We start from the raw sequence: 543,468 nt of genomic DNA, 5'->3' as shown, positions 1-543,468 counted from the left end.
GGCAGGCCCAGGCCTGGTTTTGGGTCTGGTTCCTAGGCGCCGGGCTACCTGACTTTAGTTTCGCTTCTCTTTCCTTTTCTGAGTATAAAACAATATAAAACAATATTAGAGATGTCAGGCCTCTGAGCCCAAGACAAGCCATCGCATCCCCTGTGACTTGTACGTATATGCCCAGATGGCCTGAAATAACTGAAGAATCACAAAAGAAGTTCAAATGCCCTGCCTCACCTTAACTGATGACATTCCACCACAAAAGAAGTGAAAATGGTCGGTCCTTGCCTTAAGCGATGATATTATCTTGTGAAATTCCTTTTCCTGGCTCATCCTGGCTCAAAAATCTCCCCCACTGAGCACCTTGTAACCCCTACTCCTGCCCGCCAGAGAACAACCAACCCCCTTTGACTGTAATTTTCCTTTACCTACCCAAATCCTATAAAACGGCCCCACCCTTATCTCCCTTCGCTGACTCTCTTTTCGGACTCAGCCCGTCTGCACCTAGGTGAAATAAACAGCCACGTTACTCACACAAAGCCTGTTTGGTGGTCTCTTCACACGGATGCGCATGACAAGAGGGTCTCTCTCTTCCCTCAATAATAACAATAATAATAATACCAATGGGTTGGTATATAGCTCAATAGAAGAAAAATTTTACATAATAGGCAAATAAAATGGTCTGGAATCAGCATGTTGGCACTCAGAGAATATCAGCAATACCTCTAGGCTATGAGGAAGAGAGTCAGGCTAAAGTAAACTGGGGATCTCAAGGAGACCTGTTTCAAATAGGTGAGTTCATGTCATACTGGCTCTCTGTACAAAATGGAAGTGTTAAGCCAATTAATATTCATTCATTTGTTTCAAAAACACATCAAGAAAATAACATATACCAGGCACTGTGCTAAGTGCCAGAAATACAGCAATGAACAAGACAAGCGCTGCCCCTGCCTTAATGGAGGTTAGAGTCTGTATGCAAGACTCTCAACAAGCAAGCAGAAAAATATTTTGAGCCTGAACATGTTATGAGACTGTTTAGATCTGGTTGTTGAAGGCATGTTAAAGGCTAAATCCACCAAAGCTTTCCCAAGAGTAAAGATATACATACAATCTGGCAGGCATTGATATTGATAATGTTGATAAGCCTTCTCAGGTCTTTAAAAAGTCACTGATAGAGTTGTTTACTAAAAAGCAAACACTAGTTTATTGTATCTTTAGGGATTATTTACATTACAACAAGGCACAGAATCTATTGATATGGAAATCAGTTAAGAATGCTTTAATAGCAAAACAACCACAGAACTGTATAATGTTCTTCCAAAACATAATACCTAAGAACCACATGAAAGTTAAATTTAAATGTTATATGCATGCAAGATGGAAAATTTCCTAGACGCTTTTAGAAACACTATTATAGATTGCTATTCCGAGTACCAAATGATAAGAGCAGTGAAAAGAACTACAGATGAATTATAGGTAGATAATATGTGACAACTGCACGTAAATTATGTGTAAGATCGTCTTTCCTTTGACACACCAAAAGCTTTACCCAATAAGAGTATTTTCAATTACAATTAGTAAATTTCAGACAGAAACATTCAACCATTTAGATCCACTTTGAAAAAAGTTGTCTTAGATCGCCATGTCTACAAAGACAATCAGTGTGTTAATAAATTTCTATTTTAAAAAAATAATATATCAGGAAGATAAAATGTAAGCAACGTCAAGTAATCAGAGATAACACTTTCCATGAATGAATGTAACAAAATAAGGTATAAAACTGAAAACAAAAAAAAATCAAATCTTTAAAAAATGGATTATAATGTGCTGTAGAAGATGGGAGAGAATACGAAGGAAGAAGAAAACATGAAGCAACAAAAACTTATCACAAGATACCATATTCCTGGAGTACAAGAATGTTCAAGCCTCAAATCCTGAAGCCAACAGTCCCTTTTAGCCTTGTTAGCACATCCTCACAACTGGAGGCTTGAACATAAGCTTTCAGGGCCCAGTAAAGCCTTTGGGAGGCTTGCCACCTTGAATTTCACTGTGGATAAGGCTCAGTGAACAAATACCAGGCTGAAAAACAAGCTGACCTTCCCTCAGGAGGAAGGCTTTGGCTTAGGATAGATTTAAAGATTTCAGTCCCGTGTTTGCTTCCCCAAACTCCACTTGATTGTGCCAGAGGCCCCCTACCTTCCCGGTGCTTTGCAAATTTTGTATTGGAACCATTTGTCTTAGAGAATATATACATCCCGGAAAATACTAATATGTCATAAAATAAATTTTCTTCTGTCTTACATGAAATAAGATTAAGGATCTAGTCCCACAGAAAACATACTTCAGCAAGGTGTAAATAATGATAGCCACATAGTCATTCAACAACTGCTTACTCAGTAACTAGTAAGTGCAAAGCACTTTGAGCAAAGCAGCATAAAGATAAAATTCTCGGTCACAAGCAATGGAAACTAACTGGCTAATTTTAGCAGAAAAGGAATTTATTGGCAGAATAACAAGTAGCTCCTAGAATCAACAGGAAGACTGAAGAACAAGGCTAAAAAAAAAAAAAAAAAAAAGGGCAGGAGCCAAGGCTAGTCAGACAGCGGGAACCACAAGGTCACATCCAAGTTTGGTTAGGATGCTGCTTCTGTTGGCCCTGCCACAGGTAAACATACTGCAGTCAATGTGCTGGAACCACTGCCACTGGGACTATATTTTAACCATTCTTTCCCATTTGCATGATTCATTTTAGAATTAAAGTCCCCAGTCTGATTGGCCAAGTCTAGATTTCTTGCTCATGAAATCTAGCTGCTGGGGTTGGGAAGAAGGACTATTTGGCAAATTTGACTTCTGAAGAGAGAGTTAGGGTCCTGCTACCGATCAAGACTCACACAATGCGGAATTGCTCTCAAAGTAGGAAACAAGTTTTAATGCTCAATGGTCAGAGAATTTTTTTTTTTTTTTTGAGATGGAGTTTCATTCTTGTCACCTAGGCTAGAGTGCTATGCCAGGATCTTGGCTCACTGCAACCTCCCCCTCCTAATTTCAAACGATTCTCCTACCTCAGCCTCCCAAGTAGCCGGGACTACAGGCATGCGCCACCATGCCCAGCTAATTTTTGTATTTTTAGTAGAGATGGGGTTTCACCATGTCGGCAAGGCTGGCCTCGAACTCCTGACCTCAGGTGATCCACCCACCTTGGCCTCCCAAAGTGCTGGGATTACAGGCATAAGCCACCACACCCGGCCTGGTCAGAGAAATTTTAAATGTTCACTTCAGTCTGTAGTTTGATCACAAAACACAAACTCTTTTCCCTGTACTTCCCCAAAGAGATGCTATGGCAATTGCTGCTGCAAGTTGTCAGCACACCATATTTTGAAAAAAATTTTTTTTTTTTTTTTTGAGACGGAGTCTCACTTGTTGCCCAGGCTGGAGTGCAGTGGCAGGATCCCGGTTCACTGCAAGCTCCACCTCCCGGGTTCATGCCACTCTCCTGCCTCAGCCTCCCGAGTAGCTGGGACTACAGGCACCCGCCACCACGCCTGGCTAGTTTTTTTTTTTATTTTTAGTAGAGATGGGGTTTCACCATGTTAGCCAGGATGGTCTCGATATCCGACTTCATGATCCACCTGTCTTGGCCTCCCAAAGTGCTGGGATTACAGGCGTGAGCCACCGCGCCCAGCCCATATTTTGAATTTTATGAAGTCTCTCCTAACCTACCCATTCCAGGTTTCCTTACCTTCAACTGACAAAAGTTATTTACACAATGGGCAACCCTCCTGCCTGTATGAGATTAGAGGCATCCTCAGCCACTGGGCCTGGTTAAATAAGTAGGTATGCCAAGGAATCTCCTAGTTCATACCCTCCCCTGCCTCCATTATATACAGCATTCTTATTTTCCCTTGATAATAAATATCAGTCACCCCAGGCAAGTCTGGAATCTCTTTCTGGGCCCATTTGCCCCAGATGAAAAGAGCCCAGAATGGCTTGGTGGAAACCTAAACTTCTTATGCCAGTAGAACCATTTTTGTGTCCTCTGGAAGCTTCACTCATCTTCTAAACCACAGATAGCCAGAGTTGAGAGAGCAGAAGCCAATATTATATGAATGGGCATTTGGAGTAATTGTGAGAATCTTCATGCCCATTTTGAATCCTTGTTTACTTGACTCACTTACAGGAAAAACATCATCATATATGGTTGCTGGTTCAGACCATACTGCAGAATCATAATTCAGCCTTACAAGGTCTTTTTCTCCCAGCTGGAGTTGTAACTAAAAATAGGCTGTTCATATTCTATAAGTAAACTTATTGCTTCTGTTGATGAGATGTGTCATAAGACAAAGAAATCCTGTGGGCATTAGCACGTTGCCTTACTTTTTTCCCTCTGTAATGTGAGTTCCTTCGTCAGTAGCAAATGAGAATCTATGACAATTTATAAGACATTCAATAAGCCCACAGTGATGGTGTGAGAGGGGGCATGGTGGGCAAGAAAGACATTCAGGATAGGTATTTATTCCAATGAGGAAATCAATGCTTATTCCACCATAAAGGTCCAATATAGTCATCTTGCTACCAGGTGGCCACCATCACAGTTATGGTGCCACATCGGGGGTTTAGGATTGAAAGCTATGGCTGACAGATGAGACAATCATTATGGCCACATATGTCAGCCTTAGAGAGAGGAATTCTCACCAAGAGAATTGAGCCAAAGGATCACTTCCATCTCTGCCACAAATAGATTATTTACCTAGCCCTGAGGTAATTGGGGAAGATAATCTGTTATCCACAGAATAAGTCACCTTGCCTACCTTCTACAGTAGGGATCTTTTGATGACCATTCATGTGGGGCATAAATAATAACATTATCTGAGTCCATTCTAAGAATCCATCCATAACCTCTTTCTCAAGGCTTGTTTCCAATCAAGCAAGTTCTCTCTCTCTCTCTCTTTCTAGTGATGGGGTCTTACTAACTATATTGCCCAGGCTGGTCTCGAACTCCTGGCCTCAAGTGATCCTCCCGCCTCAGCCTCCCACATAGCTGGGATTATAGGCCACTGTACCCAGCCAAACAAGTTCTTGACCAAAGAACATAATTTGAATCAATGTAGATCTTTACCTTAACTCCTGAGTTCATATAGGTAGGCCAAGGGTGGGTCAGAAGTGTTGTGGAAATTTCACCACGGGAATTTAAGCGACCTATTCAATATACTTGCTCATACCTTCATCACTTAATTCTGGAGTGCTGCTGGGGACTCTGTGGCTTGGCATATCAGATAAACTGTTTTGCAATAGGCAGCTAAAGTCATGTGATCATCTAGTTTCCTAATGATCAGGCTTTCTGCTCCTATCAGGGTGATTAGCAAGCTAAGAGCCATTTCTCAAAAGGATAATAGTAAATTGGCAAAGAGTATATGGCTTTCCTCCAAATCGTAGGGGCCTCTGTTGTGATTCTTCTTAGGATTTTCCCACAAGTTCTCTATAGTTGCCCAATCTGCCACAACCACTCGTTTATCTAGAGAGCTTTCCCTTGTTCTGAGCTTCAACAAATCTGGCAGCCTTTCAGTGCACGTGGTAAATGGTTTACAAACCATTTGGGGTGGCATAATCTCTAAAATCTAAAGAGATTAACCAAATATTATGCCTTTTTTCTTGGTGATAGAAGGCAAGGCATGGTGGCTCATGCCTGTAATCCCAGCACTTTGGGAGGCTGAGGTGGGATGATTACTTGAGCCCATGAATTCAAGACCAGCCTGGGCAACATAGTGAGACCCCATCTCTATAAAAATAAATAAATAGAAATAAAAAATACAAGGCATAAGATAAAGCAACTTTTTTTAAACTGTAGAATGATGTGGCAGATTATATTTTCCAAGATGGCCACAAAAAGATATGCCATTTCACATACTCTTTTTATTTTATTTTTTACTTTATTTTATGTGATACAGGGTCTCACTCTGTCACCCAGGCTGGTGTGCAGTGGCATGATCATGGCTCACTGCAGCCTCAACCTCTCAAGCTCAAGCAGTCCTCCCACCTCGCCATCCCAAGTAGCTGGGACTACAGGTGTGCATTACCATGCCTGGCTAATTTTTTATTTTTTGTGGAGATAGGGTAACACTATGTTGCCCAGGCTGGACTCAAACTCCTGGGCTCAAGTGATCCTCCCACCTCAGCCTCCCAAAGTGCTGGGATTACTGATGTGAACCACTGTGCCCAGCCAGTCACATGTGCTTTTTAATATGTGATGTTGATTCCCCTACTATTAAGAGGTGGGGTTGATGTTCCACCTCCCCTTGAATCTGGAATATGGGGGATATGAAGCTGTATGACTTCCAAGGCTAGGTCATAATGAAACCACCTTTGCAAATGTTAAAACAGTGAGAAAATTATAACAGTGAAAGAGATATAACCTAACCAACTCCATCTTGCCTTCAACCTCTAAGCTGCCATTGTTCATTCCTGGGCACAGGCCAAACTAACTTTGGAAGAAATTTAGTTTATAGTTTAACTTTGAAACAAAGATGACAATAGCACCTCCCCAAAACAAAGTCCCTCCTTGCCTGGGAACCAGACCACATTTGTAAACTAATAAATTTTAGCCATAAGATTAGAAATTATGGCTCAGGAGTCATGCAGTCAGAAGCCACAAGATCACTAACCTTCCCAATTACTACTATAGATAACATTACTATTATAAAACCTATGTGTCAGTCTATTCTCACATTGCTATAAAGAACTACCTAATGTCCAGGCGCGGTGGCTCACGTCTGTAATCCCAGCACTTTGGGAGGCCGAGGTGGGCGGATCATGAGGTCAGGAGTTCGAGACCAGCCTGGCCAACATGGTAAAACTCCATCTCTACTAAAAATACAAAAATTAGCCAGGCATGGTGGCAGGCGCCTGTAATCCCAGCTCCTTGGGAGGCTGAGGCAGGAAAACAGCTTGAACCTGGGAGGCAGAAATTGCAGTGAGCCGAGATTGTGCCACTGTACTCCAGCCTGGGACTGAGCAAGACTCTGTCTCAAAAAAAAAAAAGAACTACCTGGGACTGGGTAATTTATAAAGAAAAGAGGTTTAATTGGCTCACGATTCTGCAGGCTATAGAGGAAGCATGACTGGGGAGGCCTCAAGAAACTTACAATCATAGTGGAAGACAAAGAGGAAGGAGGCATGTCCTAGCTGGCTGGAGCAGGAGGAAGAGAGTGAAGGGGGTGGTGCCACACACTTTTAAACAACCAGATTTCGTGAAAACTCACTCACTATCATGAGAACAGCAAGGGGAAATTTCCCCACTCCCCGTGATCCAATCACCTCCCACCAGGCTCCTTCTCCAACACTGGGGATTACAATTTGACATGAGATTTGGGCAGGGACACAAATTTAAACCATATCAACCTAAGATTGGTGTTTGAGGTATTTTTTCCACCCTGCATTTCGATGGATCAGCTGACACCAACCAAAGTGGTAAACTAGCTCTTCTGGTCTTGTGGCCCCTACTGAGGGACCACTTAGCGTAAGAGGATAGCTCCAACTCCCTGTGACTTCTTCCCCAGCCCAGCCAATCAGCATTCCCCTTTCTTTAGCCCCGTGCCTGTCAAACTCTTTAAAAAACCCTAGTCTTTGAATTTGTGGAGAGGCTAAGTAATAATAAAACTGTGATCTCCTCTTTCTTTATTGCAATTCCCCTGCCTTGATAAATTGGCTCTATCTGAACAGTGAACAAGAAGAACCTGTTGGGAGGTTTCAATAAGAGGCAATATCGTTTCCACCTAGTCCTTTGGGGATGCTTATCTTCAGAATCTAGCCACCATGCTTGATAAAACCCAGGCTGTGTGGAGAGGTCAGATATAGGTATTCTGATCAAAAAGTAAAGTCTAAAACTCTAAAATTACTGGAAGAAAACATAGGAGAAAATCTTTGTGACTTTGATTTAGGTAATGATTTCTTAAATTACAACATCAGTTGTATGAGCCTTCCTTTAAAAAAAAAAAAAATATTTTTTCGCCATGCACAGTGGTTCACACCTGTAATCCCAGTACTTTGGGAGGCCAAAGCAGGCAGATCACTTGAGGTCAGGAGTTTGAGACCAGCCTGGCCAACATGGCAAAATCACGTCTCTACTAAAAATACAAAAATTATCCAGGGGTGGTGGTGGGCACCTGTAATCCCAGTTACTCAGGAGGCTGAGGCAGGAGAATCATTTGAACCCAGGAGGCAGAGGTTGTAGTGAGCCGAGACCATGCCACTGCTCTCCAGCCTGGACAATACAGTGAGATTCTATCTCAAAAAAAAAAATTTCAATTGTACTCCATTAAAATGAAAAGTTTCCACTGGGCACAGTGGCTCATGTCTATAATTCCATCACTTTGAGAGGCCAAGGAAGGTGGATCACCTGGGATCAGGAGTTCGAAACCAGCCTGGTCAACATGGCAAAACCCCATCTCTACTAAAAATACAAAAATTAGGCTGGGTGCAGTGGCAGGTGCCTGTAATCCCAGCTACTCGGGAGGTTGAGGCAGGAGAATCGCTTGAACCCGGGAGGCAGAGGTTGCAGTGAGCCAAGATCACACCATTGCACTCCATCCTGGGCAACAAGAGTGAAACTCAAAGAAAGATAGAAAGAAAGAAAGAAAGAAAGAGAGAGAGAGAGAGAGAGAGAGAGAAAGAAAGGAAGGAAGGTTTCTGCTCTGCAAATATTTGTATATACGGAATAGATAAATAACACAACTTAAAAATAAGACATACAAGCCAATATTTTAAATAGGCAAAAGATTTGAACAGGGACTTCATCAAAGAAGATAAACAAATGGCCAATAAATGTACAGATGTATGCAAAGGAGATTCTCATTCAGAGCATCATTTGGCCTCATACATCATATGTATGTATGTATGTGATATATGTGTATGTATCTACATATGGATATCTAATTGTTTCAGCACCATTCATTGAAAAGATTATCCTTTCCTCCATCGAATTATCTTGGTAAAATAATCATATACACATGTTCCTTGACTTATGATAGACAAACCCATCATAAGTTGAAAATATCATAAATTGAAAATGCATTTAAGGCCAGGCATAGTGGCTCACACCTGTAATCCCAGCACTTTGTGAGGCTGAGGCGAGAAGATCACCTGAGTCCAAGAGTTCTAGACCAGCCTGGGCAATGTAGTAAGACCTCGTCTGTACAAGAAAAAAAGAAAATGCATTTAGTACACCTAACGTACCAAACATCATAGCTTAGCCTAGCCTACCTTAAATATGCTCAGAACACTTACATTAGCCTACTGTTGGACAAAATCATCTAACACAAACCTGTTCTATAATAAAGTATTGAATATTATATATGTAATTTATTAAATACTGTACTAAAAGTGAAAAACAGAATGGTCACATGGGTACTTGAAGCACGGTTTCTACTGAATGCAAATCAATGTAAGATTTAGAGTTTTGGAGGGTTTTCCTTAGTACCTGTGCTCCACTCTTAGTGTTCACGCTATCATAAAGCCAAAAAATTGTGTCTAACCATTGTAAATTGGGGGCTGTCTGAACACATAGGCCTGTTTTTGGATTTTCTATTCTGTTCCACTGATCTGTATGTCTCTCCTTATACAAATACCACACTGTATTGATTGTTGTTGCTTTATAGTAAATCTTGAAATTGGGTAGGCTAAGTACTCCAATTTTCTTCTCCTTATTCTAAATTGTTTTGGCTATTCTAAATCCTTTGAATTTCTATCCATATGTTAGAAACAGTCTGTCAATTTCTACCAAAAAAGCTTGCCAAAAATTTTATTGGAAGAGCACTAAATATATAGATAAATTTAGAGAATTTTGACATCTTAAAAATATTGTCTTCCAATCAATGAACATTGTTTATTTCTACATTTTTAAAGTTATTCTTTAATTTCATCTATATTTTCTACTTTGCCATGCAGAAGTCATACACAACTCTTGTTACATTTATATCTAACTATTCATGGTTTTTGATGCTATTTTAAAAACACAATTAATTATCCCACAACTCTTCGAGGCACTGTTCTTTCTCCCACTTCCTCCATCTTTTTTTAAAATCTTTGTGCTTCCGTTTGGATAATTTCTATTGACATATCTTCAATATCACTGATTCTTTCCTCTATTCTATCCAGTCTGCAGATAAGCCTATCTAAGGAATTCCTTATCTCTGATAACATGTTTTTCATTACTGGCATTCTTATTTGATTTAAAAAAAAATAATTTTCACCTCTATGCTGAAATTCCCCACCGTTCATTAATTTATTGTACCACTAGATCCTTTAACATATCAATCATAATTATCTTAAATATTTCTAATGTCTCAGTCACCGTTAGGTCTTGTTCTATTGACTCTTTGATATTCTGAAGACATATTCTTTTTTTCTTGCTTTTTTGTGTGCATCTCATATTTTTGGTTTGAATACGAAAAAATAAAAGTAGAAATTAAGGTCAATGATATTTATGTCCAAAATTGGACAAGTCTCTTTTTCTGTTGAGTTACTGGTGTGCAGAGTTGGTCAACCTAGTCGGGAGTTGAGCTGGGGTGGGGTTTTCTTTACACTATATTTGGTTTCATTGCACCTTGTGCTCAATGTAAGATTTAGAGTTTTGGAGGGTTTTCCTTAGTACCTGTGCTCCACTCTTAGTGTTCACAGGCCCTGATCTCCTGCACCCTAGAAGAGCTTTCTTACTTTCATCCCAGTTGTAGTGCTCTTACTTACTACTCAGTGCTCTTCGTACAGGTAGATAGTTTTTTGGTTCTCCTTGATATGGTTAGGTTTTGTGTCCCTACCCAAATCTCATCTTGAGTTGTAATTCCCATAGTCTCCATGTGTTAAGGGAGAGACCAGGTGGAGGTAACTGAATCATGCGAGTGTTTTCCCATATGTTGTTCTTGTGATAGTAAGTGAACTCTCATAAGATCTGATGGTTTTTGTAAGGGGCTCTTCCCCCTTCACTCGGTACTTCTCCTTCCTGTCACCTTGTGAAGAAGGTGCCTTGCTTCCCCTTTGCCTTCTGCCATGATTCTAAGTTTTTTGAGGCTTCTCCAGCCATGTTGAACTGTGAGTCAATTAAACCTCTTTCCTTTATAAATCACACAGGCTTAGTTCTTTATAGCAGTGTGAAAACGGACTAACACACTCCTTTTCCAGCCTCAGTCTTAGATGGTCTTTGAGAACCCAAGCTTCAGGAGTGTGTCTTCCTTTTCTTTTCTTTCATTTTTGAGACGGAGTCTCACTCTGTCACCCAGGCTGGAGTACAGTGGCGTGATCTCGGCTCACTGGAAGCTCTGCCTCCCGGGTTCACGCCATTCTCCTGCCTCAGCCTCCCAAGTAGCTGGGACTACAGGCACCCGCCACAAAGCCCGGCTAATTTTTTTGTATTTTTTAAGTAAAGACAGGGTTTCACCATGTTAGCCAGGATGGTCTCGATCTCCTGGCCTTGTGATCCACCTACCTCGGCCTCCCAAAATGCTGGGATTACAGGCGTGAGCCACCGCGCCCGGCCCAGGAGTGGGACTTTCTCAGCTTTTCTTCCCTTCCTCCAGCAGTAAACTAGCTCTTCCTTTTCCTCAGAGCAGAGTCAAGAGCAAGAATCTTTTAATTAAAGGGGCAGGTAGTAAATATCTTAGGCTTAAGGGTCAGTGTGGCTCTGTTTCAAAAAAATTTTTAAATTGTATTTACAAAAGCAAGAAAACTAACCTGAGCTGGCTAAATGAACTATAGTTTGCCAACTCGTAGTCAAGAGCACAGAGGAGTTTCCTGCCTCTCGCCCCACATAGCAGGCAAACTCCGCCTTGTATCAGATGGGGGTCTTAGACATGAGCAAGTGTCCTGCTCCCCAGGGGCAGATTAGTATCAGTGAAAGATGCTGGGCATGAGCAGTCTTCCTGTCAGTAGTGGATGGCTTTTGCTTCATATCACAGAAGACTCTAGTGTAATCACCCAACCGGTTCTTCCTGCCCACTGCCCAGAAAAAAAAACAGTTCACTGACACAATGGTATTGCAACAAGGAAACTTAATTAACATGGGGCCAGGCCCCATAGGAGAGGCTATTATCACTCAAATCAGTCTCCCTAAAGGCTTGGGGGTTAGAGTTTTTCAAGGATAGTTTGGTGGGCAGTGGACTAGGGAATGGGTGCTGCTGATTGGTTCTGGATGCAATCACAGGGGTGTGGAAAACAGTCTTCCCCTGGGTGGGGTGAGTCACAAGTTTGGAGGTGGGTGGTCAGTCTGAAAAACATCTCAAAAGACCAATCTTAGGCAAGACGTGGAGGCTTATGCCTGTAATCCCAGCATTTTGGGAGACCAAGGCAGGTGGATCACCTGATCACCTGAGGTCAGGAATTTGAGATCCATCTGGCCAACATGGTGAAACCCCGTCTGTACTAAAAAATACAAAAATTAGCTGAGTATGGTGACACACACCTGTAATCCCAGCTACTCAGGAGGCTGAGGCATGAGAATCACTTGAACACAGGAGGTGGAGGTTGCAGTGAGCCGAAATTGCACCACTGCACTCCAGCCTGGGTGACAGAACAAGACTCCCTTTTAAAAAAACAACCACCAGTCTTAGGTTTTACAATTGTGATGTTATCAATAGGAGCAATTGGAGAAGTCACAAATCTTGTAACCTCTGGCCACATGATTTCTAAGCAGTAAGGGATTTTAGAAACTATTCCCACATTTTAGCAGAATTCAGGCCCCTCCCATAATCCTAATCCTGTGGCCTTTCATTAGGTTTACAAAGTCAGTTTCAGACTCCAAACAAGGACGGGGTTGGGAGGCAGTTTTAGGGAGGGACTATTATAATCCTTGCTTCAAAGTTAAACTATAAACTAAATTCCTCCCATGGTTAGCTGGTCTACACCCAGGAATGAGCAAAGACAGCCAGCCTGTGAGGCTAGAAGCAAGATGGGAGTCAGCCATGTTAGATGTGTTAGATTTCTCTCACTGTCATAATGTTTGCAAAGGCAGTTTCACTCAAGCACAAGTAGGGTCCATTCCTGTAACCTATCAGCAGCTGATCACCACTTTATAATCATGCTGGGGCCAGAGCGTGGATGCACTTCTCCTGGTACCCTTACTGTACCCTCAAACATTGGCAGTGCTTACATACCTGTGCTTCTCAAGGGGACTCTTTCACATCTGTTTGCTTGTGCTTTCCTCATCCAGTCTTTATTGTGGGCATCCAGAGTAGACTCACAGAAAGTGGCTGACCTTATAGGCCAGCCGTGGTGGCTCACACCGGTAATCCTAGCACTTTGGGAGGTGGAGGCAGGTGGAGCCGAGATTGCACCACTGCATTTTAGCCTGGGTGACAGAGTGAGGTTCCACCTCAAAAAAAACCAAAACTGGCTGGCCAGGAGTTGCAGATTCCTCTCATGTCTGGAGCATACAGATATTCTTAACTTAGCCTTTAAGAATTTGTTAAAATTTAACTTGTTTTCTTATTACCCACTTTTATGATTCACCCCTCTTTCTTTAGTTTGGATAAAAACATGATAAAACAGTTTGTGTTTCTCATCTCCCATCAGAGAGGCTTGTCACACTTTGTAATTCAGTTCAACTGATTGTCTTCAAAGCTTGGTTCTCTGATATATCAGCTAAAAAAAAAAATACGATTTTGTAGATTATGTAGCTTTTTCTTTTCCTTTTCTTTTTTTTTTTTTTTTGAGATGGAGTCTCACTCTGTCGCCCAGGCTGGAGTGCAATGGCGCAATCTCGACTCACTGCAACCTTCCCCTCCTGGGTTCAAGATTCTCCTGCCTCAGCCTCCCGAGTAGCTGGGATTACAGGCCCACACCACCACTCCTGGCTAATTTTTGTATTTTCAGTAGACACAGAGTTTCACCATGCTGGCCAGGCTGGTCTCAAACTCCTGACCTCGTGACCCACCTGCCTCAGCCTCCCAAAGTGTTGGGATTACAGGCGTGAGCCACCGTGCCCAGCCGGCTTTTTCCTACTGTTAGATTAGCAGTAACATTTTCTTGTGGCTTTCTCCTTGTAAACCCAACAAACATTTTTAAAAAATTGACATAGGGTTGGGCGCAGTGGCTCACACCTGTAATCCCAGCACCTTGCGAGGCCTAGGCCGGTGGATCACAAGGTCAGGAGATCGAGACCATCCTGGCTAACACGGTGAAACCCCATCTCTACTAAAAATACAAAAAATTAGCCACAGGGCGTGGTGGCGGGTGCCTGTAGTCCCAGCTACTCAGGAGGCTGAGGCAGGAGAATGTCATGAACCCGGGAGGTGGAGCTTGCAGTGAGTGGAGATCACGCAACTGCATTCCAGCCTGGGCGACACAGCAAGACTGTCTAAAAAAATAAATGGACATAGAAAAAGATAGAAAATCAAAAAGGTGTATCAGTTTTAGTAAAGGTCTGAGGAATAATTATTTTGGAAATACAAGATTGTGTGTGTGTGTGTGTGTGTGTGTGTAAAATGAGCCATGAACTAAAATTAAATTTTTACTGTGGGTGTCAGGTAAAAGCTACCAGAATAGCATAAAGTTCCTCTGCCTTTCTCCTCTTCATCTACTGGCCAACTCTCCCTTACCCCTCACATTTTACACTGGATGTTGCTTCCTCTAAGAAGTCAGTCTGGATTAGGTGCCATGAGAGGTACTCCAATAGCATCTTATACTTTCCTTATTTTAGACTTTACCACATATGCAGCTTAGGTTAGTTTTCCTGCTTTCAAAGGACAGACTTGGGTGGAATGGGAGAAATGTGGAGAGACCATCAACCAGGTCAAAAAAATCACCAAGTGAGGTTATGATGTTGTACCAGGTAACATTCTCATAATTCCCTCCCCAACCCTTAAAATTTGTTTTTGTTCTCTGTAGATACAAGTGCTACTGACTCTGATTTCAAGGTAATATTAAAACACAAGTTCTATATAAGTATTCATATTAAGGGAAGGGAGTTATAATGAGCTCATGTTCCTAGCAGCAAAGAGATCAATAAAAAAGCACATTTTTGGCTAGGCATAGTGGCTCACACCTGTAATCCCAGCATTTTGGGGGGCCAAGACGGGCAAATCACTTGAGGTCGGTAGTTCGAGAATAGCCTGGCCAACATGGTGAAAACCCATCTGTACTAAAACCACAAAAATTAGCCGGGTGTGGTGGCGCACGCTTGTAATCCCAGCTCCTTGGGAGGCTGATGTGAGAGGTTCACTTGAACCCAGGAGGCAGAGGTTGCAGTGAGCCAAGATTGTACCACTGCACTCCTGCACTCCAGCCTTGGCGATAGAGTGAGACTCAGTCTCAAAAAAATAAAAAACAACAAAAAAAGAGCATTATTATACATATATATATATATATTTTTTTTTTTTTTTTTTTTTTTTTTTTTTTTTGAGATGGAGTTTTGTTCTTGTTGCCCAGGCTGGAGTGCAATGGCATGATCTCTGCTCACTGCAACCTCTGCCTCCCAGGTTCAAGTGATTCTCCTGCCTCAGCCTCTCAAGTAACTGGGATTACAGGCATGCACCACCACAGCCGGCCAATTTTTTTGTATTTGTAGTAGAGACAGGGTTTCTCCATGTTGGTCAGGCTGGTCTTGAACTCCCGACCTGAGGTGATTCACCCACCTCAGCCTCCCAAAGTGCTGGGATTACAGGCGTGAGCTACTGCGCCCAGCCAAAAGTACATTATTTAAAATGATAAAGAATACATAGTGATCCATAGTGAAGAGACAAACCCAAAATATGATAAAAGAATGTAAATAGGTTTTCGTGCTAGCACCAAGTTAGAATTGCAAAAACAAATAAGATGGAGTCCTTGCCCTCCAAAAGTTTAGAATATAGTATAGTGACAGACATTTGAATAGATCATTGGAAGGCATGTGAGAAGTACTGAAATACAAATAGATATAATTTGATGGATGCACATGAAAAGGATCCTAATCTCAAGTGTAAGGGGCAGGGTAGAAAGGAAGATTCACTGGAGGATGTGGGTACATGACAACTTGAGCTGCCTTCTGAAGGATGAGTAGGAGTTAGCTTCTATCTTGCAAGCATATTTAATAATCAAGAGCAATAAATCACTCGGACAGCAGTTATGTTGCATTTTTATTGAGAACCGTTCCAATAGTGCCCTTTATTTGACCTATCATAACACTTATCATGCTGTATTGTAATTACCTGTGCTTTTGTCTATTTCTCTACTAACCTATCAACTCTGTAGTAACAGGAACCATGTCAGTCTTGGTCATAGTTGCATTCTTGGCATCTAGCACAGTGCCTGGCACAGGGTGATAATAAATATTTGCTAAAGGAGAGAATAACAAAAAAAATTTTACACATAGATATTAGAAATAACTGCTGGAGAAACCATCTTGACAATTAGTTAAAATACCGTTAAACTTTACAGGCAGCCTGCATACAATCTATTTTTAGTCTGTACTTATGATAGTAAAGTCATAAAACTTGTATCTTTGATCTGCTATAAAAAATCCAGAGATTCAACTATTGCTTACTAAATAGACATGCAAAAGACATTAAGAGTAATGGTGTTCTTATCTCTTTCATAAAAAAAGAAGGGTTAATTTCCAAACTTTTCACTTTCGCATTAAGTTAACTGGCAAGGACGCCTTTTTAAAAAATCCAGATGTTTAAAGGGAAGTATTACATGCTACAACATAACAGGAAGGAGAGATTGAAAGGGAGTCTAATATCCCTGTTTTCGCCCAAGAAGCAATAAACTTCACCTTGAGGGTTAAGGCTTTATGATGCATGGAGACTTACTGTGGTCACACGTAAAACAACATCCCACTCTATAAAGGACATTGGTGTTTGCAATAAATTAAGTACTAAATAGATGATAGCAGTGGTTCTCAAACATTACAGGGCATCAGAATTACCTCAAGAAATGGTTAAACACAAATTTCTGGGCACGTCGCCTATCCCTCATCCTCCTTTCCCAGCCCCCGTGTTTCTGAATTGTTAAGTAGATCTGGGGTGAGGCCAATTATGTGTATCTCTAACAAGTTTTCATGTATGCTAAGGCTGCCTTTTGAGGGCTATCCACTGACAGCAACTGGACTACAGCAACCCCCTTTTTTTTTTTTTTTTTTTTACCAAAGCTGTAGTGACTTCACTTATTAGTATATCCTACTCTTCCTTTGTAAGTTTAAATAACAATTCTCACTTTAGAAAACTCAGGATTTTCTTTAATAAATTTTTCTATTTAGGAATCCCTTAGTATTACTCAGATATAAATAGTCATTTGTCATTGTAATGAACATATATTTTTACTGCATTCCCTTGATAATAGGATGGGAAGATGAAAGGTCAGAATGATAAAATGATAAGATCAAGATTTAGGATTTCCTTTTCCGGCAATATGGCAGTTTAAATAACCTGAAAAGTACTATGAAAATATAAGAATTGCTGAAAAAAATTAACCTTCTAATTGAGAGGTAGTGTTTTTTAATGACTAAAACACAGACTTTGGAATCACATGCCTGGATTTGATTACCTAGTCTGCCACTTAATAGCTGTGGGACTTTGGGCAAGTTAATTAACTTATCTGTGGCAGTTTCCCATCTGTAAAGTTGGGAAAATATTATTACATACCTTATAGAGGGTTATATGATAATTAAGTTTAAAATGCTTAGAATAATATCTGGCCCATTCTGTATACTCTACATGAGTGTTAGCTACTCTTATTATTGTTGTTGCTGTTATCATCATATTGTTATCTGCCAAAAAAAATATGGGAATATGCAGGTATTTAAACTAAAATAGAACATGAAACCAGACAAGGCACTGTGGTTTGCTGGTCAGCAATCTAAGGACTTGAGTTTTTTTTGCCTATGCAGAGAGCTGCCTAAAGCTATATTGCCAATAAAAGAGTCAACAAACTTTCCGCTTACCAGATAAGAAAGCTAGTTTACTTTGGGCTGAGTTCTGAATAGAAAAAGTCTCCCTCAGAAATCTATAACCATAGGCCTTTGATTCCCAGACTATGGAGTTCAAATTTATACTACTATCTACTCCTGGAGCCCTTCAAACTGAGAAGTCAACATAAAAAATAATCCTGGTCTACTGATATCCCTTGGGCACCTCAAAGAAGAAAATTCAAAACCTCTCTAAAGAGATACCCCTGAACTAGACTATCGGGATTTTTGTAGATCAAACTTCTCTGAAAATGAGCCTCAAAATCTAAATTTACAAAACATATGTGAAAATAATGCACGATGAGTTAGAGTCTGCAGACACAATAAATAGTAAGATTTAGCCTTAAGAATTGCATTATATAACAGAACAACCTAATAGAGGCTATGACATAAAATGTGATAATATAGTAAGGATATTTAAAAATACAAATTCTATTTTTAAAATTGAGAAATTATTAAAAAAAAGAAAAGGTTGACTAAAAAATATAATTTTAAGAAGCAAAAAAAAAAAAAATACACTTACTACAATGTCTAATAATCATGGCTAAAGAGGCAGTTGGTGAACCAGAAGGTAGATCTGAAACAATTACAGAAAATACAGCAACTATGGAGATGGAAGATATGAGAAGCGTACGATACCAACCACCTTGGTTTGCCTGGTTTTAGTATTCAAAGTTCCACATCCCAGGAAACCCCTTTTTCCTGGGCAAATTTGAATGGTCGGTCACCCTATTAACAGATATGAATGAAATGACAGAATAGAATGAGAAAGTTCAACTTAAGAATTCTAACATGAAAAAATATTTAAAATGGGTAAGAGGAAATACTTGAAGAGATAATGATGGGATTTTCCAGAATTTATGAATATGAGATGTAAGAAAAACAGAATAAGAACTTCAAGATTCAGGGATCACAGATACCAAGAAACAGAAATAAAAAGAAATATACACCTCACAGTGAAATTGTAGACATCAAAGACAAACAGAAAAATAAATATACACATCACGGTGAAATTGTAGACCTCAAAGATAAAGGGTAACTATTCAGAGTTGTCATAGTGAGAAAACAGATTACCTACAAAGGAACAAAGTGTAGACTGGCAGAAGATAATACAAATATCATGTAGAAGTCAATATAATAATAATTTTAAAAGCCTGAGATGAAATAACTTGCCAGATAGATCCTACATCCAGTTAGTATTTGGAAGTTAAGGCAATAGCCACACTCCCACCTCATGATAGGCTATCCTCACACTCACTGCTATAGAGGGAGGTAGCATCCCTAGCCATAGCCTAGACCAAACTCGTGTCCTCACCAGATGCTGAGAGTCAGCGGGACCTGTGTACCTGCTGAACATCTTTGCCAAGTGTCACTGCTGGTGTCCACCCTGAGCCCCTTTTGTACAACAAAGGGAAATCCATAGTAGCCATGGCTGAAAAGAGAGTTTAAACCGCAGTAGTAAGGAAACACCACAGGCCACTCTCAGGGATTTGCCAGTAAAAGGATGTTGGAGCCTTGTGATTAATGACAACGCAGGAGATAAGAAACCTTAAATTTCATGAATGGAGAGTCAAAATTGAGGCCTTACCAAACATTAGCCATAATCCTAGAAGGGCTATAGTAAGAGGATGAGAGAGAAAAAAAATCTCTGCTGGAAAAAAGAACCGTTAAAGGAAAACTCACACTCACAGATCTTGTATGGGGTGAGGGAGAAAAAATTTACCTGGTAAAGTCATAAGTACAAACCTGCCCACACAGTTTGATATTCACATTAATTTGCGTGGTCTGGGACAGTTCACACCAGGTACTTTTGGCTCAGTGATGCCCCAGAGCATCTGACAAAAGCAAAGGCAAATCCTCATTAGAAAAATGAGGCCGGGTGCAGTGACTCAAGCCTGTACTCCCAGCACTTTGGGAGGCCAAGGCGGGTGGATCACCTGAGGTCAGGAGTTCAAGACCAGACTGGCTAACATGATGAAACTCTGTCTCTACTAAAAGTACAAAAATTAGCTGGGCGTGGTGGTACACATCTGTAGTCCCAGCTACTCAGGAGGCTGAGGCAGAAGAATCGCTCGAACCCAGGAGGTGGAGGTTGCAGTGAGTCAAGATCATACCACTGCACTCCAGCCTGGCCAATAGAGCGAGACTCCGTCTCAAAAGGAAAAGAAAAGAAAAAAAAATGAACCCTCAGGCTAGGCACAAATGGCTCATGCCTATAATCCCAACAGTTTGGGAGGCTGAAGTAGGAGGATTGTTTGAGGTTAGGAGTTTGAGACCAGCCCGGCCAACATGGTGAAAGCCTATCTCTACTAAAAATACAAAAATTAGCTGGGCCTGGTGGCGCACACCTGTAATCCCAGCAACTTGGGAGGCGGAGGCAGGAGAATTTCTTGAACCCGGGGGTGGAGGTTGCAGTGAGCTGAGATTGCATCTCTGCACTGCAGCCTGGGCAACACAGCTAGACTCCATCTCAAAAAAAAGAACCTTCAGTTCAGGTTTCACCATATTCAATTCTACCTTAAAAAATGTAAATGTGTTTGTTTGTGTGTGTGTGTGTGTCTATGTGTGTAGGTGTGTGTGAGTTTTGTTGATATAAGTTAATCACTCTTCTAATGAGAATTATGGAACTTTGTTATACAAGCAGCTCAATATGTTATTTGAGCTAAAATTGAATTCCTTTTAGAATTCAAGAGTTGCAGCCTACTTGTTCAGGTATACATTCCTGAAGTTTCTTGCTACACATTTTATAAAGGCATTATATGGCATTCAATGAATACCCTCATTTGCAACAACCAAAGTTTGACATTATAAAAGTTTAAGCCATTTGATTTACAGTTACATTTTAATAAAATTATGTACTCCCTGGATCTTTAATTACATACTTACCAAGCCACACACAGCCAATCCTTCAAAAAAAAAGCTTCTTTTATTCAAAATAATAACTTTCTTTTTAGTGTTTCCTCAACAACTACTGGCCTTTAATAAAAGTTGTCATGATTGTTGGTTTTATTTTAAAACTGTATTCTGATACCCCCTTTAATACTTAACACAGTATGAATTATGTGATGAATTATTTAATGTCTATGTTATTAGAGAAAGAGAAGGGAGTAGGAATTCAGGGTATGGAGAGAAGTAGAAATCTGGGGGTTAAGCGTTAGCTCTGATCTTGAGATGTTTTGGAGCTGTAAATCAAACCACCCAAGGCCTTATCTATGTGATTTAAGACTGCCGTCAACTTTCTTGACCACAGGACCATAGTGCCTTGCCCATGTCTCCCTCTACTACAAGTTGTTCTGGGACCCCCGGGGGTATTTCAGATATATTCAAGAGCCCATGCTCTGCTACTTTTACACCCAATCTCCTCTCTACATCCACTCAGTCTGCAAACTTGCTGTGGTTCCTACAGCCTCCAATAGGCACTCCTGCTGCTCCTCAAGAAGGAAGCTGCCCTGCCCAGGATTCTGTCTCTTGTGGCAAAATATTTGAGATGTCATAGTGACACTGTCAATCCTCCCTCCTTTGGAGCCAAGATGCCCTTTAGATGTAAAAATGGGGACAATGACCTTTCCTTCATGCAGATCAGTCCTGGCCCCTGAGCAGGCCTGGATGACCTGATGTCATCTTGTCCCCTCCATCTCATTGTGGCTTCTGTCCGCAGCCCCAGATACAAAAAGACTTCTCTTTTCCCCATTCATATCACTTGATACATTGATGTCTGCATTCCAGTTTTGGCTCAACTGGGATATCCAACTACAAAATATTTTCTTATTCATTCAAAACCACCTTTGGAGTACCTATTATGTGCAGGCTACTGTGCTGGGGGCTGCAGCAGACCAAGGAAGGAATTAGAGGCAGCTATTCAGGCATGAGATTTGACATGTTTTCACCTGAAACAGATGGCCAAGGAGTCCAGTTGCAGTATCTTCCTCCAAAGAACCTCAACCCTGCTACATTTTGCAACTTGACATTTAAAAATCTAACTTACGACAGTGAGAGGCTGAGCCAAATAAAAAGAAAAGACTAAATTGCTCCCAAAGGTTAACAAATGATGGTGAGGTTCATTTTTAGGGAAAATGAATAAAAACTCAAAGCAGTTTATATTGAGTATATGCTCGCCCATGAAGAGTCACCATCTCCTGGGGCCACAACTATCAGCAAGTTGTTAAATTCTTTTGGAAGCTGCATTAACCTTTTCAATAAGTTCCTTCCTTGAATTGGTCAATGGCCAGGACTGGAAGAACATGGCTTCCCTAAAGAGCACGTGTAATCATTTTGTCCTATGATGGAAGGTGACAAGTAGACAAACTGTAGACAGGTTCTTATCAGAACTGACGCCTGACCAAATGATTGTCAGGAGGACTTAAGTCATAATCCTGACACCTACAAGGGAGAACCTTTCTACCACAGGGAGAAAAAACAACAGGAGTAATTCCCTACTGTATAGAAATATATACCAGATGGATGTATTTAATGTGACCAAAAAATGAAATCTTCTACATCTTAGATTTCTCTTCCAGCTCTGAAACTGTGACCTCTGTATCTATATATGGATATTTTAGACGTATGTCGTTCAATGCAGTGGCCTCTAGCAATTTAAAATGTGGCTAGTAAAAATTGAGATGTGCTCTGAGTATAAAATAAACACCATAATTCAAAGACATTAAAAATAAAAAGTGTAAAGGATCTCATGAATTTTTAAAATACTGCTCACATTTTGAAATCATAATATTTTGAGTTAAATACAATGGTTTAAAAAGCATTTCACTTGTTTCTTTATAATTTTTTAAAATGGCTACTCAAAAATTTTTAAATTACATTTACAACTTGCATTATAATTCTATTGGTCAGCTCTGTTTTAAATATAACTGTATTTACTGTATTTACAGATAATAACATGGAGCTAGTCCTTTAGTGTTTAGATAAAATGTTCACTAATACTACCTCCAACAGGGTTAATATTCTAATAAGTGATCATCACTGTATTCAGTGTTCTATGAGACAGATAAACAATGGGCCAGGCACAGTGGCTCACACCTGTAATCCCAGCACTTTGGGAGGCTGAGGCCAGAAGTTGGAGACTGCAGTGAGCTGTGATAGCATCACTGCACTCCAGCCTGGGCAACATAGTGGGACCCCATCTCTAAAAAAAAAAAAAAAAAAAAAGATAGTAACACCCAACATAGATAAAACCAAATTTCTATCATTGCACTGAAATTCAAAATAAGGCTCACTATAATGAAGCCTACAAAATGAGGCCACTTACAAACAGTTATACAGTCCTCTAACAACAGACCGTTTCATGGCTTCGCCTCCATGAGCTAGCATGCTAAATCAGATTAAAGAGATGCTCCCAGGAAGATCTTATGGCCACTAAGAACTGGTATTGTTTGGCCCAATTTGAAAGAGAAAAATCCCTGGAAATGAAAAGAATAAGTCTGTGAGCCCCTAGAGTTGGAAGACTGAAAGACAAGGTCAATGGCATTGTAAACACCCTTGTTATGAACTCAGTTATGTGCCTCCCCCATCCCCAACTCCAGATTTCTGTGTTGAATCCCTAACTCTCCATGTGGCTGTATTTGGAGATAGAGCCTTTAAGGAGGTAATTAAGGTTAAATGAGGTCACAAGGATGGGGTCTTAATCTGATAAGATTGGTGTCCTTATAAGAAGCAGCAGCAACACAAAACATCTCCCTCGCTCCACGCAAGCACAGAGGAAAGGCCATGTGAGGATGAAGCAAGAATGCAGCCATCTGCAAACCAGAAAGAGAGCCCTCACCAGAAACTTATTTTGCCAACATCTTGATCGTGGACCTCTAGCCCCCAGAACTGTGAGAAAGTAAATCTCTGTTGTTTAAGTCATCCAGCTTGTGGTATTTTGGTATGGCAGCCCAGGGGAGATGGAGATGAATATAACCGCCTTTTTTTTTTTTTTTTCAGATGGAGTCTTACTCTGTCACCCAGGCTGGAGCCCAGTGGCACAATCTTGGTTCACTGCAATCTCTGCCTCCCAGGTTCAAGCGATTCTTGTGACTCAGCCTCCTGAGTAGCTGGTACTACAAGCCCATGCCACCACACCCAGCTAATTTTTATATTTTTAGTAGAGATGGGGTTTCACTATGTCGGCCAGGCTGGTCTTGAACCCCTGACCTCAAGTGATCTGTCCACCTTGGCCTCCCAAAGTGCTGGGGTTACAGGCATGAGCCACCGCAGCTGGCCAAGAGAAGACTAATATAACTCTTAAAGGGGATTCCGTAGAGAGTTTACAAAACCACTTTTGTGGGTTTTTAACCACCTTCGTTTGTTACTGGTGTGACAACACATAATGGAGAATATGTCCTCAGGCCTTAACGGTGACACAAACCTACTAAATAAGTCAGCGACACAGTCAAAGTCTCAAGAATGGTAAATTTTCCAACCCTGAGTAGATATATTTTAAAAATCTTAAACTGCTGTGAAAAGACTGCTGAGATGTGTTTCATGGGACCTTTCCAAAATTTTTCTAAGAAAGTACCTCAGATATTTCAAGGGAAGCATAGAAAACTTAGCTGTAGATGTCATTCTAATGAAAACCAAAAAGATTTTTTATCTTGTTATTTTATCTTATACTCAAGCTAGCCCTTAATTTAATACAACTTCACATAAGTATTTCTCATTAATAAAAGAATACTCTAAAATCAGACTATTATCTATACTAAATTAATGTAGCGAAGCATTTATTTTAATTCTAGACAGGTGAGTATCAAATTTTCCTGGCACTAAGACTCATGTGTGGAACTTGTTAAAAATACAAATTCTGGGTTCCCACCTTTGGGGTTTTGACTGGGGAGGCATCTGGGGTGGGGCCAGAATTTTTTGTATTTAAAATACACTCCAGGGGCTCCTGACGTAGATCACAATTTGAGAAACACTATTCTAGGTTTCAAGCAAATTTGAAGAACAATTTATTCTGAATTCAAATGGAAACATACCTAATGTTGTCAGGATGCTTACCATGGGTATAATTATACTATGAAATGTATATAGGCTCCAATTTTTTCACTCTCAGTTATGTCTTCAACAATGGCAATTTTAATGAAAAATGTATATGTGTTTACTTCATTTACTGTTTCACACACAAAGTATGTGCTAAAAAGCGTGTCAACCCTCCATCGGAAGGGGTGGGTTTTTTTTAAAGGTGCAAAGAACGTTTGCATTCTACAATAAGGTTTGATCTAAAATGAAAATGAACAGTAAGAGGAAAGGGAAATGTGTTCAGTCATCCAACAAGTATATATTAGTGACAACATTAGTGAAATGTATCCATTTAGGCAACAAATATATATATGTGTGTGCGTGTGTGTGGTGTGTGTGTGCGTGTGTGTGGTGTGTGTGTGCGTGTGTGTGGTGTGTGTGTGCGTGTGTGTGTGATATTGTGCTAGCACCATGGGAGAGACAGATGCATCAAAGAGAGGTCTGTCCTCACGAGGCTTACAGCCTAGCAAGAGATAAAAGGCCTGGGCACAGATGACTGACGCAAAAGAGAGGTGATATGCCGCAAGAAGTACAAATTGGGTGCTGTGGGAATTCAGGGGAGTGAACCTCCAGAATGAATGCAGCAAAGGCTGAATGTGGGGAAGAGGCATAAGACAGAGCAAGAAAGATAGGCGAGGGCCAGATCATGACAGGTGTTTTGTGCTAAGCCAAGGGGTTCGATATATGTCCTAGGAACTATGGGGAGCCACTGGCAGATATTCAGGGAGGGAGTGACATTCATTCATTTCCTGTGAAATTACCAGACACTTGCTGCAAGGGCAGCACTGGCTGAAACTGCTCAGCAAAATCACCTGGGGAGTTTATAAATAGTTCCTAAGACTTGGCCCCACCCGGATCTACCCCATTAGAATCCTCAGGGCTGGTGAACCGTAGTGTGTTTTTAAAAATCTCTCCCAGCAATTCTGATGCAGAGCCAAGTTAGGCAGCCACCATTGAATGGTGTGTATATATATATATATGTACATCTTTGCCCTGAGCTGTCTTCAGAAGGAAAGCCACTTGAGCAAAGAAATTGAGCTAGCAATAAAATCACTTAGTTGGTGAATGTTGCTAAAATCAACAGAACAGGAAGCAGTAAAAGAAAAGCTGGACAGGTAAGGCAGGGCTAATAGGTTGGGTCAATTAACTTTTGAACAAGAAAGAACACTCTGAAAAAATCATTTTAGGACACAATTTTTTCTGTGATGTCCAGAATAGCCCAGAAGAAACAACTAGAGGCAGAGACACCAAGAAGAGCCGAACACAGTAATCCAAGCATAGGATTATGGCAGATGGCTGAGGTGACAACCGAAAGGATGGAGAAAAGTGGATGAAACTGAGTGACAGTTTTTGAAACTGCCACATGGCTGATTACGTGTGTCACTATTGAGAAAGGAGAAAAGCACAGAGAGGGAGAAGGAAATAAGGCAGGACAGAAGGAAAGTAGATGAGAGAATCATAATGGAACTTGCATGGTAAGAAAAGAGAGCCGCATCCAGAAATGTAAACTGCCACTGTGTGTATAGAACTTACAATATAAAGTATTTTAAATTGCCCTGAAAGTTGCCGTTTTGTAGATGGAAAACAAGAAAATGACAATATCCCAAAATGTCAAGTCAAAACGGCAACTTATTTTTCAAGTCACACTAGGGGTTTATTATTGGTATTATTTAAAAAGTACACTATGCTTACAGTCTTGGTACTATTTTATTTTTAAATTATTAGCATAAGTTATTATTAATGGACATATTACTTTTTAAATTAAAAAAACTACAGCTTCCTCTCAGTTCCCCTATCCCTTTCTTTGTCTAGGTGTCTCTGCTTCATGTCCATGCTTTGGCCAGAAGTCAATTATGATAACAAGGGTGAAAAGGGAATAAGAAGCCTCTTGCCAGGGCCTCCTGCCAGGGACAGATGCACTTGCTCTCTGGTGCTTCTTGTGCACAAAGGACGCTTCAGCTTTCAACAGAAAGCTTGAAAGAAAACAAGGGTGCATACATGTGTGCAGGCTGTGCACTGCCCAGCTCCGGAGTGCTGTTCACCTCCATGGATTTGTGTAGTTAATTTCTGGCAGATGGAAATCAAGTTTCTTGAGGAATGGGTGCCTTTTTCTGATTTGCACTGAGGCACTGTATGAGCTAGCAACAATGCTGAAGGAAATCCTCTGTTTTCAATGATTCTTAAACCATGGTCTTGGGATTAACTGTGTTAGCATCCTTTGAGAACTGTCTCAAAAATATAGATTTCTGGATCTCAGGATACGGAAGCAGACCTTGGAATCTGCATATTTAATAAACTTTCACCAAGCAATTCTTATATTCTATTTAAACACACTTTTTCCATTACTTGGGAGATGGCTTCGTCTTCCCTCAACCAAGCATAAAGGCATAAAGAAGGATATATATATATATATATATATATATATATATATATATATATATATATTTTGAGACAGTCTCGCTCTGTCGCCCAGGCTGGAGTGCAGTGGTGCAATCTCGGCTCACTGCACGCTCCGCCTCCCGGGTTCACGTCATTCTCCTGCCTCAGTCTCCCAAGTAGCTGGGATTACAGGCACACGCCTGGCTAATTTTTTGTATTTTTAGTAGAGACGGGGTTTCACCATGTTAGCCAGGATGGTCTCGATCTCCTGACTTCGTGATCCGCCCGCCTTGGCCTCCCAAAGTGCTGGGATTACAGGCATGAGCCACCGCGCTCGGCCAGAAGTATATATATTTTAAACCATTTTACTATTAAAAAAAAGTAGCACCCCAATTCCCAATGACTTTCCATTTTAGAATAAAAGTGTGGGAATAAAAATGCAGATGTAGAAGGTAAGAAGTGAGGTTACAAATTCCATGCCAGAGATACAAGGAGATGCCTCAACATTATGTAGGAAATGCCACACTAGGTCACCTGTTTGATCTGCCCAACCCAGAATGTCAGATTAACCCATACCCATGATCTCAAGAGTCTACACCAGGAGTATTTTCCAAACACCCCTAATGTGCCCATTATGGACCATTGATCAATGTTTGCAAACTCTTTTCACACATATTTATATTTTCAGTCTGCACAATCCATGTAATAAAACAGTTCTTGTTACCTAATGGGTAAATTGTCATCTACCTTTCTGTGTTGTGAAAGGAGCTCTGTTGAGCATCAAATGGCAATTTCAGTGGCCTCACCAAGGGGTCTGATGGACAAAGGGTGCTTACCCTAGCCTTCCCATTGCTTCTTGGTTTATAGGCTGCAGTCTGAGTCCCTTTCAGGATGAAGAGCTCTAACCGTTTCAGTTTGTTCTCATAATGAAAACTGCCATGCCTTTTAGTCACTTTAGATGTCCTTGCAAGAATCAGTTTTTTTGTTTTGTTGTCTTTTGCTTGTTTTTCGTTTTTGTTTTTTTATCCAGGTTGTCTTTTTTAAGGCTTGGTGGCCTGAAATTCACACAGTTGTCCATATATGTACCTATACATCATGACATTGCTTTCTTAGCTTGTTGAACAATCACTTGAGACTTCAAAAGCAATCCCAGATATTAGAAACTCAGATATTGAAGTTTTATAAAAGTGGAAAATTATGTATTTTTATGCAGGTAGGGGAGCCAAGATAAATTAAATAACATTAGCCAGCTGTTTTCCCTTGAGTACCATCACCTTCCATCTTACCTAGATGCACCCTCAGCTGCCTGGCATCCATCCAAGTCCCCAGTTTGGCCAGGAACTGTCCGAGGCAGGAAACTGCACTGTAGGGACCTAATGAAAAAACTGCATGGCAAAGCATCATCTGTACAGTCATGACACTGCTTCTTCCATATGCCTCGTGATTACTTATGAGATTCACACCTGACCTCCATGAGCATTCATCCTGTGGCATGCGGGTATTGATATTGATACATTCTGCTTTTGAAAAAAAGTGACTTAGAGCCCAGTGTGAAAAGCTCCAAATCCAGGTGTTTCTAAGCCTTGGTTTACAGTGCAGTATCGATTTAGATGCTGTATTAGTCAGGGTTTTGTAGAAGAACAAAACAAATAGTATGATTCAAATGCTAATCTCTTCTGGAAACACCCTCTAGACACATCCAGAAATAATGTTTTACTGGCTCTCTGGGCATCCCTCAGCCAGTTAAATTTATACACAAAATTCCCCATCATAGGTGGCATTCATGCTGAAGGTCATGCGTGCCTGACAGTGTCCACACAAGCCAGCTGAGACAGAGGAATGCTCCTGGAATCCCTCATCACCCCAGTGTCTGAATCTCCTCTCTCCCTCTGCCTTCCACTTTTGCTTACACACTGTTCCAATTTGAGATATTGGGTCTTCTGACTGGCTTCTCCTTGAATAAAGCCTCCGGTTCCTTACTTAGTTTCCTCTTTAAGAGCCCCATCTGGGAGGCCTTGGGAGTCCTTTTTATACAAACACCCACTGAGGGCCCCACTGCCTGCCCGAGCTGTTGCCACCCAAACAAACAAACCCTAAAGTGGAAAAACACACTACTCCAGTCCATATCACAGACCGCATTTCTTTTGGGTTTCTTTGCTCCAGGATGTAACAACTGGATGCTCAAAGAAGGGAATTCAGAAAATTAATCTAATGGAGGTGGGGAGGGATGTAATTAGAGACAAGGAGACATGAAAGGAAGCAAATGCACCAGGCAATGAATTAAGGTAATGGCAGTGGGAATGGGTAGAGACAAATGTAAGGCACATTTTAAAGGAAGACCCAAGGTGTCCCCATGCCACATAAGCAGTATCTTTCATGATTAGACCCCACCTCTGTCATAGCTTGAGATTTCAATAAGTTTTACCATTTTCTCACCTGTTCCTGTACCAATTCCTTGCCTCACTATCTTCATACACCTCTTCTTCATGCCTTAGATTTGACCCTGACACTGCGGCTCTGGTTCTGACCTCTGACTCTCTCTGTCACTACAGCTCACCTTGTACCCTTGATTATGATGCTTGTCTCATCCAGCCAAGCATCTGTTCCCAGACCCCAGCCTCAGCTCAGGCAACTTTAACCAGCATTCTCTCTAGGTTTGTACTGGCTTCAAAAACAGAAAGAAACTGGAAAAAGAGGAAGTCAAACTATTGCTGTTTGCTGGTGATATGATAGTATACGTAGAAAACCCTAAAGACTCATCCAAAAAGCTCCTAGATCTGATAAACTAATTCAGTGAAGTCTCAGTTTGCAAAAATCAACGTACACAAATCAGTAACACTGCTATATAGCAACAATGACCAAGCTTAGAATCAAATAAAGAACTCAATCCCTTGTACAACAGCTGCAGAAAAAAAATTAAATACCTAGGAATATACGTAACCATGGAAGTGAAAGATATCCAGAAGGAAAAATACATAACACTGCTGAAAGAAATAATAGATGACACAAACAAATGGAAACACACCCCATACTCATGGATGGGAAGAATCAATATTGTGAAAATGATCATACTGTTAAAAGCAATCTACACAAAAGCAATCTACAGATTCAATACAATTCCCATCAAAATACCACCATCATTTCTCACGGAACTAGAGAAGACAATCCTAAAATTCATATGGAACCAAAAAAGAGCCCGCACAGCCAAAGCAATATTAAGCAAAAAGAACAAAGGGGCTAGGCATGGTGGCTTATCCCTGTAATCCCAGCACTTTGGGAGGCCGAGGTGGGTGGATCACCTGGGCTCAGGAGTTCAAGAGCAGCCTGGCCAATACCGCAAAACCCAGTCTCAACTAAAAGTACAAAAATTAGCCAGGCATGGTGGTGGGCACCTGTAATCACAGCTCCTCAGGAGGCTGAGGCAGGAGAATCACTTGAACCTGGGAGGCGGAGGTTTCAGTGAGCCGTTATCATGTCACTACTGCACTCCAGCCTGGGCAACAAGAGCAAGACTCCATCTCAAAAAAGAAAAAAGAACAAATGTGGAGGCATCACAATACTGGGTTTCAAATTATACTATAGGGCTATAGTTACCAAAACAGCATGGTACTGGTATAAAAATAGGCACTTAGAGCAATGGAACAGAATAGAGAGCCCAGCACTAAAGCCAAATACTTATAGCCAATTGATCTTTGACAAAGCATACAAAACATAAATTGGGGAAAGGACACCCTATTTAATAAATGGTGCTGGGAAAACTGGCAAGCCACATATAGAAGAATGAAACTGGATCCCCATTTCTCACCTTATTAAAAAAATCAAATTAAGATGGATTAAACACTTAAATCTAAGAACTGAAATCATAAAAATTCTAGAAGATAACATTGGAAAACTCTTTTGGACTTTGTTTGGCCTAGGCAAATAATTCGTGGCTAAGACCCCAAAGCAAATGCAACAAAAACAAAAATAAGTAAATGGGATTTAATTTTAAAAGTTGTATGGCAAAAGAAGTAATCAGCAGAGTAAACAGACAAGCACAGAGTGGGAGAAAATATTCACAATCTATGCACTGATAAAGAACTACTATCCATAATCTACAAGGAACTCAAACAAACCAGCAAAAACAAAACAAAACAAATAATCCCATCAAAAAGTGACCAAAGGATATGTATAGACATTTCTCAAAAGAAGATATACAAACAGCCAACAAACATATGAAAAAATGTTCAACATCACTAATCACCAGGAAAATGCAAATCAAAACCACAATGAGATACCACTTTACTCTTGCAAGAATGGCTATAATAAAAAAGTAAAAAAACAATAGATGTTGGCATGGATGTGGTGAAAAGGGAAACTGTTACACTGCTGGTAGGAATATAAATGAGTACAACCTCTATGGAAAAAAGTATGCAGCATGGGGATTCCTTAAAAGAACTAAAAGTAGGCCTACTATTCAATCCAGCAATCGCACTACTGGGTATCTACCCCAAACAAAAGAAGTCATTATATGAAAAGACACATGTACACATGTTTATAGCAGAACAATTTGCAATTGCAAATATAAAAACCAATCTAAGTACCCATTGGCTGAGTAGATAAAGAAAATGTGATAGATAGATAGATAGATAGATAGATAGATAGATAGATAGACAGACAGACAAACCATGGAATACTACTCAGTCACAAAAAGGAACAAAATAATGTCTTTTGCAGCAATTTGAATGGTGAATGATGCTGGAGGCCACTATTCTAAGTGAAGTAAATCCAGAATGAAAAATGAAATACTGTATGTTCTCACTTATAAGCGGAAGCTAAGCTACAAGGACACAAAGACATACAGAGTGATGTAATGAACTTTAGGAGGTGGAGGCTGGGAGGGGAGTGAGGGATGAAAGACTACATACTGGGTAGAGCATCCACCGCTCAGGTGATGGGTGCACTAAAATCTCAGAATTCGTAACTATAGAATTCATCCATGTAACCAAAAACCACTTGTACTCCAAAAGCTATTGAAATAAAATAACAATAATGAATTTGAACATTTTTAAAAGATAGACCTCTACTGCCTGACATTGTTCAAGCGTGAGTGATAAGATATTAGGAGGGAGGATATCATCCTGGGGTTCAGGATTAGGGGAATGGAGTTTTCTATATGGAAGTAAAAGGGTAAGAAAAAGTCACTAGTCTGAGAGGTAAGGTGAGGCAATCACTTTTCACACACAAATTAGAGGGTATAACAGGACATCCAAATGTCTAATTGTCTAATTAGACATTTATTAGACATGATTAGACATAATTAGACGTGAAGTCTGACACATTGGATAGAAAGTCAGGAGGGAGGTCAGGACCAGAGTCAGAGTGGACAGACACACAGGCTGTGTACTGCGTAACTCTAGCAGGTGGCAGTCACATAGACTAGAACGTAAAAGGCACCCCCTGGAGTTGTACAAAGCTGTAACCCTGGTCAGGGCAGGGAAATATCACGGGGAGGAAATAAATGAAGCCAAGATGTAATAAATCTGAGAGCAAACCAGAAGAGCGCACGGTTAGGACCACACTTTGGGAAAATGTAAGGAGGCAGAAGAGAAACTCTATTATCAAAAGACATATGAAGTAGTATCATAAGTAGGATTTCAGGAGGAAAAAATCAATAACCTCAAATGCTACAAAAGGGTCAAGGAAGAGAGAACCTAGAAAATAATTCAAAGGAATGTGGTGCAAAGAAGACTGACCTAGAAGAGAGGAATCAGGTCCTGAGTCTTGGTGTGATTACTCCTTGGGCAAGGCACCTTACTTCGGGGAAGCTTTTTCTCATCTGCGGCAGTAATAAAAATTGTTATGGAGACAGTAATCATCTTTTATTGAATGTTTCTATGTGCCAGGCACTGCTATAAGCACTGTACATATTAACTCATTTATTCCCCCAGTACCTTCATTGTAGAATTCCAATATTATCCCCATTTTACAGGTAAGGAAACTGAAGCACAAAGACCTGTGAAGGACAGCCTAAAGTGATAGAGTCAGTAAATGGCAGCGCCAGAATCTGTCCCAAGAAGTGGCTTGCCTGGCATAGAAGGACCTGCTATCTTCGTCATTTTAATATCTACAAACTAGAAGGTTGCTAGTGACCTTCCAAGGATATGTTTTGAGTAGAGGGTGAGAAAGAAACAAAAAAAGATGATAATGAAAGAAAGGAAGTTGGTCGGTAAAAAGGTGAGAAAAAGGATCACGAGCATTAAAAGCAACAGGGGCAAATAATCATTGTTTCAAGACAGATGAGAACTGCGTATATTGTTGCTTAAGGGGAAGGAGGCAGTGAAGAGGAAGAAATTAAAGATGCCGGAGACTGGGGGAAATTGACAGAGCAGAACTCCAGAGAAGGCAGGCTAGCCTTGAAAAGCGAAATAACACCAAAAAGGGCACAGAGAGACTGGGTTTAGGGGCAGAGGGTAGGGAAATGGGAAAATTCATGTCTGAGGTCCTTGCTTTTAGGAAATAATAATTTAAAATGCAATCAGTTCAAAGTGGACACAGGCACCACTGGAAATTTTTTCATATTTTTATTGTATTATAGAAATACCATGTAGTACCACCATGTTGGCCAGGCTGGTCTTGAACTTCTGACCTCAAGTGATCCACACCTCGGCCTCCCAAAGTCCTGGGATTACAGGCACGAGTCACCACGCCCGGCCCCCAATTTTTTTTTTTTATATTTTATAAATAAAATAGCACTGAACGTATTTGCACATAATGCACATAATTCTATATTTGGGATCACCTTCAAAAACTAGAGCCCTTAAATATGTAACTACCAAGTCAATTACTGAGTGTAATTGCTGAATACCTCTAAGGCTTTTGACACTTCATATATTATTTTACATTTTTACCCGCAATGAATAAGAATAACATTTTCCTATGCCTTTGACAGAATGGATCATTTACAAACAAACAAAGAAACAAAGGAAAAACTTTGTTAGTTTGACAGATGAAAAACCAGTATCTCATTATGTGACATTTCTTTTCTTACTTGTGATTCTGAATAAGTTTGCATATATTTGTTAATTCTTTTTTCAACTTTGTAAAATGTTTATCTTTGTCCCTGTCTTTTGGGATCATAGTGTTTTTCAATTTTACCAATTGTAGGAGTTATTTATATAATAAGGATATTAATATGTTCCCATTTTAAATTTCCTAACTAATGTACTTTAATTTCATTTATTAGATTTCTAAAGTTTATTAACAAAAATAGCTTTTCCTATTATTATAAAAGTAGTACATATTCTGAGTCTGATTCTTCAATTCCTTTTAATTGAACAAATGCCCCCATTTGTTTCCATTCAGTTTCCTTTTAGCTTATGTTAGTCAGAGTTGGTATCTGTGGGTTACAACAAAGAACTCTGATAAATCCAGCAGTAATCAATTAAAGAGGGCAATAAAAAGAAGCTGATATACGTTAGCCATCAGAACCATAAAGTATCTGGGAATAAACTTACAAGCAAACATGGGAGACCTTCAGGAAGAAAACTATAAATCTTTGCTGAGGCTATAGGAAAAAAAACCTGAATGGAAGAGGAACATACTATTGTCCTCTTTTCAGTGAGAAGAACTGAGTGTTATGAAGATGTTAATATTTCCCCAAATAATTGTATAAATTCAATGCCAGTACAGTGGGATTATTTCTGATATGACAAGTTGGTTCAGATCTAGAAAAAAATAATATGTAAGAACAGCCAGAAACTGAAAAGTACAACATAATGTAAAGCAATGATTGGCACAGAACGTTGTTTTGTTGAGAATAGACAAGTAGAGTGGGAGCGTCTAAAGACAAACCTGAATAAATATGGGGAAAATATGATAAGGGTGGTATTTCAGATTGGTGGGGAAAGGAATCGGTTGTTCAATAATTTGTGTTTTGGAATCATTGCCTCATGATTCACAAGCTGCACACTCTGCTAGCTTCAACCTGACCTTGCTGACTGCTCTTTTTCTGCCACGTTTATTTGCTTCTCTTTCTCCAACTAAGTGCACCAGAACTTGAACATGGGCCTTATTCTTTTCTAGATCGACTTCATCTAAGACTCTGGCTTTAATACCAACTGTACTAGTGGGTCTTAAATTTCTCTCTCCAGTCCTTACCTAACTCCTAAACCCTAGTTTCATACATTCAACTGCCTACTTGACATTCCATTTGGGATATCTAAAATTTAACATTTCTAGAATATAGCAAGTAAATCTTCTTCCACTACCACACCTCACCACCAAACACATACCCTCATCCCTAGATTTAATAGCCTCTTTAAAATTTTCTATCTTAGTAAATAACTGTCTACCAAGGTGCTCAGTCCAAAAACCTAAGTCATCTCTTAGTAATTTCTCTATTTCCTTCAACCTCCAACATTCACTCTACCAGTACATCCATGGAAGAGAGAATAAGTGGGTGGTTAAGAACATGAGCCCTCGAATCAAACTATCCGGGTTCAGATCCTGGCTCTATCATTTACTAACTCTGTAATATCAGGCAAGTTACTTACATTTGATCAAGTTGTCTCATCTGTAAAACAAAGACAACACTATTATCTAATTCATAGGGTAATGGGGGGAATTAGTGTGTTGTTAAGAGATGGGAACAATAGTCGATACATATTATGTGTTCAATAAGTGTCAGATATTATTTTTGTTTCCAAAATATATTTCAAATCTGTCCAATTCTCTCCATATTCATATGTACCTCCATAGTTCAACTCACCGTCATCCTTTCTAACTGATCTCTCCACTTTCTCTATTGCTGCACTACTATTCATTCTTCACACAGTAGTCAAAGGGATTCTTTAAAAGTGTAACTTGGTTCACACAGTAGTCAAAGGGATTCTTTAAAAGTATAACTTGGATTGGATACTACTATAGTTTGGATGTTTAGCCTTTCAAACCTCATGTTGAAATTTGATCTCTAATGTTAAAGGGGGGGCCTAATGGCAGGTGTTTGGGCCATGGGGGTGGATCCTTCATGAATAGATTAGTGCCCTCCCCAGGGAGTGGGGCTAAGTGACTTGTTGCTGTATTCATTCCCATGGAAGTCCTTCTGAAAGCTGGTTGTTAAAAAGAGCCTGGCACCTTCCCTGTCTCTCCTGCCTCCTCTCTTGTCTTATGATGGCTACTCAAGCCAGCTCCCCTTTGCCTTCCACCATGAGTGGAAGGAGTTTGAGGCCTATGCCAGATGCAGATGCCTGTGCCATGCTTCTTGTGTAGCCTGTAGAACTGTGAGCCAAATAAACCTCTTTTCTTTTTTTTTCTTTTTTTTTTTTTTTTGAGACTGAGTCTGGCTCTGTCGCCCAGGCTGGAGTGCAGTGGCCGGATCTCAGCTCACTGCAAGCTCCACCTCCCGGGTTTACGCCATTCTCCTGCCTCAGCCTCCCGAGTAGCTGGGACCACAGGCGCCCGCCACTTCGCCCGGCTAGTTTTTTGTATTTTTTTAGTAGAGATGGGGTTTCACCGTGTTAGCCAAGATGGTCTCGATCTCCTGACCTCGTGATCCGCCCGTCTCGGCCTCCCAAAGTGCTGGGATTACAGGCTTGAGCCACTGCGCCCGGCCAAACCTCTTTTCTTTATAAATTACCCAGTCTCAAGTATCCCATCATAGCAACACAAACAGACTAAGACAGATACTCTCCTGCTTAATAACTTCCTCTGTCCTCTTTAGCATGGACTGGAAGTCCCTGCATGAACTGGCCCTACCCAACTCTCTGACCTCATCTGGTAATATTCTCCTGCTCACTCACTTCACTCCACCCATAGTGGCTTTATTCTGTTGCTTGAATATACCAACCTTGCTCCAGCTCAGAGCCTTTGCTTATGCTCACCCCTCTGCCTAGAACACTCTTTTCTTGGCTCTTCATATGGCTGAATCCTCATTATCAGGAACTCAACCTCAATGTGCCACTTTAGAGGCACTTTCACTGACTATTATATCTAACAAACTTCTGTTATTTGCCATCATATCATCCTATTTTATTTTCTTCATAACACTTCCAGCTCTCTAAAATTACATTATTTGTTTAATTTTTTGTTTAATGTCTCCTCTGTGTAAGCTATATGAAAACGGGGACCTTGTCAATTTTTTTTACAGTTGTATTTACAATACTTAAAAAGAAGCTGAGCACTTAGCAGGTGTTTCATAATTTTACTGAATGAATTTTAATAAATTGGTGAGTTATGGAATGAATTCAGAAATGCAGGTCATTGGATCTTCACCATATAGCTTAGATAAAGGTAAATTGTCAACTAACTTTCTAAACATAAAAGAAAACCAATGATCATATTAAATAAAAATATGGGCAAATAGTTTCATGGTTTGGTGGAAGGAAAGTTCTTTCTCTGCAAGAAAAAAACATTATGAAGCTATAGGGAAAAATGCTAACCACTTCGTTTACCTAAAAACTAGAAAAATTTGCACAGCTAAAGATACAGTGAACAAAGTTAAATGGACAAACAGACCAAAATAAAGTATCTAAAAACTAAAAGGTCTTATAAATGTAGGTGCAAAAATCCTCAACAACATATCAGTAAAGCAAATCCAGCAACATATAAAAATTATTATACATCACGACCAAGTGAAATTTACCTGAGAATAAAAGGTGAGTTTAACATATGAAAATAATTCAACAAAATACACCATATGAATAGAGAATAAATGACAAAAACTACATCAACTCAATAGACACAGAAAAAGCATTTGACAAAACTCCAAATCCATTCATGACTTTAAAAAAACTTTTAACAGACTTGGAATAGAAGAAAATTTCCTCAGTCCAACAAAGGCCATCTACAAAAAACCCACAGCAAAGAACATACTGTATGGTGAAATACTAAACACCTTTCCCCTAACTGGGACTAAAGCAAGGATGTCTGCTCTCATCTCTTCTATTCAACATGGGATTGGAAGTCTTAGCCAGTAAAGGAAGGTGAAAAAATAAAAATAAAAGGCATTCAAACTGAAAAGGAAGAAGTGAAACTATCTGTATTTGCAGATGAAATGTGATACAGAAAATCCCAAGGAATACACTAAAACACCAATAAATAAGTTCAGCAAGGTTGCAGAATACAAGATCAATTATACAAAAATCAATTTCATGTCTATACATTAGCAATGAACAATCCAAAAATAAAATTGCCAGCTGGGTGCGGTGCCTCCCTCTTGTAATGCCAGCGTTGTGGGAGGTTGAGGCAAGTGGATCATTTGAGGTCAGGAATTCGAGACCACCCTGGCCAACATGGTGAAACCCTGTCTCTACTAAAAATACAAAACAATTAGCTGGGGGTGGTGGCCTGAGCCTGTAGTCCCAGCTACTCAGAAGGCTGAGGCAGAAGAATCGCTTGAACTCAGGAGGCAGAAGCCATGAGCCAAGATCATGCCACTGCACTCCAGCCTGGGTGCCGGAGTGAGGCTCTGTCTCAAAATAAATATTTCATTTTTAAATATTTAAGTAAATATTTAATTTTTAAAAAATATTTAAATTTTGATGTAAAATTAAGTATTTATTTATTTATTTATTTGAAAACTAAATAAAATAAAATTGCTCTAGGCAACCAATATCTACTTTCTACCTTTACGGATTTGCCTATTCCAGACATTTCATATAAATGAAGCTATTATATATGTGGTCTTTTGTGACTTTGACTTGGTATGTTTTCAAGATTTTTCCAAGTTGTAGCATGAATCAGTTCTTCATTCCATTTTTTGCTGAATAACACTACATTGTATGAATGTAATATTTATTCATTGTATGAATTTTATCTACCTATTCATCAGGTGGTAGACATTTGGGTTGTTTCTTCTTTTTCACTATTATGAATATTGCTGCTACAAACATTCACATATAAATTTTTGTGTGGACACATATTTTCAATTCTTTTGTGTTTATACCTACGAATGAAATTTCTGGGTCATATGGTAACTTTTTGTCTAACTTTGTGAAGAACTACTGAACTGTCTTCCAAAGTGGACACACCATTTTACATTTCTACCAGCAGAGTATGAAGATTCCAATTTCTCCACACCCTTATCAACACTTAATATCTATATATTTTTAAAATTACAACCATCCTAGTTAGTGTGTGAAATGGTGTCTTACTGTGGTTTTGATTGCATTTCCTGATAGACAATGATGTTGAATATCTTTTTATGTGTTTGTTGGTTATTTGCATACCTTCTTTGGGGAAATATCTATTCAGATTATTTGCCAGTTGTCTTTTTGTTAGGTTATATTTTTGTTGTTTTAAGAGTTCTTGGCCAGGCGCGGTGGCTCACGCCTGTAATCCCAGCACTTTGGGAGGCCGAGGCGGGCAGATCACAAGGTCAGGAGATCGAGACCACGGTGAAACTCCGTCTCTACTAAAAAATACAAAAAACTAGCCACGCAAGGTGGCGGGCGCCTGTAGTCCCAGCTACTCAGGAGGCTGAGGCAGGAGAATGGCAGGAACCCGGGAGGCGGAGCTTGCAGTGAGCCGAGATCCCACCACTGCACTCCAGCCTGGGCGACAGAGCCAGACTCTGTCTCAAAAAAATAAAAAATAAAAAAATAAAAAATAAAAATAAAAAAAGAGTTCTTTATATATATATATATATATATATATATATATATATTTTGATGCTAAAACCTGGGATTGAATATATATTTTTATCAGATAGTTGATTTGTTAATGTTTTCTCCCATTCTGTGGGTCATCTTTTCACTTTCTTGATGATGTCTTTTGAAGGACAAGAATTTTTATTTTTATTAAGTCTAATTTATCTACCTTTATCTAATTTTGGTCACTTATGCTTTTTGACATATCTAAAAAGCCACTGCCTAATCCAAGGCCATAAAAATTTGCTCCTAGTTTTTCTTCCAAGACTTTCATAGTTTTAGCTCTTACATTTAGGTCTATAATCCATTTTGAGTTAATTTTTGTACACGGTATAAGATAGGGGCCATTCTTTTGCATGTGAATATGCAGTTCTACAAACACCTTTTGTTGAAAAGACTATTCGCTACCCACTGAAGTATCTTCACACCTTTGTTGAAAAGACACCTCTCCTTTGAAAAATCTGATGCTTTGCTCTAATAAGAAGAGGTAGGATGACAAGAGGCATGCTTTGGCCTCTTGGCAATTTTCTGACGTGATGTTGAACAGTTGTCACAGGTGTCATTGATATTTGTAGATGGCTTTCATATAGAGAAACTACCAATCTTACAACTCATCTAACTGAAATGAGATTTTAAATGAGACTTTGTCTCAGTTTCAATGGGGGCTCCAGGGCAATAGGTGCCTTTGTAAAAATTAGCAAGCAAGTACCTCTGCTGGGCAGATGAATTACAATAAAGTGCCTCTTCTGGCCCCATGTGTTGCTAGGGGAATAAGGGCTGGAATTCAGCATTCCTTCATCCCCTTACCCTGGCATCTTTACATAGGGTACAAACTGCCTTATCATTTGCAGTGGTCCTGGTTTCCATCTTCAGCAACATTCCAAAGTGAGTTGTGAGGCCATCTAAGCAGGACTTACAAAAGAGTTGGTAAAAACTATACAACTCTACTCTAAGAAAAAGTTGGAGAGGCAAGATAGAGGATATCCTTCGAGAGAGTTGTGCTGAGAGTCTAACTGCCTTAAAGGAAGTAGGGTTGGGGACACTTCTTCTTTATCTTGAATGTGAGAAGGTCTCTTTGGGCACCATTTCTAGAAAGTATCTTACATGTTCTCTATAATATGATAAGGGGGCTGGAGTCTTACACAGAGCTGAAAAAATATATAATGGCTCAAACGACTTATAGTCACAGAGTAGAGGGTAGACATCAGGTCAGTGTTTTGTGGACCAGATTGAGCCATGAAAGAGCAAGTCAGGCTGGAGCTGTCCAAGATCCTGCCTCATCTGAAAGGGTGAGGAGACCTCAGCATAGAGAGGTAAAAGTTTTCTGCTAGATACTCAGGTGCTACCAAAGGAATCAGAAAAGACTAGCTGGAGAAGATACATTTCTATTTTTCAAAGGACATTTTGTGTGAGAGATCTCCAATGATGTGGGAATCTCAAAAAAAAAAAAAAAAAAAAAAGAGAGAGAGAAGAAGAGAAAGGAAAAAAGAAAGAAATCTATAAACATACCCATGTAGACATGCTCATGAGAGAAAACAATCAGGCTTAAACTCCACCTCATCTGAAGAGTGCCAGCACTGGTCAGGACTGTACCAGTCACTTGGTTGGTCTGTTTCCTTATCTCTTGTTTTCTCCCTCACCCACCTCCTGACTCTACATGGGTTAGAAGTCACTTCCCTACAGAGGGTGGCAGGGAAGAGAAGGCAGGGTGAAGAGAGAAGCAGCCAACTTCTCTCCACTTCCCACTGCATGCCCAAGTAGGAAGAGACACTTTAACTTTAAATCTATGTTTCAAGTTTTAACTATTACATAGACCGCCACCTCGCCCGGCTAGTTTTTTTGTATATATATATTTTTTTAGTAGAGACGGGGTTTCACCGTGTTAGCCAGGATGGTCTCAATCTCCTGACCTCGTGATCCGCCCGTCTCGGCCTCCCAAAGTGCTGGGATTACAGGCTTGAGCCACCGCGCCCGGCCCTAAGTCTCTTTTTTATAATTAAGTGTCCACAATATATTTTGTTAGCTAAGAATCTATATCTAGATCTAAATCTACCTGTGTGTGTATGTGTATATACAGTTGGCCCTTGAACAACGCAGTCAAAAGTCCATATAACTTTTGACTCCCTGAAAACTTAACTACTAATAGGCTACTGTTGACCAAAAGCCTTACAGATAACATAAACAGTCCATTAATATATATTTTGTATAGGTAATATATTGTGTATTCTTACAACAAAGTAAGCTAGAAAAAAGAAAATGATATTCAGAAAACCACAAGGTAGAGAAAATATGCTTATTATTCTTTAAGTGAAAGTGGATCATCATGAAGGTCTTCATTCTTCTTTTTTTTTTTTTTTTTTTTGAGATGGAGTCTCGCTTTGTCACCCAGGCTGGAGTGCAGTGGCCGGATCTCAGCTCACTGCAAGCTCCACCTCCCGGGTTTACGCCGTTCTCCTGCCTCAGCCTCCGGAGTAGCTGGGACTACAGGCGCCCGCCACCACGCCCGGCTAGTTTTTTGTATTTTTTAGTAGAGACGGGGTTTCACCGTGTTAGCCAGGATAGTCTCGATCTCCTGACCTCGTGATCCACTGTCTCGGCCTCCCGAAGTGCTGGGATTACAGGCTTGAGCCACCGCGCCCGGCCCGAAGGTCTTCATTCTTATTGTCTTCAGGTTGAGTAGGCTGAGGGTCAAGAAAGAGGAGGGGTTGGACTTGCTGTGTCAGGGGTGCCAGAGGGAAAAGAAAATCCACATATGTGTGGACCCACACAGTTTAAACCTGTGTTGTTCAAAGGTCAGCTCTGTGTGTGTGTGTGTGTGTATGTGTGTGTACATACATATATATATGTTAGCCTATGCCCAAAGGCAGTGGAAAAACTAATTTCACAGAATGCGTTTGAACAGGCTGTGTGTGTGGTATGTGGTATGGAGGGGGAGTATGGTAAGTAGTGGTGATGGGGAAGTGAAATTGTATTTGTTTGCACTCTCACAGTGCCACTTATTCAATGTTTCCATTCCTGAGCTATCAAAATCAATAAAATACAGTATGAAAGGGAGCCAGGTCTCTTTAAATTAAATAATGCCACTTCAAGAATCTTTGTAAAAATAACTTTGATTCAATTCTAGTAATACTTTAAGTAGTCGCCTAAAGAAACGACTGTACTGTAATTTGAGCATTGATAGCTCTAATGCAATTTAAGCATGGCTTCACTTCTGTCTTAATACCATCCCAATCCGTAGCATCCTTCTCTATATTGTTTTAAAGATCTTGTTGTTTAGGGTTCTTTGAGTTCAGTTTTAAGAAGTCAACACTTAATGAAATTAACACAGCACTGGAATATATTTTCAAAGAATTCTCCACATAGTTGAAAGCCATCCTATATAATTCCATCATACTTGATTATAACATGAAGAGAAACAAAAAAGTTAATCGTGACATAGAGACAACTTCATGTCAAATAACGCCCATGAATGAGCCAATTCAGCAAACTGAATTTACTCAGCTTATTTGAACATCCATAAAGGAGACTTAGCAACAACAGTATTTCCATATGCCAGGTGAAACCCTCAGAGGGAATAGGCCTCAGTTTAATAATGAAAGAGAAAGGAAAGGGCTGATAATTATTCTGTCTAAACAGTGTTTTGCGGCCTAACATTGATTGTGTCTTGAAATCCCCTTTGGGAATGGAGTAGGCAGCCTTTCCTTCGCTTTCACAAACCTCACGCAAATTATTTAAACATTTTTGCAATTATTTTCCTGAAACTGAGTTTTGGCCCAATGTCTAGAAACATTGAAAAGTGACATCACACTGCACCCAGAGAGGTGGGCTCCAAAAAATTCTCTGGGGATGGGTACAACTGTCTTGGAGGTCGATTTCCAGATCATTGTGTAAACATGTGAGCCTATTTGTGCTTCTGCTTTTAGAGAGGCTCAGATAAGGACACCTCAAGTAAGCAAATGTTTAGGCAATTTACTTCTAGTTATCGTGCTGTAAGTCGACTGTATGTGCAATTTTTAAAAGGTCCTTTCTATCTGTGTAGAAAATGTTTCTGTTGGCACTTTCTTAAATCCTTGATGTGTCTATGACCCCCCTTCTTAACGTTAATCACAGAAAGGAACCTGCTCCCCTTTTTCTATATCCTAGACCTTATATCTGGTTATTCAGGAGGATAATTTTATAATTGATGCAGATGACTGGCCTAAAAATGATGACCCTCTTTTGTACTATTACTTCATGCTGAGGACAAAGAGGATACAGGAAAATTACTCCTTGGCCCAGGAAGTTTATTAAAATGCTAAATGAAGGTCTGGCGGCAGCTCAAAGAACTTTAAATAACCTTGTGGTGGAAAACCTCCAAAACCTCTTTTTACCATCAGCTTAAACTAGGCTGGCTGTGACAAAGAGTAAGAAAATAAGTAGTTTCAAGAGTGCAAAAACACATCTATTTTTAAAAGGTAGGTCCGTCCAATGGTTGTGGGCAAATGTGGTGCAGCCTCCTGAGGGATGATGACGATCATTTATGGTAACGTGGGTCTGCTGGGTTCACAGCCGGTCCTCTGCAGATGCCACACGTCAGGCACGGACGCAGTTATGCAGAAGGAAGTGTAATGATACTGTGGCCGACGTAGTATTCTCTTTTTCGTCAATGCAAAACATGCTACTGACACGTTCTGTAGCTAAAATTCCATGGTATTAAAACATACAGTTACATGAAGTAGAATGACAATTTCTATTCCGGTTAATTCCATTGTACCTGAGAGCTGTAACTCAACGTGTGGTTTTGGCTCCATGTGGGTTCGCTGGATCCTTCTGCATTCAACGAGTTGCAGATGATCTAAAAGATGAGTCTCCAGGGCAAAGGAGTTGAGCCGTGGTTTTTATAAATGGTTGCTGGGATATTGGAAACTCTTATGTTCAGGAAATCCACAGGGGTCAGAACACTAGATATAAACTGAACAAGAGAAGCTGACCTTTTCATGGCATCCCAGAGAGAACAAAAGAGGTAGCTTTCCACCGCCTCAGAGGAGCCAAGACAGGGAGGAGGACAGCTTTCCACAGCGCCGTCAGGTAGAGCTCCTCCAGCCCACTCTGCACCTCATACCTTGTTTCCAGCCTGCCTTCCTGACACGCCGATGCATTACCTTGGTGAACATAGCTTTTCTCCCATGGCCTTGTTTCCTCCAGCCCCAGAAGCTGTCTTCACTGAGGCATCCTTTAGAAGGATCCTTCCTTCTGAAGCTGTTCTGTCAAACCCTTCCCACAACTGAATTTCCCAGGCCAAACCTTAGTCAGGAACAATTTTTAAAAAACTGACCCTGAAATCCAGTATCACACTGCTGGGCAGCTAGCAGAGTGTGGCCCTTAATTCCAATACCTGGACTTGCAAAACCTGCTTTCATCCTATTCACCAATCTTTTAACTGCAGCCCTGCTACATTTCTTGTCCTTGTCTTGGTAATTCATTTATTATATGAGTTCATCTAAAACTAAAGCCCAACTTGTTCTTATATTTGAGTCCCTAGGCTGTTCTTAAACCTCAGGCCAAAAGCTGGAACTCTCAATCCTGAATGTCCACAGTACTGGGTTCTTCCTAAGTCATCATACGCCAAGGCTGACAGCCTCCACTGCACTGCAACCTGGTCAGATATTGAGTTCCTTTGCTGTGGGACTGAACTCCCTTTCAGCTCCTGCGGCTGGGTTTGCGCCCCCACTGCCTGCCCCAGCCTAGCAGGCAGAGATAGAACTTGAGCCTCCCCTTCTAGGCTGTCCTGCCTCGCTCAGATTAACTAGGCCATCTTAGGCAGTGCCCCAAGACATGAAGGCTTGAGCTCAAGAGGTGGCCTCCTCTCTGTTGAGCACTAACTGAAGCTGGAAGAAGAATTCACAAATGTCTATGCTGAGATTGATGCTTCTACCATTGTAACTCTATGCTTTTCAAGCCTTATTTAGGACAATTGATGTGACATAGGCTATTTACTGATCAAGTTGAGACTCTTATTACACAGCTATCGAAAATCTTAATTTTGAAAAATACTTTATGTTTTAGGAAAATAGTCATGATTTAACGTTTGAGGGGAAAGCAGGATGCAGAGCTATATAAAGCTGGATGAGCTCACTGTGGCAAACATCATGTGGGATTTGGCTGCTCAGCATCTCAACTCCCTTCCCAGGTTTGAAGAATTTCCACCACGTGATTTCTTCATACGCAGCGAAGGCCCCTCACCTTAAGAGAGGCAAGAAATTAAGAGCCTTTCTCTCACCGCTCCTTTACAGCTGGGGCAGGCATGGAGCCTGGACTTGATCAGATGCCCAGACTCACCTGGACTTGGAATTAAGAATCAGTGACCCACAGAAGAAAGGATAGTGGAAACTACATCCCATCAGGGAGAGCAACGATGTCTCCAAGGCAGGAGGAACAGCAGAGCCAGTATCAGTGTCTAGGCTGGCAGTGGCAAAGGTGCAGGCTTCAGTGAGAGGTCTTTATCACAGCAGCATGGGAGCCATGCCAGAATCATTCCACGGCACACGCTCCAGCCTCTAGCCATGGCTTATCAACCTCCATTTGTCACTCCTACAGTCCCTCTTTTTCAGCACCGGTTCCCCAGACTTACCTGTGAATTTCTGAGCTACCAAATACCTTCAATAAATTCCTTTCTACTTAAAGGAGTGACAGCTCATTATGCTGCTTGCAATTAAGATTCCTGACTTAATATACCAGTGTTATTTAAAATGCTAAGAGAAAAAGAACTTTCTTTTTTTTTTTTTTTTAAGAGACAGGTTCTTGCTCTGTCACTCAGGCTGGAGTGTAGTGGCACCAATCATAGCTCACGGCAGCTTCAAGCTCCTGGGCTCAAGCTACCTTTCCACCTCAGCCTTCCAAATAGCTGGGACTACATGCACGCACCACCATGCCCAGCTAATTTTAAAATAATTTTGTAGAGACAGAGTCTATCTATGCTGCCCATGCTGGTCTCGAACTCCTGGTCTCAAGCAATCCTCCTGCCTTGACCTCCCAAAGACTGACATTATGGGTGTGAGCCACTGCACCTAGTCTACACAAATGTTAATAATGATTATCTGGGCCATGTGCAGTGACTCACACCTGTAATCCCAGCACTTTGGGAGGCTGAGGCGGGCAGACTGCCTGAGGTCAGGAGCTTTGAGACCAGCCTGGCCAACGTGGTGAAACTCCATCTCTACTAAAAATACATAAGTTAGCTAGGCGTGCCTGTGATCCCAGCTACTTGGGAGGCTGAGGCGGGAGGAAACGCTTGAGCCTGGAAGGTGGAGGTTGCAGTGAGCCGAGATCGTGCCACTATACTCCAGCCTGGGTGGTAGAGTTAGATTGTGTCTCAAAAAAATAAATAAATAAATAAAAATAATTATTATCTTTAGGTGTGGAATGATTATAGATCATTTTAATTTTCTTCTTTTTTCTTATGTGTATCTTCTAAAAATTTTAGTAAAATGATATTACCTTAGTAGTCAGAAAAAAAAGTAAGTTTTAAAATTTGAGATTTCTTTAGATCCCTATGTCCTTAATTGTTGGAAAATAATTAACTTGATTACTCAAGTAGAATCCATTTTTGCTTCTATCAGAATAAGGTATCCGACAACTTTAACTTTGACCTGGGCGAATCACAGGAATTGGAGTAAGAGAAATGCCATTATATTTTAATTGCTTTCCTTTCTTTCTTTGTTTTCTTTTTTCCTTTTTTTTTTTTTTTTTTTTTTTTTTTTGAGATGGATTCTTGCTGTGTCACCCAGGCTGGAATGCAGTGGTGCATCTCCACTCACTGCAACTTTGCTTCCTGGGCTCAAGCAATTCTCCTGCCTTAGCCTCCTGAGTAGCTGGAATTACAGGCATGTGCCACAAAAACTGGCTAAGTTTTGTATTTTTAGTAGAGATGGGGTTTCACCATGTTGGCCAGGCTAGTTCAAACTCCTGACCTCAGGTGATCCGCCCGCCTTGGCCTCCCAAAGTGCTGGCATTACAGACATGAGCCACTTTGCCTGGCCCTGAGACTAATTGTTACCTCTCAATCCTAATATACACATATTTCAAATTGGTTTTAGAACTCTATAGTCCTTTGAAAGTTGGTCTGAGAAAAAATGGACTATGTTTACGAAACTTTAACATAATCCAGAGAAATGAGAAATGTCATTTAGCATTGATGTTTATAAAAGTGTATAAAAGCAGAGGAATGCCACCCCTAGTGTTCTTTCTTGGCTTCTGATAACCAGACATCCCAACAGCCTTGTAAAAACTGAGAATAATAGTCTAGAATACTAGGGTATTGAACCTATCAGTGATTCATGCAGTTGGCCTACGTGTCTACCAATAATAGCATGAATAGCACAGAGGAAAATGTATAATGTCCTTCCTTAGAACAAAGCCCAGCTACTAAGAAAAAACAAAGCCCGCCATTGTTAGGAAGCAGTGATAGTCTTGCTTGTCCTTGTGAGAACACCCAGAGTTTTTTGGTGTTCCAGCTTCACACTAGGAGACTGCCTACTTTTGACCATGAGTGAGAGATTCAAGTTACATCAGAAGACAGTCTCCTGCCGTTCCATCAACAGTACTGAGAAAGAAGTCAAGGGAACTCCACAGATCCAAACCAGTTGTGGTCACTGAGTTGCTGCGATCCTCAGAGTGTTGAGACTGCATTGATCATGCCAACAGAAGCAGCAACGCATAGTGGAGAGGAAGGAGAAGGAATTTAGTCAACAGACTCGGTGTTAGAGCCCAGGCCAAACATCCATCAGCTAATTGCATGAGCTTCTTGCCTCTCTGAGCTTCAGTTCACTACCTACAGAATGCAGATAAAAGACCCATCTCATGGTGTTAAAGGGGATAATGTATATAGAACTTCCAGCATAGTGTCTGGCTTATAATGAGTACCCAATAAACGTAAGTTCTTTTCCATCTATGACCCCTTCCCTCTTATTTTTCTGGGAAAATCTTTATCTTTTACAAATACTGAGTTCAGATAAAGTTTCTGCAATAAGATAATTTATTTAAATCTCTCAAATCTGGTAAAAGGCTGTAGTTACCTTCTAATTATTCCTTGGAAATAGATGCCTTGCCCAAACCAGGAAAAATTGTTGAAAAAGGGAAACACTCTCAAACAGCTTAGCAAACGTGTTATGTCAACATTGCACGTGACAAATGGATTGTCATTTAACATGTAGGAATCAGTATTAAAATTCAGGAAAATGGTATTAGAGCTCGTGAGGTTAAAATCGGTTAATTTTTGAGGTGTGGGTATGGATAATTAGCTTGGACATTAAGGTATATAGCTTTCCATACCCTCCCAAACATCATTTTTCTTGCCCATGTGTAAATGGGACCCTGGTCTCTGTTTGAGAAGATGACACAAGAATAGAAATGTGGAAAAGGAAAATCAAACTGGAAAAGAAGCTGTGTCAAAAAAAATCAATAATTTTGCTACTGAGAAATTGCTACCATCCTTATCCAAGAAGGGGTGGAAAGGTCAGACCCAGCTAACTTGTGTGATAAATGAGTTTATAAAGTAGGCTGTATCAGGAGACTAATTTAATTGGCTTCTTTAAGTGTGATAATATTCCACATTTCCTACAGATTTTTTCCTTTATTAAAATCTTAAAGCTGAGTGTAAGGCACATCTTGTCTACCTTAATGACACAAACAGCGCCAACGGCTGCCAGGGCATAAAAGAATTCATTATTATTATTACCAACATGTGACCAAAATATTGAAGACAAAACAAGTTTTGTTTTTGTTTTTTTTTCTTCCCCTTGACAGTTTAGACAATTCCAAGTCATACAAGGACAAAGAAAATATGTATTTGTCCTACTACCCCTCCGGGATATTTGGGCCCTCACTAAATAACCACTTTTGTTGCTCCCAAATTAAATAACCAAGCTCAGATTTAAATTAAGGAGTTTGTTTATACACTTAGGTGTGCATTCTTGGCTTTCAAACTCAGTTTCCCTTATCTGTACTAGTGGAATGTTACCAGCTTAGGTCAGAATCCTCTGCTGTCACTTTCTACATGAAGAGAAAGACATTGGTGAGACAATAGAAATTTTAAACTTAATTTTACACAAGTTCCCTGCCTCTTTTTTTCTGAATAGCTGGTAGATAGAACAGCTCTAGATTAGGAACACAGTAAAAACAAACAAACAAAACCTATAAAACAAAGAACCAGACAACATTTGCCTCTTAGAATGTTAAGAAAAGGGATAAAAGCCAACACAAGGTTAAATCCTCACACAGTTTCATGGAGAACTGCGGTGGTGCACCAAATAAATGAGTTTGAGCTTGGAACCTGCGGATCTAATTTGACCTGTAAGAAAAATATTGAGAAACAAGGGGGAAAGATCCGATGCGGCATTAGATCATGTTTTCTGGTGGTAATTGATAGGGATGGTAATAGATGTTATACAAAACAGCCATCCAAAAATAAATAAATAAATAAATAAATAAGATTTTAAGATCCAATGCGATTAGGAAATTCTGCATTAAATAGGGTGAAACCGGGTTTTCTCTCCAATTTTTGTTGTTTTAAATTTCAATAATCCTCCAAGCCTCTCATGAGGCACGTTGAAATCTTCAAAAGAGTAACAATAATGGTAGAATTCTTCTTGTTCAAGGAAAAAAACAAAGCTAAGTTTACACATTAAAATAGGTATTCTGGTGACACTGTCCTAAGATTTCCAAATTTTCTGTAAGGAGTATGAATTACATTTTTCATTAGGGAATAACAAAAAAACCTCTCCTTTTCTCACCCTTACACGTAATCCAATAGTATGTCCTGTGAGCTCTCCCTCCGGAGTCCATTCTGAATCTAACTCCTGCTTACTAGCTCCCAAGACCGTATCTCTAGATGCAACGTCCCCCCCATAAATGGTCACTTGGCCAGCCTTCCTGCCTCCTTCCTGTCCATCTGATTGATTCTTCCCAGAGCAGCCAGCTGGAGGAATCTTCCTGACGTGTAAATCACATATATCTGCCCTGTCTGCAGCCCTCTGCAGGCCTCTCCTGCACCAGGACGTGCCGGTGCTCCTGGGAGCCCTCCAGGACCCCGCGGCGTACTCGCAGCCGCCCCACCCCTTGCTGCAGATCTGAACCAGTTGTGATCACTGAGTTGCTGCGACCCTCAGAGTGTTGAGACTGCATTGATCATGCCAACAGAAGCAGCAACGCATAGTGGAGAGGAAGGAGAATGGAATTTAGTCCAACAGACTCGGTGTTAGAGCTGTGCTGGGCACCAGGGCCTCTCAGGTCTCCGCACAAACCGAGCTCATTCCACTCTGGGGGCCTTTGCTCTTGCTGTGCCTTCTGCTAAGAATACTTTTGGCCAGGATCCCCACGGACTGCCTCAGTTTCACTGTTCAGATCTCAACGTACTTGCCACCTACCTACCCAGACGGCTGCTCCTTGACCACCCATTTAACTAAAGCAGCCCCCGTCCGTGTAATCTTCATGAACGCATATTGCCGCCGCAAATGATCATAATTAGCTTTCAGCCTACCGATCACCTTTCTTTACTAGAATATGATCTCCTTGATAATGAGGATTCTTACTCAGCTGTGTCCATAGTGCTTCGAATGAATCATAAAACAAAGCCGGTGCTTAAAAGATATTTGAAAAGGGATTGGAGAAAGGGACAATTTATTTATTTAATTTTTAAAACTTCTTTATAAAATGTAATGTAAATTGACAATTCATAATGGTATATATTTGTGGGGTACAAAGTGATGTTATGATTTGTGAACTAATGTGAAATAATTAAATCAAACATATTCATCACTTTAAATACCATGTTTTGGGGTGGGAACATTTGAAATTATTTACTATATTTGCCATGCTGTGAAATAGATCTCAAAAAAATAAAACTATTGTTCAGTTTATTTCTCCTACCTGAGACTTTGTCTATATCTTTGACCATCATCTCCCCATTCTCCCAACACCCCCAGCTTCTGTAACCACCGTTCTACTCTGCTTCTATGAATTCAATTGCTGTTGATTCCACAAATAAGCAAGAACATGCATGCAGCATTTGTCTTTCTGTGTTTGGCTTATTTCATTTAGCATAATATTCTCTAATTCCACCCATGTTGTCACAAATGACCATATTTCCTTCTTTTTTAAGGCTGCATAGTATTCCACAGTGTATATATGCATTTTCTTTATCCATTCATCTGTTCATGGACACTTAGGTTAATTCTATAACGTGGCCACTGTGGATAGTGCTGCAATGAACATGAAAGTGCAGATTTCTCTTTGACAAACAAATTTCAAATATTTTGGGTAAATACCCAGAAGTTGGATTGCTGGATCATATGGTAATTCTATTTTTAGTTTTTTTGAAGAACCGCCATACAGTTTTCCAATGGTTATACTAACCTACATTTTCACCAAGAAAGGGACATTTATTGAGTACCTCATATGACACAGTGCTAAAAGTCTGATCTTTCACATAGATTGTCAGCTACATGTCATCCTCATTTTACAGAAAGGAGAACTAAGATTAGGAGAGATTAAGTAACTTATTGAGGGCGTCACAACTAGTTCCTTCCTGTATGTTATACCAATAATTAGCTGAGAAAAAATCTACTTCAAAAGTTTTACTTCATAATTCCCAAAACCTTAGCAATACAAATCTCCAACCCCTAATAACAAAGCCTGCAGTTTCTCTTTTTCTAGTTATTGCAAAATATATTGACATTTTATTTATCAGACACTTGACTGTTCTAAATAAGCGATTTTTTTCAGATAACTAAAGCTTACCTGTTAAATGTCAAAACTTTTTTATTTACATCATGTTCAGTAAGATGTTTCTAAAATGTACTCTGTATTTCTCAGTCTTCTTAAACAGTTTATTTAACAGAATTTACTGTTTTCTGAATAATACATGGTAATTTTTAGAAACATCAGTTATTATTCGGAACAAAAAGAATTTCCTATTCATCATAACAGAATTGGCCACATAATGTGCAGGGCCTAACGCAAAATGAAAATGTGCAGCAGCCTCTTGTTGAAAACTTATTAAGAATTTCAACATGACAACAGCAGAGAATTAAAACAGGCACAGGGTCCTTTGTGATTGCACAGGCCACATACTATGCAGTTGACCTGTATCATGTCCACATAGTGTCTTGCACGTAATAGGAATTCATAAGCATTTACTAAATAATATCTTTAAGACCTAGTGAGTGCTGTAGGGCTCATTTCTTTAAATGAATTCAAATATGGTAAAAATAAAAAACATTCATTGAATTATGTGTCAGGCTTTACATGTGTTTTCCCATCAGATCCTCAGAAAAGCTTGTGAGTTTCATTTAGGATGTGATGGCTGCGTATAACAAACTCACTTGGAGTGGCTTAATCAAACACAGGTTTTATTTTTATATACTTGATAAGGGTCTAGTATCCAGAACATCATTTAACCAAGGGGAAAAGCTCTGAGAAATGCTTTGTTAGAAGATTTCATCATTGTACAAAGATCATACAGTGTATAACACAAAGCTAGATGGTACAGGTTACTACACACCAAGGCTCTATGGTATAATACTGTACAATGGTAACACAATATTGATAATCTAAATGACCTAAACATAGATAATTAGATAATCTAAATTATATAAACATAGAAAAGGTATAGTGAAAGTATACTATTATTTTAACATAATCCTAGAGGACCTCCACAGTATACGCAGGTATCACCATTAACTGAAACATTACGTGGTTATGCGGCATGGGACATCACTGTATATACTAGAGTGGAAAACAGATGTTTAAATAGAAACTTATTTACAATGTTCATAGCAGTTCTGTTTACAATAGCTGAAAGGTAAAAACAACCCAAATGTCCATCAACAGATGAACAGATAAAAAAAAGTTATATATCCAAACAATGAAATATTATTCAGCTATAAAAAGAAATGACGTACTGATACGTGCTACATGAGTGAGTCTTGAAAACATACTGAGTGAAATAAGCCAGAGACACAAGGCCACATATTATATGATTTCAGTTACATGAAATGTCCAGAAAAGGCAAATCTAAAGAGACAGAAAGTAGATTAGTGGTTTCCGGGGGTCTGGGAAGATTGGGAAATGGGGAGTGACAGCTTAATAGGTTTCTGTTTGAGATGATGAAAAAGTTCCAGAGCTAGATAATGGTACTGATTGTGCAATGTTGTAAATGTTGTGCAATGTTGTAAATGTACTTAATGACACTGTATGGTATACTTACGATAAATTTGTTATATATATTTTACCACAATTTCAAAAAAGGAATGAAGTACTGACATATCATACAGTACTTCACGGATGTAAACATACAACATTGATGAAACTTGAAAATATTATGCTAACTGAAAGAAAGCTGGTCACAAAAGGCCACATATTGCACAGTTCTATTTATATGGAATGTCCAGAATAGGAAAATCCATGGAGACAGAAAGTAGATGCGTGGTTGCCTAGGGTTGAGGGAAGAGGAGACTGGGGAGTGACTGCTAAGGAGTTCGAGTTTTTTGGGGGCTGATAAAAATGTTCTGGAATTACATGGTCGAGATCTTTGCACTATCATATATGTATATGTGTGTGTGTGTGTGTGTAAAACCACTGAATTGTACACCTTAAACAATTGAATTTTAACCTGGGTATGGATTACGCTTCTGTAATCCAGCACTTTGGGAGGCTGAGGCAGGTGGATCACCTGAGGTCAGGAGTTGGAGACCAGCCTGGCCAATATGGTGAAACCTCGTCTCTACTAAAAATACCAAAAAAAAAAAAAAAAACAATTAGCCAGCATGGTGGCATGTGCCTGTAGTCCCAGCTGCTCGGAAGGCTGAAACAGGAGAATTGCTTGAACCCAGGAGGCAGTGGTTGCAGTGAGCCAAGATCATGCCTCTGCACTCCAGCCTGGGTTACAGAGCAAGACCCCATCTCAAAAAAAAAAAAGGATTGAATTTTGGGTATGTGAACTATAATTCCGGAAAAGCTGTTATACAAAAGAGTAAAAGGTCCAAGTATCGTGCATGACATTTTGAAAAGTTTCGGAGGCCTTTTTTGCTCAATTTCTGGGTGCTACAAATATACCAGTTGATTGATATAACTGCATAAGGGACCTTCAGATAAATGAGCTATTTCTGAATAAAAGCAAGAAATTCAGACAGAAGGGGCCAGGGGAGAGGCGAACAGTTCCTTTTGTCACAGTCTTTGTCTCTGCTTCTCTAATTTCTATAATGCCCTTAGAACTCTCTGTTGGCCTTTCTAAGTCCTAGAATTCAATTTGAGAAACATTGGCCAAAGACATTTGGTAGAGCCAAGATAACTTTATCAGTGCCTCATATTTAATCTAAAGGACTATAACAGGTCATCTGAAAGTATTGGAAAGGGTCTAGAGTTGTTTGACACTCACGTTAGAAACCTAGTGATGAAGAGAGACATGTTGGAGAAATCTAATTGCCTAAAGGTGTTAAATGCTTTTGTAGATAAATATCTTGGTTCTGTACTTTAAAAATAAGGTAACCTGCAAAGTCATTCACGAGATTCATATTGAGGAACTTGAACAAACTGAAGCCTCATGATATTACTAGAGACCTATAGCATATGAGGGATGAGAAAAGCTCAAAGTAGTGACTCATTCTGGGGAAAAATCTCAGAAAGATCACCACTTACAATGAGCATAAGCTTCTATGCCAAAACCAAGCTCAGGGGAGAGGACCACGCCATCCATCAAGAAGATAGGCGTTGTCCAGAACAGAGTTTTCTTCAAGAGACTTACTTATGCTACCTCAGAAGGAGTGGGTTGCTTCCAATGCAGGGCAATCCTAATTTTTGCAAATTAGAATTAAGGCCATTTGAAATTATGTCATATAAAATAATTAACAAAGCGTTCGTGGACACAATGTAAAGAATGTAAGAAAAACAAAACAAAACAAAACAAAAGAATGCAAATTCTGAAACTATATCTAAATATATTTTAAAATCTTAATTTCAAAGCTTGTATGTAAGGGATTTGTAATTGGGTTTATGCTATTGCTCTAGTGGTGTCATTTTCAGCTGATAAATAGAAATACTTGTCCTTTTTATTTTGGTCATGATTAGGCTGAAATTAACAAAGCTTTGAATTACACAATCTCTTTTGAAGTTCCTCCTTCATGAAATGCTACTGCTTTGTACCTCCAAGAAGAGACTGAGGATGGGAATTCCTAATTCCGTGAATCTCAATAGAATAATGAGAGTGGAAGCTCCACAAAGAACTTCTTCTCCAATGCAATCAGGACTGGGAGTTGGTTCGTTAGTGAAAGATAATGGTTAAAGAGATGAATCATAAGAAAAAAACATAGATAGACATGTAAATATTTGTTTTAAATTAAAGTAACTGTGTTCAGCTTTTGATATAAGGCCCAAGTTTTTTATTATACTCGAATGTCAGTGAGTTGATTGGAGTTCTGCTTCATCTTTCTTGCATGAAGTGCACCCATTATACAGCCTCTACTGTTTCCAATCATGACTGATTTAAAGGGAAGCAAAAACTTAAAGATACTATTAGACAAACTGAATGCAGAATCCTTCTAGAATTTTATAATAGCTTTTTTATTTTAATCATTGCCCAGCAACTTACTTTTATTGAATCTTGTCAAAATTTTCAACCAGGTTTTCAAAAGGACAGCCTTGATTTTTGCATTCATATTTCATATATCTGTATAATACTTAATTTAATTTACTTATGAATAATGATAAGTTTAGCTGGCATGCAACAGTCTGGGGAACAAATATTCTTGAGTCTGGATAAGTATAGAACTCAACTATGGTAGCAGAAATACACGGGGGGTCTAGAGCGTTACCTTGTAGCTGTGGTGCTCAGAGTATCAATCACTATGTTTCCCTGCAATATATGGCATATTCACTCTCAGCAATGTGTCAGGGCCAGTTGGAAGTGCTCTGCAACACCAGATCTGCACTGCCTCCCTTCCTCTTCCTCACTGTTGAACATTCAGTTGCAAGCCCTCCTTCCTCAAACAACTGAGCTACTTACTGGTGGTGGCCAGTCCAGACCTGCCCTGCTCAGTGCCTCCTAGGCTTCATGGCCCACTGGCTGTGTGATAGCATGTGCCCACAGACTGGTCCTCATCACAGTGTTGTGGTGTGACTCTTCACTTTACCATGCCCAGGGATGATTCTGTAATCTGTGGCTGGTTTAGCAACGTAGTTCTGTAACATAAGAAACTGTTCCTGAACCCTGAATGCTAGATCCAGATGACAATGCTAGCCCAGAGCAGTTTTTGCCACCATATAAAGTAATTTTGTTGGAGTCTCAGGATGACATAGTAGGAGGTACAAAATATAGCAAAAGTCCCCTTTGGATGCTCCCTCAGCATAGCTAACTTCACATCCTAGAGAGCTGACCTTCATCATCTCCCTAATGCGTTACATGGGGAAATCTAGGGAAGCCCTCAGAGGCATATTCATTGAATCCTGACAAACTTGGTATCATCTCATACCTTCGTTGACACCTGTATCATTTAAATTGGAAGACTAAAGTCAAATTCCATGGTGTTATCTACCAGAGTATATGGCCTCACCCATCCTAAAACCTGGTGTTTGCTGTAGTCAGTTCCATAGAATACCAGCCTCCTTTCCCTTCCTTTTTAGCTATACTGAATTTTTTGGGGGTGGTGGGAGGTGTATAGTTTTTGAAAGATTCCATGTAAAAACTAAGGGAAATGGGAATCCAAAGTTCAAGTTGGGCTGGAAAATTCTTGAGAACCCCTAATATTAAGAATGGAATAAAAATTAAAAATGATGCATATATAGTAGAAAGGGGGCTAAAAATAAATAGAAGTTACACATTTCAGAATTTTAGAGGAGGAATAACAGACTTTCAGAAAATAAAGGCACTTGGAAAATCTGTGTGAAATAGTTAAACTGAAAGACCAGGGGCTGCTGGGCAGGAAGTAACTAAATCAATGGGTCCAGAAGGCCTCATGCTACAGCACCATAACAGAAAGAGAACTGCTTCCGGGACACATGTTAGGGTTGTACTCATTTTAGGGTGCCAGATCCTCTTTCCATGTTTTCCCTTTGCCTTCTTTATCAAACCCTCTTCAAATGAAAGTAAGATTTCTACATTGTCCCATGACAGGTATCACTTTACATTGATTGGTTTCATGCTTGTACACACCTCTCATGTTACCACAGAATGCACCTCCCAATTGCTTAGATATTTGTCCATCTTGGGGGAAATTTTCTTTCTTTGCATCACCTTGGTACTTATGAACTACAAACTCTGTAGCCTGATTGTTCCTGGCAGTAGCTCTGTGAAGTTTCTACTTTTGTTTCTGAGTGAAATTCCTCCAAAAATGTTTCCTTAAAAGATACTTCTCTCCCAGCCCACCTCCAGTTGGACTCGATTTCTTGGACCTCATTTGGTGTCTTTCAGGACTCTCATAAACCTGCATTGTCACACATACCCCAGCAATGTGTTCAAACAAAGCCATCTCCATTCTGTAGCTGGGTCTACACACCTTTAAATTCACCATTGATTGTATAAGCCACTTAGCAGCTGTCCCTTTGTCTGCATTGGTTAATTGATTAAGCACTGACTATAGCAAGGCAATTCTCAGTCTCCTGTATTAGTCTGTTTTCACACTGCTCTAAAGATACTACCTGAGACTGGGTGATTTATTAACAAAAGAGGTTTAATTGGCTCACAGTTCTACATGGCTGGAGAGGCCTCAGGAAAGTTACAGTCATGATGGAGGGTGAAGGGGAAGCAAGGCAAGTCTCACATGGTGGCAGGAGAGAGAGAGAGAGAGAGGGTGCAGGGGAACTCCCACTTTTAAGCCATCAGATCTCATGAGAACTCCCTCACTATCAAGAGAATAGCATGGGGAAACCACTCCCATGATCTAGTCACCTCTCAACATGTCCCTCCCTCCACACACAGGGATTACAATTTGAGATGAGATTTGGGTGGGGACACAGAACCAAAAACCATGTAATTCTGCCCCTGGCCCCTTCCAAATCTCATGTCCTTTTCACATTTCAAAACCAGTCATTCCTTCCCAATAGTCCCTCAAAGTCTTAACTCATTCCAGCATTAACTCAAAAGTCCAAATCCAAAGTCTCATCTGAGACAAGGCAAGTCCTTTCTGCCTGTGGACCTGTAAAATCAAAAGCAAGTTAGTTACTTCCTAGATACAACAGGAGTACAGGCATTTGGGAAATGTTCCTGTTCCAAATGGGAGAAATTGGCCAAAACAAAAGGGCCACAGGTTCCATGCAAGTCTGAAACCCAATGGGTCAATCATTAAATTTTAAAACTCCAAAATAATCTCCTTTCACTCCATGTCTCACAGTTAGGGCACACTGATGCAAGAGCTGGGCTTCCAAGGCCTGGGGCAGCTCCGCCCCTGTGGTTCTATAGGGTATAGCCCCCACGGCTGCTTTTACCAGCTGGCATTGAGTGCCTGTGACATTTCCAGGTGCACAGTGCAAGGTGTTAGTGGATCTACCACTCTAGGGTCTGGAGGACGCTGGCCCTCTTCTCACAGTTCCACTAGGCAGTGGTCCAGTAGGGCACTGTGTGGGGGCTCCAATCCCACATTTCCCTTATGCACTGCCCTAGCAGAAGTTCTCCATGAGGGCTTCACCCTGCAGCAGACTTCTTCCTGGACATCCAGGTGTTTCCATACATCCTCTGAAATCTAGGCAGAGGCTCCCAAAGCTCAACTCTTGTCTTCTGCACACCTGCAGGCCCAGCCATGTGGAAGCCACGAATGCTTGGGGCTTGCAGCCTCTGAAGCCACAGTCCAAGCTGTTCTTTGGCCCCTTTTAGCCATGGCTGGAGCTGGAGTGGCTGGGATGCAAGGCACCAAGTCCTAAGACTGCACATACCAGGGGGCCCTGGGACCAGCCCAGGAAACCATTTTTTTCCTCCTAGACCTCTAGGCCTGTGATGGGAGGGTCTGCTGCAAAGATCTCTGAAATGCCCTGGAGACATTTTTCCCATTGTCTTGGCTATTAACGTTCGGCTCCTTGTTACTTATGCACATTTCTGCAGCTGGCTTAGAATTCCTCCACAGAAAAATGGGTTTTTCTTTTCTACCACATGGTCAGGCTTCAAAGTTTTCAAACCTTGATGCTCTGCTTCCCGTTTAAACATAAGTTCCACTTTCAAACCATCTCTTTGTGAACACATATGACTGAACACTTCCAGAATCTGCCAGGTCACGTCTTGAATGCTTTGTGGCTTAGAAATTTCTTCCACCAGATACCCTAAATCATCTCTCTCAAGTTCAAAATTCCAGATTTCTAGGGCAGTGGCAAAATGCCACCAATCTCTTTGTTAAAGCATAGCAAGAGTGACCTTTGCTCCAGTTTCCAATAACTTCTTCATCTCCATCTGAGACCACCTCAGCCTGGACTTCATTGTCCATATCACTACCAGCATTTTGGTTAAAACTATTCAAATAGTCTCTAGGAAGTTCCCAACTTTCCAACATCTTCCTGTCTTCCTCTGAGCCCTCCAAACTGTTCCAACCTCTGCTCATTACCCAGTTCCAAAGTTGCTTACACATTTTCAGGTTATCTTTATAGCAGTACCCTACTCTGCCAGTACCAATTCTCTGTATCAGTCCGTTTTCATATTGTTATAAAGCAACTACCTGGGACCAGACAATTTATAAACCAAAAAGGTTTAATTGACTCCTAGTTCTGCATGGCTGGAGAGGCCTCAGGAAACTTACAATCATGGCAGAAGGTGAAGGGGAAGCAAGGCACGTCTTACATGGCAGAGGTGCAGGGGAAACTGCCACTTTTAAACCATCAGACCTCGTGAGAACTCCCTCACTATCATGAGAACAGCAAGGGGAAACTGCCCCCATGATCCAGTCACCTCCCATCAGGTCCTTCCTCGACATATGGGAATTACAATTTGAGATGAGATTTGGGTGGGGACACAGAGCCAAACCGTATCACCCCAGACCCCAGCTTCCAGGAATCTAGTCACCCATATATTGTTGCTATGTGTGACTTTACTGTTAATTTGTGCAAAAAGGTCAAATCACACAATGTCAGCATCTCACTGGACACATCCATATAGACACCTCTTCTCTATCCTCAGGAGATTGCAGAAACCCCTCCTCTGACAGCTACCCCTCCCCCAGGCTTTTTCCAACTCCGCCTGCTTAGTATGTGGAAGAGCTTTCTTCTCTACCTTGAAACTAAGCCCTAAGGCTTCCTTACATGCTGACTTAGCAAAACATCTTCTCAACAAAGGCTGGGCCTCTCCCTACATGGAAATTCTCTCCTAGCAGAGATACAAAATTGAAAGCGTTCTTCATGCAGCTCCAGTTGTACCTCTGATTTCCATGGGTCAGCCAACTTCTGCTTTGCCCACAGCTCCAATTCTTAACTGGCTCCCTCCATCAGGTTCTACTGGGCCCTGGGCTGCAGTCACGCCTCTTCTTTGTGGACTTCTGATTTTTGGCAGCCTTCCGTCTCTCCTTTTCTAGGCACCTTAACCTTGACCATCACATACTGCTACCTTAATACATTCTCTGATAAGATTTATCAGCAGTAAAAACTGTCACTCAAACAAGACCACAAAGCAACTCTCCTGGGGTATCATTCTTGGTACAAAAGAAATAGGGATTTCATTTATTTTGCAGCCATTAGCTTTTCTCCTCCACCATCATCCAGGTTATCTCTAATGGTCTCCACAGCTCTCTCCTAGGGTGGTCTGGTACGGTCCTGGATTTCATCCCCATTATCTTGCTTAAATTCTTTAATTATCTCAGATTCAATAGCGAACCCTTGACCATTATACGTCCTTTAGGGGGACCCATAATGGGATTGTTCTTAAACTTCAGGCTGCACAAGAATGTCCTGGAGAGCCTGTTTAAAAGGCAGCCCCTTACCTACAGTTCTGATTCAGTAGATCTATGATGTGACCGAGGAATCTGCCTTTCCCGCTACTACACCCAAGTGATTCTGAAGCCAGAAATAGGAGCCTCATACTCTTTCCCAAAGTGGGCCATTCATACTGCTGCAACCCAAGAGATTTTAATAGTTATGCGTTTGTTTTAATTTAAATTTTAAAAAACCCTATAGACTAGCAAAAGCATGATTTCATAGATATTGCTTAGAAGGCTAAGCAAACATGGTGAGTTAAGAGCATGTGGGCTACCTGTCTTCAAACCCTGGCCCTGCCATGGGTAGACTATTTAACTGCTCTATGCCTCTGTTTCTCCATGAGTAATATGGGACCTATAGCACCTAACACACAGAATTCAAGACTAAATGAGATAATGTACTTAGAACCGTGCCTGGGACAGAGTAAATACTCAAAAAGTTTAGACATTATTATCCCTTGTGTATTACCATATTTAAAGCATTCCTTTTTATTTTTTGATGTTTTCTATTCTTGAGAATGTTTGTGATTCCTGAAGGACATGATTCTAGAGGAAGAAAATCCACATGTAATAAAGTAGGAGTAGCAACAATCGTGCATATGTTTACAACTTCCCATGGCTTGTTTATGTCTACATTTCTCCTTAAGACTGACTTTTTTGTCATTGTTGTTCAAAATGTCTTCCCCTTCTAGACTACTAAAGTCTGGCTCAAACAAACATGACCATTCTCACACACCAAAAGCAAGAGGCTCTATAGCCTTCCTATACCGTTCTCATTGCTCTGATCCTGAGACTACAGGGCATAACCTCTGCAGGTGGGGAGCAGTCTCTTCACTATCATTTGTTGTCTTCAGCTTCTCTTTTTCTCCACCACCAAAAGAAAAGTATGCCCTTAGGTTGAAAAAGAAGAGAATCACTAAACACAAACTTGTCAAGCTCTAAGACAGTAGCTCTCAAGTATTCTTCTTAAGAACTGAGCTTGTCACAGTCAGCCCTCCAGGCAGAAAGTTAGCCTTCCACTATTCCCTCCTACTTCTTGCCTGTCTGAATTTTCTCATCTTGTGATCTGGAGTTTACCTTGGTAGTTTCCTGACTATTAGGACTCCCTTTCTTGTATTTGGATCCTGCCAACAAGACTGCTTGTGAGGTGAGGAAATGCCACGTTTCCATGGTGGCAATGCACCACTGTGCACACCTTGTTACTCTGTTGGTGGGTGGCAGGGCTGACCCTTTGCTCCTGGGCACTGGAATCTCCACCGAGAAGTCTCCAGCTGAGCAAGCTGCTTCTGGCCTGTGTAGTCAGGTACCTTCTCCTGAATGAGTCTTCATTGGTTCAGTGGTGACATGTCTCACAGGAATGCCATCAACCTTTCTTTTCTTATGTCGGCTTTTTGGTCAGTTTATTTTTCCTAATCTTCTCAACGATGTATAGATACGTCGCATAGGGAACTCCGGTGACTAGCTTGCTATTCCGTGCAGTTAGTGGGGATTCCGGCAAGCACCCCTGAGGCCCTGAGAGAAGTCCAGCGTTTTACTATATCTTCTGCTGCTAGCAAGTTTTCTTAAAATCTGCATATAATCTACTTAAAGATGTCAAGGCTGTTTCTGCTTTATTCTGCAAGAGGCAATTTTTGGTTTTGCAAGTTCTAGTATGGGTGGGTGGTGGCTATGGGAGAGACTGCACATCACAAAGCAAACCTATTTCTGGATAATAGCAGAGCAAAATTTTGCAGATTCCGTACTGGCTGGTCTAACATTGCACAGCTCCGTGTAACTGCAAATTAAGAAAAGCAGTACTAAAGCTACAGATATGCCTTTATTTCCCCCAGCTTTTATTCTGAAAGATTACAAAGCCACAGAAAAGTTCCAAGAATAGTAAGATGAACCTCCATATAACCCTTATCTAGATTTCCCAATTAGTAAACATTTTGTTACATTTGCTTTCTCTCTCTGTACATATATATAGGTGTGTGTATTTGTGTGTGTATGTGTGTGTGTGTATATATATATATAATATATGCTTTTATACGCATACACATTATTTTGCTGACACTTTTCTCCTAATAATAAAGACATTCCCTTACATAACCATAAGACTGGAAATTTAACATTGATATGATACCATTACATATTACAGGCCATATTCAAATTTCTTCAATATCTCTTCAACCTCCACCTCCTGGGTTCAAGCAATTCTCCTGCTCAGCCTCCTGAGTAGCTGTAATTACAGGCACCCACCACCATGCCTGGCTAATTTTTGTATTTTTGGTAGAGAGGGGGTTTCTCGATGTTGGCCAGGCTGGTCTCGACTCCTGACCTCAGGTGATCTGCCTACCTCGGCCTCCCAAAGTGCTGGGATTACAGGTGTGAGCCACCGTGTTTGGCCTCTTCAGTCTCTTTTAACATCAGTTCCCAGTCTTTCTCTCTAGTTTGCAACATTGATATACATATTTTGTTACTGATGTTTTCTTTTGCAAAGTGTTTCTCAATTTGATTGGTTTGACTGTTTTCTCATACTTAGATTTAGGTTAAACTTGGTTTTTTTCAGGAGGGGCAGATGACATTGTGTGCATCAAATTAGGGACCTCTCAACATGAGTTTGTACCTCATTGGTGGCGCTAAGTATGTCTCTTGGTTAAGGTAGTAGCCAACAGATTTCTCCATTGTTAAATCTACATTTTCCCTTAGTAATAAATAACAATCTATGGGGTAAAATTGTTTGAACATTTCATTTCCCAGTGTTCTTTCATCCAATGATTTTAGCATCCATTAATCATTTTTGATGAAATAAGTAATTATTATGGTGGTTGTGAAATAATAATTTCCTGTTTCTATTATTCCTTCTACATTTATTAGTTGTAGACTCTGTCCTAAAAGCCTGAACATTGGATAATTGTACGCAAAAGCAAAATGGACAGAGAGGGCTAAAGCTAAACACTCTGCATGCATTGTTTCACTAATTCTTATAAAAGCCTGTAAAATAAATACTATCTACATTTTATTGGGATATTTTAAACTTCTGTGATTAATACAAAAATGCTGATATATAGATATTACACCACAAATAGACATTCAGGATAGAACACTCTAGAATATTCACAGAGAAAAGGAAGCTCCCAACAGGGCCAGAATTAACCTTTCCTTTATGTACAGCTGATAAAAATATTTCTGCTTTTAGGTATGTGTATGTCCATGTGAATTTAACCAGTCCTTTAGTGATGTTAATCCAGAAGCACACAGCATATACTGGGTACTTAAATACACATTAACTGCTTAGCTAACTTTATACCAAAGTTCTCAACTGACTTCAGCTTAACCAACTTGCCAGATTCACAGATGCTCTCCGTTCCCTCTGTGAACCGAATTTTCTGATATGCACAGCATGCTGAGCACTTGAGGGCAGTAACTACTCTCCAATGTATCCAAGGACTTCTGCTCCCACTTCTGCTGTTATTTACTAACCAAGAGTCTGTTGTGTTTGTTCCCAGGCCTGTTTGGGTTAATTAGACTTGTGATTGTAGTATTTTAATTAATTAAACTAAGCATATTTTAATTAAATATTATGAAAATTATCAAACTAGACGAGCAGAAAAGAGTATAGTTGTTATTCTGCAACAGAGTTGAATGCTCTGGAAAGTCTCAATTGTAAAAAATGACTATTACGATAAGTGTTAGTAAGAAAAGTTTCAAAGACTGGAACAGGAATCATAAAAACCCCAACATGGTCTAGATTCAGAATGTCTCAGAAATGTCTGATTCACTTTAGATAAATTGAAACTGGAGAGAGATGCGTTATGGATGTGATTTATGCAAAAAAAGACTTCAAAATACAGATTTATACTAGACTGGAGGGGAGGTCTTGACTCTCCATTCAAATATTGTCAAATGAATTTGCATGTGCCATGTTATTATAGTTTTCAGAATTTGGGACTTTAACTGCATATTTTGATTAATTGGCTCATTACTGGTTTTGGTCTTATCAAATATGAGCTTCTACTGTAAAGATTTCATTCTACAATCATTCCTAATTAAGGTTTCCGTATCCTTAAAAAGTCTCAAGTTAAAGAATCGTTTTAGAGTCTGTAAAAATAAATAAATAAATAAATCTGTATTTGGACTAGGAAGATCCAACTGACCACTGTCCACTGCAGCCAAGCTTCTGGTGCTCTGAACAGACAAATGGATCGCAACAGTTGCCCACCAGTAAGATGACACCTAAACAAGGTTTATATGTGCTGAACATCCCCTAGGAACAGCAGAAAACATTTTAGGACTTTATATGCTACTTTTATATCGTATGTTATATAGTGCATATTGTTTATAGGTTAAAGTTTTTATTGAATTTCTGTATTTCAGGAATGGTTATCGTTTCTTTTGAATCTCCCTAAATACCTAATACTGTTCCCTGCTTTTCCTAAATTAGACCTTTAAAAAATTAGCTGAGAAGACAACATATAATAGTTCAGTACTGCAGAGAGAGAGAGTCCACGGCCTGTCTAGTGGGTGTACATCTGTAGCCCTTTCCTCTTCTGACAGGAGCTCCAGCTCTTATTTGGCTTCTGACTGGAATTGCTACTTTACCACCGATCTAGAGCAGGGCAAACTGCCGCTGTTCATCTCATAGGCACTAAATAAATATTTGTGGGTGACTTTTTTTTTCTTCACTTCGGAAAAATATTAAGGAGCTCAGATGACATCTCATATCCAGGACACAAAGCCCACACTCAGCAGCTAGACTGCCTGTGTGTGTGCAAGGCGGGCCCAAGGGGGAGGTAGACCCAAATGACCCTGACTGTGCTCTGTCCTCTAAGTAAATCTGTAGTACAGAACCAATCTCTCCCCCCTGGGGCTGGACAACCAGCCTCGCCCTTTCAGCTGGCAAATGCAACTGAGTACAAAAGCATGGGCATCAGAGCATGAATAGAGCAGTGTCATGTCACATCATGTCACATCGACTTTGGTGGAGTCCCACTGCCGACTGAATCTAGTCCTGACTCCTCAGGCTGACATCTGAGCCCAGAGACTCCATGCCTGCAGTCCACCTTCCTAGCTCTGTCTCACAACTCTCATACGGATACATCATGTTCCAGCAAAATGGGAGCTTCTCTTCTCAGATAAGCCCTTGTTTTTACTGGAATTGCCTCCCCAACCCCACTCAAAACAACCCCATTTTTACCTATTAAAATCTGACATCACTTTTCCTTGAAGCCTTCTTTGACTTCTTTAAGGCATGGTAATCTCTCCCTCCTCTGAACCCCACTGAGCACATTCTGACCCTTTGTGCCCACTTTTTGCCGACCTCCTTACCCTCTTTGGGGGCAAGTACTAAGTTTTGCTCAATTTGAATTTCCTCCAGTACCTTGCCTAGTCAGCACCTTGCACATAGAAGGTGTTTAACCTTTAAATAAATGTTTGATAGCTGTTAGTTTAATTATATAAGTTCTTGACTCGAGAACCAAGTAGTGTAATGCTGGAAGACTTTAGAAAATATTTTTAGGAACTAAAAGGTACATAGATTTGGAATGAAAATGTTCTACTCTAACCATGAAATTCTCTGAGCCAAAACATAATTCAAATAGACTATTTGACTTCCAGAGATGCTTCTTATGTATGCTATGAATAGGGTTAGTGTTATTCCAAGGCAATTTTTATTTATTGGACACAAGAAAAAATATTATTTCTTTCTCTTGACATTTTGCAACTTCTATCTTCAACATTTTTGACTCACATTGTTAATCTAATTTATTACTAAAATATCAATAGTCTTTAAAAATTATTTAAGATTGTGTCTACATTTTTGGCAGGTAGCAGTCAAATACACAATGCTAAAGATTGATACTTCAAATAAATATAGGGAACTAGTCCTTATATGTAAGGCTTTTCTATAATTTATTATTGATACATTCTGTAATGATGTATGTATTTCCTCCTTGCTTTTCTGCCACAGAGTTGGGTGGCAGGCAGCTGAACAAGCACTAAAGAACTTTCCCTATTAACTTTATTCTGCTGTTCAGGATGGATTGTGACACTGACAGCATTATGGATCACTCAGCATCCTCCCCTCCCCCTTATTTTTTCTAGTACTTTGTTCTCCTAAGGCTGAGGGCATTTCAAGGTGGGTTCGGTGCATTAAATATGTGTGTGGTCTGACTACAGTACCAGGATGGTATACACTAATGATCTCATTCCAGATTCTGGCTTCATTTTTATCTCTTGTGTGTGCAGTACACTTAGCTAGATCATGATCAGCAGACACATTCCCAATTGCACTCATCTTGCTAATTTCCACGTGTGCCATCCAAGCCAGTGTATCTCTTATGTTTGGAGGCAATTTCCCTTAAATGTGGTCATCAAGTAAGATTTTGAGCATCTAAAAATGAAACAAATGGCTTAAAACTACAATGACACAAATACATTTTGTTGGCTTCAGAATAATAACTGGACTTTACTGCTTAAATGAAAACCTGCTGGTCTATGGTGATAGGAGAAAACATAGTCACCTCTCTCCAAAATTCTGGCCCAACAATGACCTATGAAAGAAAATCTTGTTCTAGCCTGTCATACTCAAATACTTTTAAACAAATGACTGGAGGTTTTGAATGATATATAAAAGGTGATCAGTATTTCTTTGGCTCAGTGCCCGTTCATATAAACACAGGAATTCAAGTCTTTAATCCGTCTCTTTTGTCACCTTGGGGTTTGCAGAGCTCTCATAATACACTGAGGACTTTATGTTTGCAATTCCTTCTGTCTAAAATGTTCTTCCCAGAGATGCGTACGCGGCTTGCCCTTTCATCTCCTTCAGGTCTTTGCCCAAATGTTCCCTTCCTTCTCAGTGGGAAGTTACATAGGAGCAAAGCTCGTTTCTGTCTTCCCTCCCTGCTTCATTTTCTCCACAGCACTTACGACCACCTGAATGATTATATATTTTTGTTTATACACTGTCTCCCTCCACCACTCAAAGCTGTGTGAAGGCAAAAGTTTTTGCCAGTTTTATTCAATGCTGTATGCCTAGCCCCTAGAAGATGCCTGGCTCATAGTAGGTACTCAATAAATATTTGCTAGACGAAAACAATGAATTTAGTTTCTTCCCCCGTTTATTTTCTCCAGCCATCTTTCCAAAACATAAATCTGATCATGTTACTCTCATGCTTATAAACATTCAATAGCTCCCCATTACCTACAGAATACAATTAAAATGCCTCAGGTTGGCATACAGAATCCCAACCCAGAATCCCAAAGACCAGAATGCTAAGGTCTTTCTTCTTAGCATTCATCTCCCGTGACCTACAAACCAGACACACGGAACCTTTGACGTTGACCAAAACTGCCCTGCTCCTTCTGTCTCTATGCTTTTGTGTACACTACTCTTTTCACCCACAGTGTCTTCTCTACCATTCTATCTGAGCAACTCATGATCAGCCATCAGCACCCAGGTGAAACTTGAGCTCCTCTGAAAACCTTTCCTCCTCCATCCCAGGCAGAGTCAACTTGTCCCCTCTCTGGGCTCCTACTTTTATTATATTGTATTAAACCACAATACCAATCTAATAGCACGGATGACACAGGGACACAGTTATTTATGCATCTTTCTTCTACTATAAATCTGTGATATTTTGCATAGTAGTTAAGACACAGTCAGTGCATAATTCCTCTTCCTTCATTTATTCTCAGCCATGCCTCAAAACTGAGTCTACTCCAGTTATGACATAGAAACTCTTCAAGAACTGAAAACATCTGATAATAATCTTTGAACCCTGGTAGGTTCTCTAGAGATTGACTGCAAGATTTTTGAACTGAATTTTGAATGAATAATGGATGGATGGATGGATGCATGGATGCATCCACCAGAGGCCAAAGTCCTAGGTACTTTCTTATGTCACCTCCCTTTTTGGAAATACTACTTTTATGCATAACTGCTTCATTACCATTCTTTCTTCCATGTACAATTGTTCCCTCCTGTGCCCAATTAGATGATTCCACATGATTTGGGGGACGTAAATGATTAACTGAAGACACAAGTGATTAACTCTGGGGAGCTAAATGTTACATGTAAAAAATGAAAAAAAGAAAGGTTCATTTGAGGCCAGACTGAAAACCTGGACAAAAAAAGTTAAAGATACTGTGTACAAAGAAGCAGCTTGCAATTTTTTAACTTCTAAATTTATTATTCAGTCTTTAGGGAATAAACAATAAGCTAAGAAAGTTAGAGTTGAATGCATTGGAAATTGTTTCATACTTGATTCTGAAAATGGATTAAAAGGACTTGACATAGAATGAAGCGATTTTATCAAGGTAGAGGACACTGTGGAAGAAAGGTCATTGAATGTAGCTGAATACACAGGGACTGCCATAAATCATGTTAGCAATCAACACACCCAGTGTTCTATGCCTACCAGCAGTGGCCCGTGTTAGAAGGGAAGGTGTAAATCCCTCATCCAGCACCAAGTTTTGCAATCCTATGTGGTAAAAAAGTTCCCTTCTAAGCCCATGCAGGGATCAGAATATGACCATAGTGAATAGCTCCCATTTTATTCTGGTTATTGCATACATGGGATGGGAAAAGCAACAGCAGCCACAGTGCAGGATCAAGTGATAGCAGCCTTCTAGATGTTTCAGTGGTTTCCACATGTGAGACATGGAGCCCGTGGCCCTTGAATGTCCTCTCTAAGTATCTCATCTCCTACCACTCAACTCACTCAAGCAGACTCCTAATCCAACACTTGGAACACAGAAACTACTCCCTTCTCACCTACCATTCCCCAGCTCCCACTGAACCCATCCTCTTCATGACTTGCAGGATCTCACCTTGAAAAAACAATAAGATGTTTATGGCAAAGAATGCCAGTTTTCTTCACTACCTTGCCTTCTTCCTCATAATAATAGAAGGCCCAAGTTTTATCGGAGCATAAAACTTTCTCAGATCAAAGGCTACATTTTCTTGCCTCCCTTGCAGTAAGATGTGGCTTTGTGATGAAGTTCTGACCAGTAAGATGGGAGCAGAAATGGCATATACAATTTCTAGGTTGTTTCTATAAAAGGAAAGAGTATGCCATTTTGCTGACCAGAATGTGGGCATAGTGACATTGTCCTGAACCATGTGGATGAGAGCAAAGCAGCAAGATAAAAGGAGTTTGGGCTGCTGCTGACTTCTCAGAGCACAGATGCCCATGAGCTCAGCCTGAAATATAAGAGAGAAATGACTTTGATTGTGTTTAAGCCACTGTTATTTTGGATCTCTGACACAGCAGCTAAACCTATAGCCTAACTTAGACAGTCCTTCCCAAGGTGACCTACCCACCAAACATCTTTTTCCATCCCTGTTTTACAACTTCTTCCGCAGTCTCCAACCTTCATACTCAACTCTCTGTGCACATGGAACTTCTTACCTTTTCCCAAGCAACGCACTCTCTTTTATGTTCCTGCCTGTACATGCTATTCCTTCTGGATCAATATCTCAATGTGTCAAGCCCTCATTCAACTTCCAAGACCCATCTTAAATACAGGACTGTTGGTGTTTTTGCAATTACAGATAATTGTAATTATCTGTTTTACCAGTCAATGCAGTGTATTCTCTCCTTGACTCTCTAAATTCACTCTCCACCCTTCTCTCTCCATCCTGCTCTGTAACCTGTGGGGGCTGATGTCTAACAGACCTTAGAGCCCAAACCAGAGGCCTTTGCCCTCTGGCTTCCAGGTGGATTTGGCCAATGGAGATGGGGGAAGGTGGGGAGAAAAATATGTTAAGGTATTTATTTTCCCACGTTCTTCTCAGCCAGGCCACAAATTGGTAGGTTCTGGATTTCTGGAACCTGGATAAGGCCACAGTTCCTCTCCGGCAGCCCTGGCCCATGACTGTAGGTCTCACCAGGCTGGTGCAGTACCAGTTTCTTGTTATTGCTGGTCTCTGGGTGTTTCATCACATCTGTGGTTTTCTTAATCTTAACCATTCATTTATAAATGTTTCCACAATTAAATACTCTTCAAATTACCTTTTTGAGTGTCATCTATTTCCTCCTGGGAATCCGACCCATACTATGCTTCATTAGACTGTCACTAGACTATGACAACCTTGAGGGCAAAGACCAGGACTAAGATGTTCTCCATCCCACTGTCAAGTTCAGCACCTAGCTTATAGTTTTTGCGTAATGACTCTTTGTAGAGTAAAAACTATTTCTGTTCATTCAAGATTCTTACATAATGTCCCAAAGAAGAGGACTGTTGACTTTTGGCATAAAGTTTAATTTATATAAATCTACATTATGAATTGAAATTCTCACTTTAATTTCAAATGAATGTAAAATTCTTTTCTCTTCTTTTCCTCTTTTCCTTATTATTTTATTTTTTTGAGACAGGGTCTCATTCAGCCATTGCCCAGGCTGGGGTGCAGGGGCACAATCACAGCTCACTGAAGCCTCAACCTCCCAGGCTCAGGTAATCACCCACCTTAGCCTCCCGAGTAGCTGGAACTACAGGGATGTGGCACTACACATGGCTAATTTTTTGTAACTTTTGTAGAGACAGTGTTTTGCCATGTTGCCCAGGCTGGTCTCAAACTCCTGAGCTCAAGTGATCTGCCCACCTTGGCCTCCCAAAGCACTGGAATTACAGATGTGAGCCATCACACTCAGCCTTTCTCTTTTCTTACTTACATACTCATGTATAAGCTAAATTTCACTCCAAATATTCACTCCATTCATTTCTTCCAGCTTGCTTCGTTTGCTTATCTGATATCTTACATTAATATCTTCTAGGTAGCTATATCTTCATTTAAATTTTTGACCAAAAATATTTAGCCAAGAGCCAGGAACTGAGATCTGTGGAGTACCACTGAAGACTCTCTTCTGGCTGACACTAATGTATGAATCAACACTCTTTCGGTACTTCTGTTCCATTGCTTTGATATTATTGTGAATGGATTGTTTTCTTAATTTAATTTTTGAATTGTTCATTGCTAGTTCATAGAAATATGACTAATTTTTTATATCGATCTTATATCCTGCAACCTTGCTGAACACGTTAGTTTTCATCGGTGTGCGTGTGTCTGTCTGTCTGTGCATGTGTATTCTTTAGAATTTTTTATATTCAAGATCATGTCATCTGCTAATAGAGATAGTCTCTTCCTCTACAATCTGAATGGCTTGTATCATCTCTGGATCTACCAAGTAACTGGCGTTGCCTCCAAAATGGTCAGAATGAAAGAGTTGGAAAATGGTTTGTTAAAAAAAAAAATAGTTGTTTGCTTGATGTTTTGTTGGAGGGTAAAGTAGCTATATGCCTCATAAGGCTTTCACAAATATTACTTTCATTCACTTATAGTTTTACTAGAGAAAGCAGGGGACACCTAAGGATGTAACTCTCAGTAAATCTACAATGACTTTTTTTTTTTTTCAAATGGAGTCTTGCTCTGTCACCCAGGCTGGAGTGCAGTGGCGCCATCTCGGCTCACTGCAACCTCCACCCACTGGGTTCAAGCAATTCTCCTGCCTCAGTCTCCCTAATAACTGGGATTACAGGCGCGCGCTACCATGTCCAGCTAATTTTTGTATTTTTAGTAGAGATGGGGTTTCGCCATGTTGGCCAGGCTGGTCTCAGACTCCTGACTCAGGTGATGGGCCCACCTCTGCCTCCTAAAGTGTTGGGATTATAGGCGTCAGCCACCATGCCCAGCCAGACCAATGACTTCTTATATGGAATTTTAAAAAACCAGCCAGAGGGCCGGGCGTGGTGGCTCACGCCTGTAATCCCAGCACTTTGGGAAGCCGAGGCGGGTGTCATTTGAGGTCAGGAGATCGAAACCAGCCTGGCCAACATGGTGAAACCCCATCTCCACTAAAAATACAAAAATTAGCTGGTTGTTGTGGCGGGCACATGTAATCCCAGCTACTGGGGAGCCTGAGGCAGGGGAATCGCTTGAACTTGGGAGGCAGAGGTTGCAGTGAGCCGAGATGGCACCCCTGCACTCCAGCCTGGGCAACAGAGTGAGACTCCTTTCAGATAAATAAATAAATAAATACCTGGCCAGATAATAAAGATTCCATTATGCAGAGTATAGTAGAACAGCAAATTTTACAGTGTGGATCCAAATTCCACTACTTCATAGCTATGTAACCTTAAGCAAAATAAGAGAAACAATACCTGTCTTCCATGACTGCTATGAGAATAAAATAAAAATAATTGATATAAAGGGCCTAGAACCCCAGTGCACACCTAAGTTTAGCCTCCTACCTTCCACCTTTATTTACAAGAATAAATGATTCTTATTTAATTTGCATTCTCATATTCATACTATGTGAACCGCCAATGAGAAAAGATGCTTCATTTATCTTATGGTGATTCTTAACCACTATATTTAAATTAAAAATAAGCCCTAAGAATAGCCCATTCTCTAAGAAGGGAAATAAACTAAGATTGTGTAAGTCATTAAGAGATCACATAATTTAAAGGGAGAAAAGTGCTACAGAGCGGATTCTAGACTTAAAACACGAAACCTGAATAAATCCTAGAGCTGCATGTGGTTTACCTTTGAACCGAGCTGTATTTAAAGAAGCATAATCCTGATGCCAAAATGAATTTGTTTAAATCTGTTATTAATCTCAATCTTCCAAAGGAGAATTAATTCTCAGTTTATGGAACCATGTCTCCAGATCAGCTTCCCTTTCCTTTCCAATTCTCTCCCATCCCACAGCTACTCTAAAATCTTCCAGTCACCAAATCCTAAAACACCAGCCCATGAGAGCCCACAAAATGGCCCGTCCATTTTCCTTCTATTATGATCATCCTAACTTCCTTGGCTATAGCCTTCTCCTTTATTCCTTCCTATCTACTGAGTCTTCTCTCTTCATATGCACTCTCTCAATTCCGCAGCTCAAAAGATCCCAAAATCAAGGTAGCAGAGTATTCAACCTTACAGTGAGGAAGAAGAGAACACTTACACATTAACAAATTTTATCCTGACACGGCCACATGAAGATCTCTTATGCCTTCTTCCACCCTTCTTGCCTTGTCCTATATCTCCTTAAATTTAAAGTTATCTGAAAAAGTCACAGTTGAGACCCATTTTTAAATTTTATTTATTCATTCATTCCAAAATATTTATTGAGTACTTTTACACATTGATAATTCAAGTCCTTGGAAGGAAATTTCGTAAGACTTATAATTACAATCTAAGCTCTTCTATTTTCTCTATTCTTTCCTTCCAGCTTATTCTAAGGGGCAGCTGAAGGCACCAATAGTAGATAATTAGTTAACTGATTGGGAAGAGGAATTTGCTCTCTTCCTGTGCCTCAGTAGAATTCTTCAACAGAATGTGCACAACTAATTGGAACTAGAACAAGCTGAAAATTTTGCAATTATCTCTGTTATCTGCTGCAGATTATAAACACATAAGAGCTATCTCTGGCTTAACTTGCTTTTAATTTCCCATTAAAGTTGCCATCCACCCTCTTTATTTAAGTACTATGTTGGTGTGATGGCTAATTTTATATGTCAACTTGACTGAGCCATCAGGTGCCCAGATATTTCATCAAACATTATTCTAGGTGTGTCTGTGAGGGTATTTTTGGATGAGGTTGATATTTGACTCCGTAAACTCAGTAAAGCAGATTGTTTTTTCCTAATATGAGTAGCCTTCATTCAATCAGTCGAAGGCTTGAACCAAACAAAAAGGCTCACCCTCGTGTGAAAAAGAGGGAACCCTACCTGCCTGTCTGCTGAGGTGGGACATTAATCCTTTCCTGCTTTGCGGCTTGAACTGAAAAATGGGCTTTTCTTAGCTCTCAAGCCTGATGGCCTTCAGACTAAGACTTATGCCTTCAGCTTTCCTGGTTCTCAGGCATTCATACTTGAACTGGAAGCACACCATCAGCTCTCATGGGTCTCTAGCTTGTCGACTGCAGATCTTGGGACTTTTTTTTCTTTTTTTTTTTCCTGTTTTTTTTTTTTTTTTTGAGACGGAATCTCACTCTGTCACCAGGGCTGGAGTGCAGTGGTGCCATCTTGGCTCACTGCAACCTCCAGCTCCCTGGTTCAAGTGATTCTCCTGCCTTAGCCTCCCGAGTAGCTGGGATTACAGGATTACAGGCATGTGCCACCATGCCAGGCTAATTTTTGTATTTTTAGTAGAGACAGGGTTTCACCATGTTGGCCAGGATGGTCTCAATCTCCTGACCTTGTGATCCACCCGCCTCGGCCTCCCAAAGTGCTGGGATTACAGGCATGAGCCACTGCACCTGGCAATCTTGGGACTTCTTAGCCTCCATAATCAATGAACCCATTTCTTATAATAAATAAATGACACATATATAAATATTTAAGTATTATATTATATAAATATTAAATATATAATGTATCTCCTATTGGTTCTATTTCTGTGGAGAACCCTGACTAACACGGTTGGTTACTATAGGCCTTGTTTGTTCTGGGACAGCAGAAGCTTTAAAAGGAAGTGTTAAAGACAACAATTAGTTCTCTGTCCCTGGAATAAATGGCACCAATAAGTTACATATTTCATGGCTTCAGGCTAATAGAGACTGTAGAATGTTAAGACTAGATCAGTTCTCAATTTTTGTTGCATATTATAATAAGCTGGGATGTTTTTTAAAATCTAGATGCCCAGGGATTACTTCAGACCAATAATATCATAATTTCTGTGAAAGATTCAAACATCAGTTTTTTTTTTTTGAGGTTCCCCAGGTGATTCTAATGTCTAAACAAGGTTTAGATGGCGATGTCTGCTGGTGTCTTGAAAAAGTGATAGAGTTCATTCCAGCCTAAAGTTGAAAGAAGAAAAGCAGGTAGTAGAAAGTAGTAAAGTTGATAAAGAAGAATAACTCCCCGTGTCTCTTGCTTTAGAAGTTGATAGAGCTATCCATTATCCATCTTGAAGTTCTGAAAACTCCCAGTTTACCACAGTGGCCTGATTTAAATGTAAGTAGAAAATGCACTCTAAGGTAATGTTTTTGATGACCTTTTAACTTAGTCATCATGGTTTTTCCATGACTCTGACCTCTTTCATGGGTAATATGGAGTTGAAGCACACAATTAACATCTTCCAGAACGCTGCACAGGTAAAAAACGGAAGCCAGGCATGGTGGCTCATGCCTATAATCCCAACAGTTTGGGAGGCCAAGGTGGGTGGATCACTTGAGCCCAGGAGTTCAAGACGAGCCTGGACAACATAGTGAGACCCTGCCTCTACAAAAAATACAAAAAGTTAGCTGGGCGTGGTGGTGGCACCTGCAGTTCCAGCAACTCAAGGGATTGAGGTGGGAGGATCGCTTGAACCTGGAAGGTCAAGGCTGCAGTGAACTGAGGTCATGCCACTGAACTCCAGCCTGGGTGACAGAGTGAGAATCTGTCTCAAAAAACAAACAAACAAACACCCAAAAAACAAAAAAACACAGGGGCCACCAAGAAGTATCAGTCACCAAGTGCCCCATTGCATAAAAAAAAAAAGTCAAGTTGACCCTAAGGAGTGACTAAATACTTTGGAGAATTTTCATTCAATGTTTAAAATCCACTGACCAACCACTTCCTAGTATGGCAACAGGCTCCCAGGCTTGAGAGATTTGTAAGCTGAGACAACGAGCTAAAGAGAAAGAGAGAGAGAGGGAAAGAGAAGGAGGGTGGGAAGATATTGAGAAAGAAGAGACTGAGGGGAGAGAGAGAGACTAGTAGAGAGACAGACAGTTATAGCTCTTGAGGGGCCATGAAGACTCAATTCTTTTGCCATAGACCTCTCTCTCCATTCACTCAGCTCCTGTAAATGACTTTTGTGATTTACAGGACAGAGGAGGGGCTATTCGCTTCCTGTATATTATCTCATTACTTACTAATATCTGAAACCAGACTGAGAGATGGCATAAACTAAATAGGAGGAGGACAGGGGAAAAGTTGTAATTGTATGAACTTATTCTTTTGAATATATGTCTTGTCTGTTTGTTTTGTCAATGGGCTCATTTCATCCATTTTGTGTAACAAAAATATTACTGTAATTTGTTAAAATTGTGAGGGAGTAAAATGCAAAGTTTTTTATTTTAACAGCTGAGATAGGTCATCCTTAGGACTGATGACTCTAACATTTATTAGGAATCCGAAGTCTGAACTAACACACGTCATCATCTTCCTAGACTGTTCCTCAGCTAGTCTTCTGTCTGAAACTAACATTCCATCTCAGAAGCTATTCAGCGGAATCATGAGATACTGTGTCTCTAGCTAGATCCAGGAGGGGCTGAAGAGATGGCATTTATAAAAATGCAATTTACCACAACTTACATCTAATTTTAATGGAAGAGGGGGCAATATAATGTCAGTTATCAGTGAAATATAACATGAATGGGGGCAAATTACAACAGCCCTTACTGGAATTAGCAGGTATGAGTTGGTTCTTAACTGTTTCTGCTTGTATTATCAAAGCTCAGTCTAGGTTAGAAACCAAATTTTTAAATGGTTTCAGAGAAAATGCTGATGGGTTGACAAAAGCTGTATACTTTGTAATTAATCACAGAACTTATACTTGGATGGATAAGAACTTGTTGGCCAAAACCATGAAAATAACCATTTCAAACGATCAGTACTTCTCTGGAAAGAAAGCAACCACCATGTCATAGAGTAATTGTGCTTCAGAGGAGGTATGAGGCAACTGGCTTTTACTCAGATACATTTTGCTATCATATATAATACTGTATTTGCTGCCCTACTAGGCTTTCTTTATAAGAACCTTACAATTAAGCCTATAGCTTTTAGAATCTCTCTTCTAAAGAGTAAGGACAATATTTCTTTTTTATAGGGTCTAGCTTATTATCTATATTTTCACACATACAAAATATCTCAGAAGGACACCATTAGGCAGTTATCCAATAGTTTTCCTTCACTCTTCTTTATCTTAATTACTAAAACCCTGATTTTGTTTGGTTACAGTGTGCCTAGCCCCTGGAAATAAATCATGATGTTTAAGACCCTAATGGTATAGCCATAATCCCTCTTGCTAGATATTTGTTTTCTCAGCTTCCCATGCAGTTAGTGGTGGCCAAATGACTCAGTTTTGGCCAATCAGTTTAGAGCAACTCTCAAGGGTCTTTCTGGGTAATATTTCGGTTTCTGACAAAAGGAATAGTTACATATTTAAGGAGTTTTTTTGTAAGGTGCCCCTTTCATTCCTCTTCTGTCTGAGACATTGATGTCAGGGCCTGGAGCTGAAACACATATATTGTATTCTTACCCATGAGGCGACAAACATGACAGATGAAGATAACGACAAAGATGTTGACCTAGAGCCCTGATATTGTTAAGCTACTTAACAAGCCCTAGAATGGCCTACACTCTTGTTAAATAAATAATACATAAACCAATGTTGATTCGGTCTTTGGATATTTGCAACCCAATACATCTCAACCAATACAATTCCTTTCCTTTCAGGACAAAAGTTTTTATTACCGTGTCACGTCATCCTTGAGATGACTCTTCTTCAGCTTGCGTTTGTAGCATATTTATCCAGTTTTATGTAAATTTTAAATAGTTGGTAACCTCCCCATGAAAAGAAATAGAAACGTCTTTCTGTGAAATCTAATAATTATTACTTAAAAGTGTTAACTAGCCCCATGGCCATTACCAAGAATACTCATAGCACTGCAGTCTTTTGCAATTAGGGATTCTGACAAGTGCTCTATGGGAAGGTTCATACTATGAATACAATGATATTGTTTCCATGTTGATGAATGGACGTCGTTGTATGTTTGGTCTAAGAAAGTAATTTTTTATTGAACCTTAAATTCTGCAGAGTGCTTTCACACATATTAGTTCGATTGCTTCTCACAACAACCTCACGAGGCAGATATTATTTTTAGCTCTGCTTTACAGATAAGGACACCAACACTGGGGAAAACTAAGTGATTGCTCTTACTAATTCAATTAATGACTAGAAGAACTTGGATTTAGATCAAAGCCTGTTCTTTCCACAATACCATGCCATGAAGAACAGTAACTTAGAGAACTGTGAGGCTCTTGTTTTCCATCTTCAGGCCCAAAATCCCCAGATCTTATGATGCATTTTTAGTATATTACATTGAACTTTACAGAACTTAAAATATGTAATATATTTGCCATATCCATAATAAATTGTTAGCTTAAAAAGCAAAAACAATGTAAGTTATGGTAGAATTGGCTTAAAACAAATTTTGCAAAGCCCTAAAAAGGCACCTGAGTGATATATAAAGGTGCACCTTCTCCTGGGACTTTTATAGTCATTTTTCTTATTATCTATTATTACTTGAGTCATAGTAGAATTAATATGTAAACTCATCCAGGAAAGAGACTTTATCTTAGCTATTTTTGTAGAGCACAGTGCCTGCCACATAGTAGGCACAGTATAAATACTTATTAAATGAACAAATGAGTTACTGATCTAATCACTCATAAACACAGAAACACTCTAATCTTTCTTCTCTTAAGCACAGATAGTCTATTGTCTCAAAAAGTTGCTTTGGAAACCAAGGCTGTCTGCAATTTCAAGGAAGAAACATTATAAGTAGAAGCAAGGTGAGGTTTCTTCACACTTTCTCCTTCTTGAACTGGAGGAAATATCCCCAAACGAGAGGAAAGCAATTAGAAAGTAATAGTAGTTTCCAGAAATAGCTTATCCATCTTCCATTGGGAACTGTCTCCTTTCTAATCACTTTTCTTCCCTTGCTGGATTAGTTTAGAGACATTATTGCCAGTTTAGTGCACATCTTTGGCATTTAATAGTGCAACCACATCACCACAGGTAGTGAAGGGAAACAACTGGATTGAGGAAAGCTATATGCCTATTAAAGTGCTAAAAGAGTGAAATTATAGCTCAGATAATCTTAACTTTCTGTGAAAGTTTGAAAAAGGTGTTTTTTTTTTTTTTTTTTTAAGAGAAATCCATGTTTCTGGTATTTTTGAAATATGCTTGCATATTTCAAACTTAACTTAAGAGAAATAAGAGAACTTAACTTCTCTTACACAGGAAAGAGGTCCATAACTGAAATCCAAAATGTTTGTGAATTAGCATTGTGCAAACTAGGTTTATCCCAAAGGAGAAAGCAACGTCTTCAAAAAATGTGCATGCTTGGATTTTATTTTAGCAGTCTATTCAAATTTATTTGGTGATCAAAACCTTTTTAGAATTTAAGGAAGATACATCATCAATAAAAAATTTTAGTCACTAAATAGTCTGAATTAACTTCACAAACATCAGCTAACTAGAAAATCAGAATGCTCATGGGGGCTAAAGTATAGGCCATTCCATGACCCAAAGAAGACATGGATAGCTACTATCATCATAATGCTTGAAAGGGGAGTCTTGCTATTTACAGTGACGTGCAAGAAAACTTAGGGAAATGTATGCTGTTATTAACCTGATATTCATCAACATTTCTGTTCCTGGGGAAAAAAAATTCTTGAGAAGGAATAGAGCTGTGAAAATCAATGTTCCTGCTACATAGGAGTATGAATCTGATAGTCTTCTAGCCATTTATACACAATACATCATGCTCTCACCAAGTGAGTGCTGGGTGAGTTTATAGAAACCTAAACTTGCTTGGTTTTTATTTCATCTCATGGCCTCTACCGTATTTTATTTCTTTTTATTTTGAAATCACTAAGTAGCCTGCTGGCAAAGTCAAGAAGACTGCTGATTATGAAGATAGCAAAGAGAGAGTTTTATTCCATTTTCTTTGCTGCATCATAATCTGTGAAAACCATTTATGACGCATGTACTTAAAGAACCAATTTAAACAAAAATATATGAAGTGCAAATAATTTAGAACTTCATACTAATATTGAGTAATGACTATAGGGAAAAAATTCCAATCAACATTTGGATGAGTTAGACATGGTTACCAATTTTTTAAAATGCATATATTTTAACACTAGGAAGCTTTTCTGTAATTCAAATCTTTAAATGAAACCACAATACATAAAACACTCAAAAGTAGTGTGGTTCTAGTTGAAGAAAGTGAGAAACAATCAACTATCTTCCCCAAAGTGGCCTGAAGGCACCTCCAGAGACCTCTAAGACTCCCGGAAAGACAGTTCGAAAATCACTAGGAAAAGTACCTTGACCCTGAAACCAGGCTCTGGATGTGGCTCCACTAGAGCTGTGTCACTTTGGAAAAGTGATTTTTGCCCCTTTGCGTCTCAATTTCCTCACTTATAGAATGAATGAATGATCTCTGACACAGATCATTCACCTCTTAGAACTAATATTTTACTCTGATTTCCAGATATAACTACTCACATTAAGACCTTGCAAAGAAGTCTTCATTTTTTTGGGTTGTTTTTTTTGTTTTGAGAGAGTCTTGCTCTGTCACCAGGCTGGAGAGCAGTGGCACAATCTCAGCTCACTGCAACCTCTGCCTCCCAGGTTCAAGCAATTCTCCTGCCTCAGCCTCCCGAGTAGCTGGGACTACAGACACATAGCACCACACCCAGCTAATTTTTGCATTTTTAGCAGAGACAGCGTTTCACCATCTTGGCCGGGATGGTCTCCATCTCTTAATCTCGTGATCCGCCCACCTCAGCCTCCCAAAGTGTTGGGATTACAGGCATGAGCCACCATGCCCAGCTGGAAAGAAGTCTTTGTAAAACACGTAAACAGTAAAACATGAAGAAAGATGCCCATGATTTACATTAGCACTAAATGTATGTTGATTTGAAATATGATGTATTTATTTATTCTTGAAAAATTCCAATACCTCAGGGTCACATTTCATGATCTATTATCATTATATTCCATCTTCACCTTAAATCATAACACATCTCTACACATCAGAGGGAATATTTGTTACCTCGTATGTCTGCAGCCCTTGATATTTTAAGGCCTTTAAGATTATGTATGTAGCATCTTCGATCTCACATTAGCAAACTGGCAAATTATCTCATTTCACCTGGAAAAGTTGCTATTATTATTCTGTATGAGTAAGGTATATGATTTGGTCAGTGGTATGTACTTGGTCAGGTTACAATATAGTAAAATACACATTTTCATTCTCAAAAGTGTACATTTACCTTACAGAATTTTTCACAAGTTGATTTTTTTGTGTGTCCCTGCACAGCTGTTCTATATTATGCAACTATGTTATGCAGTATTTGGCATATAAATAAATGTTCAAGTATACCTGGTATAATTGGAAATGCTGTGGGCGTTGAGGAAATTGTAAGGGCAACGCTGAAGTGATTGCCCATGCTGGGCAAGAGATAAACACAGTCAGAAGAAACTCGTGGACTAGATAGGAGGTAAGAGAATTGTCCAGGGATGTTATCTCCCAGTTTTATTCAAGAACAACAAGAAGGATAGAAGGGGTGTCAAAGGGGAGACCAAAAGCCCAGATAACAGAGGCAAAGAAGAGCTGAGCTGTGAATTCCAGGGATAGATATGCAGGTGTATTGTTGAAGAAGAATGAAGGAAGGGATTTGAGGGGTCAAGAGAAGGCGAGACCAGGGACCTTACAGAGCATCAGGGAGGACCTAATATGTCTAAGGCAGAACTTCAGAATCCACACTTGCACACTTTGAGTCAGGCACATACACCATATCACCTAAAATGTTGAAGCACAGACTAAATGGCCACCAATCAGATGGGATTCCTACATCAAGTAGGAGGCTGGCATCATTTCTATACCTCCTAGTTATTTCCAAAATTCTATTATTTTCTCCAGGTAAAAATAATTAATTTGATCTTGCACAAGGCATAAGCGCTTATAATTAGGAGTCAATACAATTCTGAATATATAGCAGTTAACTATGGATATGAATGAACCTTTAAAATGATAAAAAAAAAAAAAAAAAAAAAAAGTTTTAAGATCCTAAAGCCCTGTCTCTCCATTACACAGAAGAGATAACTGAGGCCCAGGAAAAGCACATGATTTGCTTAAGGTCACCAGAAAAGTTTGATGATTCTGGACTCTGGATTAATCTCTTCTTACCATTACACTGTGTTGCCTTTAAGCCATTTAATTTTTGTGCTGATCTGTGAATTGGAGATAATAGATGCCATTAGCTGGCTAGATCTGTGTGAACAAAGAGAACTGCAGATTTGAGACAACTGTGAAGATAATTCTGTTTCATAAGATTCTAAAAATGTTTTAATGAAAATACCCAGACAATTGAAACCCGACCATTTTATTTTAAGGTTTTTAAAAATATAATTACCTTATTCTCCATTTTATTTTACTAAGTGATCAATAAACGAAGATGTTGGTCTCATCTCTACGAGGTCCCCATAATAAATAATTCAGTTGGTAAATGTACAAAAAAAGAAAAATGTTCAAACTCTATATCACCAATAATGAAACAACCTTCTCATGCTATGCACTAAGAAGAAAATAATACAACTTTTGCAGTATTGGCAAAAATGCCTAACCTGAATCCAACCATAAAGCAACACTCAGATATATATTATCTAACATTCTACAAAATGACAGATCTGGATTCTTTAAAAACATCAATGTCATGAAAGATTTTTTTCTTTAAAGGGGAGGGACTGTTTTAGATAAAAGGAGACTAAAGAAGCATAACAGCTAAATGCAATATTTGATAACATCTAGGAGGGAAAAACCAGCTAAAAGATCAGATTTGGGACAGTGGGGGACATCTGAATATAGACTGTATATTAGATCATTTTATTGTATTAATGCTAAATTTTTTGGAGTGTGACGATATTGCAGCTGTGTAGGAGACAGTCCTTATTCTTAGAAGACACATGCTTAAGGATGAAGGGGTGAAGTGATGATGTCTGCAACTTATTTTCAGCTTGTTCAGCCAAAAAAAGCAAGCAGGGGGTATGTGTCCATGTGGGGAAAGGGAGAGGGAGAAGAGAAAGAGACAGCATATATGGCAAAATGTTAATAATTGGTGACTCTAGGTGAAAGGTATGATGAGTGTTCATTATGCTTGAAAACTTGCAAAAGTAAAAGGAAAAAATAAATGGAAGGTCTGTGGGTTGTTGTCCTCCATACAAAATATGTAGCAGAAATAAATAAAATGGGAACCTTTACACTCTGTCCAGTAAATTATTAATTTACCTTTGGGCAAATATTAATTAACAAGGCTATTATGAAGCACTTATAACCGTTGAATAAAATGCTAAATAAATGACAGATCCAGTTGTATATGTTTCCTAGGAGAGTTTCTTTCCAGTTATTTAGGAGTTCAACTTTAGTAATCACATCATATACATCATTTAGTAATGATATATATGAGATAATCTAACTTCTAGAAAGACAGAATACCAGAGTTCCTAGTCACAACTAATCAGAAGCAACTAATATGGCCTTTTCTGTCCTTTTAAAAAAATCCCGCCATACCCAACTAGGTCTGCATTTAGTGGTAGCACATTTCTTGGCTTCCTTACATGTTAGCGCCTAAGACCCCAACTAGAAAAAGAGTAATCTAGTATCTAGCATGCAAACTCTGTGTGTGTGTGTCTGTGTGTGTGTGTGTGTGTGTGTGTTTCCTAAACAAAGAAAGGGTTTCTAATACATCTGGTATGTAGCAGGGGTTGGGAGTTTGCTAGGAAGTTTTCCTAAAGAACGTAATACCTGAGTTAGCGGAAGGTGGAGAGGGTAAAAGACTTTGCAAAATGTGGAAGCAGAATGAACAAAAGCAGCTGGTGGCTAATCAGTTTACCCAGAACATAAAGTAAGATTTACTGTTCCCAGAATGTGAATTTTTTTCCTTCTTCATCCCAACCTTATAATTCCTGTTCTTTTGCCTTTGTTAATTGACAAAAATCTGATGACTCTTTTCCTCATATCTGAGTCAAATATTTATTTATAGATAACTAAGTAACTAAAAATTTGACAAGAATGATCACAATTGACTTACAGTAGACAAATCAAGACTCGTTCTTTGGAGCTGGGACTGAGACTGATGCCAGCTTTCCCTCAAGCATATAACTTTACAAGTCATGAAGATATTTGAGCAGAGAAGGCAAGGAGAATGTTAGTTGGGTAGATGGCCATCAGCATCTGCTACAAGGAGAGAAATCAACTCACTGAATATTTTGGAAGATCAACAATGCTTGAGAGTGAAGATCAGAAGACAAAAATGACACACACGAACTTGGCGTGCATGGCTGAAATTGTGATACTGCAAACTGAAATAGAGAATATAGCAGAGAAAGCAGACTTGGGAGTTATGTTTCTATTAAGATAGTAAGTCATGTTTTTATTATGTTGAATTTGAGATACCTTTGGAACATCAAGGTGTAAACATACAGCAAATATTTGAAATTCCAAGTAGAGCATGGGATTGGATACATATAGATCTGAGCGTCATCAGTATATGGGAAAAAAATAAAACTGTGGAGTAGTTAGATTGCCCAAAGAGAATATGTAGCACGAGAAGAGCAGTGGACAGGAGGGAAACCTTTAAGGGAGACAGAGAAAGAGTGACTAGGAAGAGGCTGGGAGACAGCAGTGTCTTGGAACCTAGGAACAAGATAGAGAGCTCTAAGAAGTAAAGTGACTGACATTGTCCAGTGTAAAAGAGAGGTCCCATTAGCTTCAGTCTAAAAATGCCATCAGATCTGCCAGTATGAAATCACTGGTGACCTACATGTTGGGGTAGGTGAAAGCAGTAAACAGAGAAAAGAATGGAAGGTAAGGAAGTGAAGAGAATGATGTAAGCTAATGCTGAGTAGTTTGGGTAAAAAGGAAAATGAACACATTTCAGACTAAAAGTAAAGGACCAGTAGAAAGAGAACAGTTGAAGATAGAAGAGAGAGAGAGAGAGATGAATTATGAGATAAAATCTGGAAGGCACCGATGAATGTGAGATGGGTGCAAAGGAACAGGGGGGTGAGCCTTGAATAAGGGGGGTGGCACTCATTCTGTGAGCCAAGAAGAGAAACGTACTGATGAAGCAGGCATCAATGATAGCAATGGCAATACCCCATTTTATCAGTGACTATGAGGCAAGTATATTAGTCAAAAAAGGAAGTGTATTATTTCACGTAACTGAAAAGGGGTATATTGTCATGAGGTGTGATGGCATAAAAGTGATGGCATAAAAGAATCTGTCCTTTTCTTGGCTCTGTTTTCTTCTGTTGATTTTGTTTTATTTCCAGGCCAGTTACATCTCCATTCTTTTATACTACTTAGCAGCAATGATCTCAAGAGGAAAGAGTGTTTCTTTTATTTTTTTTCGAGATGGAGTTTCACTCTTGTCACCCAGGCTGGAGTGCAGTGGCACGATCTCTGCTTGCTGCAACCTCCGCCTCGCAGGTTCAAGTGATTCTCCTGCCTCAGCCTCCTGAGTAGCTGGGATTATAGGCGCCCGCCACCACGCCCAGCTAATTTTTGTATTTTTAGTAGAGACGAGGTTTTGCTGTATTAGCCAGGCTGCTCTCGAACTCCTGACCTCAGTGATCCGCCTGCCTAGGCCTCCCAAAGTGCTGGGATTACAGGCATGAGCCACCGCACCTGGCCAAGAGTGTCTCCTTTGCAGTCATACTTTCAAGGTCCTAGGAAAAATTTTCATTAGCTCACATTGGGTCAAATGCCTATCTCTGAAACAGTCACTATGGCCAAGAGGATATGATCGTTCACCCAAACCACAGGCATGAGAATGGTGCATGAGTGGTTTTATTACCAGAATAAAAGGGGAATGGATGCAGAACAATACACAAGAGATGTCTGATGCCAAGATTATCTGCTGACACCAAGGGTATTGGGAGCTGAGTAGAAAATATGTGAAGAGCAAAGATTTGGAATCATCCTCAAAAATATCTGGGAGCTTAACTTTGCCAAGTAACAATATTGACAGGCAGAACCATGTAGGATCCAGCTGAGGTCTACTAAGAGCACAGCCAAGATTCCGTCTAACTGCGATTAGCTACTCATGGGTAAATAACAATATTGCCACGTATAATATGTAACAATGCTAGGCCTTGTTCTTAGAGAGCGCATGCACTGACTCATTGAATCCTCCTAACAACTCCATGAGGGTGATGAGAAGATCAAATTGTGCAGGAGCAGAGAAAGTTGATCAAAGCATTGAGGTTTCACTGATGGATGCAGTGAAGTAGAGGGCTATGATGGGATCAAGACTTGGTGAAAGTAACGACAGAAGTGGGGCTGGAAGGAGGCCAGTGGACAGAAGGAAAATGTTGAGGCTCTAAGGATCTCTGCTGGGTTGATTGAGGTTGGGGTGAGAGAAAGTCAGACCTAGAAGGACAGGAGGCTATTGTCAGAGGGTAGAACATTAGAGTTTGAGAATCTAGGGGGATTTCAGATTCATTTCTGCCCAACTTTTATTCCCCTCTCTAATATTCGAAAATACAACTTCTAAGTCATCCAGACCAGAGTCTCTCTCATTAAGTTTCAGCTCTAGATGAGTAATATTAAGGAAGAAATCCTCTGAGGCTTCTATTTCTTCTACTATAATCTAGAGATTGTAAAATAGCTACTTCAGGTTGTTGTGTGAAAATCAAACGAATTGATAAATATAAGGCACCTACATGATGCTATTTATAGTATATAGTAGAAGCTCAATATACTATACACATTATCAGTCTTACATTATTACTACATCAACATCAATAGTGGAACACTAGGCATAAATGGGCTAATAAAAATAAAAAACCTACACCACTTGAAACTTTTCATTCATTTAACTAGCATTTATATAACACTGAAAATTGTGCCATAGACTGTGCAAGTTCGTGACACACAGAAAGATGAGTCAATCAAAGTTCTTGGCCGGAAAGAACTCAAAAGACGAATCATTTCAATTCAGTGCTTTGTAACAGCGCTGTAACCCAGTGTGACTGTGTTTTGTGGGAGCACAGAGGACAGTAATTTTCTCTGGGGAATTGGGATGAGGGGACCTCACACAGAATGTAACATTTGAGATGTGGCCTTGAAGAATGAATTGGAACATTCCAGGAAGAGAGAAAAGAAGGTCTATTCCGAGCACAGGGAACAACATATGAGAGGCATGTTGGAATGTCTGTCTGGAGAGATGAACCAGGAGGCACTGACAGACTTTACGACCTTCATAAAGCAATGATGTAACCAAGTCAATTTCTTAAAACTGACTTCAAAGCTCTGGAGATGCCATGCAGCATCATCGCTACTTACCCTTTTAAAGAAATTTTCCTTAGATGTTGTATATGTTAGTCAAGAAAAATTTAGCCAGTTGTCTTGGGTATTTAGACACAATTTTAAAATTCTATCCAGATTGGCACTAGATAAACCCAGTAACAGGTTTCTAGCCTTGTGGTTTACTCAGTACCTAATCACTGTGGTCCCAGATCAGAGCACCATATAGAGACCACAAAATGACATCTGAATGCAAGGTAAGGATGAATTAGGTGGGCAAGTCGAACAAAATGCAGCCACGGAGGCCAGATGTGGTGGTTCACGCCTATAATCTCAGCACTTTGGGAGGCCAAGGCGGGTGGATCACCTGAGGTCAGGAGTTCGAGACCGGCCTGGCCAACATGGCGAAACCCCATCCTTACTAAAAATGCAAAAATTAGCCGGGCATGGTGGCACATGCCTGTAGTCCCAGCTACTCGAGAAGCTAAGACAGGCGAATCACTTGAACCCAGGAGGTGGAGGTTGCAGTGAGCTGAGATTACACCACTGCACTCCAGCCTGAGCGACAGAGCAAGACTCCGTCTCAAAGAAAAAAGCCACCATGGAGCTGATTGGAAAGTCCAGTCAATTCCTGGTTATTTCTGTGTGGATGAGCCACCATCCGCTGTACTCCATTGCCTAGTAATAACAAGACCAATCATTCACTGAGCGACTATCATGTGTCAGGGGCTTTACCTACATAACAATCTCTAACCCCCACATGCCTTAGTTGGAAACCTGGCTCTACCACTCACCTTGACTTTGGAAAAGTTGCCTGACTTCTCTATGCCCAAATTTCCGCATCTGTACAATGGGGATACTCTATGTGAGCACTCAGAAAAAATTTTGGTTTTTTTTGCTGTTACAATTATTACAGCACAATTTATTTTTTGCTGTTATAAGTATTAATGGCCAGACTAAATTACTCAGTAACCCTTTGCTGCCAAGTACTACCAATATAAAATCTGCCCTACATGAAGGCAACTAGAAAGGTAAACGTCCTGTGAAATGATTACAGCTTCCAAAAATAATAGAGAAATGACTTCAGACAAAGTCTTTATTTCCCTTTATGATTTGGGACCATAGAAGGATGACATTATTCTTAAGCTGTGTGGTTGTAGCTCTCAAAATTCAGCATATATAAAAATCACTTAGGAAACCAGTTGAAACTGCAGATTCTTGAACACACTCCCTCCCCACCCAAGATGCTGGTTCAGGAGGTCTGAGATGACTACTGAGTTTTATTGTCATTTCTTACTTAAAGAGAAAGGGAAAAAAATCTGGAGGTTTTTTCCCCCTGTTAATTATGTGAGCCATCAGCTCAAATCCCCCACTATTAACCTGAAGCCCATTTGGATTTCTGCAAATCCAAAGCTTCATTCTCTTTCATGTTCTCTTGGCTCCAACCCAATGCCTAGGTTCCCCCAGGTCCAGAATTCTCTGAAACTAACTATTTTGCCTTCCTCTAGGAGTAAGGAAGTAGGACTGACTTTCCAACATTTAACCCTTGAGAAATGGCTGCAGTGGTTTGGCACATCAAAAGCACGAGTATGCTATAGCAACAGGAGGGGGGATTTCTCCTAGCCTTCAATTTTTCTTTTTCTTATAAAATTAGGGTAAGCACTAAAAAGTAGAAATGAAATAAAAGGCTGAGAAAATCCTGTTCTTCCTCTTACTCTCTTAAAGACACTTTTTGAGATAAATCCCTGGGCAAGGAAGTGCTAACATTTTACAGAAATTATAAAGCATCAAGACTCACAGGGAAAACCCTGTTCTTATCCCAACACTCTTTTTCAAAGGGCACTCCAGAGCCCAGGCAAAGCTAGCCTGGAAAATACCAAATTGATGACTTTGCCACGCCAATGCTTCTCCCCAGTGGGGTATGTGCCAGGCGTCTCCTCTGTGCCTCCCTGGGCTGGGTCCTCACGTGCTGCACACTCCCTGGACTCGGTCCCACCTCCACCAGCCTCCTAGGCAGGAGGAAATGCAGAATCTGCTCTACCCCAGGTTGCCGCTGACAACTGAAAACTGAGTCCAGGGAGACAGCGTCCTGGGCAGCCTGTTTTTGCTCTTTCCCAATCTGTTCAATGCAGTTTCCTGCCGACAGGAGTGTTCTCTTTTGCCAGCTTTAAATCACTGAGTGCCCTGGGCATAGGCCCGGCCTCTGGAGCTGTGCCCAGTGCTAGGCCCACTGCTTGGCTCACTGCCCAGGAGTTGTCAAGTGTCTGGAGAGGGTATCTGTCCCTTCAGCTGCCTGTCCTCCAATCTTCTCCTTGGAACAGTGAGATGGGACACATCCATCCTTGTCATTTTTCCAAGCCTACCCAAAAGCTTCTTCATGCCCTTGTCATGGGAATGGCGCAGTATGGTTTCAAGCACGGGCTAAATGGGAAGGGTTCTGAGACTTTTAAAGGCATTTAGGGATTCCTTCTGAAGCCCTCCAGTGGTCATAAAATATTTTAAAGGGCTTCTGGGCCCCGGGCTGTGGGTTCTCCAGGAACCACAATCTGAAAGCAGCCTCCGCTTACAGGCCTCTTCTAGAACTTCTTCATCCTTAAGATCCTTTGACTAAAAACAGTTTTTTGGGGGTGGGGGCGGAAATAAACCTGGCTAATTTTATCTTGAAAGAGCTTGTGAGGCTGAACCTGTTAATCTGTGCTCTGCCAGAGGAGGCCTGATAGGGGCACACTACAGGATACAGACTGGAGGAGAAGAATCAGGCATGTGGCATAAAGAAGGAACCACCAGCTAGGAGGAAGGCTGGTAAGGCTGGAGAATCCTGGCAGGTCAGATTTCCCTCGCCAGGCTCCAAAACACAGAGATTTCCACCATATGTAAATTTCCAAAGTAGGATGCATTCAGAAAATTGTAGGAAAGTAAACATATTATTTTGCCACTAGGTGGGTGGCCATCGCACATGTTACTGGAAATTTAAGTCAGAACATCTTGATCCCTTCCATATCTAATTCTTAGTAGTAGTTCCAAGCCAGGTTGGTATTGTTTATTAACAAAACCAAGGCTTCTTCCCGTACCCCCCACTGCCCACCATAAAAAGGCAGTTATCCCTATAACATAAATCCATATATTAAAAAATTTTGCTGTTTCCAAAATCATAAGTAACAGAACCAGGTTCTTTTCCTAATGTAGGATTTTTTATTTCCATATAAACAGAAAGAGACGTCTGATTAGGTTTTTAGAAAACAAGTTTAACTTGCAGAATAAGCCATTAGAAAAAAAATATCAATTTTACCTTTATATACAGCACATTCAGAAAGAAAAACAACTGTGGACCAAAGAAATCGTGGAACGCTAAACTGTAATTGCCATGATGACTCTGACTATAGCCACAGTCAAAACATATTCTCAACTTTTAAACCCACAGTTTAGTTAACTTTTTTCATGTCTACTCATTATAATAACAAGTCATAGAATAAATGGTCATTTAGAGCATTATTTATCTAATTCCCACATTTGCAATGAGCTGGAGATACTTTCCACATTCCACTTTTAAAAAGTCACTAAAAATTCTTTGGGTCGCAGGAGTAGAATTAAACATCCTGCCATGGATAATGGTAAATGAAATTGCAATCTGTGGTCCTGGGTGTAAAGATTAGCTTCACTCCAAAGCATTCCCAAATAGAATAACTTCAAATGATAAACTTTTCTTTAATATTCCTTATGGACAAAGAGATTCTATAACAACTTGAGGAAAAAAAGCCTATTCTATGTTGTATGAAAACGTTAAAGATATTTTTATCCATAAAACTACAATTATTATCAAGGGTTTACTAGCCCATTTAGGATTTTAGAATCTTTCCTGTCTCATCTTAGCATACGGTACTTTTTGGCTAAATACATAAACTCATTATAATTTCAACACAGAATTTTTTACAGCAGCAGCAGTAGCACTCCCAAACATGTAAAAACATGTTACAGGTTATAAAACAGCAACAGATTTCAAGTGCAGTCAAAGTAATCTCAGATTAAAACTGGCAGCAAGTCCTAATAAGCACATTCACCCAAAAAATAGCATTAGAGATTGGACTGGTTATTAAAAACAAAGAAGGAAAATAGAAATAGGGCATGAATATAGCATAATACAAATACACACACACACAGAGCGAGCGAGAGAGAATATAGTATGCATAGGTACTAAAATACATATATATTTTAGCAGACAGAAAACCCCTGACAGCCCTATAGGAAGCAGGTATCTCTGTCTCTCACAGAACTGCTTTCATTTTGACCCAAATTTGCTGGCTTACTTGAAATGATTTTACCTTTCTCATTACAAATTCATTTAAAGTAAAACTGTAGAATCTTGAAATTTAGAGCATCAAAAATTATCTTAAGGGAATGAATTCTGCCATGATTTAATTTCATATACTATTTCTTTTCTTTTGTCATTTATTTGGTGTTAAATTTTGCAAATTTAGTCTAATGCCAACCAGTGATTTGCCTGGGAAACTTGCCTTAGCAGGCAGATGTCCAGATCAAAAAATAGCCTAGCCTATCTTTATGGAAGAAATATACACAAACATTCACACATCACACAAAACAAGGTTGAAATGGGTGGGGCCACTTGATTGACATCCATTTGTCACTTTCATTGGAAAATTTCATGGGCAGCTTCCAATATGCTTAGACAAATTTAGATGAATGAAAGCGCTGACTAATGATGCTATTATCTATATACCAAATATAGAAGAAGGCCTGAAAACTCTGAGTCGCTCATGTGAACTACTAAAACAAGGGAGGAGGAAAACTTAGAAAAATGTTAAGATATATGTTAAGATAGCAAATTAATGAAAAGAAATAGCACTCAGATATGTAAAGTGATAAAACCCTTAGTTTGGGGGAAGATCTTAATGTATTCAACAGGGCCAAGTCTTATGAATTGCAAAAATTGTATTATCTACCATCTTTTTAGCAATAAAATTATTTAAACCATCAATAACTAAAGGTTGTTATTTTAGGAGAATGAAGTCAATACATTTGTTTTCCTGAGGCAGGCAGGGGCAGTATTGTGCTATTCCTGAACTTCATTAATATTCATTAATTTTTAAAGCAGTTTGGTTAGCTTTGGCTATTATCTATGCAGATATTTTGCCTTTAAATAAAAATGACAAGAACTTCATTATTTAAAAATGTAATTAGCATGAAATTCAAAACCTAAGTTTTCATTAGTGGACATTATTCACTGGAAAGTATATATTTTTCAGAAAGATCTGTTTTAATTGAATTTCTAGGATAAAATTCTAAAAATCATGCTGACTAAAATAACCTAAATGCAACCGAAATTAAACTGAAAATACTTTACAAATTTTTCAGATTAATCTCCACTTTAAAGAATACCATAGTTGACCCAATTAGTTCTGCAAATGAATTCAGTTGTTTGACACTCTTCAGCATTTCACAGTAGACTATTTTCACCCGTCCAGCACCTTAGATCTCTGAAGATCCCCATGCACATTTAGTGATATTTACCTTATGAAGTAACTAAATCCAGATGAGCACAGAGCTCACATCACTGTAAAAAGAAATTGTTTCCTCATGCTTCCCACTCCCATTCCGGAACTAGAAACTGAAAACTCTGAAAATTATCCTTGTGCAAGTAGGAAATTTCAGACAGAAATGCAAAATAGGTTTATTTGTAAATAAGCCCAACCATAGGAACCATGTAATACCTTGTTCTGCAAAGTCCTCCAGTCTTTGTAAATCAGGCTTTTTACATTATGACAGATTAACAACCAGGGCAACTAATTCATGGACATGGAGTTGGAAATGGAATTCTCCACATGTCCTTCATTCACCTGTCCGCACTGAGATCCAATATGTGGAGTAGTACTTTGTGGACTATAAGAAAATAAGTAAATAGAAATACCACCCAAAGAACAGGAGTCTGAATAAATAATTAAGGGAAATTTTTGAGGCATGGCCAAGGGGAAAATTTTACTGTAGTGAATAGCAAAACTTTCAAAAAACACATTTCTTTCCTCCCTGCCACCACCCCCACCACCCCCCACCACCGTGTGTGTGTGTGTGTGTGTGTGTGTGTGTGCACGCGCACGCTTTTAAGGACTGCCTGCTCTATAACTGTATTTGAATCCCTTTGATTTCTGTTTGTCCAAAGTACCTTCCAGTTTCAAGAAACGCCCGGGTTACATTTTCTTCAGATTTTGTTTTTTGTTTAAGGTAAGCTGACCCCTTGGGACTAGTACAGTTTTACAGTTTAGGGCAGTTTGAAAAAGAGGGGAAAGCATCTTGCTTCTTGTTATTGAAGATACATGACTGTAGACCTAATTTTTCTAAAAACATAGTCACTAACAGATTACCAACAAGAAGAGAAGATTCAGCTCCTGGCTTCCTAAATGGATGAAACCTGCCTCCCCACTCCCACAATATCATAGTGGGATAATGAGTAATATTAATCTCTTCAGAGATATTTACTCACTCCGACTTATTTTTGAAGAGTAGAGGAGTGTTGCTGCACCCACAAGTGGACAGATATTGAACTCAGCCGCCCCATCTGCCTTGACATCACGTGGGGTATTACCGTAACCCCCTTTCTGTTCTCCCCTGTTTCAGTGCAGTACAAGTGGCTTTCCAAAGCAGATACAAAGTTATTCTCAGTGTCTGAAGTTCCAGCTCCTCCACAAAAGCCTGTGGCCCCCAAGTAGCACCACTTCATGAATGCCTGTGTCTCAACTCTGCAAGGCCGACCTTGTCCTCTCCATCATCTGAGCGGGATTGACCCTGTCCGGGTAAAACTATGGAACGGAAAGGGTTAATCAGAGTCCCCAGGAGCTGGGGGAGCACCTGGAGCATCTCAGCAGGGGAGCAACTGGAAACCACAAACATCAAACTGTGCTGCTGCAACTTGAACTAAACGCCGAGGGAGTCAGTTAAGCTTAGACCAAATGGTCTTAATCAAGGTATCAGAACAGACCTCTCAAAGACAGAAATGATGGTATATCCCGGCCCTCCAATCCTATGGATTTTTTTTTCATGTTGCAATTTAAGTCTCAGAATACATTTTATGACCCCAATGCCCTTTATTCCGAAAGATGCCGTGAGATGTCTGCAGAAATGTCCTGCAGGACTGTGGAGAGCACAGTGGGCGTCCCGGCCCTCCCAGCTTTGCCTCGCCATCACTTCCAAATAACCTTTGTTGCGGGGTCGGGGGACCCAAAGCCACCTTCGCCCCTGTCCGTACATCCTCCAAACAAGCGGCAGCCAAGAGGCTGCAGGACCTACTCGCCGGCCCCCAGCCCCCTCCCCGCCCCCAGCTCTAGCTGCCCGCCTGCCGCCTTCGCAGCCCCTTCCTCACTCCCTACCCGGGGGGCCGTCCCCCTTATCGCCACCCGCCCACCCCCGCCCCCAACCAACCCCACAGGCACTCTCAGACCCCACCAGCACATTCCTAACAGCTCCAGCTTTCCAGGAAAGCAAAAAAAAAAAAAAAAAAAAAAAAAAAAAAAAAGACCATAACATCACGGGCAGGTTTATTTGGGTTTGTTTGTTTGCTTGTTGGCTCGATTAAATACTCGTGGAAGGTGAACGTACCCCACACAGGAGAAGTTTGATGTTGACAAACTTCTGGTGGCAGCGAGACTGTGTCAGCACAACTTCCGGGATAATGAGAGCTGCTTTGCAGGGAGCGCGGCAGCCGCGGCGGGAGGCGGTCGCAGGACGGAACAGCAAATGCTATTCAGCCCGAGCAGTTTCAAGCCGCCCGAGCTGGGGAATTACTGTAGTCGAGCTACGGCTCCTACCACCGGCGCTGGATCTGGGCGCGCGTTAGGGGGGGAAGCTGCAGGCACAGGGCGCCGAGAGGGGAGCTTTCAAGTTACTTTGCTCCATCCCTGCACCCGGCAGAGGCTTGCAGGCTGCGTGGTAACTGCAAACATCTTGTTCCCTGCTTCTTTGGGCGGCCGCCCTGGAACCAACCAACTTTTCTCTCCCCCAAAACTCCCTCTTTGTTTCAAATAGGACTCTCCAAAATTTATTCTTGGGAAGACTGACAGCCGGGGTCAAGAAACAGCTGTTGAAGTTAATGTTTCTTCCTCCCACTTCGTCTGATGGTTGTGCCCTGCCAAGACAAAGTGAGAGGCACTGCCTGGTGGCTTCTTTAAACAGACATGCATTTAGCCAAAAAGGATTGGGGTGGGGGTATATTTTCTTGCTTAACATACAATCTGATCAGAAATGCAACAGCATGTGCCTTTCAACTTGTGCTGATTACTTGCTGAAAAGATGCTGTAGCTTTTAGTTTTGAACACTTTGAGCATTGGGGGCGGGGATGGCGGGAGAGTTAGTGGTTGACACTTTCCATGTTTTGGTAAAGGGGCTAAAATTTTAAACCCTCCTCCCTCTGATCCACCTCTGGCCCTCTAAGAAAGATAGAATGGCCTGGGGGAGGGAGAAAAGAGTTGCATTCCTTTGCAAGGTTTAAGTCACATTTTAAAATTCAAATCATTATGCAGAACAAGGGCTTGCCTAGAGCTAGGTAAACTGTTTTTATTTGGAGATGACCTAGGCCAAACCTTGGAGAGTGCTGGAGCTCCTGGTGGCTTTCTCCACACCAGGCCTGTGTCATCTCTCCTTTCCCAGTCCAACTCCTTTTCCCTTACTCAGAGGGCATATTCTAGGGGGAAGCTGCCCTGTTCTTTTGTGCTGCCTTCTCCAGGGTGAAGGCTGATTTTAACACCGCCCTTCCTCCCCTTAGCATTTTAGAGCCCCTGTGAACTGCTGAGAGGCCCCTTGGGGCTGTCCTCCGGAGTTTCCCTTCTCCTAACTAGCATCTCCCAGGCATCTACCCTTCTGTCCTGGGGGTAGGTGGGTGGGAACTCTATTCCTTCCACATCAGAGAGCTTAACCACTCTTCTAACCCACCCATTCTCCTTTGGGAGTGCTGGGCTCATTTGGCCTCTCTCAGATGAAATTATATGAAGACATAAAAGGCCTTCCCTCTCCAACCAGGTTATCCTGTCACCACATCGCAATGCAGTGCCATCACAAAGTGATATTGCATCAGGCCCAAGGATATTTTAGGAAGCTCTCAAGCTGGGTCCAACAAGCCTTCCATGCAGGCATCGGGACCACACTGCCAAATTCAAGGCTGCAGAGCTGCTGGGCAGGTGTCAGTGATGCCCTCTCTAGACTCAGCTATTCTCTTCTCTATTCTCTACTCCACCTCCCCCACCTCCATGCCTTCACCAGGCAGGTCCACTTTGAGACTCCCCCAATACTCTGCCCAGTTGCCAGAGGCCACTGCTTTTGCTTTTCCTCCTGTTTTCTTTGCAAAGTGTTCCAGCACACCTTCTGATGTATTTCCTGTTTTTCTGCCTATCATGGTCACTCACTGAAACCTTAATTAATATTTGCACATATTAGCCGTAAATCAACTAAATTACACTTGGAGCTGCAATGGCTGCAGCACACACGGTCTCCAATTTGGGTGTCTGCACGTCGCAGGCCTCCCCAACTTGTTGGACTTGGGTGAACTTTTCTCATTCCCTCAGACTCTGGATCTCCCAGCTTAGTTGGCACAAGGGCAGCGGCCAAGAATCCAGGCACCACCCTCAGCAAGTGCCCCTTCTCTGAGTCCTGCTAATGCAATCCAGCAGCCAATTGACTTCAATTCCTTCCGCTTTATTGTTCTCCATCCTCAGAGAGACCAACCTCAGCATCTAGCGGGGCTGTGAGGCAGACCTCCTCTGATCCTGGCGTTGTAATTCCTCACTGCTGGCTCCTGCAGTTTTATTACAGCCTCCTTTTTTTCTAGGATTGACGGACATAAACCTCCAGTGTGGAGGCCTGCAACAGCACCCTTAAAGGCTTCTTTGTGTAGAAATGTAACCTTAGGGCAAAGTCAGCCCAGCTCCAGGAAGGGCACAGTATCCTGCTACAGGGAAGTACTGTGCTGGGACAGACCTGGAGATTTCTTCTACTGACCGGGGACCTGGGAACCTCCCAGGGACAATGCCTTCTTCCTCTAGGTAGAATATAGGCTTGTCGAATTTTACTGGGAGTGGGAATGGGGGTGGGGGACATCGAAGAGAAGGGGATGCTGGAAGAGACCTGCAATGACTGTTCAGGGAACTCTACATGCAATTGGAAGAAACAGATGTCCTTTTTTTCAGGGAGCAGGTCTCTAAATGCGACCACTTGTGAAGCCCCCATGAGTGGAAGCACTGTCCAAGTCAGAGGGAGTTAGCACCATTTGCTTCTCTTGGAGCTGATGCTACGGTTTTCATTTCCAAGCAGAATGCCTTTGGATCATTTAGAGGATCTGATCTCTGTAGGCAGGTGTTGGGTTAGACACATTATTCCAAAAGCAAGGGTGAAAAGGTGCAGAATCTTAATTTACCATGCAGGATTAGAGTCAGATTTAAATCAGGTAGAATCATTAAGGGATTTAGAGCCAGAGTCTTTTTCCAAAGAGAAAAAGGACTGAATAATTCTCTTTTGTTGAAGTATAGTGAGGTCAGGAGTGTAGCATCTTACATTTGGGTTTTTTTCTTCCAGCTTTAAAATGTTCGCTTATACTTTCAGTCAGTCAATTAGAACAGTAATAGAGTATCAAATGTATATGATTAGGCATTAACTTCCATATAGACTGGTGCAAAAACGAAGAGATGAAGGTGTGTACTCATCATTACAAAGGGCCCCCCTACGGGAACTGGGACTGCACCTTGGTTAAAGGACAAGTGAGATGCAGCTAGTTAGAAAAGATGAATTGGGAATCAGAGAGAGGTAAGAAACACATGAATACAATTTCTATGGAATCTAGTTGAGATGTGGGTGTTTAGTCCTACTGCCCCAGGACCTGGAGTTATTAGTATAGAGAGGTTAACACAATGCTTTTAGTCAAAGTTTTTGAAATATATATTCTCGCAGAGTCAAGAACATGGACAATGCAGGGAATGGAAAGGAGGAGATATCTTCAGATGGTATTTGAGATTACAGAATGTGGACAGAAATAAAAATACATACGCAATTATTTTTCCCCTTCCCTTTTCCTCCTAAATCTAGGCAGGAGTTTAACTTTGGATTGAAAGGCTCCCTGTTGTTCCTCCTCTAGCTTCTCCTCTAGTTACCCCATCCACACTCCAGTTCTGGTTTTGAGCAGAGCTGCAATTGTCCTTTGTACGGAATTGCATGAAATCCTGTGCTGGTTTTCTAATGTGGGAAAATGTCTACTAGGGAGGCTAAGACCACCAAACTAGTTTCATTATAACCCAAGGTACACTTAAATCCAGCCCTTCAGTGGTGGGCAACTGGCCCAGCAAACTCTTCCTCTGTAGTACTCATTAAAATGGTATTTACATTTTACAATATGGTCCCAAGCCATAAGTTGAGATTTTATCTTGGCAAATAGAAAAGAATACTCTTGTGACACCTGGGCCTGCAAAGTTTTAACTTATACGATGGACCCACTGGTGATTTGCAAAACAAGATCATAGCATTTGAGAATGAGACATTCATCCCATTTTGGTTCAGAGGGAGTGAGGAAAAGGGAGGAATAAATGAAAAACATATGATGACAAATTTAAACTTATCAGCCAAATACATATTAACTTTACCTACCTCTTAAAAGTGGGTTTAATGTGTACCAAAAGTACAAAATGAACAACTCTGAAGAAAGCACATTTTATACTTTAGTCCTGAACCTACGGCGAAGGTAGAAAGTCTTCATAACTACACCCATTCTCTTTGCCTTAGAACTCTCATTCACATGACCAGATTCATTCCAGATCAACAATGGTACCACTAATCCCAGTCACTTTTCAGTAAACTGAACTGTCTGGATTCTTACCTCAACAAGTCAAATTAAATTAACATTTTAATGATATGTTTCTGGCATTGTTCATGCTTCATAAAGTAACTTGCTTTATTTGACTCAAGGCAACAAGGCTAAACAAGCAGTTTTAAAAAATGGATGTTTGCCAGGTCTGGAAATTCAGTTTCCTTGAGTTCTTCTGAGACAGCAAAGATTCTTCAGGGTCTATAAGCCCAACTGTATAATGCTACCACATTTCCAAGACTACCATTAAGAATTACAGATAGCACCAGTTATAAGAACAAGTCTTGAAACATCCTCATGAAGTCTAAATGAAAATCAGAGGCCATTTCTTAAATGGCAATAGGCCAAACATCTAAGGCCTCTGGAGATGCTTGACATCTTGCCATGTGTCATTACAATCAAATCCTGGGTAGGGTATTCTCGTCTGAGTTTCACTGACTACCAGTAAGGGGCATGTGCAGAATAATAAATGATTCAATGATTAGTGCTCCAGTTAGAACCTAATGTGCCTAATAACATTCCAGGGAAGAGGGGATGGGAAATATATACCAAAGATGGCTTCAGCTCTTCACCTGTCAACAGCCTGGTGATAATCTGGTTGGGGAGCCACCTTAATTCAGTGGTTTGTATGATTCTGGCATTATTGTGATTGCTATATGGAACTCTCAGCTGAAAACAATTGAGTCCTTTCTCATCTGCAGAATGGTGAACAATGAGGTCAACTACAGAGGATTTTTTAAAAGAAAAATTTAGGGGAAAGCAACCGCTTCCCTGACCCGAGACAGCTTTTGCTGCCAAACAGCAATCTCAGACCCTAGCAGTGACAAAGTACGTTTGGTTTACCAAAGATGCCTGCCTCCCAAAAGATCATAGTAATATAAAATATTCTTTTTTCCCCCCTAACCAACAGGTAAAGCCAGAAGTTTTCTTGCCGTCCATTTTCCAAGAAGACATGTGCCAGGCTATAGAGAAATGTCTCTGTACACAGAGACCCTCCAAATTTCTAAGTATATCAAGAGGCCATCAACATCATGCACCTAATTGTACTCTAAATATTAATCTAATCATGTAATTATCTAAATATAATCAGGCAAATTAATAAATGCCATCCCTTTTCAACACAAGCACTAACAGTTGACTTTCTTTACAGGGCCATTTTTCACAAAGAAGCAAAGTTATTATCTCTTCACAGGATTTATTATAGACATGACAATTAGAGAAAGCTGTAAGACCTTGCATGAGATGTGGATACCAGGTGGAGGGCTGGGCCCACTCACTAATCAAGTGATTTGTTCTCAGACAATAATGTTTAGGATTCTGATGCTTGTCTCAGCAAAACCGCAAATTATTATTTTTCAGAGACCTTTGACATTGTCCATAAATCAGTGCAATGTTCAATGCTAAGTTCTCACATTCTCAGAGATAAAGAGAGCAAAGAAGGGGGAAAAGAATTTATAGCTCATTGTCTTAGTTCCTTTTGTGCTGCTATAACAGAATACCACAGATTGGGTAATTTTTATAAACAATAGAAGATTATTTGCCTCAAGGAACAGCATCTGGTAAAGGCCTTCTTGTTGCATCATTCTTGGTAGAAGGCATCACATTGGCAAGAGAGAGTAAGAGATCAAACTCACTGCCTGAAGCCCTTTTATAATCAGCATTAATCCATTTACGAGGGTTCCACCCTCATGACCTAAAGACCTCCCATTAGGCCCATCTCCCAACACTACTGCATTAGGGGTTAAGTTTCCAACACGTGCTTTTTGGGGGACACATTTAAACCGTAGTACTGATTATTCACAAGTTATTTTCCATTATTTTAGGATGTTGAGAATACTTTTTAAAACTTTTCAAGGCAATGTCTTCCAGAAATGGAGTAGTTTGCATTTTAGTACCATCCCAACAGTGGATATAAGGCCCAGTTTCTTTTCACTCCACAACAAGAACAAAGGCAGAAAGTGTTACTCTGTTAATGTGTTTCAATTCTGCCCTAAAGGGATTATTTCCAGGAGTGGAAAGGAAGACCACGTCTACAGAAATCTTGGCAACCTCTTATCCAGAAAGACTATAGAGATTTCACGGATAGTGATGTTTGGCAGGAGGTATTACCTTCCTCCAAATTCCATTTATGCAGCCGGTTTCCTCTTTTCTTCTGGGGTAAACTACACAGTAGATATACACATTGATTAGTCCATGCTGAACATCTCTTCCTTGCACAAGAACCATCTGGTCATCCTTTAATCTCAGACCCTTGCAGTTACACTGTACGTTTGGATAAAGGAGTGGGTCTGAAAAATTAAGAATGCAGGCTCTAGAGTCAGAGGTACTGGTTTAAATCCTGATTCTGCCCTTAGCAGCAGAATGTACCTGAGTCAATCTTAGGTTCTTTGTTTATAAAATGAGGCAGCGATAATAATAATACATAACCTAGTGTTCACCATCACATTTCGTGAGTATCCACGTCAAAAGCCCCCTGATACTCTCATCAAATCTGAATGGCGCTCTAATTGACCTTTGAACCAACCTGTGGGCTTCCCCTCCCATGATAGATAAAGAATTACATTTTTCTCTGAAGGTAAATGTCTTGCTCTCAGTCCTGACTCTCATCTAATGCTTAAACCCACAGAATACTAGGCAGCAGCAAAGACTGAGCGTCAGCCATTCAGTTTCTCCACCATTACACAGCTGCACCATCTTGGTCACTTAAGGCTAGATGCGGTTTCCTATCTCAAGTGAAGATTTTCCCGAATTCTTAACTAAATTGTTAGCTGTTTGAGAGAAGCTAGAAGTCTTATAGATTCTTGTATTCCTCTGAGCACTAAGTGCAGCATAGTACCTTGAAAATAACAGATTCTCAACAAATGTTTGTGATTTGGTTATTTTGAAAATGAGCTCTGGGGTATTTATAACACAATAGGTTGCAATTGAAAAAACCTTTTACATTCCTTCAAGATAGGCTAATAAAAACTCTAGGAGTACCCTGTTTGGACACTAATCAAATGACAGCACATTTTGCTTTTTCCTTCCTGTCTCCCTCCCTCTTGCCCTCCTTTTCTTCTTTCCTCTCCTGTCTTCCTCAACCTCCACTTCCTTCTTCTTCTTCAACTTTGGTTCTATCTCAGCTACACTAGCTTAAATATATGTATGTTATGGATATTGGTCTGATTCTGTCACCCAGACTGGAGTATAGTGGTGTGATCACAGCAGCTCACTGTAATCTTGAACTTGTGGGCTCAAGTAATTCTCTCACTTCAGCCTCCTGAGTAGCTCAGTCTACCAGCATGTGCCACCACACCCGGCTACTTCTTTAAAAAATTCTTTTGTAGAGACAATGTCTCGCTATGTTGCTTCAAGAGATCCTCGTGCCTCAGCTTCCCAAAGCATTGGGTTTACAGGCGTGAACCATCATACCTGGTCCACTAGTTAAGAATATTTTAAATTAGGTTTTATCATATTCAAAAATGTAGTAAATGTTCACTAAAATATAAGGTTGCTAAAATGGACTTCTCCCCACTCCCCAGACATCCATCAGAAGTGACTGCTAACAGTTTGAAGTATCTTCCAGGTTGTTTTATTTGTTTATATTTCTTATGCATATACTAACATTTGTTATTATTTCATAGAAACATGGTTATACTATTCATGTGGAACTGGCTTTTTATATTTAGCCATGCATTGTGAACGTTTTTCCATGTCCATACACACCTAATTCCTCTCTAGGACCGTGTAGTACGGAAGTTTCTTATTATCCAGCTATTCATTATTATCTGAATCCAAGTAGTTGCTAAGTTGTGTAGGAAAGCAGAAATTGGTCATAACAGGAAAATATCCACTAATGAACTGACCACTTACTAAATTAGCCCTCACTTAAATAGCCCTCCCAACTTAATATCAGCATCTATCCCCACTCAGCCCGTCAATTTTGCTGACTGCAGATGTTATAAACATCTCACAATATAATGTAAATAAAATGCATTTCAGTTGCAATGTAAAACTGCTACTCTTGCAAAAGATGCACGATTTTATAAAGCCATTGAAAATGATTTTGGAGAACTGTTCCATAAGCAAATGAGTATCTAGTAGTGTTAGACCAGTTAACAATTAAAGATGAGAAAAACGAGAATGATAACAGGATACGTTTTTCAAAAGGAGAATTACTTGCATATCGAAGAATTAAGAGAGGGTCTCAGAAAAATTGATTAAGCCCTCACACCTTTCCTGAAAGTGACCCTTGTCATTCTGCTATGTATAAAAGTCAGTGTGAAGTGAAGGGTGTCAAAATTTGCTTTCAAATAATTTTGTTAGAAAATTTATCCCCCCAAGCACCAAATCAACACTTGATTCATTCTTCGTTTACTTGAAAAATTAAATCATTGTTGCAACTACAGTATGTGCTAAATTTATATATATATATACACACACACATATATAGTCAAAGATAGCTCATGTTTAAATACAAATAAGATCTTTACTTTTATTTTTCAAAACAGACTCAGTCAAGCCTTTTTTTCCCCATCTTTATTTTACAACACTACTCCCTATTTATTACTTTTGCAGCTTTCAACAGTCACAGTATGGCAAACAGAAGCAACAGACGTTGAAAATAAGGCTCCTAATAGACTAATCAGATTCTCTAGTTTTCTCTCCAGGAGGCATTTAGAAGCGAGACTGGCTGCTTTGCAAGGAGTAAAAGCCCCAGGGTGTTTGGACAATTCAGGGAGAGAGAAGAGGCCTTAAGAGAGGAGACAGGCAGTGGACTTCCTCTGGCACTAATCTGGCACATAGATGTTTGGGCCTAATGTAATTTGAAAAAATAAAAAAGATGTAACCTCATTTGTGTCCAAGCTGGTAAAGCAAGTTATGCCAGTTAAATGTGTGTATATCAGGATTTATTTTTAGCGGCTACCTTCTGACTGATATTTGGGTCGTTTCCAATTTTTTGCTCCCACAAGCCACGTGGCAATGAGCAACCATGTACAAATATACCTTGGTGCACTCATATAAGTATTTCTGTAAGAAAAATTCCTGGAGATGAAACTCCTGGGTTAGGAATAATGTATATTAAAAATGTTAACAGATTATTAGCAAATTGCCCTACTATTTTATGTCACCTACAGCATCTGCCAACGCCTGTGTCTCCACACTTTTCCCAGTGAAACTGTCACTTTTTGTCAATCTGATAGCAAAAAACACGCTATATTAATTGTTGTTTTCACTTTCAATATTATAAACTATTGATCTGTATGATAAATTTGCTACTATCTGCTTAGAATTTTTAGACTCTGGAAAATCTGCATGATGGATGTAGGGAGAGAGTGTCTCTTTCTGGTGATGGGTGGGAGCTAGAAATTGAGCTCCACATGTATTCTTTTGTTTAAAACTCCTTTGAAACTATTGTGGTCATTGCTTACACAAGGTAAAATGTTTATAGTCAGTAGTAGAAGATGGAGGTGATGATTTTTGCAAATTTCTGATTTCAAGACAGTGAGATCCTTTTCTAGACTTCAAAATATGTGAAAAGATAAGGCCAGTAGGTTCTAAAACTGTATATCTTGATGTCATCTAAGCCCACACTCTTTCCAACAGGCTTTTGGCCACTGACTGTGTAGCATTTTAATGGAAAAATTCTTATATGTATATACTGATGGACCTAAAAAAGGAAAAGAAAAATAATCCACTAGAGTATACATTTGTCACAATCTATCAAAATCTATACACTTCAGATGTGTGCATTTCACTAGGTGTAAATGTTATATAAAAAAGAAACCATAGATTCCTCAAAAAAATTAAACATAGAATTCGCATATGCTCCAGCAATTCCACTTCTGGGTATACACTCCAAATAAGTGACAGTAGGTACACAAACAGATATTTGTACACCCATGTTCACAGCAGCATTATTCCCAATAGCCAAAAAGTGGAAGAAACCTAAATCTGCTCTCAAAAAAAAAAGTCTTGGAAAAAAAAGGTGGAGGCAGCCCAGGTGTCAGACAGATGAATGGTTAAACAAAATGTGAAATGTATATGCAATGGAATATTATTCAGTCTTAAAAAGGAAGGAAACTCTAACATGTGACAACATGGATGACCCTTGAAGACATTATGCTAAGTGAAATAAGAAAGTCACAAAAGGCAAATATTTTATGATTCCACTTATATGAAGTATCTAGAGTAGTCAAATTCATAGAGACAGGGAGTAGTATGGTAGTATTCAAGGGCAGAGAGGAGGCAAGAGTGGAAAATTAGTGTCTAATGGGTACAGAATTGCAGCTGGGGAAAAGGAAAAATTTTGAAGATAGATGGTGGTGATGGTTTTACTACAATGTGACTGTACTTAATGCCATAGAGGTGTACACTTAAAAATTATTAAAAAGGTAAATTTTCTGTTATGAATATTTTACCACAGTTAAAACTTTTAAAAACATAAATATTGAACTCTGGTACTATGAATGCTGAGGTGTTTAGGAGTAAAACGTACTGATGTCTGCAACTTACTCTGAGATGTATCAAAATTGATAGGTTAAAAGAAGAATAAATGAATATGTGATAAAGTTAATATAGCAAATGTTCATTGTTGAATATGTGGGTGTTCACTATGCCACTCTTTCAACTTTTCTGTATGTTTGAAAATTTTTTAAATAAAACATTAAAAAATAACCTAGGTCAGAAAAGACCTAGAGTAAAAAAATTACTAGCAAATGACTCTTTTAAAAGCAAATTCATATTTGCTTTTGTTAATTAAGGGGTATAATTTTGCTATTGAAAGATCTTCAAGCAGAGTTAAGGAAACAGAACCTATTTTTGTTTGTTTTTAATAACTGTCAGACAGGAACATTTATTAGACAAGTATTGGACAGGTATTGATTCACAAGTGACTCCATGATATTAAAAATGAACTCAATATCACCAAACTTGATAAGTATCTCTATATATATATCAAAGGCAAGGGTCATAGTTCAGCTTTTTCTTCCAGTTGTAGGATTTGAGCATGTGCAGAGGCAAAGAATCCCAGACTACTCAAATGGAAAAGATGATGCAGATAGGTTTGGCTGAAATGACACACAACTTTAGACCATTTGAGAAGCTGGAGGTCTTCCTGATAAATATTAGCTCACTGTAGAAGTATAGTAGATTATAAAGAACAGCTCTTCATTTTCTCACAGAAACTTTTTGGAGAGCTCCACATTCCTCTTCTTTGGTTCAACAAAAAAGTAAACAGAGAAAGATGGCCTCCATTTCTGGGATCTCTACGTTGCAGGTGTGGTTGGGCAGTTTTTATAACTATAGAAGCATGTGGTCATCCCATCCCAGTAACACTCTTACTAGATAGGAATAAACATCTAAAGTTTCAGTGGAGCAAACTGAATGCCTAAAAGACAAGTAGATAACCCTAATGAGGGATGCGGGCCGGTCCAAGTGCGGTTTATGGCCTCTAGAAGAACCCTCGCCCTAACTAAGGAGGAATCCATGACTCAGTTCTAGCCAGCTGACTCAGCCAGCCAGTTATGTCAGTTTTTTTAAGAGCAATATGAAACTTTTATTTTTATGTGAAATCTTCCAAATTTAAATGTAGGTAACTAATTCAAATGCTTTTCAGAAACATCGTATGGGTCACAAGAAACATGTTTATTGGCATGCTGGGGTCTGCGGGTTCCCTGTGTGTGACCTCTAACATATGTGAAAAGGATGGGACAGTCCCACTCTCCAGCACCAATATCCAGTAGAATCCAGATCCAGCATCCTTTAGGTTTTGGGGATTTTATCCTCATCTCCACTGTCCTCAGTTTCTCTCCTGTAGCTGAGGAATATGACTTTTTTGGGCTTTTATCACTTTAAATAGAAAACAAATATTTGACCTCTGGAATGTTTGCAAAATTCATGCGGTAAATGAGTCTTGAAAGTCTACTTTGTGTCATGAATTTGTTTGCATCCCCCAGAAAAGAGGAATTGACAAAAATATGTAATTCATGGAAGCCTTAACTTATTTACAGGTAATGATCCCAAAATGTAGGTGTTTGGAACTAGCAGCATATTCCCCATAGTATGACAGCTATCGCTTGGTGAATGCAACCTCCAGACCATTCACTGTATGAGGTGATGTATGTATTTAGCTTCTTTAATTCTCAAATTATTATCCCAACTTTACAGATGAGGAAACAGGCTCAGAACAGTTTCATAACTTGCCGAGCTGGTTAAGTGTTAGAGTCAAGAATTAAGCACATGTGGTGATCAGGATTCAAGGCCTGTTGTTCTCACAGTGTTCTATCTGGTATTAAGGCCCTCAGGAAAGGCTACAAAATTACTACTGTATCCATAATATACTTGCAGATCTTTCTAGTATTCTACTTCCAACAGAACCCAGCCTCGGGTATGATTATGCTGCTCTTATTTTTTTTAAACCTCCCTCACTTTTACGCAGGAAAAATATGTTTCATTACCTAAGAGATGCATGGATATATTCTTGGTAAGAAACATCCAAATGACACAGTATCCTGCAGAGCAGCAAGAAAAATTCCCTTTGGCTTTCTCCCCCACCCCTGCTCCCACTCCCCTTCCTATCTCAGAGGCTCGACAACTATTAACCGTGTGACTTGTTTCTTCCAGACTTCTTCTATGCATCTACATACATTTATGTACATATATAAATATTCATGCAGCTATGTTTCTATGGTAAATGCATTCAGAATTCCACCTTGGGATATCAGACACTTTTCTATTGCAGCACTGGCAACTTCCCAGCTCCAAGTCAATCTGGGAAGACTTGGGAGTTGGAGGTGGGGGTTGAAGATGGCTGTATTTGTTATCTATTGCTACATAACAAATGACCCCACAATTTTTCAGTGTAAAGTAATGGGCATTTATGATCTCGCACAGTGTCTGAGGGTCAGGAATCTGGGAGTAGCTTAGCAGGTTGGTTCCAGCTCAGGTCTTTCATGAGGTAGCATTCAAGATGTCCACCAGGGTTCTAGTCATTTTAGGGATTGCCTGGGGCTTGAAGATTCATTCCCAATTTGGCTCATTCAGTGGTTACTTGCTGGAAGACCTCCATTCTTCCTTGGCTGTGGGCAGGAGTCCACAGTTTCTCACCAGAAGGTCCTCTTCATTGGGCTGAGTGATCTTATGACATAGCAGCTGGCTTCCCCCAGAGGGAGCAGTCCACAACTTACCAGGAAGGAAGAGGCTGCAAAGGTCTTTAATGACCTGGTCTTGGAAGTCACAGACCCTCACTGCTGCTAAATTCCATTCTTTAGAAGTGACTCACTACTCAAGGGGAGGAGAGTTATCCCTACGTTTTGAAGAGATGAGTGTTCGAGAATTTGTGGACATATTTTAAAACCACTGCAAGGGAAGAAAAATGGAGAGTGGCAGAGTGTAAGATCAAGGTGTAATGTAATAGTCTGAGTAACAGGGAGGAAAGCAGAGGTACTGAGGTCCTGAGATAACCATGTAGAGAGAGACTGAATAGTGTGACTTACAGTCCTGGCTGCACATTTGAATCACCTGGGGACATTTAAAAAGTCCTCATGCCCTGGGCCCCGCTGCAGATCAATTAAATCTATAGTTCTGGGATTAAGGACAGGTATCAGTATTGATTAGCAGCTCTCCAAGTGATTCTAATGTGCAGCCTGAGTTGTAAACCATGTAACAGAGGTGCTAGAATCGGGCTATGTCTGGGCTCAAGTCTCAGTTATGCCAATTAAGTAGCTGTGTGTTCTTAGGCAAGTTCATTAGTTTTTCTGTGCCTCATCTGTACAATGGGCATATGAATAACACTTCCTCATAGGGTTATTGTGAGGATTATCTGGGTTAATACCCCATGTAATTTGCTGGGAACTATTCTGGGCATAGTAGGTGCTGTTTCAATGTGATTATTGTGATTATAAGCAGCACACAATGGACTTTTCCTCCCTCCTGCTCCTGCTTCCCTAGTGCCTCCACCTGGAGAGGAGTATGGCTTTCTGTGCCCCAGCTCTCTCCCTTTCCCTTGAGAAGGCACAGTGGATGCCCAGCATCCTGCTCAGTCTGCAAGCCCTACCCTGCCCTCAGGCAGGTGCCTGGAAAACTGAGAAGCTGAGCTGCTGGACTCAGCTAATGGTGGGCTTCACTGCAGAGGATCTCCTTCATCCTGGGAGATGGACAAGAACGTAGCACCCCAGGGGGCAATGAGAGGAAGGAAAATTCCCCCTCAGCTTCACAGGAGCAGAGGGTCTGCACTCACGCCTTGCAATTTCTTCAACAACCTTTCCCAATCTCAATTTCTCTGAACTCTTATAGTATCAATATGGTCCTTAAATTACCTGCTGTCTTTTGTATTTATCTATTTACCTTTTGTATTTTCTCTCCTTCAGACAGTTAAGCAAGGGCTATGTCTTCTGGGGGAAGTGTCTGTAAAAGGAGGGAGGGGAAGATGAAGACGGAAAAGGGGGTGTCCTGTTTGGATTATAGACACCTCTTAAGTCTTGAGAATTACATATATGTCAGGGGGAAATGTGCTCTGCTTCTTATGAATGCCTTCCCCTCTCCCCTCCCTGTATCACACTACCTCTCTAAAACACCCTTCCTCCTGACCACCATTTTCATGGAAAAATAACATGAGTGTTCTTTCTCTTGCCTTTTACAGCAGAGGTTAATAAATTGCCACTATTACAGGTTATTCCAGCTGATATTGATGAGGCAGGTATAGAAATAAGCTAATGGGTTAGTTCCTATAGAGAAATGTGTTTCCCAAGCATAAAAGCACTATTTTGTCAGAAAGTAGATGGAGTTTTTTCAAGCCCACTAAGACAGATGGAAGGGAAAAAAAGAAAAAAGATAAAATAATTAAACTATAAAACAATTGTTGACGAGACTCCTATATTATTTTTTTCTCTCCATTATTAAATTAATCTTGATTTGAATAGGTTATATCTCAATTCTCTGTTTTTTTTTTATCCCCTCTGTTCTATAGGTTTATGATTTGATCCTAAAAGTTAAAGATCTTTTTAATAAAATATATTAAACAAAACATATTTAAAGTCCCTGCTGTTTATTAAGTGTTCTTTTACAGTAAACATGAGTGACAAAAGAGAACATGATATTAATAGTTAAGCCTATGGCAATAAGGTGCCTAGTTTCAATAGCACTTGGGTTTAAAATATAGAAAGGAACCTCATGGTTAAAAATTCTAGGTAGGTAGTACCTGAACCCATGTGTATCAGTTGTGTAAGCATCTAAATGCTGAAAAGACAGCATCTAGATCCTGATTTCTCCTGGCTGAGTTCATTCATTACTGCCAAAGTAGGAAATCCTGGATTTTAAGCCTTATAAGCTAGGAATAAAATTAGCCCCCAAATAAAAATTATTCTAGAGAAATATAGTCTTGATGGTTGAGGTTATAATAACTGTTACTTACATAAATAGCTGATTTTATTGGCCTAGTTAAATGATTCCCATGTGTCCTTCTGAAACTTTCTGCAGTCACTCTCATTGACTGCCATCTCAGCTATTACAGAAGAAAAAATGATGAACTCAAGGCTTCCTCATCAATGAGCTCAGTCTGTAAGATAATAGAGGGTTCAGTGAGCACCACTGACCTGCCCAGGAAAGCTACCAGCGTGAAAACTGAGGGAACATGGCACAGAGAAACAGCAGTAAAATTCAAGAGACTAAAATAAACTCAGTGAGCCTGCCTGGTCGCTAAACACTGAATACATTTAAGTGCTATTTTGACAAGAGAGCATGGCGGCTATTTAAGAATTTCATTTTTAAAACTCTAGTACAATTTTGTTCTCCTAACAGCATCATCCTGTGTCTGTGTTTGTTCCCAGTGAGGTCATTATTAAGTGAATTGAATTATTGTTCTGTTCAAATGACCTGTGCATTCAACAATGTGTGCTGAGCTCCAGCAAGAAATGTTTTATGTATTATTGGGAGATGGCCATCTGTGGCACAAACCGGGCCTCCCAACATGCAGAAACGTTGGGAGATAGTTTATGTTCAGTTTTATCTATGATCTGAATTCCATTTATAAGCTTTTTTCATCCACTTGTCAACACTGTTCACTATAGCAACACTGAAAATGGCCAGAAATGAACAGATTTATCAGAGCAATGTGAGGTCAGACTGTATGTTTCAATTATTGTATATTGAATTTTTATCATACATTTTAAATTTTGCCCATAAAAATAGTAACAATGTAATAAAAATGGAATTGCTTTTCTTTGATCAACTTTCAGTTATTATAAGTTACAAAGTGAATAAGCTAGATTTCATGATTTTTATTAGATAATGGGTCTCACATTATATATGTATATTTTAAATATAACATTGGTTGTCCATGCCAAGAACTGTGGATTAATTTTTTTCAAGTCTGAAGAACACTGCCTTTCCCGTTCCTGCATATGTAATAGAACAGCATGGCAATATGTGAAATTAAATTTTAAAATTGTAGATTAAGCCACACCCTCCCAACCTTTTCATATCTTTTTAAAGTAAACTTTTGATAATTCTACTGGCATGTTAGACCAAATGAATGATTTTACATAAGGTAAATATACCCAGATATTTGTTGTACAGAATGAAAAGATTTTTAGGTATCTTTTTCTGTTGCTTTTATTGTTGTACTGATACCTTAATTAACAAAAAGAATCTCCTTTATAATAAAGTATAAAATCTTATGCGTGGAAGAGAACTTTTACAAGGGGATTTTCTTTCTCTCCTTCCTTCCCTTCTTCCTTCCCTCCCTTCCTTCCTTCCGTCCATTCGTGCTTCCTTCCTTCATCTCTTTATTTTTAAAATAAAAACCTTCTAAGTTGTATAACACAGTGTTCACTTTGGACATATAGCTTTACAGTTTAAATACATTTAGATTTCAATTTCATTTGTAAGTGGGGATGTTTATTAGAAAAATGACTAGTATCAGCAAACAGGTAGGGAGATAAGCTTTGTTCACAAATGTATCCCTGGAGGCACATTACACTCACTCACCTTGAAAGTATCCTAATGAAAATGATGAGCATGATGATGATGATGATGACAGAGCAATGATAACTAGCATTTAATGAGCACTTTATCTGTGCCTAGAGCTAGGCTAAGTGATCCACAGGTCTTTTCTTACTTGCTCTTCATAACAATTCTGTGAAAGCAGGTAATTTCATCTTGATTTGAGGAAACTGGGAATTCAAAAGCAAAGAAACTTGCTCAAAGTCATTTACTGGGATTCTACCCTAGGTCTGTGTGACCCATCTGTCCTTCTGGAATCATGGTGGAAAGTGTAGAACTTGTGAGGACTCTCCCAAATTTCCCCTAGTCAGGTCGTAGAGGTCAAGCCAAACAGAGGCCGGTAGGCTTGCTGTGGCTGAGGGGCCTTGTGCTTCTGAGCTGCAAAGCACCCATCTGTGTAACGCTGTTTTTCTCCAAGACCTGAAGTACTTGGCTCTAGCCCAGACCATTTCAGAAAGTCCTATAACTTCTCTGCACCCACCCCTTTCTCATGCATTTTAGACTTTCTGGTGAATGTTTTTATTTAGCATTTGTTTGACATGTCATACTCTGACTCTTCTTTCTGGTGTTCTGGGACACACATCTTCTGTGACACAATGGAGTGTCTGCCTCATCCTACATTCCCCAGCCTTTGCCATTGTTCTTTGGGGATGCCCTGATAGGCCCAGAGATGGTGCCTCATCCAAACAGGTTATCTAGCAACCGGCAATAGTCAAGAACAAAGAACTCTGCACAATGGGGACAGCAGTGTAATTAGCTGACCTCCTGGGATTTGGACTAGAAAATGGGGAGAGTATTGGCCACACAGGGGTAAAGGGAGAATGGAGCAGATACACTCTGAGAAGCAGAGATGACATGGAGGAGAGGTGGTGAGCATGACCCAGAGAGGAGCTGGCCCTAAGGCCCATCTGTTTTTTGGTGGTTTCCACTTTTAGTCCCACCATTTTCTTTCAGGAACCTGAAGGAGGCTCTGTTCCTTGCAGCTGTTAAGAGCCTGCTGTATGGGTACATATGAAATCCCATCACATACTTACTTTCATGGCTTCTCTTCACCCCACCCTCCCACCTGCCTTGTCCTTGATGGGTTTGATTACTAGAGGACTAGTCCATACTAGTCAGGATTCTTTCCTTTGCAAGTGACAGAAATCCAACTAAAATATTTTAAGAAAAAAAAAGCGGGGGGAGGGTGAGGAACAGGATGGGGAGATGGGAGAGGAATAGAAGTTGAAAGATAGTGACAAAAAAAACAAAAACCAGAGCTGAAGAAATCATCGCGGAACCCAAGTAGCTCCAAGCTCTCAGTGACTAGAAGAAAAGACTTATCGCTGAAAAAGTTTGATTCCACTTGTTGTTTTGCCTTTTGTCTTTTTCATTCTCTCACACATGCTACCTGGTGAAGGGCATGACTGACAGCCACTGTTGAACACATTCTTAAAGCTTTGTGATCAGAAATGAATGAGAACTTTCCCCACCAATAAAACTTAGAAATTTCCTGGGGAAAACCTTTGATTGGCTAGGCTTTGGTCAAATGCCAAAGGAATATTTGCCAAGAGACTAAGGTCACATACTTAACCACTGTGGCCCAGGAGCGTAATGCTGTGATTCTAAACTCACTAGAAGTGTATGATTGGAGTGGGGGAAGAGCAGTTCCCCAAGGGAACAGGAACAAGCAGACGACAACAGGCGCATGTGTGACCAGAGGTGTAGCTATATAACTTTGTTGTATTGTTTACAAAGAAGCAGAGGAACAAATCAATTCTCTGTGTCTCGTTGCCAAGGGCCCTGGTGAAGAGCTATTGCACAATCCCTGCTCCCACCTCAGATCATTGGCTCATCTTAGGATATTAGAATCATTTACCTGAGGACAGTCACCCACCTCCACCTGACAGTCATCCTTACAACTGAGCCCAGTAATTTGAATGAATTTGAAAACCTCAGAAGAAGACAGTAGAAGTTCTCTTTTCTTTATGCTACAGGATCTCAGTGCAGAATCCCTGGACCCGCTGCATCAGCATTACCTTGTTAGAAATACAAATTTGAGGGCCTTCCCCCAAAATGTGCTGAATCAGAAACTATGGGATGGGGCCCAAGGATCCATGTTTTAGTAAACCCTTCAGGGGATTCTGATGCAGGGTGAAGTTTGAGAATTTCTGCTTTAAGCCATTCTTTCAATAGTCCCTTGCTTACATGGTTTCTACAAAACATGTCTGAATAAAGACTCTTGGCCAAGGATGCTGGCCTATCATCACATGTGTCTCAACAGGCTTCCTGCGGTTGCCACTATCCATTCATCCACTGCCACCTGGATGCCACGTGGGTCCCCCAGGTAGACTCCAGAGAGAGTTTGAAGGATAAGGGGAGGGTGGATGAAACCATTCCATAGGGTCTTCACATATGGTTCATTCATGTCAATGTCCTCCTGCAATGAGTGTGATAGTGTCAACTTGATTGTACCACAGGGTACCCAGATTAAACATTATTTCTGAGTATGTCTATGAGGGGGTTTCAGATGAAGCTAGCATTTGAATCAGTGACTCAGTAAAGCAGTGTGCCTTCCCCAGTGTGCATGGACATCATGCAATCTGCTGAGGGCCTGAACAGAACAAAAAGATGGAGGAAGGAAGAATTCATACCATGCCTTTTGCTTCCTACCAGCCTCCTTGAGTTGAGACATCAGTCTTCTCTTGCCCTTGGACCAGGATTTATTCTACCAGCTTTCCTGGGTTTCCAGCTTGCAGATGGCAGATTGTGGGACTTAGCCTCCATAATTGTGTGCAGCAGTTCCTCATAATAGATCTCTTTCTCTCTATCTATACTTATACCTCTATACTTCTATCTATCTACCTACCTATCTATCTCTCCTACTCGTTCTGTTTTTCTGAAGGACCCTAATACAATCAGAATGTACACTTTCATGTGCAGGCAGAAACACATGCATCTAAAGTATACTGGGGGCACCTCTTTGTGTCAGCTTCACAGTCTTCTTGTGGCCCCAGAGGCTTTAGGAATGGTGCTTAGGGGAAACTCATCTTCGCCATGTATCCAATGGGACTTGCTTAAGAACCTTAAAGACTTAAAAAGAGGAAAAAAGACTTGAGTCCCAAGTGCCTTCCTGCCTTGTTTTCTTTTTTATATTGTTACAAATCTGAGATTTTGTTTTCTTCACACTGTGAACATCATTATGGTATCTCATAAGTGCTGTGTATATAGTAGATGTGGAGAAGATAAACTCTGGTGGACCCTACAGCTCTTGCTTCAGATCCTCAGTACTGGTTTCTGGCCCATTCATTCAGAAGTAGTGATTTTCTCTGCATATCCAAAATTTCCTAACATTGAAACATTCCTTTTACTACTCAACAAAAAAAAGGGCTGTTTTTAGATTTCAAAAAGCTTTATATTTAGAACGCAAAAATCATCCAATATACACTATATAGATTCATGTTTCAGATAAGTAAAATTATTCAAAAGCCCAAGATGAAAAATCTGCAAAACAAGTGAGTTTTAATTTTTGTCCTTAGAATCTTCTGGGTGCAAGAACCCTTGTACAATCCTCTAATCCACAACTTCACCTTTAAGCCCAAAGTGCTTCTGCCAGGAAGGAGTTCTTATCCCAAAGTAAAAGGATTTGCAAGCAAAGATTCATAACAGAAGTGCCGTCTCAGTCTTATTGGTGGGATAGCAAAGTGATAATTTAATTTAATTAGACTATAATTTAATATCTCCTGTGTTTCCCTGGGAGTGGTTTGAGAACAGTGTTTGAGAGTGGCAACTAGGTCTTTGACAGAATACCCACACTAGTGGAAGACGACGTTGCACCCACAAGTACTGGATAGGTTTTTTTTTTTAAATCTCAATCTCTGAAAACATTTAGCTCATGTCAAATTTTTTTATATATATAAAATAAGAAGACTTTTTTCAAGGTTATTCATTTGCATTCTTATAAACAGAGTAGGACTTTCCAGAGAGTAGTTGAGTATTTATTTGCCCGACCAATGATTCAAGCTTTCTTCTCTAAAATAGAAAGAAAAAACAGCAGAGACCAGCCACTTCCTCATTTCTTGGTTATATCACTAGTCCCCAACCCAGGCCCTAAAAACTGCCTAGAAATCTGTTGTCTTGGCTTCTTCAGTAATTCAGGGAGTAAAAGACAGATAGGACTTATGCCAGATTTCACTTTGTAGTGAATTATTTAAAAATTGTTTAAAAGGATAAATATGCTGGAAATTAAATGTGACAGACTGTTAAAAATCGCCCAAGGCAATTTTTAGAAATCTTTAGATTTCTCATCTACTACCTTGGGTAAGGGAAAATGGTGATGCTGATAACAAAGAAAGGAAAGTAAGAAGGAAAATTTAACTTGCTGAGAGGAGCCTGAGTTTTAGTTCCCGCATGGTGAATTTGTGGTGTGATCCAGTGTAGTGGGCTCTGTCATATGCCATCCAAATTCCGCATTCAGGACCAAGGCACTTATTCCCCCAACTATTAGGGTGTTACATGTTGAGGTTCATAACTGAGTCCCTGTCCAGGAATTGCCCTTAGACAAAAGGAAGTGTCTTGCCCAGTGTGATTTCTCTTTCCCTAGGGGTAGGTCACAACCATTGACCGGTTGATGAGGGATACCAAGTCCTAGCTCCCTTGCCTCAATCCAGGGATTCTCTGAGGGGCTATCTACCTTTCAGACTCCCAGTGGGATTGGCTGAGGTCTTGTTGCAACTGTATCACAGCTCAACATCTCCTTCTGCCCAATCCTGCTTTCCTCACCCACTAACAAGTGTGGTTTTCCCAAGCATACCCTAATCAAATCCCTGCATGCATATCTTTATCTCAATCTGTTTCCCAAGGAGTTAAACCTAGGATACCCCGAAACTAAACAAAGATGTTAAGATGATGAGGGAAGTGAAGAGGTAAAAGGAGTTACTTCTTTTTCTATTTTAGTTTTAATTTTATTGTGGTAAGAACACTTAGTATGAGATCTACCCTCCTAATAATTTTAAGTATATAATACGTTGTTGATCATAGATACAATGTTGAACAGCAGATTTCTAAAATGTATTCATTTTATTTAACTAAATTTATTTAACTAAAACTTCATGCCTATTGGTTACCAACTGTTAATTTCCCTCTCCCCCTAGTCCCAGGTAACCATCATTCTAGTCTTTAACTTCATGAATTTGACTATTTGAGATACCTCAAAGAAATGGAATCATGCAGTACTTGTCTTTCTCACACTGGCTTATTTCACTTAGCATTGTGTCTTCAAGGTCTGTATTAGTCAGGGTTCTTCAGAGGGACAGAGCTGTATGTGTATATAGAGGGACAGTATGTATGTGTATATGAAGGGGAGTTTATTAAGGAGAACTGACTCATACGACCACAAGATAAAGTCCCACAATAGACCATCTGCAAGCTGAGAAGACAGGAAGAAGCCAGTAGTGGCTCACTCCAAGCCCCGAAGCCTCAAAAGCAGAGAAGCCGACAGGACAGCTTGCAGTCTGTGGCTGAAGGCCTGAGAGCCCCTGCCAAACCACTGGTGTAAGTCCAAGAGTCCAAAGGCCAAAGGTCCTGGAATCTGCTGTTCAAGAAAGCATCCAGCATGGGAGAAAGATGAAGGCCAGAAGACTCAGAAAGCCAGCTTATTCCACCTTAATCCACCTGCTTTTTCTAGCTGCGTGGGCAGCCGATTGGATGGTGCCCACCTACACTGAGTGTGGGTCTTCCTTTCCCAGTCCACTTACTCTAATGTTAATCTCCTCTGGCAATACCTTCACAGGCAAACCCAGGAACAATACTTTGCATCCTTCAATCCAATCAAGCTGACACTTAATATTAACCATTGCAAGGTCCTTCCATGTTGTCATATATTGCAGAATTTCCTTCTTTTTAAAGGTTGAATAGGATTCAACTGTATATATACATATACCACATTTTCTTTATGCATTAATCTGTCAATGGACATCTAGGTTGTTTCTTAGCTATTGTGAATAGTGCTGCAATGAACATGGAACTGCTAATATCTCCTCAAGATTCTGATTCCAATTCTTTTGAGTATACACGCAGAAGTGGGACTATTGAATTATATGCTAGTCCTATTTTTAAGTTTTTGAGGAGCTTCCATACTATACTCCATAGTGGTCACACCATTTTGCATTCCCACCAATAGTGTGCAAGGGTTCCAATTTCACAGCATTACTTTTTTACTTTAAGTCCACCTTAATACAAAGTAAATTTATTGTAGGTTACAGGTCTTCAATCTGTAGCATCCCTTAAGGCTGATTTGATGTATTAATAGAGATAACACCAGCAAAAATCAGTTAGTCAAATATTTACTAAGCACCCACTAGGTAACTCGTTTCTGACTGAAAATCCTCATGAATAGTGAAATTTGTTTACAGACTTGATCTTAGTCAAAAGGCTGAGAAGCAATGCAATTTGTTTATAACATAACCTATTGGTACTGGTCTTAGTCCATTTGTATTGCTATAAAGGAATGGCTGAGACTGCATAATTTATAAAGAAAAGAGGTTTATTTGGTTATGGTTCTGCTTACTGGAAGACTGGGCATCTGGCAAGGGCCTCAGACGGCTTCCACTCATGGTAGAAAGCACAGCAGAGCTGGTATGTGCAGAGATCAAGCAGTGAGAGAGGAAGTGGGGGATGGGGAGGTGCCAGGCTCTTTTTAACAACCAGCTCTTGTGGGAATGAATTGAATGAGAACTCATTACTGTGAAGATGGCACCAAGCCATTCAAGCGGGATCCATCCCCATGACCCAAACACACCTCCCATTCAGCCCCACCTCCAACACTGGGGATCAAATTTTGACGTAAGGTTTAGGGAGACAAATATTCAAACTTTTGGAGTACTATTTAGAGGATTTTCAGTTTTGATGTTAACAAGCTCATTTTTGAAAACTTCATAGATAATAAGGCCATGTGATTTCAAGGGCTTAAAAGTGAAGTACTGACCCAATGTAGACTTCGTTTAATAGCTTCTCTTAAGCAGCCAGAGAGTCATATACAATCGGGTCTTTATGAAATCTATTAAAAATGTACATTTTGCTTTTTAATCACCTAATGAGACAGGTCAAAGTCCTCTGTGTAATGATTATATTCAGTGTGACCAAGACATTCAGCTGAGTTTAATAGATAATATTGTGAGAACCGTGCATGATTCATTGAGAGGTAAGAGCCTGAATGTGGTATCTCATATCCACGCCTCTTCCTCATTAACACTTATCCAGGGCAACAAGAACTGCCCTAATGTTCTACCATTACTTCCATCACTGAGATCCCAATGCAGTTGGCCCAGCAGGAATAGAGGAGACCACACCACTGATGCCCAAAACATACAACCTTCATTATGGCTTCTGCAAGTCATTTTATTTTTGCAAGCCCAGTTGCTCAGGTTTGCTTGCATCCCATTAATGTCCTGCAGGCTTGGGTCTGGGAACCCAGAAAAATAGCTGATTATCCTAATATTTTTTTTTTGGAGAGACCGAATCTTGCTCTGTTGCCCAGGCTGGAGTGCTGGAGTGCTGGAGTGCAGCTGCATGATCTTCGCTCACTGCAACCTCTGCCTCCCGAGTTCAAGCAATTCTCCTGCTTCAGCCTCCCGAGTAGCTGGGACTACAAGTGCATGCTTTTTCTTCTGTATTTTGGTAAAGACGGGGTTTCACCATGTTGCCCAGGCTGGCCTTGAACTCCTGAGCTCAGGCAATCCGCCTGCCTCGACTTCCCAAAGTGCTAGGATTACAGGCGTGAACCACCGCGCCCAGCCCCTAATTTTTTTTTTTTTTTTTACATGATGAAGAAATACACAATCCCTAGACTTCCCTGTTATTTCAAGTCTAAGACCTCCAAAATCTGTGGTGTTTCCTGTATAAGGCAGCACCTCTCAACCATGACAGACCACATGTACTAAGTTGTGGAAAAATCAACCACACAGAAGATGAATTTTAGTGGTTTTTCTCTCTCTCCTCCTGTAATTTGATATTAAAATAGTGATTTAACATTTTAATGTGGCATAGTTGACAATGCAGGTTTGTGTGGTGAAAAGATAATTGCTATAACATTTAAAAATATTTCATTATGGCATTTTTAATAAGAAAAACAGTAAAATGCTTTTGCATTTTAGAATCAGCCTAAACTTTAATAATCATTCTTATTCAAATGACAGGATGTAGAACAGTTGAATGTTGTATATATACCCATGAATGATTTAGGGGAACTATGAAATTATATTAAATTTGAAGAATACAGTTCAGTGTAGGAGGGGAAAAAACTCTAATGACTTCACAGGAGAAATATTTATTGGAATATCATGTTACCTTTGTTTGTAGCATGATGGTCTCAGTGGGATCAAATGAGATTGTTTTGATGGTAAATTTATTACATAGTTTTTAGGAGCCTGGGCCTAAGGGATCTTGTTGAAAAGGGTTTTGTGATCCCAGAAGCTGTAAGGAACTTTGGCCTCTCCCAAAGAGAGTCTCCACAGAGTGAATCAATTTCCTTGGAGAACCAAAACAGATGCTGCCTGGGGAGGGAGCAATTGCTTCAAGTTGGTGTCAGCTCACCAAGGAAGGGAGCAGACAGTACATATTTCATTTCTGTCAAAAATGCAGTATTTCCTTTAGAAACATTACTCCAAAGCATTTTCCTCCCCTCTTCTTCAAAGCTCAGGCTCCATAGTGAACTACCTGAGTTGGAGTCTGGCTCCACATTTACTTACTGGCCATTTGACCATGGTCAAGTTACTCAACCCTGCTGAGCCTGTGTCCTCATCTGCAAAATGGCAACAGTAACTAACCTCTTAAGGTTGTTGTGAAGACCAACTGAAGTAATTGAAATTAACTGAGCAATAAAAGCAATCGATATTTAGCACTTAGCTACGTACATAGTACACGGTACCTTGGCACATGATTAAACTGCCAATGATGGTAGCCATTATTATGATGGTAAATAATTTTTTTTTAAGTTTTATTTTAGGCTCAAGGGTACACATGAAGGTTTGTTACACAGATCAACTTGCGTCACAGGAATTTGTTGTACAGATTATTGCATTACCCAGGTATTCAGCCTAGTACCTAATAGCTATCTTTTCTGCTCCTCTCTCTCCTCCCAGCCTCCACCCACAGGTAGACCCGTGTCTGTTGTTTCTTTCTTTATGTTCATAAGTTCTTATCAGTAAATAACCTTTTTTTTTTTTTTTTTTTTTTTTGAGACGGAGTCTCACTCTGTCGCCACGCTGGCGTGCACTGGCCAGATCTCAGCTCACTGCAAGCTCCGCCTCCCGGGTTTACGCCATTCTCCTGCCTCAGGAGTAGCTGGGATTACAGGCGCCCGCCACCTCGCCCGGCTAGCTTTTTGTATTTTTTAGTAGAGACGGGGTTTCACCGTGTTAGCCAGGATGGTCTCCATCTCCTGACCTCGTGATCCGCCCGTCTTGGCCTCCCAAAGTGCTGGGATTACAGGCTTGAGTCGCCGCGCCTGGCTGTAAGTAACTATTTTTTAATGCCGTATTTTTGCCTTCAAGTGTATAAGAGGGATTGATGAGGGCATGACTTGTGAAATAGGGTATGTATTTTGATGCCTCAAACCCCAGCTGCACTTTGGTGATCTGCAGGTCCACGAAGAGGGCCGGCATGAGGCCAGAGGTGCGAGCTCTCTCTCGTGGCCACTGCGCACCCTGGAGATTTAGAGGAGCCAGCCTACAGCAGAGGCCCCGGGGTGGCAGAGTGCCTTCCAGACTCTTCTCTCTCATGACTCACATCTCTAGCACCAGCCCCAGGGAGCCCAGAGATTCTGGATAGGCCATAGGGCACAATGACTATGTGTCAGAGTTGCCAGAAAATAAAATGTGATTCTCCCAACTGCATTTGCAAGAATGTTCCTGGCTCCTTGCCTCTGCAGCTCTCTTCTACCACTTTAGCCCAGTCTGTAGTTTAGCCTTACCCCAGATGTGTGACCAATCTTGTCCTTATTTAGAGGGAATTGAAGAATAACTCAACCACTTTGGTGATTCCACATCAAGACCACCTTAAGGCTTCTTGTGCTTTGATTATCTCATCTGTGCTAATAATAATATTGACTAATAATAACAACATTTTTAACACCTACTCTTTTCTAAGCGCTTTACACATATTATTTAATTTGCTTCTCATAAAAATCCTGGCCAGGTGCGGTGGCTCACGCCTGTAATCCCAGCACTTTGGGAGGCCGAGATGGGCAGATCACGAGGTCAGCAGATCGAGACCATCCTGGCTAACACGGTGAAACCCCATCTCTACTAAAAAATGCAAAAAACTAGCTGGGCGAGGTGGCGGCCGTCTATAGTCCCAGCTACTCGGGAGGCTGAGGCAGGAGAATGGCGTGAACCCGGGAGGTGGAGCTTGCAGCGAGCTGGGATCCGGCCACTGCACTCCAGCGTGGGTAACAGAGCGAGACTCCATCTAAAAAAAAAAAAAAAAAAAAAAAAGCTGGGCGTGGTAACACATGCCAGTAATCCCTGCTAGTCAGGAGGCTGAGGCATAAGAATCGCTTGAACCCAGGAGGTGGAGGTTGCAGTGAGCTGAGATTGCGCCACTACACTCCAGCCTGGCGACAGAGCAAGACTCTATCAAAATAATAATAATAATAATAATCCTATGAGGTAGGCTTTGTTGTTATTCTCTCTCTCTCTCTCTTTTTTGAGACAGAGTCTTGCTCTGTCACCCAGGCTGGAGTGCAGTGGCATAATCACGGTTCACTGCAGCCTTGACCTCCCAGGCTCAAGCAATCCTCCCACCTCAGCCTCCCTAGTAGCTGGGATTACAGGCGTGTGCCACCATGCCTGGCTAGTTTTTGTATTTTTTGTAGAGACGGGATTTTGCCACATTGCCCAGGCTGGTCTCAAACTCCTGGACTCAAGCGATCTGCCTGCCTCAGCCTCCCAAAGTGCTAGGATTACAGGCGTTTATTCTCATTTTACAGATGAGGAAACTGCAGCATAGAAAGGCTGTTACTTGACCAAAGTTACATAGGCGATAAGTGATAGAACCGGGATTTGAACCCAGGCAATTCTCTGTCTCAGCCCCAGCTTGTTCTCCCATTCTAAAGATCAGGTATTTGACTCATTCTATCTGCCTGATTGCTTACGGTGATGCTTGGGGCCACAGGTCCTCACTGCAGACCTCCCAGGGACAGGAGCCCTGCCCCCGAGCCTTAGGCCAGGAGTCTTCCCCCTTCCTCCAATTTTGGGCCTCTCTGCTCTGGACTCCTCCTTGGGCTGCCACCAAATGTCTGTCTCTGAACATTCCAGATGCTATCTCTCTGGTAAGGTTCCCTCCACCACCCATAGGGACTTTGGTCTCCAAGCTTCTTGCTTGCCTACACTGGATGTCCCACATCTGAGCTCCAGCCCCTCCAGGACAGCTGTGAGTACCAGGGCCTAAGCTCCATTCCTGATGATGCCACACTGGGCCTTCTCTGCAAGGAGCATCCCGGCTGTAGAAGAGTGTGGCCCCATTGTTTTCACACCTGCTTCATTCCCCATTCCCCGTCCACAGCTGAGTCTGGAGGAGGGCCATGGATAGGGAATCAGCATTTGGGCTTTCTTGAAAGATACAGAACAGGCAGAGAACCCTCCAGAAACTCCTTTAACATGTGATCAGCATACCAGTCTGCTCAACATGTACAGACAGGTTTCTAACCATGGAGACAAAGAGAGCAAAGGTGACTGAGCCCCTCAAAGACCAGTAGAAAATGTTCAAGTGTCCCCAAGACTACGCTGCATTCTTTTGAGTAGGAAAGGGAAACTTAAACTTACTGTATGAAAATGATCAACTAGGTGTTTTTCAATTTAATGCCTAAGATGTTGAAATGTCAAGTATCCCATGATACGAGGCCAATTGAAATTAACTGAGTAATAAAATATACCTACAGCAGTTGGAGAGTTAGGGGACTCCTTAGTCATGAAAACACACTTTGATGAACAGGTCAGAAAAAGTCCCCTGTCTAAAAGGCTGAAAGTTAAACATTTTCAGAGGTACTAGATCTCCAACCTAGAAGGTGACAGGCCACCACCTGAGATAATTAGCCTCCAGAGCACATGTCTTAGGGTCAAGGACATCTCTGACATGAGAGGAAGGCCCAGGGCACCAGAGCTGCCTTAAAACTCAAAGAGTAGTTGGCAAAGCCCTTGATACAAGCTCAGACTATCCTTAAAAAGAAAAACTGTAGGCCTACTTGGTTCAGCTGGGAGAATTCAGGAAGGTGGGAGAGGGTATGCAGACAGCAGAGCTGTTAAGATCTGAGATCATAAAGGAAATATTTTCATATACTCACCCAGAAAATTTTATTCTGTGTGAAGCTAAAATCACTGTAAACAAAATTTAAATTTAAACAAGCTGAGTATAGGGCTTTCAGTCTCTGTCAGTTTCTGCCTTGCCTCTGCTTCCCCTTTTATATACGGGGCATTCTCCACTGTGTGACTCTGGATGAAGAGCAAGGTCCACTCTTCAACGCTGGAGATGAACAGTTCTGATAGTCACTCTGTCTGTTCCTGATCCTTGCAATGGGGATGGAGGCTGTGGTGGAGGCTCCACCAATCAGACACTCTGGCCCCGGACTTTGAATCAAGACAGAGGAGAGTCCACTTTTGTGGCATCAGCATCAAATCTCCAAGACCAGGTAGGCAGAGGTGCCAGGAGTGGCTTTCAGCATCCAGTGTCAGTATTGATGGGGTCCTCATCAGACAGTTCCTACAGTGTGGTTTGGGCTCGTGGTTGGCACTGCTTCCTTTGGTGCTGCTCTATTTTTGAAGTCTTGGATTCTAGCTTTTCCAGTGATTCTGTGATCTACCAAATATTCTTTCAGTACATTCATTTTCTGCTGGAAGGAGCCAGTTACTTTCTGTTACATACATTCAAGAACCCCTGTTATACTGGGAAGTCTACTTGCAGCATTTTACAGACAAAAGTGAAATATCCTGAAAATATAAATGGCTCTAGCAAATCCAATAAAGAAAGATGCATAGTCCAATAGAAAAAAGGCAAAGGATATGAACAAACTATTCACCAAAGAGGAAATACAAATGGCAAACAAGCATAGAAAAAGACCTTTGCCCTCATGTTGCCAAGATGCAGATTCATCATATATTGTCGAGAAATCATTTTTCCCATAATATACAAAGATAAAAAGAGAGTTAATGCTCAGTGGGGTGAGCTTGTGGGGAGCAAGTTGTTGCTGGGTATGTAATATGATATCACCTTTCTGGGAAATCTGATACTATGCATCAAAATGGAAAGTATTCCTTTTGGCTCAGCAATTTTGCTTGTCAGAATTTATCCTGAACAAATACCATGACTCATGAAGCTTAGTCCCCAAATGGTGTCTTGGAATATACAGTTCATGTAACTTGAAGCAAATTCATAGTTCAAAATAATTTCAGAATAACTCAAGCACTATCCCATGGAAAGCACGATGTATTAGTTTGTTCTCACACTGCTATAAAGAACTACCTGAGACTGGGTAATTTATGAAGGAAAGAGGTTTAACAGTTCTGCAGGTTTAACAGGGAGCATGACTGAAGGCCTCAGGAAACTTATAATCATGGCAGAAGGCGTGGGGGACGCAAGCACCTTCTTCACATGGTGGTGGAGAGAGAGAAAGAGACAAGGCGGAGGAGTATCACACACTTTTAAACTATCAGATCTTGTGAAAACTCACTATCACAAGAACAGCCAGGCGGAAGCCCGCCCCCATGATCCAATCACTCCCACTAGGCCCCTCATCCAATTCAACAGGAGATTTGGGCGGGGACGCAAGTCCAAACCATGTCAGATGGACTCACAGAATTACATACCATAGTAGGCCCCTTTTCACCCTCTCCCACAAGTCACTATCCCTGTACATGGTAGCTGTGATCCTCAAACATTCTCTGTCAAAGTATTTCTCCTTTTCTGACCCAGGCTCTCCCGCTTTGGACCAAGAATGCGTCTTCCCCAAAGGTACAGGAGAAGGAAGAGAGACCAAAACTATTGTGGAGGTACAGAAAGGAAACACAAATTAGTAATCCTTGTATTAATCCCATCTAAAAATAAGTAGAGAAGGGTTCTAAGAGATTTATCTCGGTCCTTACTACTCTTTGCCTCACTCTGTTCCAGGCACCCAGACTCTGTGCTGTTCTCCTGGCCTAGGTATTTGAAACCGCTTTGTCCACACTGCTCTGCCTCCAGATAAAGAGGGCTTGATCTCCCATCCCACTGAGGCCTTTGCTCATTCGTCACCCTTTCACTGTAGTCTTCCTGATCCCCCATTTAAAACTGCAGCACAGGCTGGGTGTGGTGGCTGACACCTGTAATCCCAACACTTTGGGAGGCCAAGGTGGGAGGATTTTTTGAGCCTAAGAGTTTGAGACCAGCCTGAGCAACACAGGGAGACCCTGTCTCTACAAAAACAAACTAACAAACAAAAAAATTAGCTGGGTGTGGTGGCATGAACCTGTGGTGCCAGCTACTTGGGAAGTTGATGTGGGAGGATCCCTTGAGCCCAGGAGTTAGAGGCTGCAGTGAGCCGTGGTCATACCACTGCACTTGAGCCTGGACAACAGAGTGCCACTCCGTTTCAAAAAATAAAAATAAAATTGCAACATGTAACTGCCTTGTATTTCGTATCCCCCTTCCTTGCTTCATTTTTCAGCATGACAATGATCACTAACTAATATTCTGTATATTGTACTCATTCATTTATTGTCTGTGTCTGCCTTCTCCCACTAGAAGATAATCTCCATAAGGGAGGTATTTTTGTCTGTTTTCTTCACTGCTTTATCCCTAGTGCCTAAAAGAGAAGCTGACACAGCATAGATATTCCAAAACTATTTGTTAATGCAAAAGTGTCCTTGTTCATGTTTATAGTAAAGAAAACAAAACACCCTAAGTGTAGATTTGTTAAATAAATTACACCACGTTTGCACAATGGACTGCTTAGCACGCTGTGGTAGGCAGAGTAATGACTGCCCAAAGATGTCAGGTTCTAATTTCTAGAACCTGTAAATTTTAACTTATTTGGAAATAGAGCTGTTACAGCTGTGATTAAATTAAGGAATTTGAGAAGGGAAGATTATTGTGGATTACCATGTGAGTCCTAAATGCTACCGTAAGTATCTTTATAAGAGAGGGGCAGAGGGAGAATTCGCATACATGCAGACGAGAAGGTAATACGCAGATGAAGCAGAAAGAGGCTTGACAATTGGAATGATGTTGCTGCAAGCCAAGGAATGTCACAGCCACCAGAAGCTGGGCACCGTGATTTCCACCTAGTGATACTGCTTTCAGACTTCTGGCCTCCAGAACTGTTCTAGAAAAACAATTTTGTTGTTTCAAGTTACCAAATTTGTGGTCATTTGTTAGAGCAGCCACAGGAAGTGAATATGCACTCCTAGCTTTTAGATTACTCTTGTGGATTACCCTAGGGTGAAATGCTCTCTCTCAGTAGAGGCACTTCAATGGTCACAGATGCCTTAATTCCTTTACTTTTTTTAATTAAACTTTTTATTTTAAGATATAGATTCATACACAATGGTAACAAATAATGCAGAGAGATCCCATGTACTTTTTTTTTGAGACGGAGTTTTACTCTTATTGCCCAGGCTGGAGTGCAGTGGCGTGATCTTGGCTCACTGCAGCCTTCGCCTGCCAGGTTCAAGGATTCTCCTGCCTCAACCTCCCGAGTAGCTGGGGTTACAGGCACCTGCCACCACGCCGAGCAAATTTTTGTATTTTTAGTAGAGATGGGGTTTCACCATGTTGGCCAGGCTGGTCTCAAACTCCTGACATCAAGTGCTTTACCCACCTCAGCATCCCAGAGTGCTGGGATTACAGGTGTGAGCCACTGTGCCGGGCCCCGTCTACTTTTTACCTAGGGTGCATGAGGTTGCATCTTACAAGACAGGGCTCTATCATGAGGTTTTGTTACCAGTTGGTGGGGATCAAAGTCCTGGCTCCCCGCATTGCCTTTTCAACAAAAGTATGGGGGTGTCTCATTGCAGCTTCATTAGACTGGAAATGTAGGGTCCCTATTGGCCTTTGCTGGTGGGTGTGGACAGAGTCACAGTGTTTTCTTTGGTGTTTGGCTGGAGTAGAGCAGTTATTGTCTACAGTTCTCTGTGCTTGATTGCCCTTTTCTTGGTCCTTTGGCTAGAGAGCAGGCTTTCATTGGAACAGTTTTTGTCTGTGCCCATTGGTGTTTCTGGGTTGCTGGTTTCTTTAGTTCCAAGTCTGGGAAAAATGAGCAAAAAGAAAACCAGAGCACTCACCACCGTATTGTTCCTTAGGTCTTGAGGTCCCTACTCAATCCAACGTCTTCTCGCCACCTTTCAGAGTCTTCTTAGGTTTGTTATATACATAATGTCTGGAGTTTTTGGTTGTACCTAGTGAGAGGAATAGGGAAAGTACACCTACTCTATCTTCCTGGAAGTGGGAAATTACATCTTTAAGTGTGAACAAATTCTGTTTTATTTGGGGTTTTCCACTAATAGGAAGAATGAGGGAACGGAATATTTGGAAAGCTCCAAAGAGCAAAGCACGAAACTTCTCTCTTAGGTTTCCAGTCTCAGAGTCATGCTGACTGTCTCTTAACATTTAGGTGCATACTTAGTTTCCTGGTATCATGTTATACACTGCCCATGCTTTCAGCTGTTTCCTATAAGTTCAGTTTTTCCAATTCTTTGGCAAAGACTGTATCTTATACTTTATTTTCCAGTCTGGTTACCCACACAGGAGGTGGCTAATAATTGTTGATTGAACACATAAAAGACTATCTTCCACAGACCAAGCAATATGAGACATTAGAGGGATGTGGAGGGAAACAAAATCACCATGTCCCCAAGGGCCTTAAAGTCTAGCACAGAATGAATTATCTCTGGCTTCCCCTTTACATCAAGTGTACCAACTGGATTTTGTATGACAAAAATGAAAAGTTCGCTCACTCTATGAGATGTGGAATCCAGTCCCTAAACATAGCATGTGGTGTTTTAGGCTGTTTCATAAGCTGACTAGGACTTGAATGTGATGAAGGCTGGCAGATTCTATAGGTTCATTTGCTCACACTTTTTTTAGATTATTCTCTGGAAAAGGCAGAGATACTCTATATATCTGGATTAGGCAACTTTTACAAACTAAGCTCTTTACTGTACAGAGGCATGAAGGCTAAACTGAATGTTAGCCCCACAGAGTACTTGTGTTCATCTTCCCTGGGGAAGACCAGGGCAGAGGAACCTATATGCTAACCCCACACTTTAATCTTCTGGATGGAATTCTTTCAGGCAGTGACTGATAGCTTCACCAGGCTGTCAGCAGTGGATGGAGATGATCACAGGGCTGTGCAACCACCATCACTCCTGGAGTAACACAGCAATGGCTAAGACCTTCAGGGTTTCTTTCTGAGTGCCAAAACCCCACAGACAATGACAACTTTCTCTGAGTCTTTAAGGTTGAAATGTCTCACCCTCCATAGGCTTTAACGTGAATGGGTAGAGGAATGAGATTGTCTTCGTGTCTAAAATACCGATCATGCTGGGATTGGGGCCATCTTGTTCTAACGTTGACTCCTCCTTGACTTTTCTATAAGTTGTTTAATCTCTTTGAGCCTTCTTTTTGGAATATCATAAAAATTACCTCCTCACTTGAATGTTGTGAATTAAATATACATATTAGTAGAGGTTTTTTTTTTTTAATGTGAAGTACACTCAGAAGAAAAAGTACTGCCCTTGGGTTTCTAAACCATAAAGTTTAATCTTCAGTCCTCAGTGTCTGAACTCTTGGCTGATTAATTCATGTCAAATCTTCATACTTTCAATAGTTTTCTCTTTTTCATTCCCAATCCAAATCTCAAGGACAATATACAGAAATTAATTTTTGAGTTAGAATGAAGGAAATTACATTAAATTCCTTCTGAGAATTAATGTGGAGTTAAATGTAATATTTGCTGACTCTACAATGCTTTTGCTTGCAGTTGTCCTTGCCATTTTTATTTTAATCCTTTATATCTGCTCTTATAGAAACGATTTCAATTTAGATTTTCAAGTATTTTACAACAATGTTTAGTAGAGGGGGAAATTTTTCAGTGTGTACAGAAAGTTTACCGAGATTGAATGACCATTTTTGAGTGGGTTGGATTTTTCACCATTGCTCTGTGGAAGGTGAAGGATCTACCTGAGCGATAATAAGACCCTTTGTGGGATGGTTAATTCAGAGTCCTAGAAAAGCAGGATCGTTAATTTGTTTAATAGCAAAATCTTTGATTTGCCAGACACTTAAGAACACATTTAAAGTTGTGATGAGTCTGAAATAATTTAGAAACATAGCATCTGACTCCCCAGTTGTGATATTGACAGCTTTTCAAATGAATTGAGTCAGTGAATTTTGACGATTTGTTTACCATCTTTTTTTCCCCCCAAGGTATCACAGGAAGAATTATGTGGAAGAATAAATGTGGAAGTAATGTATAAACTGTAAGGGTAGCTTAACGTTATAATCTTTATATCTTTGTAATCATTGTCCTCAGCATCACCACCACCACACTTACCAGTGTCAAGTCTTATCTCAACTATTGCAAACTCATTTTTCTTCCTCACATTGCCTCAGTCAGTTCAAAATCCTCTTCGAGTAACCTTTCTCTCCCTTCACTCCAGTCTTATTCTCCTCCTTCTTCAAACCCCTCCTCTGTCTTCCAGATGAAGCAACCTCATATCTTTCTAAAAGATTCATTTTCTCCTCTAAGGCTTTTTCCTTGACCATCACAACAATCTCAGAAATGCCCAGTGTCAGCGATGACTGATGACAGAAACTAATCTCCCTCCCTGCTTTCAGTTGGCTCTGCCTTTCACAAATTCCATTCTCAGTGCAAATGCCCTCTATTTAAATTGAGAGTTCCATCAGAGGACTGGCTTCCCTCATCTAATTCGTTATTTGTAGCATCATTGCTATTTATGGGTGAGGCACAATAGGCATTAACATGCCAGATTCTTGCTCTAGAAAGATGGCATGGGGGATTGACTCTCCTAACATGCCCACCGGGGTTGTCTGCTGAGTTTAAAGAGAATGGAGATGAGCCATTGCACATATTCTCCTCTGTCGTCTTGCCCACAGGAATGCATTTGAGAAGCAGGTATACATTTGAGAAGCAGGAATACATTTGAGAAGCTCCCCTCTGTCACTGTGGAATAATGTTTTCCTTTGGCTTCTTTCGACATCCCTTCCTGTACCCCTCAGCTCCTGATATGCCTATTAGTAAGCAACCCATTTCCAGAAAGTGGCTGGCTCAAACTTTTGGCACCTGAGAGATCATCCAAACCATAGGTGTTTAAAGGTTATTTATTTGTTGACACTTATTTAAATGGATTTCAATTCATAGAGTTTCTTTCAAATCTTCTTGGCTACCCTTTCTTGCTCTCCAAATTATAACCACAATCTATTGCACAGTCGCTATGTACTAGTCTCTATGCTAGGTGCTTTTACATATATGTCTTTACAACAGTCAGCAATTTATACAATCCTGATTTTATGGTTGAGAAAATTTGGCATCTGAAAGATTAAAAATTTTGTCCTAGGAAGCAAAATTTGGTAAATGACAAGCCCAGATTCAAAGGCTTGCCTTTTTCTCGCATGCTTCTCTAGAGATCCCTCCCCATATAAAATTTGGTGCCCCATATGACAAATTATTCCCCCTTCTCCCTAATTAGTTTTCTTACTCCCTACATCTTAGTTGTCAGGAAGAAGAAAAACAATTGTCTAACTAAATTAATTTATGCTAAGGTATTGATGCCTTTACCCTTAAAAGAATAATTTGTCAGCTCAAGTTAATCATTACTTTGTAGAAGATGTGAAAAAACAATTTTAGAGCAATATCTTTTTATTCTTCCTTACATGGCCCAACTCACCAAAAGCTCCCTTACTCCAACATATGCACAAGCTCATATATATACACATACATGCATACACACACAAATACATCCCTGAAGAATAAGAGGTTAACAATTTGAAATTTGCTTTATGCTGATCCCAGATTTCACCAATTGAGCTAAGTGGCTCAGTAACTATTGACAAACTAAGACCTGAGCCTTGGCTTATGTATGGGATTCAAGGTTAATTTTAATATAGTCTACCCAAAGAGCCACTGGTCTTTCCAATTAGCCATAGAATAAAGGACAATTTCTGTTCAATAACTCAAGTTTAGCCAGTGGAGAAAAATTATATGAAAAGAGAACTGCTAAGAGACCTGGCAGAGGAGACATTACATCAATATACAGTCTTTCCTTCTTTCAATCTCTTTCTTTTTCTGAGACTTTCTAACCCCTTCCAAAGGCTGCTATTGAAAACCTTGAATCATATATGTTAAGGCTATATAACTATATATCTAATCACATCCTGGAGTCTCTTTAAAAAGTGTTTTATTTAAAATTATACAAGGAATGCACAATTACAGGCTCACTGTAAAAAAAATTAAAATAGATATACAGTTAAAAATTAAAATCACTCATCCCCTTCATTCCCATTTTATTTCTTCCCTCCAGATAAACTACTGTTCATAGTTTGTACACGGTCATACAGCTGTCTGGACCTTTTTCTATTGTTTATATACAGTGAATTTATACATGGATTTTTTCTTGCTTTTTTTAATGTGACTGAGTTTATCCTAAAAATAATCAGATTTACTTTGATAGTTGCATGTCAGTATGTATAGACAAGTGCCTTGTTCTTTTAAATAGCTGCATAATATTCTATTTTATAGATGTACAAAATCTATATAACCCATTTTTTAATTGGTATACTTTTGGGTGTTTCCAAATTTTTGCTATCACTGGTATTACTGACTAAACAGAATATCTTATGGAATAGATTCCTAGAAGAAGAATTGCTAGTCAAAGGCCTCCTAAGTTTCCTTGAAGAATTACATTATTTTTTCGTGAGCCTCATTCAGAAAGCCTCACAGGAAGGATTAGATCAATTAAGACATAAATGCTAGCCGGGCACGGTGGCTCAAGCCTGTAATCCCAGCACTTTGGGAGGCTGAGACGGGCGGATCACGAGGTCAGGAGATCGAGACCATCCTGGCTAACACGATGAAACCCCGTCTCTACTAAAAAATACAAAAAACTAGCCGGGCGAGGTGGCGGCACCTATAGTCCCAGCTACTCGGGAGGCTGAGGCAGGAGAATGGCGTAAACCCGGGAGGCGGAGCTTGCAGTGAGCTGAGATCCGGCCACTGCACTCCAGCCTGGGCGACATAGCGAGACTCCGTCTCAAAAAAAAAAAAAAAAAAAAAAAAAAAAAAAAAAAAAAAAAAAAAAAAAAAAAAGGCCGGGCGTGGTGGCTCAAGCCTGTAATCCTAGCACTTTGGGAGGCCGAGACGGGCGGATCACGAGGTCAGGAGATCGAGACCATCCTGGCTAAAACGGTGAAACCCCGTCTCTACTAAAAAGTACAAAAAACTAGCCGGGTGAGGCGGCGGGCGCCTGTAGTCCCAGCTACTCGGGAGGCTGAGGCAGGAGAATGGCCTGAACCCGGGAGGCGGAGCTTGCAGTGAGCTGAGATCCAGCCACTGCGCTCCAGCCTGGGGGACAGAGCAAGACTCCGTCTCAAAAAAAAAAAAAAAAAAAAAAAAAAAAGACATAAATGCAGACGGGCATGATCTTTCCAACTCTGGGATAGTGATGTAAAATAATGGCTTTAGAAACAGATTATATATTCTTGTGGCACACTCTACACCAATGCACTTCTAAATAAGCCACTCCCTAGAAATTCACCTTGTATAAAGTTAGAGTTGAAAGGCATCCTAGGTATAGTAGCAAAAGGCAATAATAACAATGATAATAAAGCTAGCATTTATGGAGCATCTGGTTTGTGCCAGGCATTGCCCTTTTACCTGATGATTTCATTTAATCCTCCCAAACAATGTGACCTCCTATGCTTTAGAAAGCATGTATGTTCTCGGGCAAGTTTTTTCATCTCTTTATGCCTTAGTTTCTTCCTTCTGCTGTGTAAAGAAGAGGCTTACTTTGGCACTGGCTCTTGAAAGCCACTCGTGTGCATCTCTTCCCAGCTTGTTCAGATGTTGGTAACTTAAAGATAGCCATGGTGGAGGTATTTGTATCCCGGAAACTGGCAAAGGCTACAAATCAGGGTTTCCTTGGGCCCACAAGCTAACCCTAACCCAAAACCCTAACCTTCATGGGCATGACCAGCCCTAATCCTTCCCATTTCACGTCCATGTATCCAACATCACTTCCATCCACTGATATTCAAATTCAGACTGCATTCCTCATCTTCTGGTACATCACTTCCTCTCCCTTACCTACCCTTATCTCCCAGATATCAGCTCTTTCCCTCATCCCTCCCACGTGTCCTGGAGTGGAGGAATAAGAGAGGTGAAAATAGAAACCAGCGATTTAATGCCAATCACACTTTATTGTATATATTTCACAGCACACATCAGCAAAGAATTCTATTAATGCACTAGAGGGTCTTATGGGGAAAGTGGGTACTAGTTTTGTATCCCACACCAAACTGCTACCCTTCATCAGAAAGAAGTAATCAGGCTGGGGGCAGGGGCTCACGCCTGTAATCCCAGCACTTTGAGAGGCCAAGGCGGGCAGATTACCTGAGGGCAGGAGTTCAAGACCAGCCTGGCCAACATGGCAAAACCCCCGTCTCTACTAATAATACAAAAATTAGCCTGGCATGGTGGCACGTGCCAGTAATCCCAGCTACTCGGGAGGCTGAGGCAGGAGAATTGCTTGAACCTGGGAGGCAGAGGCTGCAGTGAGCTGAGATCACACCACTGCACTCCAACCTAGGCAACAGAGCGAGACTTCATCTCAAAAAAATAAAAAATAAATAAAAAAGAAAAGAAAACAAAACAAAAAGAAAGAAGTAATCAGGGTGTGAATTAAACTGGTGAGTGTCATTCTGGGGGCTCCATGTCCCATTCTGCAGTATCAGTTGCATCCATGTTAGCATCTTGAACCAGTTCCTCCCAGGTAAAATACTTACCCACTACACAACTGCTTGTTATGAAGATGCCATTAAATAATTTATGTACTTGTGCCTGACACTTAGTAGGTGTCTGCAGTCCAGAATAGTTTAGTGACTTGCCCAATGTGGCACAAAGGGTTACTGACAGCAGAGGCAAAAACCTAGGGCTGTGACTCGCAGAAAGAGGTATTTCTATGAAACCAGTGATTCTCAAAGTCTGGTCCAAAGAGTCCAGGGCAAATCTTCTCTTTTCCAACTGGATATATGTGTGACACTGGATTTCTTTTAAACAACAGGGCATAACCTATTACATGCAGAAGCAGATATGAGAATCTTGCCATATTCTATTAAGGTAGTATTAAAAAGATTTACAGAAAAGTGATACACATCACCAGTTATTTTTGTTTTGGAAAACATTTATTTTGCATATGTTATTTATGCTAACATTTGTTCTCATTGTTATTTTAAAATAAATTCTTAGGCTGGGCGTGGTGGCTTGCGCTTGTAATCCCAGCATTTTGGGAGACTGGGGCGGGAGGATCACTTGATGTCAGGAGTTCAAGACCAGCCTAGCCAACATGGCGAAACCCCTTCTCTACTAAAAATACAAAAATTAGCTGAGCTTGGTGGCGCAGGTCTGTAATCCCAGCTACCCAGGAGACTGAGGCACGAGGAGGCGGAGGTTGCAGTGAGCCAGAATCACGCCACTGCACTCCAGCCTGGTTGACAGAGCAAGACTGTGTTAAAATAAAATAAAATAAATTTCTAAGTAAATATTTTTAAAATGTCTCAATTTTCATTTTTAATATTATATATATTTCTCTAAAGCATAGTATCTAGAGATATAACCCATATAAACAAAAGCTATTTTGCATTTTTAATTTTTTTTTTTTTTTTTTGAGACAGAGTCTCGCTATGTCGCCCAGGCTGGAGTGCAGTGGCCGGATCTCAGCTCACTGCAAGCTCGGCCTGCCGGATTCCCGCCATTCTCCTGCCTCAGCCTCCCGAGTAGCTGGGACTACAGGCGCCCGCCACCTCGCCTGGCTAGTTTTTTGTATTTTTTAGTAGAGACGGGGTTTCACCGGGTTAGCCAGGATGGTCTCGATCTGCTGACCTCGTGATCCGCCCGTCTCGGCCTCCCAAAGTGCTGGGATTACAGGCTTGAGCCACCGCGCCCGGCCGCATTTTTAATTTTTAAGAACGCAAAAGAGTCCTGAAACCAAAAAATTTGAGAACTGTTTGAAACCTTCCTGTCCCCTAACCCCAGTATATTACAATGCTTCTGTGTGTCAGATAAGAGGGAATTACAACCATAAGCAATCTTTAAAATCTTTTAAGTTGTTTTTTTTTGTTTTGTTTTGTTTTGTTTTGTTTTTTTGAGATGGAGTGTTCCTCTGTCACGCCTAGGCTGGAGTGCAATGGCTCGATCTTGTCTCACTGCAACCTCTGCCTCCTGGGTTTAAGTGATTCTCCTGCCTCAGCCTCCCGAGGAGCTGGGATTACAGACGCATGCCACTATGCCCAGCTGATTTTTTGTATTTTTAGTAGAGACAGGGTTTCACCATGTTGGTCAGGCTGGTCTCGAACTCCTGACCTCAAGTGATCTGCCCGCCTCAGCTTCCCCAAGAGCTGGGATTAAAGGCGTGAGCCACCACGCCCAGCCCTAAAATTTTAAAATGTACTACAATTTACCGTTTTGACTCAGGGAATTTTGAAAGAGTGCTGGAGTTGAAAACAGTTGGGTTAATGTCAGTGTGTTGGGTCTGCTCTAGGCTGTAGCAATTGCAATGGTTAATTTTTTAAAACATAAAGTTGTTTTATATTTTTAATTTTTAAAGCTGATACCTCATAATTGTACATATTTATGGGGTACATAGTGTTATTGCAATACATATGATCTATAGTGATCAGATCAGGGTAATCAGCATATCCATCATCTCAAATATTAATCATTTATTTGAGATGGGAACATTAAAAAGTCTCCTCCTAGCCATTTGAAACTATGTATTATTGTTAACTACAGTCATCCTACAGTGAACTTATAAGTAAAGAATATTAGAACTTACTCCTCCTTTGTAGCTGTAATTTCATGTCCTGTGACAAATCTCTTCCTATCCCTTCCCTCCCCCAACCCTTTCCATCCTCTTGTATCCAGTGTTCTACTTTTTACTTCTATGAGATAAACCTTTTTTTAGCTTCCACATATGACTGAAAACATGTGGTGTTTATCTTTCTGTTCCTGGCTTATTTCACTTAACATAATGTTCTCTACTTCCATCCATGTTGCCACAAATGACAGGATTTCATTCTTTTTTATGGCTGAATAGTATTTCACTGTGTATATATGTCACATTTCCTTTATCCATTCATCTGTTGTTGGACACTTAGGTTGATTCCATATCTTGGCTATTGTGAATAGTGCTGTAATAAACGTGAATGTGCAGATGTCTCTTCAGTATACTGGTTTTCTTTCCTTTGGATAAATGCCCAGTAGAGGGATTGCTGGATCACACGGTAGTTCTATTTGTAGTTTTTGAGGAGCCTCCATACTGTCCTCCAGACTGGCTGTGCTATTTTACATTCCCATCAACAGTGTATAAGAGTTCCCTATTCTCCAGATCCTCACCAGCACTTTTTTTTTCCTTTGGCTTTTTGATAATAGCTATTCTAATTGGGGTGAGATGAAGTCATTGTGGTTTTGATTTGCATTTCCCTTATGATTAGTGATGTTGAGCATTTAAAAATATATTTGTTGGACATCTGTATGTCTTCTTTTGAGAAATGTCTGTTCAGATAATTTGCCCAGTTTTAAATCAGATTGCTCATTGTTTTGCCATCGAGATGTTTAAGTTCCTTGAATATTCTTGATATTAGTCCCTGGTAGGGGAATAGTTTGCAAATATTTTCTCCCACTCTGTAGGTTTTCTTCTCACTCTGTTGATTCTTTTCTTTGCTGCCCAGAAGCTTTTTAGTTTTATATAATCCCATTTGTTTATTTTGGCTTTTGTGGTCTGTGCTTTTGAGGTCTTATTCAGAATATCTTCTTTCAGGACAATGTCCTTTCCCCTGTGTTTTATTCTAGTAGTTATTATTTCTTATATTTAGGTATTTGGTTCATTTTGAATTGATTTTTGTATAGGGTGAGAGGTGGGGATATATTTTCATTCTTCTGCTTATAGATATCCAGTTTTCCCAGCACCCATTTATGGAAGAGATTGTCCTTTCCCCAGTGCATGTTCCTGGTATCTTTATTTTTAAAAATCAGTTGGCTGTAGATATATGGATTAGTTTCTGAGTTCTTCATTCTGTTCCACTGGTCTGTGTGGATTTTTATGCCAATGTCATGCTGTTTTGATTACTACAGCTTTGTAATATTTTTTGAAGTCTGGTAGTGTAATGCTTCAGCTTCATTCTTTTTGCTCAGGATTGTTTTGGCTATTCAGGATCTCTTGTGGTTCCATGTGAATTTTAGGATTTTTTTATATTTTTGTGAATAATGTCATTGGTATGGTACTTTGAAGAGGATTGCATTGAATATATAGATTATTTTGGATCATATGATCATTTTAACAACAATACATTTTTTGATCCATGAGCATGGGATTTTTTTCCATTTGTTTGTACCCTCTTGAATTTCTTTCGTCAGTGTTGTAGTTTTCCTTATAGAGGTCTTTCACCTCCTTGGTTACATTTATTCCTAGGGTTTTGTTTGTTTGTTTGTAGTTATTGTAAGTGAGATTGCCTTCTCAATTTCTTTTTCAGCTTGTTCTTTGTGTATAGAAACACTAATTTTGTATGTTGATTTTTATTCCTGCAACTTTGCTGAATTTGTTGATTAAGTGTTTTTTGGTAGAGTCTTTAGATTTATCTCTACGTATAAGATCATATCATCTACAAACAGGGACAATTTGACTTTCTCCTTTACCAATTTGAATGCCTTTTATTTATTTATTTTTTCTCTTGCTAGATTGCTCTGGTCAGGACTTCCAGTACTATGTTGAATAAGAGGGGTAAAAGTGGGTATCTTTGTCTCATTTCAGTTCTTAGAGGAAAAGCTTTTAGACTGCCCTCATTTAGTATGATGTTAGTTGTGGGTCTGTCACACATGGTTTTTACTGTGTTGAATTACTTTCCTTCTATACCTACTTTATTGAGAGTTTTTATCATGAAGGGATGTTGAATTTTATCAAATGCTTTTTCTGAATCTATTGATTATCATATGGTTTTTGTACTTCATACGGTTGATGTGATGTATGATATTTATTAATTTGCATATGTTGAACTGTCCTTGCATTCCTGAGATGAATCTCACTTGATCATTGCATATTATCTTTCTGATGTGTTGTTGCATTTGATTTGCTTGTATTTTGTTGAGGATTTTTACATCTATGTTTATCACAGATATTGACCTATAGTTTTTTGTTGTGTCCTTCCTTGTCTGGTTTTGGTATCAGGTCATGCAGACCTTATAAAATGAGTTAGGGAGAATTTCTCCACTTCAGGTTTTAAAATAAGTCAGAAGAATTGTTATTAATTCTTCTTCAAAGGTTTGGTAGAATTTAGCAGTGAATCTGGGTCCTGGACTTTTCATTGTTTAGAGATTTTTTTATTACCGATTCAGTCTCATTACTTGTCATTGATCTGTTCAGGCTGTCTATTTCTTCTTAGTTCAATCTTGGTAAATTGTATGTGTCCAGATGTGTAATTGTTCATAGTGATCAATAATAATCCTTTGTATTTCTGTTGTAGCTATTGTGATACCTCCCTTTTCACCTTTGATTTTATTTATTTGGGTATTCACTCTTTTTTTCTTAATTAGTCTAGCTATTGGGTTGTCAATTTTCTCTTTTCAAAGGACAATTTTTAATTTCATTGATCTTTTGTAATTTTTTAGTCTCAATTTTATTTATTTCTACTCTGACCTTTATTATTTCTTTTTTTCTACTAATTTTAGGTTTGGTTCATATTTTCTAGTCCTTGAGGTGCATCATTAGGTTTTTTGTTAGGTTGTGTCTTTCTAGTTTTTTGACACAGGCATTTTGGTTTGTTGCTGTGAACTTGCCTCTTACTATGGCTTTTGCTGTGTCCTACAGGTATATTGTGTTTCTATTTTCATTTGTTTCAAAAAAAATTTTTAATTTCATTCTTAATTTCTTCCTTTATTTATTGATCATTCAGGAGCATGTTAATTTCCATGTGTGTATATAGTTTCAAGGTTAATCTTATTAATGATTTCTAGTTTTATTTCATTGTAGTCAGCTAAGATACTCAGTATGATTTTGATTTTTAAAAATTTTTGAGACTTATTCTCTGTCCTAACATATGGTCAATACTGGAGAATGTTACATTTTGCTGACCAAAAGAATGTGTATTCTGCCACTGTTGAGTGAAGTGTTCTGTAAATGTCTGTTAGGTCCATTTGGTCTATGGTGCAGCTTAAATCCAATATTTCTTTGTTGATTTTTGGCCTAGATGATCTATCCAATGTTGAGAGTGAAGCATTGAAGTATCCAGCTATGATTGTATTGGGTCTATCTCTCCCTTTAGATCTAATATTATTTGCTTTATATATCTGGATGCTCCAGTCTTGGTACATATATATGAAGAGAATAGTTATATTCTCTTGCTGAATTAATCCCCTTATTATTGTATAATTTCCTTCTTTGTTTCTATTTACAGCTTTTGACCTGAATTCTGTTTTATCTGATATAAGTATAGCTATTCATGCTTACTTTTGGTTTCTATTTGCACGGAATATCTTTTTCCATCCCTTCAGTTTCAGCCACAGGTGAGGTGAGTTTCTTGCCAGCAGCATGTAGATGGCTCTTGCTTTTTTTTTTTTTTTTGTGAGTCCATTCAGCCAGCCTATATCTTTTAAAGGGGGAATTTGATCCATGCTCATTTGGGGTTACTGTTGACAGGAGGAGAACATACACCTGTCATTTTATTGATTATTTTATGGTTGTTTTGTATATCCTTTGTTCTTCTCTTTCCTTCTGATTATTTTTGTGGCTGAGTAGTTTTCTGTAGTGATAAGGTTTGATTATTTACTCTTTCTCCTTTGGTTCTATCAATGAGTTTTATAGTTTTGCATGCTTTCATGATGGTGGTTCTTGTTACCTAATCATAAGGAGTTATATGAAATGCCAGAAAAAGAATGCAAAATAATAATCTTAAGGAAACTCAGTGAGTATGTGAGGAGATTCAGTAAGGAGAGTATGTCCTCTCCTGTCAATAATAACCCTGAATAATACTGGAGAATTACTGTGTTCCTTTGGAGATGCCATGATTCCTTGCTTTTTCATGTTTGATGTTTCCCTATGTTGGTTTCTATGCATCTGGCGAAAGAGTCACCTCTTTCAGTTTTACGGAGTTGATTTTGTAGGGAAAGACTTAGGCATATAAATGGGCCTTAGGGTGTTGGTTTGGTTGGATGCATTGGCTTTAGTTCTAACTGGATGCACTAGCATAGTCTCCATGTAGTTTTCTTAGCTGTAATCCATACTAGTTATGTTTTCAAGTGTCCCAGTAGCCTAGAATGAGAAAGTTTGTGGTGAGGGTGGTGTGACTTTGCCGGGGGTGGGTATTTGTTGGGCTATTTCTTATGTCAGAGGTGTGTGCATGCGTACAGTGGGTCAGCCAACTTGGGGCTGAGGTTAGGGGTTATAGAGCTGTTACTTTAGCCAGGAGCAGCTGCACGCCATTGCTCAGCCAGCATAGAGGTGTGCCTGGCAGGAGCAGCCAATGGGGCAATTTCTCAGTCTTGGGACATGGGCACACAGCTGCTCAGCTGGCTTAAGGACATGTTTGCCAGGGACGGACCATGGGGCTGTTTCTTAGGTGCAGGATGTGTTTGCATGGCTTCTTGGCTAGCCTGGAGACATGTCGGCTGGTGGTGGCCCACACGGCTACTTCCCAAGCTCAAGATGCAGGTGCATGGCTGCTTTATTGGCCTGAGAGCATTTCTCCTGGGGGTGTCTTGTGGGGCTGCTTCTCAGGCCTGAGAAACAGGCACACAGCTGCTTGGTTGGCGGAGAGGTGTGCCCACCATAGGTGGCTCATGGGGCTGTTTCTAAGGCCTGGGATGTGGGTCCTGGGCTGCTTAGTTGGCCTGGGGATTGTGCCTTCCAGGGGCAGCCCATGGAGCTGTTTCTTGGACTACCATTGTGGGCATGGGGCAATGGGCAGGCCAGGGGCTTGTCTGCAGGGGATTGGGCACTGTGGGGATGTTTCCCAGGCCCTGGGCAGTGACATGTAGCCACTCCATCAGCCCAAGAGCATGTCAGTTGCTTGGAGGCTTGAGGGCCTTTCCTGCTCAGGGAGAACGTGTGCAACAGTTTGGCTAGCTCAAGGGCAGGTTTTCCCTGGGCAGGACTGCTAGATTGTTCCTCCAACTGGAAGACTGTTCCTCCAACTGGCGGTAGGAATTGGTTTCCCTGCTAAACAGGACCAGAGTGACAGCTGATCCTGGGCCTAGGCTCCATGCAGCTGGAGTTGTGGCATTCAGCCACCTGGGTAGGCTAGTGGAATGAATATGGAACCCTAGTGCGGGACAGAGGCAGTGGCTACTGGCTTCCAGGAGTGGCTCTGGTCTCAATATGGTGCCATGCTGCAAAGCCTGGCTTATAGCGGGTGGGTGAGGAGTGGGGAGTGCACACTTTATGCTTTTAATGCAGGGAAATGCAGCAGTGTGAATTCCCACCATCTCTTCAAACGGGGCTCAGGGCTTGTGAGGACAATAGGATTCTACTGCAGTAGGGACTTTAGGTATTTGTGGTGGCAGTGGGGGCTGGTGGAGTTTCTTGCTTACCTTTTCCTTCACAGTGGGACTCCAGGTAGATCTGATCCAGCCAGGGAAGACAGTGCTGCAGAGGCTGGGTGCCTCCACAATGACCTCCTAGATTTCCAATCACCACGGTCATATCTCCACGCCCCTGCTGCACTCCACTACTCTCCTTTTGACACTCCAGTCAAATCTTCTCTGTTTGTTCATTACCTTGGTCCTTTCTTGTGGGAGAAACAAGTGCCAGGCATCTCTAGTCAGCCATCTTGCTGACCTAGACTTACTCTGTGATGGTTAATTTTATGTGTCACCTTGTCTGGGCCAGGACACCCAAATATATGATTGAACATTATTCTGGATGTTTCTGTGACAGTGTTTTTGAATACAATTTACATATAAATTGTTGAACTTTGAGTAAAGCATACTGCCTTCCATAATGTGGGTGGTTGTCATCTAATCAGTTGAAGGTTTGAATAGAACAAAGACTGACCTCCCCGAGGCAAGAAGGAATTCTTCCAGCAGGTGGCCTTCACCTGCAACATCTGCTCTTCCCTGGATCTTCAGCTTTATGGCCTACCCAACAGATATTGGACTTGTCAAGTTCTATAATTGAAATAGCCAGTTCCTTAAACTAAACCTCTCCCCGTCTCTCTTTTTCTCCACTCACATACACACAGACACATACACACATGCACATACACACACATACACCTTATTGGTTCTAATTCTCTGGAAAACCCTAATAGTAGGGGACAGGTTAGGGCATAATGACCTGGGGGTTGAGGTCTTTCCATGCCTGTTGCATGGACAAGCTTTAGTTCTGGTGGAGGCATCTTTCTCTACCTCATTTGCTTTAGGAACTGGTCGGGGGTCTTCAGCTAGAGAGGGCATGCCCTGTGGGCAGGCAAGATCATGGGCCCTCTTCCCCTTCTAAGCCGTTCCTCACTCACCCACTATGCCACATTGGGGAGGCTAAGCTAAGGTTCTTCAGGGAGAAAAGGGAGAAAAATGTATTTTATATATGAATATATTTTTTATATTTATTTATTTTATATTATTGTTTACTTTATTATATATCACTACTTTTTATATAAAAAGCTCTATTTTTATATATATGTATAACTCTCCCCACAGATACCTTGAGTTGGACTGGGTTTTGGTTAAAGTGTCAATTATTCTACATGCCATTAGAATCTTCTCAGGATAGTTGGTGGAGGTGTGTTTTAAAAGGAGCATGAGGCCAGGTGCAGTAGCTCATGCCTGTAATCCCAGTACTTTGGGAAGCCGACGTGGGCGGATCACCTAAGGTCAGGAGTTCAAGACCAGCCTGGCCAACGTGGCGAAACCTTGTCTCTACTAAAAATACAATAAAATTAGCTGAGCATAGTGGTGCACACCTGCAGTCCCACTTACTCGAGAGGCTGAGGCACGAGTATGGCTTGAACCTGGGAGGTGGAGGTTTCAGTGAGCCGAGATCACACCACTGTACTCCAAGCTGGGCAACGGAGCAAGACTCCATCTCAATAAAAATAAATACATAAAAAAATAAAAGCAGCATGAGGACAACCAAGTTCTCAATCAGAGGACTGTCACCAGACCCTGAACTAGGGAGCAGGACAGGCAGGTAGCAGGCCTGAGGAATGGACATGTCACCATTCTCAAATTTGCTTAGGGTTGGTTGACTCTGCCTGTGCCCACACTGTTGCAATTGGGTACAGTCCTTTCCCCCCACCCCCCAATCTGAATATGTTGGAACTAGTTTCTTAGGGGATTCATCAGTTGAGGTATCTTAGACCCTTGGCTGTGGGCCATAAAACACACTTGACTGAGTATGATATGAATACCTTCCACCCCATTGATGTATTGATTTGTTTTCATTTTGCTGTCTCCATGTACCATACACATCCATCTCTCAGCTAAGTTCCCAGAGAGCAAAGGCTGGCTTGGAGAAATTCTTTTAGCACAGAACATGAACAATACAAGAGCCTAAAGAGGAAAAGAATTCATATTTATCCAGCACCTAAAGTGTTGTAAGCATTTAAATATTAAACAATTATTCTCATCTTCACCACATTTAACAGATAAGGAAACTGAGTCTCAGGTAAGTTATATATGTAATGTGGGATATTATTTTTAGAAGCATTTCCTGCTGTCTTCCCTCCTCTTGGTAAGTCTTAGGACGTTAGGGGATTATTGTTGGTTGGTTTGTCTTCCTGAAGCTTTAATAGCACTGAGACTGAGGCAGACTGCCCCAAGGAAGGAGGAGGAATGTGGCCCAACAGGAAGGAGAAGGAAGTAAAAAGGGAGGAGAGGAACGGACATACCAACTCCCAAAATAGACCATTGGAAACTAAAAGATGCTGAGCAGTGTTGAATGTACAATTTTAACTTTTTCTCCGACTTCTGAGTGGGAATGGAAGCTAGGAACTAAGTTATCAGTATTTTCCAAATTTCCTTGATGATTACCCATGATAAGCAATGCATGTGTATGTATATATACACATACACGTACATGCATTCTCATGAGCAGGACTACATATATATAACTTGCATATATATATATATGTGTGTGTGTGTGTGTGTGAGCCACTTTATCATTTTCTATTATGTTCTATTTCTTTTTTAAAAAAATGTTTGTTGATCCTATAAATTTAATTCATGGCCTATTAATGATCACCAACTTTGGAAAAACACAGAGTTACAGGAGATTTATTTTTTGACACATCTAAGTAACTCTCTCAGGGTCCTGTAGTAGAAGCGGTGGATCTGGGATTTACTCCATGTTTGTTATGCTGTGTGTTAATGAGCCCAGAGAGAAGTCCCACCCAGCAGTCAGAGGTACCCAAGATACAACCAGTCCTTCATCTCAGACTTTTCCAGTTCATGAAAGATACACATTTCCCCCTCCTAATACTGGGATCCCCTCTGCTTTCAGCTACAAAATATTTCTTCCTAGACAAGTTATGGAACTACTAAGTTGCAGGCAAAATCTGAAGAACCTTAATCCGGAATTATCAAAGAAAATTTTTAAAAAGGACATTCTCCCCACTAGAAGGGGAACTTCCTATATAGGTGTACCTCTGTGCGGGAGAAAAATCTAACATGCAGCAAGTTCAGGAAGTCAAGAGGTAAAAACTGTCTTCCCTCGGGGCCATCTAATCCCACACTCAGCCAGTCCCATCTCCTTTGGGATGAGGATGAAGGGGTAGCAGTGGGCCAGGAGGAAAAAAAAAAAAAAAGCAGAAAAGCAATTCTTCCTTTACTGACTTGCTTCCCCACCTCCCCACTCTCTGCACTGTCTTGGCAGCTTTTTCCACTCCCTACTCATTTCTTACACAGTTTTCCTCGTGTCAATTTTACTTTGGAATGGGCTATAATATTGAAAGAAAAAAACCCAACCAAAAAAACCCTTTCTTTCCATGACTCAGGTTTGTGATTCTTCTGGAGGGAAAGAGAAAGCATGGCTGTCCAGGAATCGGACTTTCTAAGCATCTTATTTGACTAAGTTGGAAAACTTTGTCTTCAACATATGTATTTCTTTCCCTTCCGAGTGCCTCTAGGCTGTGGTGGTCCCTTTAGAGAAGCTTTAGAATAAACATGGCCTGACATTTCCCTTGCACTTCCAGTTGTTCGTCTGTTCTGCTACCTTGCTTAGACTCCTTTCATCCTTCCTGCTGGAACAGGGAAGGGGGTTGCAGGATCACCGTCTACCAGCCCTGAGTGATCTGGCCCCTACCTCTGTTACTGAACTCCAGTCACCACTGTTGCCATTTTTTGAACAAAATGAGCTCTTTCCTGCCTCAGAGCCTTTACAGAAGCTGTTCCTCTCCCTGGAAAGCTCTTCCCTCGCTTCTTCAAATAGTCAGTTCCTTCTCAACATTTGGGGCTCAGCTTGAATATCACATTCTAAGGAGACAATTGTACTCTCCCAAATAGACCTTCGTTGTTATTCTCTAGAGTGGTCTTTGTTTTCTTTCATGATACCAACCACAATTCGTTAGTAGTTTGTCTTTTTCTCTGCCTCCACCATTATTATGAGTTTTTTTTTCCCTCTCTTCCTCCTACTCCAAAAAGGCATAATCATCTTATGAAGCAGATAGTGTAATCCTCCTTTTTACACATTAAGAAATCTCATTCATCTCATGATTAAGATACTGTTGGTAACCTTCAACACAGGGAACTCTGCCAGACTCTTCTTTCTCCCCTACTAAATTTATTCATTTAAATCATTCACTCATCTAGTTAATAGATATTTATTGAGCACCTACTTAGTAACTTTGTACCGGACACTGTGCTACAATGATAAGCAAAGCACCTACTTAGTAACTTTGTACCGGACACTGTGCTACAATGATAAGCAAAGCAATTCTTGCTCACTTTACTCCACACTGCAGCCAGCCAGAATAGAACCATGGCTCTAAAGTGCATTTCTCTGCTAAAAACCTTCGTCAGCCTCCAAATGCCTTCTGGATGAAATCTGAGCTCTATAGCATGGAGAGCACCGCAGGCCCTCTGTAACCAACCCCTCCTTCCTTTCCAAATGCTTCTTTTGCTGCTCTTCTCCCACCCTGGGCCCTGCTGGGTAACTACAGGAGCTCCTTCAGAAGACAGATAGCAACAACCAAAGTCCCCCGGGACTTGTTTTTGCTCTCTCTCTCTCCCTCTCTTTCACATACACGCACACACACACACACACACACACAAATATACACACACAGCCTGGGACAATGACAACAGTGACTTCTGAGTTGCTCATAGAGAATCTTAGCAGGTACATTTCTCTGCTGGTTGCTCAGATAGCTTTTAGCTACTACTTCCTGGGCTGTGGGCTTTTTATAATTTAGCTCCCAGTCCAGGAGCAGCAAGTTAGGAGTTGACCCAGCCCTATAACTTGAGAGCAGGCCTCCGTAAGGAAACCTCACATCACCAGGTCACAGTGTGGCTGATAGTGTCAACAATGGCATCAACTTTCTTGCTTCAAGGATGCTAAATGTCCTCAAAGTGCTAAAGAAGATGTCAAGAACTGCAAGCATAAGAGCTGTGTATCAAGAACCTCTTCCCCTGGGTGAGGCAGAACGCTTGTATTCATGCCTAATTAGAAGGGCCAGAGAGATGGAATTTAAGGCTTTGCATCTGTATTTATTTCCCACTTTCAATTCCACATCTCTTCAGGGTTGCTGCAATAGATCCTTACCAAGCTTTCACTTTTTATATTTTGTGCTACGTGGGGCTTGTTTTTAATTTTTTTTTTTTCTTACAGGAATATCATGAACAAAGGACTAAGAGAAGGATTTTCTTCAGCTTCTCTGGAAACTTGCAGCCTTCTAAATGCTTTATGCTTCAGTTTCTTCGTCTATAAAATAGGGAATTAGCAAAATTAATGAACCCTTGTCTTTCATAAAATGTCTTATAGGATAGGTGCTGTGCAAGTAATATGCTATGGAATGATAATGTTTTGTTAGTGTTTATAAACATAATTTGAATTTTCCATTAATTGGAATTAATCCTGTTTATAAGAAAAGACCTTTCCAATTAAATCACTGGTGTGCGACTTCGGGTGGTTGAAGCCTTTATTTTGCTTTACTTCTAATAAAATGGGTTCCTACTTTATTTTGGGTAAATTCTTAATTTGCATCTTGCTTTGGCCAGTTTCAGTGAAGAGTCTCACCTTTTATTTAGTCTCTCTACACATTATTTGTATTAGACAATTTTCTTGGATATTATGCCTCTTCTCATTATTGAAAATCACTTTACAGCTGAAGGTTAATAGCCATGTTTATTCAAGGTAATGTTACAATGTGCTTAAGATTTTAAAACAAAAACAAATAACCTTTCATTAAACTGCTATTTTGGCTGGGTGTAGTGGCTCACACCTGTAATCCCATCACTTTGGGAGGCCGAGGTGGGTGGATCACCTGAGGTCAGGAGTTCAAGACCAGCCTGGCCAACACGGCAACACCACGTCTCTACTAAAAATACAAAAAAATAGCTGGGCTTGGTGGCACACACCTGTAATCCCAGCTAATTGGGAGGCTGAGCAGGGAGAATCGCTTGAACCCAGGAGGCGGAGGTTGCAGTGAGCCGAGATCACAACACTGCACTCCAGCCTGGGCGCGACAGAGCGAAACTCTGTCTCAAAAATAAAACAAAACAAAAACCACTATTTTAGTGAGTCATATTTTAGTTTTATCCTGGATGCTTGATGTTCCATTTCCTTATGAATGAAAATTGTATTGAACACCACGAGCCCAAAATGGTAATGAATTACAAAGCTATTTACATTTCGGCTTTCTTATAAGTAAACTGTCACCTGTTTCTAACATTGAGCTATGTTTTAATGCTATTCCCCCAAGAATAAGTCTTTTAACCCTGGTATAATTCTTTCTTATCTTGAAAAGTAAAAGATCTTTAACGTTTCTAGATATGCTTTGAATCTAAACCTTAGTTTCTAATAGTGTTAGTCACTCAAGTCATATACTTGAAAACATTAAATTGGAGTATCAGTTTGTCTCTTCCTAAGAGGTACCAATAAAATTAGCAGCCATAGAGTGTCAGAGTGTGTCCTGACCTGCTGTTTACTCACTTGATGACTCTGAATTTGATGCTTTGAATTTGAACCCATTTGAATCCAGACAATTCATTGCAATCTAGAATCACCCAAGCTAATTTCTTTTGACTCAAGAAAGCCCTTGGACAGAAGAAAAAAAAATAAGTCTAGGTTACCCCTCTTTCATCCTAAAATTAAGAGTTCCAAATAATTTGAGAGAGAGGGATGCTAGCTCTCCTCTGTGAATCTCTTTCTGTTCCCCAGATAGCATGCTAACCTGACTAAAATCCTGAAGGCAGGTTTCAAGACGGTATTTAAGGTATATAGTCTATAACTGTCAATTAGGAAGTTTTTAATAAATATAACCCCCTCCCCTACCGAATCTTTGTGATTGATATAAACTTGAACTGAGAACCCCAGGATGTCTCTAAATCAAAATGGTAGTTTAGACCCACTCTAAACAAGACCATTCCCTGTGCCTCAAATAGTCTGCTTACAAATCATCTTTACGGCAGGGATGCTATAGAATCAGGCAGTGGTCTGGAGGGTCCATCATCAGGTAAAATTTCTTAGCCCATTATTTCTTGGTACATAGTTATGGAAAAATGTGGGCCTGAGGTTAACTCACGTTAAGTATTTAGCACAGTACCTGGCTCATAGACACTTAACATATATTAGTGTTTATTCCTTCTTGAGAGGATTTGGAATATGAGAAAGCTAGGAGAAATATGGCAGAAACATGGACTTTAATTCACACAAAAGATATTTAGCTTCATTCTCCCCCTTTAGAAGAGTTCCAGCATACACATCTCCTGTGCCTAAAAGGTCTCCAACATCAAAGGTCTGCCGACTGCCACCCGCTGTGCTGGACTGAATGTGGGAGGAAGAGCAACACTGCTTCTAAAACAGCCCCGCTACAAAGTGTGGGGTGATGATGATCAGAGCTCCTGTGAAAAATGTCTTAAGGGTAAGTTGACAAGTGGGTTTTTGAGCAGTTATTTTTCTGCAATCTGAGAAGCACAACAGAATTGTTGAATGAATACAGTTACATGCCCCTCACAGAGATTTCTGTGTAGCCTCTACAGTCACTTTCAAGTCACTTATAAACACCCATGGTGTCAGATATAATCTACTCACACCCAAAACATTAGTCCATAATGTAAAATTTCCTAAGGATTTTGGAAGGGAAATGAAGGATGATTTTATAGCGTCCATGGGATACACTCTCATAAACCCTCTATTCACCAGGGCTTCTCTTCCCAAGTCTCTCTGGCCTGCACTAGACATACACCACAGAATATCTCCTCTTCTTTTCTTCCTCCCTCCTCCAGTAGTGTAATGCTTAGCCTTCCAGACCCTGTCCCTCTTCCCCAGTCCCTTCCAAGTGCTTTATGCATAGCCATTTCACCAAACTTCTCCCACTTCCCCAAACTTGCCTGCCCACATGCAGGTGCTCAGCACAAAATAATTCCCCAAAGCAACCCTTAGAAGGGAGAGGTAGGTGGATTCATGAATAACAACCCCATCTCCAATTATTTCCCGCACACATTTTCCATTCATAAAGCCTAATTTTATAGCTATTAATTTGTTAATTGACTGCATGAAATGACAAAGCTAACAGAGACAAAGCCAGATTTAGAATGAAAGCTAGGTTTAGAATGAAAGATTCCAAAGATTTCACTTCCTCCTAGCTTGCTTGGATGACAGCCTGGGATGGGCTTATCTACTGAAGATGTAACCAAGTGAGCCAGCAGCTCCTTGCTGGATTCTGCCTCCTAAGGAAGGAGGATAGATCTATGTGATCCGAAGACTTTTGATCGCTGGTGTCTTCACATTATAGACCTTAGAAGCCTGACTTTTTTGGAAGCCTGTAGAGAGTCTCAGGAAGAAATGTACTTTAAAAAATGTGTAATAACCATATGTTGATTTCCCCCTTGTCCTCTTTGAGCTTCCAAAATCACAAAACTCTTTTTTGTATAAAAGCATTAATTATCAAAGTGAAAAAAAAAAATAAAGGAGGCTTATTGAAGATTTACTAGGCTGGATGAAGAAGAGGTTTCCATCACACACCACATAGGAAACAACTTAATAAAGCCTTCATTGTGCATTTTTCCCCAAAGTCTTTTTCTAGCTTGGCCGTAAGCTAGAATCTTCTTTCCTTTGATTTCCTCCCCTGGGGAAGCCCTTGGCCTTGCACCTGGTTGCTCTCTCTCCTTTATTAGGCAGAGTCTTCTTCTTCTGCACAAAGCCTGGACCCCAGCAGGAAGCTTGCTCCTACCTCATAGCAGGCTTATCAGAGGCTGTTTATAGCAGAGCAAGCCTCTTCCTACAAAGGAATTCTCACACCAGCTGCCAAGAAGATAGCGTTTTCTCCATATGTTATATATCCCTTGTTATTTGAAAAATAATATTATGTTTTTGTTGAATTTAAGTGTGTCGATTCAGATTAATCTCTTCAACAGATAATTACTAAGGGTCTTTTATGAGCCAGGCAATGGGCTAGAAGCTGGGGCTACACCAGTGAGCAAGACCTGATGTCTGCCCTCAGTGAGCTCCCTGTTGAGTGGGGAAGAAGGGAAAGAAAACAGGCATTTCATCGCCAAGTCTTCAGTGTGATATTAGGGTATATATTGGTTGATATGAAAGAGTCAGCCCACCCAGTTCTGAGGGAGGAACGTCTGGGAAGGCTTTCCAGAGAAAGTGATATTAGCAGCAGCCTGCCAGATGACTGGTGTTGGGGGCGCGGGAGGGCCGAGGCAGCATTCCAGCAAGGAAGCAGCAGGTCCAAAGCTCAGGGGGACAGGGAGCACAGCCTGACTCAGGCGACAGTTCACAGTTCCCTGGGGTGTGGGGTGAGGAGCGGAAGAGTGGAAAACGATGAGACTGGAGAAGGAAGCATGGCCGACCGTAAATGACTTGTAACAAACACCACGTGGAAGTGCTCATGATTTTTTTCTCATAAAATCAGCGAGAGAGATTTTGAGCAGGCCAGCAGCATATTTAGATTTCATTTTTAAAGAAAAAGCTCAATGGATGCAATATAAACCAAACCAAACCCAAACAAAACAAAATAAGGCGTATGTGTGATAACTGCTATGTGTGAACTGTGCGCAAAGTACTGCAAAAGCCCTGAGGGGCCAGGTGCCTCCCCAATGGCTGTCGAGGGCCCAGGAAGGCCTTCTAGAGCAGGTGGCCTGGGTGGTGAGGGGGGCACCTCAACAGTGCAAATACCCCACCTTCTAAATGTGTTGGTTTGATTCCAATGCACATCCTTTCATTCTTGAGAACTTTGAAGACAGTATTACTCAAGCACCTTCTAAAACTGAGTCCCATTTATTATTTATCCGACACTCCTGATGACTTTCTTTCTTGTCGGGTCTATGAATCTGAAGGAATTTTAGAGCCCAGATGATAACTTTCTTTAATAAATTATTACAAAATTTTCAATTTCAAGGAAAATCATCAAACTACAATAATAATGCTAAGCACCATAAATGAATTTTGGTGTTATTTCCTGTATGTTCTACAAAAATTTTACAAAAAAAAGTTGAAGAATGAAGTTTGCATGATCATTAGTGTAGCTCTTTTTCCAGACAAAATAGATTCTCTCTTCTAATGAGAGCATTACAATAAAAAAAAAAAAAAATGAATCTAGTTAAAGGGATTTGGGCATGTCATGTATAAAGATAATTTTGATGGAAGTGAATGTCAAATTTGTGTTTGTCAACAAAGAACTATTTAAAATAAACAATATTGAGCAATTAGTAGTATACACAAGTGTGATTTTTGCATTTTGTCATTTATTACTCAAAATAGTCCTGTAAACCACATGCCAGTAACCATCATCCCCATTTTATTAACAAAGATGCAGAGGCCCAGAAAGGTTACATAACTTCCCTAAAGTCATGCAGTTACTAAGCACCACAGCTGAGATTGATAACTGAATTTGTCTCCAAAGTTTATACTTCATTGCATGGCTGCTGCTCTTTTTCTTAGAGATCTTGGGGCTCTTAGCCCGTTCCTTTGGGCTAGATATAGGATTTCAGCTTTGGATACTTGACCAGACATACAAGTAGGAGACTAGTACAGAAAGGATAACTTGTTTAATAATCTCATAATCACCAGTGATTCAAGAATTTGACATTAACATTAACCTCTATAGCCTTCCTTTCCATCAGCACATTATCATCTTTATTGAAGGATATAGGATATGGCCCTAAATTACTTATTTTTCCTAGATTTGTACAACTCTGCCCTATTGCATTGCTTTCTATTCTTGTCAATCTGTGGGGCATTATTGGCTAAGTGGGACTGAGTATTTCTTCCAACGTTAATTGTTTTCAGTTGTCAAAAGGGCGTTCCTGGAGTGGAAGGAGGGTAGCACAATGGTAAAGGGCAACTCTGGCTTTGAATTCCAGCTCTGCCATTTGCTTGTTGTATATTTCTCTTGATAAGCACGTACAGCATATGCCCAGAAAAACCTCCTTTCAGAGGGTAACAATTAAGCCCCCTACTCCGTCATCTTCTAATATGATCTTTTCTCATCAGGTAGAGGTAGGAGTTTTAATACTCATATTGCTTCCTTGATTCAAAGATCCTGCTCACATTTAGTAAGAATAAATTAGTGTTTGCTTATCATATTTAAACTTTTGATTTAAAATATTTTACTTTCAGTGTAGCCACTATGACACTATCTTTTTAAAAATGTCGATTTCTGAAAGAGTGGACAAATATGTGCCATGGCTTGTATATATAGATAATACTATATAATACAATGGACCAATAATGTCCATGTAAAATTGTCTTCCACTAGGAATGAAGAATTTGTATCTGTAGGGAAATAAATATCACAGGCCAGAAGACTACCAGCCAGGTAATGCCAGTGTTGGCAGAGTCATGTAGGCACAAATAGGTCTTCTGTTACTAGCTGATATGAAACTGGTTGCTTTTTGAAGGAAGCATCAGGGATGAACAAAGGGTCTAGAAGATTTCACATCAGGGCTACAGTTTCACACTTAATTCATTCAAATAATGATAAAAATGGTAATGAAGAATGAAGGCCATGCTAATTGCAGTTCAATAATTTTAGTGATGCCTTTGCTATATACTGGGGGATCCAGTTTCCAATACACATCTATTGCAAATCATTCACTTGTACTAGTGTTTATTAAGCATCTACTGTGTATGAAACTGTCTTAGGGACTATTTTGTTAAGGATCTTATGACCCAATGGAAGGGCCCGTGCACTCCCACATGACAAAGAATATGGCTGCGAGGTCAAATTCCTTTACAAAATAATTGAAGGAACATCCAGATGATTGTATTTCAATACAATCTTATTGTATTGGATTTCTGAAATAAGTAGGTTATTGGCTAAGGCTGGGGAATCTTTTTATAATAGTGAAGTTTTCATTATGATGGTATTTATCGTAAGGAGATCTGAACTGTAATATAATACAATTACAATCATAAATATAATTATGAGGTGTAAGTGCTAAGGGAATACAGGAGAGATTAATTAGAGACAGGTGGTTCCAGGGCTTCTCCAAGGGCTCCTGATAAGTTCAGGGGGAGATCTTGATTCTCTTCAGATTCTGCCTTCGCCCAAGGGACTCTTCTACACTGAGAGCTTACGGTGGAGAAGAGAGGGTCTATTCCTCCACACTCAAGTCAGAAGGATTCTTTGGCTCCAGTTTTTAGGAGTCTCACCTTATTTCTTTAAAATAACTAATATTACTAGAAAATACTCTGTTATCCATTAAATAACTTATCTTTTGAGACCTTTGATGATGGCGCCAGATTTGAAAAATAGCCTTTTAAAACGAAGTGACATGCAGAGGACTGGGGTCAAACCCCCAAACGCTGTTGAGGAGAGGCATGCTTAATAATGGGCCCCGTGAGTTATGAAACATTAATGGATCCTGACACAGCTGTCACTGGGGCACTGTGGTCACTCTCTTCTGGTCAGTCGTGCATGAGGTCTCACTTTTATTCGAATAGGGATGTGACCACTCTGCATCTTCTTATCTTCCCATTCACCTACACATTTCACAGCCTTGCACATTTAATATTAATGAGACTCTCCTAATATTAAGCCTCGATTGGCCAACTGCTGGGTGTATTTGTTTTGTAATAAGCTGTTTGGATGGATGTAAACATTTTGACCATGCTGACACTAAAGACAATTTTTTTTTTTTGAGACGGAGTCTTACCCTGTCACCCAGGCTGCAATGTACTTCATACATCTTCAAACACTCCCACTCTTCACCAGCTTTTCACCCGAGTCTACTAGTCTCTGCCCCTTTTCTCAACCTTCTTTAATCCATCTTTTTTTTTTTTTTTTTTTTTTGAGACGGAGTCTAGCTCTATCGCCAGGCTGGAGTACAGTGGCCTGATCTCAGCTCACTGCAACCTCTGCCTCCCGGGTTCAAGTGATTCTCCTGCCTCAGTCTCCCTGGGATTACAGGCACGTGCGACCACACCCAGCTAATTTTTGTATTTTTAGTAGTGACGGGGTTTCACCATGTTGGCCAGGATTGTCTCAATCTCTTGACATCGTGATGTGCCCGCCTCGGCCCTCCAAAGTGCTGGGATTACAGGTGTGAGCCACTGCGCCCAGCCTTTTTTTTTTTCTTTCTTTCTTTTTGAAACGGGGTCTCGCCCTGTCACCCAGGCTGGAGCACGGGTGTAATCTCAGTTTACTGCAGCCTCCACCTCCTGTATTCAAACGATTCTCCTGCTTCAGCCTCCCGAGTAGCTGGGATTACAGGCGTGCGCCACCACGCCCAGCTAATTTTTGTATTTTCAGTAGAGATGGGGTTTCGCCATGTTGGCCAGGCTGGTCTCAAACTCCTGACCAGGTGATCCGCCGCCCGCCTCGGCCTCCCAAAGTGCTGGGATTACAGGCATCAGCCACTGCATCCGCCCAAGACAATTTTAAAACTAACTCAGGGAAATAAACGTAGCGCTAGGTTTTGCTGGATACTCTTAGCACGCTAAGCTTCAGTATACCTGTGCACGGCAAACAGCAATTGGAAGTTCCTGGATGGCCTTACGTAGAGCATCCCTGGCCTTGTGGTTATTTGAATGTATCGCCACATGTTTAATTGCCACTAATAAGAAGCAGAAACAAAACTAGTCAAAGCCCAGCTTAAACCAGAAATGAGAATTTTGTGGAGCTCTAACTCCCAAGGCCATATAATCGAGTGTATCGTGCTGACCATCAGCTGTCAGGAACACTTCAGCTTGGTGATGACTCACTCTGCTGTCCTAGGTGAGTCACTTAAATCCTCTGCTCCTCAGTTTCCCAACTCGTCTCTCTTCACATGTATGCAAAGGACTTGCAGAAAGAGTCTTTTTAAAAAATGACTTGTTTTCGGCCAGGCTTGGTGGCTCACGCCTGTAACCCCAGCACTTCGGGAGGCCGATGCGGGCGGAATACAAGATCAGAAGATTGAGACCATCCTGGCTAACGCGGTGAAACCCCGTCTCTACTAAAAATACAAAAAATTAGCCGGGTGTGGTGGTGGGCGTCTGTAATCCCAGCTACTCAGGAAGCTGAGGCAGGAGATTCGTTTGAACCCAGGAGGTGGAGGTTGCAGTGAGCCGAGATTGTGCCACTCCACCCCAGCCTGGGCGACAGAGCAAGACTCCGTCTCAAAAACAAACAAAAAACAAACAAACAAAAAAAACCTGTTTTCAAGCGTCTGAGTGGGTAATTGTTTGACAGGAACAAAGAAAAGAAACTTTTTAAAAAAGCAAATTTCTAGCTCCTGTTGATTTTATATCAGTAACAAATTACACTTTGTTGCTCTATAGGGTTGGAAATCAGCAGTCAAGCAAAAGCGAAGTTCCAGTAATCTACATTGTTGAAGTGCCAACAAGCAAAAGTCAGCTGGTCATGCTTCTAAACAACTGGAAAGATGGGAGCAGGCTGAAGCAGTGAGGAAAACCTTAGGCAGGATGGAGCTCTGGGTTAAGAGGAGGTGGTAAGGGTGAAGTGGGATCTATGGCTTAACAAAGTGGTTAATTGTCATCACATGATTCAAATATGTTTATTTCTTAAACCTTCACTCCAGACCGCGGCGGACAGGGGGCCTCTTTGTAATTACAGATGACTATTAGCAACCAACAGGGAGAAAGAAAGAAAAATGAAGACAAGAAAAAAATGAATGAAGAAGAAAAGCACTGTGATCCTTTGCATCATCAAAAGTGATCAACAGTCGGTTCTTTAAAGGCTGTGAGAACAACATTTCAACATTATTTTCCAGTCACTGCTACCAGCAGAAACTCCCTATAGAAAGAGGCTCATAGCAGCTACACACAGACAACAGAGAAGGAAGCTGCTTGGTACAACTGTCACCTTCAGGACAACAGGCAGCCAACAGAGCATTTCACCCCGAAGGTGTACGTGTGATTACACAAAACCCTCACTTGGTCATTTTTTTACGGGTTTTAATAATGCTGATGCAAAATAAGAGTAAAATTACAGGTGCCAGTTCCCATTGTAGAATGCTGATAAACAACTTACCATTTTGCAGTGGCTGGTCACATCTGGAGCCTTTTGGGATGCAAAAGTACTGGAAGGATTATTGCAAAACTTAAAGACACTTTTGCTGCCATTACTTTGTTTTTAACCTAAATTAGTGTGGGTTTTTTTGGGGGGGTGCTGGGGGGATGCTTTTTTAGAGAGTCTTAATGCTTATATTATAAACTTATTTAGTTAAACACTAACCAAATAACAAAATGAAAAAGGGGGTTAGGTTTAGAGTAGTTGCTTGAAAACTTTTCCAAATTGACCTCAAATAGACAGAGGCTGGTATAAAACTATGGATTGGTGGATTATGACTTATTAATTTTGGTGCTATAAAATCTTCAATTTAAATAACCTGATTAAACTTGATTTGTCATTGTTGATACCTCTCTTACAAATGTTGATACCTCTCTTACAAAAGTGTGTAATGTGTACAGTGTAAGAATAATAATACAAATGGAAGTGCATTGTTCCTATTCTTTATGGAGCTATGGTTTTTCATAACCACAAAAGAACATTAACATAAGAATATAATGTATTAGGGTATAGTTAGTATTTTGACTCCTTTTTAATAAAACTCTTCTTTTAGGATATAAATATTTCTCTGTATTTTGTATCTGCTGCAAGGTAATTTGGGCTGGTACCGGGACCAGACATGGATGGGTGGAGAGAGTCTGGGTCTTCCCCTTTAGGGTTTCATGATTCTTGTATGTTTTTCATTAGGTTGCTTAAGGACTAATTCTGCTTGTATGTAGCTAGTAGAGCATGATCCCCTTGTCTTCTTTTCTTTTTGTGCTCCTCAGTTGAAAATATGCAATCTAAATCCTTAAAGTGCAAACTAGTCATAGCTACCGAAGTCCCGCTTCCAGCAGATTCTTTGCTATATCTAACATGTACGAAATCAGACATTTTAATGAACGCATGTGTTTCCCTGTAGTGTTACGTGGACTGACAGGCTGTGGAGATGTCTGAAATGATTTGGCTGGACTCATTGCAGTCCTCCAGAATCATTTCCTGTGATATCATGCAGTGCATTTCTTCTAGGATTTCCTTGTCAAGAATATTCCTCTTTAAAGCAAAATAATAACTTATGGAGCTTAATAGATTTTGTAGCTGAACATTGAAGTAGTGTGCCCAGTACATGAAGCATTCTAGCTTTCTTCATGCAAATGAGCAGATACACTTAACAAGTCAATCTTGAATCTATTTGGGAAAAAAGCCACTCTGTTGGCTGTGTGCTATTAGCACATGTAGATACAAGCACATACGGGCTTGGACATGTATTAGCATCGGATGTTACTTTACTGAGAAAGTGATGTGTTGACCAAAATATGCATATCTGAATGGAGGGAGGCCTTTGTGGTGCTCTTTTCAATTCTAATCTGCTATGGTCTGAATGTTTGCATCTCCACAAAATTCATGTATTGAAATCCTAACCCCCAAGGTGATTGTATTAGGAGGTAGAGCCCTTGTCGGGTGATTAAGTGAAAAGATCAGAGCTCCTATGTGTGGGATTAGTGCCCTTATAAAAGAGGCCCCAAACAGTTTATTCTCCCCTTCCACCATGTGAGGACCCAGACAGAAGGCACCATCTAAGAGGAAACGGGCCAGCACCAGACAGCAAATTTGCCAGCACCTCGATCTTGGACTTCTCAGCCTCCAGAGCTGTGAGAAATAGATTTCTGTTGTTTATAAGCCACCCGCCCAGTCTATGATATTTTCTTATAGCAGCCCAAATGGACTAAGACAGCTATTTTAAGCCTACATAGTAGGAGACTTTCTGGCTGACTAGATCAAGAAGTCAAAAAGAGATTTCTGTTTTCTTCCAAATCATGCTTATTGATTTGGAGTAAAATTCTGTGATGGGCTGTAAAGTAATAGGACTCACATCATGAGTCAGAGGAAGGAGATTAACATTTATTGAGTACCTAATATGTGCCAAGCTTTTTTCATAAATTAACTCATTTATTCCTTACAACAGACTGGAAGGGAAATATTGTTACTCTTAATGTATAGAAGAGAAAACTGAAAGAGAGGTTAAATAACTTGTCCAAGTCCAGAGTTCATATTTAGAAGAGCCAGAACTTTAATCTGGGTCTAACTCTAAAGTGTATGGTGTTTCCAACTATAGTGTGCTGCTTTCTGTGGATTATGAAATTTCATATAGGGGGGCTCAGAGGGAGAGAATTACTGTGGAGGAAAATATCTCATATTGTTTGAAGTAGATTTTCAAACCTACTTAGTAAATCTATGTGCTGCAAAGTGGGCCTGTTCCTCTGTTGTCTATGGTCCCATCTGTATTTTACATCTGGAAAAACATATCTGGGAAGAGTTTCATCCTGGTAGCTACAAAGAACAGTTGGAAACTTCTGCTTTTTGTACAATAAAATCTGCAGTGGTCTTGGTAATGACCTTTTCATTTGTGGTATTATTGTTTAAGCTCTATTGGTTACGAGGAAGAGTCATTCCAAGGGAGTTTATTGTGAGGTTAAAATGGGCCATCTTCTGGCCATCTTAGGAAAAAAAAATGATTGTACGGCCCATGGGCTGGATTAAGGACCGGACCTAGAACTAAGGTACTTCCTTTGTCTCCCCTGCCACCCTATGGCACTTTTTCCTTTTTTCTGGGCATCTGCTTCTTCTCTTATTGCTCCTCTCTGTACTTCTGCTCCATTCTCCATTGCCTTCTGCCTGCCATCAGCATGCTTATGGTTGAACATGGCTACCATAGATCTCAATTTCTTATGATCAGCATATTGCTATCTAGGACACTCTTAAGTCTCTTTAATTTCAAGAGAAGATCTGAGTCCCCACTGCTATTGAGTGTCCTTGCTCAGGTGTCTATCCCTGGTTCACCAGTGTCACTAGGGAGGGTGGCACAAACATGACTGCTATGCCTACCACTTTAGCAAAGGTTATAGGTAAGGGCAGTTTCTGGAGAAAGGGGCTCTGAGTAATGCAGACACTTCAAATACATCTCCAACCACAAACCAAAAATACATAAATGTGGCTTTATAGTTTTGTGAATGTTTTCATATAATCTTCGATCTGGAATAATTTATCCCCATTTTATACTTAAGGAAACTATGACCAATGGTTGGATCATTTGCCCAAGCTCATTTGGCAAAGTAAACTAGAGACCAAAGCCTAGGTTTCTACCTGATTAGTTTCCACCATATTAGGCTACCTTTTTGTCTACGCAAATGTACACAATTTATGGAAGAAAGTTGTTTTGTTTTGTTCTTTTTAATCTACAGTTTAATTCATAATTAGCATTCATGAATGAATTTGTTAATTTGAACCACAGTGAACTTTGGCTTCTCTTCCTACTACCACGCTTCAGTGTTGTACTTAAATTTTTGTGTTGTACTCTACTGGAAGCTTGTGAATTCACTTTCTTATATTGGTATGGTACCAACTTGTAGGAATTATGGCTACTACAAAAAGGAAAAGTTGAACAGTTTGTTTTGGGCTGGAGAGTAATTGAGTTCAATTTTGTACAGTAATAGAATATGCCTTTAAATTATCACGTGCAGTGTTTTGGAGATGGAACATTTTGGTTAAGGGAAGCATCAGCTCCATAAAAGTGGGGATGTCCTAAAAGACATCATTAAAATGCATAGAGAAATTAACCCTTAGTCAGGTCTACACCTGAGCACATTTATGCCAGTTTTTTTAAATGACTCCTGAACATCAAACCAAAAATCAAGAAAAAAAATGAAACGAAAATGCTCAGAGTTATTCTTTTTTGCCCAGAGATAATGCAATTTCCCTGTGCTAAATTCTGTTAAATTTTCCAAAACTTAAAAAAGTGGTAACATTTTAAAGATGAAAGGAATTTGTTCCTTTCCTCAAGAAAGGAACAATCTGGTATAATGGACAAATTGAAATGCATCAAAATATAAAGTGTTTCTTTATTTCATTCCTAATGGACATATCTGTTGGCAGTGGCCACCATGGCAGAAAATAGATGTCAATTTTTCATGCAGGAACATTACAAATAAATTCTTCTATGCTTGAAATGTCTGGAAAAGTCTGTGGAAATGGACCTTAAATGGTTACACAGTTAACATTCAGATATCAAATAATTTTGCAAAATAGAAACTGTTTAAATATTAAACATCAAATTTTCCTTCTTTCAAAGGACTAATAACTTAGCAATAAAAATTGTCTTTGAATCTTGCCATCACAAGGTCTCAGTCAGGCAATGGATTTTAAATGAAAACTTGCAGGCAGTTCTTATTTAAGCAAAATTAACAGCTGAGCAAAGAGGAATGAATTAGTAGACTGCCCCAAACTCACCTTGACCAGACAACAGTCCACCTCCCTTGCAGCACAAGCCTCTCTGTGGAGCTGCCTGCAAAGTGAAACTGGGATCAATGCTGTCAGGGAAATGCCTCTGCACAGAGACAAGGCACTAATCAAGTTCTCCTGCAGCTGCTAACCTGACCCCCAGCCGTTAAAGAAGAAACACACAACGATGAGAGAGCAGCAGATGGTGGACAAGGAATCAGAGAAAGGGAAACAATAAAAGAGAAATCCGGGGACATGAAAATATTGGGCCACCCCAACAATAAAAATCCCTCTGTCCATACTGATCAGGAAACGTTTTATTAAGATGTTCTCAAAGAGGCTCAACCACGTGAGGCAAAGGGTAAGGTTTGCCCATACAACACCTGAGGCTGTTTCTGGGTAGGCAACTGGGGCCTTCGTACCAGTTTCCAAATGGGAGCCCTGTTACCGAACCAGAGGAAGAAGGCAGGGCCCAGTAAAAAGCAGCAGAAGGAGTCATAACCTGCGAGGAATGGAAAGTTAGGAAACATCAACAGTTTTTTTTCTGTACAGTCATGTGCCATAGATAAACGTTTTGGTCGATGACTACATATAAGAAGGTGGTCCCATAAGATCAAAATAGAGGAAGCAGAAAGATGCCTATGGCCTAGTGACATCATAGCCAGTGCAGCATAACGCATTACTCAAGTGTCTGTGGTGATGCTGGTGTAAACAAACCGTCTGTGCTGCCAGTCATATAAAGGTCTAGCATGTATAATTATGTACAGTACATAATACTTGGTAATGATAATAAACCACTACGTCGCTGTTTTATGCATTTACTATACCACACTTTTTACTATTTTGAAGCATAATCCTTCTACTTATTAAACATAAAAAACAAAGTTAAGTGTAACACAGTTCCAGGCAGGCCCTTCAGGGGGTATTCCAGAAGAAGGCATTGTTATCATAGGAGATGACAGCTCCATGACTGTTATTGCCCCTGAAGACCTTCCAGTGGGACAAGATGTGGAGGAGGAAGACAGGGATATTGATGATCCTGATCCTGTGTAGGCCTAGGCTAATGTGTGTGTTTGTGTCTTAGTTTTCAACAAAAAAGTTTCAAAAGTTAAAAAAAAAAAAAAAGAAAGAAAAAAGAAAAAAGAAAATTTTACAAATAAAAAAGGCTTGTAGAATAAGTTTACAAAGAAAGAAATTTTTTTTTGGAGACACAGTCATGCTCAGTTGTCCAGGCTGGAGTGCAGTGGCATGATCTCAGTTCACTGCAACCTCCGCCTCCCAGGCTTAAACAATTCTCAAGTCTCAGCCTCCTGAATAGCTAGGTCCACAGGTGTGTGCCACCACATCCAGCTATATTTTCCATTTTCTTTTTAGTTGAGATGCGGTTTTGCCGTATTGGTCAGGCTGATCTTGAACTCCTGGCCTCAAGTGATCCACCTATCTTGGCCTCCCAAAGTGCTGCGATTACAGGTATAAGCCACTGTGCCTGGCCAGAAAGAAAATACTCTGTACAGCTGTACAATATGTTTGTGTTTTAAGCTGTTATTATAAAACAGTCAAAAAGTTAAAACCTTATAATGTTCATAAAGTTAAAAAGTCATAGTAAACTGAGGTTAATTTATAATTGAAGAAAGAAAAAAATTTTAATACATTAGCATAGCCTAAGTGTGCAGTGTTTTAAAAGTCTACTGTAGTGGGCCAGGTGCAGTAGCTCACACCTGTAATCCCAGCACTTTGGGAGGCCCAGGCATGTGGATCACCTGAGGTCAAGAGTTCGAGACCAGCCTGGCCAACATGGTGAAACCCCATCTCTACTAAAAATACAAAAAATTAGCCAGGTGTGGTGGCATGTGCCTGTAATCCCAGCTACTCGGGAGGCTGAGGCAAGAGAATCGCTTGAACCCTGGAAGTGGAGGTTGTAGTGAGCCAAGATCACGCCACCTCACTCCAGCCTGTGTGACAGAGTGAAACTCTGTCTCAAAAAAAAAAAAAAAAAGTCTACCATAGTGTACTGTAGTGTACTGTGATGTCCTAGGCCTTCACATTCACTTGCCACTCACTCACTGACTCACTCAGAGCATCTTCCAGGCCTACAACCTCCATTCGTGGTAAATGCCCTATACAGGAATACTATTTTTTATCTCTTATACCTTATTTTTACTGTACTCTTTCTAAGTTTAGACAGGTTTAGATATACAAATACTTACCAATGTGTTGCAGGTGCCTGTAGTATTCAGTACAGCAACAAGCTGTATAGGTTAGTAGCCTAGGAACAATATGCTATGCCACATAGCCTAGGTGTATAGTGTGCTATACCAGGTTTGTGTAAATAAACTCTGTGATGTTCACACAATGATGAAATTGCCTAGTGACACATTTCTCAGAACATATACCTGTCATTAAGTGACACATGACTGCATATTTTAGAATCAGCTTATGAATTTCTACAATAAAGCCTCTTGGGATTTTGCCTGAAATCGCAATGAATCTATAGATCACTTTGGAAAGAATTGACATTATGACACCATTGAGTATTTCAATCCATGAACATGTTACCTCTCTATTTATTTAAATCTGTTTTCATTTCTCTCTGCAATATTGTATCCTTTTTCAGCATGGAAGTTATGCACTTCATTTATTAAGTTACTCCTAAGTATTTACAATGTTTTTTGAATCTATTGTAAATTTTGTTTCTCAATGTTATTTGCTTTCTTTTTTTTTTTTTTTTTGAGATGGAGTCTCGCTCTGTCGCCCAGGCTGGAGTGCAGTGGCCGGATCTCAGCTCACTGCAAGCTCCGCCTCCTGGGTTTACACCATTCTCCTGCCTCAGCCTCCCGAGTAGCTGGGACTACAGGCGCCCACCACCTCGCCCGGCTAGTTTTTTGTATTTTTTTAAGTAGAGACGGGGTTTCACCGTGTTAGCCAGGATGGTCTCGATCTCCTGACCTCGTGATCCGCCCGTCTCGGCCTCCCAAAGTGCTGGGATTACAGGCTTGAGCCACCGCGCCTAGCCTATTTGCTTTCTTAAAAATGAAAAATCCTCATTGTTTTCTTATTCTGGAAAATATAAAGATATAGAGAAGAAAGTATCAGTTATAATATTACAACCTAAAGATTATTATTAACATCTTGGTGTATATCCAATACTCTTATTTGTATTCATACCTACATACACATATTTTAAAAATATAAATGGTGACTCTGTCCTTTGAAAATAAAAATTAAGCCAAATCAACATCAACGTAACCTAAGAAGCATTGAATGACAATCCTAGACCTACTTTGGGCATTGTTTTAAAAATCCCTGTATATACCCACTTTGGGGATATCAAAACACATTTTTTTCCAACAGAAACAATGTTTAAAATGGTAGATTATCAGGCCAAGCACAAACAAACAAAAAAAAACCCTGAAAAAACCCTACTTAACCCATGATGGCTTTTAGCCTTCTGTCCTGGGACAATTTTTATTTATTTATTTATTTTTATTTTTATTTTTTTTTTGAGACAGGGTCTTGTTCTTGTTGCCCAGGCTGGAGTGTAGTGGCATGATCTCAGCTCACTGCAACTTCCACCTCCCAGGTTCAAGTGATTCTCCTGCCTCAGTCTCCCGAGTAGCTGGGATTACAGGCATGCGCCACCATGACTGGCTAATTCTGTATTTTTAGTAGAGATGAGGTTTCACCATGTTGGCCAGGCTGGTCTCAAACTTCTGACCTCAGGTGATTCTCCCCACTCGACCTCCCAAAGCGCTGGGATTACCGGCATAAGCCACCACACCCGGCCTGTCCTGGGCCAACTTTTAAACCCTTCTAAGGAAGCACAATCCCTATGCCTTTATTCTCTGTAAGCCTTGGATCTCTTAATACACTCTAAGGAGAGAGACCCGGGATGGAACTGGTGGAGGAGCTTGAGCAACAGCAGGAGCTGGGAGTTGGGCAGGGAGCCTTGTAGGATACTAACTCTAGGGTTCCTGTGTCTAAGCCTCAGAAGTCTGTAGGTGGACTCTGGCAGTAGAACCAAGTAGTGCCAACTTTTTGTCTGTAGTAATCATTCCCAAAGAAATTCTCCTGAGGCTGAAATTCAAGAGGTCTAATCTCAAGGTAGTCATGTTGACCAAGAAACATAGCCATGTTGACCAAGAAACATTAAAGGTAATTTCAAAATAATTGATTGAGTTATTTATTTGCCTTTCTCCAACACCATGCTGTCAGCACACAGTCCACAGCCTCCTTTTGCACCCCTCTTGACTTCATCCTGTAGCTTTTCAAGAATTCTCTTCTCTAAATCCTGAAAACCTTTTTTCCTAGATATATCCCTTGTACCATTTTCCTTCTTCTCTTCTCCTCTTTCTCCCAATTCTGCATTCCCTAGCTCTAAAGAAGCATCTGGCAATGACAAGACGCTCCCTGTGGACCCAGGGGCAAGGGCAATGCTGGGAAGGCCCCCAAAGTGCTGGGATGAACAACCTCCACCAAACGTCCCTGAGTGGAAGCTTCCTAAGTCAGGAAGAGCCTGTGTAGCTTGAAAGACTTGTGGGAAGTTCTGAAGGCTGGGAAAAGATAAAACTTATTCATAAAAATGTATAGCTCATTCTCATATGTAAAGATCATAGATACCTCAGAGGGAACTTTAGAGGCATGTCATTTTCAGGAATGTTTTATCCACTTTGCTTTGAGCCTCCATTACTAAACCACACAACACATTTTCTCAGCCCTGAGCTCCAGAAGGGCCTAGGTTTGGAATTCTGCAGAACTGCAGGTCAGGAGGGAGCTGTTTTGGCAGTGCAAAACAGGGAAGCTGGCACAGTGGATGTCTGTGCTGTGTTGATCTTTTGGTCTGATACTTGTTTTTAGTTTCACTTTCTCTTAATTATTGTCTCTCCATATCTGACCTTAGCAGCACCATTCTTTTGGTTTGTTGGTTAATTTTAATGATAACAGTGTATTACCATTAGAGTGGTTTCTCAGGTCACAGTGTATTGCAGAGAGCAGATTGTTAATTAAATGGTAATGTTTTCTGAATTTGGAAGTAATTTCTAAAGTTAATAGTTATTAGTTACCTTGAAATTGTAAAACAAAATCATCAGTATATAAAATCAGTACACAATTAGCAAGCTGTCCTCCAAGAAGCAGATCACATCACACTCTGTCCAAAAGGAACAGCTTTGCTGACAAGGCACTGACATAGTTAAGAGAAACCATGAATCACGCAAGGGGCCAGGAAAATGGTGCTGCCCAGCTCACATTCAGAGGCAGCATAATTTATGAAGCTCTGAGGACAGTGGGAGGTAGGCTGTCAGAAATGCTAAGTCCTCTGTGGAATTATTACATTCCCTTTGAAAGATTCCATGTCATTGAAACGAGGTAATCTGGGGAAGCTTGGAGGTTCTGTGCAATTGGGGAAATGTGCAAAGATACTTGGAAATGAAGCCAAATTTTTTTCAGCCCTTTTCCCACTGGAAATCAGGCCCAAGGTCTTATGAAAACAGACTTTCTTTTCAAACATCAGGAGGAAATACTGCAAGAAGGATGCCCATGGCACTTTGAATGTTCCGGATCCACCAATATCAGAAAGGTCAGAGCAATGTAGAAACTGCATGGACTGTGACTTTCAGATCGGTGTTTGCTTCCTCTCTAAGCACATTCTTTTCAATTATTTAAGGTCAGATATTGTCTATGAGTTCAAGGGGAAAACAGAATGAAAAAATTAGCACTATATGTTGATGAGTTGTGAAAACTTATCAGTTATTATATTTATTATTACTTTTGATAAGTAATTTCTAACACGTACCATTGAGTGCTTACTGAGTGCTGAAAACAGTGTGGGGAGCTTTGCCTGGGTTATTTGACTTAATCCTGGCATAAATATAAGCACCACCTTCAGTTTAGAAATGAGGAAACTGAGGCTTAGAGAATCCAAGCAACTCGCCCAAGATCACACAATTTATCAGTGCTGGAGTCTGTAATTCCAGTCAGTTTCTTTAGCTTTTTATAAAGGTATCAAGTTTTAATCGAATAAAAAGATTAAAATGGCTAAATCTACTTGACATTTTGGAATTAAATATGATTCACCTTGAGGTAGAGCACTCTGGATTTTGGCATAGCAGACGGACTTTTTTGTCAAATCATTTTTATACAATTCCTGTCTGGTCCATAATGGCTCTGTGCATGTCCTCTCTGAATATAGATGCAGTCACTTCACTGTTAATGCCTACGGAATGTTTCCTCAGTAAGAAAGAAAGTTTATGCAACTTTGGAAAATGGTGTCTGAACACCAGTCCAAAACCACCTCATATGACTGTCAGATTCATTTTTTTCCCCTTTCCTGTTCATACACACAGTTCATTCATTATGACTTGGATCATAAAAAGATTTCTTTTAATGAGTTGTATTATCTTCTGTCACACAGTCACTTATTTCCTTGGAGGACCATTGTATACACTATCCATTTTCCATGGGAGTGGGTAGTCCTGTTTCTGAAGTATTTATAAGAAATTTTATCATGGTTTCTATGGCAATACAGCATGAGAACATTCCTTCAAGCCATTTAAGATAATAATTCACCAAAACAAGTGCATATATTTTTGTTTACTATCCAGCCATTGAAAGGTCTGGGGTAACTTGGTTGGCAGTTTCAAGAAACCTTTTCCTTCTCACTTCTGTGCATCAGGCAGCTACCTGGTCAAAAAATTGATTTTAAGAAACATGAATGGTCACAGAGCAATTTTAGCAACAGTCTTTGCTGAACCTTTTGTGGTAAACATTGCCATTTCCTAGGTGCAGAGTGATTGGATTCCAAAATGAACCATCAAGCCCACAGGCAAGCTTAGTACAGAAGACAGGCCTGCTTTCCAGGATAGTAGTTAAGCTTTTCTCTTCTGAATCAAATATCAGAAATAAGCCATGCTCGTTTGTGTATGATACCAGAATAAATAGAGGCCCCTCACAAGGGAAGCATTTTGATTCAGCTCAATTCAAGAGATGGTTATGGGGACGTAGTGTGGCACTGCAGAAGGACAGCAGGCTTTGGGCTCACCAGAACTGGATTCAAATCCTAGCTTTAGCTGGGGAGCCCTGAGAAAATGACTGGCCTGCTTTAAGGCTCTTTCTTCACTTGGAAATTAAAAACAATAATGCCTACACTGTCAGGGTGTTTTAAGTATTAGAAATAATATATATGTAAACTGGGACCTACTTGGTCCTCTCTTGGAGAAGAGACAGAGGCTGGAAACAGAAGTAAATCACATTCTTTACCTGGGTTTCTTAGAGCACAATAAAGGATACCCTGTTTGTAATCTATGACAAATGGATTGGGAGAAACATGAATGGCCACGCCTTTCTCTCATCCTTCTCCCCAAAGTCCTGCTCTCCTAGGGCTAATCTTTCCTTTCCTTCCCCTTCCTCCCACCTCATTAGTTCTGTCCCTCTGGCTCCAGGTCTCTTAATTCTGCATCAGAAATGCCTAGGAACCTGGAAAAAGTCTGATTCGCCTCAGAGAGCAGAGTAGAGGAGAAGCTGCAGAGCAAAAGCCAGAATTGTCTATAGATGGCAGAAAGGGTGTGGCCGAGGCTGCAAACACACACCCATAAAGAGGTGTGCGCTGGCATATGCACAGAAAACTCAGTGCCTGGAACCTAGCAGGTTCTCAATGAAAAGGTCCTAGATTAATAAGCGTCCACACCTCATGAGTATGCAGGTTAGAGCTCAATGAGGAGGAAAATAAGATCCCTACTTCAAGGAGTTCATAGTGTAGAAGCGGTTCTTGAATTTAGGTGTCTATTTTAAGCTGCTACATCATCACTAAAACAATGAACATGCACTCAGTTATTTCCATCAAATACCCTAATAGAACATCTACATGGCATAAATGACAAATTAATATATTAGTTGCATTCCAGAGAAGGAATTTCAAAATGACCAAGAAACATTTCTTAAGAAACAAAAACAAACAACAAATCAAATCAAAACAAACACAACAACCCAACAAAAGCAAATTACCTAACATGTGCATTTATTAGTTTTTATTTAGCAACAAATGTTACTTGTGGGCTGTATAATAACTAAAGTGTTACCATCACCACCTTTTGCCAATTATGACATCCTGACTAGAATGATAAACACATAGACTTCTTTCACTTTTTGCTTCCTTCTGTTTTTATAACTGCCACCCTATCCTAGTTTTAAATGGATTATGGGATATGAAATTAGCCACTTATTAACACTATTTTGTGGCAGATTACTTAACCTCTTTGAGCTTCAGTTTCAAATCTGCTAAATGGGATTAAATTTAATAGTAGCAGGTACCTCATGGAATTATTGGAAGGACTAAGTAAATTAATGCATTTTTAGCATCTAACAGTCTGGCACAATCATAAATGCTCAACAGATGGTTTTTCTTATTATTGCTGCTATTTTCATTGTTTATTACTGCTTTCATATCATGTCATTATTGGATCTGGACTCTATGAGGTACGAACAGAAAGTAGTTTTATTTTTAAATTTCATGCCTTCAAACATGCTCTGTCTTACCTCCCTTTCCTACTCCTGGATGATACCTCAGGCAGATTCTGTGTATTTTCCTGTTACTTGAGGATATTAGACAACAGTTCATTTCTAGAATTTGAAAACATCTAGTCCAACCTAAATCAAAACTTCCATTTGCCACCCACTTGAAAGCATTTCCCCTCTCCTCAGCTCAGGCCAGGCCAGGGATCCCACAGATCAGCAGAGGCAGCAGCGCGGGATCTGCTCCTTGGCCCTCCTGGTTCTACCTTCTCTGTCACCTGCCTCTGGCTCTTTTAGGGTTGAGGATAGGATAGTGGCGTGGGGCAGGATTGGCGGGCAGCATGGACAACCAGAGGAGATGATAGCTGCTGTCCTCATACTTCTTTTTCAGTTCTCTCCTGATGGACTCTCTCAAATGGCCTCCATCCAGGCAACTGTCCATCTGCTGGCCTTTCCTTTCATGGAACACTTTTGTGGGTTCTTCTGAGACTCTCACCTCTCCATCTGGTCACTGTTAAGAATGTCAAACACCACACTTTTCTCCCAAGAAAGCAATACTCTCTGGTCCAGCGTGCAGTCCTGGAACCCAGCTACCTTCCAGGTTGTCTGTTGAACTTAGAGGAAATTCACCTGCCTTTCCCTGTCAAATTCTGGAAGATCAGGCTCTCCCATTGCTGTCCTCTCTGTCCCTGCCCACCTCTAGTCAAGAGTCAGGCATGAGCCTCTGTTCTTTAAACTCCAGGGAGCATGTGATTTGAGGGGAGAGAGAAACCACAGCACTTTCCATTTTCCCAAACTGCCTTAGACGTCAGAGTCTTCTCTTTAATGATTCACTAATTTCCCATATAAATAGGATGAAAGCATGATGGAATACACAGTCAAAAACCTGGTGAGCAAGTCCCATATTGATGTGCTCAGGAACTGTCATGAGAATGAGCAGATTCCCACTGCCTATTGTCTCCAGCCCTGGTGCCTCAGCGGAAACCCTGAGACAACAGGAAAAGTCCCATCCAGCATCCTGTTACATTTTTATTATGACAACATTTACAATAGTCTCTTAATTGGTTTTCCTGCTGCCTATTTGCCACTATTTCATTCCATCCCATATGCAACCTCTAAATTAATCTTTGCCCCAAAACTCTCTGATTCTTGTCATATTTCTCTTTTCAGTCAGTCACTGTGGCTTCTACAGGTTGGCTACCATCCCAACAGCCCTTTTAATAATACAGGAAAAAGCTTAGGGTCCCCAAATTGAGTGTAATCCCAGGGGATTACACCAGATATCACAGTAGCAGAGTTTCTGTGGTCTCAGAAGCCCATGTGACACTGGTTGTTTTCAACTGCTTATTATGTCAAACTCCCCCGGCTACAAACATAAACTCCACTAATTCAATGAGGCATTTACAGTATGATCAGAGATCCCTAAGGCACTAAAAAGTATGTCTTTAATATGTAATTCCAGCTTCATCATTTCATCAAAGTCCTCTAAATTTTTAGGAGTGACCCACAGGCTGAATATTACCTAGATTGCTTACAGCTGATTTCTCCAAGAGCCAAACTCTACGTCAAGAAAGTGCAAAGCACATAATCTAACCAACTAGAATTTTGGAACCCAGAGAACATCGAATTCAACTTTCCTATTTTACACATGACAGAATGGTGACTCAGAGAGACTGTGACTTGCACAAAGTCCCCAGGTCATTTGAGGCACGACTGGAGAAAATACCCAGCTCTCTTGATTCCTAGACTCAGGCTGGTTTCACTATCCCAGGTGATCACTTGCCTGTTAGTTTCATTACTTTGTAAACCACCATCCAATTAGTCTCCATACTTCAGAAGGTCACCTGCCTGTAATGGAAAGGGAATGCTCTTTCTAAAATTGGTATTAAAGTCTTCTCTGATAGCATGTAGGGAGAAGAAGAGTACCTATTAAAAAGAATTAAAACAGACTGCAGACAAAGAATTTGTCTCAGAAGATGTTGATGGATCTTTTTGGTTATGAAGGGGAAGGCCCAGGATTTGGCCTGGATAGGAAAAGCTAAGATAAACCAAGCCAAATTGCTTTAAATAATAAAGTAACAGGAATTTTCCATTTCCAGTGAGGATTGGGAGGGAGGTATTTTGGCAGGCCTGGGGCTTGGAGAAGAGAGAATAAGAGGGAAAAATTCCCTGGAGATGGGGAGAGTGGGCAGACCAATGGGGAAAATAGCTATTAAAAAAAACTCCCAAAAATCTTAGAGCAAAAAGACATTATAATCAAATGTAAGTGCTTTTCTGTGATACTGTGATCACCCTTGGTGATCCACACATCTTCAGTAGAAGTCTGTTATATACAGCAATGGGTATTACAGGTGCCTTAAGGAATACAGGATGAAGCAATTTGCCCATGCTTGGGGCAGGGGTTGTGGGAGAGTCAAAAAATCATGGAAGATCCTGACTGCTAGGTTGCTATGGTAGGCAGCATAGTAGCCGCCCCCCACCCAAAAGATGTTCCTGATGTTCCTATCCTAATCTCATGAACCTGTGAACCTGTGAATATGCTACTTACATGGCAAAGGAGAATTAAGGTCCCTAATCAACAGACAGGGAGAGTCTCTGGGATTACTCATATGGGCTAAATATAATCACAAGTGTTCTTAAAAGTGAAGAGGAAGTCAGAAGAGGAGGTCAGAGTGATAGGATGTGTGAAATCTCCACCCACCATTGCTGCTTTTTAAGATGGAGGACTGGGGCCACGAGCCAAGGAATGTGAGTAGCCTGTAGAAGCTGGAGAAAACCCAGGAACATTCTTCCCTCAGACCTGTAGAGACTTCTCTCAGGCCTCAAGAAACTTCTCTAGAGGCTTGAGGGAAGGATGTTCCTGCTGACACCTTGATTTTAACCCATTGAAACTCATGTTGGGCTTCTAACCCACAGAGCTGTAGAAGAATAAATTTGCATTGTTTTAGGCTAGTAAATCTCTGATAATTTTTTTTTTTTTTTTTTTTTTTTTTTTTGAGACGGAGTCTCGCTCTGTCCCCCAGGCTGGAGTGCACTGGCCAGATCTCGGCTCACTGGGACCACAGGCGCTGCCACCACGTCCGGCTAGTTTTTTGTATTTTTAGTAGAGACGGGGTTTCACCGTGTTAGCCAGGATGGTCTTGATCTCCTGACCTTGTGATCCGCCCGCCTCGGCCTCCCAAAGTGCTGGGATTACAGGCGTGAGCCACCGCGCCCAGCCAATGTTTTACAGCAGAAATAGAAAGCTAAAACGAGTGCCTAAACTAGATTTGATAAGAATCTTTATATTTATATTTAACTCATATGTTTTGAAGTCCCTCAGCTTTCTGGCTTCAACCTTGTAAAGGTGCGGAGCTGGCCCCAACATTTCCAAAGTTTTCCAGAGCAGTAAGGAGCTGCCGTTCTACTTTGTGGTTGTCCTACTCTGCTACTACATAATCAAAGTTTTCAATTATTTCTTGAATTTATTATATCCATTTGCTGTATGTTAGCATTTAAGTCGCTACACCGGCTTGCCCAGCTTAACTTTCTGAACTTCACCTCCCACTTATCCTCTTCATGGATCCTCTACTGCTGCCAAATTGCACCATCAGCACCTCAAACACACTCTTCTGGGCATCTGCTGTCCTGCCACCTGGCAAGGTCTATCTCCCCTTCCCTGTGCCCCCAGACTGTGAATAATCAGCTTGTCCCCCAGGCCTAGTTCAAGCATGGTCAAATCTCCAAAGTGTCCTTTAGCCTCCCCTCCTCAGAACTTCCCAGCATTTTGTTCTTAGTGCTCTGATAACCAACTGTGATCATTGACTTGCAACTTGTCTATTTGAGCACATCCCCTAATTCACTGTGTTGACCAGAAGCTCCTTTGGAGCATAATGTGTATTGCTTATCTCCACATCGCCCACAGGACAGAGCACAGTGCTTTTCCCATCACAGATGCCCAATACATGCTTGCTGAATGGGGTCATGAAAACATTTTTGGCTAAATAAATTATTTAAAGTGGAAGTCATTATAACTAACATTATCAATACATACTTCCTTATCTTTTCTTTTTTCTGAATGCCATGGTTCATAGTTCAAAAAGGAACCACCACAATCTCCAAATAACTCCTCCATACTTTCAACTATCATTTAATATTGGATAAGGTGAACACATATCTTGGCATGCCTGGAATAGTCTCAGTTTACATCTGTTGTCCTCACATGGTGATTAATAGTGCAAAAGTGTCTTTGTATGGATGACAAATTGGATGGTCACCCGACTGTTGGAGGACATAGGGTACAAAAGCAGCCTCTGGTTTTCGTCCTTTCCTGAGAAGAACAATTGGAAGCCAGTTACTCCTGCCAGATGTCCTCTTTGCTCCAGCTGCTTGGCATTTCTCTCCTCTGGTCTTCTCCTTCCATGGCAGCCCTCAATGCTTGGGTCCACCCCTCTGTGCCTCTGCCACATCCCTGCTTCCCAGTCTTGATTTTGTCCAGGAGTGTGTCTATAGTGGCAGGATCAGAGGAGGGAGAAGAACGAGGAAGACAGGACAAATCCCAGGCTAGCCGCTGTCTGTCACTCACCATTTATGTGTCTCCAGCCTGTCCTCCTAGTCTCGTCTCAGTGTTCCAAGGCATCATTCCTCACCGTTATCATTGTGTTCCTTATCCTTCCACGTCTGGCTCTGCTTTGTATGTCCCAACAACATCCATCACTAATTCTAGTCTGACTGATACCAAGGGAATGATCACCAACATCACTCTTGCCTTCAGGGTAACCCTTAATCTCACAGCGGAAAAAGTGCTCCAAATATCTTAAATCGTCATGCATTTTATTTTTCTATAGCAGCAATTTCCAAAACGTGTTTTGGGGAACTGTAGTTTGGGGTGTTCGTATGTTTTACTCACTAGAAAGATTTCAAAATCAAAGAAAGTTGATGAATTCTCAATGGAACCATTTTAAGCAGTTTTCTTTTCATTAAAGAAAACTTAAAGCCTTTAATATGCAAATGTACATTATGAATCTCTGAGAGGAATGTATGATATGCTGTACTTCCCAAACTTATTTGACCTTGAAACTTTTTTCCTTGAAACTTTTTTGAGGGAATATTGTTCTGTGAAGCATATTTTGTTTTGAAGTAACGTACTTAACTCTTGTGGATCAGTCCTAGATTTTTGAGAATGGACACAGGGGTTTATAGAACATAGGCATGATTGCTCTAGTGGGACAATGCATTCTAAGTTCTACAACAGCAGTTTTGGAACCTAGAAGGTTGTGAAGGGGACAATTGTATATAAGACCCTTCCAGCTAAGAACTGTGCGACTGTCCAGAGAGCAGAGGCAGACGATCAAGCGGAAAGCATCTAGGACCATGGGTCAGAAGAGCTGGTATCTAGTCTCAACTTCATGACTGTTAGCTAGGTATTCTCAAGCAAGCTTCAACCATTTTTGTCCTCAGTTTTTTCATCTACTAAATGAGACAATTCATGATGATATTAAAATAAAAAATAAATAATATCAGCTCAACATATGTCACAGGAATTTTAGGAAGATCAGAATAAATAATTACGTGAAAGAACTTTGAAAACAGTAAGGCTTTTGTTAGTAAGTACATCTAAAAGTACCATTATTATTATTATTATTGGATACAGGGTCTCACTCTGTCCCCCAGGCTGGAATGCAGTGCTGTAGTGTGATCTCGGTTCACTGCAACTTCCACCTCCCAGGTTCAAGATATTCTCCTGCCTCAGCCTCCCAAGTAGCTGGGATTACAGGCATGCGCTACCATGCCTGGCTAACTTTCTGTATTTTTAACAGAGACAAAATTTCGCCATGTTAGCCAGGCTGGTCCCGAACTCCTGGCCTCAAGTGATCCTTCTGCCTCAGCCTCCCAAAGTGCTGGGATTACAGGTGTGAACCACCAAGCCTGGCTTATTTCTTAATTTACTTGGTTTTCTAATAGGGATAAAGATGTAAACCCACAGATAATGTTCAAACCCTACTTTTTTTGCAAAATACTTTGATCCAAATAATTTTCCCCAACATAAAGCACAATTAATAAACTAATTTCACTTTTTTTCTCCTTCTAGATCTTCAGTGAGGTGGAGGAGCAGCGCAGTGGCCAAGAGAAAGATGGGATTGACAGAGGGAAATAAAAAGAACTCTGAAATGTAATAGACTGGATAATCAGGATACAGTAGGCCATGGTCACATTTGAGCTCCAGGTGGTGTCTGATTGACGTGGAAACAGTGCAATAGGGGAAAATTTTGCCCTCACATTTCCTGGCAACTTTGGGTTCAAAGATATTAGCTGTTACTTGATATTCCTACTGGCAAAAATGAAGGGCATGCCTCTGTTAACAAAGCATGAAATGTCATGTGCTGTCTCTATAATGCCATAAATAAAAATAAGTCATTGATTCCATAGAAGAGCAAGAAAAAAGAGCAGGAAGAGCATAAATGTTAGTTACCATATTTCTCCGTCATCCGTGTCATGTGATGGGGCAGAACATGTCACCAGGCAACAGCAACATGGGGCTGTTTCTTGGCCCTCTCAGCTCCGGGACTGGGATAATCTATTAAATCATCTCACAACTTTGTGGGTATTCTTGAGCCCTATTCATCCTCTTTGGTTCCGAAACTGATTTACAGAAGGGGGACTCTGAGTAATCTGTAAAGTACTGTTTATCTACAAGATTTTGGTATGCTAAGCCTGAATCAGCAATTAGGTTTAATGCCTTGCTTGAAAATGGAACCTGTAGCAAAAGTGAATGTGCTATGCTGAAAAGAGCATTTAAAAAATAATCTCAGCTGGGTGTGGTGGCTCATGCCTGTAATCCCAACACTTTGGGAGGTCAAGGCAGGAGGAATGCTTGAGGCTAGGAGTTTGAGACGAGCCTGGGCAACATAGTGAGACCCTATCTCTACAGAAAATACAAAAATTAGCCAGGCATAGTGGCACAAGCCTTTAATCCCAGTAATCTCAGCCACTCAGTAGGCTGAGGTGGGAGGATCACTTGAGCCCAGAAGGTCAAGGCTGCAGTGAGCCATATTTGCACCACTGCACTCCAGCCTGGGCAACAGAGTGAGGTCCTGTCTCATAATAATAATAATAATTTAAAAATAATTGTAATTGTTACTCTAGTGATACAAGCCATGGACGATAGTAGGAAAGTGAATTACACATGCAAATATGGATAAGGGGGGCACTGCATTATAAGAATCACATGCGTTTAGGATAAGGGGCTACTTAGAGAAGGGGAGTTTCTCTGTAAATAACACAAATAGAGAGTTTTTCTCTAACTCATCTGGTTGCTTTTCCTCACTAGAACCTGTACTTTGAATATTCCTTTGTGTTTTTTTTTTTTTTTACTTTTATCATTTGATCTAAAGACACTAACATTTTATGAAAAAGCATGGCTTACATGGGATTCTTTCCAAATTGTTTTATTTTTATATTACCACTTCCATTTGTTATATTTCTTTCTAAACAAAGAGTCTCAAAGCACATTACAACACCAAATTCATTAATCTGAATGTATGGTGAACCACTTGTTTGCCATTTCATGAACACAATTACTCTTACTTTTACCTCCCCATAGTGATTCAGTGTTAAAAAATGATAACAGAACCCAGTCTCCCCTTTATTCCCCAGCTCAGGTCCAACTTTGATTACTTAGCACATGCCACCACTTCTAGGCATTAAATTGAATTTTTCAACAGTGAATCAATTAGCACACATTCTTTGTTGTGGTTGAGGAGGGTGTGTCAATAACAGAGAAACAGGATGGAGAAGAGTTGAGGGAAACAGGTTATTTTATCTTTCAAAGACAAAGTTCTGTGCAAGGAAGCTTCTTGGTGCTCATTAGGAACACAAACCTCCATACATGCATGAAGAATGGGAGCAAAAGGAATTTCAATCCCTTTTTCATGAAATCTGACCCAGAGTTGAACAAAGAGAATTCTAAATCTTTTGCATATGCCATTTTTAGGGGCAGACATCAATCTTTTTCCCCCCTCTCTTGTGTTCCTTGAACACAAAGAATTATTGAAACTGAACTTGTTCAGGTTTTTATAAATCAAGATGTCAACAAATACAAGCACTAGTCTAGTTACAACAAGAGATTGTAGTTTATAGAATAAAGCTAACCTTTTTTTTATTTTATTTTAAGCTCTACAAAGAACGCATTGTTTATTCTTATGTAGAAACGTCATGTAAAGCAGCTCTCTGTCAGGTATTCTATTTTTATTTAGTTGTTTCATAACTCAATTATAATGTTTCCCTTTACCTAATAATTAGGAGATACAGAGTAACAAGGCTGGAAACCTCTTCTTTACCCCACTATGTGTCAGTTACATTTCCAGATTGTTAATGGAGAGCAGGTTATACCTGTGTAGGTGAGTCCTTGTCCCCGCTGGCCTGGCAGCTGACCCCTGCACAGTAGCAAGGGTCAGTTCGTGGAGAAAGGCCCGGCCAGAGGCTGAGCAGGAACTTCCTGCCATCTGGAAGAGTCCGGGACACCAGGAAAGATGTCAGCAAAAGGTGCTCAGATGACTCATTAGCTCCCCTGGGAATACCAGTATTTCCCCTAGTTCCATGATTGGGAAAATTTAACACCCACTACCGGTAATTTGATGCACACATTTCAGGATCTGTATTTGGTTGCATTTCACTCTTAGAGATACATGCCTAGGTTTTTGTGGCCACTTACTACCTTTTGAACACCCTTGCTGTGTTTCAGGAATCCCCCACAGCAGAAGTCAGGTCTTTCCAAAGTATGAGCCCCAAACACACTTTCTAAGCTTCTCTTATAGCAAGGTTGCACCCTTAAATATATATATATATATATATATTTTTGCACACATGTGACCTAGACTCAGCCAGTACACCTTAATTGGAGAAATCGTTTTGGAAGAGAACAATAAGAGGAAGTAGGTGCTGCACAAAATCCATTTTCTGGCAAAGGTGACAGTCGAGCTTCTAGCTGTGGGGGACGACAGTGGCAGACGGTCTGGCATCCAGTGCCTAGTGTTAGCAGCGCTCACTATGATAGAGCGGGAGGGCCACGGGGGTCTTCTTGTTATACTCATGATGGATACTGTGCCTAAGACCAAGATTTTCTTTACAATTAAAAAAAGTTACAGTCATCTAATGTAATTGTTCATTAAACATAGACACTTTTAAAATAAAAGCATTTAACTTAATTTGTTGGATTTTTTAAAAGTTATTGTTTTTTTTTTTTTTTTTTTTTTTTGAGACGGAGTCTCGCTCTGTCGCCCAGGCTGGAGTGCAGTGGCCGGATCTCAGCTCACTGCAAGCTCCGCCTCCCGAGTTCACGCCATTCTCCTGCCTCAGCCTCCCAAGTAGCTGGGACTACAGGCGCCCGCCACCTCGCTCGGCTAGTTTTTTGTACTTTTTAGTAGAGACGGGGTTTCACCGTATTAACCAGGATGGTCTCGATCTCCTGACCTCGTGATCCACCCGTCTCGGCCTCCCAAAGGGCTGGGATTACAGGCTTGAGCCACCGCACCCGGCCTTAAAAGTTATTAAGATGGTAGCTTTTATGTGCATTATTTTCCATAGGCAAGTAATACAGCTTGTCATAAAGGAACTCAGGGATGAAAGTGTTTGTGGGAAACTGGCCTGGTTTGGTTACTCTTGAGAGATTTTGGGGGACATATGGGTTTATATTTAGTTTAGATATTATAATTTACCCATTTCTGAACCTCCTTCCTCCTTTTTCCTTCTCTTTTCACCCAAGCATTATTGCACCAATCTGTTTTTTCTGGGCCTGAGTGGACAGAGCTCTCTGAAATACAGAATGGCCTATAGGCAGAGCTCCATTAGTTGGGTTGGGAAAGGGGTTACAATGGGACCTATGATGTGAAAGTGGAGCAGAAAACCCCATATCCAAATTTTGGTGAAAAATACATTTTTTGAAGTTGATGCTATTTGTAATTTTCTAAATAATTTACATTTTATGAAAAAATGATATTTTCTAAGAATAGGTCAATTAGTTTAAAAAATACAAGTCAATATTGGTCCATGATAATGGATCATGACCACGCTTGACACTATGGAAATAACTGCTGGGCTTAGAATCTGAAGATATGCTTGAAGGAGATTAGTAGGCCCCTGCTTTATAAGGGGGGAAACCATTGTAAAATATTTTCTCAGCCAGAATGACATACTACAACTGTATTACTGCAACATTACAAATTTATGGGATCTAAATCAATGAGCTTTAACCATAGAGATAAATTCCAGGGGATGAGGAATTTATGAACTCAGTACATAGTACCAAGTTACAGGAATCACAGTTAAAGATCTTCACTATTTTCTGCCTCACTCTACCACGATGTTAAAAAAGACTGACGTTCTAAACTCTGATGAGCTAATCTTTATTTAGTCATTCTATTGGTTTTTAAAATTATCTCCACTTCTATCCTGTACCTTGTGTCATATTTCTACATAATAGTATTCCTGTTATAAATACCGTTCAGGTATTAGTGATGCAAGCAAAGAGAATTTAAATGTCTTGGTAAAGGTCCCTCAGGTGAGTCTGTAACTGACTGAATGGAGGAAGGAAACCAGCTTTCTCCTAGCGTTCAGGAGGGCTCTGTACCCCTTTCTAATCTGCCTTCTGGTTCTATGAACCTACATGCTTGCTTTGTATGTCTCATTTTGTGATTTCCACTATATACACAAAAAAGTATGAAAACAGTAACCTCATATTAGTATTAACTTTTTTCTGCTTTTTTTCATTTCATTCCCACTGGTATCTTATTATTAATAAATGATTTTAAACTCAATTTTGAATTCTTTTCTCAACACAATTTTCATGTTTCTATAATTCCAAAATAGTACTTCTAAGTATAGGAGATATAGCCATCTGGCTGGAGCAATCTAGATCTAGTTCTACCAAGGCCAAGAATGTGGCCTGGTTCTATCTTTGAGCGCCATCCAAACAGGGGTGTGCAGGTGTGGGAGACAGAGAGACCTTCTTTTAAGAAAAAACATGCTACTCTGCTCTGGGGAGTGCCAGCATCTTCAAGGTGTGCCTCAGTTGCAAAAAACCACGTCTCAAGAGATCACATCCTCCCTGAGGCAGCTTGCAGCTGGAAAATGAGGCTGGGATGTAAAGACCAGGACATTTTGGCCAGACAGAGGACACTCTGATGGCCAATGTTTGCTCCAGAGATCTCTGCCAGATTGGTTTATGCATCGTCAGGCCTGTAATCCAGGTAACGTCTTTCTCTGTCCAATCCTACTTCCTTCACTTTTTTTTCACAAGGTCGATCCCTAATAAACATATGGTATTCCATACTCATCTCAGAGTCTGCCTTGGAAAACCTAATCAAGACAGCAGGTGAGTAGCATGGTATCTGGAGGCTTCTCCAGCCAAGGTCTGAATGATCTAAGTCAGAATTTTGAAATGTTGCTTGTCTTTAATCTATCTATCTATCTTTTTTAAAATATTTTTTTCTTTTGTTTGGTTGCTGTTTTAATTTTTTTGTGTTTGTGTGTCTGTCTGTGTTTTTCTTGTTGTTTTTGTGTTTTTAGGGAGAATTAAACCTGAAGAGAGTAAAATGTTGATTTCCTCATCAACTTCCATTGTTATTAAAAAGATGTGTTCTGCAAAAGGTACTTGGTTCTATCATGTGAAATAATTTACAGTTAAAGGACATGTATAGGCGATATAAGTAAATGCATTGTAATAAAAGTAAATGCTTTTTGCCTACGTTAAATCTATGGGTGTTTAATTAATATTATCTTGCTAGAAGTTGGTCAAATAGATCATCTTTGCCCAGTCTTTTGAAATGGGCACACACTATTCCCAGCTTTTTGAAATCTTTAGATTGCATGCAATCCTCTCCTCTCCGTTCCTTACTCTACCTAGCGTGGCTCATACTTTTATCAGTTTTCACTTGGATCCTTGTGCTGTCCCCTCCACTAGCTTCCTCTCTCTCTCTATCTCTCCACACAGCTTTCAGAGTGAGTTTTCTAAATTGCAAATCTGATCAGGTCATTTCTCTACTTAAAATCCTCCAGTGGCTCCCCAAGGCTATTCAAGTATTTAAAACCCAGTCTTTTTCATGGTACTTATAGAAAGCTGTTCACAAATCAGTCTTTGCTTACTCTCCAGCTTTCTCTGCACAACTGCCTCACAATCACCCCACTCCAGGCAAATTTCCTGTAACTTCTGGAATGTGCATGGTCTCTCTTCCCCTTTTGCCTTTGTACATGCTCTTCCCTTTGTTCAAATGTCCTTCTCTACTTTTATTCATTTTTTTTTTTTTTATGGTAAGTCTTATTCTTCCTTTAAGTCTCCACTCAAGCACAAAGCAAGCTCTAGGTGGGAGTATTCTTCTGTGGCCCAGAATATTCACTGCCACTAACATCTTTCACAGCACTTATAAGACTATACTGAACATATAAGACTCTTACACTCACCTCTAGACTACCGAATCCTCAAAGTCAGAAATTTTATCTGTATACACCAAGACTTAGTGCAGTGTCCAGCCCATGATAGGTACTCAGGACATTTTTGTGCCTTTCTCTAAACTCCTTTACAGCTGCTACTGCTTCCTATACATTTTTGCATGCCCTTCATTGCTTAGCAAACACTGTGTTGCTCAGTACTGCACACTGTAGGTGCTCAGTGAATGTTTGTTGAGTGGACGAGTATACTGCTGTTGTTGTATTTCCATTCTACCACCAATAAATGCTTAAAAGATTGCAATTACCAGGGGCAGCTTAGAAAAATATTTGAAGTGTTGATTGACCAGTAGAAGTCTCTGAAGATGTTTATATTTCACTCCAGAACACTCACCTAAACCGTGAACTACAAGCTAATAATATTCACAGGAGAGCGACTTTGTCTGTTTGCCTAGACCGTTTGTGATATTAGCTATGCAAATAAATATTTTGATTGTACATTTGGGAGAAGAGGATTACTTGATGACTGTCTTAAAGTATATGTAGGCTTATTATTAGGAGAATGATGACTAATTTTTCCCCGATTGCTACAGCTGATTCAATGAGGAAAAGTACTTAAGTTGTATCACTAGTTAAAGGTAAGAAAGAATTTCTTTACTGGAATCTAGGGACATTGTGGAAACTCCTTTGCAGATGTTACTAGATGACATCAAAATTCCAGTTTTCACCCTTAAATCTGTGAAACTCAAAAGGATAGCATTACAATGACTAACTGCTACCCATAAAAAGTCTGTTGAATTTGGTGTTACATATACTATTCACTACACTCAAAAATGAGTTAGCGGGTACATTCTATGAGTACAAGACTATCTTGGGCACTGCTGGAAAATCACAGCATTATCTCTGCTCTTATATCCCTGTTTTTATGTCTTGGGACAAAAAGACACAGGAAAAGTTTAGTTCTAGTAAAAGGCAGCTTGTCTGTATGATACAGATTGTGTCTATGACCATACCATCCTGAACACACCGGATCTCATCTGATACAAATTGTAAGTGCAGAGAATGGCTAACAAAGGAGCTAGAGTCAGAGAGCAACAGGGAAAGCCATTCAAGGTAAAGAGAGTTGTATGCATCAGGTATGTGTTTGTGTGGTTACAGACCCTATAGGTTATAGACAAGCTCTACTGAGAAGAAAACATTCATATTTACTAAGCACTTATGATGTGCTAAGCTCAGTACTAAACCCAGTATGTGCATTTTCTCAATTAATCCTCATGACAACACTAATATGTAGCAACATCATCTCACTTTGTAGTTCATGAAACTGAGGTTAAATGACTTGCCTAAGATCATACAGCTGATAATTGGTGGAACGGGGCATTCAAATCTGGTTATCAGACTTCAGCAAGTGGGACTAAAATTTAATTCTAGAAACGTTAGCAAGCAGCTCCCAAAAGCAAGGCACAAACTGAATTGGTAATTTTGGGGCTTGAAAGCAGTGACATGTCTTCCTCAACAATGTATTTTCCCCATATCAAACTCAACATGTAGGTAAGCTGGAAATACCTTTGAATGAATCGAGTGTTTTCAAGGAGTACATACTCTAGTAGGGAAGACAGACATGCCTAAGTAACTATAATCTCCCAAAAGCTGTAGGTGCTGATGGATCATACTGGATACAAATCTGAGGAGAGAGGAAGTTATCCTATAAGCAGTGGGGAGGCATTGAGGTTTTTGAGCAGGAGAGTGACATGATGAAAGCTTATTACTGAAAACTTAATCTGCTGACTGTGTGCTACTTGTTTCCTTATTGTCAGCAACATTAAGCCACGTGGAACTTCAAGCAAGTTAGATCTGCGATGATAGAAAAGAGAGGAAATATTTCTCTCTTTCATGTCTTGCTCACCAAAACACTGCTAAATTGGTTTAGATGCTGGAACAATAAATTGGAGTAAGAGCAGAAGCCTAAAATCTAAATGTGTGCTGACACTTTCTGTTCAATCACTGTTGTTTCTAAGAATACAAGGAGCCCCCAGATGGTGGGGGTAGGGTAGAAGGCTGGAAAGATTGCATGCTGCAAATATCTAAGAGAGATAAGGTCTCAGGTCAATTTTGTGTGATATTTTTAGAGTAATCCATTTATTCATTCAGTCAATGAATGTTTGTTTATTGAGAGCCACTGTGTACCTGGTACAATTCTGGGTTTTGGGACTCTAGTACCCCAGAGAAGAAGAACAATAAGACGGCTGCCCCTGTGAAGTATGCGAGCTAATGAGTAATTCAGACCGCGAACATTTCAGATAGTGGCATGTAACTACAAAGAAAATAAAACGAAATGACAGGATGAGGAGTGACTGAGGATGAGGCACTAAGCACTCTAGAAAGGACTCTCAGAGAAAATATCTCTGTGGAATTGACCTTCCAGAAGACTTGACTAAGGAGAAAAAAAATCAGCCATGCAAAGAGCAGAGGGAAGAGCATTCCAGACAGAGGCAATAGCCAGGGCAAAGGCCCTGAGGCTGGAAGTTAGAAAAAGAGGCAGCAGGAACTATGAGCTTTGCCATTAGCCACATTTAGGACTCGGAAGAGCACATCTGAAATAATACCTCTTCAAATACCAAGCCAGTGAAACATTTTAACAATTAACAATTTGATGAAACTCCTTATTGTTAACGTTGTTCTTAATAACCAATTTAAATTTTCTATCTAAAAATGGGTATTTAAAATATTTTTGGATATAAACTGACAAATAACAAAAAAGAAATAGAGATTATAAATAATAAAAAGTCAACAAAATGGATAGAGTTTCAGAGGCCGGGCGCGGTGGCTCACGCCTGTAATCCCAGCACTCTGGGAGGCCGAGGTGGGCGGATCACAAGGTCAGGAGTTCGAGACCACAGTGAAACCCCGTCTCTACAAAAAATACAAAAAATTAGCCGGGCGCAGTGGCGAACGCCTGTAGTCCCAGCTACTCAGGAGGCTGGGGCAGGAGAATGGCGTGAACCCAGGAAAGCTTGCAGTGAGCCAAGATCGTGCCACTGCATTCCAGCCTGGGGGACAGAGCAAGACTCTGTCTCAAAAAAAAAAAAAAAAAAAAGACTTTCAGAAGATCACCTTGGGGAGAGTAGTGGTGGTTGGTGAGGGTTGGAAATGAAGGGCTGAAAATCATGTACTATTTATTAATTTAATAAATCTGTCTTGATGTCAATGTAATCGAATGTTGCCACAAAATAATGGTCTCCTGCTGCTATATAAATGTTGAGGCCAAGCTCTGATGTTTATTTTCAAGACAGGAGACATTGATCCTTCACTAATAGAATATTACAAGTTTATTTCTATTATGCTAAGTAACCAAAGTTGATTTCATTGTTTGATTTGATGGATGTTGGTGCTGTCAGAGTTCAGAACCGTCTGGGGCTAGGAAGCCAAGAGGATGAATATTTTCTTGTCCTAATTAGGCATACTTGGATTTCATTCTAGTATGAAATCAATAAAGGAAAACTTTGGGATACTGAGTCTCTGGGATCCTTCTTCTGATGTCCCAGGGAGTGGAACTATTTGGCATAAGATTGCTCTTCCCCTAAGACCAAGACGACTCTGGAGCCAGGCAGTGAGTGATTTGATGGGGCCCCACCGAACTGGAAAGGCAACAGGAAATGTGATGAGAGGAAAAAGACAGCTATAACAATAGAAGGAGGAAGTGAAGCCAGAAAAACAAGGCAAGAAGAAAAAGTAACAGTGAACTACAATAATCCATGAGGAAACGAAAACCACACAGAAAACAAAACAACACAACAAAAAACCCAAAGGGAATTGCAACCTGCTGATTTAGATGCAGGGGACCCATTTTTGACCATTTCCAAAGGTAGGGTTCTTATTTGCAGTGATCCGGTAAATGGATGGTACTGCCCAAGTTTCCCTTTTCCTACGCAGAATGTGAATTAAAACAAGGTTCTTTGTTTTCAGGTTTTGTATACCGCAGATCACACAACCACATGGAACTGGGAAATGTGATCGACTTGAAGAAGAATGAATATGGCTAAGATTGGAAAGCAGACATGAACTGATCAATTTAGTAGGAGTAAGGAAAACACATTTTTTTCTTTTTCTTTTTTTTTCTTTCTTTTTTTTATTTTTGAGACAGAGTCTCACTCTGTCACCAGGCTGGAGTGCGATGGTGAGATGGTGAGATCTCGGCTCATTGCAAGCTCCGCTTCCCGGGTTCAAGCGATTCTCCTGCCTCAGCCTCCCGAGTAGCTGGTATTACAGACACCCGCCACCATGCTTGGCTAATTTTTGTACTTTTAGGCCGGGATTTCACCATGCTGGCCAGGATGGTCTTGATCTCCTGACTTCATGATCCGTCCACCTTGGCTTCCCAAAGTGCTGGGATTACAGGCATGAGCCCCACTGTACCCGGCCGGAAAACACGTCTTTTAAATATCGAAGGAGAAATGGATACACACCAAATCATTTCTCTTCCCCATTGAATCCTATAGGGAGCGAAAATATTCACTTTATAGTGGTGAAAATGGGAGGAAACGATGGACTTGAGGAAAGATGAGTCTCCAATAAAGCAGGATATGGCTTGGTGTTTCTGATTCCGCCTAATCAGGAGGTTTAGGGGCCGACTATGCTGAAATGAATATCCATAAGCCCTATTTGAATGGCCCAACTGTATTTAACCCAACCTGAATTCACAGAAAAGCTTGTCCTTCTAGAATCATAGTACATGAAGGAGTAAACTTTAAGGTGTAAGGGTGGTTGGAAGAATTTGTGTATCAGATTCCTGAAAGGCTTGATGAGCTAGGGAGGCTGCATGTGAATCTCAATCTGGTTATTTACTGGCTGTGTGAACCAGAAAAAAATGTGCAAATGATAACTACCTCACAGGATTGTGGTTTTTTTGGTTGTTGTTGTTTGTTTGTTTTTATTTTGTTTTGAGACAGGGTCTCACTCTGTTGCCCAGGCTGGAATGCAGTGGCACAATCATGGCTCACTTGAGCCTTGACCTGCCGGGCTCAGGTGATCCTCCCACCTCAGCCTCCCGGGTAGCTAGGGCTACAGGTCCACACCACTATGCCCAACTAATTTTTTATTTTTCATTTTTTTTGTAGAGATGGGCTTTTGCTATGTTTCCCAGGCTGTTCTGTAACTCCTGCGCTCAAGTGATTCTCGACCTTCCAGAGTGTTGGGATTACAGGTGTGAGCCACTGTGCCTGGCCTCAAAAAGTTGTTAAAAGCACTGAGACACTGTAGGTAAAACACTCAGTGCCAGGCACATTGCATGAGCTTAATACATGTTAGTTCGTGTTAACACATAAGAAGTCTGTAGCATGGGTTGCAAGAACTGAAATTATTGCATGGTTGAACCATATAATGTTGCCAGGAGTCACTACCTTTGACTTACAAAAATAGTGATTTCATTCATCTTTGTTTCCTCTCTCCCTCCCTCTCTTCCTTCTGCCTCTTTCTGCCTCTCTCTCTCACCCCGCTTTCTCTCTCAATGGGGTCTTACTCTGTTGCCCAGGTTGGAGTGCACTGGTGTAATCATAGCACACTGCAGCTTCAAACTCAGAGTAGCTAGGACTACAGGCGTGTGCCACCATGCCCAGCTAGTTTTTAAATTTGTTGTACAGACAAGGTCTCTCTGCATTGCCCAGGCTGTTCTAGAACTCCTGGGTTCCAGCAATCTTCCTGCCTAGGGCTGCCCAAAGTGCTGGGATTACAGGTGTGAGCCATGAGCCTGGCTAATTTCATATATTCCCACTAAACTTTCCTCTTCCTTCCATATATATACACATATAAGATATTATAGATCTTACATATATATGAAAGATTATATATATCCATTACATATCTTACATACATATGAAACACATATATATGATATGAAATATATATAGTAACATATATGAACTGGGAGATAAGGTGATAAGATGTAGTACTGTGCCTCACTTGCTCATTACCCTTTGGTAAGCTCCTTATGTCTTCAGAAAATTTCTGGGGGCATGGATGTGTCTCCTTGTATAACAAGTGATCATGCTTCTTTAGAATAAAGATAAAACCCAAACTATAAAACAGAACTGGCATCTTCTAAAAGGACACAAAAGCCAAGGCAAGAACAAAGGAAGCAGTACTGGAAAGTTGGGGTGTAGGGACAACTCTTTCAGAGTGGTAGGAGAGTGTGCCCAGACTTTGGCCTGCCCCGGCCACCCTACTCCCCAGACTACCCACATCCGTTCCCACAGTGTGCTCTTTGCTATCTCCCTTCTAGAAACCAGACTAGGCTGAAAAGCCAGGATAAATGGATATAGTGTCCCTGAGTCTCTAATTTCTGGGCACCTCAGGGTCAATAATAGTACCACAGAGGAATATTCCAAAGGTCAGTATCTTTGGCAAAAACTATCTTTAACCCAGAGAGCTGCAGCAACTTTAGCTTCAGGTCGGATCCATAGAGTTGTAGACATTGTTTAAGGTTCTCCTCAAAGAACTGAAAATCTCATGAGAGTTACAGGGAGAACAGTGCAGGAGGTAAGCACAGAATAGTAGAAGACTGACCATTGGACAGAAATCTATTCTTTCTTATCTTCCTTTAAGTGGGCCTCCAAAACCACAGACAACATGGGTCTTAGAAGTTGGGCAAGGCTTGTTACTGTCAATACCTCAGCACCATATAGCAGGTGGATCCTTCTGCTCTCTGCCTGAAGAATTTAGGTGCAAAGAAAAAACCTGAAGTGTTTGAAAAGCATTTGAAGACAATGACACTGTAAAATTAATTTTCTGATGAGGAATCTGACTGTACATGTATCACCTAATGGTATATGATGGTGCTGGCAGGTGGCAATTGCCACCACAGAATACAAATAAATCTTTAAAAACTACTGTACTGGACATAGCCCAGTTGGTTTCAAAGACTTGTTGAGGAACCAGCCCTCACCCCCAAAATTTAAACTGTCCTCTATATGTTTGACAAGTGTATATGACCATGGTAAGATTGTTTGTACCTTATAGCTTATGATTGGCAATGGCAATACTCAACCCTTGTCTTAAACAGATTTTACTTGGCATAATATATTTTTAACCACTTGTTTTAAAACTATCTAAAGGCAAACAAAATGCAATAGTAGTATAAGGTGTCGTCGCCTTCCTTTCCTGCCATACTTGGTTAAGAGGATCTGATTATGTTGGAAAATTATGAAAAGCAAATGTAGTAGGTGTTTTTTTTCTCTGTTTCCATTTCTAACTGAAGGAAAAGACACTGTGTGGAATGTTGCATAGCCTCCCTCTTGAGACTGGGGCTTTTGTTAGCTCCGAGAGTGCAAAGATATCATATTGGCATAACCTTACTAGGTGAAAAACCATTGTGAAGATTTAGGAATGCACTAAAAAAATAGTAATACTTTTGAATAAAGAACACTCTTTGGCACACTTCCTATTACATAACTCTCAACATTTAATGACAAAAATCCAGCCAGTGAACACGACAACACTTGGAATTTGTTTTGCAAAACGCTACAGTATATGAAATTGCCATACATGGTAGCCCTGGTTTTTCATTTTTCATCTTCAGCTTATGTATAATTCTTTGTATCAGGATAATTTTATTTTATTCCAAGTCACTAAACTTTACATTCTTGGTAGTGCTAAAAAAGACTAGACACTCTAGGGCTGGAACTCCTTGGAACTGGTAGATCTGCACCCCATGGCTCCTAACACATTGGTAAGTGTTTATGAATATGTAAATTGGGATTTTAAAAAGCCAGGGCAATAGGTTAAGGAAACAGTCATTGCCTCAGATTAACTGATGTTAAACCAATAATAGTGTGTCAAAAAATGTTAATTTGAGGCCCAATTTCATTTATTATTCTGGTGTAAGTGACTAAATTGCACAGTAGTATAGTTGCAATGACTATTCATTTCATTACTTTGGTACACGGCATTTGAGCATTTTGTGAATCTGAGCATGCTGGTGTGTTCTGCCTGGGAGTGAAGTTTCACAAGGTAGTCTGAATGACAAACATCTCAGAGCTTGCTCACATTCCTTGGTGGAATAGTCACTTCTGAGAGAAAGAGGTGTGGCTTCGTGGTCTGGGAAAAGGACTGCCAGCCGGGAACATGGAGTTCTTCTTCTGGAACTAGTTCTGTTTCCTTTTTGGATCAGTTAATGCTAACGAATATATCTAGAACTCAGTTTACCCAGTTTAAAAAGCTGGTTAGGGAAATCTAATTAACTGAGATGTATTGAGTAATAATGAACTAATACCTGTTAAATGATTTGAAATGAAAAGTGGTATGAATGCAACTAAGTTATTTGTATAAACTGATTAGTTTTATGAAACAAATAAATAATAGAACAGTTTTATTTTTGGAGAATATTACTCTAAAACAAGAAAATTTATTTTAATGTTTAAATACTTTATTTTTCTAAATATTTTTATTTCTAAGTGATTTTCTTTTTTAAGTTAATAAGCTAAATGTTCTATATGATGCACATAATTAAATTCATGATTAGCTAACATTTAAACATAAAGAGGTGGTCTCTTTGTTGTATATAACACTTTGTTGTATATAAATCTTTTCTGAGGTCCTGTGCACTGTAAGAATGTAGACATTATTAACCTTAATGTTCTATTGAAAAAAAATTTAGGAACAAAGAAATGTATAGTCAATCTAGAGCCTGAGCAGGGTGGCATAATGAACTGCCTGTTTTAAAGTGATAAAGAGTTCCAAGAATTACATGTAGGTTCCAGAAAGAGAAAATTGTGCATACGTGTCCAAATGAAATGGGGGTAGGGATGAGGGAGACCTAATGATTGAGTTATAGTGATGTTCTAGATCTGAAAGAATAAAGTTTTTTTAAAAAATCAACCTCAAATCCAAATGTTCCATTCTGGTGACATTGCTGGTCAGGGTTCCCCTATCCCAAATCCAGGCTCCCCAAATTAATCTCATATGTGGGTTAAGAAAAAACTCTCTAAAAATACATGGTGATTCTCTACACTAGGAAGCTTTAAATCTCCAACCTTTCCCCCCTTTTTAAAAAATGAAAACAAAACAATGGATCTTCAATTCTGTGTCTGGGATCTCAAATTTGGCTCTGAATATGTGTTTCAAATCTCATTAATTACAATATTGGTCCCAGGAGATACAGTTGCTGATGCAAAGAACACTCTTTGTACTCAAAATAATTTGAACAAGGGCAAAGAAGCATTTTATTTACATGTGTAAACATTTAGAGGAAAATAAAACAGAGATGGTTCAGGTAGCTGCTGAGCTGTTTTAATGATAATTGATTTGATTGCTTAAGCTTCAAGGTTACTATATACAGGATACATACACATATAAAAGTCATGTTTTCACTTTGTATATTTGTCAGATGAGAACATTCTTATAAAGCTAACTCTGACATTAACTTGGCAAGTTCTGAACTAAGACCTTTTAGCATTTCATTCTTTCCAGAGACTAAAACCAAATTGTTCTCAATTGCATACCCCACTGTGCAGATCTATAATTTATTTATTTTTTAAACATCAGAAAATATGCCATTACCCATAGGACTTCTAAATGTAACAAATCTGAGTAAAAACCAATCAAATGAATAAATTACAGCAGTAGACAGCAAACAGTTTCTCCTGTTCTCTTTCTTCATTTTCCTTTCTCTATAGGAAATAGCAAATTAAACCATGGCTATTCGTGGTCTTGCACTATGAGAACACATATGGGCACACATTTTCATCCTATAAACAAGTTTGTTGGCTTGGTGGCAGAAAGTAAAGTACACTGTAAAGACATCTTAATGCCTTACTTGAGTAGGGTCATTTGTTAATGCACAGCCCAATCTAAGAGTCTTGTACTAAACTCTTATGGTACCCACTGACTGTCTTTAAATGGATACTGAAGAGCAAAGGCAGGCAGCCCTGGTTATACGCAAGAACCACTTGGAGCTTACAAAAAAAAATGCAGGTACCTGGGTCCATCCCCAAGGTTTCTGATCCAGTTAGTATATAAACAAACAAACAAACAAAAACCAACAACAATGAAAAAAAAGGCAATTCTAATGTGCCATGATTGAGAACCATAGTTAAGAGAGTCCCAACACCAGTGCAAGGATAGTATCTACTTTGTTTTTGGATACTAGGACAAAACCCACCCTTAGTTCGTTTTTCTAGGGGCAGGCAGGAGGGTGTCTGAGAAGCTGCCAGAGCTCTCTGAGAACTGACAGCATTCTCTGAGCAGCACCTTTATAGGGAGTATTCTATGAGTGACGGAGCCTTGAGATACTAAAAATTTTCTGGATTAAAGCCAATGGAAGTAGATAATTGAACAACAAATTACACAATGCTAACCTTAAAGTTGAGTCTGTAAACTGTGGCAACCTTATACACATTTGAGCATTTTGAGAAAAAGTTCATTAAGAGAGGCTGACTGGCTCAGCTTCGTTTCAATCACCCAATCATTGCAGGTCACTAGAAACAAAAAGGAGAGTATGAATGCCATATCCCAACCACCCAATCACTCTAGGTCATTAGAAACAGAGAGGAGAATTCTTAAGTTAGAAATGGCAAATTACATCTCTTGGAAATTAATCTACTTAAGCCAATGTATTTTTTCCCCCACTTCCCCTCCTCATTTCCTTTATTGGCTTAATTTTTGTCCTTTTAATAAAAGTGCTTTTTATATCTTTTTTTTTTTTAACGATAATGTTTGTCCTCTACTACTTTTAATCTTTTGCTATCACATTCTATGGCTTCTTCATTTAATCCTGTATCTTCTAGTCTTCTCATCTTTTTATACCTCCCTTTCCCCATGTTTTTTTCCTTTTCCTTAACACCAGTGTAGAAACTACGTCCTCTTCATTTTCCCGTCTTTATGTTTGGTTGCCAACCCCATTTTTGATTCTCGACCTCTCATTTTTGCTAACTGCCCTTCCTTAATCTTGTGTTGATGTTTTATTCCTATCACTTCTGTCAATGCTCACACCCATTTCTTTCCTTTCCATCTATCTCTATATCTCCATATGCATTTTATGATCCTACTACTAAATGCTTAAAGCTGTATGTGTGTGGAATAGAACTGTACTTTCCTCCACGCGAATCCTATTTCCCTCTCCTCCCATAGCTACTTCTTGTCTTTTCATCCTTTCCAGATGTCTCCCTGTCCCACCCCCATCTGTCCCCTTCTTCCCCGTGTGAAGCCCATCTTCTTTCTAACCCCATTTGCACCCGTCTGATTTTACAAACATTTCAACAACATAAAGGATGCAGAGTTCTACTGGGAACCAGGTTGTGTGTGTTTCTGAAACTTTTGCGCGTTTACTGAAATGGGATTAGGGATTTGGATACAGAAACATTCTCGGGCAGCCTTTCAGCCCTGGCACAGCTTTGTACACCTTGGGGCGCCCTGGGGCCTATTCTAACGGGCAAGGACAGGGAAGTCTTTCAAGACCTTTTCTGGCCTTTTCCACTCCAGGGGTCAGGATGAATAGCCATCACCGACCCAAACTGTTAAACCAGGCCGGGTGGGGAAGCCTGGGGCCCTCTTCTGCGGCAGATCTGGCGGGGTGTCTAGGGCGCCGCGGGGCTCCGTGCAAGGAGGGGTTAGGGCAGGGGCCGCTGCGGCCGCAGGAGTCACCGGGCCTCCTCGGGAGGTCCGCTCACCTCTTACAGAGGAGGCCGACCCCAGGCCGGGTGCTCCCCTGAGGCGTAGGGTGCGGCCCCGGGCGCCGCCACCGCAGCGGCGCCGAGGGCCGGAGGTGCAGTCCTTCCCCAGGAGAGAAGGCGAGTCGCTACCGGCCGCTCAGTCAGAAGGTCGAGGGAATAGCGCGGGTGTCCCTCGCCAGCCGGCCCTCTGGGAACAAGGCGGGGGCGACAACCCAGGGGGTAGGGCTGAGGACGGCAGAAATCAATCGTGGGTACCGGCGCGGGGTCACGCATAGGAGAGAAGCGGGAGAGGGGCTGATCGGGGCCCCAGGGCGGCTGGGGCCGTGGCTCTGTCTGTAGACTCGGCGGGCGCCCCGAAGTCTGGGGCCGCCACGGCTCCAGCTCCGCCGGCTCCGGCCGGAGACTCCAGGCCGCAGTTTCTCCTCCTCCCGGCGCCTTCTCTCCAGTGAGGAGCCGAGCGCGGGCGGCGCGGGGGGAGGGGTGGCGGCAGAGAGAACAGCCAGTTGTTTAAAATCCTTCTAGAGCAGTTTCTAATTCCCCCCTTGCGCCCGGGTTCGGAGGGGGGAGGGGGAAGGAGAGCGGGTGGAGGGAGGAGAGCAGAGAGGGAAGGAGGGAGGGAGGGAGCCGGGGAGGGAGGGAAGGAGGGAGGAGACTGCCGCTGAGGCTGTAGCCGCCACCGCGCGCTTCGGAAGGCCGGAGGGAGGGGGAGGCCTGTCAGTCTCGCGCGTTGCCTGGGCGAAGGGGGCGGAGCTTTGGCGTGGGGCGGCCAATAGTGGGGGTGGCTGCGTGGGTCGCCATGGGGACGGGGCTGTTCCCGGGGAGGCTGTGATGGGTTGACAGGTGCGTGACAGTGGGAGCTGCTCTCGGCACAAGCATGTACGGCAAAGGCAAGAGTAACAGCAGCGCCGTCCCGTCCGACAGCCAGGCCCGGGAGAAGTAAGTGTCTCCGCTTCTCACCCACCTCCGCCTTCACACGCGCGCACACTCACGCACGCACTCGCACACTCTGGGAGACACAGACACTCTCCGCCCGGGGAGCGCCGGGGGTGGGCTGGCAGGGGGAGGGGTGCCGCGATGGGGGCGTGTGGTGCGGGGAGCGGCGCTTTCCCTGGAGGTGCGGGCGCGGGGCGGGCGGCCGCAGGGGGCTGTCGGCGGGAGGGAGCGGGTGTGTTGAGGGGCGGCGGTGGTGCTGGTGGCGAGGATGGAAACTTGTTTGGGTGATTGAGGGAAATAACCCGCGGGTTCACCTTCCAAAGTAACTTTAGAGCTGGGGTCCGGGGCTCCGGGGACCCGGGGAGCCGCCGGGGGTGGCGGGAGGGGCAGCTGCGTGTAGGAAGGCGTGCGGTGGGAATGTGGGTGTTTGGCGGGCCGGCCAGGGTCGGGGCCGGGGTCGGGGAGGGCCGCGCGGGGAGCGCGGCGGCGGGGGCCTGGGCGCTGGGGCTCAGGGCCGCGAGCGCGGGGCGAGGCGAGGGCGGCGGTGCCGGGCGCGCGGCGGGCGGAAGCCGGGCGTGGAGCGGCCGAGCGGGGCCCCGCGGGGCGCGGAGACGCGCGCGGGGCGCGGAGGGCGTGGGCTGGGTGGGCGTCCGGGCTTTCCTGGGCAGCTACTGACTCGGCGCCCGCAGTCCCTCGGGCCGCGCGGGGCTGGGGCGGGGGCGGGGGCGGGGGCGGGGGCGGGTGGGCGCCGGAGACGCCGCAGAAGTTTGGGAGTCGGAGAGGGACGAATTCCCGGGGAGCTAAAGTGTGCTGACGAGGAGCCGGATCCGCTGGAGGAGGCTGGCGTTTCTGCCTCTCGCAGCGGACCCAACTCCGCGGCGGCGGCTGGCGAACTTTTTGTGAGGCTGGCAGCCCCCGAGCGGTGGGAGGGGCGGGCCCGGCGGGGCGGTGGTCGGGGGCGCGCGGAGGGGAGTTGTGGGAGCCGCCGGGGGCGCCCGAGGAGGGCAGCTGCGGCGGGGAGGGGCAGTGGTCCGAAAAGGGGTTTGTGGGAGGGGAGAAGCGTTCAGGTGGGAAGGAGCCGCTTGGTTACAGTTGTGGGGAGATACAGGTGTTAACTTCGGTGGGAGCCCAAGAGGCGGCTGGCGAGAACAGAGCCCCTCCCGGCCCGGGATACCACTGTCACGGCACACTGCAAAGCAGAGCGGTTTGCTGCTATTCTTGTGCACTTGTAACGGTGATTTGGTTGTTACTAAAAATGAGAACGAATAGTGACTGTGACCACTGAGGAAGAACCCCCCTCCTTTTTATTTTTTTTTAATTTTTTAAAACTGTGCAACAGATCGGTGATTCCCAGTAAGCACTTAAACTCTGAGGGTCAGGGTTATCCTTGTCATTGAACGCACCCGTCTTTCTGAGGGGGTTCAGACCAGAGAAAAAGTCTGAGAGCATCTCTGAAAGGTACTTTGGTTACCTTGCGCACAGAAATAGCTGCGTAAATAAAAACCGAATGCGCAGGCGACTGAGTTTCCCTCCTTGCTTTAGGCAGTCAGTCTCCCCCTGAAAGTTTCGTGTGCCCTGGGGATGGGAGCATTTCCTAATCTTTGTGTTGGCAGCAACACACTCAATTCCCATAGGATTTAGAGGTATCAGGCCTTGATGTAGCAAAGCAAAACAAAACAAAAAATTAGAGAGGCTGGTTTGTTTTTTTTCCAAGAGATTTTCTGAGCTGCATTCAGGATTTTGTTGCTGTGACAAGGAATGTATAAAAGACATAGAGTTATAGCCTGGTTAAGAAACGGCAGTTAACTAGAATTGAAGTTTTGAAATGCTGTCTCATTTGTGTGCATTAATCATTTTGTTATAATGTGCCTGATAAAAACATCTGAAGGAGGATGTTTTAATGATTACAGAATATTTGAATTTCACATTAGTCAGAGTGAAGGAATGGAAATGTATTGAGGCATAATCTTATTTTGGGGGTGACTGAATTTGAGAATCAAAAGTAATTTTAGATTTTAGGTGAACTCCCAGGAAGGGGTGAACTTTAGCTGAATCCCACTCAGTATCCTGATGACTGTTTATTATTTTTTTTTTAGTTTTAGTTTTTTTAGTTTCTCAGATAATAACAAGGAAGTTGGAACTTGTATAACTGTGGTCCTTTCTAACTCTGATTCTGTGATTTCCCATCAGGAAAACAAGTAATTGCCACTTTGCTGTCAAATCTACCAAACTGAACACCAAGTAAGATCTACTCTTGTGAGCAGATGAGGGTTCTGCTAGATGGTGCTATTTGATTTAAATATGTTTCTTCCATTCATTTCAGTTGGCAGCAGGAATTCTTGACTGGTTTGCCTTATGAACTAAATATAGGTGAAGAGGCCGCTTTTGGAGAATTGACAATGACTGTTCTGGGTTAATTGTCGTTGCATTAATTTCTAGGTGAATGTTGTTTGAATCTAAGACAAACATCGATGTAGGTTCTGTCTTATAGAATAAACTTAATTTCATTTTGGTGGGAGAGTTGATCTAATCTCTTGGTTTTTCTCTTTATGTTTACTTGGACTTTAATGGCACTATTCTGCAACAGTGTACTAACATCTGAAGGTAGGAATCTTGAAGTCATTAAAATGGATGTCACCAGATTTTTGTTATTAATTTTTAAGGTAACAGATTTTAAAAGGTGAAGAATTCACCTTTAGTAAGCAAATTAGAACTGTTCTTATCTTGAAAATCACAGAAATAATTTTTTTCCGTAACAAATACGCATTTTAACAAAAACATTCTGCAAAAGGAGTCATTATTATAAATAATGGCATGCTTAGGAAATAAGCACATTGGTTTTATAATCTATCAAGCAATGTGTTTTCTGACATGAGTTCACAGTGAATTGTTGACAAGTGCTTACCTGTATTAGATCTTTGTTTTGTCTTTCATTAGGAAGTCACTATATGAAATACTTGAAGTGAATTCTTGGTTTGACATAATTCCTATAATTTCAGTATACAGTTCTGAACATAAAAATGACCAGGGTAAGATGAGTTACTTACTCTGTCATTTTAAGAAAAGCAGATCAAGTCTTAATTATAGAGGGAGTGACTGAAAACCGTTGGAGGGAGGTGGGATGTAGAAATTGTAATTCTGCTCTTGTTAGGTCATTTCTTCCTTTAGCAGGCTTTATAACACTAATCGCAGTTGTAATTAAATAACTATGGTTGGCTGTTAATGTCTAACTTTCCCTAAAATATAAGTTTCTTGAAGGTAGGAGATGATCTAATTTCTTATCTGAGGTATCTTGAACATTAAGGTGCCTTCTAATATCAAAAGCATCAATAATTGTTATTGAAGATGTTAGACTCAAAGGAATTTTTTCAGTGACCTCCAAAATAAAGACTTGTAAGTTTGAGTTTCACATTCTCTAGCTTAGTTGTATTTCAGAAATACCCCTAAACAACAACACAACAAAAATAACTATTATATATTTGCCATCCTGTGTGCCAGTCACTATGTTCAGTGTTTTATGTATATATTTTTTTCTAATTCTCCCAACAAATCTACAGGACGGGTGCTTTTATTTTTTCTCCATTAAAGAAATATGAAAACGAAGGCCCTAAATGGTTAAAGAACTCACCGAGGGATACCATGCTAGAAAATAGGAAAGCTGGGTTTCTAACACAGATTTCTCTAACTTTAGAACCTGTGGTTGAAGCTGAAAGATACATTTTTCAGTGTACCAGATTGTCTTCCTGAACTAGGGTAGGATGCTACAGATTTAGGGAACGGCATTACATAATCAGATGTAACAGACTTTAAAGATTTGATCAAATATGCAATCTTAACCACTGGTGCACCCTGATGCTTTGCAGATATGTGTATGGTGTGGGAGAAGGCACAGAAATTTTAGGAGTGAAAATTGGAAGCCTAACATAATGAAGAAAACTTGTTTCTTCAGATTCTCCCCCCCCGGAATTTGGTTTGATTACTTGTTTTAAAGTTAAACATAATAGTTGTGAATAATTCCTATATGAAATGTTGCTAAACTTAAAGCCACCCAGTATGCCACACTGCAGAAAGAGTAACTGGCACCTGCAAATAGATGAGTAGTGATACTAATTTTTTTTATTAAACTAATTTGATTCTTTATGTAATAGCACAGAAAGATGAATCTGCTAGAAAGCAAAGTTGGACATAGAAGATACACATAGTATGCGTCGACTTTTATTTAGTAAACTAGCCAGAAACTACAAGAATCAAACTATCTAATCTTGAGCTCTGAAAAGTAACTTCAGCTTTTAAATTTTCAATCTTACTTGAATATACGAAGAAGCAAATACCATATGCTTATTTCAAAGTAGTTATAGTGTAATGAACATTTAAATGCCACTTCATATAAAAGAGTTTATAGGGATTAATATCTGCCAGCATCACCTTGTTCTCCCCTTCTACCATTAAAGTAATTAAAGCATTCCCCCATCATTAAGGTACCCACTGCAAAGAAAAATGACAAACCTTTCTTCCTTTCTGAAGGAATAAGGCGAGAAAAGTAATAGAGATCTTTTCAGAAACTTATTTGACAGCAACTGGCTCAATTCAGGGTTTCCAAAACTAATGAAGGAGTATCTTATGGAAATGAAATTTTGTATAAAATATTAAATTGCCCCTCCCCCTTTCAGTCTCCAGGATGTTCCCCCAAAATACAAGTTGTTTAACTTGTATCCGAAATGTCATATTAGCTTTTGATTGATCTTTCTCTGTTATTTTAGAAGTATCAAAAAAAACCCCTATTTTTAAGGAAGGTATCTAAAGAAAGAATCTGTGTAAGATGTTCAGTTAAGTTTTAGTATTGTTTATCCAGAGATTAATTGTGATTCTTAGTAGTAGTAGTAATATTGTAATTTTTTTTCAGAGCTGTGAAAGAAAAAAGTTGAAAGTTTTTAGTTTCATACTTTCAAAGCCAGTTTGCCACATAAAACCAATTTAGGATGCAGACAGAATCACTACATTTTAGTTGTTCTGCAGTAATAGACCAAATATGCCTTTCATCTTTAATCACTACTAGAATTATTTTATTTTAAAATTAGAGCATACTGTGTGGGGCAGGGGCTGGAATACCCAGGTTGCAGTTTATTAATGTTTATTAATATTTCACCTCAGTAGTTGAGAGTTAAAAGAAAAATTTGGGGAAAAAACAATTCAAATTTAGAATCTTCTTTCTTCCGTAGAAATCGCAACCATTGCATTAATCCTGGGACATAGGATTAGGACAAAAGTACTGAGTTTGAAAGACATGGAACTACTGGGAATATGTAATTTAAAAATAGGAATTCAAAATTATTTTGGAACACATGAGGTTATTCTCTATTGTTGTGTGTATGTTATTGCTTTGCCATTGGTATGGGAATTACAGATTATATATTTGCATGCTAGTGACGTGAGCCTCTGTAAATGTATGCTAAAATATTAATATTATTAAGAACTTACTGTTTCTGAAAGGGTGGACTTAAAATAGCATTGGAGCAATAGAATAAGATTCATTTGTTAATATCTGAAGCGTTTGGAATATAAGTAATATTCTGATTTTAAATGTTATCAAACTTTATGTGTATTTTACAAATGTAATGTATTCATGTAAGGTTTTGTTAACATGAGTGTATAACCTAGCATAACTTGGACTGTGAGAGTTACTTGACTATTAGATTAAAACCCTATACATACTACAAAAGGTGATCTGAAGGGTGGTCCACCAAGATTAATGCCTTGCCTGTTTTCAGTAGAGAAATAGCAGAGGCTCTTTTACAAACTGTATTTTATTCCTTGTGTGAGAACATTAAAAAACACGTGGAAATATGGACTACCCAGGGAAGAATAGAGTTTTTCCAGATAACTTTAACATTTCTGATTGGTCATAATTGGTAAACGGTAATTTTTGTCATGTAGGTTAATAGTTAGGAATTTTTGAAAAGTGGAAGTATTAATGTTTTTCTAATAATTATAGGACCAAAAATTCATCTGAACTCAAATCAGCCTGGGCAGTCTCAATGTAGTGGAGTAATTAATATTTATTGTTTTGTTCATTTTTTAAAGACAAACTTCAGTCGGTGTCACTTCTTTAGAAATGACAAAACTACTCTCATCTTTTCCTTTAAGAATGTTAATTACATTTCATGTATGACCCTAAACAGCTTTCAGACAATAATGAGCCATTGTTAACATTTTAAATCACAGTTCAGCTAGAGTGAGCATAAACGAATGACCTGGCAATCTCCTATTTTTGATCTTTTCTGTTAATTTTGCTTCATGGCTATAATGTCAAACAAGTAGTTCAGCACAGAAAAAAAAATTGTAGAGGCTAAAATATAGACTTTTGTTTTTTTTTCTAGTTTTAAGTATTTTTGTAATTGTAGGTGTTAAAGAGTATGGTTGTAATTACAAATATAGCTTTAATTTTTAATTAGTTTTGAATCTACAGCATATTAAAATACTGATGAAATATTTGTAAAGGCAAGAATAATAGATGAAAATATATGTGGCTCTGTCCATGTAAGGTGGAGAGGAATTGATGCCAGAAAAAGGCTCTTACCTGAAATTAATATGATTTATTTTAGTGATCTGATATTTGCCTGATTCTCCTTTTATCTATTTTAGATAAGAAAAAACCAAGAGCTGCTTTATTAATGGAAGAAATCTAAGTAAATATTCTATTAAAAATGATCTCATTTTAAGTAGGATTAAAGTGAGTATTTTCTGTAAAATAACAAAGTCCTAAATAGTATATAAAGAGTTTGTGGAGTTTTATCATAGAAAATTATTGCTTAATAGTAACATTAACAGCAGCGCTATCATTTGAGTATCTTGTTTGTTTGGCACTTGTCTGCATTATCTCGTTTAATCCCCTCAAATCCAGTAGGTTGTAGGTACTGTTTTCTCTTAATGTTGTAGAAGAAATAGAGGCTTGAGTTTATTAGGCTTTTGGCTTCACGTATCAAAACAGGAGACAGAAAACAGCTTAATTGATCAGGTTTAAAAGTAAATCTCACATAACAGGATGTCTGGAAGTGGTAGTGTAAGAGTTGATTCATTGAGTCAAGAACATCAGGGTTCAGGATCGAGTTCTCTGCCATCCTCATGGTCTTCCTCTCAAGAATGTAGCAGGCTGCCTCAGGTTCCCAGCATCACTCCCTTGCACACTCAAGTGTAAAGGCAGGAGGAAGGACAGGGTTTTTCTTTCTTTGTGTCTCATCAATCAGGGAGGAAAACTTTTTATTGAAGTTGCTTAGGAGACATCTTCTTATCCATTATTAGAGAGAACTACAAAATTTCTTCCCCTAAACAAACTATGCTAGATGTAATGGGATTACCATAATTGGCTCACGTGAACTACCTAAACAAAACTTGGGATCTTTAGCAAGGAAGATGTATTTTGAGGCTATAGGGAGAATAAAATGAATCCCTGCTTTCGTGAGACTTTCAAGTTTGAAGGAGAAATATATAATAATAAGCAAATAAATGTACTAGGCAACTTCAAATAGTCATATATACTATAATAAAATAGTGTGATGTAGCGTAGAGAAGGATTGGGAGGCTATGTTAGATTGGGTACTCAGGGGAAGGTTCTTGGAGGAGAGGACATTTAAGCGGAGAACTGAGTAATTTTGAAAGAACCAGCCATAGAAAGACCAGGTTACAGTGTATCAGGCGTGTCTAAACTATTGAGGAAACTTCTCAGCATCAACATAATTGCTCAAGGATATGTTAAATGTGAGTGAAAATTGGGATGAAGAAGCTATACTTCCCTGGTTTTGTTTTGAAAATGGAGGAATTGGGTGTTGGGTTCAGTTTATCTCATCTTCCTAGATAATAGGGTTGATGTCTTTTATCTTTCAAACCCTAAGGATAAACTTGTTCTAAAGGACAGTGGGGCTTTTATAATGATGATGATAGAAATGACTAAGATTTATTGAACACTTACAGCCTACTGGGTTAACAGAGGTTGGTACAATTGGCATTATTTTTCCTAAACCTTCTAGATTAGATTGGATACCCTCATAGCAGACTCTTTCTTATTTCTTTTTTACATTTATTATAAATAACGAATTATTTGTATTATTATTATTTTTTTGAGGCAGAGTTTTGCTCTTTTGCCCAGGCTGGAGTGAAGTGGCGCAATCCTGGCTCACTGCAACTTCCACCCACCCCCTGGGTTCAACGATTCTCCTACCTCAGCCTCCCTAGTAGCTGGGATTATAGGCATGCACCACCACACTTGGCTAATTTTTGTATTTTTAGTAGAGAGGGAGTTTCACCATGTTGGCCAGGCTGGGCTAGAACTTCTGACCTCAGATAATCCACCTGCTTCGGCCTGCCAAAGTGCTAGGATTACAGGCGTGAGCCACCAAGCCTGGCCATTTGTGTGATGTTTAATGCCTCATCTTCCAGTTAGATTGGAAACTCCAGGAGGGCAAGGACCATGGTGTCTTCTTTACCATCATATCCCCACTGCTTAGCACAGTGGTTGCAAGGTTTGTGATTATGTATTTGTGGAATAAATGAGTTAAGGATGTAACGAATTGGAAATGTGTTACAATAGTCTATCACCATATCTAGCTCATTTTCTCCCCAATACGCCTAGTATTTGGTGTAAAAATTAATGTAATTTCTAAAAAACATTTTTCTATAATATGGGCATTTAGTATTCTTTCTGTGAATTTCAGGACTATGGAAGATTATATTATGATGAAATGTGTGTATATTTTTAATGTGAATTTTTGACAGAATTTTTTTCATTTTCTTCATGTTAAATTTAATATAAATGAAATTGTACTTTATAATTTTCAAAATATTTTAATGTATAGTACTTTGTTTTACTTAAGTCACACTATAATCGTATGAGCTAGGTGGTATTTCCATTGACTAGTAATATTTATAAATGGAGATTGACTTATGCAGCTAGAGTCATACAGATAATATGTAGCAGACCTGAGCCATATTTAGAGTTTTTTGGTTCCAAGGTCAGTATTCCTTTCTTTATGCTACAGCTGCCTCTCTTATGATGAGAGATTCATATATATTTAAGAAGGTTTAAGTGTGGATTTGATTCAACAGAGAATCATAGATTAGATGATAATTAAAAGTTTGTCAGTACTTTCATTAAAGAAAAAATATTGTTATAGTGTGTTAAACACAATCTGTAAAATTATTTACCTCCAGAAGTGCCACATCATGACTAAACGCTGATTTTTGTTTGAAATCCTTATGCTTTTGTTACTTAAGTGGCTAGGTACGGGACTTAGGATAGTTTTGGGTTTTGAATTTGTTAAGACAGACTAATTTTTATCAGTGAACTCTTTTTTATTCCTTTGCCATTTAGCTTCAATTTGGAGTGCTGGATTAGGGGTAGGGAAAGGTAAGGTTTTTTTTGCTTTTATACCTCTCTCTAACAAGGGAGGAAAAGTCTTTCAGTATGAATTGTTGAGAGAATGTTCTTTTTCTTTTTTAATGTGGTAAAATATATGTAACCTAAAATTGACCATTTTAACGATTTTTAGGTGTACAGTTCGGTGGCATTAAGTGCATTCACATTACGGTACAGCCATTGCCATTCTCCATCTCTATAACTTTTTCATGTTTCCGGACTGAAACTCTGCACCCATTAAACAATCACTCCCCACTCTCGCCTTCTCTGTGCCCTTGACAACTACCATTCTATTTTCTGTCTCCAAGAATTTGACTAGTCAAGGTATCTCATATAAGTGGGATCATACAGTATTTGTCTTTTTGTGGCTGGCTGCTTTTGATAGCTTAATCCCTATAGCAACTTCGTAAAGTAGATATAATCCCCATTTTACATATGGAGAAACTGAGTCTCAGAGGTTGTGTATTTTGTCCAGGGCCACAGAGTAAATTGTATAGTCTGGATTCAAACTCAGGTTTCTGACTGCACTGCCCATTTTAACTATGTTGACTCAGTATATTTCATCGCTTAACATGGGGGAGAAATTGTAATGGAAGTTGTGGGAGGTGGCCTGAAGGTGCTATGGGATTCCTGAAAAAAGGCATTGAATCTAGCCTAGGGCTGTGAGACTGTCAGGAAATATTTCTAAGAGGATGTTTATTGAGAGGCTAGCATTAGTCAACTTGGAAGATGGGGCAAGTAAAGGGTATTTTAGCCAGAGAGAGAAGCATGTACAGCAACACGAAGGCATTAAAAGGTATGATGGGAGGGGAATGTACATATTCACCATTTTTAGTTGGGGTGGGAGGCAATAGAGGTTAAGAAGTTAAGGGAAGATTAGAAGCATTTTATATCTGCTAGAAAGGGGGATAGAATTATAGGTACCAGAAGTGCCCCACAGATAGCTACAGATTCTTTGGCTGGTATCTGAGATTTAACAACATGGATGTAGGTGCTCACCAGAGAGGAAGATGCCAATTAGGAACTCAGGTTATAATTTCAGATAGAGCTGTTTCTCATTCTGTAACTAGAGGCAGAGTAATCCGGCATAAGTTACTTTAAACTTTGGAGTCAGGAATATGTGATATCTAGGAAAAAAGGATCCTATAATTATGAGTCTCTTTTGTTGTCTCTTCCAAGCAGCATATGGCCTGTTGGACTTTTTTGTTTTGTTTTTGGACAAGGGCACCTGGGAAACTCCATGTGATACAGGAGCAGTAGTACAATCATATTGGTACTGTTACCTAGTCATTTCTGTAATACTGGCTATTAGAAAAAATAGAAATAATTTCTTTTTTTATTTTTTTCACATCGTTATATGCTATTTGTCATTTATAATTGGATTAAAATTATTTGATGATTATACATTATCAGTATATTTAAGCGGTAGCTATCCTGGGAAGCTATTAAGGTGTTTCAGTACTTTTTTTTTTTTAACCCTGGATTAAACTTAGTGACTGATACTGTTATTCCTTCACTTAGCACTATTGTAATGGAAAAACTTGAGTGATTTTCTTGCTATCAGATACATTACACATACATATACACACATATGTGTATGTGTGTATGTCTTGATAGTAGTTTTCAGGTAGGTGTTCATCTTGGGAATGACTTAGTAATTAATTTTGAATTCAGATTTTACTGAGTCAATTATGTAAGTAAGTGAGTTGGACTTACGAATTCAGTGCCAGAAAGATTAGGGTATAGGCAAGTTTTTACTGAACTATTAAAGGTTGTTGATGCTTTTCTATAAGATAGGAGTATAATCGACAAGAGTAATCATTGACAAGATAACATAGAAAGTACTGGCAAAAATGCTGCTGGCTGACAAAATGCTCTTGGGTTTGTATTAGGTCCCCAGTAGAATAGCAGAATGGCTCCCTTGAAGGGTTAATTGTATAGAATCATATAGAATTGTACAGAATAATAATTGTATAGAATAGCCTAAGAAAAGAGAGCTTCTTAAAAGGCTGGATTTTGCCAAAATAGCATTTAAAATGTTTTTAAAACTTAACTATTTTATACTGTAAATGTATACATATATTTTATGAGATGGGAATCATATTTATTCTGCTATCTCCCTGCTCCGTTATTCATTAAAAAAATGTTAACCGTCTGTTACATGTCAGCCTCTGTTGAGCCTTCCTGAGTTAGATCTTAATAACCTGGCAATCTGCCCATCAGGAACTCCCCATTCAGAGGGGCCTCACTATCAGCCACTACCACCCTGGGTAGCAAGCACTATAATGGGTATGCTGAAGGTGCTATGGGATTCCTGAAAAAAGGCATTGAATCTAGCCTAGGGCTGTGAGACTGTCAGGAAATATTTCTAAGAGGATGTTTATTGAGAGGCTAGCATTAGTCAACTTGGAAGATGAGGCAAGTAAAGGGTATTCTAGCCAGAGAGAGAAGCATGTACAGCAACATGAAGGCATTAAAAGGTATGATATATTTGGTGAACTACAATAAAGCTCATAGGGATAAATCTGGCAGATTGAATACGAGCTATTTCAAGAACAGCCTTAAATGACAACTTGACTTGGGAGATAAACATATTTTTGTTTTTGTTTTTGTTTTTTGGAGACGGCGTCTCACTCTTGTCACCAGGCTGGAGTGCAATGGTGTGATCTCGGTTCACCGAAACCTCCACCTCCTGGGTTCAAGCAATTGTCCTGCTTCAGCCTCCCAAGTAGCTGGGACTACAGGCATGCGCCACCATGCCCGGCTAATTTTTGTATTTTTGGTAGAGACGGGGTTTCACCGTGTTGGCCAGGCTGGTCTCGAACTCCAGACCTCAAGTCATCTACCCACCTCAGCCACCCAAATTGCTGGGATTACAGACTTGAGCCACTGTGCCCGCCCCGAGATAAGCAATTTTAAGCAGAAAAATTACACCGTCTGAGGTACATTTTAGAAGAATTGTTTTGGAAATCATGTGGAGCGTGGAGTAAAAGGGGAGATAGATCCATTAGGAAGCTATTGTTGTAACAATACAAATGCTTATAGTGTCATCATTTTTCTGCACCAATACAGTAGACATTTCAGAATGTAGAATAGATCAGACCTGGTGGCCTAAGTGTGAAAATCAGGATTTTTAAAGATGGCTGCAATTGTTGGTAGAAGTTTTAGTCATAGACTTTGGGATACAGGAGGAGGAACAGGTAATTTTAAATGTGTAAGGAGGAAGATGATGAGTTTAGTTTGAGATGCCATTAAGACCTAGCGATAGAGAAGTTTGGGAGGAACTTGGATATGTAGCTTTTGAGTTCATGGAAGAAGTCTAGGCTGGAGATAAAGAATTGATAAAGGATAAGTGTGAGGAAACTAAGGCTTTAATAGGGTAAGTAATTTAGCCAAAGCACACATGTTAGAGCTGGAATCTGAACTCAAGGTTTAGTTTATTATTTCTCTCTTTTAAAAAAAAAACCCGATTGAAATCTGACATTCATACAGAAAAGTGCATATATCCTAAACGTGTAAATTTGATGAGTTTTCACAAACTGAACACACCAGTGTAACCAAGTACCCACATCAAGAAAAAGAACATTACCAGCACTCTGGAAGCTTCATATGTGCTACCCACCTTGCTTGATTTTTAACAGCATAGATCAGTTTTGCTTGTTTTGGCTACTTATGTATGGCCCATTTGTTTTTGCATCATATACCATTTGAAGGCATGAAATGGGGATAAAGCCATTCTTCATGGGAATGTGCAGGGAGAAAGTGTGAGGAAATCAGAGATGGAAGTTCGGGGAATATTTAAGGTATAGGTGGAATAAGAGTTTGAAATTGAGATAGAAAAGAACAGAGACATATGAGGGAAACGATAAAGGACTGGCATCAACAGAAATCAAGAAAAGGGAGTATTGAGAATGGAAGGGTGAGTTACCATGCCAGATTTGTAGAATGAACAAGAAGGTTAAACAGGGCCGAGGTTTGGTTTCGTTTTGTTTTGTTTTGAGATGGAGTCTCACTCTGTCGCCCAGGCTGGAGTACAGTGGAGTGATCTCGGCTCACTGCAAGCTCAGCCTCCCGGATTCATGCCATTCTTCTGCCTCAGCCTCTTGAGTAACTGGAACTATAGGCACCCACCACCACGCCCGGCTAATTTTTTTGTGTGTTTTATATTTTTAGTAGAAACGGGTTTCACCGTGTTAGCGCCAATATGGTCTCAATCTCCTGACCTCATGATCCGCCTGCCTCGGCCTCCCAAAGTGCTGGGATTACAGGTGTGAGCCACCACACCCAGCCAAACAGGGCTGAGTTTTTAAGAAACCATCTGTGACCTCAGGGAGGACAGTTTCAGTGGAGTGAACTCAAGTTAGCATACAGGGTTTTGGGAAATTGATATAAGATGAGGTGGTGGAGATGTCAAATGTGGACAGCCTTCACTGGAGAAAGGAAGCATAGAGAGAAGACTTAACTGCAAGGGGACATATCTTTTTTTTTTTTTAACTTGGAGAATTTTGCAAGGAGGGGCAATAGTTGAGGGAATATTTTTTGGTTTTATTGTGTTGTAAAGAGGTTTTGTGAACTCCAAAGTATTTTAAACCACTTTTATTATCATTAAAGGATGACAATAATGGGATGCTACAGGGGACATGGAAAGGAAAGCCAATAGGTAAAGTGATTTTTAGCTTTAGTTAGATGGGTGTTGAAAGTGACTGAGTGTATGAATTTTTAAAAAGTGATTTTTGGGATGGATTACACTTGCTACCTTTTGTCAACTGATTTTTAAAAACTTTTTGAATTGTAGGAGATTAGAATTAAAGGGATCATTTCAAAGCGATGACTAGAAAATAACTGTGGTACAATGAAGAAAACTAAATTAATAGCTGCCCACCCTGGCTACCAATCAGGCTATTAGCCTGTAAAGCAAAAGTTTGATGGGAAATTATTTTTTAACTCTCCCTTGGTTAGCCAACTCTAACTTTTCTTTAGAATTGTATCTCTAAATTTCCTTTCTACTTTTTAAATTGGTAGAAGAGACAAATGAGAATACCTAAATAAAGCCCGTATTTACAGAGCACCAATTGAGTTCATTTGATTAGCTTACTAGTACTCTTTAAAATACCTTTTATTATTTGAGTAATAAATATTCCAAGAAGAAAAATTTAGAGATACAGATAAGCAAAAATGAAGAAAATAAAAATAATCATATAACCTTCTAGACTTTTTAATATCCATACATGCATATACAGATTTTGATATTATTTAATAAGAAAAAAATCAAAGCCACTTAACCAAAAAGCACCCTTTTAAATACCAGGAGAAAAGGCAACAAAAGATAACATTTGTGAGCATGTATTGATTTCCAAGTTCCAAATACCTCCCTCAAAAACAAGTTTTTAAAAAAAGTTTAAATTCACTTACTATTCATGTATTTATTAACTACTTTTTTCAGCATCCTGCTCTGTGCCAGGCACTGTATAAAGCAGTGGGCAAGGTAAACCCTGCCAGAAAACCAAACAGGGCTTTTGGCATAGGGCCAATTTTGCGCTTGGAAGAAGTCCAGAAGTGAGAGAGATGGTGATAGTTTCTAGAAGCAAAGTATTCAGTAGTGCTGTCGTGTGTGTGCGTGCGCGTGTGTTTCAGGGTAGTAGGATGTTTTTGGAAAAGTGGTAGAGGCTACAGAAATAAGCAATGACTAATTCTTGAAAGCCAGCCTAAGAATTCTGAACTCATCCTGAGGCCAGTGGGGCCCACTCTAAGATTGGGAAGCGACCTGATCAGAGTTTGTTTTCTACCACCCTGAGAACAAGAAACAAGTAATCTGAAATACTCATTTCATTTTACCCAGGTGTAACAAAACACAGAGGGATTGATAAATGCCTTTTGTCATTTTTAAGAGGATAAGCTTAACCTCAGAGGAAGGCAAATGTACATATAGAAGTGATATAAAGTATGGTTTATTATCGATGTTCTATTTTATGATAAAATTAATATTTTTCTCTGTCAATAGGAAAGTTTATAAAATGTTGTGAATTATCATTTGTAAAGCATGAATTCTTTATTAAAATTATCTTATTATTTAAAAATATACAGTCAGTCATTTCTATCTGTAGGTTCTACATCTGAGGATTCAGTCAACAGTGGATCAAAAATACTCGAAAATCAAAAATGGATGGTTTCATATTCACTGATCAGTGTAGACTTTTCTTCTTGTCATTAGTTTCTAAACAATACAGCATAAGAACTGTTTATATAGCATTTATATTGTATTAGGTGTTATAAGTAATCTAGAGATGATTTAAAGTATAGGGAAGGATATACATAGTTTATATGCAAATGCTGTACCATTTTATATAAGGGACTTGAGCATCCATTGATTTTGGTGTCTGCAGTGGGTGGGGGTGGCCCTGGAACAAACCCCCTATAGATATGGAAGGATGACTGTATTTAAATTTAAAATTTAAGTAATTAAAACAAAGTTCTATGTAATATATTACTAATAGTATATTTGACTTTTACACAAATCTCGTGATTGTCTTACAGAGCTTTGAAATGCAACTGATAGTATTTAGGGCTATTTATTTTTTGTTGTAGTTATCAAAGATACAGTAAATTAGGTTTATCTCTATGTATTTAATATAATTTGCAACATCCAGCATGAGAGGAATTAAGTAAAGTTTACAGCCATTGCTGTTCTAAGCAAAATTCTTAAGTGCTTTGATCATTAATTTAGCATGCTTATATTCATTTAAAATCGGCAATGAGGAGCATATGCAGGTCAACTTGATTTTTCTCTTGGTAACTGGAATAAAGTGACATTATTTGAAAAATCTTCAATAAAGGTAATGATCTTGGTATTAATTGTAAATTAGCTAGTTATTGGTAGGAGAGACAATGATTGCACTGGCTTCCATTTTCCTTTGCTAGTTGATTATATGGTGTGTACTGGGATTTGTTTATGTTATGGATATATACTTCTTGTCTGTTTTGCTTGTCTTCTGACAAGTCTAGGAGCTTTGAAGTGTTTAAGAATTGTGTATGTGTTGTAGTGGCCTGGTGTCACTTAGGATATACCTGAGAAATTGTGTCAAACTGCAAACTGAAACCAAAGTGAAAAATAGTTTAGTTTTGCCAGCCCTTTAAGGTATTAAAGATTGCTTAAAGATACTTTGTTATGTTATTCATTTTACTTACCACATTTTTTCTTAGTATGGAAATTTTTTTTTTGTTAATATAGAAGTAATACAACAAATTAAGTAATGGTGTTTTTATCTGTGTATTTAAGGAATTATAAAAGGCAAAGAAACAGGTATAAGTTAATGTCAATTTTCCACGTCTACCAATTCACTTAAGTAGCTTTAACCCAAATAAAACAAAGGGTCTTGACTCTTGATTCTGATCAGAAAATGTCATCCTTTTGTCCATTTACTTTAATAAGTAGTTATTTGTGGTACAACTTGCATATTTCTGATTGTTTCTCTAGTTACCTTTGATTTTTTTTGGATAATTGCAAGGCTGATGATACTTTGAAAATTTTTGGACTTCCTTTCCTTTGACAGAGAAGAGAATAGTTTCGTATCTTTTTAAATGCATGGACATTTAACTATTTGAAATAAGTGCTATTTAGTATTCAGGGCCCTATTCAGACAAAACTAGCAACTGTAACTGAGGCTTATGGGAAGTTTTCAATTTCCTAAGTTATATTGCTATAGCCACTGTACTGAGAAAGAACTACAGTACTGTCTAATTATGGCATTTGATCTGATGAAGGTGAGTTATATAGAAAGGAAAAGGGAATCAAATATAGGATTAATAATTTTTTAGATTTTATAACAGATATGATTTGTCAACAAAGTTGGAGGATTAAAGACAATTCCTGGGGCTGATTTTAAGTAATCCAATCTGGATAGATTATAATACATATTTTTTGAAATATGTAGCTTACTAGTGAGACTATTTCAGTTTTAAGACCAAAGAGTTTCCCCCGTGTGGCTTTAATGGGGGTTTCTGACCTTTTTTTTCCCAAGCTGTTGATGTATTGATGGGAATCCTTACAACCATAAGTTACCATGGCTAAGACACTCATTTTTCTGTTGTTTGAAAGTTAGAGAAGTATCTCTCTTTTCCCTCTATATTTGTTTATTACTGTATGATTAGTTCTCTTCTATTAGTCAATATAACTGACTTCCAAGGTGCATTTTGTATTGAGTGAAATCCTGAGATTGTGGGAGCCTTCATATTTTTTTCCCTGTCAGTCATCTTGCTGCTTGACACTAAAATGAGCTTAATAAGATTTTTATCTATTATTGGAGGATTCCGGGCCTATTTATTTTCCCTAGGAAGGCTACAATATTTAACAAACAAGTTTATTGAAATATTTTAGAACTTTAAATCTTTTGACGTTACCCAAATTGAAGGGCCTTATAACTTTGAATTACTTTCTAAGACGTCTTTCCTTTCAGTAATGGGAAACTTACTCAACTTTTTAAAAGGCAGAAATCATTTTTACAAAATGTACTGTTTTCTAATTGTCTAAAATGACAAGAGATCACTTACCCAGCAGTGCACAAGACTTCCAAAATAGTTGAGCAGGGGGTGAGGGACTAGAAGGGGGGTGGGTGGTGGTGGTGGTGGTATCGGTATCTTTTTTTTAAAAAAGTATATTTACTAGAAAGGGCATAAGATACTTTGCTTTTGTGATAGGTGCACTTGCACAAAACTCATTTTAACCTGTAGTCATGATTTCTTCTGTATGACCCACCTGGAGTAACCAGGTTGCAAAGCATTATACTACATATAAAAGCAACATTCAGATGCCTCTTTTGCTTTTATTTATTTGCATATGTAATTTATTGTACCCATGAAAAAAGGAAGTTCTTATAAAAAGCAAAAAAATAGGAAAAACAAGCAAATTGTCATTTCTTCTGGTAGCTTATGATTTAGAATTTAGGTAAAAAAATTAAGTTAGAGCGATTCCATTTAATCTTAGTAGAGTTTTGATAACTGAATGTGTAAAAGCAAAATCATTTTATTTAAAACATTATGAAAAGATGTTGACAGTAAATTTACAGAGTACATTGATGTTACTATTTATTGTATGTGTTGGATTCCAGACTGTAAATTATTGCTACTCTGTTCCATAAAGACTACTAATTTTTAGTATATGTTTATATTGAAGTATTTATTCATATTATAGATCATGGATTACCACTTCAATCTGAAAAAAGAGAATTATAGTTTTCATATTTAGAAACTGAGAAAGGATTTTTTAAAATTGAAGAACCAGATGGTTTAACATCATATGCTATTAATTTTTGCATATTTTAGTTTCTGAAATAAATGTACATTATGGTTCTGATTATGTTTTCCTTTTAATGTAGCATTTCAAGGATTACTATTAAGACCTTCTATTCACATAGGTGGATGATATTAGAGGTAACCTTGATTTGATATAAGGCAGCAAATCAAAGACCATCTTTTGAAGCCCACTTGAAGGCCTTGAAATCCAATGCCTCAGTGCACTGTGGTGATGAAGCAGCGGAAGTTTTTGTTCTCCTGATATAATTGAAATGAAGATAAAACTTTTCATTTCTCTGTTTAAGTTAATATTATAATATCAATTACATTACTATATAATTTATTATAGCAGTATTATAATAAAAGACAATTCTGTTTGGGGTTTATCTTATCACTGTCATATCTTACATAAGCAACAGAGGAGAGAAACAAAATTTTGGGTATGATTCTTCCCAAGTAATCTACAAATTACTGGTTTGTTGTTCTTAAGGGAAAGGAAAGAATATCCTTTAACTTGGATGATAATCTCTTCTATAGATGTGTTGAAACCTGGAAATTGAAGAAAATCCTGTTAATTGAACTTTATTTGAGTAAGGTAATTGACTTTGTGGTGTTTAGGGTTCTTTACTGAAATGGCTACTGCAACACTAGAAGTAGATAAACATTTTTGCCTGAAGCTTGTTAAGGCAGCCAGGAAATCTTTTACTTGGCGTAAGTAAAGATATTTTTCCATAGGATATTGCCAAAGATTCATTTGGCTTGGCAGTCGCGTGGATTGTTTTGTGTTTGCTTTTGAGGGCAATAATTCTGCCCCATGAAAATATTAGTCATTATTATTACTTTTGAAAAAAATCTTTGGTCTTCTAAAAAAGATAAAGGGCCAATGTATAATTTCTTAGTAAACTATTAACATATTTGAATGACCAGGGAACATAATGATGTTCTGCTAATGACTTCATTCATCATTTTGCTGTCCCCATGAGGTAGATATTGTACTCCATATTGTGGACAAAGAATCTGAGGCAAAAGCAGTTAGAAACTTAAGGGCACACATTTCAGTATTTATAGAATCTATATTGGAACCCACTTGTTTTCATTGAATGTTTGTAGTTTAATGGGTATAGAGTTTCAGTTTTGCAAGAGGGAAAAGTTCTGGAGATCTGTTTCACAACAATGTGAATACATTTAACACTACTGAACTGTACACTTAAAAATGGTTAAGATCGTAAATTTTCTGTGTGCACAATAAAAAATCTATTAGAAATTATTTTCTTTTCATTTGCTTATTAAGTACGTTTTTAGTGAAGAATATTCTGGAGGTGAAATGTTCATCATTTGGCTCATCTCTTATCCAATATGAAACTGCTTCAATTTCATCACTTAAAAGGAACCTGAGTTTCTACTTCAGTTTGGACTAAGCTATAAAAAGTCTTTTCTTTCCTTTTCACTAGATCGTATTTCTTTTTAAAATCTAGTCAAGATATAAATCAGAATTATGACTTACAATTTATATTATAATATGACTTATACAGAGAATAAACATATTTGTCATTCTGAGAATCTCCTGCCTTTTTTTTTTTTTCCTGAAAGCTCAAGTAAAACTGTGGATTTTTAGATTTTTAGATTTTTAGATGTTTTTGACTATGTAAAAATTTATTTTAAAGACCAGGTGTGGTGGCTCAGGCCTGCAGTTGCAGCAGTTTGGAGGCTGAGGCAGGTGGATCACCTGAGGTTGGGAGCTCTAGACTAGCCTGGCCAATATGGTGAAACTCTGCCTCTATTAAAAATACAAAAATTAGGCATGGTAACGGGCTCCCGTAATCCCAGCTACTTGGTAGGCTGAGGCAGGAGGATTGCTTGAACCCGGGAGGCGGAGGTTGCAGTGAGCCGAGATTGCGCCACTGCACTCCAGCCTGGGTGACAGAGCGAAATTCCATCTCAAAAAAAAAGAAAAAAAAATTATTTTTAAAGGTACACTTATTCTGTAATTTCGGTAATGATGAAGCATTCCTTTTAAAAATATAGTAAAAAGTACTTGTGGTTTATTTTCATGAAACAGGATAGAAATCCCTCATCTCATTTAATTAAAAAAAGAACCACTGGTAAAATCCAGTCTTTTCCTTTCTCCAATACCTGTCAAGATTTATTTTGTATATCTGTATTTTCTAAAATTGTTACCCTTTATCTTTTACAGTAAAAAGATTAATAATATGGGGTCAATCCTTTAGGTATTTTAAATTATGTGATTTAGTCTATCTAGTGTATTTGCCTATTTATATAACTTATTTATTTTGACCTATCTATGTAACTACTTATTTCTAAGTCAACCCTCTGTAAGTGTAGATGTCTAAGTCTAGCTTATATATAACTTACAAGTTCTATGAAAATACCACGTTGTAACTCATAAATGTGTATACAGTTATCAATCAAAAATAATAATTGTAATTAAAGTTAAAAAAGTAAAAATATGCCATCCTAAATTTCTCAGTGCTTTTAAAGTGTGAAACGTATTCATTTTTATGAATCACAACCTAATACTCTCATAGTATTAAATACTGTGAGAGTAAGCCTTTAAGTATATTGAGTTAATACTCCTCAGTTCATGGCATGGTATCATCATTGGTTCATGTCAGGCCTTTCTGCTGTTTAATTGACATTAATTCATTTACTCATTTGTTTATTCTCTATTCCTGTTCCTCATTTCTACAACCCCCAGCCCCACAGGAAATCATTTAGACCTACCCATCTTGCTGTGTGTATATCCAGTTCCTATTTCTAACTGCTGCAATGGGGATTTACTATTTTGCTTTGTTTTATAACTGCTTGAAAATTCCTATCTTCACGTTATTTCTTTATTGTTTTCTTTGAGACGAGTCTCGCTCTGTCACCCGGCTGGAGTGCAGTGGCGCGATCTTGGCTGACTGCAAGCTCCGCCTCCCGGGTTTATGCCATTCTCCTGCCTCAGCCTCCTGAGTAGCTGGGACTACAGGCGCCTGCCACCACGCCCAGCTACTTTTTTTTTTTAAATTTTTAGTAGAGACAAGGTTTCACCGTATTAGTCAGGATGGCCTCGATCTCCTGAACTCGTGATCCGCCCGCCTCGGCCTCCCAAAGTGCTGGGATTACAGGCGTGAGCCACTGCGCCCGGTCTTCTTTATATTTTTTTAAAGAGAGAAGCCAACCTATTTGAAGGTAGGCTAGATAAACTTTTTAATGCGCAAATATAACCTAATTCAGTGATTAATGAAAATGAGTAAATTTAACACTTTGAAAGTATTGAGAAATTGAGGACAGCATATTTATTTTTTAACCCATTGACTTATTATAATTTTTATTTTTAATGCTTTTGATTGAAAAATTATATACATTTGTGTGGTACAATATGGTGTTTTGATATATGTATGCAGTGCGGAATGATTAAATCAGGCTAATTAACGTATCTGTCACCTCTCTTACCTATCATTTTTTATGGTGCGACATTTGAAAGGTATTCTCTTAATTTTAAAATACGTAATACTGACTTTTAAACCTCAATAAGTAATTTAAAAATAAACTTCATTCTCTGTTGAACACCAAATTTAGTTTTTCTTTGCTACTGGTTATAGCATTGCATAGGACCTCAGTTTTAGTAGGGATTCAGTAGATGTGTTTATTTCATTTAACACCATACCCATGAATTTGTTAATTGGCTTGGACATTTGCGCAAGTTAATTCATGCTTGGAGCCTTAATATTTTAAAATGATTCGGACATCAGTCAAGCAACCAGAATTTATTACAAAAGCAGTAAGATATATAGTTTCTAGTTTACATTCTAGATGTTGACAGCTTTCCTCACCCAAATTATTGCATCTGATTCACACTGTTATTGTGTGTGGTAAGCATTTCAGGCATTATATCCATTTTAGTAAAGGAGAAGTTGAGTCAAGGCATTAAGTGGCCTGCACAAGGTTATATGGGTGTTAAGTCATAGTCAGGACTATAACTGAAATATTCTGACTCCTACACCAGTGTTCTTTCTTTATACCAATGTTTTTAAACTCTGTTATAGAAGAAATTGGAAGAGGTGATATCATATGAAATAAGGACCAGAGAGGCCATCTTAGATGAAATGTTTTATTTATTTAAAAAAAGATGCTGCTCTTTTAAGTAAAACTTTGAAAATCATTGCACTCTATTGTCGCTGTTTTTATTTTGAGATGGAAGCGCTAAGTCAGATTTGTCAATGGTTACTCCAAAAAGGGATAAGAAAAAGTCATCTGTTCCTGAAATTCTTGGTGCATTTACATAATCTATCTTGTCATGTCACTCCCCATTACATTTAGAATAAAACTCAGACTAACAGTGGTCCACAGGACACTGAATTATTTGGTCCTTGCCTAATTCTGCAGACACATGTCTTACTATTTTCCCTTTTATTCCTGATCCCCCATAGCCGCCTTTCAGTCCTTGAATATGCTAACACTGTGGCACCTCAGTACAGTGTTCACTTTCCCCAGCCCTTTCTATGACTGGCTCCTTTTCATCTGTCAAGTCCCAGTGCCTTCCCTGACCATCCTTTCTAAAGTAGGTCCTCCCTTCTTCTCCACTCTGTACCTTGTTTCACTTGTATCCTGTAACCCAAAGTGAAATTATTTAATTATTAGTAGACTCTAAACTCCATGAGTGCAGGGACCATGTTTACCATGTTTTCTTTTGAATCCTTAGTCACTTTGCACATAATTGCCCCTAGTTAAATATTTATTGAATGAGCAAATGTTGAATGAATTACGAGTTATCAAGAGATGCTCAATTTATATTCACTGTCCTCTGAGAAAAATATCAAAGTATATGCGTTTGATGAATATTTCCATAAAATGATTTTAATGCATTAGTGCCTAATAGTTATAGTCATGATTTAAAGACGGTTACATGAGTTTTTTTTTTCTTTTTTTTTTGAGGTGGAGTTTTACTCTTGTTGCCCAGGTTGGAGTGCAGTGGTACGATCTCAGCTCACTGCAACCTTCACCTCCTGGGTTCAAGTGATTCTCCTGCCTCAGCCTCCCGAGTAGCTGGGATTACAGGCGCATGCCACCACGCCTGGCTAATTTTTGTATTTTTAGTAGAGACGGGGTTTCTCCGTGTTGGTCAGGCTGGTCTCGAACTCGTGACCTCAGATGATCTGCCTGCCTCAGCCTAACAGAGCGCTGGGATTACAGGCGTGAGCCACTACGCCCGGCCCAGATTCTTCACATATGATTTCTTTAATACCCACAACAATGTTGTGAAGTTAGTAGTATATTCCACTTTATAGGCAATGCAACAGACTTAGAAAGGTTTGTTGATATTTGCCCAAAGACACTTAGCTAGTAAGTGGCAGAACTGGGATTTGAACTTACGTCTGTTTGTAACTAAAGTCAGCACTATTTTCACTCTGTTTTGCTGCTTCCTAAATTAATGCTTAAGTTCTCTGGAAAATTTGCTTCTGATGAACACTTGCCTTTCCCAATGATGCTGGATAAATGAGGTGTTACTCTAATAAGGTGCTAATTGAATGGCATACAGAGTAAGTGCAAAAGAAATTAAAGAAGGAAAAGGTACGTGCTGAAGTCATCAGGGAAACCTCATGGAGCAGCTTTGGGACTTTAGTTCATTCAATTAATGCTATGAAAGTGTTCTGCATACTGGACCTTGCAGGATGGATGGGATATAAATAAATATAGAAGGGAAATGAGGGCATTTTAGTTTGGAGAAACTGCTTAGAAGTGTTGTGGGTATCCTGGAAGCAGTAGGGAGGACTCGTGTGACTGGAAGAGAGGATTTATCTTGGAGAAAAGTGGGATATATGTTGAAAAAGTAGATGAGGAGGATTGGGGGTATATAAACTATATAGAATTTAATTTTTTTCTGTGGTTGCTAAGAACAGTGTCATTGTGGGATACAATAGCAGTTTAGGAACTTCAGTCTGGTAACAGTATGCAGGTTTTAAGTATGATAGTGCAGCATTGGTAGCACAGTGAATAACAGTGGCAGTTCTGACCCTGGGCTTGAATTCCACCCCTTTCACTTGCTGGTTTGTGAGCTTGCAATATTATTTTACTTACTGTACTGTTGTTTCTCCTCTGAAATGGAAATTGAACAGTAGAACCTTTGGCCTGATCCCAGAGATTATGATTCAGTGGGTCTAAGGTATGGGGCAGGAATACCCCCTCCTCCCAAGTCAGACTTAGTTACATCTCCTATGTGGTCCCAGAGGGCTCTGTATTTGTTTACTGTTTCTTTTCTGACCTCAGGTGCAAAAAGTTGAATTAATCAAACTCTTCAGATTAATGACAGACTATCAGCTTTTGGCAAGACTCTTTTGTTTTATTTAAAATAGTTCTCATTTATCCTCAGTATTTTAATTCTTTGCCTACATACATGTTCATACTAATGTATTTTTGGATATGTCTGTCTCTTTAAAAAATATATGGTGCTGTTTTATGTACACATTTTAAATTTATATAGATGATGATGTGCTAAAGATCTTCTGTTTCTTTTTTCATTCAACATGTTAAAATGCCTTTTGTGATAGAAAACTTCAAACAGATCCAAATGTAGAGAAAATACCAACCCCCCATTTGTCCATCATCCAGCATCAACAATTATCCGCTCAGAGCTAATCTTGCTTCATATTATTAACTATTCCTCCCCTAGTGCCTCCTCCCCACAACTCCATCTCTGCAAACTGTATTATTTTGAAGCAAATCTGAGACTTTTTTTTTTTAATCGTATTTCAGTGCCAAAAACATCAAAAAACCGCTATCCATTTGGATCTCTGTATATCTGTTTCATAACTTGTAACTACTTTAGGTGTGTCAGTGAATGTACTTACCACATCTCTGGCCCTCTGGCGATGGTCACCTAGGTTGTCTGTAATATTCTGCTACCACAGACAACTTTGATTTTCATTTTCATACATGTCCTCTTACAGGCTTTTGGGAGAACTTTGATTTTTCAGAGTGGCATCTCTGGATAATAGGGTATATATACATATACTTCATTTCACTAAGTTTTGTCAACTTGATTTCCAGAATGTCTGTACTAGTTTACATTCTTACTGGGAGTACATGGTAGTTCTCTTTTCCTCCATTTCCACTGACACTCCGTACTCCCTTACGTTATATTTTTGCCAATCTTTCATTTGTAAAGTGGTATATAATTTAAATTTTTATTTCTCTGATTATTAGTGAGGTTAGTTATTTCTTCACGTATTTGTTTTCTATTCTCAAGACCTCCCGTTCTTGCTGTTTTATTCTGCCTAAAAAACTCTTTCCCCTTATTCACATGGCTCACTCACTTCATTCAGATCTCTTCTTAAATATCATGTCCCCAGAGGGTTCTGCTTTATCTTTCTTCATTGGCTTTATCACAAGAAAACCTTATATTAATCATAGAGTTATTTATTTTCTCTGCTCAAGTTCCTTGAAGGCAGAGACCTTGTCTGTGTTCACACCTGTATCCCTAGCACTTAAAAAGGTAGGTTTTCTATAAATATTTGTTGAATAAATAAACATGAATTGACTATTTATATCTTTTGTCCATTTTGCTTACTCAGTAGGAGTGTCTTGAATATTCTAGACATTAGTCTGTGTTGGTTTTAGACGTTGTTATAACTGTTAATTCTGTCTATTGTAGCTGCCTTTGATAAGGAATCCTTAATTTTCAAGTGGTTAAATCATCACATCACAACATGTAAATCAACACACTGTGGTGTGTGTTTTTATGTTCTGAAGAAATGCTCTTCTAACCCAATATCACATATCTCCATTTTCTTCTATTTGCTTTATAATTTTATATTTTGTATTTGGGTCTGTAATTTCTTAGGAGTTTACCTTTATATAGGCTGTGAGGTGTAGGGGGTGATTTTATTTTTCTTCCTGTAGAATACAAGCAGTTTGCACTTTTCCTGCTGATTGGTAGTACACACTTAGTATGTATGAATTATTTCTCATATTTCATTGATCAGTTGTCTGTTTGTGTTTAGTGTCAATGTTTTTTATTACAGTGGCTTTGCACTATGTTCTAAAGTCTGGTAGGGCAAGTCCTCCCCCTTTTAAAAAATTGACTTAGCAACATTCATAATAGCAACAATTGAGTAGCTAACCTTTAAAAAGAGTGCAAAAGACCATTATGGAGGAATTATGAAACCCTATTAAAGGGCATAAAAGACGACATAACTAATAGAAGAGAATTACCATGGGATGACATAATGTTTTAAAGATGCCAGTTCGGCTGGGCGCGGTGGCTCAAGCCTGTAATCCCAGCACTTTGGGAGGCCGAGACGGGCGGATCATGAGGTCAGCAGATTGAGACCATCCTAGCTAACACAGTGAAACCCCGTCTCTACTAAAAAATACAAAAAACTAGCCGGGTGAGGTGGCGGGCGCCTGTAGTCCCAGCTACTGGGGAGGCTGAGGCAGGAGAATGGCGTAAATCCCGGAGGCGGAGCTTGCAGTGAGCTGAGATCCGGCCACTGCACTCCAGCCTGGGCGACAGAGCGAGACTCCGTCTCAAAAAAAAAAGAAAAAAAAAATATACCAGTTCTCCTCAAATTAATTTGTGTATTCAGTGCAACTGCAATAAAAATTTCAGTAAGATTTTTTGCATACCTCAACACACTTTATTCTAAAGTTTACTTGGAATTTTTATAAATATATGTCGATTTAAAAAATAAATGTATGCTTTCATAATATGCTATGTTTTTAGTAATTAGTTTTTGCATTCTGATGGATGGGCAGTTGATTGAAAGCAGCAGAGAAGACAGAAGAGAGCAGCAGAGATAAGTGTTTTGGTTAGAAGTGATAGAAATTGTAGTGGTAGCAGCAAGTGGCACCTCAGCAAAGAAGCATAGAAAAGATCGAAGATGAAGAAGTGAGGGGTTGTTGGATAAATACATATTCCTTCCTCAACTCTGGGGAAATGAATAGGTAGGAACAGAGGGTAAACACTTGTCTGTAATATTGTCCCTGTTGCTATGTCTTGCTGATAATATATACCATGTCTAGTCCAACAGTCTATATGGAGTACTTACTGTCTGGGGTAATAGTGTCTATAGCAGGTATTTCTGAGATGTAGCTCCATTAATTGATACTTACATAAATAATAATGACCCTGAGAAATCAGGAAGAGCTTTAAATATATTCTTGATGTTTTGTTTAAAGAGGCAGAGAAATGGGTGTTAATAGTTTCAATAAAAAACAGTTAAAGGTATGCCTGCACTTGGGTTAAATGCGCATCAATTTAGAGGTATCCAGAGCTACTCGTTCTCCCAACATTCAGAGTCAAACTTTTACTCAGTGTGTATCTTTTACGTACCGTTGTGAATACTTACAAGCTACAGATAGAATAAAACTTTATGGTTTGTTTGTTTATTTATTTATTTATTATTGTTTTTGAGACCGAGTCTCGCTCTGTCGCCCAGGCTGGAGTGCAGTGGCGCTGTCTCTGCTCACTGCAAGCTCCGCCTCCCGGGTTCACGCCATTCTCCTGCCTCAGCCTCCCAAGTAGCTGGGACTACAGGCTCCCACCACCACGCCTGGCTAATTTTTTGTATTTTTAGTAGAGACGGGTTTTCACCGTGTTAGCCAGTATGGTCTCCATCTCCTGACCTTGTAATCTACCTGCCTCGGCCTCCCAAAGTGCTGGGATTACAGGCATGAGTGTGAGCCACTGCACCCAGCCTACTCTTTATGTTTTTATGGGGACTAGACACAAGAGAAAAATGGAGTTGGAGGAAATTAATTTGCACACTCTACTACCAACAGTAATCAACTACATTGACATCATTAACTGGTCATTATGAATTTTTCCTCTTCCAGAGAACCAAGAACCTTCTCAAGGGACAAATTACTAAATATGTAACTCTTACTAACAATGAATGACAATTTGGGAAGAAGTTATGTAATCTCAAAGAAGATGCTAACTACTCATTTGTAACTTGTATAGAAACTTCTTTTTTTTTTTTTTTTGAGACAGAGTTTCGCTCTGTCGCCCAGGCTGGGGTGCAGTGGCCGGATCTCAGCTCACTGCAAGCTCTGCCTCCCGGGTTTAGGCCATTCTCCTGCCTCAGCCTCCCGAGTAGCTGGGACTACAGGCGCCCGCCACCTCGCCCGGCTAGTTTTTTGTATTTTTTAGTAGAGACGGGGTTTCACCATGTTAGCCAGGATGGTCTTGATTTCCTGACCTCATGATCCGCCCGTCTGGGCCTCCCAAAGTGCTCTGTTATTCAAAGTAGTCCTTTTATTCCTAAATGGATAAGCATTGAAAGATTTGTTTTAATTTACTTTCAAAAACTTCTTGTATTAGCATAAAGAAAGGAAAGAAGAATAAGAGTTTCTGGCTTTAAGTTAATTGTTCACATGGAGAATATATGTACAAATAATTACAGTATCAGGTTAATAGATACTGGTAAAGTGTCTGAGGTTTCATCAAAAGGGAAAGAAAGCAATTGTGCTAGATATAAATCAGGGAAGGATTTATTTGAGCTGGAAGTAAGTAGAATTTTGATACTGTGATTATGCGTGTACACCAGCAGTTTTGTCACAGTTTTGTCCATTTTCTAATGTTGGATTTTTATGCATACTTAAAGGGAAGAGACCTATTATGTGTTTCTGCCATGTAGCACACATTATGTTAGGCCCTTCATCACACTGGTGTACTTTATACTTAAAACAACCATGTGAGGTTAATCTTACTAACATCGTATGATGAGGAAACAAAGGCTTAGAGGAAACAAATGCATGCTCAAGGTCATGTAACTAGGGACTCAGGTTGTTTCTCTGTTGCAATAATCTTAGGATCTTCATCGGCAACTATTATCTAAATGGTTCCAGAATTCTTTAGCAGGGCATGCCATTCTTGTAAAAGAATGCTATAGTTGTTAAATATGAGAAAGGTAGGTCTCCTAGCCTAGACATGAGAATTAAGTGACAAGATTAGAACTGTTCTCTTTGCCCTCATTTTGGGAAAAAAAGAAATTATACTGAAGAGAGTAAGGAGACTGACCTTGAGCTGGAAAGCAAGGAACTTTCACAATGTGCCTGTATAGTTTGTATTTCACTTTTTGAGAGTTGTAGTATAGTTATCTTAGCAGTATTTCTGACAAGGCTTTCATCGTGCCATCAATACCTGCTGGGCAGGGATCTAGTAAGATCCTAATGCTTAATTCAGATGTAAGCCAGGATATTTTATATTCTTTTTGCTGTTGTTTATTTCCCTTTTATTTTTCATTAATATTTTGTAAAATATTTTAGAAAATTCAATGAATAATATAGGACTTGGCATATAGCATTTGGGCAGTAGATGTTAGCTGAAGGAATGCTAGAGTGTGTCAGCAGTGCTAAGAACCAAGAGAAGGAAATTTTTTTTGTTGTTTTTTTCTGGTTTAGACCATAACTTTCAGTGAAGATCAGGGTGCCCTAATGGACCAGTGTAGGGATGAAGCAGCAGAGAAGGTATAAAAACCCTAATAAGGAGGTGATACTTATATGCATAGAGTCCAGTGTTTTTGGACAAATTATCCATTTTGCATCAGTGAACTTGGAGGTTTTTTGTTTCATTTTTACAAAGGCATTTGATTCCTTATAATGATGTTGATGAAATGGTTCAGGAAACTAAATGTCATGTCTGTGATCTCATAATCTATTAGAGAGTTCTGTTGTTTTAGAGACTGTAGTTCAGGTTTTGAATTTGCTACAGGATAGTGAAGTTTTGATTGCCAATTTTTGAAAAGGCTTCATGGCTGCCCAGTTTTTGTTTTTGTTTTTGTTTTTATTTTCAGTTTCCATGTTGATTAGTTAGTCACTGGATACTGAACTGCTAAAGAATTAGATTTCTGTTACAGATTTTGGCATTATAAAACTCTTTGGTTTGTGTAAGTTGGAACTTAACCTTAATTGTTTTTGGTTCTTTGTATTTTGCTTAGTGTGTGAACTGGTTCAGGAGCTTTTCATTTGGGTGCTTCACTGGGACGTCAATCTGAAGTAACTACCTTTAAGATTTTTGTTTGTTTTTGTTTTTGCTTGTTGTCTGTGTTGGAAGAGTTTTATAGAAGTTAGGAAAGATATTTGGGAACATTTTTAGGTCATGTGATTCTCAAGCCTGATCTGAAAGGATTAAATAGATGCCTTGGTATGAAGCGTACAGATTGGATTGCCATGTTCAGCTGCTGTGACTAAACGTCTCATCAAGCAATAGTAGGTTTATATTTTTTATGGTATGCATCCAGACTTGATTAACAGTTGACAGATTTTAGATTTCCTACTATTATAGCTGTTTGTAAAAATCCCTGAAAATCTGTATATCTATAGCTTTATTTCCATGTAGTTTTGTTTTTAAACCAGTCTTCTACCTAATATTTTGTTTCATGTTGATTATATTACCTAGCAAGCATGTCTGTGATTATAAAAACAATATAGTAAAAAGAAAGCCCCAGGTTATTGATGTGCTATATTTGTGTGTGTCCTTTAAACAGACCTAGTTTTACTTTTATGTGGAATAATCAGGAAAGTGTGTATAACAGTTCAACAGTAAAATGAATCTTACCAGTTACAATATCAATACAGAGATTCAAGTTTTTCCTCTGCTTAAATATCTACTGTACTGTATGATGTCAAATCCAAACTGTGATTCCTAAAAATGCATGAGTGATGACATTTTAAAGTAGAGCAAAAATTTTGTTCAGAAGCTTAGAGGCAGGGAGAGGGGGAGAAGCCTTGATATTTATCTAGTCAGCTTCCTTGCTTTTCGTCTATAAGGTGATAAACACTAGTGATGTCTTTGAAATCCTGAAGCATTATTTTTGTGTTCCTTTTGTTGAAATTTTATGCAAACATTTAAACAGAAGCTAATAGTAAAACTTGAAAAGCCTAGCCTGAATGCTGTTTTAGCACCTGAAGCTTTAGTGTTCTGAAAGATTCTGACAGCAGTAGTATGACTTTCTCAGAAGTTGTAGCAAAGGCCATATCATTATTTTGGTAGGCTGTGATACAGATTTTAAATTATGATACAAACAGTCAGTATTAAACCAAGGGAAGACCATTAGGAATGAATACTCTGTTACATTTATCACCAATGCATGGTAGTGGTGACAGTGTGGAGGTAGGATTGGTAGTGCTTCTAGGGCCAAAGAAGGCTTTTAATTTAGGGAAATTCTGGAGCTGAGAATGGTGGTTGTTACCAGAGTTTATAAAAGAAGTAAAAATCTGGATGGGCTCTGAGCCCAGAAGTACAATCTGAGCTGTATTATTCATGTTTTTTATTTTCTGTATTTTATGATGCTTTGACATCTTGGGGCCTTGCTGGCTTGAGGGCAGACCACTCCTCCAGGGCTGGAAAATTCCCAGAGATAGCAAATGACTCTCCTGTGAGCATTTTCATATGTAAAACAGCCAGTCTAGAGCCCATACTGCCAACCACCTCCTTTATTGAGCTTTCACAGATTGAGCCACTATCCCCCTACCCTAACTTACACCCCAGGGCCAGGTAACAGGCAACTAGGGACGGTTCTTACACTCTGGAGCCCACTGAAATTACTCAAACCAGCCAATTCTAAACTGTTTACCATGCCCTGCATTGGCCTTTTCTGCTGAAAACCATAATAAAAGCTTGTGCCATGCTTTCCCCTCTCTCATTCTGCCTCCTGACTGACCCTGGTACCTTCCCATATAGACCTGTGCTTCATGGCATGCCTCCTCCTCCTAGAATTACGAGTAATAAACTCTTCTTCCCAAGGCAGTTGTCTCTGTGCCTGTCATTTTATCACACTCAAAGAAAACAAAACCTGGGTACGTTTTAAGACACGAGCCAGCCTTCTTCTGCAGTACCCTTTGCTGTCTCTGGCTAAGCCTCAATTCAAGCTCATAATCAAGATGGATAGAAACCTTGGGCACCCACAGTGATTGCACTGTCACAGTAATTTCTGAGTGTCCACACCATGTTATGGATATTAAGAAGCCCATACAGGACATCTCTTTTGAGAAGTAACAGGTTCGGCTGGATGGAGTTAATCATCAGCCCTCTCCTTTTTCAGGATTGGCTTTAGCTCTTGGAAGAAGCAGGGATGGGCATGGGGAAAGGTCAAACAGTGGTGGCTGTAAGTCCTGGAGAAGGGGAGCTGGGTAACCTCAGAAGGAAGTACATCAGCAGCTGCTCATGGCTGCAGCAGGCGTGGAGCCTTCTGCTGCTTATGATTTGAAAACATCCCATGAATTTCTGTACAGGAGTTTATTGTCATACTTTGTGTTGAAACCTGTGGCAACCTCATCTGGATCCTAATGCATAAACAAGGATGTTTCAGTAGAAACATTTTAAGAGGCCGGACGCAGTGGCTCACGCCTGTAATCCAGCACTTTGGGAGGCCGAGGCGGGTGGATCACGAGGTCAGGAGATGGAGACCACAGTGAAACCCCGTCTCTACTAAAACTACAAAAAACTTAGCCAGGCGCAACGGTGGGCACCTGTAGTCCCAGCTACTGGGGAGGCTGAGGCAGGAGAATGGCGTGAACTCAGAAGGTGGAGCTTGCAGTGAGCCGAGATCGTGCCATGTCACTCCAGCCTGGGTGACAGAGCGAGACTCTGTCTCAAAAAAAAAAAAAAGAAACATTTTAGGAATAAAATAAATGTTTACTGAAGAGTGATACTGTATAATTCTACCAAAAGTGTACTTGTTAATATAAAAAATGTAAATGGGGAAATGGACAAACTCCCACAGATTTAGTGTTCATTAAATATTAGTTATATTTTAAGTGAGATATTTATGTAAGAGGTTCATAGCAATATCTGGGTTAGAAATGTCCTTAGAAATTTACATTACAATTTCTGTGGTCCAAACTGCTTTTTTTGGTTACGGAAGTTACAGACTTACTTGTAGCTAAATATCATGGAAGACCCTTATCAGTGTATTTCTTACTTAGATTTCCCCAGGGATATAGTCTCATTGAATATTGATAAATCAACACTCTCTTTTCAGATGTGGCACTCCTGGGAATAACTGAAATGCGAAACTCATAGTCTTATCTTACTTGTGTTAATAAATTTAACTAATGTGGAACAGTATCAGTTCAGAGCTTTCTCAGTGAAGCTGGTGAAGCCCTCAGCCCCCACCAACTTCCTAATCTCTTAAGTCTCAGTCACGTTCCTTTGAATGTAGGGATGTTTTTTTCATTAGGTTTCCCACCTCAGCAGCTTGACCTCTGCTTCCGGTAGGAGGTTGATTGGTAACTGCTGGATAACCTCTGACATGAGCTAGCTTACTTTGCCTGCTTTCAAAACTACTAGATCTTTCTCTGTTTTCTTTTTCTTATCACTGTTATCTGCTATTTTTCTCAGCATTTGTATGAGTTTTTCTTTGCTAGCAGTCACTTTGGGTCTACTCATTCCTCTTGGCCCTCTGAATCCTATCTCTGTGGTACACTGTTTATATTATGGCTACAATGAAAAACCCTGATAGTTTCCTCCTCCGTCTTCCTTCTTATGTCAATCCCTAAAACATATTTCCCTGCGCATAATGTGTTGCTATGAGCTTCTTTCCCTACTTTTTAAATAAATATTATTTCTTGTTATTTGCTTAAAAGTCTGGGAAGGTATTAAGGTCTATGATTAAGAAGAAAAAAGTCTTATAAATAAATGATGAAAAACCACACCTAGCATCCTAATGACGGTACGAGAGAGTTCCCAGGGCTTACAAGGTTAGAACTGAAGTCTGAAGAGGCACCAGCATGCTTCAGTTATATATTGACAACATTTGTTTTACGTGGAGAGACCACAACCATGTATGCTCCATTGATTGGTTCTGGTACCTTTTAGGTAGGCTTTGTGAATTGTTTAGGTGCACGTTTTATGTCTTATGGCTGGAGAGATAAAACGCCAGAAAACTCTTCTTGGGGAATATGTAGAATGAAAAAAAGCATTGAAAATGTAAGTAGAATCATGAAGCTTATTTGGCTGGGGACAGATGGATTGAAGCAGCAAAAAAGGTTAATATAAGCTGGTAGAAAGTCTTGAACAAATGTACAGTAAGTTAAATTTTGTGGGGAACTTGGATTTTCATATATTACGCTTATTTAAAATGGGTGGGAAGAGAGACGACAGTATTATTTAATTATTTAAATGTCATATATTTGATCCCTGGGGTCTGAATTGCCAAGAGGTAAGTTAATGGGTCTGGAATTTGATTTAACTCTATAAGTAAACATTTACTATTTCTTAGATGCTTCTACATGTCATGTAGAAGGCATGAGACTCCTAGGTCAGAGGCAAAGGACCTTATTACTCATGACATAGAAACAGCATGAGCATTAGCATATTTTCTTCAGTTCTCCTCACCTCCAAGTTTTATGGGGGTGATAGAATATGTTACGGATAGATGCTGTACATATAGTGGGTTGGAGCTGAGGAGCTCTGGGTGTGGAGGATCCATTGCTTTTAAGCAAGGCTGCTCTTTGTCCTGTTGGGTGACTACCTCATTTTTCAAGGTTGTTCACAGCAGACACAACCCTGACAAACAGCCCTGGTAACAAGTGGTCAGGATCTTGCATTCTGGCCATACCTAGCAATATGTACAGGATTGGGAGAAGACCCATCGAAGAATGTCTTCCAACAAGTTATATTAATATTAAGAATCAATAAATTTTCTTGTATTTTCTTACATTTTAAAACTATGAATATTGTATTTAAAGAACAATTAACTAAAGGAAATTTTAAAATGAAAAATTCTTCTGGTGAGGTTTAAGCCATGTGTTTCCTTAATTGTACAAAAATTACAAAACATCAGCCTCACCTGTCTTTTCAGAGCGATACATACATACTTGATGCTTCCCTTTCTTAAAAATGATCTGCACTTTAAATGTGTCACATCACTTTTGAGTTTAGTTTATACTAAACTTCATAATAGCCGTGTACTTACAATAAGGCATTATGTTAGGTAGTCATGATGCAAGTAGTTTTGGGATGCTTAGTATTTCATAGACCCTGAGGTTGAAGAAGTGATGCTGGAGGATAAAGTGGAGTATTAAGGAGTTTTAAAAGAATACTTAAGGACATCAGAAAAGGTTAATGATAGAATGTTAATTGAAAAAAAGGGTTATGTAATTTGCATATTCAGCATGAACCCTGAGTTTAAAAAACTATATACACAAGTATGTGTGTATGGCAAAAATTCAAAGGCAATGCTGCAATATATTAATAACAGTTTTACCTGGATGGCAAACTTTCTTAATTCTTAGTTTCTTTGTGTAGTTTGCAAATTATGTAAGCATGCATTAATGTTATAATTAGGAAATTTTTTTATTTTGATATAATTTTATCAGTGTTTTATACACATTTTATCAGTGTTTTACAAGCACATTGTTTAAAGAGTACTAGTCAGATAGTTCTATGAGGCTTGTAATGGAGGACGACAGTGGCTACTATTACCCTTACCTCATTTCCTGCTTCTTATAGACAAACAACTTCAACAATTTTAGCTGATTTTTTTTGGTATCTATTGTCATAAATCCAAGTAAGTTTATATTGCTGCTACTTGATTTTTTTTTTTACACTACCTGTGACTTCCCACAGTGGAAGATAAGAACTCTGTCCTCTTACCTGTCCTGTTTTTTGTTTTTGTTTTTGTTTTGTTTTGTTTTTGAGACAGGGTCTCACTCTGTCACCCAGGCTGAAGTGCAGTAGTATGATCATAGCTCACGCAACCTCTGCCTCCTGGGCCCAGTGATCCTCCCACCTCAGCCTCCCAAGTACCTGGGACTACAGTCTGACACTGCCATGCTCAGGTGATTTTTAAATTTTTTTGTAGAGACAAGAGCTCAGTATATTGCTCAGGCTGGTCTCAAACTCCTGGCCTCAAGCGATCCTCTTGCCTCAGCCTTCCTAAGAGTTGTGATTACAGATGTGAGCCACACTACACCTGGCCATCTGTCTTGTTAATGCAGTCACATACACATTTCTTGTCTTCCCATCCTCCCAGTACAGTTATTCTAATTTTGATTATATCAGTATTTAATGTTTACATCATTATGACTAAATGCTATTTGTAGTTTTGCCATGTAGTAGTATTCTGTGGTTACTTTTTCTTTCTTGTACACAGTTTTATTTTCAATGGAATACATATACTTGTTAAAAGGTAGGTTTGTTTTCTATGAACATATCATTGGTTTATTTCTAAACTCTATTCTATTTATAAATACCCTCTTAACTATTCTATTAATTTCATGTTCTTAATGATGTAGCTCTCAGATTCTTCTGACTTGTTCTAATCTATACTGGTTGTTTACCTGGTTTTGGCATAGTTGTTTTCTTGGACTCTTTTTTTTTCCTTAGTATCCTCATCATCTTCAGAATTTCTTTCTTGTGTTGGACGCCCTGTTGCTTGCTTTCCTTTTTGTTAGGTCCTTATTTTGGTGGAGCACACTCTCAAGTAGCAACCTGAGTACTTGGTGGCTTCTTTTGACCTAGAAAATACTACTGGGTTCTGGCAATTTTATCGAGTTAGTTCTTTTGATTTTGTCTCTCCCCCTCTCCCCACGCCCTCCTCTCTGTCTCTCTCTGTGGGTGTGTGGGTGTTTTCGAATCCCCATTTTCTTTGATGTAGTAGGAATATGGACTGGCCCTCTATTATCTTTTTTCTTAAGTATTTTCTACATCTTTCTTTTTGGTGTTCCTTTATTGGGAGATTTCTTCAGTTTTATCTTCCAACCCTCCATAGATTGAAACAATTCTCTTGTTACTGGACCCCCTACTTTAAAAGAAAAAAAAAAATCCAGTTATTTTGCTGTGCAGAAGCTCTTTAGTTTAATTAGATCCCACTTGTCAATTTTAGCTTTTGTTGCCATTACTTTACAGGCAACCTACAGAATGGGAGAAATTTTTTGCAATCTATCCATCTGACAAAGCGCTAATATACAGAATCTACAAAGAACTTAAACAAATTTACAAGAAAAAATAAGCCCATCAAAAAGTGGTTGAAGCATATGAACAGACATTTCTTAAAAGAAGACATTTATGCAGCTGACAAACATGAAAAAAAGCTCATCATCACTGGTCATTAGAGAAATGCAAATCAAAACCACAATGAGATACCATCTCACGCCAGTCAGAATGGCAATCATTAAAAAGTCAGGAAACAACAGATGCTGGAGAGGATGTGGAGAAATAGAAACGCTTTTACATTGTTGATGGGAGTGTAAATTAGTTCAACTATTGTGGAAGACAGTGTGGTGATTCCTCAAGGGTCTGGAACCAGAAATACCATTTGACCCAGTAATCCCATTACTGGGTATTTACCCAAAGGATTATAAATCATTCTACTATAAAGACACATGCACACATATGTTTATTGCAGCACTATTCACAATAGCAAAGACTTGAATCAACTCAAATGCCATCAGTGATAGACTGGATAAAGAAAATGTGGCACATATACACCATGGAATACTATGCAGCCATAAAAAAGGATGAGTTCATGTCCTTTGCAGGGACATGGATGCAGCTGGAAACCATCATTCTCAGCAAACTAACACAGGAACAGAAAACCAGACACCACATGTTCTCACTTATAAGTGGAAGTTGAACAATAAGAACATACGGGCACAGGGAGGGAAACATCACACACCAGGGCCTGTTGCAGGATGGGGGCCGAGGGGAGGGATAGCTTTAGGAGAAATACCTAATGTGATGAGGGGTTGATGAGTGCAGCAAACCACCATGGCACGTGCATACCTATCTAACAAACCTGCACATTCTGGACATGTATCTCAGAACTTAAAGTATAATAATAATAATAATAATAATCCAGTTTTTGTTTCATGGTTGCTTATACTCTTTTATCTCTTTGAAGGTTATTAAGAATAGTTTTTGGAAATTTTCTCTCTTTACCTATTATTTGTTTCTTCCAAGTTACTCTTTTTTTGTTTGTTTGTTTGCTTGCTTGCTTTGGTCTCTGTCTTTCCTGTTCCAGGTTCTCCTTATATGTGTGGTGGTGGTTGTTCACTGACGCATTCTAAAAAAAGTTCTAAAGAGTGGAGTAGTAGTTCTGTGCCTCTGGATAGGGCTTGTTGACTTACGGGTTTCTGTTTAGGATAATCTGGTAGGCTGTTTTATTGGCGATGTACATCTTTTAAGTGTCTTATTTTAGGCTGGTCAGATTCCTTAGAGATGACTCTTACGTGGCTGGAGGGTATAAGCCTGCAGTGCTTTGGAATCCAATCAGGGGCAGAAACACATAAACTTTGTCTTTATTTTCTTTTTTAGTGTGGTATGTCTGTTCTAAACTTGCCTTATGTTTTTCAGTAATAATAAGACCATTAAAAACATCTCTACCCAGAGTATAAATCTCCAGTCTTTTGCTGGGGTGAGGGAGGGGTGTTCACCTGTTGGGAGTGTGAACGGGTGGAATGGGGAGTTGGGAAGCTTACACATTTTTAAACAGATTTTTTTTTTTTTTTAAAATCCTCTTTTTAAACCTTTTCTCTCACTTCCAGAGGTACCTGGTACTGCCATTTTAGCCATTTGGAGATTCTATTGTGTAACCCTAACCCTGTTTTCTCTTTTGTCTGTTTAGTATTCAGATTTCTCAGGTTTGAAAAGTGGTTTACCATAATTTTGTTATTGTTGTTTCATCTTGTGGACTCTTCATCCTTGCGAATGTAAGCCTTAAAAGAACATCCCATTAGGCAAGGTGTGGTGGCTCACCCCTGTAATCCCAGTAATTTGGGAGGCTGAGGTGGGTGGATAGCTTGAGCCCAGAAGTTCAGGATCAGCCTGTGCAAGGTGGTGAAACTCCGTCTCTACAAAAAAATACAAAAAAATTTGCCAGGCATGATGGCGCATACCTGTAGTCCCAGCTACTCCAGAGGCTAAGGTAGGAAGATCGCTTGAGCCCAGGAGGTCAAGGCTGCAGTGAGCCATGATTGCACCACTGCACTCCAGCCTGGGTTACAGAGTGAGACCCTGTCTCAAAAAACAAAAACAAACAAACAAACAAAAAATCCCTTTACTTTTCATTTTGGTGGGACAGTGTGCCTGTAAATGTAAGTTCAACCTACCTCCTTAGCCAGAAATCTGTGATCTTTATTTTTTAAAGACATGATCCTTTCCCTTTTCTAACATATAGTTGATGACAAAGGCATATTCCTAACTGTTATGTGGCTGGAGGGTATAAGCCAGCAGTGCTTTGGAATCCAAACAGGAGCAGAAACACATAAACTTTTCTTAATTTTTGCCCATTTATTAGAAGGTTTTGTGAATATCCGTCTGTAATATGCAAGCTCTGTTTTAGGTTAGATCTCTTATGACTTACTTAGACCATAATTTTTGATATTTTAACTGAAGAGCTAGTGGTTAATAATAGCTACAATAGGTAGTTCAAAGAAATGTCTGAAGATTCAGTATGGTGTTTAAACTATAATAATAGCAACAGTAATAATAAAAATAGCTTAAATAGCTTATACTTGTGCACTAAGTGCTAGGCCTGTATTAATTTTTAAAATTTCACACAAATTTTGTGGAATAGGAACTCTTATTTTCCTCCCCTTATAGATGAGGAAACTGAGGCACAGAAAGATTATGTAGTTTTCCATAGTCAACATGGCTAAACTAGGAAGTGGAGGAGTAAGAATATAAATCTCTGTAGTCTGGCTCCAGAACCCACACTGTTAACCATTATGCTAATCTACCTCCGTATACTGTTGGGATTATTTTGGATGAGATAAAGTTTTTAATTTTTTTTATCATGTAGAATGATCAATTTTGTTTACTACAACTTATTATCTCTTTAAGCATTATTTATCATAAATAGTATGCAGACTTACTATTGGTGATATATCTGAAGATAAGTTGTTACCTTAGACTTTTCTAGCATGTCCAAAAGGCTCGACTTTCTTTTCCCCTTATACAGTGGATATGTTTCTGATAATTCTCTCCTATTGAACTGTCATTGATTCATACTTTTCAAAGATTGCCTCCTGCTTTTTTATGCTTTTATTTAAGCATATAGTAAATTTCTGGCAAAGTGATGAGCTGTAGGAAAATGTTTCTTTTTTAGATAAAATCAAATACTAATTATTTTGAAGGTGAATTGTTATATTTTAGTATATTTGGAATAGATATTTCATTGATAACTTATTGAGCAGAATCAACTAGCTGAGTTTAATCTTTAAAAACATAAAAGCCTGGCCGGGCGCGGTGGCTCAAGCCTGTAATCCCAGCACTTTGGGAGGCTGAGACGGGTGGATCACGAGGTCAGGAGCTCGAGACCATCCTGGCTAACACGGTGAAACCCCCTCTCTACTAAAAAAAACAAAAAAAAAAACAAAAAAAAAAAAACTAGTCAGGCGAGGTGGCGGGCGCCTGTAGTCCCAGCTACTCGGGAGGCTGAGGCAGGAGAATGGCGTAAACCCGGGAGGCGGAGCTTGCAGTGAGCTGAGATCCGGCCACTGCACCCCAGCCTGGGCAACAGAGCAAGACTCCGTCTCAAAAAAAAAAAAAAAAAAACCAAAAAACATAAAAGCCTATTGTTTCTTTTGTTTTAGTTCTAAGAAAGATGCTCTTAAGGACAAGCACCTAATTATTTAATTACCTTCCTGCACCAAGATACGAATAAACTACTAATATTATAGAATTAAACTTGCCCTACTTTAGGCTTTTATACCCTCTTAACTATTTAAGTTTATGCCTGAAAGGGAAGAATCAGATTTTTTTTTTTTTTTTTTTTTTTTTTTTTTGAGACGGAGTCTCGCTCTGTCGCCCAGGGTGGAGTGCAGTGGCCGCATTTCAGCTCACTGCAAGCTCCGCCTCCCGGGTCTACGCCATTCTGCTGCCTCAGCCTCCCGAGCAGCTGGGACCACAGGCGCCCGCCACCTCACCCGGCTAGTTTTTTTTTGTATTTTTTAGTAGAGACGGGGTTTCACCGTATTAGCCAGGCTGGTCTCGATCTCCTGACCTTGTGATCCGCCCGTCTCGGCCTCCCAAAGTGCTGGGATTACAGGCTTGAGCCACCGCGCCCGGCCCAGATTTGTTTTAAATGAACTTTAAGAGCATTAGATACAGTAGTTATATTCCAGTGTAGACACAAACATATATTTCCTTGCCTGATTCTTTAGGATTTATTTATGGCGATATGTTAAAGGTGCTAAAAATAATTACATGTTTATATTAACAAATCTTGGAAAAAGATGTACTTTTTAAACTTGATTTGCAGATTTCTCTTTATTCGTGCTCCCATGACTGTAATGTTCTTTCCTTCCTGCCAATTTTCGCCTGTTCCCTATATTAAAACATATTCTCTCACTTCTGTTTAGAATTCATCTGTGCCTTATTCCAATTCACTCTTGTAAGGGTGATGCTTGGGATCCCCTCAGCCCTCATGTATTCATTCATATTATATTGGAGGTAATGTTTTGTTTCTATGGAAATGTGCTTTTTAGTTTCCTATTTGTAGGTTTGCACTTGTCAATTAAGAATAAGTTGTTTTCAGTTGAAGTCCTCTAGTTATTTCTACCTGTCAGCCCCTCATATTATACTTTGGCTTCTGAAAGACTAGTATATATTGGACACAGTAATTCCGTAGAAAAATGTGACTAAATATTGTAACTATATAGGTCCTTATGACATTTAAAAATTCATCATCTGCCCATTTCTAACCAAGAGGAACACTACCAAAGCTACTCTTGATCACAAGATTCCTTCTTTGGGATTCATTTGGAAGCTAAAACTGATACAAGATACAAAAGCATATTTAGGATAGAACATCAGAAAGCAATGCTTTTGTGAAGAAGCCACATTTTTCTTCCACGGTATCTATTAGACAATCCTCATTTATTTACTACCATTACTTAATTTACCCTTTACACTCATTATAATTGGACCATAGTTACCATTGTGTCCTATAAGCTTGCCAGTTCATGGCAGTGGGATCAAGTGAAGTTTTATCAACTGTTTGAGTTTTTAAAATAGAGTTCACTGTCTTGATTTTTTTTCTTTTCTAATTTAATAAGCAGTAAGTTTGCTGAATTTGAGGACACTGTGCAAGAACCATCTGTAGTTGAATATCTGAGTTGTTAAGTATAAAATTCAGATATTCAAAAGTATTGAAAAGAATTTGCTTATTTTTCTTCTCCTCATATACTTTTAATTTTTTAAATTTAAAATACTGAATTGAGGGAAGACTGCATCCCAGACAAACTAACTTCTAAATAGCACGCAGAGGAATAGTTCTCCAAGTGTTATACATCTGCTATGATGGCTTTCATATATTTATTTTCATTGGACTTTTAAAGTGTTTTTCTTTTCAAAATAAAGGTTTATAAAGAAACCGTCTAATACAAAAGTTGATATATTTTTAAAATTCCCCTTTTTAAATTAAAAGGGAAAAATCTCAAGTTCTTAGAGATCACTGATTATTTAGAAGTCTGTTTTTTTCTTTCTGTATATATGATTCTTTAAATTCTTGGAGCTCAAATTAGACATGAGTATTTCAGGTGTCTAGGCTTTCTCTTTTTCCTTCTTGGTCACACTTTTATGTGTTTGTGTCTTTTATGAGATGTGAGCTAGATTAAGATTTGTTGATATGCTATGAGTTGTGATTAAGATATTATTCAGGAATTATTAGGAACTACATATAGGTAGAGAAGATGGAAAAAGCTATGTATTTGCTTAATGACATAGAAGAGAAAGCGGGAAAGGGGAAGGGGTAAAATATGGAAAAGAAAGGTGAAATAGATCAGAAGAAAATGGAAAAAGAATTATTTGCATAGCTATAGTGGGTTATATATTGACTTCTGTCTCAATTTATTTATTTTTACTTGTTCTTTTCTCATTGAGTTTTAAAATTCTAGAAATGGAGGCCATTACATCTGCTGCCTTTAAAACTCCCAGACTTTAATAGTGTCAACTCAATTATCCATTGAGAGATTATCTGCTTTGTGTTTTAGCCTTTGCAAATACAGCTTTCAAGCTCTTACTGGCATAAGTAAACAAAGGATGATAAAGACTTTTTGAATCATTTCACTGTTTCATGCTTACTTTTATACTCCTGTGTAGCCTGGTTCTTCCATCAAACTACTTTCAGTGAACCTTTAGCCTATATTCAACATAGATCAGTTATCTCAGATATTTTTTCTTGTAAAAAATGTAATCACAATAAGTGTTTTTCTAGTGGATTTAATTGTCTTTAAATTGACTTTTACTATCCCCCTCCCACCTCTCCCTGTGTCTTCTAACCTTGAGAGTAAAGATCAACCCACTATACTGTTTCTTCTGTATTTAGAGTTAGAGTACCGTACCTGGATCATTGATACTCAGCACACTCCTAAAGACTTGGAAAAGTCTTTAGCCAAAAAAGACAGCTTTAATTGGGATACATTGCCCATACATACAGACTAAAGAAGAAAGGGTACATTTTAGAAGGATTTTCAGGGAGAGTTGCAACATTAATTTTCTGGTTGTCTCTGATGAAAATAAAAATCCAGCTAGCTAGCCTTAATTGTATTTTTCTTCTCCCGCACAAGGGAATGATAAAATACAAATGTAGTGAATTTAAGAAACACAAAACAATTTTTGTTTAAGCCTGCTTTTAAAAAAATCTGAGAGATGAAGTTCTCTCTCTCTGACATGGCGTATTGGTCAGCAAAGCGTTGATAAGGAAAATTGAACAACTTTTCAATTAACTCATTAAAGTGTTTCTATAGTATATTGTTTAATGCTTTATCAATTCCAGAGAATTTAAACATTATTCAAATATATATCATATTTCCTTTTCTGTAGAGAGAGCTCCTTGAAGGCAGAGACCCTGTCTTTGAGCTCTGTATCTTTTAGATTTAGCCAGTTTCTGGAATATAAAGTATTGGCTGAATTAATTATTATGTGAGCTATCAGTAATAGCTGTTTTTTAGCGGGGGGTTGCAGTTTTAAAAATTAACAGATAAGGAAATATTGACCATAAGTTGCTTTAACTTCTATGTGTATTTAGTGTTTAACATCTGGTCATTAGCTCTTATTTTTGAGGAAAAACATGAGGATCACATATCTTTTCTGTACTCTTTGCCCTTTTTCTTAAAATGTGTTAAGTATATTGCAAATCTTTGGTGATAACATCTTCTATTTGCTTAATATTTTGTGTTTTTCCAAGCACTTTCCCACACATTATTAAGTTCTATCCTCACAACAACCTGAAAGAGGTATGGTTAAGGAAACTGAGGAAGAGATTTGTGCCAAAGGTTGTGAGTTTAAAGCCTAGAATCTAGGACTTTTGAATTTCTAGTTCAGTTCTGTTTTGTGTTTACCTTACAGCCACTTTTAAAGTCATTTCCTATTGCCTGTTGTATTAGTTTGCAAGGGCTGCTGTAACAAAGTACCACAAAGTAGGTGGCTTAAACAACATAAATTTATTGACTCATGATTCTGGAGGTGAGAAGTCTAAAATCAAGGTGTTGGTGGGATTGGTTCCTCCTGAGGACTGTGAGGGAAGGATCTGTTCCGGGTGTCTCTCCTTGCCTTATGGATGAACTGACCAACTTTACCCTGTGTCTCTTCGTGTCACCTTCCCTCTATAAGTATCTCTGTGTCCAAATTTCTCCCTTTTATAAAGACATCAGTCATATTTGATTAGAGGTCAACCCTACTCCAGTATGACTTCGTCTTAACTGATCATATCTTCAGTGACCTTATTTCCAAATTAGGTCACATTCTGAGGCACTAGGGGCTAGGACTCGAACATATCTTTCTGGGCATGGGGGGCAGGAACACACACAATTTTACCTATAACATTTACCTTTTAGTAAATGAAGCCTTACTGGAGATGTTGACTTGTCTTTCCAAGAACTTAATAGAAACTCCTCATTTGATCCTCGCTGCTCTGTTACCTCTCAGAGGAAATTAATTTAATACCCATGAAAGGCATTTTTGGCAGAATCGTTCCTGTTCTGGTCCTCAGGGCCATAGAGTTATCTAATGATTAGTTTGTGGAAATAACCCGTATTTATAATTTTATTTCCTGAAATTTTCTTAAGTGAGAATACATAAGATTAACTGAGAACTAAGCTCTTCTCTTGGGGCTAATCTCTTAAAGTAAGTCTATGTGTCACCTCATGCTCCAGCTGTTTTCTGTGCATCTAAATGGCCCACTTCCCTAGAGGACTTCAGCAGATGATAGAAGAGTCTCTGAAGGAAAGTTGAGATTAATCAAACTATCAAGTACCTAGCTTTGTTTTGTTTTGAGCATAGTCGGTAAACAAATGGTGAGAAGATTTCCTGAACAGTAAGATTCAGAGGGAGACAAGGAACTCGTTACTGTTATTTAGATTTAATTCTGTTGGATAACTGGCCGGTTTTACTGGATTTTCCTTTTTGTATCATACTTTAAAAGGAAGAGATAACTTGCACAAAATAGTCTTTTCTGGTTCAGTAGGCATTTAACCAGATCACTTATATGTCATATGTATCACCAGGATAGGACAGTGATTAATATTGAAGAAAACAGTAATTTTAAAAAATAATTAAAACTTTTATTTTAGATTTGAGGGTACATGTACAGGCTTGTTGCATGGATATATTATGTGATGCTGAGGTTTGGGCAGTGACTGAACCTGTCACCCAGGAAGTGAGCATAGTACCTAACACTTTTTCATCCCTTTCACCTATCCTTCCCTGTCCTCTCTAGAAGTCCCCAGTGCCTATTGTTGCTAGATCTTTTTGACTGTGAGTACCCAGTGTTTAGCTCCCACTTCTAAATGAGAATATGCAGCATTTGGTTTTCTGTTCCTGTGTTAATTTGCTTAGGATAATGGCCTCCAGCTGCATCCATGTTGCTGCAAAGGACTTGATTTCATTCTTTTTTTATGGCTGTGTAGTATTCCATGGTATATATGTACCACAGTTTCTTTATCCCAGTCCACTGTTAATGGGCGCCTAGATTGATTCCATGTCTTTGCTATAGTGAATAGTGCTGTGATCAACATTTGAGTGCAGGTGTATTTTTGGTAGAGTGATTTATTGTCTTTTGGATATATATCCAGTAATTTGATTGCTGGGTCGATTGGTAGTTGTGTTTTGAGTTATTTGAGAAATCTTCAAACTGCTTTCCACAGTGGCTGAGCTAATTTACATTCCCACAAACAGTGTATATGTGTTCTCTTTTCTCCATAGTCTTGCCAGCATCTGTTGCTTTTTGACTTTTTAATAAAACATACTCAGGGTGGGTATGTTTGGTTCCCAACCTGTCCAATTTAAAATGTTTTACTATTTTAAGTTTTACTTGATAACCAGTATTCATAGTCAAATAATTTTAGATTTTTCCTAGAGTTTGAGATATAAAAAGTCAGGAATAAGATGAGGGAGCTAAAGGAAAGATTTGACTTCCAAAAATTCTGAAATACAAGAGAAAGGCTTAAAATAATTAGTTTTTTACAATTACTGATTAGTTGACATCTAATTACGATATATTTAATTGGCTTGGTGTGTTTATGGCTCTTAATCCTAAAGTATATATTTAAGTACCTAAAAGGATCAGTTAATTATTTTTTGAGTCGTTTCTGGAAAATCGTGTAGAATAAAAATAACTCAAAATATATGTGTCCTTTAATATTCAAGCACTTTTGTAAAGTATATAACATTTCCTTGGTTTGCTACTTATCACTTTTTAAGGGGGATCTGTTGGTTTCCATTAATAGATTTTTAAGAATTATGCTATATTAATTGGCTTTTAAAAACTCTAACTTTTTTTTTGCAGATTAATAAGAGGAGGATAGAAAAATTTGTTAAACATATTTTCAGATTTTTTCCTCTCCCCTATCACTATGCACAAGAATGTTGACATATATAGGCACTATATATACTATTTGTTGGATGGCTGACGGAATGGGTAAGTGGATGAGTAAATAATATATTCAGATTTGTTGTATATTATATACGCATAATATACATAAAAGCAAATATGTATATATTTTGTGTGTTTTGAATACTTTGGTTAAGTGGTTTCCCAAGTATGTGCTATAAAAACGTTCTACACAAAAAGGTCTCCATAGCCAAATAGATTTGGAAATGTGATATATTATTTTTATGTCAAGAAATTCTTAATGTAGATTAGCACATTAAATATTCTGAACGGTCTGGAAATAAACTCATTTAAACTTAGCCTAGTATTTCAATAACTAATGTGAATAGGGAATGCATTTTTTTTCTTTTTGAGATGGAGTCATCCTCTGTCGCCCAGGCTGGAGTGCAGTGGCATGATCTCGGCTCACTGCAGCCTCTGCTTCCCGAGTTCAAGTGGTTCTCCTGCCTCAGCCTTCCAAGCAGCTGGGACTAAAGGTGCGTGCCACCATGCCCAGCTAATTTTTGTATTTTTAGTAGAAATGGGGTTTCACCATATTGGCCAGGCTGGTCTCGAACTCCTGACCTGGTGATCCACCTGCCTCGGCCTCCCAAAGTGCTGGGATTACAGGCTGAGCCACCATGCCTGGACAGGGAATGATTTTTAAATCCCTGAACAATTGTATATATTGTGGATTTGCGTGCGAACATGTGGGCCTGTATGCAAATGTACATTCAAAACTTGGGAATGAATGGGTTTTTATGTAATGTAAGCGGTAGAACTGAACAGATGTTGGTGGTATGTCAGAGAAATGGGAGCCAGTGATGGTATTTCATAAGACTCATAGATAACTTGGAAAGCATGCGTAAAATTCGAGTTTTTATATTAGTTAGTGAAGTAGAGCTAGTGAAAGCCTGCCATACTCCTCACCAATCGTAATCATGCCATCATTAATTATATGCTTCAGTGAAAGGATTGAGAAAAGAGGATAAAAGAGCATCAGATAACTAAGAAGAATCCCAACCCTCTACCTCATTGGTTGGGTAATACAAATACCAGTGGAACTCTGGACAGTAATGATCATGTGATCTGTTCCATATGGCTCAGCTTGGCCAATTTCCTCAGCTCCTGGTTTTCTGTGGTCATGTCCAAGGAACTAAAGCAGCAGTAAAGCTCCATAGTCGGATGTCTTTGACTTACCCATTTTAGGTAGCAAGTATCTTCAGCTCTGCCTCTATTTACTATACAACAAAATACAATAAGGAAACAACCTAGAATTTGTTAGTGGGTACAGTGAAAAAGTAGTCACCATATTTTGGATCTGTGAATTAAAAAAAAAGAAAAAACTAGTTTAAAATAAACTGAAAGATAATATAAAATAAATTGACTTTATTAGGCTTCTTTTTGGCATTTCTCTTGTAAGGGAAATCATTAGTGAACAATAATAAATACAATGTTATCTATTAGGAAAATAAACACAAATATTTAAACTCAATAAATTAAGTGAAAGATGAATTGAATTTAAACAGCTAAGTTTAAAAAATAGTTATTTTGACTTTTTTTCTTGAAAATATATATTGTATTTCCCTCTGGACCTCCTTGGATAACCTGATGTGCTTTTCCTGTCTCAGGGAATCACTATTCCAATGCCCAATTTTGAGTGTCCATCTAACAAGCACTGCAAACTATGGCTCAGGCTGCCTGAGCTCTGGAGATTTTCCTGGGTTACTGGCACTATCTGTATGTTCCATAATACCATGACTGACATACGTTGTGTTCATGGCTGAATATCTTCAAAATAACTTGTGTATTCTCAAAGCTCACTTTAAAATCTAATTTTTAAATTTCTATTAAGTTATTTAATTAATTAGAAAAGGCTATGTAAACACGAAAGGTTTTTATAATTTAATAGGCAAACTGCTTTACCATTTAATCCTTAATTAAATATTGAACCACTTTAACAGAGTAGCCACCACACAAAGAATACTGAATAAGGTATGTGTAAAAAGGAATAAAAAGAATAAAACAGACAAAAATCCCTCCTTAAAATGACCAACTTGTCTGTTGTGGATAGTGGGGAGTGTGTGTAATATCTGCTCTTATTCCCAGTTGTTGGAGCTTGGGTACATTAAGATTCAGCCACAGCGTGAGAAATCAGAGTTCTTTCACTGTGCTGTAGTTCAATATAAGGCTTGATTGGCAACTTAGTGTAGGTCACAGATCTCTTAGCTGGCTAAAGGCAATGAAGATACTATGTAGCTCTTCAGGGGGACATAGTGGAAAGTGGCAAAAATAAATCTCGATTTTATCCCCCTAAAATAAAATGACAGAAAAATGTAGGGACCCAGTTTAAACTGGCATTTGGATTCTCTGACGTAGGGATTCTTTCTGTTGGGATTGAGCATTAGCAAAGAGCTCATGCTCAAATGTCTGGATGAAAGTGTAAAATTGAGAAGTTCATTTTCAAAAAAAATTAGCATTCCTGCATTTTTTCAGAACTTATGGCATTGTGTTTCATATACTTTGTATTTTTAGATGCCTATTTTGGAGCTTCTTCTATTGCTTTGCATGAGAGCCCCTATATAAGTGAGATTGAGTGGTAGGCAGATTCTATCTATAGCTTTTGTCCTCTTCTAAGTATTACAGAATTTTTTTGTTCGTTTGTTTGTTTTTTTGAGGTGGGAGTCTCACTCTGTTGCCAGGCTGGAGTGCAGTGGCACCATCTTGGCTCACGGCAACCTCCAACTCCCGGGTTCAAGCGATTACCCTGCCTCAGCCTCCTGAGTAGCGGGGACTACAGGTGTGTGCCACCACGCCCAGCTAATTTTTTGTATTTTAGTAGAGACATGGTTTCACCATGTTGGCCAGGATGATCTCGATCTCCTGACCTCGTGATCTGCCCACCTTGGCCTCCCAAAGTGCTGGGATTACAGGCATGAGCTGAATCTCTTTTTTAATTAAAAAAATTAAAATAGTGATTTCTTTCAATGTATACCTTATTAGTCCCATATAACTTTGTTTCAGATAATTCCTACTAATGATACAGTTAAACATACATTTTAATAATCTGTGAAAACATTAATGCAATAGTTTCTAAACTTTTCATTAACTACTATATATTAATACGTTGGCATTGTTGGTTGACAGGGTTCTGAGGTCGGATAGGTTTATGGTATGGTGCGTACTTATATCTCTTCTTAGAGATTTATAATGTGCATTATAATATCAAAGACTTAGAGTTGCTGAAGTAAATGATTATGTTCAGTCCAGGAGTTTCTTTGGGTGCCAAGGATAGAATAAAGTGACAAAGATGTCTATTCTTTTAGTGCTTTTGTATTTTGGAGGTATGTTTTGGTATAACTAAAATAAAAGGCCTTATAAAATTAGCCTACTCAAAATATTCTCACTTTATTTGAGACATCTTTAATGGGATAATTTAGCACAGTGCTTGGCACATAGTACCGGTGCACCTTGTTTTATTGTGCTCCACTTTATTATACTCAGTGGACAATGTGTTTTTTACAAATTAAAGGTTTGTGGCCACCCTGTATAGAGCAAGTGTGTTGGTGTTATTTTACCAAGGGCATGGACTCACTTTGTGTCTCCACATCACATTTTGGTAATTCTTCTATGTCAAACTTTTTTTTATTATTGTATCTGTTACGAGGTTCTGTGATCAGTGATCTTTGATGCTACTATTGTAATTGTTTTGGGATGCCAGGAACCTCACCCATAGGAGATGGAGAATATAATTGATAAATGTGTGTGTTCTCACTGCTTGACCGAATAGCTGTTTCCCGTCTCTATTCCTGTCTCTGAGACATGAAAGTATTACAATTAGGCCAATTAATAACCTACAATGGCCTCTCAGTGTTCAAGTGAAAGGAGTCACATGTCTTTCTCTTTAAATCAAAAGCTAGAAATGATTAAGCCTAATGAAGAAGGCATGATAGCCAAGATAACATGAAAGCCAAGATAGACTGAAAGCCAGGCCCCTTGTGCCAAACAGCCAAGTTGAATGCAAAGAAAAACTTCTTAAAGGAAATTAAAAGGGCTACTCCAGTGAACACACAAATGACAAGAAAGTGGAATAGCTTTATGGTCAATATGGAGAAAATTTGAGTGGTTTGGGTAGAAGATATGGCCACAACATTCCCTTAAACCAAAGCCAAATCCAGAGGTAGACCTTAACTCTTCAATTTTGTGAAGACTAAGAGGCAAGGAAGTTGCAGAAGAAAAATTTGAAGCTAGTAGAGGTTGGTTCATGAGTTGTAAGGAAAGAACACATCTCCATAACAAAAGTGCGAAGTGAAGAAGCAAGTGCTGATGATATATAAGCTGCAGCACATTATCCAGAAGATCTAAGATCACTGATGAGTGAGGCTACCCTAAACAAGAGATTTTCAATGTAGTTGAAATAGCCGTCTATTGGAAGAATATGCCATGTAGGGCTTCACAGCTAGAGAAAGTAGCCAATGCCTGGCTTCAAAGGACAGGCTGACTTGTTAGAAGTTAATGCAGCTGGTGACTTTAAGCTGAAGTCAGTGCTCATTCTGAAAATCCGAGGAACCTTAAGAATTATGCTAAATCTACTCTGCCTGTGCACTATAAATGGAACAACAAAGCATGGAAGATAGTACATCTATTTATAGCATAGTTTACTGGACATTTTAAGCCCACTGTTGAGACTTACTGCTCAGGAAAAACTATTCCTTTCTTTTTCACTGCTCCTTGACAGTGCACCTGGTCACCCAAGAGTGTTCTGATGGAGATGTACAAAGAGATTGATATTGTTTCCCTGCCTGCTAACACAGCATCCCTTCTGTAACCTATGGATTAAAGAGTAATTTCGACTTTCAGGTCTTATTATTTAAGAAATACAGTTCATGGCCAGGCACAGTGGTTCACACCTGTAATCCTAGCACTTTGGGAGCCAAGGTAGGAGGATTACTTGAGTCCAGGAGTTTGAAACCAGCTTGGGCAACATGGCAAAACCTCATCTCTACAAAAAATATAAGAAAATTTAGCCAAGTATGATGGCAGGTGCCTATAGCCACCTCAGGTGGAAAGATTACCTGAGCCTGGGAGGTTGAGGCTGAAGCAAACCCGTATGGTGCCACTGTACTCCAGCCTGGGTGACAGAGCAGACCATGTCTCAAGAAAACAAAAAAAACAACAACAACAAAAAAAGAAAGAAACATGTTTTCTAAGGCTATCTGTCATAAATAGTGATTCCTGGGTTGGATTTGGGCAGAGTAAATTGAACATTTTCTGGAAGGATTCACCATTCTAGTTGTCATTAGGAACATTTGTGACAAATGGGAGGAAGTAAAATTATCAACATGAACAGGAGTTTGGAAGAAGTTGATTCCAACCCTCATGGATGACTTTGAGGGTTTCAAGACCGGAGTTGAGGAAGTCACTGCAGATGTGGTAGAAATAGCAAGAGAACCAGAATTAGAAGTGGAGCCTGAAGATGTGACTGAATTGCTGCAATCTCATGATACAACTTAAATGGATGAGGAGTTGTTTCTTATGGATGAGCAAAGAAAGTGGTTTCTTGAGAAAGAATCTACTTCTGGTGAAGATGCTTTGAACATTGTTGAAATGACAACAAAGGATTTAGAACATTACATAAACTTAGTTGATAAAGCAGTGGCAGGATTTAAGAGCATTAACTGCAATTTTGAAAGAAGTTCTACTGTGGGTCAAACAGCATAGCATGCTACAGAGAAATCTTTCCTGCAAGGAAGAGTCAATCAGTGCAGCAGACTTCCTTGTCTTATTTGCCACAGCCACCCCTGCCTTCAGCAACTGCCACCCTGATCAGCCCCTAGCCATCAACATCGAAGCAATACCCTACACCAGCAAAGGATTCCTACTTGCTAAATGCATGGATGATCATTAGCATTTTTAGCAATAAAATATTTTTAAATAAGGTATGTACATTTTTTAGACATAATGCTATTGCACACTTAGACTACAGTATAGTGTAAACATAGCTTTTATATGCTTCGTGAAGCTAAAAAATTAATGTGACTCACTTTATTGCAGTATTCACTTCACTGCAGTGATCTGGAACTGAACCCACAGTATCCGTGAGGTATGCCTGTAGTTGCTTAATAAAGAAATCTTTCTTTAGATTTTGTTCAGATTGATCAAGGATGGGCAGTGAAATACAAAAACTTTAGAATTAGATTTATTGGAATCTGGCAAATGCACGCAGTTTATTTTTTGTTTTTTATTTTTTGAGACGGAGTCCTGCTCTGTTGCCCAGGCTAGAGTACGGTGGTGCAATCTTGGGTCACTGGAACCTCCGCCTCCTGGGTTCAAGCAATTCTCCTGCCTCAGCCTCCTGAGTAGCTGGGATTACAGGCATGCACCACCACGGTTAATTTTTGTATTTTTAGTAGAGACAGGGTTTTATCATGTTGGCCAGGCTGGTCTCGAACTCCTGACCTCAAGTGATCTGCCTACCTCAGCCTCCCAAAGCACTAGGATTATAGGCATGAGCCACCGCGCGTGGCCTACATGCAGTTTAAAATCAATGCTGCTTTACCCATCTCTTTGCTATCCCTTAACCTGTCTTTATTGCTGAAAATGGGTTATTTGTTAAAAATAGGAAAACTTTTGGTGTTCATCCTCTTACCTTTTTGTTTTGTGCTAAATTGTGCCATTTTTTGAAACTGGCATAAATTAAGAAATGTGAAAATAGGTAGTACATTCAGATAAAAATGATTTATTAAATCCATGTAATACACATAGCATCACAGTCTACATTAAGTTGCCTATTTTATTGTTTACACATAATGTCGAAGAATTAAGCTTGATATGCCAAAAAATCTTAAAATTTTTTTACTGTAATCTGATTTTATGGTTGGTACATTTTATATTACAAATCTTTTACTTTCAGTGTATTTTCTTTGTAGTTCATTTATATTCTATGTTAGTCATAGTCTGATTATTTTAAATGGTCACATAAATTTCCCAGTATCATCTATAACATTTGAGGAGATAGTGTCTTAAAAAAAGAAATTGAATATAAAATTAGTTGGGATATAAAACACACTGTAAAGAAGTTATTTTTCAAAAGAATATGTAGATGAGATTTTAGATTATTTTACCATAGAGGCAGACAATTATACTTATATTTTCATAATGTCAATATTTGTTCAGTTGATATGTTTCTTCTTTTGAGCATCATTTGGATATTTGAGTAATTATTACTGGATTTAGGGGCTTAGTACTTACAACAATAAAATATTTACTCAGTGTTTTACCTTGCCTATTTGGAGAACATTATTCCTTCTTAAAGAGCTTTTTTTTTTTTGTGGTCTCCAGAAAATTAGATAGTAGACCTGAAAGCCCAAGTCCTGTTTTACTTTGTTCTTCAAAATTTTGTCCTAAGCAGTTCTAGAAAAAAATAAGATTAAGAATATTTGCGCTGGTAATCTAGTAGTTAACTATTATATTTGCCTTTTTATGCTTTATTTCTTGAAACAATGGTTTTATTTCTGTTGATGTTAATCTGGTTAAAATAGAACATTGGGTAAGGAATATTAATGAAGCATTCCATATAAATAAATACTAGGTTATAAGTTCCAATACAAGCAATCATAGACTATTGTGATAAAAACATACTTAAGATTATGTCTATTTAAGTGAGTAAAATAAACCACCAACTAAAAACAACCAATCTAGACAATTCAGTCTGAAAGCATTTCTACTACAGTGAGTCTTCCTTTCCCTGCTCCGCTGTTTTATACAGAAAAAAGGTCCCTAGCCCTCCATTTTATTTTTCTGGCTGGTTAAGTCGAAAGCATTTATCACTTTAAGTTATCTTATGGCAAAACCAGTGAAAGATGATGTAACATTTCAAGCTTCAACTGGACAGCCTAATTTTTGACAGCCTGTCTTGGGTAGATAAGATTTTGGCCATTGATAAATTAAAATAATTGTAAGAGAAAATCCCATTCATCTCATATTACTCGAAGGATAAAGAAGGCACTTTTCTTTCTGACCTCTGAAATGCCCTGTATCTTTCATAACTAATGACAGGTACATGTGCATTGTGGATGGGGATTCTTGGAGATGTTGGACTTCTCCCTGTGCCCAACCTCCATCCACTTTCTTTCCACAGATATTTGTCAAGTGCTTAAAGGGTGCCAGATGCCAGGTGAGGAATACAGTGCTGCACAAGGCATGCAAGGTTCCTGCTGTGTAGCAGTGTATAATTTCCTCGCCTCATACTTTCTGTTTCTTAGTGTAGGAAATATGAATTAATCACGCTGTATGCTGCCCCCCTCTGCCCACCCAGTGTGTAAATAGGTTGCCTTTCAAAAGGTGGTATGTAAATTAGCTTGTTTGGTACAGGGAACATATCCCCAGCAGATAACATATTATGAATTGTAATTACATTCCCAGATGGTACCCATAATATAGTTGAACTCCAGAACTAACAACTATGGTTTCCCATTGTCTTTCAGAATGAGTTTCAACTGTAAATCTAAAATTTAGAGAATATACTTAGTTTTACAGGCAAGTCCAATGCCTAGAAGAGTGTTCTTTCTCCCACCCCCAACTTCCATTACCCATTGAGGAGCAGGGATTTTTTCCATTTCTTCTTCCAACTCATTGGCAGTGAGAGGGAATTTCTTCCTTCACCTATTATGGTAGTGGCAAGGACAAGAGAGAAATGAGTGTCCTCTGCATCTGTGACAGGAAGAAGATACAGGATCCTGGGAGTTAAAGAAATGGATTGAAGTAGTTATACTTGGAGATAGGTATATATAAAAGCTCATTCTGGGCGTGGAGAATCCTTCACGTCTAGAAAAGGAATGATTGGAGTTCAGGGGAAATGGAATAGTATTGGGGTGGAGTCAGGAGTAGGGAAGAGTAGGTTGGAACTAGAGGGGAATGTTTAACCATAGTGGCATGTAGGGAACAGGAATCTTTGCAGTCGGCCTAACCAGGGCCTTGAGTTTCTCAGATGCTACAGATGTGCAGGATGGATATTTGCAAGTCAGGTTCTGCCTGTACTCTGTTTCCTTATATTAACATTTCCTTTTTATCAATAATATCATTAGGAAATATTTGTCTATAGAGCACATGGATCAGTTTTTAAAATATTACTTTTATGCATTTTATTAAATTTTCTATGAAGTATTAGAATCTTTGAAATCTTTTCAAGATAAAAATTATATTATTTAGCAGAATTTAAAATCAATGTAAAATAAAATTCCTTAAAGAGAGAAGACACAATTAAATAAAATCTGCTAATTAAACCTCATTTAGTCAAAGCAAAAAGAGAAGTTCCTGGCAATAATAATCTAAAAAGGAAACAAGATATACTTATGGATTATAAGCAAATATAGAAAAGTGACATTAGTAATATCTAAGTTTTGAAAGTTTATTTTCAACATAAAATGTAGATATTTAAAAGTAATCCTTGAGGACAGAAAACCAAACACCGCATGTTCTCACTCATAGGTGGGAACTGAACAATGACAACACTTGGATACAGTGCGGGGAACATCACACATTGGGGCCTGTCATGGGGCGGGGGGAGGGGACTGGGGGGAAGGATGGCATTATAAGAGAAATTCCTAATATAAATGACCAGTTGATGGGTGCAGCACACCAACATGGCACATGTATACAAATGTAACAAACCTGCACATTGTGCACATGTACCCTAGAACTTAAAGTATAATAATAATTTAAAAAAAATCCTTGAAAGACTAAACCAGAATAATTCTTAATCACTTTTTGGTGCGATTTATCTTGCATTTACTATGTAGTTACTGGTTTCCTAATCTGGGATATATTGTAAAAATACAACATCAGAATAAAAAAATTTTAAGTATAAACATTGCAGATACTTTTTCTCAGTTTTAGTAAGTGGTTTTAGTTACATAATTTTATCCTTTCTTATAGTTGGTTTATACATACATACTCAAGAATGAAATCTGTCACAGTGGCATGTTATCAGTATTTTCCTAATTATTCAAAATATGTTCCTTTGAACATTCTCTGTAATTGAAGCTACATTGCAAGGTTTAGAACTGGTGATTTGAGTTTTGTTTCTTTGTTTCTTTTAGGGGCAGAGTCTTGCTCTGTCGCCCATGCTGGAATTCAGTGGTGTGGTCATAGCTCACTGCGGTTTTCAGCTCCTGGGCTCAAACAATCCTCCTGCCTTAGCTTCCCGAGTAGCTGGAAGTACAGGAACGTTCCCTGTACTTCTAGTGGTACAGGAATGTACCATGCCCGGCTAGTTAAAAAATTTTTTTTTGTAGAGATGGAGTCTTACTATGTTGCCCAGGCTGGTTTTGAACTGCTGGCCTCAAGTGATCCTCCCACCTTGGACTCCCAAAGCATTAGGATTACAGGCATGAGCCACTACGCCAAGCCTTCTTTGAATTTTGAAAGTGCACTGTCACTTTAGTTTGGTGGTGGTGGGGTGAGGGTGGAGGATAGAGACTGAATGGGGGTCAGGGAAAAGGGACAGAGGTTTTTAAAAAATTGAAATAGAAAGTACTTTTATTGTGGATAGAAAAAAAAAAAAAACTCTAAAACCAGATTAATGAGGATGACTTATCTGGAAAAGTCAGTCCCCAAATTTACTTAGTCAGTATTTCTAATTGTTAATTTTTGTGGGTACATAGCAGGTGTATATACTTGAGATAATGTGATACAGGCATACAATGCATAATAATCCCAGGGTAAATGGGGGTATCCATTACCTCAAAGATTTATTCTTTTATTTTGTTGCACACAATACAATTCTACTTTTTTAGTTTTAAAACGTACAATAAATTGTTGTTGACCGCAGGTACCCTGTTGTACTATCAAATGCTAGGTCTTACTCATTCTTTCTAACTCTATTTTTGTACCCACTAACCATCCTCACTTTCCCTCGCCCTAGTACCCTTTAGAGTCTAATAACTATCATTCTGCTTTCTATCTCCATGAGTTCAGTTGTTTAAATTTTTAGCTCCCACAAATACCTGAGAACATGCAAAGTTTGTCTTTCTGTGCCTGGCTTATTTCACTTAACATAATGTCCTCCAGTTCTATGCACGTTATTGAAATGACAGGATCTCATTCTTTTTTTTTATGGCCTACTTCATTCTATATATGTACCCTGTTTTCTTTATCTATTTGTGTGTTGATGGACGCTAAGATTGCTTCCAAATGTTGGCTATTGTGAGTGGTACTGCAATAAATATGGGAGTGCAGATATCTCTTCAGTATATGGATTTTCTTTCTTTTGGGTGTATACCTAGCAGTGGGATTGCTGAATCATATGGTAGTTCTATTTTTAGTTTTTTGAGGAACCTCCAAACTATTCTCTATAGTGGTTGTACTAATTTACATTCCCACCAACAGTGTACGAGGGTTTCCTTTTCTCCACATCCTCTCCAGCATTTGTTATTGCCTGTCTTTTGGACAAAAGCCATTTTAACTGAGGTGAGGTGATACCTCATTGAACTTTTGTTTGGTTTTTCTCTGATGATCAATGATGTTGAGCACCTTTTCATATGCCTGTTTGCCATGTGTTTGTTTTGAGAAATGTCTATTCAGATCTTTTGCCCATTTTATAATCACATTATTAGATTATTTTTCTGTAGAGCTGTTTGAGCTCCTTATATATTCTGGTTATTGATCCCTGTTAGGTGGATAGTTTGCAAACATTTTCTCCCATTCTGTGGATCGTCTCCTTTAACTTTGTTCAATGTTTCCTTTGCCATGAAGAAACTTTTTAACTTGATGTAATTCCATTTGGCCATTTTTGCTTTGATTGCCTGTGCTTGTAGGTATTACTCAATAAACCTTTGCTGAGTCCAATGTCCTGGAGAGTTTCCTCAATATTTTCTTTCCTTTTTTTTTTTGTTTTTTTTTTTTTGAGATGGAATCTTGCTCCGTTGCCAGGCTGGAGTGCAGTGGCATGATCTCGGCTCACGGCAACCTCCGCCTCCCAGGTTCAAGTGATTCTCCTGCCTCAGCCTTCTGAGTAGCTGGGACTACAGGTGTGCACCACCATGCCTGGATAATTTTTTTTGTATTTTAGTAGAGACAGGGTTTCACTGTGTTGGCCAGGATGGTCTCCATCTCCTGACCTCATGATCCGCCTGCCTCAGCCTCTCAAAGTGCTGGGATTACAGGCATGAGCCACTGCATCTGGACTCCTCAATATTTTCTTTTAAGAGTTTTATAGTTTGAGGTCTTAGATTTAAGTCTGTAAAGTCTGTAATTCATTTTGTTTTGGTTTTTGTATATGGTGAGAGATAGGGATCTTGTTTCATTCTTCTGCATATGAATATCCAGTTTTCCCAGCGCCATTTATTGAAGAGACTTTCCTTTCTCTGGTGTATATCCTTGGCATCTTTGTCAAAAATGAGTTCACTGTAGTTGTATAGATTTGTTTCTGTGTTCTCTTTTCTGTTCCAATGGTCTGTGGGTGTTTTTATGCCAGTACCATGCTGTTTGGGTTACTATAGCTGTGTAGTATAATTTGAAGTCAGGTAATGTGATTCCTCCAGCTTTGTTCTCTTTGCTCATGATAGCTTTGCCTATTCTGAATCTTTTGTGGTTCTATATAAATATTAGGAATTTTTTCTATTTCTGTGAAAAATGCCATTGGTATTTTAATATGGATTGCATTGAATCTGTAGATTGCTTTGGGGAGTATGGACATTTTTAGCAATATTGATTCTTCCAGTTCATCAACATGGAATATCTTTCCATTTTTTTTGTTGTCCTCTTCAATTTCTTTCATCAGTGTTTTATAGTTTTTATTGCAGAGATCTTTCACTTCTTTAGTTAATTCCTGGGTATTTTATTTTATTTGTAGGTATTATAAATGGGATTACTCTCTTGATTTCTTTTTCAGATTGTTCATTGTTGACATATAGAAATGCTTCTGATTTTTGTATGTTGATTTTGTATCCTGGAGCTTTCCCAAATGTGTTTGTCAATTCTAATAGTTTTTTGGCAGAGTCTTTGGCTTTTACCAAATGTAAGATAAAGTCATCTGCAGACAAGGATAATTTGATTTATTCCTTTCCAGTTTGGATGCCTTTATTTCTTTCTCTTGTCTGATTGCTCTAGCTGGGACTTCCAGTACTGAGTTGAATAACAGTGGTGAAAGTGGGCATCCTTGTTGATTGCCAGATTTTAGAGGAAAGGCACATTGATTGATTTGCATCTGTTGAACCATCCTTGCACCCCTGAAACAAATCTTTCTTGGTTATGATGAATGATGTTTTTAATGTGTTGTTGAATTTGGTTGCTAGTATTTTGTTGAAGATTTTTGCATCAATGTTCATTAGGAATATTGGCTTGTAGTTTTCTTTTTTTGATGTGTCTTTGTCTGGTTTTGGTATCAGAGTAATACCAGTCTTCTAAAATGAGTAAGTATTCCCTCCTCCTCTATATTTCAGAATAATTTGAGTAGAGTTGGTATTAGTTCTTCTTTAAATGTTTGATAGAATTCAGCAGTGAAGTTATTGGGTCCTGGGCTTTTCTTTGCTGGGAGTTTTTGTTTGTTTGTTTGTTTGTTTATTACAGCTTTAATTTCATTACTTATTATTGGTCTGTTTAGGTTTTGGATTTCATCATGGTTCAGTCTTGGTAGTTTGTGTGTATCTAGGGGAATTTGGCCGTTTCTTTTAGGTTTTCCAATTTATTGGTATATAGTTGCTCATAGTAGCCACTAATAATCCTTTATGTTTCTGTGGTATCGATTGTAATGTCTCCTTTTTCATCTCTGATTTCATTTATTTGGGTCTTCTCTCTTTTTTTCTTAGTCTGGCTAAAGGTTTATTGATTTTGTTTATCTTTGAAAAGAACAACTTTTTGTTTCATTGATCTTTTGTATTTGTTTCAATTTTATTTATTTCTGCTTTGATCTTTATTATTTCTTTTCTTCTACTAATTTTGGGCTTTGTTTGCTCTGCTTTTCGAATTCTTTAAGATGCATTGTTAGATTGTTTATTTGAAGTTTTTCTACTTTTTTGATGTAGGTGTTTATAGCTATAAACTTTCTTCTTGGAATGGCTTTCGCTGTATCCCACAGGTTTTGGTATGTTGAGTCCCATTATCATTTGTTTCAATACATTTTAAAATTTTCTTCTTAATTTCTTCATTGACCCCACTGGTCATTTAGGAGGACATTTGTTTAATTTGCATGTGTTTGTATAGTTCCCAGACTCCTCTTGTTACTGAGTTCCCATTTTATTTCATTGTGGTCAAATAAGTTATTTGATATAATTTCAGATTTTCCAGAATGTTTTAAGACTTGTTTTGTGGCCTAACATATGGTCTATTTTGAGAATGATCCATGTGGGGAGAAGAATGTGTATTCTGCAGCTATTGGATGAACTATTCTGTAAATATCTATTAGGTCCATTTGGCCTATAGTGAAGATTTGCCCTTTGTTGACGTTTTTTGTCTGAACAATCTGTCAAATGCTGAAAGTGGGTTGTTGAAGTCTCCAGCTATTATTGTACTGGGGTTTATCTCTCTCTTTAACTCTAATAGTTGCTTTATATATTTGGGTGCTCCAGTGTTGTATGCATATATATTTGCAATTGTTATATTCTTTGCTGAATTGCTCACTTTATCATTATATAATGGCCGCCTTTGGCTTGAAATCTGTTTTGTCTGATATAAGTATAGTTACGTCTGTTAAACTTTTTTGGTTTCTATTTGCATGGAATATCTTTCTTAATCCCTTTATTTTCAGTCTGTGTGTCTCTTTAGGTGAAGTGTGTTTATTGTAGGCAACAGATCATTGGATCTTGTTTTTATATCCATTCAGCCACAAGTCATAGGACATTTGACTGGAGAGTTTAGTCCATTTACATTCAGTGTTATTATTGATAAGTTAAGTACTACTTCTGCCACTTTGTTATTTGTTTTCTGGTTGTCTCATGGTCTTCTCTTTCTTCTTTTCTTCCTTCCTGTCTTCCTTTTAGTGAAGGTGATTTTCTCTGGTATTGCTTTAATTTCTTGCTTTTTATTTTTTGTTTATCTGGTGTATGTGTTTTGATTTGAGGTTACCAGAAGTCTTGCAAATATCTTATAACCCATTATTTTTAAACTAATGAAACTTAACACTGATTGCATAAACAAAGAGAACACTGGTTAAAACTCTACATTTACTTCATCTCCTGCTTTTAAACTTTTTCTTGTTTCTATTTATATGTTATTGTACTGTCTACATCTTGAGAAGTTGTAGTTCATATTTTTGATCAGTTTAGCTTTTAGTTTTTCTACTCAAGATATGAATGGTATAAACACCACAATTACAGTGTTATAATATTCTATGTTTTTCTGTGTACTTACTGTTACCAGTAAGTTTTATACTTTTAAATGATTTTATGTTGCTCACTAATGTTCTTTTCTTTTATATTAAAGAACTCCCTGTAGCATTTCTTGTAGGGCAGGTCTGGTGTTGATGAAATTATTCAACATTTTTGGGAAAGTTTTTATTTCTTCTTCATGTTTGAAGGATATTTTTGCTGGATATATTATTATAGAATATAAGTTTTTTTTTTTTTTTTGTCTTTAGCACTTTAGGTACTCTCTCCTGGACTGCAAGGTTTCAGCTGAGAAATCTGCCGTCAGATGTATTAGAGCTTTATTGTATGTTATTTGTTTCTCTTTTGCTGCTTGTAGGATTCTTTCTTTATCCTTGACCTTTGGGAGTTATTAAATGCCTTGAGATAGTGTTATTTGGGTTAAATATGCTTGGTGTTCTATAACTTTCTTGTACTTAAATGTTAACACCTTTCTCTAGGTTTGAGAAGTTCTCTGTTATTATTCCTTTGAATAGTCTCTACCCTTATCTTTTTCTACCACCTCTTTACAGCCAATAACTCTTAGATTTGCCCTTCGAGGCTATTTCCTAGATCTTGTAGGCATACTTGATTCTTTTTTCTTTTTTCTCCTCTGACTGTGTACTGTCAAATAGCCTGTCTTCGAGCTCACTAATTCGTTCTTCTGCTTGATCAATTCTGGTGTTAAGAGACTCTGATACATTCTTTAGTTTGTCAGTTGTGTTTTTCAACTTCAGAATTTCTGCTTGATTCTTTTTATTAATATTTCAATCTCTGTTAACTTTATCTGATAACATTCTGAGTTCCTTCTCTGTGTTAGCTTTCATTTTGCTGAGTTTCCTAAAAAACAGCTATTTTAAATTCTGTCTGGACGTGCACATATCTCCATCTCTCCAGGATTGGTCTCTGGAGGCTTATTTAGTTTGTTTATTGAGGTTGTGTTTTCCTGGATGGTCTTGATGCATGTAGTTGTTCATCAGTGTTTGAGCATTGAAGAGTTAGGCCTTTATTGTAGTCTTTGCGATTTGGGCTTGTTTGTGCCTTTCCTTATTGGGAAGGCTTTTCAGGTATTTGAAGGGACTTGAGCCCCAAACCCAATAAAACTGTGGTTCTTGCAGATACTGCCTTGTTGGTCTTAGATAAGATCTGGAAGCTTTCCCTGGATTACCTGGTAGAAACTTATTCTTTACTTTCTTCCAAACAAACAGAGTCTTTCTCTCTGTGCAGAGCTGCCTGGAGCTGGGTGAGGGGTGACACAAGCACCCCCATGGCTATAACCACTGGGTCAGACCTGAAGCTAGTCCAGCACTGGGTCACACCTAAGGCCTGTGGTAACCACTGTCTGGCTACCACCTATGGTCGCTCAAGACCCTAGGGCTCTATAATCGGCAGATGGCGAAGCCAGCCATGCTGGTGTTCTTTGTTTCAGGGCGGCAAGTTTCCTCTGGTCCTGGGCAGATCCAGTGATGCCATCCAGCAGCCAGGGCCTGGAGTCAGAAACTTTAGGAATCTACCTGGTGTTCTATTCTGTGCCTGAGCTGGCACCCAAACCATAAGACAAAGTCCTTCTCAGTCTTCCCTCCCCTTTCCTTGAGCAGAGGAAACTCATCATGTGGCTCCTATTACCCCAGGCCTGCAGTGAGTACTGCCTGGCTACTGCTCCCTTCAGGACAGTGGGCTTCCTTCTGGGCCAGGACAGGTCCAGAAATGCCATTCAAGAGCTAAGGCCTGGACCCGGGGCCAAGTACGTACCCTACTGTGGCCAAGCTGGTACCTAAGCTACAAGACAAAGACCCTTTAGTCTTCCTTCTCCTTTTCTCAACCAGAAGGAGTTCCTCCCTGTAGCAACTACAGCTGGGAATGTGCTGGGTTGCACCTGAAACCAGCACATCTCTGAGTCTTACCCAAGGCCCATAGCAAGTACTGCCTGGCTACCACTGCTGATTATTCAGGCCCCAAGGGCTCTTTAGTCAGAAGGTGATGAATCCTGCCAAGACTGGGTTCTTCCCTTCAAGGCAAGGGGTTCCCTTCAGGCGCAGGAGGTGTCTAGAAATGTCTTTAAGGAGCTAGGGTCTGGAATGGTGACTTCACGACTCTGCCAAGTGCCCTATCCCACTGTGGCTGAGCTGGTTTTCAAGTTGCAAAACAAAGCCTTCTTTACTCTTCCCTCTCTTCTCCTCAAGTGGAAGGAAGGAGTATCTCCTATAGCTTTGAGCTGTGCTGAGCTGTACTTTCCTTGAGGGAGGAGTGGTACAAGTACTCCCCTGGCCACCCTGGCTGGTGTCTCACTGGGTCATATGCCCTGCACATTCACTGGCTTTGAGTCCAGCACAGCATCAGGACTTGCCCAGGAATTGTAGTACTTGTATCCTAGATTGTATTTCATGTTTATTTAGCACCCAACACTTTAGCCGTGGTGGTAAAGCTTGCCAGAACTCAGGTTCTGGCCACTGGGCTGGGAGATTCCGCTCTGGCTAGGGCTGGTCCATATGCTCCCTCCATGAGTGCCAACTGAGTTCTGCCCAGTGTTGCTTTCTGCTGTGACATGCAGCACTGAGTTCCAATGTGAAGTCCCACAGTCACTGTGCTCTCCCTCCTACAATTGCACAGATTCTCCGTACCATGCGGCCGCTGCCGGGTGATGTGGAAAGGTGGCATCAGTAATTCAAAACTGTCTTTTCTACTCTCTTCAGTGCTGCTTTCAGTGATCCGAAGTTAAAATCAGGTACTGCTATGACTCGTCTGATTTTTGGTTTGTAGGAAGGTCCTTTTTTGTGTGAATAGTCATTCAATTTGGTGTTCTTGCTGGGAGGACGATGGGTGGATGCTTCTATTTGGCCATCTTTCTCCACCTCCCATTTTGTCACTTTTTTTTTTTGAGATGGAGTCTCGCTCTGTTGCCTACGCTGGAGTGCAGTGGCGTGATTTTGGCTCACTGCAACCTCCACCTCCTGGGTTCAAGAGATTCTCCTGCGTCAGCCTCCCAAGTAGCTAGGACTATAGGTGTGTGCTACCACGCCCAGATAATTTTTGTATTTTAAGTAGAGATGGGGTTTCACCATACTGGCCAGGCTGGTTTTGAACTCCTGACCTCGTGATCTGCCTGCCTCAGCCTCCCAAAGTGCTGAGATTACAGGCATGAGCTACCAGGCCTGGCCCCATTTTGTCACTTTTTTTAGTGACTTTTTCTGTATTTACTAAATACAGTAATTACTGGCTTTTTAAATTCACTACATCTTATGAAACTATAACCTCAGAATAAATAATTCTTAATATAAAAAATACATTTCCTAAGGTTTTGCAAGTTGATTTTAGATATTTAAGTACTTTCTTTCTTAGATTTGTTTATAAAGTGAAAAGCCGTATACATGTTAAAGGGCCATTAATTTAGTAAATATTACATTTTATTTAGTAAATTTACAATATGAATTTGATTTACATTAAAAATATACAACAGGTCTTCTCTTGAGATCATTGTAACTAGGATTGATTTTAATTTCATCTGTAAGGCATATATATTTCAATATGAGATGATCATTTTGGTGACATTTAATGGGAATTTGGCTGATAAATGTGACTCTTTATTTTAAAGGAATAACTGGTTCAGTGAAATAGTGAGGCTTTCTGGATTCAATTAAAAATTAACCTAAATGGATTAAGTTGATTTCTTCTTTTGTTGAAGTTGATTCCTACCTTTCTTACTGTATAACCTTTTGGGAAATTTTTTGAGAAAAATGTCAAGGCTTAATCCCGTGTGCTTTGAAGAATTTTATTTACATAGTGATCTGAAGAAGATTCCAGTTAATGTACTTTTGGGGTATTCCTGGGGAATTATTTACAAAGCAAATAATGATATTCTTTGTGCATTCTTTCTAAAATAAATGGAAGATTTTCTAGGTTTAGATTAGGCAGATTAAATGTGATTTGGATAGTCTGTTTTGTGGACCACCCAGTGGCTAAAAGTGCCCTTGGCTGTTTATTGTTTAGGTATCTAGAACCCCATCTGTTGGGGTTTTGGAATTGGCTGTCTATTCAGTAAAGTTAGAACCTCTTTCCATTAAGTGGTGAAAACGCCTGTTCTTCCTGCTTGAAGAACAAAAGAGGTTAATATAGCCCACCTACAAGCCCTACAAGTATTAACAGATAAGCCTCTCCTTCTCTAGTTCTGTAAGTAGGGCAACTTCTTTTAAATTAATACTATTTATTTTTTAGTGCAGTTTAAAGTTCAGAGCAAAATTGAGTGGGAAGCACCGAGAGTTCCTATATATACCTTCTTTCCCTTCACACAACCTACCTGATTATCCATATCCTACATGTGTCACAGTGGTACATTTGTTACAATTGCTGAATACATTAAGACATCGTTATCATATCTAGTTCAAATTAGGGTTCATTCTTATATATCCTATCAGTTTTGACAAATGTATCTTATATATTAACCATTGTAGTATCATACTGTATTAGTCTATTCTTATACTGCTATAAAGAACTACATGAGACTGGGTAATTTATGAAGAAAAGAGGTTTAACTGACTCACAGTTCTGCAGACTTAACAGGAAGCATGACTGGGAGGCCTCAAGAAACTTAAAATCATGGCAGAAGGTGAAGGGGAAGCAAGCACCTTCTTCACATGTGGCTGGAGAGAAAGAGAGAGAGAGTGAAGGGGTAATTGCCACACACTTTTAAACTATCAGATCTCGTAGGAACTCACTATCACAAGAACAGCAAGGGGGAGATCTAGCCCCATGATCCAATCACTTCCCACCAGGCCCCTCCTCCAATTCCCCATATCATTCTGCCCCTGGCCCCTCTCAAATCTTATGTCCTTCTCACATTGCTAAACACAATTACCCCGTCTTGATAGTCCCCCCCAGTCTTAACTCATTTCAGCATTAACTCAAAAGTCTACAGTCCAAAGTCTCATCTGAGACAAAGTAAGTCCCTTCTGCCCATAAGCCTGTGAAATAAAAAACAAGTTAGTTACTGCAAGACGCAATGGGGGTACAAGCATCAGGTAAATGCTCCTGTTCTAAATGGGAGAAGTTGGCCAAAACAAAAGGACTACAGGCCCCAGGTATGTATAAAACCAAGCAGGGCAGTCATTAAATCTTAAAGCTCCAAAATAACCTCCTTTGACTCCATGTCTCACAACCAGGGCACACTGATGCAAGAGGTGGGTCCCAAGTCCTTGGACACATACAGAATAGTTTTACTACCCTAAAAATACCCTATGTTCTGCCCATTCATCCGTCTGTCTCTCTGAATCCCTGGCAACCACTGATCTTTTTACTGTATCCATAGTTTTGCCTTTTGCAGATTATTGTATAATTTGAAGCATGTGGTTCATAGCCTTTTCAGATTGGCTTCTTTCACTTAGTAATAGGTGTTTAAGCTTCCTCCATGTCTTTACATGACTAACTCATTTCTTTCTAGTGTTGAATAATATTTCATTGTCTGGATGTACTACAGTTTATTTCTTCATTTACCTACTGAAGATCATCTTGGTTGCTTCTGTGTATTGGCAATTGTAGGTAAAGCTACCATAAACATTTGTGTGCATGTTTTCATGAGGAAATAAGTTTTCAGTTTTTTGAGTAAGTATTAAGGAGATGAATTGCTGGATAATATGTTAAGAATGTGTTTAGCTTTGTAAGAAGCTACCAAATTGTCCTCCAAAGTGACTGTCCCAGTTTACATTTCCACCAGCAATGAATGAAAATTCTTGTTTGCTTCACATTTTTGTCAGCATGTGGTGGTGTCAGTATTTTGAATTTTGGCCATTCAAATATTTGTATTGTGGTATTTAGATACAACTTGAAATTCCCTAATGACGTATGATGTTGAGCATCTTTTTGTGTGCTTACTTGCCATCTGTATATCATCATTGGTGAAAGACTTCTCTGTTCATTTTTTAATCAGATTGTTCTTTTTCTTATTGTTGTTTTAAGAGTTCTTTGCTTATTTTGGATCAACAGTCCTTTATCAGGTATGTTTTTTGCAAAAATTTCCCCTCACTCTGTGGCTTGTCTTCTCATTCTCTTGACAGTGCCTTTCACACAGTTTTTCATTTTAATGAAGCCAAACTTATCAATTATTTCTATCATGAATCATGCTTTTTATGTTGAATCTAAAAAGTCATTGCCGTATCCAAGGTCAGTTAAATTTTCTCCTATGTTATCTTCTAGGAGTTTTGTTTTACATTTTCATACAGGTATAAGATCCATTTTTTAAAATTATACTTTATGTTCTGGGGTACATGTGCACAACATGCAGATTTGTTACATATGTATACATGTGCCATGTTGGTGTGCTGTACCCATTAACTAGTCATTTATATTAGGTGTATCTCCTAATGCTATCCCTCCCCCCTCCCCCCACCCCACAACAGGCCCTGGTGTGTGATGTTCCCCTTCCTGTGTCCAGATGATCTCATTGTTCAATTCCCACCTATGAGTGAGAACATGCGGTGTTTGGTTTTCTGTTCCCGTGATAGTATGCTGAGAATGATGGTTTCCAGCTACATCCGTGTCCTTACAAAGGACACGAACTCATCCTTTTTTATGACTGCATAGTATTCCATGGTGTATATGTGCCACATTTTCTTAATCCAATCTGTCATCGATGGACATTTGGGTTGGTTCCTAGTCTTTGCTATTGTGAATAGTGCCACAATAAACATACGTGTGCATGTGTATTTATAGCAGCATGATTTATAATCCTATATACCCAGTAATAGGATGACTATGTCAAATGATATTTCTAGTTTTAGATCCTTGAGGAATCGCCACACTGTCTTCCACAATAGTTGAACTAGTTTACAGTCCCACCAACAGTGTAAAAGTGTTCCTATTTCTCCACATCCTCTCCAGCACCTGTTGTTTCCTGACTTTTTAATGATTGCCATTCTAACTGGCGTGAGATGGTATCTCATTGTGGTTTTGATTTGCATTTCTCTGATGGCGAGTGATGATGAGCATTTTTTCATGTGTCTGTTGGCTGCATAAATGTCTTCTTTTGAGAAGTATCTGTTCATATCCTTTGCCCACTTTTTAAGTCTCTAATCCATCTTGAATTAATTTTTGTATAAGGTGTAAGGAAGGGATCCAGTTTCAGCTTTCTACTTATGGCTAGCCAGTTTTCCCAGCACCATTTATTACATAGGTAATCCTTTCCCCATTTCTTGTTTTTGTCAGGTTTGTCAAAGATCAGATGGTGGTAGATGTGTGGTATTATTTCTGAGGGCTCTGTTCTGTTCCATTGGTCTCTATTTCTGTTTTGGTACCAGTACCATGCTGTTTTGGTTACTGTAGCCTTGTAGTATAGTTTGAGGTCAGGTAGCGTGATGCCTCCAGCTTTGTTCTTTTGACTTAGGATTGTCTTGGCAATGCAGGCTCTTTTTGGGTTCCATACGAACTTTAAAGTAGTTTTTTCCAATTCTGTGAAGAAAGTCATTGATAGCTTAATGGGGATGGCACTGAATCTATAAATTACCTTGGGCAGTATGGCCATTTTCATGATATTGATTCTTCCTATTCATGAGCATGTAATGTTCTTCCATTTGTTTGTGTCCTCTTTTATTTCATTGAGCAGGGGTTTGTAGTTCTCCTTGAAGAGGTCCTTCACATCCCTTGTAAGCTGGATTCCTAGGTATTTTATTCTCTCTGAAGCAATTGTGAATGGGAGTTCACTCATGATTTGGCTCTCTGTTATTGGTATATAAGAATGCTTGTGATTTTTGCACATTGATTTTGTATCCTGAGACTTTGCTGAAGTTGCTTATCAGCTTAAGGAGATTTTGGATTGAGATGATGAGGTTTTCTAAACATATAATCATGTCATCCGCAAACAGGGACAATTTGACTTCTTCTTTTCCTAATTGAATACCCTTTATTTCTTTCTCTTGCCTGATTACTCTGGCCAGAACTTCCAACACTATGTTGAATAGGAGTGGTGAGAGAGGGCATCCCTGTCTTGTGCCAGTTTTTAAGGGCAATGCTTGCAGTTTTTGCCCATTCAGTATGATATTGATTGTGGGTTTGTCATAAATAGCTGTTATTATTTTGAGATACGTTCCATCAATACCGAATTTATTGAGAGTTTTTAGCATGAAGGGCTATTGAATTTTGTCAAAGGCCTTTTCTGCATCTATTGAGATGATCATGTGGTTTTTGTGTTTGGTTCTGTTTATATGCTGGATTACGTTTATTGATTTGCGTATGTTGAACCAGCCTTGCATCCCAGGGATGAAGCCCACTTGATGATGGTGGATAAGCTTTTTGATGTGCTGCTGGATTCAGTTTGCTAGTATTTTATTGAGGATTTTTGCATCGATGTTCATCAGAGATATTGGTCTAAAATTCTCTTTTTTTGTTGTGTCTCTGCCAGGCTTTGGTATCAGGATGATGTTGGCCTCATAAAATGAGTTAGGGAGGATTCCCTCTTTTTCTGTTGTTTGGAATAGTTTCAGAAGGAATGGTACCAGTTCCTCCTTGTACCTCTGGTAGAATTCGGCTGGGAATTCGTCTGGTCCTGGACATTTTTTGGTTCATAGGCTATTAATTATTGCCTTAATTTCAGAGCCTGCTATTGGTCTATTCAGGGATTCAACTTCTTCCTGGTTTAGTCTTTGGAAAGTGTATGTGTCCAGGAATTTGTCCATTTCTTCCAGGTTTTCTAGTTTATTTGCATGGAGGTGTTTATAGTATTCTCTGATGGTAGTTTGTATTTCTGTGGGAGCAGTGATGATATCCCCTTTATCATTTTTTATTGTGTCTATTTGATTCTTCTCTCTTTTCTTCTTTATTAGTCTTGCTAGCAGTCTATCAATTTTGTTGATCTTTTCAAAAAACCAGCTCCTGGATTCATTGATTTTTTTGAAGGGTTTTTTGTGTCTCTATCTCCTTCAGTTCTGCTCTGATCTTAGTTATTTCTTGCCTTCTGCTAGCTTTTGAATGTGTTTGCTCTTGCTTCTCTAGTTCTTTTAATTGTGATGTTAGGGTGTCAATTTTAGATCTTTCCTGCTTTCTCTTGTGGGCATTTAGTGCCATACATTTTCCTCTACACACTGCTTTAAATGTGTCCCAGAGATTCTGGTATGTTGTATCTTTGTTCTCATTGGTTTCAAAGAACATCTTTATTTCTGCCTTCATTTCATTATGTACCCAGTAGTCATTCAGGAGCAGGTTGTTCAGTTTCCATGTAGTTGAGCAGTTTTGAGTGAGTTTCTTAGTCCTGAGTTCTACTTTGATTGCACTGTGGTCTGAGAGACAGTTTGTTATAATTTCTGTTCTTTTACATTTGCTGAGGAGTGCTTTACTTCCAACTATGTGGCCAGTTTTGGAATAAGTGTGATGTGGTGCTGAGAAGAATGTATATTCTGTTGATTTGGGGTGGAGAGTTCTGTAGATGTCTATTAGGTCTGCTTGGTGCAGAGTTGAGTTCAATTTCTGGATATCTTTGTTAACTTTCTATCTCATTGATCTGTCTAATGTTGACAGTGGGGTGTTAAAGTCTCCCATTATTATTTGTGGGAGTCTAAGTCTCTTTGTAGGTCTCTAAGGACTTGCTTTATGAATCTGGGTGCTTCTGTATTGGGTTCATATATATTTGGGATAGTTAGGTCTTGTTGTTGAATTGATCCCTTTACCATTATGTAATGGCCTTCTTTGTCTCTTTTGATCTTTGGTGGTTTAAAGTTTGTTTTATCAGAGACTAGGATTGCAACTCCAGCCTTTTTTTGTTTTCCATTTGCTTGGTAGATCTTCCTCCATCCCTTTATTTTAAGCCTATCTGTGTCTCTGCACATGAGATGGGTCTTCTGAATACAGCAAACTGATGGGTCTTGACTTTTTATCCAGTTTGCCAGTCTGTGTCTTTTAATTCGGGCCTTTAGCCCATTTATATTTATGGTTAATATTGTTATATGTGAATTTGATCCTGTCATTATGATGTTAGCTGGTTATTTTGCTCATTAGTTGATGCAGTTTCTTCCTAGCATCGATGGTCTTTACATTTTGGCATGTTTTTGCAATGGCTGGTACCTGTTGTTCCTTTCCATGTTTAGTGCTTCCTTCAGGATCTCTTGTAGGGCAGGCCTGGTAGTGACAAAAATCTCTCAGCATTTTCTTGTCTGTAAAGGATTTGATTTCTCCTTCACTTATGAAACTTAGTTTGGCTGGATATGAAATTCTGGGTTGAAAATTCTTTTCTTTAAGAATGTTGAATATTGGCCCCCACTCTCTTCTGGCTTGGAGAGTTTCTGCCGAGAGATCTGCTGTTAGTCTGATGGGCTTCCCTTTGTGGGTAACCCGACCTTTCTCTCTGGCTGTCCTTAACATTTTTTCCTTCATTTCAACTTTGGTGAATCTGATAATTATGTGTCTTGGAGTTGCTCTTCTTGAGGAGCATCTTTGTGGCGTTCTCTGTATTTCCTGAATTTGAATGTTCGCCTGCCTTGCTAGGTTGGGGAAGTTCTCCTTGATAATATCTCGCAGAGTGTTTTCCAATTTGGTTCCATTCTCCCCGTCACTTTCAGGTACACCAATCAGGCGTAGATTTGGTCTTTTCACATAGTCCCATATTTCTTGGAGGTTTTGTTCATTTCTTTTTACTCTTTTTTCTTTAAACTTCTCTTCTCGCTTTATTTCATTCATTTGATCTTCAATCACTGATATGCTTTCTTCCAGTTGATCGAGTTGTTACTGAAGCTTGTGCATTTGTCATGTAGTTTTTGTGTCACGGTTTTCATCTCTATCAGCTCGTTTATGGACTTCTCTGCATTGGTTATTCTAGTTATCCATTTGTCAAATATTTTTTCAAGGCTTTTAGTTTCTTTGTGCTGGGTTCACAGTTCCTCCTTTAGCTCTGAGAAGTTTGATCAACTGAAGCCTTCTTCTCTCAACTCGTCAAAGTCATTCTCCATCTAGCTTTGTTCCGTTGCTGGCGAGGAGCTGCGTTGCTTTGGAGAGGGAGAGGCGCTCTGAGTTTTTGAATTTTCGGCTTTTCTGCACTGCTTTTTCCCCATCTTTGTGGTTTTATCTACCTTTGGTCTTTGATGATAGTGACGTACAGATGGGGTTTTGGTGTGAATGTCCCTTCTGTTTGTTAGTTTTCCTTCTAATAGTCAGGACCCTCAGCTGCAGGTCTGTTGGAGTTTGCTTGAGGTCCACTCCAGACCCTGTTTGCCTGGGTATCAGCAGCGGAAACTGCAGAAGAGAGAATTGCTGAATAGCAAGTGTTGCTGTCTGATTGTTCCTCTAGAAGCTTCGTCTCAGAGGTGTACCTGGCTGTGTGAGGTGTGAGGTGTCAGTCTGCCCCTAAGTGGGGGATGTCTCCCAGTTACGCTACTCGGGGGTCAGGGACCCACGTGAGTAGGCAGTCTGTCTATTCTCAGATCTCAGCCTCCGTGCTGGGAGAATCACTACTCTGTTCAAAGCTGTCAGACAGGGACATTTACATCTGCAGAGGTTTCTGCTGCTTTTTGTTCAGCTATGCCCTGTCCCCAGAAGTGGAGTCTACAGAGGCGGGAAGGCCTCCTTGAGCTGCGGTGGGCTCCACCCAGTTCAAGCTTCCTGGCTGCTTTATTTATCTACTTAAGCCTCAGCAATGGTGGGTGCCCCTCCCCGAACCTCACTGCCACCTTGCAGTTAGATCTCAGCCTGCTGTGCTAGCAATGAGGGAGGCTCCATGGGTGTGGGACTCTCCAAGCCAGTTGCAGGATATAATCTCCTGGTATGCCGTTTGCTAAGACCCTTGGTAAAGCGCAGTATTAAGGTGGGAGTGATCCAATTTTCCAGGTGTTGTGTGTCACCGTTTCCCTTGACTAGGAAAAGGAATTCCCTCCCCCTTGCACTTCCCAGTGAGGTGATGCCTTGCCCTGCTTTGGCTCTCGCTCCTTGGGTTGCACCTACTGTCCTGCACTGACTGTCTGACATGCCCCAGTGAGATGAATCCGGTACCTCAGTTGGAAATGCGGAAATCACCTGTCTTTGTTGCTCACGCTGGGAGCTGGAGGCTGGAGCTCTTTGTATTTGGCCATCTTGGTGCCCCGCCCTGTTCCTGTCTATTTCTAGGTTACTCAGAGTTTTTATCATGAATGGGTGTTGGATTTTTATCAAATGCTACATGTATTGATATAATCGTAATTTTTTTCTTCAGCCTGTTGATGTGACCACTTCTACTATTTGATTTTTGAATGTTGAACCAGCTTTGCATACCTGGAATAAATCTCAGTTGGTTCTCTGCTGTATAGTTCCTCCTATACATTGTTGAATATTTTGTTGAGGATTTTTGCATCTATGTTCATAGAGATTTGTCTGTTGTTTTCTTTTCTTGTAATGTCTTTGTCCAGTTTTGGTATTAGAGTAATGCTAGACTGATAGAATTAGTTAAAAGGTATTCCCGTGGCTTCTATTTTATGAGAGATGTAAAAAATTGTTATAATTTCTTCCTTAAATATTTGAGAAAATTCACCAGTCCACACATCTGGGCCTGGCTCTTTCTGTTTTGGAACATTATTAATTATTGATTCAATTTTTCTAATACAGGTATAGACCTATTTAGATGGTCTGTTTCTGCTTGTGTGAGTTTGGTATATTATGACTTTCAAGGAATTGGTCTATTTCATCTAGGTTATCAAATTTGTGAGTATAGAAGTGTTCATAGTATTTATTTTTCTTTTCATATCCATGGGATCTGTAGTGATGTCTTATCTTTCATTTCAGATATTAGTAATTTGTCTTCTCTTTTTTGTCAGCTTGCTAGAGGCTTATCAATTTTATTTATCTTTCTAAACAACCAGCCTTTGGCTTTGTTGATTTTTTCTGTTGGTTTCATTTTCATCAATTTCATTGATTTCTACTCAGATTTTTTTTCTCTGGCTTATTTTGGATTTAATTTGCCCTTCTTTTCCTTAGTTTCCTAAGGTGAAAGCTAAGATTATTGATTTGAAAAGTTTCTTATTTTCTAATATATTCATTTAATGCTATAACAGTCTCTCTATGCACTGCTTTTGCTACATTTCACAAATTTGGGTAAGTTTTTTTTTTTTTTTTTTTTTTTTTTGAGGTGGAGCCTGACTCTGTTGCCTAGGCTGGAGTGCAATGGTATGATCTTGGCTCGCTGCAACCTCTGCCTGCTGTGTTCAAGCAATTCTCCTGTCTCAGCCTCCCAAGTAGCTGAGCTTTCAAGTGCTTGCCACCACACCCAGCTAATTTTTCCATTTTTAGTAGAGATGGAGTTTTGCCACGTTGACCAGGCTGGTCTTGAACTCCTGACCTCAGGTTATCTGCCTGTCTCGGCCTCCCAAAGTGCTGGGATTACAGGCATGAGGCACTGCACCTGGCCATATTTTCATTTATTTTAGTTCAAAATATTTATAAATGTATCTTTAGATTTCTTCTTTGACTTCTGTGTATGTTTAGAAGTGCATTGTTTAACCTCCAAATATTTTTGGATTTTCCAGTTATCTTTATGGTATTGATTTCTAGTTTAATTCTTTTGTGTTTAAGAGCAGATACTATATGATTTCTATTCTTTTAAATTTGCTAAGGTGTGTTTTATGGCCCCAAATGTGGTTTGTCTTAGTGAATGTTCCATATGAGCTTGAAAAGAATATGTGATCTGTTGTTTTTGGAAGAAGTAGCCTATAGAAGTCAATTATATCCAGTTTATTGATGGTGCTGTTGAGTTCAAGTAGGTCCTTATGGATTTTCTGCCTGCTGGAACCATCCATTTCTCATAGAAGAGTGCTAAAGTCTCCAACTATAATACAATAGTAGATTCATCTATTTCTCCTTGTAGTTCTATCAGTTTTTACCTCATGTATTTTGTCACTCTGTTGTTAAGTGCATACACATTAAAGTTTTTTATGTCTTCTTGGAGTAATGATCCTTTACCATTACATAATGTCCCTCTTATTCTAGATAGCTCTCCTTACTCTGAAGTCTGCTTTGTCTGAAATTAATATAGCTACTGTGGCTTTCTTTTGATTAGCATTAGCATGATATATCTTTCTCCATCCATTTACTTTTAAACTATGGGTGTCTTTTATGTAAGATGGGTATCTTGTAGACAACATACAGTTGAGTCTTGTTTTTTTGATCCACTCTGACAATCTCTTTTAATTGGTGTAGGTACACCATTGACATTTAATATGATTGTATTAGTTTGAGTTCTCCAAGAAACAGAACCTATAGATTATATGTAATTATATAGATTGTGTTATGTTATAGATAATATATTATAAGTTATATATTATAACAATTGTATATTACGTATACTATATATACACACATATATGCATATTTATTATGAGGGATTGGCTCATATGATTATGGAGGCTAAGTCCCACAATCCTTCATCTGCAAGCTGGAGGCCCAGGAAAGCTGGTGATACAGTTCTAGTCCAAACTCAGAGGCCTGAAAACCGTGAGAGCTAATGGTGTAAGTCCCAGTTTGAGTCTAAAGGCCCAAGAAAAGGGTGGGGTGGCAGGGCCAGGTGTTGGGGACGGATTGATGGTGTAAGTCTCTGTTTGAATTCAATGTCCAGAGAACTGAAATAGCAGTGTCTGAGGACAGAAAGTAGATGGCCCACCTCAAACAGAGAGAGAAAACGTGCTCTTTTATTTTTTTTTCCCACCTTTTTGTTCTGTTCTGTCCTTCACCAGGTTGGATGATGCCCATTCATATTAGTGAGGGCAATTTTTTTACTCACTCTACCAATTCAAATGCAAATCTCTCCCAGACATGCTACCATAGACATAACCAGAAATGTATGATGTTTTACCACCTATCTGGAATCCCTTACTCCAGACCTGTAAGACTTAATCATCACAGTGATTATTGATGTAGTTGGATTAATATTTACCAATTTGTTACTGTTTTCTATTTGTTGCACTTGTTCTGTGTTCTTATTTTTGCCTCACATACTTGTTTGCCTTTTGTACTTAAGCATTGTACATGATTCCATTTTTCTCCTTTTTTAGCATATCAATTATGCTTATAGTGGTTGCTGTAAAGTTAGCAACATATATTTTTATAACTAACCCAAATTTACTTTCAGATAACACTATACCACTATATGGTTAGTGTAAGTACCCTATAATAACGAAATATTACTAATTCCTTCCTCTCATTCTTTTTATCATTGCTGTCATTCATTGTACTTATACATAAAGATATATATATAAGCATACATAATCAAATACATTGTTGATATTTTACTTTGAACCAACTGTCTGTTAGGTCAATTAAGAATAAGAAAAGTAGGCCGGGCGCGGTGGCTCAAACCTGTAATCCCAGCACTTTGGGAGGCCGAGACGGGCGGATCCTGAGGTCAGGAGATCGAGACCATCCTGGCTAACATGGTGAAACCCCGTCTCTACTAAAAAATACAAAAAACTAGCCGGGCACGGTGGCAGGTGCCTGTAGTCCCAGCTACTCGGGAGGCTGAGGCAGGAGAATGGCATAAGCCCGGGAGGCGGAGCTTGCAGTGAGCTGAGATCCGGCCACTGGACTCCAGCCTGGGCGACAGAGCGGGATTCCGTCTCAAAAAAATAAAAAAGAATAAGAAAAGTAGTCACAGTGGCTCACGCCTGTAATCCCAGCACTTTGAGAGGCCAGGGTGGCTGGATCACTTGAGACGAGGAGTTTAAGACTAGCCTGGCCCACATGGTGAAACCCCGTCTCTACTAAAAATACAAAAATTAACTGGGTGTGGTGGTGCGTGCCTATGATCCCACCTACTCTGGAGGGTGAGGCAGAGAATCGCTTGAACCTGGGAGGTGGAGGCTGCAGTGAGCTGAGATTGTGCCCTTGCCCTTCAACCTGGGCGACAGAGTGAGACTCCCATCTCAAAAAAATAAAAAAAAAATAAAGAAAGAATAAGAAAAATAAAAAATTTTGTTTTACCTTTACTTATTCATTCCATAATGTTCTTCCTTTTTTTAAAATGTAGATCCAAGTCTGACTGATACTAATTTACCTCTGAAAAACTTATTTTAAAATTTCTTTCAAAGTAGTCTGCTGGCAACAAATTTCCTCAATTTTTATGGGTCTTTATTTCACTTTTGAAAGATAATTTCACAGGATATAGAATTATAGGTTTGGTGTTCTTTTATTTTTTTTCCTCTCAACTCTACTTTCTTCCTGCATACATAGTTTCCGAGGATAATTCAGATATAATTCTTATCTTAGCTCTTCTATAGGTAAAGTGTTTTATTCCTTTGGCTTTTTTCAATATTTTTTTCTTTATCTTTGATTTTCTGAAGTTTGCATATGATATGCCTGGGTGTAGGTTTTTTTTCCTTTGTCATGCTTGGTGTTCTCTGAGCTTCCTAGATTTGTGGTTTGGTGTTTGACGTTAATTTGGATAAATTCAGTTATTATTGCTCAGATATTACTTCTGTTCCTTTTTCTCTTTCCTCTCCTTCTGGTTTTTTCATTACATGTATGTTAAAATTTTTATAGTCGTCCCACAGTTCTTGGATATTCTATTCTTTTTTTTTTTTTTTTTTTTTTTTGTTTTTGCAGTCTCTTTTTCCTTCTGCTTTTCAGTTGGGACTGTTCTTGTTGAGATATCCTCAAGTTTAGAAATTCTTCCTTCACCCACATCTAGTGTACTAATAGACCCATTAAAGACATTCCACATTTTGTTTTACAGTGTTTATGGTCTCTAGAATTTCTTTTTGATTCATTCATAGAATTTCCATCTCTCCTTATATTATCCATTATCCATCTGTCCTTGCATATTGTCTCCTTTTTTCATTGAAGCCTTAGCATATTAATCATAGTTTTAAGAAAATTCCTGATTAGATAATTCTAACATTCCTGCCATATCAGACCCTGGTTCTGATTCTTGTTCAGTCTCTTCATACTGTACATTTTGCCTTTTCATATGCCATATAATTTTTTCTTAAAGCCGGACATGATGTGCTAGGTAAAAACAATTGCTGTAAATAGGCCTTTTATAGTTTAGTGGTATTGTGTTGGGGGAGGGAAAACCTTTTGTAGTCCTATGATAAGCTCTCAGTCTTTTGGTGAGCTGGTGCCCCTGGACTGAGCTTCATTAGTGGTTTTTTTTTTTACCCTTAAGGTGGGACAGGATGTCTGGAGGGGGCTGCAATTGGTATTTCCTTTTCCTCAGGTCAGTTAGGTTCGGATTAAAATCCAGCAGATTATGCTGTGGGAAAATAGTTCTTCCTGAGAGCAGACCTGGTTAAGAACAGAATACACTGGTGTATTTAAGAATGGTTTCTTTATTCCTCCCCTTGATAGAGGTATTAGGGTATTCTTCTCTGATACTTAGTGTGAGAACCAGATTGGGTTCTTAGAAATAAAACTTACAAAAATGTGAAGGCCTCTCCAATAACTGGTTCCTCCTGGAGTTTTTTCACTCTTAGACTTGTCCACTGAGCCTCCAGCAATTTATCAATTACAGATTAGCTTTTCCTACCCTGGCGCTGATTCCTGCAGAGATTTCTGCTCAGGGCTTTTTGTTTGTTTGTTTCCTATGGTAAGCCGTGATTCTCTATATCTGCCTGTCTCTTCAGTTTTGGAGTGCAGTGGTTTGCCCTGTGACCTCACTTATTTTATGGAGCTAAGAATAGCTGTTGATTTTTCTGTTTGTTCAGCTTTTTACTTGTTGTTGGGATAGATTGGTGACTTCTAAGCTTCTTATATGCTGGACTAGAAACTGGATGTCCAATAGGCAACTTTTTATGCTTTGGGGCACACTAGTTTTGTAAATAATTTTTCTGCCACTCTTAAAGAGAAGAGTATTGAAATTTGGGGGAAAAGGAGAGTAGGCCTTAAAGGATTATTATTATTCTGAGACTAAAATAAATTTGAGAAACAGATGGAAGATCATAACACTTTACCCTGCATATTACTGAGTGACCTTGAATAAATTTTGAAATCTTCCTGGCTCTTAATTTTTCTGATAGAGTTATGAGGACTAAAGAGCCAGGCTTTCCTCTTTTCCTTTTTTTTCGTTTCTCTTTCTCTTTTTCTTTCCTTTCCCCTTTCTTCCCTTCCTTTCTTCTTTCCACTAACATCTACCAGGTGTCAAAGAATTGCTAGGGATGCAAAGATGATTAAATTTTTTTCTAGTATTAAATTCGAAAATAACTAGCTACTATACTCAGTCATAATTATTTATTTGCATAATTCCTATAACAAATATACAGTACAAATATACATCCTCTCTTACCCCCTTCTACAAAGAGGGAAGGAGTGGGTAAGACAGGATGGTAGTTAGGAAAGGCTTCACAGTTAAGAAATACTAGATTAGGCTCTTCAAGAAGGAGGAGCCATTTTCCTGGTTTAGCAGGAGGGGAAATTCTAGGCAGCAGCATCTGTAAAGGTAAGTAGCTGTGAAAAGATGCTCTTCATTTGGGGGACTGTTCAGTGTGGTTTCAACATGAATGTGTTTTGTGGGTTGAGATAGGGAATGAGATTGTAGAAAGAGCCATCGCCAAATCTAGGAAGACCGTGCTTGCATATTTACATATCTGGCCCCTCTCCTGTAGATATGAAGGTCTACCGATGACGGGGAGGCAACTTGAAGAGAATAATACTTTTGCATGATGTGGTTTTTACTTCACTATGGAAAGGAGCAGGAATAGGAGAAAAGAAGACCAATTCAAATACTAGTGTAATAGTGACAGTGAGTACATTGCCAAATAAGATGGTTATGAGCCATAGACTATAAAATTCAAAATACTTAGTGACTGGTTGATATCAGTTAAGAGTAAGAAATTGAGCATAACTATCAGGTTTTTGGTTTGGGCAGCTGAGTTGATATGGGGTCATTAACTAAGAGGCAGAACAGAGAAGAGGATGGCATTTAAGTTGCCTAAGGGACTTCCGGGTGAATATACTCAGTAAACAGTTTAATAAATAGATCTGCAGCTTTTAGCAAATTGAGTTGAACAGAGGTTTAGTAGTGTAAAGATTGACTATTTTCTATTGACTGACATAGTGGGTCTGAGGAAAATGTGTGGAATGAGAAGACCATGAGGTAACCTTAGGGAATGTTGATATTTTAGGTCTACGTGGAGGAGAAAAGCATGTAGGAAAAACAAAGGAATGATTTAAGATATGGGGGAGAACAAGTAGGGAGTGATTTGATGTTTTAACTCTGGGAGAGTCATAATGATAAATGCCCTAAAGAAGTAAACTAAGACAAGGATTGCACATCTGTCAGTTTGGGTAGAATTGTGTGGAACTTATATTATGGGAAGGCTAGCAAGTACCCCTGATTTATCAGCACATTTACTAGTTACGATTTGATTAGGTTGCATATAACAAAAAACTTAAAAAGTAATAGAATTGCAATTTATTTCCTCTTAAATAAATGAAGTTTGAAGGTTGAGAATCCAAAGATAAGCTGGCAGTTTCATGAAGCTGTCTAGGTGTCTGTTCCACTTGTACTTTTTTATTTTGGCATCCCTAAAATGGTATATTCCTGTACCCAAGATGGAGGCTGAAACTCTAGCCATCACACCTGTCTTACAGACTGGTAGCTGGATGAAGGAATGTAGAAGAGTATACCCCCTGTTTAAATCTTCCCACTTCCATCTACAACTCTTTGGCCAAACTTCAGGCAAGTGAACATACCCAGCTTTAAGGGAGATGGGGGAATGTTATTTTTTAGCTGGTGAACAATGTGTCTAGGTAAAAATATGGTTTCTTACCACTCAGTGGAGAGACCCTGGAGGCAACTTCCAGTTTCTGCAATAGAAGAGACTAAAATTGTGTATACGTGCATGCATGTGTATATGTTTGTGCTCAGTATGTGTGTTTGGGGAAGAGAATACCTTATTAAGGCTCTGTGCATTTGGTTAATCTGCTCTTTTGGAGCTTCTGTGGTATTTCTCTTGGAAATTACTGTGAATAATCAAAAGGGAACTGTTAAAAGATATAGGAATAGATTCTGCACACAACAGTGCTTTGATCTGCAATCTATTCTGCTTTCAAATACATTTAATTTTGCAAATATTTAGGGCAGTCAATTAAGAAAAGTAGGCCTTTACTAAAATATTTTACTTACAGTCTATAAATTACATTTTGATATGCCAAGAAAACACTGAAATGGCATAGTAATCTGATTTAGTACCATGAGCCTATTATAACACATTTTCTATTTAGATGACTTTGTAATTGTCAATATTAGTGTAATTTATCCCCTTCAACCGTTTTGGAATAAAAGTATGTTTTTTTAAATTATAGGGTAGATTAGGTTAAAAGGATTCCATTAGTATAAAATGTAGAAATTATCTGCTCTTTGAAAAGCTAACATCTGGGAGAATTAGGAAGGAATAAATATGTTTAGAAATTGCATAATATTTTAGAGAAAAGTTTTATACTGATATACCTCTTACTGTTTAATGATTCTAACTCTAGTTGCTCCGAATTTGCTCGTTTAACCAACTGTCATTCAGTCAATTGAATAAGCTTTGACTGGTAGGACCACATATTTCCCACAGGTATAAATTGGCTTGGAAACTTTGCAACATTGGTCCACAGTGAGCCATGGGAAACCACACAGACTTACATTGTGAAGAAATAGAGTTTATCTTCTTAATATTTGAGTGGAGGGGTCGGTGGTGAGAGTGAGCGGTTGTGCTAGCAGTTGCCTTAGGTTTAACTTTGATGTGTGAGCTTGCCACTTCTTGGTCCTTTACTTGGTCCCAAAGTGAGATTTCCTGGGCAATATAATTTCTTTGAGGGAAAATACTGAATCCTCATGTTTTATAGTATTTTTCTAGATATAGTAGACTAAGCTTCAGGAATTAATACATCCTTAACTCTTCTACTCACTAGTTCTGTTAGTCTGGAAAAATCATGTATTCCCTTTGGTCCAAATTTTAGTAATGATAGGATTAAATAATCTTGTACTTAGGAGGTACTTTAAAGGTCATCTGGTTCAAACTTCTATTCAGTGGATATAAAGCTCCTGCAATCTGCTTGACTTCAACCTGTATCTTTACTCTTTCAGTGATTGGACACTTCTATATCCCAACTCCCAAATGGTTCATTTCTCAGTCTGTAACATTTTTGAATAGCTCTAATGGTTACAGAGAAGGTCTTTGGTATGTAGTATTGAGTTAAAATTTGCCTTCTTATCATTTTAATTCATTGATTTAGTTCCAACATCTTTAGCCATGTGAAATAAGACCAAGCCCTCTAATACCTGACAACCTATTAAGTATTTGGGACTTTTCTTTTTGCAGGCTATGCATCACTGACACTTTCAGCCATTGCTCATGACTTGTCTCTTTTCGCCTCATCTTTGTAGGACTATTATCTCTTTTTTTTCTGGTTCTTATAGTCTTTTAATGCATTTTAAGATAAAATTAGCTCTTTTGGCAGGGCAAATACACGATTAATTCATCTTGAATTTGCAGGCAACTAAAACCTATCTTTTCATATGGGCTGTTGTTAAGTCATATTTGTCATCCTATACAAGTTTTTTTGATTGAAGCACAAGATTTTACATTGATTTTTGTTAAGTTAGTCTTAACAGATTTAGTGCAGTATTTCAGAGTTCCCTATTCTTTTAGGATCCTAATTCAGGAATAGGAATATATTAGCTCCTTAGTTTTATTTTCAAATTTGGTGATTATGCTGTGATTGCTTATCCAAAATCAAAGCGTTAGTCTGATTATTTCCATCTGAACTTAGGAAGTCAAGACCTCTTAGCTTACCGTCTTTTTATTTGATCACCCATGGGTGCTAAATGCTTCTTAGTGCAAGTGATTAGAAAGTAAATATCTGAGCCAGGCGTGGTGGCTCACACCTGTAATTCCAGCACCTTGGGAGACTGAGGATGGCAGATCGCTACCTGAGGTCAAAAGTTTGAGATCAGCTTGGCCAACATAGCAAAACCCTGTCTCTACTAAAAATACCAAAATTAGCCATCATGGTGGTAAGGCGCCTGTAAGTCCTAGCTACTCAGGAGGTCGAGGCATGAGAATTGCTTGAGCCTGGGAGGCAGAGGTTGCCTGAGGGATGTTTAGAAATAGAGACTCTAAAAAAAAAAAACAAAAAAACACCAAAAAACAAAACACAAAAAAAGAGAGGCCAGGTGCGGTGGCTTATGCCTGTAATCCCAGCACTTTGGGAGGCCGAGGTGGGCAGATCACCTGAGGTCAGGAGTTTGAGACGAGCCTGGTCAACATGGCGAAATCCCATCTCTACTAAAAATACAAAATTTAGCTGGGCATGGTGGCAGGCACCTGTAATCCCAGCTACTCAGGAGGCTGAGGCAGGAGAATCAGTTGTATCTGGGAGGCAGAGGTTGCAGTGAGCCAAGATCGTGCCATTGCACTCCAGCCTGGACAACGAGAGCGAAACTCCATCTCAAAAAAAAAAAAGGACTATTTGGGTGAAGGAGAAAGGACAAGATGGAGGAAGGTGAACAAGAAGGCATAATCCATGTTGCTTCCGGGTGCTTCCTCACCAACTCCCGTGCTGCAGGAAAATGCAGCCCGCCCCGGGAAGATGCAGATCAACCGAGCATGCGCCAGGTGATGTCAATCTGAAGAGATGGAAACTTACCCGGCCAGGCCTACGGAGACGCCCCTATCATGCCCTTATCCTGCCCACTGCCCTCCCCCTTCCAGTACCAATGCATAAAAGTCCGCGGCAGGAGCTGGTGTGACTTCTTCGGCCCCCGCATTTGTGGACTGGAGAACATCACCCTAGAGCGCCCGCGCGACTTCCTTGGCCCCCCACACCTGAGGACCAGAGAACCTCGTCCGAGAGTGTGTGCATATTTGCAATAAAAGACTGCCACTTTCTTATGTAAAAAAAAAAAAAAAAAAAAAAAGAAAAAGAGCGAGAGAAAGAAAGTATTTGGAGATTAATTTAGTTGAAGCATATGTTGTGTTTAATCTTTTCTTCCCTTGTCTGTTTTTCTCTTTCATCTATTGATTATTTTGGCTTCATATGTGGAGATCATTTTAAACATTTATTTTAGCCAAAATAGTGGAAGAATCAGAATAATTTTATCTAAATTTGAAAAACATGCACTCTATTTTCTTGTATTTAAAATTTTTCTGGGCCGGGTGCGGTGGCTGACGCCTGTAATCCCAGCACTTTGGGAGGCCGAGGCATGCGGATCATGAGGTCAGGAGATCGAGACCATCCTGGTGAACACCGTGAAACCCCATCTCTATTAAAAATACAAAAAAATTAGCTGAGCATGGTGGTGGGCGCCTGTAGTCCCAGCTTCTAGGGAGGCTGAGGCAGGAGAATGGCGTGAACACAGGAGGTGGCGGAGCTTGCAGTGAGTGGAGATCGCACCACTGCACTCCAGCCTGGGTGACAGAGCGAGACTCCGTCTCAACAAAAAAAAAAAAAAAAAAGTTCTGGATATTTCCTTATGATTTTGGCTACTAAATAAGTTTTTGTGTTCCAACAGTTTTCATAGTAACCTGAATTTTAATTAGGAAATGCCATGTAGATGAATATCTTTTCAATTATAAGTGCATAGAAGGCTTAATTTAAGTTGAAAAATAAGAGAACTATATGAAAAATTGTTAGTAAGCTGCTACTAATTAATAATTTAATGTGTGAAAGCATTATATAAGCTATAAAACACTATAAATATAAGTTGCTATTACTGTTTTGTAGTAAAAATAATATAATGGAGTAAAATCTTTCTTTTGCATATTGATAGTGTAGAAATGTGGCTCGATAGTAGAATATTTTATGAAATTATTTTATTACTTTCAAATACATAGAGAATTTTGTTTTGGCAACCACTCTCACATATAGTGTAGATAATTATTTCATGCTATTATTCTTTCCTTAAAAATCCCCTTTTCTCTCTGCTTATCCTATTTCCCTTAATTCCTGTTAAAGCCCTTTTGTGAAGAACCTCTTCCTTGGTTTCTTCCTACTCAAAATTCTTGATGTTTTTATTGCCTGTACACCTATCACATGCTACTTTGTATTATTGATCTTAATTTTAATTATATGTCTTGTCCCATTAGCAAATCTGAAAATTACTTAAGGGCAAGATTTGTATCTTCATTTTTTTTTTCTTAAGTGCTGGAACATTAACAAGTTACTAAACTGTTGATGGTGATTAGCATAGTAAGTGTGTATTTGTAAACTTTCTCAGGATGTTTGAAAATAATTTTTGTTTCTAACATTGGATGTTTAGAATTATCCTTATGCTACTGAATTGTTAAACTCTTTCTTGGAGTAATGATGTGACCATATTGCCACAAATTCTGAATTAGTGGGTCTTATATTAATTACATTTCATTGGTTCTCAGTACTTTACACAAAGTAGATGCTTAAGAGTTGACTGATGAAGAGATGAATAAATAGTCTCAAAGAGCAAATGTTGTTGATATCTTAATATATTGAACTAGGGCTAAGAAGTGGCTTAATGCCCAGAGGAAAAAAAAATATCCTGTGATTCTGATTATTTTATTTGGAGCCTTTGAAAAATACCTCCAAATAATGTTGTTTAAAAATGATTACCATACATTTATATCCTCTAAAATCAGAGGGAAAAGAGTATCCTGGGTTTTTCATGAGTTGGGATTTTCCTTTGACCACCTGCCCACTTCCTTCAGTGGCATTAGAGTTGTGGACCCTGTGTCTATAGGTGTATTTGTCTGAAGCATTTCTTTTCTGTTCTACTTGTGTCCTAAGGAGTACAGATCAGATATATTGCTGAAATTTGCAATGAGAAAAACTCAGAATTCCTTTGGAGAAAGTGGAAAATGTATTATAAGCACTGGTATCACTTAATGGTGAATATTAATGTGCCTACTTAAATATGACAATGATGAAGTAGGTATAACTAAAGACATCACCAAATGTGTCACAGCTAGATGAGCATAGAGATTTGGTTAGAATTAAGGAAGGAATAGGGGAAACATTTAAAAAGACGGTAAAGTGGATGGGAAAGGAAAGCAGATGTAAAGTAAAATAGATGTAAGTGCCAAAATGGCATATATAAAGATCACAAAAGAGAATTAACAGGGAGAATTAAGAAAAAAATAGTGGTAAAGTGAGGAATAAATTATAAATAAGTTGTTTTCAGTGCTTTTCCTTGTCAGAGGAAAAAAACTTCAGAAAGCTTTAAAGTATTTTCTTGGGATATAAAATTTACATTATTTAGAAGGAAGATATTTTCTTGGTTATAGTATGTTGACATAACTTATTGTTACAGTAAACTTGTTCATCTGTACTTGAGGAAAATGTTACTTGTAGATAATTTACAGTAAGATTGGAGATGGAGATAGGAACTTAACTAAGTTTATAAATTTTTTTCTTGATTACAGAAAAACTGCCAAATATAGAAAAGTAAAGAGGAGTAAGAAGCTTCATTACCCACTGTAATAACTTTTAAAATAAATTTTAACTTTTAGGTTCACAGCAAATTGAATGAAAGATGTAGAGATTTCCCATATACCTCCTGCTGCCACACGTGCATTGCCTCCACGTTGATCAGCATCCCCCACCATAATGATACGTTTGGTTATAATTGATGAACCTACATTGAAGCCTCATTATCACCTGAAGTCCATAGTTTACATTAGGGTTCTCTGTTGGTGGTGTGCATTCTGTGAGTTTCGGCAAACACATGATGGCGTGTGTTTACCATTGCAGTAGCATACAAAGTAGTTTCACTAACCTAAAAATCCTGCATTCTGTGACTTTCATCCCTCTGACCCCCTAACTCCTGGCAACCACTTATCCTTTTACCGTCTCTCTATACTTCTGCCTTTTCCAGTATATCATAAAGGTGGAATCATACAGTATGTAGCCTTTTCAGATTGGTTTCTTTCACTTAGTCATAAGCATTTAAGTTTCCTCTGTGTCTTTTCATAGCTTGATAGCTCATTTTTTTCTTTTTCTTTTCTGCCTTCTTTTCGTCTTCATTTCTTCTTTAAAAAAATGGGATACATGTGCAGAACTTGCAGGTTTGTTACATAGGTATGCGTGTGCCATGGTGGTTTCCTGCACATATTGACCTGTCCTCTAAGTTCCCTCCTGTCAACCCTCATCCCCCACCCCTCAACAGGCCCTGGTGTGTGATGTTACCCGCCATGTGTCCATGTGTGCGCAATGTTCAGCTCCCACTTATGAGTGAGAACATGTGGCATTTGGTTTTCTGTTCCTGTGTTAGTTTGCTGAGGATGATGGCTTCCAGCTTCATCCATGTCCCCTCATTTCTTTCTGGTACGGAATATTTCATTTTCTGGATGCACTACACTTTATTTCTCCATTCACCTACTGAAATCATCTTGCTTGATTCCCAGTGCTGCCAATTATGAATAAAGCTGCCAAAAACATCTATGTGCAGGTTTTTGTGTAGACATAAGTTTTCACTTCATTTGGGTAAATACCAAGGAGTACAGTTCCTGATAAGAGTATGTTTAGCTTTGTAAGAAGTTGCCAAACTGTCTTCCAAAATGGCTGGACCATTTTGCATTCCCACCAGCAATGAAGGAAAGTCTCTGTTACTCTACATCATTGCCAGAATTTAGTGTTGTCAGGGTTTGTTGTAATTACTTTGCAAAGTTTTATTCTATATACTTTCATTAGTTTTTACACATATGCAAAATAGTGTACCATAATTTAATGATTTCTATTTAGTTGAACATAGAGGCTACTTCCATTTTGTCTTTTACTGTCAGTAAAACCCTATCATAAAAATCTTTTATATAAACCATTTTATGTACTTTTTTCTTTAGAATAAATTCCAGAGGTAGAACTGTACTGAGATGGTAGAGACATAGTTTTTAAGTTTCAAAATTTTAAGAACACTTTGAACTTGGCTAAAATTATTCCTTTGGGAAGTAATTTGTAAAGATAATTTTGTTTTCTGTCTTTAAATTTTCTGTACACATGATGAGGACCTTTACTAAATATAATGTAAAATGTAACAAGACCTTTATTAAAGACATTAACTTCAAATGAATATTCCAGAATTGTTTTGTAAAAAGATTTAATATTATTGACTGATTTTAGTAAACTTTATGCTTTATTTACCTATTGCCTGGTGGTAGTGCTGTTACACAATTAAATTGAGGAAAGGCCATTTAAGTAGTAATTCAGCTGGTTAAAAATAACCAGCACTGAATATTAAACGTGAAATAAATTGTTTATAAATTAAAACATGGGTTTAACATGGTTAATTTCAGAAGTGAAAATACAGTTTTATAATTATATTTAGTTTCTTTTTTTAAGGAAAATTTACTTTGGATTAAGATAAGTAGGCTGGATAAAATCTTACAGCCGAGTCATTTTTAAGCTACTTATGAATATTTGATTAGAGTCATTGTGTTTTGGCTGTTCATATTTGAATGCATGAAGAAATGTTAATTCTGTGTTGAAACTGAAAAATTAAAATTCAAAAAAACTTTCTTTTCCTTTTTCCGGTTTTTTTTTTTTTTTCCTTTTTTTTCCTTTTTTTCTTTTTTTTTTTTTTTTTACCCTCCATATAACATCTATCTTTTTTTTTTTTTTTTGAGATGGAGTCTGGCTCTGTCGCCCAGGCTGGAGTGCAGTGGCCGGATCTCAGCTCACTGCAAGCTCCGCCTCCCGGGTTTACGCCATTCTCCTGCCTCAGCGTCTCGAGTAGCTGGGACTACAGGCGCCCGCCAGCCACCTCGCCCGGCTAGTTTTTTTGTATTTTTTAGTAGAGACGGGGTTTCACCGTGTTCGCCAGGATGGTCTCCATCTCCTGACCTCGTGATCCGCCCGTCTTGGCCTCCCAAAGTGCTGGGATTACAGGCTTGAGCCACCGCGCCCGGCCATAACCTCTATCTTTAAATCTACTGGGTAGTGCTGAATTGATGGATTATATTTATTGGTTTGCATTTAGTTCCCAGGAAATTTCTATCAACAGTAATTGTATCTTAGTTAAGTATTGATACCCACTATGTCCTCTGAGCATGAAGCAGTAATAATTTTCTCAATTTGGGAAAGGTAATTCATTACCTGTTACAGCATTATTCTCTCAGGTGGGGAAAGTTATGGTTGTCTGATTGACTCCAAATATAACTACAGCATCCTTTGATTGATAAAAGTAAGTGTTCTAGGACATTTTGCCATCAGTTGAATTCTATACCTTTCCCTTTCCATTGATCCTACTTCAAAATTAGAGCTATAACCTGCTAGAAAACTGTGAACTCTTCATTGTGTCACAGAATAAAAATGCTTAATAAGAAAATATGGTAACAAAATTTTTGTTATTATATTGTTTTTTCTTTGGGCTTCATATTGTTTTCTCTGTAGAGGTAACAATTCAATACAAATTTAGTAATTTTGTCAAGTCTTTCACCCACTTATAAGTTATACTTCATTCCTAGTATCACCTTTTTTTGAGGGAGGTAACTTATCTTTACAGTAATGATACTGTAAAGTATCTTTAAGCTACTTTCTAGCCACATTAGTCTGGCTATAGTTACATGTTGTTAAAAGCTTGGTTTAAGTTGTTAGAATTACCCATAATTGTTACAATGAGTCTATATAATAGCTTTACTTTAGTACTAAGTTAGCCCTGCCTCTGAAGTATGAACCCACTGGTCTCTACTGAATACTTTTGGTGTTTAGTCAGGTCTTTCTACTGGGTAGTCATTGGTTTTCCAGCCCTGTGGGAGCAATGGTTCTTTGGCTGCTATAGTAAAGGGACCCCTTTATGGATTGTTGGAGCATGTGTGTGTGTGTGTGTGTGTGTGTGTGTGTGTGTGTCTGTGTGTCTGTGTGTCCCTTTTGTCTGGTACTCTGCCTCATAAATTCCAGCTGCCTCAACCTCCTCCAAATATTATCTTTTGGTCTCAACTCAAGAGATTGTTGTTCTGTATTTGGGTTTCTCCGTCCTTGTACTGTGTTCTGCAGTTTGCCTTGAGGCAGAAAGCTAGGATGATGATAGGACTCCACCTATTTTTTCCCCTTTTATCAGGTATTGCAGGGATGCATTGCCTTTTGTCCAGTGTCTAGAAACAGTTGTTTCATATATCCAGTTTTTAGTTGTTTACAGCAAGAGGTCAAATCCCACATTCTTCTCTTTGGCATGAGTGGAAGTCTGGTGTCTGGTGTTAATTTTTATGTGAAAACATTGAAATAGAGTACAGCAAGACTTCCAAGGTTAGTCAACAAGTATTAAGAAGCTACCAATGTCTTGGGCGGATGTAAAGGACAATATGCTCTCTGTGAGGATAACACAGACAGAAAGTAAAGATTATGACAATCTGTGTATATCAAGATTCCATAGAAAGTGGGAGCCTGAGTATAAAGGATAATCTTCAAGTTGGATTAAAGTAGAGCAAATCTTATTAACAAGTGCACCGAGCACAGTAATACCAATGTATACTGCTAAGCAAGATTAGATGGAAATTCTTAAACTCTATAAATAATTATTTATAATATAATGTTGGCTTAATTAGTTTTTAAAAATTTACATTTTTATACCTTTGCCCTTTTCAGTTCTCCAAAGTTGATAGTAGTCATTTTAATTTTGAAATTGGCTTTCTGTATAAGGCAAGTGTTTACATTTCTGGCCACACCAAATTATTTAATCCCAAACCTACGCACTCAGTATTGCTTGTTTATAATATATGACATCAGTGATATCAGCTAAGTAGTACTTTTTTATGTCCAACTATCCATCTAGTTGTTAAATCTTTCATTGATGTCTGTGTGTTAACTAATGCAATTATTCCTGTTCTAGAACATTACTAATGCTCAGTTCAGTATCTTAAGTATCTGTATGTAGTATATCAGTTATCTATTTCTCTAAAACTGATATTGAAAATATAAAGGATACATGTTATAAGTATGTTTAAAACAAAGGCTGGGTATTCGTGTTATTACTTGGTTCCATTGGCAGAGACTTTGACACTCTAAATCTGCTTTTTAGCTTAACTGTTAATAATGAGGAACTTAAAAAAGACAATGTTAAAAACAGATTTCTAATTTTTCACACCTCCTTAACAGCAGGTTGCAAGCGCATTGAACATTTGATCAGGCTGATCCTGTTTCACTGCTAATAACTACTCACAGTCTTATGAGCAGTCTTTCAAAGGCTGCCAAATGCTCCTTACTGCTCTTCAGCTGGCTGTGATCCAGCTAACTGTTGGCATTTTGTCACCTAGGAATCACATTTGGACATTGATAAGTATCATTGGTCCACACTGGAATTACACAGGAATAAGAGAGGTTCTTTTCTAGATCTAAAATGACTCTGAGGCTGGGCGCGGTAGCTCATGCCTGTAATCCCAGCACTTTGGGAGGCCAAAGCGGGTAGATCACCTGAGGTCAGGAGTTCAAAACCAGCCTGGCCAACATAGTAAAACTCTGTCTCTACTACTACTACTAATAATAAAAAAATTAGCCGGGCATGGTGACTGGCATCTGTAATCCTAGCTACTCAGGTGGCTGAAGCAGGCGAATCACTTGAACCTGGGAGCAGAGGTTGCAGTGAGCCAAGATTGTGCCACTGCACTCCATCATGGGCGACAGAGTGAGACTCTGTCTCAATTAAAAAGAAAGACTCTAGAAGATCTTTAGGAAAACCTAATCTATTCTACATTGTCTATATATGAGGCTTCTCTAGTGACTGATATTGGGATTTAAGGGTGTAGGATAAGAAGTGGAATTCAGATGCAGGATTTTAGATACATCCATCCATCAGTGCTGTGTGGCAGCAGCTAGACCATTCTTTCTAAAATACCCCTTGCATAGCCCTCTACCTTCCTTTTATTATTTATTCTCTAACCTTGCTTACACGGAAAACTACAAACCAGTGCTCAAAGAAGTCAGAGATGACAAAAACAAGTGGAACAACATTCTATGCTCGTGGATAGAAAGAATCAGTATCATTAAAATGGCCATACTGCCCAAAGCAATTTTATTGACATTCTTTACAGAACTAGAGAAAACTATTTTAAAATTCATGTGGAATAAAAAAAGAGCACAAATAGCCATGGCAATCCTAAGCAAAAAACAAAGCTGGAGCCATCAAGCTACTTGGCATCAAACTATACTACAAGGCTACAGTGACCAAAACAGCATGGCACTGGTACAAAAGAGACACATAAACCAGTGGAACAGAACAGAGAATCCTGAAATAAGACTGCTACAAGTATCTGATCTTTGACAGACTTCCTTTATTTCCTTTTAAAAGGAAATAAGGAGGAAAGATGCTTTTGAGGATCTTTTTAGTAAAATAACAGCAAACAAACCACCAAAAATCTGTCACCCACAATTAAACAAACCAATTTATTTCTTTCTAAAAAATTCCTCTTTGTGTATAGAAATTAGAAATCAGTGTGAAGGAATTGTTTAGTAACTTTCATGTTGTCAAACAGTATGGTACTTAGTTGACAGGCTGAATCATAAGGATACTGAGAGGATGCTGTGCTAAGATAGGTATCTAAGGGGAGATCTTAAACTTTCTCCTTGAATGCCTTGAATAGAAGAAACCAAAAGATTCTACAAATGCCTTATGTGTGGTCTGAGAGAGTCATTAATGCATTCAAAAATATTTACTAGTTACCTACTATTTTAGGAGCTGAAGATACAGAGATTAACAAGACCAAAAAGGGTGCGGTGGCTCACGCCTGTAATCCCAGCACTTTGGGAGGCTAAGGCAGGAGTTCAAGACCAGCCTGGCCAACATGGTGAAACCCCATCTCTATTAAAAATACAAAAATACAGAAAAATTAGCCAGGCATGGTGGCATATGCCTGTAGTCCCAGCTACTCGGGAGGCTGAAGCATGAGAATCACTGGAAACCAGGAGGCAGAGGTTGCAGTGGGCAAAGATGCTGCTGCTGCACTCCAGCCTGGGCAACAGAGTGAGATTCTGTCTCAACAAAAACAAAAACAAAAAACAAAAAAACTAAAGTTAAAATTTAAAAAGTATATGCAGAGATAAACAAGACAGAAAATGTATATTATAGTAGTTTAATTTCAAGAGAAACTAGGAAGAGCCATTTTTTGCACATATAGTGAATTAACTCAAAGAATTTTAAAATTACAAATGGGGATGCATTAATTTGCATGCCTTATTTTTATTTGAATCTTTTTACTTGCTAAATGTTAGAAAATGGCAAAATACCAACAAAATCATTTGTCATTGCTAAAGTTGGATGTTTTCCAATATTAAATGGCTACTTTTCAGTTTCAACCTTACATTTTTTTTGAATATTAAAAGGATAGGTTGCAGAAGACAGGTTCTTTAACAGGTAATAGACAGACCTAAATAGAAAAGTAGATATAGGATATTATGGTCAGGTTGACAGATGTAGCCATTTATTGGTAGTTGGACTTCTCATTGTATAGGCACTTATCTAATGATATTTATGCATAGTTCATAACTCTGTGCACCTTGATATTGTGAGGCATAATCAAATGTTGTCTACAACTGGCACACATTATATATAGTACATTATCTGAAAAGTTTTGTGGACATTAAATCATACGATTTTATAACCAACACATATAATGTAAAGGAAACACTTGATGAATCCTGTTCATAAAGTTGAAAAATCCTTTCTATGATACAAAGTCATATCTACTTTAACTGTTCTATAAATTGGGATTTAAAAATTAGGTCATTTTATTAGCTGACTTCTGTTAAATAATGATTTGTTATATATAGTTGTATTATACATATATACATACATACAGACATGTATATATGTAGAGAGTTAGGAATTAGCTGTAAGCTAACAGGTAATTAAAAGGCAGTATTTACCTTTTATTTATGTGTTTCTTGGTAAACTTGTTTGCGAATCAACCATACTGTCTTAGAAAACTTACCTTTAATATCTTGCCTATCTTTCTTATTTTCTACCAATTCTAAATTTTAGAGCATTGTATTTAACCTCAAATTAGATAACTAGACCATAGAAAGAATTGAGTGAAGTAAGATCTTTACTCCTTTCCCAGACTGTACATTCATTCGTTTACAAGAATGGTTCAGAATCTGTAATTAGACACTTAAGTAACAGTCTGTGTTGTAGATACGTAATTAAATAGTTCATCTGTCCTAGTACTGTTAGATGATACCTACTGGCAAGCATGTAATGGATTTTGTTCATATGAATGGAAAGAATTCAGGTTTCTTTCTTAAAAGTTATAATTTTCTTTTTTTTTTGTTTTGTTTTTGTTTTTGAGATTGAGTCTTGCTCTGTTGCCCAGACTGGAGTGCAGTGGCTCGATCTTGGCTTACTGTAACCTCCGCCTCCTGGGTTCAAGCAGTTCTCTGCCTCAGCCTTCTGAGTAGCTGAGATTACAGGCGTCTACCACCATGCCCAGCTAATTTTTGTATTTTTAGTAGAGACGGGGTTTCACCATATTGGCCAGGCTGGTCTTGAACTCCTGACCTTGTGATTCACCTACCTCAGCCTCCCAAAGTGTTGGGATTACAGGTGTGAGCCACTGCACCGGGGCAGAAGTTGTAATTTTCATAAGGTAAATTGGAAATAATTTTTTTGTTGTTGTTTTTGAGACAGAGTTTTGCTCTTGTTGCCCAAGCTGGAGTGTGGTGGCCCTATCTCAGCTCATTGCAACCTCTGCCTCCCAGGTTCAAGTAATTCTTCTGCCTCAGCCTCCCAAGTAGCTGGGATTACAGGCGTCTGCCACCACGCCCGGCTACTTTTTTGTTTTTTTAGTTGATACAGGGTTTCACCATGTTGGTCAGGCTGGTCTCAAACTCCTGACCTCAGGTGATTGACCCACTTCGGCCTCCCAAAGGGTTGGGATTAGAGGCATGAGCTACCGTACCTGGCCAGTTGGAAATAATTTTATTTGTTGGTATGGCAATGACATTTTCTCAGATTTTAAAATTCATGTATTAGGCAGAGAGAAATTACTTAAGTGCTTTTTGAATGAATATATCTAAGTTCTGTATTGTATTTGCATGCAGAATGAAATTAGACCGTCATCTCATACCACAGACAAAAATCAAACTCAAAATAGACTGAAGACTTAAACATAAGACTTGAAACCATAGAGCTACTAGAAGAAAACATAGGTGAAAAGCTTCATGACATTGCTTTTAGCAATAATTTCACGGATATGACCCCAAAAGCATAGCCAACAAAGTCAAAAGTAGGTAAATTGGATAATATCAAACTAAAAAGCTTCTGCAAAAGAAATAATCCCAGAGTGAAGAGACAACCTAGGGAATGGGGGAAAATACTTACAAACCAAACCTCTGATAAGGGGTTAATATCCAAAATATATAAAGGAACTCAGACAACTCAATAGCAAGAAAACAAATAACCCAGTTACCAAGTGGGCAAAGGACACGAATAGAAATTTCTCAAAACATACCAATGGCCAACAAGTATATGAAAAAATGCTCAGTGTCGCTAATTATCAGGGAAATGCAAATTAAAACCAAAATGAAGTATCACTTGACACCTGTTAGAATGGCTATAATAAAAAAAAAAGAGAGATAAGTGTTGTTGAGGATGTGGATGAAAGGGAACCATTGTACACTGTTGGTGGGAATATAAATTAGTACAGCCATGATGGAAAACAGTATGGAGGTTTCTCAAAAAATTAAGCATAGAACTACCATATGATCTCACCATCCCACTCTATATATCCACAGGGAATAAAATCAGTATGTCAAAGAGATATCTGCATTCCCGTATTCATTGCCACATTAATCACAATAGACAAGATATGGAATCAACCTTAGTGTCCATCAACAGATGAAGGAAAATAGACTATATATACACAATTGAATACTATTCAACCTTTAACAGGAAGGAAATCCTGTCATTTAAAAAACAATTTTTTAAAATTTTACTTTAAGTTACAGGATACATGTGCAGAATGTGCTGATTTGTTACGTAGTATACATGTGCCACTGTGGTTTGCTGCACCTATCAACCTGTCATCTAGGTTTTAAGCCCCACGTTCATTAGGTATTTGTCCTAATGCTCTCCCTCCCCTGGTGCCCCAGCCCTCAACAGGCTCTGGTTTATGTTGTTCCCCTCCCTATGTCCATGTGTTCTCATTGTTCAGCTCCCTCTCATGACTGAGAACATGCGGTATTTGGTTTTCTTTTCCTGTGTGTGTTTGCTGAGAATGATGGCTTCCAGCTTCATCCATGTCCCTACAGAGAACATGAATTCATTCTTTTTTATGACTGCATAGTATTCCATGGTGTATATGTGCCACATTTTCTTGACCCATTGATGGTCATTTGGGTTGGTTCCAAGTCTTTGCTATTGTAAATAGTGTTGCAATAAACATACATGTGCATATGTCTTTATAGTAGAATGATTTATAATTATTTGGGTATATACCCAGTAATGGGATTGCTGGGTCAAATGGTATTTCTGGTTCTAGGTCCTTGAGGAATTGCCACATTGTCTTCCACAATGGTTGAACTAATTTACATTCCCATCAACAGCGTAAAAGCATTCCTGTTTCTCCACAGCCTTGCCAGCATCTATTGTTTCCTGATGTTTTAATAATTGCCATTCTGACTGGTGTGAAATGGTATATCATTGTGGTGATTTGCATTTCTATAATGATCAGTGATGATGAGCTTTTTCTCATATGTTTGTTGACCACATAAATGTCTTCTTTGAGAAGGGTCTGTTCATATACTTTGCCCACATTTTGATGGGGTTGTTTGGTTTTTTCCTTGTAAATTTGTTTAAGTTTCTTGTAGATTCTGGTAGACCTTTGTCAGATGGGTAGATTGCAAAAATTTTCTCCTTTTCTGTAGGTTGCCTGTTCACTCTGATGCTAGTTTCTTTTGCTGTGCAGAAGCTCTTTAGTTTAATTAGATCCCATTTGTCTATTTTGGCTTTTGTTGCCATTGCTTTTGGTGTTTTAGTCATGAAGTCTTTGTCTATGCCTGTGTCCTGAATGGTATTGCCTAGGTTTTCTTCTAGTGTTTTTATGGTTTTGGGTGTTACATTTAAGTATTTAATTCATCTTGAGTTAATTTTTGTGTAAGGTGTAAGGAAGGGGTCCAGTTTCAGATTTCTACATATGGCTAGCCAGTTTTCCCAGCACCATTTATTAAATAGGGAATCCTTTCCTCATTTCTTGTTTTTGTCAGGTTTGTCAAAGATCAGATGGTTGTAGATGTGTGATGTTATTTCTGAGGTCTCTGTTCTGTTCCATTGGTCTATATATCTGTTTTGCTACCAGTACCATGCTGTTTTGGTTACTGTAGCCTTATAGTATAGTTTGAAGTCAGGTAGCATGATGCCTCCAGCTTTGTTCTTTTTGCTTAGGATTGTCTTGGTTATACAGGCTCTTTTTTGGTTCCTTATAAAATTTAAAGTAGTTTTTTTCTAGTTCTGTGAAGAAAGTCAATGGTAGCTTGATCGGAATAACATTGAATCTATACATTACTTAGGGCAGTATTGCTGTTTTCATGATAATGATTCTTCCTAGCCATAAGCATGGAATGTTTTTCCATTGTTTGTGTCCTCTCTTATTTCCTTGAATAGTGGTTTGTAGTTCTCCTTGAAGAGATCCTTCACATCCCTTGTAAGTTGTATTCCTAGGTATTTTATTCTCTTTGTAGCAACTGTGAATGGAAGTTCATTCATGATTTGGCTCTCTATTTGACTTTTGTTGGTGTATAAGAATGCTTGTGATGTTTGCACATTGATTTTGTATCCTGAGACTTTGCTGAAGTTACTTATCAGCTTAAGGATTTTTTGGGCTGAGACAGTGGAGTTTTCTAAATATAGAGTCATGTCATCTGCAAACAGAGACAATTTAACTTCCTGTCTTCCTATTTAAATACCCTTTATTTCTTTCTCTTGCCTGATTGCCCTGGCCAGAACGTCCAATAACATGTTGGATAGGAGTGGTGAGAGAGGGCGTCCTTGTCTTGTGCCAATTTTCAAAGGGTATGCCTCCAGCTTTTGCCCATTCAATGAGATATTGGCTATGGGTTTGTCATAAATCATTCTTATTATTTTGAAATATGTTCCATCAATACCTAGTTTATTGAGAGTTTTTAACATGAGGAGATGTTGAATTTTATCGAAGGCCTTTTCTGCATCTATTGAGATAATTGTGTGGCTTTGTCATTGGTTCTGTTTATGTGATGGATTACGTTTATTGATTTGCGTTTATTGAACCAGCCTTGCATAACAGTGATGAAGCCGACTTGATCGTGGTGGATAAGATTTTTGATGTGCTGCTGGATTCAGTTTGCCAGTATTTTATTGAGGATTTTCGCATCAATGTTCATTAGGGAAATCCTGTCATTTTGACAACATAGATGAACCTGGAGGACATTATGTTAAGTGAAATGAGTGAGGCAGAGAAAGACAAATACTGTATAATCTCACTTATACAGTCAGCCCTTAGTATCTGTGGGTTCTGCATTCAAGGATAAAAAATATTTGGAAAAAATCATACAACAATAAAAAATAGCACAACATAAAAAATAAAGTATAACTATTTAGCATTTACATTGTACTGGGTATTAGAGTAATCTAGAGATAATTTAACATGTACAGAAGAATATGTATAGGATATATGTAGACACTATGCCATTTTGTATCAGGGACTTGAGCATCTGTGGATTTTGGTATCTGTGAGGGTATTGGAGTCAATCCCTGTGGATACTGGGGGATGCTTGTATTTTTGATCCCAGATTGGTTGAATCCAACCATGTGGAACCCACAGATAAGGAGGCTCGATTGTATGGAATCTAAAAACATTGAACCTATAGAAGCAGCATAGAATGGTGGTCATCGGCAGGCAGTAGGGAGGATTTGGGAGATGTGTGTCTAAAATAACAAAAGTTCAGCTAGATATTAAGAATACATTCAAGAGATCTATTGTACAATGTGGTAATGTGGTGACTGTAGTTATTATTAATAACAATGTTTTGTATATTTGAAAGTTGCTGAGAGAGTAGATTTTAAGTGTTCTCACCACACACAGAAAAGATAAATATTTGAGGCAATGGATATGTTAATTAGCTTGATTTAGTCATTCCACAATATATAAATGTATCAAGACATCATGTTGTATATTACGAATATTTATATGACAAAACTTTATACAATTTTTATTTATCAAATTCAAAAATAAAGTTTTTGTTCTGTTGTCAAAATTTTATTTTAAATAGCTAAATCCTCCTTCCCTCCAAAAAACCTGACTAAAATTAAGTCAGAATTAATTGGGAAAATAATTTGCAGAAAATAAACCAGAGATTTAATATTTTTATATAGCTGAATACCTTCGATATTTGTTTAGAGTGCCACAAAGTTTAATCTTTTACTGGAGACATAAAGCTACCATTATGATGGTTGATTAGAGGACAGTACTATAATAAGAGTTGCCCTCAGGCCTTCTGAGGGAGGCACAGGGATATTTGGCCCAACTCCAAGTTGGCCATACTAGTTTCACTGCTTTACTTAGTTTTTTTGCCCCATTCATACTAGTTGGACTTCATCTGTTACTTCTTATTTTTATTGTTTCTGCCAGTAGCCGTGACTCTTACTTCCTTCTACGCTTTTTCTACATACATTGTATGTATTTGGGAGTTTTAAATTTTAACAATGAATTATGAGCATTTCTTAATATCATTAAACATTTAGCAAAAATATATTTCCCCATCACATGTATATATCATAATCTAATGATTTATTTTTTCTCAGATATTTAGATTGCCAGTTTTTCACTGCTATAATTTTGCCCCAGGCATCATTATAAATTGTTTGGCTTTCTGAATCCTTATTGTAGTATTTTAGAATAAAGATTACTGGAAAATAAAAGGATGTAAAGGTTTAATATTTAATTTTTTATTGCTTATTTATTTCTTTCAAAATAGGAAATATAAGCTCAGGGGAAGTAATCAACAGAAATGCGGTTAGAAAAGTCTCCCTCTTATTCCAGGCCCCCAGTCTCTAGGAAAAAAGTCCTGCAATAAAAGACACTGTTTGAACTCAGATGATTCCATGAGCGTGGGAAGCATGGGAGCGACTTGTTCCAGTGCTTGTATATACAGAGAATATTTCTGTGATACAGATGAGAGCATACTATACAAACTGTTCTGCACTTAAAAAAAAAAAAGACTTATGACTTTTTCATTTTGCCATGGTATTTTTCTGGAAAGTTGCACCATTTACACTTCCACATTTCACCCTTATAGGCATTGAATGCTTTAATGTTTTTAAAGTCTTTGCTACATTCATTAGTGAAATTTTGAAATACTTTTTATGATTAGGGGTTGAACAGTTTTTTTTGGAGTTACTGGCCATGTGTAACCATTCTTCTTATTTGAATTTTCATTTTCTTACCTTGCTCATTATTTAAAAACTAAGATCTTCATAGGTCTTCATATTCTGACATGTCATTTTATTTGTGCTCTTTATATATTAAACATATTAGCCTGACATAAGGCTAGATGTTATGTCACAAATCTCACAAATCACCACTAAAGAACTTACTCATGTAACCAAACACTGCCTGTTCCCCAAAACCTCTTTATATATTAAACATATTAACCTTGACATAAGGCTATATGTTATGTCAAGGCTAATATGTTTAATGTATAAAGAAAATAGGATTACAGATCCTGTTTTCTCAGTCCTTTATTGCTTTTTAATTTTATTTAATTTTTGTAGGGACAGTCAACAGTTGAATACTTTTATCTATTTTTTAATTTTTATATATCTGGCTGGGCGTGATGGCTCACCCCTGTAATCCTAGCACTTTGGGAGGCTGAGGTGGGCGGATCACAAGGTCAAGAGATTGAGACCATCCTGGCCAACATGGTGAAACCCTGTCTCTACTAAAAATACAAAAATTAGCTGGGCGTGGTGGCACCTGTAGTCCCAGCTATTCGGGAGGCTGAGGCAGGAGAATCACTTGAACCTGGGAGGCAGAGATTGCAGTGAGCCAAGATCACGCCACTGCACTCTTGGCATAGCCTGGCAACAGAGCAAGACTCCATCTCAAAAAAAAAAAAAAAAATTATGTATCTTTAATTTCCTTCTAATTGTATAATTTTTAAATCAAAAAACCCCCTTTATTAGAATCATGTGCAAAATAAAGAGTAAGTGGGGTCCTCCCACTCTTAAAAAATACATTAGAAGATTAAACCGAAGACCTGTTCTAATCCAAATTACTATAGATATTGAATTCATGAAGCCTAGTTGAAGGAGATTTGACTGTCAGAACTGGAGACCGATACAATTCCAATTATGGAATTTTATCACTGTTGGTTGATGTTTCCGGTCTGCCTCCCACTGCAGTTGTGAGTACACGTGTGTGTAGTTGAGGGACAGTGAGTCTAGTGTCCATCACATGTGTAGGTGTTATCTAATGATCTCACGCTTTGGCTCTTCTCTGTGTTCTTCTCATCTTAATCTCTACCTCTGTTCTTATTTTTAAAGTTTAGGCGCCTGTAGTGACCAAGGAGTAAAGAAGGTGCTGAGCTGTGCCAGATATATTTTGTATTTCCTGCTTCGGCTCCCTCTCTAGAATTGTTGGTCATCATTTTGATAACTTGGTCATTGATAATCAGTTTAAAATTAGAATGAAATGAAGATAATTTGAAGATATATGATCCATGAATCATTGATAGGCTTTTTCATTAATCAATGTTTTTTAAAGAAAGACTGGTTCTACTTTTTGCAGCTGACTCTTACTGTATTTGTTAATTTGTTTCTATGTATTTAGATCACATTAGCTACTATGCTAAATAGCCACTCTGTATTTTAATAAAGTACTTAAATTTCTTAACGATCATAAAAAGGAAAATGTTAATTAAAAAGTATTACTGTTCAAATATTTGTATATTCAATATTTATCTTTAAATTTTCACTGTTGAGTAATCCAAATAAAATGTTGCCTTTTTCTTTTCTTTCTTCCTTCCTTTCCTTCCTTTCCTTCTCTTTCTTTCTTTCTTCCTTTTTCTTCTTTTCTTTCCTTTCTTTCTTTCCTTCCTTTCTTTCTCTCTCTTCTTTTCTTTCTTTCTTTCTTCTTTCCTTTCTTCCTTTCTTTCTTGACATAAGATCTGACTTTGTTGTTCATACTGGAGGACAATGATGCGATCATAGCTCACTGCAGCCTTGAACTCCTGCGCTCAGGTGATCATCCTGCCTCAGCCTCCCAAATCAATGGGACTGCAGGTGTGAGCCATACAGGCTAATTTTAAAAATATATATAAATATATATATTTTTGGAGATAGAGTTTTTATGTGTTGCCCAGGCTGGTCTAAAACTCCAGGGCTCAAGCTATCCTCCTGCCTCAGCCTTCCACTTCTTGGGATTACTCCCAGGCATGAGCCACTATGCCCTGCTCATAATGTTGCTTTCTTATGTTTGGTGATCTCACATTACTAGACATGGCACCAAGCTGTGATTTACCTGCATGGATGGACAATGTCACTCCCCTCTGCCGGAATCATTTGTGTTCAAACAGTATCTTTTATTACAGGGCTTTCCCCCCAGAACTTTCTGGACATTCTTATTTCTGGTGGATCAGTGTCCTTTTGTGGGGAGCTAATGGGTAATACATAATCTGAAGCTACAGCAAATATTATAGCTCCTGCTCTTGCTGTGGCTCCCGGTGGTTCCTCCAGAGCAGGAAGGAGGAAAGAAAGGAGTGGCAAATGTGGGAGAGATAGTGCCTTAGAATCCAATACATGATTTGGTAATTGGCCAAAATTATAACAATTGTTACTACTTACTGTGCTTTCTAATCCTTTTGACAATACAAGCAAAGTATTATTCTTCCTATTTGACACATGAAAAAACTGACATTCAGAGAAATTGTGTTCCAATCAAGGTGAGCACGGGTACTATGAAAACAGATGGAGAAGGTGAATTTAACTTTGGATATGGTCAATTTAAGAGAGAAACATATTTTTAGAAACAAACTTGGCCAGGTCCAGTCGCTCATGCCTGTAATCCCAGTACTTTGGGAAGCCTAGGCAGGAGGATCTCTTGAGTTCAGGAGTTCGGGACTAGCCTTGGCAAAATAGCAAGACCCTGTCTTTACCAAAAAACATTAAAAATTAGTCAGATGTGGTGGTGTGTGCCTGTAGTCTGAGCTACTCGGGAGGCTGAGGCAGGCAGGATGATGGCTCTGATAGCACCACTGCACTCCAGCCAGAATGATAGAGCAAGACCCCGTCTCAAAAAAAACAAAACAAAAAACACCAAACTTAAAACAGTAGTTTAGTTTGGAGAAGCAGGTTTGGAGCTTGGGACAGAGGATAGCACTACAGAGATAGGTTTGGAAAATCCTATACACAGAGGTGATAATTAAAATATTGGAGATTGTTTCTATCCATCTGACAAAGGGCTAATATACAGAATCTACAAGGAACTTAAACAAATTTACAAGAAAAAAAAAAACTCCATCAAAAAGTGGGTCCAGGATATGAAGAGTTACTTCTCAAAAGAAGACATTTATGCAGCCAACAAACATGAAAAAAAGCTCATTGTCACTGCTCATTAGAGGAATGCAAATCAAAACCACAATGAGATACCATCTGATGCCAGTTGGAATGGCAATCATTAAAAAGTCAGGAAACAACAGATGCTGGAGAGGATGTGGAGAAATAGGAATGCTTTTACACTGTTGATGGGAGTGTAAATTAGTTCAACCATTGTGGAAGACAGTGTGGCAATTCCTCAAGAATCTGGAACTAGAAACACCATTTGACCCAGCAATCCCATTACTGAGTATATACCCAAAGGATTATGAATCATTCTACTAAAAAGACACATGCACAGGTATGTTTATTGCAGCACTATTCACAAAAGCAAAGACTTGGAACCAACCCAAATGCCCATTAATGATAGACTGGATAAAGAAAATATGGCACATATACCCCCATGGCATTCTATGCAGCCACAAAAAAGGATGAGTTCATGTCCTTTGCAGTGACATGGATGAAGCTGGAAGCCATCATTCTCAGCAAACTAACACACTGCATGTTCTCAGTCATAAGTGTGAGTTGAACAATGAGAACACATGGACACAGGGAGGGGAACATCACACACTGGGACCTGTCGGTGGGTGAGGCAGTAGGGGAGGGATAGCATTAGGAGAAATACCTAATGTAGATGAGGGGTTGATGAGTGCAGCAAAGCACCATGGCACGTGTATACATACCTATGTAACAAACCTGAGAATTCTGCACATGTATCCCAGAACTTAAAGTATAATAAATAAATTTAAAAAAAGAATGATACAATGAACTTTGGGGACTTGTGGGAAAGGGTGGGAGAAGGGTGAGCGATAAAAGACTACAAATTAGGTACAGTGTATACTGCTTGGGTGATGGGTGCACCAGAATCTCACAAATTACCACTAAAGAACTTACTCTTGTAACCAAACACCACCCGTTCCCAAAAAACCTATGAAAATTAAAAAAAAAAAAAAATTAGAGATTGCTGATCATGTATTATGGAGTCATCATGGCAGTAGACTTAATTAGTTGTTCACCCATGCATTGCTCCCTGACACCCTTTTTGGAGCATAGATTCTTATGGCCTGAGAACCATTAATTTTGTTCAAAGGAGACTGCAGAACATGAATATATGAGGTAGCGTTATAGATAGGTTTTCTCAGCCCCATCCTACTTCATCACCCTGTTGGTAACAATGAGCTGCCACAGCAGATTCTAATAGTAGTAGGATGGGCTCACACCCTTGGAAGATACTTCAGAATCTCCAGTTGAAACCCTTACCTCCAATTATTCTCAGTCCCTTCTAATACATTTTTTAGAATCACTATTTTAGATTTACAGAGGGAGACAGTGGGGACTATCACTTTTGATTTTACTTGTAAAGAGGTAAGCTTTTTGTTTCTTAGGTACTAAAGAAAACTTAGAAGAACTGTATTATCCCCATTAATACGAAAAAGAAGATGTTACAAGGAGGTAACTCACTTAACTTAAAGAATGGGGTTTATTGAAAGGACACAGCCTTGACTGTTCTGAGGTCTGTTCTCTCCATAACAGGTTCTCACCATAACATGGTGCCCCTGCTTTATTCACTCTCTGCCTCTCACTTTCAAATTCCCCAAGCTTGGTGGACCAGCTTTATTGTTCAGCCTTTTACTTAGGTGGGGATTTCTTTCCTATGCTAACCATTGGTTTGGCTCTAGGCCCAAGGTTTTACAAGCCGCATGGAATTACCTGAGTCTGTTTTTTTTCAGGCAGTGGGGCAGGACTGCCACTGGCAGGCAATTTTGAGGTTCCACAGCCTATCCAAGAAGATTTTACAAATATTATCCTTTTCCAAGGTACAATTTGCCATCATGGGCACTGAATCATGCGGTAGAGTTGAGAGTCACTAGTGGGGGGAGAAAGGTATGGGGTATGTGTTTGAAGAATATTTGATAAGAATCACCAGCAGGATTGTTTGTTTGAAACTACAGGAATATTCCAATTTCCCGTATCCCTTATGATATACTTTGGGTGATAAGCCACACTTCCACAGGGAGATACTGCTACTGAAGGGAGCATGCTATATAGCTTATTGCGTTAGGGTAGGAAAAGCAGTTGAGAAGCACTGATGTAGGACGTATCATTCAATTTGAATATGTTAGGAGATGTTTCTAAATTACATTCATCCTCACAGTCAATAACTTACTTTCTATGAGTAACTTTAATAGGTCTACTCTCTCAAGGTGCTTAGTAGCTACAATATTTGGCAATTTTGGAATGGGGAAAGAATTAAATGGACAGAGCAACTGAATGTGTACAAGCTTTCTCTTTTCATGACAGATGCATTATATGTTTTCATGAAAATAAAGAAAATACTCATTTTTGTAAATGCCATCAATCTTTAAAAGTCGAAAATCTGCTTGGCAAGACAAGTGGTACAACTATAACCACAGAATTGTGGTTATTGTTACATTGTATTGTTTACTGTAAACCTGGTTCAATATTGGTAAATATAGTGTAGCAGAAACTGAACTGTTGTGAGCTATCTGGGCATTGGGCCAAGATATCATTAAAAATACTGCCTCAGACTAATTTGGGTTTATGAATAATATTTTGTTAACAGCTCAACTGAAATTGAGCCACATGGTGTAGCTTGAAAATTCTGAATCCACAAGATAATGAGAGTAGTTTGTGTATACAACGCATTCAATATTCTATATTTGAGTGATAAATTTATACATAATTTTGTTAACCTTTAAACTGTAAGTTCCCATATGCTTAATATGATCTGATATCTTTAAAGTTTACATAATGCTGTAGTTTGCTGTGAATCTGAATGCCTTGTAAACTAAAGTATTATTGGTTTAACAATCAAATCTAAAGAATAAGGAGAAGTTGCTGAGCAAATATTAAAATGGATATTCAACACAGTTTTGGCATATGTTTCTACAAACAGCTAGAGTTTACATTAACATTCACCAAAAAGATTGAAGGACATAAAGTGTTGGGAAAGTTCACTAACTTAATTCATTTCTTTTACTAATGAAAGGTTATTATGCCTTCAAATGGAATTTAGAGATTATTAATAGTAGATATAGCAGTGGGAATGAGCTTATGATAAGTGAGATGATTCAAGAAAAAAATCTCTATATATTTCTTGCCAAGAAAAAATACATTTGTCTTTTTCTTCATGTGCTACTTTTAATTACTTTAAGTTCTTTCTGAACATACATGTATTATTAATAATTCCTATTGAAATAGCATAGGAAGGGTTTATTTTTGGTCACTGTTAGTGTGTAAGATATTTCAGCAATGGAAAGATGTGCATTATTTAAAGAATGAATTTTAATATTCTTCTTCTCAATAAATGTTTTATTTGTTTTCCAGGTTAGCACTCTACGTATATGAATATCTGCTCCATGTAGGAGCTCAGAAATCAGCTCAAACATTTTTATCAGAGGTATGTTTTATAGATTTTCTGTATTGCATTTTGATCTTATATAAATGAATGGAAAACATACTATAACGATTATTTGAAGAAAGTTTGTTATGTATTATATAGTGAATTCTTAGTTATCAGTATACATAGTATAGTTTTTATAGATTATGTATAAGCATTTTTATCCCCATGCCACTTCTGTGCCACTCGATTTTCTAGTCACCTTTCCAGCCGTTTTCTCCTTTTAGAAATGGAAAGTAATATTAGTATGGCAACAATAATCAAGAAAGCAAATTTTAAAAATTTGCTCTAAAAAATTTGTGAGTTATAAGCCCTCTACCATATCTCTCATTCTAACAATATAGTAATTTTGGAAAATGTGGATTTTGTTTTTATTTTGTATGGATGACCGCTGATTGATTTTAGTTAGAAAACATTTTGATAACCTTATTTCAAGTTCTTCCCTTTCTCTTCTCCACCTTCACTTTCTTTCTTTTTTTTAAATTTCAACTTTTATTTTAGATAAGGAGGTACATGTGCAGGTTTGTTACATGGGCATGTTACGTGATGCCGAGGTTTAGGGTATAGATACTGTCACCAGGTAGTAAGCATAGCAGCCAATAGGTTGTTTTTCCATTCATGCTCCCCTCCCTCCCTCTCACCTCTAGTAGTCTATAGTGTCTAGTGTTCCCCTGTTTATGTCCATGTGTGCTCAGTGTTTAGCTCCCACTTGTAAGTGAGAATGTGCAGTATTTGGTTTTCTGTTCCTGTGTTAATTTGTTTAGTATTATGGCCTCCAGCTTGATCCATCTTGCCTAAAAGATATGATTTCATTCTTTTTTAGGCTGTGTATTATTCCATGGTGTATATGTACCCCATCTTCATCTAATCCACCACTGATAGGCACCTAGGTTGACTGGAATTTGACCTTTCTTACAGTGATGCTTATTTGTCTCCTATGTGTATGAGGATGATGAGGATTTTATTGAGCTCTGTTATGTGCCAGGCATACAATGTGCCAAGGTATTTTACATATATTATCTCTAATTCTTATAAGAAATTTGCAAAGCAGGTAATATTATTTCTGTTTTACTGATGAGGACAGCAAGGCTCAGAGTGTTTTTATAACTGGCTAATGGTCACAAAGCTTAGTGAGTTATGGAACTAGAATTCAGACTTAGGTCTATGTTAATCCCAATGTTTTTGGTTTTTCCTCTATATCTGTGCTGTCCAATATGGTAAACACTAGCCATATATAGATTTTTGAGCACTTGAAATGTGATCCAATTAAGAAGTGCTATATGTGTGAAGTACAGTATTTTAAAGACAGTATGAACAAAAGAATATAAAATATCATTAATAGTTTTAAAATTTTGGTCATACATTGAAGTGATAGTATTTTGCCTATGTTAGGTAAAATAAAACATATTACTAAAATTAATTTTAACTTTTCTTTAAATATGGCTATTAAAAGTTTTAAATTGGATAACACATTATATGCCTGTATCAAAATACCTTATGTACCCCATAAATATATATACTGCTATGTACCCATGAAAATTAAAAATTAAAAAATTTTTAGCTGGGCGTGGTGGCTCATGCCTCCCAGCACTTTGGGAGGCCAAGACGGGTGGATCACAAGGTCAGGAGATCGACACCATCCTGGCTAACACGGTGAAACCCCGTCTCCATTAAAAATACAAAAAGTTAGCCAGGCGTGGTAGCGGGCGCCTGTAGTCCCAGCTACTCGAGAGGCTGAGGCAGGAGAATGGTGGGAACCCGGGAGATGGAGCTTGCAGTGAGCCGAGATAGCGCCACTGCACTCCAGACTGGGCGACAGAGCAAGACTGCGTCTCAAAAAAAAAAAAAAAAAAAAATTTTAAATTATACATATCGTTCTTATTTGTGGCCCACGTTTCTATTTCTGTTGGACGGTGCTGCTTGAAATCATACTACCTCTGGTGAGCTCGCCAGTTTGGTCCCCAGCACATCGAGAGCACAACAGACAACTCATTGCCAGTAGTTCCCTGCCTGAGGTATAGCCTTCTTGAGATCCAGCTGCTACTCGAAGTAAACAAATGCACACAACCCCTACTCTTATTTTTAATTAACTAGTATATGTGAACTGGTAGGGCTTATTTGCAGATAAGGAATTTTAGAGGTTTGGTCAGAACATGTAAGAACTCAGTTGTTTTACTATAGAAGGAATATATGCAGTATAATAAAAATTTGATTTCAAAAGTTTATTCAAATCAAAACAAACATTTGGTGTATCTATGTTTCATTAAATCATTAATTAGAAGACTAAGGGCTATGACCTTTCTAACTTGTAAACACTGGTATTATAGAAGAAGTGATTGAGATTGCAAGAAGGATGTCTTTTTGTATTCTTAACCACGGTCAACTTACAGTGTTTTAAAAGAACCTATAGTGTACTCTGGAAATTTAAAATTTTTGTTTTAATGCAGTGGAAACTTAATGAAAAGATTCCTCAATGATCTCCTTCCTTGTATCAAGGACCATTTTGAACTAGCCCAATTCACTTAATCCTCGAGGGTTCCCAAAACTATATTTTCTTACCAACATTGTAAGATATTAGATACAGTGATTATTAAACCTCATCAAAAAAGAAAAATGTTGCTAACTTATTCAAGGAAGTTCAAGTATTTAGATTCAAATGGATTATGTGAATTGAGCAAATCACTAGATACTAGACTCCTAGGGTTTGAGCTCAGTGAAAAATATATATACAGAATTTCTAGGACTGTTTGGTGGAAATAAAATTAGAATTTCAGAAGAGATTCACACATATTGACAAGTATTTATCGTTATTTCATTTTCTCTGGCTGCAGTTTGAATCCAAAAACTGAGGATTTCTCTTAATTATTAGTCTAATTCAGTTTCACAAGATGCGTCAAACTGAAAACAAACTATTATCACCAAGAAGACACATTATTTCCTGACTTTGGAGATGAGTGTATGTGATTTTCAGAACTATTCTTCCCTATCTAGGTTGCCAAACTCTGAATGGTGCTGTAAAAATGCATTTTCAACACCTAAATAACCAATGTAGGGGAATAGCTAAATTAATTGAGCTGTTAAGTTTTCTATAATGTAAAATAATAAGTTAGATCTATTTGGACTTACGTAGATAGACTTCTAAAACATTGTCTAGTAAAAGAAGAAAGCCGAAGTATGCCATGTATCTGGAAACCGTAGAACATAAAGTAATACTATATATTTTTGTGGGTACATATTTACGAATGTATAGTAAACATTCTGAAAGAATATACATGTCAGACTAGTTGTTTCTGGGAGTGGGGATATTAAAGGGTTCAAAGGGATTTTATCCTTAGTTATAGAATTCTTTTAAACAAGGAATACATATATTATTTGTGCAGTTATTTAAAAATAAAAATAAAGAAGAGAAAATCCTTTCTCTTAAATTATCTGAGCTTAAAAGATGGAAGCCTGGAGATAGATTTGTGATAAGCCATTGCTGAGTACATCCTAAGGGTTCTTGATAATTTCAGTTGGTTAAATTACAATAGTTCGCTATTTCCTCCCTCACATTTTATGTTCCACAGTATCCAGCTGCTTGGGTTTCCCTGTATACCTTAGGGCTTCTGTCATCTGGGCTTTACTCAGTGGCATATTCCCTCTACCTAAACTCTCCTCCCCTCTCCACCTTAGAAATAGCTTTTCCTAGAAAGGTTTTCCTGGGGTTTCAACTAAGGTGATATTACAATCCACAGGCAACTGTACATGAAGACCTTTGCATCCATGCCAGGAAGTTGGACTTTATCTTTGGCAAAAGGGAGCCTTTGAAGGTTTTCAAGTTAAAAAAAAAAAAAAAAAAAAAAAAATATATATATATATATATATATATATATATATATATATATATATAAATATGTGACATCATTAGGTTTGTACTCTGGTGTCTTGGTTCCCTTTCCCCCTAACCATGGATGGTAAAAAAGGAGAATATAATATTTTAGAGCTCTGTACCCTGTTGAGGGTTGCTTCCTCTCTGATTTTCTCTTGGATCAGGTGGAAAATTTAAGGCTGCTTATTTGAATGACTTCTTAACTAGTCTGAGTAGTAAAAAAACAATCTTACCTAAACCCTCCCTAGTCTACCCCCAGGTTTTTACCTAAATCAAAATAGTGCCATTGGAACGTAAAATAGGGAGACCTACTTATTTGAGTTGATTATTATAATAAAAAGGAAATGATTGAAATGGCACCAATTGTTATCAATTATTATAACGTTATCCAATGTTCTCACCCTGGTTCAAGGCAAAGTAGACTACTTCTTCCAAATTTGACGTTCTCCCTCTGAATGGATGAGGCTAAGAATGACCGTGATGTTAATGAGTTCTTCTGAATCAGGTTTTACTGTGCTGGGTCACTTCTTTCATTAGTATGGGCTTGTTCTTTTGGGTGAAGTTGCGAGAAGGCCAACTAGAACTCCAGGCATTATCTGAACAAGCAAGATGTGTATCTCAGCTGCCCAATCTTGATTTTCTAAAAATGCCCTTGTCCTGGGCTATCAGAAATTGGACTGCTCTTGATAGCTTTTGTTATCAGTCAGAAGAGTGGGGCACATTATTATTAACTCAGTCATTTTTTTTCTTAATTGAAAGGAAAAATGGACTAACAATAGAATTAACAACGTTTCTCTAACTAGGTTGTGCCAGCTAGCTCAGTGTTACCTCTGATTCATGATAGATTTTTAAACCACTAGCTGAGTCTAAAATGTAGTTTATGTGACCTTTCATTTTTTTTTACTCCCAAGGGGGAAAAACTGAATATTATTTAGAAATATTCTCAATACAAAGCCCTTCCTCTGCTCTATCTTTGTTATTCTTCAACATTTAATAATTACAAACAGAATGCTAAGGAATCTTCTTTCCAATTCTACATTAACTTTTGTTACTTTAGGTTCATTAGAAGCTATCCTTTTTCTGGTAATATCATTTTGTTGTACAAAGATAATGGCTGCTCTTCCTTGAAGTTTTGCATGGTATTCATGTCTCAGAATAAGGCTCAATCTCCTTGACAAATGAAATTAAGAATTAGAGTTTTGTAACAATTCTAGATATTTTCCCTTTCTTAAAATTTTTGCATTATTACTAGCCCTTATTTGTCCTAAGTTAGCCAACAAGTTAGCCTGAAATATAAGTTTAAACACATCTAAGGGATTCCTTTTTCAGATTTTATTAGGATTGCTAAATTATTGAGCATCATAGACTCCAAAACTGTTCTGTTTGTCTTTTATGTATAGGAAGAGAGAAAAGATTAATTAGTATTTCCTAACCGGTCACTTGAACTTTAATTTTGAGGCAATATAGTATAGGAGGTAAAAGCAATTGCTTTGGTCCAGACATCCTGGGTTTAAATTATGTTCTACATCTTATTTACTTTCTCAGTTTCCTAGTTATATGATAATGATAATTGTGACAATACTTTAGTTATGCTGTGGTCCAAATGAGTTAGTATATGTAAATTGCTTATAATAGTGCCTGACATATAGTAAATGCTCAAAAGTGTCATTTTAAAAAATCTTGACCAACTTTTTTCTATCTTGTATAGTTTCTTATTTAAAAAGAATAGAGGCATAAATATATGCCTGATGTGTATATGTGTGTTCCAAGTGTCTGTCACTTGGATGGCCTATAATCCTACTGTTTGGTGTTACCCTTTCTATAAAAATGGCTCCAGCTCTAATTCCTAATATTGTAGGTTGTCGTGAGTCTTCCCCAGTATCTGTGAGACTTTATTGGGTGCTTAGGGTTCTTGTGCTGTAGTTTCTTGCTCCTGTTGAGTGATTATAGCCCCACTCTGGTTCTCCCTCTTACGGTCTATCCCTTTTATATGCCTGAAGTTTTCTTTTTTTCTCATGGTTTCAGAGGTCCACTAATTCGTTGCTCTTTTGTATGAAAGATTCTCATGTAAGGTTGAGGGATAACCAAAAAGATTAAGCATTGTACAGTATAGGCACCAACATTAACTTGAATACTAGACATAAGTTACCTTAAATTCTTTGATCTCATTGCCACAGGGAATTTTTCACTAGCTGTTTTCCTCAGCATGCCTTTGCCTTCTATCTTGTTGACTTCTCATAACCTGTCTCATTTTTTCCTTTTCTGAATCCTTCCAGACCCCTGAGCTTCTTCGCAAGAGACCATTAGCAACTTCCTAAATTCTTGTTACATAGAAAGTGAACTATTTGTTTTCCTCTCTGCATTCTTCCTTTCGCACAATTCCTAGTGGCCTCTGTCTTTCTGTATCAAAAAATAAAAACAAAAATAGAAAGGATCCATTAAGGAGTTTTCCCAATAAGAGGTGGTCCTCTTTAGGAATACTTCTTTCATTCTTCTAAGATAAAGTAGCACTGTTCAGTAAAACTTTCTGTGATTATGGAAATGGTCTCTAATCTTTGCTGTCAAATAAGGTAGTCACTAATTATGTGTGACTATTGAGAACTTTAAACATGGCTAGTGCAACTGAGGAACATTCAGTTAACTTAATTTTAAACTGAAGTAGCCACATGTGACTACTGGGTATCATGTTGAATAGCACAGTTTTAGATTATGTGCTTCAGAGTATAGTCACCTTTTTTTTTTTTCCTGTTAAACATCTATTGCCTTTAATTTTTTGAATTAAAATGTAAAAATTTGGGCTGGGCATGGTGGCTCATGCCTGTAATCCCAGCACTTTGGAAGGCTGAGGTGGGCAAATTATCTGAGGTCAGGGGTTCGAGACCAGCCTGGCCAACATGGTGAAACCCCGTCTCTACTAAAAACACGAAAATTAGCTGGGTGTGGTGGTGGGCTCCTGGAATCCCAGCTACTCAGGAGGCTGAGACAGGAGAATCGCTTGAGCCCAGGAAGTGGAGGTTGCAGTGAGCCCAGATCGTGCCATTGCATTCCAGCCTGGGTGACGAGAAACTCTGTCTAAAAAAAAAAAAAGGAAAGGAAAAATTTTTACTTCAATTTCAATATTTTTTACATGTAGTTTAGTGTATAGATATACTCATGCTTCTATACATGAGAGATTTTAGAAAATTGGTGGGAACAGTAGGTTATATCTAAATTAGAAGTCTCAGGAATTTAGTCTAGAAACAAACTTACACATAGGTATACAGGTTATTTTCTTAACACAGGAATTGGTTTTATTGTTTTATAGTATTAAAAGTTATTATTTGGATATTTGTTTAAATTAAAAGTTATGAAAGGATTTATGGGTACTGTGAAAAGTTTGGAGCCCATAACCTTCAAAGCTGCTGCTGCATTGTTGGAGATACTGTGGAAGTGGGTCTGGATCTGCTGAAGAGGTCCCACATTGACAAGACTAGAACCCCTAAAAAGGTACTGCTGACATCCAGAATTGTGCTACCCTGGCTTCACTTTTGGAGCCAGAGGCAGGAAGCTTCTCTTTTTCCTGTTTTTTGATCTCCTGCTAGTGTCTCATAATGGCAGAACTTAACAGGAAGCCAAATGGCAAGGAGGCTAGGAAATGTGATTTTCAGAGTCCCAGCCCCAAGTATAGAACGGAGTATAGAAGGGTGGGTGTAGGGCTGAGAGATAGTAGGTAAATGACCAGTATACCTTGCCAGAAGCAAGTAAGTATGAAAAATTAAGCAAGTGTGTGTGTGTATACCTGTATACATTTATGTATATATATCTTTTTTTTCTTTTTTGTACAAATGTTAGCTTATACACCATTTTGTGCTTTAATTTTTGTTTCACTTGTTAGATTTTGGAAATTGTGTTATATTGGTTCATGAAATGTCATAATTCTCTTTTTATGATTGTAGCATATTTCATTATATGAAATGTGCCATGATATAGTTCACCAGCCCTGTACTGATGGACATTTAGGTGTTTCCAGTCTCTTTCAATTAAAACAGTGCTTCAATGAAAATTGTTATATATATGTAAAATTTTGCACATGTGACCATCAGATAGTATATATTTCATAATTAAACCATAAGACATCTTTTTCCTATTGATAGACCTTTTGCTCATGATTCAATGTTTGGTTTTACATTTATGAAGAAATGCTGAAAATGTTAGATCATATGATAAAAACAGTGTATTCATAGACAAGGCCATCAAATGCAGAATATGGCATTAGGAATGGGCCTTGAGATTTACATGAAAGTTACAGGAGAATACAGCCCCTAGCTGGTCAAATGACAGAAGGAAGTGAGGTAGATAATTAAGCAGCAAAAAGCCTTAGGACTTGGCAGATACATATTGATGTTGGGATAATGGAAGAAGAAAAAACAGAATAAAGAGAAAATGTTATTGGCAAAGATGCCACCCAAAAACCTAAATAGGCCTGAAGCCCATGAAACTCAGTACAACAGAAAATGCCTCTTCAGAAACAGCAGAAAATTTGTTTTTAACATGACTGCTGACATTTAGGAATATTTTCTGGCCATTCCTTAACACCACCCATCATTAATTCATATTTGCTAAAAAACAAAATTAAACTACATATAATTTAAAATGAAAGTCCTCCTTTTCCCTGTTACAGATAATAGTTGTAGGCTTGATGTGATTTTTAAAAATGGATACACACCTACAAGTACACATATGTATGTATACATACTTTTTTTTTTCCAAGCAGAAAGGTTTTATGCTATATATAATGTTCTCCAACCTTCCAAATTTCCATCTTGAAAAACCAGTAGAGCATGATTCTCTTTCCAGGTAGCTGTATTTCATTCTGTTTAATGATAGCACACTGTTTCTAATTTTCATTTTTTTCTAACAATGCTACAGCGAATGTGGTTTAGTTTTCTACAGGTCAGGATTCTATTTTGGCTCTTCTTGAGCACCATTTTATGCTTTCTATAAGCAAGTAGTATCTAGAATAGTGATCCATTTGGACTTAGCAATATTCACTGTGTAAACACAGACTGTCTCTTCTGTGGACCTATCTAAAACACAGCTTTGAGTATGGTTCATTCAATAACTATAAAAGGGTGGATTTTATGTTAACTTCAGTATGATGGACCGAAGTTTTACCTGCTTCTGGCACAGACTTGCAATTTGAGGACAGAAGGATGAATACTATGTAGTAAAAAATATTGTGAGCATAAAATGATGATATATGTGATGCTTTTTTAGTTTCTCTGAGGAATAATAAGATGTAAAACTATTTAAAATACAAATGTATTACCTCAGGCTTCTTCTCATAAAAGACCATATCAAATATAAGCCATATAGGTAGTTTCCTATAGTCCTTTATCTCCCAAGATAGCTGGAAATGGACTGTGGAAGTTGTGGAAGTGCGTGAGGGGAAGCTGCTTAGTAAGGATGAGGGGCAGTGGGTCTCATAGACTGTGAGTCTAATCCTACCTGCAGCACACCCTAGCACTGAAACCTAGTCATACCATTTTCACTCCTCCATAAGTCATGTCACGTTCTTCTTTTAACTGAGTGTAGTAAAATCTGTTTATTTCACAGCCATATTATGTAAAGTCAAGATGAAGTGAGGTGAAACATAAGGATATTACCTTGAAAAATTTGCTAGTCATATGATTATGATGGTTCTAGTGATTAGGAATATTAGTGTGTTTGGGTACATCGGTGAGGGTTTATTCTTATGTTCTTTCAAGAAGATACCAACTAGTGAAAAAGTGGTAAGAGAAAAGTGATAGAAGGATGAGACATAGGTTTTTGGCTAACTTATAATTTTAGCAGGACATCAGAGTTTTGTTTCTCATAAATCTCATTAAGTACTATTTCTTATTTTTTATGAACCAAGGTAATATAAAATGTTGATGAACTGAAATTATCAGATAAATGGTGGCATAGATATACAAATTATTTGTGTTACCATTTAGGATAATTAAAATTAGGATCTGGCTTACATTTATATGATCTGGTTTATTGTTCATAGGTAGTTTTTCTAACTTCAAGTTCATTAATTCTTGGAATTTTTCCTTTTAGTGCTTCAAAATGGCTATTACATTATTATCATTATTATTATTAACTTTTTTTTTTTTTTTAAGACTGGCCGGGCGCGGTGGCTCAAGCCTGTAATCCCAGCACTTTGGGAGGCCGAGGTGGGTGGATCACGAGGTCAGGAGATCGAGACTATCCTGGCTAACATGGTGAAACCCCGTCTCTACTAAAAATACAAAAAAAACTAGCCGGGCGTGGTGGCGGGCGCCTGTAGTCTCAGCTACTTGGGAGGCTGAGGCGGGAGAATGGCGTGAACCCGGGAGGCGGAGCTTGCAGTGAGCCGAGATCACGCCACTGCACTCCAGCCTGGGAGACACAGCGAGACTCCGTCTCAAAAAAAAAAAAAAAGACAGAGTCTTACTCTGTCGCCCAGGCTGGAGTGCCATGGTGCTATCTCGGCTCACTGCAATCTCCGCCTCCCGGGTTCAAGTGATTCTTCTGCTTCCACCTCCTGAGTAGCTGGGACTACAGGCACATACCACCATGCCTGGCTAATTTTTGTATTTTTAGTAGATGCGGGGTTTCACCATGTTGGCCAGGCTGATCTCGAACTCCTGACCTCAAGTGATCCACCCACCTTAGCCTCCCAGAGTGCTGGGATTACAGGTATGAGCTACCGTCCTGGCCACATTTCTAATCTTCAAAAAATTTCTCTTTATTTTTTGAGAACAAATTACTTGTTTTACTTCAAGGTTCCCATTTATTTATACTTTATGTACTTAAGAACTCTAAAAATCCAACCAATTTCAGTGATTTTAATGGCACTTAACTTTTTTCATCTTTTTATTAAAGAGGATTTTTGTTTGTTTCTATATTTAGGACCACTTTCCGAGTTCCTGTTTTAAAACTTCTTTAAAAAGTCCTTTTGGGATAAGAATTCCTAACTTCTTACATAGTAGATGATGGAAAGAATTCCTTGCATTTTTTTGAAATCTGTAATTACAGTTGTTCATTTCTTAGTAGTATTAAGGGCCTCTGGGCATATTTTACTGATTGGGGTCTTGTTACATAATTTTTATTATTTAAGCTAAAAAAAAAAACTAAGGCATATACTTATATACAGAGGTTTTTTTTTGAGGTCTTTCTGGATCTCCTTATTTAAGGTTGTAATTCCACTTCATTGTTTTCCTGCTCTTTTTATCCCCCTTCTCTGCTTAGTTTTCCTTCACTGCATTTGTCACCTTCTCATATAAACACAATTTACTTTTTTGTTTGTTTCTTTGTTCATGGTCTATCTTCCTTACTAAGGTGTAATCTCCCTGAAGGAAGGGATTTCTGTCTTTTGTGTTTACTGCTATCCAGTGCTTAGAAAAGGCACTGTATGAATACTTAACCGGACACTCATCCAAAAGTATTTAGTCAGAACTTTTACTTTTTTAGAGATGTTGATCTTGTTTTAAATTTTTGTTATAGTAAACTCTAACTTAGCTGAAATGGAAACAATTAGAAAGTTAATGTCAGCATCTTTTAGAAACTCTTATTTTATGAGAGACCCATGTCGTCTTCTGCCAACACCCTCAAATCAGGAATGTATTTAAAAACTCAACCCTTAAGATATAATTTGAAGTCAACATATTAAGCCTAATCTCTTGCAAGTTTCTGGGTGAGTGGTGATAACTGATGTTCCTATTTAATAATGGTGGTTTTGATGTGCGTTAAGATCCTGAAATACCTTCTGATTCAATAAAAGAAACAGGAAGAAAGAAAAGAAAAACCTCAAAATTGAGTTATCTTCATTATGGGATTTTAATGGTGATCTGAATTTGGTATACATGATAACTCAGTGTAACAGGACACTAATTCTGAAATGACTTTAAATAGAAGCTTAATTTTCTGTTTAAATGATTCATTTTTACTTTTTCCATTTATACTACGAGCATAGACAATTGTTCCTTAGTTGCAACTCTGATTGTTCCTTTTTCCTAGTTATATGTATGGTTTCCAGCAATATGAAAACTATTCTGATTAGTAAGTTAAAATTGTTTGGCACAACCCTAAATACTTTGAATATTTTTATATGGAATATCACTGGAATTTTGTGGGTGCTGGTGACAATGATGATGTAATGAAGTTTTACAGGAATACCCTCCTAGGTAAAAGAAAAAAAAAATTAGTACCTCACAGTTACCAGGCACTTCCTGCATGTCAGTTACTCTTTCTTCCCACTCCCCACGCCCCCACCCCTCACCGCCCCAAGACGGAATTTTGCTCTGTCAGGCTGGAATACAGTGGTGCAATCTCGGCTCACTGCAACCTCCGCCTCCCGGGTTCAAGTGATTCTCCCGCCTCAGCCTCCGGAGTAGCTGGGCCACTGAGCCCGGCCTGTCAGTTACTCTTTTAAGTGATTTTCATGTACTAACCAGTTTTTTCCTCACAACAACCTTGTGATATACGTGACTATTACTAACCATATTTTATAGATGAGGAAACTGAGGCACAGAAGACTTAAGTAACTCTCCCAACTTCACACAGCTAGTATGTTAGAAAGTTAAAGTTTATGCCCATGTCCCATTCTGCTTAAAATGAAGATGTTTTTATTATTTTATGAGAGGGCATTTGAAGTGATGTATCAATCAGAATACAGCCACACCAATTAAAAGCATACTGAGAATTTCAACAGGGAATGTAATATATGGAAATAGCTAAACAGATTTAAAAGAAAGCAACAACAGCACACAGAAGTTACATAAAATCAATAATTGCAGTGAGCAATCACTAGGGCTGAGGCACCAAAAGGAAGAGCTTGCGGTTATCAAAAAAATGGGAGGAGAAACCTCAGAGAGCTGAATCTTAGACTTCTAAGGAAAGGGAGGTGTGTGGGACTGCTGGTACTTGAAGAGCTGAAATTTACCTTTAACTTCTGAAGAGAGATATTGCCCAGCTGTGCTGATACTTCTGAGCGGCACAGAGAGACTGGTTCTGGTTGTGTGGGATAAAGCTAGAATGGAACCAGCTATTGTCACAGCTATTATCACTGGATGAACTGCAACTGGGGTCACCCTGACAGGAATAGTAAGCTAACAGGAAACAAATCCATTCTCCCCTCTTCTTACTTCCAGCCTCTCTCTAGAGCCTCTCTTAGTTTATGGGACCTAACAGGAAGCCATTTAATGAAGGACAAAGGTAGTGTATGGATCTCCAGTCTCAGCATCTGAAAGACCACAGAAAGATGAATTTGAAACTGAAAGACTGGAGTTTACAACTGGCACAGTATGAAACAAATTCAGGAAAATAATGGTGACATCTCTCTGAGACTAATCCAGTCAACAACTCACTATGTAAAATGAGTACTTGGAAAACTTGGGTAAAAAATAATATGAAAATGATGAAAAATTCAAATATTGCCGTAGTATTTTAAATGGAAATATTATTACTTTGTAATATGTGTGGAAAAAAGTATTATTAGGAAAGTAATATCTCTTTTATTCATTTTAGATAAGATGGGAAAAAAACATCACATTGGGGGAACCACCAGGATTCTTACATTCTTGGTGGTGGTAAGTATCCTTTATTCCATTTTTACTGGCTTGATGATGCATTTCAATAGGCCTGTTTATGGTTTCATGCTTCCTTTTTATTTTTTCATTTTCTAAAATTTTCTGGAAGGTAGCACTTTTTAAAAGACCCTTAAAAACCAGCACTAGTGTAATTTAACTTAAATATACTACTGTTGAGTTCAACTGGAATTGGAACCAGTGTGTGGAATCTCCAACTGTAAGTACGATTCTATAATGGCTTGGGATGCCATAACGAAATACCATAGAATAGGTGGCTTAAATAGCAGAATTTTATTTTTCACAATTCTGGAGGCTAGAAGTACAAGATAAGTACCAGCATGATCAGTTTCTGGTGAGGGCTGTCTTCCTGACTTGTGGACAGGCACCTTTTCGCTGTGTCCTTACATATTGGGGAGAGCAAGCTGTTTGTGTCTCTGCTTACAAGGGAACTAGTCCCATCATGAGGGTCCCACTTTCATGATCTCATCTAAACCTAAGGATTTCCCAAAGACCCCATCTCCAACTACCATCACATTGGTAATGCCCACCCCCTCAAATCAGGAATTTATTTAAAAACGCAACCCTTCATTTCAATATATGAATTTGGGAGAGGGCTGGGTGTGGTAGCTCACCCCAGGTAGCCTGTAATCCCAGCACTTTGGGAGGACAAGGCGGGTGGATCACCTGAGGTCAGGAGTTCGAGACAAGCCTGACCAACATGGTGAAACCCCGTCTCTACTAAAAATACAAAAATTGGCCAGGCGTGGTGGCACATACCTATAATCCCAGCTACTTGGGAGGTTAAGGCAGGAGAATTTCTTGAACCTGGGAGGCAGAGGTTGCAGTGAGCCAAGACCAGGCCATTGTGCTCCAGTTTGGGCAATAAGAGCAAAACTCCATCTCAAAAAAAAAAAAAAAAAAAAAAAAAAATTTAGGAGAGGATACAATTCATTCATAGCAGATAATTTTCTTGTCTTGAAGTGGCCAATGAGGTTGGCACTTTTTCTTGACTCTCTGATTGTCGAACTAGTTATAAGATTGCTTTCTACAAAGTGGGCTATCAAGTCGTCAATGTTAGACCACCATATAGGTAATTATAAGCGTTGGCATGCCATTATAGCTTCTTCAAACCCTCACTTCTCCTCTTGAAGGGATTGGGAATGGGAGATAATAATCTGATTGGCATCTTTTATGTAATAGGTTAATCTTGTAATAGGCCAATTTTGTTCCAAAATAACAGCTACTCATCAAACTCAAATCTCCCCAGAACAAGAGGGGAATAAGTTACAAATAAGCAGTTAGTGAAATAAGTTTATCTTCATTTTCTTGCGCTGGAAAAGCATATTCATGAGAAACAGTGACCTGATACAGTGCTCAACAGATACTGAACTAATCAAATAGATTTTTTTTTTTTTTTTGCCTGGAAGAAGTAATGTTCATACTTTTATATTCCCTTGTATTTCTGCCACATTGTGGTATCTTTTAAAGTTTCATTTATTCATAGGCTTTGAGCATGTTTCTCCATGCAAACCTAGTAAAGTTTATTGCATTATCTCAATAAATACTTACTGAGTGTCTTGTATGGGCCAGATACTATGCTTGATACTATGGACACACCAGTGAATAAAACACACACACATCCCTATCCTCTTGCTGATAACAGTCTATGGGGAAAACAAATAATGAAGTAAGCAGTGAGAAAGAAGTATTTGAAGGGGATATGCAGAGTCCCATATAGGCACCTGCCAAATACATTTCACCTGGAAGAACTGATAGCTAAGCCAAGGCATTAAGTAGATATAAGAGTTGGCCAGAAAGGCATGGAGAGAGAGAGAAGGGGGATGTTTTGGATCAACCATACCATGTGCAGTGACCTAGAGGTGAAAGGCAGAGAGAGTATAGCACATGGGAAGAAAAGAAAGAAATTCATTATGTTGGAAATTGGGGTGATAGAGTGATTAGGGATGAGGCTGGATTTGTAAACTGTGAATTTGAATTTAATTATAAAGAGAATACAATGCAGATATTTTTAAGCAGGAGAGTAATACTGTTTGTTTATATCTTGTCAAAGAAAAGAGTAAAACTGTACAAAATTAGAAAAGATTTATTTTGAGCCAAATATAAGTGACCATGGGCCCTTGACACAGCCTTCAGGAGGTCCTGGGAAGACGTTCCCAAGGTGGTCAGGGTGCAGCTTGGTTTTATACATCTTAGGGAGACACGAGACTTCAATTAAATACATATAAGAAATACATTGGTTCAGTCTAGACAGACAAGACTACTCAAAGCGGGGGCTTCCAGATTATAGATAGATTTTAAAATTTTCTGATTGGCAGTTGGTTGACTTTATCTAAAGACCTGGGATCAATAGAAAAGAACTGTCTGGATTAAGATAAGTGATTATGGAAAGCAAATTTCTTATTGTGCAGATGAAGCCTGTAACAGGCTTCAGAGAGAATAGATTGTAAATGCTTCTTATCAGCTTTAAGGACTGTGTTGATGTTAACACTGGAGAGTATAATGAGGCAAGTCCCACTCCCACTTCCTGTCATGGCCTGAAGCAGTCTTTCAGGTTAAATTTTAAGAGTGCCCTGGCCAAGGAGGAAGTCCATTCAGATGGTTGGGGGACCTTACAATTTTATTTTAGGTTTACAACCATAGCCATATCACTCTAGTTCTGTAGAATAGATAATGGATGGAACAGGAATAAGTCCAGAAATAGAGGAGCACTTAGAAGGCTCTTGCGGTAAGGAGTAGAGAATGGTTACTTGAACTAGTGTATCATCAGTGGGGAGGAAGAGAAGCGGAAGGATTTGAGGGATATAAGCTTGAAGTAGAAGTGGTAGGATTTGGTGAAGAGTTCAGCTGTTTAGGTGTGCTGAAACTGAAATACGTGCCATCCAAGTGGAGATGTTGAGCAGGCAGCTTGTTACATGGGTCTGATGTTTAAAGGAGAGAGAGATGAAGCTGGGTGCAGTGGTGCGTGTCTATAGTAACAACTACTCAGGAGGCTGAGGTGGGAGGATCACTTGAACCCAGGTGTTTGAACCCAGCCTGAGCAACATAGTGAGACCTCATCTCTAAAAAAAAGAAAAAGAAAAAGAGAGAGAGAGAGAGAGAGAGAGAGTTGAGTGGTATTACCCATGAGTGGGGAGGAAAATGAGCCTTGTACAGAAACCTTGCAATATTAACATCCAAGGAATAAGGAGGAAGAAGAGGCTGTAAAGGAGAAAGAAAGTGGCCAGGCATGGTGGCTCATGCCTGTAATCCCAGCACTTTGGGAGGCTGAGGCGGGTGGATCACTTGAGGTCAGGAGTTCGAGACCAGCCTGGCCAACATGATGAAACCCTGTCTGTACTAAAAATGCAAAATAAGCCAGGCATTGGTGGCAGGCAGCTGTAATCCCAGCTACTCAGGAGGCTGAGGCAGATGAATCACTTGAACTTGGGAGACAGAGGTTGCAATGAGCCAAGATCATGCCACTGTACTCCAGCCTGGGTGACAGAGTAAGACTTTGTCTCAAAAACAAAAACAAAAAACAAAAAAACAAAAAAAAGAGAGACACAGGCTCAGCTAAAAAGGTAGGAGGAAAATCAGGAGAGTGTAGCATAATAGAAAACAAGAATAAGTGAGGGTTTCGAGAAGGAAGAAGAAAGGTCAGTAGTGACAACGGTGACTGCAAGGTAAAGTAATCAGAACATATATGTCCTTTTAGGATTTGGGGAAAGGCCATTAATGACTTATAAAGCTGAGTAATGGGCTAGGAAGCAAGAATGTTTCAGATCAAGAAGTGACTTTGAAGGTAGGAAGTGGGAAATGGTATATAGTCAACTCTTTAAAATGGTTCATCTGTGATGAGAAATGATACCTGGAGGAATAGTATAGATTAGAGAGAGAAGTTTTTAATTTTAGATGGGAGAGACATTTGCATGTTTAGTGTTTAAGAGAAGGAGACAGTAGAGGGGCAGAGTCTGAAGATACAAGGGGAGAGGAGATGTTTAGTGGTTTAAAACTCCACACAAGGCCTGAGAGAAGGAGGTCCAAAGCACAAATGCTGGGAACTGAGAGGGGAGAGGACCATCTCTACCCTTGTGGCAAGAGGAGATGCAGGGACGTTTGTAGGTTTGGTATCAAGAAGTTCATTTCTTCTATTCCTAATAAAATACTGTTCCTTATATGTCCCTGCCTTCTGCCAATCTGGAATGCTTGCATAGGGCTTTCCTTCTGAATTTCACAATTTCTGGAACCTAGATTAAGGTCCTTACCCCTAATGTCATATCTTCCTCAATCCTGCCACTCACTGTCTAAATGCATGAGGAATGTCCCATGGAGTATTTTGCATTTGACTAGAAGAGAGTTTGGAATAGAAGACAGAATAGAAATGAAAGAAAAGTTTAGGTAATGTGCAAATAAAAGGAAGGGTTATAAAAATTATAGTACATTTGTTCTTGGGCTGTTATTACACATTTAATTATGATGAACACTATATAATGACAAAAGAAATGTTTAAGACATTTTAACAAAGCAGGACATAGTTGTATGTACAGTGTAGCATAAATGGGCATTAAGAGTAACAACAAAGAAAAATAATTTTGTTTTAATATGGTGGGATTGCAGATGGATTTTTTTTTTCTGCAAGTATTTCTATTACTTGTAAGTAGAGCTTTCCCTTCTATCTTCCCAATTTTCTACAATATGTTCATGGTGTTTGTGGAGATGCAGGATGAGGCAAGGAGAAAGGAAAACATGTGGATTCAGTATCTCAGCTCCATTACTTATCATTTCTGCAAGATTTTGTTGTTTCAGTCTCAGTTTTACCATCTGTAAAATGATGATGAGTCAAATTGATCTAGGGTTCAAAAAAATTAGTTCTTATTCTGATAGCTTTTTTTTTCCTCTGCAAAATAGGACATAAGGGTACTGAGGGTAGTGGTGGTGGTGATGATGGTGATGATGAATTTTTAAGAGAGTGAAGGATAGTCTTTAAAGAAAAGTTTGAAATAATTCTAAATAGACCCAGAGAAAGAACTGAGTAGGAGCACACATAAAATATTGCCAGGCATTGTTTAAATCCTAGTTAATATTGTAGCTTATAAATGCATAGTGATGCCAGTATGCCCAGGAATGTGACTTTTCTGCAGCAGCAATTGGTAGTCCATGTATTTGCGTGGACAAGTTAGGTGGTTTTTTTTTTTTTTTCTATTTCTTCTATTAAAGAATTTCTTACTCAATACCATATACACTCGTCTCTTAGCATCTTTAAAAGAAAAAAATCTCTCTGAGTGCCATGCACGTGGTTTCCTTGGAACGTTATTTAATGCCGTCGTGTTTTTAATCTTTCTCCTGAAAGCATGCTGTACTAGAAGTCCCGTGGTGAGTGCAACCCACACTTGGTCAGTTGTGGTTGTGGGTTTCCCCTGTTTGTCTCATGTATGTAGGGCAGGAACAGGTGCGGTCTTTTGGTTCAGAGTTGTTCCAACGGTTCACTACAGTTAAGCATCATCATTGTGCTGTTTTCCTGGGGTGTAAGACTGGCATTTTGTATAATAGTATAAAAGTCAAATTGTCTTTTTATACAGTATTTATGATATCCAGATCTAGCCAGTCAATACTTAACTTTTTTTCCAAATGTAATTGAGTCTCCTCACCTGTTGACACCTTTTCATTTTGTGTGTTTCCAATGAAGTCTACAAATGGCATAAGAGACCATTTTAGGAGTCTGATACTCTTGGATCAGTGGGTTAACAAAGTGAGGATTTTAAGAGTTTTCTATTATAGCATTAATTTTTGTTTCTTGCACCTCTTTCTCTTTTACATGCTTTCTCATGAATTTAACTTATTCCTACACTGTAGGTGTTTGATAATAACTTACTCAATACTTTGGCTTTTTGCTTCTGTAGCTTTTTTTTTTTTTTACCTCAACTGTCAGACGGTGCAGCTTTAAATGTGCCATTTTTTTTTTCCTTTTTCTGTGGCTGTTAGATTCAGGGGATCCCTTCTTCCATGGCGTTGGTATTTTAAGTAACTTAATTTGTACTTAGCTGGAGATATCAAATAAATAAGTAATGGGCACATAAGTATTTCTAGATTAGATTTGTTCAATTTAAATCTAGTACATGCAAAATATATAGGTATAGTTTTTTAATGATTTATATTTTTTCCCCTAAAGCTACTGACATAGTCTTTGAGGTGCCTCCTTCATCTATATAAATCAATGATTCTGAATAGTTTTGGTCATGGGGTCCTCTGAGAACTGATGAGAGCTATGGATTTCATCTTTCAGAAAAATGCCCGGATCTTAAGCTGCCCTGATTATTGTGTTTAGCTAGCCATTACCATGGGCTTTAAATCCAGCAGATGCCTGACCTTCTTATCCTTAACTCTTTGGACCTGGACTTCATAATCTGTGCTCTAGGTTAGGGATTCAGGACTATAATAATTGTTGCCTTTTTATGTTGCCCAGGAAAGCTGTTGCTGCTGTTGAGGTCTACATGATTAGGATAACATGTATTCTTCAAGAACTTACTGCTTGCTCATTTGCTCAACCTAACAGTCCCTGCTGGATGGACCAGTTGTTAATTTTAAGACTTCTTCTCATTTCCATTTTTTAATAGAATATTTTAAATTAGAATTGTTCTGTTGTTTAAGCCTTTTCACCAAATATTTAAGAGTGCAAAACTGTGTTGCCCTCAAGGAAATAAATAGTAGGAAAGATAAACAATTTGGAAGTATTAGCCGGGCGCGATGGCTCACGTCTGTAATCCCATCACTTTGGGAGGCCGAGGCGGGCAGATCACAAGGTCAGGAGATCGAGACCACGGTGAAACCCCGTCTCTACTAAAAATACAAAAAATTAGCCAGGCGTGGTGGCGGGTGCCTGTAGTCCCAGCTACTCAGGAGGCTGAGGCAGGAGAATGGCGTGAACCCGGGAGGCGGAGCTTGCAGTGAGCTGAGATAGTGCCACTGCACTCCAGCCTGGGCGACAGAGCGAAACTCCGTCTTAAAAAAAAAGAAGTATTAAGGCAGAAATAGCTACTGGTTTAATAATAATGTATTATAGACTTGATATTTGCTAAGAGAGTAGATCTTAAGTGTTCTTACCAGACACACACACAGACACACAAATTATGTGTGAGAGATGATGAATATGTTAATTAGCTTGATTTTGGTAATCATTTTCCAAAGTATATGTATATTCAAACTTCACATTGTACACCTTAAATATATACAGTTTTTATTTGTCAATCATACCTCTATAAAGTTGGAAATAAAAAAGAAATATGTACTGGTTATAATAGCAACACAGGAACAATACTCACTTCAGTGTGGGAGAGTTAGAAAAGGCATCATAGAGAAAGTGAATCTGAGCTGAGCTGAAAGTTGAGTGAGAGAAGGGTAATTGGGGCGAGGAATCATGTGAAATCTCAAAAGGGATGATCATACACTCAAGTAATGACAGGTAGTTTGGTATGGACGAGTTCATCTATAAGTCCAGAATTAGGAAGTGATAAAATATAAAGAGACAAAAGCAGGGGACAGATTATGAAGTCCTGCATATATTAAGGATTTGGGACTATAGCCCAAAGATTTTAAATGGGGTCCCTGATGTGATCAGTTTTGTGGCTTTAGACACTCACTTGGCATCAACATAAAGATAGATTAAAGAGGGGCCGGGCATGGTGGCTCATGCCTGTAATTCCAGCACTTTGGGAGGCCAAGGCGGGTGGATCACCTGAGGTCAGCAGTTCGAGACCAGCATGGGCAACATGGTGAAACCCCATCTACTAAAAATGCAAAAATTAGCTGGGTGTGGTGGTGTGCCTCTCTAATCCCAGCTACTTGGGAGGCTGAGGTGGGTGAATCGCTTGAACCTGGGAGGCGGAGGCTGCAGTGAGCCGAGATTGCGCCACTGCATTCCAGCTTGGGCGACAGAGCAAGACCTTGTCTCAAAAAAAAAAAAAAAAAAAAGATGGATTAAAGAGGGTTGAGAAAAGAGGCAGAGACTAGTAGACTCAGGGGAAAAGTTGGCAAAGAGTGGGAGTGTTTGAAGATGTATGAAAAAGAGATACATATGACATATGCAAAATAAGCAGAATAAAGTACCAATGAGACGAGAGGCAAAGACCTCAGAATGGAAGAGGGGAATTTCTGCCTTTAATATAGGATAGAGAAATTTATGTGATTTACTTTCTGGAGCTTTTTTCCCTTGTTTCTAATGTGACTTCCCTAATCACTTTCTTTTCCTTTTTAGTTTACCCCATGCTCAGTACCCCAGTTTATAATACATTTAACTGAATCACATCCCCTTTGAAAACTTAGTTCTTGTTTGTACTTTTTGTTAAACATTCCCAGCTCTTACATTAGTTCCAGAAACAAAAATGCCAATAAGCTTCTTTCTTCTGATGTTAATGTTTTTTTACTTGTGCAATTTTAAAACATAGGCTTTTAAAAACTTTCTATTTCAAGTTTTAATTGCAGAAACTATAACTCTTGATACGATGCCTTTTATAACTCTCATATCTCTTGATATAGTTTGACTGTGTCCCCACCCAAATCTCATCTTGAATTGCAGTTCCCATAATCTCCACGTGTGGTGGGAGGGACTTGGTGGGAGGTAATTGAATCATGAGGGCGATTCCCCCTTTCTATTCTAGAAATAGTAAGTTCTCACATAATCTGGTGGTTTTATAAGGGGCTTCCCCCTTTGCTTGGCTTTCATTCTTCTCCATGCTGTCACCATGTGAATCTGCCATGATTATAAGTTTTCTGAGGCCTCCCCAGCCATGCTGAACTGTGAGTCAATTAAACCTCCTTCCTTTATAAATTACCCAGTCTCAGGTATGTCTTTATTAGCAGCTTGAAAGCAGACAAATACATCTTTTTTTTTTTTTTTTTTTTTTGAGACAGGATCACCCAGGCTAGAGTACAGTGGCACAATCATAGCTCACTGCAGCCTCCATCTCCTGGGCTTAAGTGATCCTCCTGCCTCAGCCTCCTGAGTAGCTGGGACTACAGGAGCATACCACCATGCCCAGCTACTTTAATGTATTTTTTTGTAGAGATGAGGTTTTGCTGCTGTTGCCCAGGCTGGTCTCAAACTCCTGGGATCGAGATCCACCTTCCTCTGCTTCTGCCTGCCGAAGTGCTGGGATTACAGGCATGAGCCACTGCAACCAGCCTATGCCAGCCGATACCTCATTTTTATTTAATAAAATAAAAATATAAAGCACCTTTTAAAGTGACTTTGGTTCCCTGTATTTATATCTTGAAATCAAATATATATAACATTGTAGAGAAAATAAGTTAAAATGTAAGATTATCCTAAGAATTCTGTTTTTTTTCACCTGGCAGTGGAAAGTCGAATCTTGTAGTATGCTAGCACTCTAGTTTTTTAGAACCTAATGAATAATATCAGGTATAGCTAAGAATAACCAAATACCCACAGGAAAACAAGTGCAATGGCGTTAGCTAGCTTACTAGAATGGTATAATATTTATAATTGGCTTACTGGTTTTTACTCATCTTCTATGTCTTTTCTATAACAGGCAAGGTATAACTGTTTGAGTTGAGTTAAACTAAGCATCATATAAGACTGTGTAGGTAACAACGGGGCTAAGGAGGAGGCTGATAAGAGTGAGAAGGGAGGAAAAGTATTAGCAAGAGAGAATGCGAAAAACATAGGCCATAGAGAATAAAACTAAAATTCAGCATGGAAGAAGAGGAAGGCATGTGGAAAACAGAGGAAAATTTGGTGGGGAGAGAGCATTGTAAAAAACTGAGGGAATCTTCATTTAATGTGAAGGACTCGAAAGAAAAATGAGGCAAATGTTACTCAAGTTAATTAGAAAACTTCTTTTTATTTCACTATACTAGCTATATGAGACTTTTTCTGTAATATTTTTAGTACCTTTAAGTTTCTTTTAAAATTACTTTTGTGTATGTCATGTCTTTGTCTCTGTATAAAACACTGTAAAATACATAACATTTATTTTCTCTTTTTACATAAATCAAAAACTATTTGCCCAAGGTCACATTTAGAGTTAGAATTCAAATTCCTGAATTGTAACCAGTGCTCATCTCAGTAACAGATATTTCTTAATCACAGAGCAGAATTCAGTGTCCCACTATTAATAAGTCATTAATTACATTTCCCATTTGAGCATTGTGAGTGGCTAATTCCAGGCAGTGTATATAAATGGGACTCAAAAGTTTTCTTTTCTGAGTCATGTCTATATTGAGGCATCTACGAATCCCTGGCAGCTGCATATAGGGTAAGGGGGTGGTTGCCATAGGATATTCAGAAAATGAGTTGGGGCATGGGGTCAAAGGTAGGCTAACAATGTGCTCACTGTCTTATCTGGGACAGGTATCCATCCCACTCTTATAATAGTTGATGCTGCTCAGACTGCTGAAACTGTAGAAACCTGCCCACAATCAGAGTAAGGAGTCTTGCATTAAGAATTCTTAAAACCACACTCATGTTAGAAGCAAAATACTGTAATAATTAAAAGACTCAAGCCCAGCTCTGCCACTGTGTGACTTTAGGCAAATTATTTAATCTAATTTAATCTAAGCTTCAGTTCCTTCATCTACAAAGTGGGGATAATAATTAGAAGGATTAGATGCTGAATATGTGATACTTTGTGTACGATGCTTGAATATAGTACTTAGTCAATAATGGTAACTATCTTTATTATATTTTAAAATAGAAATTTATTTCTAATACAGGAGTATTGTGAGAATTTTATAAAAATGAAGCAAAATTTAATACTTCAATTTTTAAAGGTATTATATTAATACAAGTTATACATTTGGGGAGGTTCTAAGATAAAGAACAGGTACATACACATTTCATGTGAAACTGTTTTTGGTCTTGTGAATGGATAGTTTTCTTTAATAGAGATTGTCAGTAACTAACATTCATTGATATATTTTTGGGACAAAGACAAATGACTTCCTTAGTTATTAAGACTTGAACTTGTAACAGCGTGGCTTGTTCCTCAGAAAAATTGTTTTCCATGGCATTTTATTGTTTTGTTTTGTCTTTTAAAAAATTTTTGTTTTCAGGTAGTCCTAGATCTGGCCAGTGGCATAAGTTGTATAATTATGTTAGCATTCCATCTTCTGGGACACATCTGGCATGTTTATTCACCCTTGTAGACTTCTCTGACAACCATTTCGCTTTCTGTGTTTCCTTGAGATATTAGCAAGCTACCTAAGTCATTTCACCTCACATCCTCAGGAATAAAAAGAGATATAGTGTTTGGATGAGAATCTTCAACTTGGGAATGCAGTATTTTCTCTTGATTTATAAGGGGAAGATTTTAATGATAATAAATGATATAAGATCAAAGATTTCAATACTTTGTAAGATTTGCTTCTCTGTGTTCAGTCTCTGTCTTCATTTGTAAAATATAAAATTTTCACTTGTTTCTGCTTAGGAATAAAGAGACTGTATAAAACTCTGAATTATTATTCATGATGATGAACCCAATACATTTCAAGGATAATATTTGCTTTCATGGTTTTTTTTTGTTTTTTGGAGTCTCGCTCTGTCGCCCAGGCTGGAGTGCAGTGGCCGGCTCTCAGCTCACTGCAAGCTCCGCCTCCCGGGTTTACGCCATTCCCTTGCCTCAGCCTCCTGAGTAGCTGGGACTACAGACGCCCGCCACCTTGCGTGGCTGGTTTTTTGTATTTTTTAGTAGAGACGGAGTTTCACAGTGTTAGCCGGGATGGTCTCGATCTCCTGACCTCTTGATCCGCCCGTCTCGGCCTCCCAAAGTGCTGGGATTACAGGCTTGAGCCACCGCGCCGGCCTGCTTTCATGTTTAATAGTTGTAGGATTAGAGGAACTGAGAAGCTCCTTAGTCACCAGCATCTCAGGTTGTAGAGAGGCAAAATTTGCATCTTTGGAGGTTCAAAATTTTCTGACCTTGGCCCTCTTGGAGATCAAGGAACAAGTACAGTGGATCGTCAGAATAGCTTACTAAAGTACATCAGTAAAATCCTTCCACGTAAGCACAAATCAAGTATTGCTATGAAACTTACCTAAACTAAAAGGCCTACTTCTTTCTCTAGGAGATAAGTCTGCATTTTTGTATACTAATCATCACATTGTCATGATATCAGCTAAAAGCATTTGCTAAAAATATTAGTGAAATTTTTATATATGCTATATAACTTCTACATCTAGGTGAAGTGAGCAGTTTCGGGCAAGTGAGCAAGCAATTTTGAATTCATCACTAGTTTTGGACCAACAGTTACATTTGTGCCATGGATTACATATCTTTTTTTTTTCTTGGGTAGTGTATGGCAGCATATTATATAGACCAGGTATTTAATGCATATTTGAGTATTACTAGAAGAAAATAGTTTTTACATTTTTTATTCGTGAAGGGTTTATAGAAATCTTCTGGTTTTAACCTCATTATTTTCTAAATAAGGCTATAACATTATAATTAAGTAATTTGTCTACTAGCTCACAAAACCAAGCATGGATTAATTGCAGAATGTGGACTAAAATAATGTATTTTGGTCTTACTGCAGCCTTTGTTGTTGATGTTATGATATGGCCAATTGTTCTCAAATATTAGGATGGTATTATACCAGTCACAATATAGGTTGAGCATCCCTAGTCTGAAAACCTGAGATCTAAAATCTAAAACTTTTTAGTGCCAACATGAAACTCAAAGGAAATGCTTATTAGAGCCTTTTGGAATTTGGATTTTCAGATTTGGGATGCTCAACCACTAAGTATAAGTATAATTAAAATATTTCAAAATCAAAAAAAAAATTAAATCTGAAGCACTTCTGGTCCTTATCTGGAATTTCAGATAAGGGATTCTCAACCTTGTTTTATAAATAGGCAAAATATAATTGAACTTTCTAAAAAGGATGAAATTTTGAAATGTCTTTCCTACCTGTGATTCTTAGAAGGAAGAACATACATATGCTTAATAAAATAGATGGGGCATGTGTTAAAACTTGAATATCATAGCACTAAAACTAAATTTGTATTTAATTTTTAATTTTATCATTTAAATGTCATAACATATCCTAGATTATAATAGACTTAATTATGAAACTTTGCTGATGAGTAGGGCTTTTTTAAAATTGAAGATTTACTGATCTTTAAAATGATAGAATAGACATTGTAAATGTATGGAAAAGAATACACACTTGTCCTAGACACTAAAATATGGGACCTACCTAGCACAAGGCTTGCCATGAGACATATTTTTGAAGGAGCTATTTCTTTGCCTATGTAAAACAAGATCATGTATAAGGAATACAAGATTCTCAGAAACACCACCTATAAAATTATCCTGTTTTAGTCACTTGTTTTATAATCTCTAAGCTTGATCTTACAAACATTTGACCTTCCAGTAAATCCATAAAGACAAACATAAAAAGAGAAGTAGAACAATGTTACTATTATAAGATAAATATTTAATTTAACTATATATTTAGAAATAATTATTTCTGATGTTTATTTAATAACTCTTAGGGCATACTCCAACAATAAATCAATAAATTATTTTCCCTCAGTCCATTGTGTGAGATAATCTTTTAAAAGTACTACAATGGAATTATAAAAGTAATGTAATTGGAATAATTTTCAAGAGAGGTCTTCTGTTACTTGAGTGGAAATTAGGGAAATTAGGAAAGAAGCAGAGATATTATATTGTTTGTCATGTAATACTGTATATAATATTCTTTGATTAAATACAGTTTAAGACCACATTACAAAACTTTGGTTTTAAGATCTTTGAAGTTCTTTAAGAACGTGGTTGCAATACACTGTAATGCATAACACACCTAATCTAGGTGAAAAACTTTTAGCTGTATCCTTGTTTATCTACAGTTCTGATTATTCCCAGTAGGACTGCAAGGATTTCAGTTATAACTTTCACTACTTTCACTCTCCTGAAAATATTGAATTTTTTTTTTTTTTTTTTTTTTTTTTTTTTTTTTTGAGACGGAGTCTCACTCTGTCACCCAAGCTGAAGTGCAGTAGTGCTATCTCGGCTCACTGCAAGCTCCGCCTCCTGGGTTGACACCATTCTCCTGCCCCAGCCTCCCGAGTACCTGGGACTACAGGTGCCCGCCACCATACCTGGCTAATTTTTTTATATTTTTAGTAGAGATGGGATTTCACCTTGTTAACCAGGATGGTCTTTATCTCCTGACCTTGTGATCCACTCGCCTCGGCCTCCCAAAGTGCTGGGATTACAAGCGTGAGCCACTGCGCCCGGCCAATATTGAAATTTACTTAATTTTATTTTTATTATTTTCTCTGTATTTACTGCTTATTATAGAAATTGAAAAGGAAATAATGTCGATACTCAGTTTTTCACATTTTTCCCCGCTGAGGGTAATCTTACTTTACTGAATTATGAACTTAACTTTGCGTTGTAAGGCTTGCAGAATGTTTTCTCCTAGCTGAGAAGAGAGAGAGATCCAGACTAAATGAATCTTTGAAGGTCGAAACAAAAAGTCTGGCTTCAATTTACCAAGTTTTGTTTTATCCTCATCGTGTGTGCCCTCACCACAGTGACCTGCCTTAAAAATATATATGCATTTTAAGCTTTTATGCAAATTAATTATAGTGTTGATGATATTATTGATAATATGCTTGTTATATGTCAGACACTGTGCATATATGGCATAATTTCATCTTCTCAAAAACCCCATTTTATAGAGGAGGAAATTGTGTTTCCTTAAGCAACTTGCTCAAGGGCTGTCACAGCTGGTAATCAGCAGGTCTGACTCTGTCTCAGATGTGTCCTGCTCCACTGCCTGTGCTCTTAACTACTTGTCTTAATCTACCTTCCACTTTTATAGAGTGGGAAATGTGGAATAAAAATAATAATTCTATAGATAATTATAATTGCCTTTATTTATAACCAACACTTTAAAACATTTGCTTTTCTGATTTTTGAATCCTTGCTTATGCTCATTGTTAATTTAGTAATGGAAGGATGACCAGAGCCATATGTTTTGTAAGGAGCATGATTTTTTCCCCCCAACAGTTTCCTTCACTTCCCACTGTTCTTGAATAGGAGAAAAAAAAGAGGTATTAGGATGTCTTTTCAAAGTTACTAAACTATTTTGGTAATTGCAGGGAAATGTACCATTTTTAAGAAAATATATTTGCTTAAACAATGTAATTTAATGGTCAGGGTATTGGCCTATGAGTTGAACAACAAAATTATCTTTAAAAACATCAATGGACCACTTTATTCCTTAATTATTAAATTGGGATATTATTTACTGTTTCTATTCTTCATGGGAAAATAGTGGAAAGTATTACAGCTACTCCAATCAAGTGTTTTATATCACGTAAACAGCCAGTTATAAGAATGACAATTTTTAAATTATTGCTATAAAATTATTTTTTTTAGGAAAGTCTTACTTAGCATTTCTGAAAGATGACTAGATGGTAACACTGTTATTGCATGAAGAGACTTGCCTGCATTTAAGTCTTTCAAATAAATATCTGTTCTGAAGATGAAACATTTTGTATAAAGAAAAACATGTCTTCTACTTTTGGAATTGTGATTTCCCATATTAGTGTTGTATGGTTTTCTTAATGCTACCATGATTACTTTTTTAGTGTATTTTGGGATCTCTACTGTGCAGCTCCGGAGAGACGTGAAACATGTGAACACTCAAGTGAAGCAAAAGCCTTCCATGATTATGTAAGTTAACATATAATTTTACGAAGTTATACTGTCATTTTTCTTTGTAACCACTGCTCTTAAAAAATACACTGGCTCATTTGTTGTTTTGGTACTTAAGAAATTGGTTGGTCTTTTTTTTCTTGAAGAGTAGGCTCATAACTTTAAATGTGAAATAGAAAGGGGCATTTGAGTCTTGTTAAAGCTTAGGATAGAGCGTAGGCCTAATTCTAAGCTATTGAAGAAATTTCTCATCTTTAAGCATGTCTGATTTGTGAAATTTCAGATTATATGAAAATTAAATATATAGTAATTTTTTTATTCTATTAAAACATTCATTATAAGATTTCTGTAAATGATAAATTCCTCCCTGGCACATAAGATTTTTGATTATAGAAATACTCTGTTCTTCTCCTTTTGTAACTTTTGGTTGTATATCATAAGGCTAAATATCTTCCTTACTGAATTCACTTCCCCAAATAAAACTTATTGTGGACTAAAGGAAATACCAGACAAGAGAGTAGAAGATTCTGTGCAAAAATGAAAATGTAATTTTTTTTTTTTTAAATCTTAAGGAACAGCAGTGGAGTGTCTCTGGCTTGAGCATTGTTTTTAGAAGAACTGCAAATCTGATTTTAGAGAGCTGATAGTATCAGAAAGTAGAACTGTGAAAAGAAAAAAAAACAGTAAAGATAAGAATGAGTAGATGGTATTATGAAGGGGCTGGGAAAAGATGTTTGCAGAACTAACCATAAAAGACTGACAGATTGAGTTTAAGATGGAGGAAATCCAGTTTTCCTGGTTGGGAGGAAGTGAACTGGGGCTGGAGCCTGAGGAAATAACTGATAGTAAGTACCTAAAACTTAACCATAGGGATACTTGTGAAGTTTGTAGAGGCTAGCATCATTCTGTGTAAAAAGCCTTAAAAACCAGAACCAGCGCTCAAAAGGGAAAAAAGACGTTGTTCCTCCAAGGAAAATAATTCAGCGTTAGACTGAAGAGTAGAAATGGACAGAAGAATTATACCCTCCAAAATAGCATGAGGAAGAGCATGCAGACTTGTGGGAAGTGAAAATCTTGGTTACCTGGCAGGGACTGTGCAATTCTTTAAATGTGTACTAACCTTATTCAAGTGAGAGTGCTTGTGATTACCTCATCTGACATTGATTGTACTCATAAAGCTTGATAGGCACTAAACAATAGCTCTTGGGAACAATGTGAGTGAAAGAGACGCTACTGCAAATAAAAAGTAGAGAAAAAGTAGTTAAGGCAGGGCCCAGGACACAGGATTTATCTGAACAACCTCATTTTCTTTTTTTACCGTTGATTGACAGAAGAAATAAAGCAGAGATCCACCCATGAAGAATATGAGGAATTGGATAGGGTGGGGTACCCCATCTCATCTATTCCTTACACTAAGAGATGCATGCCTTGATTTGGCCTGTCAATTACGGGAGATGTCTCCACTAATTTTGACAACTAGATGGCATTAGAGAGTGCCAGTGTTCTACTCTTAAAGGAGATACAATATTTGATAGCCTACATTTTAAGAAATTAATCATATAAATACTTTTCCAAAATTACATTCTGTAGAAAGATGTACCCTACTGTTCAACATGGAGATCTTAAGGGGAAAAGTGAACTAATTTAGCAGCTCTTTCTAAAAGCATTAAATAAATCATCATCATTGTTGTCATAGTCACTTTCATCATCATCATCATTTTGCATTCATAAGACACTTTGAAAATTTCAAAGTATTCACATTTATTACCTTTAGAAATACAGTTAAATAGGTTTTGGAAATGAACATTAGCCAGAGGTAGGAGTAAAATTCGAGTAGATTTTAAAGGAGGAACAACCCCTTACCATGTAATTTGGTCCTTAGAAAATATAGTTTAGAAAAAAATCAGTATTTGAATTTTATAACTCATCATGAATATTAGCACATTGTATCAGATGTTTAATTTTAATTTAAATATTTTAAGAGATTTGATTTATTCTTGGATGCCATTTTCATTACATCTTAAAACCAATTTCTTTTCATGGTAATACATCTCTGATTTGTTTTTTAATTGCAGGTTGGTGAAAAGATAGTTTGACCTACATGATTTTGTATTACAATTGGATTTTTAAAAAATACATTAATTTCTTCTATGGTAATTTTCATGAATAGGATTTCCTAAATTCTTAATAGTAGATAATTTGTGAAAATGATTAACAAATTTATTTCTAACATGTAAATATAATAGTTTGAAAGACTTGGGGAAGAAAATGGAAAGCACAGGAACAAACAATAAGATTTTGGTAAAATTCTAGAATGTTATATTCTGCATTTGAATTTATTACAGAATTACTTCTATAATGGTAATATGTTTACCTCCTGAATTTTAAAATACTTTAATAATTTAACATAAAGTACTCAAGGAAGCATTCTAAAAAATACTTTCTGCAGTAGCTGCATTTTTAGCATTAAAAATGCTCACTTGCATGTATAAATGTTTAAAATTAGTCTTATTATTTTATAGTTACTTCCTATCTATAAGATTGAATGAATATTGACAAACTACTTTTTAAAAGAATTACTGGAGGCATAATGAGGTAAATAATAAATAATTATGTTAATTTGAAATAGGCCAAAATGTTAAAATGACTATCTTTTGATATTGGGATACGTGATTTTTATTTTTGTCTGTATATATTACTGTATTTTCCAAATATCTGCAATTATTAATTATTTCATTTTCAGGAAAGTTACTTTAAAACAGATTAAATTTCATCTTTCAGTGAGTTCTAATCACTCTTCTGAGATTGGAAACTAAAAACTTAATGAAATAAAATTTAAATTTACCATGTTACACGCACAGGCATTTAGCATTTCTTATGAAAGACATCTGTTGTTTTTTGTATGTGCACATATTGAGAGACATCCATAAACTGAATAGTTGTAATTTTGAGCCATTCTAAAATTTATTTTTAACCACGTTACTGAGGTATGATTGACATACAAAAAGCTGTACATATGTAATGTGTAAACTTGATGTGTTTGGAGATTAGTATGCACCCATGAAACCATCATCACAACAAATGCCATAAACTTATCTGTCACCTCTAAAAGTTCTTCTCCCCTTTTTGCTTTATTTTTTCCCTTTTGTGGTAAGAGTACTTAACATAAGATATACCCTCTTATGAAATTTTTAAGTATACAATATAGTATTGTTAATCATATGCCCTATGTTGTACAATAGATTTCCAGAATTTATTTATATTGTAAGACTAGAATTTTATATAGATATGGATGTCTGAAATCCATAAAGAAATAAATGAAGAAACTAATGTGGAAAAGAGAGAAACAGAACAGGATGACTTTATTTAAAATTCATTTTATTGTAAAAATAATTTATTTTTTTTCAAAGTATGTATTTTAAACAAACATCATAAGCCCCTTTCTCTCACTGAAATATTTTTAAATTATAATCTAGTTTCTGGTAAATGTGAAAAGATGATAATGGAAAGATCTTTATTCCTTACTATTTTCATGCTGATGTTACACTGCCTGTGATTGCTGCCAGTAGTACCAAAAAATTTAAAAAACATGATATTCTTTCAAAGATAGCATGCATTTTTAACTTGTAATTGGAGATGTAAGATTCATAAAATTTATAACTTACTATGGAAAATGTAGAAATCACAGAAAATAAGTTAAAGCTTTTTTTAAGTAAAAATGTATCTAAATACCTTAGATTTGTAGAGTCACATTTTTATAGCCACTTCTTTACTTTTTTTTTTTTACTTTTTATCCAGCTTCATTTAAAATGATTGTATTTTGGGCGACTTGGAAAAGTGAATATATCTCTTACTTTTATTCTTTTTCCTTGGGTATGAAGGAAAGAAACAAAAAATCATTAGCAAAACTCACCTTTCACTTACCCCAAACTATAGATTTGAATTATTGTGTTCTCTTGTTTTTGATGGGGGTGGCAACTGAAATTAGAGGTTTATATCTTTTTTAAGTAAATAAAAGCCTCACAATTTCAAGTACTGTGTCTTTGATGGAATGTATACTATGAGATAAGTAATAGTTACTTAGCCAGAAATAATGGATAGAGCTATAATGATGTGACACTCTATTTTGTACTAACAAGAATAGGTTATTTGTGTGTGTGTGTGTGTGTGTGTGTGTGTGTGTGTGTGTGTGTGTGTGTGTGTTTGAGATGGAGTTTTGCTCTTGTTGCCCAGGCTGGAGTGCAATGGCGTGATCTCAGCTCACCACACCTCTGCCTCCCAGGTTCAAGCAATTCTCCTGCTTTAGCCTCCCGAGTAGCTAGGATTACAGGCCTGTGCCACCACGCCTGGCTAATTTTTGTATTTTTAGTAGAGACGGCATTTCTCCATGTTGGTCAGGCTGGTCTCGAATTCCCAACCTCAGGTGATCTGCACGCTTTGGCCTCCCAAAGTGCTGGGATTACAGGTATGAGCAATCACGCCCAGCTTAGGTTATCTACTTTCAGACTTCATGAAATGTCTATAAATTTTGTTGCATTTATTTTTAGTGTTAATTTATTTTATTCTACATATATGCCATATGCTTTCCATTGTCTCTTGGGTTTAAAATCACAAACAACTACTCTTATAATACAAGGAATTTTTTTGCAGCCAGCCACAGTAAATAGATATTATCAGTTCCCGAAGATCAGGTGCTTTAAACTCTCTAGAAGGAAAGTCTCAGAATCTCTTGTAAAAGAAGGTACAGATATTTTCAAGGTGGTTTTAAAGTTTTTCTTATCAAAGTCAAACTTAACCTTAAAAATGTATACATTTGTTAATATCTTTTTTTTTTTTGAGACGGAGTCTCGCTCTGCCGCCCAGGCTGGAGTACAGTGGCCGGATCTCAGCTCACTGCAAGCTCCGCCTCCTGGGTTTACGCCATTCTCCTGCCTCAGCCTCCAGAGTAGCTGGGACTACAGGTGCCCGCCACCTCGCCCGGCTAGTTTTTTTTTTTTGTATTTTTTTAGTAGAGACGAGGTTTCACCGTGTTAGCCAGGATGGTCTCGATCTCCTGACCTCGTGATCTGCCTGTCTCGGCCTCCCAAAGTGCTGGGATTACAGGCTTGAGCCACCACGCCTGGCTGTTAATATCTTTTTAAAGAAGGCAAGAGCACAACTACTAACAAATGTAACTATGCTGTGGGGAGGATTATCCTTGAGGGAAGGGATTTTGGTAGACATAATTTAGGATCATTCTTCTGACACAGATTTTCTCAGTCACTTTGCAAGCTGGGAACCTCTGGCTGGTGATGCCACCTCCCCGCCAGGTCTTGCTCGACCATGCTGCCTGCCGCAGGAAGTGGTCCACCCACTCGGCCTGCCTGCACACCAGCTCAGTCTGTGGCTGGCTGGGCATGCCCCAGCCCAACTGTGTTATAGCTTATACCTGCATTTGGTGGTTCCTGAGTTCTTGTCCCACATCCAAGAAGAATGATGATACACTGACAATTGAAGGGTGAGAAGGGCGGAGAAGAATTTTGTTGAGCAATGGAACAGTTCTCAGTGGAGAGAGTATGCAAGGGTGGTTGAACACCTGCAGTCAGGTGGTTTCTCTTCCAGTGTGGCTGAGCCCAGGGCTTTTATGGGCTCAGAATAGGGGAATGCATTCTGATTGGTTTGTGAGTATGCAAAAAAGGTTAAAGACACCACTCAAGGAGGGGCACAACAGTGTAAAAAACCAATTCGGGAAGGGTAGGTGTATGTAAAATAGTTGAATGCTGGGAATCAAGCAGAGAAAAATGTACCAAATGGGAAGACAGATTCTCAAGGTAGTCTGTGGGTTTGACCTTTAGCTTGGCTTTCAGGCTTTAAACTGTCTTTGTCTTGGAGGTGGGATTTCACCAGGGATGCACCAGGGAGGAGGCATTTGTCTGCCTCCTCCCACTGTCACTTCTATCATTTGTTTATTAACTTTTTTTTGAAAACCTATTTATGTGCAAATTACTTGAATTGAAGCTACGGTAGGTGCAAAGATTTATAAAAATTTCCCCCTTTAGGGATTCATAATCTGTTTGGAAACGTATACGAGCTGTGTACATGAAGAGTTAACTGCTATGAGTGTAAACAGATAATAACCCTATACTGTATAGGTTTAAATGCTGCAAATGTGCACTGGCTTTTGAATGATGACTAGGATTTGGATAAGAGAAGTGCTGGGGAAGGTGTATCAGAGAAACTGGATGAAGTTGGAAAAATATAAGGTATATTTAAGGAACACTAAGCTGAGCTGTTTAACTAGAGTAGAAAAATCAAACACAGGATCAGTTCTTAGCTAACAGATGGTAGAATTTTAAAACTGTAAGGAGATTGTGAAATTATCCCACTGAAAAGTGGTTTCATGCTGAAGTCCCTGAATCCCTGGAGGATTGTGGAAGGGCCATAGATGGTGCCTAGGAATGAGAGGACACCCAATCATAGAGGTTCTTGGCTTCCTTCTCTTTTAACCAAAGCATTTCAGTTCTCCCCTATCCAAATTCCTTCTATTTTCTCTTTCTAATTAAATTGAATCTCCATATAATCAGTTACCCATGACATAAATGACTCTTCTTTTTATCCTCTTTATTGTTCTTCTTTACCTCCAACTAGTTATCAAAACTTCCAAATCATTGCCTGAACACTGTCTTTTCCTCTGTAATCCCATTTTGGATGCCTTAGGTAACGTCTTCATCGTTTCCAAAAACATTACAATAGCTATTTCTGCATCTGACTCAAACCCCCACCCCCATTCTAGAATTAAGGGTTCTTGGTAAACTCTTGAGTAATAATTTTCATTTTTAAAAATCTCTTTTATTCATTTACAACATCTCAATCCATTACAGTTCAAAAACTTTAAATAGAAAGTTTGAAAACTGCTTATTTTAGTCATTTGAATAGATAAGAAATCTGGTACCTGGAGGGGTTAAGGACATGTCATTATTTAAAGACTGAGTGTGGTTTAACCACAAAAATTCAGGTTTTCCAATTTTTCATCTAGTACTTTTCCAACTACACTGGATGAAACTTTCGCTCCGTCTGCCATAGTCATTTTTTTTTAGCATATTCAAAAAATAGCAAATTATATTTTAGGATAATGAATCTGAGGGCACGATGAAACCTGAAGAAAGACGACTAAAGGCCAACGCAGTGAGGAGGCTATTCTAATAGTGTTGATATATGCTGAAAATTCAGCCCCTGAATTAAAGTGGTGACAAATAAAATGGAAAATAATGAATGAAAATGAAGAAGAAAAGAGATTGTCTAGTTGTAAGTACTGAGGAAGAGAGAAAGATTAAAAATAATTTGTAATTAATGTGGCTGATGATATGGACTTGTGATATGCTTAGCAGAAATCTGAAATTAGGGAGGAAGAACATAGAGAAAGTGGAATAAGGGATAAGAGCGGGTTAAATTAATGAAGTAGTAAAGGTAAAATAAGAATTGAGGCCTGGGGATAGAAAGGTGTGAAAAAGGCTCACATTTAAGGGGTGATAGGAAGGAAGAGACTAGCATGAAAACAAGGGAAAATACAACTCAGTGAGAGGTAAATACTTACCACACTAGGTAGACTGACTTAGATAGCGTAACTGTTATGTTCTGTAACCCAGTACATTTCCCAAAGCTGTTCACTGTTTCAGAATGCTTCCAGCTTGAACTCTGCATCCCAGGGCAACTAATTTGTTTGGTGTGAACATACTATCTTGAGTACCTAAGATATTCAAAAACTGTTTGTGGTTGTTGAAGCAAGACTTGAAACTCAAACTATGTCAATGGCTGAATGATTTTTATAGGGCACAATTTCATTTTAGAAGGTAGTCAAGTATTGTATAAGGGGGACAACTGGATTCAAATTTAGGAAAAAAATTAAATGGACTTAAATGATTCATGGCTTCTTCTAGAAGTTTTGTAAACTTAAATTAATAGGTAGGGAAATCTCTCAACGTATTAGCCCTTTCTTCATTGTAGCTGTATTTTAGCAAGCATGTATTGAATTACCAATTAAGTAAAGAGCAGTGTAAAAATTCTCATACCTTAGGGCGGTAAGTATATTTAAAGACTGTAAAAATACATCATGTTCAATTTGATAGCCTAGTGGTTTGTACTTAGTTGGCACTCAATAAATATTTGATGAAAGAATGGCTGGATAAATGAAAGAATATACATTCTTCAGGCATACTATTTCTGAATGAGGTGCCCCCAATTCTGCGGGTACATTGTACCACTCTTATGTGATTCTTTCAATATTACTTCTTGCTTTCCTTTGATTGTTGTCTTGTCCTGCTTATCACCTTAGCTCAGCCCGCATTCTCATCATTATCCTATTTTTGCCATCCCTAAGAGAGATATGAGAAAGGAAAATACCTTAGAAATGAGGTCATATTATAGTTTTCATTATGGACAAAAGCCCAAATACATAAAGGAAATAGAAAGTCTTCAGATATCACAAAATGACGTCTATCTTCTTTACAACAGTACGCCTTAATTCAGTGTGTATATTAGAAACTATGAGGATATTTTCCATATACAAATCTTATCACAGCCATAATACACAAGGCTGGCTTTTTACTTTTTTCTCTAGCCTGGAATATTCCTGTGAAACAACATTGGGAGCTTGCTATAAGTTAAATCTGTGGGACCTATTTCATCATAGGCCATCTACCTATATAGCCTTATCTTTTCCAGACCAGTAATATAACCACTGATCTTTTCTTTCCATTGTCAATTTTTCCTCTCAGAGGCCTATGCTTTTCTTTATGTGTAGGATTCTAACTTCATTCACTACAGAGAAATACAAGAGGTAACAATAACACTGGGAAGGCTAAAGAGGATTGGGAATCTCAGTAAGATTTTACATTTGGAATATAAATGGAAGCTACCTGTTTTTGTTTCCACATTCACATTCTTATTTATTTAGGAAGTTATGGGGAGAGTCAAGTGGGTGGGACATTGTAAGTTTCCAAATCATTGTAAGAATGATTTAGAATACCTTCTTGCTTAATTTCTATCTTGTCTGGATGAGAGTTCAGACATCTTTGAGTTCAGACCACGATAGGATTGACCTGGCACCACTGCTAGGTCTGGTAAAACTTGTGGTGTCCTTGGAGCCCTCTCACTTTCTAAATGGTCTCTCTGGGAGGTCACAATGAATGGGAGGGCACTTTCCTAGCTGGCCTCAGAGGTTCTCCCAGCTATTCAGCTGCCTTTTACTGCTTAGTTTTCATCAGCTTTTCACTTGCTGGGACTTTCAGACTAATTCTGCCTTTGAGAGAAACTAGGCTTTTGTGTTATTGAATGTTTGGGTTTAGTTTCCTCAGTGCCTGTGAGGTTTTAATAGCAGGTGTTACTTAGGGAACTTTCCTGCTTTTTAATACTAGTTTCCTTCAGTTACTCTTAGTCAGCTCCTAGATTTTCCTGGGTCAAAACTGTGCATCTAGTTGGATGAATTTCTCTTTCTTATCTGAGAGATGCTCATTTCCAGAATAAAATGATTTGTGCCTTTGCTCAGGGACCAACCTGTTTGGATCTGTTTCCCAGATACTCTTTGAATCTGTTCTCAACCTTTTTTCCCCCATTTAAATTCTATTAAACAGTAGTCAACCTTGACAGTTTCCACCAGTGGGAAAAGTTAGGTTTTCTTCTAATATTTCTGCTTCTGCCTCTGAAAGCTCTCCCGTCATTCAGGGGAAAAACCAAGCTCTGCCTCTTAGTGAGTACTATCCCAGTGAAATTATGAGACTGGCTTTCAGTGCTTTGCCTGGTGTGCTTTTCATTCAAACTACTAAGTTAAAATGTTTTTCCCTTCTTTTTTCTTAATTTTCAAAGTATTAAAGTAATAGCAAGACTAAATTGAAACAAATAAATTATCTCAGTAAATTACTCTGAAGTTAAAAAATCCTAGTAGGATTTTTTCCCTTATTTTAGGAAGTTTATGAAGTGATAATTGCATATAGTAATTCAAACGTATGTATAGTTCTTACAGGTTTTTAGCCCCTGTCTGGTGCAATGGGCAGCAGTTGCTTACCTCATATTGAAAGACTAGAATAGTAATAAAGTGAGATGGTTAGGGAACTAGAATTGATTTATTTAATTTAGATTGTTAAAAGAAAGACATTTAGGACTTTTTAAAGTTGAACTGCAATTCCTGTGAAGCCCTTTTAATTTTTTTATACTGACAATGGAAGTTAATTAGAAATCTAAAGAAGGAATAATTTATCATGTCATTAAATATTTCTAGAGAAAAAATTTGTGCATATTTTTTCTTGAGTAGAGTATAAGAAGATAGACTCTGTACTTATTTTACTATAGTAGGGCTGTCAAGAATAAGAGCATAAAAACTCTGTTGAGGGAGTCAGTGAATTGAATCAGTTAAAACAGATTTATAAGGGTAAACAGTAATTCAGTTTAAGGTTTTAATTTTTGTAATTTAGATATTCTAAGCTAGTAGGGAAGAATACTTTTTAATTAAACTGGTCCAAAATATTTAAAAATAAGCAAAAGTAAATTTTTGTGAAATTTGAAACCTTTGGGGAGTTTCAGTTAACAAATTTCTCAAGTAGTATTTTCGTTTTCAATGGAAAATACACTATCTTATAACATGTTACATGTTCAATAACATCTAAAATTATCCCTTAGTGCCTCTAAAACATATGAAACATTTAAGTTTTAAAGAAATTAACATTTTGTTTTGTATTATGAATTGAAACACTTAATTTTTAAGGTCTTTGCTGCCACTTTATCTGGAAGTGACATCGTGGTAGCCTTGTGGCCAAATTGAACTTACTCTGGATATTAAAAATGTAAGCAAGACATGCAAGCTGATGCATCATGTTTATATTTGACAGATAATTAGTTCATACAGTTTAAATTACCATACCTATCTTCTTTCTTTTTCTCCAGGGGGAATGAAAGATTTCTTTTTGTCTTGGATCAGCTAAAAATGTTTAGAATGCAGAAGGATAAATTGGAACTTGCTCCCTACTAGTCGTGCCCAATAATTCTAGAAAGTACCTCAGTCCCATTTTCTTATTAAAGTTGATTTTCTCATGGGTTTTCCTACCATTACTGTAATGTGGTCAGTACAAAGCACACCACTTTTTGGCTAATTTAGTTGATGATGATTTGATAAGAGTGAGTGTAAACATTTAAGAATTTCTTTTCAGGTTACATGGCAAGTGATTTGCCAGGAAAAATCTTGTTCTTTTTTGCTGTATAAAGAGCATAGGACCACTGTAGGAAAAAAAAAAAAAAGAAACGTCATGAGGCCATCACTATAGCTATGCCAGCAGGCCTGAAAACCTTTTATCTCGTGTAAATGACATTGCTAAAGAACTTTACAATGATCCACTTCCCCTTAATGCATAGTAAATATATAATTTTTTCTTTATGATTTTCTTAATAACATTTTCTTTTCACAACCTGTATTTTTCTAAGTAGCCTGCTCACCTGTTACACTTCTTGGAATGTCAGTAGTACAGAGTTTAATATAACGTGTATTTTTTCCCTCAGTGCAATGTGGTCAATTATTTTCAATGATGGTTTGCATATATTTTCTTATTAGGCTCTAATTTTGTTTGTGTAAATTGTTTAGAAACACTAAACTATTCAGAAGGACATTCAGAACCTTATTTATATATGCTCATTGTATTTTTCAAAATTATAGTATAATGTAGTAGAGACCATGGAACTATTTTTTATAAAATTTAACTAGTAAAAACACAATAAGGATTCAGATAATTCATCATAAGAGGTGAACCTAATAACGAATAGTTGTCATAATTTTCTGGTATCTTTTGAGAAATGATTTTAGTACATTGTTTTTATGGTATGTATTACTGTCACTTTAGAATAGTTGTCATTAGTTTAAGCCTCAACAGTTTTTACCTTGAGCCTGATCAGTATTTTTATAACCATTGTGGCTTTTTACCTTTTCCAAAGATGGTGAGAGTACTTGCCATGCAACATGCTCTTCTGCAATGTGATCATGCCAGTCTGCTGAATCTAGGCTGGTCTTAATGACTTGCTTGTAATAGAATGGAGTGGAAGTGATGGTATGTAACTTCTGAGGCTGGGTCAGGAGAAGCCTTGAGGCTTTTTCCTTGGTCTTTTGGAATGCTTTCTGGCTGTGCCTTCTTGCTGTGTCTTAAAACCATGTCACTATTCTGTGGTAAGTCCAGTCCCAAATAAACAGTTTAAGCCTTCCAGTAACATGAGCCTAGCCTTCTAATCATCTGAGCCTGGGCACTAGCCACCTGAGTGGAGAAACCCCTGGCAGTTTGCGTCTTCACAAATGAGCAGACGTTATGGAGTCTGCAGAGACGGTCATTATTATCTCCGTTCACTGTCCAGAGTCCTAAACTGGAGAACCCATGAGCATAATAAAAGGTTATTTTTTTCTACCACTAAGTTTGGGACGGTTTGTTATACAGCAATAGATAATCATAACAGAATTTAATATTGGAAGTGGGGTGTTGCTGTAACAAAACCTAAAGTGCATGGGACCAGCTGGTGGGTGGAAAGACTGTTCGTGAAGCTTGGAAGGGACTCGTGGAGACTGATGGTGAGGGATTGAAAGACAGTAATGACAGTGTTACTTGATACTGGAAGTAAGAAGATCTCTGTTATCTAGTGGTAGCAAATTTTGCAAAACCGTCACCCAGGGTAACATGGAAAATAGAAAATGAACCAGTGGACCACTAATGAAATTATGGATTTGCAAAGGAGATTCCCAGGCAGAATATCTAAAGTGGCAGCTGTTTCTTTTAGTCCTGTCTGATGATACATGGATAGAGAAAACTGAGCTAAAAACGGAATTCTTGTTTTCAAACAAAGGATTCTCAAAGCAAAAAAGGGCCTCAGAACAAAGGTCAAATGCAGAGCAGAGTTAGGAAAATGTGGTCTCAGGGCAGAGATGAAATTAAGGTGTAACTATAAAACCTTTGTTAAGTCCTCAGAGATGTGAGGTGGTGCCTCATAGAACCTTTCAGACACACAAAAGGCCATCCAAGTGTCTTTAGGGGATGCCTCCTAGTTCCTCTCTGTTAAACAAAAGGGCTTCTAATAATCTTGAGGGCTTTATTCCACAGCAGCCTCACAGGGAGCCCAAGGTAGGGAAGGACTTTTGCCTGAATGAGTGGATTTATAAATTGATGCATAGAAACATATAAAGTTTTAAAAATAATTATATTTATAAGTTGAGGCGTAGAAACCTATAAAGTTTTTAAAAGAATTATATTAGCCTGGACTAAGAGGGACCAAGACTACACAAATTGAAAAGAGGCTCTTGGATACCCAAACTTCTGTAGACAGAAAACAAGCTGAGAAACTCAGTCGCAAACATGGGCTACTTTTTTTATGGAAAAGGAAGCATGACTCAGATGGAGGAAACAAGAGGCTAGCAAGCAGGGCCCAGAACACAGAGAAGTACTTTCACTGAGTAGGACTGGGTTCTGATCAAGGTACTGGTTACATGTGTCCTTCTGTATATCAGAATTATTATAAACTGGTAACACTGACATGCTTCCTGTTTCCTCCTATGCAGCAGTCACCTTTTTGAAAGGGAGTTTCTATTGCAATTATCTTGTCCCTAAATAACTAGGTGTTTCGGATGTGTGGGAGGCAGAGAATTTGTCTCTTTAGTTCACTGGTCTTCAGATTGAGAGGAATGGTACTTCACGTGTAGTACCTAAGAACTTCATTTGCATCTTAACCTGATTTAGGTGATTAGATCCTGGACTTTGAACTAATGCTGTAATTAGGAAGATGCTTAGGCGATTATGGGGACGGGGTGAGTATATTTTATATTGGGATGGTTGTGAATTATTGTGGTCACAGAGCAAATTGTGCCGGATTGACATGTTTTATTAAACTTTTTACTTTGAGATAGTTGTAGATTCACATGCAGTTGTAAGAAATAACACAGAGAGATCTCATGTACCTTTTCCCTAGTTCCCTCAATGGTAAAATATTGCAAAACTCCAGTACAATAACTGTACCAGGATATTGACCTTGATGTAATCTACTGATCTTATTCATATTTTCCCAGTTTTACTTGTACTCGTATGTGTGTATTTAGTTTTGTGTGATTTTTATCATGTATGTAGGTTTATAAATCCCCTACCTCAGTCAGGATACAGAGCTACAAGGATGCTCCTGTTGCTTTTATATTCACAGCCGCCTTACCAACTTGTTCCTAACCCCTACCTGCTTGATTTTTATTACAGCGTTAGCTCACATTATAAATGTAGATACACTTAGAAAAAATGGAATGTATGTTATATACAGGAGTGTGTTATTAAACTGAGTCATGTAAATTACCAAAAAGGCCTTCCATTTAGAGATATGTAATGGTTGACTTTTCCAAATTGAGAATTTATCTGTTAGTAAACAACTAGTATATTGGTAAAGACTAATTAAGCTTACTATTTTTTACTGCTGTTCAGGATGGTTTAAAGCACTGATATAAGTACTTCATGTCAGTTGTATAGGTAGATTGGGTAATAGTGTAATGCCTTTTGCTTTCATGTATAAGACTATACCCTAAATGATGAAATTTTTGTTCTGTATTGTTTAGCATATTCAGTCAAAGGTAAGCAACTCTGAAAAGTTATAAAGGAGGCATTTCTAAAGGAAAGAATTGCCTTTCTGTATTACTTTAATATTCTACTCTGTTATTTTGTTGCTATAGTAAGAAAAATAGATAAAAATCACTTGTAAGGAATTTAGTGTTATTTCTTTAGATGGTTTTTATTTTAAAATTTTTGTTACCAAATTATTTCTGGCTTCTCCTTTCCTTTTTTCATTTATCTTAGGTATTCAGTTGTTCTTTACAATTTTTTCCTGTGATTCTGAATTATTTATCACAATGCCAGAATTTTTATGGAACATTAGTGTGAATTTTCTTTTCTTTTTTTTTGGAGACAGAGTCTTGCTCTGTCACCCAGGCTGGAGTGCAGTGGCGTGATCTCAGCTCACTGCAACCTCTGCCTCCTGGGTTCAAGCGATTCTTCTGCCTCAGCCTCCTGAGTTAGCTGGAACTACAGGTGTGTGCGACCACACCCAGCTAATTTTTGTATTTTTAGTAGAGACAGAGTTTTACCATATTGGCCAGGCTGGTCTCGAACTCCTGACCTCATGATCCGCCCGCCTCGGACTCCCAAAGTGCTGGGATTACAGGCGTGAGCCACCACGCCCGGCCTTATTTTCTAACTAAAATGTGTGTAGGGTCTTTAGCTTTGTAAATCTTTAGTGTGTTGTATGCATTATTTGTGATCCACGGGTAGAAATATCTAAAAATTATTATATGTTAATTATCTTATTTCTAGCATTTAATCTACATCTTCTGTTACATTTAACAAGGCAGTTAGATCATCTTAACCACCCTCTTTTAAAAATTTGCTTTTTCTTTAATTAAAAAAAATAACATTTATTGGCATTGCCGGGCACAAGCCTAGGTGTCAAAGAGACAGAAATAAAACAGAGTCCAGACTTCAGCAAGACTCTAATAAGGGAGACAAGTCAACAGATAATTACAATAAAATGTGCCCTAACAGAAAAACACAGCATTTTATGGAAACATTTGTTGAGGGTGAACTTTAGTTAAATTTAGCCTACGGAGGTGAAGGAAGGCTTCCAGGAGGAGCTTAGGAGGAGTTCAGAATTTGTTAAGCTTCGTGAATGCAGAAAAATTGAGGCCTCATTCCCCTCTGCATCCACACTACCTGCTATAATGGCCAGAATATAGTGGGCCCTTGATACATATTTAATGATTATTGAAAAAGCAGAGATGTCAGAGCTGAATTTTGAAGGAAGGTTTTGGAGTCAGTTGAGTGAAAGAACGCTGTTTTAGACAGAAGGAGCAGCGTGTGCAAAAGGCACGTGTCTTTGGTAAAATCCCTTCCTGAGCCTGAGACCCTCAGACTTTACCAAGGACAATCAATCTCAATCAGTTTCTCCCTTTTTCTCCGTAGGATCAGCGGACTGTGACTGTCTGTTGTTTCTAAGCAAATTGCTGCAAGGATTTCTGTGGCTCCTCCCAGAAGCTAGATAATAAAACATATAGTATTTTTAAAAATCTCTGTGAAAAGGCTCCCTTGGGCTAAAAATATTGCTTGTTTTTTTTGTTAAAATGTTTTTATCAAAGAATAGGGGGAAAATAGAAACTTGCTCTTTTCAGAGCTGAAGAGCCTAAGAATGATATAATTGGATTCACCATTGACTCTTAATTAATGATATGTGAGTATTGTGATTGGCTAACAAGCTTAGCTTACAATTTCTGGCCTGGGAAAAAAAGAGGTTGGGTATTCGTCATCCTTCCCAGTGGTCCCGCTGGCAGAGGTTCAGTTTCAGTTATTGGGTAGTCCTTTTGTTATACATCCCCAAATGCCAGTTCCACTGTGGAGTTCAGCGCCCTTAGATGATTTAAGACTGTTACTCTTCTCAGAATTATAAAAGCAGCGATGGTAATACTAGGTTATTCTTCATATTGCACTAAAGAATAAAGGCAGAGTCAGAATTTTTGCATTTTTCACAGGAGAGGAATTAGTTTTTTTAAATTAAGAATCAAAGTAGGGTCTAGCCCAGAGGAAAGCATATCTAGTTTTGGTAATTCATAAACCATTATAGAATGAAGAGTAAGTATGCCTTTTTAAGGGTTTTCTTGCTGCTTGACATGGCTAGAACAAAAGGTATGAGGGAGAATGCTGTGAGATAAGACCGGATAAACAGGCAGAGCCTGGATCAGAGAGGATTTGAGGACCCAATTAAGAAGTTTTGATTTTCCTTGATGGCAAATGGGAACAGATAGGGATTTTGACTTCACAGAGGGAGCAACATGATCAGATTTGTGCTTTATAAAAATTCACTCCAGTATCAATAAGAAGGGTGGGTTGGAGGAAGCAAAACTAGAGGTAAGGTTGTATAGACCATTGTTCTACTTACTATGTTTGCATAACGAATTATACCCAAATAGTAATGATGTAAAGTAATCATTTCTTGTGCTTATGGGTTCTTTGGTCCAGGTATTCAGACAGGATGTAGTAGAGAAGGCTTGTCTCTTCTCCATGATATTCGATACTTCTATATTTCTTCTGCATTTTTGAAGGTGCTTTCCCTGAGTATAGAATTCTCAGTTAGCCTTTTTGTTTATTTTAGTACTTCAAAGGTATCACTCCATTGTGTTCTGTATGGCAAATTTTATAAGAAGTTTGTGGTAATTCCTATCATTGCTCCTCTGTATGTAATATGTCTTTTTGAAAAATTTTCTGACTAAGATTTTCTTTTTGTCTTGGGGGATTTTAATATGAAATATCTAGATGTGATTTTGTTCCCTGCTTGATATTTTCTGAGTAGTTGGATCTGTGGTTTATCATCTTTTATTAATTTTGGAAAATTCTCAGCTATTATGTCTTCAAATATTTTTTCTGTCCTCTTGTTTCTTTTTAGTTGTTGTTGTTTATAGTTATGTTAGGCTGTTTGCTGTTGTCCTGTAACTCTTGGATGATCTGTGCCCTTTTTTAATTCCCACGTTTTTTCCTCTGTGTTTCAGTTTGAGTACTTTTTATCAACCTATTTCCAGGGTCACTGATGTTTTCCTCACTCTGTTGAGTTTACTAATGAGTTTGTCAAAAGCAGTCGTCATCTTTGTTACTGTATTTTTTATTTCTATCATTTCATTTTATTTTCTTTTACAGTTTCTCTCTGTGGAAGTTTCCCATTTATTCATGCTTGTGGTCCACCTTTTCTATGAGAATCTTTAATGTATTAGTCATAAATATTTTAAGCTTCCTATCTGATAGTTCCAATAACTTTGTCATATCAGTGTTTATATGTATTTGTCTGTTGACAGTGTGTGGTTTTTATTTCGTGCTTTCTTGATATGTCTTGTACTTTTTGGTTGAAAGATTAACATCTTCTATATAGCAGTAGAAACTAAGGTAAATTTTATTTATGCCTAGAAATTGGCATGCCTCCTCTTTTTCTGGTTCTTTAACATGTGAGGAGAGCAGTTAAATTAATCTAGTCAAGGGCTGATCTGGGCTTGGGTTTTGTTGTTGCTTTAATATCAGTGTACCACAAGTTTCAAATTTCTCTAGCATTATCTTGTGTTTAGATGGAGGCTGGTTTCCTAGAGGGTTTTACTCAATCTATGATCTGCCTTCAACTCTGGCTTCTTGATTTGCTTCTGAAGAGGGTCTCTTCACTATCTTGCCCCTCTGTCTGAAGCTGAATACATTATTTTTTACTGGATGCTTACTAGCCTGGTAGCATAGGACACCACATTCTCTGTTGCTCTGATTCAGCCTCAGTCTTAGGCAAGGATTGTTTCCCTGGGTCTCAGGGGTGTCACATTCTTAGTAATACTGTCCTATCCCTGCATTAGGGGATGTCCTGGTTTAGAATGTTTTCCTACTTCTTCCCTAGGGCTGGAGGTTATTCTACTCTCTTCCCCCAGCTGTATTGGGTCTTAACCTATATACATTTAGGGCTACCAGGCTTTTTGCTCTTCCTTTAGTGGTTTAAGGTTTCTTGCTTCTCGGGGGAGAGGGGACCCAAAAGAGCTTTGTGCTTTTCTCAAAGTAGCTGTTTGTCATGTCCTTGACGGAGGCTCTCCAGCCTCTTGTTGTCCAATAGTTTTTCTTATGAGCACCTGGTGAAGTATGTGGAAAACAGCCTGTGAATGGATGAGCATTCCCCCAGTGTTTCTGGCTCTCAGGGGTTTTGTATTCTCATGCTAGTTTCAGTTTGTTAACAATTTTAGTGGAGTTCCTACCAGTTTGTATTCAGTCTAGCATCTGCTTCAGATAATCAAGTGCTCATGTCCTGTTTGTCCTTGATGAGCTCTCTGATAGAGTTAAAGAAAATATGGGATTTTTTACATAAGCTGCCTTTTTGTTGTTGTAGTAAGCTTGAGAGTGATGCTGTTTCCAGCCTTCTACCTCTTACTTGGAAAGCATTTGAACAGGCTCCTCAATACATAATCACACTATTAAACTGTGTTGCATATGTTACTTACTGGGTTATACATTTGATCTGAAAGGTCCACAATTCCCAGTTTGGTTTTCTTTATAATTTTTTTTTAAATCTATGACTAGAATCTCATAATTTTACTTTCCAACACACCCCTCCCCACTTCAAACATCTCTAAGGTAACTTGTGAGCAAGACAGTTTGAAATCATTGATGGGGAAAGGAAACTCCATTTTTCAGAAGTAGAAAAATCTAGGTCCTGGTGTGGTATGATTTGATGTATCCCCTAAAAAGTATGTGTTGGAAACTTAATCTTCAATGCAACAGTGTTGGGAGATGGGGAGGAGTTGTTTAGATCACGAGAATCCACCCTCATGAATGGATTAATGCTAACCATAAAGGGGGCTAAAGGGGGCTGTGAGTTTGATCCCGTGCTCTCTCGCGCGCTCTCTCTCTCTCTCGCTGTCTCACCTGTGTGATGCCTTCTGCCACGTTATGTTGCAGCAAGGAGGCCCTCACCAGGTATAGCCCCTCAATTTTGTACTTTCCAGCCTCCAGAACCATGAGCCAAAATACATATCTTTTATTTATAAAATACTGTCTCTGGTGTTCTGTTACGGCAACACAAAGTGAACTAAGATACAGTGTTAGCTCTTCTTTTATTATTGATTCATCTAGAATGAACCACATATCTAGCTAAACCTTTTTTATTCATTTTTAAAAGGACATTTTAAGACCTTTACTCATAGAGTTGCTGAAAGACTCAGATGAGATACTGTATATAAACAATTTCTGAAAAATGTAAAACTATACAAATTGTGATTTTTAAAAAGTATATTTTCACTGTATACTTTTTGGGTGAAAAGAGCATTTATTTTTACCAAGATTAAGTGGAGCAGCTATAATCTGACTTCCTGTTTTTGATTTATTTAAAGCAATTTTTATTATTGGTTTTAAAGTCTCTTGGTAAGAGCTTTGTCTTTCGGTTTATCTAATTTCCAATTTGAACCTCTCATGTTGTACTTCATAGATTTCACTGTTTATCTTTTGTAGTCAGAACTGTCATATCTCAAAATATGTCTTTTACCCTTAAAGCTCTTTTAAACTTTATTAGTTGCCCATGTTAGTTTGATACTTTTTGAAGTCCTGACTTTTTGATACGTGACCTTCATTTTGTTTTTGTTTGTTTCTAGTAAGTTCGTTGGAAAGTTTCCAGGCAGCTTGTCATTAATTGGTTTGGTTTTTTTTGTTTGTTTTTGAGATAGGGTCTCACTCTTTTGCCCAGACTAAGTGCAGTGGCACAGTCACAGCTCACTGCAGCCTCTACCTCCTGGGCTCAAGCAATGCTTCCACCTCAGCCTCCTAAGTAGCTGAGACTACAGACATGTGCCAACACGCTCAGCTAATTTTCGTATTTTTTGTAGAGAAAGGGTTTTATCACATTGCCCAGGCTGGTCTCAAACTCCTGGGCTCAGGAGTTCCACCTGCCTCAGCCTCCCAAAGTGCTGGAATTGTAGATATGGACCACTGCACTGGCCCATTAATGTTTTTAAAAAAGCCTTTCTTCAAAGAGCGTACCTCATTTATTTATAAGTTTTTGAAAATTTGGTGACTCTATAGCTTTTTCATGAGAAAGTTGAGTTTGATGAAAAAGTATTTACTGAGCACTCACCCAATTTGTGCTTAACATTCATCTAGCTCTTTTATCAAATACACATAAAGTTAACTTTCATAAGTTTCCAACCTGGTTGTATAGATATATTATGTGGGAAATAGAAAACAAAAAGATAGTCTGAACATCTTGGCTGAATTGTCATAACCTCTGCCCCATACTGAGGCAGTATGGACTACTGGCAGGAACATATGCTTTAAAATCATAAAGACCTAGGTTCAGGTACCATCTCTACCATTTAGTAATAACTTCAGGTAAGTTACTTTCTGAGTTTGTATCCTAGGTAGGAAAATAATATCTCCCTACTAGAATCATTGTGATCCATGTCTTTATATATAAGATAATGTATATAAAATGTCTGGTGCACATTATAGGATGTCAATAAATATCTTTCAGCCAGGCATGGTGGCTCATGCTTGTAATCCCAGCACTTTGGGAGGCCCAGGAGTTCGAGACTAGCCTAGGCAACATAGTGAGACCTCATCTCTTACAATTTTTTTTTTTTTTTAATTAGCCAGGCATGGTCGCATACACTTGTAATCCCAGCACTTTGGGAGGCTGAGGTGGGAGAATCATTTGAGCCCCTGGAGGTTGAGACTGCAGTGAGCTGCGATTGTGCCATTGCATTCCAGCCTGGGCAACAGAATGAGATCCTGTCTCAAAAAATAACATTTGTATTTCATAAGGCTTTAACAGCCAAGATGTTTTGCACCAATATAGTGGCAAACCCAGAAAATGATTGGGCTCAGTGTCTCCATCTACCATCATCTTCACAGAAATGTTAGGTTTCACGTTTCTTTCCTTTCTTCTATACCCTTTCCCTATCTTACATCTCAGTTTATTCTGTTTCAAGCATTTGTGTGCATGTGTGTGTGTGCATATGTGTGTATGTTTTGAGACAGTCTAGCTCTGTTGCTTAGGCTTGATGCAGTGGCACAAACTCAGCTCACTGCAACCTCAACCTTCTAGGCTCAGGCAATTCCCCTGTCTCAGCCTCCCGTGTAGCTGGGATTACAGGCATACACCAACACATCCAGCTAATTTTTGTATTTTCAGTAGAGATGAGGTTTCACCATGTTGGACAGGTTGATCTCGAATTCCTGGTCAAGTGATCTGCCTGCCTTGGCCTCCCAAAGTGTCGTGATTTCAGGCATGAGCCACCGTGCCCAGCCCCAGGCATTAGTTTTTTTTCCCCACATGTACACACTGATACCCTATTTAACTTCTTTTCTAAATTTGGCTTAGTTGTTATGGTAAAACCTTTCTTTTTTGTTCACCATTTTGCGTACAAAGAACCTCAAACAACCCTAATCATAAATGAGAAAATTTAGTATACACTCATACTAGTTTACTTGTACAAAGGATGAAATATTCATACGTTTAATGTAAATGAGACAAAATATAGTAACAGCTTGTGTCAGGGGTCTCCAAGATCACCCCCAGATTCAGTGATTTGCTAGAAGGACTCACAGAACTCAGAATATAGTGTGACTGTGAATAAATTCACTGTGATTTATTATAGTGAAACTTTATTAAGCAAAAGAAAAAAAAAAGGAAAGAACAAAGGGAAAAACTAGAGGAAAAGAGAAAAAGCTTATAAGGGAAAGTCTGAAGGAAACCAGATGCAAGCTTGGAAGAGTCCCTTCTTAGTGGAATAACACAGGATGTACTTAATTCCTTCAGAAAATACTTGTGATAATATATGTCAAGTGTCCACTAGAGAAGGTCCCTAGAGACTCAGTGCCCAAGATTTTTAGTGGGGCTGATCATGTAGGCGCCTTCTACCTAGTATGTGCCAGAATTTTAGACTCCTAGAGGGAAGCAGGTGTTTAGCATAAACCATATTATTTATAAAAACAGATCGGGTAGGCACAGTGAGCCGCCTTTATCATTTTGTAAATGGCAGGAACCCTTCCTAAATCAAAGTTCCTCAAAGCCAACCAAAGACCAACCTTGCATGCAAGGTTTTTTAAGGATAGCAATCTCATGCCTCCTATATTTACCTTTTTTTTTTTTTTTTTTTTTTTTTTTTTTTTTGCATACTGCAGTTAGACTCTGAAGATCCTTATAGAAAACATCCAAAAGTTCTATTTAGAATCAGTACAGAACTGGAATGTTTCCTCATGTTCTGTTATGACATTTGTAATAAGCTATTCTTTTCTTTTAGTTTACTTCCTTTTACTGATTGCCTTAATAATTAATATTATGAAATAATTTATTACCTTTCACTTCAAATAGTATTTCTACTATTGTTTGTTTAAAAGGCTGTTGTGAAGAAATGCAAATTAAAACCACAATGAGATATCACCTAACACCTATTAGGATGGCTATTATCAAAAAGACAATAGATAACAGATGTTGGCAAGGATGTGCAGTAAAGGGAACCCTTGTACTGTACACTGTTGGTGAGAATGAAAATTAGTACAGTCATTATGGAAAACATTATAGAAGTTCCTTTAAAATTAAAAATAGAGCTACCATATAATTCAGAAATTGTAATTCTAGGTATACGTCCAAAGGAAATGAAATAAGTATGTCAAAGAGATATTTGCGTTCCCATGTTCATTGCAGCATTATTCACAGTAACCAAAACATAGGATCAACTTACATATCCGTCAGTGGTTGAGTGGATAAAGAAAATGCAGATTATATACATAATGAAATACTATTCAGCCTTAAAAAGAAAGGAAATTGTGTCACTTGTGACAATGTGGATGAACCTGGAGGGTGTTATATTAAGTGAATTAAGCCAGGCACAGAAAGATAAATACCACATGACTTCATATCTAAAAAACTGAACTCATAGAAATGGAGAGTAGAATGGTGGTTACCAGAGGCTGGTGGGGAGGGATACTGGGGAGATGTTGGTCAAAAGATCTAAATTTTCAGTTAAATAGGAGAAGTAAGTTCAGGAGATCCATTGTACAGCATAATGACTATAGTTAATAATGTATACTTGAAAATTGCTAAGAAAGTAGATTTTAAGTGTTCTTAACACCAAAATAATAAATATGTAAGGAAATAGATATGTTAATTAACTTGACTCAACCATTCCATAGTGTACACATTTATCAAATTATACTGTAAAACATACATATATACAATTTTTGTCAACTGCAAATTTTTAAAATACCTTTGTACCACAGGCTGGAAATGTGACAAAATTTTATAACATGCTTCCTTATGTAAAATTTCAAGTTTCAAACAACTGATTTGCAAATGAAATTTTAGAATAAGACCTAGATTTAGCTTATATCTTTTATCTAGGATTATCTTAAATTCAGTATGCAGAGAAGAAGGAAATGAGAATAGATTGAATTCACTTGGGAATGCTTTCAGGAGAAGACTGGAATTAAACTGAAGATAGGTAGTATAAGGAAAGGTAGAAAAAAAGGACAAAGGATATGCCAGAGAGACGGAATAATGTGACTAAGGGAGGACTGAGTATGGGGTGGGTTGGTGGGGAGAAATAATTGTACGTTATTACTCTGAAGCAAATATAAACTCACAATCACGTTTTTTCACCAGTATTGTTGAGACTCAGATTCCTGACCCATATATTTTCTGCTTTTGTAGATTCTAAAACTATTTATAGGAAGACCTACTTTTCTTACATAATAGTTTATATGAAATACAAGTATTATATATTTCTCTTTTATTATTTCTTTATCTTAAACTATTTAATTCATAGAGTTGCTATGAAGGCTAAGTGAGAAAATATATGTTAATTTTTAAATGACAGCATTATATGCTATATAGAAGTATCTAAGGCCATGATTTAAAAAATTAAAACTGTCTCATCCTAGTGAATTAGATTAGGAATATACTTAACATAATTTTTATCTTGTGTAGAATTTCTGCACATAGAAATATCATGTATCTTCCTCAGTTTGCTCTTATCTATTCTTGTACTACCTTACTATTCGTAGGAGAGAGTCCTTTTGCTGCTAAACATTATAGTTCCTCTATTTTGTAGTTTAGACTTTGAGCATTTATATCCGTGCTGGGCTTGGTTTTCCTGTTTCCTTCATATCACATAGGATACTTGTTTGGCCTTTGTTTCCTGTGTTTTCCTCTAGCATACTACTGAACAATTTGGAGAGCAACTTTTATAAGAATGAATCTGATGTAATTTGTTCTCTTGCAACACTTTTGAAGGTTAAAATAGAATTTAAAATGTTGCCAGATTCAGGATAGCAAAGCTTTATAAATTATTTCTTTGTACTGATAAGAGTTAAAAATTATGAATGCCTAGTACTTAGCCTAAAGGAGCCCAGCATATTGTAAGTATGCATAAGTATTTGCTTTAATGTGAAAAATTATGTATATTCTCTAATTCTTTCAAATATAATGTGTATTACTAGGACTATTAAAAATTCAACTAATCTATAATTATCTGATAATAGAATGAATTCTTGAAAAACATCTAGATGAAGCTTTAAAAATTTTAGGCCAAATATTTAAATATTTCACTGATCACTAAAAAAAAAACCTGCTTACCTATTATTGAATAACTCTATAATTGGCTTATTTTCTTCTCTCCAGATTTATGATGTGTGTAGAAACATCTTTAAAGCTTGTTAAGTAACACATATCAATGCTATATTTTCTAACTATATAATTCACCTGTATCAAACTAGTTTTTGAATATAGAAACTGTTGTAATATAGTCATTGTATTTTAAAAATTCAACAATAGTGCTGTTACCTTTAACATCTAGGGTATTAACACTAGTTAGAAAACTACATTTGATGAAGATATATTTGAAATAGGCTAGAAAATAATTATGGATGCACCTTTCTGGAATGATATAGGTATTTGATAGGTAAACATGAACAAAATTTTCATCTCTGTTTGAAAGCGAAGAAGCTTTTCATTAGAAATAGCTTCTATATATGTCACCAGTGATCTAAAATATTCTAGTTGGGCAACTAGTGGGTCAACAATGGAAAGACACATTTTGATAGGAAATGTGTCTCAATGGCTCCTTTTTTTTTTTTTTTTTTTTTTTTGTCTGAGACGATGTCTCGCTCTGTCGCCCAGGGTGGAGTACAGTGGCACGATCCCGGCTCACTGCAAGCTCCGCCTCCTGGGTTCACACCATTCTCCTGCCTCAGCCTCCCAAGTAGCTGGGACTACAGGCGCCTGCCACCACGCCTGGCTAATTTTTTTGCTTTTTTAGTAGAGACAGGGTTTCACCGTGTTAGCCAGGATGGTCTCAATCTCCTAACCTCGTGATCCACCCACCTCGGCCTCCCAAAGTGCTGGGATTATAGGCGTGAGCCACCTTGCCCAGCCTCAATGGCTACTTTTGAAAATGAAGAAGCAGCATACATGTGGGTGAAATCTTATTTTTTTTATTTGATGTAATTACTTTTCAGAATAGTTCCTATACTTGCTTATTATTTAGGTTTGATTTGATTTGATTTGATTTTTGAGACATGAGCTCACTCAGGATCACCCAGACTGGAGTGCAGTGGCATGATCATAGCTCACTGCAGCCTTCAACTCCTGGGATCAAAGGATCCTGCTACCTCAAGCTTCCCGTGGTGGAGCATACCACCATGCCTGGCTAATTTTTGTTTTTATGTTATTTGTTAGATACGGGGTCTCACTGTGTTGCCTAGGCTGGTCTCAAATTCCAGGCCTTAAGTTATCTTCCTGCTTTGACCTCCCAAAGTGCTGGGATTACAGATGTGAGCCTTCATGCCTGGCCTGTTACTTATATTTTAGGAAATCTGTATGTTAAGACAGTAAGGCCAGGTGCGGTTGCTCACACCTGTAATCCAGCACTTTGGGAGGCTGAGGTGGGTGGATCACCTGAGGTCAGGAGTTCGAGACCAGCCTGGACAACATGACAAAAGCCATCTCTACTAAAAATACAAAAATTAGCTGAGCATGGTGATGCGCGCCTGTAATCCCAGCTACTCGGGAGGCTGAGGCAAGAGAATTGCTTGAACTGGGGAGGTGGAGATTGTAGTGAGCCAAGATTGTGCCACTGCACTCCATCCTGAGTGATGGAGCAAGACTCCGTCTCAAAAAAAACAAAAGAAGACAGTAATCTCTCTGATTATAATATGTTTACTATCAAATTTCAGCAATTATTGAAGATTTTTCTTCAGATTTTTATCATTAATATGTCTTCTATAAATGAAAAATGCATATTATAAAGTTAATTTTACTGTGTAGTAGCAAATCTAATATAAAAATTGAGTACATATGCATTAGGTTCAATATGAACTGTTTCCAGGAGAATGAATGCTTTCTTTTTGTGAATTTATGAGAAAAATTATTGAACTAGTAATTTTCTAAATTATTAAAATGGAAATCTGTCATCCTTTGTATCCTGAATTCTTAAAAGCATGAATTTCATAAAAATAAAGAAAGCATAGTCTTGTTAAATGCTTTATTTATTTTACTTTTATTATTTCTTTCAAGTTTGTTAAAGGGAAAAATAACAGCAGCTCATAGATGTCAACCCCAAACAAAGATAAATGCTTTTATTTTGTAAAGCTGGCTTTTCTTAGACAAAACAACCAGAGCTTTAATCTAATACTTAGACAAACTGAGCTTCTATACCAAGGGAAAAGCTATTTACTTTAAGGCTCAGTTTGTTAAGAAGGCTTTTGAAAAACTGAGTGAAAGGAAAAAGACTTAGCTGAGATATAATTTGATTACTATCGATAAGGACATTTTTATATTTTTTAATATAGTAAGCTTTAAATCTAAATTTCTGAATGTTTTTATATTTTTAGTTAGAATTATGGTTAGAATTTATAGTTAGAATAAAGTTTAAACCAATCAAGACATTTCTTTTTTGAAGCAATTATATGACCTTTTCATCTTTTAAATATAATTTTTCTGCACATATCCTTGCTTAAATTGAGACAGTCAAGTGGGAAATTTTGAGGAGACAGAACACAGAGCCTCCATTAGGAGAACAAGACTATTCTTCCTGTTTCTTTTCTGTACAATATAAAATATACTTTATCTCATAAACTCATATACTTTAAATAATCATTGCACTATGCTTAATTTTAGGCAATAAGGAGCTACAATGGATAGATTCTCCCAGCAAAAACATTTTCTTTTGTCTTCTATGAGAAACAGTTACCATTTTTTCTCTACTGTTTTTAAAAGCTTGAAATGGAATTTTTCAACTTAGAGTTATTCTTGTTCTTATTGGATCTTTCCTCTTGGCTCTGCAGGTTTCTGTTAGCATGATACAGCCTTCTCAAAATTGTAAGGTATAAAGTAACAGATTTTTAGAGCTAACAGTGACTTTTCGGATCACCTAGTCAAACACCTTCATTCTACATTTAACCCAAATGCCGCTCAAGCTCAAGCGTTCCATCCGTCCTGTCGCCTCTTTAGTATTCTACATGTCCTCAGGGATTATATGCTCATGGTTATTTCCAGTTTAGCATTTCTGGCCTTAAGGGACTTGATCTTACTTACAGCATACCTTGCCCACTGTTCTTCTTCTCTCTGTTCCTGGCAGAATAGGCAATAAAAGCTTGAATTGTAATTAATTGTTGCCTATCAGTTAGCAGACCATTAGTATGCCTATAGAACCAGAGTAGTGGACTGTTTTTTTGACCTATGAAACCTGTGCTTTTACTTAACTTTCTCTTGGATTCTTTGATGCTATCATTAGAAAAGCAGAATATTTTGTATTTGGCCTATATTTTTTCCTTCATTGTAGATCTGAGATTTTTCGTGGTCTAAAGACCTCCATAATGAACATAATTATATTGAAGATTATCTTTAATCATCTTATGCCTGAAGAATAAGGTACTGGGATCATAGTGGAACTAGAAGCTGAGCACTTTGAAATCAGCATTTGGTGTTAACATATGGTGTCATTGTATGTCCTTGCCCTCTATTAGCAAAGCTTTTTTTTCTTTTTTTTTTTAACCTACACTGAAATTTTTTAGGAATGTTGCAGTTAAAATGTTTTCCCTTATAAGTACCTTGACATTGAACAGATACATACTTAATGTAGTGTACGAGGCCTGAGACTGTATGAGGACTGATAATAAGTTATGGGTCTTTCATACAGAAATGATCTACTAGGGTCAAATAATAATTTTAACAGAAGGCAGATAAAAGCAATAAAAACCTGGGAATATAAACATTGGGGTTGGGTGACTTTTCCCAACCAAAATTAAGATTTATAGTTTAAACTTAGAACTAACATAGAAAACCAGTATTATTTTGATTAATATTGGATATCTTTTGGCTGAGTTGTCATTGGGTTGAGTTGAATTTGGAGTTAACATGATTCTCCACTGTCAAGGATGTAATCACTGTGATTCTGTTTCTTCTACCCACAAGTGCAGGGGTACTACCCCTGTTTTTTTCTCAAACAGGTCAATACCATCTGATTGCTATATAGTTAGATTGATATCTCTTAAGGTTTTTTGAACAGTAGTTAAATAATTTCTATAGTTCTGCCTTAATAGTATGCCTCTGAAAGACCATAGTTTAATAGAAATACAGGAATTTTTTATTCTACAGGAAAGCCCTTTTTCCCAACCACTCCCATTCCTCACAATTCACATTTTCAAACCAGAAACCAGGAGATGGTAATTTTTGTTTTATGGAACCTTTCTGCAAGGTCCATTGAAACAGTATGTTTCATTAATATATTAAATATTACCTATAGAACATTAACTCCTTAACAAATTAAGTACAAGCAGAAATTAAGATAAAGCATCTCTTAAATTTTAAATTTATATTTACTGCAACTTTTTGTGAATACATATATGGTGCAAAGAGGTCTATTTGTAAAGCATGTTAGGTATGAATTTAATAACCACATGTTTTAATTAATTTGAAAACTGTCATTGGCAATTGGTCCAGACAGGAACTGGCAAAAGTACTCATTCACTAGGTAGTATCTAGGGGCTCTTTGACAGCTTCAGTTTCCTATTGTGAAAGCTTTTATCTGATTGCATGGTGTGTGCATGTGGAAGGGCTGAGTGCTGTGTTCACTGTCAGCTGTTTGAAATTATTCAGTAGAAACCATAGCTTTCCCAACCAGAATATTTCCATTCTTGTTTTTGTAGTGGATGAGGACAGAAGCAACTAAGATTAAAATGCATAATGAAGTAGTTCATTTTAAATAATCCTGAATGAGGTCTGTACATTTGTGATGTGATCTGTCCTTTTTATTTCGTTAATGAACTCTTCTTAGACCTTAGCACTTAGAGCAGCCAGTGGCTAATTTTTCTCTTTTGCCCTCGTAATTCACTTTCTCATTTTTACTGGAATGATTCCCCAGTTCTTCTCAAGCTTTAGCCTTGCTTCTCCAATTGATCCATTGGACATTTGTACTTGGATGTCATTCTGCCACTTTAAATTCAATGTTTTGAAAATAACTCAAATCATTCCTCCCCAGCCAAATTTAAACAAAGAAAAACTTTACGAAAAAAACAATAAGAACTTGTTTTCTCCATGTGGGTTTTATAGTTCTATTCCTGATACCATTTTCCTTGTATTCTTCTATGACTTGCAATTTTGATGTTTGACTCAACCTCCTCTTTATCTGCCAGCATCTTCCAAACTATCTTTTGCCTCTTGCTACTCCCTGTTGCCAGAGTAGTAGTCCCTGAATGCTGCTTTTATCAAGCTCTACTCAGAAATGCCCAGTGATTTCCTAGTACTTTCAGGAAGAAATCCAGATTTCTTTACCTGCTTAGGTTCTTTAATTTTAGTTTATGTACTCCAAAAAGAAAAAAAAAATTGTTAACAGAGAAGGATAGACTGTTACTTAGGGAATGTAGTATTTTGTTAGTATTTTCCCATACTACAAAATAGCAAGCAGTATGTCTGAATAGCTACCAAAGAACAGAAGTCTAGAAAAAAAATGAAGAGATCTATAGTAAATTGATAATTGCTTTTTTTCTCATTTTTGCTGTCAGTCTACTTTTTGTGAATTACCTTTACTAGTGTAAATTACTTTTATAAATTTATAACTTTTATAATTTACTTCTTTTAATCTTTCTCACTTTTAATCACTATCCTTTTCTCTTTTATCAATTTTCTTCTTTTTTCCTTTTCTGCATTCCCTCTTACTCATTTTTTTTTCCTTTTTACTGCTTTTTGTTCCTTTGATACTTTTAAAAAATCTTTGACCCTTTCCCCTGTTCTTGTTAAATTGTATATATATTTTGAAATCCAGAAACAATTTAAATTCAATTATATGATGACTTTTTATAAGTAAAAATTTTTCCTAATTAACATTATAGGTCAGTCTGGTTTTTGTAGTGCCATTCTCTTCTTTCCAAGCACTGAAGTTCTCTGGGATTTTGGAATGGCGAGAAGGAACAGTGAGAAGAGGGTATTTTACAGAAGTGCTGTCACTATGGGACTTCAGTGGCTCTGTAATTCAAGTATACTCTGATTCTTATTTGGAAAGAGTCACTAACATGATATTGTTGACTTGATATTTAATCCACACATGTGTAATTGCTGATTAAAAGAAAATATGAATCTATGTGAATAATTATGGAATTATAACGTGCTCTTATGATATTTTTTAAAAGTTTGTGAGTGTGCTCTTGGTCTATCTACCTGGCTTTAAATTCCAGCTGAACCATTTATAAGCTCCTGATCTTGGACAAGTCACTTAATTCCTCTAAACCTTTTTTACTCTGTAAAATGTGGCTAGTAATAATGTGTATCCAATAGAGGTGTTAGTAGAATTAAATATGATGATGCATATAATGTGTTTAGCGCAATCTGGTATATAGTAAGCACTTAATAATGTTAACTGCTATGTCTACTATTGCTATTAATAACAAATGCTTCTACTATTTTCAGTAAGTTCTTGTATCACATTATGAAAGTTAATCTCGACATAGGGCAAAAGATGTAGAAAAAAGATGTAATGATTTATGTGATATAGGGTTACCATAATTTTTTTTTTTTGCTTACCAAGTTATGTGGAAATTGTAATTTTTATATGGGAAAATATAAATGAGTTTTACTGATTTTCAGGACAAATGACCTTGCTTTCCTTCTGATTTTGTACTTCTGCTTTCCTTATTCTATTTGCAGTTTACTATACATCCTACATTCATTCTTATTTGGTGTGGAACACCATTTTTTTGCTTTGGAACACCATTTCCAAAGCCGTGGTGCTTTGGAACACCATTTCCTTGTAATCCGTCCAGAAAACAGTTGCTTCCTAATGTATTCCTTTTTGCTCTGGCTTCATATTAAATAACAGGAAACATAGGGGACCTTTAGTATTTTTAAAAGACCCAGAAAATGTTCTTCCTAACTCTCCACTTCCCTCACCAAGAGCTTACAAACCTACACTGTTTCATATATCTCCAGGACAAGCCAGTCTTTCAGAAGGAAAGATTTATATTTGATTACTTACTTTGACTGACAGAGGCTTTGGAAAATTGATTATATAGAGCTGATTTTTATAACAAAAATACTGCCAACAGTACAATAAAAAGGCAAAATTAAAATACTACCATTAAACTCTCACCGTATAAGATACATTATTATATTATAAAAAGACATAAATCTGTTCTGCATGTTGATTATACATGGCTCTTATAACCTATACATGTAAACATATAAAAATACATGTAGCATAATTTTATATGGTATATCATAAATGTGACCTAAACTAACATGCCATCTATAATATGCACTAAACATTTAATTAATAAGTTTGCTTGCCTTCCTGGAACTTAATTTAAAGGAGGTTTGGCTTGTTTATTTGTTTTTGTAGTGATGTAGATTCTCTTACTATCTTAAAACCCAGCCAAGGAAAGCTAAAACTATATACTTCTTTAAAATAGCTTTTTGAATACAATTATTTTATTGATTAGACTGCTGTACTTTTAAAAATCACCTTGAACTTCTTCTGCCCTTTAGTTTGCACTTGATGCACTCTCTGAAAGGCACAGTATTCCTTTAATTTATCTAGAGTTAAGGATATAATTATACAATGAAGTTTTACTATTGGAAATAAGATTGAAAATTAAAGTAAGCTTTAGGTAATATTTGGTAAAGTTTCTCATTTCTGTTTTTGAGGAAAGAAATTTAGAAATGTGAAGGTCAAACATCTAGTTTGTGGTAGAACCCACCTACATCCCAGTCAAGAGCTTTTAGTTGGTTAAGTAAGTGCACAGACTCAAGCCTAGGTTTCAATTCTAGCCTTTTTATTATCTAGGCGATCTTGTTCCTGAATCTCTCTGTGCTTTGGTTTCTCCACTGATAAAATACGGATAATAATGATACTTACACTATTTTCTAGTTGAGAGAATTTAATGAGTTAATATAAGACACTTAGAATAGTGCCTAACATATAGTGTTATATGTAAGTTATGATATACTTTACATGTTGCTGTTTTGGCAGATTAACCTCAGATATTTCACTTGCATATAAAATTAGTCCAGAAAACATAATGCATTTGAATTTTTAAGTTTTGGGGAGTAGTAGTAAAAAAACTGACAATTATTCTTTAACAAGAAATGACCAAAAAAAAAAAAAAAGAAGGCTGATAGAGGAAGAAGGAGATGTAGACTGTGCAGCTTGGCACTGGGGAGTCTGAATGCTGCTATGAACTAAACTATTCACAAGCTAGCTAAGTAATCTGAAATTAGGCATATGATTATATCGCTGGACCTCAGTTATCTCTTTTACATATGGGGAATTGAACTAAAGCATCTCTATAATCTAAAGTCTCATAGTAAGATGTGGTGAGTGCATTGAATTGACAATAATGTGAAGAAATAGAATTTTTGTGTAAATTCTCGTTTTATCTGCTTTCTCTCCCATCACATCTGTAGAACACTGTCCCAGCATCTAACAGTTGTATTTTGCCTCAAAGTCTCCTTTGTCTGGTATTTCACCAACTTTCTTTTGGTTATATCTGCACAATATATATCTTGTTTTCTGTCCTTTTACTTTCAAATTTTCTACAGCCTCATATTTAAGTCTTTATCTAGTCTAATAATCTTTTGTTTTTAACAAAGTGTTCATTTTTACTTAATGTAATTACTGATAAATTTGGGTTTAAATCTACGGTTTTACTATTTTCTATATATACTTCTCATTTTCTGTTACCTGTTCCTTCCTTGTTTTGTCTTATTTTAGTTTGAAGTTTTTCTTCCTACCATCCTTCTCCTACCTCCTACAATTAGCTTGTTTTTATTGTTCTTTTTATGGTTATCCCAGAGATTATATCACTATCCTTGATTTATTAACATTTGATATAAAATAATACTATTACCATTTCCTATGCTATGAAAGAACCTTGTACTTTAATGCATTTAACCTCCCCCAACTTAAATGTTATTGTTCTGTATTTTAATTTTATATGCGTTTAAAACTCCATGAGGCATCATTATCACTATTTTTACAAAAAAAATTTCTTTCTGCACCTCTGAGCTTTTTTTTTTTTTTTTTTGTTTTGAGATGGAGGTTCATTTTCTCACCCAGGCTGGAGTGCACTGGCGCTATCTCAGCTCACTGCAACCTCTGCCTCCTGGGTTCAAGTGATTCTCCTGCTTCAGCCTCCTGAATAGCTGGGACTGCAGGTGTGCACCACCACGCCCAGCTAATTTTTGTATTTTTAGTAGAGGCGGGGTTTCACCCACCGTGTTGGCCAGGATGGTCTCGATCTCTTGACCTCGTGATCTGTCTGCCTCCGCCTCCCAAAGTGCTGGGATTACAGGTATGAGCCACCGTGCCCAACCTGAACTTTCTTCTTCAGGTATTCTCTTTCCTCCTGCAGAATACACTTCAGTTAGCAGATGATAATGTATGTGGATCTGCTGATTATAAATTCTCATTTTTTGTTTGTTGGGAAAAATATTTTTATTTTGCCTTTTGAGGGAGGGGGATGTTTTTGCTGGATTTAAAATTCTAGGTTGACAATTTTTTTTTCAGTGTCTTGAAGATATCATTCCTGTGTATTCTGGCTTTTGCTATTTCTATTTAGGTTCCAGCTGTCAGTCTTGTATATGCAGTTTTGTTTGTTTTATTTTTGGCTGGTATTAAGGTTGTGGGGTTTTTTCCCTTTGGTTTTCACCAGGTTTTACCTTTCTGTGACTAGGTATTGTTTTATTTGTAATTATCTTGGGTTTTGTAGTGCTTCTTACCTTCAGGGTTTTTAATCAGTTTTGGAAAATTTAATCAGTTTGGAAAGTTTTCAGCCATTATATCTTCAAATATTATACTTCTGCCTCTATTTTTTTTTAACTCCTTTTATTCTGGGATTCCAAAGACCTGTATCCTAGATATTTTTACCATATCCTATATATCATTTATGATCTTTTCTGTATTTTCCATGTTTTCTTTCCTCCATATTTTAATTTTTATATTTTCTTCTGACCTCTTAGCCCATTAATTTTTTTCAGTTGTGCTAATATTCTGTTAAATCCATTCACTGAGTCTTAATTTCAGTGACTGTGTTTTTTAGTCCTAGAATTTCAATTTAAATGTTATTCCACCTTTTTGCTGATGTTCTCAGTGTTGATGCTTAATTTATTGGTCATATTAAGCATAATGATTTTTAAGCTCAGCTCTTATATCTCCATTATGTAAATCCACAACAGGTCTGGTTTCTATTTCTTTTGTTTCTCTTTGTTTCCAGATGTATGGTATTATTATTTTCTTATATTCCTGGATTTTTTTAATTGTGTCCCAAATGCTGTATATGCATGATAATAGAGATAATCTGACAATCTTAATAATATTCCAAAAAGGATTTGTATTTGCCCTGGCAGGCAGCAAGTCTAAGGGCACTAGCAATTTCAGATCGTTGTCAACCAACCAAGGGAGTGAGATGACTTAAAATGACCTTTATTTCCTATGAGTGATGTCTATGCCTGTTTTCATACTTAGTCCAAGACTATAACCCTTTGAGGTCCCAAACCACACCAGGTTTTATGTTCTCCTTGGTGGGCTCTGAATGCTAATTTTTGCTCTGCATTATAAGTTTATTAAAAACCTCTGCTTCCCTTCTCAGCATCTCAACTGTGCTTTCGACATTGGCAAAAGCCAGTAAAAGACTTCCCTTCTGAGATTATCTGTGTTTACAACCAGAGCATCTTTTCATTATCAAATTCATATGGAACCTTTAAGCCATTACATGTACGTGTACCTCACATGTACATTAGCACAGAGTTTCTGAAACTATTTCAGTTTACAGAACCCTAATTGATTAGTTATTTTTTCATAGGGCCCCTCAGCAAAAATGTGTAAACAAACAAAACCCCAACAGATCTTTTTATTGAGTATGTAGGTCCAAACAACTTAAGCGTCCATGATATAAACATTTAATGTCATTTGAAAAAAATACATATAAATTGAAAGATAAAAGATATTTCAGTATCCTTTTAAAGTAACCATATTAATTATAGGATATGAGCACCGTTGGACACTGCACATTTGCTCAGATCTTGGAATCAGACTGGACACCATGACCCTCATTTCCTATTTCACATTGATTAGATGCAAACTTGAGCTGTAGTTCACATGATATTCAACATATGTTGAATCTTCTGTGTTTCTCTCAAAATTTTAAAATATCCTATAGCAACAATTTTGGGGTTGTGGCATGAATACATTTATCATCAGAAAGGATGTTTTAAAGATGCTAGAGATGAGGTAAGTTAAAAGAGGAAGAGTGCTGAAGTCAAATTTCCTGCTTATGGTCATGCCCTTGGACAAATTACTTTACCTCTGTAAAATGAAGATTTTTCTACATACCTGTTTTATAATCTCTAAAGTTCTTTTCCATTCCAAAACACATTAATTCTATGGCTCACCTAAAGCCTTTGCTATATTCTTAATATCAATGGGCCATTCCTTTGCTGCTAGAATTTATTTGCAGATTGGTAAATGTAATGTAAATGTAAATAAGTTACCTTCTTGATGACTATTTAAATCTTCCCTCTGGATTTATCCATGGAGTCAGAACGTTTACTGACATGCCTTTCCATGATGTAGTTCTTAACTGGAAGCACATCTTATGAGAGAATTAAATTCTCCGATAGGATAATTCCTGTGGTTTAAAAGTTGTCACAAAGGAATACTGTCATTAGAAACCAAAACAGATTTATTTCTCAATTCTTGTCTCAGAAGCTCTAATATTTTACTATAAACTCAAAACATTCTTACAATTACTCAGATTTATTTTCAGATTAATTGGCTTTTCAGTGTTTTTCAGGAAACCCATTAATTTATATTCTTTAGAAAGTACATATATAGTAGGCCATCAAAATGCTGTGAAAGTAAAATTCCCTTTTCATTAAGAATCTGGTGTGGTACTATAGTTAGAGACTTGTAGTTGATTTTTTCCAAATTGATCTGCTATTTCTTGGAGCTTTTTAATTTAAAAACATTTAATAACTTTTTTTATTATGCAGCTAATCAATTTCACTGAGGTAGAAGAGTTGGAAGGCATGGAAAATATAAAACTTTATTTTGAATTAGTTGGATTACCATGGTTATTTAAAAACTAGGCCCACTTATTTTCTGAGGCACTTTTCATTTGTAATATCACTGAAATTGAAGTTCCTTTGGGTTTGTTAGAACTCTAATGGGAAAAGGCAGCCAGAAGAATAGGAAAATTTACTTTCAGGACTTTCTGCCGGATAATATTATTGAATATTTTAGTTTATTTTATTTGGTCTTAGAATCTTTATTCTGGTAATTTAAAAAGTAAGTGAATCTTTCACGTACCTCATTAATATTTTGTATCTGAATTTTATAATCTAACCAGTTACATAAATAAAATCAATTCTATATTTGAGTTAAAAAATAAAACGTACAAATCTGGAGACCTGACTAAACAGTGGCACTTTAGAGAAATTATAACAGGGAGTTTTAGGTCATTATAAGTTGAACATATTGTGCTACACAGTACTGTAAGAAGGAATAGTTCCACGGTAATATGTTTCTGTTTGTTTTGATTTCCTCTTGAACATAACCTTTTAAGGAGAATGTTGACTAGCTTAGATGCCATTAGAAGGCTGCAAAATGCATTTTTGCCCACTGCACTCTTACCTTCCAGTGTCTTGCTAAAGCCTTCAAAAAATAAAGAAAGAAAGAGAAAATCAAAAGGGAAAATCAGCAAAGCACGTATTCAAAACCTACAAGCTGTTGTGCCGGAGTTTGATTTGTGGATTTATGGCAGAACCTAGGTAAATGCTGTAATTTGAATAATTGGACAACTATTAGGGAGACAAAAATAGTGTCATATAAAAGCCAAATAGAAACTGTATGTTTGCTCCACAAAAGAAACCAAGATAATTCTTCTAACCTGTCATATATAGGAATTCTGAAGTATCTACTGTCTAGAAATATATCATATGATAATGAACTTATTTGCCATGGAGAAGAGGACAAAAACAGATGTGATAGTTGTCTTCAAAAATCTTTTAGAGCTGTAATGTAGAAGAGCAGTAGGAGTAAAAGACAGAAGTTTCAGGCAGGCATAATTTGACTTGCTACCAAGAACTGCCTATACTGGAAGGACTCAAATATAGATTGGAAGGTTGTATTATGGACTTCACTAGGGGCATGTGGAGGGGTAATGACCTAAGATTAATTCTGATCTTGAGACTGAAATTTCTGTCTGGTAATTCTACATTGAGCTGCTTTAACAACGGGAAATATAATATTTTCCAGAAAAAAATTTAAGTATTTTATACTTTCTGTGGGTGACCCTGCAGGAATATGATTTAACTGGTAAAGTGGGCTCAAGTCCAGGCTCCTCTGCTTCCTCAGCCAGATGCCCCTGTTGGGGGAATGACGTGCTTACCTTGAACAGCCATACACAGCATCTCTGATTGGTGGTCACTGTACTTAGCGCATTTCTCTCCTGACTGATTTCAGGTGCAGTGTGATCTTGTTACATATTTATGATTGCTCATTACTCATAGTTCTTTCCTCTGAATTAAGTGGAGTTCTTTTTAGCAAAAGTTCTATAATTTGTGTGATTTCAGATACCTCAAAGATTAAATTTTCAAGAATTCTGGCACTATTCCTATTACTAAGAAACCAGAAAGTATTAATTGAGCCACTGTGTTTGATTATAATATTTCTAAAATCAATTATATTAACATTAGAGGTAGCTGCAGGGACTTCTTCCTTCCACATATGTGTGGGGGACTATGTGTGTAGGTATATTATTTGTTAACTGTTGGCAAATATTTTATAGTGTTTTACAGTTCTTGAGCAAAACTGTAAAGTTACCTAACTCTGAAATTTATCTTGTCTTATTCCTCTGTTAAACAAGTAGCATATCATTTAATTATAAGGATTTACTGTTAATTTATTATCCATTCATGGGATATCTTTTTTTAAAATCAGAGTTCTAAATATTTGTAAGTTTTATCTTAAAGTAAGATAAAACTAGACAGTCAAGGGTGATAAAATCAAAATTAATTCCGAAGACTCAGACTGTAGGTTTTTCAAAACCACTTTACACTACCATGATTATTACCATAACAAGCTTTAATTTGGTGTCACTTTGAATTTAGGCCATGATATCAAACTGTGCTAAAAGAAATTCTCTAGTGACTAGGACTATTCACCAACAGCTGTTGTTCCAGCTACCTGTTAGAAGATTTTTTTAAAAACCTGCCAGCAAAAAGCAGTCTGATATGCCTTTTAAATTATTACTGTATTAGTTGCTGCTTATATAGGTAAAGATTGAGTTTAGTTGTTTATGGATTTTTAAAAAGGATATTGCTGATTTATTTCAGTGGAATGACATAGATCTGGCATGATGATACCAGCAGTGGAAGCTCAGCACAGGAGAGCATGAGGTGTTGAGGGAAAATCACTAGTCTGATTCTGTATTTTATTTTGCTTTGTAATATCATGGAGGCATGGAGTATTGATGCATCTATACATGGTGATAAGAATACATATATATACTATGTGTATTATTTTTTAAAACTTCCCTAAAAGTAGTTAATTCCCCACTCCCTAGTCTACTTTTGTTAAACTGTTTCATTAACCCAAGGATAACCAAGCTTAAAGGTTATATTGGAATAAGACTCATGGTGTAAAGGGTCAGCACAAGGGAATTTTGAGGTGGTAGAACTGTTTTATGTCTTGATTGTGGTGGTGGTTACACTATGCTTTTGTCAGAACTCATAGAAATATATACAACAGAAGTGAATTTTACTGTATGTAATTTAAAAATAAGATGAAAATTTAAAAATATAACCATTCAGAAAATTCATTAGATATGATTAAAGATGTTTGCTGCCCCTTCTGGCCTTCCTTTCTTTTGCTGTAAGACTCAAATTAGTAATGTCCAAGCGGAACCTTCACCCAGTTCTCTCTCTCTAGGGGCTTCAGAAGACTTTGATATTTCATTAAGGCATTGAAAGAGCTCCACTCAAGGAATCCAACCAACTTCCCTCCCTCTCTCCCTTCCTTTCATTGTTCTTTACCATTCACATTTTTCTACGTACTTTTGTTTATGGTATTTTCACACGTATATTTATATTTCTAACAGACTGTCCTACAAGCTAGATCTCATGATCATTTACACAAGACGAATACTGAACTTCAAATTTTGGCTTGTTACTTACAGAGAAAACTTCTGTCATATATGTACAAAGGGAACATTTTAAATATTTGTATTAAAAAATATATATGTGAATGGCTCACTTTGTACAAACTTTATGTTCTTTTTATAATGGTAGTGATATTTGTACAAAGACATCTACATTATTTCATTTATTCTTCCTTCTGAATAATAGCATACGTTTTTGGAGTAAACTATAGGACAGAGTAAAGTTGTTTTACTCTCATAAGGATTCAGTTTATAATCCAAACTATATTAGTCCATTTTCACGCTGCTAATAACGACACACCCAAGACTGGACAATTTACAAAAGAAAGAGGTTTAATTGGACTTAAAATTACACATGACTGGGGAAGCCTCACTATCATGGTGGAAGGCGAGGAGGAGCAAGTCCCGTCTTGCATGAATGGCAGCAGGCAAAGAGAGAATGAGGAATATGCAAAAGCGGAAGCCCCCAATAAAACCATCAGACCTTGTGAGGCTTATTCACTACCACGTGAACAGTTTGGGGGAAACTGCCCCCATGATTCAATTATCTCCCACCAAGTCCCTCACACAACACGTGGGAATTACGGGAGTACAATTCAAATGAGATTTGGGTAGGGACACAGCCAAACCATATCATTCTGCCTCAGCCCCTCCCAAATCTCATATCTTCACATTTCAAAACCAATTATGCCTTCCCAACAGTCCCCCAAAGTCTTAACTCACTTCACCATTAACTCAAAAGTCCACAGTCCAAAGTCTTATCTGAGACAAGGCAAGTCCCTTCCTCGTATGAGCCTGTAAAATCAAAAGTAAGCTAGTTATTTCCTAGATACAGGGGTTACAGACATTGGGTAAATATAACCATTCCAAATGTGAGAAATTGACCAAAACAAAGGGGCTACAGGCCCCATGCTAGTCCAAAATTCAGCAGGGCAGTCAAATTTTGAAGCTCCAAAATGATCTCCTTTGACTCTGTGTCTCATATCCAGGTCACACTGATGCAAGAGGTGGGTTCCCATGATCTCGGGCAGCTCTGCCTCTGTGACTTTGCAGGGTACAGTCTGCCTCCTTCGTGCCTCCTTCCCTATTATGGGATAGGGAAACGCTTTTAAAAGACTAGAAAACTACACCTATAGTATTTATATATTTTGGCACTTCATAAAATCTTTGTGGAAACTTTGAAAACTTATCTTTTGATCTTAAAAATTTTAGGTGCACAGTGAAAGCTGTGGGTGGATCTACCATTCTGGGGTCTGGAGGATGGTGGCCTTCTTCTCACAGCTCCAGTAGGCAGTAACCCAGTAGAGACTATGTCTGGGGGCTCTGACCCAACATTTCCCTTCTGCAGTGCCCTGGCAAAGGTTCTCCATGAGAACCCTGCCCCTGCAGCAAACTTCTGCCTGGGCATCCAAGAGTTTCCATACATCTTCTGAAATCTAGGCAGAGGTTCCCAAACCTCAGTTGACTTCTGTGCACCCACAGGCTCAACACCATGGAAGCTGCCAAGGCTTGGGGCTTGCATAATCTGAAACCATGGTCTGAGCTCTACATTAGTCCCTTTCAGCCATGGCTGGAGCGGCTGGGACACAGGCAACAAGTCCCTAGGCTGCACACAGCTCAGGGACCCTGGGCCCAGTCCATGGAACCACTTTTTCCTCCTAGGCCTCTGGGCCTATGGTGGAAGGGGCTGCTGTGAAGACCTTTGACATGCCTTGGAGACATTTTCCCCATTTTCTTGGGGATTAATATTTGGCTCCTCGTTACTTATGCAAATTTCTGCAGCCAGCTTGAATTTTTCCTCAGAAAATAGGGTTTTCTTTTCTATTGTGTTGTCAGGCTGCAAATTTTCCAAACTTTTATGCTTTAAAACTGAATGCTTTTAAAACTGAATGCTTTTAACAGCACCCAAGTCACCTCTTGAATGCTCTGCTGCTTAGAAATTTCTTCTGCCAGATACACTAAATCATCTCTCTCAAGTTCAAAGTTCCAGAAATCTCTAGGGCAAGGGCAAAATGCTGCCAGGCTCTTTGCTAAAACATAAAAAGAGTCAGCTTTGCTCCAGTTCACAACAAGTTCCTCATCTCCATCTGAGACAACCTCAGCCTGGACCTTAATTGTTTATATCACTATAAGCATTTTTGTCAAAGCCATTCAGCAAGTCACTACGAAGTTTCAAATTTTTCCACATTTTCCTGTGTTTTTCTGAGCCCTCCAAACTCTTCCCAACCAAAGTCGCTTCCACATTTTGGATATCTTTTCAGTAGCTTCCCACTCTATTGGTACCAGTTTACTGTATTAGTTTTCAGGCTGCTGATAAAGACATACCAAAGACTGGGCAGTTTACAAAAGAAAGAGGTTTAATTGGACTTACACGTGGCCAAGGAAGCCTCACAATCATGGTGGAAGGCAAGGAGGAGCAAGTCCCATCTTACATGGATGGCAGCAGGCAAAGAGAGAATAAGGAAGGTGCAAAAGCAGAAATCCCTGCTATTAAGTCATCAAGGAATTTTCCTTATCTTCATCTTCCCTGAGTCTGATATTTTGTCCTTTGAGTTCTTTCTACTAAGTGATTGATGAAATGAAAGCATTATTCTGAATTGAATATTTTTTAAGAATGAAAGTTGAGTTTTAAATTGAGGTCTCCATTTTAGCCAGATTAGGAGAAAATATGGTGACTAGAAACATTTCCTCTGTGAACATGTGAGAAGCTATAAATTTAAGGTTCAGCAGACCAAATTTGTTTAATCATTTTACTGATATTTCCAATGAAATGTGTATTTCTTTCAATTACCATTTTCTTTTAAAGTATCTACTCTGAAATAAGCATTATTTTGGGTTTGAGAACCCCAAAAATAAAAGATATGGTTGGTTATTTCTTGATGAGCTTATGATCTATGACAAGACAAACTCAATATAGTATGACTCGATAATTCTATAATGGAAGTATGTATATAGGATCTTGGGAACCCAGACAAACTTGTGGTTAATGATAGATTTATATTATTATGGGATAGGGAAACACTTTTAAAATACTAGAAAACTACACCTATAGTATTTATATATTTTGGCACTTTATAAAATCTTTGTGGAAACTTTGAAAACTTATCTTTTGATCTTAAAAATTTTAGGCCAATAGTTTTATTTTTAAGTATGTAAGGAAGTAAATTTATTACAGCTTTAAAATTTTTTTTATGTTCTATATGTTTAAAATTATGTTTTTAAAACCCACTTTAAAACAGTCACTATCACAAGATAATTCATAGGCATTAATTTCTGGTTAAGTGACTTTGTCTAGATGTTTTAAAGAGAAGTTCATTTCAGATATTGTGCTCCGTTATTGGACTGTTTGAGAAAAGCAGTCCCATTTTTTTTATTATTTAGAAATATATTTCTAGGAGAAGCAGAAGAATTTAATAAAATTGCTTCTATTATAACGAATTATTAAGCATCACATATGAAAAGGGATGTTGAGAGGAAGAAGTACACAGAAAACTATGCATAAATGCTTTATCCTCTTGCAAACTATACTTCAATGGTGTGGGGCTGGGAAGCATAGGAATTGGTTCTTTGCAAGGTCATGGTATTGCTTTTGAATGTTAAGTGGACAGGGAACACAAAAATGTAAAGATACAAAGTTGTGCTTCTTTGGCAGTAGCTGGCAAGCAGATTTTAGAACTTACTTGCTTGAAGTGAAATGATCTGGTAAGGTGATGTTTGGTGTTAGAAGGAGCAGGAAACTGGGAGACAGCTTTTGAATACCAAAGCTTGTAAATATCTGACTCATTCTTTAGTGCAGTTTTCTCTTGATTTCTGATACTTCATAACTTTATTTTGCATGGGACTTTGCCTAAGATGCTGACTACAAGACTAACCCTGCACGAATTTTTAGCTAAAACATCAGCCAGTGTCTGTATGAGAATGGGTAATTTGGTTCACAGTCCTGAGATAATCTGACAGGTAGGCTGCTTTGGATAAGATACTTCTTTTGGACTAATCAGCTATATTTAATCCTAGGGATGACAATTCTGGGAGAAAGTTCTTCTGAAAGTGGTTAAGGGTAGAATAGACAATGAAAATGTGTGATATACCATTTTAAGAAGAAGGAATTTTATTACAAGTACTCAGAACTGAAACTGGAAAACTGTGAGATACTGAGGCAGCTCTAGGTTCTGGCTGCTTTTACAGCATCTTATCACCCAGTCATTTCAGTCAGGCACTCTCGAGGCAAACATATTCTTCCACTTTCCTTCCCTCCCTTTCTCCATTCTGTTGTGCAAGGGTTCCAGTTTCTCCCCATCCTCATCAACACCTTTGCTTTTTTAATAAAAGTCATCCTGACAAGTGTGAGGTGATAGCTCATTGTGGCATTGATTTGTATTTTCCTGATTAGTGATGCTAGTATCTTTTTTCACATATCTGTTGGCCATTTGTATATCTTCTTTGGAGAAATGTCTATTCAGTTTCTTAGCCCAAGTTTTAATTGGGTCATTCATTTTGTGTTTTTATTTTGCTATTGTGTTGTAGGGGTTCCTTATATATTTTGGGGATAAACCCATTATTAGATATTAGATATATGGTTTGCAAATATTTTCTTCCATTCCATGGGTTGCCTTTACACTCACTGATTGCTTCCTTTGCTATGCATTTTAGTTTGATACAGTCTTATTTATTTTTGCTTTTGTTGCCTCTGTTTTTTGTGTCATGTCTGTGAAATTGCTAACCAATGTCACGAAGCTTTTCCTTATGTTTCTCTAGTAGTTTTATGGTTTCAGGTCTTATGTTTAAGTCTTTAATCCATTTTTGAATTGATTTTTGTGTGTGGCATAAGATAAGGGTCTAATTTCATTCTTTTTCCATTTCCTCAGCACCATTTATAGAAGACTCTTCTTTCCCTATTGTATATTCTTGGCACTCTTGATGAAGATCAGTTGACTGAATATGCTTATTTCTGGGCTTTCTATTCTGTTCCGTTAGTCTACATGTCTGTCTGCAGTATCGTACTATACTGTTACAGTGTCCTTTAAAGAATAGAAGTTTTTACTTTTGATGACGTTTCATTTATCAATGTCTTTCTTTTGGTGGTGTATCGAAGGAGTTCTTGTCTAAACCAAATCACAGATATTTTTTTCTTGTGTATTCTCTAGAACCTTTAGAATTTGTTTTTACATTTGTTCTATGTGGTCTGCTTTGAGATTTATATATGGTCCAGAGTTTGGGTTAGGGATTTTCCTGTTTTATTTTGTATTTTGGCATATGGATATCCAATTCCAGCACTATTTATTGAAAGGACTCTCATTTCTCTTTTGGATTGTATTTGCATCTTAGTTGAAAATCACCATATATGTGTGGATTCTCTATTCTGTATCATTGAACTATTCTTTTTCCACTGTCATGTTGTATTGATTGCTATGCTTTATAGTAAATCTTGAAATCAGGTAGTGTGAAACCTTCAACTTTGCTGCTCTTTTTCAAAATTATTTTGGCTATTGGACTTCTTTTCTATTTCCAGTGTTTGATTTCTACAAAACAATCCTGTTGAGATATTAATTGGAATTGTGTTGAGCCTATAGATAGTTTGAAAGAATTGAAATAGTAATACTGAGTCTTTCCCTTCATGAAAGCTATATATCTCTCCTTTTATTTAAATTTTCATTAAGTTCTTTAATTAGTGATTTATAATTTTCAGCACACAGCTCATGCACATATTTTGTTAGCTCTACACCAAAACATTTTAATGATTTTTGTGATATAGTTAAATGGTACCTTTAAAATTTGAATATCTAATTATTCATTGCCCATATATGGAAATATTGGTTTTCTATCTTGTTAAATTAACTTTTAAATTGTGTTTGCTTTTTAATGAACTTTCTTTGGAGTTTATATGTAGACAATGATGTCCTTTAGGATTTCAAAAAAGAGTACACTTTATTTTGTTATACTCATGAGTTCCTTAGGACATGGTTTGCTCTTATATACATATCGTATGATTAGATGGTTCTTTTTTATATCATATTTACATTGTATAGCTTGTTCTTATGGTTTGTTTTGATTTCTGTTTGGTAGTTTTTAGTGCCAATAATTTGGCATCAGGACCAACTTAATTATCTCTTATAAAGTGCAATACTCTTGCATAGTTATGATATATGTTTCCATGAAAAATAGCACATGGGAAATTTTTATATTCCTCTCCCTCAATGGGATTTGAAAGAATGTATATCTTACTTATGGTAGGCAACTAAAATAAGTAATAACATTGGAAAATATCATTTTCTAGAATTATATTTCTTTTTACACTGCTTAGTCATTATTGTTATATGAATATAAAAAGGTCTTGGCCAGGAGTGGTGGCTCACGCCTGTAATCCCAGCACTCTGGGAGGCTGAAGCCAGTGGATCATTTGAGGTCAGAAGTTCAAGACCAGCCTGGCCAACATGGCGAAACTGCATCTCTACTAAAAATACAAAAAAAAAAAAAAAAAATTAGCCATGTGTGGTGGCTCTTGCCTATAGTCCCAGCTACTTGGGAGGCTGAGGCAGGAGAATCGCTTGAACTCGGAGGTGGGGGTTGCAGTGAGCCAAGATCGTGCCATTGTACTCCAGCCTGGGTGACAAGAGCGAAGCTCCATCTCAAAAAAAAATAAGAAGGGTCTTAGCATTTTAATCATGTTTAAGGCTGCCTTCATGTTTTGTGTGATTTTTTTTTTTAAGTTGTGACATTGCTTTAGTGAGTTTTCGAGACCTTAAAAATGAATCTTTAATTTCAGCAGATTATGATGAATGAGAGGCATTTACAGTATACAATTGCTATCTTGATGCATTTCTACTCTGTGGGGCTTTATCGATTTCTTTCCTTTTTCATTGCCACAACTCAAGATTTCTTCTAAGTAATATAGGGTCACTGAAAACAAAGGTGATTCTAGCTCTTTTTTTTTCCTTTTGGTCTTAATCCCCAAATTGTCTTTTTAAAAATACTTGTCTACATTTAGTACTTTGTAGAAGAGAATTAATTGATAATTCTGCTTACCTATTTATTTGTTTTTAACAAACAATATCTGTTTGTGGTACATATAACCTGAGGCTACTGGTTTAGATTAGAAGTCATTAAATAGAATTATTTTTTAAGATTAATAAATACAAAAGCACAGACTGTATTTTTTCAGACACTGCGTTGCCATCTCTTCCATGAATGAGACACAATTTTTTAAGATACTTAATAGCCACATTTTAGAGATAAGCTCATTGTTGTTTTCCAAGTTTTAAAGGACCATTAGCAAAAATATTGTTTTCTTTTTCTATTCTCAGTCTCTTTGGCTATTGTTTTCCTTGTTCAGTATCATAGGATGTTCCCATAATAAAACAAAAAAGAAACATTCTTGGGGAAGGATTTATCAGGGGATTACATTATTTTTTGTGATAGTTTATTCTAGTTTTTTAGATATTTATTTATTCAAGTAAATGAGAAAACTAATTTCTGAAAACGTTAATTACAAGGAAAGATTTCTGGTACTAGGAGAAACTCCTTTGATCATAGGATGGTGTTAAAGTCAGCACCAGTAGGACATGAGCACTTTTTTCTTGAGTTCTATAGCAATTTTAGTGGTACTTAATAGTCCTATACTTAAACATGACTATAATTAATTATTCTGTATTGTATTCTTGAAATTTGCTAAGAGAATAGGTCTTAAATGTTCTCACCACAATGTGTATGTATATCAAAACATCACGTTATTAAATATATACCTTAAATATATACAATTTAATACCTTAAATATATACAAGTTTTATTGTCAATTATACTTAAAGCTGGAAAAAAATACTGTTATGAATTAGAATACTTAAGGAAAACTACTTAGACATGGAACATAGTTTCATAATTACATCTGTTAAAATGCACCTTTACAAAATCTAAGAATATTCTTAGGCATTCCAGAGCTGCTTCTCTCTGGATGGAGTCTGAAGAGAATAAGGGGTAGGAAAGAGTAGAGGTGGGAAAATAAGCACTGAGGTAGCTTTCTATCCATGTCTATCTGAAATAATACTTCTGCTATGTGCATTGCTAAAACACCACTTTCCCTATAAACTGATTCTGCTCTTCTTCCAAGGATTATTTTTCCTTGTTTTGGCATGGAAAGCTAAAGCTATTACTACCTTTTCTCTTTTTTTTCCTGCAACCCTTTGGCAGTACAGAGTTTATAGCCGCAGGACTCTTCCTGTCTAAATAGAGAGCAATGCAGTGAAATTTTAAAAAGGCTTCTGATTGTTAATTTGAGGGACTTGATATTTTAAGACCTGTGAAAGTTACCCATACTCTTGAAATCTGAACACAATATTTTTTGTAAAATTGGAAATGACATGAGAATCTAGCAGCCTCTTTTTTTCCTAATCAAATAAGAAGTGTTATACAATGAATCGTGGCACACAGTAAATAGCACACTTGATACTCTGTTGTATTCTGTTATTTAATATAGTTTATGTTAAAGTTTATTTTTCTGGGGAAGCAATCGTATTTTTCAGTTATTGATTGTGAAAATTATATTGTATATGTTGAAATCGCAAAATAATTGAAATTATATATTCAGTATAATTTTGCTTAATAAGTAAATTAAAAGCTTATTTAATAATTTGAGATTAGTTATGGACAAAACTAGACTTCTGATACCTTATGTAATAGTCTATCAGAATAGATTATATTTTGCAAAATCACTGTTTTTGTAGTTTTTTTGGCATTTAAGATTTTGACGGTTGGTTTATGTAATGACATTGTTATTGAATAAAAATTGCTTAAATATATACAAGACCAAATTATTAGTATAGTCATTTGTATTGAAATGAAGGATATGTTTTAGAAATGTGGTTAAGTGATATTTTTAAAAGAAGGAAAACTAATTATAAGTTCAATAACTCACAAAATTTAAGGTAGAAACCTACTAGTTTGCAGTTCATTTCTATTATTTGTTTCTTATAATATTATAAATAATTTTTTTCCCTTTTTGAGACGGAGTCTCACTCTGTTGCCAGGCTGGAGTACGGTGGTGCAATCTCGGCTCACTGCAACCTCTGCCTCCTGGGTTCAAGTGATTCTCCTGCCTCAGCCTCCCAGATAGCTGGGACTACAGGCATGCGCCACCCAGCTAATTTTCTTTTCTTTTTTTTTTTTTTTTTTTGAGATGGAATCTTGCTCTGTCACCCAAGCTGGAGTGCAGTGGCACAATCTCGGCTTATTGCAACCTCCGCTTCCCAGGTTCAAGCAATTCTCCTGCCTCAGCCTCCTGAGTAGCTGGGATTACAGGCATGCACCACCACACCTGGCTAATTTTTTTTGTATTTTTAGTAGAGACAGGTTTCACCATGTTGGTCAGGCTGGTCTCGAACTCCTGACCTCATGATACTCCTGCCTTGGTTGGCTTCCCAAAGTGCTGTGATTACAGGCATGAGCCACCGCACCCAGCTAATTTTTGTATTTTTAGTAGAGATGGGATTTTGCCACGTTGACCAGACTGGTCTCAATCTCTTGACCTCGTGATCCACCCACCTTTGCCTCCCAAAGTGCTAGGATTACAGGTGTGAGCCACCACACCCAGCCTATAAATAATTTTTAAAAACATCTTTCTAAGCATGCTGAGGAAGATATTTCTTAGATGTTCCTCTGTTACTGCTAGGCATCATGACACTGTTTAAAAGATCAGATGTTCTATTCTGATAAACTGTAGTAAATATAGATAGTACTACTCTTCCACATAATAAATCTTTTTGCTTTGACCATTAATTTGTCCTGGAGCTTTATGTCAAAGAGATAAGAAAAGAAAGTAAAAAACATTTTAGAAGAAATAGAAAGCAAAATACAAGTTGAACCAAGCTTTTATATTAAAACATTCAGGTTGTTCTGATTTCCTAAAGAATAAAAGAATACCACTATGTTTAGACAAGTCATGTGAGTTAGTAAAAGCATAGTTCATCTTAAGGCATTGATGACACAACTTTGGTTTAGACATGCACAATTTTACATTTTGCCGACATTCGTCTATTAATGTTCATATTTATTCAAGTAGCACCTACTGTGCCAGGACTGCACAAGGTGTTAGGAATATAAAATATCTCTCTCTGTTCTCTGTCATATGAGGATACAATAGGAAGATAGCCATCTGCAAACCAGGAAGTGTGCCCTCAGCAGACGCCATATCTGCCAGCACCCTGATCTTGGACATCATAGCCTCCAGAACTGACAGAAACAAATGTTTATTGTTTAAGCCACCCAGTTTTTGTTAATTTGTGATAGCCACCCAGACTGACTAAGACATGTAGCAACAGTATGGAGAAAGAGGTATATTTTGAGAAAACAACCAGATAATTGATTTCAATGAAGTATGAGAGGTGCTTTTATTTAGGGAAAGCACAGGGTACTATAACAGTATATGGCAGAAGGAATGCAAAACCTCGTAATTTGCAAGGTATTGGATAGTATACTTAGAAGGGCCTTGCTGCATGGAATACTTACTCCATTATGCTTGAGTCCCACCTAAGATATCTTAAAAGCAAGATCCAAAAGGTTCCAACAATTTTTAAGTAATATGGCTGTGTCCCAGAACAAAGCTCAAGAACATATATAGAAACATGAATCCAGCACCCAACAAAGTAAAATTCATAATGTCTGGATTTCAATCAGACATTACCAGATGATGCACAGAAGCAGGAAAATATCCATAATGAGGAGAAAAACGAACCAAAACCGATCTGTAACTGGCATAGATTTTAGAACTAGAAAATATTTTAAAACAGTTGTTATAATGTTCCATATATTCAAAAAATTAGAGGAAAATGGAACATGTTAGGTAGAAATATGGAATATCAAGAAAGAACCAAATCCAACATCTAGAGATGGAAAATGCACTGGATGGGATTAATGGCCGATTAGACATTGCAGAAGCAAAGATTAGTAAACTTGAAGACATAGCAATAGAAACTGTCCAAAATGAAATACAGAGTGGAGGAAAAAAAGACTTAAAAGAAGTAGGAGAAGGGTAGAGCAGTAGTGAGCTCTGGGATATCCTCAAAAAGCCTAATATACTTAGAATCACCCAAAGTAGAGGAGAGAGACAAGGAGGACAGAAAAAATACTTACATAAATCACTGCCAGAAGTCTTCCAAATTTAAGGCAAACTATAAACTTAGAGATCCAAGACAGTCAAAGAACTCAAGCACAAAAACATGAAGAAAAATACACCAATGCGTGTGATAATCAAATTGTTCAAAACCAGTGGCAAAGAGGAAATCTGAAAAGCAGCCTGTAGAAAAGTCACATTATGTATAGAGGAAAAATGATGAAGATTTCAGCAAACTTTTTGTTGAAAGTAATGCAAATGAGAAGACAGTGGAACAACATCTTTAAAGTACAGAAGAAACAAACATCAACCTAGAATTGTCAAGAGTTAAATAGAGACTAGGCCTTAAAGGCTCTTTTTATCCACATTAAGGAGTACTGGAGTATGAAGGAAGAGGCACATGAAAGTGAGATTAGAAAGGATGAATCACAGAGGTAAGAGAAAAACCCAGAGACTGTGTCATCACAAAAGTTATGTACAGCTTTTTGTAGAGCTTATTATGGACTAGGTATTGGTACTAGCAGTTTTGCATGTATTAATTTAACTTTCACAACAATCCTTTGGGCTAGATACCTGCAGAATTGTTATATAATAATGAAAGAATAAGGTATAGAGAAGTTAAGTGAGTTGCCCAAGAAAATGCATAGCTAATAAGTGAACAGAATCAGGATTTGAACTCATGCAATTTGACAATAGAATTTGTGCTCTTAACTAGTACATCATGCTGCCTTTTAAGCAAAGCAAGGGATGAAAATGATGTTTGGATTTAACAATAAGGATTTCATGAAAAGGCAGTAGGGAATAGGATCCACAGTAAAAGTAAATAAAGGACCCTAGGAGGAGAAAGACCTCTATCATTGTCACAGTGTGGAAGGAGCAGAGCATGGATGTGCATGCATATGAACTTGAGGTTTCCTGCTAATCACAGCTCCTTCAATATCAATTTCTCTTTCATGGATTCAAAACGGGCTAAAATTGTCTGTGTTAGCAAGTTAACCTCATTTAACTTCAACTTTTCTTGGTGATAGGGGAGAAAGAAGAGAATCCTTCTTTCTTTGTTATTGAAATATAGGTTTCTAAGATAGAGACTGGGCTGAGGAAGTCTTTCTGGTACCCATAAAACATGGAGAGTTTTTAACTGCTTTTGAAGATTCACATTTGCAATGACCACTGGAAATGAACATAGCCCTTGATATTGTGGGTTGGGGTAAATCTGTATTGACAGGAAAAGGTTGCTATATAAAGATAATATATAAAGATAATACATGAAATTTTCTGCAGGGGTGATAGTAATTATGATATACAATATCTCTTTATAAGCAACTGTCTAGAATATGGGCCAGCAAACTCCTGCCAATTTTTGTAAGTAAAGTTTTCTTTGGAACTAGCCATGCCCATTCTTGACTTATGTCTGTGGCTGCTTTTGTACTAGAATATCAGATCTAAATGGCTTCAGCAGAGACTATAAGACTATAAAGCCTAATACATTTACTATCTGCTCATTTTCAGAAAAAGTTTGCTGACCTCTTTTCTAGAATAATAAAGCAGTAAAAACTTGGGAAAATGTTTTGAGAAAAAGAGAAAAATACCAAAAATGTGGAGACGTAGCAAACTAGAAGATACTAAGAATATATTTTTAAGGGAAAATCACTTTGCAAACTGATATAGATTGTACATTGATCTCATTTTTATCTAAATGATTTACATAAAATGTTAACAGCAATTGTCATATTTGATTTTTATTTTCTTACTGGTTCTGTGTGTTTTCTGATTTTTGTACAATGAACATATATTATTGTGTTAGTAATAAAGCCAACTAATAGTAGACCAGGGTGACAACATAGAAGAAAAAGCTAATTAGAATGTGAAGACAATTTGGCAGGGTCAGGCAAAGATGAGGCATCCTGGAAGATGTACAGGAAAATGCTCAAGTTGCCAGAGAAGTTGGAGAAATGTTTTTGATAATGCCACTAAGAACACATTCGGTTTCTTTAATTTTTATATTTAACCACAATTTACACAGGCTATGAGTAGTCTCTAAAAATGACTTTCCATAAAAAACAACCAAAATGAGTTATATAAATTATAAATCACATTTAGGAACATTTATAAATGTTCCTTATTTCCAAAGATACAGATTTTTAAAAATTAGTTTATACAGATGTTCTTAGTTTTGTGACTTACTGATAATGTTTTATATTAGTGATTTATTTTTAATTAGAAAAATTAAATTTATTTTGCTATAAATAAAGTCTGCACTTTATTAAAGTGGAGGACCTTGTTTTGTAAGAAATCACAATTATTTCTTTAAACAAGGCAAAGAAATTTTATTTGGTCAAAAATAATCAGAAATTACAGAAAGCAATCTTGAATGAGGTACTGTTATTAACCAGATGAAACTTAAAGTAGTTTTACTGTGGTATTCTACTGCAACATCTGCACTGTGGCACTACCCAGATGCTCACTATAAAGTTCAGTGGCTCCTGACAAGCATTAAGTTCCTTTCAGTGGCTGTACTATGTTAGGAGTCATTGAAACAGAAGAGAAATCAGATTTTACCAAAGCTTATCTCTTAAGTCAACATATTTTTATTTAAATTATCATCATGAATGGTATTTATTATCTCTATAATGACTAAATCAGTTGTTGAGAGCTATCTGAATATAGAAGCTTAGGATACAAATTACTGGCTTGCCCATAAACTGTCATGCAAAACAAACAAACAGAAAACTAAAGCAAATAACAGTTCTAAACCTCTTTTTCTATTTGTCCTTTAAATATGAGACAAAAAGGCTAGTGGTTTATTAGCTATAACTAAAATATAATTTGTAGGAGGAATTTTTATGTAACCATTGTTAAAAACAAATTAATTCAATAGAGAATGAACCTCAGAGCAAGACTATATGTGGATATACGTAGTGTTTTTATGTGAAATATAAAATTTGAGCCTTTGTGTTAATTAAATATATAATTATCTAAAATTAAATAAATATAATTATATATTTAAAATTGTACATGCTTGTGCATTATTTTATTCACCCATTCCACCAACCAGTATGACCACGAATAATGAAATGATTTTGAATGAAAGAATATCGGTAATAGGTATATTTACAAGAAATTTCATGTTAATTAAATCCATTATGTTATGGAATTTTTTAAGGAGAAGTGGTAGAAGTCCCACTTCTGATTGTTTAACAATGGACTGAAAAAGCCTACACACATTATTGGGACCAAACATCACTGGCCATAGATGTGTCAGATGTCCTCATGGATCTTATTTATACCTAATTTTTATTATTCAAGTTCATTTTAATCATAATGTAGACCGGAATCTGTTTTTGTTACTTATGCAAGCACTCTCTTTTTTAAAAATTAATTAATGGATTTCTCATTTATTCAGGAAGTCTCTAATGGCATTTGGGGGAGGGGAAGTTTATTAGTTCCTTCCTGAGTAATGCAGTTTTTATTTCTTGTTGAAACTGTGGTCTCAGCCAAAAACCAGTGTTGGGTGGAAGAAAGGATTAATAAAAAAGGGTAGGAGAGAAGCAGGGAAAGCAAGCAGGAAAGGATAGAGGGAGGAAAGGCTTGTAAGAAAAGAAGAGAAAGCAAAAAAGGAAAAAAAGAAAGTTAACTATACAAACATTTAGGTTAGTTCACTTGTATAAAAAGTAAATACATTGTAAATTGTTCTGCTAAAACAGCAACATCCTGTCCTTATCTCATTTCTACTCCCTGCTGCCTCTATTTCCTGCTGCCCTGATGATGATATTTTATTTATATATAAATATATGAAGCAATATGTTTATATTGATGATGTTTGTTACTGAATTTCTAAGTAATTGAAACATAAAGGAGAATTATTGTAGTTATAAATTTTTCTGAGTTTTTATATGATTATGGGAAAATAACCACTTCTATAACTTTATACGTTTACTTCAGTAATGATATTTTTTTGATGCTATGAGTCAAGAAAATGTCCAGCCCAAGTCTGCGTTTTGGGGAGTGGCTAGTATGTAGTGTGTGGAGAGGTGCAGGGTGGAGTGTATCACAGTCTCGCTATTTCCCTTATAAAGTAAACTGTTTCTGAAAGATTCTTATATTTTTAGAATTGATCTCTCAGCCTTTGTAATTTATATAAATATTTAACTTGTCTAGAGAAAATAAGACATAAAAGGTAGTTACAGAGACTAGGGTCGCGAGTGAAAGAATAGGTTTTGCATGTACATTTCATGTTGGCTCTACTTAACCTTATAATCCATAGTGAGGAAGGTAAATTCAGTATTGCTGTTAATCAAATCACTGAGCTTCAGTGACTCACCCAAGGCCTCATGGACAATGGGCGACTGCTAGGGTTGAATGAGAATTCATACCTCCTCTTCCGATTCTCAGCAGTCATGGAGTCTCATTATCATCATCATTTCCTGAACCGCTACTGTGCTGGAAGTACTCCTGACAGTTTGTATCCTCCCTCAGAAGCTGTGACCTATTTTTAATGTTGCTTTTTCAGGTAAAGAGATAATATTACATGCTGTGTAATATCCATTGCTGTATAAATGGATGAAGAAGAATTTATAAATTCCAGACCTACTTAGCATTTTCATGCTCTTTATAATTACTAAAAGTCTATCACTATTTGAGTCACAGGTTAACTAAAAAAATTAAAGAATCCCAACTGTATTTTTGTTCTACTAATTCCTCTTCACATGTACACCTTTACATTATTTTCTGTAAATCCTGTTTTACTTTTTTTTTCTTTTTTTTTTCTCTTTTTTTTTTTTTTTTTTTTTTTTTGAGAAATAGTCTTGCTCTGTTGCCCAGGCTGGAGTGCAGTGGCATGATCACAGCTTACTGCATCCTCTGCCTCCTAGGTTCAAGTGAGTCTTGTACCTCAGCCTCCTGAGTAGCTGGGATTACGGGCATGTGTCACCACGCCTAGCTAATTTTTGTGTTTTAGTAGAGACAGGGTTTCACCATGTTGGTCAGGCTGGTCTCAAATTCCTGTCCTCAAGTGATCCACCCACCTGAGCCTCCCAAAATTCTGGGATTACCAGACATGAGCCACTGTGCCCGGCCTTTACTTTGTTTTGACTGTGTAAATTTCTGGTTTCTTAATACAGTTTCTGATGATAATTAAATATTAGGTTCACTCTACTCTTACGTATAGGTATTTATTCTAAATATATATTATATGAACCCAGCTATGTCATATGGATTTGAGAACTAGCATTAAACATACTTTAGGCTCTTGTTTGCTTATGTATCTCTCTATACAAGAATTAGCACAAATATTGATATACTTACTTACCAAGATAATGTTATTAATTTTATGCTGCAAAGCAAAATAAGCTATATCCAATATTTTCCTAATGTCAAGTGAGTGTAACTAGAAAAGGAATGTAAGTGAGATCACAGTGTGTGAAGTGTGAGTTGATACACTGATACCTTTTATGATTCAATTAAATGTTTTCGGAAAATAGCCTCTTCAAATTCTTAGAAATTCCCTAAGAAATGTGCAAGAAGCTTCAAAATGTATAATTACTTTAGATCTATTTAATAGTTGTCAACATTTTAAAATAATAGTCTTGTAGATTTTTTTTTTTTTTTTTTGAGACGAAGTCTCGCGCTGTCGCCCAGGCTGGAGTGCAGTGGCCGGATCTCAGCTCACTGCAAGCTCCGCCTCCCGGGTTCACGCCATTCTCCTGCCTCAGCCTCCCAAGTAGCTGGGACTACAGGCGCCCGCCACTTCGCCCGGCTATTTTTTGTATTTTTTAGTAGAGACGGGGTTTCACTGTGTTAGCCAGGATGGTCTCGATCTCCTGACCTCGTGATCCGCCCGTCTCGGCCTCCCAAAGTGCTGGGATTACAGGCTTGAGCCACCGCGCCCGGCTTTGTAGATATTTTTAAAGCACCAGGACAATGACATAAAAATAAGCATAAATTGTAATTATCTCTAGATTTAATAAAGTATACATTTTTACATTCTACAAAACTTAATTTTAATTGTTTTTAGCACTGAAATATAATTACTAAAAGGTGACCAGCAAAAAATTTAAATAAGATTTAAGTTGAGAGCTTTACTGGAAGAAATGCAGTTACATTTCTTTATTTTGGTAAATAAGTAATAAATACTTTTATTTTAATAAATAACAGAATGCAAGTGGAAAATTCCCCCATGGAATCACTTGTTTTTCAAGCCTTCCCATTGAGAAAGATTGATTCTAGACTGACTGTCAGAATTTTAGAGATTAACGTTATATAAAAGTATTTGCATTTCTAAAACTTTTAAAATCATGAGTATGATAAAATTCCAAAAATGGATATCTAAGGTGCTTCACTTGAAATACCATTAATTAGGAAAACTATGATTATGCTTATGTTGAATATCTTCTGCAAATAAAATAATCAGATTTATTGTTGTCAAGCAGATACATATACTTAAGAAAAATAAGGTCTTGTTTTTCTAATTCTTAAAACCGAATGTATTTTTAGTGTAGTGAGATAATACAGGAAAAAATTTTAAAGGCTAAATAATTTGTTGTTTTAATAGTGAAAAACAATTGATTCCTAGTTAGTTATAATAATAACATGAACAATCTTTGCCTATGATTTCTTTTTTTTTTTTTTGAGACAGAGTCTTGCTCTGTTGCCCAGGCTGGAGTGCAGTGGTGTGATCTCTGTTCTGCTCACTGCAAGCTCCACCTCCCGGGTTCACGCCATTCTCCTGCCTCAGCCTCCCGAGTAGCTGGGACTACAGGTGCCTGCCAGCTAATTTTTTGTATTTTTAGTAGAGATGGGGTTTCACCATGTTAGCCAGGATGATCTCGATCTCCTGACCTCTTGATCCACCTGCCTTGGCCTCCCAGAGTGCTGGGATTCTAGGTGTGAGCCACTGTGCCTGGCCAGTATTGTACATTTTTTAATATATTCCGTAGCCCATTTTAGTAAGTTCACTGGAGAAGAGGTAGGATTTTTGAGTCATTTCACTTTAATTCATGCAAATGTCATGAAATACTGCTTGGGCAGAAGTAATATACATTAGATCCATAGTTAGAATATTTTTATTAAGAAATCAAGAACTGGTATAGTGCTGTCTGAACATATATTTCTTAAGTATATTTTATTATTAGAACAGTTCACAACACAATTGAGTAGAAAGTTCAGAGGTTTCCCATATACCCCTCTGCCTCTAACATACAACCTCTTTTATCAACATGCTGCACCCACAGTGGTACATTCGTTATGATCAATGAACCTGCATTGACACATTATCACCCAAAGTCCACAGTTTACATTAGGGTTCACTTTTGTTACTGTATATTCCATGGGTTTATATAGTAACATACAGAATAGTTTCACTGCCCTAAAAATCTTTGTGTCCTGTCTTTTCATCCCTCCCTTCCTCCAACTGTTGGCAACTGTTATTTTTTCACTGCCTCCCTTTTCCAGAATATCATATAGTTGGAATCATACAGTATGTAGTCTTTTCAGATTGGTTTCTTTCACTTAGTAATATGCATTTAAGTTTTCTCAGCTGGGCACAGTGGCTCATATGTGTAATTCCAGCATTTTGTGAGTCCAAGACAGGAGGATCACTTGAGCCCAGGAGTTTGAGACCAGCCTGGGCAACATAGCAAGACATCATCTCTACAAAAAATAAAAACAAAAAAATTATCTAGACATGGTGGCACGTTCTTGTAGTCCTAGCTACTTGGAAGGCTGAAGCAGGAAGATTGCTCAAGCCCAGAAGTTGAAGGTTGCAGTGAACTATGATTGTGCCACTGCACTCCAGCTTGGGCAACAGAGTGAGGTCATGTCTCAAAGGAAAAAAAAATGTTTTCTCCATGTCTTTTCATGGCTTGATAGCTCATATCTTTTTAGCACTGAATAATATTCCATTGTCTGGATGTGATACAGTTTATTTCTCTCTTCACCTACTGAAGAACATCTTGGTTGTTTCTAAGTGTTGGCAATTATAAATAAAGCTGCTACAAACATCTATGTGCAGATTTTTGTTTGGGATTAGGTTTTTAACTCCTTGGGTAAGTACCAAAGAGAGCAGTTGCTGGATCATATGGTAAAAGTACATTTGGTTTTGTAAGAAACTGCCAAACTGTATTCCAAAGTGGCTGCGCCATTTTGCATTTCCACCAGCAATGGATGAGTTCCTGTTGCTTCAAATCCCCACCAGCATTTTATGGTGGTGTTAGTGTTCTAGATTTTGGCCTGAGCATGTATTTCTTTTTTTTGGCCAAGATTTGCCCTTTACTATAAAAGCCCAAACTATGAATGATTATCAGTCTTGGTGAAAACTTTTAACAATCATAAGATTGGCATTGTGTTAGAAGGCAGATTTCTTTTGAGAAGTCATTTTTTCTAGAAATCGTTGATCAATAAATTCACTGACTTTTCTGTTCTCCAGTAGCCTGTCCAAAAGTTATGGATTCATAATATTTTACTAAAATTAATGGAGAGGAAAACTGGAAGTGATAGTTGTTCTAAGAAAATTAGTATTTTAACCAGGCTAGTAGTTTTATCTTTGGATGTATGTGAACAGTTCTAATGAAAAATATTTTCCCTTTGACCTCAAAGATGTAAGAGTAACTCAAGCCTAAAAAAGAGTAAATCTCTTGAAAGTTAAAGTTGAAGACACCAAGAAAGTATTTATATGCCTTCTGGCAGCAGCATTTTTTGTTGTTGTTTGTCTAGTTAGTGCCCTGGCATAAAGAAAAAAATAGACATTTGCGAATTTCACCTAAAAATTGACTCCTATATCAGTAAAGATTTTATTGGGTTGAGGTAGAGAATAATCAATCTGAAAGGGATCATTGTGCAATGTAAATTAACGATCAAGAATGCAAGCTTTGGAATTAGAACTGAATTTAAAATTGTGATTTTGCTACTTAGTAACATGTGACCTTGGACAAGTTGTGTAAAGTTATGTGTGGCATAGCTTCCTTATTTGTAAAGTGGGAAAGATAATGCCTATTCATTGCTATTATAATAATTAAATGAGATTACGTAAAGTACTTGGTACAATGCCTAATGCTCAGTAGGTGATTAATAAGTGATAGCCATTGTTCTTGATCAACCAGGCTTGTACTTAAACATTCTCTTTAAAACTATTAAAGGACAAAAGAAGGAAGGGGAATTTCATCTGATCAACTAGCTTGCACTTAAACATTCCCTTTAAAACTATTAAAGGGAAAAGGAAGGTAAGGGAATTTCATCTAACTCACCAAGAATGGAGTGGACATTGGATTCGGGGAGCAAAGGCCTATGACAAAGAAATTAAAACTAAAATACTCTGACTGCCTTTTTATAAATCAGTTTTTCTCTTCATGCCACTTCTGTAACAACTTTTGTGATATCAGAATTAAAGATTGTTTATTAACACAGTTTTCCCTTTTAATTTGCCATATATTGTTTTTTGTATTATGCAAGGGTTAGCACTTGTCTAAGCTGACCTGCTACGCCCCTGAAAGCGTGAAATGTGTCTTGTTCATTGTATATATATCCCAGAGTATATCACACCTAATATGTAATCAACAAGTATATATGAATTCCATGAATCTCAGTTGTTGTGTGTACTGTGCCTGAGAGGCAGAAGAACTTGGTTTGTTATCAGCTTGACCAAAAATCAGCTATGTGGTGATATTTTCAGACTTTATTCACATAACTAATTATTTTTATTACTATTGTTAGTATTACTACTACTAATTACTTCTATTACTGTTCCTTAAAATAGTATTTGTATGTTTTTTTATTAGTCAAGGTAGGGAAGTGGTTGTAAAAAAAAATCCCAAATTTCAGTGCCTTAATACAATAAAAGTTTATTTCTTACCTTATGTCACAGTCTATTATGGGTAGGATTGCCAGATAAAATACAAGATGCCCAGTTAAATTTGAATTTCAAATAAGCAATAAACAATTTTTGTTGTAAGTATATCCTAAATATTGCATACATACATAGGTATGTCTTTAATACTGCATAAGGCATATTTATACTAAAAAAGTATGTGTTTATCTGAAATTCAATTTCAGCTATGCTCTGTGTATATTTATTTGTTAAAGCTGGCCACCCTAAAGTATAGAGGAGTAATGATGGATAGAAGAGGTGGGTGGCTCTACTTTATACAGTCAGTGAGAGTCTCATACTCCTTCCCTCACATAGTCATACCATATGTTGGGTCTTACCCTCCTGTATGTTCAGTCCATGTGTGGAGAACAGCAGAGCATAATATATGGGGGATTGTGTGTGAGGTTTCATGGGCCAAACTTGGAAGTGCCTTGTTATCGCTTCCACCCACTTTGTACATATTTGCCATAATTCAGTCACATGACCTCTGCTCACATAAAGGAGGGCTGGGAAATGTAGTTTGGCTGTGAGTCCGAGAAGCAAAAACAGGTTTAGTGAGCATCCAGTCTCTACCATATTCCTTTCTTTGTTCACTAAATCAGTGGCATTAGTGTTATTGTTTTTATTTTTCTGGTTTTGTTTTGTTTTGTTTTGAACAATTAGGATATCAGCACATTTACTCTTAGTTTTGTTCTCCTCCTGCAAAAACAAACAAAATCACAATGATTCCTTTTAAACTTTCTTCTTATGTCTTTCTGTGGAATCATCAAAATGAGTAGTACTATTTCTCCAAAGAATGTAAGTTAATACATATTTAGGCAAAGTTCAAGAGACAGACCTGCTCATTTTTTGTCCTGAAATAATGTTACAGGGTGTCCGGTTATACAGCTGGTCAATGAAAACATGCCTGATTGCCTTCCAGAGTAGTCAAAGAGGCTTCACTTGACAATAAGAAATAAAGGTGGGCTAGGCGTGGTGGCTCACGCCTGTAATCCAAGCACTTTGGGAGGCCGAGGCGGGTGGATCACAAGGTCAGGAGTTCAAGACCAGCCTACTTGAACTACTAAAAATACAAAAATTAGCTGGGCGTGGTGGCGGGCGCCTGTAATCCCAGCTACTCAGGAGCCTGAGGCAGAGAATTGCTTGAACCCAGGAGGCGGAGGTTGCCTCTGAGCTGAGATCACACCACAGCACTCCAGTCTGGGTGACAGAGCAAGACTCCATAAAAAGAAAAGAAAGAGAGAGAGAGAGAGAGGAGAAAGGAAATGAAGAGAGAGAAAGAAAGAAAGGTGGAAGTTTGGTGTCGAAGAGAAAGAATTGCATCATGAAAATAGAGTCAGTGAGCATATAAGTAGATTATTGTTTATAATTATATATTGTTTATTTCAGTATTGCACAGCAAGCATATCCATTGTATTTATATTACATTGTTTTGGAAAACTCTAGATATACTTAGTAGTTATATTTGATTTAAAGGGTAGAAAAAAATTAGTAATTTGGATGTCTTGTTTTAAATGACATTTATTTGTTTCTTCATTCTTTCGTTTAGCAGATAATTATTGAATGCCTACTATTTGTAGGATATAGCATGTATAGTTGAAGCTGTACATGAGTATCCATAATCACTGTGATAGGAATTCTTTTTTTTTCAACTTTTATTTTAGATTCAGACGATACATGTGTAGGTTTGTTACCTGGGTATATTGCATGATGCTGAGGTTTAGGGTATGAATGATCTCATCACCCCGGTACTGAGCATAGTACCCAATAGTGAGTTTTTCAACCCTTGCTCCCTCTCTTTCTCCCCACTCTGTTAGTCTTCAGTGTCTATTGTTGGCATCGTTATGATCATGAGTACCCATTGTTTAGCCCCCACTTCTGAGTGAGAACATGTGGTATTTGGTTTTCTGTTCCTGAATTAATTTGCTTAAGATAATGGCCTCCAGCTGCATCCATGTTGCTGCAAAGGACATGTGTATTAGTCTGTTCTTACACTGCTACAGAGATACTACCTGAGACTGGGTAATTTATAAACAAAGGAGTTTTAATTGACTTACGTTCCACATGGCTGGGGAGGACTCAGGAAACTTACAATCATGGTGAAAGGGGAAGCAGGCACCTTCTTCACAAGGCTATAGAAGAGAGTATGAGCATGTTGGCCAGGAGCAGTTGCTCACGCCTGTAATCCCAGCATTTTGGGAGGCTGAAGCAGGAGAATTGCTTGAGCCCGGGAGGCAGAGGTTGCCAGTGAGCCGAGATTGTGCCACTGCTCTCCAACCTGGCTGACAGAGCAAGACTCTGTCTCAAAAAAAAGAGGAACTGTCAAATACTTACAAAAACCATCAGATTTCATGAGAACTCACTATCACAAGAACAGCATGGGAGAAGCCACCTCCATGATCCAATCACCTCCCACCCGGCCCTTCCCTCAACACGTGGGGATTATGAGGATTACAATTCCAGATGAGATTTGGGTGAGGTCACAGCACCAAACCATATCAACGTGACTTTGTTCTTTTTTATGTATGCATAGTATTTCATGGTGTATATGGAATATATACCATGTATATACACCATGGAATACTATGCATCTATTTTCTTTATGCAGTCCACTGTTGATTGACACCTAGGTTGATACCATGTCTTTGCTATTGTGAATAGTGGTGCTATGAACATGTGAGTATATGTGTGTTTTTGGTAGAATGATTTATTGACTTTTGGTTATATGCCAAGTAATGGGATTGCTGGGTTGAATGATAGTTCTGTTTTAAGTTCTTTGAGAAATCTCTAAACTGCTTTCCACGATGGCTGAACTAAATTACATTCCCACTAACAGTATATAAGCATTCTCTTTTCTTCACAGCCTCACCAACATGGTTTTTTTTGTTTTTTTTGTTTTGACTTTTTATTAATCGTCATTCTCACTTGTATGAGACGGTGTCTCTTTGTGGTCTTGATTTGCATTTCTCTGATTATTAGTGATGTGGAGCATTTTTTCGTGTGTTGACCGCTTGTGTGTCTTCTTTTGAGAAGTGTCTGTTCATGTCTTTTGCCCATATTTTAATGAGGCTATATGTTTTTTGCTTGTTCAATTAAGTTCCTTATTGATTCTGGATATTAGATCTTTATTGGGTGCAGAGTTTGTGAATACTTTCTACCATTCTGTAGGTTGTTTGTTTACTCTGTTGATAGTTTCTTTGCTGTGCAGAACCTCTTTAGTTGAATTAGGTTCCGCTTGTCAATTTTTGTTTTTGTTGCAATTGCTTTTGAGGCCTTAGTCATAATTCTTTGCCACGGACAAAGTCCAGAATGGTGTTTCTTAGTTTTTTTTTTTTTTCCAGGATTCTTATAATTTGAGGTTTTACATTGAAAGCTATACTTTATTTTGAGTTATTTTTTGTATATGGTGAAAGGTAGGGGCCCAGTTTCATTCTTCCACATATGGCTAGCCAACTATCCCAGCACCATTTATTGAATAGGGAGTCCTTTTCCCATTTAGTATTTTTGTCTACTTTGTCAAAGATCAGATGGCTGTAGGTGTGCAGCTTTATTTCTGAGTTCTCTATTCTGTTCCATTAGTCTATGTGTCTCTTTTTGGAGCAGTACCATGCTGTTTTGGGTTATTGTAGCCGTATAGTATAGTTTGAAGTCAGGTAATGTGATGTATCTGGCTTTGTTTTTTACACTTAGGATTGCTTTGACTATTTGGACTCTTTTTTGGTTCTATATGAATTTTAGAATCATTTGTTCTAGTTCTGTGAAAAATGACATTGGTAGTTTGGTATGAATAGCATTGAATCTATCGAGTGCCTTAGGCAGTATGGCCATTTTAATGATATTGATTCTTCCAATCTGCGAGCATGAGATGTTTTTACATTTGTTTGTGTCTTCTATGACTTCCATTATCAGTGTTTTGTAGTTCTCCTTGTAGAGATCTTTCACCTACTTGGTTAGATGTATTCCTAGGTATTTTATTTTTTTGTGTGGCTGTAGTAAATGGGATTGCATTCTTGGTTTGGCTCTCAGCTTGAACATGATTGGTATATAGAAATGCTACTGATTTTTTTTCCATTGAATTTACATCCTGAAACTGTACTGATGTGTTTTATCAGCTCCAGAAAACTTTTGGCAGGGTCTTTAAGGTTTTCTAGCTATAGAATCATATTTGCATAGAGAGATAGTTTGACTTCTTTTCCTATTTGGATGCCTTTTTTTTTTTTTTTTTTTTTTTAACTTTCTGTTGCCCAATTGCTCTGGTTAGGACCTCCAGGAATTCTAATATTTAACCCTTAATATTGAATGGAGTTACATTTCATGTCATGCTTTTTGAGTGATTTACAGGTGCATCTCAGAGATACTACAGTGTGGTTTCAGAGCACCACAATAAAGTGAATATTGCCATAAACTGAGTCACGCATAAATTTTGGTTTCTTTTATAGGGCATGTAAAAGTTATGTTTACGTTATACTGTAATCTATTAAGCATGCAATAGCATTATACCTAAAGAAACAGTGTATATACCTTAGTTCCAGAATCTACAAAGAACTTAATCAAATTTACGAAAAAAAACCAACCCCATGAAAAAGTGGGCAAAGGACATGAATAGACATTTTTCAAAAGAAGACATTTATGCAGCCAACAAACACATGAAAAAAAGCTCATCATCACTGGTCATTAGAGAAATGCAAATCAAAACCACAATGAGATACCATCTGATGCCAGTTAGAATGGCGATTGCTAAAAAGTCAGGAAACAACAGATGCTGGAGAGGATGTGGAGAAATAAGAACACTTTTACACTTGGTAGGAGTATAAATTAGTTCAGCCACTGCGGAAGACAGTGTGGAGATTTCTCAAGGATCTGGAACCAGAAATACCATTTTTCCCAGTGATCCTATTATTGGGTGTATACCCAAAAGGTTATAAATCATGCTACTATGAAGACACATGTGCATGTATGTTTATTGCGGCATTATTCACAATAGCAAAGACTTGGAACCAACCCAAATGCCCATCAATGATAGACTGGATAAAGTAAATGTGGCACATAAATGCCATGGAATACTATACAGCCATAAAAAAGGATGAGTTCATGTCCTTTGCAGGGACATGGATGAAGCTGGAAACCATCATTCTCAGCAAACTAACATGGGAACAGAAAACCAAACACCCCATGTTCTCAGTCATAGGTGAGAGTTGAAGAATGAGAACACATGAACACAAGGAGGGGAACATCACACACTGGGGCCTGTCAGGGGGTGGGGGGCTAAGGGAGGGATAGCATTAGGAGAAATATCTAATGTAGAGGATGAGTTGAAGGGTGCAGCAAACTACCATGGCACGTGTATACCTATGTAACAAACCTGCACATTCTGCACACGTATCCAAGAACTTAAAGTATAATAAAAAAATTATTGCTAAGAAATGCCAGCAATTCTCTGAGCCTTCAGTGAGTCATAATCTTGTTGCTATTGGAGGGTCTTGCCTTGATATTGATGGCAGCTGACTGATCAGAGTGGTAGTTGCTGAATACCAGGGTGGCTATGGCAGTTTCTTAAGACAACAATGAAGTTTGCCACATTGAATGACTTTTCCTTTCACAAATGATTTCTCTATAGCATACACTACTGTTTGATGGCATTTGACCCACAGTAGAACTTCTTTCAAAATTGAAGTCAGTTTTAGTCTTAAACCTTGCCACTGCTTTATCAACTCAGTTTATGTAATATTCTAAATCTTTTGTAATCATTTCAGCAATGTTCACAGCATCTTCACCAGGAGTAGATTCTATCTCAAGAAACCACTCTCTTTGCTCATCCATAAGAAACAACTCATCTGTCATATTTGATCATGAGATTGGCAGCAATTCAGTCACATCTTCAGGCTCCACTTATAATTCTAGTTCTCCCTCTATTTCCATCACATTTGCAGTGACTTCTTCCACTTAAGTCTTGAACCCCTTAAAGTCATCCACAAGGGTTGGAATCAACTACTTCCAAACTCTAGTTTATGTTACTATTTTAATCTCCTCCCATGAATCATGAATGTTCTTAATATCATCTAGAATAATGAATTATTTCCAGAAGGTTTTCTGTTTACTTTTTCCAGAGCCATCAAAGGAATCACTATTTGTGGCAGCTAAAGCCTTATTAAATATATTTCTTAAATACTAAGTCTTGAAAGTCAAAGTTATGCCATGATCCATAGGCTGCAGAATGGATGTTGTGTTTGCAGTCAGGAAAACAACATCAGTCTCCTTGTATATCTTCATCAGAGCTCTTGTGTGATTAGATGCATTGTCAATGAACAGTAGAGGACTTCTGTGTAGCAGGTCTCAACAGTGGGCTTCAAATATTCAGTAAACCATGCTGTGAACAGATGTGCTGTCACCCAGGCTTTGTTGTCCATTTATAGAACACAGGCAAAGTAGATTTAGAGTAATTCTGAAGTGCCATAGGATTTTCAGAATGGTAAATGAGCATTGGCTTCAGCTTAAAGCCCCCAGCTGCATCAGCTCCTAACAAGAGAATCAGCCTAACAAGAGAATCAGCCTTTGAATATTTGAAAGCATGCACTGGCTTCTGCTCTCTAGCTGTGAAAGTTCTAGATGCCATCTTTCAATAGAAGGCCGTTTCATCTACATTGAAAATCTGTTGTTTGGTGTAACCACCATAATCAGTGATCTTAGCTAGATCTTCTGGATACGTGGGTGCAGCTTCTACATCAGCATTTACTGCTTCATTGTGCACCGTTTGGTTCTGAAGACGGCTTCCTTCCTTAAACTTCGTGAACCACTTTCTGCCAATGTCAGACTTTTTGTCTGCCACTCTCTTACCTCTCAACTGAAGAGACTTAGGACCTTGCTCTGTATTCAGCTTTGTCTTAAGGAAATGTTGTGGCTGGTTTGATCTTCTATCCACATCACTAAAACTTTCTCCATATAAACAGTAAGGCTGTTCTGCTTTCTGTTTTGCTTTTGTTTCACTGGAGTAGCACTTTTAATTTCCTTCAGAAACTTTCCCTTTGCATTCACAACTGGACTGTTTGGTATAAGAGGCCTAGCTTTCGGCCTGTCTTGGCTTTTGACATGCCTTACTCACTGAACTTGATCATTTTTAGCTTTTGATTTAAAGTGAGAGATGTGCAACTTTTTCCTTTTACTTGAAACACTTAGGGGCCATTATAGGGTTATTAAATGGCCTAATTTTAATATTATTGTCATTGTTAGCTTTTGATTTCAAATGGGAGATGTGCAACTTTTTCCTTTTACTTGAACACTTAGAGTCCGTTATAGAATTATTAGTTGGCCTAATTTCAATATTGTTGTGTCTCAGGGAATAGGGAAGCCTGAGGAGAGGGACAGAGACAGGGAACAGCCAGTAGGTAAAGCACTCAGAACACACCCATCTATGGATTACGTTTGTCTTGTATGGGCGTGGTTCACGGTGCCCTACAATAGTAACATCTCAGGTCACTGATAACAGATAATCATAACAGATATAGTGATAATGAAAAAATATTACAAGAATTACCAAATGTGACAGAGACCTGAAGTGAGCACATGCTATTGGATAAATGATGAATGGAGACTTGCTTAAAGCATGGTTGCCACAAACCTTGAATTTGTAAAAACAAACAATAACAACAAAAACAACCACAATATCTGTGAAGTGCAATAAAGTGAGGTATGTCTCTATTCAGTGGTGATGGACTTTTTTAATCCCCAAATAAGCTGTCTCCTGTTTCTCATGATGGTCACTGAAATTTCAAAATGACTTTCTAGAGTTAAGGATGCCATCTGTGGGTTAGTTACAGAACAGACAAATTCATATGAGAATTATCTCAGATCTCATCAGCATTGTCTTCAGTCCAACTAAAAGCATCCCTCCCATAAGGAGAAAAATAGGTCATCAATAGTTAAGATTTTTAGGTAAGTTAACCTTTAGCTGTTCCTCATAGAAATCCCCCAATAAAATCTGGACTTTATTAAGCACTAAAGTCAGACAAGCCTAGTGAGATCAGAGCATGTTAAGGATATTAATCACAGTCCCTCACTTTTTTTGAAAGTCAACAAATGAAATTTTTAAATGTTTCAAAATTCCTTTTAGAAAATGAATCTAATCTTTCCTAAAATAGAAATCAAGTGCTACAATTTTGTTTTGTTTTGTTTTGTTTTGAGACAGAGTCTCGCTCTGTCCCCCAGGCTGGAGTGCAATGGCAGGATCTCAGCTCACTGCAACCTCCACCTCCTGGGTTCAAGCTATTCTCCTGCCTCAGCCTCCCAAGTAGTTGGGATTACAGGCGAGCACCACCACGCCCTGCTAATTTTTTGTATTTTTAGTAGAGATGGTGTTTCATCATGTTAGCCAGGATGGTCTCGATCTCCTGACCTCATGATCTGCCTGCCTCAGCCTCCCAAAGCACAATATTTTTACGGTATAGTAACACACACTGTTTCAGTACCACAATATCTGAAAATAAGGTAATTTTTTCCTGTCCTGTGATAGAGTTAAGTGCATAGGTGAAGTTTTTAAAAAGATCTTGTTTACTTCCAAGTTTTGGCAATTGTGAATAAAGCTACTGTAAACATCTATGTGCAAGCTTTTGTATGGACATAATTTTCAACTCCTTTGGCTAAATACCAAGAAGAGCAACTGCTGAATCTTATGGTAAGAATGTATTTAGTTTTTTAGGAAGTTACTGGGGCCTATCAGACAGGTGGAGGTTGGGAGGAGAAAGAGGATCAGGAAAAATAACTAATAGGTACTAGGCTTAATACCTGGGTGATGAAATAACCTGTACAATGAACCTCTATGACACAAGTTTAGCTATCTAACAAACCCGTATGTGTACCCCTGAGCTTAAAATAAAAGTTAAGAAAAGAAGTTACCAGATTTTCTTCCAAAGTGGTTGTATCATTTTGCGTTTTTGTTTGTTTGTTTGTTTTGTTTTGTTTTGTTTTGTTTTCTTGAGATGGAGTCTTGCTCTGTCGCCCAGGCTGTGGCGCAGTGGCCGAATCTCGGCTCACTGCAAGCTCCGCCTCCTGGGTTTACGCCATTCTCCTGCCTCAGCCTCCTGAGTAGCTGGGACTACAGGCGCCCGCCCCCTCGCCCAGCTAGTTTTTTGTATTTTTTAGTGGAGACGGGGTTTCACCGGGTTAGCCAGGATGGTCTCGATCTCCTGATCTCGTGCTCCTCCCATCTTGGCCTCCCAAAGTGCTGGGATTACAGGCTTGAGCCACCGCGCCCGGCCTCACTTTGCATTTTGAAGGAGAGTTCCTGTTGCTCCATATCCTTACCAGCATTTTATGTTGTCATTGATCTACATATTGGCCATTCTAATATGCATGTAATGGAATCTCATTGTTTTAATTTGCATTTCCCCAATAACATATTATGTAGAATCTCTTCATATGCTCATTTGCCATCTGTGTATCTCCTTTGCTGAGATGTCTGTTTGGGTCTTTGGCCCATTTTTATTGGGCTGTTTATTATTATTGCATTTTTAAAAGTTATTTGTATATTTTTGTAACAGTTCTTTGTTAGATATGCCTTTTGCAAATATTTTCTCCCAGTCTGTGGCTTGTCTTCTCACTCTCTTGACAATGTCTTTTACAGAGCAGAAGTTTTTTAATTCTAATGAAGTCCATGTTATAACTTTTTTTTCATGGAATCATGCTTTTGGTATTGTTTCTTAAAGGTCATCTTGATTTTATTATATGTTATTGTCTAGAAGTTTCATAGTTTTGCATTTTACATGTCTGTGGTCCATTTTGATGTAATTTTTCTAAAGGGTGTAAGGTCTGTGTTTAGATTCATTTTTCTTTTTTTGCATGTGGATATCCCTGTTTTCTAGCAACACTTGTTGAAAAGACTGTCTTTTCTCCATTCTACTACCTTTGCTCTCTTGTCAAAATTCAGTTGACTATATTTATATGGGTCTCTCTCTCCTGTTCCATTGACCTAATTGTCTATTTTTTTCCTGCCAATACCATATTGTCTTGATTACTGTTGCCTTATAGTCCATTCTTCAAATTTGTTCTCCTTTTTTATTGTGTTGGCTATTTTGGGTCTTTTACCTATTCATATAAACTTTACAATTTGTTCATCAATAGCCACGAAATAACTTGATTGTATTTTTATTGGGATTGTGTTTTATCTATAGGTCACATTAGGAAGAACTGACATCTTGACAATACTGAGATATTCATGAACATAGAATATCTCTCCATTTATTTAGTTCTTTGATTTCTTTTACATCAGCGTTTTGTAGCTTTCCTCATGTAAAATTTTGTACATAATTTTATTAGATTTATATCTAAGTATTTCATCTTTTGTGGTAATAATGTAAATAGTATTGTGTTTTTTATGTCAAATTTTGTTTATTCTTTGGTGGTTTATAGAAAAGCAGTTGGCTTTTGTGTATCAACCTTGTATCCTGACACCTTACTGTAATTACTTATCATCACTTTCTTCTTGATTGCGTGGTTTCTGAGAATTCAGATGTAATTTTTAACTTTATTTCTCCATCAGTAAGGTGTGTGTGTGTGTGCATATCTCTGGCTTCTTTCAGGATTTTTTCTTTATCTTCTATTTTCTGCAATATAATTATGACATGCCTAGATGGAATTTTGCTTTGTTTTGAGCATTTATCCCACTTAATATTCTCTGTGTTTCCTGATTCTGTGGCCTGTGTCTGATATTAATTTGGAGAAATTCTCAGTCATTATTGCTTCTGTTCCTTTCTCTCTTTATTCCTGTTGTATCTCCATTACACATATTTACACTTTTTATAGTTGTTCCACAGTTCTTGGATATTCTGTTGTGTTTCCTAAGCCTTTTTTCTGTTGACTTTCCTGTTTTGAAATTTTTATTGCCATATCCTCAAGCTCAGAGATTGTTTCTTCAGTCATGTCTCATCTAGTAATAAAATCATCAAAGGCATTCTTTATTTGTGTAACAGTATTTTTGATCTCTAACATTTCTTTTTTATTCTTTCTTAGAATTTTCATCTGTCTCCTTACATTGTCCATATGTTCTTGCATTTTGTTTGCATTATCCATTAGAGTTCTTTGCATATTAATCATAATTGTTTTAAATTCCCAGTCTGATATTCCGACATCGCTGCCTTATCTGAGTCTGATTCTGGTGCTTGTTCTGTCTTTTAAAACGTGGTTTTTGCTTTTTAGTGTGCCTTGTGATTCTTTCTTGGATAGCTGGACATTATATCCTGGGTAAAAGGAACTGCTGTAAATAGGCTTTCAGTAGTGTGGTGGTAACTTGTTCTTCATAGTCCTATGATTAGGACTCAGTGTTTAGTGAGCCTGTGCCTGTGGACTGAAATTTACAAGTGCTTCTCTGTTGACCTCATGCCACTCCATAGGTGGGGAAGACTGGCTAGAGTGGGCTGGATTTGAGTATTTTTGTTACCTTAGGCAGTTAGGCTCTGATAAAACCATAGCAGGTGAGGCTCCGGTTAGTTTCTCTTGAGGGCAGGCCTTGTTAAGAATAGAATGCTCTGGAGTATTTCAGAATGGTTCTTTTTCCTTTCCCCTTGCTGGCAGCAAGGAGAGTATTCTCCAGTATTTACTGTGAGAACCTTGTCAAGTCCCCAGAGACAAAACACAAGCATTTAAAGATCCCCCTATGACTGAGTTACCCTGGAATTACTGGCTCTCAGATTTGTCTACAATGAACCTCCATCTGTTAATCAGTTACAGTTTAGGTTTTCCTAACCTAGCACTGGTTCCAGGGGATGTTTGTTCTCGTGAGTTTTGCTCAGGTAAATTGCATGTCTGTATCTGCCTGTTTGTCTCTCTAGTTGTGGGGGCAGTGGTTTGCCTTGTGACTTCATCTGTCCTCTGGATCTAAGACAGGGTTATTGGGTTTTCAGTTTGTTCAGCTTTTTACTTTTTATTAGGTCAGAGTGGTGACTTCCAAGTACTTACATGGCGTAAGAACGTAAGTTCCTGCTATCCTTCAGAACCTGCTATCCTTCTTATTAAATATATGTTGTTGGATTCTAAATTCATATTTTGTTAAAGATATTTGTGTCTACATTTATGAGGGATGTTGATCTGTGTTTTCTTTTCTTATATTTCCTTTTCTGATTTTACTGTCAGAGTAATACTCTGCCAGGATTTAGCTTTACCCCACAAACTTTGATGTATTTTCATTATTACTCATTGTAATTTTTAAAAATTTCCCATGCAATTTTGTCTTTTACCTATATGTTATTTAGAAGAGTGTTTTTTAATTCCAAATGATTGGAGATTTTTCAGGTGCATTATGTTTTTTATTACTAGTTTTATTTTATTATGGTCAGATAACATACTTTGTATATTGTCTTTTAAAATTTATTGAGACTTGTTTTATAGCACAGCATGTGGTCTATTTTAGTGAATGCTTCAAGAATACACAATGAAAAGAATGTGTATTCTGCTATTTATGAGTGTAATATTTTGTAAATTCAACTAGATCTAGTTGATGTATAGATTGGTTCTAGTATTTTATATTCTTAATAATTTTATGTCTACTTCTATCAGTTATTGAGAGAGAAATGTTAAAATCTCTACCTATAATTGCAAACTTGTCTATTTCTTTTTTCAAGTCTGATAATCTTTGTTTCATGCACTTTAAACCTTATTAGATATAAAACATTTAATATTGTTTTGTCATTTTGATCTGTTTACTCTCTTATTATTCTAAAACTGTCTTTATTTTTTTCTGTTATTTGTTGTCTTGAAGTCTAATTTATCTGATATTTATACAAGTACCCTGCTTCTTATGATAATATTTGCAGGTATATTCTTTTCTATGCCATTAACGTTAACTTTTATTTGTCTTTATATGTAAAGTTGTTTCTTAGAGCAGCATGTGTTGGATCTGGTTTTGTAACCCACTATGAATGTATACTTTTTATTGCAGTGTTTAGACCACTTATATTTACTTTTTAAAAATCTTTATTTTTGAATTATCTTTCATTTTGTTTTCCATTTATTTATATTCTCTAATCTTTGTCCCTTTTAGTATTAATTTTTACTATTTCATTTTCTCTCTACTGTTAGGTATACTTCTTTATTACTTTTAGCAATTGCTCTAGAACTTAAATATCTGCAATATAATTTTCCTTGAAAACAAAGTTCAGACTTAGAAAATTGTGGCTGATGTGGACTGTGTAGATAAATTGATTAATCAGTCACTGAATTTTGTAGTTTGAAGATGGTAGTTTTAAAACAAAAATTAATGAATACTGCTTTATAAAATAATACTATGTAAAGTATTAATTTTCACATCTGGCCTTTTTATTATCACTTCTTCCTCCACCCTAAGGAACATTTTTTCATCAAATACACTTTTTCCTTTTAGGTGTACATTTCCAACGTAAACTTGGCTCCGTGTATGCCTTGACAGTACTGCTCTTTACTCATCAATTGATAACTTTTCATAGCATCTGTTTCAAATATCTTCTTTCCAAATGCTCTCCATTCCATTTCTTCTCAATAACAGCTGATAACTTCATCTCTCTTTTGACAGAGAAAACTGAGAACATTTGGAATGAGATGCATGATACACTGCTTTCTCCTCAACTCATTTCTGCTTTCTTCTCCAATAGGTGATGATAATCTCATCCTCCTTGCTGTCTCAGAAGAGATGCCCTCTTCCTTTCCTAACATACCCCCTGCGCTATGCTCAGAATTTCATGTTTCTTAGCGACCCTCATCTCCTAATTTATGTTTCTCTTGCACTCTTTCCAAATCTGGACAAAACCTCCACTTTACTGTCTTGTTCATTTTAACTACCTTTTGATTTCTTTACTGTCTTTCTTATCTAGCATTTTAAAATGAATGGTCTATAGCCATTTCCTCTGTGTCCTTGGAACCTACTTTATTCTTCACATATTGTAATCTAGCTTCCACACTGAAGCCTCACAATAAGCATTCCATTTTTGCCTGGTTAATTCTTACCTTAAACACTAAGCTCTAGAATAATAATTTCTGAGAAGCATTCTTAAAACTTCCAGGATGGGCTTCTTGTGAATCTCTCTTTTTATTAGTTTGTATACAGTTCCCGCTCTATATTAATTACTTTGGGACTATAATCTTGTCTTATTTATTTATATTCTGCCAGTGTCTAGTATATAAGCCCACAATTAATTTTTTTTTACTTTAACTGAAATTCATTATCTTTTCCTCTCTAAAAAATTTGATCAGTGTATCATTCAAGATTTGTAATCTTCCAGTTGAAATTATCTTCTTTCTTTTTTTTTTTTTTTTTCCAGACAGGGTCTCACTCTGCCACTCAGGCAGAGTGCAGTGGTGCAGTCCTGGCTCACTGACTGCAGTCTTGACCTTCTGGGCTCAAGTGATTCACCCACTTCAGCCTTCCTATTAGCTGGGACTATAGGCATGCACCACCATGCCTACCTAATTTTTGTTTTGTTTTGTTTTGTTTTTGTTTTGTAGAAATAGGGTCTTACTGTGTTTCTGAGGCTGAACTGGATGCAAGCAGTCCTCCCACCTGGGCCTCCCAAATTGCCAAATTACAGGCGTGAGCTACCACGCGCAGCCTGAAATTATATTCTTTCTTGACTTCTACACTTGTTTGGTTTATGTCCACAAAACTCTTTGGAAAACCTACTTTTTGCAAGTGTTTGGCATCATAAAATTATGATTCTGTATGTTTATACAGCTTTCAGTGAATGCATCTATAACAGCTACTGTGCACTTAGGTGCGAGAGATTCCAGGAGTAATAAGGGACAGCTCTTTCACTTGAGAACTTCATTGACTCAAAGGAGAGAAGAACACTCAAAAGATTGTAATATGTACACTATACTATTCTGAATAGTTTGTGTTTTCTCCTATAGGAAGTGAGGTATCTTCATTTGTTTTAAAGTTTTCACTTGAAGAAGTGATTTGAATACATTTATGCTTATGAAAAGATAACTGTTGGCAGCCTAAAAGATAGATCTGAGGGAGAAGAAACAGGAGAAAAAAAACAAACAGGGTTGTGTAACAGTCATCAATAAGATGATGAAAAAACTTGATTTTGATAGTGGCAGTGGGCAAGGATGGCAAAAATACCAAAGATATTTATCCAGCCTTGTCTTTTCATCCATGTTTCAGTTGTATGTTTCTCACTGGTTTCTAAAATACCTCTAATTGTATATCAACTCAAATTCAACTAAGTAATGAAAATAATAGCCAATATTTATTGATACCTTACTTTGTGGTGACATTGTTCTAATTGCTTTATCTATATTAACTCATTTAATCCCCCAGAAACTCTATAAGGCAGGTGCTGTTAATATACACATTATCTGAAGAAGGAACCATTGTAGAGTTTCAGTAACTGACCAGTGTCACACAGTACCCTTATTCTTCCTCTGTTTTTTAAAAAGCATAATGCTATGTTGTCTGAAACTCGGCTTGATCATTTATCTTACCTTCTCTTCTATTTGCCTTCATTTCTCTGTATCGCTATCTCTACTGTCTACTTTTCTTCCTAACCTGGCAGTCTGCATCATTTTAAATGCTTGTTTCTCTGCTTTCAATTTTCCCTTATTCCTCTTCTTTTTACTGCCAGAGAAATATCACTATCATCATGTTATTGAGTTGATTCATGTCTTGGAAAGATGTAATAATTCTCTATCACTCATTGAATCAAATATGTCATAGTATTCAAGAATTCCCAGTAATTGGGCTCATATCATGAGTCCAACTCTACGTTCCCCAAATTACCAAGGAGAGAACAGTTTCCTTTCTTCTGTAGTTCCAAAATCATTGCTTCCTTTGTGCATATCTGTGTTGTTCTAAGTTGAACTGTTTTTATTCCTTTCCATCACTTAACTTTTCTTCAAGATGTGGCTTAACCAAGACTGTCTTCCATGAAATTAAACCAATGTGTGGTTGTTTTCCCCTTTCTGTGAATTCTTCACCGCTTATAATAAGGTGTGTTCTGACCTATCTATGCCTTTAGTAGAGCACTAGTCTCCCGGGTAATATGAAGAGGGTTGAGCCTGCCCTCATTACCAACTTAACTGACCTGAGCTGCATCAAGCTGTTAGTGTGTGGAGGATAGGTGGCAATGTCTCTGCTTAGGCATAAATATGCAAGTTTCTCATAAACATATAAGGAATATATAATATTTTTACCAAGGCAATGAAATGTACTACAACTTATAACTTCGCCTCCAACCAGAATGTTATTTCCTTCAGAGATATTTCTTTTTACTTTCCAATTAATGCAATTTAAGGAGTCAGAAAGACCATAATATGATTGATTTTACCCCATAGCTATGTTTTTACTACTCTATATTATACTTGATTCTACATATTACCTTACAGTGTTAAATAATAATTTCTTTCTTTTTCAGTACTACCAAAAACTTAGGAATAGTATCTTACATTCCACTCCACTCAACTTGGCACTTACCAAGTCTCGGGTTAAAAGAGTGCTTGAAAAGAATGTGTATTTTTAATTTGTGAGTATGGGGCTTTGTAAGTGTCCATTAAATGAAGCTTATTAATTGTGAGAAAATCTGATTTTCAGTCTATTTAATAAATCAGTTTCTAGGAGGTCTCCTAATCTCTCACTGTGATTATTGATTTGTTCATTTCTTTTTGCAATTTTGTCAGGTTTACTTGATGAATTTTGAAGTTATATTGCTGTATGGATTAAAGATTGTTATAACTTGCTTGTAAATTGTTCCTTTCATTATTGAGTAAAGACTTTCTTTGTATCTACTAATGCCTTTTGCCTTAAATTTTATTTTGTTAAATAGTGTATCTAATCTTATCTAATTAAGTACTCATCGGTAGCGGTTTCACAATGAAAGAAATGATTATTTTATGGCTCCATTTTCAAAATGGTGTTTAAAACCATGTTAACTTAATGGGTATATGTGATTGGCAACCATATATTAGAACTTGATCTTGAAAATGAATTATGTGGGCATCTTACAGTAGTCAAATTACTATTCAGATGAAATGATACTAAAAACAGTTGACATTTCATATTTAATAGCACCATTGATTCATGTTCATCACTTAACATGAATGTTAACATAAAGGTTGTGTAATTTATTTTAGTTTAATGTCCTTTAAAACTATCTAAGCCTGTTTAGAAGATAGTGAAGCAAGTATCAACTACATTGACTTCTGTCACTTTGTCTTCTGAGAACTTGATACACTTACTTGACATAAAATAGCACAAGCTACTTTAGATTTAAGACTCTTAATAATTCTATAAATGACATACCATTTATTTTAGCCAGAAACAAAACATATCATCATAATATATTAAGTTCAGCCAGCTTCTACTGATCTCATGTCAGGCACTGCTAAGCACTACATATACGAAGGAAGAAAGCGGGCCTGTCCTTTTAGTGTTATTTTTGGACTGAAAACAAAATCTCGATATAATATGGTAGGTACCACAATAGAATTTATGCAAGAGTTACAGAAACCATACATTCTTATTCATAGTTTACTAATGGTGCTGCTATAATTACATACCTAAGATGGTGGTCAATTGCTTTTTCTGTAATACAGAAAAAAATATAAAAGAGGGACTTAAATTAGAACACATGATTTTTTATTTTTTTTCCTACTTTATGTTCTGGGATACATATGTAGAACGCGTAGGTTTGTTACAGAGGTATACATGTGCCATGGTAGTTTGCTGCACCTGCCAACCCATCATTTAGCTTTTAAGCCCTGCATGTATTAGGTATTTATCCTAACGTTCTCCTTCCCCCTTGTCCCCCACCCCCTGACAGGCCCCAGTGTGTCATGTTCCCCTCCCTGTGTCCATGTGTTCTCATTAGAACACATTAATTTACCACACAAAGTCAATAAAGCTATTAAACAAATTAGGGGGTGTGAAATTTCCTTTCTGGAAATACCTTCTAAAAATAGTTATTAGTAAATATTCTTGCTGAATGTTTTACATATTCTCAATTGAACTTATGCTTTTCCCATGCCTGTCTTTCACTCCTTCCCTCAAACTTGATTCATATCCTGTTACCTGTGTTTCATTGCTCCACTGCAGTGCTTATGCTAGAAATCCAGAAGCCTGCAGTGCTTATGCTAGAAATCCAGAAGCCATCCGTGATACATCCTGCTTCCTAACCCCCTTTTGATTGGCCTTCATCAAAGCCTGGCAGTTTTTACTTTGAATACATTTTGAGTCCATCTGCATTTCTTCTCCACTACTGCCCAAGTTCCTCCACTTTTCACCTGTACTACTCCAGAAGGCATCTTCTCTTGCCTTATCTCTTGTCTATTTCATTTTCTCAAAGAGCTACCAGAGTTATCTATTTAAAATTGTACATCTGATGATCATGTCCTTACTTTCTCAAAACTTTTTGATAACTTCATATTGATCCTATAATAAAATCATCTCAGGTCATGCTTTGAAATCCCTGTGATTTAGGGATTTCATTGACTTTTCTTAATATATCTTGTATTGTGTCACTCCCCTCCCTACCCTATGCTCTTTACTTTTGAATTCTTTCAATTTGTAATACTTTTAATTCTGTTGCCTTACTTTTTCTTTCTATTTTTTTGTTTGTTTGTTTGTTTGTAGGTTTGTTTGTTTTTTTGGCCTCCTTATGACCAGTTCTTCAGGTCTCAGCCTGAAGAATATTTGTTACTTAGAGGAAACCTTCTTTAACCCTCTAAAGGACACCTTCTTCTTCCCTTTTCTAATTTTTATCACCCTGGTAAATATATATGTCATTGTCTTTTCCACCTCTAAGATTATAAGCTCCTAAGAACAAGAACAAGGTCTGCTCACCACAATGTCACATCTATAGTAGATGCAAATATTTGTTGGATTAAAAAACTTGCATTAATTAATGAAAATAATGAATTCAAAAGGTTGATTTAAAAATATATAAAGACCTAAAACATCTTAATTATATAATTTTTAATGCTATGATTTTTGAAATTAAATTCAAAGCCATTTTATATGAACAGCTGTCATATTTAAATTTTTTACTTCAAAATATTTTATCTACTCAGTATTTCATAACACCATACCAAATGAATTTTGTCTGCTTCCAAAAAAATAAACTAACTCTTTCAGGATGAAGGTTTATTATTTTGAGAATATCCAAAAGAATGTGCTGCAGTATGTGAAGGCATGTCACCCTAAAATAGTAAAATACTATGATATAGTGAAATAACTTAAAATTTTTGGTGAAACATACTAATATTTAACAATTTGTTCTAGATAAATTTTAAGAACTTTTTGAAATCTGTTATATTAGATGCATACTGTTTCAGATCTGTGCTAACAATAGTGTTAAGGGAAAAAAACTGAATATTTTTACGTTAAGTTTCTTCTTAATGGGTTTAATTTCTATAAATTTCAGAAGAAAAAGGTGAAACAATAAAACAAATTGTTAAATATGCTTAAGCAGAAATTTTAAGTTCCTTCAGAGGAGATGTGCCTTTTTGTGTAAACTTTTTACTGACGTATAGGGGATATGATATTTTTAGAAGATGAGTATGTAATGATGACCTTCTTCCTGGAAAAATCAACACACAAAAATTACAATGATTCATGCTATTGATGCAAAGCCGTACCTCCATGATTGTAATCTGTTCTGTGACAAAGATGTTTTAAAGAACTTCTTAAATAGGAGTGCTGTGCTTATGCAGTCAGAACAAATGTGCTTTGGAGTCTAAGATCGGGCCATTCTAGGATGACAGAGGAAGCAGATGAGAGAGGTCCCACAGCAGAACATTGGCAAGAAGTAGATCTACCTTGGAGAGCTTATAGACTGGTACAGGTAATAGGCAGAGGTATGTGTAAGTAGTCACCATTAGGATGGTATAAAATGAACAGTGGGAATGCTTTACAGGTAGGAAAAACTATGCACCAGGAGTAGATGGCAATAAAAAAAAAATGAGTGGTGATCTAGGCAGTTGAACTAACTATTGATATCAAGGGAATCCAACTGCAGGTAGTGCAGACTCAGCAGTGGAAATAGAAGTCCAGTGGCAGATACGGTCCCTTAGAATTAATATGAGGAAAGAACTCTCAAGAATGTTAGCTCTACTGAAGACCATTATCCTTAGCAAACTAATGCAGGAGCAGAAAACTGAATACCACATGTTCTCAGTTATAAGTAGGTACTAAATGATTAAAAGATGTGGACACAAAGAGGGGAACAACAGACACTGGGACCTCCTTGAGGGTGGAGGGTGGGAGAAGGGAGATGATCAGAAAAAATAACTACTGGCTACTAGGCTTAGTACCTGAGTGATGAAATAATTTGTACAACAAACCCCTGTGACATGAAATTATCTATATAACAAACTTGGACATGTACCCCTGTACCTAAAAGTTTTTTTTTTTTTTTTTTTTTTAATGTGAGCGCTAGTCTCTGAGACATTCAGATCTAGTTGAATGGGAATCGACTCAGGGAATCTAACAAATAAAAGAAAGAAATGGACCCTCTTTTGGAACAACGATTAAAGCTAGATCCTAATTACTTTGAATTAGAGTTCAAGGTCAAAATAGAGACCATCAGCAAGTTGATATGAATGATGAATCCTAAATTATGGTTTCAGTTGTATGTATATTTTCCCTGCCATAGGAACTGGCTTCGCTACAGTCTAGATGGAATTGGTGGGAACTTGTCAACAATTAAAGAGTCATTCCTTTGTGAATGAGAGGAAGGCAGAGTTAGAGGCCTGGCTGGCAAAATAGCCAAAGAAAAGATGCAGTATGTACCATTCTTCTTCCCCTCCCTGTGCTTCCCTCCTCTTAACTGTGGAAGGGAAAAAACTGATTCATGCAAGGCACAATCCAAAGCCACTAAAAGAACCATGAGACCAGGGGAACCACAAAACTTAGTTTCGTAAAACTTGGGATTATTTTTAACCAGAAGGAGAGTTGATGTAATCAAAATGATAGAATTGGCAAGTACATACTCTTCAATAGGCCAAGTACAGTAACCTTTTAGGATCCATAGTTTCTTAGTTTCTAGATGCCTCATGAAAAAATATTATCCAAAAAATGAAATAGTCATTTAGGAACAGGAGTGGGAGAATATTAGTTTTCAATTGCTGCCATAGCAGATTACCACACATTTAGCAGCTTAAAACAATGAGTTTATTATCTCACAGTTTTGTAGGTCAGAAGTCTGGGTTTGCTGGGCTGATTTCTTTGCTCCAAGTTTCACAAGGTTGAAATCAAGGTATGGGCATGCCAGCCTGTTACCTAGAGGCTCTGAGAAGAATTCTCTTTCAAGCTTATTTATTTATTGCGGGCAAAATTCAGTTTCTTGTAGTTATAGAAATCAGTGGGGGCTGCCCTAAGCTTCACAGGCTTAGGGGATTTAGAAGCCCCATATTCACAGGCTCTGGGGATTAGGACATGGATATCTTTGAGGGGCCATTCTGCCTGCCACAGAGGGGAAAAAATATTTTCCTAAGGGATGACTGTAATTATCCAGTTTATCTTACTAGGTGGTAGTAAGAATAGTAAGAACTGTACCTAGACTCTCAAATAGAAGCCCTGGGATTTTTACAATGAATCAAATTGTTTATTGGAAAGAGAAAAAGGCTTCCATCTTTTAGGTCAAAAAGGAGAAAGTAGGGAAAGACCAGAATATGTAATGGTTTACAACTTGTGAAAGTGGAGACAATGTTAATATTTCTAACACCTTTTCCTTGTGTTTCTCTTTAAACTGTGGTATTTTGAAATGCTCTTTAAGGTTATTTTATTAAGTATTTGGCTAAATGTTATTTGTCTGTGTGTGGGCGGTAGGGAGTGTTTAATGGAAAAGCTCACATATAGACCTAGAGTTTGATCATGTGGCCATAACGCTGATTTATTGCTCTAGTAAAAATTTACCCAACCTCTGAAATTCATATGAAGACAGTAAGTGCTTCTTGAGAGCTGAATATATAACATGAATGTGAAAATATCTCAATTATATTTCATTTTTCAACAGAAAGTTTTATATGCTATTTAACTTTTTTAATAACTCATTTTGAGAGGTAATTGCACTAAATTCTGAATTTTGTGCGATAATGAATCAGTACGTCTTAGCCTCAGGCACATAGAAGGCACCTACTATTTGGGTTGCATGTACAAATGTGAATATATCACCCAGAGATTTTTTTTTTCTCGAAACAAATTACTAATGTTACACTCTTTCTTGTTACCTGCCTTTTCTGATTAAGCTGAATGCAGAATGCAAGAAGCCCAGGTTCTGCACCATAAAACATGGCTGCTTACTCTGAAAATTAACACTGAAAATCAAAGGCCACCTCCTAAAGTATTTTCATTCTTTTAATGAAATTTTAATTGTTTTTATCAGAGTCCTGTTGCCTTTCTCTTGCCATTAAAACATTTATTTGGCAAGAGTGGTTGCGTCTGTTATCTATCAGACTTCCCATGCTTCATGGCTTCCATATGAAAAGTTTGCATTTTGTAGAAATCACCAGCCAATCAGAGCAGTCTTTTTTTCTTCTGCATGGCAAATATCAGCTATAATATTTAGGTCACGAAATCTTTGGCCCTTTACATGTTTTTAGATGCCCAGGATCTACTTCTTCATGGAATATTTTGGGTTTGTTTATTTGATTTTGTTTTTGATGTTATTTCTGGGTCTCTCTTGCTCTTTTGGAAGCCTAAGGGATTGAATACTATTCTGTGGATACTTTGTGAAAATAACATGTAAAATATTTTTGTGATTTAAAAACAGACCAAAAAAAGTAGCACAGTCAATGATGCTGGTTCTCCAGACTGTGAGTGGGTGACTAAGTGAGGTGGCCCAGGGTAGAGTATGTGGTGCTAAAAATAAACTTGTGTCCCTGTGCAAACAAATGCCCAGGAAGAATGTAAATGATTTCTAGGTTATTTCTAGTACCTAACTTTACAAAATAGACAAACTTGTTCTTCATAGTCCGAAAATTAAAATGCTTCAAATCTTACTTTATTGAAATGAGTTACTTTAAATTTAGAAATATTGGCATTTTATTTAACCTTAAATTTTAGGGATTAGGTTTATTTGAAGTAAAGTTAATATATGGTCATATTTTCTAGATATTGACAAAACTGGGTTTGTGGGTGTGTGTGAGTAAACAATCATTTTCATTTGTGTTAGAAATAAGACATTCCAGAAAGTTTATTAAAATTGTGTTTAAAAAATCACTCAGGAGTCTCCAACTCCCAGCGCGAGCGACACAGAAGACCGGTGATTTCTGCATTTTCAACTGAGGTACTGGGTTCATCTCACTGGGGAGTGCCGGAAGATCAGTGCTGGTCAGCTGCTGCAGCCCGACCAGCGAGAGCTGAAGCAGGGCGAGGCATTGCCTCACCTGGGAAGCGCAAGGGGGAAGGGAATCCCTTTTCCTAGCCAGGGGAACTGAGACACACACCACCTGGAAAATCGGGTAACTCCCACCCCAATACTGCGCTTTAAGCAAACAGGCACACCAGGAGATCATATCCCACACCTGGCCGGGAGGGTCCCACACCCACGGAGCCTCCCTCATTGCTAGCACAGCAGTCTGTGATCTACCGGCAAGGCAGCAGCGAGGCTAGGGGAGGGGCGCCCGCCATTGCTGAGGCTTAAGTAGGTAAACAAAGCTGCTGGGAAGCTCGAAGTGCGTGGAGCTCACAGCAGCTCAAGGAAACCTGCCTGCCTCTGTAGACTCCACCTCTGGGGACAGGGCAATAACAAACACAGCCGAAACCTCCGCAGACGCAGACAACTCTGTCTGACAGCTTTGAAGAGAGCAGTGGATCTCCCAACACTGAGGTTGAGATCTGAGAAGGGACAGACTCCCTGCTCAAGTGGGTCCCTGACCCCTGAGTAGCCTAACTGGGAGACATCCCCCACTAGGGGCAGTCTGACACCCCACACCTCACAGGGTGGAGTACACCCCTGAGAGGAAGCTTCCAAAGCAAGAATCAGACAGGTACACTCGCTGTTCAGAAATATTCTATCTTCTGCAGCCTCTGCTGCTGATACCCAGGCAAACAGGGTCTGGAGTGGACCTCAAGCAATCTCCAACAGACCTACAGCTGAGGGTCCTGACTGTTAGAAGGAAAACTATCAAACAGGAAGGACACCTACACCAAAACCCCATCAGTACATCACCATCATCAAAGACCAGAGGCAGATAAAACCACAAAGATGGGGAAAAAGCAGGGCAGAAAAGCTGGAAATTCCAAAAATAAGAGCGCATCTCCCCCGGCAAAGGAGCGCAGCTCATCGCCAGCAACGGATCAAAGCTGGACGGAGAATGACTTTGACGAGATGAGAGAAGAAGGCTTCAGTCCATCAAATTTCTCAGAGCTAAAGGAGGAATTACGTACCCAGCGCAAAGAAACTAAAAATCTTGAAAAAAAAGTGGAAGAATTGATGGCTAGAGTAATTAATGCAGAGAAGGTCATAAACGAAATGAAAGAGATGAAAACCATGACACGAGAAATACGTGACAAATGCACAAGCTTCAGTAACCGACTCGATCAACTGGAAGAAAGAGTATCTGCGATTGAGGATCAAATGAATGAAATGAAGCGAGAAGAGAAACCAAAAGAAAAAAGAAGAAAAAGAAATGAACAAAGCCTGCAAGAAGTATGGGATTATGTAAAAAGACCAAATCTACGTCTGATTGGGGTGCCTGAAAGTGAGGGGGAAAATGGAACCAAGTTGGAAAACACTCTTCAGGATATCATCCAGGAGAACTTCCCCAACCTAGTAGGGCAGGCCAACATTCAAATCCAGGAAATACAGAGAACGCCACAAAGATACTCCTCGAGAAGAGCAACTCCAAGACACATAATTGCCAGATTCACCAAAGTTGAAATGAAGGAAAAAATCTTAAGGGCAGCCAGAGAGAAAGGTCGGGTTACCCACAAAGGGAAGCCCATCAGACTAACAGCAGATCTCTCGGCAGAAACTCTCCAAGCCAGAAGAGAGTGGGGGCCAATATTCAACATTCTTAAGGAAAAGAATTTTAAACCCAGAATTTCATATCCAGCCAAACTAAGTTTCATAAGTGAAGGAGAAATAAAATCCTTTACAGATAAGCAAATGCTTAGAGATTTTGTCACCACTAGGCCTGCCTTACAAGAGACCCTGAAGGAAGCACTAAACATGGAAAGGAACAACCGGTACCAGCCATTGCAAAAACATGCCAAAATGTAAAGACCATTGAGGCTAGGAAGAAACTGCATCAACTAACGAGCAAAATAACCAGTTAATATCATAATGGCAGGATCAAGTTCACACATAACAATCTTAACCTTAAATGTAAATGGACTAAATGCTCCAATTAAAAGACACAGACTGGCAAACTGGATAAAGAGTCAAGACCCATCAGTCTGCTGTATTCAGGAGACCCATCTCACACGCAGAGACATACATAGGCTCAAAATAAAGGGATGGAGGAAGATTTACCAAGCAAATGGAGAACAAAAAAAAGCGGGGGTTGCAATACTAGTCTCTGATAAAACAGACTTTAAACCATCAAAGATCAAAAGAGACAAAGAAGGCCATTACATAATGGTAAAGGGATCAATTCAACAGGAAGAGCTAACTATCCTAAATATATATGCACCCAATACAGGAGCACCCAGATTCATAAAGCAAGTCCTTAGAGACTTACAAAGAGACTTAGACTCCCATACAATAATAATGGGAGACTTCAACACTCCACTGTCAACATTAGACAGATCAACGAGACAGAAAGTTAACAAGGATATCCAGGAATTGAACTCATCTCTGCAGCAAGCAGACCTAATAGACATCTATAGAACTCTCCACCCCAAATCAACAGAATATACATTCTTCTCAGCACCACATCGTACTTACTCCAAAATCGACCACGTAATTGGAAGTAAAGCACTCCTCAGCAAATGTACAAGAACAGAAATTATAACAAACTGTCTCTCAGACCACAGTGCAATCAAACTAGAACTCAGGACTAAGAAACTCAATCAAAACCGCTCAACTACATGGAAACTGAACAACCTGCTCCTGAATGACTACTGGGTACATAACGAAATGAAGGCAGAAATAAAGATGTTCTTTGAAACCAATGAGAACAAAGATACAACATACCAGAATCTCTGGGACACGTTTAAAGCAGTGTGTAGAGGGAAATTTATAGCACTAAATGCCCACAAGAGAAAGCAGGAAAGATCTAAAATTGACACTCTAACATCACAATTAAAAGAACTAGAGAAGCAAGAGCAAACACATTCGAAAGCTAGCAGAAGGCAAGAAATAACTAAGATCAGAGCAGAACTGAAGGAGATAGAGACACAAAAAACTCTCCAAAAAATCAATGAATCCAGGAGCTGGTTTTTTGAAAAGATCAACAAAATTGACAGACCACTAGCAAGACTAATAAAGAAGAAAAGAGAGAAGAATCAAATCGACGCAATTAAAAATTATAAAGGGGATATCACCACCGACCCCACAGAAATACAAACTACCATCAGAGAATACTATAAACACCTCTACGCAAATAAACTGGAAAATCTAGAAGAAATGGATAATTTCCTGGACACTTACACTCTTCCAAGACTAAACCAGGAAGAAGTTGAATCCCTGAATAGACCAATAGCAGGCTCTGAAATTGAGGCAATAATTAATAGCCTACCAACCAAAAAAAGTCCAGGACCAGATGGATTCACAGCTGAATTCTACCAGAGGTACAAGGAGGAGTTGGTACCATTCCTTCTGAAACTATTCCAATCAATAGAAAAAGAGGGAATCCTCCCTAACTCATTTTATGAGGCCAACATCCTCCTGATACCAAAGCCTGGCAGAGACACAACAAAAAAAAGAGAATTTTAGACCAATATCCCTGATAAACATCGATGCAAAAATCCTCAATAAAATACTGGCAAACCGGATTCAGCAACACATCAAAAAGCTTATCCACCATGATCAAGTGGGCTTCATCCCTGGGATGCAAGGCTGGTTTAACATTCGCAAATCAATAAAAATAATCCAGCATATAAACAGAACCAAAGACAAGAACCACATGATTATCTCAATAGATGCAGAAAAGGCTTTTGACAAAATTCAACAGCCCTTCATGCTAAAAACGCTCAATAAATTCGGTATTGATGGAACGTACCTCAAAATAATAAGAGCTATTTATGACAAACCCACAGCCAATATCATACTGAATGGGCAAAAACTGGAAAAATTCCCTTTGAAAACTGGCACATGACAGGGATGCCCTCTCTCACCACTCCTATTCAACATAGTGTTGGAAGTTCTGGCTAGGGCAATTAGGCAAGAGAAAGAAATCAAGGGTATTCAGTTAGGAAAAGAAGAAGTCAAACTGTCCCTGTTTGCAGATGACATGATTGTATATTTAGAAAACCCCATTGTCTCAGCCCAAAATCTCCTTAAGCTGATAAGCAACTTCAGCAAAGTCTCAGGATACAAAATTAATGTGCAAAAATCACAAGCATTCTTATACACCAGTAACAGACAAACAGCCAAATCAGGAATGAACTTCCATTCACAATTGCTTCAAAGAGAATAAAATACCTAGGAATCCAACTTACAAGGGATGTAAAGGACCTCTTCAAGGAGAACTACAAACCACTGCTCAGTGAAATAAAAGAGGACACAAACAAATGGAAGAACATACCATGCTCATGGATAGGAAGAATCAATATCGTGAAAATGGCCATACTGCCCAAGGTAATTTATAGATTCAATGCCATCCCCATCAAGCTACCAATGAGTTTCTTCACAGAATTGGAAAAAACTGCTTTAAAGTTCATATGGAACCAAAAAAGAGCCCGCATCCCCAAGACAATCCTAAGTCAAAAGAACAAAGCTGGAGGCATCACGCTACCTGACTTCAAACTATACTACAAGGCTACAGTAACCAAAACAGCATGGTACTGGTACCAAAACAGAGATATAGACCAATGGAACAGAACAGAGTCCTCAGAAATAATACCACACATCTACAGCCATCTGATCTTTGACAAACCTGAGAGAAACAAGAAATGGGGAAAGGATTCCCTGTTTAATAAATGGTGCTGGGAAAATTGGCTAGCCATAAGTAGAAAGCTGAAACTGGATCCTTTCCTTACTTCTTATACGAAAATTAATTCAAGATGGATTAGAGACTTAAATGTTAGACCTAATACCATAAAAATCCTAGAGGAAAACCTAGGTAGTACCATTCAGGACATAGGCATGGGCAAAGACTTCATGTCTAAAACACCAAAAGCAATGGCAGCAAAAGCCAAAATTGACAAATGGGATCTCATTAAATTAAAGAGCTTCTGCACAGCAAAAGAAACTACCATCAGAGTGAACAGGCAACCTACAGAATGGGAGAAAATGTTTGCAATCTACTCATCTGACAAAGGGCTAATATCCAGAACCTACAAAGAACTCAAACAAATTTACAAGAAAAAAACAACCCCATCCAAAAGTGGGCAAAGGATATGAACAGACATTTCTCAAAAGAAGACATTCATACAGCCAACAGACACATGAAAAAATGCTCATCATCACTGGCCATCAGAGAAATGCAAATCAAAACCACAATGAGATACCATCTCACACCAGTTAGAATGGCGATCATTAAAAAGTCAGGAAACAACAGGTGCTGGAGAGGATGTGGAGAAATAGGAACACTTTTACACTGTTGGTGGGATTGTAAACTAGTTCAACCATTATGGAAAACAGTATGGCGATTCCTCAAGGATCTAGAACTAGATGTACCATATGACCCAGCCATCCCATTACTGGGTATATACCCAAAGGATTATAAATTATGCTGCTATAAAGACACATGCACACGTATGTTTATTGCAGCACTATTCACAATAGCAAAGACTTGGAATCAACCCAAATGTCCATCAGTGACAGATTGGATTAAGAAAATGTGGCACATATACACCATGGAATACTATGCAGCCATCAAAAAGGATGAGTTTGCGTCCTTTGTAGGGACATGGATGCAGCTGGAAACCATCATTCTTAGCAAACTATCACAAGAACAGAAAACCAAACACCGTATGTTCTCACTCATAGGTGGGAACTGAACAATAAGATCACTTGGACTCAGGAAGGGGAACATCACACACAGGGGCCTATCATGGGGAGGGGGGAGGGGGGAGGGATTGCATTGGGAGTTATACCTGATGTAAACGATGAGTTGATGGGGGGAGGGGGGAGGGATTGCATTGGGAGTTATACCTGATGTAAATGATGAGTTGATGGGTGCAGCACACCAACATGGCACAAGTATACATATGTAACAAACCTGCACGTTATGCACATGTACCCTACAACTTAAAGTATAATAATAATAAATAAATTTAAAAAAAAAAAACAAAAAACAAACAAACAAACAAAAAAATCACTCAGGTACATTACTCTAAGCTAACACTATATGTTCACTCTGTTATATATTACCTTTTATCATTTGCATAATTAAAATCATGTTACACTCAATTCTGTATTTGGTGTGCTTCCCACGGCATTGTATCACCAACAGGTTCCCACATTTTTCAAATAATGCCATTTGTAACCATTATTTGTAATGGTTGAATCATGTTCCATAATTTAGATGTACTGCAATTTAAGCGTTATATTACTGCTGAATTTTTGGGTTACTTTGAATATTTCTTACTGTAAATATATCACAGAACATATTTTATGTATACTGTTTTTCTCATAGTTCAGAATTTATATTTGGATAGTATCGGAAGGGAAAGGTCACTTAGTCAAATTTATTAATATTTTATCGCACATTTTATATATATATATGTAATGTGATTTCTACAAGTGTACTAGTTTCACATAATACCAATAACCTGTAAAAATCCTTCTGGCAAGATTCTTAAGCATATTTCCCCAGTCATCAATTACATTGCAACTGTTTATCTAGTTGTTAATAACATTTGCAAAAGATGACCCTTCTGAGGTTTACCAGGTCTTTGCTTTACACCTATTAACTAAAAAGATTTTCCCCCAACTTTCCAACATTACAACAAAAAGGAAACTAAGTATGAACACTGGAAAGGTTCACCTTATTCCAGGCAAGTAATTTAAAGAGACCAATACCTAGATACAGAATTGAAACATTTGAGAATTAAAAGTATCAAGAAAATGTCCTTCAAATCTTTAGAAGATAAAAACAGATTATATCCCAAGGAACGAAAATGAAGATGGTATCAGACTTCTCTGTACCACTAAGGACTAGACAACACTAGTTAACTATAGTGTTGATGAGAGTCGTCAATGACACTTGCTTGCATATAAGGATTTGGAAAACAACATCCATATACTCTCTGTCCCATTAAGAAATGTATAAAAATTAAAACTCAAGCATAGTGAAGTTATGTTATTAAAAAATTAGATAAAATTGAAGTTATTATTTTGGATGCTAAGAGTATGGTTACAAAACTGAAGGTAAAAGTTAAAAATTATTAATGAAGAAGAGATGATAAAAACAAAAATGTATGCCTAAAACACCAGATGTTTATAATAAGGATTGGGAAGCGGAACAGGGAGATGTAGAATAGGAATAATAAGCTAGCTTATTTGTTTTTCATAGGGAAAGGCATACAATATTGTTTGTCTTAACTTTAATACCTTTAAAGCTTAGGATAAAGAAAGTTTTTTTTTCTAATTTTAAAGGACATCTCATTAGATGCATTTTAGAAACTTTTCTACTAACAAGTAAAACAGTTAAATAAAATATAGCCATACAGTTTAAAAATAAATGGATAGGAGATGATTTATTATGCAAACACAAAAGGAAAGCTGATCTTGCAATATTAATTTTGGACAAAATAGATTCAAGGCAGTGATTACTAAACATGAAAAAGAAAGTGACTTGTAATAAAGGATAGAATCCACAGTAAAGATAAACATTGTGCTAATGAACACAGAATTAAAATATGTAAGGCAAACATTGGTAGAAGCACAAGGAGAAATGGACAGACAACAATGTGGGCATTGTATATATATTTGAGAGAGCAAGGGACAAAAATTAGAGGCAATATGAAGATATTAAGCCAATAGATAAAAATGTAGACAGAGAATAAGGATATTTACTAAGTAGCCATGGGAAATTATAACAACCATTGATTAGACCACAGAAATTGTTCAATACATTTCTAAATACAAAAATTGCATAATACGTCTTACCTGGCCACAACTGGAAAACTAGAAAAAAACAAATTAAAAAATAAAATCTCCAACTATTTGTGAATTAAAGTGCATCTTTTATTACATCTGCAAACTTGATATAGGTGTTCTCATTTTTTTTCGTAAATCATTGAATTACGGTAATATCCATTGCTAGTTGCATTCAATAACTGTTTGGCAAATAAATTATAATCATTAGATGGCTTAAGAAAAAAATTGTGAACACCAATGTCAAACTTTGCAGATGCAACCCAGGGTAGATCCAGAGCCAAATTTGTAGTTTTATTTTCTTTGGATTTTAAAAAGAGGGCAAAATAGAGCACCGTGGTGGCTCACGCCTATAATCCCAGCACTTTGGGATGCTAAGGTGGGTGGATCACTTGAGGTCAGGAGTTCGAGACCAGCCTGGCCAACATGGTGAAACCCTGTCTCTACTAAAAATACAAAAAATAGCTGGTGTGGTGGCAGGTGCCTGTAGTCCCAGCTAATTGGGAGGCTGAGACAGGAGAATTACTTGAACCTGGGAGGCAGAGGTTGCAGTGAGCCAAGACAGCACCACTGCACTCCAGCCTGGGCAACAGAGTGAGACTCCATCTCAAAAAAAAAAAGGGGGGGGGAAGCTACTAATTTAATTAAGATGTTTGAAAATAAATAATAAAACCTTAAAAAGGCAGGAGAATGCAAATAATTTGTTAAAGAGAAGTAAACATGTTAATGAAACAGAAAAAAAGTAAATTAATAGACCAATTCCTAGGAAAGATGATGAGAATGCTAATTCAGTTTAGGAGGGAGGAAATAAATAATTATCTCTGGGGACCTACAATTCAGAAAGACAGTCCAGGGCAGGTGGGCAGACTCTGCTCCACGAAGTCACCCAGAGATTGAAACTAACGGGTGCTCTGCCATTGTATAAGGCATCCTTTTTTTTAGTCTGCGTGGCAGAAATTAGATCTCTAAAACATTTGTGTTCCAGACAATAGGAGGAGAAGGAAAGGAGGGAGCATTACAAACAAGATCTTACGACCAAAGTTCTAGAAGTGACATGTGTCTCTTCTGCTTATATTCCATCAGTAAGTATTTGGTGAGAAAACACAGGACTGAGAAATGTAATACAGCTGGGATGCCATGTGCCTGACTGGTAGAAGAAAGGAAAAACATACTTTTGTGGTCTACTTAGCAGTGTCTCTCACACCTGCTACAGAGGACTTTTATAAATTATGTAAAAGTAGTGTATATATGGATAAAACTAAATATTTCAATGAAATGAAGTGTTCTGAGAAAATGTAAATGAACCAAATTGAAGAAAAGAGAGGTAGAAAATATAAAAAGATAATAATTCTTTCCAAAATTGCCTTTGTCTTAGGCAGTTTTACTGCTTTACTGCTGTGTCTTTTAACTTTCAATAAGTAGATAAATACCATGTTATATAAACTTCTTCAAAGCATTATAAAAAATAATTTGCCATCAATTCCTTTTGAAAAGGTAGAATAATCCTGATGCTCAAGCTTGAAAAATATAATACATCAAAGGACATTCTAGACCCGTCTCATTGAGAATAGAGATATAAAACTCCTACATAAAATGTTACCAAATATAATTCAGTAGCCTATTAAATGCATCATGCATGATGATCAAGCATGACTTATCTCAGAAATACAATGATGATTTAAGAAAACTATCAATATATGATTACTTATCTCCTGCTTCCCAAAAGAAACACTAAATAATACTACTCAAAAAATGAAAACGCAAAAAGCATCTTTTCTTATTCCTGATTTCTTTGAAAAATGTTTTTTATAGTACTAGGCAAATGATGATTTTTTAGTATGATAAATAATATGTCCTCAACCAATAGCCAAAATATTTTACTGTGCTTTACACTAAAGTTGCCAACATAAGATACCTACTATCATTATTTCAAATGTTTTTCAAAAAGTACCTACCGATGGCTTATGTCTTAGTTCATTCTGTGCTGCTCTAACAGAATACCCAAGACTGGGTAGTTTATAAAGAACATAAACTTATTTCTCATAGTTCTGGAGGCAGGGAAGTCCAAGATTAAGGCACCAGCATCTGGGTCTGGTGGGGGCTTTCTTGCAGCATCCTCACGTGGCAGAGGGAAAACTACAATGAACTCCTTCCATCAAGCAAGCCCTTTTATAAGACACCTAATATCATTCACAAGGGAGGAACCCACAAGACCTACTCATCTCCTAAAGGGCCCGCCTCATAATACTATCACACTGGCAACACCTGAATTTTGGAGGGGACACATTTGTACCGTAGCAGCTTAAAAACAGTACAGATGGCTAAATAAGGAAAATCTGTAATCCCCTGCTCAACCTCTTCCTACTCACCCCTCCCTTTAATCCCCTTTCCAGTTTCTAATAATCATAGCACTATTTTAATTCCTCTATTATCTTCATATATATGAATAATAATATATTATCTTCATATATATGAATAATACTATATTATCTTCATATATATGAATAATACTATATTATTATCTTCATGTACTTAAAATGCTTTTCATACACATAAAATTGTTTTTCCTATTTTACCAAATATAGACTGTCTTGATTCTTCACTGTATAATTAGGCAAACAGTTCTCTAGCATTCTTAGTAAATAAATTGTTATTCAATGTGTAGAATCTTGATAAATGCTAATTGTGTTTAGTAATAAATTGCATCCTAATTTTATTTTTAAACAAATTTGTATTTAATGCCTGTTGCTTTGAAACTTTCATACAGAGTATATACTTTTTTCGCTATCAGAAACCAACAGTGATAATAACTAAATTTAAAATAAGAAGGTTTTTAACTTTTATTTCAAGTTTTTATTTAACAGGAGAAAAATATAAAATAAGAGTATATTTCTCTGTTCTTGAAATTCAGAAAATAGGGAATTAGAATAAAATATTTTTAAAAATCAGTCATATAATAGCATTTCAGAGAAACAGGAAAATGGGAAATGATGAAATAAATAACATAAACATATTGACCTATGCCTTCTTAGAGGGTAGAATGATGTAAGTGCCAAAAGTTCCAGAGAAGATGATGATCACACAAACTGAACAAAATGTAACTACATAGAAACATGAAGAAAGATACGAACTTTCATAACTGTAAGTTCATTTTAATATTTCCTTGAGAAAACAATAAGAAAACAAATAATTGTTCCATACTTTAGTTGATTTGAGAACACCAAATTTAAAATATTGGATTTATAAAAAGTCAGTAAAATTATATTTGTGATTTGGGAAAATGAAAAAGCAATAAAAAAGTTGTCACTCAAAAAAAAAAAAAAACAAACTTGAAATTTAGGACAGATGGCTAAGTAAATGCTTCAAGAGCAGTTAGAAAATACATTATCTGGCAGTGCATGATAAAAGCATGCAAATTGATCTGTTAGAAGGAACAAAACACTTTTAATGATAATATTGTTATATCTGCACTGAAGTCTTATATATTCAGTTTAGTTAGAGGAAATATTGTAAATCCATATTATTTGTATGTTTTTCTCTTTTAAGAGAGAGCTATAATGAAAACTCAATCCTAAGTAGTCATGGATATATTATATAGTAAAGGATTTTCTATGCTACTCCAATGGGAATTCACATAAATTCAGTGAAACTAATGCTTTCTAGTAGTTCTTAACTATAATTAAACTGTTTGCTCTCCTTTTGTGATTTTGTCACAACATCTTAGAGTAATAATACATGCTTTGTGATTCAGGCCCAACAACAACTTTCTGGGGATCACGCACAAATTTGACTCATGAGTTGGAAGTAAACTTGAGAGAAGTCTCAGAAATTTCCGCAATATAACCCAAGAACTGTGGTACTTCTCCCATCTAAATAAATTTCTAATTCCCAAAGCTTCTTATTTACCTTACAATTTCAAAGCATGCATTATTTATTTGCTACTGTATATAAATTAGCTACTTAGGCAGTTTGAGAAATACACTCTTTTACAATGCTGAGAGCACCATTTAGTGTACCTCTATAGTGTTTATTATCAGCACATGTTAATGATCAACAAAGTGTACCAACCAAATGGTACCGTAAGCTGAGTCCGCATAATACAGTAAAGAGGGAATTATCTTTTGCCAATAAATCCCAGCAGAGTGAATGGATAATTTAGCTAAAAAATGTGGTCCAAAAAGTGAAGTTTGGGCCAAAATGCTGTGGACTAGTGCTTTGTGCTGGGTATACTGGATAATTACCGGCATTCAGCACACTTCACTTTGTGTCCTTAGGTCAAGGCTAGAAGTTGCTATCACATCGGATAACTCATCATGTTGTATACGATGAATCATCTAGCTATAAAAATCCTTGTTTTCAAGACACTTCTATTGTTGTGCCTAAAGTATGAATATTAAGAAAGAGGAACTTCCACAAAATTATTGTGCCTCTGTGAAGGAATAGGTGCAAACTGTAAAAATGTCGTACATCTTGAAATGTAGGAAGGGAAATCAGTTAGTAGTCACTGTAACTGGATTCATTCATTTGTTTGATTTGTTGATTGCTTGACTATCCTATTTAAAATTACAATCCTTGCCTATTTTACTGGGAATTCTCTATTCCCCATCCTTTTTTCTTCTTAGATCATGGATAAATATATTTGGTTTGTTTTACTCATTGTCTTTCTTCCCTCACTAGAATGCTGACTTTATGAGGGCAAAGATTCTTTTTCCTATTACATTAACTATTATATTACAAAACTTAAAAATCCTTGACTGCATGTAAGAAGAGAGAATAAATTCAGTATTCTTATTGAATTTATTAAATATGTTTAAAGGCATAAGATGAAAATTCAGAAGCCATTTTAAAGGTTTAACTTGCTTAAATCTTCATCCAAATGATTTATTTTGCTTTTACATAATAGCAAGAAGAAAACCCAGGAAACATATATAATTAAGAACTTGGAAGAAAACCCTGCCAACCTAGCATATGATACACCTTTAAACAATGTAGCCTGCCAAAAAAGAAAAAAATAAATAAGCAATCAGTCAAATATTTAACTGTGAATTTTACATGTTTCTTTACCAGCATCGATTACCTGTTGAATTTTAGGTCAGCTACAAATGAATACAAATGCCTATTCCTTTGAATAGAGAAGAAAACATATTTTATGTAGTTCTTAGGCAACTGGAATTGAGGGAGAAATTATATCTCTGAACTACACTAAAATGTTTTAGTAACTCAGTAAATTGTGTTTTGTCATTTTGTACACATACTCAGTGTTACAGTATACATTTGAAAGTACAGGTGAGTGTGATTTCCAAATTTGTCTTTTTTAATATGTCTTTTTATTGTAAAACAATTTTCTACTCTGCAGTTAATTATAACAATAGTGATAGGCTATGTCTAGCTTTTCATACGAAGAGCAGTTTCTACATGACAGTAATTTCAGCCACAAAGATACAGATCAAATCTTTCTTCCTAGATCTGGCTGTAATCATATTTATTTAAACTAAAAGAGGTTGTGTTTGATGATACGTTTTCCTTCTTACCCTAACATTGTTGTATTAAAATTTTACACAAGTTTAGTTAAAATGAAAAAAAGCAATTTACTTCTCATTTTTTAAAAACATGAGTGTTGCTATATAAAGCTCAATAGAGCAATAACTGACAAATGGTAGGTATTCCATTAATATGCACTAATTTAAATTGCATGTTTTTTCTTAGAATAATAGACTCATGTTTCATCTTAAAATCTAAGAAATACTATTTCTTCTTTTATATTCATATGCCTTATCAGAAGTTTAAAATTTTGACATTCATAGGTAAGCAACATTTCAGATAATCACATTTAAATCTAGACTTCCTCAGGAAATACTAAAATCATTGGCCTTAATTATTTAACAACTGTCAGTACTATAAAATAAACATATTTAGTATTTTTTATCAATTTATATACTGGGAAATGAGTGCTACAAACATACTGAGATTTTACATCTTATAATGGAATATTAATGCATGAATGAATACACTGAAATATAGGTGAAGATAGTGCAAGAGATACACTAGATACAAGTTTTGCTTTGATTTCTCTTCATAGCAGAACTGTTCAATTCAAACTGATCTATCTTCAGCATATTTCTGATCCCTTCTTGACTGTTTTTAGTATTTGTAATATGTCTAATCAGGTTGAGGGAAGAAATCTATGATTGTAGAACAGTTGTATGTATAACTTCCCTATGTAAGTATTAAATCTATAATGTTGATTTTATTACAAAGAGTCTAACCCAAAGTTTTTCATACTCCTATTTTATAAAATGCCAGGATTCCATGAAATAATTTGCAAGTGAAGCAGACTTTGAATTTTTCAATTTGATTTTTTTCATAATTTGTATGAGACTGTTGTCTCCAAATCTAATTTTTTTCTCCTATTCAATCCTTTATTTACTTTTTTGTCCTCACCACCCTATATATTTTGGCTACCAGTTACAGTATATCAGAAAGTGAATAATGTGAGTGTTGCCACCTATAGGCAGGAAATTTAATTATACTTGTTTATGACATAAAAGCATAATCTTAAAAAAAGAGAATTATTTTTGTCAACTCCTACAATCCACCCCACCATCTTCAAACTTTTTACCTATTTATTCACCTATTTGTTTTTGATGTTGCCATTTCAGATGCCTGTGCCTTAAAGTATTAAAGCATTTACTAAGGCTTTTATTATTTTGTCATAGTACTATTTGCATTTACTATATCATCAAAATATCCATTATTAAATTTATTTGACTTCACAAAGTTTAAAGAGACTTGTTAAAACCAACTAATTAAACCAGTCATATACTAAACTATTGTATCTCAGTTTACTTCTAGGATGGGGAAAATTACCATTATTTGTTCCCAGGCATGAAAGAGCATCCCGTCCTGCAATCTATTATCATTAGTCTTTGGTTTTGTGCCTTCTCTGTAATGATATAGGTTTGTTTCTCCTTTATTCTTTGCAGAGTGCTGCAGCAGCTCCCAGTCCAGTGCTAGGAAACATTCCCCCAGGAGATGGCATGCCAGTAGGTCCTGTACCACCAGGGTTCTTTCAGGTACTCAGAGAAACTCTGACTAGGAATGTTAAGGCATAGGAACTCCTGTTTGATTTTATTAAAGATATGAAGGAAGATAAGGCTATTTTAATTCTTAAGGTAAACAATAATGTGTAGCTAACTCTTGAATATTCAGATTGGTTATCAATTATATCCCTTTCTTATGTTTTATATGTTGTTAGATTATGTATTTATTTACTTAGTCATTTTGTTGTTAATTAAGAAAGAAAAGGAGTTGAGAAATACAAATTAGCACATTAAATTAACTGTGGTAAATATTTTGTGGTGGTAAATATTTTGTGGGAGAACAGACTAAATATGAGGTTCTGAAAAGAAATGGATATTAACTATACAAGCTATTCATATCTCCATCGACAAGATAATTAAGATTTGGCTGTACTTTCAAAATATAACTAAATTATAACATTAATTTATCAAGAATTACAGGCTATATCAAAATATGTTTGAGAATTATCTTTGGGGCTTTTAAGCTGGAATTTTTATTAATATTGTATAACATTTTAAGATCAGATTTCAAATATATGTGAATATTCTTAAATTTCAACAAGACCACTTATTTTAACAATGATGGTAACAATTTTATAATGACAATACAGTACAATACAGTATTTAACTGTTTAAAATTTCACAGCATCTACTTCTTAAATCTGACAGTTTTCTAACTCAAACCAACATAAATTCCAAAATTTATTTTTAAATTAATTATAGTTAATTTTATAATACCATTTAAGAAAATTAAGAACTTAGGAACTAAGAACTAGAGTTGAAAGACATTACAGGACCTAAGGTAATATGCTGTATTGTTAATGAATTACATTAGGTACTTATAAACTAATTTGTCAGTTCAGTTTTGTATTTTCAGAGTTCTTCATAATGATTTGTTAGCTAATTCACACCATCATTGCAGGATCATCAATGTACTTATAAATGTGAAAATAAAGAAATACAATTATAAATAATTTTCCAAAGTATATCAATTGAATAAAAGGTCTTAATTAAAACAGAGATCCAGCTGTAGTCCTTTAGAACATGGTTATTTATTCAGCTACTCTGTATTAATACCCAAGTAGTCCAGAAAAGTCTTCTTAGAGCTCACATTCTGTCATGGGGGCGCTATCTTATAATCTAGGAATAGACTGTAACTCTTGATTATTAATTAAACCACCACCATTTCAGATATTGATAATAAAACTAACACTTAACTGCTAACGACATGCCATGCTTCATTCTAAATGCTTTACATATATAAACTCTAATCCTCACAATATCCCTAGATGTAAAATATGTATTATTATCATTCCCACTGTACAGATAGAGAAACCAAGGCATTGATAGCTAAGTGATTTATACAAAGTCAGAAAGTTACAGGGCTTGGATTCAAATCAAAGTGGTCTGGACTTTTGCCATTGAATTTATCTTTTAAGTCTCGTAGTTGATTGTTATTCATGAAATATTTCCAGTTCATTTTATTTTTTCCTCATCCCCTTATTTCTCTTGCCAAAGATGGGTAGGAGTTAACAGAGTAAATCAGAATAATGTATATTTGAGAGTTACTGAAAGTCTCTAAGAGGCACTTTTAAAAGAGGGAGCAGGTTGGGGAGGAAGCCAGATTCTTTCATTCTAGGGTTAAGCAAAGATGTATAAATCCATACATTTTCATTTTCACATTTTGTAGAATGAACTGTTCTCCCTTTCCCTATCTTTTGTCTCAAAGTCTCAGTAAGGGTAATTGAAACAGTTAGCTTTTAGTTTTTCCAATGTGATAAATATTTGAGTACTACTGTATGCCAGGCACTGTAGTAGGCATCTAAAAACGAGCAGGTGTAGTGTGTACCTTCCTGAAGCTTATTGCATAGCCCGTGAGGCATTATTAAAAATAAATAACTATAATACAGTGAAATATGTGTTTTAACAGAGTAAAGTTTAAAGTTCTGTGATGACCTGGATGAGAGAGCCATTAAATCTACCTGAGTTGGAGATAAGAGTAGTATGGAAAACATTGTCCACCAAAATAAGCAGGGGAATTACATTTCAGAAAGTCAGAATAGTATAAGCAAAAGTGTGACTGCATCAAAATGATCTGTGCAGAGGTGTTCAGAGTAATACATACAGAAGGTAGGCGGGAGGGTAGGTAGGAGTTCCAAGACATAAAATTGGAAAGATATGCGCTAGCATGCCACATGTTAAGAACTTGAGTCTTTATTCAGTAGGAGCCATCAGAGATCTTTAGGAAGGGCAATGACCTGAATTCATACTAAATGGTAGATTCAGGCTGTGGGAGGCACCTGTGAGAGAGTTGTATACAAAATCCCTGCCCTCAAGAAGCCCTACAATGTAATAAATGAGAGAAGAGGCCATTACAGCATAGAAAGAAAATGGCTGTAGTGTTCTCTTAGAACAAATCAGAAGGCCCCCAAACCAAATCTTGGGAGATGCGTAAAAAGTATTGTCAAAATAGTAAATGAAATCCAATTTGGCACTTAAGGATGAGTTATGAATTAGACAAAGGAAAAGAGGGGAAGAACTTTCTAGGAAGAGGGAAAATAATTTACAAAGATCCAGAGGGAAAAGGAGAGAGAGAGAGACCAAGGAAAACTGGAGCTTAATTAGCTAAAGGGAGAGTAGCTGGTGATGAAGCTTGAGAGGGACTGTAGGACCCTTGTAGGTTAGAAGAGTTTGAACTTGATCCTAAAGGCAGTACTAAACTACTGGAGGATTTTAAGCAGGAGACAAACATGTTCATATTTGCATTTTTAGAAAAATCAGTCCAGCTACATTGTGTAGCCAGAATTGCAGAGGAACAAGTCTGAAGATAGGGAGAGAATTTAGGAGTCATTTACAGTACTCCAAGTGAAACGTAATGGTGGCCTTAACTAAGATAGTGGTGGTAAGTATGGGGAGATATGAAATAGATTTGAGAGACAGAAATAAATGCAGGATAATGCAAAATAAGGGAATTCAAGGATAATAATTCTGGTTTCTGGCTCTAATCTGGGCAGATGTAGGTACCATTTTCTGAGCTACGGACCACAGAATGGGGAATACGTTTGAGGTGGTACAGATGAGGTTCCCGTGAGTCCTCCAATTAGACGTATCTATTAAGCTGATAGACCTGTCGTAGGTTTGAGGTCTAGGACGGTAATCTAAACTAGAGATAAAAATTGCAGGGCCATATCATATTAAGGGTACTCGAATCCTCAGGGGTGGATGAATTGTCTGGGGAGAAAGTACAGAATGAGAGGGTAAGAGAATATACAACTGAACTACCAAAAACACTAATATTTAAAAAGAAGAATCCATTACAGATGCAGCCCTGTTAGTAGGTTGGCTATGATAGCAGCTCAAGGAAGAGACTTTCTGAACTGATTCAAGATCATTGGCAGTAGAATTAGAAAGGAATAAACAGTTCATAGTTATGTTTGGTAGGCCTTAATTAACCAAAGTTAGGGTAGAAGAGAAAGAGAAGAATCAAGGATGATTCTGAGATTTCTACTTTGGGTCTCTGGATAAGTTTAGTGTCTTTATCTGAGTAATGAAAGACAGGAGATTGAAAAAGTTTCAGATATGTTTGAATTTGATACACAAGCCATTTCTGTTTCTCTAGGCAAACTATTTCAGCTAATCCCAAGTACTTTTTTCCTCTATTCAACATTTAAATATGTCTCCCTATAAATGCCTCTTTAAAGTATTAACTCAAAGTACCAAAAATTTAAAAAAGACATATGATATTATTATCTTTTGGTACATATAATGATGGGATCAAATGACTCAAGTATGTCCTAAATATCCACTGGTTTCCTGCAGTTGCTGAACTACAGTGTGATTCTGGCCGTAATGTCAAAATACATATAGTTAGTGAGGAGTAGCTGCCTTCCATGAGTAGAAATAGCAGCAGACAATCATAATTCAAGTTCAGACCCCCATTTCTAATCTAATTCCAAAGAGATGTTGATCTCCAAGAATGATCCAAATCTGGAGAACCTGTAATGGAGTATCAGTTCACAGTTCATAAACTCTAATACCCAAGATCAGGCACAATCCTGATTATTAGTTCAGGACAAGGCAAAGAGGAATAGAAGCAATTGGAAAAGAGCTGGGTGTGGCTCCTTCAAGTGACAAGGTCCAGAAGGCTGGCTAGGATAAAGACTCAGATTCTCCAAAGAGCCAGACTTGGATATCAGGGAATTCCTGGTTCAAAAGAGACTTAGTCAAAATGGTGTTAAATAGTTGTTCCAGCCTCTCCTGGTTGTGGTTAGAAATTATGAAGGGTGGTTACCTCCTATTGCCTTTGACTTTTAGATAATGATAATATTTTATAACTTATATTCTTAGTAAATGCAAAGCTTATTTGGAGATAGCCTGAATGGACTGGACCGAAAAAGAATTTAGCCTGTTAGAATTAGTGAATAAATTAAAGTAAAGAAGAAGAATTTATAATTTGCAAATGAAGCCCCACCTAAGTATTTCTGAGCTCTCCTTACTTTGTGATCGTACTGTAAAAACTACATTGAAACATTTCTCCTAAATAGACAAACATACTCCCTTTTTTCCTGTTTACATTACAGAACAAGCTCCCTCTTTGACTGTAAGTATAGACTTAAATTCATTACCAAGTAGAATGATCACAAACTCTGAACTTGTGAATCCATAACAACTACATTTGAAAAATACAATGAATTAAACTCTAAAATAAATAATAATGATATGACTTCATACACTTAATAAGTCCATTCTGAAAGGCAGTCTTTAGTGTCTTTCTATTTGTGACATTGTTCATACTTAAACTTTGATGTTTTTATTGAAATGAGAGAGCCTCTGTTGCTGAGCAGGACACCAATTAAGTAAAATCAGTGGGACTAGTCAGACATGCAAAAGGAGGTATAAAGTTAGTAAAATAAAGCCATTTAAAGTATGACATGTAGTTATTTACTTGGAGTCATTTTCAAATGAATAATTTGTATAAGAAACCCTGTAAGTCCTCAGAGTGACACCATGGAATGGATGAATGACTTTAGAGCAGCTTTCTTAAATTGGGAAGCCCTGCTTCTTGGGATCCAGAGGGAAGAGAGTAGACATGGCCATTGATGTAACTAAAAGTTCGGCAGTTTTTGTGGAAACAAGTACAGTATCTTGATACGGTGTGAATACACATCCATTGTAGGCACCCAGAACTGAGTTTGTACTCTTTTACATCCCTGTCTTATTCAAAGATTTCATAGTATGCTAAGAAATTTGAGTTATGTATTAAAAGCATTGATCTGCTGTTTATTCATTCTCATGGCATTCATACAAAAGGACAGGCAAAGGACTTTGATTCCTGTAATATAAATAGGTAGCAGCCTTCCTTATACCAAGTGGGTTTACTTCTCACTTGTGTATAATGATCAAAATAATTTACTACTAATAAAATGCACTAAATAACACAAAAGTACTAATTCTTTTCTTTAAAAAGTTAGAGTATTAACTCTGTTACCTTGTAAAGTTCTGTAATTTTATGGATGAGTAAGTAACAAGGAAGCTTCTCTTGTGAATTTACTATAACTTATAGAACATTAATGCAATGGACATTCCTATTTTAACCAAAAAAATATTGAAGCGGGTAAAAATGCTTTTCCCTACTTTATGTTCTTTACCACAAGAATATGTTTAAGAAGGAAACTGTAACTTCTTTATCACTCTGATAACTAAATATATTCATATCCTTTATATAAAAACACAACATAATCTTTTAATAGGTGCTAATGTGGATAATATCTTTGAGTCTGTAACTAATCTGGGATATACCTGTAAATATCTAATTTTGAACTCTGTATAGACCTTTGTTCTCTTTTATCATGTATTTTGATTTTTATCTTGGCTATATTTACTATATTTTAGTCACTAGATCTTTAGTTTTATTAGCTGAAACTGTTGAAAAACTGGTAATATGTTGATGTTGGGTTGTAAATTTAAGACTTTGACGTGGATAAGATTATAAATACATGTTAATGATAAAGGATACCAAGTAATTTAGTTTCAGACCAAGGTGGTCATTCATATTTTAAAATCTAAGTAGAATGAAACTCGGATATAGTAGAAAATATGTGACAGCAGGTTTTAAGTCACATTTTGTCTGCAGGCCTAAGATTGGCAGTGGTAAAGCTGCCTTGCCATCTAGTGGTAGTTTGCAGATATCTCCACTTGTTCATGGCCTTTTTCCAGAGTTTCTATTTTTAGCAAGGCTGCACTGTAGCAAGCTGACCTAATGCTTTGACATAGTAATAACGCAATAAGAAAAAAAAATAGTAAGAAATTTCCTCTTTTCTCCATGGTGGTATTATTGACTAGGAAAGGCTCAATATAAATGACATTCATAAAGCAACAAGGACAAAAAGCTCATAGTGTACAGTATTTTTGATATTTTAAAAGAAAAAGAATCAAAAATGAGAAAAATAATTATTTAATATAACACTCGAAAGTGAAAAAGAAAACCAGTAATATATGGTTTTACAAGTCCTGGTTAAATGTTTTTGGGAGATAGATGTTTAATTTATTTCTGAAAATAAATTCTGCATTTTGAAGATACCTTAGTATCTATATTCATCTACTCTGCTATTCCTATTCAGACTTTGTAAATCAGCCATTTATATACATATAATTACATAATCTACATGCCTTCTCAATTTCCTTCTGTTATTAGTCTTGGCATTACCTTCGCTTCCAGTGGTTTGCCTTTCCTCTTATCTTTCCTCACTATGGCTGTTTCAGAAATTAGTCTCAGAAAGTGCCCTGAGCCAGGAGAAACTCCCTTTCCCTCTCAGGAAGTTATAGATACCATCTCAGATCTTAGATAAATGAACCAAAAGATTACTTGTTATATCCTTCTTAGTTTGAATGAGTAGGGTACTGAAAATCTGATGTAGAACTAATTTATTAGACTAGAATATCTAACAGCATTAATATATATAGTTCAAAAAATTCAGACATTAGAAATAGTATTTCTCAGAATTAAATACACCCAGGGTTTAGATAGTGGAGGTGAGGAAGTTGGCTTATTTATCAAACCTCAAGAAATAAAAACTAAGTTTAATTTTCTTAAAAATATAATTTTGAATCTTTAAAGAACAGAGATTCTAAATGTTGAAAATAGAGCAAATCTTTCCCTGTTATAAAGATAAAAGCAACTAAAAAAATAAAGGTGCCTAACAACTGCTGGCTTTGATAATGTTGTCCTGCAGTTGTGGTAATAGTTTTTCTGGCCTCAACTATTAGAACAAATTAAAACTGCTCAGCTTGAGTAACTAAGTAAGCTTTTTAAAAAATTGCAGTTCAGGCAACTAGAGACCCTACAGCAGTAACTGGATGGACAGAGAGCAAAGAAGGGAGTGTCAGGTATTCAGAGTCTTTACTTGGGTTTTCCAGTTAGAATCAAATGCAACACTTTCCTATTAGAAATCCAATTTTTTGTTTTTTATTTGTTTGCCATACCGAGTATTTAGGAGAAACGTAGGTTGGTCATTCTAGACCAGTATTAGGTTTTCCTTTCACTTTCATGCTACTCCTGCAAGCCAAAGATGTCCAAGACATTTAATATGAAACAATAAAGCATCATAGTTTAAAATCACATCTGAGATAAGAGCTTAGCTGTTGTTCAGATCATTTGAAATTATACTTTTTCTTTTGAAAATATTACTGAAAATTCTTCCCAGAGTGCTGTAGTTTTTATTGAAGTTTCTTGATTTAAAAAAATGTATATAGACAGCAAATTGTAAATATGCAAAGACTATTTATAACACAATTTAGTTTAGGTTTTATTTTAGTATTGGTTACAGCAACAAAAATGCTCCACATTCTTTGGGGAATTAAAGATAAGGAACAGGTTATTAAATATATTATTAATTACCTATTTAGGGGAAATAGATTTGTCTTAAGCATATATTAGAAAGACATTAGCTTTTTAAAAGAATAATTTATTACTGGGTAGTGTTCAGGAACAATTTGTCTTATGTTCTATGTCAGGGGTCAACAAAATTTTTCTGTGAAAGGCCAGATAGAAAATATTGTAGGCTTTGCAGGTCACACGGTTTCTCACAACCACTCAACTCGGTTGTAGCATAAAAGCAACCAAAGACATTATGTAAATTAAAGAGCATGGCTGTGTTTTAGTAAAACTTCACTTACAAAAAAAAAAAACAGGCGGTGGGCAACATTTGGCCTGTGAGCCGTAATTTGCCTACTTCTGTTCTACATGAATGTGATAAAAGGTAGCCTATGAGAGATCCAAAGGGTAAGGACCAGAGTTTCTCTAAGGGGGTTCTGTGGAATACTAATACGAGAGTCCTAGGGGTCACCCAACTCTTAGGGGACTAGAATTCTTGGGGGTAGGGAGGATGGGGCCACAAATCCTTTGGTTTTTGTTATGGTTTTGTTGTTTGTTTGTTTGGTTTGTTTGTTTTATTTGTTTGTTTTGAGATGGAGTCTCGCTCTGTCACCCCGGCTGGAGTGCACTGGCGTGATCTCAGCTCACTGCAACCTCCCGCTCCTGGGTTCAAGCGATTCTCCTGCCTCAGCCTCTCGAGTAGCTGGGATTACAGACATGCACCACCACACCTGGCTAATTTTTTGTATTTTTAATAGACATGGGGTTTCACCGTGTTAACCAGGATGACCTTGAGGTCTCCTGACCTCATGATCTGCCCGCCTCAGCCTCCAAAAGTGCTGGGATTACAGGCGTGAGCCACTGCGCCCAGCTGCATCTGTTATTTTTTGACATTTTAATAGTAGCCATTCTGACTGGTGTGAGATGGTATCTCATTGTGGTTTTGACTTGCATTTCTGTAATGATCAGTGATGAGCCTTTTTTTCATATGCTTGCTGGCCACATGTATGTCTTCTTCTGAAAAGTGTCTATGTCCTTTGCCCACTTTTTAATGGGGCTATTCGTTTTTCCTTGTAACCTTGTATAAATGCCGTATATTAATAGATGCTGGTGGATATTAGACCTTTGTCAGATGCATAGTTTGCAAATGTTTTCTCCCATTCTATAGGTTGTCTGTTTACTCTTTTGATAGTTTCTTCTGCTGTGCAGAAGCTCTTACGTTTAATTAGATGCCATTTGTCAATTTTGATCCAACAGATTTTTATGATAGTTTGGATATGTGTTGGCAAGATAAAAAGACAAGTCAAGGATGAATGCAAGGCTTTTGTCCTGTGCAGCTGGAAAAATGGAGTTGTTTACTGATGTGCATAAAACTTCAAGAGGAGGTGTGAGATGGAATATTAGAAGCTTGATTGTGAACTTGTTAAAATTGAGACGGCTGTTAGACATGCAAGAGGTTTTGAGTAGGGAACAAGATGTGAGAGGCTGGATTTTTATGTTTGAGGCTTGAGCTAGAGATATAACTCTGAGAGTCACTAGCATATGGATTATATTTGAAGCTATGAGCCTGGATGATATCAACAAGATAGTGAGCATAGATGGAACAAGACGCTGTGCAATGATGGATCCCAGGACACTCGAATGTTAAGAAATTAGGAAAATGAAGAGGAACCAGCCAAAAAAAAGCAACCCTTGATACAGGAAGATAACCAGGCAAGGAAGTATGCTGGAAGTCAAATGAGGAAAATGCTTTGAGGAGAAGAATGATCAACTGTATCCAGTACTGCTGATAGGTCAGATGAGTCAGTGGCTCACAGTTGACCATTGGATTTAACAACAAGGAAGTCATTAGTGGCCTTGTTCAATGCAGTGCTGGGGGTGAAAGCCTCATAAAAGTGCATCTAGGTTAAGCTGAGAAGAGAGAAATTGGAGGCAATGAGTATGGCCAATTCAAGGAGTTTTGCTTTAAAGGAAAGTGAGACATGAGGCAGTAGCTGGAGGGAGAAGTCAAGGGAGATCAGAGAAATGCTGCTAGGAGTGAAATGTTGGCTCTTATAAACTATATTGAGGAACAGAGAAAAACAGCCCTGTTGGCAACTGTGGGAAAAGAGTATCTGCTATTCCCATCCTCCCAAGCAATCATGTACCATTTTCAGTATAAGAAACAATGCTAGGTGGCTGTGCGCAGTGGCTTACGCCTGTAATCCCAGCACTTTGGGAGACTGAGGCAGACAGATCACGAGGTCAGGAGATCGAGACCATCCTGGCTAACACGGTGAAACCCTGTCGCTATTAAAAATACAAAAAATTAGCCGGGCGTGGTGGTGGGCACCTGTAGTCCCAGCTACTCGGGAGACTGAGGCAGGAGAATGGCGTGAACCCGGGAGGCGGAGCTTGCAATGAGTGGAGATCGCGTCGCTGCACTCCAGCCTAGGCAACAGAGTGAGACAACATCTCAAAAAAAAAAAAAGGGAAAAGAAACAACACCAGGGAATAGAGAATAGAGTAATTGAATACCCTTTGTACACAGTAAGATGCTTATCAAAAAAGAGTAAAGTATAATTACTTAGAATGCCTGCAAATGTGAATACTACCTTCTCTATGTCATTTTTGTATTCTATAAATAATCTCTGACATCACAAATACCTTTGACATCCATTTGGATTTTTATCAACTATTGTGTGTATGTATTTAAGATGCATATATTTCAAAATGTATGCATGTGTGTATATATATTTATATATGTATATATTTATATATTTTATATATGTATATATTTATACACATATGTATTTATACATATTTTATATATTGTATATTACATATATATTTATATATTTTTTATATATTTACATATCTATTTTTATATATTTACATATATATTTATATATATATATATTTGAGATGGAGTCTCCCTCTGTCATCCAGACTGGAGTGCAGTGGCACAATCTCAGCTCAGTGCAACATGTGCCTCCCAGATTCAAGCAATTCTCCTGCCTCAGCCTCCCAAGTAGCTGGGATTACAGGTGCCTGCCACCACACCCAGCTAATTTTTGTATTTTTACTAGGGACGGGGTTTCACCATGTTGGCCAGGCTGGTTTCGAACTCCTGACCTCAGGTGATCTCCCTGCCTTGGCCTCCCAAAGTGCTGGGATTACAGACGTGACCCACTGTGCCTGGCCTCAAGATGTGTATTTCAAATGGGGATTCAGAAATAACTTTAATTTGTGCAATTTGAGTTCTCATTTTGCTTATATTTATACTTTCAGCATTAGTCAAATTAGTAAGCTCTAGTTTCAAAACAGACTTCTTGGTGCTGCAATAATTTCTCAGTTCTATAAAATATAAAAATCTCTGCCGGGTGCAGTGACTCCTGCCTATAATCCCAGCACTTTGGGAGGCTGAGGTGGGCGGATCACAAGGTCAAGAGATCAAGACCATCCTGGCCAACATAGTGAAACTCCGTCTCTACTAAAAATACAAAAATTAGCTGGGCGTAGTGGCGCACACCTGTAATCCCAGCTACTTGGGAGGCTGAGGCAGGAGAATCTCTTGAACCCAGGAGGCAGAGGTTGCAGTGAGCCGAGATTGCATCACTATACTCCAGCCTGACAGCAGAGCGAGACTTCGGTCCAGCACTTTGGGAGGCTGAGGCGGGAGGATCACAAAGTCAAGAGTTCAAGACTAGTCTGGTCAATATGGTGAAACTCTGTCTCTACTAAAAATACAAAAATTAGTTGGGCGTGATGGCGGGTGCCTGTAGTCCCAGCTACTTGGGAGGCTGAGGCAGGAGAATCACTTGAACCCGGGAGGTGGAGGTTGTAGTGAGTGCCACTGTACTCCAGTCTGGGCAACAAAGCAATACTTCATCTCAAAAAAAAAAAAAAAAAAAATCTGTTTTATAGAAATACCGTGTTACATAGTTCAGATATGAGTTGAGTGGCTTTAAGTATAAACGTCATGTCTGTAAGTAACCAAATGAATGTGAGAGTATTTTTTCATTCCTAAATAAGTAAAAACATATATATAACCAACCAGTTATATCAGAAGACCAAGCCCATAGGCCAGTTTCTATAACAAATGCTGTTATCTCTGCGTGGGAATTTGAAAGGACTACCACTGAATCAGTAGAAACTTCTCAAGCATATCAAGATATCAGAAGCTTAGGAACAAAATGCTGTGCTTTTTTGCAGTGATATATTTAAATAAATTGAAGTATCTATCTTCCATACTTCATCTGGAGCAAGTTTACATGAAAGTAGGAATATAAAGTAGGGAAAAGGGAGACAAGAGGAATAATTTTGCATTCTTTAATGAAAAGTTAAGGTGATTTTTAAAAATTATTGTTTTAGCCTCTTTTTGATTAAGTCAGCCTGATATTTTATCCTAAGTTATAAATCTCAAATCCTTATTTTCTTACCCAAACTGGTATTTTTTAAAATATCGGTTAATCTATCACTGTCATTTTAATCAGTAGTAGGAGGCAGCACAGGAGCACAGTAACTCCAGATACTTGCCTCACACCGAATTTTTCTGAATATAAATGGATTTAAACAAACTATTTAAAATTGTTACAGAATATTATTAAACCATTCACAGTTTATTAGACCAGCAGACAGCTTAGTCTCCCATTCACAATCCCATTCTCTGTTGCTACACACCTTTATCAAATGAGTACATAGTAATGAAGGCTTGAGAAAAAGTCTCATCTTCTTGAAAAGGCTCATAATGTCAGTGACCAATATTGATGCTTAGACTAAATCCATATAGAAGAATCCACTTGTTTGTAACTCTGCTCTGTTGGGTTAGCCTTGCCAAAATAACATCAAGAGAACGATCTGTCATTGCTTTACAGTTATTTTATGTGAGTTATTTTAATTAAGTGTTGATGATAGAATATCTAAGATGTATGGGAGATAAACTGCATACTTATGCTTATCAGCAGAATATGCCAGCACAAGTATGTCATCTTGTGAGCTAAATTAGTTTAGTACTAGTTGGAATTAAAATGTGTTAATCAGGAATGTCTTATCCACTGGGGTGTCAGTAATGTCTGATGGAGATGTTCATGAAAAACAGAAAGGAAACTAAACAAATTAAGATATATGAATTGTAAAGTAACTTTGACAAAATTCATTTGATGTATAATTTATGCATCATTACTTTTCTACAGAAAATGTATGAAGTATCTCATGGAATGATAAAACTAAAAATATGTGAACATTCTTTAATGAAAGATGGCTGAAATAAGGATGTCACAATACTCTAGTGATTTTTCAAAGTAATATTCTCAATATTGTTTATTTAATACTTATTGATAGCATATGACTTCAAGAGAGTTAACACATATAAGTTTAAAAAATGATTTGCTTGTAAGTAAAATATAGAATAGCAACATACAGAATAGAAATCTATATAGAGAAAATCATATACGGTAAAGATAATGTAACTAAAAAAGGGTACATCATGAATAATAAGTACTACTTTTTTAAAGAATGTTTATGCTTTTGGTTAAATCTTATAGCAAATGTATTTTTATTACTTTTGCAGAACTATGAATAAATAATTTTACAGTCATTTTTATCATTTTCTAAAATTATGTTTTAGATTCTAGAATAATTTTTATGTCCTGGAATTCTGTCTTCAACAGAATTCAACACTGTTTCAAACCAGTGCATAGAAAATACCAGAGGAAAGATTAAATCTGTCTAAAGCCATGTTTACACAAGTCCACGTAAGATAGATTTGGTGTTTATGTAGTTAATATAATTACTGAAGATAACCCATATTTTTCCAGGCTGTATTTCACTTTATACCTTGTGTTTTTACCTAAATGTTGAGGGAAGAAAATTACTTTTTGGCAAATAACCATTTACTTACAGGTTTTTAATGTAAAGATGGTTATGTGCTAAAGACAATATGATATTAAGAAAGCAGAATGTTTTATGTTTTTACTCAAATGCTGAGCCTTTTCTTAATGGAAAGAAAATATTTCAACTAAAATATGTTGTTTCTCAGACCTGAAGATTATAATTTTTAAAATATATTTCAACCTAAAACGTTAGGATCCCACGTATAAACATGGCCTTATATAAGACACACCTGAGAAGCAAACTGCTCTATAGAATTGTTAGCAGTTCTTGTGACTGGTGTATGCTTCAGAAAAAGATCAATAAGTTACCACACTTTTCTTACAAAATTGTATATAAATTAACCTGATATCCTTTTGTTCTAAATCATGGTTACTAAATACTGCTATTCTGTAAAACTACCTAAGACTCATTATTTTCAACCCTGTCACCCCAGAAACAATGAGAGAAACCTGAAAGCAGGAGAGAATGAAGGGCCTTATTAGTCATCTAAATTGTAAGTTCTCTTGTATATTGTTAGTATGGATATTTGGGTCCCCAGCTCTTTGTTTTTTACTTACTCTTACTAGGACCTCTTGAAGATATAATTTATCCTAGTTAAGCGAGCAGGATTTCCTCCTCTAGACATATTTTATAAACATTTTCTCATTAGACAACCAGATATGTTATACCAATAGTCTGATTTACTCTTTACCACATCAACAGATACTGCCTGTTTTTAACAAGACAAATAAATTGGTCAGGTGAGATTTTATACAGGAGGACCAAGCTTTATTTTGCAGGCTTTTAGTCTTCCATTAGGGTTGTTGATCGCTTGGTCAATGGGCCAGCTACTGTACCAACCAAATGTTTACTGAACATTTGCTTCATACATTCTCTCTTCGAGTGTGCTAGCTGCTTTCTTCCATTCTTCATGAACCACATTATAATGAACAGCTTTGTTATAATGATAATACTTAATATCGTACCCATTTACCACCATTCTCTACTCATCCTCTACTATTCCCTCAAAAACACAAATAAGTGGACTAAAGACTACATATATTGTCAAAACTCCACCAAAAATGTTCAAGAAAAGAGAGAGCTTTTGAAATTTATTTTATTTCAGTTGTTACATTTCTTTTTAGTCTGGTGAATCAAGAGCATATGCTAGTTAGTGCTTTATGTGCAAATTAGCTTGCTTTCCTGAAATGCCACTACTTTTTCTCCTTTCGTGTTTGAGTGGTAACTAAAGAATTCCACATTAAGTATTTAATAAATGGTTGCACAGTTGCTGGGGGACTGAAAGTGCCAGATCAAGCAATTTATTTATGTACCACATACTTCTTAGGACCAACTGACCTTAAAATGCACCTGGTACCTAAGTGTGTACCTGCCATTATTCTAAAGGTATTCGTATAGCAGGGTGTTATAAAGAAAAGACTAAAATGGCGGTTAAGAAATTTGGTCTTCGGTTTTCTTTTACATAAAATCAGGAGGATGATCTAGTAAACTTTAAAAAGTTAAACTTCTTTCTTGAACATGTTTCTAAAAGGCATATTCAAATAAAATTGCATAAATAATATTTTATTATATATGTATAACACAGAACTTGCAAAACTTCAAATGAGTAACTTTGTGAAGAAGTGTTTTGTTAAGTAAATTGTCACTTGCTAAATTGTTTTGTAAGTTTATATTTTCTTAAACCTAGTAATTATATATTTCTTACAGTCATTTAAAAAGTTTTGGCCAGGTGCTGTGGCTCACACCTGTAATCCCAGTATTTTGGGAGGCCTAGGCAGGTGGATCACCTAAGGTTAGGAGTTCAAGACCAGCCTGGCCAACATGGTGAAACCTTGTCTCTACTAAAATTACAAAAATTAACTGGGTGTGGTGGCACATACCTGTAGTCCCAACTACTCGGGAGACTGAGGCAGGAGAATTGCTTGAACTCAGGAGGCGGAGGTTGCAGTGACTGAGATTGTGCCACTGCACTTCAGCCTGGGTGACACAGTGAGACTCCATCTCTCAAAAAAAAAAAAAAAAAAAAAAGTTTTAAAACTTCTAGGTTTTCAAATTTAGAAGCTAATTTCACATGAATAATTTTATCCTCAAAAAAGTCCAAAGTTACTTTAAATTAGTTAAGTCCTGTATAATTGTGTGCTTTAGAATTGTACCTCAGACTTCTAAGTTTTCTGATGTGTAAGCTGTCTTAAATGTTAATTTGTTCATTCTAAGGAAATTAGTGTTATTCTTTTCTTCATCATTGATTGTTCCAAATTGTGCTCATAAAATAAAAGATAGAATATAGAAAATGCTTAGCGATTGACATTTTAGAGGGTTTTTTTTACTTTTTAATGATTTTTAATTTTCTTTATTATTAATTTATACTGAAAGACTAAGATTTAAAGAACTTTTAAAGCCAAGATGAGATATAATGAGATACAAGGTGAGATATAATGAGATATAACGTAAGATATAATGAGATATAAGGTGATTTATATATTGCTACATCAATTTTAGGTATTCTAAGAAATACTGGTCTTATTTTAAGAATTAATTATCTTGACATTAAGATAGTTGTTGCTCTGATAGTATTTTGTATTCTTTCCTCTAAAGTGGAGTTCCTTCATATCGGAGTATATGTTATACCACAGTGTACTAAATCCTCTATGATAAGTGGTATAAAGTGCTGAGGAAATAGGGGAAATGGAGCCTATAGAAATTCTTTAAAGAGAAAGGGGTATTTCAAAACTGGCCCTTGGGGAATTAATTTACTTGGCAGAGAAAGGAGAGTACAGTGTAATCTCAAGGAATAAAGAATATAATTCTGGTGTTGGAGAATCATAATTATATGAGATTTTTAGATTCTATTGACAGTGTTAGAAGATATTAACAAAATTAACATTTGAGCAATGTGTCATTTAAGATGTACAGTTTTATCATATATATCTAAAAAGAAGTTAGGGCTTAAAATAGTTTGTATCACCGTTAATTTCAGGTAAATAATTTATAAAACAGTTTCATTAAGGGGTCTGGGACCTTCAGAAGGAAAAGATTTGGACTGAGGGATCTACCTTTAACTAATATGAGGATGAGAAAGAGCTGGTTCCTTCTAATTCTTAGGGAATTGAGATAAAAAGCTAAGGGCTAATGAAAGTTCAAAATAAGGGGAGGGGAAACTACTGCTTTTGTGCTAGCAGAAAGGACAAGAAATAAAGGAAAATCTCTCTTTTAGGAAAATAGAAGTCTAAAATTCCATGAATGATTCTTGATGTAATAGAAAAATAATTATTTAAAACATAATGGCATTCATTCTGAAGTAAATTATGATTCTAAGTGGTGTAATTTTTTCTCCTAAAGACTACTTGGAGGAAATGAGCTGTTCTGAACATTTGGTTTGTGTTTCTACTGGAGAATTTTTTTTCATTTTGTCACCAAATATTTATTGATTTTCTTGGCTTGTATATACTTTTATTTCTTCTACTTTGGGTTTTTCTGTTTATTTTAGACTGTTTTAGTTTGGGCTGCTATAATAAAATGCCATAGATGGGGAAGTTTAATTAACAGAAATGTATTCTTTGGAGTTCCAAAGGCTGGGAAGTCTAAGATCAAGGTGCCAGCCAATTTGACTCCTGGAGAGGACCCTCCTCCTGGCTGGCAGATGGCCATAATGCTCACATGGCGGAAAGAAAGAGATCATCTCTCTTGTGCCTCTTTTTATAGGGGTGCTAATCCCATTCATGAAGGCTCTACCCTCATGACTTAATTACCTCTCAAAGATCCCACCTCCAGATGCCATCACATTGGAGATTAGGATTTCAACATATGAACTTTATGGAGGCATAAACATTCAGTCCATAGCATACACAGATCACTAGAACATGTAGAAATGAGAATTTATACCTATAAATGTAGTTTCCATATGTCAGAGTACTAACTATGCTACCCAATTTATCTTATAAGTAAATAAGCTTACCTTATGAGTTTTTCCTAATTTTGAAACTTTTTTAAAAGCATAGCCTTGATCTTCAGTATTCATAGCACTACATGTTCTATCAAATAGGGATGATGTAATATGACTTTTGAGGAAAGACACCAGATTGAAATATTATTTTCCCTGGGTTTTCATTGAATCTCGCCATTTGGTGAGGAGAACATTCTATTTGTCTCAGATTAGTGGACTGATGTAGAAAACAATTTTTATAGAAAATTGTTTCCTATTAATTATAAGACTATGAATCTTGAAAAATCCTAATCAGAGGGCAGTCATTTTTATCTGCCTTGTTCACTGATATATCTAGCCACTTAGAACAGTGCCTTTGTGGGTGTTTAATAAATATTTAATGAGCAGGACATAACGGTTCATATGTGTAATTCCAGCACTTTAGGAGGTCAAGGCAGGAGAATCACTTGAGCCCAGGAGTTTCAGACCAGCCTGAGCAACAGAGTGAGACCCCATCTCTACATTTTTTTTTTTTTTTTTGAGACGGAGTCTCACAGACTTGGAATGCAATGGCGTTGTCTTGGCTCACTGCAACCACTGCCTCCCAGGTTCAAGCAATTCTCCTGCCTCAGCCTCCCAAGTATCTGGGACTACAGGCATGTGCCACCACACCTGGCTGATTTTTTGAATTTTTTACTAGAGACGGGGTTTCACTATGTTGGCCAGGATGGTCTTGAACTCCTGACCTCATGATCTGCCCATGGCATGAGTCACCATGCCCGGCCAGTAATTTTTTTTTTCTAATACCCAGGTGTGAACTCCTGACCTCATGATCTGCCCGTGGCGTGCGTCACCATGCCCGGCCTACAATTTTTTTTTTTTTAATACCCAGGTGTGGTGTTGTGTACCACACCTGTAGTCCCAGCTACTCAGGAGGCTGAGGTGGGAGGATTACTTGAGCCTGGGAGGTTGAGGCTGCAGGGAGCCATGATCATGGCACTGCACTCCAGCATGGACAATGGAGCAAGACTCTGTTAATCAATCAATCCTATCTATCTATCTATCTATCTATCTATCTATCTATCTATCTATCTATATGTTTTGTTCATTCAAACATATATATATGTTGTTTTGGAATGAACAAATTTCTACCATACTTTCTCATTGATAAGTGTAGCTTTTTTATTCTCCTAATTGACCTTTAATCTGACACAACAAAGAGCACTGTTGTGTTTTGGGGTATTTAATCTTTAAGTTTTTCTTTTTCTCTATGAAGCATGGTAATAATTTTCTTCAGCACCTTGATGAAAATGGTTTGTGCCTTAGGAACATATGCCTTTATCCCTACTCCCTGCCTCACCCACACACACTTCAAATATTTATAGCTATCTACATTATACTAATCTTTGTATTTAAATGTAATACTAAAAATAAGTAACACAGAATCATGAGTCCCTTATTTTCAAAGGGACTTTAGAAATCACCTGGTTTAACTCTCTCATTTTAAGTTTGAGAAAACTAAAGCCCTGAAAGATGATTAGCTCAGGGACACTGCTAATTAATACAGGTACCGAAACTAAAACCCAGGTATTTGACTCCCAGTCAAATGTTATTTCCACACATGTTACAAATAATCCTTTCTGGGGAAGGCTTTTTTCCAGTTAAAACACTGATTCACCATCATGATACCTTCAGACAAGTATTCGTTACTCAAACTTAAAAAAAAAAAAAAGGAAAAAGAATGTTGCCCCAAACATAAAGAGTAAACACATTTTAAGAGCCAAAGACTCTTTTCTGCCTATTTTTTTGTTTTGTTTTGTTTTGTTTTGAGAAAGAGTCTTGCTCTATCACCCAGGCTGAAGTGCAGTGGTGTGATCTTGGGTCACTGCAACCTCTGCCTCCTGGGTTCAAGCAATTCTCCTCCCTCAGCCTCCCAAGTAGCTAGGATTACAGGCACGTGCCACCAAGCCCAGCTAATTTTTTGTATTTTTAGTAGAGATAGGGTTTCATCATGTTGGCCAGGCTGGTCTCAAACTCCTGGCCTCAAGTTATCTGCCCACCTTGGCCTCCCAAAGTGCTGGGATTACAGGCATGAGCCACCTCGCCCAGCCCAAAGACTCTTGAAGAACCTGTTCTTCTCAGATTGCTAAAGCAGGGAATACTGACATGTCTGTCAATAGATATAATTTATATTAGCATAATCTCTTAGATTAGCATTTTACCATAAAATAATTAAAATTGGGGTTAACATTTTGAATTTCATTTGAAAGCAAATTGACTTCTGAATAGTGAAGTACAGATATTAGTGCAGATTATTCTCAGTTGCTAGTATGCAGACTCTTTTGGATTCTGTTGCTGTGTCTATACAAGCTAATTCACTAGGCAGTTGAGGACTTAGGCGGTTATCTAGATAACTTAAGGTAAGGATCAATCTGAATACTAAGCTGTATGTTATAATAGCACTAATTTTATATTAAAAATACTTTAACCATAGTAATCTTATATTTCAGGTAAAAGTAGTAGTTTTTAGCTATATTAACTGATTGTTTTGTCTTCTAGTGCTTTAATTGTGTAAAGATTAGAGTTTATAAGCGGTTTTCTATTTCTGTTTTCTTTTTTTTTTTTTGGACTCCAAAAAAAGATACAAATTTGAACTTCTTAAAGGAGGACATATAAGAGCAATAAATTGACTGAAAACAGAATCTGTCTTTTTCTCTCGATCTCATTTTGTAGTAACCTGCAGGTTCCCAGCTAGCACATACACTGACTCTTCCTCACAGCAGCTCCTTCATAGGGCCTCAGTCAGGTGGGAAGGTATAGACAGTTCCATTAACAAACACTCATTCACAATGCCATCCATTTGGGGAAAAAAAATTCTCCTTTCACATATTCCATTAAATAAACACTATATCATCTTCTTACGTTCAGATCAACATGCAAATCTCAAGTGTTCTATTTCAAGTGAGGCACTTCTAAATATCTCAACATTTGGTATTTAGTAATATTTTTCACATAATTTTACCTTGTATTCTACTTCAGAGCGGTTGTATTACAGACAAAAATTATTAGCAACCTATTTTTATGTCTCCATGTTTCAAAAACTAAATTGATACTATATTTTGAATTAATGACTATGTCATAAAACCTCATTTTGTAAAAGAAAGAGCCATTACAAAACCAATGACACAATATTTATTAAATTTTTTAAAGGAGTCCAGAATTAAAAAGACAGCTTCATAGGTGAAATTAGGTGATTTATAAAGGAAAGGGAAAATAACAGAGAGTGTGTGAATATTAAAATAAGCTTCTAGTTGACAGTACATAACTAACTTACCAGTTTATGGTACAGTTTAAAATGATAGAGACAACTTTAATCAAATATGTGAAAACTAAACATTTTAAAAATCAACTTTGTTAAAATTGGAAAATCTACTTAAGTTTTATCAGGTGGAGGTGACAGTACTACCTGAATAATCTGTTTCTGTCCATATAAAATGAACTGCTGGGAGCACATTTACATATAAGAACACAGTGAGCGAAAAGCAAAATTGCTCGCTTAATTGTGAAGTTCCTTTTGTTGGTTTGTCAGACTCCACAAAAGATACAATAGGAAAAATCTATACAGCATTAATTAGGATTTTATTTTTTAGAGGCTCCTTTTAAAACAGCTCTGGAAAACATGAGTAGCCATGTCCTCCAAGCCTAATTTCTAAAAATATTTGTAGAAAATACATTCTACATGTAGGATTTAATTCTGTAATGCACTATAAATGTGATTTCCCCAAATCTTTGTCTACTTGCTATATATTCTTAATTCATATTAATTCATTCTTAATATCTTAATAACACTCAACCCTTTAGATTTGATATTTGCTTATATTACATGTAAGGAACATCTTACATTTAAGTAATTATATGTTGAGACATAATTAAAATTATAATCTTTCTGTTGTTTCTAGAAAAATAAATCAAATTTTAAATAATTTAATAAACTTATAAAATTTTGGTGCCTAAGTCTGGATGATCAAAATGGTCTCTTTTTACCTAAACATTTCACTACAATGTTGCTTTTAGGGTACTTTTCAGACAATTTCCAGACTGACAGATTCAGTACATCTTAGGAGCCTCTGACTCATCCAGCAACATAAATTAACTTGACTTTTAATATAAGACCATTTTTTTTCTTGTGTTAAAAATATACACTTCATAATCAACTAGGGTCAAAATATGCAAAGAAATTTCAACTTTAAAATTTGTAGCCAATTTTTTTTTTTTTTTTTTAAGAAATGAAATCTTACTGTGTTGCCCAGCCTGGAGTGCAGTGGCTATTTACAGGCATGCTCATCATGCACCACAGTCTCTTAACTGTTGAGCTCAAGCAGTCCTTTGGCCTCAGCCTCCTCAGTAGGTGGGACTGTGGGTGTGTGCTACCACACCCATAGAGTCCATTTTGAACTATAAGAAACCCATGATGAGGAAAAGCCAAAGCTTTTTTGACTACAGATGACCCTTGGAAAAGAAATTTATTTATCATTTTAAACAAAGATATAAAAGATGAAATTTGGCAATTTTAAAATTATTAAAGGAATTGATAACGAAACCAAACAATTCAATCAGAAGTATCTATTTAGAACCTAATAACATAGGCAGTAAGCTGCATCCAGAGGTCCTTTTCAAGATTAAATTACCTGCTGCTTAACCTTATATTTTGCCACTAGATATTATTGCCTTAATAATTCACATTTTTAAAAGATGTTGCTACAGTTACTTTAGGCAGCTTTTATGTTTTTACATTTTCTTTGGAAAATTTTCTAGATAATCTGCAAAATAAATAATGGGATGGTAATTTTTCTTAAAAGTATTTATTATACTGAAAGCAGCCCAGAGTACATTGATTTGTGATTTGATTAATTCTAAAATTTTTAAGTAGTTTATTTTCAGATCTGTATTTTACATTGTACTGTTTTTTGTTTTGTTTATTTGTTTGTTTTACTTCAATAGCCTTTTATGTCACCTCGGTACCCTGGAGGTCCAAGGCCCCCATTGAGGATACCTAATCAGGTAAGATTTATGTGCTATTTAAGTTTTTTGTAAGAATCAAAGATCTTGAAAATGTCACATATGTTTATCATCCTATAAAAATACAAAATTTTCCTTTTTCTGTCCCATTTAATGCTATTTCTAGTCATATATCATCTGCTTCAAGGGTTGGCAAACTACAGCTCATAAGCTAGCTATTTTTTGTAAATAAAGTTTTACTGGAAAACATCCACACAGATCCATTTATGTATTGTCTGTGACTACTTTTACACTACAATACAGATTTAAGTGGTCATGGCAGAGACCATATGTAGCCGGCAACCCTAAAATATTTACTATTTGGATCTTTACAGAAAAATGTTTGCCCATTCTTGGAGTCTACCTTACACTTTGAACCTAATTTTAAAAACTTGTACAATTTTGGTAAATGCTGATTATCCTCCCATTTAAAGAATGGCAATAAAATTTTCCATGAACATACTTTTGTTTACTTTCATATAATATAGTTTCAATATCATGACTCTAGCATTCATATAAATTTTACCCAATTATAATGGCAGATTAAGCAAATAGCTGCTTCTGGAAGAGATAGATCTGTTAATAAATAAATATTTAACAATAAAAATCTTCCAACATTTTAATCTACAAGAGCTCTAAAATTTCATAATGTTTTGTTCTCAAATAGCTTTTTTTAAAAAATATCATAAGTATTTATTTACTGAAGAGAATAAAATACAATTTTTACTCACAAAGAGTTTGTAGTTTAGTTTTAGGATATAGGCACTGTGCATGTATATAACCCGAGAAAAAATTAAATGCTTAACACTATGGAATACTTGTGTCAAGATAATTGTCTTGTCACTTTCTCTGATTCTGTTATTTGTATACCTAGCTTTATCCTATGTTTAAAGTAAACCCTGTTATTACAGTAAGTTCTCTTTTTCATTCATATTCTGTTTCCATTTCCACTTTCTTCCCTACCAAAAATGGAACAAGAAAGTTAAAATTACTAATTTGCTTGACCGCAGCAGAATTCTGCTTCTCCTCTCCTAACTCTTACTGAAATTATGCTGTCTTTGAGGTGTCTCAATCTGCTGGTGCTCTCTGCTTGTAGTGCACAGCAGAAAGTGCCAGCACCCAGATTCACCCCCAGGGGAGAACTTTCAGTAGGAAGCAGTGCTGGGTCATCTCATGATGACAGTGCTTGGCAGTCCTCCTCACATTAGCAGCTGGAGCATTTTTCTCCTATAGAGTGAATCTGCATTCAGTACGCCGGGCCAGGGGAAGATGGCATGAAATAGGAAAGGGAAGTGCACAGATGCCAAGTGTTACAACATATGGGAATTTTATTTTCTCTGTGGGTAAACCTGTATATATTGACAGTCAGATCTACTTATATAGGTGCCTGAGTCTTTTAAATTTCTTTTTAAAGAAATGTGCATCTCTTATTGGAGGCTTCATGGCTTTTTAGACATTCCATCCATAGCTTTGTATATTATATAAGTCTAGGAAGTTCCCAAAAATCTGAATTGGGAAAATGTGAAATTGTAGTATAAGTGTGTTATTAGAATTTTCGACCTCATATATTATATATCAATGATGAAAATGTGATAAAATTATTAGAATTGCATTCAAGTGACATTATTGAAATGCCTGCCATATATAATAAGATACTATCCTAGGTTCCATATCCTAGGTTCCGTAGAGACTAACAAAATAAACACTTTCAGGATGAGGTTGGTGGTGGGACGGTGAAATTGTAAACCAATCTAGGTTGACAAATTTTAAGAACAGGTATTTAATGTCTTTGAGTTTTTAAAAGAGACAATTAAAAAGTTAAAGATAGGCCAGGCGCGGTGGCTCACGCCTGTAATCCCAGCACTTTGGGAAGCCGAGGCAGGTGGATCACGAGGTCAGGAGATAGAGACCATCCTGGCTAACATGGTGAAACCCCGTCTCTACTAAAAATACAAAAAACTAGCCGGGCGAGGTGGTGGGCGCCTGTAGTCCCAGCTACTCGGGAGGCTGAGGCAGGAGAATGGCGTGAACCGGGGAGGCGGAGCTTGCAGTGAGCTGAGATCCGGCCACTGCACTCCAGCCTGGGCGACAGAGCGAGACTCCGTCTCAAAAAAAAAAAAAGAAAAAAGTCAAAGATAATAGAAAGTTTTTGTATAGGCTCTCTTTCCTCAAGAATTGTAAGCAGTCTTTACCAAAATGTATTTTAAAACAATTGTACTCTTCTTTCAGGGATTCTTTTTGTCCATTCCCACCACCACTCCAATGTACACACGTACATACAGATTTAGTTAAGCTTCATTAATTCAAACAGCTATCATCCAAACTTATAATAATTTATCCTATTTTTTTAAAAAAGAGTTGTGTTAATAATATAAATAATATTGTTTTAGGAAATGTTTAACTTAGGAACATGAGCTTTTCAAGCATAAAACACGGTTTCTCAATTTTGTTATGTAGTCATTAAGGTAGAATGGGCAAAACTATTTTTGGTGACTAATTGGAATGATGTAGATAAAAACACAAATGTGGCCAGGCATGGTAGCTCACATCTGTAATCCCAGCACTTCAGGAGGCTGAAGCAGGAGAATCACCTGAGCCCAGGAGGTTGCGATCAGCCTGGGCAACATAGGAAGACCTGGTCTCTAAAAAATAAACAAATAATAAAATTTTAAAATCCACAACTGTGTTTATTTTTTCATTTGGTTTTCATGTTAATGGGTCGTAAACTAATGAAATTATGCTTTATTAAGAGTTTGTATCTAAGGAAACAGAAATAGTAACCTCTTCAGTAGTGTTGACTAATCATTTTGAATATGTAAAAGACATCTCTTTAATAAACCGATTTTACTCAACTTGTAATTACTAATGATTAGACTACAGATTTAAATTTGAGTTCCCCTGAAACCATGTTTATAGTTCTGGATTAAATCCATAAGGGTGTATATTCTTTGTACATGTATAGTACCATGTATTGGAATATGGTATAATGTCATTATGTTGTAAAAATATAGAAAGGGGTAATAATGTCTAAAATGATGAAAGGAAAATAAACTTACAAAACTGTGCATTGTAGCAGAGGATAAATATATGTGACAAAACATGAAACATACAAGTTAAATCTACAAAATATATTTGACTATACATTTTACATTGGAATTGGTTCAACTCGCAGAACGGGTCTTTGGTATTGAAGCATCTATAACCTGGAACAGAGCAAGTCTTTATCCTTCTCATGGATAAAATATCCAATCAGAAAAATTCACAGTACTCATTCAACACTATCTTGAGGAATTCAAGACAGCCAGAAATACAGATAATGTTAATCATATGAGTGACACCAAAAATAATTTAACTATTGATCTATTGATCCTATAGGATTTAGAAACTTTATCCTCCGTTTCTTAAGATTCCTGAAACACTGTCAACAGATATATGGAATTAAAAACATTGTTAATTCTGTTGTCCATTTTGTACTCTAAAGTTAAATTTGGTGTTTTAAGAAAAGAACACACTACATCTGACCATTCTACTGAAATCTTCAGATATTTGTCCAATAATAGATGAGTGGTTAAATAAATTATGGTATACTGAAATGATGAAATATTTTGTACATATTAAAAATCATGTTATAGAATTAAATTTATTGAGATGATAAAATGGTGTACCTGTTCAATATGTTAGTGATTAATGATTAAAAGCATAAAGTAGCCTCTTTGGCCAGTTTAGAATACCCCTTTCTATCATTGGGAGCTCCTTATTTTTTGTTTTTAATGATAATTACACTAATATATTTAAATTATTTCAAATCCAACAAGGCAAGATTAAAATATATTCTTTTCTTATAACTTTGAATTTTTAGTTTATCCTGGGATATATATCTTTTTCTAGTTATGTTCTACCTTTGTAGGGAAAGAAAATTAACAAATTTATTCTTATCCTTCTCAAACCAAGAAAATTTTGCATAGTGAATCCTATTCAGTCTTACCCAATTTAAGTTACAGCTTTATGGAGGTGTTATGATACAATTAAATTATAGTTTTATGGAGGCTTTTGATACAATGTTCACTTCTTTTGCCAAAACATACCTCATTATCTTATAGTCATTTCATCATAGATATACCCTTTTTGGGTAAGTCTAAATACATAGAATACATTGCCATGTATTTGGATAGAAACTTCACAGGGCTATCCAAAATCACTCTCCAAAATATTGAATCATTCAACAGATACTTGTGGAGGTTTACTGTGTCCCAGGTACCATTCTAGATGTGGGAGATACACTGGTGAACAAACTAATGAAAATCTCTCTTGTGGAACTGACATTCTAATGCGGCACTGCCCAATAGAACTTTCTGGGATGATGGAAATATTTTATACCTGCATTTATCATATGCAGTAATTTTAGTACTTTGAGCACTTGAGATAGGACTGGTGTGAGTGAAGAACTAAATTTTTAATTAAATTAATTTTAATTAAATTTAAATAGCTGCATGTGGTAAAGGGCTATTAATTTGAACAGCACAGTTGCAGTTGTTGAAATATAGAAAAAAGAAAAGTATAAGTGTGTGTGTATATATATACACACATATATATATGTCAAATGGTGAGTTGTGTTATAGAGACAAACATCTGCCTACACTAAATTTAATATCTTTTGTGTTAATATTGTTGTTTTAGAGGAATAAAATGACAGTGATGTTGAAAGGACCTAAATGCGTCCAGCATCTTAGGTTCAAAAAGTCAGCAATGTATAACTTTGAACAAGTAGCTTAGACTTTCTGGGTTTTGGTTTTCTTACCTGTAAAATAGGAGTGGATGTGGGTATTTCTAAAGTCTCTTCTAGTTCTGATATTTATTGATTAAATGATTCTCCTCCATTTTATATCATCACGGGCCCATAAAGAATTTGTTACATCAAAATTGTTACTAAATTAAAGCTTAAAGCTTTGAGAAATTCACCATTTTTTCATCATCAGTGAGCATTTAGTCTCCATGAGTAAACTATATAATGGTAGTCAAGGAGATACACAGGCATACCTCATTTTACTATGCTTCACAGATACGTTTTTTACAAATTAAGTTTTATGGCACCCCTGCATTGAGCAAGTCAGTAAGTGCCATTTAGCCAACAACATGTGCTCACTTTGTGTCTCTGTGTCACATTTTGGTAATTCTCATAATATTAAAATTTTTTCATTATATCTCTTAACAGTGATCACTGATTTTGATGTGACTATTGTGATTGTTTTGGGGTGCCACAAACCATGCCCATACAAGACAGTGAACTTAATTCATAATTCTGTATGTTCTGAGTGCTCCACCGACCAACCACTCCCTGATCACTATTCCTTTCCTTGACTTCCCTATTCCCTGAGACACAACAGTATTGAAATCAGGCCAGCTGATAACCCTAAAATGGCCTCTAAGTGTTCAAGTGAAAAGAAGAGTCGCACATCGCTCACTTTAAATCAGAAGCTAAAAATGATTACATTTAGTGGCCGGGCGCGGTGGCTCAAGCCTGTAATCCCAGCACTTTGGGAGGCCGAGACGGGTGGATCACGAGGTCAGGAGATCGAGACCATCCTGGCGAACACCGTGAAACCCCGTCTCTACTAAAAAATACAAAAAACTAGCCGGGCGAGGTGGCGGGCGCCTGTAGTCCCAGCTACTCGGGAGGCTGAGGCAGGAGAATGGCGTAAACCCGGGAGGCGGAGCTTGCAGTGAGCTGAGATCCGGCCACTGCACTCCAGCCCGGGCTACAGAGCGAGACTCCGTCTCAAAAAAAAAAAAAAAAAAAAAAAAAAAGATTACATTTAGTGAGGAAGGCAGTCAAAAGCCGAGATAAGCCAAAAACTAGGCCTCTTGTGCCAAACAACCATGTTAGGAATGCAAAGGAAAAGTTCTTGAAAGAATGGAAAGTGCTACTCCAGTGAACACAGAAATGATAAGAAAGCAAAACAACCTTATTGCTGAGAGAAGAAAGTTTTTATGGTCTGAATAGAAGATAAAACCAGCCACAATATTCCCTTAAGCCAAATCCTAACCCAGAGTAAGGTCTTTAGTCTCTTCCATTCTGTGAAGACTGAGAGAGCTGAGAAAGCTGCAGAAGAAAAGCCTGAAGCAGGCAGGCTGAGATTTGTTCATGAAGTTTAGGAAAGAAGTTGTCTCCAGAACACATACGTGCAAGGTGAAGCTGCAAGTGCTGATGATTCTACTGCAGAAAGTAACCCAGAAAATCTAGCTAAGATAATTGAGGAAGATGACTATACTAAACTGTTGGAAGAAGATGCCATCTAGAACTTTCATAGCCATACTCAGTCAATGCCTTCCTTTAGGGCTTTAAAGGACAGGCTGATTCTCTTATTAGGGGGTAATATAACTGCTAACTTTAAGTTGAAGCCAGTGCTCATGTACCATTCTGAAAAATCCTTGGTCCCTTAAAACTTACTAAATCTGGCCAGGTGCAGTGGCTCACACTCGTAATCCCAGCACTCTGGGAGGCTGAGGCACATGGATAACTTGAGATCAAGAGTTCAAGACCAGCCTGGCCAACATGGTGAAACCCCATCTCTACCAAAAAGTACAGAAGATTAGCTGGGCTTGGTGGCACACACCTGTAGTCCCAGCTACTCAGGAGACTGAGGTGGGAGAATTGCTTGAACTCAAGAGGCAGAGGTTGCAGTGAGCCAAGATTGCACCACTGCACCCCAGCCTGGGCAACAGAGTGAGACCCTGTCTCAAAAAAAAAATTTATACTAAATCTACTCTGCCTGTCCTTTATAAATGGAACAACAAAGCCTGAATGATAGTGCATCTGTTTTACAGCATGATTTACTGACTATTTTAAGCCCAGTGTTGAGACTTTCTACTCAGAGAAAAAGATTCCTTTCTTTTTTACTGCTCCTTGACAACACATCTTATACCCAAGAGCTCTGATGCAGTTGTCCAAGATTAATTTTGTTTTCATTAATGTTGTTTTCATTAATCTTGGACAACTGCATCAGAGTTCTCCTGTATAAGGTAACATAGCATCCATTCTGCAGCCTACGAATCAAGGAGTAATTTTACTTTCAGTTTTTTTTTTTTTTTTTTTTTTTTTTTTGAGATTTAGTTTTGTTCTGGTCACTCAGGCTGGCGTGCAGTGGCGCAATCTAGGCTCACTGCAACCTCCACCTCCCAGGTTCAAGCGATTCTTCTGCCTTAGCCTCCCCGGTAGCTGGGATTACAAGCGCCCACCATCACGCCCAGCTAATTTTTGTATTTTTAGTAGAGACAGGGTTTCGTCGTGTTGGCCAGGCTCATCTTGAACTCCTGACTTCAGGTGATCCACCCGCCTTGGTCTCCCAAAATGTTGGGATTACAGGCGTGAGCCACTGCACCCATCCAGTTCTTATTATTTAAGAAATATATTCCATAAAGCTGTAGTTGCCATCCGTAGTGATTTCTTTGATGAATCTGGGGAAAGTACATTGAAAACCTTCTGGAAATAATTCACCATTCTAAATACCATTAAGTCTGTTTGTGATTCATGGAAAGAGGTCAAAATATCAGCATTAACGGGAGTTTGGAAGAAGCTGATTCAAACCCTTGTGGATGACTCTGAGAGGTTCAAGACCTGAGTGAAGGAAGTCACTACAGATGTGGTGAAAACAGAGGGAGAACTAGAATCAGAAGTGGAGCCTGAAGATGTGACTGAATTTCCACATTCTCATAATAAAACTTTAACAGATAAGGAGTGAATTCTCATGATTGAGCAATAAAAATGGGTTTTTTTTTGTTTGTTTTTTGTTTTTTTTTGAGACGGAGTCTGGCTCTGTCGCCCAATCTGGAGTGCAGTGGCCGGATCTCAGCTCACTGCAAGCTCCACCTCCCAGGTTTATGACATTCTCCTGCCTCAGCCTCCCGAGTAGCTGGGACTACAGGTGCCCGCCACGTCGCCCGGCTAGTTTTTTTGTATTTTTTTTTAGTAGAGACGGGGTTTCAACGTGTTAGCCAGGATGATCTCGATCTCCTGACCTCGTGATCCGCCCATCTCGGCCTCCCAAAGTGCTGGGATTACAGGCTTGAGCCACCGCGCTCGGCAAAAATGGTTTGTTGATATGGAATCTGTTCTTTCCTGGTAAGGATGCTATGAACACTGCTGAAATGACAACAAAGGATTTAGAATTTTACATAAACTTAGTTTACAAAACAGCTTCAAGGTTTGAGAGTATTGCCTCCAATTTTGAAAGAAGTTCTACCGTGGCATCAAACAGCATCACATGCTACAGAGAAATCAATGCAATAAACATTGTTATCTATTATAAGAAATTGCCACAGCTGGCCGGGCACAGTGGCTCACACCTGTAATCCCAACACTTTGGGAGGCCAAGGCAGGTGGATTGCTTGAGTCCGGAAGTTTGAGACCAGCCTGGACAACATGGTAAAACCCTGTCTCTATAAGAAATTGCCATAGCCATCCCAGCCTTCAGCAAACACCTCCCTTATCAGTCAGCAGCCATCAAGACTTCTACAGGCCAAAAGATTACAGCTAACTGAAGCCTCAGATGATTATTAGCATTTTTTACCAATAAAATAATTTTAAATTCAGATATATACATTGTGTTTTTAGACATAATGCTATTGTACACTTAATAGACTACAGTATAGTGTAAACAAAACATTCACTCGGAAATCAAAAAATTCATATGACTCACTTAATGTGATATTCACTTTTATTGCAGTGGTCTTGAGCTAAACCAGCAATATCTCTGAGGTGTGCCTGTACATCAGTTCATAAGTGCCTAGAGGGTCTTGCCATTGAAGTTACGATAAATTCTTTTGAACTAAATAATTCTTTTATGAAGCAGGCAGTTCCCACATTTAATTATTTGTTTTAATAAATTTTTATATTATTTCATTTATTTTAAATCCTAGGATTTAAGGCACATCTTTCAGAGCTTTTGCAATATGTTAATCCAGTCTCGAGCCCTGACACTGCTACTTGTGAATAGTATAACCATGGAAGACAGAAAATGGTGAAATTAGTGAAAATTAGTGAATGCCTAGTGCTGGTGAAGGGTACTGGTCATGGGGAATGGGAAATGACTGTAGGTGGGCAATGTTCTAACATTAGAAAATGGGCAAATTTTGTGGTATGTAAATCATGCATCAATAAAACCTTTTTAAAAATAGCATAACCATGGACAAATTAACAAATTAGTGACATATTAAACCTTGGCTTTTTATCATTAAAAAGGATGCATAATAACTTTATAAGATTGTTATAAACATTGAAAGAAATACTGAAGGACTTAGCACAATTCCTGGCGCAAATGCACTGGCTTACAAGTGTATATTACCATGTATATTTTGTTTTTATTAAGTACCCTCCTCATTAGTGTTATTGTTTTCCTGTGTGTAGATCTTTTATAAAACAAAGAATGTAGCTGGGCACAGTGGCTCACACCTGTAATCCCAGCATTTTGGGCGGGGGCCTGAGGTGGGTGGATCACTTGAGGTCAGGAGTTCAAGACCAGCCTGGTCCAAAATGGTGAAACACTATCTCTACTAAAAATACACAAAGTAGCCGGGCGAGGTAGTGGACGCCTATAATCCCAGCTACTAAGGAGGCTGAGGCAGGAGAATCACTTGAACCTGGGAGGTGCAGGTTGAAGCGAGTGAAGATCACACCACTGCACTCCAGCCTGGGCGACAGAGCGAGACACTGTCTCAAAAACAAAAACAAGAACAAAGAATGCATGCCAAAATTTGTGACTAAACAAATCCGAGTGGGATACCTTTTACGTCATAAATATAGAAATAAGATGTCACAGATGTATACATTTTTCTGATATTAAAGGTTTAAAGAATGCAGTGATTACAACACTGTTGATGCACAAAGCTACTATCCGGTCATCCCAAGGCTGATAAAAATGTTTTAAAAGTTACAGATTTGACTTATTCTAAAAGACAAACAGTGATGAGTAAAGAGTTAAATTTAGATTAAAACACTCATTTTGAAAACCAATTTGATATTGGTTAAGACTTCTGTAAGATTATGTCATATTTTTAAGTGATGAACAGAAACAAGAAAGGGTGGTCAATTGTTCTGATCTTCCAAGATAAGCTAGAAACAGTAAAGTTTTGAAGAAGATGGTTGCCGCCAGTGATAAATCATTATTGTCTATAATGAGACAGAAGTGTCAAAGTTCAGAGTGTATAACTCTAACCATTTGGAGACTTAAGAAAAAGCAAGAATCTGGCCAGACATGGTGGTTTATACCTATAATCCCAGAGCTTTGGGAGGCCAAGGCAGGAGGATCGCTTGAGGCTAGGAGTTCTTCAAGACCAGCCTGAGCAACATAGTGAGACCCCATCTGCATAAAAAAATAAAAATAGGCCGGGTGCGGTGGCTCATGCCTATAATCCCAACACTTTGGGAGGCTGAGACGGGCTGATCATGAGGTCAAGAGTTTGAGACCAGCCTGGCCAACATGGTGAAACCCCGTCTCTACTAAAAATACAAAAATTATCTGGGTGCAGTGGTGGGCGCCTGTAATATCAGCTATTTGGGAGGCTGAGGCAAGAGAATCGCTTGAACCTGGCAGGTGGAAGTTGCAGTGAGCCGAGATTGCACCACTGCACTCCAGCCTGGGTGACAGAGCAAGACTCTGTCTCGGAAAAAATAAATAAATAAATAAATAAATAAATAAAAATAAAAAATTAGGCGGGTGTGGGGGCATGCATCTGTAGCTCCAGCTGCTCGGGAGGCTGCAGCAGAGGATAGCTTGAGCCCAGGAATTTGTGGCTGCAGTGACCTATGATCATACCACTGCACTGCAGCCTGGGCAGCTGAGGGAGACCTTTCCTCTAAAAAGTAAAAAAAAAAAAAAAAAAAATTAATTTTTTTAGAAAGCAAGAACTTTAGGTTCACAATTGAATATAATATCGATTAGTCATACATTTTTAGTCCTCCTCCTACATCATTTATTTATAACTTTTGACAGTGTTGGCTACTTTTTCCTTCTTGAAACTCTCCTGGGGCATTCTGAGATGTTGGTCTTAGTCTCGTTGCTAATTTCATGCCTATTCAATTTCAGTTTCTTTTTTTACTTCTTCTTGGTATTTTCAAAGAATTAAATCTTTTATCTTCTTACTTCTCATTCTTTGAACTCTGTTTCATTCTTATGACTTTATCATTAATGATTCCTAAAATTGTCAGTCTAAACCCTATTCCTTTTCCCTTTCCCTCAATATACATTTATTATTCTGTGACAGTAGGCACAGATAGGATCCCTACTTTTGCAGTTTACAGTCTGGAGATACAGAGAAGAAAACAAGTAATGGTAGTATTTAAGTTCTATGAAAGTGAGGTATATGATCTTATAAAAACACATAAAAAGCCCTTACCTTCTCTGCATTGCCAGGACATGGCAGGTGTGGGGGATAGGGCGGGGGGTAGCCATGCAGAGATGGCAAGATGAAGTGGCCCGTGTGGTTGGGAGACTGGTTATATTGAACAAATAAATACACTGATTGAATAAATAAGTAATTGTATTGAGGGGTAATAAATAATTAACATAGACCAGGTTTCCCACTATTGAAGAAGAAAATATCTACAAACCTAGAAAGGAAGAAGGCTAAAAATAATCCTGAAGTATCAGATTGGAGTTGTTGAATTGATGTTGGAAAGTATGCATTTATGGTAGATGTATATGCTATACACACACAAATAAATATAGAATTAGTCACAGGTGCGTGTGTGTGCATATATGCATGTACGTATACACCTGCACAGATTTTCAAGCTCGGTGTTTACTGAGAGAGCCTAAAAATGATGCACCCAAGTAACAAGAACACCCTGAGGTGCAAGATCTTTATACCTAAAGGCTGTCCTCCACTAAAAGGAATTAGGGCCTTTTGGGGAAAGGGCTGATTCCAAGGCTAGGTCAGAAGAAGTATGAGGTGAACCTGGAACATCTCATGCCATAAATTAAGGCAAGCTCAAAAATTGATGTGGGTATGTTATAACACACACACCGCACACACACACACACCTGAAAGACTTCTCACTCACCAAATCTGAGATAATTTGACTGTTGAAATAAATGATGATAGTAATAGATTACAACCCACTGAACAATACAGAAATCTATGACTGAGTAAATAAGTGAATAAATAAGAAAAGCTTTTCCTTACAGCGAAACACCAACTAATAAATATAAAAAGAATGATGGACATGGAATATCTCTGTTTGACAACTATCATAGTGGTTAGTTGTTAGTGGAGGCTACAGCTGATGGGTTGATAAACGATTGATGAGGAATGGAATATTGACAATCTCAGAATAGCTCTTATACTAAAAGTAATCAATTACTGTGTAGAAATCTACAGACAACAACACATTCAGATGATCAAGGTTACCATCACCAGTAGTGGGATAGATCAACATCATTTGCCCTCTGATGTGATACACTGAGAAAGGCATAGCATCATTTCTCTGGTATTCCTGCTAAGAAAATACGACTTGAGTCTAGATCATAAAGAAACATCAGACACCGTGCTGTAGAATTTAAGGCCTGTTCTCTTTAAAATAGTCGAGGACATGATAGGTAGGGATAGAACAGACATAGATAGCAACAATAGGAATTATTCCTGTTTAGAAGAACATGAAGAGACAGGACAACTAAATATAACATGTCTTCCATGATGTTCTGGTACCAGAAAGAATAAAGAAATATTATTGAGACAAATGGCAAAATTAAATGAGGTCTTGGACTTGGAGCGTAGTGTTGCTATCAATGTTGATTTCCTGACTTAAAAGGCTGTATGGTGGTTATGTAGGAAATATTCTTCTTGGGGGAACTATACTTTGCAGTATTTAGGGGTAATGAGGTATCATGTCTTCAGCTTGCTCTTAAGTAGTTCTGAAAAAGATTTATGATAATAGGTATATATTTATAGAGAGAAAGAAAGGGAAAAAGGCTGATAAGGCAAATACAGTAAAAAATGTTAACAGTTGGCAATCTGAGTCAAGGTATTTGGAAATTCTTTGTACAGTTTCTGGAAGTTTGAAATTATACATGTGAAATTACACATGCATGCACACACGCATATGTATACACACACATATATACACACACAATCTGGGATTATTTCTTTGTATGTATGTGTATACACACACAATTATTCAATCAGCGTATGTATTTGTTCAATGTAACTTGCGTATGTATATATACACACACACAAATGGAAGGAGGACTTATGTCAGATTGAGGCTACAGGGAATAATTTTGTTAGGAAGTGATCCCTAAACTGAGATCTAAACAGTGTCAACAATAACTACTTAAGGGTCTGTAAGCTTCCTGAGAGGACAGATTTTTTTCAGTTTAGTTTTTATTTTGTCTTGTTTTTAGTGGTTGGCATTTAAACATTGTTGACTGAATGCGTGAATAGGAAAAAAAACTGAAAGAAGTTTGGTATGACTGGAAGTTAGAACGTGAGTGGGGTAGTGGCAAGAAATTAGGCTGGAGAGGTAATCCGGGAACAGACAATGTAGTAGGATCTCAAGAAATATGTATTTGGTGTGCTTATAAACAAAAATTTTGAAAAATTACCCAAATGGCTTGGGAAATGGAAGCTATCTACTTCATCCCAAGTGATAACAAGTTAGGAAACAGTTCTGATCTGGCCATGTAAATTATTTAGTGTTAAATTTCTTTTGAAATAGCCGAATATGTTAACTAATTAGATAGAACTTTCATGCTTTAAGTTAAATTAGTGAATTTTTATGGAAATTCTCACCAGTTGTCAGGATTTTTCATATATGTGTATGCTTTTATACTTAAGATCAGTAGGTTTAAATCATTTATACCTTAATCCAGCTTTAAGTGCTGCTGAGACAACTGTTAGAAACTTATGGTTCAGTATATATTCCAGGAAACAAACCCTGTTAAGTTCATATCTACCTTTGTCAGTTCTACTTTCCTTTTTCCATATACCCAAATTGCTTAATTTATTTGTATTTTAAGTATTATTTCAATAAATAATTTATTAGGGAAAATGTGACTACAAAACAATTTTCAATGGTCCCTTTGCATTTTTGTCTTGCTGCTATGTAATCTCAAATGACTAAGATATTCTGTAGAAATAGGGAATTTACATGTAAGAAGGAAAATTTAGTTATTTCAGTATTCTTAGTAAATTAATTTTTGGAAAAGGCATAATACTTCTCAACAAGAAATAGGACAGTTTTTGCATAGATTTTTACTCCCTCAAAATACTTGTTTTATTTGTCGCAAAATTGGACAAAGTAGAATCTTTTTAGAATTAAGAACTTATTTAAGGTACATAAACCTGCAAAACTCATAAATGAATGTGAAATATAAGAAATCTTGAGAAATGCTCAAATGCATTCTTGCAATTATCATATAGGCATTTAAAAGGAAATTGTTAAAGCACTTATTTTATAAATACTTACAATATTGCTCTTTATTTTTCTTAATAAATTGCTAGGCGCTTGGAGGTGTCCCAGGAAGTCAGCCATTACTCCCCAGTGGAATGGATCCAACTCGACAACAAGGTGACTACTCTAAAGTAAAAGGGAAATTGATGTGCAGAACCATAGAGGAAATTCTTTTATCTCTTAAGGAAAATTGTATTTGTATAAGTAAATCTCCTATAGTTATACCAGTTGCGTTTTTCTAGGTAACATGGCCAAATGATTTATATTTCCAGCTCACTTAATTATGCATGATAGTGAGGGTAGTGATAACATAAGAAAAAGAATACGTGAAGATCCCAAAATCCATATTTTAATTAATAATTCTAAAACCTTTTATATAACATCTAACAAATAGGAAGCTAAGTGATAATATCACTTATTATTTCTTTTGCCTTTTTCAGATACAGGCTTTAGCCCATCTAAAAGATGAGCAGAAGGAAAGAAGGTGCTAAGCAGCAAGGGGCTTGATTAGTTTAACAATCTCAATAATCAAATCCTTCCAGAGATACTTAGGAACCACAGATATGTAATGCTCTATCGTACTGTTCCATGGAAAGAGGAGCAAATGGTGTTAGAGAATTAATTCACCACAGAATAGGGAGAAAATTTCAGTCAAGACATTAATAGAGAGTGTGGGTAGGTAGTGGTAAGAGGTGGAAAAGTGGTCTGGAAGGCAAGGTAAGATGGTGTCAGTACTCAGACACTTGGTAAATGAGACAATAACACCCAGGAGGGAGGAAGCCGCTAGCCTGTGGTTTAGTAGTCATGCTCATTACTTGGCTAATATCTTCATACTTTTTTTAGGACATCCAAATATGGGTGGGCCAATGCAGAGAATGACTCCTCCAAGAGGAATGGTGCCCTTAGGACCACAGGTAAATAATCAGTGCATATTTACAATAGCAAAGACATGGAACCAACCCAAATGCCCATCAATGATAGACTGGGTAAAGAAAATGTGGTACATGTATACCATGGAATACCATGCAGCCATAAAAAGGAATGCGATTATGTCCTTTGCAGGGACATGGATGAAGCTGGAAGCCATAATCCTCAGCAAACTAAAACAGAAACAGGAAACCAAGCACTGCATGTTCTCACAACAAGAACACATGGACACAGGGAGGGGAACAACACACACCAGGGCCAGTCAGGAGGGTGGAAAGCAAGGGGAAGGAGTGCATTAGGACAAATCACTGATGCATGCAGGGCTTAAAACCTAGATGACAGGTTAATAGGTGCAGAAACTACCATGGTGTACATATACCTATGTAACAAACCTACACATTCTGCACTTGTATCCGGAAACTTAAAGTAAAATAAATAAATAAATAATAAAACTGAACACTGAAAAAAAAAAATTAGTGCAGAAACCTAGATGCTGAGCTTCTTGCTCCTTCATATATGTAAACAAACTATGTTATTTGCTGGCTATGAGAATATGCATTATAGGCTTCATATAACATAGTTGTTAGACTCATGAGGACATAACATTTGTGACATGCCAAATCGATATAACAGCAAACCATACTTTAACAGCGTGCTATCATTTAAGCCTTTAATTTATTTGAGAAAATACACTGTATGGAAATACATTATAATAATTACTATTCAAAAGGTAACTGTTACCCTTTTCTTAGTTATGCTGGGGAGATGGTCAAGTTAAATAAAACCCAGTTGGCTGGGTGCAGTGGCTCACGCCTATAATCCCAGCACTTTGGGAGGCCGAGGCAGGCGGATCACTTGAGGTCAGGAGTTTGAGACCAGCCTGGCCAACATGGTGAAACCCCGTCTCTACAAAAAATACAAAAAGTAAGCCAGGCGAGGTGGCAGGTGACTGTAATCCCAGCTACTCGGGAGGCTGAGACAGGAGAATCGCTTAAACCTGGGAGGCGGAGTTTGCAGTCAGCAGAGATTGCGCCATTGCACTCCAGCCTGGGGAACAATAGCAAAAACTCAATCTCAAAATAATAATAATAAAAATAATACATAAATAAATAAAACCCAGTTGATTGAAAATATTAAAGAGTAAGTATAAAATATATTTCCGTAAATCCTAAAGATTGTCATTGACAATTTATTCTGTACAACCATTTCATTATAGAATGGGAAAACAGTAGAAAACCACTTAGAAATAAACATTAAAATGGGTCTTACTGAACAAGCATAATACTATCAGTATATATCAGATGTTAGATGACTTCTCTATAAAATTTCCCAGAAGTATACACTGAGGTTGAACCTGTTCTAGCTGTTGGTGACATTTTAAGCATGCTGTTCCAGGATATCATGCATTTTAGCTAAAACATCCTTTTGTCTCTCTCAGGAAAATTGCTTGGGGTAGAAATTAATTTTATAATGTCATTTTTCAAAGAAACTAATTTAAAATCCAGAATTTTAAATTTCTACCTCGTGGGTCAGAGATTAACATGTCATAAAGCTGGTTAAAAGAATGAACTTACTCATTTTTCCTTTCCAAGAAACAGCATTATGAGCAGTACTTTGGAGCTTGTTTTGTATATCTATTTTTTAAAAGTTAAGCTGATGTTTTGCTGTGCTCCCAACAGACTAAAAAAATTGAGAACTCAACACCCAGATAATGTGACTCAGACCTACATACAATAGTACATGTTGTATTATGTGTTCGTATTGTATATATGTATTGTTTCTAACAACATAAAATTATATATATTAACTATATTGAAACATGGGGTTCATTTAGCCAGACTTTTTGGAGATGCCATATTATATGAAAAAACCCCACTATATAAATATAGTTCCAAGGAAAGAGGAACAAATGTTGTCACATAAATATATGTGGCAGCCTCAAAGCCAGAAGAAACCAATTTCTTTTATTTAGGCTCAGTTATTTTCAATGGATTTTCTTAAGAGCTAATGAAACTCTCATTTAGATATTTGAATTATTCTTACCTATTTCTATTCATATTAGGAATGATGATACATGTTAACCAATCATCATTAAGCTATTAATAATAAGAATTTATAAGTTCCATAGGCATTTTATTGGCTAAGTACACTTTTAGTCTTTAATAAACTAAGCCAACAAATCTGGCTGTTAAAGGATTTTTTTCCAAAAGATTTTCTTAATAAATACATTTAAATATACACAAAAACTTCATGCCTATAATTTTGTTACTATTCTTTATTCACTTATTTTTCAGCTAGCTGCTCTTTAAATTGTTATCATACCTCTATTATTAGTATTAGGTTTTAATACTTCAAAAACTAGAGTCTGATTTAAAAATCAGTTTTACAGTATTTACAGCACAGTAAATTACAATAGAAAATAAGAAAGTTTCTATTTCTGGTAAGCTCTTATTGATGACAATTTTTTGGATTTTTAAAACCAGAGAGAGTGGTTTATTTCATTTGGATTGGCAGTGTTCTTACTATTTCTATATAATATGATGGAAATCAAGTGTTCTGGTATGAATTTACCTCAGAAATAAGAAATGCCTACAGTAACTTTTTAAAATCACAATACAAAAAATATAAGGATTAAAGGAAATTATTTATACATACTTTTCATGTTTAAGTGAAAGCAGGAGTCATATTTATATGATGGTACAATAAAAAAGGGTCAGGTAAAATAGTTTGGAATCAGGAGAATCTTATGACGTATTTATTTCATAAGACCTGGTATATAAAACATATAAACATATACACTATAAACTGTGAAATTTGTAATAATGGTTAGCTGTGTTTCTTGAGAGATAATGGAAAAACAACTCTCATAACAGACATTTAATCATACAGATGCTGTCCAAGAGCAGAAGATATCTGCCTTATTTTTAGTTGTATTGTAGAAAAAGTCTCTGAAATATTGTCTCTAGATTTATGCGCAAACAAAATACACATTTCTTTTTTATCATAGATATTATTTCCATAACTTTTTGAGCTTAAGATCAGTGTGGTACAGGGGGACAGTAGTTATCTATTAGAACAACTGAATTCCTAAAACAAAGAAATATGTAAATCTAATTATTCTTAGATTATGTTGATTTGAGCAAAGTGCATACATAGAATATAGTTAACATATGATTAATACTTATTGCATATATGAAGAAATAAAGGTTTGCTCCAAATCTAGGCATACTTTTCCCTACCCCTTAATCTGTTTTAAATCTAAATGCAGTGGTGCGACATTATTTTTAAAGTGAAAATATATTAGTATCCTTTCAATAAAAAAACAAAACTACCTATTTAATCAAAAAAAATATATTTTCTAATGTCATATATGAAACCAGTTTTCTACTTGGTTTTGTAATAAGATGTACTTAGCTAACCTATGTTCTTAAGGGCAGTAAGTGCCGTGTGATTAACCAAAACTACCCAACTAGTTTTACTTTCTCTAGAAATCTGAAGAATAAAGAAGTTATATACAAGTAGGAACATATGATTTCCAAATAAGATACTTGGAGTGGAAAAATGGTGAGGTGGCAATATATGTATGATAGGCTCTCAGGTAAGGAGAGAGTAAACTGATTCTATATTTTCAGATCTATGATGGGCAGTAGAATTTAGCTCAGTACAGGGAAGAACTTTCTAGAAATTAAATTGCCCAACCATGGAAAGACTTCATAAACTTTCCAAGCAGAATCTGAATAGCCATTTTGTCAGGAACGTTGCAGTGGGAGAGAGATTAGACCAGATGGAATTGTATAGTTGCCATCAGCTTTAAAATTCAGTGATTCTAAATTAGGTCTTCCCATTCTGCCTTTGTTGATAGCACGTGGAAAGCAAGTTGTTATTCTTTCTTTTCTTTCTTTTTGCTTTAGATTATTCACTAAATGAAAATATTTTGCAAATCTATCAAGCATATATTGAAAAATTTTTACTCATTTACTGGGACAATTCAGTTCAACTAGCTCATCGTTCATGGAAGGCCTACTGTGTGCCAGGCACCATACTTGAACACTGGGTATACAAAGATGAGTAACTTAGATATGCTGCCTTCAAGGTACTTACTGTTTAGCAGGAAGTGTAGATACACAAAGAAAAACCGTTACATAATGGGGAAAGTCTAGATAATAAATATACGTAGTTTTTGTGGAGCCATTACATAAAAAGGCAAGTAATTCTGTTAGAGTTGACGGCTATGGAAGCTAGTGAAAAGAGGACTCATTTAAGCTGGTTTCCTATTAACAGTGGTAAAAGAAAAAAAAGAATTAGCAGTTACAGTTTTTGAGCACCAAATACCGTGCTTTTAATTCACTAAGTACTATGACAGGTGCTTTATATTTCATTTTATTCTCCAACAAGCCTATAAGGGAGATAATATTATCACTTTACAAATAAGGATTGGGAGAATCATTTGTCCAAGATCATACACATAGAGAGAGAGATGCAGAGAAAATGGGGCAGTGGCAATAGAGATTCAAACCATTGTCTACCTGTGTCCAGAGCTATAAGGAAAATTAACGTTTTCCTTGATAGAATAAAACGGAGATCTTCTAAGATAAAAAATGAGGGGAAATAAAACAGAGATCTTCTAAGACCAAAAAAAGAGGGGAGACTTTCCTTGTGAAGCATTTCTATTCTATTTTACCACTCAGATTTTGTTTCCAATGACTAACCTTTATCTCAGAGACCCCTTGCTTGTGCTGCTGCTGCCACCACCTTGCCTGATCCAGAAGTTAGGGGAAATAGCTATCCTTTTAACCAGTGTCTCAAGTGTGAACAGAAATCATTCTGTTGTCCCATAGCTCACAAATTTGGATATTTAAATAAGATTTCCTTAAAGTAAAAGTAAATAAACAATGAGAATAGCATGTAACTAGGTCATGTCATTTATCAATTGAGGCTTACACTCTGGAGTCAATAGACCTGCTCTCTTTGATTTATTTCCTTATCATCTGAGCACCTACTACTTAAAGGCCAGGGAAGATGAGTTAACATGAGTGTAAAAGTCTATTATGTGTTTCTGAACTTAAATCCAGTAGGCTGGAGGGTATGGTTGGGAGGAGGGAATAGAGGTGAAAATTATAGAAAATGAGAACAGGAAAGATAGGCTGGGGCTGAGCCTCGAATAACCTCATAGAGCCATGCTGAGAAGTTTAAATTTATTTGACAGGTAGTGTGGGTCATCATAGCTTCTAAGTGACATGAAGAAGACTGAGTTTTAGAAAGATAGCTCTAGAGGCAGTTTGGAGAATAGATTGGGACCAGGAGAGACTAAATCAGAGAGACCAATTAAGACAGTGCAGTAGTCTCAGTAAGTGACAAAGATTAGTAACAAGAGGAGAGAACTATTTCAAGAGCTATTTCATAGATAGAATCAATGGACTTTGGTAACTGACTAGATATGGGAATTTGAAAGAAAAGGAAGAAACATCAAGGAGCTCCTGGAAATTCTTAGCTTGGGCTATTGTGTGGAAGGTGATAGCACAGAAGTGACTGAGGAAGGCAGTACAAAGAACTCAGTCATGAGAAGATAATGTTGAGTTTACTTTTAGATATGATGTGAGTAAGATGGTATCCAGTTGGAAACAAATCCTATGAAGTTCAATGTATGAGTTATCTGGGAGCTTAGGAAAGACAACATGATCAGATATAAAGATTTGAGATTCCTAACATATAAGTAGTTGTTGAACAAATGGTGGCAGATAAGATTACTCATAAATGTGTTTTATTGAAAAGAATGCTATAGCTAGAACTTGGAGAAAAGCAACATTTAAAGGGTTAGCAAAATAAAAAGAGCTAGCAAAGGTAATTGAAAAAGAGTACTCAGAAGAGTTGGAGGAATATTGGTATCAGAAAGCCAAGTGTGAACGTTGTTGATAATGTCAAAATACATTAAGATAATAATGGTAAAATTAACCTTTTTGTCCCTATGGCAACTAAACTAATCTAATAAGATGTACATGTTAAAACATTAAAATGTTTTTATCTGTTGAATACACATGATAGATATTAACAGAAGCTGATTGAGTCATATAATTCATGCATACATATTTTGAGTATACATTAGGTTTTATACATTTTTGTGTATTTGTATATTAATGCATTTCTGTGTTGGACGTGTTATTTTGTGAATAGAAGTTTGCATTTAACTCTTTTGTGTTGGGTTCACCTGTTTTGTTTTGTTTTCAGACTTTATGTCATTGTTCTGGGTCTGACAATTTCAAACATTGAATAAATCTTTTCTTTCAAAATTGAATTTTGAATTTATGATATTTTTCATTTGAAAATGTTTACTATTGTACATATCTTAGGATATTAATAAAATGTATCGAAATATAATTGCAACTATACCTTAATCATTTAACATGCTCCAGTGGTCATACATATTCACATGATTTTAAAAAGACATATAGACCAAAGTAATTGCTAAAATACAAGCAAAAATACAAGAGTGGACCCCTCAGAGAATGAATTACACAGGCCTTATCCAATTGGAGTTATGTAGGGAAATCATTAACGTGCTCTCCTTTCTTTCCCCCCTCCTCTTTGGTTTTGTTTTTTTGTTTTGTGGTAGTCTGACCCTTGGTTATCATTACAGAACTATGGAGGTGCAATGAGACCCCCACTGAATGCTTTAGGTGGCCCTGGAATGCCTGGAATGAACATGTAAGCAATGTTATATTATATATTACATTATTACGTAGATGATTTATATATATATATAAATAATACCATATTATTCTATTTAGTAAAGTGTTCTATTTTTTAACTTCAAAAATGACATTAATTCGTAAAACAATTTAAGCACCTCAGCCTCTGTGTGGTATAAAAATGAACTAAACATGAGCTGTAGTGTTTGCTTCATTTTCACAACATAATCTCTTACGTTTTCTTTGTTCCCTTGCAACCTTTACTTTTTTTCATCTCAAGTGCTATAAATAACAGCTTTTAGTCTATTTCATTTTGATAAGTACAGAGTCTCCATATATTATATAAAGTATGAAGAGATGCTAACACCAGGACTTTGACTTAACTCTGTAGAAGTAGATGATTGAATACCGTTATCCTCATTTTTAACAGATACATAGTGATTCTATGAGTGGGAGTTTTAACTCATAAATATAAATATATATATCTATATAGATATAGATATAGATATAGATATCTATCTTTACTTTTGCTTTGTTGGGACTACTGTCAACACAGAAAGAATTCTCTCTGGTAGTATACTATAATCTCTGTTAAAGAACTTTCCATAGTATAGGATGAATTTTGTTTTGAAAAATTCCAGACACACTTAGATAAGGAGTAAACTAAAATTTTTATTGGAATGGTCTTTCCAACCCAAAGAGAGTAGTTTGTTTCTATCAGCCAATATAATGTAGTTTGTTAAGAAATTTTTATTTTTCATTCCAGCTTGCCCTCCAAGTCTTATATACACAAGGTGCTTGTTAGTGACTTTCATTAATTCACACGAGGATCAGTTTCATGTTGTGGCCTAAAGAAAATTTACCAAAAATAAGGAAAGTGTTCCATATAGGTTTGTGGGTGTCTCCTCAAATATGTTTCCATCAGTTCGTGTTCTGATTACTTATATGTCAAATTAAACAACTCTGCCATCATTTAATGGCATTGAAGATACACTGTGAAATAAGCGCTTTTTATCTATGTAGGATTTTTTTTTAAGTTTCTGAAACCATTTTCATGGAAAGCAAATTTGCCTGAAATAGAAAATAGGTTAATAGGTGGGTACCAGCTAGGCTTAAAACTAACAGAACAGGGGGAAAGTAGGTCAGATTTTCCTATCACGTCTTTTTACTTTTAAAGTAAAAATGGATACACATGAAATCTGACTCTTCTTAAATTCCTCAAAGGCTTGGCCTTGTATTAATGGTTGCTTCAAAAAAGAGTGAGTGGCATTTTCTGCTTATTATGTCAAAAGCTGAAGCTCTTACCAATAGGATGAAGATATATATAAAATGTACTCACTTGAGATTCTTACTTTAAAATGCAGATTTTAAGGGGTATAATACTGAATACTATGTATAAATGTAAGGAGTATGTATTTTGAATACCATGATCACCCCAGAATGATCATTCAATAAGAATGTATCTAATATCATTTGTACATTACTCTGCATTGTAATTGGTCATACAGCCAACTTTAAATCCACTTAGTTTTGCTTGTTCAGAGAAAAAAAAATTGTTTTTATGTGACCATTGAGAGATTAAAATAACTGCTTCCAATTGTCTAGTTTCTTTCTCAGATATACTTAAGCGTATACATGTACATGCATTTAATTTCCTAGACTATGGAGACTAAAAATATGGCCAAAATTTTTAATATGATTACTTTTTGTTGATATTTAGGTTTGGGTGTCTTATTTAAGTTTAATGCCCAGATACTTCTAAGTATTTTTGATTACATTATATTTTACTATTAATATAATATTTCTTTGTAAAGAACCTTTAAGCCTGGCAGACTCTGATCTCCATTTTTTGTTACTGTTTTCTTTTATGTTAGGTTCTATATGCCATTTTTAGTTTTCTATAAATCAGGATTCTTTCAAGGACAATGAAATGTGAATATTTACATTTTTACACTTGTAAATATTTTCCTGTAGTAGGGAAACTTCTCAAGCATGAACGGTCTATAAGAGTATAACTATTATATTGATATTGGCCCCAAAAAAGCAAAGGTTTGTTTAGAGACATAAAAAGTGAAATACATTATCTCCATTGCACTCAATAGGGTAAGCTTTATTGAAATTCACTTTATAATTTATTATCTTTAAAACAAAGTCTAACTGTAATGCATACATACAGTATTCCTAATGTATTTGTAGCTTCATGTCATTGAGGAATTTTGCATATTCCTTAAAAATTGAAGAAAAAGGGATTAGAAGGATATTACCTTAAGCTCTGTCTTGAACTAACTAAACTATTTAAATAACAAAAATATGTATGTGTTAGGAGTTAGGAGGAACATGCCAGAGACTCATATCTGGATAATTTTTCTTTACCTTGTCGTTTTTTCTCATTTGCTGTAAGAGTAGGATGACAATAAAAAATTCCCAACCCTGGTCACTAAAGTAATTAAATACTGTATTCTAACTGACAGCTGTTTTTGTTTATTGCAGAATAAATCATTTGGAACTAAATTTGGTAACTTTATTGTTTAAAAAACTTTGTTTCCATGCCCTAAACTTAGGATAAATTATATTGTGTCACTTAAAAACTTACTTTCTATGTTTCTGTAACTAGTATCTTAGAAGCAAAAGCTAAATTTAAGTAATTTAAAGTAGCATTTATAAGTTATGGCCAAAATACAAATTTTTAATGCATTGTAGATTATTGTTTAAAGGAAATTTGAATAATCATGTATTTCTAAATTAAATACATTTTTACAAGTTGCCAAAGAAGTTAGGATTTAGTATTAAAGTACCCCTAACTCAACTTTGTATACATTTCTATTAAGCAATACTGAGGCCAAAAGGATTTCAGAGGATCTTCTTGTTCTATATTATATCCCACAGAATTATGAAGTTTGTGTAGTTATCATTTTGAAGTAAAATGATAATGAATTACAGAAGAAAGAGGATTTTTCAGGCCAGGCATGGTGGCTCATGCCTGTAATCCCAGCACTTTGGAAGGTCAAGACAGGCGGATCACTTGAGGTCAGGAGTTTGAGACCAGCCTGGGCAACATATAGGGCGACCCCATCTCTACTAAAAATACAAAAATGAGCCAGGCATGTTGACAGGTGTCTGTAATCCCAGCTTCTTGAGAGGCTGAGGCATGAGAATAGCTTGAGCCCGGGAGGTGGAGGTTGTAGTGAGCCGAGATCCTGTCACTGCACTCCAGCCTAGGTGACAGAGCAAGGCTGTGTCCCAAACAAAAAACAAAAAAAAAAAAAAAAGAAAAGAGGATTTTTCTCTTTGGTAATAGTGATTGATTTGGTTTCATCAAAATCAACCTCCTTACCAAAAAAATCAGACTTCTCCACCCAGGTCGGAGTGCTGTAGCACAATCTCAGCTCACTGCAACTTCTGCCTCTCCGGTTCAAGCAATTCTCCTGCCTCAGCCTCCTGAGTGGCTGGGACCACAAGCATGCGCCACCACGCCCAGCTAATTTTTGTATTTTTGTATAGATGAAGTTTTGACATGTTGCTCAGAATGGTCTTGAACTCCTGAGCTCACGTGATCCACCCGCCTCGGCCTCCCAAAGCTTTGGGATTACATGCATAAACTACCATGTCCAGCCTCTCTTCATTTTTAAATGAGGCTAACATGATTCTACTTCAAACCATACTTATATAGAAATTTTCATTCAAAATGATTCCTATGTTATGGTTTGTAAATTACTTTCTTAATAATACTGAGGGCCCTCAAAAGGAGTGGGAATTACTGAGCTTAACTAGTTGTTCTAATAGAACTACTCCCTACTGTAACCCTCACTTTATAGAAAACGCTTGTGAAACTTAAAGTATTTTCAAACACAATGATAATGTTAGGAGAAATTTAACTTATCCATGTGAATTATTAATAATAGTAAAATGAAATTTATTATGAAATACATAGTATGTTGGAACTAGATTGGTATTTATCAAATTGAAATATATAATGTTATGACATAAATGTAACATTTAATTTAATACAATTAAATTAAATATTTAATGTTTTAACATTTAGGTTAGCATGTTTAACATTAGACAAATTTGAAAATAAAAATACTTTATTATATTTATGCATCTTATTCATACAGTACTTGTTTGGTTATGATATTTCAAAATTATAAGATTATCTACATAACATTATTACATATAAATTTTGCCAGGATCTGCATATGGTGTACTTTTATGTTGTTTTAAGATAAATATTCTCAAGTTTTTTTTACTGTGTTTTATTTAACATCAAAGAAATCATATGAATGTACCTTACTACCCAAATGTTTTACTTAGTCAACACATACCTTATGTTTCACCTTAGATTCTGTCCATTAGGACACTGAATCCTATAGGTAAAATCATTTTTCTAAAGTGTTCCAGTAATTAATTGTAAAATCATCATCATCATCATCATCATCTTGGAGAGGCAACAATTTCCAAAGAAAATCAATACAAATGCCCCTCACCTTCTTTCTCCCTATGCACAAAATTTTATCAAGTCCCCACTGGTATCTTCTATACCTTAAGCTGAATTGGGAAAAAATTCCACTTGGGCTTTCCTAATAGAGCCCAGGGACAGGACTCATTCCCTTCCCTGCTGCTCACAACCCTGGGGAATCTCAAAATGAAACTAAAAATGGTTCTAAATATTCCATGCAAATATGGGTAATATAATAACTAACTTGCACAGCCTCTTTATCTAACATTTAGAACTAGCTTGTCCAACCCGTGGCCCAGGATGGCTTTGAATGTGACCCAACACAAATTTGTAAACTTTCCTAAAACATTACGAGATTTTATTTGTGATTCTTTTTTTTTTTATTAGCTCATCAGCTGTCATTAGTGTTAGTGTATTTTGTGTGCAACCCAAGACAATTCTTCTTCTAGTGTGGCCCAAGGAAGCCAAAAGATTGGACACTCCTGATTTAGAATTTTAGGTTTAAAGTCGCTAGAATCAAGGGATTTTTTAATTTAAAATTTTCATTGTCATAGTGATTCAAAGGAAGGGGAATTTTAAATGACCCTAATTAGAGGAGACTGACAGTAGTCTGCTTTTCATAAGACAGTATTTATTCAGGTACACAACTTAGTACTAAAGCATGAGGACAAGAGACCTTTTTGATTTAACTAATTGGACATTAATTTTGCTTCAAAAGCTCTGTGTCCTTATAAGCTGTGGAATACAGAACATTCTCCTTTACTCTAAAATGAAGTAATATATTGGCATAGATTATCTCCCATTTTTTCTAGGATTTACTCTGGCCACTATCTGGACTGAAATTATGAGAACAAGAAATGGGATTTCCCATTTAATAGTAACTAAATCATCAGTAGCATTGAAAGATAGATTAATAAATATATGAAGTAATCTGTGATACTCTGGTTTTTTTAAAAGGAGGCAACTTTAGATACCTTTTATGTATTTTTATTTGCTTATCGCTTAATAAGAGCAATCATTTCACATATGTTGATGTTTTACAAATTTTATTTTGAATGAGATACAGCAAGCTCTTATATAGATATCACAAGATTATAGTTTATATTTAGTTCATAACACTTTACAGAAGTATGTTTTATAATTTCAATATATGTGTATATTTACTCCTATGAGTGATTACCATCTTTATAACAATAACCATTTAATATTAAAATAAAACTGGGCTTTCTAAAAGCAGTTCAATTTGGGAAGAAAACTTTTCCATGGAAGGATAAAATTGGGGGACTTAATTAATATAAAAAGCTATTAAAATAAATATAAAGAGAGTAATTTCAGTGCCAAACTAGAACTGTATGGTAACCAAATTGTAAATGTTAATATTTTATGATTTGTCATTGATTATTGTGAAACATTCAAAGCATAGGTTAAAATTTCATTTATCAAATTGTTTTGTAGGGGTCCAGGTGGTGGTAGACCTTGGCCAAACCCAACAAATGCCAATTCAGTGAGTATGCATATATATATTTTTTAAGTATTTTGCATTTTGTAACATTTAACAAAAATCACAAAAACATTTTGCTTTTTGGAAGCCTTGCAGGTGGTTGTAGTAACCTTTTTTTAAGTAATCATTCAAAAAGAAGTTTAATATATATTTTAGAAAAAGATGCATAATTTTTTGAAATTACATAATTTTCTTTCACTTCAAGGTCTAATATAAACATGCATTCTATTGTCAACAAGCCTTCCAAAAATAAAAATTGAAATAGTGTGACTTAAGTATATACTACAATAGCCTATAAATAGCGATCTGTATCGCAAATTGTTTCATCTCCTAAAATAACTATTAATAATCACTAAGTTGCCAAATACTATCAACCTCTGTTAGAAGAAGTCAAATTATTATGATTTCATTTGCTGTATCAGTTACATCTAGGTTTGTTTTCTTGTTGCCCCAGAAAGCATTCGCACATTTACTTTGTACCTGTTAGCTAAATTGCCATCCTTGTACATCTCTATATATACCTGACATCTTGGGAATTTTCTTTATATATTTGTTGCAGTGGTTTGATGGCACAAATATTTATCTATCTTAATAATGTCACAGAAATATATGCACAGGTTGAAAATTAAGCTATCGGTCTTAAACTTAATATGATTTTAATGTTGTGATCCTGGAGATGTTTTTCCTTCTTGTCTTTAAACCTTGAGTTCTTCGATATGTGAGAGAAGCCTGCAGTGTACATCTGTGTAGTATGTGCACTGCACAAAGGTTCCTGGGTCAAGGGAGTCAGTAGGAGAATGAAATACAACCTGTGATCCCCTCGTGAAGTCAGTGGTCATCTACCCAAAGAGGATGCCTTTTGCTAATATGTACAAAGGTATCTTCATTGACTAGCAGTGGCCTTAATGTTAAATGAATATCAAACTGATCCAATGTTTAAGGTTAGGGTGTAGGAAGAATCATCCTAAATTCATTACTATTTTAAAGCAGGAATCACTTTCAGCTCAAATAAGTAACTGTCATATATTTTTTAAAATGTTAATTTATGTTCTCTGCTTTTCTCTTAATTTTAATAGCTGTGATGTTTGCTAAGTAACTGAAATTATTTGAAGTGAAAAGAATGATGTTGCTTCCATTTGAGTCTTCAGTGTACTATTTAATTTCAACAAACCTTTCTTCTAAAATAGTGTCTTGCCAGATTGTGTTGGAATAGAATACCTTTACGCCTTCAAAATTCTTTTAGTTTGCTTATATGTTTAGAAGAGTTTGCTTCTTACTATCTGTTAGCTTCTTACTATTTGACTTAATGAATTCATTCAAGATTTCACTTTAAAATGAAAAGTGTCTAGCAGGTCAAGATACATTTATTTTAACTTCCTATTTAAATACCCATACGTAATAAGAATGCAAGAAAACATTTTTTGTAACACAGAAAACTCCAAGTCTTCCCAGTGCCAGAATCTGGAAAGAATATCCATTATCTGCATGTCTTTTGAAACTAGATGGAAAAGCACAACCAGTGGCTCACCTTAACTTTGTAAACCTTCCCACCTAGAAGCACAAAAACCCTTCTCATATTCCTCATTGTCAGGTCAGCCAGTCATCGCTTTACTGCCCATTGCAGGCAACCAGAGTACAAATCACACCCACCACTACCCACCTCTCTAATAAGTACTTTCTTTTACATACTCATCTGAAGATTCTATCTCCCACAAGGCACCTAGGAAGGTAGACAGGGTTTGAGCAGTTGATATTGACAAGGATGTTGCATCGTACCAATGGGGTATATTATCCAAGTAAACAGTATAAATGAGAAGAGAGCTCTGTGTTCTGATGACTTTTAGTTTTTTAGGTACTCCATCTCTTTAGGATTTCATAGCGCTGGGCACTGTGGGTAGGAGAATGCGCTGTAACACATTAGCAGTTCTGCATTATTTTAGACCCTGGGAAACATTAGCAATTAGGGTAAAAGCTGTACACATCCACCTGCTGTCCACCAGTCTGAAATGGGCATTTGATCAGCACACGTGTAGGCAAGTAATGGAGCTGAAAGCAGTCTCCTCCATGAATATATATCAACTGTGCAAACATCTACCCTTACTCAAAGTATGTGAATAGGGAAAAGAAGTGGAGGAGGCCTATCGTTTTCTTTTAGAAAGAGAAAGTAGTCATCATTCTGAGCATGCAAAGGAGAAGTATGCCTCTGAAAATGACCACTATAAGAACAAGGAAAAAAAAATCATAGATAACGGATGACTTTTTAGCAAAGACATAGGGCTTCTATGAAACAGAAGCAAAAAGTATTAAGGAGGTATTTTTCCCCCAAAACCATTGATCATTTTGTGGTGACAACTTATCCAAATTATGTTGAATTCCAAGTTTCTTAGACTTCCTGCCTATATTTAATATTAAGACACTTTTCAGTTTGTATCACTACAGTTAGTCTCTGACTCTTCAACGCAGCATATTAAAGTAGTTGTTTTGTTTTTGCTGTTTTCAAATGTTTTGTTTACTGTTTTTTCTTTTAAATGTTTATTTTGAAATAAGTTCAGATTTAAACATTGCAAGAGTACTACAAAGAATTTCCATATACCCTTTGCCCAGATTCCCAGTTGTTAATGTCTTACCACATTTGCTTTATGATTTCCTCTCCTTACATAAACATATTTTTAGACTGTTTAAATTTCCTGAAACATGATCCCTAAATACTTGCATGTATATTTCCTAAAAAACTAACACATAATTTTTATAACCCCAGTAAAATGATCAAAATAAGGAAATCAACTTTGATGTAATGCTATTTTCTAATCTATAGATCTTATTCAGATTTCACTAATTGGCCCAATAATCTTTTCTAACAAAAGAAAATCTGAATTTACTTGTTACATTCATCCTTCATGTCTCTTTGTCTCCTTTAACTTGGAGCAGTTTCTCAGCTTGTTTTTGTTTGGGGCGGGAGGTTTGTTTGTTTGTTTTGGTCTTTCTTAACCTTGGATTTAAAAAACTCCAAGCAAGATTATTTAGAATGTCTATAATTTGGTTTTATCTATTTCCTCCTGGTTAGATTTAGTTTATACATATTTGTCAGGGATACTACAGAAGTAATTTTGTAGTTTTTGGCCAGACGCGGTGGCTCATGCCTGTAATCCCAGCACTTTGGGAGGCTGAGGCAGGTGGATCACCTGAGGTCAGAAGTTCGAGACCAGCCTGGCCAACATGGTGAAACCCCCGTCTCTACTAAAAATACACCGGGTATGGTAGCAGGCGCCTGTAATTCCAGCTACTCTGGAGACTGAGGCAGGATAATCACTTGAACCCAGGAGGCAGAGGTTGCAGTGAGCCGAGATTTTGCCATTGCATTCCAGCCTGGGCAACAAGAGTCAAATTCCGTCTCCAAAAAAAAAAAAAAAGAAAAAAAATGTGTTTTTCTCATCATTTCAGGAGGCACATGATGATTTATCCCATTATTGTTCATCTTAATTTTGATCATTTAGTTAAGGCGGTGCTTGTCAGGCTTCTCCACTATAAAATCACTATTTTTCCCCTTGTACTTATTAACTTAGAGACACACTTTGAATGTACAGTAAGTCTCCTCTTCCTCCTTATACTTTCATCTGCTATTTTGGACATCTATTGATGATTCTTGCTTGAATCACTTTTTTACTTCGTTGGTTGTCAAATGGATATTTTGAATTCTGTCTTTCCTTCTCCATTTATTAGTTAGCTAACTATAACAGTTGCTTTTTCTTTTCCATTCATATTCATTTATGTATATAAGATATATTTATGAATTATTTTATTCTCTGTGTTTAGGATGCTGAAATTGTTCCAAGTTTTCCCTTTTAAGCTGGATCACTTAACCTTTTAACATGTCCCTATTATTCTCTGAGCACTTTGAAGCTCTTCTTATATTTTCCCAGTTTTAGCCCTGGAAACAGCCACTTCTTTAAGGAGCTTGGGGTTCTTTTAGTGGATATTGGTATTTAGAACCCACTAGAGTAATACAACTTTTAGACCCTCTCAACTAACAGAACTAGGAAATATATCTATGTGTATACACATAGCCACACACATCTATACCTTTACCTAATGTGCATGAGTGCACACTGATGCTTCCATTTCAGTCCATCTCTACAGGATTCAGTCTAACCTTTCTACTTTCCATGTTTATAAGTCACTTCTCTGAAAGTATGAAACCTGTTTGTCATTATCCATAATATATGTGTTTATTGCCTAATCTTTGTCCACAATTTTGTCATATAAAAGTGTTTTGGTCAAAAATATTTTTGGCACTCTTTTATATGACAGCAGGAAAAACATTTTTAAGGGCAAACTCATATTTTTAATTCCGAATAAAAGTTGTGATTTTTATTTTTAATTTTCTTACCTCTGAGCATTACAGTCAGTATTGGTCTCAGATTCTTACTTAGAGGTTTATTTACAAACTCCCTAATTGTAACTTTTCATTTTTTATCTTTATTACAAAGGATTGTGATCTTTGGCTAAGCAGCAGGTTCTGATCATTATCATTTTATTGAAAATAGACACTTTTGATTACAAGGTCCAGAAAACCAACCAAACTAGACTTGTACTGAAAAAGAGTATTACTGGATCATGTATCTGAAAAGTCCAGGTATATTTTTGGTTTTGAGCACATTTGGTTCCAGAAGTTTAAATAATGTCATCCTGAGTCCCACCCAAGCCACATGGAGAAAAAATAAGGCAGAAATAGTTCCCCAAAGAAAATTAAAGGAATGGATAGTAAAAGAGGGGATAGGCAAAAACAACAAATGTTCAGTGTAGCATTGTATTCATTAATTCGCTTACTTGTCAGAGGAAAAAGAGAAACTCCTTTAAGGAAAATATAAGAATCTATTAATAGTGATTAAGCTGAAAAGAAATATGAACACACTACTCCAAATAGGCTCTGCTCTATACAAATAGGTGCTCATTTTTTAAAAAAAAGCACTAAAATAGAGTAGAATATTTTTAATTTCATGTGGTACAGATAATGTCTTGATATTATCTTCCCTTATTTCTAGTAAACCAGTGCTTGTAAGATAGCTTTAAACTTCACAGTTGAAGAAAGGCACTTATCTAAAATGTTACAGATCATTTAACAAAATGAAAGCCCTCTGCCCTCTACCAGAGCACCACAATCATGGGTATTGGGACTCAGAACATTTCAGAATATTTGGATTCTCATCACAGCTTTTGAGTGATCTGTCTAGAGTAGCCAGACAGTATGTGTGGCCCTTAATTTTATTCTCTGTCAAATAATAAGTTCTTCGAATTCTGTATTTCTGACTTTCTAGTCCTCTAATTTTGCTTATCTTCTACATCTCCATTTTTACCTTTCATTTCATCTTAATGGGTATTTGATATAAAGTATAAGGTAGGGTTAGAAGGAGGATTTAGGATAAAGAGAAGGAAAGAGTTGAAGGTGATTTCAACTTTTTGAATCCAGGTAGGTAGGAGAATGGGAGTAACACAACTGAGCTAGGATCATAGGAAAAGCAGCAGGTGTAGAGGTAGGCAATGAGGTTTGGGGGCTTTGGTTTTTGTTTTTTTGAACGTTAAATTTGAAGTATTTGTAGGACACCTTTGCTTCTTCCACAATGTCTAATGCGTATTTCTTTCTTATGCTTGACACATTATAATTAGGATCTGTGATGTTCAACCTCAGCTAGGTCCTCCCTGATGCTTTACCAGCAGTTTGTTTCTTTCACTCTTCCTTAGCTGCTTTTCTTGTCCTCCTCAGTGAATACTATTGCAATTCTTTATTCTCATTCTGCACCTACATTATGTTTGGCGCCTTCTCTATAAGCTAAAATTGTGTCGTATTTTACAAAGGAGAAGAAGAGACCATTAGATCCAAATTTCTTCAGATTCTGCCCTTTACTTCCAATGTTATCAGACCTTTAGTCACCCTTCTTCCTTCTTATCTCCGAAATAGAAATATACATATATTTTTCTTTTCAATTCTGACCCATCTATTCTCTCTCTCCCTTTTATTTATTTATTTTGAGATGTAATTTTGCTCATGTCACCCAGACTGAAGTGCAGTGGCACAATCTCGGCTCACTGCAACCTCCACCTCCCAGGTTCAAATGCTTCTCTTGCCTCAGCCTCCCGAGTAGCTAGGATTATAGGCACCAACCTCCATGCCCAGTTAACTTTTGTATTCTTAGTAGAGACAAGGTTTCACCGTGTTGGCCGGGCTGTTCTCGAACTCCTGACCTCAGGTGATCCACCCACCTCGGCCTCCCGAAGTGCTGGGATTACAGGTGTAAGCCACCACGCCTGTCCCTATCTATTCTCTTTATTCTATTTCTTGTTACTTCTTTGCGTATCCTACTCATTCACTCTTTCAGATGAGTCTTTGGTCTATATTCCTTTCCATTGACTGGAACTTTCCTCTAGTGCCGTGCTGTGAACAAAATCCCAAGACAACCTGAAAGCCCTAGTTCTCCACTCCTCTAGAGTTGGGAGGGGTTACCACTACAAAACTTCTCTCAACCCTTCCTCAGTCTCCAGCCACCATCCCATGTCTCCCACACTTCCACTCCCTCACCACCTTCTCCTAGATAATTAATTTCTTGGCCTTTCTGTCTTTTTCATCACCATGTGGCAATGAAGTACCTGAAACATGACAGGTAATGAATGGAAGTTTATTGAATTTACTTCTCAACCCATTTCAATTCCCACGAAAGTCCTATTCTGAAGGTTATTAGTGACTTTCTACTTACCAACCAAACACAGTGACTTACTTTCTGTCCTCATCGTACCTAACCTTTGAGATATTTGACTCCTTGGTTTTGTCTTAATATCTTTTCTTTTTTCAGTTTAATAATGTTTCTTTTTTTTTTTTTTTTTTTTTTTTTTTTTTTTTTTTTGAGACGGAGTCTTGCTCTGTCACCCAGGCTGGAGTGCAGTGGCCGGATCTCAGCTCACTGCAAGCTCCGCCTCCCGGGTTTACGCCATTCTCCTGCCTCAGCCTCCCGAGTAGCTGGGACTACAGGCGCCTGCCACCTCGCCCGGCTAGTTTTTTGTATTTTTTTTTTAGTAGAGACGGGGTTTCACCGTGTTAGCCGGGATCGTCTCTCGATCTCCTGACCTCGTGATCCGCCCGTCTCGGCCTCCCAAAGTGCTGGGATTACAGGCTTGAGCCACCGCGCCCGGCCTAATAATGTTTCTTTAGTTTTCCATATATTTATTACTTTTTTATTATTTATTTTTAGGTGTATCACAGAAAGGTAAAAAGCTTAAAAGCCTGACAGCGTTCAAGAATAAACCCAGTTTAGATATTTCCTAATCACTACATCCACCTCCTTCTTAAAAATCTAGCTTGCTTGACTTTTTATATTTCTCCTGATTTTCATGCAGTCACATATCCACCATTCTCTCTCTCTCTCTCTCTCTCTCTTTTTTTTTTTTTTTGAGGGAGTGGGTCAGGACAGGGTCTCACTCTGTTGCCCAGGCTGGAGTGCAATGGTGCAAGTGGTGCAGTCTCAGTTTACTGCAACCTCCACCTCCTGGGCTTAAGCAATCCTCCCACCTCAGCCTCCTGAGTAGCTGGGACTAGAGGCACATGCCACCATGGTTGGCTAATTTTTGTTTTGTTTTGTTTTTTTGCAGAGACAAGGTTTTGCCATATTGCCCAGGCTGGTCTCAAACTCCTGGGCTCAGGTAATCCTCCCGCCTCAGCTCCCAAAGTGCTGGGATTACATGTGTGAGCTGCCATGCCTGGTCTCTACCCATTCTTAATTGGCAATGTTTTCTAATTATATTTCTTGGCTGCTTTTTTGTTTTTTTCATTTTAATGTTACCATGTTGTTTCAACTACCAAAAACTAGTTGAATCCTAGATCAAGTATCTTGTCCAGCACAAAGTAGAAATTTATTCAGTTGAAGCTATATCGTTAGTCCTGGTCTCTGATATGTTCTAGACCTGTGTTTCTAAAAGTTTGTTTATCATATCTATCTCAGTGTCTACTGGTGCCTTCAAATCCAATAATCAGACATTTCCCCAAACCTGCCCCACTCCCTGAATTCCCTATGTATAAATGAGTAGCACCATCATCTACCCAGTCACCAAGTTGAAAACCTAGGAATTATCTTAACTTCTTCCTTTCTTTGTCTGCCATACCCAGTTTGTCACCAAGCTCTGCCAAGTACTTTGTGAAATGACCCTCAGATTCTCCTACTCCTGCTTATCTTTATCAGCACTGCCTGTCACTCTTTGTCATCTCTTGCCTGGATTTTTTCCAATGGTTTTCTAACTTGTATTCATATTCCATGACGCCTCTAGATTTATTTCTCTAAAACATAAATTTAGGGCCAGGTGTGGTGGGTCATGCCTATAATCCCAGCACTTCAGGAAGCTGTGTCAGGAGGATACCTTGAGGCCAAGAGTTTGAGTCCAGCTTGGACAACAAAATGAGGCTCTGTCTGTACAAAACATTTAAAAATAAAAAAAGATTTTAAAAACATACATTTGAACGTGTCTCTATAAAACCCATGACTCCTTACTTCCTACAGCATAAATTCATTCATAGTCTGACTGTGCAGCCTCACCCTTTACCACAACCCCCTATAAGCCCCACACTATAGCAGCTATATAACATAGCATAGCATTTTCCAAATAAACCATGATTTCTTTTCTTTCTTTCTTTGTTTTTTATAGCAGTTCTTCTCTTTGTCTTTCTGATGGGCATCTACTCTCTATAAGTCCCAGCTGTCCAGCTCAAATATGTCTTCTGTACCCACATGGTACTTCTACCTATATTGTTAATATTTTATGTCCTTTACACTACTAGTGCTAGGGCTAGGAGCCCAAATGCTGATTTTTAATAAAGACATCAAAGACTATGAAATAGAAACAGCATATGCCAAAATTAAAGAGCTTGACAGGGCAAAAAATTGAAAGAAATTAAACAACTAGTTGAGATAACATTTTAAAAAGTATTTTTAAATGTTTATTATATTTAACTGTTTGAAGGAATCATGAAGAAGGAGAAATTAAAAATATAAAAGGAGGCCAGGTGCAGTGGCTCACGCCTGTAAATCCAACACTTTGGGAGGCCAAGGCGAGTGGATCACGTGAGGTCAGGAGTTTAAGACCAACCTGGCCAACATGGTGAAACCCCGTCTCTACTAAAAATACAAAAATTAGCCGGACATGATGGCAGACACCTGTAATCCCAACTACTTGGGAGGCTGAGCCTGGACAATTGCTTGAACCCAGGAGGCAGAGGTTACAGTGAGCCAAGATCGCGCCACTTTACTCCAGCCTGGGCAACAAGGGCGAAACTCCATCTCAAAACATAAATAAAAAGAATAAAATAAATAAATAATATAAAAGGAGCAAGGACTTAAGAAGGAGATACTTGGGAAAAAGCTACCTTTGGAAATAAATAGAAAGTTTGTTTTTTCCTATCTGGGATGAATACATGAAAATTTAAATCTATAAATAATGGAATGTTGAGCTGAAAATGAAGGTAAAGCAAGAGCGCCGATACCTTCAATGTATGACAGGAAGACAGAATATTTACTCAGGATGGTGTAATCACCATGATTGCCAGCTCACAAGAGTCCACTGTTAAATATTCAGGAATTTCATGAGCTGTTTGTTAAACCACTGTTAGCTTAAAATTTGCCATGTGGAAATATTTACACCACAGTAACTGGCAAATACTATAAATCAGGGCTTTTTGTCCCCCATGAAGTTTACTGGGTTTACTGACACATTACCAGTAAGCTTCAAGGCTTTCATAAAGGCTGAGCCAAAAATGCTTCCAGATATTAGTTAAGATGAGGTGGAAGTTGGAGAGCATGATTACACTTTGGATCTTGTCAACCTTGTTCTGTGTTTCTCTCCAGGAAATCTGTGCTTTAAAACAGAAAGGTTGGCTGGCTAGAGGGTGATCAAAGAAATGGAAATTAACAAAGTAGGCTTTATGATAATAAATTTAAGACATTGGAGCGAGAAATAAAATGTTGACAGTGCCACGAAGCAGGGGCAGAGGCAATTTAGTCATAAACTAATAGAGAAATAATGTACTAAGTAAACATGGTGGAATTGTGATCCTAGAAAACCCTGGTTGGAATATAGAGTAATTTTTGTAAGTATCATGAGGAAGAAGAAAGATGTCAGGCAAGGGAGTTAGTTGTTCAGTAAAGAGTCTTAGGATATGACCATACTCATAAATGGAGGAGAGGGGAGTATACTGTAAAGTAAAGGAAGGTAGTGAACTGTAAATTCCAAAGATCTAAAGGCTAATTAGATTGTACCTTAAAGTTGCTTAAGAATGATGATAGGCAATATAGAGTGACAGAAGAACATGAGCCAAGTGCTAAAAACAGAGAGAGATGAAATTGGTCCTAGGAGCCAATAGATAAATTGGTGATTTGGAAAAGGCAGACTCACATTTAAATAAGGAGAAGTAGGCCCGGCACAGTGGCTCACACCTATAATCCTGACACTTTGGGAGGTCAAGGCAGGTGGATTGCTTGGCTCAGGAGTTTGAGACCAGCGTGGGCAACATAGAAAAACTGCATCTCTACAAAAAATTAAAAATTAGCCAGGCATGGTGGAGCACGCCTTAGTCCCAACTACTTGTGGGGCCAAAGTAGGAGGATCTCTTGAGCCCAGGAGGTCGAGACTGCAGTGAGCCGTGTTTGTCCCATTGCACTCCAGCCTGGGTGACAAAAAAGACCTTGTCCCCTCCAAAAAAATGAGAAGCAGAGGATGAATGGTAGGTAGATAATGAACTGAAGGGGACCCAAGAGAGCAAAGTTGTATTCATTCACTAAATGAAGTAAACGTTTACTGCCTTAAAAAAATCTCAGTACGCAGCAGAATTAATTCTCATCCCTAGTGATGCTGGGCATTCTATCAGTGGCCATCTGCAGTGCTGAATTACTCATAGGCAGACCAAGCAGGGCCTCGGGGACATGTGTTCTGTGCTTAAGGCAAAGCAGGAACACCAAATATGGAGGAGAAAAGCTTTTCAAATAACTTAATATTAAATATTAAATATTTCCAAAAAATCAAATAATTATCAAGAGAAAATCATAACTTGGTTGTACTTCCTTATACTTACTTTATGGTTTCATATTATTTTTATGTTTAATTATATGGCAGGTACTGGGAGAGAGGGTTTAGAATAGTACAAGCACTAATCTTTTCACTACTATAAGGATCCTGTTCTGGCCCTGGCTGTCTGACTTCGAGTAGAGAGTAATCTATTGGTGTTCTTCAGAATAAGACAAAAATATCTGTTATAGATGTACAGCATCTTCATGCAAGTGAGTTAGTTAGCTTGTGTGAAAAAAGAAAATATTTGGATTTAACTTTCACTATTAATATACACACTCAAGGGCTTACTTTTAAACATAGGTTTTCTGGTTTTTCATTTCTTAAATTATCACAGCAATGTGGTATTAATACCATACCATCTCTAGAAAAGAGCTTGGTGAAAAGCTTGATTTGAAGAGAAAGAGGGAATTCGTTACCCACATCTGATCCCCACAAATTAATAGTCTTTGGAGACTCGTATTAACAAACTTTTTTTGCATTTATTATATTGTTTTCTAGTATCTAATTAGAAAAGGATGGAGAAGTGGTAAGGGCTGTTTATCAAGTATTGACCCATACTGCATGAATGTAGTAGCCTGAACTTGTCTTAAAAAAAAAAAAAAAAAAGTAAATAGCTTAGAAATTGTATGTGTAAAGACTACTGATTTGAAAAATTCTGGTTTCCCATTTTTTATGTACACAAATATATATATATATTTCTACTTACAGAATAAGTAATTAGTATCATGCAATGTGTACAACTTACCTGAAACCAATGTAACTTAAAGCAGTTATTCTGTCTAAAATCCTCTTGACTAAAATCTATCTTCTTTTGTGTGAATCCAAGTTATTATTATTCAGTTTTCCAGTACTTAAACAGACATAAATTTTTTTATCCTTTACTATGCTTTGTGATACATTTTAAAACTTGACAAAAAATCATGAAATAAATTCATTTTAGGTCAGTGTCCATATTGCTACATGAATCAAAAATTTTTTTGTCCTATTCGTGTTCCAGATACCATACTCCTCAGCATCTCCTGGGAATTATGTAGTAAGTACATTTGGGTTTGTTTGCTCATAAGAATTGATGTTACATTTTATTTGGGCAATGAAATAGTTGTCCAGATGTTAAGAAGAGGCCCTGTGTATTGGCCAAGAAGTGAACATCTTGAGTTGTTTCATCTGCCAACCTCAGTACATATGTTGATGTTCATTAGTGAAACAGTTATCAATCTGGCCAGAATTGCCCTGAGTACTGTGTTTTACTTCAGCATATGTTTCTGAAAACCAGTACAATACACTCTGTCCAATCATGAAGAGAGTAATCCCCAGTTACACAATAATATGCTTGAATTTGCTGTTCTCCAGGAGAATAATCTATACCCCCATGCAACCCTATGCGCCACACAGAGCGTCTAAGACATTAAACTTTCCCCCAATCACAAATGAATTAGACAGCAGAATAGTGACTAATAATTTAGAGGAATCATTTCATTTTTTGGTCATTCTTTGAAATTGAGAACACTTATTTTTATCATTATTACCATTTAGTACACATTAAAATTTTCCAAAAATTCATATCAGTGTGAAGCCAAATTAACAAGTTTTATATGGCCTCCTGAGCTTACAAGTGACCTTTTAATCATCATCACATTATGATCCTAGCCACATCTCAAGATCAACATAGAGGAAAATATGTTACACCATTTAGAGGGAAACGCCTAACAGGGAAACAAGGATAAAATGATAACAAGGGAAATCTTTCCTACAGAAATGTTCAGAAGTGATGGCTAGCTGGAGGGGAAAAAGAGAATGCATAAGAAGGAAATCAGTGAGCATTTCACTCTCCATGGAAATAGTGTTTTATTAACATAGTGAAAAGCACACACTGCTTTGGACCTGTGAACTTAGTGTTCAGTGTTCATGTAAGCTATAAAATTAAGCAAGTCTTTCTTTGCATTTTCTATGAAATAAAAATGAAAGTAAGAAAATTTGTATAAAACCTGTTTTTTCTTAAAGTCACTAATGAATAAGGCTGATACATCATTTTATGAAATTATAGACATTTATTTAAAATAAATTTTAAGTTGTGCAAATACAGATATTATTTGAAATAATTGGCAGGTCTATAGCCATACCACCCTGAATGTGCCCAATCTCATCTGAAATAATTGGCAGGCTGTATCTGTACCTTCAGAATGAAGTTAAAATTTTGCCATTTAAAAGTTAATTTGATTGCTGTATATAGAGCTTCTGAAAAAGCCTAAAACCCATTGCTTGACTTATCTATTTTGGTTATGTGAAATTATTGAATTAACTTTAGAATTACCTAATCTCCATTTCAGTTTGATTGTGTAGCTACAGCCTCAGTAACCCACAGCATTAGTCAACTGTGCCTTTCATTTCTAATTGACGTGATAGTGGAAGGTACAGTGCTCCAGAAACATTGCAATTGATGCTGACAGAAGAAAGAAATGACATCAGTGCATTTTTTAAAAAATATGAATCAATAAGCAGATATCTTCATTTTTAAAGATATTTTCTAAGTGAATACTATGTTAGCTTTCTATAAAAACTAAAAATACATATGAATTATTTCTGTGGTATGGATTTTTAAAGGCCCTGTTGAATGGTTTCTTCTTAACCTCATTGTAACTGATATAATTAAGTCATGAATAATGAATTAATGTTACAGGCTCATTGTTTTTGGAAATTTGTCAAAACAGTCTCAACATATTTAAGCTAAATTATGTTTTGTAGAATATTTAAATGATTGTGCATTCAAAGAAAGGAAATTATAGAGAAAATTTATTTCTGTTCTTATTTTCAAATTGGATTATTATAGATATAAGTCTAACTTCTGTTTTTTGTTATGCAATGCCTTATTTTTACTGAAATTTTGTGTAATTATTTAGGGTCCTCCAGGAGGTGGAGGGCCACCAGGAACACCCATCATGCCTAGTCCAGCAGGTATTGTAATCAAACTAGCCACATGGGTATTTGATTATTAGAATAAAATCACAGACTATAGAAATTGTGCATGAAATAAAGGTAGTAGTAGTCATGTTCTCATGATGGTTAAAGGAGTAGAGGCAGCAGGGTAGGAAGAAATACAGTGTTCTTAAATAACTATTATCCAGTTAAGCATTTAGAAAATTCTTATGGTGTGGCTGTCAGATTTAATCAGGATGAAAACTGCTAATCCGTATGAATTGCCCAAAAATGTGTCAAACTTAAAGATTTATTGAGACTGAGAAAACTATCCAAATATTCTACAATTTAGAAAATTTCTGAATAAATAAAACATTAAATACATGGATTCATTAGGTTTCAAATGCCAAATCAGAGTCACGAGATCTATTATCCTACTAAGATGAATGAAGGATGAAGACGTACTTACAGTATTATTTACCCTATATGTCTATAAGTATTTATTAGTCAGCTAATAAATTCACTGTGTAATAATAAAAGTTTTTTATCTTCTAAACTGAAACATCAATATTTTCATAATCATTTTATATAATTAAATAGTTTTATCCTTTATTTTTGAGACTTTAACACAGACTATTAAATGTGTCTTGAGGTTGTTAACAGTAGAAGACTAAATTGGCACACCTCTCTTTGAAAGTGTTATGATAAAATGTGTCAAGAGCCATGAAAAGGTTCATACCATGTGACTCTATAATTCTCATACTAGAAATTAGACAGAGATACAACCCAAAATTTATGTAGAAGAATGTTTATTTGTTATACTCAAGAATAAAACAGTAGACACAAACTTCATGCCTAATTCAATGTTAGTGGAACTATTAAATTAATGTTTAAGGTGGAAGATGGAGTATAATAGAGCCATTATTATTATTATCAAAGAATTTGTAATGACATGGAAAAATAAAATCTCATGATTCAGCAATATAATCACAGTTTCATTTGAAACTATAACACAAATCTAGAAAGTAGAAAACAAAGAAATAGGCTAAAACTTGATCAGTTATTATTTGGGATGATTAAGTAGATGGGAAATAATAATTATAAAGTATTTTTGATTATGATGTTTTACTGTTAAACTCATATGTTTTTAACTGGCTTGTTGAAATTAAGATGGAAGCTTGAAATTCAGTATCGTTGATCATACCAATAAAAATTTTTAATTTTGAGCCCTTTTAATTTAGAAAAATCATAAACTTGATAATTAATACAAAATTTTACTTTGCTTCACTAACTCCTTGGATATTTAATGGTCTGTGTCCTGAAGGCATCTTCATTGAAAATGATACAATTCATTGAAGATAGAATTATATCACCTGATCATTTTGCCCATATTTACATTCTTACATGGTGAAGTTAATGTTTAATTTATGAAGGTAGCATGTGAATAATAAATGCTTCACTACAAGACTAAAACAGTGTTTTTGGGGCAACACTGAACATTGCAGGCAATAAATAATCTTACTACATCTTCCTTTCAAACCAGAAATTGCCACAAGTACATCTTCCTAGTCTTTTTGCGTACTCTTTTATGTGTTCATCCTGTGTCACAGTCACTCCTCTAATACTCAGCCAGCACCCCACCCACAAGAAAAGAGGTCCCAGGAGGTCCACTTTATTGTAAAGTTTTTCTGTACGTAAAAAGAAGTCAGACATTTTCCAGTAAATACATATACACACACACACACACACACATATACACACACACATATATATATACACACACACATACATATTTTTTCTTTGTTGACACAGAGTCTCCGTCACCCAGGCTGGAGTGCAGTGGCACAGTCTCAGCTCACTGTAACCTCAGCCTCCCGGATTCAAGCGATTCTCCTGCTGCAGCCTCCCGAGTAGCTGGGATTACAGGCGTGTACCACCAGACCTGGCTAATTTTTGTATTTTTAGTAGAGACAGGGTTTCACCATGTTGGCCAGGCTGGTCTGGAACTCCCAACCACAAGTGATTCACCTGCCTTGGCTTCCCAAAGTGCTGGGATTACAGGTGTGAGCCACCTCACCCGGCCATAAATGCCAATCTTATCCCTCTCAAATTTTTTCTGTAGCAGATGAAATTATATTCTTGATTAGTCTTTAAAATGATAAATTTCTTTTCTTTCTGCATATTTAAAATATGTAACCCATCTTCCTTTCACCAAGAGTAAGGCCAATACAGTTGAAAACCCATTTGAAGATTTCCTGTGTTTAAAAAGCAATCCAAGATTTTTTTAAGTTAATCGTGTGTGTGATCCAACAGTTAAATTTAAGTTAGCAGTACTTACTGTCTTTAGTACACAAGATGAGTAAGGCATGGTCCCTTTCCTTCTCTCTGTGAGCTTATTATATCCTAGTTGGAAGCAGGAGGAAAGAATAAAGCAGTAAAATATTCCTATAATGGAAGGCAGAACTCAGTGGGAGGGGAGCATTCATGCACTTGCAACTACCAGGAAAAAAACCTCACAGAACACATCATTTGAGATAGCCCTTCAGCAGTGAGTAGAATTGCAGTGTGTAGAGACTGGACTGTTTGGAGGAAGAAAGAACAAAATCATGAAGGTGGAAAGGTTGGTCACCTGCAGGAAAAAACCAGTAGCCTGGGTTGACAGGAATACAGCATACACAAGGATGTAAAAACACTAAGACCACAAAAGTAGGTTGGGACCTTCCTTAGAATAAACAAATAGGGTCAACATGAGGTGGGCACTCCAACTTTTTCAACATTATGATATATTCAAATAGAAGTAAAATACAGTATTTAGATTTATGGGTCATTGTTGACAGCCAACCAATAAATGACATGAGACCTACTCTGTAAGTAATGCACGCTAAAATAATAAACTTATTAATGTCTAATGAGTAATCACACAGTAAAAGGAAAAGTAATTGCCACTCTATGGTTACTGCCATGAGAAAGTAAATGATACTTACCTTCTGTCTCGAATCACCACAAAAATTTTAAACACATCTTTTTCTCAAAATGGGCCTACTGGCCAGGCGCGGTGGCTCACGCCTGTAATCCCAGCACTTTGGGAGGCCGAGATGGACAGATCACAGGGTCAGGAGATCAAGACCCTCCTAGCTAACACAGTGAAACCCCATCTCTACTAAAGGTACAAAAAATTAGCCGGATGTGGTGGCACGCACCTGTAGTCCCAGCTACATGGGAGGCTGAGGCAAGGGTTCCCGCTTGAACCCAGGAGGCAGAGGTTGCAGTGAGCCAAGATCATGCCACTGCACTCCAGCCTGGGTGATAGAGCAAAACTCCGTCTAAAAAACAAAATAAAATAGGCCTACTGCATTATATTTAAGAAAATTATATAATGTGGAAACATAGAAAACCATAATTTATCATTTATATTTTCTCAGTGTAAAATATTTAGCCTTTCACTCTAGGTTTTATATTATACAAACATGTATGCTCAGAGACTTAATTAGAATTAGCTAACAGACATGAAACATAAATTTTTTAAATACTGCACAATGTTACATATATTTATATGGATATGTAGTACAGATATTTTTACTACAATAAATCAAAAATAAAGTGAGTGAAAACATTTCATCAGAAATTGTGCTGGAAGAAGCTGGCTTTTAGTTCAAGCAAGAGAATTACATTATTCTAATTGTATACTCTAATCTTTTTCTTTTGGAATTAAGCCAGGATAGTCTACCAGTTTTCACTAATTATTAAGTAAAAAAGCTATTTTTTAAATTTGTATATAGGAAACTTAAAGAAATAAAACTGAAAAGCAACTGAATCTGAAGTTTAAGAGATATTATATATTATATATATACACATACACACACATATAATTGCTTGAAGTGAAGAAGTATCTTTTTTTAAAAGAAAAACTTTACTATAATTTTTAAAATTTCTAATATTCCTTTTACATTAATTATTGAAGTGATTATTCCTCATACCTAATTTATGGCCTCAGAATGATAATTTTGGGGTCAGCAAATGACTGGGTATTTGTTTTTAGTAATGACAATTTCAAGTGTTGCAGCTTATATAGAGAGGTGTATGTATGCAAACCATCTTTGATCGTTACTTTGTGATGAATTGGGTATAGATTCTAAAGAAATATTTTAATTAAGTAATACTTTGTTTCAGATTCAACCAACTCTGGCGATAACATGTATACTTTAATGAATGCAGTACCTCCTGGACCTAACAGACCTAATGTAAATATGAATTTTTTTAATTTTTGGAATATATTTGAAGACTTTCAAACTCTGAGTGCATTCCATGTTCTGTATATGGTTTAAACTTTATATTTTATTATCCAGGAGCTTATTAGATATTCAAAAAGTCAAATTCTTTTCTCTGAGCTGGGTTAAAAAAATAGTACACATATATAACAGAGACTTTATATCAATATAATTTAAAAGTAATTATTATACGTTAGTTTCATCTTATTTTATTGTAAATAATTAATGATATATACTACTTGAAAATGACAAGTTATATATAATCATTTATATTAACCTCATTTTTAACATCACTAAGTTTTTTCATTGTGATTTTTTTTTGTCCTGATAAACTTGAAAATAAAGGAGAAAGTTGGCTATGCTTGTTTTTTTTAGAATATGAAATCTAGAGTTTAAATATGGAGCTAAAGCAGTTATTACAGGAAGAACTTGGGTGTTCTTAATAAAGCATTTGGTCGTGATTTTTCCACAGAAGCTCACAGGAAAACATTTTATTTATCTATAAGGCCTACATGTTTACAAAAATATTTATAACAGATTATAGTTAATACACATGTGTATATAGGGTAGCAGAAATCAAAGAAAAATCAGAAGATATATATGTTATATGCTAAACTGACCAAATATATATACCTATAGTTTTAGCGTCTTTTAAAACACTGTAGGAGCCAGATAAAAGTTCACAGTCTACTAGGCCTACCAGCACCAGTTTCTCAACCCATATCTAAACTATGCTTTTGATAAAAGCTAAATAATAGCAGTAAGTTTAAATCAATTTCTTTGACTTATATATATCTTACATCAGTGAGGCATGCATATTCCAATTTGTTTACTGAACACCAGCCTGTGTGCTTTTAGATACTCAATTTTACCAAGCAAAATTGGCATTCTCTTGGGGAATGTTATAAGCATGTGTTTTGTATTGCCCACAGTGATAGAAGGCCATTTTATTCCCACACAGAGGTGGTGAAGTACAGGGTTGCCTGCCAAAGGCAGTTATTTCTCCCTAAAAGCCTTCATGATTACTCACCACCACCGCTCCATCCACACACAGACACCATAGTCAATATTCTGCACCATACAACATCGTAGAAATGCTTTTGGCATGGGAAATTTGAAGAGAAAGTGTTTTCAGCGGGCTGTCTTACCTGTAAGTGTAAGGTAATCATAGGTAACTTGTCTTTGAACTGGGCTCCAGGTTTCCTCAGTGTTCTAGAGAGATGAGAGGAAGACTGAGTGGGCGGGCCATGGGTTCTCTATCACCAACCCCATCATAGCACACCTGTTTTGTACCAGGCTTCTAATGTAAGATTTCACCTGAAAAGAAAGGAAAGAAAAAAAGAATTCCACTACTTTAAAAAATGTTAAGCAGAATGGCCTTGGAATGTCTGAGTGTCATTGAAGTAACATGGTTGAGACTGCCAAGAAGAATTAGCTATATTCAGCAATCCCCAAGGAGTGAAATGTATTTAACCTATAAGATGAAATTATTTATTATATCCATTTAAACAAAGACAGATTGCCTGCTAAGAAAAATGTTAATGTTGTCATAATGACATTGAATTTTTCTTATTAATAAGCCAGTACCCTTAACAGCTTCTTAAGAACCACCTTTGGTTTTCAATAGAAAATTTGTCAATATCATAGAGGAAAATGCTTATCTTCTAATTTGCACTGGAATTTATATAGTTTCTGAGTATATCTGAAGAAGAAAAATTTGGAGATGATTGAGGATTAAGCTAAACGTCTATATGTGGAATACAGAGAAAATGATATGAGAGAGGTGAACAGTCCAGTTAGAGAATCCACAAGGCTGAAAAACATCAAGTAAAAGATCTCCATAGCTTGAAAGTAAAAATAAGTTGTGGCAGTGTCTTGTAATGTTAAATATATTGTAAAATTGAGATAAGCCATTGTTTTCAGTGTGATTACAGTGATTTTCTTCATTTTTAAAATAGTTTCCAATGGGCCCTGGGTCAGATGGTCCCATGGGTGGATTAGGAGGAATGGAGTCACATCACATGAATGGCTCTTTAGGTAAGGCTTTTCAATTTGATGTTTAGAATAAATTCAGAAGAAAACCTTAATTCTACATAGTGGATATTACAGTTTCCAAAGTTCTTCCATAGCCAGCTACTCATTTTTAAACACTTCAACTTTTACCTCAAACAGATAGTTTAATCAACATTTTATTGGTTATAACTATAGATCACTTGAAGATCAGAAGTGTGAGAATTGTTCTAGTTCATATTCACAGTTATTTACTTTAACCTATAGAAATCTCATGTCTTACCATAAAAGGAGACATTGCTGCTATGGGCACGTGTCATGCTTGCCCAACCCAGAAGGCTGCAGTATTCTTGCAGCTGTTTTGTTGTTGTTGTTTTGTCTCGAGTTCTGTGGACACAGTCTCAGAAGAACTTCAGTTCTCTCCAAAAATTTCTTAATTTTGTTTTTGAATTTTTATGTTTGCTTCCTTTTTAACATAAAATTGTTAATCATATCCTGGATAATTTGAATGATTCTCTTTTAAGAGAACACTGCCTACATTGTCTTCGTGATAAAGACCATTTCAAGTATGTGACTGACGGTTGAAAACATACTTTATAGTCCAGGCGCCATGGCTCACATCTGTAATCCCAGCACTTTGGGAGGCCGAGGCGGGCGGATCACGAGGTCAGGAGATGGAGACCATCCTGGCTAACACGATGAAACCCCATCTCTACTAAAAATACAAAAAATTAGCCAGGCACGGTGGTGAGTGCCTGTAGTCCCAGCTACTAGGGAGGCTGAGGCAAGAGAATGGCGTGAACCTGGGAGGCAGAGCTTGCAGTGAGCCGAGATCGCACCACTGCAGTCCAGCCTGGGTGACAGAGCAAGACTCTGTCTCAAAAAAATAAAAAAATAAAAAAAATTATCTGGGCAGGGTGCCGGGTGCGTGTAATCCCAGTTACTCGAGAGGCTAAGGCGGAGAATCGCTTGAACCCCGGAGGCGGAGGTTGCAGTGAGCTGAGATTGCTCCATTGCACTCCAGCCTGGGTGACAAGAGCAAAACTCCGTCTCAAAAAAGAAAAAAAAAGAAAAAGAAAACATACTTTATAAATTATGCGTTCTTACCATATGAATCTAAATAGCTGCAAGGTGAATGAAAACTCTTAACACTAGTGAGAAATACAGACAAGTGTTGCAAAATTGACTGGGTCATACCACACAAGATAGTTATATTTGTTTTGCATTCACATAAGTTAAATGCAAAACAAACAAAAAACACTTTTTATGTTTGTGTATGTTTAAGTAACATGACCATAAACTAATTTAAAAGTTGACAATGGGGGTAGGAGTTATGATTTTTTTTTTCTTTTGGAAAGGGTTCATCTTTTACATAAGTTGGAAAAAATATGTTCATGAGTAATTTAGGTTATATACAGATTTCGCTTCCCCACCTAAGGTCAGGAAATGCCTCCCTCTGATACTTGGAAAATCTTTCAATAATCAAGAAATTATTTGCAGTACACTAAGAGACTTTTGAGCTTTTAAAATTTTATACTTATTTTGCCTAGATTGCAAAGTCTTGATTTGCACTGTCCAATTGCATTAGCCACTAGCCATGTGTGACTATTTGATTTTAAATTAAGAAAATTTTAAAATTCAGTTCTTCAGTTGCACTGCCACATATCAGGTACACAGCAGCCACTTGTAGCTAATGACTACCTTAATGAACATCACAGAGAAACATTTCTATTATTGCACAAAATTCTGTTGGACAGCACCATTCTTGAATTTTATTTTCCAATTTATTGCAAAATAATTCACTTTGCAATATTGTTATTTGTAGAACTATTCACAAAAAGATATTTGGGGCCGGGTGCGGTGGCTCAAGCCTGTAATCCCAGCACTTTGGGAGGCCGAGACGGGCGGATCACGAGGTCAGGAGATCGAGACCATCCTGGCTAACACGGTGAAACTCCGTCTCTACTAAAAAATACAAAAAACTAGCCGGGCGAGGTGGCGGGCGCCTGTAGTCCCAGCTACTCGGGAGGCTGAGGCAGGAGAATGGTGGGAACCCGGGAGGCGGAGCTTGCAGTGAGCTGAGATCCAGCCACAGCACTCTAGCCTGGGCGACAGAGCGAGACTCAGTCTCAAAAAAAAAAAAAAAAAAAAAAAGATATTTGGTATAGTTAAAAGGCTCTCGTTATCATAGTCACCAGAATATAATTTTCAGAAGATTTTTACCTATGCTTGGCAACTGGCTCATTGCTTTCTATAATGAACATTACTGTACATATTATATATACACATATATATATGATTGCATATATGCATTCAGTATTTAATCATTTATTATGCCTGTTTATTTGCAACTTAGGTTAATAAGGGCTAGCTTTATTAGTAATGCTGACTGATACTATGCCACTAAAATGTTATATTATTTTTATGCTAGGAAAATTGTCAGAAGTAAAATTGTTTAAAGTAAAGTTAATATTGTGGAAAAGATCTGATTATTGTTCTGTTAGTTAATGTACGATTCTGTTTCTTTTTTTTTTTTTTTTTTTTGAGACAGTCTCATTCTGTCACGTACACTGGAGTGCAGTGGCGTGATCTCGGCTCACTGCAACTTCTGCCTCCCAGGTTCAAATGAATTTCCCGCCTCAACCTCCCAAGTAGCTGGGACTACTACAGGGGCCCGCCACCATGCCCAGCTAATTTTTGTATTTTTAGTAGAGGTGGGGTTTCCCCATGTTTGGCCAGGGTCGTCTCGAACTCCGGACCTCAAATGATCCACCCACGTTGGCCTCCCAAAGTGCTAGGATTACAGACCTGAGCCACTGTGCCCGGTCTCTATTTCTTACATAAGAAAAGAAATTAATATTGATTGTTTATTTCTTTCAAGGATCAAAATAAAAATATAATATTTAAAGACATTTTTAATTTTGAAGAATTGTCATGAATATTCATTGCTATCAACTTTTTAATATTAATACTTAGCTTTTGGTTATTATAGTAAAGTATGGTTTAAAATATTGTCAAACATTGTTGCAAGTGTTCATTTTATATTTTATCAGATTTACAGCATCATTTTCAAAAAATATATGTAGATATCTATATGTTATATATACATTTTATATTTTTAATTGGGTAGGGCATATAAATGGTCTTTCTAAAATTTCACATTCAGGAATCTATGATAACAACAGTTTTCTTCATGCTTCCATAAAAAAAATGATTGGGAACTAAGGAAAGAACTCCTTGCATTTTCCATCAGATGGTACTGATTCACTATACTGTGTAAAAGAAGAGGAATTTTTTCAGATTTAAAAACTCAGGAACTATACACTGGAAAATATAATATACTTCACTTATTTAAATTAAAGGAGTGTTTAATTTATAAATGAAATCTTACCTAATAAAGGCTTTATTTTTATATTTTGTTTCAGGCTCAGGAGATATGGACAGTATTTCCAAGGTGAGTGCTGTGTATTCTGTGTTGTTTTTAATCAGAATTTTGTTCTTGAACAATAGTTTGAAAGTAGAAGACCAGGTATAATTAATTGGAAGTTAAGAATACTAATGCATATTATCTGCAGGAAAGGGTAAAATAAGTCTTTTAAGAATGTTTCTAAATATGCTAAGATTAATTAACAGGACATACTATACATTATTAATTGACACCCAAGTAATGACAAATTTAATCACATTAAGATGTTACTTATTTGTAAAGCAAACTTACAGAATTTAGATAATCTTTTGAAAATGTAAAGATGTCTAAAGAAATGTGAGGAGAGATAAATTTGAAAAAGTGGTAATTATATATCATGAGGGCATTGCATTTACATATCCAATTCATCTTGCAAACCTTCATTAGAAAATGCTGATTTCCACAATAATTGTTCTAGTTCCCAAAATAGAGTAAGAAAGTGATTAGAGGAAAATTATATTAGTACAAGCAGGAAAGTGAGCCTTCCATTAGTATGTGTTTGCATTTTCCCTCTTTCAATAGTTTGATTATCTAAAGTGAATCCTTTACTAAAATGCCTTATATTTTTGAAGAATAGTATCTAAATACTATTTAGGTCATGATGAATTTAAAATAGTTCTCAGTGAGTCAAATATATCTAGAATTACTGATGAGAACTAATTATTCGCTACCACCAGAATGACTCTCTTAGAAGTCTGTTCTATATCAATAAATAGAGAAATTCATTAAGGATGACTTTATATTTATGTATAATAATGTAAAATTCCTGCTGCCAAGAAAAATAAAATAAGATTGATTGAGCTAAAAAACATTTTAAATTAAGACTTCAAGTTTTAAAAAATATTTAATTGGAATTCTGGCATTATAACTCTGTTGCCTGGCTGCTTTGCCTCACAAGCTCCACATGTATTTTGGATGTCTATGTTTAGAAACAATCATGTTTAGAAAAAATCAGAAAGGTCTTTTTCTTTTCTAAAAATAGATAAATATTTATAATGAGTACTAGCTTACCTCTGTGAGAAATGGTATTTATGGAGCCGGTTTTCAAAACAAAATTCCCTATGTAACTTTATTAGAGCCTTCTCTCTGGACCTTTGCAAGTCAGATTACCATGAATGTGTTGGCTCTCAGATACTTCTTTTATTTATTTTTTTATTTTTATTTTATTTTATTTTATTTTGAAGAGTCTTGCTCTGTTGCCCACGCTAGAGTGCAGTGGTGCAATCTAGGCTCACTGCAACCTCCCCTTTCTGGGTTCAAGCAATTCTCCTGTCTCAGCCTCCTGAGTAGCTGGGATTAAAGGCTCATACCACCAAGCCTAGCTAATTTTCGTATTTTTAGTAGAGATGGTGTTTCACCATGTTGGTCAGGCTGGTCTCGAACTCCTGACCTCAGGTACTCTACCCGTCTCGGCCTCCCAAAAGTGCTGGAATTACAGGCGTGACCCACTGCACCCAGCATCTCAGGTATTTCTAACAATTTAATTAGCCGAATTGTGCTTTGTGGTCACCAGTGAAATTTCTGATGCCATATTTGAGAAGCATATTCTTGTATCTACAGATGGATTCTTAATTACAGAAAAGTAGGATCATCCAGATAGTTTTAGGCCATCTTCCTAAAATTTTTACTAACTACCTAAAACCTTTTACATAAGATAGATATAAACAAAATTCCATATGGGAAAGTAATAAAATTCTATATGGGAAAGTACTTCATAATTTGTAAAAGTTTAAAAATTTTTTAAAGTCATAATGGTGAATTAAATGTCTTCTAATCTGCCCTCATGTCAGATCGGTTGCTATTCCTTTTCTGCTTACTTTCCCATGCCTGTTTTTGGATACAAGTTTTTCCACCATACCATGCCCAGTCCTCATAACACTCTCTTACCTAATGATGCATTGCTTGTGCTCTAAGCAGTAACTGACCATCCAGTGTGTACCTGTGTGTGCTGGGTGTTGCCTTCTGCACTCTGGGGACATAGAAAATACTTCTCTAACAACAAACACGATTTCTACGCTCAAGTGGTTTATTCTTAGGCAGGAGCTCCTTCATTCAGTAAATGTTGACGCACTGAGGCATTATGCTGGGCTCTAAAAGTCCAAAGATAAACAAGATATGTTCTCTGCCCTCAAGAAGTTCAGTTTAACAGAGGAGCTCGAACAAATAGGATAAATAAAAACTTTTATAAAGCAAAGTTAATATGCATTTAAATTAATGTAAGATTTATCCCCCAGTAATAAACATGCCACTTAACAATGTGCTAGAATTGACTAGTTAAATCTGCCTTCAAATGAGTTCCTACGCATCTCATTTCTACACCACGTCTGCTCCAGGTTCATTGGCTCTGGGCTCTAAGCTGGCCGACCCTGGGTGATGGTACCATTAGTGCCTGTTGCACCATAGTCACTTTTTCTCTTAAGATGCATCAGCAGCATCGTGCACATTGTATACCCGCTGCCCCAGATTCTTTCTCTCCCTGCCTCTTTCCACTCCCACCCTAATTTTTTCAGTCTTTGACTCCGAGGTATGCACAGTCACAGTCTAACTCTGCTTTTCCCACATTTCTTCCTTTTCCAGCACATGTTCAGCTATCTCAAGAAGCTTTCTTCTTCCTTTTGTTTTCCTGGCATCATTCATTATCGTTCATTTCCATCCCGTTTTTTTCTAGTAATTTTATTTGTGAATCAAAAGACAGCCTTGACCATTATTGCTTAGTAATTTTTTCTTTTTTTTTTTTTTTTTTTTTTTTTGAGTTGGAGTTTTGCTTTTGTTGCCCAGGCTGGAGTGCAATGGCACCATCTCAGCTTACCGCAACCTCCACCTCCTGGGTTCAAGTGATTCTCCTGCCTCAGCCTCCCAAGTAGCTGAGATTACAGGCATGTGCCTGTAGAGATGGGGTTTCTCCATGTTGGTCAGGCCGGTCTGAAACTCCTGACCTTGGGTGATCCACCCACCTCGGCCTCCCAAAGTGCTGGGATTACAGATGTGAGCCACCCCGCCCAGCCATCGCTTAGTAATTTTTAAAGTCCCTCTTAGGTCTCTAGCCACAGCTCTATAGTTCTGCAGTTAAATCTGTATTTTGTCAGCACCAGTATCACATATTTTTTAAAAAAATTTTTACTCCATTTTAAATGTTGTGTATAAGTACTACTTCAATTGTTTTTCTACTTTTTATTGCATAGATACTCTATTTTATCCACTTTATATGTAAGATAAAGAGTACTGAATTGAGAATCAGAAAACCTGATGCTACTACAGTACTTACAAGTTGCAGGAACACGTTACTTAATCTCTCATAGGCATAGTTTGCTTAGCTGTAACATAAAACTTGTAGTTCATTCCCTGCCTGCTTCATAAAATTGTTGAGAATCGAGTGTGAACATATGTTAAGGGCTATGAAGTGCTATACAGACATTGAATATCTTTCTTCTCATTAGCTATACAATCTTTTGTGGACAAGGCTAAGAACTCACACTATCAATTGTACTTTGATGGCACTATTTCAGTAAGCAAAATGAATTCAAAGCTTCCAATGAAGTTTCAAAATTATTTCTTGCTGAGTTGAGCATTACCTAGTAAAACTCATATGCCTCATTCTCAGAACGCAGAGTTTATCTTTAATTTAGAAGACTTTTAAAGATGATATATGAAATTCCTTTCATCCCTTTAATAACTGAGGGGTCACCCATTTAATTAATGAAACAAAAAATCTTTTTCCTTGGAGTTGGGGTTGCGGGTAGAGAGAAGTATATGGTTTGTTTTCTTTTTTTTTTTTTTATTTGACTCAGAGTCTCACTCTGTCGCCCAGGCTGGAGTACAGTGGCACAATCTCGGCTCACTGCAACCTCTGCCTTCCAGGTTCAAGCAATTCTGCTGACTCAGCCTCCTGAGTAGCTGGGATTACAGGCACGCACCACCATGCCTGGCTAATTTTTGTATTTTTAGTAGAGATAGGGTTTCACCAGGCTGGCCAGGCTAGTCTCGAACTCCTGACATCGTGATCCACCTGCCTCTGCCTTCCAAAGTGCTAGGATTACAGACATGAGCCACCGTACCCAGCCGGTTTGTTTTCTTAGAAGAAAAGCAGCTAAATAAATTCTGCAGTTCACATTAACATATCTCACATTTATATTTTTGAGTTTGAAAAAAACATGTATGTGAGAAGACAAGCTCTGATCATATCATATTTAATAAATTATCAAGAAAGTATTTTCAACCTGAAGCATTCTGACCTCAAGAACTTTGGTTCCAGTTAGAGATCCTACGCCATTCACAAGGGAGCTGGTAGATGACTAGAGATCTACACCATCATCTCAGGTGTGCTGACCTGAGTTCTAGCTCAGTTGTACTCACTGGGAGAATGACTGACAGTTTATTCTTTGAGGGAGCTAGCAGAGTCAAAACAACACTCTAGAAGACTCACTGTTGGCAGCCTGTGAGAAAGCAGTTCAAAATCCACTACTTAGAATAATGTCATTATTATTTTATTCTAATTATAGGCAGAGCCACAGTTTCTATAAATGTTCACTTTTTTAATTTGAAAATGGAAAAATTTAGAATTTTAAAAAGTTTTAAAAGGTTTGGAATAATTTTTAAGGATGGGAGAAGGGATAATAACTTACTAATTAAGAGAAGATATGAACTGGGCACAGTGGTCCACACTTGTAATCCCAGCACTTTGGAAGGCCAAATGGGGAGGATTGCTTGAGTCCAGGAATTCATGACCAGCCTGAGCAACATAGTGAGATCTCATCTCTGCAGAACATTTTAAAAATTAGCCAGATGTGGTGGCAAACATCTGCAGTCCTAGTTACCCAGGAGGCTGAGGCAGAAGCATCACTTGAGCCCAAGAGTCCAAGGCTGCAGTGAGCTATGATCTCACCACTGTATTTCAGCCTAGGTGACAGAGACCATGTCTCAAAAAAAAAAAAAAGAAAAGAAGATATGAAATACCTGCTAGATGAAATCAGACCAAGAAGTCTAACAGGGTTAAACATGGCAGTCAGAGGAAATTGTGTTTGCGGTGTATTATGTGTGTATGTGTGTGCGTGTGTGTGTGTGTATAAACATTCATGTATGACATCATAGCTTAAGAGAAAGAATTTCCAGCTTGAAGAAATGATAAGTGAGAATGTAATAAAATTTCTTGAAGTTGGAATCAGTATAATCCTAACCATATTTTTTCAAGCAAAACTCTTAAAGTAGGGAATAAAGTACACATTCATTGAAATAACTGTAACCGATGAGCCTAATGTATCTAAAAGTAATCTTGTTACTCTTTTGTGCTGAAGCAAGTAGAGTGACTTTTTGACCAACCTAAGTCCTTTTTGTACGTCATATTCTTGCCTTATTGATGAAACCTACTGGACATATTACACAAATACAGCTACAGTTAAATGAAGCATACACACAATTCATTGCCACCCACCCTCCTAACCTGTTCTGGGATGGTTTTTGGTACCACTATCTTAGCTGTCCCTCAGATGCCAATATTGAATGTGCCCTTTAGCCCATATCATCATGTCACTCAGTGATTACAGACAGCACAGTTTTCTTAAGACTTCCCACTGAGGAGCTTCTGTTGTTTTCCAATTTTGCGGAGATTACTCTAGTTAAAAACAAACAAACCAAAAAAACCCGATTGTCCTATCACTTCAAGCTTTTCAAATATGGTCCAGTAGGCTGAATAGGAATAGGTTTCAGAGATCTGATTTTATCTCAGTTTTGTATGTTGAATGTATCCTTTTAATCTTCCTCTCAGTGTCCTTAAATACCCATCCCCACTACACACACACACACACACACACACACACACACACACACACATACACACACACACACAAGAGTATAATGCTGAGCCACCATGCTATGAAGAGGTTGCATGTAAATCAGAAATAATAACATTGGAAGTATTTTGTATGTATTTAAATATTAGCAATGCAACGTTACTTTCAAATTCTAAATATTTAAAAATCACTTTGAGTTAGGAATCAGGTTTGAAGTTAGCCAAACTTTCAGAATTATAAATCAAGAAATGATATATGGCAAATGTGCAGCAAAGATGTAAAGCACCCTAACTGAATCTGAGATACGCTGCTTCTCTCATGGCACTTTGATACCACAGGGGGTATGATTGTTACACAAGAATAAGAGGGTTCATTTCACTCCTTTGTTTGACTGTGTAAAATATGCGGCTTCCGACTGCATCCTTGAGTTTTCTTATATATATGTGTATATATATTAGATTGTATTTTATTGTAGTATTACCAGTTTCTCCATTATATATAAAATGACAGAAATCCAAAAGAATTTATAAATTATGAGTAAATCTTACAATTTTTTTATAAATTCAGTTTCCTTTTTGAGCTAAGTAAGCATTATCATTCCTATTTTCAAGGTACAGTTTATTTAACTAATAACTTTAATAATTAATGAATTCTAAAATAATGCAGTTAGTTAAATTTTACTTAATTTTTTTCCCAGGAAATCAAGATATTCAGATTCATTTCAAAGTATAGTTGCTTTTCTATATACTTGGGTAACTAACATTCTCAGAGAAAAATTAATCAAAAAAAACAAAATCCTCTTTATGCTATTAAAGTATGTTTCCCAAGTCCTTGGGGTTTCTTGACATAGAGAGCTCCAATGGACTTCAGAGGATCCTTGTTCTCAGATCCTCCCTGCGGGGTGCACAGCAAGACAAGACACAGTGCATTTCTACCAGCTCATCTACCTGTCTCTGCTTTACATTTTAACCATTTTCTTCTGGGAATACCTCATTCATGAAATGTTAATTTTTATGATACAAATTGTTGTGGTTAAGACAAAATTCTCTGAGCAAATTTCTTTAAAACAAAAAATCTAAAAACTAATTCCAAAACAATATAAATAGGAATAGCTTAGGAAAAAGTATCTAAACTCTTTCTTCCATTTGAAATAACAAATAAAAATGTTTAACTCTGAAGTTTTTTTTTTTTTTTACAAGTTAATAAATTGGACCTTGAAAGGTCCAATTTACATTTATACTACTGTGTAAACATGGTTTGTAGTCCAATGTCATTCTGTATTTCCTGTTGATGTGGAGTATCAGGTATCCTGCCATGGCTAAAATTGTGCGGTAGTGTGAGACTAGCAAATTTAAATAGAATATGCAGCAATACACTGCTAACTTGGTGTTTGATTAGATTGCTAATAGCAGTCATTTTATCTTCAAGGAAAGTTCCAGAGTAAATCTACTCTTAAAGTAATGATAGGAAAATGTTCTAAAGCAGTTTTCTTTTGAGCCCCCTTTTCCTCTAAAAGTACATAATAAATTTTCAAGTCCTGAGGTGTCTCTTGTTCTTAACTACAGTAGTTAGCTATCTTTCTTTTTTCCTTAAAGTTCATGTAAAAATGGTTGAAATAGTGTTATCTGTATACTGCATGTAGAATTAAAAGGAAATGTTTATTAAAACAGTGACCTTTCAAAGTTTGATTAGTGAAATGACTAAGGGAGTTATTGTTCCATCTTGTCTTATCAGTGGGTAGGATCTCTTCATCATGCCCCTGCTGGGAATGTTTTAAACTCTCCAGAGTTTTAGGAACTCTCTAAGCTGAGGGTGGGAAATTGAATAAATATTGATTCTGAACCTAAGAAAATAGTTGTGGTAGGTTATTGGGGTTTTTTTGTTTGTTTTTTAGATTTTCATTTGGGAAGGCATTAGTACTTGTCAAAGTGCAAAGAATGAAATAGAATACGTGGTAGAAGTCTAAGATTAAAATTATAAGTATGATTTGTCCTTAGGGATGCTGCTATAGATTCAATATTCGAAACAGTACAATGCAAGAGGGAAATTAAAATCTTCAACAATGCCTTGTTTTCTAAATCTTGTTTACAGAATTCTCCCAATAATATGAGCCTGAGTAATCAACCGGGCACTCCAAGGGATGATGGCGAAATGGGGGGAAATTTCTTAAATCCTTTTCAGAGTGAGAGTGTAAGTATTCCCTTGACTATATTACACCCAGATTTTATTTCTGAAGCTCTTCTGCTAGAATAAATGCATAAAGCCACTTGTACTGCTGTTTATCTAGAGTTCAACAGGTTTATCTTTTAGAAGTCAGGAGAACCTTTAAGTGGAATATCTTTGAAAATAATTTTTAAAATAAACTTTTTCTTTTTTACTCCTATTTTGTGTACATAGTTAGAAAAACCGTAATAACAATTTTCTCATTGAGAACCTCCACTGTAAAGGAACAAACTGGAAACAGGTTGCCTATTTGATACTTTTTATAAGTTTTCATGCTACTAAAGTGTCTCAGGTTGCTGCAAAACTAGGTCTGTTTCAGTGCTGTCCTCAAAATCTAAAAGTCTGTTCTTACTTTATATAGTAGACCTCACTGGACTGAGGGCCAAATTGGCGGTCTGTTAACCTGAGCTAAATACCCAAGTCACTGCTTGCGTGTGATTGTACTATTACACAAAAGTTCATTCCATTTCTCCATAGAAGTAGACAGAACCAAAAAGAGAAGCAATAAAGTTCATTCATTTAACAAGCAATTACTGAGCACTTACCACATGCCAAGGCAATACGCTAGGTATTGGAGAGACCAAAAAGACAAAATGGTGCCTTTTCTCAAGGAGTTCTACATAATGTAATGATTTTTTTACATTAATATTTCACATTAGAAACCCCAGTGGAAATTTTAAAAATACAGTTTCCCAGAACTCTCCCTAGACTTAGTGAATCAGAATTTCCAGGAGTGGGGCTGGGCGTACTTGAATGTGGAAAAGCTTTGTTACTGATGCTGGTGTACATTCTCTGCTAAGAACCACTGAATTGGAATGTAGCATAAAAGATTTCAAAACCCAAATGAATTTCATCTTCATAGAATTCATGCCATCCTTAAAATTTATTGGGGAGGACCTACCAAACTACAGTCAGAATCAGAAGAGAGACTGCCCTCATTTTGCCTAACTTAGCATTTACCAGAGGTTATACCATCAGAATTTGAAGCACTGGCTAATAGCACGTCTACATTTATACAGAGTGGCTGCTTTATACAGAGTGACTGTTCCATTCCCAAAACAGAACACAAGATTGAGTGCTCTGTGGATTCTTTTAGTTCTGATATCCACGTAGGACCTTTGCAGGGGACAAGGCTTCCCCTGTTTTTAGACTTCATCTCTGTTAAAATTATGCTGATCTGTAGTTTGTTTTACTTGCAGGCTATATATGATTAGTGAGGACAAAGAATTTTTTTATGTGTAACAATTTACAGTAAAAAAAAATTTAGTCTGTCAGTGATAAGGAAAAACATGAGAAGCTGCACAATTTAAGTCATAATGCTTAAGATTATGGGAATTGTTTTTTAGATCCTGGTTCTTTGAGTGGTTTACTTCAAAACTATGGACAAATTAATTTTCCTATGTTCACTTTTATCTAATTAAAGCCATTGATTTCCTTTCAAGTAATTTTACCAGCAATAAAATGGCATAATTCAGTGAGATATTTGATAATTCAATTCAGTTTAACATTTATTGAGCCTATTATATGCAAAGCATCAGGTTAAGACCAAGGTATTCTGAAATAAATATAACACCTACTTTCAAAGAATGCAACCCAATAGGAAAAACAGAGGTTTATATAACTAACACATGTCAGATTAATGAGTGCTATAATGTATATATAAGCCAGGTATTTTAAAAGTCAGAGGAAATGATTAATTTGGAGTTGGAAAAAAACTTTTTTAAAAAGATTCCACATGACTTTCACTTATGGGCAGTGAAAAGAGGAACTCTCCCCTCTCTTTCCTTCCCAAATTTGTCATTAGTGACTGCTGCCTTGTTTAACAGTTGGAAGAGGGGTGCCAATTCAGAACTGGCATCAGAAAACTCACTGAGGCAAAGAATCAGATATGACAGGATGTGGAGAACTTCCTTACACAGAATAAGCACCAGCTTCTCCCTTCAATCCCTAATGAACTATGCACATGGCAGACAACAGATTCTTCTGTGAATATGTGCATTTAGAAACGAGAACAGCTGGAACAGGGCTTCTTCCACCCCTAACTTCTGGCCCACCCTCCCTGCCCCTGAACCTAAGCGGGTTCAATGCTAGACTGCCAGCAGAGTTAGCGGCAAACAGAAGTTCCCTGCTTTCTCTTCCCTCTTTGTCTCTGGTCCCCACCAGAAACGTTGTAAAAGGAAAAATAATTTGATGGTGGACTGAGAAACTGCACCACCACCCTGGAAGGTAGTACAGCCTTGGAAGCAGGTCCACACTAGCTTCTCCGTTCTTCTGTCTCCTGAGAAGAAGGGACTTGTTGTGAATGATATCATTGTTATCTGTGGCTTTCTCTGTCATACTACCATACATTTTTGTTTAGACCTTTTTATAAAGTCAAGCAATAAGAGGAGAGAGGAAGAAAGACAAAAGAGATTTGGTGCTGACAAATGTAAGGCTTTGAAGAAGTAAATAACCTTGTTATCCCCAATAAGTTAGCTTTGCTATAATCAAGGAAAGGCAGAACCCTTAATGAATTCAGAAAGAAAATGTTTTTCAATAAACGAACATGCAAGTTCTAGTGTTTAATACACATAAGTCTGAAAGCACATATTTTTGAGCAGTCTGCCTTTTAAGGATCTGTCGAGTTTTATCTTGAAGTTAAATCACAGAAGGAGGCCTGGGAAGGGAACAAATATCTATTGAGTACTCTTTATGTACTAGATACTATCCTACTCTCTTCACACTCAAACATGCTGCTTCATTCAATTAATATAGAAACAAAAATGCCCAGCCCAAAGTCATAAACCTTGCGGTGCCAACATGCTTGACAAAACAAAATGCGAATTAAAAAATGTTTCACTGCATAGGTTTTTTTTTTTTAGATCACAACCAAGACCCTTTATTTCAAGAAACAAAGATGCCCCCTAGTGTTCAAACTGTAAAATGTTTGTTTTGGAAAGTACAGACTACAAAAAACCTTAGTTTAAAAAAATAGTTTTTCATGCTTCTCAAGTGAAGAAAGTAGCTGGTCTTATTTCCTGAATTAATTTAACAAAGTATTTTCCCATGGCACTGAAATATAATCAATTGAGTAAACATGATGTTAAAATAATGGCATCAAATAGGAATTACAAACAAGATGGTAGATTATCTCTCGTTCCCTTACCCCTCCTTTGCCATTTTCTGCTATTGTAAAGAAATCACATCAGCCCCAATTTTTTTATGTAATCATATAAATACTAAATTTATTTCACTTTTGTTTAGCTCAGGGTAGAGGAACTGTTCTTTATTTCTCTCTCATTAAGAAAATAAAGTATCATACAGATGCTTAAACAGAAATGTAGTAAGAATTAAAGTGTTCTTGACATGTATAAACAGAAATTTATACACATTGTTCAAAGACTTCATGGAAATCTCTGGATTTTATGGTACATGAACTGGGCATAATAAGGAAAAAATCACAAGTTCACTGCAAGGCGTGCTATCTCATTTCACATTAAAAGATAAAATAAGTTGGTGTACGTTTAAAATAATATCTTTAAGGGTTACATTTTTAACCAAACCAAACCGTAATGCTGTTGACTGCTTTGTAAGAGCCATTTTACCATCTGGTTAAGGAGAGCCAGACTCACAGAATAGTTTTGAAACAGGGCAACCTGATATCACAGCATTTTGGCATAAACATTACAATATGTCATCACATATTGATGCAGCAGTACAATAGAAACATTGAAGTGTGGTCTCAGTACAGTACACCATGAATATTTTATGTCTCTAAATATGATACTCCATTTAACACCTACTCTTCCTTTACTTCTGGAAAATTGTAAGCCACTTTTCTACTACTTTGAAGAATAGTAATCTATAGCAAAATTCCTTTTTGCTTGCCCATTCTATGAGTTTTCCTAGAAACTTTGTTATTTCCCCTTATTTCATTTTTTGAAGTAGTTTCAGTAATGGCGGCCGAAGATGAGCAGTTTACAGCCTTAGGAGTGTAAATAGCACTTTGCATATATAGACACCTAGGCATAAATACAAACTATTTTACTGTACTAAATACGTTTAGCATACCATCTTACAGTTATTTGTACTACTCAAAAATTAAACTTTATTAGATGATTGCTCGTTTTTCCTTTCTTTTTTTTTTTTTTTTTTTTGAGACCGGAATCTCACTCTCTCGCCCAGGCTGGAGTGCAATGGTGCAATCTCGGCTCACTGCAACCTCCACCTCCCGGGTTCAAGCAGTTCTCCCAGCTCAGCCTCCTGAGTAGCTGGGATTACAAGTGTGTGCCACCATGCCTGGCTAATTTTTGTATTTTTAGTAGAGACGGGGTTTCACCATGTTGGTCAGGCTGGTCTCGAACTCCTGACCCCGTGATCTACCCACCTCAGCCTCCCAAAGTGCTGGGATTACAGGCATGACCCACCGTGCCCGGCTGGTTGCTCCTTTTTCTGAGTTGTATTGCGTGGAGCTGATGCTTCCATTTTGACTGAATTGGGCCCTCATTTTCTCTATTTTTTTCACTGAGTTTCCTCCCTGGGGCAACCTCGCTCTTTAACTTCCCAACAAATCAGTAACAAAATAACATTTTTCTGTAAGATTGACTTAAAACATTTGAAATGTCACAGATAAAAAATGTTAACAGTTGCCAGTGTTGAGATGATAGCAACAAATAAAAATGCTTGATAATAGAGTATATGCATATGTATAGCTTTACATATGTACACACTCTTAACAATATATAGTAGAATGAAGGCTATTCTATATTTTTAACACTATTTCCTAACATTACCTGACATATGAATTAACTGGAATAATTTTTTGGTTTTTTTTTGAGATGGAGTCTTGCTCTGTCGCCCAGGCTGGAGTGCAGTGGCACCATCTCAGCTCACTGCAACCTCTACCTCCCGGATTCATGCCATTCTCCTGCCTCAGCCTCTCAAGTAGCTGGGACTATAGGCACCCACCACCACGCCCAGCTAATTTTTTGTATTTTTAGTAGAGATGGGGTTTCACCGGGTTAGCCAGGGTGGTCTCGATCTCCTGACCTCATGATCCATCCGCTTTGGCCTCCCAAAGTGCTGGGATTACAGGCATGAGCCACTGCGCCTGGCCCCAGAAACTTTTTTAAAAAGCATTTCCCTTGAGGTCCTTTCTGAAATGCTTAGTATCTTTTACTGTTTTATATTATTGACACAGTGTACTCAAAAAAATCTTTGTTTTAAAAGAATGATTATCTTTATTATCTGCCCTATTAAATTAACTAAAATTACATAACAACAAAAATTTCAGTTCCTGAGTTGTACTAGCTACATTTCATGAACTCAGTAGCAGTGTGTCGCTAGTGGCTGTTGCACTAAACAGCACAGAATTAGAACATCATCATCACAGAAAGTTATATTAGTGCTGATGGAATCACCAGTATTTATTGTAAGTAACAGTAGCTGTAGAAAGCATAGATTAAATTTATCTGTGCCCATTTTGCCATATTATCTGTTTTTTTCTACTCTAATAAAACCTTGCTATCCACTTATTTTCTTTTTATTTATTCTTGCCTCTAAACTTTTAAATACCAAAATATAGTTCTGTTTAGCCACAGGCTCTGGATAGTTGAAGCGTGCTGTCATTGTTTATAATGTGAGACGTAGAATCACATTATGTGCATGGGATCAATTGAGTAAACATATTAAATGGTATGATGTTTGTGATGATGAAATGGTAGGATGAAATGTGATGTGATGAAATGGTAGTAAGTTCCCCTCTGACACAGGGTCAGGGATCAGTTCCATGTCATCAGCATTTGTCTATAACTGGGGGGTTTGCTTTGCTTTGCTTTTCTGCTGCTATGATCAAGGGGAAAGGTTGTCTAAACTGAATCTCTTTTCTTGTTTCTGGCAGCCTCCCTCTTTTTTTTGTTCTCCTATGATCTGTCTAAAAGTCTCCCCTTTTAATCACCATATACTCACTATAATCCTACCTACAGGATCAGTTCAAGTATGTAATTTCACTTTCCTGTACTGAAACACTGTAGGCTGTGAAGTGATTAACAAGTATTAATAGATTTTCCTTGATGTAATGCATGTTTAAAGGATTAAACAATCCTCTTCCTATAGTCCAGTGACCCTTTTCCAGGCCTAATCACCCACCTTTCCTCAGGAACAGTGCATGCTTTTGGTTTGAGCCCTAATGACATCTGGCCCAGACATGTGCCAGCTGAGCCACTGCCCCTCTGTGCTCTTCCCTGGGGAGTCCTGCTTCCACACTATAATCCGTCCTTACATCAGTATACACCTATATGCCCTTTCTGATTTCTGCAGCCGGTCTCAGCTTGTCTAGAATTCACTTCATTTTATTCTCTTTCTGCCAACTTTCTGAAAAGTTTGTGCTCCCCTACCCAGGATTATCACAGCTTCTGGTTAGGTTCCTGGAGCCTGGGACCAATCCCTTTGCCTTTATCTGCCTTTTTCCAGGAGGCACAATTGTTATTAGCATGTTGAAGGTAATTGCCTTTTACCCTGGTCCTCATGAGCTTCCAATAAAACATTTAAAATATTTCACATTTCAGGGTCCACATTTATATTTTAATTTAGAAACTGTCTTCATCCAAAGAGTCTTCAATCCCACATGTGGGATTAGATGCCTCTCCCCACAGCTCAGATAGTCTAGAGCTGTGTTGTTCAAAATGTAACCACTAGCCACATGTGGATACTCAAACTTAAATAAATTAAAAGTAAATAACATTAAACATATAGTGTCTTGACTGCACTAATCACATGGCATGTGCTCAGTAGGCACATATGGCTAGTGACCTCCAAGTTGGACAGCACCGACCACAGAATAGATATGTCATTGAAGAAAGTTCTCTTGCATGGTGCTGCTGTAGAACTTTTCTGTCACAGTCTATTCCCCAAGAATATGAGGGTACAGTGGCACAATTAGCAAAATAATTGCTCTTTATTTCTCTCTAAATCATTTTTGAAACCATTTTTTTCCAAACCTCTGAAACCCTCACCTTTTATCATTTGTCAGCCTCATCAAACTGACAAGTCAGCATGTAACAATGATGTTCCTACTCACGTGCAAAAATGACTGGATTGCAGTTAGAGTCACAGGCCGAGCACAGGGGCTCACGCCTGTAATCTCAGCACTTTGGGAGGCCAAGGCGAGCAGATTGCTTGAGCCCAGGAGTTTGAGACCAGCCTGGGCAACATGGTAAAACCCCATCTCTACAAAAAATACAAAAATTAGCCACGTGTGGTGGCTTGTGCCTGTACTCCCAGCTACTGGGGAGGCTGAGGTGGGGGGATCACCTGAGCCCAGGGAAGTCAAGGTTGCAGTGAGCTGAGATCACTGCACTCCAGCCTGAGTGACAGAGTGAGACCCTGTTTCAGAAAAAAAGATTACAGCACAGATTATGGGCAAGATGCTTAAATGCTGCAGTATAAATTAGTTTCTTAAGTATTTTCAGTGCTTTAATGAGAGCTTCCCAGGGCCAGCTTGCACTTGTTTTTGTTTTGTTTCCCTACAATATTAACCTAACACTTGCTGAGCACTTTCTATGTATTCAATAAATACTTGGTTTAGGGATTTTATATCTCTTCTTCCCCAAGCCCCTTTACAGATAGGGAAACTGAAGTCAAGACAGGTTAGGTAGCCTCCTCAGTTTACAAGCTAGTAGGTGGCAAAGACTAGTCCTCATACTTACTTAGTTATGATCCAGCCTTGGACTAAATTTAACCAAGGTTTTTACAAGTGCCTGCAAAACATCAATCTGTCTGGAGGGAGGAGGCAGAGGGACTGGGTAATGATCAGCCTTCTGGGTGCAGGGAGAGAATAGGACTTGATGCTTTCCAGGGGAAATATTGAAAATTTCAGTATTAGGTTAAGTCTGTATCAGTTTACTTTTTTTATAGTTTCTTATTTTATGTTGTATGAGATGAAAAGCTTGCACATAAAAGATGATAAGAAATTAGAATTCTTCATTTCTGTTGTACCAAGAAGAACCTTAGTGATCTCTAAAAGAATTGTTGTTAAAATATGGATTCTTCTTTCCTTCTAGTACTCCCCTAGCATGACAATGAGCGTGTGATCCATTACCAAGTCTCCTCATGAAAACCACAGTGAGTCAGCCCTTCACAGAACTACTACGGAAGAAAATTATTCATCACAGTGTACAGTTAAACAAAGGAATCTCAGTCACACCAAACCAACCTTTTTATTTCCTGCTCTCTCCCCTCTTTTATGAAGAAAGCGGGTCCAAACGTGATTCAAACAACTGTACGGAGTGGCATATTAGAATTGCCCTAAACTGAACTGCAAATAATTATGTGTGTATGTATATGTGTGGGAAAGAGAATGTACTGTATATGTGTATGTTATACAGACATATACACATACATACATTGACCCACAGGACATTGTAAAATATTATCACATGACATCTTAAGTAGAAATAAGTAGGGACTTTTATTCCATCCTTTTTTTCACGTTTACATTTTAATTATTACAAGTTGCTCCTGCCCCCTCCCTGAACTATTTTGTGCTGTGTATATCACTGCTTTATATAAGTTATTTTTTAAGGTGAACTCAGATGTTATGGTTTTGTAAATGTCTGCAATCATGGATAGGAATAAAATCGCTTATTTGAGAGCTTTCATTAAATTGCGTCTGATGCAAGTTATCCTGTGAATCACAAAGTGTACTGTCTCAAAAAATAGAAGAAAATGTGTCTTCGTCTTTATGTTGAATCAAACAATTTCTCAGTTACCTTCAGTGAAAAGTATTTTTTAATTTTTATTTGAGATAAACACTTCAAATCAGTAAAAGCTTAACTGGGGCCTCACACAGTGTATTTCTGCAATAACTGCTTTAAACGGAGTTCTTGATTTGTTTGTCTTAGATGATACAGAAATCACTAAATAGCCCAAATCACTTAGACCATAGCAATAAAGTGACAGGGGTTGTCGTATTTTTAGCAACATCTTTTCTCTTTATCATGATGAAGCCCAAAAGTGATAACAAAACCATTTGCTTGAATTTGTCACTTCTCACCAGGAATACTAGAGGTAAAATTTTAATAACATACTAATGTTAAATGGTATCTGGTTTTTATTCAGACTTTTTGTGAGCATATTCATGTAGACACTAGAAGTAAATACATTGAATGAGACTTTGAGCACAAGGGAGAAGAGAGTTGTTAGCACTCCTGAGGCCTCTGGAGTGCTACTTTTCTATCCAGGTATCTTGCTTGCTACCAGCAGAATTGACTGGTATTGGTTCTCACTCGCCAGGGAGCGCCTGCTCTGTTCCTGGGATATAAGGCTTTTATTCAGAAGCAAATCATTGATAGTGACTTTGCTTTATCTAGCCACTGACTTCAGCAGGCTAAAACTACATTGTGTAACTGCCTGTTCAAAAAAGAATGAGTAAATGTTTTAATAAAAAAAAAAAACTACTTCCCTTATGAAAGCACCTTGCTCTATGGCACTTTCCAGATCTTTTGAGGTTTTGTGCTTAATAATACATACATACACCAAAATCACAATAGAAAGATATGAAGACTTTAATTTTAGACTCTGAAAGATAACTGGGTGATCCTTTATGTTAAAATTGTGATACAAGCAACCATTGATAAATACCAACTATGAATCCAAACTCCAGAGACTGAAAAGCATTGTTTAATCGCAGGTTAAAGCATTGTTTAATCGCAGGCTTTCTCTTTCCTTTAGGCTTATAGTCTCTAAAGTGAAAAATTGGCAGTATATAGTCATGCAGCTCATAATGACATTTCAATCAACCACAGACTGCATATATAACAGTGGTCCTATAAGATTATAATACCATATTTTTACTGTATCTTTTCTATGCTTAGAAACACAAATACCATTGTATTACAGTTGCCTTCAGTATTGAGTACAGTAACATGCTGTACAGGTTTGTAGCCTGGGAGCACTAGTTTATATTATATAGCCTAGGTGTGTAGGAGCCTATACCATCTGGGTTTGTGTAAGTACACTCTATGATGTTCGGACAAGGAAAATACTGCCTGACAGTGTATTTCTCAGAATGTATACTTGTCATTAAGTAACACATGACTGTATTTGCTAGTTCCTGATGACTGACTTCTCTCAAATTCATAATGATTTAGTCCTTGTAAAAATAAAGATTTTGCCTGTGCCTAACAAGGATACTAGGCAGAACTGTTGAGGAAAAAAAAAAAAAACTGAATTGAATGTATGTTGCAGATTTAAACTATAATAAAATGAGCCTCAGTTAATCACACACAGCGTTCAGATGCCTAGGAGTGCACACCGGAGAAGAGCCTCATGCTGTCAACCTGCAGAAACCTTTCATGCAAATTCAGATGAAAAGGTCTTTACCTCAAGCGAAGGTAACCTGAATGAAGGTGACAGTTTGTCCAGACACCTGACTTTACCAAGAAGAATTTTGACTTTCATTTTTTATGACAATCGTATAAAAACTGACAGCCCTTTGATTATTAAGTTTAATCTTATAATGCTAGAATTTTCAAACATTTTGTTAACTCTTCTCCATTATTACTGATCTTGAAGTTCTTTTCTTTGCCTTCTGAGAAGGTATTATTTCTTATCACAAAGAATGATGAATCTGATTTTATCTGCCCTTATTTTGGGGGTAATACTAGAATATGAGTTGCATCATGATCCCCATTATTTGTAACCTAAAAGTAAAATTCGTTTTTTTTTTTCAAGGCAGAGCAGCCAATTCATTGTAAGTATTCATTTCTTTTTTCTTCTTGGAGTCCAGATTAAAAAGAGTTACTTTAGATTTAAAAATTTTCTGGAATAGTTGAAAAATTATTTTTGAGGAGAAAATTGTATCCAAGAAACCCAGAATGTAAGGATACTTGATTTTTATAACCAGATAATTCTTTCATGCACTGAATGGAGGACAGTATATCTGTATATTAATTTTTGTTTAGATTTTGAATCATTTAACCCTTATCCTTTTTTCTTGTAATAAGAGTATTTAATGTTTTTCTCTTGTGTTTTCCATCTTTATCAATGCATTTGTGTTGGTCTTGATGTATACTACCTGTTCCTAGGGTTATTTTTTACATATGTCACCTCACAGTAATAATATCAGCAATTCTTGCTACATTGAACATATTAAATACACATGTAAAAAGCAAAAGTACGCAGTAGGTAAAAACATTAACTCTTGCTACTCTGCTTTGCATTCTGCCTAACTCACTGCATTTGAAAATACATGTCAGATTCTTTCTGAAGTATTTTTTATCCTTAACTACGTGTCTTACAGCAAAGTTGCCCATGGGAACAAAGGCTATAGGGTGTCATTGATCTTCTAATACACCACATTTTGATGGGTGAATCTTACTAGTACTCCTTTGAAAATGTTCCAGTGTGGACTCAGTTGCTGATGAAGAGGAAGTTCACAGCTAGGAATCCGAGGTCAAGATTTCTCAATTGCCAGCTGGGCACTCACGCCTATAATCCCAGCACTTGGGAGGCCAAGGTGGGCAGATCACCTGAGGTTGGGAGTTCAAGACCAGCCTGGCCAACATGGTGAAACCCCCATCTCTACTAAAAATACAAAAATTAGCCGGGCGTGGTGGTGGGTGCCTGTAATCCCACCTACTCAGGAGGCTGAGGCAGGAGAATCACTTGAACCCAGGAGATAGAGGTTGCAGTGAGCCGAGATTGTGCCACTGCACTCCAGCCTGGGTGATGGAGCAAGACTCCATTTCAAAAATAAAAAAGATTTCTCAATTGCCAAAAGATAACAAGTAAATCGGTTCTGCTCCCCCAGCCATGGAAAGTGCCCAAAACAGCCCTTTCCCTCTAGAATAAAATAAAGAATAGGCCGGGCGCGGTGGCTCAAGCCTGTAATCCCAGCACTTTGGGAGGCCGAGACGGGCGGATCATGAGGTCAGGAGATCGAGACCATCCTGGCTAACACAGTGAAACTCCGTCTCTACTAAAATACAAAAACTTAGCCGGGCGAGGTGGCAGGCGCCTGTAGTCCCAGCTACTCGGGAGGCTGAGGCAGGAGAATGGCGTGAACCCGGGAGGCGGAGCTTGCAGTGAGCTGAGATCCGGCCACTGCACTCCAGCCTGGGTGACAGGGCGAGACTCCGTCTCAAAAAAAAATAAAATAAAATAAAAAATAAAGAAAACTTCCATTTCTATTTTTATGATTCTCTAAGATATGTGAACTCCATTGCATTTCATAGGGTTATTCAGTTAGCACTTCTGTGGTTTAAAAGACAACAAATTTTGAAAATAAGTTCAGTTTGGGGCATGAAGAAGTCCCACATCTGTTTCTATCTTTTCTTCATCATATTATCCTAGGAATGTATAGCAAAGCATTCAGAACTGCTCCCTTGGCTGGGGAAGTTTTCCACCATCCTTAATACTATGAAGTCTTGATTACTTCTTCCGCGGCTTTATCCTTGCCTCCTTCCCAATCCCTACATCTTCCAGGAGAAATAAATACCAACTGAACACTGTTACCTTCTCAGCCCTTACCATTTTCATCTGCATATAGTGCATAGTACTAAGAGTGGTTTTCCCAGGAGAAATAATTGCAATTTTCATTTCTTGATTATCACTGCTAATTCGAAGGAGTGCCACAAATCATAGCCACTTGATTTTGGAATGCATTTTAATGTTTTGACACTATTGACACTGGTTTTCCTTTTTTTTTTTTTTTTTTTTTTTGAGACAGTCTTGCTCTGTCACCCAGGCTGGAGTGCAGTGGCACAATCCTGCAGTCTCCACCTCCCAGGTTCCAGCGATTCTCCTGCCTCAGCCTCCAGAGTAGCTGGATTACAGGCATGCATCACAGGCTAATTTTCGTATTTTTAGTAGAGACAGGGTTTCACCATGTTGGCCAGGCTGGTCTGGAACTCCTGACCTCAAGTGACCTGCCGCCTCAGCCCCCCAAGGTGCTGGGATTACAGGCGTGAGCCACTATGCCTGATCAAGTTTTCCTTTTTTTTTTTTTTTTTTTTTTTTGAGACTGAGTCTCACTCTGTCGCCCAGGCTGGAGTGCAGTGGTGTGATCCCAGCTCACTGCAAACTCCACCTCCCGGGTTCATGCAATTCTCCTGCCTCAGCGTCCTGAGTGGCTGGGACTACAGGTGCATGCCCAGCTAATTTTTTGTATTTTTAGTAGAGAGGGGTTTCACCGTGTTAGCCAGGATGGTCTTAATCTCCTGACCTCGTGATCCGTCTGCCTCGGCCTCCCAAAGTGTTGGGATTACAGACGTGAGCCACTGCGCCCGGCCCAAGTTTTCCTTTCTTTTCTTATGTCTTCTGTACAATAGAGTCGACCCTCCATATCCGCAGGTTCCACGTCCCCGATTCAATCAACTCCTGGTCAGAAATATTGGGAAAAAATTAAAAAACAATAAAAACCAATAATACAACAATAATTACAAATAATACATTATAACAACTATTTCCATGGCATTTATAATACATTGTATTAGGTATTATAAGTAATCTAGAGATGATTTAAAGTATTTTGGAGGATGTGCATAGGTTATACTATGTCATTTTATATAAGGGACTTAAGCATCTGGATTTTGGCATCTGCAGGGGTCCTGGAACCGGTCTCCCTTGGATGCGGAGGGACGACTATAGTTCTCTTTGAAAACACTAATCAATACAAGTGGCCAGTGAATGTATAGTATGGGAGGGAGAAATCCAATGTTGGGGACAAGGTTGCCATATATTTGCCAAAAGTAGATTAATCTTATTTCTATTTTTCCCTCCTGGTGGAATAAGTTTATTGTTTGCTATGCAGAGCCAGAGTCTGTGTTTGTTTAAAGCAACGGTACCCAATCTTAAGCATGTGTAAGGGTCTCCCTGGGTCTGTGAACCATACCTTGAGAAATAACTAGAAAAGTGAAAAAATGGCTAACCACTATTAATAATACTTGCATTTCGCATACTAAATATGTTGTGTGTACCTGTGTGTGTGTGTGTTGGGAATAGTAATATGAAGTTTGCTCACGAAACACTCCCACTGTGATTCACATTATTTTGTAGCACAACCAATAATGATTAAATATAATGATTTCCTTTGACTACTTTTCCTTTCAGTGGTAAAACAGCTGATGAAAGTTATTTGGGATGGAAAGAGTAATACAAGACATAAGCAGATGGAGTCTCCTATGCCTAGGTTTAGCACACCCATGTTAGCTTGTCCACATTAGGCCTTCTTTTGAAGGTTCTGTATCTAAAGATAAGGGCATAAATGATCATTTAATTCTCAGCCACTTCACTGATACTACTAGGAATTACACAGTAATTATGGTGGTTTGATATAGACATTTGTTTACAAGAAACTGAATTGGCATTATTAACTTATTACAAAAAAATAAGTTAGCTTTACCCATGAACTGTAATTCAGATTGATAAGGTGACCTACCCATGAAAAAGACACCTGAGGCCCATTTACTTTTTTAAACTATGAAGTGAAATCCTCAGTTAAATAAGTGTCCCAAGGAGAATTTCCTCTGTTAAATTTTCCCTGTTAACTTAGTGTAATTGGTTTTCTTGAATAGAAGAATAATGATTTCTGTAAGATATCTTAATGTGAATATTTTTGATGTCTTCATCTTTAAAAATTATAGTACTTTATATAGATATTAAAATTTTTAAGTGGGACTAGGTGTTTTTATGTATACAATTACAGTTTGTCTCTTCTCTCTTTGCACATTTACTGGCTATCACCAGAACAAAGGTTGGACTCATTTTGCTTATCCCAGTCATTAAAATGTTATGATCTGTTTCTAACATATTTAGCATTTCATTTTTAAAATGAAATGTACCATTATCATAACAAAGGTAACTATTAATGTTCCCAGAAACAGTGATGTAAAGGACTTATTCCCAGTCAATATTAACACTTAATCCCACTTTCTTTTTTCCACCAAATGGCCTCAGTACTTTGCCAAGAGAGTGAAATTTGGATTCCTCACAGTACTCTCAGAACACAATATGGTATTTGTCAGCTAACTTTCCATCATGTCCTGGTAAAATTGCTCAGTTAAATGTAATTGGCCATCTACTTATTAAAAAAGAACAATTCAAATAATCTGTACAGTTACCATAATTTGACAACAAATTACTTTAAATTTAGCACCACCTTAGAAATTTTCGTAATATAAACTACTGATTGAAATGTGTTTATACTTTCTATCATATTTCAAAATGTTTTACTTTCCTTGCATTAAGGCAATTAACACAAACTACATGTTAGGATGAATAATTTAAAGGATATCCTGTTGTTTCAACATAAAAAATGGAAAAGTCTTTATAAATAGAATACTTATGATAGCCATCTACGTATTGAATTGTTTAATTTACCTAATTGTGATTTTCTGAATTTAAGATGTTTTCTTACTACCTGTGTTAAATTGTTACCTATAATATCTTCCTGAAAAAATAGAAGTATTTGTAAGTTTTTATAAATGTACAATTTATGTATAAATATAATCGGAATCTGGGATGACTCTTAGTAATCTACTATTCTTAATTCAATGATGGCCACCAGCTACCTGACACATTTTGTAAATTTAGTATCTGTGTATGTGTGTTCGTGTATGTGTGTGTGCGTGCATGTGCACATTACTGCATTTATTCTCAGATGGATTTATAATTTAGTGCTTTTGTACAAGTGCTTGAACTATTCATGTAATGGGATAAGTTGCCATAAAGATGTACATAAATGACCCTTAATTTGGGACGTTTACACATTTAATTTTTTTAAATACAGCTTTTCATACACAGTTTCTACCCTTTCATTTCTAGTCTGTACTTCATTACTTATTGAAAAAGTCAAGTTTGTATGAAGCCAGTATAAACATCAAAATATAAAGTCAAAATATAACTAATGTGGACATCTGCGTATATAATTGAATTAGACATTATGCCTTATATAAAATTCAGGAGGCTCTAATATCAAAGGATTTATATGCATTGAAGAAGAGGCTACAATGCATATATGAATGGCTGGCTCTATGTGGTCAGATAAATAAACATGGAATGACAAAAAAATTACTAATGTTATTGGCAAATAGATATGTTAATGAATTAAACTTTGGTATTTGACTCCAAATATGACTGTACATAATGTGGTTATCTGAAGCAGTTATCCAGGTAATTCATACAAAACTATGCTTCTCCTCAGTTACGTTCATCTTTCTCATGAACTATACAGATGATTGCCTCAGTTCACCATGAACATTTGCCCAAATAAAGATTCTGAAGTAAGTGCTGCATGCTAGTATAGAGATAAATGAGAATATAGGAGGAGGAGGGTCTACAATTGAGATTAGTGATTCATCCTTAGATATCAATGGAAATAAATCATCTTTTCAATCAGTTTTTAAATAATGGTTCCACATTATTATGGCTTTGATCCAAGTGGAATCTTCTAGTCCAATAACACAGCACATTTGTACATAATGATTAGAAACAATTTATAAATTCCATTGGCCAGACAGTTTGAGCCAGATTACCTCAAATAACTTGCCAGGCAATTTTCGCAAGGTGTCTGGATTACTGGAACATAGAGGGTAGAGAGCAAGGCAGCTGATAAGTCCCTGACTTTAAAACAGGTAGAAGTCATGTAACTAAGAACTTTGCTGGAACTTATTATTAAAATTATTTCTAATTGTGCAAAAATGACTCTTAGTGGTGGTAGCATTATGTAGGTTCAGGGCAGGAGTAGCATACATAAATAAAAGCCAACAGAATTGGTTTAATCCCTGTGAGCTCCTCTTGGTGAATGAGGTAACAAAGAGTGAAAGATTCCAAAATGAAGGGAAAAAGAGAGTGTCTGCAGACCCAGCCCCCAAGCAATCTGAGTAATCAAGGGTTTGTTCTCATAGCTCAGTGTATCCTTAAAAGTGAAGAAAGTCTTGATGTCAAAGAGTCATAAAAATTAAATGAAAGAAATTCTAGATGTTTTATTCCCTGCACAAATTGTCTGTTGAGAATATGGTGCAGCCTTGTAGAAAATTCTGTATTAACATTGTTTTATGGGGTTTTTTGTTTTTTTGTTTTTGTTTGTTTTTGAGATGGAGTTTCGCTTTTGTTGCCCAGGCTGGAATGCAAGGGCGCGATCTCGGCTCACCGCAACCTTCTCCTCCTGGGTTCAAGCGATTCTCGTGCCTCAGCCTCCCGAGTAGCTGGGATTACAGGCATGCGCCACCATGCCTGGCTAATTTTGTATTTTTAGTAGAGACAGGGTTTCTCCATGTTGGTCAGGCTGGTCTCAAACTCCCGACCTCAGGTGATCCGCCCACCTCGGCCTCCCAAAGTGCTGGGATTACAGGCATGAGCCACCGCGCCCTGCTGAGTCAACATTGTAAATGTTTAGTTGTCACATTCAGTTTGGGAAGCTTCCCTTGAAGTAAATATTGGGCGCTGCTTGGCTGTAGCTGCATTTCTCAGTGAATAACCTCAAATTTTCTCACAAAATTGCTTTTTCATCCTACAACTCACAGTTCTTGATGGGAATAGGGATGGAACTCTTTATATTTAGTCATGTCCCATGGAAAACATTGCTAATTTTAAATGTGCTTTCAATAAAATACCAGTAATCATGTGTATTATGTAAATTACTATTCATTATATTAAGGAATTCAGCATTACTTATGTACATATTTGTTGCAGAGAAAGAAATGGTTTATGAATTGAAAAGTCAAATGTATTCTTCATATAGTCTTTTATATTTCAGTGCTACTGTTTTGTCATAGGTTAGCCATTATTCACTTCTGACTGAAGGGATATTATATAGACATAATGGTCTCAAAATTGCTTCAACAGAACACACATATCATTGAAAGTAATATTAATTTAGAGAACTCAGCATACTATTACAAGTAGTTACTAGTCACATTTTATACACAGTATTTACTTCATATTTATTTGAGAAGTACTTACCTAGGCATATTTTTTGATTCAATGAAAAACCCACAGAGAGCTGAACTTTAATCCATTTGCAAAAAGATAAATCACTTAACACTTTTTTTTTTTTTTTGAGACAGAGTCTGCTTTGTTGCCCAGGCTGGAGTGCAGTGGTGCAATCTCGGCTCACTGCAAGCTCCGCCTCCCGGGTTCACATGGTGTCCTGCCTCAGCCTTCCGAGTAGCTGGGACTGCAGGCGCCCGCCACCAAACCCAGCTAATTTTTTCTATTTTTAGTAGAGACGGGCTTTCATCATGTTAGTCAGGATGGTCTCGATCTCCTGATCTCGTGATTCACCCTCCTCGGCCTCCCAAAGTGCTGGGATTACAGGCGTGAGCCACCGCGCCTGGCCAGCACTTTTAAAAATATATAAAACATGGCTCGGTTCGGTGGCTCACACCTGTAATCTCAGCACTTTGGGAGGTCGAGGCAGGAGGATTGCTTGAAGCCAGGAGCTCAAGACCAGCCTGGACAACATAGGGAGCCCCCACCCTGGTCACACCCCACCCCCGCCCTCCAGAGTTTTTTTAAAAGGCAGCCAGGCATAGTGGCCTGTGCCTGTAGTAGTAGTTACTAGGGAGGCTGAGACAGGAAGATCACTTGAGCCCACTGAGTTCAAGGTTACAGTGAACTATGATTGTGCCACTGCACTCCAGCCTGGGCGACAGAGCAAGACCCTGTGTCATAGAAAACGTGAACATTTGATTAAAAACATAACATTTCATAAAAAACACTTTTATATGTGGCATATACATACATAAAATATGTATGTATGTATGTATGTATGTATATGCCACATATAAAAGTGTTAATGAACATAGAAGCACTAGCTATTGCAAGAGATCCCTCTCATACAAAAGTTTTCAAAGTAATGCCCAAATTCAAAATTAAAATGCTCAGTACGATAGGTACTTATAAGAAGAAATCTACTGAACGAAATAACCGAAACCAAAACTAACATAAAAGCCATATCTAATTTACAACAAAGGTGGATTAGTAAACCCACTGCCAGTATCTCTAAGTTAGTTATCTCTGAAAAATCAGACTATAATGAAATTCTCAGTATTGCATCCTAAGAGTTTAAAATTCCATCCATTTAGCAAAAATACCATTTCAAATAGGCAGCACAATAACCTCAGGCTCTTCTCAGAAATTGTCATCTTGCCAGAAGATATCTGGTTGCAGAATTACATGGTCATAGGAAGCTCAGTGTAGAATATAAAGCATTCAAAGTCCAAATCTCTGTAGAACTTGAATGTCATGAGTATCTCTAAAATCAGGCTCTTAAATCATTTCAGATGGGAAGTGGTCCAGGGTGAATAGAAATCTGACAAGCTATCTCTGGTTACTTCCCAGATTATTTAAAACCTTGTTTGGAAAGGTATTTACTGTATTTTCAAGTTCTAAAAAGATTTGCGTGTTGTTTATGTGCAAGAGAATTACTGAACTATGCACTTGCAAAAATGAATAACTAATGTGAAATTTTTTCCTTCAAGTAACCAGAAGTGTTTTGCTGTTTTGCCCTGGAAACAGGCACTTTAGAAGACATGAAATACAGATTGCAAAGGTATATGTTTCAGAAAACTTTCACATTCATTTGACTATCTTTCTGGTTTATTTGGCAGTATTGATTCTCATCAAGTTCACTATGACTTGAGCGCTTACATCGGGCCTCAAAATATGAGGTTCTGTTCACCCCACTTGTAAATTAAAGCGGCACTGGAAATATGTGAACTTATCCAATTGAAGAGGAGCTTTGGAGCAGACAAGTGATTAAATCAGAAATCATTTCCATTTGAATTGCAAAAATAGATGTCCTTACTCCTAATGAGTAGAAATTGACATTTACCACGATTAATGATTAATCACTGAACTGCCACATAAATTTCCAGTTCAGAAGTTAAATGCATGCAGTAAATTCCTAACCTACTTTGGGGGATTTCTTCCTGCTGAAGATAAAAATGTATGCTGTAGGCTTTATATTATAGATCCCTTTGTGGTCATCTTGATTCTGCTTGCCAAAAATAAGCTATATGAGTCCAACCATTTTCAGATACAAATGACAACTAAAACACTTCAAATATATTTCTGGCAGAAAAAAAACTGTACACAAAAGGTATAAGAGTTGAGAACGTAGGGGCTTCACCAAAAGAGTTGCAAAGAAAAAAAAACCTCAGTAATTTTGGGTTTGGAGAGACAGTATGTATGTGCACTGATTGATTAATATATTTCAATTTTCAAACTCTTGAGTAAATATTTTCTTATTTTGCAAATTGAATTTATATTTTCTCATTTGTTTAAATGATAATTAAATATTCAGAATGTGCTTAGAGTTCAAGACATTCATTAGTTACTTGGCCACAGATTTTTATTCTCAGTGATTGTATTAAAAGCATATTTAAAATATTCAGACTTAATTATAAGACAGATCAGAGAGGTAAAAGAACTTGCTTCCGAGGATGTTTGTATGTAGAGCTGTTTCAACTGGAAAACAGTCTGCACGATTCTGGAATGCAAGCCCAGAATTATAAAATTGCTTTCCCATTAGGGTATCTTTATTCTCCTGAGACATTTAGCCAGGGCACTGAGATATGAAAGTGGCTGTGTGAAGCTTCCTCTGACCTTTAAATTCAGAAAGGATGAGGCCAGAAGAGGAATCTTGCTGCAAAGGACCATTTATTTGCAGGGCTGGTTCCTCTGTCTTCCTTTGCAAGAATTCTATTTGCTTACCCAACGTGAGCACAACACTCCTTTTCCTGCAGCTGTAAGTTTGACAACCTGCATCACAACAAGGACTCATTTCTCAAGCCATGTTTAAGGCAAAAGAGCTTCAATTAACATGGGAAGACAGGATGGAAACTTCAAAAAAAGGGACAAAAAAAAGGCCCATTTTTGTTTCACAATGAAGAGAGTACATGGAAAATACTCTTAAAAGTCAGTGAAGAAATTAGCCAATCATGCATTATCTTGATTAACTGAAACATAACATGCTTAATAAGAAATTTCCATAATTTTTGTGAGTGCAAATTCATTCTCCCCCTTTCCCTCCTCCTCCTCCTCCCCCACTCTTCTCCTCCTCCTCCCCCATTCTTCTCCTCCCCCACTCTCCTCCTCCCCCTCCCCTTCCCCTCCCCTTCCCCCTCCTCCTCCTCCTCTTCCTTCTCCCCCTCCTCCTCCTCCCTTTCTTTCTCTCTCTCTCTGATGTGGTTCAGCTGTGTCTCCACCCAAATCTCATCTTGAATTGTAATCCCCATAATCCCCACGTGTCATGGGAGGGACCTGGTGGGAGGTGATTGGGTCATGGGAGCAGTTTCCCCCATGCTGCTCTCGTGATAGTGAGTGAGTTCTCACGAGATCCGATGGTTTTATAAGCGTCTGTCATTTCGCCTGCTAACGCGCATTCTCCTGCCACCCTGTGAAGAGGTACCTTGCACCGTGATTGGAAGTTTCCTGAGGCCTCTCCAGCCATGAAGAACTGTGAGTCAATTAAGCTTCCTTTCTTTATAAATTACCCAATCTCAGATATTTCCTTAGAGCAATGTAACATTCTCTCTCTCTCTCATAGTTATGGTACTATATAGAATTATTGAAGACTTAATTCACCTTCATAAGCAGCTGTTAGCTTAAAAACAATTAATGTGGCTCTTGAAACACCTACTTTATTCGTTAAGGAGTAACTTACGCACTGGTTAAGAACAGAGTCCAATTGTCTTTGGAACATTATTAAGATAAAAAGACTCCAGGAAAACATAGGTAACTAAAAGCCAAGTCAATACATAGCTTAAACTACTGTAGCAAGTGGTAATGGCATCTCACAATTACTGTAATCTTTCCTGTAATGAATGATTACATTTGATAAGAAAGAATTCCATTTTTCCATTAAACAATCTTATGAGATGGTTTGCTTTAGGGTAACCATATTCCTCATCTCTACCATAAGACTTGTTGTTCGCATTCAAGACAATTGGCAGCAATCTTTCTCAAGCTCTTCCTACTCCTATCTCTCCCCATTGGTCCGTGGAGTCCTTTTACAGGAGCAATGTTAGTAAACACTTATCACTGAATAGGCAGCAGCTGGTTCCTCAAGTCAATATAGCACGCAGTAGCAGTTAGAATGAAAGAAGGAATGACCAGCGTGGCTCCCCTGCAGCAATCCCCTTGCCTCTGTTGGTTTCTATAGAGACCCATGAAACTTTTAGCTATTGCAGATTTTACTTTCAACTTCTAATTCTTTATCAACGTATTAGAAATTTTATAGTTTGTATTCTCAGCTTTTCTTTAACATTTTTTACTTGGCAGCAGGGTGCGGTGGCTCACGCCTGTAATCCCAGCACTTTGGGAGGCCGAGGTGGGCAGATCACGAGGTCAGGAGATCGAGACCATCCTGGCTAATACGGTGAAACCCCGTCTCTACTAAAAAATAAAAAAATAAAAAATTAGCCCGGTGTGGTGGCAGGTGCCTGTAGTCCCAGCTAGTCGAGAGGCTGAGGCAGGAGAATGGCGTGAACCCGGGAGGCGGAGCTTGCAGTGAGCCGAGATCGAGGCACTGCACTCTAGCCTGGGCGACAGAGACTCCGTCTCAAAAAAAAAAAAAAAAATTTTTTTACTTGTCTGAGTTTTAGCAGTTTTTAAAGGAAGAAACCAGAAAGTGTTCAATGACTGATAGAAAATGATAGTTCAAAAACAAGCTGATTATTTTTATTAAACATAATAACTGGCTTCTGATAAATGTTAGGCATGTCATATTAGGTAGACATTTGATCATGTTAGATCTTGAGTTTGCTCAGCTTTTTTATGCTACAGCTTTTTTATGCTATAATACCATAACAAATGTCTATTAATGTTTTATATATTAGCTTTAATGGAATATTATAAATGTGTAGTGACATTTTTAGTCAAGTGCTTTTCAATATTTAATGTTTGGTAACAATAGGGGAAAGCAGAGGAGGAAGAGAGCATGCCCCTTCATCCTTAATTACTGGTCCTTTGCATGCAGGAAATATACTTGATTGTTTTACTGTCCACCTCTTCAATCAACAGTTCTTAAATACAGTGCATAGTAAATGTATCTAGGCTTCTAAGACTTGCACAAATCTGTAAACATAAGCAATATAAATCTATGTTAGCTTGCATGCTCATTCCATCTATTTTACCATTTCTGTGAACTTGATTCATCCAAACATGCCACCACAGTATTTCTTCATCCAGACACATTTATCCCATTATTTCAGCATCTGATGCAGGCGCTGGGGGTCATGGATTGGTGGAAAGGCACTCATACCCAGTTATAACTGATTAGTTTTATGGCCTTCAAAAATTAAAATAGTGGAAAATAATAATTGAGGAAAAGAATTAAATCATTGTCCAACATATTTCAGAAACCTGCGTATTTGATGGGTCCCTTACAATAATTAACAACTCAGAGCTCTGAAATAAGACCTGCTTCTTTGCAAGGAGGCAAGTAAAATTGACCAGTGAGTATGCTGATGTAATACTGTGTTTTCACTCTGTGTCCCAAGTGATTTATGTGTACATAAACGCAAAAGCTAAGACTGAAGAGTGAGGCAGAAGGGGACCAGGTTAGCAGGTTGGGCTGTGCCGTGGGGCAGCAGAATGAATAGATGCACATTGTTCTCTGGAGTGAGCCTTCCTTTCCCTGAAGCTGAGAGTCTGTAGGAGCCTAAGGGGCTCCATAAATCTCAGCACTAGTATATTCCCAGGGGATGATCAGCATCAGCATTAACAGCTATGTTTAGCCTTTATGCCATACTATATCTTCATTCATCCTCCAGATTTAAATACTGAAACAAAACATTCAAATGTGATTCACTCCAAACAGAAAGATGGAAATGTATTCCTAATAAGAAATATGTGTAACTTCTCGCAAAAAGAAAAAAAAACCCACGAGATTTGTTTTCAACATATTATTTTTGCTTAAGATATATTTATACTCTTAAAAATTAAGAAATAAAAGGGCTTTTATTAGAAGCAGTGTAGTGTCACAAAATGACAAAGCACAGTATCAGCAGACAGAAAATGTGGGTTCTAATCTTGCTTTCCCTACATAACTCTCAACTGGTTATTTAGGTTCTCAATAAAGTAGAATGATGAACTATGTCTTCTTAATGCTATCGTATTTTGTTAATATCTAACACTGTTGAGATCTTATAAATAGCTGGAAAACTATCAGTGTAGAGAAAGAATCTGAAAAAATAATTGTTAATCTATTTTCTGCTGATACAAGCAAGTTAAGGGGTCTAATTTACTATTTTTGAGCTGACTTTCCTTTATTAATAGTCTATTCTCACTGAAATGCCAGAGAAATAGTCGAATAATGTCAGTCTTTTCAGACAACTTCAGGATCCTAAAGAAAAAAGCAATTAAGGAATGATGACAGGAGTAATGTGAAAAAATATATCATCTGCCCAGTGAATTTATCCCATTCACATACTAGCTAACAAGAATATTTTTTATGGGAGGCTGAGGCAGGAGAATTGCTTGAAGAGGTTGTGGTGAGCCGGGATCACGCCACTGCACTCCCGCCTAGGCAACAGAGCAAGACGCTGTCTCAAAAAAAAAAAAAAAATACAAAAAACTAGCCAGGCCAGGTGGCGGGCGCCTGTAGTCCGAGCTACTCGGGAGGCTGAGGCAGGAGAATGGCGTAAACCCAGGAGGCAGAGCTTGCAGTGAGCTGAGATCTGGCCACTGCACTCCAGCCTGGGCCACAGAGCGAGACTCCGTCTCAAAAAAAAATAGGTTTTTTAATGCCTAGTCTACAGGACTTTTGTCCCCTTTCTGAGCTTTACTTTGTCTAAGCTCTAAGACTCTGACCTGATGAGTTGCTAGTAGTATTTCAAGAACAGAGGTATTGAAATATCAAAACATATTCATATGAACTCATTCTTGTAGAGATTATTTGCCATTCTGCTTCATTTCTTTGAAGAGAACTTTAAATGTCCACTTAAAGGAAGAAAGCTACCATGATAATACCATTGATGTAGTATTGAGGTTTTAGTTCCTCAAATGTTTAGAATATGAATTTAGAAAAAGAAGAAAAAAGATGTCACAGATAAGTGAATTTCACAAAAATATCTTAATTAAAATGCCCAAAGCCTAATTATGGTTTAGCATCAAATGTCACAGAATCTGATTTATTTTGGAGGTAGGGAAAAAAGAGGACAAGGAGGCAGTTGCCAGATCACACAGGAGATTTTGGGAAAAAAATCCTTTGAAAGTCATTTTATAAAATCTTTGTTAGTCTATGGTTCATTATGGACATTTTCCCTTAATTGGTGGGCAAGGACTTGAAAAGGTGAAGCTTGTTGGTGGCTGACCAACCTGCCTGATTTGAAGACACACTGATGAGTCTGCAGGTTTCTGCATCTTTTGCACAGTCATTTATTTATTTATTGCACAGTCATTTATAGCTCATATACATATATATGTACATATGTGTACGTGTACATATATGTACATACATATGTATATGTATATATACACACACATATATTTTATATTTGAATTCAGTTTCAAATAGTTTTGTACTTTACATTAGGTATGCTTGGAGAATTATGCTACAACTAATATATATAAATTATTTGGAAACAAATAGCTTTAAATTGGGTTTTCTTAATGAAGGCTCTTTAAAAAGAGTAAAATTATATTATGTATGTTTCACCATTCTATATAATAAACCTTTACCTGTTTCAATGGTATTTGTGTCTTGCAATTTTGAATACATTTTAGAATAAAGTTCCATTTTACAAAAAATATTTTTATAAACTATGCTGAATTTCTACACTTAAAATTACCTAAAAACAACTCTTAAGGATAAAACAAATTTCAGATTAATTATGGAAACAAGAATGTGGCCGGGCATGGTGGCCTACACAAGCAATCCTAACACTTTAGGAGGCCAAGATAGAAGGATTGCTTCAGCCCAGAAGTTCAAGACCAGCCTGGGCAACATAGTGAGATCTAGTCTCTACAAAAACAATTTTAAAAATTAGCCTACATGGTACAAACATCATTATAATAGTATACTACCTATCTGAGATAAATGACTTGAAAATATGATATTATCAGCTGGATCAGTCATCTGATATGAGCTATAAATGTACAGCACAAATGTCACTCAGAGACTGAAAAATGAGTAAAAATCAATTTCATAGGAAATTAAAAAAAAGACTGCCTAGAATCTTATTAAAAAACATTCTGGGGATCTATCAGTTAGAAATATTTTGGTTATACTGACAGATAACCAAATTCAAATGGGCTTAGAGCAAAAAATGGGAGGGC

The 543,468-nt window shown here is 37.7% G+C and overlaps 1 protein-coding gene and 3 long non-coding RNA genes across 53 annotated transcripts; 3 read left to right on the top strand and 1 right to left on the bottom strand.

Annotated features, from left to right (window-relative positions):
* The first annotated feature begins 126,201 nt into the window (after positions 1-126,201).
* LOC123573990 (uncharacterized) lies at positions 126,202-159,243 on the top strand. Its single transcript, XR_006698763.3, has 3 exons — positions 126,202-126,402; positions 151,865-152,042; positions 158,894-159,243. It is a non-coding gene; the product is annotated as an uncharacterized lncRNA (long non-coding RNA).
* A 9,869-nt stretch (positions 159,244-169,112) lies between these two features.
* LOC135971119 (uncharacterized) lies at positions 169,113-178,847 on the top strand. The gene is made up of 2 exons (XR_010587199.1): positions 169,113-169,476; positions 178,477-178,847. It is a non-coding gene; the product is annotated as an uncharacterized lncRNA (long non-coding RNA).
* Positions 178,848-194,017: 15,170 nt separating this feature from the next.
* LOC135971320 (uncharacterized) lies at positions 194,018-196,936 on the bottom strand. Its single transcript, XR_010587429.1, has 2 exons — positions 196,487-196,936; positions 194,018-195,295 (listed from the first exon to the last, which is right to left on the bottom strand). It is a non-coding gene; the product is annotated as an uncharacterized lncRNA (long non-coding RNA).
* A 418-nt stretch (positions 196,937-197,354) lies between these two features.
* Positions 197,355-526,637, top strand: SSBP2 (single stranded DNA binding protein 2). 50 transcript variants are annotated; one of them, XM_065546439.1, is made up of 20 exons: positions 199,460-199,663; positions 199,746-199,861; positions 200,010-200,026; positions 204,065-204,152; positions 206,787-206,822; positions 306,059-306,131; positions 319,531-319,592; positions 434,602-434,691; positions 457,368-457,427; positions 471,921-471,987; positions 472,714-472,784; positions 479,408-479,499; positions 485,395-485,443; positions 497,538-497,573; positions 499,438-499,492; positions 503,624-503,694; positions 505,680-505,758; positions 509,157-509,185; positions 517,075-517,173; positions 525,246-526,637. In XM_065546439.1, the coding sequence occupies exons 7-20, from the start codon at positions 319,536-319,538 to the stop codon at positions 525,273-525,275; spliced, it is 885 nt and encodes a 294-aa protein (XP_065402511.1). In that variant the 5' UTR covers positions 199,460-199,663; positions 199,746-199,861; positions 200,010-200,026; positions 204,065-204,152; positions 206,787-206,822; positions 306,059-306,131; positions 319,531-319,535; the 3' UTR covers positions 525,276-526,637. The 50 variants fall into 50 exon arrangements, 45 of the variants coding, with proteins under 45 accessions (XP_073849831.1, XP_073849836.1, XP_073849830.1 ...); XM_073993730.1 differs by lacking the exons at positions 199,460-199,663; positions 199,746-199,861; positions 200,010-200,026; positions 204,065-204,152; positions 206,787-206,822 and adding exons at positions 197,355-197,425; positions 304,441-304,527; positions 335,209-335,293; positions 433,398-433,422; XM_073993735.1 differs by lacking the exons at positions 199,460-199,663; positions 199,746-199,861; positions 200,010-200,026; positions 204,065-204,152; positions 206,787-206,822 and adding exons at positions 197,355-197,425; positions 335,209-335,293; positions 433,398-433,422 and having other exon boundaries at positions 479,432-479,499.
* The last annotated feature ends 16,831 nt before the right edge of the window (positions 526,638-543,468 follow it).

The sequence above is a fragment of the Macaca fascicularis genome, chromosome 6 (assembly GCF_037993035.2).
Source record: "Macaca fascicularis isolate 582-1 chromosome 6, T2T-MFA8v1.1".
NCBI lineage: Eukaryota > Metazoa > Chordata > Mammalia > Primates > Cercopithecidae > Macaca > Macaca fascicularis.
Note: the sequence above shows the minus strand (reverse complement) of the source record. Positions and strands in the feature narration are given on the sequence as shown.

What these genes read in the sequence shown, in the direction of transcription:
- SSBP2 (XM_005557298.4), top strand. Translation starts at nt 197,364, where the DNA reads ATGTACGGCAAAGGCAAGAGTAACAGCAGCGCCGTCCCGTCCGACAGC. An exon ending in GACAGCCAGGCCCGGGAGAA is followed by an intron (nt 197,426 to 306,058) that starts GTAAGTGTCTCC and finishes TTTGTTTTCCAG; the next exon opens with GTTAGCACTCTACGTATATG. An exon ending in CAAAAGCCTTCCATGATTAT is followed by an intron (nt 335,294 to 434,601) that starts GTAAGTTAACAT and finishes TATTCTTTGCAG; the next exon opens with AGTGCTGCAGCAGCTCCCAG.